Raw genomic sequence first — 503542 nt, 5'->3', positions numbered from 1 at the left:
AATAGCAGTTTTGTTTTTATTTTTGTTTCTTTCTGCCCACTGACCCCCTTCCCACTGAAGCTTAGCATGTAGATGAGAAAGCACAAAGTATTGGGGATGCACTTACCAGTCAGTGTCCAGTTTAACACTGAAATGTGTTCATTTATTTCTATTTATTCAGAAACGATGCAGCCTCAACATGTTTCAGTCCTTTTAACATTTAAGTGGTTGTTTTATGACATAAACTTGTCTGAATTTTTACTGCATAATGTTTTTGTGTTTCAAAATTCAAAGAAATTTTGATTGTTGTTAGTAATTTTTTGTCTCTATCATGTCTAGTAATAATCATGATAATATATTGACATTAAATATTTTGCATCAAGCATTGTTATAGGTTTATACACGTTGTTCATGCTTTTCAGATGAATTCCATTTAATTAGATTTTTTATCTTATACATATCCAAGTTGTGTTGTTGAAAGGATTGTTTTTCTACCTTTTGTTGTCCATTCTTTCCATTTGTGTACATTGTGTCATGTAACAAAAGAGAGCACTGTCTTCACTGTTTGGAAAATATCCAAGGAACTTCATAAAATTTACATAAAAAAACTTAAATTGATTCTTATTTTACCAGACTAACTGTTATTTGCTGTCGTGTATTTTCAGATCTTTTTAAGGCAAGAACAGTTATAGATGGGTCTGCCCTTAATTTTACGAAAATACAAGTAATGTGATTTTTAAAAAAAATTATGTTGCTTTTCAGACTGAAAATATGCATGTCCTTTTGTTCAATTTATTCATTAACTTTTATTTCAAGGTATATTAAGTGCATTTGAAGGATGTCATTTGTGATTTTTTACTATTGTACTGCCTGAATTGTTTTTCTCAGTCTACAAAGGTTCTTCTTTACAAACATGGAAATGTTCGAGATACCAAGTTTACTAATCATGCTAATTGTACATAATAATAAATTACCTACACCAAACATGTTATTAATTATTTGTAGGGCTGGGACGATACACCAACTGTGTGATCCGATACGTATCATCATACCTTACTCATGATCCAATGTGTATCATGATACTTGCATGTGCTCTTATGTGGGGTGCGTGAACCATCTTTATTCATAGCCAGGATGGCCAAATACCTGGCACACTGATGATTTACGGTTGGCAATGTCAAGTATGGCGCAATGAATGAAAATATTACATTTTCACAATTCATTTCCACTAGAAATTAGTGTTTGGGGTAACATTTATTAAAGAATACATTTAAGGTAAGAATCGATACTTTTTGCTTAGTGTGCGATTGTGAACGTTAGTTAATTGGGGATTTAACGTGAGCTTTCCGACATATATTGAAAAAATTGCAAGAGTACTTCGCACACAAATTGTGATCAATACTTGTATCAAGAAGTATAAAATCACTTATCCCATTAATAATTATTTGATGCAAAAATTAAAACATACAGCAAGTACAATGTATTGATGGTTGTCCAAGTAGCCTTGTTAGGTACAGTGATTGATGTGAAGGATGCAACAGGCTGATGCATTGTGGGACATAGGGACAAAGGATCACATTAGGCTGAAGAAATACCAGTATTAAAATCCTAGACTAAAAAGCCTATTCACGAAACTGTCTTTCCCAAAAATATATCATTGTTACCACAATAATCGGCATCAGAGCTATTCTAAAACTTATTGTAAAAACATTATATAACTTCAGACACCAACCTTGGCTAAGACAGAGAGCTCTTGTGGCAGGAGTAAAATTCCAAAAACAGACACAATTCCGAGCCACCCTAAGTTTCTACGACCAGTCCTGTCGTAGTTCATTTAAGGCATCAGCACTTGGACAACTTCGGGAATAGACATAAATAGGCTTTATTTCCCTACAGAAAATAATAATGCTCAGTCATCTTTGTGAATACACCCCCAGCATTTGCTCTACCTCTAGACAGTAATGTAAATTTCGTCACATGAATAGCTGTATCTAGGGAGGAGGAGGATTGTTGTTGATGTTGCCCACGCTTTGTCATGGGACCATGTTTGTCTTGGGACCATGTTTGTCTTGATATTCCAGTATTTCTGAGGGTGTGTTTGTTGTTTAATGTCACACTCAGCAATATCCCAGCTATATGACATCAGCCTGAAAACAATCAAGTCTGGATCAGACGATCCAGTTATATATAAGGGCCATGTTCCACTTCATTGAGGTACACTAATTGACATGCCATGAACTAAGTCTGACCACCTGATCCATGAAGTCTTCTATACGACCAGCATAGGTTGCTGAAGACCGATTCTAACCCGGCGCCCCCATGGGTTACTCCTGTGTAGTTATTTCACGCCAGATTCCATGGTATACAGTTGAAATGTGTAGTGTTAGTAGCAAATCAGATGAAAGGGTCATTATCCCATTATCTCACCCAAGAAACATAATATCAATATCATTGCATATGTATGAATAAACAGAAATGAAAACATAAAACATTTGCTCACTTTTTTTCATGTTTGATCTTGATTAAGTTTATTATGGTCGACATTCGTAGCACTATTTTGATAGCCAGGTATTGGTCTGTTATTCCCCACTTCTAGCTGTGGTCTTTTCACTATTCTATTCTCAAAGCTGAAACATCGAAAATTAATGAGGTGCAGTTTGCTTTCTTTGCTTTCTCATTCATTAATGTCATCCTTTTGTTAACCAGTCACTTGCAAAAATAATCTTAAAACTGGAATTATTGTAAGGCTAACAAAAAAAAATAGTCTTGGTTCTCAGTTTGCCGCACGTTTCATTTTTATTTCCATTTTAAAAAAAAACACATCCTTAAATATTCCAAGTCCAGCGGTAGTCAAATACTGTATTCCAGTATTTTACTCATCAATGAATATATTTAAATAAGGAGCCCCTTTCCCGGTTGATTGTACACAATTGTTTATTGATTACACAACTGTTTATTGGTTACATACTAGTTTGAACAACCCCCCCAAAAAGACACCGCCCACCCGCACTATATTTTAAAAAAACATTGGCTGAGAACCAATTCTTTATATTGTTAAGCCTAAACGACTTGCACAAAGTGATTGTAGGCTAAAGTCTTTGTGACCAGTTAAGTTTACAATTGGTCCAGACCAATCTAAATCCTTACAATTGACCAAGATGGCATCAAGAGTGCTATTTTGTGAGGAACATGGTGTATTTATTAGGAGAGAATATTTGAAACAAATTTACCTCCACTTTTGAAGATTTTTATTCGGAAATCCAACCGTCATACAATTGCACAAAGATTGGTTTGTGTGATAAGGTATGGCAATATTGTGTTTGATTGTGAGCACCCGAGATTGATTGTAACTAGGATTGCTCTGTGCAGGTGGGTCATGGTCTTTGCTGGTAGTAGAACTAGTCCTGGCTCATCAACCTATCATACTGGGCACTCTTCTACTAATCATCGATAAGGACGACCATATATTTCATTTGTTTAACGCCACATTCAGCCATCGATCTATGCAACTGGATTATGACATGCATGAATGCATTTCTTTGCACTGCAGACATCATCACCACTTGTTCCCCCCAATGATGAACACCAGAATTTGTTCGACATTTGAATCTGAAATTAAATATGGCAACTGACAGCATCTTTAGTTATGTCAACAAAGATTGCCACTTAACTGTTGGATACATTTCCAGGTGAGCTAAAGTGCTGTGGCACTATTTTGCTTTCTGAAAATGATAATTGTTAAAGTAGTATATACCCTACTCGAAACTCGAAACACTCGTGAATACATATTGTCCACAATTTGTAGCTTATTGGTCATTCTATCTTGGAGTCTCCATAAAAACAGACAACACATGGCGGCATAATGTAACAATTTATTTGTTCTTACTCTCATCATCTTCCATCACAGCTTTTCATTCAATCATAACAAATCAGGACATTTTGTCTTGGTTCACAGATCTTAAGACCAAGAATTTCACAATGTTGAATGAAAAATCTAATTCTTAAACTAAACAATATTTCTCACATTGAGTCTGTTGACAAATGTCAGTATCAAAACCTCTGTTGGAAGGAAAGTAACACCTTGTCTTGCAATTAATACAAATAGCTAGTTGGGCTTTATTTATATAGTCTTTTAAACATTCACAAAAAATGCAATTTTATCTCCAATGACTTCCAACATGTTGAAAGTACATCAGTAAACCAAGTACTTTATGTTTATAACGAACTGAAGGATATAACAAACTTAATCTTTGGTCCCGGGCATTGTTGTATAGATGTTGTATTTATGCTTATAACGAACTACGGTTATAACAAACAGAACAAGTGGTCCATTTGAGTTTGTTATAACTGTAGTTACAAAAGAGAGGCCTTGGTAAATACAAGAAACATGAAACTGTTGTAGACCCACTGACAAAATATCCTTCACATTTGTTTTTTTTTTGCTGTATAAAGATAGTGTGCCGAACATTGTATGAATCAAGGGTAGGAAGTGTGGACAGTACAGGGCCCCATTCCATAAAGTGATCTGCTATAGTGATCAGAGCTCCCACACACTAACATAGACTGACGATCATCATAGCGCTAAGATCACTTTGTGAAACATGGCCATGTTTATTGCCCATCAAGAAACTGTGACCATAACATTCTGATACATTTATTAAATATTTTATATTTAACTTTTCAACTGTTCTTATAAGTAAAGATTTTTAATGTATGTGATGCCTGACCATAAAACCAACCAAACTTCTAGAGTGTGTGAGTGAGTTGGGCTAACGCCTCTTTGAACAGTATTCCGGTTATATCATGGCCTGTCAGCTTATAAATGTGTGAGAAAAGCCTGAAGTGATACAGACATTTACTATTTTGGTGCAACCCACAAGCATGTGTAAGGTGCTGACAAATTTCAAGAAATTATTGTTAATATCAGACTCAAAATGACCAAACTGATTTGAAATATCAATCAGCTGATTATCAAATATATGATCGACACTGCATACAGATCTTATTATGCCTGTAGCCAGTGTAGAGCAACTGGAATGAACATTATGGTGGTGTTCCAACACAGATATGGAATGAAGTGCAAAACCCTTGAAAGTCAAACTTTCACTGACAGAAAACCAATCCTAGACAAGCTATTTGAATTGCACAATTGTCACAACGCAGGCTGTACTTATCTAGATTGCATTTCTTTTATTATCATCCCTCTTCATAAATCTTCAACAATCGATTCCTGACAGAGGCATCGGTACAGACAACAAAATGTCGCAGTGTACAAAACCAAGATGCTGTAACAACTAAAAGAGCTAATCTGATGGCGCTGGGCAGCATCAGTTTAGGAATCCTGCAACAACAATAACAGCTGTGACCATTAATGTATACAGTCAGTTCAGCCAAGGAACCCTGTCTCTGGGTTGGGAAAACAAACTAAAAACATTGTCATGTTTGTGAACTTGAGCAGTTGTTGATCTTCCCTGGGCAAACATACACTTGTCCGCCGAATTTCAAATGCCAACAATATGAATTTTCTTCTCTCTGCAAACTGTTCTAGCAAGCACTTGCATGGACAATATATATGAAATATTTTACATTATAAATAAATATCACAGGAGAAATCTAAATGGATTTCAAATATAGAAACTATTGCATGTAAAAATATTCCCTTCAGATCATAAAAAAATTATACAGATAAATATCTTTTCTATTCTCCAGTTTTATTCCTCTTACTTTAACAACTTAGTATGAAGAAAAATGGTCACTTATATTACAAGATTCTCCACATAAATTTCAGAAGTGTTTTTCTGCATTTGTCACACACAAAGAAATTATTGTTTAATGTTTTTGACAAATTTCATACATTATTTTTGGTCTCCTAAATGCTTTTGCAAAATTCTTAAATGCTCCATAGCAAGCACCTGTCTATTTTTAGAAAATATATCTTTATGACCTCATTTCAATCCAAAACTGTGATACTTGAAAGTCAGAATTCTCTGTTAAATAATTAAAATTTTGAATTTTCAGGTAATCTTACATTGAAAAAAAGACAGAACACATTTCAACATATATTTGACACCAAATATCAGCTCTAATGATAAGAATATCTCACACAACCATGAAGATAAAAATGTGAGTCAACATAAATTTCCTTTCAATATATTTCAGTTTAACTGGTCCTAATGCTGGTCGATTTTTATACAAGTATTTGCTACATTTTATTTGCGTGAGAGTGAAATGATGTGTTAGAATAGTGACGAAACACAAGAGCCGTATCTTCCACCTGGAGATGTCTCAAAGAAGTACATGGCTACAATCGCAGTTATCACAGCAATCAACATGAGTATCTGTGACCAGACCAGCCACTGAACACGCTTCTCCAGGCGGCCGTGACTTGTAATAAGTTCGTCCACCTGAAAGAAAACAAGTTTCTTATTTACAACTGTAATAATCTTTTCTGTATGTCATCATTCCTTTGCCAATAACTTTACTATACTTAATTAAATGCTAAAAGAATTTTGACTATATGCTGCTGGTCCTAACATGAACTTCAAATATTTTACATGTGAGACATGGAACCATTTGGGGTTTTCAAATGTTCAAATTTCTAATCATCGGATTCTCAGTAACACCTGCTATTCTATAAATAATTAATTTTTACCGACATTGTAAAATACAAATGTTCTCACAGTTGTCATGATAAATTAACACACTTGATGAGAATCCAATCAGAATCAATGACCAATCAGAATCCAGCATACGCTCCCATTCATTTTGCAATGTGTATGTTTTTATGCCACTTTTACCATGCTTAGCAAAATTTCAGCAATATCATGGCGGGGTCACAAGAAATGAGCTTCAAACCTGGGTCTTCATGCGTGATAAGCCAACGCTTCAACCACTAGGCTACCGGTAACCCTCCATGTGAGACAAGGAAGCAATCAGGCCGGGGCTTAGAACATTTCTTTATTTAGGACAAATAATCCCCAATCTCATTGGATATTCTCTAATTTTTTAGGGGCAGTCAAGTAGCCTAGTGGTTAATGCGTTCACTCGTCACGCCAAAGACCTGGGGTTTGATTCCTGACATGGGTACAATGTGTGCATATTGCTAAAAGCAGCGTAAAACCATGCTCACTCATTTTAGTTCTTTAACATGAAAACACACCAGGACCTCTGTCCACTGAGTTCCAAAGAACTAGCTATGTAGAACACATGTAAGAGCAATGGTCAAACATGAATGACATTATACAGATGGACAGATACAATCGATGCACAAAAGTGATATTCTGATGACTAGCCTCCCACCTGTTTTGACATTCGTGCTACTCGGTCCGGCATTGACAGGGGTATTTCCTTGATGGGTGTTTCGGGGGAGCCCTTGTTGGCTGTATACACACAGCGCAGTCTGAAACAGAAGGTGGGAACTGGGATGTTTGTGTTTTTAATAATTATTTAGGCTGCACTCACAGTGGTTGATAATACGAGCAATGAACCATATCATTTGGGTACAATGACACACAATCAACTAAAATACACAAGCTAATCTAAATCCCTGATTGTAAAAAATTGCCTAGCAGAACAAAAAATACAAATTAAATGGTGAATGTCTGGTCATTTTTTATCTCAAATTTCAAATTTGTACCGACCAAGTTTCTTATCACCCGTTCGTTTACCAGAATTCGCTGAAGGGGTACGGTGTCATTCTTTTCTGTTCATAATATTCGAATTTTTTTTTTCCAAAATACTGTATCCGCTAGAGGGGGGTGCGCTTTATACATGGGTGCTCACTATACTCAAGAAAATATGGTACGTTTGTTTGCACGTTGAGAGTTCTTATTGTATCAAGTTAATATTTTGTCTCATGGGTGTTTAAGGCCGGACGGTATATTAGATTTTTGCGATAATTGTTATAATTCAAGTGTAACATATGCCCCGTGACACATTAATATCATATTATCTTATCCTTATCTTTTGTTTGTTTGTTTGTTTAATGCAGCACTCTGGAATATTCCACCTGTATGACCGGTGCCTGTAATTGATTGAGCCAGGACCAGATAATCCAGAGCAACAATTCAGGATACAAGGACACGCATTTGTCTGACCAATCAATCCATTATCAAGTGGACACTTATGACCAGCGTAGTTTGCTGGGGACCTGTTCTAACCCGGAATCTCATGATACAGAGAAGAACAGTGAGTGAGTGAACGTTGTTTGACTCCAAAGTCAGCAATATTCCAGCTACATCACAGCAACCTGTACATTTTCAACCACACAAACAAGTGACTAATAGCAGGAGCAGTCATTCACAACGTCAATGCAGCATGACAAATAACAGCTGAAACTCAGAGCATGAGACCCTGATCCTCTTTGTCAGCTCTTACAACAAGCATGGATATTGGGGACTTTTTGCTTCCCAAGACTCCCTGCAGGGCAGAGCAGAGTAGCACAGGCAGGGGGCACAGGCAGGGGGCACAGACAGGGGGCACAGGCAGGGGGCACAGGCAGGGGGCACATGCAGGAGGCACAGGCAGGGGGCACAGACAGGGGGGGCACAGGCAGGGGGCACAGGCAGGGGGCACAGGCAGGGGGCACAGACTGGGGGCACAGGCTGGGGGCACAGACAGGGGGCACAGGCAGGGGGGGGGGGGGGGGAAGGCAAGGTATAGGGGTCGACAGAGAAGAGTTGGCAGTGGGCACAGAGAGGGATTGACAGAACATAGTAGAATAGGCAGGGGGCATTGAGAGGGGTTGACAGAACAGAACAGAGTAGGCAGGGGGTACAGAGAGGGGTTGACAGAACAGAACAGAGTAGGCAGGGGGCATTGAGAGGGGTTGACAGAACAGAACAGAGTAGGCAGGGGGCAAAGAGAGGGATTGACAGAACAGAACAGAGTAGGCCGGGGGGCATAGAGAGGGGTTGACAGAACAGAGTAGAGTAGGCAGGGGGCACAGAGAGGGGTTGACAGAACAGAACAGAGTAGGCCGGGGGGCATAGAGAGGGGTTGACAGAACAGAGTAGAGTAGGCAGGGGGCATAGACAGTGGTTGACAGAACAGAGTAGGCCGGGGGGCATAGAGAGGGGTTGACAGAACAGAGTAGGCAGGGGGCATAGAGAGGGGTTGACAGAACAGAGTAGGCCGGGGGGCATAGAGAGTGGTTGACAGAACAGAACAGAGTAGGCCGGGGGCATTGAGAGGGGTTGACAGAACAGAACAGAGTAGGCAGGGGGCATAGAGAGTGGTTGACAGAACAGAGTAGGCCGGGGGGCATAGAGAGGGGTTGACAGAACAGTGTAGGCAGGGGGCATAGAGAGTGGTTGACAGAACAGAGTAGGCCAGGGGGCATAGAGAGTGGTTGACAGAACAGAGTAGGCAGGGGGCATAGAGAGGGGTTGACAGAACAGAGTAGAGTAGGCAGGGGGCATAGAGGGTGGTTGACAGAACAGAGTAGGCAGGGGGCACAGAGAGGCGTTGACAGGTCAGAGTAGGGAAGACAGGGTACAGGGGTCGACAGGGAAGAGTAGAGTAGGCAGTGGGTCGGCCGGGAAGAAAGCTGCTGTTACCGGTGCTCCATGATGCTGTCCCTGGGTACAGACTTCCACAACTCGCCGATGGTTAAGTTGTCATCCGACACGTCCATTCCCATGATGAGGAACTTGTCCTTCTGGATGGTGCTGTTCTGGTAGCCTGCATGCGAGAGGTGGAATCAGTCAACAGACTGTCAAAGTGGCACACACATCTACACACTCAACAAAACGCATGTGAACCCTCTTATGCAAAATATAACTTTCCCTTTTAGTGCAAAACTGTGATGTATTTCACACAGGATTTTCTGCAATCAAACTGGTGGCTACAGAGTCACAAGGCTGGTTATTTACTAACAGTAGTGATACCACAAAATATATAATCCGATACATGATCTTTATCTGACATCAAACTGTCACTGAATCCACTTATGGAACCCAAAGAGAGGGAGGAGGATTTTATGCCAGCCTTCACATTTCTGCAGCCAGCAATCTGGCAGGGACTAGGCTTGCATATAACACCATGGGCAATCAAACCCAGTCTTCTTTCCACTTGTCCGAAGCTGGAGCTTGGAAGTCTGATTATCATCCAACACCAATTTTGTAAAATCAGTATGACACACATGTGAGTGTAATAATTTCCGTTTTTTCTTAATCCTTTTGAGCTCCCCTTTACAAAAAATGCACTGATCACTACCACCGTTCTAGAAAACCACAATTTGTCGAATGACGTCAATAATCTTCAGCTATGACATTGTTTCTATTGTGACGTAATTCCATCCTTACCTCACAGTGAGATTCGAATGACGTCAACAATGACGTCAAGATGACGGACACAAAGCACTGGTGTGCGAGAAGTGATATTTGCACAAGTGCACATACAATTTTTATGAATTTGGTTATTTCTAACCCTGTGGGTAATATAAGATTGAATCTCACCCTCCTGATATGCAGTATAACAACACTTTTCAATAACAGTTTAAAGTTAATAGAGATTCTCTAAATATCAACTGTAATTTCTCAGAAAATGATACATAGAGACAGGTTTGGGCTAGTCATCACTAGTATGCTAGATACATTTATTTATCTATTGAGTGCAAACAAGGGCCTTGTTTGTGCAAACACATGAACTGGAGGGCTACCCACTGAGGCGGTTCACAACTCCTAAATATATATCCCCATATGTGCCCTGTTCACCGACCTGCCTGCAGGTACACGTACACCTCTGTACAGGTTCCGGCCTTCACAACCCCCGAGCTGGGGCGCACACGGTACTTCTCGGGGGATGTTGTCTTCACCTTGTATGCCACTGCATACGGAAGTGTGTTGGTGAGAGATATAATGTCGAAAGATTCCCGGCCATTCTCATCAACATTAAACTCCAGCTCCTCGGCAGGACTTTAAAACACAAAACACAGACGAAATGTCAAGGAAAGTTGAATATTAGACATTATTATACAAGCAGGCCGTTCCATCCTGACATCACAGATTTGAATGACGTCAACAATGTCGTCCGGATGACGTACATACAATACACTGGTGGGCGAGAAGTGATATTTACGTAAGTGCACATACGATTTTTATGTACTCAGTCATTTCTAACCCTGAGGGTAATAAAGACTTTTCATATGACCTTCAAGCAAATATGGCCTCATATTTGAAATAACAGGGCAGTAATGAACAAGAAGGAACAATATCTGTAGTTCTCGCTGTTTGTAGCAATATTACAAGCAGGGGACATCTAGAATAGGCATCACACACTGCACTCATTCATGTTTTGTCCTCTGTCGGTGACTTTAGCCCAAGTCTGAAGCCCAAGTCGAGTAAGACTCTGTTCAATCTAGTAATCTGAGCTTACAATGGTCCACATAATAACCTTAAATTATGCTGTAAATGATGTTACAACGCAGTGATGTCATAGTTTAAGAACAATGCACTGCCACATTCACATCCACGGTAATCGATATGCAACCTATTGTAAAATGTCTATTGAATATGATTCTTTGATGCACAGCTTCATTTCGGTGACAGAAACATACACGACAGTAAAAATTGTATAGAGAGTACAAATTATTTCCAGTCTATCCTATATTATATCAATCGAAAACTGTCAATGAAAAGCTCTAAACAGTGTTGCAAAGAATCAATTTGGGAAGCTTCAATGTATAATACATATTCAATATGTACTCAAAACGAATGACATACCTGACAGTGAGTAGTCTGCCGATGAAGGAGTTCTCATCTCTATGTTGTTTCCGAGCCATCGGAGAGGGGCTTGTTCGCGGGGAACGTGAGTTTGCAGGAGACAGATTCTGTAATATCATCTTCATTATTAATATCAAGACATTTTTCGATAGGCAGATTACACAAGCCGGCAAGAATGCATTATACCGGACAGCTTCCACCATTTTGGTAAGGGATGTGTACAAGCTCATTCCTTAGTAAGTTTCCAACTTTTTCAGACTCCATTTTTGTCGTCTCGCGAATATAACAAGGTGGTTGAATAAAATGCTTTTGTAAGTAATTGTAATGTGTAATTACCAAAGTAGATCCAAAACATAAAGTGTGTGCAGAAATGTGGCTCCAACAGATGTCACTGACGAGGTTGTTGCATGCCAGTATAGACTTCTATTTTCAAGTACTTTTTCGATGTTGATGTCCAATTTTCTATGTTTATGCATCCCTTTGTTATTCAATTTCAAGGTTTAATCTTATTAAACCATACAAGTGCAAGCAGGGTAATTCCCCCCCCCCTGATTTTGAGCTTTATCGCCCTATTTTTCAAATAGTGATGCTGTCTAACTGCTTTATTAATAGCAACAAACAAACATGGCAGGTAGGTGTTTTGTACAATGCATGAGAACCACAAGCTCCAAAGACCATGTGGTCCATTCCTAACATACAGAGAACAAGGCTTTGTTGACTAAGTGCATGATAACTATGGTTTTCTGTCTAAAACTGGAGCCTTTGGGCATGCGCTAGAGTTTACATGCATTTTATCACATACTTATCCATCCTGTTTGTTTGATGCAACTTATATTTCTGCATAAATATTAAGGACAAACCAAAACTAAAACCTAATGATTTGAAGAAAACTTGAGGAGAAATATACATGCCAATTTCAGCTCCCTCATTCTGGCAATTTCAGTTTTGCTTTCAAGTACCAAAATGGTGGAAAATACTTGTGTGTAATAATATTAGAAACATGGTACACATGCATCATACCGGACACCTATCCACCATGTTTGCTTGATGCTACTAATAAAGCTGCACGCAAAAGCATCACTATTTGAAAAATAGGCTTTACTTACGAAAGCATTAATTTCAAGTTGTTGAGTGGGGGGCAAGCCCCCAAATCCTCTGTTATTTTAGCAAGGCGGCAAAAATGGCATCTGAAAAACTTAGAAACCATTACTAAGGAATGATTGTGCACATTCCTTACCAAAATGGTAGAACGGTATATTGCATTCTTGCCAGAAACAAACAAGGCAGACAGGTTGACCTCTAACAATTCCACTGGAAACAGTGCCCATCTATACAAAAACATGAACTGCACACAACGTTATATGAACATAAATTCATGCATTTCACCAACATGAAAAGTGTCTATAAAGGAACCTTGAAACATACCAGTGTGAGGTGTTTATTCTCCTTTGCATTAGAATTTGTGTTGATTTCCTCTTTGTCTACACTTCTGAACACAGCTGGATCTTGATCTGCAAAAGTTACCTGTAAACACAACCATAAAGATACAGAACACTCCAAAAGTACAAACCTTGTAGAAAAGAGGAGAAGAACCAAACCTATCAACTAATAATTCCTAGGCTGTCTATACACAGATAAAAGAAAATACATACAGGCATTTAGCAGTGAGCTTCAGAAATATTGTTACAACTGACTTGTTGCTTAGCAACCAGCTGCACTGTGTTAAATGACATCACAATGGTAATGATGTCATGGTTGACCAATAAAGAGAACAGAGGTGATGACATCACAATTGGTTGCTATGGTTACAACAAGAAGCTAGGACAGGCAACATGGAAAGCTGAGTATCATGAGATTGGAAAGTGACTAGATCTACAGTTAAGAAATACTTTAAAGCATTTTAAATTGTTAATTTTCAAGTGGTGTTTCAAAGATTTACCTTTTTCAAATTTCTTAAAAATGGTTAGAGTAGAATAAGCATCATAGGAATGTTAGTGTCACTGCATTTCATTTTACTGGTTTTTGATGTTTTTGAGTTTCCCGTTACCATGGCAACAGCTCACCTCTTTGCTCTGAAATCATTAAGAAACAAAAAAAATGGTATTTTTCTATTGGCTATCCTTTTATATAATGAATCAGGAATTTCATTCAACAACCATAACTTGCAAACATTGTGTTAATAAATAAAGTGATAACAATCAGCAGCAGCTCACCAAAGATTTATAACATAGAGGCAAAATTTATTTCTTGTTTCAGCCCATCGTTTAAAATATCTTTGTCTCAGACAACAGAACCCAGTTAAAGGTGGTTGGGTAGGAAGGGAGATTTCTTCATCCAAAACCATTAAATAATAATGGGCAGACATGATGATTTGGGTGGGTGTGTATACATAGAATACAAATTCAGGGATGTGAAACCTCCACGGAAACGTGGAAAATCACGTTTTTTAAAACAGTAGTCCTCGGAAATAATCATCTTCCGTGTAAAAATATAATCAAAGATTTAAAAAAAATATTATCAAAAACCGGACAACCATAGCGGATTGTCCTGTTTTCGATCGGAGCTTTCAGCATCATAGGTTTTCGAACATCATACGTTTTCTATCATGAATCTTTGCACTATAACGTGGGGTGTGGCGTCACACAGAAATTGCTTAACAAGCATTTACAATGTTAAGTTTATAGCAGTATTGCTCACAGACCTGGGGGGTAGCTGGGTGCACAGAAGCTATGCCCGATTTTACCGATTTAACTGCGAAACTTTACTGTTTATTTGACTTATTGACTTTTGCCACTGACATTTTTTTACATTTCTTGGTGTGAATGTTGTCCAAACTGCACTAAATTACTTAAAATGCAATCAAATGTTTAAAATATTTCCTAGACACCGCCCCCCCCCCCCCCTAGTGTTTTCCTTTTATCTTTCCAGGAAAACCTGCTCACATCCCTGAAAATTTAAGTTGGCAAAAATCTTTCTCACATCAGAGCTATTTTGCTGAGTTGGATGGGTTGCCTTTTTGTGGACTTTTTATTTTATTTAGCAAAATGCCAAAAAGGCAAAATGAAAAAAGTACTCAGCATTGACACAACGGTTGATTTGAGGTTAAAAAAAAAACAAGAATAAAAATATCTCAAATACAAAACCAAATATATTCAATCAACCGGCATTTTATTTTTTAAACATAATTCCACTTTTGCAAAGAAAGGATACACCAGATACACTCTGGAAAAGAAACAAGAAATAAATTTGTCATGCCTTAGCAGAAAATGACAAATATGCATGCAGTCTCTTTACAAACAGTCCTAAATATAAGCCAACAAAAATCGTAACAATTAATATATTTATTAAACACATAACATTAGCCAATGTTAATCAAACATATCAAAATCATTTTCCCCCTTGAGGACAGTTTGATACTGCTTTAACGAACCTTCAGCAATATCATAGTAAGGGAAAGCAAAAAGGCTTCACACATTGTACCCCCGTGTGGATCAAGCCAGGTAAACAGTGTGACAAGCTAACACTTTAACCATGAGGCAATGCCACCTCCTCTTATGAGCATCCAAATGATTTCTAGGGGGTATTGGGAAGACATTTTAAATGAATAGTTGTTCAGAAATTTGCCAAATGAATATCGTTTGTTTTGTGGAAAATACCCAAACATGAAAAATGTTGTGTTAATATTGAAAATTTATTGCTTGTTTGATGGTGCTCAGTAAATAGTTTTTGGATACAGCTGGGAAAAAAATAGAGTGTTCGAAAAATTACCCACCCCATCTTTCCCCTCCCATAGAAATGGATGCGCCCTCATCCCATGATGGTTGTCTCTTATCTCTGTTGTGGTGTATTGTACATCTCTGTTGTGGTGTATTGTACATCTCTGTTGTGGTGTATTGTACATCTCTGTTGTGGTGTATTGTACATCTCTGTTGCGGTGTGTTGTACATCTCAGTAGCAGTGAATTGTACATCTCTGTTGTGGTGTATTGTACATCTCTGTTGTGGTGTATTGTACATCTCAGTAGCAGTGAATTGTACATCTCTGTTGTGGTGTATTGTACATCTCTGTTGTGGTGTATTGTACATCTCTGTTGTGGTGTATTTTACATCTCTGTTGTGGTGTATTGTACATCTCTGTTGTGGTGTATTGTACATCTCTGTTGTGGTGTATTGTACATCTCTGTAGCAGTGTATTGTACATCTCTGTTGTGGTGTATTGTACATCTCAGTAGCAGTGAATTGTACATCTCTGTTGTGGTGTATTGTACATCTCTGTTGTGGTGTATTGTACATCTCTGTAGCAGTGTATTGTACATCTCTGTTGTGGTGTATTGTACATCTCTGTTGTGGTGTATTGTACATCTCAGTAGCAGTGAATTGTACATCTCTGTTGTGGTGTATTTTACATCTATGTTGTGGTGAATTGTACATCTGTGTTGTGGTGTATTATACATCTCTGTCGTGGTGTACTGTACATCTGGTGTATTGTACATCTCTGTTGTGGTGTATTGTACATCTCTGGTGTGGTGAATTGTACATCTCTGTTGTGGTGAATTGTACATCTCAGTAGCAGTGCATAGAACTCACCCTCTTCCTGGCGTTGACGGTGGCGCTTCCATCACCCTCAGTCCGACTAGCACTGGGAACGTACTTGTACTTGAACTTATCCTGGGAGTGATGAAGACATTTTATAGGAAACTGTTCATGTAACAGAACTACACTCCATACAGTGTTCAGCTTGGCTTACTGTTGTTTAACCCTGCACTCAGCAATATTGCAGCTTTATGACAGCGGCTGGTAAATATTTGTGTCTGGACCAGACAATTCAGTGATTGACATTATGAGTAACAATCAACGCTGTCAGGATACCAAGACTGTCAGGATACCAAGACTGTCAGGATACCAAGATTGTCAGGATACCAAGATCGTCAGGATACCAAGATTGTCAGGATACCAAGACTGTCAGGATACCAAGATTGTCAGGATACCAAGACTGTCAGGATACCAAGATTGTCAGGATACCAAGACTGTCAGGATACCAAGACTGTCAGGATACCAAGATTGTCAGGATACCAAGACTGTCAGGATACCAAGATTGTCAGGATACCAAGACTGTCAGGATACCAAGATCGTCAGGATGCCAAGACTGCCAGGATGCCAAGACTGTCAGTTTGTCAGAATACCAAAACTTTCAGGATACCAAGATTGTCAGGATACCAAGATTGTCAGGATACCAAGACTGTCAGGATACCAGACTGCCCAATCCACGACAACCAGGGTCCTGTTCCACAAAGCAATCCTAGTGCTATGATTGTTGTAAGTATATGTTAACGTATTGGAGGTACGATCGTCAAAGCACAAAGATTGCCTTGTGGAAAAGGTTACTGGGGACCTTACTGTAACCATGGCAACTACTATACTGCCTCTGTAATCGGCCTCTCATCATTCTTATTCTCTCGGCCTCTCATTACTCGTATTTAAATATAATCTTGCAACAATGGTCCATAGTTATTATAGTTTTGTATCACCATGTCTGTATTACCCATTCCGACCCCGCCCAGTGACCCATCTCACCGTGCCCCGACCCCGCCCAGTGCCCAAACTCATGTGCCCCGACGCCGTCCAGTGACCCAACTCACCGTGCCCCGCCCCTGCCCTGACCCCGCCCAGTGACCCAACTCACCGTGCCCCCCATGTGCTCCAGCAGCTGGTCCTTGTTGATGTAGGCCTGAATGTCACTCCGCGTCACAAACTTGATCTTAGCCGCCGCCTCCGCACTCAGCCAAGTCTTTATCACCTTCCACGCAGCTACAATGGGGATACAAACACTAGCAAGGATTTTATTTAATACGAGAGGATGTTTCATATTTAGATCCATCCAACCCTTTCCATATAACATACTTTATGAAATGTTAATAAAGCATCTGTCTTCGGTACAGATAAATGAAGCATATCACTGTACAAGTGAATTTTCCAGGCAGATTCAGTGGTTATACAATAAAACTGATTTTTCACCAAAAAATATATCAATCAAATTTATAAAGACATTTGTTTAATTTATATTTGAACAGAAGGAAGCAGTTGTTTGTGGTCCAAATACAACCATTGCTTAATGGGACTGCTCAAACACACCTGTTGCTGTACCATTTGCACATGTTTTTTTTGTAAATCTCATGTTTTTCAAGCTCTGTATGTGACAGACTATGTTGAACAGCGTAATGTTATGAGTTGTTGTATTTATTGTTGTGGGACGAAGACAGTCAGGAGATTGCTTAAATAACATTAGGGAGAACTTCCATTATCAGGATGTCATTACCATTGTATGATACAAAGTGGGTAACTATTCACACTTTTGGTGAATAAAAACAAAAAGTGTAATTTGGGGGATTTATTCATTGTTGTAAAGAATGTTTGGTGTGTTTTTTTTGTCTTATTAAATTTCATACATTATCTTTTTGACTTGTTTATTTTATGGGGAAAAGGAACTGCCTCATTCCCAATATTCATCCAACATTTTTCTCTCAAATGTACATGATGTAGCTTAGGCTTAAAAAAATAAAAGAATTGGTTCTCAGGCAATGTTTTTTTAAAATATAGTGAGGGCGGGCAGTGTCTTTTCTTATTTTTGGGGTTGTTCAAACTAGTATGTAATCAATAAACAGTTGTGTAATCAATAAACAATCACGTACAATCAATCCGGGAAAGGGCCTCCCTATATAAATGTATTCCTTGATGAGTAAAATACTGGAATACAGTATTTGACTACCGTTGGACTTGAAATATTTAAGGATTTTTTGTGGGTTTTTTTAAAATGGAAATAAAAATGAAACATGCAGCGAACTTTATAATGATGAGGGCGGTGCCTGAGAACCAAGACTATTTGTTTTAGCCTTATAAATTGCATTGAAGATTGCATTGAAGATCCTCTGTTATCTGTACAGGCACAACAAGGACATCCCCCCGAAGTCTATATATCACTTTCCACATGTTCTAGGCAGCTACATCATGTACATGATCTTAGTCAAAACAATTGTTCATATCCAATTTATTCACATCCATGAAGCATACTGGAGTATATAAACTGTAAATGAAAGCTTCACTGTCATATTGACATATACAATATATGAGATGTGAGCTAACACATGGTGAAAGCCAAGTCCTAAAGACAAGGTACAGCAGGCTGGTCCTTCATCACTGTTCACATCACTGTCAGTCAAGTGAAACAACTACAGACCTAGATCTCATATTTGCTAGACACGTTAGGAACAAGCGACTGAGAGAAACATTACTATGCCTAAAGACTTATTAATCTTCACATTACCCTTTAAGTTTCTCAGAGCCATGTTGAACAACATCCACAAACATCAACAAGACATCATCTGACAAAATCAAGTTTGTAAATCGCTAAGTTATTTGAATAATGGCAACAAACTTTCTACAGTGTTGAGTATTCACAAAACTTCTAGTAAGACATTTGGACAGCAACTCATAAAAGTTACCTGCCCAGATTTTGTAAATTAAACGGACCAACTCTTGGCACATGATAATAAAACCACAATCACCTTAATGGTTTAATATCAGTTATCATATTGATATCGACTTTATTCATTCCTTCAAAACAATTTAACATCTACAAATATGACCTGTCAATCTCTGTTACGCCATGCTGGTCACAACATAGCGCCACACACCACTTTGGCGGCCTTGCATCATAATACAACATGCATACTATGCACAGTTGCACAGTGGCTACAAGTTACTTTGCTGTATTCACAGATTATTATATCGGCCAAAAAAAGTTTAAATTTTTACAAACAAACAAATTTTCATTCAGATATTTTACAATCACTGTTTAAAAAATCAACACGAATCTCACGAGATGAAAACAGGCAGGCAGTTATTTCCATGTCTGTATTCAATAAACATTATAAATATATATATGGATTATAAAAAACAATACTTACCATTCAAGATCCAAGGCATCTCAAATATCAGCATGTATGCTGCAAATAGACATAATTACCATTATTACACATTGCTGTTACCATGGTTACAGTACTTATGTCCTACAGCTTGCTTAAGTTCATATTAGAAAATGGAGTCATGTTACGTCCAGGGGTGCACTAAATCTTACTTTATGATGTAATCAGGCTAAATTAAGGCTACCAAAACATGTCAGTTTCAAGTGCCACAATGTACTTTACAAAGCATCCTCGATTATCCAGTATATTGTCTCCATTCTCTTATGATGAAGACCCTGGACCTATTCTTTACCAGAGCTTTGGTTTGAACCATATTCAAAATACACACCACTACAGATAACCATCCAATCAGATTACAGTGATGAGCAAGAGAGATCCTGTGCTGAGTGTCCAAGAGAAATGGAGATGGAGGTGCCACTTCCGAATTGAAGCTACGGCGGCGATTGGTTCAGGGTATTGATCACAACAGAATGGATTTAAAACACAGGATAAACAAGGAGTGAGTGACGTTTTACACCACTTTCAGCAATATTCTAGCAATGTAACGGCGGGGGACACCAGAAACAGACTTCACACATTGTAACTATGTGGAGAATCGAGCCCGGGTCTTTGGTGTAACAAGCAAATGCTTTAACCACTTGGCTACCCTGGTCCCCAATTGAACAAGGATGAAAGCAGTGTTGAGGTAGTGAGTGAGTTGGGTTTAACGCCGCTTTAAACAGGATTACAATTATAGCACGGCATGTCGGCTTAATGTAGGAGTGATGTAGGTCTTGGACATTTACCACTTTGGTGAAACTCATGAGCACTGGTATGGTTCGAATCGACAATCTTAGTAAAATCTAAATATTTTTTACATTTGTATACTTATCCTGCATTACTCCTTAATGCATTCACTGCTTACTTACGACAACTAGAAGGACAGCGCTGCGAAGGTCCTGGGTGAAGAAATAAAGTTGTTGTTCTCAAGTCCCAATCAGTGGCCTTCCGTCGCTGTCCTGTGACCTTGATGACACCTAAGGTCATCTTCACATCACTGCCTGTCGCCCAAGCTCTTAGAAAAACATACTTTTGAGGTTTCTGAAGCCAAAGTGGGGAGGCAAGTCTTACGACGGGTGGGCCTTAAGCGTAGTAATGCAGGATAAGTATACAAATGTAAAAAATATTTAGATTTTACTAAATTTTTTACTTATCCTGCATTACTCCTTAATGCATCTGTATCGGACGGTTTGGAGGTGGGTAAACCTTCAGAATACAGAAACCTCAATAATTCACACCCTGCAATACGACACCAGTTGGTCGATAAACCGTGAAGCGTAAAAGTTCAGACAAAAACGCCATTACGGTAGGGTTGTTCAAAAATCAAAAAGATTGAACATAGGAAATAAAGAGAAATTCCCTATACACGCTTAGTAATAAAGAAAATAATAGCTATTCAGCTAATTCTTTACTTACTGCGTCATAGAGCCGTCGCTGACAAACAAGATTGTCTAATATTCTTCCACTGGTGGCGACTGAGTGACTGCACATGGAAGTTGACTGGCTCTGTATAGGGCGAGTTCATTATTTGCGTCAGGGGTTGGCAATCTGCAGGATAACAACCAGAGGGCCAAACTTCGAACGTCTTCGACATCCTCGAGAGCCCCAACGCGAAGGTTATGACTAACGAAAATATGTGTCGAATCTCCAGAAATATCCTTACGTGATTGTTCCAAAACCACAATTGCCGTGTTGAGCCCTGGTAAGGCTGACACCTTGAGATCTTGAGGGTAATTCGCTCTCGGCGAGTTCCGTTTGATTATCTCGTAGGCCTGAAGGATTACTGCGCGTAACCATAGAGATATGGTGTTTGCGATTATGCGACTAACTTCTGTCGTGGACGAACCACGCCTAGTCTTGGAGCGTCGAATGAAAACTCGAACTGCTCGCACCGAGCCCAGGAGAACTTCACCATGTACGATTCCCACAATAGTCGATATCGGTGGGATGGTGAAGGAACGGTCGGGTTGGCCTGGTAGTAGATTTTAGCATTAAAATCCCAGCATAACCCTAGATGTCCTGTTCCGTGCGTCCCATGCTCAAAACGGATCCGGGTTGAGTCGATCACATGTAGTTCGCTCACCCGTACCGCCATTGCTAATGCCAAGAGAAACCACTGTTTCCTTGGTGATGTCCAAGCTCCTCACAGCGATAGCCCGTTCGCGGAGCTCTCTATACTATACCGAGAGTGTAACGAAGGTGTCACGCGCTGGGAAGGAGCTTGAAAATGAGGATGCAATGAGGGGCTCGAAGGGGGCCCTCGCAAACCTCGAAGTACCACGTTCAAGTCCCAATCAGGTGGCTGGAACTTGGCCTTCTGATCCTCAAGCCTGAATGAGCATAATATGGCCTGTAGTTCCGTGACCTTAATCACATTGTGATTTTCCGGAAACGGCCAACACTAAGATAATTGCAGCCAATTACGTAGTAATGGTGCTACCTTCCAAGTGTTTTGGGGTACGCAATGTAGGAGGTATTCCTCTAGGATTTGTGACGCAATCGTAGGGTCTTGATTCTTTTCTTCCCTGTAAAAAGTCTCAAGTGATCCCCACTTGTCATCGTCGTCTCTGGGAGAGTAACGATGAATTAAAGCTATAGCTTTGCTGCCCGTGTCGAAATAACCCTTCGCACTTAAACGCCTTTTAAAGACGAACCATGCGTGCAGACGTTGGGTGAGGCAATTTTCTGTTGAGGGTGGATGAGTAGGTTGGACCACTGTGAGAGGGGTAGTGAATCGTTTTAGATTTTTCCGAGCTTGACGAACTACCCTCTCGCCGGTTACCAGGGTGCGACCAAAGGAGAGATCGAGATACCTTGTCTCCTTGATCCCTTGTATCACCTTGGGAAGTAAATGTGGTGGCAGAAAAGTGTTAGTTTTTTTGTTTTTTTTTGCCCTTCCCAAGTGATACTGAACTCGTCCACCGCCCAAGTCTGCGGATCCGGCAACGGGGAGATATACGTCATGAGTTGGTGGCCTAGGCAAGTAATAAACAAGTCAATGTTTGGTTGCCTGAATTCCTGAAGCAGTAACTGGAATGCTTCTGTGAGAAATTTCCACTCGGTGGGAGCCACCCTGTCTGGACGTGATAAAGTATCGGCCAGTCTGTTTCTACATCCGGGGATGTGCTGAACTATGAACTTTAGTCACAGCCGATCCACTAGATGGAACAAATCTGAATGTCCTTAGAAGTAGAGAGTGGGAGTGTGTTGTTCCCCGATTGCACAGGCACCACACCACAGTGCTGTTGTCTGTGGATATTGCGAGTCGGGCTAACTGTAGTTGATTCTGCCAATGTGATATAGCCAGAATTAAAGCTTCCAACTCCAAGTTGTTTGTGTGCCACTTCCATTGAGCGCCGGGCCATAGCCCTGAGTTTATCTGGTCTTGTAAGTGAAGACCCCACCCCTGAAAGGGGACGTCCACAAACAGGTGTGTATTCGGGGAAAACCCGAATAAAGAGACTCCGCAGACATTCAACGCCACAAATTGAGGCAAGGCTCTAGCTTAGTCGGTAGAGTGATGGCCTTGAGTGGATCCTGACTCCTGATGTAAGGGTTCCGGAAAAAAATGAATTGGTCACAGCTGTAAGCGGCCCATGCTAGTTAACTCCTGTGCAGAGGTGATTAACCCTAGCAACACTTGCCACTGGCAAAGTGTGTGTGGTTGGTGTAGAGTAGATGACAAAAGAAGTAGAAACTTGTGCCATCTGTCCCTCGGTACAGATAGGATATCCTGGTCTGTCTTGAACAGGTCTCCTATGAACTGAAGTCAATAGGAAGGAGAATACTCCCGACTTCGTCTCGTTGATTGTCTATCCCAGTTATTGACATGTGTTGATGATACAGTAGATCGCCCTCCATCTACGACTCGAACCAAGTGTTCGTCACGTGTAGATAGTTATTGGCTTCATTAATCCTGTAAATAGCCATAAGTGTCACTAACATGTCAAATGGGAAATACTACCATTGGTAGTGAACCCCAATGAACTGGACCTGAAAAGTCTACGGTTGGGATGGATAGTCGAGACTGATCAAGAGTCAAACGTTCGCTGAACACAGAGATTGTGGATCATTCTCATCTTGTCTCGGTCCTTCATGAGTACCAGGTAGTTGTGAGGATAAAACCCCGGTGTAAAAACTGGGTTGTGAACCCACTCTACAGCTCTTCTTACCAAAAGTATGTCACTGTTGGATTTTCCCAATCAAACTGTGGTCAACGGTGGGGTTATCTCTACCCGTATACGGACACCATGATATAGTGCGATAAGTACGAAATTGTCCTTGAGACTTGTCTCTGCCACTCCCTTCTCAGTAAGGGAATGCTGGTCTTCCCTGAGAAACGCGCGTCAAGGCTTATAATTCCCTGACTTGCCAACCCGCTTGGACTTTCGAAGCTTTTTGGGAACTTGACGTGCGTGTCTGCGATCTGTTCCCTCTTATTTACCCTGTTATCAGGGGAGGGCGTTACTGACACGAGATGGTCTGCTTCCCAATCGGGTACATGTGCTAAGCTGATCATGTGCCGGTTACGTAACCGAGTACACTGTAAGCCTTGGGCTAACGTCATTGTAGAGACCTTGATTGGTACGCAGACGCTGCGCTCAGCGCAGGTCTGGAATGTTGGAACAGCGCTAAGCTGATCGTGCGACGTTTGCGTAATAGGAGCGCATTGGGTAGCAGTCAGACGCTGCGCTCGGCGCAGGTCTATGCTGAATATGTTGGAACAGCGCTAAGCTGATAGTGCGTCGCTTGCGTGATAGGAGCGCTTGGGTAGCAGTCAGACGCTGCGCTCGGCGCAGGTCTATGCTGGATATGTTGGAACAGCGCTAAGCTGATCGTGCGTCGCTTGCGTGATAAGAGCGCTTGGGTAGCAGTCAGACGCTGCGCTCGGCGCAGATAAATCAGACACAAAGCTCAAAAGTATTGACTGGATCAAGGTTTGCGTCTAATCTACCCCCATCATAGCATCTTGATACGCTGGTGCTGTCGCCGACCTCACATGTATCTGGAAGTGTCTGGCGGCTGAAAAATAAGAGCAGTTACGATACTCACAAAATCCTCCGGTATTGTTGATTTCGGTGGATGGTGTACTTCTGCAGTCACAGGCGTCATAATACCTGCCGATAATAACGGTTGGGTGGTAATGACCGAACCATGTCATTCGCTATTCTGCGATAGTGACATTCCTCTCGTCTCACGACGGAATAACTGCAAATTATGATTGTGAGTAATCTGCTTTTATATAGTAAACTCGTTGGATTAGAGATTTACACAAAAATTACATTTTGAATTTTGGCGAGCACATCTTCGTGCATGCCTAGGACCGTGGATAAAGAGCTTTGGGCGAATATTCCACGACAATATGTACACCACGCAAACATAAGTTACGCAATTAAACCATTGAAGAAATGGTACTGGAAGAATGCCGTAGAATTGAACAGTAATCTATAGGCAAAAATACGAATTGCAAGGGTATACAATATTTATATATACGCAATTCAATGTAAACCAAGGCTATTTACATTTAGAGATTGGAGAGCACATCTGCGCGCAAACCAACCAACGTGGATGATAATCTTTGTAAGGTTTTTTCCACGACAATTAGTACAATGCTCAAAGGTATGTTATGCAATTAAACCCTTGTTGATGAGACAATACTGGAAGAGTGCCGAAGAATTTGAACACTAATCTATCGGCAAAATTATGAGTTGCAAAGGTATACAATATTTTTGTATGCGCAACTAATTGTAAACCAAGGGTATTTATATTTTCATTTAGGGTTTGGAGAGCACATCTGCGTACAGACCAAACAACGTGGATGATAATCTTTGTAAGATTTTTCCCACGACAATTAGTACCACGCTCAATCATAAGTTACACAATTACGCCATTGTTGATGAAGCGGTACTGGAATAATGCCATAGAATTGAACAATAATCTATCGGCAAAACTACGAGTTGCAAGAGTATACAATAGTTCATATACGCAACTCAATGTAAACCAAAATGACCAACAAAAAACAATTTAATCGCATAAACATAGGTACGCAATAAAAGAATTGTTGATAAAGCGGGACTGGAAGAATGCCGTAGATTTGATATTAATCTATCGGCAACCATATTTTTAACGAGTTGAAAAAGTATACAATAATTTGAGTATACGCAACTCACTGTTACGCCACAGCTAGTAGTATTTACGAACATAAGAATATGTTATACATACGTAGCTGAGAATTGTAAACAATATGACTACCTTGGCAGGCAAACGATTGTAACACAATTCAAAATGGCGGCGAACAACAATAATTTGGCGGGAAAAAAGACAAGAGTCTTTACACGCCTAATTAATTCACATAAAACTACACAACATTGTGAAAGTAATATGAAAAGAATACATCACCCATCGCAGATCAATTTTTAAGATTGTAGACAAACTGAAGGTCTAAAGTTAATCCAAAAGGAGAGCTCCGCTTGGACACGTCCTAGCTGTGCTGCGACAAGAAGTGATGTGAAGATGACCTTAGGTGTCATCAAGGTCACAGGACAGCGACGGAAGGCCACTGATTGGGACTTGAGAACAACAACTTTATTTCTTCACCCAGGACCTTCGCAGCGCTGTCCTTCTAGTTGTCGTAAGTAAGCAGTGAATGCATTAAGGAGTAATGCAGGATAAGTAAAAAATATAGGTTTCTGGCGTGCCCAAGAGACGCAACTCTGCACAGCAAACTGCGGCTCCTTAGATGACTAGGCCACCCGTGCACCCAGGATCAAAGCAAGATCGAGGCACCCATAATGTCCCCCCCCCAAGCCCCCCCTCCCAGAGTAAGGAGCAAGATCTCACCCAGCATACACGGGTAGTAGTACTTGAAGCTGTTGATGACGTACTTCACGAGGTCCATGTCCTGCAAGCATCACAACATCATCATCAGCAAAACAAGGCTGCTTCAGGGTGTGGGGATCCACAGATTAGGGTTATGTCATGGATACCATACCACACTGCAGCACTTCCATTGGTAACAGTTTCTATAGAATTATTTTTATATATCACACAGTGAGTGAATGTTGATTTATTCTGGAATTAATAGTAGAGGGACGATACATGATGCGTCGGTGGATCGCAATTTTTTTCTTCTCAATACAAGTTTCAATCACAATCGCACACTAAGTAGAAAGTATTTGATTCTGTATTAAAAACTGTTAAAAATGTATTATTTAATAAATGTTACACCAACCACTAATTACTAGTGAAAATGAATATGAAAACATCAATATTTTCATCCACTGCGCCATACTTGACACTGACAACTAGTGTGCCAGGTATTTGGCCATCCTGTCTATGAAAAAGATGGCTTATGCACCACAGATAAGAGCAAATGTAAGTATCGTGATTCATATCGGAATGTGAGCAAGATATCGTGATATGCATCAGATCTCAGTTGGTGTATCGTCCCAGCCTAGTTTGGTGTTCACTCAGCAATATTCCAGCTATGTGGATGTAAATAATCAAGTCTGGATCAGACAATGTAGTGACTGACATCATGACAACGATCCAGGTACTTGAGATATGATGACATTATATAATCAACCAAGTCACCGAGCCTGATCACCACCCAGAGTGAATCACACAAACTTTGAAAAGACTAACAGGAAGTCAACACTAGCAAATCAGAAAGCAGCTTTCTGGAGCTTGAAGGCACAAGCTTCAAACTGACAACTTCCATTCCAGACTTAACTTGAAAAGTATTTTGAAAATGTTTTTGATTCAAAATTTGAAAACAGAACTAAAAAACCCTCTGGAATATCTAATAGATGGCCGTGATTGTATGTTTATCCCATTGAAGCGAGACATAGACAAGGATTTTGACGGAATAAGTCTTACAGCACGTAAATGTAATTCGGAATACCCCCTGTTGACCTTTCCAATGTTACAAGATCAGAAAACACATTCAGACTTTCACATGCGAAATTGGATTGGATTGGTTGGATGACAGGACATTCAGGAATTGACAAAGGAGACAAGCAGGGGGTCACATGGACGTATTCTGCCCCAGAATCCCCCCAGGGGGAGACAGGTGTCACTGACCAGGTGAGAGAGTCCAGCATCCTGCATGTCGAACATGATGACCACCTGCTCGTGTGGCGTTTCCTTGAAGTGCTGCTCCAGGTGATAGGAGAACAACCGCTTGATGACGGGCAGGGTCTGGGGGTCCTTCTTGTGGAGACACACCCGGATAGTCACTGCAAGAACATGTACCGTTACATTGTAGAATCTAGCTGGGCAGTGTCCTTCTTGTGGAGACACACCCGGATAGTCACTGCAAGAACATGTACCGTTACCTTGTAGAATATAGCTGGGCAGTGTCCTACTTGTGGAGACACACCTAGTTAGACACTGCAAGAACATGTATCATAACATTGTAGAATGTAGCTGGGCAGTGTCCTACTTGTGGAGACACACCCAGTTAGACACTGCAAGAACATGTATCGTTACATTGTAGAATCTAGCTGGGCAGAGTCCTTCTTGTGGAGACACACCCAGGTAGACACTGCAAGGACATGCATTGTTACATTGTAGAATATAGCTGGGCAGTGTCCTACTTGTGGAGACACACCCAGGTAGACACTGCAAGAACATGTATCGTTACATTGTAGAATCTAGCTGGGCAGTGTCCTACTTGTGGAGACACACCCAGGTAGACACTGCAAGAACATGTATCGTTACATTGTAGAATCTAGCTGGGCAGTGTCCTTCTTGTGGAGACACACCCAGTTAGACACTGCAAGAACATGTATCGTTACATTGTAGAATGTAGCTGGGCAGTGTCTTACTTGTGGAGACACACCCAGTTAGACACTGCAAGAACATGTATCATTACATTGTAGAATGTAGCTGGGCAGTGTCTTACTTGTGGAGACACACCCAGTTAGACACTGCAAGAACATGTATCGTTACATTGTAGAATCTAGCTGGGCAGAGTCCTACTTGTGGAGACACACCCAGGTAGACACTGCAAGAACATGCATTGTTACATTGTAGAATGTAGCTGGGCAGTGTCTTACTTGTGGAGACACACCCAGGTAGACACTGCAAGAACATGCATTGTTCCATTGTAGAATCTAGCTGGGCAGTGTCCTACTTGTGGAGACACACCCAGGTAGACCCTGCAAGAACATGCATCGTTACATTGTAGAATGTAGCTGGGCAGTGTCTTACTTGTGGAGACACACCCAGGTAGACACTGCAAGAACATGCATTGTTACATTGTAGAATCTAGCTGGGCAGTGTCCTACTTGTGGAGACACACCCTGATAGACACTGCAAGAACATGCATCGTTACATTGTAGAATCTAGCTGGGCAGTGTCCTACTTGTGGAGACACAGATAGACACTGCAAGAACATGCATTGTTACATTGTAGAATCTAGCTGGGCAGTGTCCTACTTGTGGAGACACACCCAGGTAGACACTGCAAGAACATGCATTGTTACATTTTAGAATCTAGCTGCACGACGGAGGGGTTTCATCCAGGGTTTCACAATGCATCTCTGTCGGGGCAGAAATGATGCCCTTTCAAATCCATCTGGAGTCTGCAAGTTTTTGTTCTACAGCACAGACCATTAACACCAGTGATAACATTCTACCGAGATGTTGCCTGAGCATTGTTAAGCAGGGAATATGAGTCACCTCTTTACCTTGATATTAGTGTGTGAGTAAGTTTAATTTAACATGTTTAACACCGCTTTGAACAGTATTTCAGTTATATCACGGTGTGTCAGCATGAAGTGTTAACTTTGGTGAACTTATTTGACAGGTATGATGCTGACAAAGAAAGAAACACAATCAGGGCAAATATGGGATTCGAACCCATGATCATAGGTTCCTGGTACACCAAAGGGATGCAACTCTGCAAAGCGAAGAAGACTGTGCCACACCTGCCCCCAGTGATGAGGTATACAATACACTCTTATAGGCATTAATCCATAATTTTGAACATGGACCAAATGCTGTGAATAATCTTGGAACAGCAACAAAAATATAATTATAAGCTACCTGATACGCAACGTTACACTGCATACTTACAGATTTTGTGGCCATCCTTGTCTACGTTATGGAAAAATAAGGCCCCTTTGTCCCACACCCATCTGTCAAAGCTGTCCTCGGTCACATCTGGAACATCAACATCATCACCAAATTCAACATCATCAACAGCATCACGGGGGAGAACCTTGCCAAGACCCTTTCTGCAATCTCATGAGTGTGTGAGTGATTCCTGTCTTATGCTTTATCAAGTTGGCAGCTATTTCAAGAAAGGTAATCTGAGAAACCTGATGACAAGAGAGCCTGACAAATATGCTTTCTATTTGTATAAGATCAAAATATTACCATTGATATACCACTTCACTCTCAACTCCACTTTACTTGCCCCATCTAACCTCCACTTCAGTAACATGCTGCCAATATTTACCAGTTATATCCCACTCCACATCAGTGACATGCTGCCAATATTTACCAGTTATATCCCACTTCACTTCAGTGACATGCTGCCAATATTTACCAGTTATATCCCACTCCACTTCAGTGACATGCTGCCAATATTTACCAGTTATATCCCACTCCACTTCAGTTATAATGCAGCCAATATTTACCAGTTATATCCCATCCCACTTCAGTGACATTCTGCTAATATTTACCATATATATCCCACCCCACTTCAGTTATAATGCTGCCAATATTTACCATATATATCCCATCCCACTTCAGTGACATGCTGCCAGTATTTACCATATATATCCCACCCCACTTCAGTGACATGCTGCCAATATTTACAATAAATATTCCACTCCACTTCAGTGACATGCTGCCAATATTTACCATTTATATGCCAATCTAATCTCCACTTCAGTGACTCATGGACCAGATCAACCGCCTCGTCTAGCCTCTCCTTGCCTCTCATGAATGTCTTGACATAATCATCGCTCTCCTTCAATCTGTCTACATCTCGCTTGTCATACACATCATTCTTCTTCAGGTTGTCTAGGAGATGACAGCACCATGATTAACACACAAGTATCAGACAAGAGGCAAAAATTCAGACCCATGGGTGACTGAGTGAGTATGGTTTTACGCCGCTTTTAGCAATATTCCAGCAATATCACGGCGGGAGACTCCAGAAATGAGCACACAGACCCATGGACTGGGCCAAATTCTTTGGACAGAATCACCCACATCCTATACAAATCAAAGATACTATTTCGTTAATTTTAGCATGCATTACATCAAAGAATGTGATTCGAATTTCCAGTTCATAACACTGGTTAAGTTGAAATCAAAGTGACGAAACTCTATTTCTTTCTGTTTGTTTGTTGTTTAACAGCTGATCTGTAAATAATTGAGTCTCGACCAGACAATCCAGTGATTGACATCATGAGCATCAATCCACACAATTGGGATATGATGACATGCATCAACAAAGTCAGCGAGCCTGACCACCAGCTCCCTTTAGTCGCCTTCTTACGACAAGCATAGTCGCCTTTTATTGCAGGGCCTTCAATACACCAACAAATGGTGAAAGTGATAGACTTCCAACACTGATGATGGGGTCACAATCCTTGTAATTCCAGTCTGTGCCCAAACCCTTAGTGTTCACCTGCCTGAATATGAATTCTTGCATCATTTTAGTAGATTACAGATTCAGGATATGGACAAGACATTTTACAAGACACAGGCTTTGGACTTGTGGCTAAAGTTGCAAACTGGAAGTCATTGTCAACAATGCCACTTAATTTGAAGCAGTGATCATTTATATTTTCTTTCTAAAAATGTTACTATTTAACTTGCTAACCTACAACAAGTGCAAACAAACCAAACATTAATCCCGGCAGATTTGAAACAGTATCACCAACAATTCGGGAAAGATTTCATGCCTTGATAAACAAAATATAAACAATGCCCAGCTAAAAATTGCTAAAAATGTAGTTTTCTAGATTCTAACAAGATTGTTTTGCTATTTTGTCAATATTTCAAACTTCAGTGGAATGATTACACTTGGAAAAATTCCTTAAATTGACAGTGATATTAGTTACAATGGCTACGTTACATTGTCTGTGTACAAATGCAGACACTGTTGGATTAACAGGTCTAAAGAGTACTGATTTAAAGGGTTCTCATCATTAGTGTCAGATAAAGCTGATTGTCGGATTAACGAGTGTCGGATTAACAAGACCTGACTGAACTTCAAACAAGTTCTAATTTAACATATGGTATAACAGATATAGCACATAAGTTGTTATCTTGTACATGTTGTATCTCATTGTTCACTAACTCTATGTTTATATTCTGTGAGTCCCGCTGGACATGAGAGTATGCATGTTGGAATGACTGAACCAATGAAATTGACGCATGCGTGTAAGATATTTCAGGTATTTCTGTTGTGATAACAAATTTTGTCCAAATTTTTGGACAGTCCATGTCAAATTGTCTTCACTCTAACACTAAGTTTCGGCTCAAACAAGGAAATCAAAATTAACATATGATCAATCGCTTCACACATACTGTCTATTTATTTCATTTGCTGTCGTACAGTGGTCATCCTAGAGCCTGAGTGAGTGAGTGAGTGAGTTGGGTTTAACGCCGCTTTTAACAGTATTCCAGTCATATCACGGCGCCCGAAGTGATGCAGGTCTCAGATGTTTACCATTTCAGTGAAGCCCACGAGCACGGGTATGGTGCTGACAAACCTAGAAACATAATCGGGGCGAACCGGGATTCGAACCCACAATCATAGGTTTCTGGCGTGCCCAAGGGACGCAACTCTGCACAGCGAATCGCGGCGCCTTAGACAACTGGGCCACCCGTGCCCCCCCCCTAGAGCCTGGGATCCCAATGATTTATTACTGAGAGTCCCCGGGACACAGCAAGTATACTGATCAAGGTAAATCTCGGTTGTAATAATGTCCGGTTTGTAATTATGTAAGCATGATAAGGAAAACTTGGTGTATAGCTGTGAATTAGCTGGGTCACTGCTCTTTTATCATGTAAAAGAACATCCTCTATACCTCCAGGTCTTGCATTTCAGTAAACCTACACTAACCCATTCACGTGGTATTAGCGATCTCAAATTACCTGCCCTTGATTTTCATTAGCCAATTTGATTTGCTACACTACTCAGTCCAATGGACCAATCAGATTGCGAGTTACAAATCAGTGTCAATGTTGGGTTGGCGATCTCAACAGCATGGAGGCCAGTCCCACTGACTACAATGGAGTTTGTGAGAAAATGCAACATTGAAAAACTTACATGAAAAAGAAAGCCCTCAAACATCTTTTGGATGGAAAGCAATGTTTTCATGTCCACTAAAACTAGCGACGGCAAATCCTCCCTTACCCATTTCCTTATATCGATGTTTGGTAGGTCGGTAAAGTGTTTATGAAATCAAGGGCGGTTCATTTGAGATCACAAAAGCCACAGGTCTAGATTACTCCTAGGAATATCAAGTCACACATTAATGGCCATAATCATGGTGATTGACGGGTCATTTTGCTCTCCTGCATGGAAGAGGTGAGGTGAAATTGGGTATAACGTCTCGCCCGAGATTATTGCACTTATATAGCAACGCGCATGCACGTGTGTGTGTGTGTGTGGCTGCTTGTACTAGTCCGGACTGATGCTGATTTATAGTGCTAGCTCACTGAGATACCATGCCGCAGTTTAACATGAATACCCCACTCAGGCACAGTATACTGACACCGAGCTGACCAGTCCTTGTTTTAGCCCCTTAATGCCGAGCGCCAGACAGGGTAACAACAAGTACCATCTTTTAATGTCTTTTGGAATGACGCGATCGGGGATCCACACAGACCTTCCGCTCTCCGGGCGGACGCTCTACCACAAGACCACGGAGGCGGTCCCTGCATGGTAGATGTGCACCTAGTGGACATAGTCTCCTAATACAGGGTGAGCTCAGGGTTTTAACATGACTTACAAAAGTGGAGGTCCCCTGGACCCCCAATGTGGCTTTCCTGTAAAGTAATGTAATGGTCTTGTGTACTGTTTGTTTAGACAGTTACCTACATCCTGTAATGAATCAATGATCATGTGGACAGTGGTTATGATTGATGGATGAAATAACAGACAAAAATAACCGGTGTTGATGCACTGAAGGTACAATGAATATTATTCTACATCATTCAGAATGCAGTATATTTTTTTCTGTGTCAATTCTCTACATTTGTGCATACTGGATGCACATTTGTGAGTCGCGTAAAACTTTGTAGCTGAGCATGCTGACAACTACATGTATCGGATATCGCTATAGAATATAGGTTCACCTCTATTTTCATTCAAGGATCTTAGGGCTTAGGATAGAATTAAGGAAGCAGAGAGCAGCGATAGGTTCCACCAGTCACGACCCATCGTAGCGCTTGGCAAGATTATGGGAAACCTACTAGGGCTGGGAAGGGTAACTCTGGTACCCACAGGACTACCCAGACTCGTAGTTAGTCACGTGATATTATTTTTTAATGGCAAAAATTATCTTGAACTCTATGGTTACACTATAAGTGATAAATGTTCACATTTCTTTCTGACTTTGCACACATTCCTTTTGACTTTATATGTTTGCATAATGATAAAACATCAGTCATCTTCAGTGTATGCATGACCAGATCGGTTTATACGTGTATCATAATTTATTTTGACAGGAGTGCGGTCAATATATTCCCAATCGGACATGTTTTACCTATCTCTTGAGACTGCAGCAGGTACCCGGGTAGGGTCGGGTAATAGGGAGGTGGGTACCCGGGTAGTACATTTAGACTCGTCACAGCCCTATAACCTATCCTTACACGACTAACCCTAAGGTTCGAATTGGCAGGCAATACTAAAAATGCTAAATAATTTTTCTGAGATGCATCTAGTTTTGATGATACTATTGGGTGGTTAACAGATTCTACCAATGCACCCAAATCACAAGGAAACACCCTGCAGAACTTTACACATCCCTGTCATAACATTTAATTTAGATCTAGATCTATATCAACACGGACCTAATACAAGTCCGTGATATCAATTGCAAAATACAAAATACATTCTAACCTAAGTAATATTCATATCTTTAGTACAACAGTTACCAGCTTCTGATGAGATATCAAAGAAATAAAACATGCTGAGCTCATCAGTATCCACGGACTATGGTCGAGTTTGCCAAACGTTTGAAACTACTTAACGAGATCATACGACTGTTATAAGAAAATTGCAGTAGGCTAATCTTTGAGACTTGTCAATTGTTCCAACTCGTCTCACCTGCATATTTCTTCTCGAATCCTTTTCGAACATAGTCAATGTTTTCGGTGGTTAGCTGAAACATTAGAATACGAAAAATATCATACAAACGGGTTTGAAACAGCAAAAACACAGAGCCGCGTGGAAACCAACAAACGCCGACTTACCTCATCCTTCGCCATTTTTGTTTTGATTTGCAACTACTTCCGGGCTCAAAGGTCACAGCAGTGAGATCGTCACGTGAAACTAATCTTTACGCGTGATCAATACATATACACTCCAGTTTGAAACTGTCGTTAGGTTTTCCTTATCATTAACGAGATAGACGAATGGTTTGATAACCGTAAGCAAAAGAACCCTTGATGTGTGGATAAAATGTAGCTGTCATGGTAACCATCAACGCGACCATGCAAACTAAATGAAACCCTCATTTGTGAGGCGCTAAGTTCTCCTGCTAGTCGTTGAAAAGAATTACAAAATAATTATTTTAAAAAGCCAATAACAACAAAAACATTTAATTGGTTTCAAAGATATGTATAACACGTTCACCCTAAAATATTTATTCACTGACGTAGTTCAATGGTTAATATATTAAGAATCATTAATTCCCTCGGTAAGTTTCATGGAGAAATCAGACATGTTTTGTCAGATGCAGTGTGAAGATAATAATAAAACGCCAACAGGGCTTGTCAGTAAGCCTGTAAAATATGACCAATGAAACAAAATAATCTGTTATCGTGACATATGCAAGTTGTCCATAAATGTTCATGTATGATATTTTTATATATTTTTAAGATTTTTGTAAACGAAATGATTCAGAAGAACGAAAAGAAGACAGAACATGTTCACGATGATTTTAAGAACAGCGAGTCCTATACATTTTAACCCTTTAATGAAAGACCCGAATAAAAAATATATATGTGAAATATATAACGCTTCAATCGCTGCTGTGCCGCTCTGAAAGTGGGTTTGATTTTATGGCGCTTTATTTAGATACGAGTGGGTTTTCTGGGTAACAAGCTAACACTCTTACCACTGGACTATCAATAATAAATATCAATACTTACACACATACGACTAATCGCGAAAGAAAAATCTTAAACGCATTATTCTACACGACACAGGCAGTTTTAGTGTATTTAAACCTTAAATGCTCTGTTCTGCGTTCTGGATCAACCATAAAGATAATAACTTACACTTTTACAAAAGAAAGTATAGCCTACGTCCACGTTTGATGGTGTCTAAAAATGAAACAAACAAAAATGGTTATTTGATGGTGATGTATTTAATGCAGGTTTTAGAGTTGTGTTTTTTACCTTAAGTTTGCAGTGTTTTGGGCGACCTTTTTTCAGCCTTGTAACGTTTTGATAACGTTTGTACTGTTTTGGGCAAATTTTCAAGTGTATACTTTCTTGTACCTAGCAGTCAGTTTCTCTCTCATTGGGCTACGTGACCAGTTTCATTGGTCTCCCCACCCAATGTGATATACGGCTGTATATAAACGTAGAGTTGGATGTCACTTTAAGTGTATGTGAAACGGAAACATGTGTCATGTTAGATAGGCGTCAATATCTGAAGATTTGAGAGAGATGACTTTCCGTGTCGCTGCATACTGAAGGACAGTCACACAGCCAGCGTCTCATCATGTCGGTAAGTTCTTTGAAATGTAGCAGGCTTTAATTTGGAAATAATGATGCTGTCGGAATTGCCCGCACCATGCATGCACATATAGCCACGAAGATGCCATCTCTTTTGTTTTTGCGTGAATGTGGTGCGTGCGTGCGTGTGTGCGCGCGCGCGTTGTTGTTGCCACCAACTATCGACATCTACGATTTCGCTGCTTAAAGCCACCCTGACACTTGCACGATTTTTGTTCCCTCAATGGTTCGCACTTCGGCGTGCCAATGATGAAAGTCTTCGGGAACGAGCGTGAGGAGAGTGTGAAGGGTGCGGGGATGCGTGCCATGTCGTAGAGAGAATTTCAAAATGTTCAAAAATTTGGCACGCATCAATTTTCGTGCTATGTGCGTGCCACTTGCGTGAACCATGCGTGAACACTGCACGAACTCGGCGCGAACACTTCCGACGGTGCGTGTCAATGCGTACCATGGGAATCCACTACACGCTCTGACACGCCATGCCACGCATGGGTCACGAACTGTCCACGTTGTGGGCGCGCCTGTTCGCGTCGGGTTCACGCATTCGAGCGTGTCGCGGAGTGATCGTGCGGTCGTTAGGGTGTTGTCACAAGTTGTTCACGTAATCATGGAACGCCCAGCTCACGCATAGGTCGCGCACGTCACGAACCATTCACGCAATTCACGAACTGCTCACGAAGTATTTACGCATTGTTCGCGCGTAGTTCCCGACCAATGAGCAACGACGGCGCTCGCGTCAGTGCGTATGTAAGCGGGTCCTGGTCATTCTGCAACTTGCCACCAAACGGACAACATGCCCTACAAGGAGAAAGTCCGTATAAGAAGGGGAAGACCAGTGCAAAAAAGACAGGAAGAGGACAGGCCAGAGACAGAGAAAGAGACAGAGATTGCAGACAGGGAGAGGGATCTTTCTCCTCCTTCCTCCTGCTCAAGTGTGGAGGTTGTTCCACCGACACAACTTAAAGTTTTTACAGAGACTTGAATAGAACTGTCAAGTGAAGAAGAGCCCACAGTAAAACAGAAGAAGAGAATCAGAGTGTCCAAGGAAAGAAATCCTGAGTATAAGTGGACAGATGAGGGTACCATGAAATTAGCAGAATATGTAAAAGACTACCCACAGTTGTATGACAAGAGACAGACGGACTGGCTCAATGGGGCACCGCCCTCTGCCCCATCATCAACATACAAGAACTTATACCAAGCATCTGCAACAGTTATGAGTACAATGCTGCGGAAGCCCTTGTAATTATAATAAAGGGACCCTGTTTTGAGTGGCTTCTTCATAGCAACTTGCTTGTGGCCCAGGGCCCCCAGACAGGATAAAGATTCAGTCTCTGTTTTATCATAAAGAATATGGCGAGTTCCACGAAATTGAGGTTTCATCCTCCTGCATTATAAAGTGCGTGCATGGTCTGCATATAAAGCGAAATCCTGTTATTCGAACTCTTTTAACAAATCTCTATGGTTCAGGCAGAATCTTTGCAGAAACACTTGGTCTAACTAGGGCGCACCTGGTGTCTCGCTCATTTCGGCATACCATGTAATATCCTCTTCCCGAGGCAAGGGAGTTAACTGACTGTAAAAGTCCAGTTTCTACTGGACATTTACGGTCAGTTTCAGTTTCGGTCCAGTTTCCACTGGACTTTTATAAACTCAGTTAACTCCCTTGCCTCGGGAAGATGGGTATAATATCGCACGCACCTTGAGTCTCGCTAATATCTGTAAACCTTGAGTCTCGAACTCCTGATAACTCGATATATTGTGGATGGTCTCGAAGACTAGACATCGTGGTTTCACTGTACTACAAACATAGTGAATAGTTAATACAAGCTAATGTACTTGTGTTATGTCTGCGGGATGTTGGTGGGGACTGTTTTGGGTATATTTGTGGCGATTGTCAGAGGCAGCTTAAATGACTGAACTCCAAGTAAAAATATCAAGTGCAGTCGTGGCCAGATTTCAACAGTAGCGAATTGAATTTTCCATGTTGGGTTTGTATTAGAATTGAGTTATCTCCCCTTGTGTGCATGTACATGACAGGATTCATCGTTCTAGAAGTTTCTGTATGGGACACGCCTGGCTGTATCTACCCGAGGGGCTTGCAAAGTCCGCATTGGATACCTGTTCGGAAACATCGAATTGCTGCCATCCTCGAGGCAAGGGCGTTAAATGACTTTAAAAGTCCTGTGAAAACTATACCTTTATAGACAGTTAACGCCCTTGCCTCTGAAAGATGATTCATGACGGCTTCCAATACTATTCTGGATTCAAGTACGGAAACGGGCCGCTTTCTGGACATTTAGCGTGTCAACATGTTGAACATTCATGAGTGCACTTAAAGACTTACAATAATTCTTTGGCCTGTAACTAATTGCTGTTCCCACTAAGTATTGTTTGACCCATTGTATTGCCTTTTTTTATTGTAAGCCTAAATCTGTGTATTTACATATGATTCTACTAGGCATAGATCGTTTGTTGTCATTTACTGATTCCACAGTTCAGTTCTGTGCGAACCGATTTCAGGGTCAATCTCTGCGTGTCTCATTTGGAAATCACATCGTTAAAAGGACGAAATCGTCAGATATTGCATGATTTCCAAATGTCGCATTTATAGAGGTTATCACGCGAGTCTGTTTGGGGATGGCAAATATCCTGCATTAGGAATAAACATTGTATTTAGCGAGCCTTGGCTTTATCATATAACGTCATTCTTTAATTCTGTGCTTGAAAATTGCTTTCCCTCTTTCACAAACATTACCGAAACATTGCGGTTTTCCTGGAATGATGTGTCAGTCGGATAGTAGCCAATAAAGTTCCATCTGAAATCTGTTTCTTATAAAAGTGGCGAAGCAATATATACGAAAAACAAAAAATATTTTTACTTCCCTTTCGCGGCAATCCATCGGTATGTCCGCTAGAGTAACTGCCCTTTGCATCTCTACCCGCATAAGACCCCAACAGATATAGTTTTTATCCGTTGGCTTTATTCTGCCGAGAAACCTACCCATTATATGATAATTTGTTTAATTATAAAAAGTACACTTTTTAAAAACAAGAAGAAAGCGATATTGCTTGAGAAATTCGCGTTCTTGTGCGTTCGCGACAGTGCCTCTTAAACGATATTCTCCACGATTCCTACAATGATTGGAGTATCAGGATATAGGATTCACACTGGGTACACGCAGTGTGTCAGAGTACATTGCCTAGTGTTTCAATCCCTGCTTGACAAATACCTGATCATTAGCATCTCGAGCAAGCGAAGGGGCGACATGTTGACCTAACCTGATTCTGGAGGACATCTCCTTGAAATATTTACACGAAGTTACAAGTTGCCACTGAGGTCTCAAGCCAGGTCAAATATTTGTCTGGATATAGATACTTAAAGATTTACGGCATGGACGTGGAATGTTTCACAGAAGTTTTCACGTCAGCGTAAGACGGACCGATGTCCAAAGAGCCTTAAGTGTGGTTTACTCGTAAATTTGCCATTTCATATATATGCGCTGGTCATAAACAATATTTGAATAAGATTATTTAACATTGTATTATAAGTTTATGCAGTCTTTTCGACTTTATTCGAAGTTGTTTAATCCGAAATTTATTATATTTACATAATCATCAGTTAAAGAACTACATCAACATTTCACAAAGTTTATAATGAAGATGCAGAGTGAGTGAGTGAATATGGTTTTACGCCGCTTTTAGCAATATTCCAGCATTCCATTGTTTATTTCAGTGTGACTGGTCATGAGATCTGCAGCTTAATTACAAGTAATTAAACCCATACTCACTCACTGTTGTGGCAGATAATCGAGACTGGTTGTTCTCTGGCGTTGACGTTTTATGTTATTTATTTACCTAGTTCAGATCATCAAACTCTATACATATATACAGGGGCATGATCATAAACTTGTCAGTTTTCAAATTGTCTCCTGTGACTGCAATCATACGAATTATGACTGCGAAATGATCCGAGCCTAGAGTCCCGTTAAGTGAGTATGGTTTGACGCCGGTTTTAACAATATTCCAGCAATATCACGGCGGAAAACACCAGCAATTAGCTAACCTTTTAATCATAAGACAACCCCGCCGCCACTAGAGTCAATTGTCTGTTGATATTTGGGGAAAACGAGTATGGTATTTTAGTCGTTTTTGGAAATTCCGTAGAAAAATACCAACAGAAGATCTGTAGAATAGGCTTGACAAATTACGCAAATAAGTCGTGGATCTGATTGTATTGACTATTATGGAATATACTCACTGTCCCGTGTATAACCGTGCCGAAGACGGAAATTTAGATAAATGGAACTTGGAAGTTTAGGTCGAAAGATCCACAGCTTTTCAAGAATATTTATAGGTTTTAGGCTGAGGGTAGCCTCAAGGTTTTGTTTGTTTGTTTGTTGTTTAACGCCGCGCTCAGCAATATACAAGCTATATGATGGCGGTCTGTAAATAATCGAGTCTGGACCAGACATCCAGTGACTGACAACATGAGCATCGATCCACGCAATTAGAATACGATGACATGCATCAAGGAAAACAGCGAGCCTGACCACCCGATCCCGTTAGTCGCTTCTTACGACAAGCATGGTCGCATTTTACAGCAAGCATTGGTGGCTGAAGACCCATTCTATCCCAGATCTTCACGGGTCCGCCTCACGGGAAATGTTCGCGAAAGATGTACAGTAAAGTACGGTTATAACGAACTCAAAGGGACTACTAATTTTAGTTCGTTATAACCGTAGTTCGTTATAAGCATATATACAGCATAACTACATCAAATAGTCGGGACCAAAACAGTAAGTTCGTTATATCCGTAAGTTCGTTACAAGCGTGTTCGTTATAACCGTAGTTTACTGTATTATGAATACAATCAGCGGTGGTACAAACAGAGGTGAGGTCTATTTGAGATGAGATGTACAGTTCAGCGCGGATACTGGATGATTCTAGACCTGCGTGCGCACCCAATTGTGAAGCCACGTCGCCTGAAGGATGTTTGGTGTGTTTGGCAAACATACTTTAAAGTTGTAAAACCAGGGGACCTGGTAGAACTATGAAACACGGAGTCTGTAGACCACCTATTTCTGTATCAGGAAACTCGCGAAACCTGTATAGGCCACAGAAAAATAACCTTCCCGGCCTGTTCTCGCAGCTTTAAATTGTGCCCCATATGATTTTCATTAGGCCACAGCGGTAAGATCGCTTTGTGGAACGGGGCGATTAGTCTGCAGCACAAGAATTGGAATTTACTTTGTTATAACCGATATTTTGTTGTGAATACACAATGCCTTTTTAGAAAGTGGTCATATATGAAATTAATGTTCTACTTGGGATTACACGTTCTTAGTGAAGTACAAATTCTAGTACTGTTTTGGGTTCAGTCCGATCCGGGATTCGAACCCACACTCTCAGACTGAGGCTCCTAATCGCCAGCACACAAAGTCAGCGATTTAAAAAAGTACTGGAATTTGTACTTCACTTATAAAGTGTAATGCCAAATATTTAATAGTTTGTTATATCGAACTTCGAATAATCCGTAGTCTTCTTCATGTGTTGTATACATATCGATTACTGAAGGGGCAGATTGATATCCTGTATACAAATGGCGAATTGTGAACAATTTACATGCCAAAGATTCGTGTAGCCCTTTAGAATGGGCGGAACATGATGCTGTTCTCTCTAAATGTGGTCCTCATTGTGTGGCTCAGGAACACCATATGCACTGTACATAATTAAGGGAGCTAGCATGGTCTGGTCAGGTATGGTCTTCTAGACACTAAATATAAAATCATATGTGTAACGTCATGATCAGGATAAGTTAAATTGAGACATATACCTACACAGTGTTTAATGTTAAGTTAGACCGCCTCCGTGGTCTAGTGGTAGAGCCTCTGCCCGGAGAGCGAAAGGTCGGGGTTGGATCCCTGGCCCGTCATACCAAAAGACGTTAAAAGATGGTACCTCTTGTTACCCTGTCTGGCGCTCGGCATTAAGGGGCTAAAACAAGGACTGGTCGGCTCGGTGTCAGTATATTGTGTCTGAGTGGGGTATTCATGTTAAACTGCGGCATGGTATCTCAGTGAGCTAGCGCTATAAATCGGCATCAGTCCGGACTAGTACAAGTAGCCACACAAACACACACACGTACATGCACTTCGCTGTATAAGTGCAATAATCTTGGACGCGACGTTAAACCCCATTTCACCTCACCTCGCCTAATGTTAAGTTAGGAAATTCGCTGAACACACAGACACACGACAAATTACTTACATAGACACGCACGCACGCACGCACGCACGCAATCATACACAAACACGTAGTCACATACACAGGCACGCTTACAAAAATGCATACTGTTACAATCATAACCACATACACTGTACACTTTAACGTCTCTGCTTTGTTGAGTGAGTGAGTGAGTTGGGTTTAACGCCGCTTTTAACAGTACTTCAGTTATATCACGGCGTGTCAGCTTAATGTGGGAGGAAAGCCCGAAGTGATGCAGGTCTAAGACGTTTACCACTTCGGTGAAACCCACGAGCACGGGTATGGTGCTGACAAACCTAGAAACATAATTGCGGCGAACCGGGATTCGAACCCACAATCATAGGTTTCTGGCGTGCCCAAGGGACGCAACTCTGCACAGCGAATCGCGGCGCCTTAGACGACTGGGCCACCCGTGCCCCCCTGCTTTGTTGATCTGGTACAGCACAGCCAGGGCGGTGGGGTAGCCTAGTGGGTAAAGCGTTCGCTCGTCACACCGAAGGCACGGGTTCGATTCCTCACATTGGTACAATGTGCGAAGCCCGTTTCTTCTAGTTTCCACCGCCGTGATATTGCTGGAATATTGCGGCGTAAAACCATATTCACTCAGTCACTGGTACAGAAGCTGCTTTCTTCGTGTGATTGTGTCTTATGTTCTAACACACGAGCCCTGGACCTGAGGAAAATGGTGTATCACTGTCACAATATGAAATCACTATATCACAGACGGCCATTGCACTTCCATGATGTTGTGTGTATGTTGTTGTCTCTCGTCTATGATTAAGTGTCGTGTTTGCGCGGTGTAATTGTGTACATGAACACAACGACTATTTAGTAGACAGGGATAGCAATCAAGCCGCACTGGGAACCGCCTGGCGTGGGTTCGAATCTCATTATCATTGGTTTGTCAGCGCCATGACCTCTACTGCAGGTGGTACATGCCCTTGACCCGCACTCTCCAGCAACATTAGACTGTACCGTGGTATTGCCGTTACTTCTACCATTACGACTGTTGTCACTTTTGCAGCTACTACGCTTGTTAGAATCTGCAGACAGCGTCTCCGGTCGGTTACTGTTAATGCATCAACTCCGTGTGGATTTCTAGAAAGAAGAGGTCAGTTGGTCGCACTCATCGTTGTTCATGTGTTCTATCACTGGTTTTCTTATCTGAATCCCGGTTAGAATTGGTTCCCAGCAACCAATGCTGGTTTGCAAGAAGTTGCTGACAATATCAATCATTGGATTGTTTGGTCCAGACTCGATTATTTACAGGACGTCGAGTATTCTTTGGTATGTTAAACAATTGACAAATCAAACAAACAACATGAGGATATTAATAAGACGATTTATGACACCGAAACTGCTCGACAAGAAAGTGCCGATGCCGTATAATGTTTTGTTCCAACGCGGCTGTGACGCAGCAATGACCCGCAACGACACCAGTTCCGCGTGCACCCTCACACTCTCAAATGTCGTCTGCTTATAACGTGGGACATCCCAAAGGCTGTTCTTGAATCTCGAGAACTAACCAGATCATGTAATTCAAATGTCGTCTGCTTATAACGTGGGACATCTCATAAACTGTTCTTCAATCTCGAGAACAAACCGAATTGTGTAATTCAAATGTCGTCTGCTTATAACGTGGGACATCTCAAACGCTGTTCTTTAATCTCGAGAACTAACCAGATCATGTAATTCAAATGTCGTCTGCTTATAACGTGGGACATCTCATAAACTGTTCTTCAATCTCGAGAACAAACCGAATTGTGTAATTCAAATGTCGTCTGCTTATAACGTGGGACATCTCAAACGCTGTTCTTTAATCTCGAGAACTAACCAGATCATGTAATTCAAATGTCGTCTGCTTATAACGTGGGACATCTCATAAACTGTTCTTCAATCTCGAGAACAAACCGAATTGTGTAATTCAAATGTCGTCTGCTTATAACGTGGGACATCTCAAACGCTGTTCTTTAATCTCGAGAACAAACCGGATTATGTAATTCAAACAAAATACATAGCTGACTCCTCCACTCGTGTACAAAATGTGCATATTTATTCATGACCTGTCCTGTGTTATTTGAGTCACTTTCCCCCGGCCGTGCCCTCTCCCCCGGAATGTCACGTGCTCTCAGCCTCCCCATCAACATCTGCTTCGCGCTCACTGAATGTAAACCTAGATTTGTCTCCACCCCGACTGTGATTCAACAGGATTTGGCGGGAACCAGCACGTGACTTCAACACCTACATATTATAGAGGCGAGAGTGTTCGCGCCAGTATGAAGTTGTAACCCAGAGATGTCAACTGTGACCATTATGCCTTCAATATGGCTAACTCTTCTCATTGGATTGTTACTTATTGTGGTTATAGCACTGTTGGTGAGTATGAGATATTTTTACCATTGTGTAATATATATTTATAGTTTTAGTGCCATTAAGACATTTGTATTATAAGACTTTATATTGTACAGTTATATGTCAGTCATATCATGGACCTAAATAACCGTTGTTTAGGTCCGTAGATACATGTATACGATATACCCCATAATCAATGACCTCTATGCTATGTTGACAGGCTGTTTGAGTATTTCTGACGTCTCGTCGGAGATCTGTTTAGTTATTAAATGTTAAATAGCTAATATTTGTCATTAAGTGAACTTTTGAGGAAACAGTTGTTATTTACTCTTTGACAGCGAGATACAATATAATGCTTTTTATCTTTTGGGGAGAAGATAGTTGTCAATTGTTTTAATCGCCATTCTCTCTCAGACTGCGAGGTAATATGTGTGGTTGGGTTATGTTTTGAGAAGATAGTTTAATGTTTAATCGTTGTTCATTCTCCGTCACAATGAGGTAAAATGTGTTGCTGAGATAACCTGTAAGTAAATAGTTACCACGTGTTTAATCCTTCACGTTGGTGCTCATAACCAATGGGATATTGTCTTTGGGGGCTGTGCAGAATTGCGTCCCTTGGGCACGCCAGAAACCTATGATTGTTGGTTCGAATTCCGGTTCGCGCTGATAATGTTTCTAGGTTTGTCAGCACCATACCCATGCTCGTGGGTTTCACCAAAGTAAAGTGGGAAACGTCTGAGACCTACATCACTTCGGGCTTTCCGTGATATAACTGGAATACAGTTCAAAGCGGTGTTAAACCTGACTCACTCACTCACTCACATGTGAAGGCAATAGACACTTCAGCAAGAATTCCAATATCTCTCACTCACTCTGGTCTCTTGTTGGTTCCCCAGCCATTTTGGTATTGTTGGTAACACAAGAGCTGATACTGCAGCGATATCGGCTTTTAACGAATCAATCTCGTCACTTGGATACGAAACTGAAACCGTATAGTTTCATACCCCTGTGCTGATAGCTACCCCTGTGCTGATAGCTACCCCTGTGCTGATAGCTACTGTTATTGGAACTGGAAGGGATTTGCCCTCATGTAAGCGCATGCGCGATGTACCTTGACACGAGTCGTGGCAACGTCCGTGACATCATCAATATCTGAGTATAACCTGTATGTATACTGGAGGTTAATATACAGTTAACTAATAACATAATACCGTAAAATGTCTAATAATGTATATATTTGTTACATATACTTGATATCCGAGTCATCGTAAGGGCAATGAAGGTATACGCTGTGCAAATTATGAACTTCCCATGTAATTTGTAAGACAATATGCCATATAAAGTAGTGTGAATAATGCGAACATGTGGATTTTTAATTGTCACGACGACAGAAACATTACGTTATGTTATAGTTAACCAATGTGACCCGCCTAATAGTTTTTCTCGTACATGCAGTAACTACTGAATTAAAACTACCCCAAACCTAGCCCCAAACGTTAAGTCTACAGTTAGACTAACACTTAGCCTATGAAAACATTTATTCAAAATATTTGCAAATTTTGTTTTTAAAAGAACCTTTCCTCTGCTGTGGAATCAAGGAAACTAGACTTGGTTTAGTCTTAGACCTACCGAGGTTTGTAGTAAGTAAAAACAACATATATTATATATATCCTATAGTCATGGCGCAGGACTAAGCGACGGGTCACCTGTACTATTGGAGGAGAAAGGGGTTACAACTGGCGGATATACAGGTCAAAATCTTTCCCTGTTTGCAAGTTGTGTCCGTGTTCAGAACTCTCGAACATCACAAGTACAATATACGCGCTGACGCCCACGACAGCTGTCCCCCATAGACGGTCTCATTGATGGGGGATAATCTCCCACTAGCTTCAGTTGTGTTCCATCCGTTTATTTGTGTAACCTCCATGTGATATATGGTCCCCTGAAGACCTTGATCATACTGTTGAAGCAGGGTAGTCATGTGGTTAAAGCGATCTCTCTTCACGACAAAGACAGATTCGATTTTACACATTGTTACAATGTCGATCGCTCATCATGGCGTAAAATCACTTTGCCACATCCCCCAAGAAAACAAAACGAAAAAATTACAAGAAAAGATTAACGAGACAAAATATTAATTTTTTTATTCTATATATATAATTTTAATAAGATTCTTAGTTAATCCAAATTGTGTACCATGTACAAACTAAATCTGCATTCAATTTTAAATTACAACTAGGTTAGAGTGACACACGCCCCAACCCTCCCACGTTCAAAGGGCATGCAGGTTGCCGCTGTTACAGACTGTAATGTCTCCAGTATGGGGTTTACAACATCTGATTCATCGATGTGTGTATAAGTGGGTCCGTATTTCACTACGCCCGTGTGTTTATTAATGCACTACTTAAACCAGTATTTACACCTCCGCTATAGAGTGTTGCAGTTAATCATCAAACGTTTAAGTTTCTAAAAATTGAAGTCGAATATAGTTCAAAGGGGAATATTTTTTAAATGACAAGGCGAAACAGCGCATTGAAATGTTTTTGTCACATGGAAGCACTTACATAAACGAAATGAAAAAAAGAATATTCACCTATGATACAGCCTTCTTACCAATGAATATTGATAACAAAATAATGTTCACGGATTGGAATCTAAATATGCAATCAACGCCTCTTACATAGATTTGGTCGGGGGTAGCCTAGTGGTTAAAGCTTTCGCTCGTCACGCCCGAGTTCGATTCCCCACATGGGTACAATGTGGAAAGCCCATTTCTGGTGTTCCCCGCCGTGATATTGCTGCAATATTGCTAAAAGCGGCGTAAAGCCATACTGTGGTGGTTGGATGAGTGTGAGTGAGTTGGGTTTAACGCCGCTTTTAACAGTATTCCAGTTACATCACGGCGTGTCAGCTTAATGTGGGAGGAAAGCCCGAAGTGATGCAGGTCTCAGACGTTTACCACTTCGGTGAAACCCACGAGCACGGGTATGGTGCTGACAAACCTAGAAACATAATCGGGGCGAACCGGGATTCGAACCCACAATCATAGGTTTCTGGCGTGCCCAAGGGACGCAACTCTGCACAGCGAATCGCGGCGCCTTAGACGACTGGGCCCCCCGTGCCCCCTGGGTGAGTGAGTGTGGCCAGTAGTTCAGTGAAATCCGCATGCACAGTACTGGTGAAACCAAGGTCCATAATCAGTAGGAAACTTGGGACGTGCGCACAAACCTCGCATCATCAGATGCATACCTGCCCCTTACACACCCATAAAGGAAGTATGACCAGATGGCCTAAGGCGCCGCAATTCGCTGCACGGAGTTGCCTCCCCTAGTCGTGCCAGAACCCTGTGATCATGAATTCCAGATTCGCCCTGTTTATGGTTCGTGATTCGTATCCGTGAGCACCTAAGTCTTTGCTCGTAAAAGAAATCACACATCGATTGCTTGTCTCGATTTACCAAGCTGAACGTCCGCTGGTGGTCACAAGATAGATTCAATTGTCACACGCAAACATGTCACCGAAAAGGTCTTTGTACCTTATGAACTCGTCAAGATTAAATTCGTGTCATGGGTATTCGGGTGACGGTGGAGACCGTCTCCGTGGCCTAGTGGTAGAGGTTCCGCCCGGACAGCGGAAGGTCCGGGGTTCGTTCCCCGGCCGCGTCATACCAAAAGACTTTACAGGATGGTACTTCTTGTTACCCTGTTTGACCCTCGGAGTTAAGGGGCTAAAACAAGGACTGGTCGGCTCGGAGTCAGTATACTGTGTCTGAGTGGGGTATTCATGTTAAACTGCGACATGGTATCTCAGTGGGTTGACATTATAAATCGGCATCAGTTCGGACAAGTACAAGCAGCCACACACACACGTGCTTGCACGTCGCTGTATAAGTACAATAATCTTGGACGCGACGTTAACCACCACCACCTCAAGACGTTGGAGACCTCTGTTAGGGGTAATGTTTACTTACATTTCAGGAAACAACACGATGTATAAACGACGGCTGTCGCAGCTTTTTAAAAATTTTATTGTATTTTTTTTTAATGAAACTTTGCTGAAAACTAGAAAATCCTGTTCAACCTGCAGCACGAGCCAAACCCACTCTCGTTAAATAAGGACGTACCTCGGGCGTCATGACAACGTTTGAAACTAAAGATGTGAAAATGTTAATAGGTTGAACGCCAGTAGAACATTACACTAACTTCATTTATATCACGTAACAGCTTAATTGATGAGTTGAGGAGACCGCAGAGTGACATAGGTCCTAGGTGTTGACCAAATATGGAGCGTATGGTGCTGAGAGCATAATAAGGGGAATCTTGGGATACATGGGCCGACCTAGTTCATCCTTTTCTGTATCACTACCACATGAAATGTAAATCCGCTATATCTAGAACAAACAAGAACACACTGGTAAGAATGTGACGTGACGTTATGGTCGTCAAAGCAAGATGCCTTTCGCCTCCTCAGTTGCCAAATTTGCAACGCAAAGCTTTTAGCGCAACACACGCACATAACCACATCTGCAGCCGTAAGTAAGGTTTTACGCCGCTTTTAGCAATATTCTGGCAATATCACGGCGGGGGGACATCAGAAATGGGCTTCACACAATGCACCCATGTATGGAATCGAACCCGGATCTTCGGCGTGATGAGCAAACGCTTTAACCACTAGGCTACCCGCCCTGCAGCCATAAACATAAGACGTATGTGATAACTGATTTTTAAGTCCATAACATTTTAGACGTAAAAACATTAGTCTTGCGGAGTAAGGACAAACTGTGAGACACATCACCCAGGAAAGTGTCATCGACTGCACGACACACAGATACGTTTCGATCTGGTTTTGTCGGACACGCAATGTTTCGTCCTTTACTCGTACAAATGGAAACTTGACGCAAATATTTTGTATCTGAGGGTCATGTGGGACGCAAAATATTAACACTGAATAACAAAATATATCAAAAATGTAGATTGTATGTTATATATATGACATTTCTTTTCTGGTGCGAAATACTCAAAGTTCAAGGTGTCAGTGGGTGACTATCATCTGGGCGTGTGCAGTGATATCATTCTTGGAAATCAAGTGACGCATGCCGCATGTCGCCGGCGTGGGAATCACATGTTCATGCCTTGAACCCCTACAAATGTCATTGAGACCCCCCTGACCCAGGAATACCCCTGCTCAATGATGCACTGAAGGTACCTATATCGCGACCCGTGAAGACCCAGGGTAGAATAGGTCTTCAGCAACCCATTCTCGCGGAAGGTCTGTGGTTCGATCCCCGGCCCTTCATACAGAAATGCGATAAAAGATAGTACTTGTTCTTACCTTGCATCGGCATGAAACAAGGACTGGTCATCTCTGAGTGTTCGTGTAGGGTATTCATTTAAAACTGCGGCATGGTAACTCAGTGGACCAGCCTTTTTAAAACCGGCATTTGTCCGGACTAGTACAAGCAGTCACACACATACACACACATGCATACACGTCGCTATATATATGCAATAATTTGGAACGCGACGTTAAATCTCATGCCACATTACCTCGAACACAAATATGAATATGTATAATATTATAACACACTATGAATACGTTTACTGTCTATACTATTATGACACATGTACAGTAACACATGGAAACAGTGTGATCCGAATGTTTGGCGTGGTGTTATATAATGTAATAGTGTTTAGTTTGAGCAGAATCGGTACACGCATTATCCATTCCGTAACGTTACTTCATTAAACGTATCAATGCACCCTACATGATACTGCGTGCCTTATAATCCACCGTCAGAAGCATTCAGCTCAACGCAGCTTGGCCATGGCACCGTATTTCACGCAATAAATCGCATGCTGGACAGTTGTTGACTTCTACCTGATATCTTTGTGTTCTACTCAAAACAAGTTAAGGACATGACATGACAGATTAACAAACCTCATAGGTACTCAATTCTTTATTTCTGTATTTGAGGCCAGTAGCCCATATACAAGAATAATATAATATACTATAACAACAATGAGAGATACACTCATATGGAAGAATCGAATCATGGCACGACAAATTAACTTCTTTTGCGTAGTATATATTGTTCTTGAGGGACTTTGCTTCTTTCAATACATCTTGTAACTGTTTTTTTTATACGTATTCACATTACCGTCTCTTGTGTTGTCTTAATCGCCATTGGGTTTTTACCATCGATGTAGGGTTAACCAAAAGGCACGCTGTCGCCACAAAATATGTATCTTGCAAATATTTCAGTGATAGAGTTCATTCAGCAAAGTAATCCAAATGTATTTACAGTTTCACATATAAATATCCTTGAATCAGTGAGTTGCCTTTAGTCTGACCGCCTGTGGTGTAGTGGATAGAACGGCTGTCCGGAGAACGAAAGGTCGGTAGTTCGATTCCCGGCTGCGTCATACCAAACGTCGTTAATATATGGTACTTGTTGTTATCCTGGCTAAAGCTTGGCATTAAGGTTATAAAGCAAGGACTGGTAAGCGCGGAGAATGTCTGAGTGGGGAATCCATGTTAAACTGCGGCAGGGTATCTCGGTGGGCTGCAGCTAGCACTGACGTTAGTGCAGACGTGTGGTACAAGCAGCCACACACACGTGCATGCATATCGCTATACAAGTGCAATATTATCTTGATTGTGACGTTAAACACCATTTCACTTGACCCCCATTTAGTCTAATTTACTAGCAGATTTACGGTACATGTCAACCACTTGCTCGATTGTGCCTTTGAGTTACACAATGGCTTACACTGATTTCTATGAGCCTAGACAAATTCTGCTAGGCAAGATGTGTGTGGCTTCAGTGTTGGAGCTGAATTCATAGTGGAACTACTTTTGCCCCTTGCCCTCTCTCCAGGAACCTACTGATCTCTGAGACGCCATTTATCAGCAGCTATGGACGAAACAAACTCTTTCTATAACGATGACCTCGCCGCGGCTACAGACTTGGTAAGTCCCTGCACTGTAGTTGTAGAACTCTCTCACTTGAACTCACCTGCACGTGTGACCTTCGTGTAGAGTTTGTGTTTGTTCCGTCTGTTACCACGTGTGCACTAACTAATGTCACTTGTTAATCACCTAATGTGGCTTTTATTGGATAACATGAAATGACATTAAAACATTAATCAAGATGTGGCTTAGTTGAGCCAAGGGCATTAATATTAGGCCGTGGATGAGGCATGCGAAATCAATTCGTTCATAATTGTAAATGAAAGTAAGGGAGGTAACTCTTTTGTCTTTGCGTAGCGAGATCGCTCCGGTGTTTATTGAAAATGAATATCAGATAATCTTGGCCATAACGTTTCTGCTCTTTTGGTTTGACCAAATATGAAATGACGACCCGACCCTTACTTGTTCTTTTTTTTCTGTTTTGACAAACTCATTTTCTAACACTGACAGAAACGGTACAATCTAAAATAACGTGTTTATAATGCCCTGTTCGGCGGCAGCGATCAATAAACGTTCAGCAGAGTCGTGTTTAAACTGCACTTAAATGTATTACGAATTCCAGAGTATATCCACGTGTACTCAAATTCCAGAGTCTGGGAAGACAAAAACTGTTTACTTTGTCATTCAAAGTGTGGCTAAAGTACCCTTTTATATCCATAGCTAATTCTTCCTAAAGTCATGTCGAGCAGCACGTTTCTTTCAGTTCGCATTTTTATTTCATTCTCTGAGATGGGTTGTACGTCCATGTTATTTAGAAAACAACCAGAAGCCATTATGTAATTAAAAGGACGCAGCTAAATATGACTTAAACAACGCAGTTGATGGAAATAGAGCTTATTAGCCGAGCATGTTTCTGTATCAATGTGTCCTATATTAGGAGTATATATATTGTATTTAACGAGCATGGTACATATTTTTATTCCTATCGTATAATATTTACGATACTGAAACACACGAGGGAAATAATCTCTTTATCACATGTTATTCTTAAAATAATGGATGTTAAAGACGTAATTGTGCCTAAAACCGGAACTGCTTCATGACATGAGGGACAGACGCAGGTGTTGTTCGCAGTTATAGCCAAGTTTATTACTGATAAATTTTTAAACCCTGAAACAATTGTAAAACATTCATTACACAAATATAAATATATGCTGCCATCAAATATTTCATTACATTTGATTATATATACAAAATGCTATAACTACTAATTGATAAACGTACATCTCATCAAGACTTCATTAATCCTATATCATCAACATACTTAACCCGCATATATACTTATATATGCGTATCGTATAAATAGAGTAACATAAACGTGACATGATACATTTACTATCATGTGTACAATGTCATACAATAAACAATATATGAGAAATATATATAAAACCTAGTAAACCCACCTAGTAAACCCATCAGTCCAGACTTATGAAGCAGCTTTAGAAATCGCGTATGAGTACATTTTTTGAGTGAACCGCCAAATTTATCACATAGTGCCAAATGATTCGCAGCCATATTTGTTTCAATATTTGGGTGAAAATAATTTATTGAAAAAGGAGGGATCGCATTGATATATAGAGCTTTAAAGTAGTTAATCATTTGCATATTCATCGGATCATGATGCCAAGTTTATCGGATTGATTTATCGGATCGATACACACGCCTTTATATGATAAAGTTTTGTCTCTGCAGTAATGGATTGTTCTATAAGAATCCACGTAATCAGCCTTGCAAGAGCTACTTATATCTGTAACCTTATATTCACCTAACTGGTAAGCACAACGTGGAATTCCAATGCCAAAAGATGACCTTTAAATCAAGTATGGTGGGGTAGCCTAGTGGTTAAGCGTTCGTTCGTCACACCGAAGGCCCGGGTTCGATTCCACACATGATTGCAATGTGTTAACCCCATTTCGGATGTCCCCCGTCGTGTAATCGCTGGAATAGTGTTGAGAGCGACGTACCCACTAAGTCATTGAACTCAAACGATGCGCACCACCCAGGGTAGATAACTCTGCAATGTCCGGAAGGTCACATGGAAGTGAGACTGTGTCTCTATTTAAACAATCAATCGTGCAACAAGCTTCTATCGACTCGACTCTGGCAATAGCTCATTGTCTATATATTTGTATATGCTAATTATACTTATCTCCAGGCCTATGACAGAATACACCAGTTTTAGAGCAGACAGTGAACGCCTCCCAACACCATACAAACAAACCTTCCCGCAGACTGTGAGAGTGGGCAGACAGATTTATCTGGAACATCACATTGTATAATCGGTGTGTGTTTTCTCGCTTCTTTCTGATAGTTCACGAACGTGGTTCAAAATTGACCGAACTAATGACTTAATGACAGGACTGATACCAATCTCGCAACGACGAAGGCAATTAAGAAAGTAATACGGTATGACCAGGGTAGTAACGAAGATAAGCTCAGTGTGATGGTGATAGTGATGATAATGATGATAAACCCAGGGATTTAACGCAGACATGCTCATATTGAAGCACATGTTACACATGCGAGTCTCCTTGGGCAAGTGACTTTGTCCGAAATGAGCCTCTGTTTACCCAACAGCGAATGGTTGTTAACCTTCTAGCGCATAACAAGCAGCTCGGGTTGTATACTCCCCAGGGAGCTGAGAATGATTTATTGAGTGATCACTGGTCCAGTCTCCAGGGTAAAGTGGTGTGGAAATACGCTCAATATAAATAGCCTTAGATTGTGTTCATATTACTAACGACAACGACGGTAGTGATGCTACCGAATCTACTAATGATAATATAGACGAAAGTAATGATGACTCCGCTGTTTGCGATTATACTGGAGAAGTTGAACAAATGATGATGATGATGATGATGACGATGACGACGACGATGACGACGACGATAACACGGATAAGAATGAAATCCTTGTTGAGGGCTGAGGGTTGACATTCAGGTTGATGACGACGATGGGTTAGTAAATGTACGGCTCAAGTGTTGATAGGAGTGCTGAAATATTCACACTTATTGGAGCAGTTGGGTAGCCTACTTATTAAATAGTTCGCTCATCACATCTAAGGCCCGGGTACGGTTTCTACATGGGTTCAATGTTGTGAAACCCACTTCTGGTGTTTCCTGCTGCACCTTTACTGTTGATGAGATACTGTTTTAAGTTCTAGGGCTCCGGTCCTGCCCACACTGAAGCTCATGTAACACATGTGGTGTTTTCTTGGTGACTTTGTTCGAAATGTGCCTCTTTTCGCCAAGCAGTGAGTGGGTACCCAGTGGCGGTTAAACCTCTAGCGCCCCAGAGACAGCTTGGGTTGTATACTCCCCAGGGAGCTGAGAATGAAAGTGGAGTGCACACTGATTCCTTGACCGGGGTAATAATGTAGCTCTTTGAGGACGTTTTAGGGCATTGATCTTGGCGCATTATAAACATGCACATTATTCCTAATCTTAAGTGGCGTAAAATCACATTCACTCGCTTACACTGTTACGAAACTGAACAACAGCTTGAAGTGAAGGTGAATCCAATCATCCCCAAACCCGGGACCCGTGAAGATCTGTGGTAGAATAGGTCTTCAGCAATCCGTGCTTGCCCCGACAGGCGACTAAAGGGATCGGGAGGTCGGGCTCTCTGACTTGGTTAATGCATGACATCGTATCCAAATTGCGTGGGTAGATGCTCATGTCGTCAATCACTGGATTGTCTGGTCCTAACTCGAGTACTTACAGACCGCCCTCATATAGCTGGAATATTGTTGAGTGCGGTATTAAACAACAAACAAACAAAACAAACCAGGATTAAAGGAAAATCCCTATGAAACGTCGATTATGATATTTAATACAGGTCACATCTGAAAATCAAATTCCTCTTTAGTACTTTACTGCTGGAAAATTATGTCAAATAAAAATACCTGTATTTACCTGACCCCATCTGTCGGTTCACACAAATATGCTTTCCGCGATCCTACGCTATTGACAGGTTTTAATAATATACTCCATCAATAACAACCGGAACTTTATTACTTCACCGCGACGACTCGTTGCTAGGGTGACACGCGGCCAGATCTCTCCGAGGGTCATGGAGTTTGGAATATGGGGTGGGGCCGCGTTGGTCACACTTACTTTGGCGGTTATTATAGCAGATCTTATCGCAATGTTCTCATGGGAGGTAAGATAATTGTATACGTATCACTATTACAACAATTATAAAATATGCTGACACGGCGTTTTTGTAACATACAAACTCTTTTAATATTATTTCTTCTTATTAATTTTAATCATTATTTCTGTCGAATATTGAATATTGTTTTCTGATTCATGAAAATAAACAGTAATCTGACAATATATAGATATCTATCATATGTATATTGACAGAGATAAAGATGGTATCGAAACTGTCGCCCGATAGGCCATGGGGAAATAGTCAAAATCGATCCGAGTTTGTTGATTTATGAATGAATCCAACAGTGACCTTTTTACAACATATTTCAACTGCATCGATAAGTCACAATACGGCACTATCTTCATGACGTCATTTCTAATATTCTTGTCTATAAATATATAATTTTATTTTTTAATGAAACAGTATTGATATTGATATTAGTAAAAGACCAGTCAGTTTTTCATATATGAGCTTTAGTGCGTGGGGTATCCCAGAACTTCAAGCAATATTCCACATACTATGCCAAAAAAGTAGATATTTTGAAAGTGAGGGAAAATGCATCAAAGTGTGGCAATGACAGTGATTTATGTGGCAAGAACATTTCCGGTGAAATCAAGCTCTCAAACACAACATTGTGATTGTCACGAAGAACGTATTCTCGGACACCACGTGCAAGGGGTGGATTGTCAGATTTACCATTGTCACTCAGACTCGGTTGTGAGTGAGTGAATGAGTAAGGTTTTACGCCGCTTTTAGCAATATTCCAGCAATATCACGGCAGGGACACCAGGAATGGGCTTCACACATTGTAGACTCGGTTGTGAACAAATGTATGTTGTTTTCTTGCAACCATTCGCCCAAAGACACTTTATTAATTAAGGAAGCAACAACATTGATTATGCGACGTTTGCAACGTGCTGTACGTTTACGTGCCTTAGGCATGTGGCAGATGCGCATACAGCAGAATATTGTTGCCCAAACGCTGCATGTTTCTGAATCTGTCATCAGCATATTGTGGGCCCGATACCATGATCGAGGCCGCTCTGGACGCCTAAGGGCAACTACTCCTGCCCAGGACAGATTAGTCAGAACGATGGCATAAAAAAAATGTTGCAAACCGCCACTCAGTTAAGAGGGACCGGTGGCAACAGGAAAGAGTGTGTTGTAAGAGGACACGCCTAGACACTTGCACCACGTTCACGTGTCATCCCACAACTGACTGCACATCCTTCGAATCAGAGGCATCTGCGGTGTAGGGAACGTCAACACTGGGATAATAGAGTTGGGCTGATGACATGTTTTCTGATGAATCGAGGTTCACTCTCGACTTCCATGACCGAATAATCGAGACGTCCTAATGAGCGTTTTATGGACGTTAACATCGTACAGCATGATCGTTTTCGTTGTTTTTTTAAATTTCGTTTGTTTGTTTTGGGGGTGTTTTTTTTTTGTTTGTTTTTTTTTTTTTTTTGGGGGGGGGGGTCTTCTTTTTTTGGAGGAGGGGCATTAATAGTAAGGGGTGGTATCGCAATAACATGACGAACTGCGTTCCATATTGAACGGGACCGAGTGATCAGGATCGCTGACTTGGTTCATGCATGTCATTGTATCCCAAATTGCGTGGATCGATTCTCATGATGTCAATCACTGGATTGTCTGGTCCGGGCTCGATTATGTACAGACCGCCGTCATATAGCTGGAATATTGCAGTGTGGCGTTAAACAACAAAGAGCAAACAAACAAAATATATATGTGCTGTAAGCACCCCAAGGGTTAGGATACGTCGTCAGGAACCTATGTACGATGCGACTAAATGGTTGGTAAGGCAGTATCACTTGGTTGATTGTGTGTCCCTTTGGTCTGACACAAACCTGTGATCGTGGCTTCGAATCCCAGATTCGCATTGATTATGTTTCTTGGTATGTCAGCACCATACCCGTTCCCCAATGGGTTTCGCCAAAGTGGTCAACGTCAAAGAACTGCATCACTTCCGGCTTTCCTCCCACATGAAGTTGGGCCCAGTGGCCCAGTGGTCTAAGGCTCTGCCATTCGCTGTGCAGTGTTGCATCCCTTAGGCACGCCAGAAACCTATGATTGTAGGTTCGAATCCCTGTCCGCCCCGCTTAGGTTTCTGGGTTTGTCAGCACCACACCTAGGCTTGAGGTTTTCACCAAAGTGGTAAACCTGCATCACTTAAGGCTTTCCTCCCACATTAAGCGGAGACGCCGTGATATAACTGAAATTCTGTTCAAATTAAACCCAACTCACTCACTCTGTCGAGACCAGAATGGTACCTCGTCTTAAACGTTGTATCGAGTGACATCCTCCAGCATTCACGGGAGGCCAAGTTGTTTAACGCGCCCTTCAGACGTGCCAAGCTACGCGTGTTCCTATCCAGGAGTCGCCTATACTTGGTCTGTGAGCTCCAGGCATGTACATGATGATTTCGCTACTACGGTAAACTACAATGGTGAAATTAAGGAAATTAGATTTGTAACCAGAATTTTATTGAGGACGAATATCATTTTGTGCTTATATGCAATGCTTATAGTGTTTTAAGAGCTGAATATATTCCTCCTAAATATTTTACAACCCCTTCTAAAAATAAATTTAATGCTCTTATGTCATCCACTAACTTTAAAATCATACGAAATCTAGCAGTCTACGTTTACAAAGCTTTTCGACTTCGTTCATTGCATACAGTCTAAATATTTATTTGTATATATGCATGTGTATGTGTATGAATGCGTATGGATATGGATATACATGTAAAATAGTGGTACTTCTTTTTTTCTCCCTCTCTCTGTAAATAGTTCTGTGTAATAGGCCTACGGCCTAACACTTTTTGTGAATAAACAATATATATAACCATGGTTGCTTCACGTCAAGCTTTCCTCCAGCATGAAGAGGTCTCGCCACGATGTAACTGACATGCTGTTTAACGTTTATCTAAACCCACTCACTCATCCACAACTACTTTACTTGATCTGTGTAAACGGGTATACACACATTAGATTATTGAAGAAAAATGCTTACTGTTGCCCCCAATAACAAGTTTCTTAACAAAAGAATTCACTGATTGAAACATAAGTGCCTATTGTGTTTAGAACGGTGGATAGCCTAGTGGTTAATGCGTAGACCCAGGTTCGATTCCCGTCATTGTAACACTGTGTGAAGCCTATTTCCAGGTGTCCCCCGCCGTGATATTGCTGGAATATTGATAAAAGCGGCGTAAAACCATACCCACTCACTATAACGAGAATCATGATAAACATCTTCGGGAAATTTGCGATATTTCACTCAAAACTAGAGTTTCCTTTGATAGCCATTCCGTTATTTATTTCCGGCAGTATATTGCCTTGTATGAAGTGCCCATGGGATATGAACATTAATGTATAACCTGTTTGACATTTACCGTTGTAACATCTGCGTGTATGTCCATCCACTGACGTCAATACTTGTCAACCTCGGTCGCACGAGCTAGTGGAACAGGTGGTGCCGACGCTTGCGTGGTTGAGTGTCAGTAACACTTCGTCAGCATATTGCAACATCACCACTGCGGGGGATACAAGTAATGGACGTGTACACTGTTTTAGGAATCAAACGTGGTACATGATGAGCAGTGACATTAAGACACTAGTAAACCAGTCCACCTTCAGCCATGAGTGTGTAGGTAAAGGGAATATAGTTTCTTATCGACCAGAGTTATCATTATTATAGAAATGGGAAAATGTTTTAAGAAATATACACTAAATGCATGAAAAACGAGTGAGTCTAGTTTTACGCCGCCTTTAGCAATATTCAAGCAATATCACGGCGGGGGACACCAGAAATGGGCTTCACACATTGTACACACAATGAAAAACGAATTAATACAGACTTACTTATCATTTCTAGGTGCAGTGGGGTAGCCTTGTGGTTAAAGCGGTTGCTCGTCACGCTGAAAAACGGGGTCCGATTCTCCACATGGGTTTCATTCCCGACATGGGTACAATATGTGAAGCCCAGTTCTAGTGTCCCCCGTCGTGATTTTGCTGGAATATTGCTAATAGCGGCGTAGAATCATATTCACTCACTTACCATTTCTGAGCCTTGTCATTAAGATACCACCGCTGGTTTGCCTGGTCCAGACCCGACCATCATGTCGGCCGCTGTGATGTCAGGCACCTCATGTCACTGCACTTGTGGAACCAGCGTTTTTCAGTGAAAGGAAGGAAGCATTTTAAGATCATACCAGTGCCTTAAAGGCACTGCCTTTGGTAGTCGTTTCTGTGTGTTGAAACTGTAATGACATGAGTTGCGATCAATAGTATACACGATCATCCAAACTGCGTTAATGTTTATGCTCGCTCCCCTTACCCGTCACAGCCCACCCCGTATCCTCTGGATCCACGTACTAGCTGGTTGAATGTTTATGATATACTTCAGTGTGAAAGAGCTTTCCGAAGTAGAGAAAAGTGATATTTTCATTGAAGTGAACATAACACTTAATATTTCACTGCAGTGAACATAAATAACACTTGGGCGGAACTGTTGTCTTACACGAGTAGCCTTCCCGCAAATTGTCTCCCTTAATCGTAAACGTCAACTCCTCACAGCGATATCCCGTTCTCGGAGCTTGTAAATGTCAAGCCTGTACCCAAACAGTTGATTTTCCTCTTTACTTTAGTTCAACACATCCACAAAATAATGACAGATGGTCGTTTATGGAGTTCATGTCGCTTCTTGTCGTTTGTTATTCTCTTGAAAATATTTCGTTACAAATCTCGTAGATGTCAAGAATTTAATTTGTTTAAGTTGATTCAATTATATCCAAATGTATGATAAAGAATTTCCGTGACCCTAAATATTTTTTGTTACTTTTATTAATAATTATTTAAGATTTTAAACACGGAATTAGTCGCAATTACAAGGGGTGGTGAAACGGCCCTATTGTTTTCATATGCGGTATAAAGTATAATTTAATGTAAAATGTATAAGAAATCATAAGTGTTTATATGTCAGTTTCAAGGATTTGTAGTATGATCTCATATCAACTGGTTCATAAATAATATTTTTGTCGTATGGCTAATCAGGTTATAGAGTTTGTTAATTATATCTCCAAACATCTGGCGTTATAAACGAGTTTAATATCTTTCCCGTTTAATATAAGGAATGTAGCGTAACCATATGTGAGGGCGTCAGATGTGCAGTGAATGTAATACCCACTTCATATTACATACACTTCGTATATAGCCGGTCAATTAAGGACACGCGGACAGGCCTGTCAACGATGTTATGTCTTCTGGTACGGCTGACGAGATGAAGTTGTGTTGTAATATATCATACCACGCATCAAATACCAGCTTATGTCCGGGAATGCGAACGTCGGTGGAGACGAATGTGGAAGAAAATCAGCATGGAAAGTGTGTTTCAACAGGGTGTTTTTAGACCGCTTTTTGCTGCGCAAAATAGACAACGCTTTGTTTAAGCTTGCGCGGCCCGCAATGTGACGGATTATGTGGTATTTGTGCATTTGATGGTGTGTTTGGACACCCTGATTGCACCCACTGTTTTTGTGACGGAGCAACTTTTGTGCGTTTTTTGTGCAGTGGAATTTACTGTGGTTTTTTTTGGAATTCAATGCTTTGATTGGACGGCGCCTGTCAATCAACTGGGGATGAGTTGTATGTTTCAGGTTAGTTAAACACATGGAGGATTGAAGCTAGGAATAGATTTCGTTATCGCCTGATCCATTATTCTAATCTAGTTATACATTGTATATAGTTGATACACGTGTATTGCCTCGTTATTTCACTTATATTCTCTCTGTATTGACGTCATTTGATTCTGGTCGCTGCGGGGTAGCCTAGTATTTACAGCATACCCTAGTCACGGTAAATGCCCATTTCTGGTGCGGCGTAAAACCATACCCACTCACTCATGTGTTTTTCAACAACTAGACCTCACCAATTCCGATTCTTTAGTTTGTTTCAAGTCATTCTAAATCCATTTTTAGCTAAATCCACATTTACCTTATACGGTGAAAACTCGTTAGTCCGGACCCTGATAATCTGGACACAGTCCTGGCGATGTTACTCATATGGTTCGTTGATCAAATATTTCATGAATCCGGACGATATGCCGTCCGGATTGACGAGGCTTCTATGAAACATGGCACTTATCATATCGTCTAAACCTGGACTACAAATAGTCAAAACTTTAGGGAGCATTGTCCCTTAAGCAAGCTGTCCAGGAAATGGTAATACATATTCTTTTTTAAACCATGTCTGTTTCATTAGCGGTACATTTGCGGGGCCTGTCCAGTTCTGCTATTTGTATCTAATGTGAGTAGTTTATATGATGTGATAGTGGTGTAGTTTATAGTTTATGTGATGTGATGTGATGTGATGTGATGTGATGAGTAGTTTATACGTGTGATAGTGGTGTGTCCGATGACAAGGCTCGTGATGTCCCAGATTTTATTAACATCGTTCAGACAACACTAATTGTATGATGTAAACCAATCTAATACTTAATGGTTACCCTATATTCACAATGACAATGTCTCAATTTGTTACCAGTTACAACATCAACCGACACGGCGAATGGGTGCCAAGCCGGGCAACGTCCCCATTCAAAATAACATGATCTCCTGAACGCATCCTTCAGTTAATACGTACACCATTATTTGTTTCCGTAATTGTTTACCGAGAGGTAGTCAGGTCAATACAGAGTCTCCGCTTCACAACAGCTGTCTAAACCACCAACCACCGCCTAACTTTTTTGATATAATTATACGCTTGATATTGAATGACGCTTCACGCGATTAATGCACATCTACACAACGAACACGTGATTGAAGCGGACGGTAAATCCCAATAGTAATTCCCTTCTCCGCTTATCCCAGTATTTGATGATGTTCCAGCTATTTAACATGAACGCAGTGTTCGAAATAAATGCCTGCCCGTAGGCCCGTGGCAGGTAGAGATTGAGTCGGGTCCGTAGTTTTAAAGTTGTATGGGTTCTTATTGCCTGCAGTAAATGTATGTGTTGATTTATTTTTTACAATACGCTACAGATGTTGTTTTTTTAAATGAGGACCAGGGGCAAGTTTGGTCAGGGCTTGCATCGTTTATAGTCTGTGGGTCACAATAGCAGTCTGACATTTTTAAAATTTCAAACATTGCTGAGGCTTAACGAGCCAAGGCTGGCTAAATACAATGTTCATTCCTAATACAGGATATTTACCATCCCCAAACACACTCGCGTGATAACCTCTATATAACCGTCAGTGAAGACATGTCGTGATATAACTGAACCACATGGAATACATAGAGATATAACGTCAGTGTAGACATGCCGTGATATAATTGAACCACATGGGATATATAGAGATATAACGTCAGTGTAGACATGTCGTGCTATAACTGAACCACATGGGCTATATAAAGATATAACGTCAGTGTAGACATGCCGTGATATAACTGAACCACATGGGCTATATAAAGATGTAACGTCAGTGTAGACATGCCGTGATATAATTGAACCACATGGTATATATAGAGATATAACGTCAGTGTAGACATGCCGTGATATAACTGAACCACATGGGCTATATAAAGATGTAACGTCAGTGTAGACATGCCGTGATATAATTGAACCACATGGTATATATAGAGATATAACGTCAGTGTAGACATGTCGTGATATAACTGAACCACATGGACTATATATAGATATAATGTCAGTGTAGACATGTCGTGATATAACTGAACCACATGTGATATATAGAGATATAACTGAACCACCTGGGAAAAATAGAGATATAACGTCAGTCTAGACATGCCGTGATATAACTGAACCACATGGGCTATATAGAGATATAACGTTAGTGTAGACATGCCGTGATATAACTGAAACACATGTGATATATATACTAGTAGATATAACCGTCAGTGTAGACACGTCGTGATGTAACTGAAACACATGTGATATATAAAGATATAACGTCCGTGTAGACATGCCGTGATATAACTGAACCACATGGGGTATTTAGAGATATAACCGTCTGTGTAGAAATTCAATATGACACTAATCACTTATAACTGATGCGATATCTTTCAATGGAATATTTTGACTTGATAAGTTAAATTACAACACCAAAGCTGGTAGAGAATTCACGACGAAGATGCAGGCGTCCTAATGATGTCCCAGCGCTGCTGCTAATTATAATACCAGTCAATTTATCAGAGACGTCGATGACATTAATGCTTCATGTCATAGATGTTTATAAATAACTCACCGGAGGCAGAGTAATTCATCCCTCATTATAACGCTCCCCGGCGACTTGATTGGCTTCCCGTTTAATTTTAGTGCACTTTAAGTAGTCGTTTGTCAGCTCTGAGTTGACATAAGAAAACGCCTTACTTCTGAAGGACTATTGATTATGTGGATACCTCGTCCGTTTTGATGACGAAATGGGTGACATTGTTTTTTTTATTTTATGTCATTAAGGCGACCATTAAAAAAATAAAATAACGTCCTATGTTTAGTTTGCAATATTTAAAGCTGGCGTTATCAAATCCACTTTTTTCATGGATGTAATATAAGTATACTGTCAGGATATGGTTCCTCCTTAATCAAAAACAAATAGTTCCTTTCATATTTTCATTTTTAAATTTGAGTATGGTTGAATGTTCGTGATGTTGTTTTACTCCGTTGCTAGGTTACATGAATATAACATCGCCATGCTGCATTGATGACATTGTCTCGGCCGATTCTCGTGGTATGAAGCAATATGACGCTGAACTTCGTTACATCAAAGTCAAGGGGAACCTCGCAATATACACTACTCCAAATAAATTCGTAGGATCGTCATGGCACGACAAAGTTATCTATCTGTAGTATATTAATACAATCTATAAAGTTTCATCATGACATAGCAAGGTCAGACATTAAATATCCCTAGTGTATGCATGTGCACGAGTGGTGGGGCGTTGTTAGAGACGAATTTATCGTCTCTCCCCACCAAAACACATAAACTGGCAGGCAAAATAAAGTATACACCCATGTTTCATGGTGACTGAAAATGAAACAAACAAGAAATAATAATTTGATGGTTATGTTTAGGATACGTGTATTAGAGTTGTTTTGGACCTTAGGTTGCAGTATTTTGAGACGGTTTTCAGCCAAGTGACGTTTTGACAACACTTGTATATGTTTTGGCCAAGTGTATACTTTCAAGTGTATTTTTTCAAATGTATACTATCTTTGACCTGGCAGTTTACAAGGACCAAAAAAGTCACCAGCCAAAGTTGAGGCTGGTCAGTGTTGTTTTTCCTTTACTTTACGAAGATGCACAATTTCCCGACAGCAGCTTTGGTTATTAATCGTCCAGCAGGATAGAGACTTAAAAGCTTATTGACCCCCAATATTATTACTGGCCCAGGGATAACAGACGGGTAGCCATTTTGAACGTTAATGTTGTGACGCTGGAAGGTGCCACGAACCATGTTTAAATGCAGTCCTGTAAGGAACGCATCACACAGGCGGTATTAGCCTCGAGTGCCGCTTTAACTTTCCCAATTAGTGACACACTCAAATAACACACGACCAATCTCACACCGACACAGCCGCCGACAACACACTACATCCCCGCTCCACACCAGCACCTTAGCGACAGAACGTCACTCCCAGCCCTGTCGGTATCGCCTCCATGATAACGCTTCCCCATAACCGTTGACACTGACGCTCTCAACCCATTAGTCTGTGGGACTATCTATGCGCCTGATTACCGCCACACTGCGGAAGGATACACTGTCAGAGTGGCTAATCGGCGGATATTGGCCTGGATCGTGGGTGTGATGGATGTGAGGGGTCAAGGTGAAACGATCACTTTTTGGATGAAGACTTAGAAGAGGTAAATTATAGATTGACATCTTTATTGATGGTACGTTTGAAGGATCTACCGATTGCATGTAACTGGCTGTGAATTACTTGAGAATAGTCTTCCAGGGTATTTTTAGCAATTGTTTACTTTAAGTACTGATCTGATAAGGTACGACGTATTACAATATGTACCTACTCAAATCGACCGGGTTAGAATAGATCCCCAGCAACCCATGCTGGTCGTAAGAGGCGACCAAACGGATCCGATGGTCAGGCTCGGTGACTTGGTTGATTGCATGTCATGGTGCTCCGACGACGTTGATCGTTGCTCACAATGTCAATCACTGGATTGTCTGGTCCAAACTCGATTACTTACAGTAATATATCTGGAATATTGTTTGGACCTATTCTAATCTGGAATCAACGCGGGATTAGTGAAAGGATGGGTTTTCTGTGTTAAAACCAAACCTAAGGCTGCAGAGTTGGTATTTTAATGGCATTGAGGTGAGGAGACTGCTCCAAGTTGGTTTTGCATTTAATGCAGTTAATATCTAATAAACGTTGTTTTGTATACGAAAATTACGAATCAGGGTGCCGTTGTACAAAACAACCTTAGCGCTACGACTGTCGTCTATGTTAAGATATGGGAGATACGACCACCTTAGCGTTAATGTCGCTTCGTACAACGGCACCCTGGCATATAACGAACAAGTTCCAACGTATCTTACCTCCATTCTATTATGATGTATATATAATACTCTGGATAATCGAGGATGCAAGTGGTACTATAGTCACCCAGTCACTAGAAGAAACTAAAAAGTAAGTCCAACTCAAGTCTAGAATAATTTGTCAAGTCTAGATTGCCTCAGCTCCTTAAATTAAGCATTGTTCTGGGCTCCATTTGGATTTTAGCTTTTATTTTGTTTATATTTTTAAATACGATAACTTAATTTCGGGGACTGAATGTCAGTCCAGTGCTACTGTTTCTAATTCGCTCTTTGCGGATTTGAGGACAACTTAAGGGAACGCCAGTGATAAATGAGTCACCTCGATCCCATTCAGGAAAGGTTTGATTCCATTTCCCTCGAAGTAGGAGACCGACCTGTACTTATTAGTCCGGACATAAGACCGCTGATTAATGAACCGGCATCTTTTCTTTACACTTGTGAAGCTGTTGATAAATGAAGCACTTAATTGAACGTGACAAGTTGCGTCAGCGCATTTTTGTCTGATCACCAGTTCTGCTACAACTACGAATTTGTCTGTTTAAGAACAACAGCCATGGAATAATAATGTGTATCAGCTGTACAGCCCCCCTGACATTGCGGCCTTGTGGTCAAAGGGCGTATGGATGATTGGTTAGCCTAATGGTTAAAGCGTTCGCTCTTCACGCCGAAGACCCGGGTTCGATTCCCAACATGGGTTCTATGAGTGAAGCGCATTTCTGGTGTCTTCCGCCTTGATATATTGCTGGAATATTTGTTAAAGAGGCGTAAAGCAATACTCACTCACTCAAAGGCCGTGAGATACGCCATACAGAGTTACGTCCCCTACCCGTGTAAGGATTCACTGGTCAAGCGTTCGAATCCAAGAATTTTCCATGTACTGATCATATTGTGCTGGTCGGTTTCACCGATGTATTTCACGTCTACGCATGCGCCAGGTGTTTGCTTTAGCCTACATTCCTAACGACAAACTGGTGGCCGAGTGGTTTAATGCTCGCGGAGCTACGTGTGTTTGGATCCTGGAATCGCTTACTTGGCTGTCAACACCGTATTTATGCCCGTTGGTTTCACGAAAATGGTACACATCTGCTTCACTTTGGACTTTCATCCAATATTTGGCTGGCACACGTAGTCAAACAGATTCAGAAATGCTGTTCAAAGCGGCGGCGTGCCCCAACGACTCTCTGAAATTGTAGGAATGGCGAAAGCACGTTGCTTCATGGGAGAAAAAAAGAGAATCCATTTGTCCTGCACTCTGTGGGAATGTGGCTACAGATGCCTGGGATGCAGTGATGAGTGGTACAATGGCAGCAAATGACTTTGTACCCGGAGCGTGGCCCCAGGCATGCGCAATTTGCAAACCATTGTGCACTGGAGCTCAATAACAGCAGCCTCACCACAAAGACACCAGCTACACTGTTGTGACGTGTTGTTGTTGTTGTTGTTGTTGTTGTTGTTGTTGTAGTACTGCAGTTGTCCTTAACAATAAAACAGCAATATATCAACTTTTGGTCCCGAAAACAAATCATTTTTTAATCTATATATCTATATCCTCCCTGTAGGTTTGCCAGCTGGCCGTTATCCCGCTATACGGTTTAACGTCGCGCCCAAGATGATTGCACTTATATAGCGACGTGTGTGTGTGTGTGTGTGTGTGTGTGTGTGTGTGTGTGTGTGTGTGTGTGTGTGTGTGTGTGTGTGTGTGTGTGTGTGTGTGTGTACTAGGCCGGATGGATGCCGATTTATAGTGCTAGCCCACTGAGATACCATGCCGCAGTTTAGCATGAATACCCCACTCAGACACAGTATAATGACTCCGAGCCGACCAGTCCTTGTTTTAGCCCCTTAATGCCGGGCGCCAGACAGGGTAACAACAAGTACCATCTTTTAACGTCTTTTGGTATGACGCGGCCGGGGATCTAACCCTGGACCTCCCGCTCTCCGGGCTGACGCTCTACCACTAGACCACGGAGGCGGTCAATAATAATAGTAGGAACTAACGCTACCTCTATATACTGGTACATATATATATATAAACACAAACACACACACATCGCTTTCAAGATTATTTCACTTGCATAACGACGTGCATGAACGTGTGTGTAGGTCTCCTTGTCCGCTTGTATTAGTCCAGACAGATGCTGTTTTATAGAGCTATCCCACTGAGGTACCATACCACAGTTTAACCAGAACACCCACGCAGACACAGTATACTGACTGAGAGCCGAACAGTCCTTTTTTTAGCTTTTAATACCGAGCGACAGGCAGGGAAACAACAAGAACCATCTTCAGACGTGTTTTGGTATGACGCGGACAGGGATCGAACCAACGACCTTCCGCTCTCACCGGAAATGGGCTTCACATATTGTACCCATGTGACCAATCGAAATGGATCTTCATTCGGCGTGCTAGGCATATACACCTTCAGTTTAACACCACCCATTCTTTATTTTTGTTCACCCTTGCAGATCCGGGCTAGAATAAGTCTTCAGAAACCCATGGTTGTCGTAAGAGGCGACTAACGGGATCGGGTGGTCAGGTTCGCTGACTTGGTTCATGCATGTTATCGTATCCAAATTGCATAGAACGATGCCCATGATGTCAAACACTGGCCGTCTGGTCCAGACTTGAGTATTTAAAGACCTCCGTCATATAGCTGGAATATTGCTGAGTGTGGTGTTAAACAAAAAACGAATGAACAAATTCCTTATTTTCATATGGCCTTCAAATAACTTACATGTGTATTTATACATACGTTTGACATTGATCTCATTTGACAAATGTCAAAGAAGCAGAGGAAGGAACAGTTATAAATCCATGGTATGGTTTTGGTGTTTCAAAATGTGTATGACACTTTGCCGACAAAACGAAAAATGTTTAATCAGAAACCTACTATTATTCTTTAATTTTGTATGGACATTATTGTAAGGTAAGCCATGATTTAGGTATGTTTTCCATTTATTTAACATGAGAAGAGAATTTGCTTTTGCCCCTAACATTTTCCGAAATGTTGTTAATTAAATATCTAAAGGTAGTAATTAATTTCTAATCGTATTATTTTCTTGGTAATAATTTTCTATTTTAAAACTATTCCCACGTACAAATAATACATTTGCTGTAACCTAAGCCTTGTCAGCGCCAGCTGTGATTCTGCATTATCGAAAATCACAGCTTTCTCGAAACCCGATGATCCTCCACCTGTCCAGGTGTGTCGCTGATAGTGTCGCGTGCATACAGTATATCAGTGGACTAAGTCCGTGTTATTACTCCCATGTAGCTGTGCGGGCAACATTGGCACTGAAGCTGTAGAGCGTACCTGGTCTAGGATACAATGGCTGATAATGATGAGGTAATATTTGTATACAGTGAAACCTCGTTAATCCGGACTGTACCGTTCCCGCTGAAACGGTCCGGGTTAGCAAATTTCCGGATTAACGAATCATATATAGTCGGCGCGTATGGTTCGATGCAGTATTACCTGGAAGGTGGGGTTTCCGGAATAACCGTGTTCAGATTAATGAGGTTTCACTGTACATCATGAACATGTATGTCAAAAGTAAAAGATCGTGATTCTAATTTCTTATCATCCATTATTTTTTTCATGCCAGTTTCGTAATTAGAACAGACTTGTTTCACTTAGTAACAGTTTCGTCAATAGGGCGGCGATAGTGAAGGGGAAACTAAGAAAAGACTTGTTTCACTTAGTGACAGTTTCGTCAATAGGGCGGCGATAGTGAAGGGGAAACTAAGAAAAGACTTGTTTCACTTAGTGACAGTTTCGTCAATAGGGCGGCGATAGTGAAGGGGAAACTAAGAAAAGACTTGTTTCACTTAGTGACAGTTTCGTCAATAGGGCGGCGATAGTGAAGGGGAAACTAAGAATAGACTTGTTTCACTTAGTAACAGTTTCGTCAATAGGGCGGCGATAGTGAAGGGGAAACTAAGAAAAGACTTGTTTCACTTAGTGACAGTTTCGTCAATAGGGCGGCGATAGTGAAGGGGAAACAAAGAAGAGAAATATTTCACTTTGTAACAGTTTCGTGATTAGGTGGGCGAAGGTGAAGGTGAAAAAATTGTTTCACTTAGTGACAGTTTCGTAATTAGGGCGACGGTAGCGAAGGTGAAAAATAAAAAAGAAGAAGATTTTTTTAACTAAGTGACGGTTTTCGAATTCACAAATAAGAAACTAAATCACAAAAGTATGTTTTTCCATCCAGCGAAGTGCAAGTTCATACTCAAAGCTGTATAACGGGACACATGGGTAGATTGGCGACACTGTTACAGAGGAATTGGTTCTTTTTTTCCTTATAAGAGGAGGGTCTTGAGAAGATGAACCATTAAGGACCACCTTACCGTTATCACCAAAATGTCAAACACTACTCCCAACAATTGATGGAAATCCTCCCAAAACTTGATGGAAATAAGTCATTAGAATATTACTTTTATATCTTATCTACTAGTGTCATGCATCTAAAAATAAATAAAAATGAATAAATACAAGTTCTTCAAACCTTATCACTCACTAATACTCACCAACTGTTCGTAACGAGAAACATGCTTTTAATATGATCAAATTAGGCAGTAATAGCATCATATTGAGAAACCATTGTACCAAGCGTTACGAACCATCCATTACTGATATGAACCCTTGCCCTGACATCGTCATGGCAACCCGAGATATCACCCGGGTCCGGTCGCTGTGTGCTCTTTATCTATATTTTTAATGCGACAACTGGTTTGGAAAAATACATTGTTGACCTAACATTCGAAAAAGGCCTAACGTCGTCACGCTGTGTTGGTCGTGGTTACTATTATCCAGTATATCACGAACACGGTTCACTTCCTGAAAGCATTCGTGACCAACTCGTGTTATTCCAGCCCAAGCCGAATAGCGACGGAAAGGGTCGAGTGGTGACGAATGTTCCTGAAAGGTTTTCCCACTCCACTCCACTCCCAACAATGGTCATGTGAGTCTAACTTGTAATTGTCCCAGCTGAAACCTTCCCCATCGGCTATTCTCAGCTATAGCTTTAGAACACAATTCACTCGCATTTCCTACATGTTTCACAAGTACGCATTGTTGTGGTGCATGAAGTCAAAACATCATCTGAATGCCCCATTCAGTGGCAGCCAGTTCCGTGTCGAGTTGACAAAGATATTGTGGAGAGTTGTGAAACAAGTGAATGATTGTTTTCCTGGTTAAACGCCGTTATTTCATGCAAACTATAAACTCGCCTAACATCATACAGGTTTTGTATTATGACTTTTTATATATGTTGGCAGTTTATTCGTTTATACTCCCGTCATCGCGGTTAAAGGGGAGCTACTTTCAGGCAAATCAGCAGTCCTAGCAAGTTTGATTCAAGTCTTTAAAACTCCAATGTTGCAATATTTAACCTGATACTAACAGATAAATTGATTGCCCGGATTACAAGGAAACAATGAGAGAGAGGACAAAATACCATGTCTCAGAGTTGCTTTGCAACATCTTTCTATTTGTACTGTGAAACCCCTTTAATCCGGAAACCCAATTAATCAGAAACCTCGTTAACCCGGAAACCCCTCTAATCCAGAAAAAAACAGTTAACCCGGAAATCGCGTTAATCCGAAGACCCCGATAATCCAGAAAACCCGTTAATACGGTAGCCCGTTTACTGTTGGAACTCAATACCCGGGAGACTTCCCTGAGACTGGTACCGTCAGGATTAGCAAGGGTATTTCTTCTGATTAATAATGTCTATCATCCTAAATAACGATCTAATGCAGACTAAATCTCTCTGTCCAATCTACTCGGGAATAATCGAGGGGACTGTTACATTAACACAGTTCTTTTCACTCACTCAATACCTGTTTACTTGTATCTGTATGGGATTTACGAGAAGTAGGAGCTGATTGGCACTAGCATCTCGAGTACTCAGTGTGAGTGGTGACGGAGTGACAGATTCACTTGTCAGCTGTGTTTTGATTGGGCATCTCGGATACCCGTGCAGCCATGTTGCTTGGATATTGTTTTCCTTGAAACTGTGCATGATTTAGTGTATTCGAAGTACTTAACGCGCTCCACTCTGTGTAAACGCACACACGCACGCACGCACGCACGCACTCACACCTATCTCGTTTCAGTTCCGAAATCGCAGGGGCGGTCGGGTAGCCTAATGGTTAAAGCGTTCGCTCGTCACGCCAAAGACCCGGGTTCGATTCTCTACATGGGTACAATGTGTGAAACCCATTTCTGGTGTCACCCTCCGTGATAGTGCTTGAATATTGCTAAAAGCGGGGTCAAACCATGCTCACTCTATTCGAAATCCCACCGCAGATTTGACACGGTTCGCTTGCGGAATTAACGCAGTAAGTTTGCGGAAATAAATCGGAAAGTTTGCGGAATTACCGCTGTTGAATCTCAAAAGTTTCGCTAACAATTACGCAGACATGAGGTATTAACTTTTGAGCAGTTGTACGTGTTACTTATTCACAATTAGAATGACGTCGAATGATGTCTGAAATACGCAATACACACGTGTCAGTTTGATGAAGCTTGGTAGACATGAACATGTTATTGTGACACACCTGGATATGCTTCATATATATGGCCATGACAGATTAACTACTGTCATCTGAAAAAATCGGGTGTTCTTTAACTTCTTTTGAGTAGTATGCGTGATTAGCAGTATATGGCACATGAAGAATGTATAACTGAAGTACCCGGGAATAAAAAAATCTGATAGATATTAAATATTTACCAGCTCGCTCCACCGTTTCCAGGAAACAATTATGCTGACTCTTTTAGCAGCAGAAGCTCCCCTGTCACTGATACATGGAATATTGCTGACTCGGCGAAAACAACAATCACTCACTCACTCACCACCTCCTCTGGCTCTTATTTACAGCTAATCTGGGGTACCCCGATAATGGGTCGTCTGCTATACAAGTAACATTATATTTGTAGAGATGACACAGACGAAATAGTTCCATAGCGACTACAATAAACCTTTGTCATTTTTCGATAGATATCCAGACAATGACAATATTTACTATTGTTAAATGTTGCAGTTGGAAATGTTTGTCGAAGTGTAGGTTTCTAGCTCAACATGTATTAATGCGCACGTAGCTTTTGAGTGTCGTCTGCTCCCAGACTCCGCGACTGGTCGATAGTTGCAGAGTCGGGCGGTGTCTCCAACAGCGTGGCTCTCTGTCTAACATAGCGTCGAGACTGCTGAGCATTACAGCTTTTCATCTTATAAATCTGGAATTACATGTCCTGAAGGCACAGAAAGGATATAAAGACAGTGCCCAGTCGCTAAAGTAACCGACGACATAATGGCCAAGCTCTTAGCAGTGTAGTGACACTCGCTCCACATTGACCGCTACACGGACTGGTCGAAAATCGCTGTTCGGAGATTCCAGTCGAGGTAAATTTTTCGTCCTTATGGTTTTGCTAAACTACCTATATCTAATGGAATAGGTGTTTTGACGGTTAGGTACCCAACGGTACTAATCATTCCGAATCTCAAGGGATCTTTCACCGCAGTACATCATCACACTTGTGCAATAGACAATTTTAGAACCCTTTCGCTACAAAATATAACAAAACGTTCCCCCCTTGGTAATAACTAAGGTGAACCAAAGTTAATATTTCCATCACGTTCTCAGATGAATCTATAGGACTCGTGATCGCAGACCGGTGTCTGCAAGGTTAGCAACTACCGTTAAGTAATGCATCAAGTCAAGGACTAATCTCAAGAGACGTCCTAACTTCAAGGAACGTCTCGTTGTGGCAGTACGCCATGATCACAATGTGACTTTCTGTCATCATTCCTCCCCTAGAATAAATAGAGAACCACACTGGGGATTGATCTGCTTTCATATTAGATCCAAGCGTTCCCTTGGATCCTATCTGTTTTAGACAGCAATATTACTCAACAAGAAAATGAGTTATGTGTCGTTTCGTACATCCGCCTGTCTGATGTGAGTTGAGTTGAGTTTTACGCCGCCATTCCATAAATATTACGACAGAGACTACCAGAAATGGTCGATCTGCCCAGGAGGAACTAGTGAGACGTGATCCGGTATTCACTGGTCGTGGATTATTAACATTAATTCATCAGCGAAATAAGATATCAGTACAGATGTACTGACACTGGCTCTGGGAAGGGCTTGAGTGTTTATTGGTGAGTTAGCAATATTTCTGTGACCTACAACCGGAGTGTTCCCGTACCAAAACTATCATTCTTAGTCGACCGAAATTCGAAAAATGTTTTGACCTTTTCCGCCCTTGAAATCATAACATTTGTTTTTATTAAATTTGACACGTCTCTTTGTTCTTTGATACTGTTCCTTGTATGTGTAGGTGGGTCATTTCTATTTACCTTTCGGAGGATTTCAGTGTTGAAATTTGGATATATATCGTATATGAGAACAACTCTCGGTGTTCCGCCGCGATATTGCCGGACTAGCCCTGCTCCATAATGCGTCACCTTGTGTGACATTCGGGTCACAAAAGTCCCAAGTATTCCCTGGTCGGCGACTAAAATGGGGTTGGTTCGTCTATCTACGTGACTGTTTATTGTGCTTCCTCAAAACACCGACCCCACCCCCTCCATAGTGTAGTGGATAGAGCGTCTGCCAGTAGAGCGGAAGGAGCGGTCGGGTAGCCTAGTGGTTAAAGCGTTCGCTCGTCACGCCGAAGACCTGGGTTCGAATCCCGACATGGGTTACAATGTGTGAAGCCCATTTCTGGTGTCCCCCGCCGTGATATTGCTAGAATAGTGCTAAAAGCGGCGTAAAACCAAACTCACTCACTCACTCTCACTCAGAGCGGAAGATCGGAGGTTCCATCCCCTGAACATTTCGTACTTAAACACGTTAAACATATACTTGTTGTTACCCTGCCTGTTGTTCGGCATTACGGAAAAAAACAAACAAGGACTGGCCTTACGGGGTGAGTATACTGTGTCTGAGTTGGATGTCCACGCTAAACTGCGGCATGACGGCATACACACACGTCGCTATATAAGTGAAATTATTTTGAACGCCACGCTAAACCATTCAGCTCATCTACACTCGTCGTACCTCCGGCTTTGGACCTTAATCACGATTGGCGACGAGTTTACCTGGCCTAGACACGACTATTTACAGGCGTCCCTGATGTAGCTGGAATGATGCGACCTTGATGTAAAACAACAACAAAAGAAACAAAACATAATGCCTCATAAAGCCATTCCCACTCATTTGTGAAATTATTCATTGGTAAAATAATTATGTATGGTGGAATCAAACATTTGACGAATCTGTGTTAAATATATTAAACACTTCATATTTATTGTGAGAAAACAGTTTTTTCTGGTTTGTCAGTGTAGATATCTTTATATATGACAACCAATTTGATAATTCATGGCTAACCGACCCGTGTAATATACCCAGCGCTTCCGTTACACTAAGGCCCCGTTTCACTAATGACAACAACACTACGGCAGTCGTATGTCTGTAACACGGGTACTTGGGTCTTAATGGTTTCGGGGCGGTCGGGTAGCCTAGTGGTTAAAGCGTTCGCTCGTCACGCCGAAGACCAATTTCGATTCCCGAAATGGGTACAATGTGTGAAGCCCATTACTGGTGTCCCCCGCCGTGATGTTGCTGGAATATTGCTAAAAGCGGCGTAAAACCATACTCGCTCACTCACTCGCTCCTAATGGTTTCAATATACAGACAGCGTAGTGACTGTGGCCTTCCGTGCTCTTGCCACGTCTTTGGAAACGTCATCCAGATGAATCCTACCTCAGCCTGCTTGAACCAATTTTGAGAAAAAGAATTTAATGAAAAAGGTCTTGATGTGTTTTCTTGACGAAGAGTCTAATGTATGAAGTTTGTTTGTTTGTTTGTTCTTAAACGTTGCTCTCAGCAATATTTCAGTTATATCACTGTAGTCTGTAAATAATCGAGTCTGTACCAGACAATCCAGTGATCTACGTCAAGAGTATAAATCCACGCAAATGGGATACGACGCCATGCATCAACCAGGTCAGCGAGCCTGACCACCCGCCTCTTACCACACGACAAGCATTGGTTGCTGAAGACCAATTCTAAACCGGATCTTCACGGGGCTCTACAGATACCAGAACAATTTTGTCCGTGTGTTTCTGTTCCTGGCTCTGGTAGACATTTGCGGGACTGTGACTCCAGATACTTTAAATATATTCTGCCTAAATGACTCTCATTGAATTCACAATGCTGCATTTCCTAACAACGGAATACATCGTGTCGCAGGATGTGACCAACTAGAACACCATGTGACCACCCCGTCAGCCCCACGTGAACCTCAAACCATGCCCTGCTCTAGTAGGCCATCCCCCAGGGTACTGATGATCCATCTCCAGATCAATAGCTGTTACTCACTCTCTGTTGTGTAAATACTGATACGGGACCACATCGGTATTTATCCTCGTTATATTAGAAGGCTGGTTCGCTATAATTAATTGGGATTTCATTGCTTAGTTAGTTTGTCCCGGCATGGAAATGTGATTAGACCATATTTTCGCCATGTTCCTGGTGATACTTTTGAAAGCCTTTGTGCCCTATTCCTCATGAAGACGGGAATATCTCTCGGCCCATTTACAGTCAGAGGGAAACGGGAGCACTACAACCCTCTTGGGGATTGATTTAAGGTTACGCGATAGTAAAACATGGCTCTTGAAGGAACAATCGTGTAACCATATAAATAACGCCAAGGTTTTTGCGATTTTACGTCAAATTAAATATTTCCATTTCAATATTTAGTTTTAGTGAGAGAGCGATAGTAAAACAAGGCTCTTCTAACATTATAAATGACGCCAAGCGAGAGTTGTGTTCAAAGTGGGTAAAGAAAAATATTCCAATTATATCACGGCGTGTCAGATTAAAGTGACACAGGCCATAAACTCTCACCATTATGACGCGTATGGTGCTGACAAACCAGATCGCCCGTTTCACAAAGTGAATATAGCGCTAAGATAATCGTAACTCCCATACTTTAACGTAGACGTACGACAGTCGAAGCGGTACGATGGCTTTGTGGAACGGGGCCCTGAGAGTTACTGTGGCGCGACTAAGGGACGCAACTCTGCACAGTGAATTGCGGTGCCTACGCCCACTGAGCCAATCTCATTAAAATCAGATCTACGTGCTCGCTACCGCTAAACATAGCAGTATCGAGAACTAACATATGATTTTAATGAGATTGTCCACTGGGCCTACCGTCCCCCAAATGTTTCGTTTCGTTGTAAAGTATTGGTCGCGTGACGCAAAAACCGTTGTATGTACGGGAGGGAATCTCAGTGGGTTTGAGATTGTGTTGGTCTTCGCTGCTCACTCTACCTTATACGGTAGAAATCAATAGCTACACTGACTTTTTATTTCTAATTCCAGCAGTTAGTTAGTCTGGGCATGAAGTTTATTCAGGAATACCACACGTATCCTAGAATATCGTTTTACTGTGTATACATCGGAATCGTAGAACGGACTGCATTTAGCAGATATTTCTTCTGAGTATACATCGGAATCGTAGAACGGACTGCATTTAGCAGATATTTCTTCTGAGTATACATCGGAATCGTAGAACGGACTGCATTTAGCAGATATTTCTTCTGAGTATACATCGGAATCGTAGAACGGACTGCATTTAGCAGATATTTCTTCTGAGTATAGATCGGAATCGTAGAACGGCCTGCATTTAGCAGATATTTCTTCTGAGTATACATCGGAATCGTAGAACGGACTGCATTTAGCAGATATTTCTTCTGAGTATAGATCGGAATCGTAGAACGGACTGCATTTAGCAGATATTTCTTCTGAGTATAGATCGGAATCGTAGAACGGACTGCATTTAGCAGATATTTCTTCTGAGTATACATCGGAATCGTAGAACGGACTGCATTTAGCAGATATTTCTTCTGAGTATACATCGGAATCGTAGAACGGACTGCATTTAGCAGATATTTCTTCTGAGTATAGATCGGAATCGTAGAACGGACTGCATTTAGCAGATATTTCTTCTGAGTATAGATCGGAATCGTAGAACGGACTGCATTTAGCAGATATTTCTTCTGAGTATAGATCGGAATCGTAGAACGGACTGCATTTAGCAGATATTTCTTCTGAGTATAGATCGGAATCGTAGAACGGACTGCATTTAGCAGATATTTCTTCTGAGTATACATCGGAATCGTAGAACGGACTGCATTTAGCAGATATTTCTTCTGAGTATAGATCGGAATCGTAGAACGGACTGCATTTAGCAGATATTTCTTCTGAGTATAGATCGGAATCGTAGAACGGACTGCATTTAGCAGATATTTCTTCTGAGTATAGATCGGAATCGTAGAACGGACTGCATTTAGCAGATATTTCTTCTGAGTATAGATCGGAATCGTAGAACGGACTGCATTTAGCAGATATTTCTTCTGAGTATAGATCGGAATTGTACAACGAAATCTGCTTTTAGCAGATATTTCTTCTTTGTATACGTCAGAATACTCAGCTTTGAGCAGAGATTTCTCACGATTATGGAAATGGTTTTGTCCCCAGTAAATAAATAATGATCCAAGAAATACTGACACCTCACTTACGTCTTAATTATAATAAGGGGGCACGGGTGGCCCAGTGGTCTAAGGCGCCGCGATTCGCTGTGCAGAGTTGTGTCCCTCAGGCACGCCAGAAACCTATAGTTGTGGGTTCGAATCCAGGTTCGCCCCGATTATGTTTCTAGGTTTGTCAGCACCATACCCGTGCTCGTGGGTTTCACCGAAGTGGTAAACGTCTGAGACCTGCATCACTTCGGGCTTTCCTCCCACATTAAGCTGACACGCCGTGATATAACTGGAATACTGTTAAAAGCGGCGTGAAAAAAACCTCACTCACTCACTAATTATAATAAACGATCCCTCCCGACCACTTTACTATAATGTAGTCATATGAAGTTTATTTCATATTTCCATATGAATATAGTATTTAACTACTTGGTATGTAACCAGTCACACGTACACCACTGAGCTTAACACAATAACATCAGATCAGCACTGTGTCACATTCCTGCGGGTCGACAAGTGTTTAATTATGTATGCCATGAAGGTTCCGGTTGCACTTGGCTGACATCAGAATCTCGCTTCTTATCGCCTTGTAACCGGCATGCATCGCTTTGTCCTCGCACAATGCTAGATCTTCTTGGCTTTGTGGGATCGGTTTGTTCGCAATCAGTCGTGCAGAGTTACGTCCCTTAGGCGTGCAGGAAACGTAAGGAGTGTACACACGCAGTCATATGCCTGAAACTTTGTCACAAAGTGGCCATAACTAAACTCACTCTCTCAACACGTGAAAATCCGGTTTAGAATTGCTCTTCAGCAAGCCATGCTGAGGCATAAGAGGCGACTAACGGGATCGGTTGTCAGGCTCGCTGACTTGGTTCATGCATGTCATCGTATCCCAATTGGCTAGATCGATGCTCATGATGTCAGTCACTGGTGTGTCTGGCCCAGTCTCGATTATACAGACCGACGTCATATAGCTGGACCATTGAGTGCGACGTTTAACAAACAAACAAACAAACAAACACTCAATCTTGTGTGTTTATGTTTAAGCATAACATATTTTTGTGTGTGGATTATCATTGTCCTGATTTAGAGTGGGCAATTCGCTGTGCAGAGTTGCGCCCCTTGTCTACGCCAGAAACCTACGATTGTGGATTCGAATCCCCGTTCGCCCCGATTTTGTGTTCTAGGTTTGCCAGTACCATACCCGTGCTCTAGGGTTTCATAAAAGAGGTAAACGTCTGATACCTGCATCACTTCTGTCTTTTCTCCCACATTTAGCTGACACGCCGTCATATAACTGGCAATATAGTTAAAACGGCGCTGAACACACTCAGTCACTCAGTCACCCACCGTCTAAGGCAACTCGACTCACTGGATAGTGACAGGTGGAATGTATGGAGGGCGTTTACCTCTTTGAACAATATGTTTACCACTTTGATGAAACATACCAGCTTGAGTATGGTTTGGTCAAACCAACGACAGACGGATTATAACGACCAAAGGACGCAACACTGCACAGCTAATCGCTTCACACCACAAGGCCTCCAAAACAGGACTGTAAATTCGGAAATACCCATACAGGTGTTACAAACGGGGTCCACACAGGAATCGAACACAGGACAACCGAAGCATCACACCACTGTGCTATTCAACCTGTCCTTTAGTCCGGTGTGTCCTCCAGCACATACTGTATAATAAGCATGGAGAATATAAAGTCTTTATATAGTTTCCCTGATAAAAGCAATGCTAAAAAATTTGCTTGTTCATTTTAACTACATTATTATTGAGATATATCATCATTCCGACCCGACATCAGGGTTTCTACAACGTCAGGAAGTTTCTCGCCTCATTGAGACCGAGGTGCTACGCTTTATTATGCCATCATGGCTCATTTTGTATCCCATCAATGACGTACTTTGATGTTTTTACATCTCGTGGGACTTGTTCGTGGGAAACGATTGATTTTGGGTCCCTGTTCTGTGGTTTGTAGATTAAATTGACACTTGTTTCTTTAAAGTCAAGGCAGCGGACCATTCGCTCGTTTAAAGTCATCAATTTTAAAACAAGACCTATAACAGCCAGTACCCTGATTCGATCTTCTCTGAAATGGCTTTCCGGAGTTTGCAATTGGTGTAAGACAAGGAGCCCTTCTGCAGCCGTTCTTTTTGATGAGTTTTTCAGTGGTCCCGAGTCGGTTGATTCTTCTGACGTGGTAGATGTAGACGTGTTAAATGAACACTATCTATATGAATTGGCCATTGCGTACAATGTCTCATCAGTAGGGCATCACACCGCTAAGCCTTCATCGTATCGTGTCTAGTCTTGTCTAGTTCTAGTTCACTGGGCTGTGTTATTTGAACTGTTTGCATTGCTGAATGATTTATCAGTAGCACAGTATAAATGAATGACATGATTCACCTGACTCGATGTCTCTCTCAAAACCTCTTCGGGGCGGTCGGGTAGCCTAGCGGTTAAAGCGTTCGCTCGTCACGCCGAAGACCCGGGTTCGATTCCCTACACGGGTACAATGTGTGAAGCACATTTCTGGTATCCCCCGCCGCGACATTGCTGGAATAGTGCTAGAAGCGGCGTAAAATCACACTCACTCACTCAAAACCTCGCCTCATATTATACCATGTGACCTGATTATGCCAGACAGTTTCAAGTTATCAGGACCGAAATAATCGTTTCAGTCATCATGTTCAGTGAATATAAAGTAGGTTACTTCCACGAGTTTTTATCAATAAATAATTTATACCGGCCTAAGAAGAGTAAGGCACACGATGCAAATACAAGCACTAAACACTGTACATAGTTCACTGTACGATTCGGAAAAAGGTTCGAGTCAAGTCAAGTTATTCTTAATTTCGAAACTTTACCAATTCCAATGACAGCGCCGTATTTTGACCTGACAAGGAAACCCAATAAACGTCATGACATTGTGCACTTTAATCAGTGATAGCAAGCGCAGTTATGCAGAGTCTCTCGTTGACATTTTACGGGCAGCTGACAACTAGACTGGTTTCTTGTATGCTGTGCGTAGATGAGATCAAGAGTCCAGGCGCCGCTCTCTCTTTAGTTAGGGTGATATGGTGCAACGTTCGGATGGTATGCAGGCCCGGGAAAAAGAAAGCATACACTTGAAAATTGGATTTGATTTGGACTACAACGTTATGAAAAGAGTTGACAAAACTCTGCAAACTGAAGGTCCCAAACACTATGATACCCATATCAAATATATTGAGATTGAATAACCATTACTTGTTTATAACATTCTTAGCCACCATCAAACATGGGTGTATTCTTTCGTTTGCCCGGGAGTATATTTCCTCATGTAATTCTAATATCTCGGTGACGTTGTTAACACGTGATGCAGGGGCAGTGGGGTGGCCTAGTGGTTAAAGCGTTCGCTCGTCTCGCCGAAGACCTGGGTTCGATTCCCATTTTTTCGATAACAATCCCAGCCCCGATAGTCCTGAGACGTCGACTAGTAATCGCTGCTTGTTTATATATGAGGACAGCGGGACATACTGACAGTCCATATAACGTTCGTGTATATATATATCCACAAGTCGGTTGATGTTGAAATTGAAGGTTGGATATGCTCAACAGTCGAGAACCCGAGCTAGGTCTATTCTTTGTCATTACTCCATGTGACAAATTGAGACTTTCTCTATGTAATTATGCTCATCATTAACTGCAAGTGTTTGACGGATTTTAATCTACTTTGCCGGGACCGCTAATTTGTCCAAGCCCTGTGCCCCTTTAAGTGTAGACAAGACACTGACCGTTTTAGGATCTCAATCGAAACTGACATAAATGTCTCCTCGAGAAGTACCCGGAAGGCGAGTGCCATCTGAGTGTTATATTATCTGTGTTGTCTACTCCGGCGATTTTATAGTGTTCACACCTCTCATAAAATGTGAAAGGGTCATCGACGATGGTTTGGAGTTGACCTTGACCTCAGCTTTCACGATTTAAGCACCCCGGAGTATATATATCAAACAATCACCTCCTTCCATTCCCTCCCTCCATCAGCTCTTTGCTCAACCCTTTCTGTTCTCTCAGCCTATACTCAAGCCATTCCAAGATCTGTTAGTCTATACCCAACCCATTTTCCGTACTTTCAGCCTATACTCAAGCCATTCCAAGATCTGTTAGTCTATACCCAACCCATTTTCCGTTCTTTCAGCCTATACGCGAGCCATTCCAAGATCTGTTAGTCTATACCCAACCCATTTTCCGTTTTTTCAGCCTATACGCGAGCCATTCTCAGCTATATTAGTCTGTACTCAACCCATTCTGCTCTTTTAGCCTATACCTAACCCATTCTCAGCTTTATCAATTTATTCTCAACCCATTCTCAATGCCATCATACTATACCCATCCCCTTCTCAGCTCTATCAGTCCAACTCATCCCCTGTCAGTCCAAGCAGCCTATTACTCATCCCCTTCTCAGTTCTATGGGTCTATACTCAACCCCTACTCAGTTCTATCAGCCTATACTCAACCCCTACTCAGTTCTATCAGCCTATACTCATCCCCTTCTCAGTTCTATCAGCCTATACTCAACCCCTACTCAGCTCGATCAGCCTATACTCAACCCCTACTCAGTTCTATCAGCCTATACTCATCCCCTTCTCAGTTCTATCAGCCTATACTCATCCCCTTCTCAGTTCTATCAGCCTATACTCAACCAATTCTCAAGTCTATCAGCCTGTACTCATCTTCTTCTCAATTCTATTAGCATATACTCGCAGCTTCTGAAATTAAAAGAATTGAGGGTTATTTAATAATTTTAGCCCCTTGAAAAAAGTAATTTTCCTTCAAATTGTATGTATTGACCTCGGGGTACGCTTGGACTAGCTTGTGTCACTGTTATATCTGATGATTTATGAGGTCATGTATACAAAAATATGATCACTCTAGTTGTGTCGATGTTGGGTGACCAAAAGACATTCGAGATAATGGCAGTTTGTAGTTCGAGGAAATAACATAGATAGGTGCATGCGAGAAGACTGGACCAGTCACCTTTATATGGTATAATGCCTTTTCTGACAGTACATGAAACCGAAAACATAGAAATGACTAACTATTTATTTTTGAAATAAAACTATTGAATATCAAACACACAAAAGACGGAAATTGAAAGATAACTCTGATTTTTATAAATTAAAAGCACAAAAAATATTTTCAGAAGAGACCGAGTCTAGTCCTAATGATGGGATGTTATCAAGCATTACTTCGAGATATCCGGGTTCGAGATACTCATACATTTGAACATATCGCACATTTCCGTCAAATTGATGACGTGTCGATGTCCACGTGTTTGACGACCACCCACCTCCCGGCTGATAAAATGAATGCGTTGTCCATGCCAGGTGTGCAGTGAGTGACCTTGCGTTCATTCCTTACATCTTCTCTGTGCATTCCACCTGTACATGTCTCTGTGTTGTCAGGAATGCGGCGGGGCGTATAGGAAGGGTCTATTTATGTCCTGCTGTCAAGGACGAGAGTAGACTGGGTACAGTCTGTAGTACATGTGTAGTATATGGAGGGACCGTACAGGAAGGGTCTATATATATCTTTCTGTCAATGACGAAACTAGACTTGGTACAGTCTGTAGTACATGTGTAGTATATGGAGGAGACGTACAGGAAGGGTCTATATATGTCTTTTTGTCATGGACGAAACTAGACTGGGTACAGTCTGTTATACACGTGTAGTATATGGAGGGACCGTATACGAAAGGATTATGTATGCCCTGCTCTCAAGGCCCGCCTGTGGTGTACAATCTATGACACGTGTAATATCTGACGTGCCCAGTGAGATGAATGTGACTGTCTCCATCTGACTCATCAGTCATAGCTAAATACTACTGACCCCGGACGGAAACGATGAGAGGTTATATCCTTGACTCCATCCCTTATAGGACAGGCTGCATAATAGGCACTATATTATATATATCCCAGCCAACCACGGGCACAGGGCGCCTATTATCCTCGCGCTGAATGTGGCATGCAATGAGCCTGTATCAACATGTAGATCACAACTCCACATCCCGCGTGTCCACTCAGCTACAAAACTCCGGAGGAAGGGCAAATGGTCAACCTGCTTCTGATGTCGACGTACTCTCCTTGGCGTTGTGTATGTGTATGTTTGAGGGTGGGGCCTAGCTATATGACCAGACAGCCCACCTTAATTATGTCCCCACTGGACAGAAAATCTACCCTGACACCCCCACCCTCACTAACTTCCTGCTCTCTGATATTCGCGTACCACTTCACACATTTCTGTATTATACTACTCAACTTTTGACAGGGATAATAAACTTTTACAGATAATAATAACGATAATGATAATAATGATGATAAAAATAATTATGATGAAGGTGGCTATTTTGAAGCAAGACATCCGTTGAGAATGTATATGCTACTACACCTCGCATGAAACTAATCTGTTGAAACTATTTTAACAAACACTCCCGCTTATCAATAATTAATGATCCAAGAACATAATATTGAACAGGGTGGATCCACACTATGCCTACGTTCACCCTCAGATCTACACTCACTCACCAGAATACACAACCACCCATCGAGCCCCTTGCCCCAGATTCAAATGCCCCGAATACTGGGTAAGTCCAGTGAATCGTGCACAGATCGATGTTGCCTATGGCCCCGACCCTGTATATAGCAGTGCTGTGATATAACTCATGCAGACAGACAGACATACATGTATCCATAGCTTCTCCTCTGCCCGAAGTATACAATGGATAAACTGACTCAGTTCATTGACAATACGTACACTCATTGAGGAAATGCTGGGGCGAGTGTAGTGAACGGACAGTTGTGTGACGGCAACATTTCGGGTTTGTCCACACGTGTCCTACTCTCCAACGCTTATCGCCTGGACTGAGACGGTTTAAAATTTGTTTGCACCCACGAGGAGAGTATGAACCGGAATATATGTCGGGGAGGGGAACGTCGCTTCTCTACCTCTTAAATAGTGTTAGGGACACAGTGCACGTGAATATATAAGCCAGGGGTGGTGTCACAGGCATTGGACACAGGATCTAGGACTTACTTTGTCTCTCAATACAGGTAAGCATATTTACAATTCGTGACTTTTTCAACTTCCCGTCCTTGTTGATTTTTTGCAGTTGTTTTCATTTCTGGCTAGTGGCCCTTCATATATGGGTGCACCAATGCTGTCTGACTCGTTGCTAACAGAGAGGGTAGACGTTGGTAAGCGGGAGGACGTCGCCTGTAACGTGATCTCAGTTGTGTTACTATCTGTCATCATGGGCGTGTATGCTAAATGTTCATAACAACGTTGAGGGTCTCGTTCTCAAATAATTACTCGTCAAAACAAGTTTGTCAGATGGAGCTGAGTGTTTAGTAGACACACAATGTGCGTGTATATCGTTGTTGGTAAATTATCGAAAATTGGTATTTGATCATGACAGAATGTTGAGTGACTGAATGTTATTTTACTCCCTAGTCTGGAGTTACTGTAAACTACGGTTATAACGAACTGACGGTTAAATACGGTTAAAGCGAACTAAAATTAGAAGTCAGAAGGGTAGATGGTGCACGTGATGAGGGTGAGGGTAGATGTGCTCGTGACGAAGGTCGAGGGTAGATGGATCACGTGACAAGGGTGAGGGTAGATGTGCAAGTGACGAGGGTGGAGGCTAGATGGTCAAAGCGACAAGGGTAGATGGATCACGTGATGAGGGTGAGGGTATATGTTGCACGTGACGAGGGTCGAGGGTAGATGGATCACGTGACAAGCATGAGGGTAGATGTGCAAGTGACGAGGGTGGAGGCTAGATGGTCCACGCGACAAGGGTAGATGGTGCACGTGACGAGGTTGGAGGCTAGATGGTCCACGCGACAAGGCTAGATCGTGCACGTGACAAGGGTGGAGGCTAGATGGTCCACGGGACAAGGGTAGATGTGCACGTGACGAGGGTAGAGGCTAGATTGTCCACGCGACAAGGGTAGATGGTGCACGTGACGAGGTTGGAGGCTAGATGGTCCACGCGACAAGGCTAGATCGTGCACGTGACAAGGGTGGAGGCGAGATGGTCCACGGGACAAGGGTAGATGGTGTACTTGCCGAGGATGGAGGGGGTGAGAGTGAGAGGGTGGATGGATCAGCTGACAACACGGTGTCCGTGACCCACCCATCTCAGTATTGGATGTACGGTCAGGCTGGGCATGGGTGGGGGAAGGGGTGGTATCGATGGCCGGTGGTTATGAAGATGGGCAAGGGTGTGGGTCGCTGGTTCGACGGAACAGCGCCTAAGGGACGTGTGGACAGTATCAGAGCGACCCACCCAGGTCATTTTTGTGCAGTAACGGAGGTCAGGACGGGGCAGGGCTGCTGGTCGGACGGGTGGTGACGGTGGGTCAGGGTGTGGTTTGGTGGGGTGGTGGGACGTTGTCATCGGGACGTGTATGGACAGTTTCTGAACGACCATGTTGGCCAGGACGGACGTTGAACGCTGATCTCACACGGCCACAAAAATAACATATAAACATACATGATTGATGTACAGTCACCCAGTCATCTTTGCATAACGTTGGCTACGGGATACACATAGACTTGCACAAGTCTCTTAAGAAATTATAAGTTCAAATCATAATTCCAAAAATATACAAGAAGAACAAGTTGTCCCTTTTGACACGACTTGCGTCCTTATGTAAACTTGTCTGTTATAAGGATATAATTTACTATACATCCATTGACTTATCATTCAGTACAGCCTTGGAGCAAGGCTAGTTACATCGATAGGTACTTGATTTGTTTGACTCTGCATTATTCCAGCTACATGGCTGCGGCCTGTAAATAATCGAACCAGACAAGCCAGTGATCAGTATCATGAACAACGCTCCAGGAGTTGGAGTATGCAATGGCATACAAATCCACCGAGCATAACCACCCGATCCATTAAGTCGCATTGTGACCACGTAACCAGGGCTCCCAACGGGGGTATGCGTAGTTCAACACTATATTTGAGCAGCGTGTCATTGTTGAAGTAGGGGAGATTTATAAAGGCAGTCTTGTGAGGACAGTGGGGTCATTATGTACACATGTGTCTGGGAGGATAAATGTAATCCGTTGTTAGGGTAACATGATTTACCCCTGCTGACCGGACCTGCTGTGCAAGAATATATGTCTATACTATACAGTAGGCCCCAGCACAACACTCTCGCCTGTGTTGGTGGATAGGGGCGTGGTCGAGGATTATACCCCATCGGTCTGGTGACATGTGCGTATATATACACGTATACTATACAGTAGGCCTTGCACAGCACTCACTTCTCATTATCTGGGTTTTGGGGTGGGTGGAGAGAGGGCGTGGCCGAGGATTGTTTACATCGGCATGATGCCTACATACACACGTATACAGTAGTCCCATTCACAACGCTCTCTTATCATTTTATGACTATGTTTTAGGGGTGGGATGGGTTCAGAGAATGCGCAGGCGAGGAATGTGTACATCGTCATGATGACATGTGCGTACTTATCCACGTGTCCTTATACACCAGTGTAGATACACTACACAATAAGGCCACACAACATCCTTCTTGGGGTATGTATCATGTGTGTTGGGATGAGGGGCGTTGGTCACTGTGTGTACATCTACCTGCTGACATGTGTGTAGATGTACACCTGTACAACCCAGCTACACCACACACCACACACCACCAGGTGGTGCTAGGGGCATGACCGGAGGTGGACATGCTGACTGTCAACCTTGAAGGCCGATGACTGATGGGACAGGCGTCAGGGAAGGGAGACATTTCCAGGGCATTCTGGAGTGCCTTCCGCACAGAAAGTATTGATGTAAACACGCTCGTCTACTTCCATCATGAGCGACTGAAACGTTAAATTAAGATGTCGATATGAGTTTCATGGCTGATTTGATCGATATATGGTGCCGTTGCATCAAACCATGGATATATACATCTAGTTCAGAAATCTGCTCTTGCGTTATAACATGTAAATTGAGTTGTTTGTTTTTTGTTTAACGCCGCACTCAGCAATATTCCAGCTATATGACGGCGGTCTGTAAATAACCCGTTTGGACTGGACAATCCAGTGATTGACATCATGAGCAACGATCCATGTCGTCGCGGTACGTTGACCCAGGTCACCGAGGTTGCTAGGGACCGATTCTAACCCTGAATCCCTACAGATTGTGCAATATTAACAGGGAGTTGTATAGTAGACATACAGTAACAGCCTCTTAAACATACCATGTACTGTACTTTAGATTACAGACAAGCTTACATATGCCGACTATATTATTGAAACATGTTCAACCGACATATTAACGCTGACTTGTAGAGTGAGTTGGTAGTTTACGTCCCCTCAGGAATTTTTAACTTTTTAAAAGCCTCATATATGAAGACCCTTACGGTTGAGTGGGTGAGTTTGGTTCAACGCCGCTTTGAACAGCTTAATGTGGAAGGAAAGCCCGAAGTGATGCAGGTCTTAGACGTTTACCACTTTGGTGAAACCCACGAGCACAGGTATGGTGCTGACAAACCAAGAAATATTATCGGGGCGAACTGGGATTCGAACCCACGATCGTAGCCGTCATAGGTTTCTGGCATGCCCACCCTTCGGTCGAGATGGTAACTGGTGGTTTTCTGTGGTTGCCAACGTGTCAGTCACTTCGTGGGATCCCAGGTCCGTCTGTGAATCTCACATCGACCCAACATCCAATTTTCACAGTGTGTTAATTTGTCGAGAATAATTGCTCAGTCGAGCAGTGACCACGAACCAAGCCACTGTCTGATTGCCATTGCAGTGAAATCGGTCACAGTTCTTTTTTTTTCTTCTAATCTATAATGATAAAGTTTCACTATACTTCCTGTAGAATCAATGTTTTGTCTCGAGCGAGTTCAGATCGACTTTGTAATGGGGGTCGTATTTCCAGGATTGTCTCAAACCAACACGGGAAGTAACGATGCATCATCGTCTGTGTCTCCGGAGAGAATGCACTGTTCTTCGCATTCGTCACCACTCGCCCCTTTCCGTAACCTGCAAGAACACTTGTCCCCCCTATCGATGAATGTTATGTGCGAAAATACGACAAACTAATCAGAATATGCGTATGAATGCAAGTTCTTCGTCAAAGAATCCCTCAGATATAATTTTTGATTTTACATTTGTCTTGCATCTAAAAATGTACCCAGAATTATATCAAACTGTATAATTCCGCATGTCCCAATTTGCTCTAAATTGCATCTGAAATACATGTATATATGATATATGGGGAAATATACGTGAATCATTACGCAACGAGTTGACAATTGTTTCACGTATGCCCGTTTGCGCTAAGACGGAACCCGGTCGCAAAAATGGCCATGAGAGGGCTTGTCCCGGAATAACACGAGTTGGTCACGAATGTGTTCTTCGTTGTATCTCGGCAGTTTCCGTGACTGGCTTAATCATACGACAAGTGGTATTTGAAGAGAGTAGGTTCAAGTCGTGCAATGCTGCCATTACTATCCAGAATGGTAGGGGCTCACAATTTTCTGTATATGGTATATATAGTGCCCACAGAGGTACACACTTTATATATTCTGAAAACGACCCCACATTAAACACCCATTATGCAGGGTGAGAAAAATGTCCATGTGGAATTTTCTCTTTGATTGGTTCATAATCATCGGCATTGTCATCATCAACATCAACATCAACATCATCATCATCATCATCATCGTCATCGTCATCCAAAGCCACAATCCAAATCCGGTGCAAAAAGCGTCTACCCAGAGAGCAGAAGTCCGGTAGTTCGATCTCCAAAAGACGTTAAACGTTGGTACTTGTTGCTACTTTGCCTGACGCGGGGCATTTAGGGGATGAAACAAGAACTTTGTCAGAGTAGGGCGTCCATGTTACACTGCGGCGTGGTATGTCAGCTGGCTAGCACTATATCCATCATTAAAAAAATCTGAAATCAAAATGTCCATACCTTTAACATGAATCCTACTTGTAGCATAAACATGCATATCAATAACTTCCGGAAATTTCATAACCTTGCCTGTGGTTTCTAAAGTTGTCTGTATATTTTTTCTTACTTGCGCCACACAGGACCCTGGGAGCTGGGTAGTATCTGTAACAGGGACTCAGAAGTAAAATGTCAATTACAAGAAAAATTAAAGTTTTTTTTAAAAAGATATCCCCGTTGAAAAAAAGAAGAAGCAAAAAAAAATGCACACTTTCAAAACGTTTACCGACCATCAAATGATATCCCAAACATACCAATATAAACTGTAATACTAGAACAAAACATAATCGGAATTTATGAGTGGGTTTAAGCAACTGAGCATTTATATGCGAATTGATAAATCATTGTCATTGTCATTACCTCCGCCTGAGCCGGGAGCTGTATATATAATGACATTCCAGTGTGTAGTGAACATGGGATGTGTGGCAACTGCTTCTCTGCTCCAGTCATACATGTACGTCTCGACAATCAGTGAAGAAGTATACCGCCCCGTTCTACAAGCAACATCCTCCCGTATCCAGGGAAGTTTTTCTCCAGTCAGTAAGGATAAAATACCCTTCACCCATTCGGCACTGTATCTTCGTTTAGGACGTGACATAACCATCGCCAGCTCTCTTATCACAAGCTGTGCACAGAATTGCTCTCGCTCATGTTGGTAATTTGATTGAAGGCTGCATAGCGTCTTCACATTCATATCCATTCGTAACCAACTTATGTCATTCCGGGACAAGCCCGATTGCGACTTGTGCCCCTCGAGAAATATTTCATATTGGAGTATAAATATCAGAACTACTTTTAAACAAATTTAAATGAATTGTTTGATAGGCATTACTTAGAAGTTGACGGTGAGAAAGTAGACACAATTTATGGATAACAACTTCTTTAATACTGTAAAGGCGGCGTTTCGGTATAGATCCTTATACCGTTGTCAGGCAGGACTGAATGAGGAACATTGTACAGAATCGAACCCCTCCGCCAAATTTTCGCCCACCTTAACAACTATCCACCCAATTTTCGTCGACAAAGTCATCTCCTCGGTATTGCATCCCACGCCCAGACCGTCGACCATGAAACCCGAATCAGCGCCCTTCCGCATCGCCCTCCCTTTCATAGGAAAAGCCTCCCACATCATCAGCCACCGCCTCAAACAGCAAGCCAATATTGACACCTCCTTCACCAGTTCCTCCTCCCCCAATACCTTACTACGAGCCAACGGCAGGAACACAAACAAACCCCCAGAGCCTGAAGGTGTAGTTTACAAAATTGACTGCAACTGTAGACAATCTTACGTAGATGTAACATCCCGCCCCATCAACACCAGAATCAAAGAGCACAAAACTTCAACCATCAAATCAGACACCAAATCAGCCATCTTGGACCATATCAGCAACTGTCCTAATCACAACATCAACTGGGGCAACGTCCAAACCCTCTCCAACAACCGCCATGATTTCACTAAAAGAAAACTAACATAGGAGTCCACATTCGCCGCCACAAGCCATCAATCAACAGAGATCAAGGCTATTTCATCTCCCCCGCTTCTATGAACTCATTAAGCAATAATCATCACACGTATGCAAACTTATTCTGTTTATTTGGCTTCATGTCCCATTGGCTTCCACCTATGTGTTCTCTGTCCATTATGTTGTGACAGTATTATCTTCTGTTGTCATTACCTACTCATGTTATCCCACTCATGTATCCAATTTTTACTGTTAATCCCCCAAAACTATTATTATATATTTTGTACAATGTCCCTCATTCAGTCTTGCTTGACAACGGTATAAGGATCTATATCGAAACGCCGCCTTTACAGATTTAAAGAAGTTGTTATCCATACATTGTGTCTACTTTGTACTTCAAAACTGAACGATAACTCTATTTCATTTTGAGTCTACTAGCAATAATTGTAAAAGTAACACTCGCGTATTTCTGCTTGGAAAAGAATTAAACTTCTTTGATATATATATAACAATATTCAAGTTTTTTTTAAAAACAAATTACCTTAATCATTCTCAGCTGTTCATCTTGTATTTCCAAATGTAAATGTCTTGATATGATAAAAGTTAAGTTCAAACCACCTTTCAGTAAAAAGTATGTGTATTTTAGTTTAAATGCATTTCCTTCAATTTCCTCGACATTTCAGATAAATATTTCTGATTAATGTGCTTGAGTGTACAATTGAAATAATATTTTGTAAAAAATATTTCAAACTTCAGCTGTAGTATAGTAGCCCCAATACACATTTGTCAATACATGATGAAACAGAGAGCAGGAAATTCATTTTCCATAAACTAATTATGTCTGCATCTATTGCTATATTTAATTAACATGGCTACCTTTAATAGTAATACATTTGGACTGTCGAAAGTTCGGAATCATGACATTCAAATTATTTGTTTCCTAAAGAGAAAGACGATGGAGTGTACACACATGCATAACATGATAGTTTTATTACTCATTTTCTACAACATTAAGCTTACACGATGCACAAATATTGTTAGATTTTTTAAAATATGCTTTTATAGATCTTTAAATCGTCATAACCTGCTCTGAATTGAGCAAGTGAGACTCATTTCTTCTTTTTGCAACAAATACCAGATATTCTTAGAGTATAAATGGTTGTTTGAAGAGACCGCCTCCGTGGTCTAGTGATAGAGCATCCGCCCGGAGAGCGGAAGGTCCGGGTTTGATCCCCGGCCGCGTCATACCAAAAGACGTTAAAATGGGGTACTTGTTGTTAACCTGCCTGACGAACGCACGCGCGCGCGGTCTGGCCATTCACCCCTCCTTGCTATCCATTCACTGAGGTCGGTGGGGTAGCCTTGTGGTATAACCCTACCTTGTCACGCTAAACGTACGGATTCGCCTACCTACAGGTTCATTCTTGGTCCTGACATGACTGGAATAGTGCTGACAGTGGCCCAAACCCGTACTCACTCACTCACTCTCTCATCAGTTCTCTCACTAGAGTTCACTTTGTCTATTGACGTGTTATTGTGCGGAACTACAACATGACCAAACGTCCAGAGCAATACTTCCTAAATAGGGTGCATGTATACTCGCCCTTGCCATCAGTTCCTTGCCAAATTGTAGCTCAAAGACCAGAAACATATTCTAACACCAGCCATCATCGACCTCTACTACATCTTCCTAATGATACAGCACGTCCATACTAAACAGCGTTCGTCAAAGGGCGGTCACTTCCCTCATCTCCTCGTTGACCTCTGAGAAGCCCCCGACAGCCTGAAGATGATTTAGCCAGTCAGATCATCAGCTGGTTCAGAATACAATTGTAAACCAATCAATATAGTTACCCAACCAACAGTCTTCTGAAAGAACTATCTTGATTTATCTAGGTAATCGTAGTTAAACTAGAATCAATTCTTGATGTACTCAAGTAATGCTGATAAGCGTTCGTTCGGTTTGCGCTCAGGTCGAGTCGGAAAATAATCTTGAACAACCATTAACTCAAAGGCCTAGTATTCCATTGCTAGTTCCTGTACTAAAATTATTCATTACTGCAGTTCAAAATTTTATTGATCTTTGAAGCACTGGCGCGGGAAAGGTCTTGGGGTAGGGGCAGGAAGATGCAAGTCATCATCTTAAAAGAAAGACGTTATGAGAAAGGGGGTGTTCTGTCCAAAACATCGTCGCCTCAAGTGATATGCCGAATGTAGCCCTCTAACGAGAAATCAATCCTTCGTCTCCATTACCTGGTCAATAGGAATGGTGTGTAATGATAGGTCAACATAGAGAGGAACCCTTGGGATGTAGATGATTGTTTGAGACTTTGACTCTTCATGTAACACAGGCTATCTGAGGCTGTGGAGACCGGCAAATTGAGTGCCATAACTAGTTTTGAAGTTGCCGAGCAGAATTTACGTTTAAATCGATAGATGCGCAAATTAAATCACTTCAAGGTGTTCACTGACAGATTACAATGAACATGTACTGGAATAGGGGAGTTCGAACGTCACCTGAGGATTTTGTGACGTAATGTTGCCTTCCAGTGTATTTGATTGCATTGCGCATGACGACTATTTATTACACTACTGAAAAAGGGTTACCACCCTATTCTTTCATATTACTATAGTTAGTCTGTCATGGCATTTTAATACATTTCGTAATTATCGATTTTGCTATTTCTGTCGATTTCATTGTTGAAATACCATACGATTATGACTACAGAAAATAATCTTAGTAGAAGTCTTTACCCTTGAAGATCCGGGGTAGAATAGGTCTTCAGCAACCCATGCTTGCCGTAAAAGGTGACTATGCTTATCGTAAGAGGCGACTAGCGGGATCGGGTGGTCAGGTTCGCTGACTTTGATTCATGTCATTGTATCCCAATTGCGTAGTAAGTGTCTGGCATTTTAATACATTTCGTAATTATCGATTTTGCTATTTCTGTCGATTTCATTGTTGAAATACCATACGATTATGACTACAGAAAATAATCTTAGTAGAAGTCTTTACCCTTGAAGATCCGGGGTAGAATAGGTCTTCAGCAACCCATGCTTGCCGTAAAAGGTGACTATGCTTATCGTAAGAGGCGACTAGCGGGATCGGGTGGTCAGGTTCGCTGACTTTGATTCATGTCATTGTATCCCAATTGCGTAGTAAGTGTCTGGCAAGGTTCACTCACTCACTCACTCACTCACTCACTTTACAGAATTGGTTTGTGTGGAAATAGGTGTCGGCTGTTTCTTTGTATGTGTGGACTTTGATATATTTACATGTGGTTATAAGATATATTAAAAAAATTCACTCTGCAGAGCTGTGTCCTTTAGGCACACCAGAAATCTGTGATCATGTGTTCGAATCCCGGTTATTTTTCTAGGTTTGTTCGCACCATATCCTAGCTCCTGGGTTCCACCAGATTGGTGAAGGTCTGAGACATGCATCGCTTCGGGTTTCCTCCCACATTAAGCAGGCTCGCCGTGATATAACAGTAATAACAAAGTGGCGTTAAACCCAACTCACTCGCACTCATTTCCCACTGGGGGGCACGGGTGGCCCAGTCGTCTAAAGCGCCGCGATTCGCTGTGCAGAGTTGCGTCCCTTGGGCACGCCAGAAACCTATGATTGTGGTCCCGGTTCGCCCCGATTATGTTTCTAGGTTTGTCAGCACCATACCTGTGCTCGTGGGTTTCACCGAAGTGGTTAACGTCTGAGACCTGCATCACTTCGGGCTTTCCTCCCAGATTAAGCTGACACGCCGCGATATAACTGGAATACTGTTAAAAGCAGCGTTAAACCCAACACACTCACTCACTCATTTTCCACTGAAACTATGACCTTGCCTTTATCCTTGCTGAAGCGTCTAGAATCACCTTTGATTCAACAATGGCCATGGACACTCATATTTCACTAACCAGCAGAGCATGCTACCATAGCATCTATAACATCAGTAAAGTCCGCCACCTACTTGATACTCCAACAGATAAATTGTTGATGCGATGTCTTGTGACCTCCAAACTGGATTACTGCAATGCATTGTATGCTAATCTTCCCATGAAAGCCATATCAAAGCTACAACGCATTCAGAACTCTGCGACTAGATGCATCTCTAAAGTTCCATGATCCAATCACATCAGTCCTGTCCTCAAAGCACTACACTGGCTTCCAGTCTCCTTTCGTATAAACTATAAGATGTGTATCATCACTCACGACTGCCTCAACAATAGCGACTATCCAGACTATCTCAAAGATCTTATATCTCTGTACACTCCAGAGCGTGCTCTCCGATCCTCTGGTGGAACCCTACTGTATCAGCCTCTGTCTACTTCTGCTATGTCTGACCGTGCCTTCTCCTTTTGCAGTCCACAGTTATGGAACGCTTTGCCTTTGAATCTTAGAAACTCTGCTTCTAAGGAAACATTTAAGTCTCTCCTCAAAACCCACTTCTTCACCTCAGCTTTTCAATAGATCTCCTGATTATTGGCATATGTACATAGATATTACTTTTTAACCTTGTCTCAGCGCCAGTGAGCAACTGTCGATGGATATTAGGCGCTTTACAAATCAATTATTATTATTATTATCATTTATTTTGATACCAGTCTCCTAATTCATACCCTTTAAAAACTCATGATTTTATGTTAAATTCTTTAATTTTGTGCCGTATTTTATATAAAGAATTAAAAGAAGCTAATTTCTGTTGTACATGTGCTAGCTACTAAATCACCATTGTGCTCTATAAACAAAGCCCTATTATTATCCTTAACAATGTTTAACATGTTCAAAATAATATATAATATAATATAATTCGTATTTTTGGAAAATGTTTTCTCCAATACCACAGCTTAAATACTATTGTTACTTGGCGTGACGTCAGTTCCATTTCGTAACAAAATTCCTACAAATCCTCTTGACGTTGCTCGAGTCAACGCACGGGTTATAAGTAGTCGTGTAAAATAAGGCAAACACCATCTTCCTTGGGTCAACAAGGGTTAACTCCCTTAGACCACAAATCAATACAGAAATGTGATTACTCTCAAGATGGACTTTTTAGCACTGATTTATGCCTCGATGCTGTCAACTTCGGGCTGAAAGGAAAAGTTTCAGAAAACCCATAAATGAATTGTGTACATGACACGAGGTCGGTAAAGGCCCTATAGATACAAGTAGTGGTTTTGAATGGTAGAGTTCGACCGAGGTGAAGGCTGTGTTTTTAGAATGAACAAATGTGCCTCGGCTGTATTGAAAAACATACTTTATCACTCTTGTTGGTCAAGATGTTTTTGAACGCTTCGTATGATGAACAAGTATTTTCTATGTTTTATGTCGTTTGTATTTTGTTTTGTACAACGACAAGGAGAGAACACCCACGTGAACCTTAAGTTATCGCTCAATGTTCAAAACATGATATTTGAATTTTAATATATTTCTCCATAACCTTGAGTAATCTTCTCATCCGTTACAACTATTTATGAAAAGTCTAAATCAAACGTGGATTATTTGAAAATTAAAATAAAGCGAGTTTCATCCTTTAAGTCCCCGTTAGCATCGATTACCAATATCCTCTATTTAGAGTGGCGGCAATCTCACACCAGGTTGCGTTGAGAGGGACATCTGGCAGCTGGGTTTTAAATCAATGTGTGACGTCGCAATAGGCTCAGTGCTAATACTTAAAGAGCTTCGATCGACTAACTTTGTGTTCGGTAAAACAGACCACGAAAGTTAAACATGTTACCAAAATGTTTAGTCCATGAACACGTCCGATTAACGACAAATAGACAACAATATAGATCGCGTTCACTTGAAATAGCAGGTGACCCGTGAAGATCCGGGGTAGAATAGGTCTTCAGCAACCCTTGCTTGCCGTAAAAGGCGACTATGCTTGTCGTAAGAGGCGACAAACAGGATTGGTCAGGCTCGCTGACTTGGTTGATGCGTGTCATTGTATCCCAACTGCGTGGATCGATGCTAATGTTGGCAATCACTGGATTGTCTGGACCGGACTCAATTATTTGCAGAGTCATATAGCTGGAATAATGCTGAGTGCGCCGTTAAACTACAAACAAACAAATAAAATAGCAGACAATGGCTTGCGTAGAGATACCGCAGCTAATATCATATCATATTCGGGACCAGAACCCGGTTCAAATTCTAAAGTTGATTAATCAAAAACAAGAATAGGTTCCCATCATACATGCTTGTCGCACGAGGCGACTCACTGGATCTGGTGATCAACTCGGTTTCTGGGTTGATCGCGCGTCATCTACCCCCACAACGGTGGGCGTTGTTCATGATGTTAATCACTGGTTTTTCTGGTCTTCATTCGATTATTTACAGGCCGCCGTCATATAGCTGGAATTTTGCTGAACGCTTTGTTAAAAACAAACAAACAGAGTTAACTAGGCTAATATGTATACACATTCAACAGAACGATAGGCTGGGACAGTAGTTAACGTGTTGGCCCGCTATCCATATACCCAGTTCGATTCCGCAACAATTTAAGAGATATGCACAAAGTTACAGACAGTAGCTTGTTTGAAACATACGTCCCACGAGGAAGGTTTTCTTTAATATAGCTGTAAACTTTTATCTCTTAAAAAAACTGAGAGATCAAATACGACTTAACGCCAAAATGGGGTGAGTTTCAAGTTTCAATCGTCACTCCGAAGATTTGGTTCGATTTAAACATGGTTACAACGTGTGACTCCCTTCTTTGCCAAACCCACACCCTCCGCGATGTAACTGCTTTACCTGCCAATGCCCCGCCCCGTAAGCTCAGACAAGAGGCCTTTCATTCAAATCGTGCAATGAGTGAGTGAGTTGATCATAATCAGAGCGCATCAAGGATTCGAACCCACGCCCAGCGGCCTAGGAACGTAACCCTAAAGTGACGTAACTTGTGTCACCATGAAACCTTTGGGTCGTCTGCGTCCGTATAACGTTTACATGAAGAAATACGAAGGAAAAAAACTCTCTTGGGAAAATATGATTATTATGTTTTGAGGCTTTCAAAACATTAAAATTGAAAACCTTGAATCTTAAAAATCAGAAAGAACCCTTAATTCATTTTTTCCCAAGAACCCCATACTGGCAATGTTTTCCCCCGTGAGTAGTTTCCCGTGTGACGGATCAAGGCATCAAATGTACACTGACGGAATCGTAAGATAATATTTATTGTTGGCCTCGTTCAAACCAAAAGCAATCGAAATGTTATTCTCAAAATGTAGCTTTCCCTTTAAACAAACCGTTCTTTTGCCTCGTTGGAAGATACGATCTGTGAGTTTCTAATGAATGTTGCCAGGCTTTAGACTTTTATCGACTTGTGCAGATAAATTCCATTTCAAAAGACACTCGGTGAGAATCTCTTTATCCTTAACAGAGGAAATAAGTCAGGGAAACTAAACTAATTTAGCCCGAATAACCGCTTCAACGTTCAATGCTCCCATTCAGTGGAGTTTTCAGCAACGGGATTGACGACTATCAATCAATATTCTTCACGACATTCACACTTAAATAAGGAACGTGTTTATTTTATAACTGTCTTTATTCTCCTATTTTGATTAATTATTTCTTATTTATTTCCCGTTTAATATTTCCTTGACGGGTACAGTTTGAATTTATAGAACCGAACGAGGAAACATTTAGTCATATAGTAAATGTTCTGTCAATCTGAACAGTTTATGTGTCTTTAGAATTGCCCGTGTCATAGACTAATTACCAATCTGTCAATATACCAACTCGTATCAATATCGTCTTTATTATAAACATCATCCGTGTCAGCATCATTATATTTAGAATGTGTGTGACGATGTTTAAATACAGGATTAAGGAGTATGTACACAGGTAGTTGATATTTGTTCCTTATGGGTGTATTAGTATGTCGCCATTTTAATGTGTAACGTATGACACCCAGGATGAGCGAGTTTTACATTACAGCCGTATCGTGTCACGTGACTCGAGAGCGGAGTCTCGAATTAATACTTTTAGGAATCATTCTCCTCACATCAATGTAAATATTTGATGTCAGTTTAACCAGAAGAAGGTGATTAAACCATGTGTGTCTACCATGTGTCTAGTTTGGTGCAACGTCGCATGGAATATTATTTTCGTGATATCCCTGTGCCTCACTCTGATGATAGACTTACATCTCGTCGCTGAAATAAACATATTTTACAACAAAAACAGTTGTTAAATTATAGTTATAAAATATAATAAAAAGGAGCCAAGAGACTTTCTTCATTTTCAGGTACTGCAGTAATCTAGACTTGCTAAATATTACAGACTTGCATGGGCTGTATTGGATAAACAGTAAATTACGGTTATAACGAACTCAAAGGGACCACTTATTTTAGTTCGTTATAACCGCAGTTCATTATAAGCATATATACAGGACATATACGGCAAATGCCAGGGACCAATAGTAACACCCCAGTACGTTATATCCGTCAGTTGTTATAAACGTGTTCGTTATAAACGTATTTGTTTCAGGGTCTGTATGGCAGACTAGTCTGATGACTGTATAGGAGATGGTAACATGTTGAACCATGTTGGTCAAATGTCCCAGGTCATATATACGAAGTAAATAAAACTATGTCCACTTTAGTCACAGCCGTTACACTCGTGTTGCACATTCAACACAGAACTAACAGTGAGTGCGTGAGCGAGTTTACATTCGCTTCGAACAGTATTTCCCGGGCGGGTCATTATAATGTGAAATTAACCATCACCAGATCATCATTAGAACCCCATTCGATCACGGTAGTTGAGTTGCCATTATTATAACGTGACTATAAGGTCGCCATTTGGTCGATGTTAGGTCACCATCAGCTCTGTTAAGTCACCATCAGCTCTGTTATATCACCATCAGATCTGTTAAGTCACCATCAGCTCTGCTAGGTCACCATCAGCTCTGTTAGGTCACCATCAGATCTGTTAGGGTACCATCAGATCTGTTAGGTCACCATCAGCTCTGTTATATCACCATCAGATCTGTTAAGTCACCATCAGCTCTGTTAGGTTACCATCAGATCTGTTAAGTCACCATCAGCTCTGCTAGGTCACCATCAGCTCTGTTAGGTCACCATCAGATCTGTTAGGTTACCATCAGATCTGTTAGGTCACCATCAGCTCTGTTAGATCACCATCAGATCTGTTAGGTCACCATCAGATCTGTTAGGTCACCACCAGATCTGTTAGGTTACCATCAGATCTGTAAGGTCAATATCAACTCTGTTAGGTCACCATCAGATCTGTTAGGTCACCATGAGATCTGTTAGGCCGTTGTTAGGTCCCTATTGTGTTTGCTTGGTCACCGTCAGGTCTGTTAGGTCACCATTAGGTCTGTAAGGTCAACATGATGTCTATTAGGTCACCGATTGGTCGTTGTTATGTCACAAATAGGTCTGTTAGGCCGATGTAAGGTCACTATTATGTCTGTTTTGGTCAACATCAGGTCTGGTAGGTCACCACGAGGGATGTTAGTTCACTATTATGTCACCATGAGGTATGTTAGGTCACTATTATGTCACCATGAGGTATGTTAGGTCACTATCATGTCACCATGAGGTATGTTAGGTCACTATTATGTCACCATGGGGTATGTTAGGTCACTATCATGTCACCATGAGGTATGTTAGGTCACTATTATGTCACCATGAGGTATGTTAGGTCACTATTATGTCACCATGAGGTATGTTAGGTCACTATTATGTCACCATGAGGTATGTTAGGTCACTATTATGTCACCATGACGTTTGTTAGGTCACGTTGAGGTCGCTGTTATGTCTGTTATGTCAGTTAAATAAACAGACACGTCTGAATCAAATGTTGTTTCTTGTAGCTAGTATTAAAGTGGCCCGGCACATGTTTGAAAATAGACATTCAAACTCAGTAGTGTGTCTAGTGATAGCCACTCATTCACAGTATACGTACATGCGGAAAGGAAAGATAGTGGGTCCACCGGCGACATCAACAAAAGTCCAGAACTTCACTCAGTCCTGTATTTGATAAAGATTTAAACAGCTATGAATTATTTATTTACACACATTATCAAAATAGAAAGCATTACGGTGTAACAACTAACTTAGAGTAGGCGTAGGCGTCTGAAACCTGTTTCATAACTGGAATATGACGGAATGTTGGGTAGCAGACGACAATTACGGGTAATGGTCTATGTGAGGGCGCTTATCTCCACCTACAGGATGGGTGTGCGACGAACTGGGTCGACCTGTAGCTACACTCCTTGCGTTATATTCGGGGTAAACAGGACGAACCAGACCAACAAAACCTGAACGTGTTTTGCCCAGAAATAGGAATAATAATGTAATCTGTTGCTGATGAATATTGAACATCGTCTTATGGAATTGAAATTTGGATAAGACGACGTGGTAAAAGTGTGAATTTATGAAGGCTAATAGCAAGTCATAATACCCTGAGGTGAGTAATCATAGTTTAAATTCCATCGACATGGCCGGTCTGCTTGGCACAGTTTGAATGCCCGAGTTGGGTTTTATCTCATGTTTGGACAATGGATGACACTGTTGATTGTTTTCCGATATGGAAATATGTGACATTTAAACACAATATGAGGCATTAAACATATGATACTGTTTCAGGTTTGGTCCAACATGTCGAGCCTGTTCAGGCGGGTGTCGAACCTGGTATGGGGATCCCGGCGCTCCGCTTCAAGAGAAAAAGACAAAAAAAGCCCCAAAACGGGGAGAAAAAAGAAAGGAAAGAAAGACAGAGAGGAGCAGACGACACATGACGAGGTTAGTTCCGTGAAACAAACTATAAATAAGACAGCGACGGATCAAGCTGTGCTACTCAACCGTGACCGTCACGCGCGCACAGAAGACATGGCGGACACCGCAGTAGCAGACGACACGACCCATGACAACAGGTCCAGCGTTGAAACTCACGTGCGAGAGGAGGAAGCACTGAAAAGTTGTGATAGGGGACTGTTAAACAGTTCACCGTCTTGTGGAGACGACTATGTGACTTTACTTGCATCACAAGCTTCAGGCGACAGTAAACGCGAGAGCGCGGATACTAAATTTGCACAGACAGGCTCGAAAGAAAGTGAATTGACCGACTCCGGCGAGTCGCACACCTCAAGCTTCAGTCAGTTGGAGAATATATCTGAGAAAGAAGCGAGTTTACTACTGAACGACATGTACAGCGAGAGCTCTGTTGATTCAGAACATGGAACAGGGTCTGGAAAAGAAAATCAAAAACCGAAAAAAGGAATTAAACACATACTTCGTCGAAAAATAAGTGCGACGTTGACGAATATTGATTTGGAGCAGTGTGATCCTGAGATTTGTGTGAGTGTGTTAAAAATCCCATCTGTGAATACGTTCGGAGCTTTGAAGAAGAAGGTGAAGTCCAGTGGGAAAGAATGGATGCAAGGATTCCTGGACGCCAAAGGTCTGGACGCTCTCTTGGACTGTGTGGACACACTTGGAAGTAAACGGGTTACCCAGCTGTCGGATGCCTTACTTCTTCTGGAATGTGTGGCTTGTATCAAAGTGGTGATGAACTCCAAACTGGGCCTGGAATGCCTGGTCCAACATCCCGATTACGTCAACAGACTTGTCAAAGGTAAGAGAAATATATATAAGTACTTTATACATTTTGGCGCCGTCACGGTGACGTTACAGCCATTGACATTTTTGTTATGTGGTGCAAGGCCCCAAATCCCACGGGTTTTCTTATCGTCCTGAAGACGTAATCAATAGCTGCCATGACATAAAAGATTAATGGTGCACGGGGCGAAAAACACTCTTTTGTCGTCATGGTGACGGCTATGTATAACTGGCATGACATAGTAAAATTGTAATGCTTATGGTGAACAAGACATGAATCGTATCGTCACGAGGACGTACAAACCATTTTCATGATGTCAGTGATCAAGAAGGACATGGCAAAAGAAAACCCACTAACCTTATTGTCGTCATCAAGACTCACATATATTGTTATGATGTCACTTGTCACATAAAGTATATGGCGAATATGAACCTCGAATGTCGATGTTGGCAGGAAGACATGCATCAGTTGCCATCATAATATCAGGGACATTTGATGTTTCTGGTGATTTTGTTTGTTGTTTAACGCCGCACTCCGCAATATTCCAGCTATATGACGGCGGTTTGTAAATAAACGAGTCAATCAGTGATTGGTGTCTTTTGCATCGATCTACGCAATTAGGATACGATGACATGCATCTACCAAGCCAGCGAGTCTGACCACCAGTCGCCTTTTACGACCAGCATGGGATGCTGAAGGCCGATTCAAACCCGGATCTTCACGGGTGCAAAGACACGAAACATGTATTTGTCATGAAGACGTACTACGGGTGCCATCATCATACAAGTGATATTTACTGATGGGCGTTAAAAAGACTCAAATTGTGTTGCCGTCATACGGAAATGCATCTGAGACTAACTACCATGTGCTTTTGGTGCTGTTCGTGCTTTTTGTCGAAAAAGACACGAATCGTATTGTCGTCATGAGGACGTACCACTATTGCCACCGTGACATTAATGATGTATAGAGCGTGGAACTGATGTAGGTATGTATTTATATTACTAGAAGATTGCTCCTTCAATATGTATTATCAACCCCTCATCTGAAAAATATCAGACGGAGGTTCTTTCTAGTTTTATCAAATGCAGACCTAAAATTCAGATCCTGTTCATTAACAAATTGAATAACGATATTTTTGTGGGAGGTGAAGTGTGTGATAATTGTTCGAATGGGTGCTCAGAGAGAAATCATATCACTGTGAACCTTCCGGCATGTCTCATTCACAATTCAGGTTTTCCTCTCACTGTTAGCCTATGGCAGAGAGAATACTGGAATACTGATAGCGTCATAAAACACAACTCAGTTGGTCGCTCAGCATAACGGCAATTCATGTGCGATATGACTGAAGATACCGATATTTAACATAGGGACAAACAGTCTTGCACTTTCTCATTATTTGATTGTTATGTCAAATGTACAGTATTCATTCAAATCTGACTAGGGATTTGTAAGGTGTTGTTCAAGTCATTTGTTCTCAAATACAAATTTCGTTCCGTTCGAAGAAATATACGCTCTTATCCGTGCAGCGATGTGGTAGCCCTGTGGTTCAAGCGTTCATTTGTAACGCCGGAAACCCGGATTGATTCCTAACATGGGTATATGCCCGGTGCTATTTCCTCTTTTAATCTCTGCCATATGTTCCCGTGATTTTTTTCACTCGAACATTTGGCTTACATTTACATGACTTTGTGTCTGTTTTTTTGTTTGCTGTTTAACGCCGCACTCGGCAATGTTCCAGCTATATAAAGGGCGGTCTGTTAATAATCGAATAATAATCGAGTCTGGACCAGTGATTGACATCATAAGTATCGATCTACACAACTTGGATACGACGACGTGCAGCAACCAAGTCAACGAGGCGAATCCGTTAGTCGCCTCTTACGACAAGTCTTGGTCGAGGTACGCTCACCTTTTCGCGAACACCTTATATCGTCACAACATAACTGGATTCATACACTTCTAATATAGTCGGAATCGGGAGCGATTTCTTATGAATAAGGAAATGGGTTTACTTGCAATACGTGTAGGCCAGTCTTGAAGTACCCCAACATCCCACACCCCCACCCCACCCCCCACACCCACCCCCCCACCCCCCCCACCCCCCCACACCCTTAAATTATTTTAATAAATATATTAAAAATAAAAAAATAAAAATACTGATGACAGCGACGTAAAAACCTTACCCCATTCAACGAACCTGTCTTAATTTCTCGCGAAAAAAAATACAGTCACAGAATTCATTGTTTGACTGCAGACGTAATAAGTTATAAGTCAGATATTGGGAAACATGAAGAGGAAGGTGGATGTTTCAATGTTAATTGATAAAGTGTTCCAGGAAATCGACCATGTAACTATTGTTTACTCAAAACTCGCTTTAAATCAGACGGAAATGTTTTGAAACTATATACATAATTATCAATCCTTAAAAAACCTAAACTCCAAGCTACGGTCACCGTGACACGGGCGATGAGGGCGGTGTGGTTACGCTGACAGCTGCGAAGTATGGCCTGGAAACAGACGCTGGCGAACACGTGATGATGATGATGAATAAGATTCAAATACACAATCATGAAAATGTAATTTATGATAAAATACTTCTTTTTTAATAACCCAGTCACGGTTATATAACTTTCATTCAGCAGCGAGGTCATATTGTATGATCTCAAATTTATGAAAACATGTATTTTTAACTACTTTGTCTTGTCGTTTTCATCCAGATGTTTGACAGTACTCTTTGAAGTTGTAGGCTGCAAGGCATGTCTATTTCATCATTTAAGGCGCCGCAATTCTCTCTGCAGAGTTGCCTCCCGCGGTTGTAGGTTTAAATCCCACATTCGCCCTGGTGATGTTACTTGGTCAGCACCATACCAATTCTTGTTAATGGTAAACATCTTAGACCTAAATCAATTTGGTTAATCCTCCAACTCAAAGCTGACACTCCGTGATATAACTTAACAAGTCTTCAGCAACCTATGCCTATAAGAGGCGACAAACGGGATCGGGTGGGCAAGCTCATTGACTTTGTTGATGCATGTCATCGTATCACGGGGGGTGGTGGACTTGGGGGGGGGGGGGGACCTATGATCGTGGGTTCGAATCCCGATTATGTTCCTAGGTTTGTCAGCACCCATGCTCGTGGGTTTCACCGAAGTTGTCTGAGACCTGCATCTCTTCGGGCTTTCCTCCCACATTAAGCTGACACGTCGTGATATAACTGGAATACTGTTAAAAGCGGCGTTAAACCCAACTCACTCACTCACTCATGTCAAGTGGCGTGGCCATGTGGAGAACCTATCATGTTCTCAGAATTGGACTTGCCATCTAGAGCACATATTACAGATCACACAATGAAGTAGTTTCTCCACTATAGGGTTTGTCAGCGCACTCAGAATGTCAGCAGGAATGGTTGTATCTATAAATAATATGACAATAACCTTTGAAAATTATTGCTCTAACGCCCGAGCCATTAATGTAATTAAATATGATAATATCCTCCAGATAATAAAGTAAACGTATCTAAAATAAACATTTACGCATTCCTTATCATTTATCTCCCTATTAAGATAACCTATTAAAGCCAAGCCAAGGCGAAGTTCTCATTGTAAGCCTTTGTCAGTGTTCATCATGGTGATTGTATGCTGTGGGAATGAAAGGTGGACTGATACTGTCATGCAATAATTGCATAACACGTGATATACTATGTATGTCTGTAATACACCTTGCACAATATTAATGTGAATTCCATAAGAGGGGTGGTAAAAAACGTATCTATTATGATGTGCTTACGTAAGAAGACGTGAATCGATTATGACGTGTTGACGTAAGAAGACATTGTGCCTTGATTTGACGTGTTGACGTTAACGTAAGAACATGATAGAAAGCCTATGTCATTGCAGATCACATAACTTACCATGCTCCAATCACTGGAACAGTTGAGTGGTCGCGTTGATGAAAGCGTTTAGATAGTCTCCATTCTCTGTTCCTCCGTGGTCTAATGGCAGAGCGTCCGCACGGAGAGCGGAAGGTCCGGGGTTCGATCCCCAGCCGCGTCCCCCCAGTCGATCCCCATACCAAAAGACGTTAAAATATGGTACTTGTTGTTACCCTGTCTGGCGCTCGGCATTAAGGGGCTAAAACAAGGACTGGTCGGCTCGGAGTCTGAGTGGGGTATTCATGTTAAACTGCGACATGGTATCTCAGTGAGCTAGCACTATAAATCGGCATCAGTCCGGACTAGTACAAGCAGCCACACACACAAATATACGTACATGCACGTCGCTATATAAGTGCAATAATCTTGGACGCGACGTTAAACCCCATTTCACCTCACCTCACCTCATTCTCTGTTGACAACAACCATCAACTCTGTATAAGCATTAGGGTGAGACATTGGGGGCAGGGGTGGCCGAATCGTCCCCCAGGCGAGCAAGAAACTTTGGTTGTGGGTTCACAAATCAAATGTCAAATTCCATCTTAAACATGCAATTTCTTGAAAATACAGACAAGGCAGCATAACAAGTCATTTTCCATGATGTCGGTTTGATCAATGATTCATGATAAAGGCCCTAAAATAATGATAATCATAATAATAATTTCTAAATATAACGCCGAGTATAGGCAGGCTGCTTTGGAGACTTTAGATTATTATTACCCGGGTCAATGGATCAACGCTCACTCGATTTCATTCTCAGCTCCCTGGGGAGTATACGACCCAAGCTGCCCGTGAGGCTCTAGAAGGTTAACAGCCACATCCAAACGGGGTATCAATTCACTGTTGTGTGAAGGAGACACCACATGTGCTACAGTGTGGGGCAAGCTCAATGTCCTAACAACCCCTGCGGAACACTACGTCGTTAACTTAAGTTATATCGCTGAAATAAAACTTATATATATTCATTCGCGTCAATGCCCCCTTCATTTACACACATCAATATGATGCCTGCAGCGTGTTGGATTTGATCCCAGGGTTCGAGGATCACGGCCAGGGCAAATTACTTATAATTTATTGCCCTTCGAACATATTATCAAGGTCATTTCTAACGTGCTGCGGCAGATTCGCCCGTAAAACACAAGCCCTCGGATACATTAAACACAGGAAAGGAAAGTTCAGTCGACAGGATCAACAGGAAGGTGTGAAAGTTTCAGCCAATTTATTTGTTGTTAACTTTTTTTAATCCTTCAACATTTAGAAAAGGGTAATATATTTATTTTTGAATGACTATCACGTGACAGGTCAGGTGATAGTTACATCCGTTAGATCATTGTTAGATTTTTGCAAACCTGATAAAGGCCTAAAATTACACCCAAAATAGGAAAACAAAGCACGGATGCAGCTTTTGGCAAGGAAGGGTGCATTTTGCGATCACAAATTAAACACGTTCCAGTTGAAATATTCCGCGAAGCAATTTGCTATGAAAAACATTTTGACAAGGTTCTCGATTCAAAACTTGAAACTGAAAAAAAGAACATCCTTGAAAGTCTAATAGCTGGCCTAGATTGTATAGCAGTACTTCCCACGTTCCATGCAAATCAAATAATTTTCCCATTGAAGAGAGACATAGATGATTTTGACCGATTCAGTCGTAAAGCCCGTAACTGTCGTTCGCAATGCCCCGTGTTAACCTTTTCGAGGTTGAATGAACAGAAAACACATTCCGAATGTCACTTTCTTGATCTTGTAATCGACGCCCTGATTGGTCGGATGAAAGGTCGTTCTAACGTGACCCGTAATGGGATGTCCTAAGATCTTTGTTTAGCGGTAGCGAGAATTAAGATTCGATTTTAATGAGGTTGGTTTGCTTCAAAAAGATAATTATACCGTTACTGCAGTGCCCCCTGGGTAATCCGGGTCAGATTAGGTCCCGAATAGGTCACCTGGCTCTTGGTACTGGGCTTGTGTACCGCACACAGGGTACAATCTAAGCATCTATGGTCGGGTAGAGCAGATGGATAGGTGGTAGAGCAGATGGATAGGTAGGTGGAGCAGATAAATAGGTGGGTAGAGGAGGTGGGTAGAGCAGGTGGATAGGTGGGTAGAGCAGGTGGATAGGTGGGTAGAGCAGATGGATAGGTGGGTAGAGTAGATGGATAGGTAGGTAGAGCAGGTGGATAGGTAGGTAGAGTAGATGGATATGTCGGTAGAACAGATGGATAGGTGGGTAGAGCAGATGGATAGGTAGGTAGAGCAGGTGGATAGGTGGTAGAGCAGATGGATAGGTGGGTAGAGTAGATGGATAGGTGGGTAGAGTAGATGGATAGGTAGGTAGAGCAGGTGGATAAGTGGTAGAGCAGATGGATAGGTGGGTGGAGCAGATGGATAGGTGGCTAGAGTAGATGGATAGGTCGGTAGAACAGATGGATAGGTGGGTAGAGCAGATGGATAGGTAGGTAGAGCAGGTGGATAGGTGGTAGAGCAGATGGATAGGTGGGTAGAGCAGATGGATAGGTTACCACCCAGAAACACGGGTGGCATGTGGTGTCTCCTTACGCAAGAGAAATATATGCCTCTGTCAGCCAGCAGTGGATGGGTACCCGGTAGGATGAGATGATAATGTGACTGTAGACCTTCCAGCACGTTATACGGTAGCTTATAATAGGGGTGAGAATGAAATTAGAATGCACACTGATCCAACGTCCTGGGAACAAATATTTTTGCGCCATTACTATTCATTAAGTGAATGAAATCTGATGCATCATGAATGGACATTTATAGGTGACCGGACCATGGGACCATTTTGCACTTTAACCTCGACAATCTGACTTGCATAGATATCAGTAAGATGTTTGGAAGTGAAATATGGGCGTTAGCAATCTTTTAATATTTCATTCATTCTTTAATAATGTTTCAAGTGCAATATATTTTTCATCCTACTTCATCTGATTCGAAAATGACATTAAAAGCATCTTTCGTGTCCAACAAGCCATCAAGGGTCATGCACCGTCCCTGTGCATGGAATAGATCAGGAAGTTCTGATCTAAAAATGCGGTCGCCAGTTTTACAGCATTCTGTAAATTTCAGATCTTGCTCAGGCAAACATTCATCAATGTTCTTTTCGCCACTGAAAAAAAGCAAACACATTCTTCGATGAAAGGTAGTTGGATGGTCAATACCCTGCGTATCGTGGTCGGCAGCATGGTCAAACAGAAATTAGCTAGCGGCTAGTTAGTTTTGATTTGAATTTTTTCCCACAAGCTTAAGCCATGCAACGTTTTTTTCTTGATCATTTTTTCGACAATACAATGATAGTTTTTGTCCAACAACAACGATCAAGAAAACACGTTGCATGTATTTCGTTCGTGATGATAAGCTCAAATCAAAACTAACAGTTTGGAATAAATTTATAATAAACACAACTAAATGTCGAAATTATACCATTTTAGTTACAATCCCAATTGCATGAATCATTTTATTAACCTTGAGTTTCCAACTCTGTTCGAGATCCGCGCACAGATCAGTATGAAACAGCCGGTTTGAGATGGATTCCTGATAAGGGTGTACAAGATCTCCCTTATTCAGCACCATCCTCAGTAAACATAGTTCAAGAGCATTTACATAGCCAGATGGAATTTTCCGGGTCTAAGAGCTGTATAGAAATGGACTTCATTTCTTGCTCTTGTACAAGGGTTGGCGACAAACACGTGACGTGATTCCAAAGACTGCAATACAGATGAGCGAAGATGTGTTAACGGTATTGTATGAATGCATTGCTGCTGCTAACGGTAGGGCAGGACATGCTAACCCTTTTTGCGAATACCCGGTGTCATCACAGATTTTCAGTGGACCATTCATATAATTTTCACAGCTATTTTACGCCAAGTGGAATCTGGATAATTTGGATAATGCAGACTGGTTATTCTCTTGTATTGACGTTTATATGTATTGGTTAACGATTGACTTATAAACAGATGGTCGTTGTTACCTGTCTTTAGAGCTTCGCGGCGCCCGGGTAGTACAGTAGTTAAAGCGTTCGCTTGTCACGACATAGACCCGGTTTTAATTCATCATATGGTCGCCGTGTGTGAAGACCATTCTTGGTGGCCACGCCGTGATAATCCTCGGTATTCCAGTGTATTATATCTCTTTCAACACCATTGATTCGTTTGGAGTCCAACCCGAACAAACGCTAGATATAGGGTGCCAATCAAATTACTGTTATGAGCGAGAAAAATTCTGTGCGCAGTTAGAGACAGGAGAGATGGGGGTGGGGATATTACTTTCGAAAAGTAATAGCGGTGAATGGGTCCAGGGTTCGTTTCCATATAGCTATCTCAGGTGTAACATATATATTTTTCAGATGCGAAGCTATTTAACGTTAAATAATTAAGGCTACGGCAGATGAATTATTTATTATGACGGAGGATGAAAATGGTTTTGTTTTTAAATGACAACATTCAATAATTGTTTGTGGAAAGACCTTTTTTTGCAGATGCTGCCTAATGGAATTGCGATCTTTAGATATGAGTGATAACGTCATTACTTGGAATGTAATGATAAGTGCTATATTACACTGTTTCGTTAATATCGATCTACGCAATTGGTATACGATGTCATGCATGAACCAAGTCGGCGAGCCTGACCACCCGATCCCGTTAGTCGCCTCTAACGACAAGCGTAGTCGCCTGTTACGGCAAGCATGTGTTGCTGAAGACCTATTCTAACCCGGATCTTCACGGGGCACTCCCATATGCACACGTGTACAGGTGTAAATGCTGTTTACCGTAGTCGTACGGCCATGAAGTTTATGCTGCAAAAACCTTAGGTACTTTCTGAATATAAATATATGAATTGGTGTAATCAATATTTATCTTATTTTGTTTAGGGAATCACCATTGTTTTGAAATGTTTCAAAAAAGAAATTCGTTGATAATTACGGGCTATTTAAATCCATAAAACTCAGTATATCTAAAACAATAAAAATAATTATAATGAAAAGGAAAAGTGTGATTTCTTTTCTTCTTTTTTTTCACGGCGCTCGGCATTAAGGGGCTAAAACAAGGACTGGTCGGCTCCGAGTCAGTATACTGTGTCTGAGTGGGGTATTCATGTTAAACTGCGGCATGGTATCTCAGTGAGCTACCACTATAAATCGGCATCAGTCCGGACTAGTACAAGCAGCCACACACACGCACGCATATACGCATGCACGTGCATGCACGTCGCTATATAAGTGTAATAGTCTAGAATCGCGGCGCTTTAGACGACTGGGCCACCCGTGCCCCGAAATAAGTTTGAAGTTGATAATATTGTGTATGTATAAACTCTATATGTTGTTATATTCTGAATCTGTTTATGCATGACTGTCAATATGATAATTAACTCTATACTTGTTTCTGAGAATTGATTGTGACAAATGTGCGATTATTCTATGATTTCTTAACTCCTCCTGCCCTAAACCCAGAAACCCGTTTATCCAGATGACTATGTTCAGATGAATGAACTCCGAGTAAATGCCATTTCTCTTCTCCTCCTTCTCCCCCTTAACACAACAAAATACACAACTACCACATATTGGGATACTGTACGGTGCACTGACTGACCGCAGTTTATTCTTCAACAAGTATTCACATTATCACGAACATCGTCCGCATCAGGAACATCACCAGCATCATGACCATCAACCAACCGTAATTTACATGAATATAGATTCGATGCTTCATATTTCCAACGTGTACATATACACAGGCATCGACGCCTTATTACGTATTCTAACGGCTCGTCAGCGCATACTCATCAGAGTATATCCCAAATCCATACTCTCACAACTGGAGTGTTCGAGATTTCAGCTATGGATACCGATCCATCTCACGACGTATTATCATGGCTCGCCAGCACAACTTGCAAGCAACGCATAACATGCTGATCATCATATGGACAGCCGCAGGTACTACACACATAAATAATAAAACATATAGATTCAACCGACGTGTACTCCAATCGGCATCATAGATAACCGAACATGTTAAATATAGCCAGCCCGACTGCACCGCACCTGAGAATGAAGTTTCAACTTCCCGCCTTTTCTTATATACCCATTACCAAACCAGGTTACCTCCCTTTGTTGTGCTTTCCGCCGTTAGGAGTGAGTGAGTGAGTTGGGTTTAACGCCGCTTGTAACAGTATTCCAGTTATAGCACGCCGTGTAAGCTTAATGTGGGAGGAAAGCCCGAAGTGATGCAGGTCTTAGACGTTTACCACTTCGGTGAAACCCACGAGCACGGGTATGGTGCTGTCAAACCTAGAAACATAATCGGGGCGAACCGGGATTCGAACCCACAATAAAAGGTTTCTGGCGTGCCCAAGGGACGCAACTCTGCACAGCGAATCGCGGCGCCTTAGACGACTGGGCCACCCGTGCCCCCTTCCGACGTTAGGAGAAAATAATTTCGTTCTAATTCGTCCCTCAAACGAAAGAAATTATATGTCTATCGCGACCTAACCTGCATCGGTTCCATTGAGCATATGCATGTAACAAGTCGAAGCTATATATTTATAATGCCCTATTAATGGTCTTAATGTGATAATAGTCCATTGCCTTCAAATGTGTACACCCCGTTAATAGTAAGTCAAAAGGTCACTGCCATTACATTTAGGACTACCGTAAAAGCTATAGTGGACGCACAGTGGCGTTCTAGACTCTCTGTACCCTTTGTAGCTAGATAGCCCTACAAACATGAAAGCTGGGTGACATTAACGACATTATTCTCCTAAAGGATCGATCGTAAATTACAAGATCAGTGGGGCTCTTGTACAAAGCGCCCGCACAGGTCACCAAGCATTCTTTTTATAGTCTCTGGCACTATGTGTTTTAGTAGACATGTGACCGAGTTCCGCGTCAACACGTCAACACAATCTGTCATATAGGAATGTGTGATTGTATCTGGAAGTGACACGGTGCCCCATATATAATGCCTACACATGTACGAGTAGTCTACGTTGTTACTCTATTTCTTGACTAATATTTAGTCTATGAAAACAATTCTTTAAAATAATATATTTTTTCAAAACCTTTCCTCCTCTGTTGTGGAATCAAAGAAACTAGACTTACTTCTGAATCAGTTTGATCTAAACATGACTAGGTTTGTAGTAAAAAATAATTGAACAAATGTGAACAGCGAAATACACGTGACCGTGTCAAAAACGTTTTGCTGTGCTGTGAGTGAATCTATATTTACTACCATAAAACCTTGTTAACTCGAAGTCCGTACGAGTTATCCGTAGTACCAGGGGTTTCGAATGAAATTGATTTAACTTACTAATAAACCGTTTGTTGTAAATGTTATAACTTTTGAATCTGTGTAAATTAAATGATAGTGAAGTCATGCACAAACTGGAGCAACGCCTGCCTGTGATTATCATAAGGTTACGTATATACTTTCGCGGAGGATCTTTTCCCTTCAATAGGTGTGTGACTTTAAATCTTAAATCACTCACCCTTATTTGTGTTTGATATACTGCAAGCAGTAATCCCAGCTGCGAATATTGAACGAATGCGTGAGTATGGTTTTACTCTGCTTTTAGCAATATTCCAGAAAAATCAATGCGAGGGCACCAGAAACTGGTTTCACGTTGTAGGGAATCCAACCGGCGCTTTGGTGTGACGAGCGAACGCTTCCTCCACTGGGCCACCCCACCGCCCCCGAATATTGAACGACACCAGTAAACGTTTGTGATGAGGTTGACGCTTTTGATCCGTCTCATAAAACTGTGTAAATATGATTTAATTTCTTTCCTTACTATAGATTCTGGTGGAGACCGAGCAACTTAATACCCATATTTCTGTAAAAGTACCTTTTGTGAACATAATGTGATGTGACGTTAGTGGGTCCAGCAATTCTATCGACTCTTCAGCAACATGTGCGTCCAAAATTGATCAAATCAAATAGTGTTAAAAGCGACCATATTAGATTCAGATTAATTCAACGTAACACTTGAAATTAGTGTACTATATCTATTTAATTTTGAAATGTCTCCACCTAATCTCTCTAATCTGACATATAGTCCCACTTGCCATAATTGAAACAGATTGAAACAGACAGCCAACCCATCTGTTCCATCATGTACACACATGGCTTCAGAGCCTTGATTAGATCCGAGGACACGGGTGGCACCGTCATCTAAGGGGCCGCAATTTGGCTGTGCAGAGTTGCGTCCCTGGGACATGCAAGAAACCTATGAGCGTGGATTCCGAATCCGGATTCCCCCCGATTACGTTTCTAGGTTTGTCAGCAACATACCCATGGGTTTCATCGAAGTGGTAAACGTCTGAGACCTGCATCACTTAGGGCTTTCCTCCTACATTAAGCTGACACGCCGTGATGTAGCTGGAATACTGTTCAAAGCGGCGTTAAACCCAACTCACTCACTCACTAAATAAAATCTCATCTGAACAGCATGACTTCAGGGCACCCGAACACCGTGACACCATTAGTGTGTTAGTTTAATATGCGTACTGTCCAGTTCGAAATGACATGATCAAATGTTTTAAATATAGTATGGTTGACATTTAATGTTGATTTCATAACATGCTTGTCTTGTCTGGATATTTGCAGCTTCAATTAGTTTTATATCGGGAACACCTGCGTTTTTGTTGACGCAGACGTTGGTTGTCAAGACCGTCGACGAAAAGCTGAAATCGATGATATTTTTTTTTTATGTACGTAGAATGATAACGAGGTTTAAAACTAGACGAATATGCATTTGTAACAAATGTTATATTTGGGATAACACTTTCTTAGTAAAGTACAGATTCTCGTACTTTTAAGGGCTGAGTCCCGTCCGGTGCTGGCGATTAGGTGCCTCACTCTGGCAAGTGTTTGTTCGAATCCCGGTCGGGACTCGAAAGGGCTAAAACAAGGACTGGTCGGCTCGGAGTCAGTATACCGTGTCTGAGTTGGGTATTCATGTTAAACTGCGGCATGGTATCTCACTGTGCTAGCCCTATAAATCGGCATCGGTCCGGACTAGCACACACACACACACTTTCCCTCTCTCACATACTTTCTCTCTCTCTCTCTCACACACACACACACACACTTTCCCTCTCTCACATACTTTCTCTCTCTCTCTCACACACACACACACACTTTCTCTCTCACACACACGCTCTCTCTCTCTCTCTCTCTCTCTCTCTCTCTCTCTCTCTCTCTCTCTCTCTCTCTCTCTCTCTCTCTCAACACGAGATTCGATAAAACGAAAAAACAAATCTTGTGCTCAATAAAGTTAGTTCAATAAACATATTTACATCTCAGCATGTTTTCCATTACGCTACAATTGCGGATTTTCTTTACATAACGCTCTACAGTTTGGCACAGTCTGCGAACATGAGCTGCTCCTTCTTGCCGAACGTGTGACGGGGACACTCGACACTCGTGATCGCTATCTGAGAGATCCTGGGTATGTGAGCTGAATGCAATGGATGCACTTTCCCCATGTACAGCGTCCGCCACTCGCTGTGCGTCGTGTCACCTCTTTGCACAAGCATCTCTAAACACACAGGACAAAAATGTTCCCTGAGTTCTGTGCGACTAAATTAAGCGAGGGGAGATGGGAGCAGGAAAACTCCACATGACTGTTGACACAGCGGTATTTTTACAGCAAAAGAACTCTTTTCGTCTCAGCTTCATTTTGCAACCTGTTTTCACGACCTTGAGTTTTTGCATCCATAGTCTATTGATGGAGCAGTTGGTTAATACAATATGGGTTCTGCGGGAATTTTGCGTTCGTGTTGGTGATGTCGACATCTTGTGAAGGATTAGGGAAACAAACTTGTGACATTTAATTGGATCCCAACTGGGTCAGCTATAGGCTGTTTCAGATACCAGACGATGTGGACACATTAACATCAGCTTAACATAACATACACTTAACATGCTGATGAAATAAGAACAAATATGGACATTGCCGGAGCATATTTATTGTCTGGTGTTGTGTGTTATTAGCGGGAAGTTATGTTATTTAGACTGTTTAATTGTGTAATTGTCATTGAATGTATCTCGAAAAAAAGCCATGTTGTACTTGGTCGAATGTCGGCCTGTCGCACATGTTGACGTTATTTGTCATTCGATTTCCTTAAGTAAAAGATTCATTTCACAGTACCCGTGAAGATCCAGGGTAGAATAGGTCTTCAGCAACCCATGCTTGCCGTAAAAGGCGACTATGCTTGTCGTAAGAGGCGACTAACGGGATCGGGTGGTCAAGTTCGCTGACGTGTTTGGTTCATGTCTTCGTATCCCAATTGCGTAGATCGATGCTCATGATCTCAATCACTGGATTGTCTGGTCCAGACTCGATTATATACAGACCGCCGTCATATAGCTGGAATATTGCTGAGTGCGGCTTAAAACAACAAACAAAACAATTAGTAGCTGTCATACAAAACCAATGACTTCTTTGATTTGTTCTTTTTTAGCAATTAGGAATATTATAACACTTAATAGTAAGCTCATCATTAACTGTGATCTATTTCTTTCAATATTTTTTTTTCTGCAAACCCATTCACGAGGTGACGTGTAGTGAGTTCTGTTCGTTCTAAAACTTCGTTCTATGACAAGGTTTCTAATTCTTTCATTCTTATAATGGTCGTTCTTGATGTCCCCACATGTATATGGCTATGGGTATGGGTCATGTTGTCTAATCAAAGGACATCGTAAATCGCTGTTCACAGTAGCGACCCTTATCGGACCAGGATCCGCTGATCGCGTTTTGAATCCCAGATTCGTCATGTCTCTAATCCTTCGCTTGTCAGTACCATACCCATGCTAGGTAGTTGTATTAAAGGTTATACGTTGGCTTTCCTTCCACATTTACATACCACGCTGTGATATAACTGACATAATGTTCAACGCGGCGTAAAACAACATACATTAAGTGGCTGCGTTATTGCCATAAGTGACATGACATACACTTGGTTTGTTGGAATAGTGCTGAGAGCGGCGTTAAACAACAAACAAACAAACTTGGTATGTTGATTATGGATAATATAATACTTATTTTACATTCGTCTTTTATCATTATAGCGCCATGTAATGTGTTTAGCCGGTTTAAGACCTTTACGGCCCTCTGTTTATAAGAAATGAAAGAGATGTATTCCCGAGAAGATGGTTACTGTTACGTTGGTTTCGGTCATTAGGCCACACTTTCTGTTTCTGTTGGAATATTTTACAATCTGAACGTGTCTCTTTGTGTCCGCTTCTCCCTGAACAACGCGTTTTCAATTTTCTTTATCGAACGGGGCCGGTGGGGTAGTCTAGTGGTGAAAACGTTCGCTCGTCACGCCGATAAACGCCCGGGTTCGATTCCCCACATGGGTACAATGTGTGAAGCCCATTTCTAGTGTCCCCGCCGTGATTTTGCTGGAAAATTGCTTAAAGCGGTGTAAAACCACACTCACTCACTCTTTATCAAACGTATTCTAAACATCCACTATTTGTGGCCTGCATGGACTAATTCGTGTTGAAATTGCTTTTAATGATCTTTGATGGCATTTCTATTTAAGACGAGTTCCGGGAACGCGAGTTAAAGCGTAACATAAAGAACAGTGTGTATAATGTCCCGTCTGACTTGTAAATGAAGTACATACAACGATACCAGTTTTTCCGGTTTTGCTACAGTTCGGTGGACGAGCGACACTTGGGAATGATCACGTCCTTATTTCCCTGTCAAGGCGTTATAGCCTGTACCAAACACAGGGAATATTGTATACAGTAAACTACGTTTATATCGAACACGCTTATAACGAACTAACGGATATAGCGAACTTGTTTGTCCCGACTATTTGCTGTAGTAATGCTGTATATATGCTTATAACGAACTACGGTTATAACGAACTAGAATTAGTGGTCCCTTTGAGTTCGTTATATCCGTAGTTTACTGTACTTCACTTCTCGGGATATGTCAATTATACGCACTTGGAAAACATTCATCAACACTTCTCCGCATGGTCAAAATGACAAGACCCCACACAAGGCGTCAGCACGGAAAACCCCATGTCTTGGCCTAGCGGGAGAACGCATCATGCAGCTACTCGTTGTTTGAACTTGATCTCTGTCGACGATTCCAGTTTCCCATGCTTCTGATACAGGGTCCAAGAAGATGTTTATCGTGGCTAAATATCAATGACATTTTTACGTTTTGGCCCCGAGAACACAAACTTAAACAGAGAGAATCTGGAGACGTGATGTACCTTTTCGATCAGCTGACTGGGCCAATGAGCACACACATAATTACTCAACATGTCCAGGGTTCGTTATGAGATGCACCTGTCTAGCAGCTCGGGGAATGAGACATTGGCTTGTGTGGTCAACAGTGGAGGTTAGGTTAAGAGAACGGTGAAGGTCTATAACAGGAATCGAGACATGTCACGTTTGTTCGTTTAAACTCGCCAATTTAGTTACAGAGCCATGCAATTTTGAACAGCTATAAGGATTATTTTACGGCGCTTTGCTCATTATTTCAGGTAAAGCAACAAACAGATTGTGGCTAAATAACTGCCACCATTCAAAGAATGCATTAATCAACAACATGTACTAAAATGCACGTGAACCTGATAGGATGAGAAAAAGATCCAAACAGCTGACATTCATTGTTTTGCGAACAAACCCTCACACGTCAAGGCGATAAGAGTTAGATCCCTTGACATGCACAAGCTGCTGTTCGTAGCCCACTCAGATCGACCTGAATCGTATGGCGATCTCGGTCGCCACGAGGAGGTTCCATATTGAAATTTATTATATTCAACCTTGTTATTTTGATCTAAACGTCAAAGAAGTATCTGTTTTTATCCCCCAAATGAAAGTGAATTACTTATTTCAGCTATGCATACATTAACGACATATGTACCAGCTCTGGGCAGATGTCTATCTGGCCGTGAAATATAATAATTACCCCTCGAGAGCAGCCCTAGTATTCTGTGTATTGAAGAATAAGCAGATATCATGTGAGTGTAATGGTTTGGTTTGTTTGTTTGTTTGTTGTTTAACGCTGCACTCGGCAATATTCCAGCTATATGACGGCGGTCTGTAAACAATCGAGTCTGGACCAGACTATCCAGAGAACAATATCATGAGCATCGATGACATGCTTCAACCAAGTCAGCGAGCCTGACCATCCGATCCCGTTACTCGTCTCTTACAATAAGCACAGTCGCCTTTTACGGCAAGCATGGGTTGCTGAAGACCTAGTCTAACCCGGATCTTCACGGGGGGAGGCAAGCATGGGTTGCTGAAGACCTAGTCTACCCTGGATCTTCACGGGTCTGTGAGTGTAATTACAAGCCAACAATATAAGATCTACTAACCGAGTTAATGTATACGAAAGCCTACTACTGCCCCGTTGGTAGCATACGTTTATTTTTTAAATCGAAATTTAAAGTAAATTATCAAAATCATGATAACATTATGGAAATAACGAGAAGTAATTCGGAATTTCGAAAAAACTAATAATTGAAATAATGAGAAAATTATAGAAAAAAAGAAACAAATCGAAATTTCAACTCGAGCAAATTAGATAACGAGAAAATAATCAGCTTTACAAAAATTTAATTGAAATAAGGAGAAAGTTCTCGAAATTATGCCACCAAAGTGGCACCATTAGTCTTTCGTAAATGTAGGGCTTTCATATGGTTCTCCTCGAAAAGAAGCTTTTTTGAGAACAGTTAAATTGTATGATTATGCCAAACCTGGTTCCTCGCTTCACACAATAATATCTCTAGTACCCCATGCAGGTTGTACGAGGGGACTAAATTTGGATGGGGGGGGGGGGGGGGGGGGAGGGATAAGCTGATTCAGAATTTAACAACATATAGAGTTAATACATACACAATATTATCTAACTTCAAAATCATATCGTCTAAGGCGCCGCGATTCGCTGTGCAGAGTTGCGTCCCTTGGACAAGCCAGAAACCTATGATTGTGGGTTCGAATCCCGGTTCGCCCCAATTATGTTTCTGGGTTTGTCAGCACTATACCCTTGCTCGTGGGTTTCACCGAAGTGGTAAACGTCTGAGACCTGCATCACTTCGGGCTTTCCTCCCACATTAAGCTGACACGCCTTGATGTGACTGGAATACTGTCAAAAGCGGCGTTAAACCCCACTCACTCACTAAATTTGGGATTGGATGGCTTCTGATTATGGTTTGTTCTTGGGTTGGTGACGGGCGGTGGGGTAGCCTGGTGGTTCAAGTGTTCACTGGTCACGCCGAAGCACCGGGTTCGATTGAACACATGGGTACAAAGCTCCCGAGGTCATGTTGCTGGAAAATTGCTAAATTCGGCGTACAAGTATACTCACTCATTTGGATTGATGACCAACAAGGGGACACGTTTGGCCAAGTTGTCATAGGTGCCGCAATCCGCTGTGCAGAGTTGCCTCCCTTGGGCATGCCAGAAACCGATGATCGTGTGTTCGAATCCCGGTTCGCCCCGAATATGTTTCGAGTTTTGTCAGACCATACCCGTGCTCGTTGGTTTCACCACAGTGGTGAACGTCAAAGACCTGCATCTCTTGGGGCTTTCCTCCCACAAAAATGTTGATACGCCGTGATATAACTAATATATATATATATATATATATATATATATATATATATATATATATATATATATATATATATATATATATATATATATGATTCTGAGGCTATTTTAACAAATAGTACGCTTATAATTTCCACAGCAAATGAAATGTGTTCAGGTTGGCAAAAGAAATAACCTACATCACAGCCCTTACCATGGATTACAGATAGGGACAAATCAACATGAAGCCCTTGGCGCTGTCCGATTTTTTTTATTGACGTATAATTTTAGTTTTAATAGATTTGTTTATCACGAAGCGGTCCTCTGTACATGTTAATAACCTAAATAGACGCCTGACAATCCAATTATATTTCGCAAGCTTTTGATCGTGCACGAATCCGTTGACACTTATAACATGGCTTCCTGTCTCCAAAATGAGCACTGCAAGTGCCATACGTCAGCTATACTCGGTGTCGCTATGTATAGCAGCAATTAAGACCCGATATACACCTACGATGACTACTTCTTCCGAGTGCATGCTCCTATTCCAATCATGCATATATATTTAATTGTCAGGTGTCTTGTTAAAACGCACCGTTTAGTTTTATAACACATGTGTCCCTTTTGACTTCAATATAACATTTAGCTGACACGGTGTATATCGCTTATGTGTGCCGAGTCCAAATCACCCGCTAACGCAGTTATTTTAAAAGACAAGCTGGAACAGCGTTTGATTTTTAACAAGTCATTAGTACAGTAAGTACTTGTGCGTGAGTGAGTGAGTTGGGTATAACGCCGCTTTTAACAGTATTCCAGTTATATCACGGCGTGTCAGCTTAATGTGGGAGGAATGCCCGAAGTGATGCAGGTCTCAGACGTTTACCACTTCGGTGAAACCCACGAGCACGGGTATGGTGCTGACTAACCTAGAAACATAATTGGGGCGAACCGGGATTCGAACCCACAATCATAGGTTTCTGGCTTGTCCAAGGGACGCAACTCTGCACAGCGAATCGCGGCGCCTTAGACAACTGGACCACCCGTGCCCCCAGTACGTACTTGTGGCTTAATGATACAAATACAATGGAACCTCGTTTGTAGGGAAAACCCTACAATCCGGACGATTGTTTACTTTTACATCTGTAGGTTGATTCATGATTCGTTAATCCGGTCACTTGTAAATGTATACGATTTCACCGGGAAGGGACCCGCCCAGATAAACGGGGTTCGCTGTAGGCTAGATATGGTCCTGAATAAAAAAAAGGAACAAAGATTTACCTTCTGCAAAATTTACCTTTATAGACCGTGTCAGCCTGTTATCAAGGTCGTATATCTTATTTGCATTTAGGAGTTATAGTAGGAAGTAATGAAGACACGACTAACTTATGGATTTCAACTTTCTCATCCCCTCTGTACGTGTCTGGAAAGTACAAGTACCTTTTCTAAACACATGTCTTATCCAGAGATCATTATCATTTTCCACGGATCTTTTAAGTCTTTATTGATTGATTGGTTTGTTGTTTAACGCTGCACTCAGCAATATTCAAGCTATATGACGGCGGTCTGTAAATAATCGAGTCGTGACCAGACAATCCAGTGACTGATATCATGAGCATCGATCAACGTAATTGGGATCGATGACATGCATCAACCAAGTCACCGAGCCTGACCACCCGATCCCGTTAGGCGCCTTTTACAAGCATGGGTTGCTGAAGACCTATTCTACCCCGGAATCTTCACGGGTCTCTTCAGTGGGTATGCTATTGAAAGCAATGTCCCTATAATGGATCGTTTCTTCAGAATCCTTGCAATTTTATTTTGTAAAGATTTTTTTAAAGATTATACGAGCGGTACTAGTGGGGCTGTTTTTACACACGGATACCTAAGCGAGTCAAGATTTATACCCTTATACAGTGGGTTACTTTCGTCATCACATCACGTGGTATTGTCACGTGATGTCATCTAAGGTCATAACCCGAGAAGGTTGTTTACGATGACACCTGCATGTTTTTATTTGGAATTCAGCCGAGTGTGTCCACTCTAATCCCAGACTGAATAACACAGTAGTAATATTTGTCACCTCCGTCGTAAAGGTGTCATTAGCGCCTTGTCAACAGACAGTTGTCCTCCAATGACCGTAAACACCCAAATCCCCTGATTGTATACAGTGAGCGTTTATTACTTCATCGCCAAGACAATGCATGTGTAGCGTCTTCGTGGTCATATCTGGGTTGAGGTTAAAACGTAGCGAGGGAATGAACGTTGCGAGACGCCGCAGTTATCAATGTTCATAGCTACAGCGGCTGAACGTCTCGTGGTCTGTCCGTAAAATGGATGGTCGATGGTTCGATCTTCGGCCGTGTTATACATAAAGACGTTAAAGGAAGGTACTTGTTGTTTCCCTGCCTTTCGCTCCGCATAAAGGTGCTAAAACAAGTACTGGTCGGCTCGGAGTCAGTATACTGTGTCTGAGTGGGGTATTCATGTTAAACTGCGGCATTATATCTCAGTGTGCTTGCACTATAAATCGGCATCGGTCCGGACTAGTACAAGCACACACACACACACACACACACACGTCGCTATATAAGTGCAATAATCTTGGACACGACTCTAAACCCCATTTCATCTCATCTAAGTGGGATATTCATGTTAAACTGCTGCACACTATCTTAGTGCGCATTAGTCCGGGTAATTACAATCAGCCACACACTCACGTACATGCACGTGTAAGTGTATTAATCTTGAACGTAACATTAAAACTCATCACCTCGTCTTGCCTCGTCTCGCCTATAATGGCGGCTTGGAAATATACGAGTTTACAGGAAACAATGACTGATAGCATGAGCAGCGATATATTGTGTATTGCCTCATTAAATAACGCCCAGAGCAAGCGGATGCTGCTGTTTTTAAAGGGGAGTTGCCTTTTGTTGTTCGACAGCTCTGTAATCGTGTGAAACATATGCCATCATATAGTGTTTTTATACATTTACGTTTAGCTATAGCGATCGCCTATTATGTTTAAAGGCCGAAAGTCCATGTAATTCTATTTCCGGAAGTGCTTACGTGATAATTCAGTCGACCTAATTAAGGACCATGCACAATATGATCTAACTCAGTTCTTGTAAAAAACAGTTGCAAAATCTATAGTTAAAACATGTGAAACAGTTTCGATTAATTTCTGTTTAAGTTCCATATATGTTTACGTTTTTGGAAAAATGAACACAAAAATTTCCTATGTATTTGCTTTGTGAAAAGATATGTTACAACAAACGGGACGCCCTGGGTCGCATGCCAATTACAAGATAAACGTGTGTTTTTTTTCTGTTTTGTAGGTGTGAGAAATCGTTTAACTAAATAAAATAATAATTAAGTAAATAATAAGCATAATCCTCCCCAATCACTTTGTTGGATTATTTGTGAATTTCAAACTTATTTTATTTATGCAGCAACCATTGTACTAAATGCACATTGATTCTTATCGACATTGTCACTGGTGACTGACCTTTTACATCCTCACCGTTGTCTGACTGCTGCCACGTCGCCATCCTCTCTCCCACCATGTCATCGAAGCCAGCGCGGTGGCACGTTCACACTGTTCCTCAGTCATGGCTGGTAGAGTTAGAAACCTTGCTTGTACCCTGACTACCATGTACGCATAAATATGCGCCTCCCACTGCTGCACAGGTGTGCCTTGCGTTTATGGGGCGGACAGTTTATGTCGCCTCCAGTGGTCAGATTGTTCCGTGATCGGTCGACGCTCTGTGACCGTTAAGTCACCAGGGAAACATACTGTGATAATTCCCATGGGACGGACAAAACACGAAGGGGTACATATATTGTAATTATTCTACATAGGATAAATGGCATTAAATGTAGGTAGAGGAAAAGATTAATGGTGCCTTTGGAATGACTTTGTGTTCAGGGGTCGAAGAGGGGACAGTCCTCAAAAAAGCTTTGATGTAGACTTTGAACAGAAAACATGTTCATATAGCCATATATGTAAATATAGAAATGCTCACTTGATAACATTCAGGTTTAGGCTTATGTTCTTTCATTCAATAGTTAGGTGCTGTTATTGAAAATAGAAGATTAAGCTTAATCATTAGAGTCGCACTGTATTTTAACCTCACCACTGGCACTTTTAATTTGGATATGATGACATGCATCGACCAAGTCAGCGAGCCTAACCACCCGACCCCGTTAGTTGCCTGTTACAAGCATGGCTTTCCGAGTCCCCACTCACCCTCCACTTACCTCTATTTCGACCTTCACCTCTCACTCTTACACTTACCTCTATTTCGACCTTCACCTCTCACTCTTACACTTACCTCTATTACGACCTTCACCTCTCACTCTACACCGACGTCTATTTCGACCTTCACCTCTCACTCTACATTTACCTCTATTTCGACCTCCACCTCTCCCTCTTACACTTACGTCTATTTCGACCTTCACCTCTCACTCTTACACTTACCTCTATTTCGAACTTAACCCCTCACTCTTACACTTACCTCTATTTCGACCTTCACCTCTCACTCTACACCGACGTCTATTTCGACCTTCACCTCTCACTCTACATTTACCTCTATTTCGACTTCCACCTCTCCCTCTTACACTTACGTCTATTTCGACCTTCACCTCTCTATATACTTACCTCTATTTCGACCTGCACCTGTCACTCTATACTTACGTCTATTTCGACCTTCACCTCTCTATATACTTACCTCTATTTCGACCTGCACTTGTCACTCTATACTTACGTCTATTTCGACCTTCACCTCTCTATATACTTACCTCTATTTCGACCTGCCCCTGTCACTCTATACTTACGTCTATTTCGACCTTCACCTCTCACCCTACACTTACCTCGATTTCGACCTTCATCTCTCACATTTCCGCTTCGTAGCGACATTACGCCTACGTTTAAACATATTGCCCTTTTAATCCATGATTACCACGATTAGCCTAATTTTATTTGAGTACCTGATCGTATTTTAGAGATAAGCTGAAATCGTATGTTTGAAACTGCAGTAGGTGTTTCTTGTTTAACGCAGCGCTCGGCGGTATTCTATTTAGATGACGGCGGTGAGAACCACACAAACCAGTGATTTATATTACGAGCTGCATCCTACACCGTCAGGGTCACCGACCTTGCCCACCCGATCCAATCTTGTAGACTCTGACGACAGTTTTCCTTTTAATTCATAATTTATTTTGTTCACGTCCACGTGGATATCCGGGTTAAAATTGATCTTCAGCAAGCTATTCTTGTCATTGAAGGTAACTAATGGCATAGGGTGGTTAGGCTCGCTCATTTGATTGATGCATGTCACTGTATCCCAATTGCGTAGTTTGATGCTTATGATCCAGACTTGATTAATTTCAGACCGCCCTCGGGCAGCTTAAATATTGGTGTTGTGGCGTTACACAACAAACATTTGTTGACGCCTTGATGTACTTGGAAATATGTACAAAGCGGCGTTAGACTCACCTCAGCCTATAAATGTTCGAGTATTGACCAGATAAACCAGTGACTGGGCGCATGAGCATCGACCCACGCCATCGAGGCACGGTGAAATGCAATTAACCACCGAGTCTGGTCTGCGGGTCACTGGTACTGGAGTCTGGTCTCCGGGTCACTGGTACTAGAGTCTGGTCTCCGGGTCACTGGTACTGGAGTCTGGTCTCCGGGTCACTAGTACTCGGGGTCTGGTCTCCGGGTCACTGGTACTGAGGGTCTGGTCTCCGGGTCACTGGTACTGGGGGTCTGGTCTGCGGGTCACTGGTACTTGGGGTCTGGTCTCCGGGTCACTGGTACTGGAGTCTGGTCTCCGGGTCACTGGTACTGGAGTCTGGTCTCCGGGTCACTGGTACTGGAGTCTGGTCTCCGGGTCACTGGTACTGGAGTCTGGTCTCCGGGTCACGGGTACTGGGGGTCTGGTCTCCGGGTCACTGGTACTGGAGTCTTGTCTCCGGGTCACTGGTACTGGAGTCTGGTCTCCGGGTCACTGGTACTGGGGGTCTGGTCTCCGGGTCACTGTTACTGGGGGTCTGGTCTCCGGGTCACTGGTACTGGGGGTCTGGTCTCCGGGTCACTACTACTAGTGTCTTGTCTCCGGGCAACAGGTACTGGAAGCCTAATCCTCCCCGAAACCCAAACGGGTCAAAAACAACAAAATAAATATTAAAACATGTTCAGTAGAAAATCACATGACGTTTTGTTTCCATGCTTTATTTCAAGATTGAATACGAATTTGAAAAATTCCTGTTATGTTTTTATCGTGAGGGGGCATATGAAGTAGTTCATGGCCCATCCATCAGCCATTAATCGCAACAACACGAATGACTCCACACAGTCTCTTATTGTTATGTACTGCCGTATATATTGGTCCTGTCGTAAAACCCTCTTCGCTAAAACGTTCATACCACACCGAAGACAGCCCGAGAGGAGATCAATCCACGTAGTTCTATCATTAGATTTTTCATTTACTCGGGTCAAATTACGAGCTCTCGGACCTTCATAAACGTCTTCCCTCCTTTGATGTGTTAATGGTTGTACTGCAGCAACTCTGGTTGAACATCCACGTAACGAGGAACGTATGCCCCCTCTCAAACTCTTCAGGGGGTAAAGTGTCCTGAAGTGGAACTATTAAACTTCAAAAAACGAAACTAGGCTTCGTGGCATCCTATTTGTATATATAGACAAGTACACCTGTACCTGTCACCATCCGCTCATATGAATGAACCAGGGTCATCAAGGTCACTGTTAAATCGGACCCTTGAAGATCCGGGTTAGAACAGGTCATCAGCAACCCATGCTTGCCATAAAAGGCGACTATGCTTGTCGTAAGAGGCGACTAACGGGCTCACTGACTTGGTGGTGCATGTCATCGTATCCCAATTGCCTGTGTCGATGCTCATGATGTCAATCACTGGATTGCCTGGTCCAGATTCGATTATTTTTCAGACTCCGTCATTTAGCTAGAGTATTGCTGATTACGGCGTTAATCAACAAACAAACAAAGCACTATTCAATCGGTACATCTTAGTAAGAATGCCAATGGAATATTATTGTTTTAAGGTAATAATCGAGCCGTACTCAAAGACTTGAAGACCCAAAGTAGCACATTACTTAAATAATTCATTACTCACGTCTCAATCACAAAACAATCAATTAAAACATACGTTTTCGATGTTGTTCAGTGTTTTGAAAACACAAAATATGTATCTCCATTCTAACATGACAGAATTAAACGCGATCTCTTTGGTGGTACAGCTGCCGCCAAATCGGCTCTTTCAGTCAGAGGTGTTATTGTGGTGTCAAATCTCTGAGTAACCAATCAGAATCGAGTATTGTCCAAATTCATGGTAAAATTTAGTAATCGTTGTATGGTGCACTATGTTTTTACATTTCACAAAGTCGACACTGAAGCTGTTTGTGATCTGGACCTTGATAGCAACCCTTAGGTTTGATACCTGTATCTCTTTCTTTATCGCATTTGAATCGCATTTCGTTTTTATATGTAATCGCGTAATTCGCATTTCGTTTCCAAGGTAATCCTAGTTTTGTATTTTGTTCCTTATCTGAGGAAACTCGTATTGGTGATTTATCGGCGCTGTGTCCGGTAAGGTCAGCATGTTCAGCAGCTAGAGAAAAGGTCTTGGTCTGTGAGCCAGCATGCCATCCTAATCCAGTAAATAAAGTCACTTAAGTGATATTTCTACAACAGCGGCCTTTTACAGAATTGCAAGCTAAGAAACTACTGTTGTGGTATTTTCAATGCAACTCGAAGCAAACACAGTGAGCGTTGTGGGCGGCCGTTAATTCTGTTCTTTCCGAAGGAAAAGTGCTCACAGCATTTGGTGTGACATATTGTTTCTCGAGTAGGAGTATATCTGCACGACTGTTAAATAAAGAAAGAAATGTTACGTGCGTATTATCTGTTTGTCTTTAAAACTTACCTATTTTTCAGACTTGCTTTCTATTATATTTAGTTTTACATTTGACGCAGGGGGTTTGAGGGGGGCCCAAGTACGCCCAATGCTTGTCGTAAAGTGGAACTCTGCTGGTCGTGCAGTTGATGTTGTGTTGTATTTTTGTTATTTAACGCCGCACTCAGCAATACTCCAGCTATATGAGTCTGTCTGTCAATAACCAGACATTTCATGATGTCAGTGATCATGAAGGACAAGGCAGAAAAAACCCTCTAACCTTACTGTTCATCTATAGTTATGATACCACTTGTCATATTAAGTATATGGTGAATATAAACCGCGAATGTCAGTGTTGCACGAAGACTTACATCAGTTGCTATCATATCTGCGGCGTTTGGTGTTTCCGGTAATTTTTATTGTTTGTTTTTAACGCCGCACTCAGTATTTATCCCAGCTATATGACAGCGGTCTGTACATATTCTAGTCTGGACCAGACAATCCATTGATTGACATCATGAGCAACGATCTACGCAGTTGGGATACGATGACATGTATTAACCAAGTCCGCGAACCTGACCACCCGATCCCGTTAGTCGCCTCTTACGACACGCATGGGTTTGCGGAAAGCCTACTAGTAGTATTCTGATTGTCTCATCCAGACTCAATCATTTACAGACCGCCGTCATTCAGCTGTAATAGTCTGGCTTCAAACAACAGTCAAATTAAACATTCTCAAGGTTATTTAGTATCCGTTTTGAAACAAATTGTCGGGGCCCATGGAGTCTGGCGAACTTCGATAAATCAAGTGTTGACTTGCCTGCAGGTTTTCTTTTAAAGACTAAAGACAAATGGTTAAAAACTTTCATACTATCGATCAAGTTGTTGCCGTGTATAAATGTACCACCAACATCACTCGTTTATGATAAATCATTTCAAACATTTACTGATCTGAGAAGCTCAGAACAAATGGGCGTGGGCTTGTTTGTATGACAGTTCAGAGAATACGTCTTCCCATGATTGATGATGGATGAACATTTCTAGGAGGAATGAATGTTGTTTAACGCCACAGCAGCTCATTTCCAGCTGTATCAGGCGCCCTGTAAGTAATCGGGTCTGACTAGACAAACCGATGGTTGATACTATGAACAACATCCCACGCATCGGGATACGATGACAAGCAATTAGTCATGTCACCGAGTTTGACCATTCAATCCAGCTCTGGGGGCGGTCGGGTAGCCTAGTGGTTAAAGCGTTCGCTCGTCACGCCGAAGACCCAGGTTCGATTCCCGACATGGGTATAATGTGTGAAGCCCATTTGTGGTGTCCCCCGCCGTGATATTGCTGGAATATTGCTAAAAGCGGCGTAAAACCATACTCACTCACTCATTCCAGCTCTGTCGACTCTTACGACATGCATAGCTCACTGGGGACTCCCAAATTCCCTCGGGGACTGGGAGATGTTAGTTAGAAGATCTATTATCTCCAGTGATGAAATACAGAAACATCTGACATGATGTCATCCTAAATGAAGAGGAAGACGGAAGAGGGGTGGATCGATCCCCGGCCGCGTCAGAACAAAAGTTGTCAGAAGATGGCACTTGTTGTTACCCTGCCTGGCGCTCGGCATTTAGGGGATGTCAGTTGGCTAGCACTTACAAACTGACATTCATCGGCACACACGCACACACACACGCACGCACGCACGCACGCACGCACGCACACACACACACACACACACACACACACGTGCATCTATCTTGAAAGAACACGTTATTTGTTTGCACTCGGCAATATTCCAGCTATATCAAGGCGGTCTGTAAATAATCGAGTCTGGACCAGACATTGACATCATCATCATCGATCCATGCAATTGAGATCGATGACATGCATCAACCAAGTCAAAGAGCCTGACCACCTGATCCCCTTTGTCGCCTCTAACGACAAGCATAGTCGCCTTTTACGGCAAGCAAGCATGGGTTGCTGAAGACCTATTCTACCCCGGATCTTCACGGGTCGAAAGGCGACGTTAAACTCCCATGTCACCTCAACGTCTCAACAGATGAATAAAACATCCAATCAATGTATTGCCCTATGTCAGTAGATCTGTCTACCAACCTGTCTGTATGCTGTATTGATCCAACGCAGTAGGTCACCAGGTACACAGCGTACACTTTAAATTAATATTATATAGCATAGAAAAAAAATTCTGTGATTGGATTTATATGATCTATTCAATACATTGAAAGAAATAACTAAATGTTCCCATGACATGTTGAGTAGTTTTCCAAACAGATAAAACAAGTGTACCATTGAAGTCTAAACGCTTGAGATCGTTTGACCACATTTGACTGAGTATGAACATAGCCTGGGTTCTCACACTTTATCGATCACTGGTTGACCCAGGCTTTGTACTATCGACCACTGGTTGACCCAGGCTTTGTACTATCGACCACTGGTTGACCCAGGTTTTGCACTATCGACCACTGGTTGACAAAGGCTTCGCACTATCGACCACTGGTTGACTCAGGCTTCGCACTATCGACCACTGGTTGACCCAGGCTTTGCACTATCGATCACTGGTTGACCCAGGTTTTGCACTATCGACCACTGGTTGACCCAGGTTTTGCACTATCGACCACTGGTTGACCCAGGCTTTGTACTATCGACCACTGGTTGACCCAGGCTTCGCACTATCGACCACTGGTTGACCCAGGCTTCGCACTATCGACCACTGGTTGACCGAGGCTTTGTACTATCGACCACTGGTTGACCCAGGCTTCGCACTATCGACCACTGGTTGACCAAGGCCTGGCACTATCGACCACTGGTTGACCCAGGCTTTGCACTATCGATCACTGGTTGACCCAGGTTTTGCACTATCGATCACTGGTTGACCCAGGTTTTGCACTATCGACCACTGGTTGACCGAGGCTTTGTACTATCGACCACTGGTTGACCCAGGTTTTGCACTATCGATCACTGGTTGACCCAGGTTTTGCACTATCGACCACTGGTTGACCCAAGCTTGGTCCAGGCATGACCACTCATAGAGTGGTGAAGCTGTAGGAATGATTGCTGAATATTCGACTAATTCGTCATTGAATCTTCCGAAATTCGGGCCCAAATGTTAATCTATCTTTTCCCCAAAAAGATACGATGACAGGACGTATGAGTTGCTTTCAGCAATATGTATTTGCAACCCCACTGTGAAGGACTTCAGAACCATAAGGGTAACCGAACTCGGGTCTTCACCGCGACAGGCGAACACGTTAACCATCCGCCGCTCCATGCGATGAAAGAATGGGCCTACGTGTAGTCATGTATTCACGTATATCACCATTAATTTCATGATGCCAGGTCGCCCTTGTTGTGAGGCACACATATATCTGTCACTCACAGACATGACACAGATGACAGGTCCTTCGTCATTAATCCTAGAATGACTAGATATAGGGTAAGACGTAAGGATAAACACAGAAACGAATTAGATCAAGTCTGTTCCAGCAATTGAGAATTATCAGAACTCGCGTCAACCACCAGCCACTTACGGAGCCGCTAGGTCACGTGACCTGTCACACACTGTGGGTTCGTTTAAAACTCTGAATGTATCGATCGAGAACGAACGCGGCATGCGGTTTACCACATCGGCTCCGCACTGCTACCTGACTTCGTAAAGGCAGGATGCCTATCGTGGGAAGAAGTGGCCTCCGCTTAATGTTTTGAGTTTGACAGACGAGAGTCCGGATTTTTACATGATACGGCAAATGTGAAATTGAGAAACTGTTACCATGGACACACTAGCCTCATTTCTGGACAGTGGGTGATTTTGAGATTTCTAATTTCCAGGATAAAAACTTGTCACGTTCACCTGCAAGTTTCACGTCATACACTAATCAATTATCGGCCAAGACGCTGCGGATGTTTGTGTCAAGAAAGAAGACCCTACATTCAGACTTTCTCGGATTACATTCGGTTCGACTCGTGTGTTCTTTCCACTATGGATTAAACATGTTCACAAATTGATACGGGATTTATCATTGTCATTGACTCAAGCGTATCATTGACTAATCCCAATAACAAATGTATCTTCAGTACCCAGTCGTGTAGTACCGCAGTACCCGGGTATAAAGGGACATGTTCCTGTCCACCGTCCAAGACCGTATGATGATACCCCGGGGGGAGAGTCTGTCCGATTTGGACGCGGACGTTGGGGAGGGGGATTGTGTAAGGAGAACGCGGTCTCTGGAACGTCTTGCCGACGTTGCTTACGACTGCTACCTCTCCCACTCGTGTGTCTATTTTCTACATCACCCCAGCGTGGCCAACTTAGCCAGACTGAGGAAGAAACTCAACTCCGATGACAAACAGTGGGTGGTGGACTTTCTGGACCATCATGGTCTGGAGTTGCTGTTTGAATGTATGGGAGAGCACCTGGGCCATCATGCTAGCTTCTACAATGCCGTCCTCTGTGTCGAGTGCGTGTTATGTGTCAAAGCCTGTATGAACTCTGCTATTGGATTGCAGTGTTTAGTCACAAGTGGACAGTTCGTACCCAAGTTCGCAATAGGTAATGATTGATTTGTTTTTCTCCGGTTATTACGAATTCCTAAAAACCGTTAATGTTATTCCCATGTGAGTGAGTTAAGATTTAACGTCACATCGGCATTATTCCCATGTATTACCACTACCGGGGAATTAGAATTGCGTTCGTTATATCCGAAGTTCGTTATTCCCATGAAAATATACATGTATTACGACTCCCGAGAGAATAGAATTGCGTTCGTTATATCCGAAGTTCGTTATTTCCATGAACATTTACATGTATTACCACTCCCGAGGGATTAGAACTTCATTCGTTATATCCGAAGTAAGCCATTCTCATGAACAGTCATTAACATTGATTACCGAGGGATCAGAATTGTTCGTTTTATCCGAACATTATAATCATGTATTGCATTAAAATATGTGTTAAACATTAACATACACAGATGCACAAGTGGTCCAGTAAACGTTATATAAGGTGCCGCAGTTTACTATGAAGAATTATGTCCCTTAGGTGTGGCAGGATCCTGTGATTGAGGTACCCATAATCACCCTGACTGTAATCATACCCAGGTTAGTGGGTTTTACCAAAGTGGCAAACTGCTAGAACATGTACTACGTACTTTCCTCACACATGAAGCTGACACGCCGTGATGTAACTAACATACTGCCTCAAACGGCATGGAACTCGCTCACTCAGAAACGTATATTTAGGCCTTTACCCCCTTGACGTTATCACCGCATCTCCTTGCTTTCAGTCAGCTTGATGTCTATGTTTTATAATTGGCTGTGTGTACTTGTTCTGGGTAATGAGCTTGAGATTATCAAACAACAATGTTGTCGAATCTCTTTCGATGTGTTTGGAGATGGACTTGATCATACAAAAAAAACATGTTTATTTTATTTTGAGTTTAAGTTGATAAGACCCGTGAAGAGCCGGGGTAGAATAAATCTCAGCAACCCACTCTGGCCGTAAAAGACGACTGCTTGTCGTAAGAGCCAAATAGCGGGATCGGGTGGTCAGGCTCGCTGACTTCGTGTCATCGAATCCCAATTATGTGGATCGATGCTCATGTTGTCAATCACTGGTTCATGGTGTCAAGACACCCGACATATACCTGGAATATTTCTGAGTGCGCGTTTTCATTGTGTTTCAGTGTATATATTCTGCTATTAATTATGATTCCAGTACATGTATGCACATAGCATTTACTACCATACACAATATATCAGTTTACACTTCCCTGGCTGACTCACTGCAGTATTAAACTCCATATCACAACCTCTGTACCAGCCCAGCAGATGGAGAAACTAGCTTCATAATGCAATGCTCCGAGCAGGGTCATTCAACAGTGTCTCACACAATCAGGTCATTCCAACATTTCTCTTAATGCCTATGTTGTCATTATGGTTTGCGAAAATTGCAAGTATTTCTCGGCTTGACATAGGAAACGTTGAAATGAGTGTTGTTTATTACCCGAGGGCTTCTCAAAATCGATATGTCATGTTTAAGTTGATGATAGGACGAAATTGTATATTTTCTTAAACACTACTCATTACTATATGTTGATACGAAAAATACACGAGAAGCTAACTGCCGGTTCTAGATTATTGATTATCCATGGTTTGTTGGTTTGTTTGTTTGTCTGTTGATTCCGTTGATATGACGGCGTCCTGTAAATAATCGAATCTTGATCAGGCAAGCCAGTGATTCATGGTATGACTCGCATAAGGCGCTTGCGACCTTCCATAGTTGCGACCCTTCGGCATGCTACTTGCCTATGATCTTGGGTTCGAATCCCAGATTCGCCCTGGTTATGTTTATGTAGGTGTGTCAGCAATGTCTCAGACCTGTATTCATTCGGGTTTCCTCCAATATCAAGCTGACACTCTGTGCTATATATACTACTCAAAAAATGTTAAGGACCACCCAATTATTTCATGTCACTGCTGTCAATGTGTCATGGCATACCAGATAAACTATAGTAATATGAAAGAATCGGCGGTCCTTAACTTTTGTTGAATAGTATATGTAACTGAAATACTGATAAGTGGTGTTAAACCCAACTCACTCACTCACTCACTCACTCACTCACTCATAGCGCTGTGATTATTTCCTTATTTTATCGTGAATTTGTGGAACGACATCCTCATAAGTATAATATGAAGTGCGGCTGGTGTTTAATAGTGTTTAAGGGTAGAATGTTGTTGACTAGCTTAATGGCAGTGCTGTTTTGAAAAGAATGGTTGTGTGTGCTAGAAGAGAAGTGTTCGATTATCGAGATGTGTTTCACTGTAGGATGGTGTTTGGTGGCGGAGAAATGTTTGTTGTTAGGATTCACAGCGTGCAGTGATAGGGTGGTATTTGGCGTAGCATGGCTTAAGGTATGAAGGTTGTTTGAGATGTTTCATGGAAGGAAGTTGTTTGATGTTAAGCGTTGGATTTGTTATGAGAATGTTATTTGACGTTCGGGGATGTTTGAAGGCAAGTAGGTGCTTGATGGTGGGTATGAACATGTACAACGGTAGTTAGGTGCTTCATGGTATGTGTGTGTTTTGGGGGAGGGTTGTTATATAAGTGGTTCCGCATGGTAGTGGCGGTATTATCTCGAAGGTCAGAAACCCATGCTTGCCCTAAAAGGCGACTAACGGGATCGGTTGGTCAGGCTCGCTGACTTGGTTCATGCATGTTATCGTATCCAAATTGCATAGAACGATGCCCATGATGTCAAACACTGGCCGTCTGGTCCAGACTTGAGTATTTAAAGACATCCGTCATATAGCTGGAATATTGCTGAGTGTGGTGTTAAACAACAAAAGAACGAACAAATTCCATGTCATCGTATCCCTATTGCGTGGATCGATGCTCATGTTGTCAATCACTGGATTGTCTGGTCCAGACTCATTATTTACAGACCGCCGTTATATAGCTGGAATAGTGCTGTGTGCGGCGTTAAACAACTATTGTTGTCTCGAAGGTAACCATATGAATGCTTACAGAATCATGGTTCGTGATGAATCGTATGACGGTTTACACATAAAGACAAGAAACTGGGTGAAATGGTTTCTTTAAGATAGACATGATGTTAATATGAACCGAGTTACAGACCGCCGTTATAAAGCTGAAATATAGAGCGGCGTTGAACAATAAACTAATTAAAAAACATGAAGAACTTTCAGTGTACTATAGTACCATATACTGGAGTAAAGCCAATTGAATAAGATAAACACCTTTTTTCTATATCCTGGAATTTAGAGGCGGAAGTTGTCAACACTATCACCATCACCATCACCATCACCATCACCACTCGGCCGCCCCACCCACCCAACAACCTTTAACCCCCTCCCAAAATTTCACACGATAAAAAGCGAAGCTCATTAACAACAGTGTAGTGTGGAGGTGGTCAACCGGAGGACGTTGTACCGATATGTTGACACCCCCAACGATTCTCACGACCCCGAAACACTCCAGTTCTTCGCTGTCTCACGTTCAGAGGGGGGAATCATCAACGGACACGGAGCTTTATTTGAGGAACTGACCCATGTCCAAACGGGGCTTGAGCTTCGGGGGAGATGAACAATCAAAGTACACAGCTGAAACATTGACCCCGATAGTAGCCCAAGGTGTTAGAAAGGACACAGCGTTATTAACGTCATCAGGTCTGGTGACAAATAAGCTGATGTTTTTAAAAATATCAATTCACACTTGTGTCAATGCACCTGCTACAATGACTCATTAATATTTATTTCGTCATATTTGTATTAGGTATGTTATAAAGGATTAAAATATATGCAGCGGAATGTCGCATACATATACAACGTCAGCAAGAGCTAGGAATAGATTTTATGATTAATATTCTTTATTCCCCCATCAGTCCTAAATGCAGCCTTGCGGGCAATTGCCGTTGTAGGCGTTTATGTATGTGTGTATTTAAAAGCATGTTACAGCGTACATATTTCGGGTTAGAATAGGTCACCAGCAACCCATGCTGGTGGTAAGAGACGGACCAATTGATCTGGTGGTCAGGTTCGGTGACTTGGTTGATAGCGTGTCCTTGTAACCATACGGCGTGGATCGTTGCTCACAATATCAATCACTGGATTGTCTAATCCAGACTCGATGATTCAGGCCGCCGTCATATATCCAGAATATTGCGGCGTTAGGCAAACAATCAAACATTGTGTCATCGTACGTTCACGTATTCGTTGAGCCGGACGTTTACAGTGGAAAACGCAGATTCTTGATTTCACTGCTATGTTACATGGGGCACAGTCGCACCCCCATTTATTTATTAGTCTTAAGGTTATGTGTTATCGGTGTCACATTTATAGGAATATTGAAAAAACACCATAAGTTCACAGAAACAAGCATGAATCTACTCTTGTTGTCTCTGCCGCTCTCTTTTTACAGATGTGAGTACCCTTTTATAGTCTCATTAAAAGTTCCTGAGTCATTTGCTATTGTTATCCACCCCGAGACAGCCGCGAATTCCCCCGAGAACACGACTGTGAAAAGTCTTTTTATTGTCCACCCCACCATCGACACCGTCTAAATTTGCCCACGAAGTACTTCAGCCATCTGGCGTTAGAGTGTATGGAACCCCGTGAGGGCCATATTAATCAAACAGCTGCATTACGGAAACGTTTGACACAAGACAAACAAAGAATTTAATTATCAGCATCACATACAAAAATATATACTGCTCAAAAGAAGTTAAGGGTTATTTTTTAGGCATGAGAGATTTATTATTGTATCATGAAAGACTAAGATGATCTTTCATGCCAAGCTATTTTTGAGTATTATATTAGATGAAAGTATTGCTGGTGAAGTTCAGACATGGTTATGGATATCAGATCTGTCGTAGATTTATGATATAATTTCACAACTGCATCCGAATATAGCGTGTCACAGAAACATTACTCACAGTGCCGTTGGCATCACATCTCGGAACTGTTAGCTGTGTGGGTGGTCTGCAGTTCATTAATCAGGCCGACCTGTCATCCCAGTCGTAATGTATTTCTCATGATCTTGTACGCTCTAACATATGAGGTAGGGACTTTGGTGTCTCAGTCGTCTCAATTCGCTGTGTGGAATTGCCTCCCTTAGGCGTCCCAGGATGCTAAGTGCTTGGTTTCGAATGTAGATTCTACCTGATTATGATCATGGTTGTTTTGTAATGAAGTCACCATTAATAACATCTTTGATGTTGTTTGTTTGTTGTTTAACGCTGCACTAGTGGACAAATCTTTTGTCCAAATACTAGATGTAAACCTCTGAATTTCTCCGGCAGTAGCGTCTAGTATTAAGAGAATTACACAGAAACTGATAAAAAAATTGGTGCTGATCGAAACTAGATCGTGCTCTCGATTGCCACAAATGACCTTTTCAGAAGCAAGCGCATCGTACAGTGTGTAGCATTTCAACATAAAGGTTGCATGCACCTCACTGGTGTGGACATGTAGGTGAACAACCAGAGCAGATTCCTGACAATGCATTCACATTGCGAAATAAATATATTTCGAGCATTTAGCGTAAACTGCCGGGCAAAAGAAAGTATACATCCATGTTTGATGGTGGCTAAACATGAAACGCAACAAGGAATGGTTATTCCATGATGGTATATTTCTTACGGGTGTGTGTTTGTTGTTTAACGCCGCCCTCAGCAACATTCCAGCTATGTGACGGTGGTCTGTAAATAATCGAATCTGGACCAGATAATCCAGTGATTGACAGCATGATCAGACACATCAGATATCAATTTGCAAATGTGTTACAACGTTCACTCGCGCAAATGGGTTCGAATCCCGGTTCGCCCCGAGTTTGTTTCTAGGTTTGTCAGCACCATACCCGTGCTCGTGGGTTTCACCGAAGTGGTAAACGACTGAGACCTGCGTCACTTCGGACTTTCCTCCCACATACAGCTGACACGCCGCGATATAACTGGAATAATGTTAAAAGCGGCATTAACGCTCACTCACTCACTCACTCACTCACTCACTCACTCACTCACTCACTTAAGCAAGCGGCTGTTGATAAATACATAAACAAACGTATGTTGGTGTAAACATGAAGCCGCTTGGTAATAACGCTGAAATCGACCAGCGACATGCCGCCATTGTATGAGTTTTATATTGTTCCAAGGGCCTATAACATCACTCACTCACTCACTCACTCACTCACTCATAAATCTTGCCTTATGATAACATTTTCAAAGATCATGGCCGTTGCCATGTTGCAATGATTAATGTGTTAATATGACAACTCCACTTGTGTTCACCGCGCAGTGAACAGCACATTGAGAGTTTTAACTCTATGTCGCCCCACCGGACCGCCGGACATATCTAATAACTCCTTCACTTTGTCGTTCCCGACACAAAGTTAACACTGCATGTATATCTCGTGACCTGGTCATATATGAAAACTGTAGCATTGAAACGTTATTACATTGCTGCGTGTCGGAATATAATTATTTTATTTATAGTCCAATTAAGGACATTTCATAGAATAGTTTTGGTCCAAATATGGATTTTTATTCTTAGATATGAATTTCAATATTCATCTCTTTGATCACGAACCTTACTTCAACGATAATTTTTATTTAAATGTTTTATGTAGTCGATAGTCTATTTTTTCACAAATCGATATGTTTTTATAAGCACCGCTTATTGACCTTTTGCGATCCCAAATGTTCGACCACATCGAACAACTCAACGCCGATGACAGCAAGTCTGAGTTCGATGAACGAGACCTCATAAAACCCCACTCACTTCTTGTAATCCTACCTGCTACAGCGCTGAGTGGGACCTTGAGTCAGGCATCGTATGTCACGTTGTTATTTCACGACTGCCCTCGATATGTGGACAGTGATTCGTGATAAAGTTAAACACTCGTGTTCTTATTAAAAAATACAAAATATAAAAGCATCGGAGTGTCTCAGGTTTTAAATCGAGAGGCTGCATATTGCACAACAGCGGTTGTCAAAGACAAAATGACGTTCTTGATTTTTCTGACAAACTTCCATTAATACATATTTTTTATTTTCGTGGAAATAAAACAAGAAACAAAGGTATCTGTTATCGATGCAGTGGATACATCATTCCTCATGATTTAATTAATAAGCATGTGACTTTGTGAAACACGTGGCGCACGTTCGCCGAGACAGCGTGACGAAGGTGTAGAGTTGCTGTGTGGGAGTTGCGATGCATAGCTAAAGAGCGCTTGTCTGAGCATGGCCAGGTAGTTCATTAGCATATTTGAAAGTAACGTTTCGTTTGCACTAAATTATTCAGCAATGCTCTGAAGGTATTGTCAAAGAGGATAAAAACTGTGTTTGTGTGTTTTCTCAAGGGGAAGAATGGCACAGTGACACTTATTAGTAATTTGTTTTGACAACAGGAAGCTATTCATGTTGTTGTATATGTTAGTGTTGTGATACCCATGACGTTATGTGTTTTGTTGTTGTGCATATGTAAATATTTACGTTCTTCTCGTAGAATAGCTACAGTGTTTTGACGATAACAATTGTTTCAAACTATAAAACATATATGTCGCAATACCTGTGGATTTCAATATAGAGAATGATTTCACTTGATAATTATATTTCCAATTTTTTTTAAAGTTACATTTAGCCCTTGCGTGGATGGGGTAGATTGTGTGGGGGGTGGGGGAAGTCCGGCGGGTGTGTATTTCGCTGTACAATGATACAGTGTTGTGTATATATACCAAACTATACCTATATAAGAGTTAGTGGTAATGCCCTCTAGCCTAATAGAGGTGATACGGGGTTTAACGCCGCGTTCAAGATGTTTGCACTTACAATGATGGTTTTAAAGTGCCAGATGCAATATATAACCATGGATACCTCATTCAGACACAGATACTGACTCCGAGCCGACTAGTCCTTGGTATGACGTGGCCGGTGATCGAACCTCCGACTACTGCACTCTGTAGACGCTGTATTCTCTGCACTACGGAGGTAGTCCTACTACATTGAGCGTTGTGGCGAAAATAGTCATTGTTATCATATGAACTAAAACTGAGCAATGACTTGGGTGGTTCACCTGACACAACGACTCTCCCCGTGACTGACTCAGTTACAGATTTAACGAGCGCTTCAAGCGGTTCCTGATTTCGCACCCTCTGATAGAACTCCGCTTACCTTGTGTTTCAGAGGCAGCCAAGTACAAAAACATGATGTGCACAAACAGAAACTCCATTTATAATATCGCGGAAATAAAACAGCTTCTTAACAGCCGGGCAAATGACAGTATACACTTAAAAATACAAAACGTTACTAGGCTGAAAACAGTCCACGAAACACTGCAAACTCCCAAAGTCCAAAACACACCTATTACACCCGTAAGAGTCCGTGAAGATTCTGGGTTAGAACTGGTCTTCCGCAACCCATGAATGTCGTGAGAGGCGACTAACGGGATCGGGTGGTCAGGCTCGGTTGGTGCATTGTCATTGTGTCAACTTGGTTGATGCATGTCATGGTATCCCAGTTGCGTACATCGATGCTCACGATATCAATTACTGGATTATCTGGTCCAGATTCGAATATTTAAAGACCGACGTCATACAGCTGGAATATTGCTGAGGGCGGCGTTAAACAACAAACAAACAAACACCCGTAAGAAATAAATCATCATGGAATAACCATTCCTTGTTGCGTTTCATGTTTAGCCACCATCAAACATGGATGTATACTTTCTTTTGCCCGGCAGTTTACGCTAAATGTCGAAATATATTTATTTCGCAATGTGAATGCATTGTCAGGAACCTGCTCTGGTTGTTCACCTACATGTCCACACCAGTGAGGTGCATGCAACCTTTATGTTGAAATGCTACACACTGTACGATGCGCTTGCTTCTGAAAAGGTCATTTGTGGCAATTGAGAGCACGATCTAGTTTCGATCAGCACCAATTTTTTATCAGTTTCTTTGGGATTCTCTTTATACTAGACGCTATTGCCGGTGATATTCAGAGGTTTACATCTGTATTTGTATTTGGACAAAGGACTGTCTACTAGACAAAACTCTATCTATCTCGTTGTCTGAGGGGCAGTAAAATCAATATTTCATTATCAGTAAGAGCATCGCAGTTACAAGCAGTTGGCAGACACCGCTTAATATCACTTCCTCTTAGTTTGGGGTAGGTTGGGTAGCGAAGTGGTTAAAGCGTTCGCTCGTCACGCAGAAGGTCTGGGTTCGATTCCCCACATGGGTAAAATGTGTGAAGCCCATTTCTGGTGTCATCCGTTCTGATATTGCTGGAATATTGCTAAAAGCGGCGTAAAACCGTACTCACTTCTCTTAGTTTGGGCAGTTTGTCTGCTGTGTTAGATAACTTTCCGGTTTCAAAATGCAAATGCCATTGTGATTGCTGTTTGTACCTTAAGACACGTCAATTTTGAAATCGTAACTTTACACTGCCTATTATCTCGGTAGTGTGAGCATTAAAGAGGTGACACATACACCGAGCCACCCGTGTCCCTGATGGTTTACAGTTGTTCCATCCGACAATTATATATCTCAGTGCGAAATTCCTGGTTAGAATAGGTCTCCAGCATCCATGCTTGTCGTTAGAGGCGACCAAGTGGATTGGGTGGTCAGGATCGGTAACTTGGTTAAAAGTGTGTCCTCGTAGCACGAAAACACGGATCGCTGTTTGCAACATCTATCACTGGATTGTCTGGTCCAGGCTCGATTATTGACCGAGCGCCATGATATTGCTGCAATGTTGCTGAGTGCGGCGTTAAACAACAAACGAACTCATTTCTGGTGTCCTCCGCTGTGATTTTCTGGAATAGAGCTCTAAGCGGCGTAAAACCATACTCACTCCGTAAGATACTTTAGACAAGTATAGACATATTTGAATGTAGAGGAGAATTTGTATTTTACATCTGTGTATGTCTCTTGACAGCCCTGGACACGACGAACGCTATGGTCAAGAAGCAGGTGTTTGAGCTGCTGTCCGCTCTGTGTGTCTACTCCCCAGAAGGGTATCGCCTCGCCCTTGACGCGCTGGAGACATTCAAGGTAAGCCATTCGCCATTTAATCAAATCAGAATATGATCAATAATTGTTTTCCAAAATATTGCGTTTAAAGAAAGACAGCAAAAATTAGATGTTATTCTAAAGTTGTTGTATATTATTTCTTGGTTTTTGGATCGCCCTACCATAGTTTCACAACTGTTCACAATTTTTTAAACAGCCTTGAGTAAAATTAACATATTAATCTTTTTTTCTTCACATTAAGTATAGCAAATCATTGCAATAATGGCACAACCTTCAAGGTAGTTGATTCAAGTAACCATTTCCGGCCACATACCCGTGGAGATCCGGCTTCAGTCACCCGTGCTTGTCGTAAACGGCGACTAACGGGATCGGGTGGTCAGGCTCTCTGACTTGGTTGATGCATGTCATCGTATCCCAATTGCGTAGATCGATGCACGTGATTTCAATCACAGGATTATCTGATCCAGGCTCGATTACTAACAGACCGCCGTCATACAGCTGGAATATTGCTGAGTGAAACGTTAAACCACAAACAAAATGAACCCCACAGACAATGCCTTAAAAGTTTAAAAGAACGTTTTTTAAATAATATGTATATGATATTTCTGCCAACGACCCACTTGATGTTGGAGAATGTCCTTTAATAAACAAATCTGGAAAAGGCAGTATAATTTAAATGCTTAAAGTTTATGCAAAATATATGCAAGTTTGCACACAAAAATGCCATGATTGCAAATAGGTGCGTGTTTCTCCAGGTCAAATTAATACAATATACAGTAGTATGTTCATGGTGATCCTATTGTCATGATGCACACAGGGGCGGTCAGGTAGCCCAGTGGTTAAAGCCTTCGCTTGCACACCGAAAACCCGGGTTCGATTCCCGACATGGGTACAATGTGTGAAGCCCATTTCTGGTGTCCCCCGCCATGATATTGCTGGAACATTGCTAAAAACGGCGTAAACCATATTCACTTACTCATGGTGCATAAAACATCTTTTTCAGACGATGAAGAAACTTCGATACCGGTTCAGCCTGATCGTGAACGAGTTGAAGGGAGCGGAGTTGGTGCCGTACCGGACAACGTTGGTAGCGTTCATCAACTGTATCCTGGTGGCAACCGACGACCTGAGGGAGCGTACCATGATAAGGAGCGAGTTTACAGGTGGGTTTACGGGATGGAAGAAGTTACTACATGTATTTATTTTGTTGACAGAATATAATTTGGAACCACAACACATATTTTCCAGTACATGCAGCATATCCAGTGAATAATTATTTATTGTTCTGAAAAAGTGAGGATAATAATTGTTTCAGCGTTTTCTGGAACAAATTATTGTTTTTAAAATATCCTTAATTTGCGATTCATTAGCTGAGTAGAATGCGCGATGTATGAGATCTTTTGTGAAGATTCTGGGCCCGAGTGGGTTCGAATCCACAGTATCTCGTGTTTTAGACGACTGAAATGGAGATCGCCTGATTAGGCTTTTGTCCTTGCCTATTGCGAATGGGGTGTGTGTGTGTGTGTGTGTGTGTGTGTGGGGGGGGGGGGGGGGGGGGGGGGTAGGTGGTCCAGTCGTCTTGGAAAGTCTGCATACCTTGGGCACACCAGAACCCCATGATAGTGGTTCCAATCCCGGTGCGAGATCCGATTATGTTTCTAGGTTTGTCGGCACCACACCCTTGGTCCTGGGTTTTATCAAAATGGTAAACGTCTAAGACCTGCATCACTTCGGGATTTCCTCCCGCACGCCGTGTTTTAACTGAAATCCTGTTTTAGAGGGGCGTTAAACCCAACTCAGTTAGTCACTCAGTTAGTCAAGACGTGATAAGGTCGCCGTGATACATCAGGAACATTGCCGACAACAGCTTTAAACATTTTTTTAAAGAACCTTGAATATATAAATCGCTCGTTTTAGTGCGTTCAGTTCCAATATTTCTCAGAGGACACTAAAATAACGGCACCTACGCAGACATTCCAAAACGGTACATTTGTCTGCTGATTGAGAAGCATATACGAGCTAAAAATACCAAATCAATACATTGGACTGCATCCTCCCGTCAAAGTGGTATTTATATAACGGGGCGGTATATTCATCGCCTTCCCATCTTGACCAGGTCCAGACGATGTATTGAGTGGCCGGTGCCACACTGGGTCAGTGTCCTTGTGAAATATCATTATCAGGTATTGGCAGTAGAAATGGATCATAAAACGGTTTTATGGCCCGATTCCAAAATAGAGTACTAAATTTTGGTCTGAGCAATATCCGCCAAGAAAACGGTAAAGGAATAATAGGAATAAAGGGTCGATATTTCCCCCCTCCCCGTGTTTAAACTGACAATACACCTGTTGAATACCAGGAAATGAGTGTTAACTAGTAACCACGCGCATTGCAATACACACCTGTCACTCATGGCTATGCTCCGACAAGTAGGTACCTAATCAAGGCCAATTAATCACCGAGATGTAATACACACTTATCTGCAGTGCCATCAGTTTGTTTATAACAGCTCAGGGCAGATTTCATTCCATTCCATGACAGCCGTTGGGGAGAGTTGTGCTCTCAGTATGTTAACGAACATTGAAGTGTGTTAGATTTGGTATTTTTCTAGAAATATGAAGGTAATCAATCTCTCTACCATGAGCCCCCGACGCGGTAAGTCCATCTGATGTTTCTATTCTCGGCGTTAGGGAAAATGTATTTGAATCGTATTCTGCGTAAAAATTGCACGCACAGTCGTGGTTATTTAAGGTATTTGTTCATTTACATAATATCGACCAGTCCTTGATTTATCACCGCAATGCCGCGCGCCAGGCAGGATAACAACAAGTACTATCTTTTAACATCTGACATTAACTCACTCACTCAAATCGTCCATGTTACCGGAATAACAGACTCTGGCCTAGTGGATTAATTTTTTTTATTAACATCCCTTCCTTTCTTACTCGTCACTTGCTTGTAACATCACAACTGACCCCGTTCCCCTATTAAGGTAGGGGCGTGGTTGGATAGCCTAGTGGTTAAAGCGTTCGCTCGTCACGCGGAAGACCCGGTTTCGATTCTTCACATGGGTGCAATGTGTGAAGCCCATTTCTGGTGTTCCCCGCCGTGATATCACTGAAATATTGCTAAAAGCGGCGTAAATCCTCGCTCAAAATCTTCCATGTTTCCGGAATAACGGGTTCTGGCCTGGTGGATTTGAACTGACAGGGGCTCTGTTCAACAAAGCGATCATATCGCTGAGACGATCGTAGCTCCCTCACTGTACTGCTAAGATAGCTTTGTGGAACGGGTCCCAGGTGTTAATTAAGATTCTCAGCTGGCTCTAAATGTTGCCATGGAGAACGTTTCGAAATTAAGTGTTTATTAAGAAATGTATTCTGGGATAGCTACGTCACGTGCCACGTGGTATCTATTGGCGCCAAACTGCTGACAACCACAACCGAGATCACGAAATAATTCAGTTTCTACGTCTTTATGTATAAATGCCCACCATTGGAAAGCTAATTGAAGAATTAATTTAATTGACTGAGAGTACAGGCGTTTAAATTTGATTTAAAGAGTATTATATCACTAATACCAATGGTTGGAAAAGAATAAAACATTGACAAAAAACGAGGAAGGAGGAGAATTACACCTTTATATTATATTTTCGAATACAACAATTGTTGTTTTTTTACTTTTTCTCCTACTCTACACACGTTTATATTATCAGAATCATATCTTTCAGTTCTTGTCGTTGCTAGGCACGTATGTCGTTTACATGCCCTGTCAGGTGTCCGTCAAAATGTGGATATTAACAGCAGAACGGTTGTTAATTTGGATACGGCTCCAAATCGCAGGCCGTCAATTATTACACGCTATATCGGACTGATATTTCAAAATGCACGGGGGGCGATGGGGAAGCCTGGTGCTTAAAGCGTTCGCAAGCACGCCGAAAGTCCGGGTTTGATTCCCCATATGGGTACAATCTGTGAAGCCCATTCTGGTGCCCCCCGCCGTGTTATTGCTGGAATATTGCTAAAAGAGGCGTAAAATTATACTCACTCACTCATATTTCATTGTACAATAAATCGTATAAATCATTTTTGACACACCCATCAATGTTCACTGAATGTCCTGAAAATGTGTTGTGGGGCCAAAATAATTGTTAGGCACCATTTCAGTGTATTTGTTAAAAACTTTGTATACCTGGCAGTACAGGCTTAAAAAAACACTTTTCTGGTCCTTAAAAACAGTCTTAGCAGATCGATACCTCCCCTACCCCCGAGCACACCTTAATGCATACATTGGATACCCAATTTTCCGGAAATCCTGCCTTCCAAAAGACTACCATTGAGAATGTCTGCCGTATACAATGAAACCTCCTTATTCCGAACGGGGATATTTTCACTGAAATGGTCCGGAATAACACATTTTCGGATGAATGAATCACGGAGCAGAGTAATGTCTCTTTGTATTCTTGTAGCGTTCCATGCAGTGATCCTGCTGAAGATGGAGTTTCCTGATTAACAGGATCCGAAATAACGAGTTTCCACTGTAGGTTATACAAAGGGACATAGCCCCGCATCAACGATTGCTGTCTGGAAATTAGTTAATCCAATCGATATGTTTCAACAGAACGGATGTACAAGGTGTACGTACTTACACACATTACCGTCCATTCATTTCAAAGCATCGCCTTCTTAATTTTCTGAAATGTAATCTGTCTGAATCTTGTATTATGTACATCATTAATATATTTTACCAGGTCTCAACCTCCTCGACCTTGTCCACGCGATGCGCGACATCGATGACGATGACCTCAACATTCAGTGTGACGTCTTTGACGACGAGAAGCACGATGATGACGAGGAGCTTGCGGCCATGACGTCAGCAGCGCTTGACATCAGCAACCCAGAGGAGGTGTTCAAGGTCGTTCTTCAGAAGGTAAGTCAAAGTTTGCCAACGCAACACTACGATCACACTGATCAAGTCAATTTGAAATTCTATTCAATGTGACTTTCGAAACGTACGGAAGAACTCAGACACGAAAAGTAAGAAAAATCACTTTCAAAATGGTCAACAGGTCTCCAAGGAAGATTCCTGGGCAACCTTGAGCCTTGCCTGGCTGTTTTCCAGTCACGTAAACTGAGCTAACACCATTGACGTCGCTAATTCATTTGTGTCTGAGTCAACTCATCGGTCAGTGAAAGGCTCGGAAATACACCGCACCATCAGTGCCTTTGCTGAACTGTGTATGTGTGGGAAACATCCCCTATACTATGTGACACGGATCTTCAAGATAATGTCGTTAACGCACTTTGTGGTGAGATAATTATTCTTGTATTATTACATGAAAGTTGACCTATAGGAGATGGCCATATGTGATGTTTCGTGTGGTACCAATCCCTGCCTGTGGCAACTAATTTTCTATCTAGGATGTACGTCTCCATCACCCACTCCATCTATCCATCCACAAGTTCACTTGCTGTCTTTCTGTCCATCCTTCCTTACGTAGTGTAGCTGGGACTGACACATGCGACAGTTCATCGATCAGGGCATTCTTATGATAAATAGATAGCCGAGATTGAACAAGATGGACACACGTATCAGGCATCAGTCTTTCTATAAATCTTTCTGTGAGTGCGACTGGGAACAGAACCCAATGCCCGAGTGCGGGGCAAAATAGGTTTTAATGCTTGTCTCCCTTTGACGATTCCGGGGGGCACGAAATCAAACTCACTTTCTCACACTTTAAGCAAATGAATATGCTATACTTCTCTAGTCATTCTTACCTATGTGGATAAATTGATAATGTCCCGCCTCTACAATGCGATTATTTATACTCACTCCATCAATCACTGTCTCGCTTGATCGTTAGCACACTCACTCGCTCACGCTCCCCTGCTTGCTCACGTTCCAAATGGTGCCCCGTAAACCTCCATTCCATCTGCAACATCGCCATACATTTTACTCCGTCAAAAACCTCACAAGAGCGATCAACACAAACCTTTAAAACAATTCAACTTGATCACATGACACAGATGAGATGCTAGACTGACGTTAGGGCATTCAATATTTTGATACGACATTCCATCGAACGGTTACCACAACATTTGCAACTCGTAATCAAGATTTAGTTCCACTTGAGCCGTCTTCCCAAATTAATTGAAAAGCCGTTTTTGCCTTTCTATTTCATGATTGAAACGTATTTCTTCGGCTTACGACTGTAGCTCAAGCTGAGATGTGATTGGAAGTTATTGTTCGAGCGACGTGGGGGTTCTCTTTGGTGTGGACATTTTGGGGACATTCCCACTGAGATATGCTAGTGTGGCTATTGCTCGATGGCCGGTATAAGACAATGCTTAGTTTTCGTTGATAGAAAGGGAGCTTTTCTCCGACAGAGGTCTTGGCGTTTAAATTCAATAGTGGTAACTTTGAGAAAAGAAGCCGAAGTGATGGATTGTGTCAGCTTTGTAATAGATGGCGACTGTTGAGGCAATGCGGGTTTCAAATGGATATTGATGACGGATTCAGAAATACCGCTGGCGGCACCATCAATCAGAATTCTAAATCCCATTTCTCCGATTGTCAGCGAGTTTTTATCCTTTGAAATATGACTAATTGAAAATGATAATAATTCAATTAAAAAAATGAATTCAGTAAGCCTCAGTGAAAATTGACTGAATAGTAGTATTCAGTGTCCGTATTCTCAGTGTTCTTGTTCAACATGAATACATAGCGATTCATCCCCAGCAACCACAAGTCCGATTCATATTGACTTCGGGCACAGGTGGCCCAGTCGTCTAAGGTCCCTTAATCGTGCCAGAAACCTATGATCGTGGGTTCGAATCCCAGCTTCTCCCAGCTTGCGGTCGGGTAGCCTCGTGGTTAAGGCGTTCGATCGTCAAGTCGAAAACCCGGGTTCGATTCCCGCCATGGGTGCAATGTGTGAAAACAATATATAGCCCTAATAATGGGTCGGGGTCAAGAGGATGACCATGACATGCTGTTCTCTGACATGAATTTGACTGGTGTACTGTTCAAAGAGGCGTTGATACTCACTCACTCACTCCATGTATGAGTCTTGATAAGAAGCGTAAATTGTGTTCAAGTGAAGAAGGCAAGATGTTTGTGTAATTGGCAAGTCTGAATGTCCAGGGGCGGTCGGGGAGCCTCGTGGTTAAAGCGTTCGCTCGTCACGCCGAAGACCCGGGTTCGATTCCCGACATGGGTACAATGTGTGAAGCCCATTTGTGGTGTCCCTCGCCGTGATATTGCTGGAATATTGCTAAAAGCGGCGTAAAACCTCACTCACTCACCCAGTCAATCACTGAATGTCCATGGTTGTTATCTTCCAGGTGTACAACACGCCCCACGCCGACGTCTTCCTGTCTATCCTGCAGTCGCTGCTGCAGATCGACCCCGACACCCATATCAGGTAACAAACATCTCCGGTAACAAACATCTCAAGTAACAAACATCTCAGGTAACATAACTCAGGTAACAAACATCTCAAGTAACAAACATCTCAGGTAACACACATCTCAGGTAACAAACATCTCAGGTAACATAACTCAGGTAACACACATCTCAGGTAACAAACATCTCAGGTAACAAACATCTCAGGTAACACACATCTCAGGTAACAAACATCTCAGGTAACATAACTCAGGTAACACACATCTCAGGTTACAAACATCTCACATAGCATATGTCTCCGGTAGCATATATATCGGGTAACACATCTCAGGTAACATAACTCAGGTAACATAACTCAGGTAACACACATCTCAGGTAACAAACATCTCAGGTAACACACATCTCAGGTAACAAACATCTCACATAGCATATGTCACCGGAAGCACATATATCGGGTAACACATCTAAGGTAACATAACTCAGGTAACACACATCTCAGGTAACAAACATCTCACATAGCATATGTCTCCGGAAGCACATATATCGGGTAACACATCTCAGGTAACATAACTCAGGTAACACATAACTAAGGTAACACACATCTCAGGTAACAAACATCTCACATAGCATATGTCTCCGGTAGCACATATATCGGGTAACATATCTCAGGTAACCTACATCTAAGGTAACACATATCAGGTAACAAACGTCTTTGGTAGCATATTTCTCAGGTAACACATCTCTTAGGGAACACACATCTCTGGAAGCATATATCTCAGGAAACACACATCGCAAATACCTTTCTGTGAGATTACTGTTCATATGTTTCACGGATACAATTTGTGATGCACATCATTTATGTCTCCCGATATGGTTGTGGGATGTTGCTTAAATCACTCACGCTGATCAACTTTCATCTTCAGTGACAACCAGTGGAAGCTGATGGAGCTGGCGTCGCGCAAGATGGTGGTGCTGAAAGATACAGACGACGTCAGCAAGATGGTGACGGACAGGCTAATGTCCCCCCGGGCGTCGCCTCCGAGAGACGAGGTCAACCGTAAAGACATGGCAATACAGACTGATAAACTGCCAACTGGTAGTGGTGAAGTGACCGGAAGTCAGGGAGTTGTCTCCCCTTCGACAGGAGAGATTGTGTTAGTGAATGGCTTGGACCATCAGGAGACTGGACTCATTTTACCGCCATCAAAACCAACGGAAGCATGGAGTGAAGAGAGCCAAGTTGGCAGAGCCAGTGAAGTTTCATGCTCATTATCAAATAAAGTCTGTGATAGAGATTCTTCCAGTGATGGATTATCAAATGGTGCTACTAACTCCTCCACAAATGGTGCTATCCCTCCACCCCCACCCCCACCTCCACCACCACAAAGTGCTTCAGGGTCTTCTACACCGCTACAACCTGGAATCCCACCACCGCCACCCCCTCCTCCACCACCAAGCGGGATACCTCCTCCACCCCCTCCTCCGCCACCCCCAGGTGGAATCCCCCCACCTCCTCCTCCGCCACCCCCAAGTGGAATTCCTCCACCCCCACCTCCCCCACCACCACCAGGTGGCATTCCTCCACCCCCACCTCCCCCACCCCCACCCGGCAGCGGTATTCCACCCCCACCACCACCCCCACCCGGCAGCGGTATTCCTCCTCCACCTCCACCCCCACCCCCAGGAGGTGGACCACCTCCACCCCCGCCTCCACCAGGTGCTCCACCACCGCCCGGTGGAAACCGACCGCACCCTCTTCAATTCCGGAGTCCTGCCCCAAGTTTCCAAGGGATCACAACTCCAAAACCAAAACACAAAATGAAGACTTTTAACTGGTCGAAAGTGCCCCCGACGGCAATGAACAGTAAGTTCTGATTGCATAGTTACCCATTTGTGATTCCGATGTATAAAAGATTCATGACACCGTTAAAACAACTAAAATTAGGAAAGCATGGTCATAATTCGGTACCTGGAACGGTTGTGTGTGGTCCTACCCCGACGACGCCCCCAACGCTGCCAAACGATGTTGAATTATTGCTGACGGTGGGAAATAACATTTACTTACTTGTTGATTCTTCGCACAAACGGGGCGGTCGGGTAGCCTAGTGGTTAAAGCGTTCGATCGTCACGCCGAAGACCCGGGTTCCATTCCCGATATGGGTACAATGTGTACAGCCCATTTCAGGTGTCCCCCGCCGTGATATTGCTGGAATATTGCTAAAAGCCAGCGTAAAACCATACTCACTCACTCTTCGTACAAACTGCGCGAGTGGCAGGTGCTACCAGTACAGCAGAACATACTCTCCATTTTCTGGCGTTGACGTTTTTTTATTTAACGTAAACTATACATGTACACAGCTGTTTGCATAAATTTTTACGTACATATAACGAGGTGATGTGAAATGAGGTTTAACGACGCGTCCAAGATGACTGCACTTATATAGCGACGTGCATGCACGTGTATTTGTGTGTGTGGCTGCTTATACTGACTTATGCCGATTTATAGTGCTAGCTCACTGAGATACCATGCCGCAGTTTAACATGAATACCCCACTCAGACACAGTATACTGACTCCGAGCCGACCAGTCCTTGTTTTATCCCTTAATGCCGAGCGCCAGACAGGGTAACACCAAGTACCATCTTTTAACGTCTTTTGGTATGACGCGGTCGGGGATCGAACCCCGGACCTTCCGCTCTCCGTGTAGAAAGTTTGTTGTAAAGCAGGATTTAGAGAAACAATTGAACTGTTTCTCAAGCTGTTGATAGCTGCATTTTGATTTTACAAGCTACAGGAAATGAAAAAGCTCTGATTCTGAATTGTATTCTTCCTGTGAATCCAAATTTTATGTTCATATTTGAACTAATATGTTTTGCATTTGCACATTTCCAGGCGAGGACAACGTGTGGAAGGAGGTATTGACTATGTCCGACAAGGTGAAGGTCCAGTACGACACCATTGAACAACTCTTCTGTCAGAAGACGGTGGACAAGACTAAACCTGTAGAGCAAACCAAGGTCAAGGCCCCAACAGAGGTGAGGCAATGGGTATATAGATAGCTGCCCTCCATGTGTTGCAATAGGGGGCAGATAGCACCCACAGTGTCAAAGCCCAAACAGAGGTGACGCAATGGGTATATAGATAGCTGCACTCCATGTGTTGCAATAGCGGGTCAGGTAGCACCCACAGTGTCAAGGCCCAAACAGAGGTGAGGCAATGGGTATATAGATAGCTGCCCTCCATTTGTTGCAATAGCGGGTCAGGTAGCACCCCCAGTGTCAAAGCCCAAACAGAGGTGAGGCAATGGGTATATAGATAGCTGCCCTCCATTTGTTGCAATAGCGGGTCAGGTAGCACCCCCAGTGTCAAGGCCCAAACAGAGGTGAGGCAATGGGTATATAGATAGCTGCCCTCCATGTGTTGCAATAGGGGGCAGGTAGCACCCACAGTGTCAAAGCCCAAACAGAGGTGACGCAATGGGTATATAGATAGCTGCCCTCCATGTGTTGCAATAGCGGGTCAGGTAGTACCCATAGTAGTCTCGCTTACAGACCCCCGAGCATACAGTTAATAAAAACTTCACTCCCATTCCACTCTCCGTCACCTCTCAGCTCCATCAGCCTGTACTTAACCCATTCTCCGAAGATTGAGGTTCCTTAATCCTGGAGGGATCCCTTACAGAATTTATCAAATATTGTACTATACATTGGTATTAAAGGGTTATTCCATGGCATAATACGTCCCCTCATGAGGTTTGGGTGGTGGGGTAGTCTAGTGGTTAAAGCGTTCGCTCGTCACGCAGAAGACCCGGGTTCCATTCCCCACATGGGTAAAATGTGTGAAGCCCATTTGTGGTGTCCCCCCGCCGTGATGCTGCTGGAATAATGCTAAAAGCGGCGTAAAACCATACTCACTCGCTCACTCACTCCCCTCATGAGGTTTGGGTGGTTGCAATGTCTTGGCTCATTGGTAGTCATGGTACCCAGAGGGGACTGATGCTTTTGCTATCAACCACTGGCTTGCTTGTGACCACCTTTGCGGGCCACCGCGACAAAGTAGTAGGTGCAGTGTTTCTAACTGCACATAAAACAACATATATTCATTTATTCTATACTACTGAAAAGATGTTAAGGACCATCCGATGGTTTCATATCACTATAGTTATTCTGTTAAGAATAGAGTTGATCTGTTATGCTTAAATCTTTATGATTAGTATACGACGAGTTGTTTGTCGGCTGGGATCTAGGGGACGGTGTCATCGTTACCAACGGCGTTGGTCACCGGTTTTGGTAATATCAATATGCACCAAGCAATCTGTTAACTGGCCACTTCCGTCTGGCAGGTCAACCTTCTGGACATGAAGCGCAGCATGAACGTCAACATCTTCCTCAAGCAGTTCAAAGCCAAGAACGAGGAGGTCGTTCAGATGATTAAAGATGGTGATGATGCTGTCATTGGTGCGGAGAGACTTCGAGGACTACAGAAGAACATCCCGGAACCAGACGAGGTGCGTAGAATGGATACTAGGCTATGTTGTGTTGCATGTATCAAAACAATGACGTCTGAAAATCGCGCAGGCAAGTCCTGCACAAGTCCTGCAGACCAGGGAACCCCAGAACCCCGATTAGGGTCCTTAGTCTTTCTGCACCATCCTGGTCTAACCAAAGTGTTGACCGCCTCCGTGGTCTAATGGTAGAGCGTCCGCCCGGAGAGCAGAAGGCCTGGGGTTCGATCCCCGACCGCGTAATACCAAAAGACGTGTCTTTGTCATTGTCCAGCGGGCAATTCGACTATAAATCGTATATACCGAAATACCAAAAGACGTTAAAAGATGGTACTTGCTGTTATCCTGTCTGGGGCTCGGCATTAAGGGGCTAAAACAAGGACTGGTCGGCTCGGAGTCAGTATACTGTGTCTGAGTGGGGTATTCATGTTAAACTGCGGCATGGTATCTCAGCGAGCTAGCACTGTAAATCGGCATCAGTCCGGACTAGTACAAGCGGCCACACAAACACACACACGTGCATGCACGTCGCTATATAAGTGCAATAATCTTGGACGCGACGCTAAACCCCATTTGACCTTCACCTTCACCTCACCTCACCAAAGTGTTGAGGGTCCACAATCTGTCACTTCAGACATCCTTCCTTTCTAAGCTGACCCACCCTGGTGTGCCTGACATACCGGTGCTGTTCACAGCGGGTCAAACCCAACCCACTGGCTCCCACAGAACAATTTAGAAGTCAATGACCTGGAGTTGTAGACGCTTGGAATTATTCTAGGTAACCACATGTTTGAACATGGTGACGACAGATTTACAACATTACCAGAACATTCGAGAATCGCTGCACTTGTAAACATCAGATGTGTTTCGCAATTAACTTTTTAGTTTCAACAAAATCAGTAAGTACGTTATCGTGTCACTGGATTGTCTGGCCCATCACTTGATTGTCTGATCAAGACTCGACTGTTTACAGGCCTCGTCGTTGGGCAGGAGTATTGATGTGCATCGTCATGGAACAAACACACGCTTGGTATACCTTTTTATGCGTAATGTGTGAGTGCCAGATGTCACCAGTAGGACAGAACATATTTACTATTTACACGAACACCTGGTGTTATCACTGCTTTTCAGTGATCCATTTATATAATGTTCACTCCCATTTTGCCATTTACGCCCAATGGAATCTGTTTCGGCAGATAATCGAATTATTCTCTGGCGTTGACGTTTTATAATCAGAACCTATATTTGACACAGCCTGTATTACGTTCTTACGTTGTCAGATCGCAACCATCAAGGCGTATGACGGGGACAAGACGAAGCTCGGGAACGCTGAGAAGTTCTACCTGCTGCTGTCCGATCTGTCTGGCTACAAGGTCAGGGTCGAAGGCATGCTCCTGAAGGACGAATTCCGAACCATCATGGAGACACTCGTCCCCAACGTCAAAGTCATCATCGATGCTGGCAAGATGGTCATGGATAACGAGTCGCTCAAAGCCTTCTTGAGATACGTCCTACATACGGGCAACTTCATGAACTCGGTGAGTCAGAGTAGCTTCAGACTTTCAGATGTGTGCGAACCCGGTCGTCTAAGACGCCTCTAGTTGATGTGCTGAATTGTGTGTCATGATAGTGCGGCAATATTTCTATAAACGTTTTTTGTGTGTATGTGCATGTATTGATTTTTCTTCGTTTAGCGTATTATTGTAATTTAGAGCATATTTATAGCAACATTTAAATAAATATAAATCTGGCATAGGGCTAGGTCATATATTTTAAAAATGTAATTCTGCGGTAAGCTACAATTTACTGGCTGTCCTTTGTCAGCAGGGTTCTAAATGATATAAGGGCGGTCGGGTAGCCTAGTGGTTAATGCGTTCGCTCGTCACGCCGAAGACCCGGGTTCGAATCCCGACATGGGTACAATGTGTGAAGCCCATTTCTGGTGTCCCCCGCCGTGATATTGCTGGAATATTGCTAAAAGCGGCGTAAAACCATACTCACTCAATGACATTTAGTTACCATGCCGTTATTTCACCGGACATTAGTTTTTGTTACTTGTCGAACAAATGATGTAAAAATCCTTACCATCCGGTACAACCCGCTAATGGCACGTGTATCACATGTCCCTGATTCAGGGTGGGTATGTGGGTAACGTATTTTATGTCCCTGATTCAGGGTGGGTATGCGGATAACGTGTTTTATGTCCCTGATTCAGGGTGGGTATGCGGGTAACGTGTTTTATGTCCCTGATTCAGGGTGGGTATGCGGGTAACGTGTTTTATGTCCCTGATTCAGGGCGGGTATGCGGATAACGTGTTTAATGTCCCTGATTCAGGGTGGGTATGCGGGTAACGTGTTTTATGTCTCTGATTCAGGGTGGGTATGTGGGTAACGTGTTTTATGTCCGTGTTTCAGGGCGGGTATGCGGGTAACGCCCTTGGTTTCAAGGTCGCCTCCCTGTCCAAGCTGATGGACACGCGAGCCAACAAGCCACGGGTGACGCTGCTGCACTTCCTGGTGGGGGAGGCGGAGAAGGAGAGTGGGGAGATCCTGGACTTCGCACAGGTCCTTCTACCCACGCTGACGGCTGCCAGCAGGTGTGTACCCCTATTGAAAAAAGAACTTGTTATGTATGCAGGGATACACAGTACCAGTCTTACAGATGCCACCTCCTTTCAAAGTTCAATTCAATCTGTCCTGATTTTAACGATTTAGTGATAACCAGAAGCTAGGTTTTATACTCTCCAGCCCAGAAATGATTTTTACATCTGCCAAAACCTGCAACAGAATTTTTTTAGAACGAACACGGGCTTTATACAAATAATTTTTACGATGAGTTTTATTACGGTTTTTATAGGATCTATTTTATGTATTTATATGTCATACGCTTTTACCCAATAATTTTAGTCTCTCATAACTCTGCTTAGAGTGACTCGTGTTACACCTTCATATTGTTATACCTTGTAAATATTTTAGTATTTGTAGCAAACGAGGTGAGACTTTAATAAATTATCTGTCTGTATGTATGTGTGGCACGAGGTTGCATTGGCCAGTTTAGATTTATTTTATATGAATTTGAATATTTGAATATTTATATTTGAATCAAGTTGGGGACAAGTGATAATTGTACAAATAAAGTTAACTACGGCCTTGCACTGGCTCACAGTAGAGTGGATCTTTATGCTTTCGACATTGCGTAGTCTCCATTCAGAATGTTTGGATGGCGTGTAAATTGATTAATTGACTTCCTTTGATTTTATATTCATTCTTGCTTCTGAAATGTCACCCGGGTGCCCTTGGTACTAGGAACTGTGTGTCACGCGGTCAATATCACCGTTATTTTTAATTTGACCAGGGCTGTAGGGTAGCCTTGTTGGTAAAGCGTTCGCTCGTCACGCCGAAGGCCTATGTTCGATTCCACACATAGGTTCAATGTGTGAAGCCCATTTCTGGTTCCCCCGCCGTGATATTGCTGGAATATTGCTAAAAGCGGCGTAAAACTATACTCACTCACGCCTAATCCTGTATTTATCAACTCATGAATTAATGTATGAATATGACAATGCACTAATCCTGACACGGCAGTCAATAATATCCCAAAACGGCCGTACTATAACTGTCCCTTTGGTTAAGACAGTCCAGTAGTGACACCAAACACCCATCACCCAGTCCTGTAGTTGCCATGGAAACCTCCACTGTTGTTTCTGTTACAGATTGACGGTGGACAATCTCAAGTCCGAACTTGGTCAGCTGAAGACAAGCGTGAAGAAGCTTCAGACTCAAGTAGACAAGTCTGGAGACGACATCAAAAACCAGTTCCAGAAGTTCTTGCAGGTAGGCCCATACCTCTGACATGAGGGGGTAACTGACACCCTACTTTCCCTGTTTTAATGTCCGGAATGCCTTTCACAAGTCCATCAGTGTACCTGTTTAATGGGGGCACGGGTGGCCCAGTCGTCTAAGGCGCCGCGATTCACTGTGCAGAGTTGCGTCCCTTGGGCACGCCAGAAACCTAGGATTGTGGGTTCGAATCCCGGTTCGCCCCGATTATGTTTCTAGGTTTGTCAGCACCATACCCGTGCTCGTGGGTTTCACCAAAGTGGTAAACGCCTGAGACCTGCATCACTTCTGGCTTTCCTTCTACATTAAGCAGACACGCCGTGATATAACTGGAATACTGTTAAAAGCGGCGTTAAACCCAACTCACTCACTCACTCACCTGCTTAATACTTACAAAGTGTTAGTAAGCGTGGATGTGCTACACTCACTTCATACTCCCCCCTCCGACCATGGTTGGTTTATCGGGTCGTCAGATAGTGAGGTAGTCTGTCTCCCTGACCCCAAGAGAATAAATTGAATAAATAAACTCAAGTCTAAAATGATTTGGCAAGTCTAGATTGCCTCAGCTGCAGGAATTAAGGATTGTTCTGGGCTCCAAGAGAATAAACTGAAAAAGTAGTCCAACTCAAGTCTAGAATGATTTGGCAAGTCTAGATTGCCTCAGCTTCGGGAATAAAGGATTGTTCTGGGCTCCAAGAGAATAAATTGAAAAAGTAGTCCAACTCAAGTCTAGAATGATTTGGCAAGTCTAGATTGCCTCAGCTTCGGGAATAAAGGATTGTTCTGGGCTCCAAGAGAATACATTGAAAAAGTAGTCCAACTCAAGTCTAGAATGATTTGGCAAGTCTAGATTGCCTCAGCTTCGGGAATTAAGGATTGTTCTGGGCTCCATTTGAATTATATTTTGTTTATTTTGTAGATATATAATTTTAAATCAGATTATTTTATTTCTGGAACTAAATGTTAGTCAAGTAGGGAGGGATCTATCGGAGTAAAATATTTCAAATGATTATCATGGTTTGAAACCCACGACGAGGTGAAGGTATCAATACTTCCTTGAACTCATAGAACGGAAACATCCCATTGAAGACTTTGGTCAAACATGATGTCGTGTTCTTACAAAAACTCCTCATTGTTCGTTTCTAAAACCACCTGGCGTACCATGGCACATCAAAGCGAAATTCGTCTGGAGCACAGCATTATTGTCAACTTACATTGCAAAACCCTTCTTATCTGTATGGTTGTATTGATTCGCGAATTTTCGGCCTTCTAAAACAACATTCGTTTCACATAAAATACCGATTTACTGTGGAAATGTTAGTCGGTAGTGCCATCCATTTGGATTACAAACGCTCTTTTTGTCAAAACCAACAGGATCGATATCAATTCTTTCTCGTCTTTCTTAAAAATATTGCCGATTGGGGAAAAACGGATGAACTGGAATGCAAATAAAAATGTTTAGGAGTGAGCACAAATGATTGATGGCGATTTCCCCTTTAATTTTGGTCCTCTTTAAGTGTCATGTTGAGTGACATATGATGTCCGATGCAAGTCCCTACTTTGACCTGTACCATATGCTCTCGTGTATATTTCTGGTGAACAGTTGACTTGCCTTTGCATGTGTGACGGGTGACACGGGTGGGGGAGGTACGTTCACCTTTTCGCGAACACCTGGTATCATCACTATTTGAAGGTGATTCATAAACACATGGTAGTCATGATGCAGTCGTAGTCGTACAATGGACTCTGATTTCACTGAGATTTCCTCAGTAGACGATTATGGATTTTTGTGTGGCCTTTTTTAATTGAAATTGGAGGAAAATTATTATTTCACATTTGCTTAATTTTGGGTAAAAAAGTAATATTTAGTAAACTAAGTAATAAAACTATCCCTCAAAGGTTGATGTGAGGTAACGCTTTCGTCAGCGCCATTACAGGACAGCCTGGGGCATGGAAACAATGTAGAAACGCATATGTTTCTAGATTCCACATTTTACCGACATTAAACATACACACTTACTATTTTACAGTCAGCCAGTGATGACATTAAAGCGGTTGATGATAAGTTTGAGGAAGTGGATGAACTCGCGAAGAAGATGGCACATCACTTCTGTGAGAATGAGAACAGTTTCAAAATGGAGGAGTGCCTCACGACCTTCAAGACTTTCTGTGAGAAGGTCAATCAGTGTCAAAAGGTAGGTCGACCGTTTCCAGAACCATTGCCCCATGCACAGGGGACGTCCGGCGCAGATGTGATCATTAGTGTTCAAAGAAATCTAGATCACTTGTTCATATTCTTTATCAATGCTGGCTACGGTCACAAATACTCACAATTTGACTGTAGTGACTCCGGCCTACAAATACTCACAATTTGACTGTAGTGACTCCGGCCTACAGATACTCACAATTTGACTGTAGTGACTCCGGCCTACAAATACTCACAATTTGACTGTAGTGACTCCGGCCTACAGATACTCACAATTTGACTGTAGTGACTCCGGCCTACAGATACTCACAATATGACTGTAGTGACTCCGGCCTACAGATACTCACAATTTGACTGTAGTGACACCGGCCTACAAATACTCACAATATGACTGTAGTGACTCCGGCCTACAAATACTCACAATTTGACTGTAGTGACTCCGGCCTACAAATACTCACAATTTGACTGTAGTGACTCCGGCCTACAAATACTCACAATTTGACTGTAGTGACTCCGGCCTACAAATACTCACAATTTGACTGTAGTGACTCCGGCCTACAGATACTCACAATATGACATGGGCCTAATATATGCAAATGAATTATACGGAGCCAACAACAACAAAAAAGAATTTCACTTCCTGCTTTTAAAGAAAACTCTTGCCAATTCTGAATTCAGGAAAACATTCAACGGCGGGTTCAAGAGGAAAAGGCGGAGAGACGGAAAAAGGAACAAGAAGCAATGAAGGCGAAACATGGGAGTAAGTGACTCGCCATTATTCCTATATACAGATGGCTGTAGGCCTCGGGCAGGGGCAGGAGGGTAGCCTAGTTGTTAAAGCGTTTGCTCATCACGCCGAATACCCTGGTACAATGTGTTAAGGTAATTTCGGGTGTCCCCCACCGTGATATTCCTGGACTACTGCTAAAAGCAACGTAAAACCAAACTCACTTGCCCTAGAGCGTGAACCGAACGTAGGGTATCAACTTTGGCTCAAAGACACCCTTGGTGAATCCGGGGCAGCCTAAGTCGATCGGGTGGTCAGACCCCGTGACGTGATTGACAGTTCATTTTTGTATTTCTGTGGCGACTTGGCGTTTCTTACAGTATTGGGGACAACTGGGAATAAATCATGGGAGTTTCTAGGGTCTCGGCCCTGCCCGCCACTCAAACACAGCTCACATGTGTCCCCTGAGGCAAGAGACAATGTTCCAAATTTGCTTCTGTTCGCCCAGCAGTGAATGGGTACCCGGTAGGATAAGATGTCAATGTGACTATAAACCTTCTAGAACCTCACAAGGCCGTATGATCCCCAGGGAGCTGAGAATGATATTCTTGTGCACACTGTGCAAAGACCGGGGTAGTAATGATGTTGCCCCGTGAATTGGTGAGGGGAATCTCATAAATGGACTTATTATTAAATTTATTTCTGTAGAAAACAACTATTCATTACACACCAGGGACACTACCCGTGCAAATGCCCGTTATGAACAATAAATATGTTAACGAGATGTGTCTCGAGAAAGTACGACCTTGAAAATTGCGAAATCTCTCATAACTCTTATTTTTGTAGGGGCATTATATTACTTTTCTAAACCTGGACCATTATTCTGCAATATCAGCAATTCGAACTTCAGACGGCAGTGTTTTTGATGAATGCAGATGAAAAATAATTAAGGTTGAAATAACATACGTATTTCCAGTGTTATATATGATATGATATATCATAATTCTGATTGTAGTTCGAACTTGTTGTAATGTTACCCTCGAAACAAACAGAACATGATATGTATCAACGCCAAATTAAATTGTCGATGAATATGAAGAAGAATATATGTGTATGAGCGTGACAGGCTGTTAGAATGTTATTCCGTATTATAGCAAGGTCGGCTATTTTGGAGTATCATTAAACAGAAACAATACGTATCGCCCTCGGCGAATTATATGACGTATATGACAGACTATCGACATCACACAAGCCTGTTGCTACTCCCAGTTTGCGCTATTTGTAGCAAAGTTAATTAAAGTAAAGATAACAAGCACTAACATAGAAAGAGAAGTGACGAACATAAACGAGCCATTACCGAAAATAGTTGTACTTTTAGCTTCATATTATTTATAAAGGTTCTTTGAAGTGGACGGTTCGCCCCGATTATGTTTCTAGGTTTGTCAGCACCATACCCGTGCTCGTGGGTTTCATCGAAGTGGTAAACATCTGAGACCTGCATCACTTTGGGCTTTCCTCCCACATTAAGCTGACACGCCGTGATATAACTGGAATACAGTTAAAAGCGGCGTTAAACCCAACTCATTCACCCACTCACTCACTCTTTGAAGTGGATCTGATGTGATAAGATTATGTTGTCCGCTTCCCGTAGATCGGTATATAGTCACAATATGGCTGACATTATGCTGATGTGACTTTACATTCTAACTTACTCTCTCCATATGGGGTGAGGTGAAATGGGGCTACGTCGCGTTCAGGATTATTGCACGTGTGTGTGACTGCTTGTACTTGGTCTGACTATAGTTGACTTTATAGTGCTAGGCCACTGAGATACCATGCCGCAGTTTAACATGAATGCTCCACTCAGACACAGTATACTGACTCCGAGCCGACCAGTCCTTGTTTTAGACCCTTAATGCCGAGCACTTGGCTGGTTAACAAATTTTCTTTTGACGTATTTTGGTATGACGCGGCCGTGGTTCAAACCCCTGAGCTTCCGCTCTCTGGGCGGACACTCTACCACTAGACCACGAATGCGGTCACTTACTGGGCGTGGTTAAGCCATACTCACTTACTCATACTGGTCCGGAATGTGTCCACAGTTCCACTGAGTTAGCAAAATTCGTAACTGACAACACAAGCGAACTGAGTTACTTCCCTTTACCCAATGCATTCGGATAAACATCGATTCATTTAATTCGTGATATTTATTCGTGATATGCAAGTTGCCTTGGCTACATGATAAATAATAAATTATTACCAATCAGAAGCTAGTATTTGGATGTAAGGTGAGATGGTGGTGAGGTGAGTGGTGTCGGTTATACTTTGCTTTTAGGAATATTCCAGCAGGCGACACCAGAACACTGCACCTGTGTACACAAATTGAACCCGGGCGTGAAGAGCGAACGCTTTAACCACTAAGCTAACCCCACTTCCCCTTATAAGGCCAGGCTTTTTTCCCTTTTTCAAGTTTACGGATTTTGATAAGGAAAGATAGTATCTGAAGGTCGGAAATAAGTATGAAATAAAATGCAATATACAGGAAGTTTTGTTTCTTCTTGAAATTTTATTTGGATTGGAAAATGGTAAAATAAATCTTGGTTGGTTGGTTGGTTGTTTTACGCCGCACTCAGCAATGTTTCAGCTATAGGTCTGTAAATAATCGAGTCTGGAACAGACAATCCAGTGATTGATATCATGAGCATTGATCCACGCAAGTGGGATCGATGAGTTGCTTAAATAAATCTTGGCCTTGTTTGGGTTCTTATGAATATTATGAATGTAAAATCTGACGATTATCGTATAAGAACCCCTTGGGATATTTTTATTGTGAAAGCGATCTTTACCTCAGCGATATAAATAAAAAAAGACGTTCTGATTTATGTTTTCGGAATTTTCGATTTTAAGGTCGAATGTGTGAAGCCCATTTCTGGTGTCTCCCGCTGTGATATTGCTGGAATATTGCTAAAAGCAACGTAAAAGCAAACTCACTCACTCACTTAAGGTCGGAGGAGCCGTTAACCAAGAAAACCAAATGTAAGGCCTAACGAATAGATGCTAATAAATGCGTTGTGTAAAGTCAAGTGTACTTTCTATTTACAGACAAACCAATCAAGCCGCCACAAGAAGATGACGGCTGTATCATCGACCGCCTCCTCAGGGACATCAAGAAAGGCTACTCTCTCAGGAAAGCCCCTGCAAAGCCCAGACCAGGCCAGGCTTCGTTTGGCAAGGTCATGGCCGAAGAGACGGCCGCTAAAGCTAACGGAGACGTGGCTTCTGAACCTTCCAAGACAGAGTCAGTTTGCTGAGGTGGACATTTGATGTGTTGAAAGTGAATGTGTTCGTAATTTCAAGGGCTGAAGCGATGTCTTCGGACTATGTTGCCCATTTCAAGTCACTACAGTAACTTAGCAGTATCGTCATGTCATGATTTCCGAGGTGTTTCATGTTAAGGTGAAATGTTCGGATTGACATGGCGAAAACCCGATTGGATCCGAAAACTCTCGAATCTCTCCAGGCATCAAGAAAGGACATTCGGCTTGTCTCGGAATGACAACTATTGGTCACGATTGGATCCAACAGTTACACAATTTCGTGATCTCAGTTACCTGTTGTTTGTTGAGGACATTGATGTCGATGAATGTAGATATACCAGTCGAAATCTGTTGTGTTGGCATTTTGAAACTGATTTTTAAAAATCATTACCTTAAAAATCGACGCAAAAAGACAAGTTTCTTCAAGCACTTCTCTGACGACCACGCCAGCGTGTAATACAATCAGCACGTTTAAAAAACATTTTTATACCCTTGATTTATTCCAATATTTAGAACGCTTATAAATAATAGACTTGCAATAATTTGATCATTACGCTTATCAAATCAGTTAGTAAGCAATATAGCGTGCAAGTAGACATACAGTGTGTGATCATGCCCTTACGACATAAGGGAGATAACTGTGTCTTCCTTTACCGTTGTAAATTGTCCTTATTTTGTTTTACACTGTTAGATTATGCCAGAACTGTCGGATAGGTATCTTTCAGTAACATCTAAAAGTTTATTTTAAACTTTTAAGCCACACATTATCACCATCGCATATGTTTCATTAGACGTTTATGATATGCAATAGACATATACTGAAACACTTTGAAAACGCATATTCGATTTTTTTGTAATATTTGGCAAAATGGCCACAAAAATCAAAGTTCTGGATATATATAATCTTGAAATAATCCAACACAACAATCTTGTCCTATGCGTTCGAATCTTATTCGATGTGTTGGAGATGGGCTTGAGCACAAAAACACATCTGATCTGATTTCAAGTTAAGGTTGGTATCCGTTTTGAAAATGTTTCAGTATAATATTAAACATGCTTCCAAGTGAAATGTTGATCAACAAACATTAGGATTATGTAGTACATATAGTGCTTGTTTTCAAATTACATTCTTAAACCACCATCTTAGCATAATTCCTTCGACTCGTAGAGTTTAAACAACTGTACATTGATGTATATAATCTATATTATTGTACATATTTATTAATTTTGTATATTTGCCAATCTTTCCATTTACTACACTACAATAACGCATTTACAATTAGAATTGAGAGTCCATGTTTTGAAAGCTCGAACCCATTAATCCTCGTCTCCCGCACCCGGGGTACATATCACAGTCTGTGTAAAATGAACCCTGATCGCCGAGGATGGAATAAAAGTCAGGGATGAGTATCTTGTGATCACTTGCAATGTAGTTATTATGTTGTATATGTAGTGAAGAGGCGTTAATCCTAATGTCTACGTTCCAAGGATAATCCTGATGTCTACGTTTCAATGTTAATCCTGACGTCCACGTCCCAAGGTTAATCGTTCGCATTAACGAAAATGGAAATGTTCGTCAATAAGGGTTTCTTCACTAACGGCGTTTCACACTACAGTGATCACAATATGTCTTTACTGGTGAGACATCATGTGCTTTACTACGGGGGCGGTCGGGTACCCTAGTGGTTAAAGCGTTCGCTCGTCACGCCTAAGACCCGGGTTCGATTCCCGACATGGGTACAATGTGTGAAGCCCATTTCTGGTGTCCCCCGTCGTGATATTGCTGGAATATTGCTAAAAGCGGTGTAAAACCATACTCACTCACTCTTTACTACGGTAACGCGACTATTTGTAATCAATATCCTATCAAAGGGTTTCACCCAATAGTAGTGTACGCGTACATCCACTGAGGTAAAGCTTGTCTCGTGTCTAGATTGCTATTTTCAGCTCATTTGAGAATTCCTGATAGTGCGGAAACACCATATTCTGGACGGTTATTTTTTAAGTAGATGCATACACCTGGAGAATAGTTTTGTTTATTTTCAAATCTCCCGATGAATGTATCATTTGCAAATACACGACACTGATTTCTTTTCAATAAATGTCCGAGATGACATGGTATCAGCTGAAACGTGAGCACAAAAACATTGAATGTCTCACCCTATGGTCTCAAGTAGTGAGACATGTCACAGGACGCAATATAACAGAGGAGGCAAAGAGTAGTGGAGTAAATATTGCCATGGAACAGTTAAAAAACATGTTATTTCATAATAGCTTCTGGTATCTTTAGGGGCGGTCGGGTAGCCTGGTGGTTAAAGCGTTCGCTCGTCACACCGAAGACCCGGGTTCGATTCCCGACATGAGTACAATGTGTGAAGCCCATTTCTGGTTACCCCGCCGTGATAAAAGCGGCGTCAAACCAAACTCACTCACTCTGGTTTCTGTATTTCAACATGAGTATTTCACTTTGTAAAGGCTTTTTTCTATTTTCGTAAGAAAATAATTAAGGCAAACGATTTTTAAAATTGCTGTTTCATAAGTATATGGAAAGTGGTGCATAATTATTCTCCAGGTGTGTGTGATGCAAGGGCCATTACAATTTACCCTAGGTTTCTTCATCCACAATGTGCTTAACTCCGACGGGTGCCGTTTGAGTGATCGGAACTGTTGAGGGTCCCGTTCCACAAATTAGTCGTAGCGCTAACTTGCACACATACTTCAACATTGATTTGCGACAGTCGTAACGCTAAGGCTGTAACTCGCACACATACTTCAACATTGATTTGCGACAGTCGTAACGCTAAGGCTGTAACTCGCACACATACTTCAACATTGAATTGCGACAGTCTTAGCGCTAAGGCCGTAACTCGCACACATACTTCAACATTGAACTGCGACAGTCGTAACGCTAAGGCTGTAACTCGCACACATACTTCAACATTGATTGACGAGATTGGTAGAGCTAAGGCCGTAACTCGCACACATACTTCAACATTGAATTGCGACAGTCGTAGCGCTAAGGCCGTAACTCGCACACATACTTCAACATTGATTGACGACAGTCGTAGCGCTAAGGTCGTAACTCGCACACATACTTCAACATTGATTGACGACAGTCGTAGCGCTAAGGCCGTAACTCGCACACATACTTCAACATTGAATTGCGACAGTCGTAGCGCTAAGGCCGTAACTCGCACACATACTTCAACATTGATTGACGACAGTCGTAGCGCTAAGGTCGTAACTCGCACACATACTTCAACATTGAATGACGACAGTCGTAGCGCTAAGGCCGTAACTCGCACACATACTTCAACAATGATTGACGACAGTCGTAGCGCTAAGGCCGTAACTCGCACACATACTTCAACATTGATTGACGACAGTCGTAGCGCTAAGGTCGTAACTCGCACACATACTTCAACATTGATTGACGACAGTCGTAGCGCTAAGGCCGTAACTCGCACACATACTTCAACATTGATTGACGACAGTCGTAGCGCTAAGGTCGTAACTCGCACACATACTTCAACATTGATTGACGACAGTCGTAGCGCTAAGGTCGTAACTCGCACACATACTTCAACATTGAATGACGACAGTCGTAGCGCTAAGGCCGTAACTCGCACACATACTTCAACAATGATTGACGACAGTCGTAGCGCTAAGGCCGTAACTCGCACACATACTTCAACATTGATTGACGACAGTCGTAGCGCTAAGGTCGTAACTCGCACACATACTTCAACATTGATTGACGACAGTCGTAGCGCTAAGGCCGTAACTCGCACACATACTTCAACATTGATTGACGACAGTCGTAGCGCTAAGGTCGTAACTCGCACACATACTTCAACATTGATTGACGACAGTCGTAGCGCTAAGGCCGTAACTCGCACACATACTTCAACATTGAATTACCACAGCTAAGGCCGCTCTGTGGAACGGGGACTGTATGTTATAAGACCAACTGAATATTGCGGAGTGGTGTTGCCGGGTATTGAGATGGTTTCGATATTAGCTGATTAAACGTGGACTCTCAGTCGAAATTAAAAATCCGCAGAGTTGCTTAAAAACTTTCTATTTTTCTAGCCGATAAAAGTGTTGAACAGCCAGTCGACCACTGCGTGTAGTTTCTTACACAAATAAACATCTATGCATTTTCGACATGTTCCTTTTCTGTCTTCCATCTGTCCATGTTTAGACCGCCTCCGTTGTCCAGAGGTAGAGCGTCAGCCCCGAGAGCGGAAGGTTGATGGTTCGATTCCCTGACCGCGTCTTACCAAAAGAAGGCGACTATGCTTGTCACCACATCCCGTACTTTCAACAGTCCCTTGGGGTTCTACATAACCGTGTGTGTGTGTGTGTGCGTGTGTGTGAATGTGCGTGCGTGCGTGCGTGCGTTTGATTAATACATATATTATGTGGAATGTCTTCGCGAATACACGCCTCTGATACTAGATGACACACAGATAATGTATTGAACAGCGCATATTTCTTCGACTACAATAAATAACACAAAACGTGAAATACCAGTACGTGAATATGATTTATCAAAATATAACGTAAAATATATATCTGACAGGTTTCAATATAAAATCTGGACAATGCATATAAAATACATTCAGGAAATAACAGCTTGTATGTCAACTTATATTAACACATATGTAGATTTCTTTTTGGGTACAACATTTTGTATCAAAACTCTGCAGATGCTAGATATCAGCAAAAGATGTCGATGCTTGAAAACAACGAATCTATTTTACTGTTTTGCAATATTGTGGGGAGAAAAGACGTTACAAAGGGGGATAACCCATGTTCGGGATCAGTTGTGGGATCAGTCAATTTTAAGTGACGGCTTGATGTAGATGGTGACCTTGCCTCCGAGCGTCAGCACCGTTATTGGAACAGCTCCGGTAAGATCTGTGTCTGAAAGATAACACGTGCAGATTTAGAGTTATGTCCCTTAGATATTAACGTACCCGTGTCCTGGTGTGGTCATATTACATATCCGATAATGGTTCAGTGTGATCAATACGTGTGTAACTGACATAATCAATAACAGTCAACTCCGCATCAGTCCTAAATCAGTTCGTTATGGCCAAGAATATATAATAGTATCAAATACCAGTTCTTGGATACTGAAAATTGGTTCGTTACAACCACCTATTCGCTATATCCTACTACAATGTAGTAACTGGTTATACTCGGGTTTAGGCGGGTACTTACAGCAGATACTTGAATAATATAAATAATAGTTCAACCGTTACATTGTATAATTCAGTAATATAGTTCAACCATTACGTTGCATAATTCAACAATATAGTTCAACCGTTACGTTGCATATTTCAATAATATAGTTCAACCGTTACGTTGCATAATTCATTTATATAGTTCAACCGTTACGTTGCATAATTCAATAATATAGTTCAACCATTACGTTGCATAATTCAATAATATAGTTCAACCATTACGTTGCATAATTCAATAATATAGTTCAACCATTACGTTGCATATTTCAATAATATAGTTCAACCGTTACGTTGCATAATTCAATAATATAGTTCAACCATTACGTTGCATAATTCAATAATATAGTTCAACCATTACGTTGCATAATTCATTTATATAGTTCAACCATTACGTTGCATAATTCAATAATATAGTTCAACCGTTATGTTGCATTATTCAGTAAAATAGTTCAACCATTACGGTAGATACTTCAGTTACATAGCTGTTATTGTGAATATTTCAATACCATAGATCAACCGTGACGCTAAACACGTCAGTAATATAAATTTGGTTCATTTGTTACAGGAGATAAATCAATAGGATTTTCAGCTTGAATACGTGATTGCTTAAACTTCAATTCACATTTTGATACAAAAGAGTCCAAAGATTAAAGGTAAATTTGGCAGGATAAGTTTTCTTCTCCAAAATAAAATACAAATAAATAATAAGAAGAATAATTACCCGCATGCACCACAGTCCTTGCGTCTACAATGTCAACAACGCGATCGTCGCGAGAGCGACTACAGAACTTCGACAATGTCGGGTGCGTGGTACTGAGTGTCTTGACATCCTGGCGCGTCATCGGACCGACTCCAGTCATGATGAAATCTTCAACCTTCACTGTAGGCGAGACCACCTGGAAAATATACGATTTTATCAGGTTGCTTTGTCGAACCATGAATCCCTATGCAACTATCATTTCGCTTAAATGGTTTCCAAGAAAACCTAGAAGAATTGTTCGTGATCTGTCATTTGTTCAGAACGAAACACCGTTTAACCGGAAGTAAACCGTCTTTATAAGTGAACACCCGGATGAAATTGTCTGCAAAAGCTATTAAGAATACTACATAGTCTTTAATTCAATTATCTACATAAAAAATTATAGCCAACTAAAATTAACTAATATCATAAACATCATGGAATTAATTAGTTATGTTGAATTAATAAATGCTACCTACATTTCGCCTCGTGATGTCATGGACCGAAAACTTAAACCCATGATGGACGATGGACCCGGGGATGAGGAAACAAAACTTCCTCCCATTCATTCGGAGCTTCACGGCAGCCTGCTTCTGTAAACAGAGGGGATGGAGTGAGTGGGCGGGTGAGTGTTATTTAAAGCCGTAATCATAATTCCTTATATCACTGTAGTGTGTTAACCGAGTTTGGGCAGACACAATGGAGGTTGATGAGCATTGATCCTCTTTGTCAGGTTGTGATATACTGTCTCACAATCCCTGAAACATGTTATTTTTCCTTCCGTCCAGCTTTTTCTGTAATGCTGAAGCCCTAAACGAAGCAAGTCTAGATTTGCCTCACAATCTCCCATCTCAGTGGGGCTCATTTTCAGTTTAAATGGAGTTATTCATTTCTGCCCAAAATATATATTTTCAGAGACTAAGTGTTAGTCTAGGGTTGTGATGACGCCCAAAACAGGTCACACATTTTGGACAACCGATCCTCAATTGATCTTTTAAGACATGGCCAAGCGGAGACTATCCTAGCCAAGAATATCCCCAAGATATACATGTGAGTTCATCGTGAGGGCTTTGCCCTCTAGACGCTGTCGAGTTTTTCGTGAATATTGACACAATTGTCTAATTAGGTTATCAGTTGGTTATGAATTAGATAAATACATCAGTTTGTTTGTTGATTAACGTCGCAATCAGCAATATTCCAACTATATGAAGGAGAGACCAGACAATCCAATGATTGCCATTATAACCATCAATCTACTCATTTGGGATACGATGACAAGCATCAACCAAGTCAGCGAGCCTGACCACCCGATCCCGTTAGTCGCCCCTTACGACAAGCATGGGTTGCTGAAGACCATTTCTAACACGGATCTTCGCGTGTCTACTATATAAGTAGTAAACGACCAAATGTAGTCAATACGTGTAATACGGTAATAGAAGCCTCGACCTCTACACGTTTCAGAATAGGAGGTTGGCCCAGCACAATGCACAGCACAGCACAGCACAGCACAGCACGACCATCCTTCATGTTTTCAAACCACCAAGGCCAGGAGAAAGAAAACCTGCTACATTCTTACATTGTTTACATTCTTGTAGTCGTACACCGAGGAAGATCCCTGTATATTGACGTTTTCTAGCAATCTGTCCTTGGACTTGAGATAAATTGTTTTGGTCGCTCTGATGACATACGCTCTCTCCGTAACCGTGACGTCTTCCGTGACTTGACGAGTCCAGTTGTACAAGCCCCCCGCGCTGCCATGCTGTGAAGGGAGAGAAACATAAGCCTCGTGAAATAAGACATGTGGATGACCAATTTCTTTATTACAATAAGGAGCGACGTTTTGGTGTAGGTTCTAACACCGTTAGGGGCGGTCGGGTAGCCTAGTGGTTAAAGCGTTCGCTCGTCACGCCGAAGACGCGGGTTCGATTCCCGACATGGGTACAATGTGTGAAGCCCATTTATGGTGTCCCCCGTCGTTATATTGGTGGAATATTGCAAAAAAAGGCGGGGTAAAACTACTCACTCACTCGACATATCCGAGTCACATATTGGACGACAGACAAAAACAAGACATAAAAGTCATAAATATGCAGTATCCGACTTGATGGCCCACGGACTGAGTGAGTGAGTTGGGTTTAACGCCGCTTTCAACAGTATTCCAGTTATATCACGGTGTGTCAGGTTAATGTGGGAGGAAAGTCCGAAATGATGCAGGTTTTAGACGTTTAGCATTTTACCGAAACCCACGAGCACGGGTATGGTGCTGACAAACCTAGAAACATAATCAGGGCGAACCGGGCTTCGAACACACAATCATTGGTTTCTGGCATGCCCAAGTGACGCAACTAGGCCACCCGTGCCCCTGATGGTGTCTAGAACGTCTGAGTACATATAACACATAAAGTATAAAAACACGTGTGAAAATAAACACATCAAATGTGGTCATTTACATTCATCCGTAATGAGAAAATACTTGATGATGATGGGGCGGTCGGGTAGCCTAGTGGTTAAAGCGTTCGCTCGTCACGCCGAAGACTCGGGTTCGATTCCCGACATGGGTACAATGTGTGAAGCTCATTTCTGGTGTTCCCCGCCGTGATGTTGCTGGAATATTGCTAAAAACGGCGTAAAACCATACTCACTCACTTGATGATGATGATGACGATGGAGATTGTACGAGCGGTTCTGATGAAACTGATTTCGGCCCCCGAAGTATATATACTTAGTCTTTTACTGCGTCAAATATCACACACTCCCAAAGAACACATCATTACACACGCTTCATTTTATAAATAAAACTAAACATCACATTAGAGAGATACGTTTGTGTGAAAGCATGAAATAAAGTTTCATACATTTCCAAAGGTTCAAATACAAAGGGACCCACAAGTGAATTAAAGTACAAACCTCGCGCTGTAGTCGCCCGAATTTCATCCCATACCGTCTGTCTTTTCTTCCGCCGCTTCGTCTCCCGCCGTGGGGGCCATGTTGATGAGAGGAAGTGAAACCCACGCAAATAAGTATCAATAAAACAGAAGTAACATTCATTTTAACTAAAGTAATATAAAATGGTCCTTTAAAACTTTAATCTGAAGTGAATGACTTGAGCAGTTGTTGCTGTCCTTATAAAGATCCTTGTCTCAGCACGGGCACTTAATTACGACTTCAGCTTGGAGTGAGCTGTTTGTTGAATACTCGCATTAAGGAACGTGTCTTGAGCTGTCTGGCTTAAAACAATGAGTCTCGAGCGAATTGACGTGTCAGCACGTGAAGACCGCTCAGACTGGTTTAGTTAAACGAATTAATCATGTTAATGTAAGCGTGCTAATTGGGCTGTAATCTTACGCTTGTCTTTTCGGCAGGGATGTCAAGTTCCATAAAATTAACGCTATGGAAATAGGACACACTGCAAACAACTAGAAACCCCAGAACACACACTCATCCACTGCACACACAACCTAACACATCGAACCGCATTACAAACCACCGAGCTCAATCTAAACAAGGCTCACTCTAGAAGCAATACTAAACCCACAAAATAAACTAGAAAACTTCAAGGCCTTAGGCGTATTCTTAATCAAAACGGAACTAATAAAACGCATCTAAAAACACTATAATCTACCAAATCAAAATCACATAAACAAACAAACATCCACCATACCCAGCTCCCTGAGTTCTCCTCCCCAACCCCATCGGCATCTATTCCAAATCTCAAAATTCCAAAATTCTACATAAGCAACCCCTAAAGCCCCCTCTTGGGTTGCACACACCACTTTCGCCCCTTTCGGAAACACATTAAATGGCCTGGCCGGGCCCGTGTGCGAAATACGCATCAGTCGGAAAGCGCACGTTAAATCTCCAAAGTAAGTAAGTAAGTAAGTAAGTAAAAGGACACAAAATGCTAGTAGGTTTCTTTCTATATATGATGTAGAAAAGAAGCTGTCAATGAACGTATGTTTTGGTTCTTGCATCCACTAACGTGAAGTTTCAGTCTTCAGTAAGAATAATATATATGGATGAACAACTTTTTTATTGCAGCGTTCGCTCGTCACGCCGAAGACCCGGGTTCGATTCCCAACATGGGTACAATGTGTGAAGCCCATTTCTGGTGCCCCCTGCCGTGGTATTGCTAAAGGCGGCGTAAAACCATACTCAGTCACTCTTTATTACATTATGGGGCGACGTTTCGGTGTAGGTTCTAACATCGTTAGCAAGCAAGTGAAGTGGTACCAATGAAGTACAGAGTATGGGTGAGAAGCGTATCTACATGCATAAGGTACAGGTTATACAGTTGATTAGATTGGGGTGTGGTTACAGTGGAGTGGAGAGGCCTGTTACGTACACAAGACATGTGAAATACGGTCAAAAGTCCTTACAGGCGAAGCCAGTAGTTCAAACGAGGATTACGACTGGAATCTTTGATGGGTTTATGGTAAGCAAAAGGTACCTCAAACTTGTATACTACTGTATGCTCCTCAAGCATACTCTGCACCTTACTTTCTTGTTAACGGTGTTACGCCGCTTTTAGCAATATTCCAGCAATATCACGGCAGGGGACACCAGATATGGGCTTCACACATTGTACCCATGTCGGGAATCGAACCCGGGTCTTCGGCGTGACGAGCGAACGCTTTAACCACTAGGCTACCCGACCGCCCTTAACGGTGTTAGAACCTACACCAAAACGTCGCTCCTAATTGTAATAAAGAAGTTGGTCATCCACATGTCTTATCCTCAAAGACGTTTTCAGTCTTCAGCTGGTCAAAGAATGTATTGGCCATTGTAATGTACAAGCCTTTTGTATATTTCGGTCAGTAGACAGTGAGATGAATCATATTGTACATATTGTATGTGATACAGCACACTACAGGGTTAGAAATTGGCACTAGTCCTGTAGTCCTGACCAAACTGTCCAATAGTAAAGTATCATAAGGACTAGTAGAAATTTGTCATTTTAAAGTGTTTTGCTATATGTTAACCCTCTTGGTGCCACGGGACCATATATGGTCCCTCACTTTTTACACCCGCATAGTGCCAGGGGACCATATATGGTCCCGAGAAAATGCCCTTTTTAAACTGTGAATTTTGACATTTAACACTGAGTGTGCAAAGTCAAAACTATAACCATCGTCACCCCAATCATCTTAGCTTTAACATCGTGTAACTCATACTTTATATAATAATAAGGATTGCGAAATATGGCGAGATTAGTAAAGTAGCTACCGCTCTTCTCGGCCTTTTTCTGCCATGTTTGAACTCCAAGCGAATGACGGCGAATTTTGATGATGCACCCATGTCACAAACACGTAAATATTTTGAGACAAAATCCTTGTTCATAAGAAAGAAATATGACCTGAGTGGTCAGAAAGACATATTTTCCCCAACTGTATACTTATTCACGTAAATACAATTCTGTTCAATCCTTTATGAACAAGTTTATTTACACGTTTTGTATATTTTTATCGACTATCGGTAATGGCGGAATGGTCGGAACACATGAGAAAACGACAGCTCGACAGTGTATATTTCCATTACATTTATGACGTTCATTGAATGAATTTATAACCATCATCTCCCTAATCATCTCAACGTTAATATCGTGTAACTCATATTTTATGCAGTGCTACGGATTGCTAAATATAGCGAGATTAGTAATGTGGTTACCGCTCTTCTCGATCGTTTTCTGCCATGTTGAACTTCATGGGAATGAAGGCATTTTTTTATTATGCACACGTCACATACACGTAACTATTATTATATCAGACAGCCAATTTGAAAAGGAAATCTGATCGGACTGGTCAGAAAGATTTGCTAGTCCCCACTGTTCAGTTATTGGCGTAAGAGTACTGACGTTTAGTCGGCCACGGAAGTTTTTTGATCAAGTATTGCATATGTTTATCGACTGTGTGTCGTGGCGATTTAGCACGGCGCTACATACCAACCGACTGAGCTGATTGTCTTTTTGTTTATGATGCTGATTTACAGAAAATATTCAAATCAAAGATATGGAAAGATAGCTATTACCGTTAATATTAAGTTGGTATAGTGTATATTTATGGGCAGGAGATTCATGATCAAAACCTAAACATTGAATGGCCAAGCCCGAAGTGATCGACAGGGCACGTTTGCATCTGTGCCGCGTTTTTTTGTTTACCGGTTGTCCTACATACTCGCCCGTTCAGACAAATAACTGCTACCTTTTTCATACGAAATGACTAAGAGTCATGTGTGATTGCTCAAACTACCTGACAGTGTGAGTGACTTGCCCTAACTGTCACATTTTGTCGCAAATGGAGATTTCAAAAGTGTGGCCACGACATCTAGCGTTACAATTACAATTTGTAAACACATGGTGTCAAGGTCAGCTCGGCCCCCGTTTCTGTCGATGGTACACGCGATACAGACATAATGCAACTACTGAAAACATCAACATATATAAGGACTAGTGGACTGAAACTGTTAGTTTCTACCGCTGATACTACCGTAAAGATATACGTTATTGCTACATGAATTAACGTATATCACCACTGATCTTACTGACTGTTTGTTAAATGTGCAAAAACAAAACGTGAACACGTTCTAAATCACCTGTTTCGATTTGGCAACGTGATAGTTCGTGTGACGTCACCTATCTTCGTGAGTCTGTTCCACGAAACTACTTCTTGTAGCATTATGGCTTAAATCTGCCTTGTATGGCTAGAAAAGTGCATCTAGTCCATCTAAATGCATTGTGTATTACTACATAGCCGTGACCACGAAGTAAAATAACTTCTGTCACTGGTGGTTTGCAATATCACCACGTTCCACCGACCGTAACCTCGTGAGAGAGATTACTTCCGGTAAGACGTCACTTTGTTGACAGTTTGATCGGTTGTAGATTTTCTGAGACGAGAGAGTGATAGCCGGTTCGAGCCGAGATATGTGAGTTGACATTCAAGTATTTTATATTTCTTGTACTTTTTCCTAACTGAATGAAATACTGAAAAGAATAATTATATTCTTGTAATGTAATAAATGTTATTGTGCAATTCTTAATTGTGAAATTATTATTGAAAAGTTAAATAATTAAAACTGTGTGGTTAGTTGTATTGGGAGTGATCCACAATTCGCTACCTAAAGCTGTACCCAAATACCCACCCCCTGAACCGTTACATATCGAATTCGCGTGGTGAGAACTAACAGAGGTATTGGGCCAGGTGTCTTAACAATGAATTCCTGACTGAGACACTTGTGCTTTTACGTTGTGTAAATATTCATCAAAATGATGACACGGTAGTCAACGTAAAAAAATCACCTTTTACGGGCGCTTCAATATCTGGATCATAAAAAGATATTTTTGGAGAGCGTGTCAGAATGTGCGTGGTTGTCAATATACTGTCAAAGAGCACGTTACGTCCCAGGGAGGCATTTTGAAGTTGAAGTAGAAAGTAAGGATAAGATAATTGTAATAAAGAAGTTGTTCATCCATTTAGCTTTACATAGAGCAAGTAAGTCTTCAACAGATGTTGGATGTTGTGTTGTATGAAGTGTCTCATTGTCGCCATGATGGATATTAGTTTGTTACTTAGTTACTACCCTCAATATATACAGATACTCCTTTGCACATCTGAGGGGTGGACCATTTCATTTTCTAATGCAGGGCTAAGAGGGAGGGAGGATGGGGAGGTTAGTCTTGGATTTTATTTTTTAAAATAACATTTTCTAAATAATGCCAAAAAACATTTTTGCTGGACTACCAGAGTTTCCTGAACACTGTTTAGTTAAATCAATATTTTATGTCCATGAATGAATTGGCTTAATGCCTGCTTGAAACCTCTTCAGTACACACATGAATGATACACTTTTTCAGAACATCACACTGTAGACAATTATAAATAAATACATATATATACACACGTATATGATTTAAACAATATTTATTTCCAAGAAAAGGGAATGGGATTGGTGAACAGGTTAAACTTATTTAAACACCTCTCCATACAAAGGATATTTAACAATTAATAAGAGTAAACAGTACATAAAGTAATAAATTTAGATTAATTGTACCTATTGTTGCAAATATTATGATTCGAATATACAAGTCACACACAAATACACAAATACACAAATACACACATACATATATCGGTATATAAGCAAACAGCATACCAGCATATCACACATCCAAACAACTATTTGACTGACGTGATCGTAAAGAAGAAATGTTTAGATTTTACAATGGACAGATTGTACAATAGCAAGGTTAGTACTGGCAGATGTTGTAGCATTTCCATATAACACTGAATCCAAGTCATATACCTGTATATACTAGTACATATTGTTCCGATAATCGATTCGTTTTGGTGAAATAATCATGCACAGATTTTAGAATGAATATATTATCCCTTATATGGAATACCATATCCCTTATTGTAGACAAACAGCTCGATCTTACATGGCTGAAATATCACAAAAATACGATGAAATTTCTTCTCTCTCTCACTCCCTCGTGAAGATAGATCAGTAGCCATCACTAAACTTCAAACTACCTGGGACAGCTGGGTCCATATGCACTGATGGATCCAAAAGTCCTATTAACAACACTGCTTGTTACAGGGTCCACATCCATAGTTTCAAACCTCAAGCACATAAGATTCGCCTGCCAGATGGTCAGTCAGTATTCACGGCTGAATTGGAGGCAATTCATCATGCACTCAAGCTCATACCGGAACTCCCGGAAGCAAAGGCAGTCGTCCTTTCAGACTCGCTAAGTGCACTTCAGGCCATCAGCGGCAGAAACTGAAACTCGAGACCAAACAGTGAGCAATATATATATATATACATAATTATCGGAACAAGGGAAATAGGTGGAGCTATGTCGTATCCCGTCTCACATAGATATTCACGGAAATGAAAAAGCAGAAGCAGAGGCGAAGCTAGCTCTAGACAAAGCGGAGATATAGCCTATTCCCTTAAGTAAACTAGAGACAAAACGCAAAATCAAAGCCTCCATAGCCCAAAGATGGCAAGCCCAGTGGGACGCAAGTAGGATCGGCAGATGGCTATACAAAATTCAACCCAAGATCCACCAAAAGCCCAAATCATACTCGAACGAAAGGAGAGTTGATGCAGCCATCTCACGCCTCAGACTCGGTCACAAAAAGCACTGTGACAAGGTATGCTCTTGCAGTTAATTTTCATACAAAACAGAAACTTTATCAATACTAAAACTCACAATGGATATGTGTACCCAACTCATAAGGGTACCATCTTTTAACGTCTTTAGGTATGACGCGGTCGGGGATCGAACCCTGGACCTTTCGCTTAATATAATTTTAGAACGAATATGAACGCATTAAAGAGTTTAACTTCTCCATAACATGAGTATGATCCCACGTGCAATGTAGTCTGTCAGTATTCACTCCAGGCGATCTACAATGCAGACGCCAGACGCCAGAAGACGTTGATGGGCAGTGGGCCACTACCAAGGATGACAGAAGATTCCTACTCTGCGCAGACGGTGAATATGAGGAGATCCTGGTGTGTTCCCGTTGAGCAGCTGAGATGCCCACAGGAATCCGACACAGTGCACAATTGCACATTCGCATTTGGACATTTGCTGAAGCTGTCAACTGTTAAGGACCGATTTGTTATGAACTGTGATTCATATTGATGAATATGTTGATAATGATATGATAATATGAAAATTCTGTCACATTAATGAAACATGTTTTATATTATGTTTAAATTTGTTAGTAATATAAATGTATAATAAATATTTCCTCCAAATACCTTATTTTGGTTCTGTCATTTGTGTAGGGCTGTTCCACTTTAGACTGGGGTAAACAGGTAGTCTCGGTATAAGCCGTACGACAAAGGGGCCGTCTGACAATTGGGAGGTTTGGTTGAGTAGGATGTAGGGCCTGGCAGCCAAAATCTTTGAATAACGTGGGATAAAGACTTTCGGGAGGATATAAAATATGGTGAATCGCGATCACCTGCTGAGGCATTAGTGCAAACATTTTGATGCCTAAAACTTTCATATTATACGGTTCTCTATTTGAGAATTTACGGCAAGCATTTCAACTATGCATATGTGGCTGTGACGTCCACGTGCACATTCCACAGGCCGCTGATTGGCTGAAACACTGTTGCCATGGTGTATAACACGCGCATGCTCCTATTAAGAATCTTGACCCATGCGACTAGTCAATGTTTGCAGCCATGGAGGTACTACCAGAGTCTATAAAAGATAGACTTTCTGGTACTGCGAAGGGGTTCTGGCAACTTTCACAAGTTGAGCATAACTACATGCAGATAAAATGATTACAATCAATATTGAAAACCTGCTAGTTCAATAACCCATGCTTGCCATAACAGGCGACTAAGCTTGTCCTAAGGGCCGACTAACGGAATCGGGTGGTCAGGCTCGCTGACTTGGTTGATGCAGGCCATTGTATCCCTAAGTAGATCGATGATAATGGTATCAATCACTGTATTGTCTGGTCCAGACTCGATTATTTACAGATCATATAGCTGGAATATTGCTTATTGCGGCGGTAAACAAACAAACAAAACATCTGAAAATGACAAAATGTGTCATACTATGTTGGTAAAACCAAGGGGGACTACTCTTGTAACCTTGTTATAAACATATCGTTAGTAACAGCTGGGGGTTACAACAAATATTTTCGAATATTGGTCGTATCGGAATTACCCTGATGATTCCATTGGAATAGGTCAATAATACCCTTAGGATGTCTAATAGTATGTAACTTTGGAAAACGTTCTGCGCACAGTTTAAATATGTGCGCGTGGACTATATGCTTTGCTCTTTGTACTAACACCCCCTGACCTTTCTTTGTCTGTATTGAGATTACTACCCAAGGTCTCAAGAGTTTTCGACATTGGTCTTGAAGTATAAGGGGTTACTGATAGACAGTTAAAAACGAAACTGTATTTTATTTATAAGTTCAAATGGCTATAAAGTCATGATTTTGGTAGTTTTTATATATTTTAGTGACACTGTCGAATGCACATTTCCAAGAGCTTTCAATATATCTTTAACACATGGTATGGTTTCCAAAAGGGGTCACGTGACTAGCCCCTAATGCATTATGGTCGGAAATTACGTTTGAACCCGGTTTGGACATGCAGACGATCTTACAAATATCTAGATATTTCGAATTGAATTTCAAATATGTGCAAATAGGTAATACTTTTTCACTTTAGTAAGACTATCTCAAGTAGTAGCAGCGTCAACAACGGCACCACCGGTAACACAAGCAATTAGTAGTGTGTGTTTGTCCAACCCTTTATTTTTTTAATGAGTGTATTGTGCCATCCATGCTATCCGAAATATTTTTTTGACGGAATACTGTATTAATCTCCAACTCTGGGAACAATAAAAAATAAAATTTAAAAAAAGTGACACAAGTCTAAAAAAAATAAATAAATAAATAAAAAATAGCAGTGTTTGTGTAGGCGATAAATACTGCTTTAAATACGTTTGCAACGTAGAGCTGGGCTATTTTGAGATTTAAACATGATAAATTGAAGTCAGTACCGAATGCACAGCCTAATTCAGCATGCAGTGGTTACCCCTTAAGGAAATTAAGCAAGCTCTTATCGTAAGTTGTTTTGATGTTGAATAATATATTATTATTTTAAATATGCTGCTATTGGTGGAATTGGAAGAGAAGAACGAAAACAATTTTGCTGCTTAATTTGAATTGTCATTGCACATTTTGAGAAATATATATTTATCATCCAAAACTGGCCCTCATAGGAGATATCGCTTGGGTGAAATCAAGCGATATCTACATTGTAGAATATACATAATGTAGATATCGCTGCAATGAAATTACATTACAATGCTTTGCAGACCATTGTGACGTCGTTGTTACTAATGGCTCTGCTGCTTAAAGCTGTTAGCAGTACTTTTTACACTTAAGACACTGCTTATTACTGTCTACAAACTGAAACATTTGGAATAATGATGTTGGATAATAAATCAAAATTTCACCCTCGTGGCTTTTGATATCAAATATATCAACACTCGAATGTAAATCTCTTCCATGATGACTGGGTAATAAAGGGAACTATTGAACAGGTAGAACGAGCATGCATGTCAGCTTGGCGGGTCGGAAATATTAAATTATTATTCCGTCTGAAATTGATATAATTGTTGTCCTTGTGCTGTGAAGGATAAAAGGGTATAATAGCTAATGCTGAACACCCCTCTTATTCAAAAGGAAATATTTTGCTTTGTTTAATAGTGTCGGTATCTGACACACAGATTTCAAAGGATTCTTTGTGAAAGTTATTAAAAATGCTTTCTGATTCCGCCTTGGTTCTTGCATGTTGGTATTGGATAGTTTATCTGGGAACATGAGTGTTTACAAGGTCGACGCTGACGCCATATTGCTATACATATATTTATATAGATAGTACGGACACTACCTGTACATTCACATCACACCGCCCGCTATCAGGCTCGGCGTCATGCACTCTCTGCCGGTCAAGTGATCGTCTTTAGGAGGTGAGTGTCTGTAGGTCAATCATACAAGGTTAGAAGTCACATGATTAGAACAGGTGGGTGTCGCGTGTCGGTGGGGGTTGGGGTGGGGTAGTGGGTGGGAGTGGGGGTAAGTCTGTCAAGAAGGGCTCAGTGCAGGGTAGGTTAGGACAATACAGGTGGGGTGAGGGCATACTGCCTGAATATTGGGGTCGGCTAGGGCAGGCTACGTGTGTGGGGACGGGGTGTGTCTGTGTGGGCAATCCCATGACAACCAACATGCATTCTTACATTAGTGCTTGTATTCCACAAGGCGATCTTAGAGCTACGACAATCGTAAGTCTATGTTAAAGTTTGACAGTCACGATCAGCTTAGCGCTAAGATCGCTGGCCCCCCTTCACCCACAGTACACACGGGACTATCTCGCTGGCCATATATAAAATAACACTATACTGCCTTTACCCCGAGACCATGTATGTCTGGTGGCATAAAGCAGTGTTGGCAGTTAGATGAATGTCAATGCAACCAACAGACCGTAAAAGCAAAACATTAACAAAGCCTCACACAACCTTAACTACCGCGTTAATTTATCGCTGCTGGATATGCAGGACAGACGCAGTTCGATCTATTTACTGAAGTGTGAAGAAAAACAAAATATATCCACAAAGTGGATAATACTCTCTGTGGGCTGGTCGAACCGACTGTCAGTATGTACAGTGTGCAAGTATTTGTCCGGCAAACTGTTAAAGACAGTAGGTAAACAAGCGAAGTTTAGAAACAGTTTACCGCTAATCAGAGACGGACCGGCACTTATATTCAGTCTGACGTGTTTCAGGAGTCAGCGAGAGTGCAGCCCGCCGAAGATACAGGAGAAGTGAGGTGGTTGTACGCGAGGATTTGATTACAATTTCTCCTTATAGCTTGTGAGAGCTGACTTTAGTCGGACCAGTTGCTGCGAGGCTGCGGAAGCAACTCGTCGCTACACTGCTCCCTCTAGCATGTGTCTGACAGATGGACAACTCACGGTCTGAGCGGCGGGAGTCTCGTTGCTTGTACTCCAAGTGACTATAGTGTGTTATTTCTCTCCTGGATATTGTGGACTCTGTTCATTCGGAATACCCGTCATCATGAACGGGGACACAACCTCACCACCTGTACAAAGGTCAACGCGATTCGCGGCAGCTAAACGCAAGAAACAGCGAGGGAAGAGAGCCCGGTCCGATGGCTTTGTTTTGGGGCTTGATCTTGCCAATTCGGATGATGAAGACAACGAAGGTTCCAAACTGGACTCGGATTCTCTCCAGTTCCTGCTATGGATACGGAACCCAACTGTCCAAAACTTGGCCAAACTTAGAAAGGCCATTAAGTCCAATGACCGCGACTGGATGAGAGAGTTCCTAGAGTTTGACGGACTGGGGTTGTTGTTTCAGTGTCTGAAGAACCTGTCGAGTTATAAGGGGGTCAGTTTGTCCGACATGGTGCTACGGATGGAGTGTGCTATGTGTGTCAGGGAGGTGGTCAACTCGCAGAGTGGACTGGACTGTCTGCTCAAACTCAAGGGAAAGAAGGACAATATATTCGGCCGGAGATTAGCTGCAGGTAGGACAGCGTTATTCATTCGGTTGTCAGTTGGGTATGAAAACAAATATGACATGTTCAAGCACGATATATGACACTTTATTATTAGATATTGTTGATGTTGTATTGTTACAGCGATAGCACTTGACCGGGGTAGTTCGTGTCTTGTGTTGAATGGAAAAGTAGTAGTGGTGGTGGGAGCAGCTGCAATAGTGTGCCGTTGAAATAGTAGTAGTAGTAGTAGTAGTAGTAGTAGTAGTAGTAGTAGTAGTAGTAGTAGTAGTAGTAGTAGTAGTAGTAGTAGCAGCAGCAGCAGCAGTATATGTAGTAGGAGAAGCAATATGAGACGTAGTATAACTAGTAGAATTATTTGTAGAAGTAGTAGAAATGGTAGTAGTAGTACTAGTGGTGGTGGTGGTAGTAGTAGTAGTAGTAGTAGTAGATTTGACAACTGAAGTAGTAGTAGTAGTAGTAGTAGTAGTAGTAGCAGCAGTATATGTAGTGGGAGAAGCAATATGAGACGTAGTAGTAGTAGCGGTGGTGGTGGTGATGGTAGTAGTAGTAGTAGTAGTAGTAGTAGTAGTAGTAGTAGTAGTAGTAGTAGTAGTAGTAGTAGTGATCTCAGCATTAGTATAGTAGAATGGGTGTCGCTCTCCCGTTTCACCGAGAAGGGCCTATTGTGTACAACACAATCAGCTTATCTAACTTGTACATTAATCAACAATATCCTTTTTCAAAACACTTTACACCACTTCATGCATTCATAATACAATTAATATGAACAAGTACGACACACTGTGATAGTACCTGGATCCTTAGCAACCAACCCTCAACTGAACGGTCCCTTCAATGTTTGAACGAAATTTAATGTGCTTAACATTCACCACGGGTAGGCTCCCGGTTTTGTCAATAAACCCTCTTGTTTCGGTTAACAGCAACCTGCAACACGACACACTTGCAATAAAACACACAGATCGAGTCTCGACCCTTTCGCCATATGTATTTCTTATTTATATCATCGACATTGAGACAAAAGGAACTCCGTTCTAATTCCCATCACTGTGGACCTGTTTCAAGCTTAAATAAATAATACCTCCAACTCATTCATCTCGCGACGTATCCATGGTAACACACACTTTTTAAATCGAGGGTCACGCACGTGTAGCTATGCGGGCAAGGGAATCCCTGTTTTATTATTCCGCTGACGGAAAACCCCTTTTGGAATTCCTCATCGATTGGCTGTGTTGTACAAGAGTGCACTTGTCGCACTTTGTTCCTAGATAAGACAGTAGCGAGGATGCAATTGTTTCACACATGTTCTGAGACAATGCAAACAAGCACTTCCAGTGCCGCCCCACGACAGGGGAAACCCTAAGGTCACGTGAGTCAGTGTGACGTCACACGGTCTGTGCACCGAGGTGACAGACAACATAACGATGACTCATCTCTCCCCACAGAAAACCTCCACAATGTTCTACAACGTTCGTCGCAGTACAAAATTCTTGATTTCCTTAATTTGTGTTTTGTCCTGCCTGTTACGGTAGGTGCGGCCAAAGCTCTTACTCACCTGCAAGCCTGATCGATTTAAAACACTGTCATTCATTTGACACAACGCAATAGAGCCTTGATCGCTAAATGCATTATTTAAGCGACATTTGCGCTGAAATACAGAACATCTAACACAGTCAATAATGTGATTCATCGGAATTTGAAGGATTGTTGTAATCATCTCAAATGTCTGCTATACGATGATTAAGATAAGATACGATAAGGTGAGGTGAAATGATGTTTAACGTCGCGCCCAAGACTATTGCACTTATATAGCGACGTGCATGCACGTGTGTGTGTGGCTGCTTGTACTAGTCCGGACCTATGCCGATTTATAGTGCTAGCCCACTGAGATATCATGCCGCAGTTTAACATGAATACATTGAATATATTGTATTTTACATATACACCTACTAGGGGTACAGAAACTAATGAAACACATTAAACATAATGGCAGATATATTAAACAATGATGATAATTATGAGACACAATGTCGGAGTATAGAGTTACAACATCACAGTGTTGGGTCTACCCAGAGAGGGCATCTTGCAGCATTTCGAATATGTGTACTGAACGGACTATTAGGGCTGAAAAATCAGGGGTGGATTCAGTGGGAGTTTTAAGCAGTGATAGTATCGCCCTCAGAGCTGCCTTTGAAGACATGGGTAGGAAATGATGATCTTCTAGTGGTGTAGAGAGAGCAGTTGAGGAGGTGGTGGTCTTCATCTTCTTCCGCTCCTGGGTGGAACAGGTTACATAATCGTAGCTCACCTGGTTGGTTTATATATCGCTCTCTTAATTTCAAGTTGATTAATGTCATTATGATTAATTAATAAAACAAATAGAAATAATTTCAAGTCTAGATTCTTGATAGCTGCCATTGTTTATAGTTGTTACATTCATGTATGTTTGTTTGTTGTTTAACGCAGCGATATTCGAGCTATATCATGGCAGTCTGTAAATAAGAGTCTGAACCAGACAATCTAGTGATTAACATCATTTTCATGTGTGGAGATCATAATTCGTTTAAGCGGTAAATTATGAAGAGTCTAAAAAATCATGCAACTGACTAAATACTACTGAATGACATTTTTTGTAGAAAACTCATACATGGGCGTTACAATGATACCTAGATTGTCTAAAGACATGCCACGCCCTCCCAGTCCAGCACAGCTGTTTCTGGCTCTTGGTGAAACATACACGTACCGTGAAATACACACCCCCGTTCGCGAGGACCACCTGATGACAGAGCGTGCCACAACACATCGCCGTTGTTGTAGGTGTAGTACGGGGGCGGCGGTGCTGTTACAGTTATATCAATTACAGCCCATGCAAATATAATTGTTCAGAATAAAACAGAGCTCATATGCAATTATCTGGTCCACCCAAGAGACACATGTTCATTTTGAAGATGTCCATCAAAATAGAAAGTATTCCATACAGACATGTTCTCATACATATTCAAATATAGTTTTCTACCTATATACATAATTCGAATATGGAAGTGCCCGCGTTTCGTATATATGCCGTGTCTCGTGTTTCATTCACTGATATTGTCATCTTATTTGAAGGATTTTAAAGATGCGGTAGGATCCCAAATTGTCTTTAACATATAATCACTGTGAGTGCCGACGGGGTTGTGTTTTACAGTATGCCTATGATGGGAATGACGTTATACTAACGTCTTGTCTCTGAATTGAACATGTTTAACAGAAAAAAAACAGTGGTTAAATTTTCTCAATAACATAAATTATAACAAAAAGGAGCCCGGAGACTTCATTTTTTGAAACTGTAGTAATCTAGACTTGCCAACTATTATAGACTTGCATGGGCTGTAATTGATATATTTGTTTCAAGGTCTGTATGACAGACAGAAATGACGTATGACATGTTCACTGAGATGGAGCAAATATAATTGAGTCTGTTTTCCTGACAACCATCCATTGATAAAGCGCAACCACGGTTGACTTTTGCTTTTACTATTCCATGAATACGAAAGGACTTTTTTATATTTCTTTAAAAAACCGAGTAAACATTATCTAGGACTATGCAAGCTTAACAAGTAATGAATACGCTTTCAAACAAAGGTCTATTGTGGATAACTTCCTTTTTACGGTTTCAAAATGTTGGGTTTTTTTTGTTTATGCGATGATTAAAAATGTAATGGTGTTTCCTTTAAGGAAGAGACAGGCATCGCCGCTTGCAACCTCTGTCCTACTTTAATGTTCAAACGTTTTCACTCATTCATGCCCGCCCTCACTCACTCACTCACTCACTCACTCTTAGTTAAGTGGTATAACGACCATGCAGTTTCCTTATATTTAAACCATATCCTATGTTAAAAGTGCCTTTCCTGAATATTCCAAATGTCAGTTTATGAGTCATAAAGTGTACGATATAGGAATGCAGCCTGGTTGTTGATAGATATATGAATGGCACGCCAACAAGCTATGAATCATGTATATCACCCAGGTCGGATACACTGAGAGGTTAGAAGACAACTTTGATCAACCTCTGCGTCAACAAGCCTATAGTTTTATTTTCATTTAAGTTCCTTTGTAAATACGTGTTTTATCATTTGAATAGATCAGACTGCATTTTATTTTTTTCAAAAGTAAATTGATAGTCATGCTCTTTGACCTGATTCAGGTCTTAAGGCAATGTGGTTTGAGAATATAGTAAACTACGTTTATAACGAACACGTTTAAAACGAACTGACCGATATAACGAACTTATTTTAGTTTATATATAACGAGCCATTTGTTGTATATATGCTGAATATATGCTTATAACGAACTACGGTTATTGCGAACTAAAATTAGTGGTCCCTTTGAGTTCGTTATAACCGTAGTTTACTGTACATGCTGATAACATAGGATGGAAGTGAATCGGGCTATGTGAGGATAATGGTATCAAGGATGAGAGATATGACCGAGAATGTCTTGTCATTTGATGATATGACGATGAGTCAACCAGCGTGTTACAATGATTTGGATTCCATGACCGTATAGTCTGTAATAATATTATCAAGGTAGAACAGTCACCGAATTACCGGAAGAAGTAAAATCAATATCCAATAAATTTCTCTTTCTCTCTTAATCTGATTCAATTTCTCACTTTTACGTGTTTCATTTATCGGCACTGTAACGCAACAATGTCATGCTATAGCATAAGTTGAGTCGTATTACATACACACTCTATGCTTTCCTTATTGCCGTTATCTATTGTGACGAGGTAAGCCTGGCAGTCCAGCAGTGTTCCTGGTACACTCTCTCCAACACCGATGGCTTATCACCGTACGCTGACACAAGAATGCCTATAGATATCTGTGGTGTTATTCCACAGCTAGGTGATAACAAACTCAAACAGGTTGCCGATTTGTTTACCCATATAGGCTACATATAAACTGAGGGGCAAAAGAAAGTATACCGATTTTTTTATGAAATTGAAAATTGAACGAATTATTGTTAGATATGATTATGTCTATTTAACCGTCACAGTTTGTAAAAAGTAATCTGTGGCTGGGTGATTTTATGTACATGGGTTCAATGACGACTGGGGTAAGAAAAGAATTTGCAACCACATGACTCCTACCATGTTTGAAATGTTAAATTTGGTCTAGACAATTCAGTGATTGATACCATGACCATCAACGCAATTTGGATACGATGACATGCATCAACCAAATCAGCGAACCTGACCACCCAATCTCCTTAGTCGCCTCTTACGACAAGCATCGGTTTCTTTGACAAGCATATGGGTCGCTGAAGATCAGTTGTAACCTGGATCTTTGATGTCATGTGTGAAAAAGGCATTGTTTCTATGTAATACGAGTAATCGTTTAGCGGTACATTAATATCCATATTGATAAAAATTGAACTAGCAGATATAATGATAATTGAGGGAGTTCAATCAAAATATTTTTGGGATGACAAGCAGCCCGAACCTCGCCTTCATTGCACGTGGTCTGTGCTCTGTACATCAGAAGCCTTGAATAATTTTACTCCCATGAAAATCGCCCAATAAATGTGAAAATCTGATACGCCCTGCCTTAGCTTACAATCTCATAGCTCTCTTCACAGTCCATCTTCCCGAGTCAAGGGAGTTAACTGACTTTAAAAGTCAAGTTTCCATCTTGCCCAACTAGGCTGGAATTACTTGGCTCGATCGTAGCGCCACCAGTGGCTATTACCAGTTACGTCCCTTTTAAGCCTCTCCTATGGACCAATCAGATTCCATCACTTGCGTTTGCTTCACACAAAATGGTGGCGTCCAGTCAGGACGATCTGATCGATAATCAAGATCTATATTGTGATAAAACAGAAGATGTTCACAGCCCGTCACACAGTCTATAAGGCAGCAGGTTTATTATGACCAGAATGTATAATATTCAAAAGAATACAAGTATGTTCGTGATACAAACTTACTTCCTCAAATACTGAGTTTATTACCAAACAAGATCCTTGAAAGAAGGCCCTTTTCCAGAATTGCGCTCGAGTAATTGCGGCCACACATTTGGTTGTGCTCTTCCTTCCGTGTGTCACATACAATAGCACGGTTACATGATCATGGGAGCAAGGGTTCGACATTGTATTCATTCCTGGTGTGTTATTGTAAACCGTGTTGTTACAGCAAGATGTTCAAGTGATGGTACATCCGTGTTAGGCCACGAGAAATTTATTATTATAGAAATCGTTTATGGATTGTCCCCCCCCCCCCCCCCCCCCCTGAAGACCACTGAGACGGTCGTATTACAAGGAGGAAGGGGGTATTGATGAACAACAATCCAATGATTAATGTGTTGTGGCCAAGCTCATCTATCGGGATATAATTATACTATTCTCTTTATATGTCATAGATTATATCTCATTACCATATATGAAGTCATACAACACGTATACTACCGTGAGTTAAATCGTGTATACTAGCCCTTAATTTTATTACATGGGTACCCCCTGTCGGGTAGGGTGACTCATCACGCCAAAGCTCTTGGTTCGTTTCTTCACACGAGTACAATGTATAAAGTCTATAGTTAGTCACCCGCCGTGAAAAATGCTGTATTGTTGCGAAAAGCGGCATAAATCTCGATGCTCACTCACTCCTCTGTTCAGTTGATTGCCTGTTGTTAATGCTTCGTTCAGTATCTACTATTACAAATGTGTTACACTTCGTCAAATACAGAAAAAGACCTCTCATATATTACAAGAATAGTTGGAAGCCTTACAAAGGACCTTTTATGGACTCAAGAAGGATGTCATGTGGCTGACGAGTGCATGTAGGGATGCGGAGGATGTCTATTGTCGATCGTGATGTAATTTAATGCAGCAGCGTTCGTCTCGGTCTGGTATGGGCCCCCCTGCTGCTGCCGTGGGAACAGGGTAGCTGTGTGATTCAGACTATTGTCGGTAGTGCATGGAGTATTATAATGTCTACCCTAAGTTTTGTTTGTTTGTTTGTTGTTTGAAGCCGCACTCAACAATATTCCACCCATATGACGGCAGTCTGTAAATAATACAGTCTAGACAAGACAATGCAATGATTGACATCATGAGCATCGCTCTACGCAATTGGGATACAATGACATGCATCAACCAAGTCAGCAAGCCTGACCTTCCGATCCCGTTTGTCTCCTCTTACGGCAAGCATAGTCGCCTTTTATGGTAAGCATGGGTTGCTGAAGACCTATTCTACCCAGGATCTTCACAGATGTCTATCCTAAGTGAGTGTTGTTTTATGTCGTGCTCAGTAATATTCTAACATCACCGGCGTCTACAAATAATTGAACCTGGCCAGGACAACCAGCGGTGTGTAGCATGAGCAACACTCAACGCCGTCGGGTACGACGATTCTGTGACTTCACGTTGTAGATGTGCATGTACGATGACATCCAAGGTCCTGTTAGGCGAAGCGATCTCAGCGCCTGGACGATTTATCCAGTACTGTAACATACACTTACGCCAGTAGTAGCAGAGTCTGACAGCTCCCAGAGCATATATTTGATAAAACCGTTACCCCCATTTCACTCTCGGCCCCATCTCAGTTCTTGCAGCTTTTATTCGTCTTTGTCAGCTCTAGCAGCCTGTACTTATCCCCTTCTCAGCTGTAGCAGCCTGTACTTATCCCCTTCTCAGCTGTAGCAGCCTGTACTTATCCCCCTCTCAGCTCTAGCAGCCTGTACTTATCCCCTTCTCAGCTCAAGCAGCCTGCACTTATCCCCTTCTCAGCTCTAGCAGCCTGCACTTATCCCCTTCTCAGCTCTAGCAGCCTGTACTTATCCCCTTCTCAGCTCAAGCAGCCTGCACTTATCCCCTTCTCAGCTGTAGCAGCCTGTACTTATCCCCTTCTCAGCTCAAGCAGCCTGCACTTATCCCCTTCTCAGCTCAAGCAGCCTGCACTTATCCCCTTCTCAGCGCTAGCAGCCTGTACTTATCCCCTTCTCAGCTCAAGCAGCCTGCACTTATCCCCTCTCAGCTCTAGCAGCCTGTACTTATCCCCTTCTCAGCTCCAGCAGCCTGCACTTATCCCCTTCTCAGCTCTAGCAGCCTGCACGTATCCCCTTCTCAGCTCTAGAAGCCTGCACTTATCCCCTTCTCAGCTCTAGCAGCCTATACCCATCCCCTTCTCAGCTGTAGCCGCCTGTACTTATCCCCTTCTCAGCTCTAGAAGCCTGCACTTATCCCCTTCTCAGCTCTAGCAGCCTGTACTTATCCCCTTCTCAGCTCTAGAAGCCTGCACTTATCCCCTTCTCAGCTCAAGCAGCCTGTACTTATCCCCTTCTCAGCTCTAGCAGCCTGTACTTATCCCCTTCTCAGCTCTAGCAGCCTGTACTTATCCCCTTCTCAGCTCAAGCAGCCTGCACTTATCCCCTTCTCAGCTCTAGCAGCCTGTACTTATCCCCTTCTCAGCTCAAGCAGCCTGCACTTATCCCCTTCTCAGCTGTAGCAGCCTGCACTTATCCCCTTCTCAGCTCTAGAAGCCTGCACTTATCCCCTTCTCAGCTCTAGCAGCCTATACCCATCCCCTTCTCAGCTGTAGCCGCCTGTACTTATCCCCTTCTCAGCTCTAGAAGCCTGCACTTATCCCCTTCTCAGCTCTAGCAGCCTGTACTTATCCCCTTCTCAGCTCTAGCAGCCTGTACTTATCCCCTTCTCAGCTCTAGCAGCCTGCACTTATCCCCTCTCAGCTCTAGCAGCCTGTACTTATCCCCTTCTCAGCTCTAGAAGCCTGCACTTATCCCCTTCTCAGCTCTAGCAGCCTATACCCATCCCCTTCTCAGCTGTAGCAGCCTGTACTTATCCCCTTCTCAGCTCTAGAAGCCTGCACTTATCCCCTTCTCAGCTCAAGCAGCCTGTACTTATCCCCTTCTCAGCTCAAGCAGCCTGTACTTATCCCCTCTCAGCTCTAGCAGCCTGTACTTATCCCCTTCTCAGCTCAAGCAGCCTGCACTTATCCCCTTCTCAGCTGTAGCAGCCTGTACTTATCCCCTTCTCAGCTCTAGCAGCCTGTACTTATCCCCTTCTCAGCTCTAGCAGCCTGTACTTATCCCCTTCTCAGCTCTAGCAGCCTGCACTTATCCCCTTCTCAGCTCTAGCAGCCTGCACTTATCCCCTTCTCAGCTCTAGCAGCCGGCACTTATCCCCTTCTCAGCTCTAGCAGCCTGCACTTATCCCCTTCTCAGCTCTAGCAGCCTGCACTTATTCCCCTCTCAGCTCTAGCAGCCTGCACTTATCCTCTTTTCAGTGCTAGCAGCCTGCACTTATCCCCTTCTCAGCGCTAGCAGCCTGCACTTATCCCCTTCTCAGCTCTAGCAGCCTGCATTTATACCCCTCTCAGCTCCAGCAGCCAAGTCATCAAGTATCATTCATATCCACTTCGAATATGGATGGTAATATATCTTTATTCTCTTATTATTTTTATAGCATGTAGAATGGATATATATGGAGCAACACTTAGCCTATGAAAACGTTTCTTTGAAATGATTGCAATATATTTGTTTCGAAAGAACCTTTCCTCCTCTGCTGTTTTTTAAGATAAAACTGCCATAAAATACCGACAGCTATTTCTGTTGTTCCCCCTGGGAAGTCGACATGGTGGTGCATCAGGGAAACTAGACTTGGTTTTGTTTGATCTTACTTTCTTAGTCTTTTGGTTAAAACTCATTTAAAAAGTATATAAATATCCAGTCATGACGCAGGACAAGGAGATGGACTACACTTGAAAACCGAGGACGCCGTATCATCTGATGGACGAACAAACTTCATGCCGAACTTCACAAAATAACTCGTTACCTTAGTAGTGAGTGAGTGAGTGAGTGAGTTTGGGCTTTACGCCGCTTCGGGCAATATTCCAGCAATATCACAGCAGGGGACACCAGGAATGGGCTTCACACATTGTACCCAAGTGGGAATCGAACCCGGACCTTCTGCGTGACGAGCGAACACTTTAACCACTTTAACCGCTTTCACCCTAGGCTTGCACCATGACTGTGGAATATATTTATTTTATGAAAAAATAATAATCTAGAAACGCATACAAAAGCAAGTCTAGCCAGCTCTAGCTAGCTATATTCTACAGTCTATGAAATAAGCATAGGGATTTCTAATTTTTTTTAGAGTCACGAAGGAAATTGTGTAATTTAAGATTTCATAGACTAAATGTTTGTCTACTTTTACCCCAGCTCCCCGTTACCCTAGTAAATGGGTTTTATAATTTATACTATGGTTTCAGCACAAGGATATGTCCTTACATACTGAGGTTGGTTAGAGCAAGGGATCAAGATTGTCTTATGTAGGTGTCGGAAAGACTTGCAGACTGCAAATATGTCCTCCGTTCACACTGACGCTTTGTTTCCGATAATGGCTTGAGAAGCGGGATATAGTTGGCTGGTGGCTTGTCTGGACCTTATCTGGGGCGTCATGTTACACTAGGCATGGGAACGGTATCTCCCACTCCTGCCAACATCCGTCGTCGGTAATTACATATGCACCGATTTGTTTACCACAGCCTCAATAGGCACAACGAACACAAGTCTACATGCATCGAATTGGGATTCGAACCAGGGTCTAGTGATAGACGTCCACGTTTACAATTGGTCTATATATGTTTCTGTTTTGTGACGTCATGTCAATGAACATCGTCAATTATCCAGCGTGTCTCCATTTCATGTCGATTCATACACTGGACGCTTCCGCCATCGTAGCTTCGTTTCTGAAGTGAGGTCACTTTATCCATCTCGCCCATCACTAATTTAGAACAACGTGCGTTTGATTACAGACAGATATTACCGAAGTCACAACATGTCTGACAAGTAGGGTTGACTAGACTCAACCTGAGTAAACCAGTGTGAATCACTTAAAGGGGAAGTGTACGCGCAAAAATCACTTTCTTTCTTTTTCTAAACAAAACGCAATTTTAGAATTAGTTAGTATCTGTGTTTGAAAATATACACTCATTTTTTTTCACAGTGAAAGTAGGAAGCTCACAATAGTGTGAAAGTGATATGCCGTTATGAGGCCTTCGTTTTACGAGCGAAATAGGTCTGAGTTATCCCCTTAGATTATGACGTAATTGGTGCCAATTCAACGGGGTCCCTGTCTATTCTCAACGCAAAAGATATCAAGGACCAGTTTGCGGTAAAACAACATGGTCTACGACACACTCCGACGCAGTGGTGTCTCAGCATAACACAATTCTGGCTGGCATCTGAGATGCTAGAATCACAAAACTGTACCTACCCCACGTGAAGCGGCTCTAACAAAGCATGATGACGTCATAATGTTTATCAATTGGCACCAATGACGTCATATTGCAAGGGGCATAAGCCATGGTGTTTTTGTTATGGAAATAGAACACTTGGTAAATGTGAAAAATATGAATCGTTTTAGTGCCAAAAATATGTTAATTAAATATGATGTTTTTTATATTTTTGTCTATGCCACTTCTATGTTAACACTTTTAATGTAGAAAAAGTACAAGAAAAAATGGTTCATTTCCGTGTGAACTTGCCCTTTAAGGTATTCCCTGTATAATGGGCAGTTTTGAAAATCATAAAGAACTTTCTTTTATTATCATATACATCCTTCCTGGGAGTTAATTTTAAAGTTTTATCTATATTCACCTTTCAATTAATCTGTTTCATTAAATTTTATACGCCCAACCCCCTTTCTACAAAATTCGAAATCATGGAACAGGGGTATGTATGTTCAAATGATCATGAACTTGGCATTTATTTCATAAATATTTCATAATAGATATATAGCAGCAGGGAAATCATGTGAGTTTATAAATATAAGCAGTAAATTCAATGCAGAAGTAGTGTATTGATGCATTCAGCATGTGAACTTGTAATTAGGCTTCTGGAATGCTTTTTTTCCATGTCTTGTTTCAATTGAGACATTGTATTTATTGTTCTAGAAATACAAACAATACACATAGATATGAAAACACTTCTCTAAAAACATCTGAAGTGCCTATAAAATAAAAACAAGACAAAAGAAAAAACAATTTACCATTATTTATTACTATTATGACCCCAATCCTAATAACACCACCACTTGGTTGATGCATGTCATCGATCCCAATTTCGTGCATCGATGCTCATGATGTCAATCACAGGATTGTCTGGTCCAGACTCGTTTATTAACAGACCGCCGTCATATAGCTGGAATAAGCATTTATATCAATAATCGAAATTTAAATTTTCATGACACATATCAGAATACATAATATACTATCAATATAGTCATTAAAATGTTTTTATTCCTGACTGAATCAATAAATGAAACTAATTGATTTTAACGATGACGTCACTCGGAGACTGCTGAAAAGAGTATCACACCCCATGTATGGGTGACTTTGGTCAACTGAAGTATGCTGTAAATCAATTAACACTGGTCACCCAAGGTTAACTTTTATTACAGTCACCATGTTCAACGCGATTTTACCAGGATCGTCCACAATTTTGAAGTCAATCGCGACAATGATAGCGGCAGTCTAAAGTTCACAAGGTCCCTGGCAAAGCCGCGTTAAATGAATCCAACAAATTCGACTGGTTCGTTAGGTAGTACCCGCAAACAGTATTTTCGCCATTCAGTATATTCAACAGCCAGGCCAATCGGCAGCTTTACCTGTGGTACTGAGATGAACTCACCGCACCTCAAAATTCTGGTAGTGAATGGTTATTTAAAGATGCTGCTCCACTGGTGCACCCTGCACAGAAGATGCTATAGGTAATTTCTCCTATCTACATCAAATCACCATGATCTTTTTTTAGACGACGATTACAGCATGCTCTAAATATATATAGATGCATCTCTGGGACAGGCTACAGAGAGAGACATGGCATGTTCTCAATAAATTAGACAAACACTTCGTCTTTAAAACATTTCGTTCAATTAATTGTAATAATTCTTTTCTTCAAAAGAACCTTTCCGCTTCTGCTGCATAGAATCAAGGAAACTGGACTTGGTTTAGTTTGATCTAGACTTGCCTAGGCTTTTAGTAAAAAAGTAACCTGTATATATATATATATACAAAAAAAATTCTACAGTCATTGCGCAGGACTATCAATGAAGGGGAACTTCTATTTCTTAATGGGTGCGGAGCAAACCCCTGGCTTGGACGCCGGTTTGTACTGTGCTGAGTTGCGACCATAAGCCATGCTTGGGGCGACAGTACTGGGTTTGAATCCCAGGTGCCTTCCGATTACAATCTGTCAGCAACAGTGGTTAAACGTCAGTTACCTGCAAGTGCATCACCTGTTTTGTCCCATGCCACACTAAAGGGCCTTAATGCGGACTGTTCAAAGGGACTTTAAACCAACTCGCTCGTTTCAGAATATTTCGCGCTTACGTTATTGACTGTAATACGTAAGGCATGCCTATAGATAGAGGGTATTTTAATTACGGACGTAGAAACGCTGCTTATGACAATTCTTAAATAACATATTTATGTAATTGCCGAAACGTATCATTTCCGTTTCAAGCAAGCCGGTGTGATTTTGGTGTTGAATATATATCCGGAAATTTGAACCGTCCGGATTAAAGCGGTTTCATTGTACTATATAATGCAAAGGGTGACTTCTCACGTGAATGTGTGGGGTGGACCGTCTTGTACGGAAATGGACCATTAGCCACTGATGTACCATTAGCCACAGATAATGTGCCGTTGCTGTTTATCATTTGAATGCAAATGGCATACTTTACGTCGTTTGCTTAATAACACGACTAAGACTTGTGATTCTAAAAAGTAGCATTTCCAACATGTTGTCTGTGCAATTATGACGTATATTTCTATTTATGGTGCTAAAAGTGTATTTTGTATTTGGTCAACTGCCTATGGGCTGCGACAATTTGTTTTCAAATACGGTCTTGAATAAACAATAAATGAAACTTGTCTAAAATAGCCACTATACGACGGCTTTAAATTCAAATGTCACACTTGAGGTTGTAATGTTTACCTTAAACAAACCCGGCGTTACAATTAGCCGCTCGGAGTATTGTTATGCATGCTTGTGGCGTATTTGTCCGCCAAACAAATTGGCAAGTGTCAGTTCGTCATAATAGAAAGTGATGAGGTTATATATAAATGTATGACATTGTGTAAACAAGGCTATTATTATGGAATTCTTTTGTTGCGGTTTATGAACATTATACTTTCGTTTTTAGCTCACCTGACTAAAGGTCAGGTAAGAGTATGCCGTTGCCTGTTTGTCCGTCGCCCGCCGTCAATCGAAAACATCTCCTCAAAAACAATTGAACCAATGAAAGTGAACTTCCACATACTTGTTTCCGCCAATGAAGATATTTGAATCTGTTAAAGGGGTTCAAATCAAATTGTGAATATGGCCGCCGTCTCAGTCGTATAGAAACATATTTATGGTCATTTAACACAATGGAATAAGACCCGTGAAGATCCGGGATAGAATAAGTCTTCAGCATCCCATGCTTGCCGTAAAAGGCGACTATGCTTGTCGTAAGAGGCGACTAACGGGATCGGGTAGTCAGGCTCGCTGAGATGGTTGATGCCTGTCATCGACCCCAAATTGCGTAGACCGATGCTCATGATGTCAATCACTGGATTGTCTGGTCCAGAGTCGATTATTTACAGACCGCCGTCATATATCTGGCATATTGTTGAGTGCGGTGTTAAACAACAAACAACAACAATGGAATAACATTTGGTACATGTGTAGGAAGTAGTAGGGCTCAACATTATCCGTGTAAATTGTTTTATTTTGACCTAAATTTGACCATTGCACTTTGACCACAAAGAAAGCTGAAATTTCTTGCGGCCACTCTTTAGCCATCAGCTCATTTTGACCTTGTTTTGACAATGCTCCATGAAATGTTATTCTCCTCTCAATTTGACAGACTGGGGGACCATATTTCTCCTCATGACATCATATTGTATTAGATTTTAGCAGAAAATATTGACTTGTCAATGCTGACAGCAATTTATAGAAAGTATGACTATATTATTCAGGTGAGCTACAGTGCCTGTGGTACTGTTTTTTACACAAGAATGACACAGATATCTAAGTATGATGCTGTCTTATGCTGGAACATACCTGGATATGCAACCATGTAAACAACACACACACACACACACACACACACACACACACACACACACACACACACACACATTCTCACAGCCACTCCCTCCTCAAATACACGTGAACTGCCGGTTCAAACATCCTCACTGGCTTCAAAGTATCTTCTCCTTCAGTCGACTTTGATGTAGGCGAATTTGTAAAATTCTGGAAGAATTATGTGCAGTCAGTCTTACGACATCAGCAGCTAATCACAGCTAATCTCCCCAGCTCAGATATAATTACTGTAGTATGGGTCTATCCATGTTTCATATATAAAATACTACAATGGACATGGTCGCAATGTCGCGCTTTGGTTAATTTTTACACTTTTTGCTTGTTTTTGGTAGGGCGACAATGCGACAACGCAACAATGCCCCTTGATTATAATTATATGATATTGAGCTGTCGTATTCTCAGTCTATCGGATCGAATTGTCATGGAACTATTAGGAAAGAGATAAGTAGGGTGTCCTCAAATATGATGTAACCAAGAAACCCGGATGTGATTAGCATGGGGATTATGATGTCATTACAGGAAGATCCGTATGTGATGTCATTACCTGGTAAGGATTCTGCTCTGTGTACCCAGAGGGTGGTGACTCTGACAGCATTACCCCGAGGTGGAGATTCTGCTGCCATTTCCCCCAAAAAGATAAAATAATTGTCACCAAATCGGAATATGTTGATTTTGCTGTCATTACCCGAAAGATAGAGATTCTGCTGTCGTTACCGGAAGGTGGAGATTCTGCTGTCATTACCCGGGATGTTGAGAGTGTTTTGTCATTACCCGGGAGGGTAACATTATTCTGTCATTTCCCGGGAGGGTAACATTATTCTGTCATTTCCCGGGAGGGCAACATTATTCTGTCATTTCCCGGGAGGGTAACATTATTCTGTCATTACCCGGAAGGGCAACATTATTCAGTCATTACCCGGAAGGGCAACACTATTCTGTCATTTCCCGGGAGGGCAACATTATTCTGTCATTACCCGGAAGGGCAACATTATTCAGTCATTACCCGGAAGGGCAACATTATTCTGTTATCACTCGGGAGGGCAACATTATTCTGTCATTACCCGGAAGGGCAACATTATTCTGTCATTACCCGGAAGGGCAACACTATTCTGTCATTTCGAGAGATGTGGTATTTCTCCTGTAATACCCGGATGTTGGTGTCTTTGGACTAACGGTGTCTTTAATGCGTGTCTGTCGTAGTGCAGCGACGGGCATTTAAGATTACTCTTATTTTACACTGATATATAATAAGTCGAGGAATGACAGATAAGGTATTGCTAAACCACCTTCAGACCAAGATTCCTGTGTCTGCCCGTATGAGAAGCAGACAAAGCGACCGTGTCTGATGGTAGGTTGAGACTGATACCATCTCTGACGGGAACTGATTACGCAGACCAGACAACAGAGAACAGATACGGCCTCATATTGCGTAACAGAACACGCCTGTGCGGCTATATGACGTAAACACTTGTTGACGTTTCTGGTATATATCATGAATAATTCAATGTGTCGGTACACCTTGGCCAGATACACGTCGTTATCTTTCAAACACAATACATAACAGCTGTGCAAGGTCAAGGTCGAGATGATGTACTTTGATGAATGCCGATGCAGTATATTGCATACAGGTGGCGGTGCAGAGGGTGTTCGGCATGTTGTTGCTTCGGGAAGTCAAACAGTTGTCCAATGGATTGGGGGCGGTGGGGTATCCTCGTGGTTAAAGCGTTAGCTCGTCACGTCGAAGGCCCGGGTTCGATTCCCCAAATCGGTACAATGTGTGAAGCCCATTTCTGGTGTCCCCCGTCGTGATATTGCTGGAATAATGCTAAAAGCGGCGTAAAACTATACTCTCTCACTCACTCCAAATGGGATGCCTTGCTCCAAGGCTGTATTGAATGAGTTGGTGAGTGAGTGAGTATGGTTTTACGGCGCTTTTAGCACTATTCCAGCAAAATCACGGCGGCAGACACCAGAAATGGGCTTCACATATTGTACCCATGTGGGGAATCTTCGACGTGACGAGCGATGTACTGAATGATAAGTCCGTGGATGGATTTTAGTAATTATTCCTTATAATAGGCAAGTCTAGACATGTATCATGAAATTATGATTTAAACTAATAACCATTGCCTTCGAGACTTATGCAACATCCTACCTTTTCAAGTGTTCAGTTCTTTTGTTAATGGCCGCTTTGAACAATATTTCAGTAAATAAGTTTGATGGAACAACTGTTCCATCACGGCTTCTCACGGCGGCTATTACACCAGTAATATTTCAAAGAGGGGACACGGTTGGTTAAGTCTCCAAAAGGATCGCAAGTCGCTGTGCAGAGCTGGGTCTCATAGGTGTGCCAGAAACCTATGGTTCGAATCCCGGTTCGCCCCGATTATTTCATGCTCGTGGAATTCACTAAAGAGTAAACGTCTAGTCTATTACATGCATCACATTCCTTCTACATCAAACTGAAATGACGTTATGTATTTGGACCAATAGGGTTTTAACGCACTCACTCACAGGACACAAGGACATCGAAGATCATAAATCAGTTGCAAAGGGTGTGGACTGTTGTATTTCATATACGTCCGTCCTAAACAAGCACAGTTCCTATCCATTTATTCACATTGGAACTGGGGCGGTCGGGTAGCCTAGTGGTTAAAGCGTTCGCTCGTCACGCCGAAGACCCGGGTTCGATTCCCGACATGGGTACAATGTGTGAAGCCCATTTCTGGTGTCCCCCGCCGTGATATTGCTGGAATATTGCTAAAAGCGCCGTAAAACCATACTCACTCACTCACTCACATTGGAACTATTAACTACTATTAACTAGTTAACTTAAGATCGAAGGCATTCATCCATACATGGTGTCTGACAGACCTTAATGTGGGTCTGAAGGACTGGAGACTTAAGAAAATGTCATTGTCCAGCGGGCAATTCGACTATAAATCATATATACCGAAAGATGTTCAAACAATAGAGAGCGTCGAGTTTCTTAAAGAAGCGGTTGAAGGGGTTCTCGAGGGACAATAACCATTTGTGGTCATCGCTACCGAGTGGCTTAAGTATTATAGTAAGGAAAGAACCATTTAATCTTTTCGGGCACGCTTGAAAACATTTAGTACTGTTAAGGAGAAGCCGAACACTCTGTCACAACTCATTTTGGGGGGCATTCTGCATATCCAGCGAACAATGTTTGGTGTGTAAAACCTCTTTAGGCCTTACCCTTAATCCGCATAATCTAACACAAACTATCGTTTAAAAACATCGCAAGCAACCGCATCTCCACCCACGCACCTCTTATCCCCATGCCCACCACCACCACCCCTCGGGTACAAAGACGCACAATCGGCCATGCCACACTTTGTGTTCCCCCACCCATTAGTCTGCTCTGTTAAAATAATACGATACTGCGGTTCTATGTTGTCCCTAAATCCGGACCTTGTTTACCCTACCCTTCAGTATTTGGGGGAAACTGACGTAGATAATTCTTTGCCAACAATCCATGTCTAGTGATCTTTGCGTATCGATTTCTTCAATCAATTAGACGAACCCATCGACGAAGGAACGATCCTTGTTCTCCTGTGCTACTGGCCTACTTGTTTTAATGTTTCCTAAATCTCCGAGCTACCTTCCCAAAGCAAATCCATCCTGTGTGCATGATAGGTCAGATGCTGATGTTATTGCGCCACCTAGCGGCTTGATTCCATTATCGTCTGCCCCTTCCCGCCAACTCACGGAGCAGAGCCTGTGATCTTGCAGCACGTACAGAGCTATATATAAATATTGTACACATACTCCGACAGCTGAAAGCCATACCATTTACATTTTCGCTACAGAAAAAGAAGTTGAGATGCGAGGTCCATGACTTCTATTGTTTGTATACTCCCTCTCTGGACACATTGACAATTTCCTCGAGTATTTCGTATCATTTCGTAGATTGACGGAAAGAGCCGAAGATACACCCCCATCAATTGTCTATTTAGTTTATTCACATAATTTACAGTTTATTTTAAAAATGATGTTTGAATGCCTTTGAAATTGCGTAAGACAATCAGTGTTAGAAATATCACAAATTATTTTCTCTTCTTTTACGGACCGCACCCGTGGTCTAGTGGATATAACGTCGGCCAGGAGAGCGGAAAAAGATTGGTACTTGGTGGTACTTGTCTTTACGGGGTTAAAACAGAGACTGGAGGGTCGGGATTAGTATACTGTGTCTGAACGGAGTATCCATGTCAAACTGTGGCATGGTATCTCAGTGAGCTACAGCTATAAAACTGGCATTAGTCCGGACCAGTACACACACACACACACACCGAACACACACACACAATCATAACATTATATGTATATTTGTAATATTATTAGGCACAAACATTATATCTGTTGATAATAGTCGGATTCCGTGTTTCGTCCTAACTTTCCTTTGTAATGTGTCGGTATATCAGACAAATGTTAAATTTAATTATTTTCGGGGGTTTTTTCTTTAAAAAAATCTTACGTTCTTATCGGTCGACTTAACCTGTTGCTTGACAGCTGAGAACATACACGTTGAAGGTTGACATACGTATGTATTATAACTGGTGCCCTCCGGGTAAGGAGTGCCTATGAAATAGGCCAGTGTGACATATGTATATGCTGACAATCGGGAAAAACAGTATGCAGTCTCTTCTTTGTGCTGTTTACAAATGAGGACAAGTATTACATTGCAAATGACCTTTGTTGCATCCGTAGTCCCATATATGTCACTTTAGCACAGTACAAACAAAATAGGGGAGTCACTGAGTTATGTCTCTATGTGGTTTTGGGTTTTGTTTAACGTCATTTCAGCAAATACTAGATATTTCACATCGTGGAATGGCGGAAGAAGATCTCTACGCCTTGAAGCACTGGACCCCCGCGAAACGGATAAGCGTGTTCTACCCATGCTTTTGTACTCGCCATGCGCTGTTTCAAACATCGAATTTGTGTGTTGATATAAATATTCAATAAATTCCAAAGTGTTTTCCCTGTAGATGCAGCATAGCACTTGGGGGATGTCTCCAGGAAGGTAGTCTCCATATACTATATGAATCATGTGTTTCAAGGGAAACACTCGCTGCATTTGTTTTTCGTTTAATGCTATTGTTACAACGTCTTTGTTTCACACATCTCTATAGACGGTGTCTCCATAATGTATGAAGTCTTCAGGAAGGTGTTGTTTACACATTATATCAAGTATAGGTTTCATGGGAGACAGCCTTTGCATTGCATATTGTATTTCGTTCACATGCTAGTGTACAACATTCATTTTTCACGCATCTGTAAATTGTTCTAGTCGCGACGGGTCATACCAGACCTACTTTTGTTTTACCTTGATCGGAAATTCGAGTTTCTGTTTCCAATGTTTGATTAACAATATTAATAAGTTGAGACACACGTCAGGATAGAACCCCCCCCAGGGCCTGGTGTTTGTACAGAAAGCATGCATGCATAATGCGCATGACTATACTATACTCAACAACAAAAGTTCCTGTGACACCAACATTTTAGTGTATTTTTCAAACAAGTGAAGTTTGGTTTTCAGTATTGTAGTACATGTATGGAATTAAGTCACAAAAACGCAACTGCTACAGAAAAGCATGCATTCCATGCAAAAGTTGACTTTTATGCAAGAATGGGTATAAAAACATGTGCATTAACGGGATTCCATATGCATTGTTTAGCATCGTGCTGACAACAACCACTCAGAAAAACAACAAGATTACGCAATTATTCAACATTACGAAATGCCACGCCTGTCCGAAAATGAGCGTCTGCTAGCCATTGGTATGCTTGAAGCAGGATCGAGTCAACGTGATGTTGCAAGACAATTTAACGTCCACAGAAAAGACGTTAGCAACAGACGAATGCAGTCAGAGACCATCCTCGGAGTGGCAGGCCACGCGTAACCAATAATCGACAAGACAACTGAATTCGAACAACACCCCTACGAAATCGATTCCAGCCAGCATCAGTGACTGCAAGAAGCATCCCTGGCCTTCGACGAATATCTTCACAAACCGTACGTCGTCGCCTCAGGTGTGCAGGGATTGTCGCCAGAAGACCCGCCAGATGTCCCATGTTGACGGAAACCACCGCCAAACACGTCTACAGTGGTGCAGACAGCGTCTACGCTGGACGGCCATGAAGTGGGGACAAGTTCTATTCACTGACGAGTCTCGTTTTCACCTCAGTCACAGCGATTGACGGATTCGAGTGTACCGACGTCGTGGTGAACGTTACGTCAACCATTGTGTCATGGAAGAAGATCGGTTCGGGGGCGGCAGCGTTATGGTATGGGGTGGGATTACAGCAAGACAGAGGACCCGTTTGATAGCGGTAGAGGGAAATCTCAATGGACAGCGCTCCAGCGACAAGATCATCGGCCCTGTTGTTCTACCGTGTTTGCGTCGTCATGGCCCAGGCATTACCTTTCAACATTACAACGCCCGGCCTCATATTGCTCGACTTGTTCAGGATGCTCTTCAACAAAACTACGTGAATGTCATCCCCTGGCCGGCTCGCTCCGATCTCTCACCAATCGAGCACATGTTGGATGAGATGGATCGGCGCCTTCGACGTCAACCACGTGTTCCACAGATACTCCAGGAACTTCGAAACATGCTCCAGCAGATATGGACAGATACCCCTCAGGACTTTGTGCGACGCCTGGTCCATTCCATGAGACGAAGATGTGTTGCTTGCATCGCAGCCAGAGGTATTGATTTGTAAATTGACATTTTGGCATGTTTTTTTTATGAAATCACGCATTTTCTGAAGTCAGTATGGCAAATTAAACCATTTGAACACTTACAAGAGTCTTTTATCTGTTACAAACCGAAATTGTTTCAGATTTGGTAAAAAAACATATCTTTGCATTAAATCTTATTCAATGTCTCAGGAACTTTTGTTGTTCAGTATATAATCTCCAGTGAGTACAACACTGTCCAAACAATACACACAACAGAGGTACACCAGAAAAACACACCCATAAGGGGGGAAATGAGGATTGTCGTTATTCTGCGTCTGAGTGGGGTATGCAAGTTAAAAAGTAAAAAATAACATACACTGTGTCTTAAGACTGGAAGTGATATCCTTGACCCCAGGAATATTTACATCACTGATGTCATCGTCAAACGGAATCAGACTTTGGATTTAGTAAAATTCGGAAATTCAAACGCTGTATCCCGCTGTCCCAATAACCTACAACAGGCTGTCCCGCGAATCTAATTGGGCGCTTATCTAAGGAACTATGAAACTCAGATTTAACAGGCTAATATGTGACGTTACATGTGGTGACTGTTTAGATGTAGACAAACACACCGTGCTGATTCTGTCGGTCACGCCCAGATACGAGAATACACAGTCCGTGCAGCACGTGGTACAGTCACATGTAGACTAGCGCTTATGCTCTGAAAAGATATCCTTAATAGAAACAAGCAACTACATTATAAGTGAAAAGGAGCCTCAGTGAGATGGATAACCTTTGGATAATCTAGACTTGCTTCATTTAAATAAAGCATTACAGTAAGGGCTGGTCTGATGGGGAAGTAATATGGTTCAGGAACTATTAGTCTGTCTTACAGACTCTGATACAAATATGTATCAAATACAGCCCATGCAAGTCTATAATGTTTGGCAAGTCTCTGAAAATGAAGAGAGTCACTGTGCTCCCTTTTATTATATTTTATCAAGATAGCTGAACAACTGTTTTTTCTGTACGAAATGTTCATTTCAGAGACTAGATGTTAGTCTCAGGGACTATGAGAGGTCACGCCCCGATACGAGTGTACATACGGCCCGTGCGGTACGTGGTCGTCATGTGGCTACCGTCGAGGATATTCCATGTTTCCAACGTACAGCATGGAGAGGAAAGTTTACAACCCCGAGGAAAATTTAATATCACCTTCCAAGATAAGGACAGTGTTTTATGCTGTGTTTGTGTGTAGACCCATGCAGCTCTTGCGAATATATATATAGACTGATAATCCAATGTAGATACACGGGACCTAATTTGTTTGTTGTCAGTATGGCATGTTCTTAAGACCATGTGTTTATGGTAACATTTTAATAGATTTGAGAGTTAAATATTTACAAGAGGTTTATGGTATTTACGTAGCGAGTTAACATCATACATTTGCCGCTAAGCGATTGTACTATTGTATAAACTGTGTACTGTCTTTATTTGGAGAGTGCCACTGCAACAGCGACAAGTCACATGACACTGTGACGCTTGTGTGCGAATCTGCAGCAGTTGGTGTTAATCCAAATGTCAACATGTTGTTATAATATGTAAATGTCAACTTTAAACAGGCCCAGACGCGTGGGCACTTTACGACTATATATATATATTTTTTTATATTCTTTAAAGTTCTATATTTAATTTGAAACTAAACAAACGAAGTTTTTAATGCTACGTTAGTCTGTTTCACGACCGCCTCCGTGGTCTAGTGGAAGAGCGTCCGCCCGGGGAGCGGAAGGTCCGGGGTTCGGTCCCCGGCCGCGTCATTCCAAAAGACGTTGAAATATGGTACTTGTTGTTACCCTGTCTGGTGCTTGGCAGTAAGGGGCTAAAACAAGGACCGGTCGGCTCGGAGTCAGTATACTGTGTCCGAGTAGGGTATTCATGTTAAACTGCGGCATGGTATCTCAGTGAGCTAGCACTATAAAACGGCATCAGTCCGGACTAGTACAAGCAACCACACACGTGCATGTCGCTATATAAGTGCAATAATCTTGGACGCGACGTTAAACCCAATTTCACCTCACTTTACCTAGCCTGTTTCGCAGTCCCCGAACCACACTATTTTCCTTTTCACACCCTTACTATAATGGAACAAGTCGAGACTTTTTTATTTGAAGTGGAGTTGTTTGTTTCTATCAAAATTATATATTTTCAGAGGCTAATTAAGCGTCCATTGCCCACGCCAGAAACCTATGATTGTACGTTCGAATCCTGGTTCGCCCCAATTATGTTACTAAGTTTGTCAGCACCATACCCGTGCTTGTGAGTTACACCGAAGTGGTAAACATCTGAGACATGCACAACTTCAGGCTTTCCTCCCACATTAAGCTGACACGCCTTGATATGACTGGAATTTTGTCAAACCCAATTCACTCACTCATTCACACAATTCCATGCGCATTTGTATTGCCACAAACCTTTCAAGAAACCCGTTCATTCCGATATCAATCTAATTTAATGGTCACGTGTATACGGGTCACCGGATTATGTTTCAACGAAAGTAGAAAGAACACCTATATGTGTGTCATGAGCCTGTTATCACGGGCCAAGAGAAATGAGATACCGAACCCAGTTCAATCGCGATAACCATACATCGCCACTTTCCGTAACTTCATTCGGCTTATCTCGACAGAACGTGTGCCGCATGGTTATTGCAAGGTTCCCCGTGGTGCCTATTACCTCTGAACTAGACATAAACTTTCACCACACTGCGTGTCGGCGGTTGGCCTTTTGTTGACCTTCTCTGGCCGTTGTTTGTATGTATTAAACAGATGCCCCGTTAAAGAGAGTAACAACAGACCTGTTAGCATATATGCTAATTTGAAAGGTCACGGCTGGTCGTTCTGAGTGAGTGAGAATACTTTTAGGTGTCGACAATTCTATATGGGCAGGACATGCTTATCCTTTTCACAAACACCTGGTCCAGCACGGCTTTTCAGTGGGTTCTTCGGCGGATAATCGAGACTGGTTATTCTCTGGCATTGACGTTATGTAATTACACTGCCCAGCTGTTGACTGTGATGTTCTATATTTATGCTATCGAGTATTCATAAAGCACCATTAAGCCGTCTTAACTAGGGTCATCACAAATACAAGAACCTGAAGCTTTGCCATTCCGCCCGGAACTGTTCTCAATGAAATTGTCCGAATAACTAATTTCCGGACATATAACCCTGTATGTCCTTAATTAACAGCAGTCGCCGGGATAACAGACAATCGTGATTTACTGAATTTAGACTGACTTGATGTACTGAATTAGGCACTGGATTTAGGTATTATAAAAGTCTCTATCGACCATTTGTTTAATAATAGCGATATAAACCATTCAATTTTCCATAATCATAAGTGCGTCCCTTGGTCGCGCCAGAAACCTATGATTGCGGGTTTGAATCCTGGTTTCACCCCGATTATGTTTCTAGGTTTGTCAGCACCATACCCGTGCTCGTGGGTTTCACCGAAGTGGTAAACGTCTGAGACCTGCATCACTTCGGGCTTTCCTCCCACATTAAGCTGACATGCCGTGATATAACTGGAATACTGTTAAAAGTGGCGTTAAACCCAACTCACTCACTCACTCACATAATCATAAGAAATCTCTGCCAAAAGCAGAATCCATGGTACGATTCCGATTCAATCATTAGCACGTGTTTATGAATCAGTATCAAATAGTGATGACACCAGGTGTTAACGAAAAGGTGAGCGTATCCTGCCACCCCGGTGGCACCTGTCACTTACACATGCAAAGGCAAGTCAATTGCTCACCTGAAAAAGAAACGGGAACAGATGGTACAAGTTACTAGGGAATGCATCCGATATCATTTTGTCACTGACGCGTCACGCATGTCTACCATAAAACTTGTGAAAGCTTTACTAAGGTTTTGAGTGTTGTAACCCTGATCAAACAGCTTTTGAGCAAGTTGTCGAGTGTAGACACTAAAGCCCAGAGTTGCTGTAATATTGTTCGACAAAAAGGGGAAGTTGAAAGGGAAAGTTAGCCTTGCTGCAAGGCTGTACTGAAAGATAAGTCCATGGATTGTGTAGTAATTCCATCCTCCTAATAGGCAAGTCTAGATTAAATGAACAGTACAGTCTAAGGACTCCAGTCTGTTATAGCGACAACTTGTTCTTATTATTTACATACTCTAGAAATTATGATTTAAGCTAATTATTATTGCCTTAGAGACTTGTGCAAGTCTAAGAGAATGTGAAAGGAACTGACTAACAGCCCTGGTCATGTTTCTGAGGTGCCAGAATGGAAGGACAATCGGTAACGTACTTGTGCCTGCATAAACCGCATACAGCACCTGGGCTCTCGTCCTAACTTGTTTCAGCTAGTGTTATTCTGCAAAGGTGTTGATGTTTAACATATTTTATTCACAAGAAACAAACGGATCGGACACCGGACGTGTCTCCAAAGTTGTTCCTCATTGATCTACATTATCAGAGTCCGACAAAATGATGTACATGTAACCGATGTCAAATTTAGTAATCAATGTCCATTTCCACAAAGCGACCTTAGCCCTACCGTAAGCCTGTGTTAAAGTTACATTCCTTTAACGTTAAGGTCGCTTTGTGTTTGTTTGGTGTTTAACGCCGCACTCAGCAATATTCAAGCTATGTGACGGCGGTCTGTAAATAATCGAGAGTAGACCAGACAATCCAGTGATATCACGAGCATCGATCCACGCAATTGGGATACGTGGCATGCATCAACCAAGTCAGCGAGTCTGACCACCCGACCCCGTCAGTCGCCTCTTACGACAAGCACAGTCACCTGTTACGGCAAGCATGGGATTCCGGAGTCTTTTTCTCCCTCATTATACATCTTCAAGTTAGGAAAAAGGCAAGGAACCGGGTTGGGGGGGGGGGGGGGGGGGAGCTCTGTTAATGAGCACCAGGTGTGTATGAGGGGAAGGACGGGCTTGTCAGTCCGTTCTGCATCAAGTCTGCATCCTCCTCGTGTAGTTTCCATTCCATAATACATTGCGTAGTTAGAGATGTGGATTTGCCCGAGATTACTTCCGGTTTTAGCTAACAACTTTATGGCACTTTCACCAATCAAATCAAAGCTTCACTTAACAACACGTGACTTCTAACCGAGCTTCAAAGGGGATATATGAAACTAATCTCATGCAACAACAAGGAAGAATTGCGACTTATTTCATGTAATGTATCCAATTGAAATGGCAATTCCAGGGATACAGGCTCAGGTCTGAACACGTGTAGCATAATGACATGAATACGCTGTGTGCGTTTTAACTTGGTCAGCTTCTCAAACGGACCTGTGAGGTTGTTCCACGCCCTTCTAACAACATGGCAACTAATATGAGCTTATTCTACCTTAACTTCTTTTTTTAAAAATGTAATAATAATTTTCTGGAAAAACGGGATGTGTTATCAGGTTTAACATTAAAAAAACTCGTTAACTTGACATGCTGCATGTTCTTGCAAATATTGTTTAGTGGGTCCTAAAAAATGTTTGGAAAGGCCATAGGAAAACCCTTGACATTGGGGTGTGGACAAGTTGATGTCAAAGTGTCCAATACTTACACATACTTACTATGAATATTATCCACAGTCCGCATTTCATGTCGGTGTTTCTTACCGCATGTGGACTAGTGGGTTAGCCTAGTGGTAAAAGCGTTCGCTCGTCACGCCGAAGATCTGGGTTCCATTCCCAATATGGGTACAATGTGTGAAGCCCATTTCTGGTGTCCCCCGCCGTGATATTGCTTGAATATTGCTAAAGGCGGCGTAAAACCATACTCACTCACTCTCTCTCTCTGCTTGTACATTGCCATACAGTGCATACGGAAGTATGGCAAAAATTTGGATTTATACCAGGAAGGCTACCGCGACATTGTTGTATTGTAAATGAGGATGACACGTTCATGAGTCAGATTCACGTAAGCCGCATCAGCCATTATGCCGCGTCCATGCATCCCCGACACACGGCCTCCGTGGCGTTAAGTTATACATGGTGGGGCCAAGTTTGTTCTACATACACTGGTAATGAATATTCACGAGGATTCAACAATGCTTTGGTGTGCTTATATTTTCCCATAAAGGATTTCTAATGAAACACTTGTTGGCGGTTGCAGTTGACACCAGACACCGTGCGAACATAAGTGACAGTATATGTCCTATATCTATAATAAACACTTGTTTGCTGACGAGAGCAGTAGACGTGGCCTGTAACGATAACACGTTTTGGCTGACGAGAACAGTACACGTTTTGTTGGCTGACGAGAGCAGTAGACGTAGCCTGTATCTATAACACTTGTTGGCTGACGAGAGCAGTAGACGTGGCCTCCATCTGTAACACTTGTTGGCTGACGAGAGCAGTAGACGTGGCCTCCATCTGTAACACTTGTTGGCTGACGAGAGCAGTAGACGTGGCCTCCATCTGTAACACTTGTTGGCTGACGAGAGCAGTAGACGTGGCCTCCATCTGTAACACTTGTTGGCTGACGAGAGCAGTAGACGTGGCTTCTGTCTGTAACACTTGTTGGCTGACGAGAGGAGTAGAAGTGGCCTCCATCTGTAACACTTGTTGGCTGACGAAAGCGGTAGACGTGGCCTATATCTATAACACATGTCGGCTGACGAGAGCAGTATGCGTGGCCTATATCTATAACACTTGTTGGCTGATGAGAGCAATAGACGTGGCCTTCATCTGTAACACTTGTTGGCTGACGAGAGCAGTTAGACGTGGCCTCCATCTGTAACACTTGTTAGCTGACGAGAGCAGTAGACGTGGCCTCCATCTGTAACACATGTTGGCTGACGAGAGCAGTATGCGTGGCCTATATCTATAACACTTGTTGGCTGACGAGAGCAATAGACGTGGCTTTCATCTGTAACACTTGTTGGCTGACGGGATCAGTCTGCGTGGCCTCCATCTGTAACACTTGTTGGCTGACGAGAGCAGTAGACGTGGCCTCCATCTGTAACACTTGTTGGCTGACGACAGCAGTATACGTGGTATGTTAGCTGACGAGAGCAGTATGCGTGGCCTATAACTATAACACTTGTTGGCTGACGACAGCAGTATACGTGGTATGTTAGCTGACGAGAGCAGTAGACGTGGCTTGTATCTATAAAGTTATATGGCTAGAAGTTGTCTTTATCACACAATCTTGCAACCATGTCCCAGGGTTATACAAAAGGGCACCAACGCGACGTGCACGTTAGGCCTGTGGGTATCTTTGGGGCAGATGGTTATCTAGGCTAGACAGTGAGAGTTTTGACTGTTCAGAGAGACTATAGCACAATAATCTCACTGACTGTTGAGTACATGTATATTGATGTAGCTTCATTTATCGAAACAACCCAAAGAAAAGTACGCATATATATTGCGTTTTTGTATGCAGACATATACAATCTATCAGTGTGCATTTGTCAGTTTTATGAGTTGATCTTTTTGTTTGTTGTTTAACGCCGAACTCAGCTGTCAATATTGCAACCATATGACGGCGGTCTGTAAATAATCGAGTCTGGATCAGAGAGTCCTGTGACTGCCATCATGAGCATCGATCCACGCAACTGGGATACATTAACATGCATCAACCAAGTCAGCGAACCTGACCACCCGATCCCGTTAGTCGCCTCTTACAAGCATAGTCGCCTCTTACACCCGAAGACCTATTCTACCCCGGATCTTCGCGGGTCAGTGATTTCATATTAATAATGGTGAAAGAATACAGGAGTGCTAGTTGTCATGTGTGTGATGCTTTTACAAAGATACGGCACAACAAATGTGTGCAGTTATAATAATGAGTACGAGATCTATGCTACTCAAAAGAAGTTAGAGAGAACCTGATGTTTTTATTTTACTATAAATAATAGACTTAAGTTAATCCGTCATGGCCGCGACAAATTACCCCTGTATTCATAAGAAAAAAATAAGGTATTCGTTATCTTCTTTTGAGTGTATTTATTACATATATACATTTACTCAGAGTGTGAGATATCGGAAACTATCACTGAAATAAATTGTATTTTATACATGTCTGTATTTAGTATGACCCACAGAAGCAATGACGTCACCCCTCAATGCAGTGATGTGATCGGCCATTACGAGGACATTATATGTTTGATACATTGACGTTCATTGAAAACCAATTTCTCAACTTTACTTCAGTTAGATCTGTAACTTGCATTTAAAGCACTGTTGACTTTCGTTAAATTCATAAAAATGAAAACTCATCACTTTACATTCAAAACTATACCAAACCTTAAGGTGAAAAACGTTCATCTATTATCCATTTTCTCTCAAAAACATTGTACCTAAACCAGCTCGTCAATAGCAGTGTCTGCACGTTGCCAGGCACGTTGCTGTGTCTCAAGTGGCGCCTTGGCATGAATATAGTGACATTGGATTACATGTAGATGGCTCTTTAGGTGTCAGTTACGTCTCAATACTGAATGTGATATAGAAACGGCCACCAGTTTCAATAACTATTGTTACTCTCATGTTAATGTTATCTCTCATAGAGAGACTGCCTCCGTGATCTTGTTGAAAGGTCGGTGGTTCGATCCCCGGCCGCGTCATAGCAAAAGACGTTTAAAGATGGTACTTGTCGGTCCGGAGTCAGTGTACTGGTGTCTGAGTAGGGTGTCCATGGCATGGCATGGCATGGCATGGCATCCCGGCTAGCACTATAAACACACACACACACACACGCACACACGCACGCACGCACGCACACGCACGCACGCACACACGCACGCACTCACTCTCTCTCTCTCTCTCTCTCTCTCTCTCTCTCTCTCAAAAATATTCACCTCGCTTCATCACTCGCCAAAAACTTAAATCATTTAAGAGCCAAATCCCGATGTACGGGCGACGGTATTGGTATATGCTCTGCTCGGGATAACCCAGCCAAATATATTCTCGAATAGATAACGCATGACTTTTTTCAATATTTCTAAGATGTTTACAGAACTGTGAAACATTTTACACGTCGGCCAATTAATCTTCTTCTGAAATAACTTGACCATTCTGTCACGTGAAAACCTTTGAACTCCAAAGCTTAATTCAAACCATACAACAATTGATTCAAATACAGTCTCCTTGTTCATTGGTCGAATGAGGGGTGGCCGAAGATCCAGTTTCGATTCCCGACATGGGTTCAATTGTGTGAAGCTCATTTCTGGTGTCCCCCGCCGTGATTTTGCTGGAATATTGCTAAAAAGCGGCGTAGAACCATACTCGCTCACTCACATTGGTCGAATGCTTCTTGGTATGAAATATTGATGGTGTCTACTAGTTCTTAGTGATGGTATCCGATGCCCGAGAACCTCGTATGAATTATTCAGAGGACGTGTACAATCGTTTAAGTCATGATCAATGTGTTCTTGAAATGATCTTACTCTAATAATGACCCTGTAATTATTTACTATGCTTGTTTAATAGTTTTAATACTTTGTCTATATGTCATACAGATACGTTCCCGTTCAAAGATTGAAAATAGAAAGTTAATACACTGTTAACATGTTTGATAAAACAGCTTCATGTAAATGCGTTGTCAGCACTAATATTTCCCAATATCTGTAAAAAGTACAAACGCTGTGGGCGGCTCTCGTATATTCTTTCAGTATAATTCCTAGAATAGCCATGGCAATAACATGACATTTTACACGTTTGGTTTCAAATTCAATTTTGCACTGTTACATTTACAGGCACCATGGCTCTGCACTGAAAACACAAGTATATCTTCTCATTCGTCCCCTTGATATTCTAGGTAGTGCTTTTTGTTTAACAATGTGAAAGAATGGACATACTGTAACTGTTCCCATGTACCTTCGTGGCGATATAATGGCGGAATTATCTGTAGCATATGTCCCACCTATCTGTAGCATATGCCCCACCTATCTGTAGCATATATCCTCTATCGGTAGCATATATCCTCTCTATCTGTAGCATATGTCCCATCTATCTGTAGCATATATCCTCTCTATCTGTAGCATATATCTTCTCTGTCTGTAGCATATGTCCCACCTATCTGTAGCATATGCCCCACCTATCTGTAGCATATATCCTCTATCGGTAGCATATATCCTCTCTATCTGTAGCATATGTCCCATCTATCTGTAGCATATATCCTCTCTATCTGTAGCATATATCTTCTCTGTCTGTAGCATATGTCCCACCTATCTGTAGCATATGCCCCACCTATCTGTAGCATATATCCTCTATCGGTAGCATATATCCTCTCTATCTGTAACATATGTAGTCTCTATCTGTAGCATATGCCCCACCTATCTGTAGCATATGCCCCACCTATATGTAGCATATATCCTCTCTATCTGTAGCATATATCTTCTCTGTATGTAGCATATATCCCACCCAACTATAGCATATATCCTTTATGTCTGTAGCATATGTCCCACCTATCTGTAGCATATATCCTTTATGTCTGTAGCATATGCCCCACCTATCTGTAGCATATATCCTTTATGTCTGTAGCATATGTCACACCTATCTGTAGCATATGTTCCACCTATCTATAGCATATATCCTTTATGTCTGTAGCATATGCCCCACCTATCTGTAGCATATGTTCCACCTATCTATAGCATATATCCTTTATGTCTGTGGCATATGTCCCACCTATCTGTAGCATATGTCTCACCTATCTGTAGCATATGTCCCACCTATCTTTAGCATATGTCCCACCTATCTATAGCATATATCCTCTCTGTCTGTAGCATATGTCTCACCTATCTGTAGCATATATCCTCTCTATCTGTAGCATATATCCTTTGTCTGTAGCATATGTCCCACTTATCTATAGCATATATCCTTCATGTCTGTAGCATATGTCCCACCTATCTGTAGCATATGTCCCACCTATCTGTAGCATATATCCTTTATGTCTGTACCTTCAAGGCGATATAATGGCGGAATTATCTGTAGCATATGTCCCACCTATCTGTAGCATATGCCCCACCTATCTGTAGCATATATCCTCTATCGGTAGCATATATCTGTAGCTTATGTGGAATTTAACGACACTTTTTCTGTCGTCATTTAGATTCTTCCCCAGTTAAAAGCCACCCCACAGAGCCGAGAGATATTACTTAAGTCCCTGCTACATGTACACAACATTTCGTTGACGCGTGACATGTTGGGCTACAGGAATGTGAAGCCCCGTCGTTTACTCCCTGGATAGTCACAGATTTACGTATGGAAACCTGGCGTATATCCAAATATTACATCAGCACAATATGGTATTTATGTTTGCCGATAACATACCCGGAAGTACATGTATGTGTTACAAATGTACATTGTTATTGTCATAGTATCCATGGAAACAGACAAACAGTGTTGGAAGAGGAATATTCAGACTAATGTATTTCCCTACTTTATACATAAAGTAAAGTTATATTAGGAATTTAAACAGATATTCTGTTATGACATTCAAGGATTCGGATTGGTCAATGTGGGGTATCAAATCACAAGCACATTTTAGCATAATAATATTTGCGTTGTTACAATTGTTGGGGAATAAATAGTCGAGGATGTATGTATGTGTGCCATATTATATATATATACCGTGCACTAGACTGCTAGGAACACGGGACTTCCTCAATGATAAAAGAGTTGCTTATTACCAACAAAGAATACACAAGTCTTTGAAAGGTATTTAGAATTGATACACATAAGGAAGAGAATTTATGAATTTCAAATTCTTTATTATGAGGAACACATTTGACCTTATGACGGTGTAAGCATATACTCCGAAACGTTGTGTTCCTCATAATAAACAAGTAACTGTTGATATCCATAAATTCTCTCCCTTAAAGAAAACACAGCCTGTTTTCTACTTATAAGATTATTTTTGGAATTACGTGACACATTTTTTGTCCGCATCCCGAGACTACTAGCGGCATTTAGCAAACACGATGGAGATAGGATGGCATACATGCCTCACAATGCGACACCGAACTACATCAGCTGAGTGTATCGACAATCACGTGCACTGCGCGAATGTGGCAGTCATATTTGGCTCCTTCACACATTAACATAGAGATACTGAATAACTAGCAGCCTGAGTCACCATAGTGTGTGGTACAAGAAAGTTGGCCCAGAAGGTTGTGCAGAGTTGCGTCCCTTAGCCATGAATGGACCCGCAGGGCGTTTTATTCGATCCCAGACCCGATATTTAGGGGCTTCACAATGCATCACTTTACGATTTCCACTCAAAGTAGCTGACAAACCTCAAATGATGTAGGGAGCACGAGTGACCCAGTTGTATATGGCGCCGCAATTCGCTGTGCTGAGTTGCGTCCCTTGAGCACGCCAGAAATCCAAGAGTGAGTGAGAGTGTTTAACGCCGCTTTTAACAGTATTCCATTTATATCACGGCGTGTCAGCGTAATGTGGGAGGAAAGCCCGAAGTGATGCAGGTCTCAGACGTTTACCACTTTGGTGAAACCCACGAGAACGGGTATGGTGCTGACAAATCTTCGGGCTTTCCTCCCACATTAAGCTTACACGCCGTGATATAACTGGAATTCTGTTAAGAGCGACGTTAAACCCAACACACTCACTCACTCACTCACACACTCAAATGATAAAACTGAAATACTGATCAAAGCGGCTTTAAATCCAACACTCACTCACTCACTCACTCACTCACTTACTCGTTATAGTGCTCTAAGTAGACTTCAGTGCCTCTAACAATTTATATTATAGCAAACAATGAAAGAATTGAAAATACCATTTGAAACTCACCTCAAGACCAGTGAATGGACATGTCTCGTCGCCCGTTACCACAACGTTATTAACATCATCGACATGTACTTAAAACTGGGGGGCAATCGGGTAGCCTAGTGGTTAAAGCGTTTGCTCGTCACGCCGGAGACCTAGGCTCGATTCCCGACATGGGTAAAATGTGTGAAGCCCATTTCTGGTGTCCCCCGCCGTGATATTGCTGGAATATTGCTAAAAGCGGCGTAGAACCTTACTTACTCATTCACTTGAAACTGATGTCAGTTTCATTTCTTCCACAGCTCTGGAGACGAACAACGTGATGGTGAAGCTGCAGATATTTGAACTGCTGTCGGCCCTGTGTGTGTATTCGAGGGACGGCTTCGACCTGACGCTGGACGCCCTCGAGAGATACAGGGTATGTAAATCAGTGAAACAAAACGCCGATCGATAATCTCTAGATCGATACTGTTGAACAAATCACTTGAATGAACAATCTATTATGTCAACTAATAATGCATCAACTCCACCCCCAACCCCCCAACCCCCCAACCCCACACCCATTCTGGAAAATAGTAAGTCAGTCGTAACCCTTTTCTCAACTCATTACAATGACATTCTCAAAGACATACGCATAAATATAAATGTCACTACATTTGGGGTTAGATGGAAACTTTTCAATACTCTTGTAATGGCAGCTTGATGACTGGGTTCCTGTCTACCTAACCTAAACTGGTTCCATTTTTGGTACGCGACTCAAGCTTACCGCTTTTTGTTTGGGTAGACAGGAGCCCAGTCAAGCAACGATGACACCAGGAGGGGAGCAAAGGTTTAACGCGCTGGGCCGGAGCTTGAGCTTTTATAATTAAAGGGACATTACTCTAAACCCATTATTCGTTAATCTGGAAATTGCGTTATCCGGGAAAACCGGGAAAGGTACCTCAAATAATCTGGTCTACGCTGTATATCAATAAGTTATAGTGAAATAAAGAACAAAATGATTGATGACAAAATGAGCAAATGCTCAATTATTGCTATTTAAAATACACGATGTGGGAACAATACTAAACAAACGCAATATAAACTGGAAAAAAAATAATTTTGAGAAGTGTACAGAAAATACTTTTCAGAGCCAGTGTCTGAATGTACAGGTGACCACACAGTCCGGCCCGCAGACCCAGGTCTACTGTCGCAGGGTATTGTTCAGTCATTGCTTCAAGACACGCCGAACAATTTAGTTTAACTTTTTATATTTCTCAATATATTTTTTCAAGTCATCCGGCATATTCAGCGAAAAATGTATTTCCCTTTTTTCTGAAACATTACTCCCCTTCAACCCTCCTCCAAAAAAAGAAGAAGAAAAAAGAAGAATATAATGGACGACCCCCAACCCTGGGGGCTCTGATAAGAGCTTTGATTGTTGGTTATCAGTCGGTTTATCTATTTCTAACATCTATCTCAATCCAAGCCACCATACATAGCCCTTTCATCTAGTTTGTTTACCCGCACCACACCCAGGCATGGTTAAATAGTTCCACCAAACTGTAAACTTTCATCGCGTAAGATACGCCCGTGTGCCACAAGATTAAATAAATCACAATCCTTCGTTACATCATGTGACACACGTATTGTGAAAAAGACAAGATATATGAAAAGAATGGCAAATTACGCAGGTGGTTGTCTTTTGAAACTTTATATGTATTCATATCTACTTCTAGTATATTCCGGGGTCGCGTAGCCTATTTGTAAAACCGTTCGCTCGTCACGTTGAAGACCCGAGTTCGAATCCCGACATGGGTACAATATGTGAAATCCATTTCTGGTGTCCCCCGCCTTGATATTGCTGTAATATTGCTAAAAGCGGCGTAAAAGCGTACTCACTCGCTCTTGTATATCCCTCTACAATCTGAATCCATTCATTTAATATCCGCTCTTCTATAACTCCATGCAACATATGGTATATGCCTTGTTATAACATGCATACTGTTATGCCATGTCAATATCGTGTATATTGCAGTGTTATGGCAGGTCAGTAGCATGTGTGTCGCTTGTTATAGCAGGTCAATGTCGTGTACATTTCAAGGTTGCGAGGAGGTGAGGTATTATAGAAGGCATGGTGATGTTTACCGGAAACAGGAAGCTACCTGACATTTCCAGTGGTCTCCTGACGTGATGGGTTCTCCATTTTATTAAATATAATCACCATAGCAAATATCCTGTACTTAGTTTCTAACGTCTGGTTGTTCGCTGTTGTGGTTTGAGAATTTGTTAACTACGTAACTGCCTCGAACGAGCCAGGGGAACTGATAGTATATAACGCGTTATAACGGTGATTGTGTACATATCTATGGCAATGTATTTGGTTTACTATACTTTTATGCTATTTTTTCAATAATTAATAAACATATGCTTTTGCGGTAGTCGGAATAGTAAAGGAGACATTTCTAATGATGATGAAAATATTTTGTCGTTTTTAAGTACTCAGCTGCCGAATGAAGGCAAGTATACGCCCATTTTTTCTGGTGGCTGAATGAAACAAACAAGAAATGAGAGCATCCTAGTTGTGGTTGAAACCTTTAGTTTGCAGTGTCTCAATGACTGTTTTCATCCTAGTAACGTTTTGATAAGTTTTTGGACAAATCCTATTATTAAGTGAATATTTCCTTTTGCCCTACATTTTATGATTTCGAAATGTGAATTAGGTTTGGTAATGCTTTTTTGTTATCAAAAATTGAAAACTAAAAGTAAGTCAACGATTAAGGGCAGATCAGTTATTGCCACAGATTCGTATAACTGGTTATACTGTATAGGAACGCAATCACTATCAGTCTATTAGATACTAGTAACCAATACCCTAAAAACACTGAGAGTGCGTCACACAGGACGCTAGAGCACGTATAATTCTCTCTGAAAGGGGAGACCAACTTCCACTGTCTGGTGCCCAATGTCACTGTATTTAATACCTGTGTGAAATTAGGATTATTATTAACAATGAATTGTATACATCATACAATTTTAATAGCAGACCAAGAAACTGTTACTTGAGAGACACGAATCAATTTGGTAGGGATCGTTATTTACCCAAGCAATTTACTCTTCAAGATTCTTAGCTGTTTACATTAGGAAAAGCCTGTATGTCCAGAAAGAAGAGTGAGTGAGTATGGTTTTACGGCGCTTTTAGCACTATTCCAGCAATATCACGGCGGGGGAAACCCGAAATAGGCTTCACACATTGTACCTGTTTTGGGAATCGAACCCGGGTCTTCGGCGTGACGAGCTAACGCTCTAACCACCAGGTTACCCCCAGAAGGAAGAGAAATTTATGGATGTCAAATGCTTTATTCATTCACCCGGCGAAGGAGTAAGCATATACTCCGAAACGTTGTGTTACTCATAATAAAAGAAGTTGACATCCATAATTTATCTTCCTCGTGTGTATCACTTCTATATGCCCTTCAAAGACTATATGTCAAGAGCGTCCACACAACAGTGACATAGATAGTGAATTATGGATAAAACAACGAATGACGGTATCATGGTCGTCGTATACGTTACTGTGAACCCCGGGTGATTCCGGGTCAGACTGGGTCCTCGCCAGCCTGTGCTGGTCGTTAGAGGCGACATAGTGGATCAGGTGGGCAGGCTCGGTGACTTGGTTGATTGGGTGTCAAGGAACCCTGACGGGGTGGAACGTTGCTCGTAATGTGTTTGAGTGGATTGTCTGGTCCAGACTCGACTTTTTACAGGCCGCTGTCGCATACCTGGAATTGTACTGAGTTTGTGACAAACAAACAGATGTACGTATATGTCCATGACGTGTCCAGATGCATGTCGGGTGTGTGACTGTGTACTTCTATGTGACTACAGCAGTGATGTGAATATTTCCGGGAATGCAACACACATGCTGATGAGAGTGAAAAAACGTCGTCTGTTTCTGCCTTTATATCAAAATGAATTGTCCATCCGAACTACCACCGGGCAAGGTACATCACTGTCACATGGGAATCTAGTTTACATAAAACAGAAACAAAGGCCTTTCTGTTATTGCTCTTAAAAAGTAAAGTGCAGGTGTGATGTCTCGCCTATTAGTCATGCACACACCAACTCCTCCACTTGCATCCTGTACGTCGTGGAGCAATACTCGGATATAACGCGCATATACAAGTTTTTGTTTACCGACGATTGTCAACACGATCCTACAGAATACTGCACAAACAAACTGGACAATAATGAAAAAATAATTAAAATAGTACTTTTTGTTTGTTAGTTGTTTAACGCCGCACTCACCAATATTCTCAGCTTTATGATGGCAGCCTGTAAATAAATTAAGTAAAACGTAACTGTGAACAGCTTTATCCGTATTTGTTGTATCGGACTAGTTTTTATATCGGACTATTCGTAATCCCTAAAGAAGGACTAAAGAAGGCTTAAGGGGCTAAAGAAGGACTGGTCGGCTCGGAGTCAGTATACTGTGTCTGAGTAGGGTATTCATGTTAAACTGCGGCATGATATCTCAGTGAGCTAGCACTATAAATCGGCATCAGTCCGGACTAGTACAATCAGCCACACACACACACACACATACACGTGCATGCACGTCGCTATATAAGTGCAAAAATCTTGGACTCGACGTTAAACCCCATTTCACCTCACCTCACCATTTACTAGGTACGGCTTGCCCTGTCGTCTAAGGTACCGCAACTTGCTGTCCAGAGTTATGTCCCTTGGGCACCCCAGAAACCTGTGATCGTGGGTACAAATCCCGGTTCGCCCCGATTATGTTTCTGGATTGTCGATTCCATACCGGTCCTCGTGGGTTTCCCCAAAGTGATAAACGTCTAAGACCTACAACCCTTCGAGCTTTTCTACCACATTAAGCTGACATGCCGCGATAACACTGGAATACTGTTGAAAGCCTGGTTAAACCCAACTCGCTCACACTATTATTTAACTTACATACATACTATGCACTGTTAGCGACATCGGTTGATCGCGAAACGTCGCCCCATCCCTCTGTCATGATGTGGTGTTGTTGCTGTTGCAGGCGTGGCAGAAGCTACCGTACCGGTTTAGCCTGCTGGTCAACGAGCTGAAGAGAGCCGACCTAACAAGTTACCGCATCAGCGTCATAGCCCTCATCAACTCCATCATCGTCGCCAACGAGAACATCAGGGACAGAGTCAGGATCAGAAACGACTTTGTCGGTAAGATGCCAGGGTTTACTTTAAATGAAACAAACACCGTCCAACATACAATAAACTGAGCTGGTTTGTAATCCATGTTGATGCGTTATTTGAATGAGTGAGTGACCAAGGGATTTACGTCACTGTCAGCAACGTTACAGAGCACGGCGGTCTGTGGTCGACAGCTTAAACATGGATAAATGCTTACAGGTCTCACATAATTATTTTTATTAGCCACAGAGTTAGAAATAACCGGGTTTATAAACATCGCATGTGGAATAGTGCAAATATCACTTCCCTCACACCAGTGTGTTTTTAAATCATCCGGACAGTGTTGTTGACGTCATTCGAAACCTTATTGTAACGTAAGGTCGGAATAACGTCACACTAGAAATGGTGTCATAGCTGAAGATTGTGACATCATTCGACAAATTGTGTTATTTTAGGACAGCAGTGCATTTTTTCTAAACGGGAGCTCAAAAGGACTAAGAAATAATGGGTGATAAAGACATTATTACACTCTCATGTGAGTCAAACTGATGTTACGAAACGAGTGTCAGGATTCTTGTATTTTCTCGAGCGAGTTCGAGTTTCGTAAAATCAGTATGACACACATGAGAGTGTAATAATTTCTTTGGTACTCATGATTTCTTAATCATTTGGAGCTTACATTTAGAGATATGCACTGATCACGACCGCCTTCTTAATAAAAAATATTCAGCTATGACGTCATTTCTAGTGTGAAGTCATTCCGAACTTACGCCACAATTAGATTCGAATGACGCCAACAATGCCCTCCTGATTACGTAAACAATACGCCAGTGCGCGTGAGGTGATATTGGCACTGGTTATTTCTAACGCTATTACAGCTGTTTTCAGTGACGTTTTTCTGTAGGGTTGACATTCCATACCTTTTTTTCATCATTTTTTCTCTCTTAAAATGTCAATGAGTAATATAAACTCGGATTTACGGATAATTTGCCCCTATTGAGTAAAAAATTCCTCGCCACAGGCACAGGATTAACACCATTAATTCACTCGAGACAGATGATCCATAATTCTTCGAGTCTCCTTATTCTCTAGATGCTAAACGGATTCAATACAACGCTAGCAACACACCGATCGGCTAGTACACACAGTTGCATGTACGAACCTACCTATACTACCTGTGAAGATCCGAGTAAAATCTTCTTCCCGAGGCAAGGGCGTTAACTGACTACAAAAGTGGGAGCTGGACGTTTATAGTCAGTTAACGCCCTTGCTCGGTAAGATGGGTAGTATAGGTCTTCAGCAACCCATGCTTGTAAAAGGCGACTATGCTTGTCGTAAGAGGCGACTAACGGGATCGGTTGGTCAGGCTTGCTGACTTGGTTGATGCATGTCATCGTATCCCAATTGCGTGGATCGATGATGCTCATGATGTCAATCACTGGATTGTCTGGCCCTGACCACGAATATTTACAGACCGCCGTAATGTAGCTGGAATATTGCTGAGTGCGGCGTTAAACAACAAACAACAATGGAATAACATTTGGTACATGTGTAGGAAGTAGTAGGGCCGTGTAAATTGTTTTATTTTGACCTAAATTTGACCATTGCACTTTGACCACAAAGAAAGCTGAACAACAACAACAACAAAAACTACCTAAACACGATATTTCTACGTGCACACTTGCTCTTTTCTTATGACTAGAGATAACATCTAGGGTATCTCTCTCGTGTATTAATACACCTAATCATGAAACCCGTTCAGCACGTGTGATTGTATCACCACATCCTCCTTGTTTAGAAACCTCAGCATCAGTTATCTCATGATAGCCATGGTCACCTCTGACACGGATTACAGATCATACTATGACGGTTTCAATCAATATTAGAGAAATCCTAAGGCCATCTTATTTGGATGTTGTTTAAAGTGTTTGAATCTCCACCTCAGCCCTCAACATCCTCGACGTCATCAACACCATCCGCGGCGATGAGGACGAGGACCTCCACGTGCAGTGTGACGTGTTTGAGGAGGAGTTGACCGCGGACTCAGAGGCCCTTGAGGAGATGAACAACACCACTGTCGACCTCAGCAAGCACGACGACCTGTTCAAGGCCATCTACAATAAGGTCAGACCCCTCTCCCCCACCATCCTCCCCCGTACAAACAACAAAACCCCGACAGACAACTTTAACACTGTTTAAGGATCGGGCCATTTCCAAATCCATTATACCGCTGAAGCATCCGTTCAATAAGTTTGTCCATCAGTTTCTTTGACTTAAAACTGACTGTATAATCGGCATGTAATACTGAGGATAGTCGATCAGATATGAATAATTTACGATATCTGATGTCGCTGACGCCTTCAAAGACAAGTATAACACTGTGCTTCTCTGTGGCTTCTGCACCGTCGCTCTCAAAACACATACAGGAAAGATGGGTTTTGTGGATAATGCTTACAAACAAACACAGAAGTTTCAAAAATAATTAGCATCTTCGCCTGCTTTCCGGAATTATCTATATGTATAAGTAAAAATATGTATGTTTTTGGCTCAGATTAGGACCATTAATGTAACGTACATACAGGATTATGACTGAATGATATTTTACGCCGCTATCAGCAATAACATAGCTGTTACTGTCACATGGCGATAATTGAGTCTGGACCAGGAAACACAGCAGACACCCGCGAGGATTTCGGGTTAGAATTGCTCCCTGGGTTGTAAGAGACGACAACATGGATCGGCTAATCAGGCTCTGTGACTTGGCTGATTACATGTCACCATACCCGGATGCTGTGGGCCGATGCTCACAATATCAATCACTGGATTGTCTGGTCCAGACTCGATTATTTACAGGCTGTCGTCAAATGTCGTTGGATGCGGCGTAAAACAACAAACAAACAAAGCAAACCAGTAGGTGATATCATGGTCAACTGTCCACCTGTACTCTCGTACGTAGTGACACACGAAGGGACTACCCGATCCTCATTTGTCGTCCATCACAACAAGGAATGGGGCCCAGGAATACCCTCAGCGTCTGTTGACGTCGACCAATATGTACATGCCTCTAAATGATTTAAGGATGTCAGTTCAAATGTGATATCCTCAAATTTCAAAGTAATTATTTTCGTAAATTTACTTTTTTGTCACCTATTTATGCAGGTGCAAGACACGCCCCTCGGTGCCTCGCTCCTCGCAATCCTGTACAGCCTATACCAGATTGACCACACATCCGCACAAAGGTAAGACCAGAATGGTGATGATGATGATGATGATGATGATGATGATGATGATGATGATGATGATGATGAACATGCTGGATGTCCTGAAAACAAACCAAAATTGTTCAGTTCCACCTCACAGAGAGAAACATCCTAGTATCCCACGAACAAATACGCACGCACGCACGCATGCACTCACACGAACATACAAGAATCGATCTTCGGTTATATCTGTAAGGTGCCTGTTCTTATGAAATGCTCGATAATGTTCGATGTTACATAGAAGAGTACCCTATTTGTTGTAAACGCTACCATTTATCTCAGTTGCTGTTGTTTAGTTCCGGATGATTGCCCCAATGTAGTTGTAGACAAGTTATCTTCCGTTGTTGCTCGACAGCGAGGCCACGTGGATCCTTGCGGAGAAGCTGGTTAGCCAGGCAGTTGAGAATGCTGTAGAGGCCGAGCGTCTGTTGGCAGGAGGGACGCTCAAGTCCGCAGGCAAGAAGTGTGACAAGGAGGTACAGACAGAGGAAGTAATCTCATCGAGAGGTCTCCAGCGGAGAAGTGCAATACTCAGACAGCAGCATGTCGACAGCCAGGCCGGACCCCCACCGGCCTCTCCCCCACCTCCTGGAGGAATACCTCCCCCGCCGCAACCTCCTGGAGGAATACCACCACCACCACCACCACCACCTCCACCACCGGGAGGTGCACCCCCACCTCCACCTCCACCCCCACCGCCAGGAGGTGCACCACCCCCTCCACCTCCACCTCCACCACCTGGAGGGGCGCCTCCCCCTCCTCCTCTCCCAGGGGGTGCCCCTCCTCCCCCACCCCCTCCAGGCGGCCCACCTGCACCGCCACCACCCCCGGGGATGCCAGGAGTTCCTCCACCTCTACCCGCGTCAAATGTATCCCGACAGAATCTTGCTCCAATCCCTCAAGTAGACCTCATCAAAACCCCTGAACCGCAGTGCAAGATGAAGACGCTAGCCTGGAACAAGTTGGCTCCAACAAATGTACCAAGTAGGTTCATGTTCTGTTAATGTTAAAAAAAGATTTTGTTATTAAAATAAGTATAAAATTCACATCAAGCATGGCTGAGTTTAAACACGTCATATATAAATATCCGGGCAAAAGAAAGTGTACACCAATGTTTGATGGTGGTTAAATATTAAACAAAAAAGAAATGGTAATTTGATACGGGTAACAAGGTTGTGTTTTGGACCATGCAATTGGGATCGATGACATGCATCAACCAAGTCAGCGAGCCTGACCACCCGATCATAGTCGCATAGTCCAAGCATAGTCGCCTTTTACGGCAAGCATGGGTTGCTGAAGACCTATTCTATCCCGGATCTTCACGGGTGTAGCAGTGTTTCGGCGACTGTTTTCATCTGAATTGTGACCTTGAATTTGACGGGTGCTACTGGTCAGTTTGGCAGGGCCTGGTGTCTCCTGTTTAATTTAATAATGCCTCGTACATTTTGGTTCGCTATTTGTGTCGCTTCCGTTCTCCTTTTCCTTTTTCATGTGGCTGAGATTATTATAAACATGTATACCCCTTTAATGCTTAAGTAACCTCTGGAATCTGTCCCTGTTCACAGAGACCAGCATCTGGGGCGATGTGTCCAAGATGAAGGACCAGGTCCCTGTTGAATACAGCAAGCTTGAGGAACTGTTTGCACAGAAGACCTTCACCTCTCAAAACTCGACCTCTGACCTCAAGCCAGAGGACAAGGTCATCATGAGACGGCCGTCCACAAGCACAGAGGTACCTACTTCCAACTGCGTCTTTACTTGACTTTTATCATTCAGTTATATTCTGCTGCAAATGTTGTTTGAGTTTCGCGGATATTAAGTACAATGACATTTACCTGTCTGCAGATAACTCTCCTTGATCCTAAAAGAAGTATGAACGTCAACATATTCCTCAAGCAGTTCCGGAAGTCCAACGACGCCATTATTGATCTCATCAAGAAATGTGACTCTCGAGCATTTGGGTCTGAGAAACTTAAAGGTCTGCTGAAAATACTCCCGTCTCAGGATGAGGTGAGATGATTGTTCAAAGCTTGTAGGAGTCATCAACGTTTTGTAACAGAAATGACCTTAATATCGTTAAAGAGTGTTCATTGCTAAGATTTCATGCAAACCATGTATGCCAATACACAGTTGAAACGTACCATTCCTTCTCAAAGCAATGAACATCAATGCCTCACAGTTTAAGAAGTGGGTCGTTTGAAGTACGATCAATATATTGAATATGTATTTTAATTTGTCATGGATGTGACTTATATAGTTATTATAGTCACGATTTCAATCGTAAGGTAATCCAGCCAGTAGCTGTACTTCAATGAAACATATGAATTAATTTGAAAAATGATACTACACTGTATAGTATGCACTTACATACAATAAACATTTGAATATATTAGGCTTCAGCAACCCAAGCTCGTTAAAGCGACTAACGGGATAGGGGTCAGATTCGCTGACTTGGTTCATGCATGTCATCGTATCCCAATTACGTAGATCGATGCTGATGATGTGAATCACAAGATTGTCTAGTCCAGACTCGATTATTTACAGTTTATTTATGTCATATAACTGGAATATTGCTGAGTGGGGAGTCAAGCATCAAGCAAACAAAACTTTTATACAATAAATTTGAATTTGTAATTCAAATAACTGTGCTTATCTCTGTGCGCCAGATTGACACGATCCAGCACTTCGAGGGCGACACTACACGTCTTGGCAGTGCTGAAAAGTTCTTCCACCAGCTGGTGCACGTGTCTGACTACAAGGTGCGCGTAGAGGGGATGCTACTCAAGGCGGACTTTAACTCCCATCTGGGCAGCATCAGGCCCAACATCCAGCTTCTCAACTCCATCTGCCGCAGCCTCATCGACAACAAGTCACTCAAGAGCTTCCTTCGTTACGTCCTCCACGCTGGCAACTTCATCAACAATGTAGGTTACCTAAAGAAACAATTAGCAATTTATGCTATTCTAATGAGTTTTACTGGCATGACACATTAACTATAGTCACATGAAAGAATCGCGAATGCCATGACACATTAACTGTAGTAACATGAAAAAATCGCGAATGCCATGACACATTAACTATAGTCACATGAAAAAATCGCGAATGCCCTGACACAATAACTATAGTCACATGAAAAAATCGCGAATGCCATGACACAATAACTATAGTCACATAAAAGAATCGCGAATGCCATGACACAATAACTATAGTCACATGAAAGAATCGCGAATGCCATGCCACAATAACTATAGTCACATGAAAGAATCGCGAATGCCATGACACAATAACTATAGTCACATGAAAGAATCGCGAATGCCATTACACATTAACATTAGTCACATGAAAGAATCGCGAATGCCATGCCACAATAACTATAGTCACATGAAAAAATCGCGAATGCCATGCCAGAATAACTATAGTCACATGAAAGAACCGCGTGTTCTGTAACTTCTTTTGAGTAGTATAGTACAATGCAACAAAGTGTTTAGCCTATACCGGCTGCATTATGGTAACTTTAATAAATTCTGGTTTTCAGGCCAACACTTGATAGGGATATATGTAGCCAGTTAATTAGTGCAAAACAAATATGTCATGTGCCGTGTATGTACCGTTGATATTGGTTATTTATAATTATACATTACGCGTATACTTGTGTGTTTGTAATGCATGGGTATGTATGTAGGTATGCCACAACAGGTTGCCACTGAATTTGAAAATACACCCACATCTACTTGTAGGTGTATATGGATATATTAACTATCGTGCAAAAGAAAGTATACACCTATATTCGATGGTGGCTATACATGAAACAAACAAGAAACGGTTATTCGATGGTGATGTGTTTGATACTTGTATCATAGTTTGGTTTTGGGCCTTACGTTACAGGTCCTGGCGACTGTTTGCAACACAGTAACGTTTTGATAAGGTTCGGTGAATTCAAATCTTCAAGTGGATTCAAACTTTCTTTTGCCCAACAGTTTACATATTTTGATCACAATACCGTGAATGTTGTAACACCCTGAGATTGTATGTGTATTTGGACCCTAAACTATATTGAAAATGAATTTATTTGAAAAAAGACACAAGAAAAAACGTGTAGGTTACCAAAGGAGTTTGCCAATGAAAATTAAACTCAGTTAATCTGATTTTGTATGTAGTGTTTTCCGTGTAATCGCCCGGAATAATAAATTTTCGGTTTAACGTAAATTCCTTAAATTTTGAATTTCAGTTACTGTCCGGAATCTGCGGTTTCAGGAATAATGGGTTTGGGACTTACGTTGAAATATTATTTTCAATTTCATGTTGTATTCTTTATACATGTACATTTCGAAAATAGTAATATACTTTATTATGTTAACAGAAGAGCAACTCGGGCAACGCCGTCGCCTTCCGAATCAGTTCCCTCAACAAGCTGGTGATGACGAAGTCGCACGTTCCGCGGATGACGTTGCTACATTTCATCGTGGAGGAGGTGGAGCAGAAAAACAAAGACGCGCTAAAGTTTGTGGATGATTTACTTGAGAATCTACAGAAAAGTTCAAGGTAATTACAAAAACCAGAGTGAGTTGGGTTCAACACCGCATTGAACATTTCAGCTATAGAACCATTTTTCCTAGTCAAGAGAGTTATCTGGCTGTAGAAGTTTCCACGTCTTCGCGATGCAAGGGAGTTAGGTGACTACAGAAGTCCAGTTTCCACGTCTTCGCGATGCAAGGGAGTTAGGTGACTATAGAAGTCCAGTTTCCACGTCTTCGCGATGCAAGGGAGTTAAGTGACTATAGAAGTTCAGTTTCCACGACTTCGCGAGACAAGGGAGTTAAGTGACTATAGAAGTTCAGTTTCCACGTCATCGCGAGACAAGGGAGTTAAGTGACTATAGAAGTCCAGTTTCCAGGACTTCGCGAGTCATGGGAGTTAAGTGACTATAGAAGTCCAGTTTCCAGGACTTCGCGAGGCAAGGGAGTTAAGTGACTATAGAAGTCCAGTTTCCACGACTTCGCGAGACAAGGGAGTTAAGTGACTATAGAAGTCCAGTTTCCACGACTTCGCGAGACAAGGGAGTTAAGTGACTATAGAAGTTCAGTTTCCAGGACTTCGCGAGACAAGGGAGTTAAGTGACTATAGAAGTCCAGTTTCCACGACTTCGCGAGACAAGGGAGTTAAGTGACTATAGAAGTCCAGTTTCCACGACTTCGCGAGACAAGGGAGTTAAGTGACTATAGAAGTTCAGTTTCCACGACTTCGCAAGACAAGGGAGTTAAGTGACTATAGAAGTCCAGTTTCCACGACTTCGCAAGACAAGGGAGTTAAGTGACTATAGAAGTCCAGTTTCCACGACTTCGCGAGGCAAGGGAGTTAAGTGACTATAGAAGTCCAGTTTCCACGACTTCGCGATGCAAGGGAGTTAAGTGACTATAGAAGTTCAGTTTCCACGTCTTCGCGATGCAAGGGAGTTAAGTGACTATAGAAGTCCAGTTTCCACGACTTCGCGAGACAAGGGAGTTAAGTGACTATAGAAGTCCAGTTTCCACGACTTCGCGAGACAAGGGAGTTAAGTGACTATAGAAGTCCAGTTTCCAGGACTTCGCGAGGCAAGGGAGTTAAGTGACTATAGAAGTCCAGTTTCCACGACTTCGCGATGCAAGGGAGTTAAGTGACTATAGAAGTTCAGTTTCCACGTCTTCGCGATGCAAGGGAGTTAAGTGACTATAGAAGTCCAGTTTCCAGGACTTCGCGAGACAAGGGAGTTAAGTGACTATAGAAGTCCAGTTTCCACGACTTCGCGAGACAAGGGAGTTAAGTGACTATAGAAGTCCAGTTTCCACGACTTCGCGAGACAAGGGAGTTAAGTGACTATAGAAGTCCAGTTTCCACGACTTTCCCGACGTAAGGGAGTTAACTGACTATAGACGTCCAGTGACTCGGGAAGATGTTATGCCAGGTGTCCGCTTCTTGTTGGAGGGAAGTCCAGAATGCACCTTCATCGTAGACGTCTAGCCCTTGACTGAATTCCTTGTTCAGGGGTATATTGCTGGCAGACTCTGCTGCTTGAAGCCATTGGTCCTCCGAGGTTACTGAAATTAGAATCAATGGTCAATGTTGGTGGTGAGAGCCCATATTATGTGCTCCACCGTAGGCCCCACTGCCTATGCTAGACTAAGTGTACAACCACTTCAATCGCTTCTACCTCTTGAATGTATTTTATTCTACTATAGCTGGTGTTTTGTATTCAAATTATCCAGGTTCAGTCTTACCACCATAAGGTCAGAGTTCAACCAGGTCAAGGTCAACGTTAAGAAGCTACAGAGCCAACTGGAAGATGTGGACGAAGAGGTCAAGTCCAAGTTCAAAGCCTTTCTGGAGGTCAGTTAATAAGGTTCAGATGTAAGCCTGCAATATCTACAATAGGCTATGATAATCACCTTAAATCGTCATGGGATAATGTGTTTAGATACCAGTTTCACGGGTATGGTGCTGACAAACCTAGAAACTAAGAGATTCTGGACCAAATAATTCAGTTGAGATTACGAGCATCGATCCAAGGAATTTGGAAATCGATAACATGCAATCAACCAAGCCACCAAGTCTGACCACCCGATCCATTTATTCATCTTGTACGTGCATAGGTTGCCGGGGACTATAATATTCTTACCTGGAATCTCCACCCTTCTATGTCACCCCTGATACTAATATGTGTGTCAACTAAATTAACAACAAATGGTTTGGAATGGAGCTTCTTAATTACAGTTTAGCAATGGAAGATACTAACTGTATTATTCATTATAAATCGGTTTTTACATTGTTTTGCGATCTGTACCTATTTGTTTTACAGTAAAATACGTTTATAACGAACACGCTTATAACGAACTGACGGATATTATGAACTTATATTTTGGTCCCGGTCATGTGCTGTATAGATGTTGTATATACGTTTATAACGAACTACAGTTATAACTAACTAAAATCAGTGGTCCATTTGAGTTCGCTATAACCGTAGTTTACAGTATATACAGAAGCTCTCCAGTTTGTGTGTTGAAAACGTCACAACGAAGTTAAACATTCTGTTAAAACTTATTTCCCAGTTTAGGACGACAATGGTTGTCGGTCAGACATGTAGTCCCTTTATTGTTTAGTATGTGCATTCTGCTGATGAAGAAAGAACTAACGAACTCCATACTTTCTGTGTTGCACAGGAGTCCGATTCGGACCTGGGTGATGTGGAAGAGGGATTGGAACGCCTCACTAAACTATCAGGGAGGTTGGCCAACCACTTTTGTGAAAACGAAAAGACTTTTCACCTGGACGAATTCTTGGAATCCTTCCGCGAGTTCTGCGACATGGTCAAGCAGACGGAGCAGGTGGGTTGCCACGGCTGAATTGTCCTTAAACATGTTAAATAGCCTCATCTAAATGGGGATGCTTTAAGGTTTTCTTTCTGAATTTGGACATCCCGGGGACATCATGTTGTTTATATCTCAATTATAGCCCTGGGATGGTGTTTTGACTCAAAGGTCTTGTCAAAGGTAAAGGTCATCCTGGGGTATTATAGTTTGAGGAAGTTCGTTTTATTCGTAACCCAAGAAGGATAATATGTCAATGAAACTTGGAACATGTCAACCTTGGGATGGGGCCGCGATGTGAAAACGTTCTGCAGGGCTGATGTGTTCGTTCATCTCCCAGGGTTCCTGCTCAAATTTTTGATGTACATTAAACATGGCCTCAATGATAGCCCTTTGCCATGATGTACTGCAGTGTTTAAAGAAGCGGCATAAATTCCTTCTCTCTCCCTCACTTCTATGCTTATTTATACAGGAGCTGGAGACGAGGAAGTTGCAGGCAGAGAGGGCGGAGAAGAGGAAGAAGGCTCAGCAGGAACTGGTCGACAGAAGGAGAAGTGGGTTCACGTTGTCCTTCAATAAATTCTTTCTTAATAACTTTTCATTTATCAGAAAATAATCATTGACTGAATACTACGACTACTTGACTTGCCTTTGCACGTGTTTGTGACGGGTGCCACAAGTGGGGTTGGATACGCCCACATGTTCGCAAACACCTGGTATCATCACTGTTTGATTGTGATTCATAAACACATGCTCCTGATGAGGTCGGAATGGACTCTGCTCTTTGCTGAGATTTTTTTATGCTAATGGAAATGATTATGTTGCTTTTATTCTCATTATTTCTGCGAAATAAGATCGGCAAGAGGGGTGTCATAGTACAAAGTTATAGTATGTTTCTTAGAAATAGAATTACTGTTGAGTTAGACACGCAAAATAATACTGGAAGTAGCTCGAGATTGTTCATTGACATAATATCCATTGATTTGTGCCAGAGAAAATCGGAGAAAAATATTTTTTGGAGTCCATGTTTTGTTTCATTTGCCCTTTCGGATTCCAGGGCAGAATAGGTCCGGTACCCTTTTCATATCATAAGAGTCGACTACAATGGGAATCGGATGGTCATAATATGTGCCTGGGGGCACGGGTGGCCCAGTCGTCTAAGGCGCCGCGATTCGCTGTGCAGAGTTGCGTCCCTTGGGCACGCCAGAAACCTATGATTGTGGGTTCGAATCCCGGTTCGCCCCGATTATGTTTCTAGGTTTGTCAGCACCATACCCGTGCTCGTAGGTTTCACTGAAGTGGTAAACGTCTGAGACCTGCATCACTTCGGGCTTTCCTCCCACATTAAGCTGACAATCCGCGATATAACTGTAATACTGTTAAAAGCGGCGTTAAACTCAACTCACTCACTCACTCACTCACTCACTCACTCACTCAATGTGTGACTGATTGTCATAGTTCATGCTGTCAACCACGTGTTCCTGGCTTAAACTCATGTACGCAGAATTAACTCATTCACTCCCCGTTGCATATGTGATAGTCATCTTCATCCATTAGTACATATTCTTCCGTTTTTTCAAATATCATTTGACATGACATAAAATCCTGAAAGTCATTTATTCCTTCCACGTTATATTTTCCTGTTACACGTCAAAATGTACCCATCTTGTTTGTGTTGTTAAAATGTCAAACTTGAATCTTGCAGGTGGTACACGGGATGGTTCAGTGGATGAGAAGAAGAAGATTGTTGACAATCTGGTTAACGAAATCAGACGCGGCAAAGTGCTTAGGAGGTTGTCCCTCAAACGTAAAACCAATATGGCGATCACAGCCATAGAGACAAGCCACTTGTAGCAGAATCTATATTCCCGTCTGTGTGTCTGTTGGGTCACCACGTGACATCTGATTATTACCTTATACGGGAAGACACTACCACGTGCCGGGACCAGACATGAATCTGTCTATTTAAAACAAAAGGGATGTAATCTCGAATGTCTCTATTCGAAAACGACATGGATCTTGTGAGCTGCAAGTACGACAATCATTTCCGGGTCACGTGTGAACATGATTTCCGTCTGTGTGTCCCTTATAATCGCCATTTTGTCGGCGTGAGCCTTTTCGGATACAACGACGCTCCCGAGTCTACCAAAAACCTTTAGGTGTGTCTTTCAGCAACCTGCGATAGACACACGGCCTCTAGTCCGTTAGTCCAAGACTAGTGAAAATCTTCAGGGACTAGTTGATTTATCCAAAGATCTTCTATGTTACATTTAGTACTAGTCCAAAATGAGCTGGAGTCTAGTTGGATTTGAATGTCGAGCCCTGGCAACACGTCGAAGATAGAACTCATAACACAGCAAGATACAAAAGAACGGCCGCGCACATCGAAAATCTGCTTCTCTTGTGATTAAGATAACGTCGATGTCTGTCTTTAAGAGTCCGTTACTTCAATCTGCCCATCGATGTTATGTTTACAATGCTTGTTCATCAATGAGTTTCATAATAATGATAATAATAAAAAAATAATAATAATGATAATAATTCATTAATATTGTGCTGCCCTTCATGCATACGCATGCTTTCAGCGCTGATACCTTATAACACTGGTCATTGGATCAGTGTGCACTTAATATCCATTCTCAGCTCCCCGGGGAGTAATCATAAGATCCCGATTATCATGGACACGCAATACTTATCGTCGTTGACGCCAGATATTCACATAGGGCACTCAGCATTAATAGAATACAATGGGGGGTTGCTGTAGAAAGATGGTGTTGATGTCATGTCTTTCTGCCCGCCACACGTGTCAGTATTCAACGTCTTGACCATGACGCGGAATAATAGTGTGCTCAAAATATAGATACAGTTGCTTGGCGATATATCGAACTTGTATTGCCTAATCATAATCCCAAACGATCTATATGAATACCGCATTTCGGATTATACATATTACTGATGATATGAATAAATTCGCTGGATGGATTCATGGTGGACTTTATAGGGCATACCAATGATGTGAAAAAAATAGAAATGTGTATGTTATTTGAATATTTCTAAACATTTCTCTAATTATATAGATGTACATGAACTTGGGTTCAAATAGAAACGCTAAAACCCTAGCGTATGTCAATAAAGCGACGTTAACTATCCGTGGACCATCCTCAATTTACCTCCATTCTAGCAGGATAAATACCCTTGTACCTGGGCTTTGTTAAGCAACAAATGATAAAATATAAATATCACATCGCTTTGCTATAAATGAAATGTTAACGTATATTTTGAATGATTTATTTTGTTAATTTTAAATAAAATTTAAGAATTTTGGACTATTTTTAAATCTATGAAAATGCGCTCACATAAACATAGCCACTCTGTGTATGAAAAGTTTCTAAGTTCTTGTGTAAGCATGAGTGTCTTCTAGTGATGATAGCCCAAAGACTATGCATGTGTATTAAGACGTCCCGTGTGCGTTTGTATGTTTTAGTCGCAAAACCCTTGCAAATATTGTGTTGTCAGAAGAGCATGATATTAACGTAGTTCGAAGCTGTCGTTAGCATTCGTGACCTCTCGTGCCATTCCGGAACAAGCCGAATTGTCTTTGCAGGTTACGGAAAAAGGCGACATGGAACGAATGTAGTGTTTGATGTTTAAACATATTTACGTATACCAACCAATCAGTGGAATTGTTCTTATGTGCACAAAGTTTCCAAGTGGCTTCCAGTTTATTCTATTATTTTATGGCTTGTGTAAATATTTGCTGATATGCAACTGTCTCATTCGGAATACATCGGTATTGTCCTCGGCCTGGTGTATATGGTGGTAGCCGATGTTCTGAATGTGTCCGTCTCCGCCAACTGTGATGTATGTGTGGTAATGAGCACGTGATGTTGATGACGTATGCTTGGTAAACTTGTGAATCTCTATTGACTGCAATATGTACAGATTGTGTTATTAAACATTTTATTTCTCTTTAGTTAGTTGTTTGGAAATTACTTTAGGGTTTGTTATCCAGGAATTTAACAAAGCTTTGTGAGAAATGAATACTCAATTGATATTCATGGGAGTAAAGAAAGTAATAGGCCCTATTTTCCGGAAAGTGTCTCTACACTTTTAACACAAACACATAACTATATAATAGGTGCCGCAATTCGTTGTGAAGAGTCGGCAACCTATCAGGCTTTCACTTTTAAATTGCCATGTGTGTTTAAACACCTGCTGATGACTCAGGACTAACTCAGACTTGATTATGTATACAACCATCTCCGATGGACAGAGCGTCTGCTCGGAGAGCGGAAGGTCGTTGGTTCGATACACGACCAAGTCATATAAAAAGGCGTTAAAAGATGGTACTTGTTATAACCCTACCTGGCGCTCGTCATAAAACAATAGCATCATAAAAAAGGACTGGTCGGCTCGAAGTCAGTATCCTTGTTCAAGGGGGCGGTCGGTTAGTGGTTAAAGCGTTCGCTCGTCACGCCGAAGACCTGACATGGGTACGATTTGTGAATCCCATTTCTGGTGTCCACCGCCTTGATATTGCTGGAATATTTCTAAAAGCGGCGTAAAACCTCACTCACTCACTCACTCATTCCTTGTTCAAGTACGGTATGGGCTATCTCTATAAAAACCGACACAAGTCCGGACTAGTTCAAGCAGACACAAACACACACACACACACACACACAGACAGAGAGAGAGAGAGAGAGACGTGCGTGCGTGCGTGCACGTGATATAAGTGCAATAATCATAAACGCCACGTCAATCCCATTTCACCTCACCTATTATGTGTACACGTGGAACATCAAGCACCTCAAGCAATATATTTAGATATGAAATGGCAATCTTTAAAAATCGCTTCCTGTAATTATTTTCTGACGAAACAGATTTGTTTATGGTTACAAAGTGACATACGTATATTTAACGTGATACAGAAGCCGAAATAGATTATGCAACGACGTATGTGTAACTATTCCATGGCAATAGGTATTTGACAGCCCGTTCTGTTACTTCCTGGGGCGGTCGGTTAGTGGTTAAAGCGTTCGCTCGTCACGCCGAAGACCCGGGTTCGATTCCCAACATGGTTACAATGTGTGAATCCCATTTCTGGTGTCCACCGCCTGCTGGAATATTTCTAAAAGCGGCGTAAAACCATTCTCACTCACTCACTCTTTTACTTCCTCTACTATTTCGCATCATATGACCTTGCGACCATCTCGAGGACAAACTTGTCATTATAGTGTTATAACCATTTATTACCCATAGTATTAGAAATAGCAGAGTTCATAAAAATCGCATACGCACTCGTGCAAATATAACTTTATGCGCACCAGTGTAATGTTTACGTTATCCGACAGTATTGTTGGCGGTTTTCGAAATTTATTGTGTGGTAAGAAAGGAATGACGTCACACTAGAAACGACGATATAGTTGAACATTGTTGACGTCATTCGACAAATACTCGCAAGTGTGTCAAGCTGATTTGTGAAACTCGTGTAAGAATTGACAAATTACCTTTGGGAAAGACAAGGATTCTGACACCCGTTTCGTAAAATCAGTATGGCACACATGTTCGTATAATAAGCTCTATTTATTACCCATAAAGTTAAAAATAACCGTAGAATCGTACGTGCACTGGTGCATATATCACTCACCACCCACAAGTGTATTGTTTACATCATCCGCACGACATTTTTCTTGATGTAATAAGAATCTTATTGTGACGTAAGGTCACACTAGAAACGACGTCATATAGCTGAAGATTGTTGACGTCATTCGACAATTGTGGTTTTCTAAAGCCCCCGTTACACTGTCAAAAACTTTGATAAAAAAATTGTCAATGTCCACTTTGACCAAGTTTTTGAAAGTGTATAATGCTGTCAAAAACTTGTCAATAGAAACCGTTCCTATTTCTCGTCAAATTTTGATCAAAGTTTGATTACGTTGACTTAAATTTAGCCAATCGGAATACAAGGAGCATTTACCTCTTTACTGACGGGATGTTGGAAGAATAAATTAATTTGGTTCAACAACGAGTAGCCGTTCTCGGGACCAAATATGCCTTTGCCAACCCCGACGCCGCCTTCTCAACATGGCAATGCACAAATTACATATAACAACAGCAAGACATTCTTCGCCAGTAGCATCCTTCTTTTGCAGGATAATTCCCGCCAAAACTTTGACGGCCTGTCAAAAACTTTGATGAGTGTTAAAGGGGCACTGATCTAACGCAATTCCCCGGGACTGGTTGTTGCCTTTGTTATTGTTTTTTCCCAGTGAGTACCCGGATGTAGAGCAGAAATCTAGACTAGCTCGCGACCTCTGTTGCGCCATTCGTAAGCGCATTAGTCACTTTTATGGATACCGGTAGTAATAAGAGCGTATGGTTACATTGATCAACAAAATGAAATACAGTTTTCGAGATAATAAGGAAATGTAGGTATCTTTGTGGGTAGCATCGGTAATGGTGACGAAGTTTTGATAAGTCACTTGCTTGGTAATTTTGCGATTTTCGTTTACACTATTTTGACTTGCAACACAAAGTAAATATTTCATCTGAGCATTGCTTTTTTTATAGTGTGTATATTTTTTTACTGTCAAAATGTGTAACATATTTATTAAACGTCTAAATATTCAGTTATTTTACAAAGTGACTGAACAACATTTCCATCTGTATTATTATGATAACGAATTCCAAACATTTTGATGTTTAATGTCATCACCGAGAGACTGAAAATGTAACGTTGAAAAGTACATTTCTATGTTGTTTGGCTTCTAATCCTACAGAATAATCTGTTGTGATGTTTGTAGGCCCTTTTGATCGTCTTAATCAATCTGGACAGATTTTTTAGTCAAAATGACATTTTACATTTTACACATTTTATAAATTGCCTGAGAGAATCACATTTTACAAATTGACGGTAATCTATACACGCTTACAAAGGAAATGACCTGTGAAAACAACGTCTATCGCGCATTGAAGAATTTCCCAACCAAGACGTAGAGAACCAAGAACGAATCGGTTCAAATGAAGGAAAACAAAATGCAAATACCATAATTACAACTTACCAAATTTATGTGTATAAATAGGCAGCTTCCTTGTTCGAGGAATGTATCCGTGAATATCCACACAAAGGAATAATATCCCACTCATCTGCAGCTATACAAAATAACTTATTCGATGTCACGTGTTTCTGTAACTATCAAATATTCTAAAAGATATATATCGTTTCGGGATATTATAACCAGTGTTCGTTTCTCAACTGATCACTTGGATTGTTTCAGGTGTTTCACATAGGTGTCAAGTCTCAAGGGTTGGCTGAGAAAGGCCACGTGACAACTATTTTCATTACGTCCACGGTTCCTAAAAAATCCACTGAGTTTGATAACAATGAGCAACCAATCAACGTATTATCAGTTAACCCTTTGAACAAAGTATGTTGTTTTTACATCGGCACTTCACGCTATGGTATGAGTGTATTCCCTTTGTTTTAGTAAACCTAGACATGTAAACACTCACTTTTGACATATCCACTGTGCAAGATAACAGTGATTAATCAATCAACGTATTTTCTGTTAATCCTTTGATGACTAGGAACGATCCGTTGATTTACCAAAGTAAATCAACTGATCATTCATCTCTTGCTGGGCTGCCACGTGCATATTACATAACGCACATTTCACCTCACTTCAAACCTGGATTTAGATTGAATAATTACCCCAGACACAATAAATGCCAAATGAGAACCTTTGTCAGGTAATCTAAGTGGTGCTACCACTAATTGTACCTGTAATAAATTCATTAACTGAGCATCAAGTGAATGACGACAAATACACAAGTGTAGGGTTATACGAGAAAACGTGGATGACAACAAGGGAGTAGTAGTCGTATTATCGACGCAATCCGAAAACCGAAAATGCTTTCACTGCATGGTTACTTTTTTTTAGTATTAAACTATAACCATCTGGGGTATTTCCAAATGACGACTTCCGATGAGCTCCGCCGTTCTTTTTGTCTGTTTGTTTAGGCTGAAGAAATTAATTAACATGCGCCCTTTGTCGAATCTTTATAGATCACATTTAACCAATCAGTGTTTATTCAAAAATGCGTAAAACAAATATTGCCTCCAGCCTCCAAGTTTATTTAGCTGTCCTTGCAGACGGTAGCCCAGTCTCTGGTCACGCTCAGTTGCGTTGCGTATCATCCGGGTACTCACGGGGGAAAAAACAATAACAAAGGCAACAACCAGTCCGAAGAATGGCGTTAGATCAGTGCCCCTTTAACAGCCGAACTTGAAGCACGACATCTTCCCGAGGCAAGAGTTAACTGTCTATAAACGTCCACTTTCCACCCTTGCCGAACTAGGATGGTATTTTGGAGTTACATTCTGGCTGGACTAACCAGCTTAGTCCAATCAAAATCGCGCACCGAAATCGAAATCCGATTCGTAAACTGTTGTGCAGATTTCGGTCGATTGCAGGATTTGCAAAGCATGTGCACCACCAACTCGTTGTCAGGAGATATTTTCCAAATCTTTTCATCTATATAATCAAGGAGCACACGTGATTTGATGCATTTCGCGATGTAAGACCCGTTTTATCACATATAGATCTTGATTATCGATCAGATCGTCCTGACTCGGCGCCACCATTTTGTGTGAAGCAAACGCAAGTCATCTGATTGGTCCATGGGAGAGGCTTAGAAGGGACATAACTGGTAATAGCCACTGGTGGCGCTACGATCGAGCTCAGTAATTCCAGCCTAGTTCGGCAAGGATGGAAACTGGACTTGTAAAGTCAGTTAACTCTCTTGCCTCGGGAAGATGGGAGCACGAAAACTTGGCCCAAGATTTCTTTGACCAAGGTTTTTATCTAAGTTTTTGATAGTTAAGACGGGATCAGTGCATTTTTTTTCTCGCCCTGGAAATACAAGAATTTGGACACTCGTTTCGTAAAAAGAGTATGATGCACGTCGAGCTCTTATAATAATCTCTGCTTATGAAAATGAGACCATTGTCATATGCATATATTTCATAAAGCTACAGATACGGAATATAGGAACAAAAAATTACTGTATGCTTAATTTTTCTATAGAATCGTTCAATTTGGCAGACCGAGCAAGTTGAAACCAGAAGCCCGTTTCACAAACCGGTCTTAGCACTACGATTATCGTAAATTAATGTGTGGAAGATGCACAAATCGTAGGTCTAAAATCGATTTGTGGGACTGTGCCCTAGTTGTACGTATGGAGCCAGGCTCCACTGTCTGCATGGTTGTTGGGTTGTAGTAGTGACTTTGTTTTGAGTGTGCCCGTATTTAGAATCGTACCCAGCGCTTCGCCGTGACGACCGAACACTTCAACCACATTGTCAAAGCTACCCCACCGCTCCTGTTATTTTTCTGGTGTCATCGTTGGATTTATCATTGACATACAAAGAAGAAGATAACAGTTTTGTTTAAATTACTTTGTTACGTTCCGCAAAGCCGTTTACGGGCTACGACTGCCGTAACATACATTCTGTAGTCAAGGAGTGCAAAGACATCTTCCTGCTTTGAGATAGACTCAAGATCACCTCACTGCTAGGATTGGTCTGTGAAACAGTCCAGGGCCCACTTGCACAAAGCGATCTTAGCGCCATAACTATAGTAAGCCTATGCTGAAGTATGGGAGTTACGATCATCTTAGCGCTAAGATCGCTTTGTTCAAGTGGGCCCTGCACAAAGCGATCTTGGTGCTATGATTGTCGTAAGCCTGTGTTAAAGTATGAGAGGTGCGATCATCTTAGCGCTAAGATCGCTTTGTGAAACAGTCCAGGGCCCACTTGCACAAAGCGATCTTATCGCTACAACTATTGTAAGGCTATGTTAAAGTATGGGAGTTACGATCATATTAGCGCTTAGATCGCTTTGTGTAAGTGGGCCCAGGATTCCATAGAAGTGATACTTATGGACTTCGTGGTACAACTCGCTGTTTCTCGATTTAATTTGTTTGTTGTTGACGCCGCATTGTAAATTAACCAGACAAACAAATAATCGATAATGTGTGTTTGTGTGTTTGTTTCAAGCAGCGCTTCAACGGAATTGTGCCCAGCCTGTAATAATCGAGTCTGGACCAGACAATCCAATGATCGACATCATGATCATCGTTCTACGAATACGGTGACAGGCATCAACCAAGTCAGCGAGCCTGACCACCCGATACCGTTAGTCGCCTCTTACGACCAGTATGGGTTGCTGGTGCAAGTTGTAACACTGTTCCCCACGGGGTCTGTTTTTCATTTTATGACGGTACAGAGTGCAAACCACCAATCAATAGTGTACAATGTATTTAAGTATGCGTGTTTGCGAAAGTTCGATATGGCGTATCTACCTCCATTTCCATCGACCTTTCAAAGACTTGTTTCTTGTTTGTATGTTTACATATATCGATTCTTCCTTTACATAGTGTTTAAGTGCTTATAATTTTTTAATTTGAAGTTCACACGATAAACGGCTTTTCCATTGGACGAGAGGTCGGTCACATGACCGCTAAATTGACGTTCATAAGTGTATGAACAACACAATTTGACGTTCATACAGTTTGGCCCTCACTCTATGAAGGTTCATACTCCAATGAACTCACACAAAGTGAAAGGCAATTCTTATATGAATAGTATTGTCTATAGACGATGTTTAGTGAAGAAAGGTGCGGCGTTAAACAAACAGAGTAAAGAGAGCATCTTTCAACTCCTATTTTGCGGCATATAAATAACACTGGTCAGGCTAGCTGACTTGGTTGGTGCATGTCATCGTATCACAATTGCGTGGATCGATGCTCATGATATCAATCACTGGGTTGTCTGGTCCAGACTCTATGATTTACAGACCGCCGTCATATAGCTGGAATATTGCTGAGTGCGGCGATAAACAAGCAAACAAACTAAATAACACGCGAATGGTGAATGCAGTAGATTTTACGAATGCTTCTCTGCATGTCTGGGTGCCGTTGTACAAAACAACCTTAGCGCTACGACTATCGTAAGTCTATGTTAAGGTATGGGAGTTACGATCACCTTAGCGCTAAGATCGCTTTGTACAACATCACCCTGGACACCAGTAATGTTACAGAGGGTTGTTCAAGTGTCACAGCTGTACTGAAGGCGATTGTTACATTGAAAGTGCACACACAAGTGTATAAATTTTCTTGATGTTGCCTTTGTTATTTGGCCATTCTACAACCATGATAAAGTGTAACTTAGGAAAAGCAATACACAGTATTTCCAAATAATGTGTTGGTCAAAAGACCAAAACGGAAATGAGTTAGTGAGTGGGTATGGTTTTACGCCGCTTTTAGCAATATTCCAGCAATATCAAGGCCCAGAAATGGGCTTCACACATTGTACCCATTTAAGGAATCGAACCCGGGTCTTTGGCGTGACGAGCGAACCCTTTAACCACTAGGCTACCCGACCGCCCATAAAAAAACAAACAGAAATGAGCTCTTTGCCTTTGGTATGACATCATTGCTGCCAACAATGAAAACAATTCATGGTGAACCCTGAGCACACAACTTCACAAAATGTTATATTCATGATTCCTAACATTTCTAACGTGTTTTATTTTGCAGATTCATATAACTAGTTTGAACTGTTTTATTGTCAAAAGAGAAAAAAATATTTTGTTTCATATTATGTGAACTTTCCCCCATTAAGAGGTACCGCTGTATTGTTGGGTCCCATTTAACAAATCTTTTTGTCAATCCTTCAACAATATTCATTTTGTTCCTGCATAAACAAATTAAAACACAACACGATATAGCATCAATGGGTTAATTTAATCAGCAATGCAACATTGTGCAGATATCTTCACTGGCAATCACACGATCATCTTGTTACCATGACAACAGTAAATACAAGTCAAGCATAGGTACATTCAGTTTCAGTCATATTGAGTACTGTACTTAACACGTGTATATGGCACAGAATATACATAATATCATTTACAGAGGTAATATGAAATAAATGTTTAAAAAATGGAATGATTCAAGTGTTTTGCAGAATAGCAACAGTGTGGAAAACTTTTGATAAATATCCATATTCAGGGCTAGTAACCTTGACAGCAAAGGCCTGAACATGAATACCTATTCAGTATCTGTCTCTTACCTAGGACCAAAAAGAAATGTTGTTTTCTAACATTCGGCAATATATCTATGTAAGAAAAATACTGACTGCATAAAATAAGGGACAAATGTCATTTTTTACTCAAATCGTGATTTTTGTGATAAACATTCACTTCAGTACATGCAATATGTTTGGGGTTTTTATGCTGAACAATCAGACTGTTTTCAACCTGTTCAAGAAATTCACTCATTTGGTTGAACGCTACTTCAAACTATTTCATTCATATCACAGGGTGTGAGGGCTGCAACACCAAACATCATAGCCAAAAAATGGTGGGGGTGATGTCACAACCAGACAATCGGCACTGCGAAGGGATGCAACTCTGCCGAGCAATCACTGAGCCACCCGTGCCTCCAGTCAAAAACAGATCAGACTGATTCTTGTGTCCATTTGTTTCAAAACATTTTATCTTTTCCTTAAAGTTTGATAATGAATATTTTTGGTATGAGTATGGAAACAAACTGACCTCAAAACCTAATTTCATATGTTATTTACCTCAGTCAAAGCTGGGAATTTGGAACGAATGAATTCATTCAACTTTTTAAATTTGTGGAAGGTAGCAGATGTTAAGTAAATAAGTTCGTCCCAGTGTCCATAACACTGACTAAACACATATACAGTAGACACATCATGCACACCTACATCAACAAGGCCTTACAGTTTTTAGTATTGATTTACGGATCCTAAACTTCAAAAATATAAAAATACAGAAAAAAAATAAAGTCAGAATGACAAGGTGTGTTTATACTGCCAAAAGTAAAGATTACTTTGACAATAAAATTCATCCAGGGACTTATTATAGGATTAAAACAACATTTTTCAAGAATAACTTGACATTTTTTAACATGGCCTGACATTTCAAAATAAAACTTTTAAGAAGAATGAAAAAAAATTCCTGTACAATGAATTATGTTTATTTTTTTCCAACCTACAAAACATTTTTTCAAAATCCGTAAACCAAATGCATAAAATCTGGCTCATCCCGTTGCAACGCATCTCAGCACAAGCCACAAAGGTACTCCTCCTTGCATATATGCCAAAATAGCTTGACACGTTTCACATACACTTGAACATTCAACAGACCATTCAACAAGACACTCAGCAAGACTGTATCACAATTCAGCATGGTCAGTCAAAACACATGATAGAAACCCAGGCCTCTTGTCAGTGCTGGTTCCTGCTCATACATGTCTCGACATACACCGATATACAACCCACACTGGACAACACCTATTGTTTAAATCTATCTTCCGTCAAAAGTCCATGACATAATCCTATATAGTTCTTGCCTAATACTGTATCTATTATGGGGGTTGAACAAAGATTTTTTTAGCCATGAAGATACTAAAAATATCACATATACAAAAAAGAAGTCCTTTTTCAAGGCCCTTGCTTTGTTACAAATAGCCAAAGTAGTTTGTAAAATGAAAATCACAATATAATTTTTAGCTGTAAAATATTATGGTGACCCAACATGATTCTATTTTCCCCCACCCCCCACCCCCCAATAATCCAGTCACATGACCTGTCCATCCTGATAAATGAGAAATCTTTATGGTTAAATTTGCCTCACTTTCTCATGGTCATCCCGTAAGTTGGTTATTTTATGACTACTGTATTTTCCAGTGCTGTGATTGTGCCAAAACTTGACCACATTGCTACGACCACTGTATCATAAATGAATAACTAAATTGGACTCAATTGATTCGCAAAACCTCCCCCAATTTCCATACATATTAACTGAATCCTCCCTCTGAGCAAGTCATAATTTTCAGCCCCCCACCCACCTATCATGCCCATGCCTACCCCCCTATAATAAAATGAATGGTCCCTTTAATGAGTGACACATGGGACTCATTATCACAGGAAATAGACTATACTTAAGAAGTACGAGATCCTAGATTGCTGTCTAGATCTGCTTGGCTTAAATACGGTCTACCGAGTCTACAATGGTGGGCTGAATCACAGGCACTTGGCACAAATACATGTGTATCAATTACTAAAATACTTTAGGAGCAATTTGAATGTAAAAATGTTAGTGCTAGTGCTTGGAAAGTGTGTGTTTCCTGCATGGGCTGCTGGAAGCAAACATACTGTTGTCTTTGGTAATTTGTATATTTCTAAACTCAATATTAACTACAGTATAAGATAACACTTGCAGAAAAAAAATCTGATTTTTTTCATTATAAATAGATATAGACTGTTCTGTTCCCATTCCAGCATTGTGTCATTACTCACTGAAGCACTAGTAAAATGCTAATACTTCCCAATACCTTTTGAAGAGTTTGTTTGTGTGTTTGTTTGTTGTTTAACATCGCACTCAGCAATATTCCAGCCATATGAAGGAGGTCTGTAAATAATCAAGTTTGGACCAGACAAACCAGTGATTGACATCATGAGCATCGATTCATGCAATTGGGATACGATGTCATGCATCAACCAAGTCAGCGAGCCTTACCACGTCAGTCGCCTCTTGTGACAAGCATACACAGCACAATAAAGAAACTTGTGAATCTGGTAACCTGTCGATCTGCATTAGTGCATCACTGATGAGATATGCTTTCTGGTGACTTCATAATTTTGAAAACAACAACATTCACCCTGTACAATATTAACAAAGAACTGAAGAAGGTATGTCCCATATTCTGTGTGATGAAAGCCATCATACAAACTATCTGGCAGATGTGATGAAAACTGTATGGTAGCACTGGCTAATTCATAACAAGAATGAACCATTTATCATGAATGTGTCCTTCCAAGCAACCTCCTCAATACACACTTGTATTTAGACAGGTCTTCAATTGAGAGTTATCTCCCTTGTTCCATCCTGCCATTGCATCATACATGAGGCTGACAGGTGTCAGAAGTGAAATGATCTGTGGGTGTTTTCTGTACCGACATAAGAAACTATTATGAGAAACTGGCAAAACTACAAATCGACACTGAAACATTTTTGTGTTCTTTTTTCATTTTTGTCCGCATATAGCTTTGTCGTCACAACATCGTTCATCAGAATCACTGGTAGCCTTAGGTATTGCGAAAGCACTGACAGGATTTCTCAACACATCCACACTTGTTGACACAACAATGCATGTATACAATGTACAACAATGCATTTATACAATGTACACTAACATTTGTATACTGTGTAGAACAATGCTTGTATACAATGTACATTAATGTTTGTATACAAAGTACAACAATGCATTTATACCATGTACATTAATGTTTGTTTACAATGTACATTATTGTTTGTATACAATGTACAACAATGTTTGTATACAAGGTATAACAACATATTAATACAATGTTTGTTAATACTTGTATACAATGTACATCAATGATTTATATAATGTACAATGCATTTATACCATATACAACAATGCATTTATACAATGTACAACAATGCATTGTATACAATGTACAACACCACTAGTATGCAATGGATAACAATGTATTTATACAATGTACATCAATGAATGAATGTATGCAATGTACAACGATGCATGTACACAAAGTACAATAAGGAGTACAATAATATCATTATTTGCTGCAGATGAGAAGGAATTGCATCACACATTTGGCATCAGGCTGCAACAGTTCAAGAAGTAACCATTAAACTTTAGCCTTGTGAAATACACTGACACTGGCACTTACGCTGAATGTAGCTGAGCTGAATTAGAAAATGCTCATCATGGGCCTTATTGGTATCAAATAGGGCCCTGATGATGCGTAAATATACAAAGTGTAATTTGAAGAAATGTCAAATTTCAAGATACATTTTTTTTAAAGTTCCAAGGTTTTGCTGTAACAAGAAAAGGTAACAAATTGAAAATTGAAGTTTCATCTTGACCCCATACCACAGATCGATCTTAGTGCTGCTCGTGTTTTAGTCTATGAATGAATCATATTGGAGCAACAATTGTTTTGTGGAACAGCATCCACGGCCCAGTTTCACAAAGCCATATCGTCTTGCAGGGTTCCTGAAGAGATCTTACAGTGTGCCCGGAGATACTGCCTGGTACTGTCCCGGAGATACTGTCCCGGTACACTGTCATAAGATCCACCATCATCCGCACACGAAGATCGCTGTGTGGAACTGGGGTCTGATTGAACAATTTGGTCCCAGTCACTGATACTATGAGGTCGAAGTATGATTTCTGCAGTTGCAGAATTGAGATCCAAGTTTCCAGCACTAGAAGTATTTGTCTTGATGCTAGTTAACCTGACATATTCACAAAGGTAAGATCAGTCTTTATGAAGAATATTATGTCATATCATATCATTGTCCAATTGGTCTGAAGTCTGTATGCCCACAAGGCAATTGTAGCTCACACAGCTTTTAGATTACAAACAAAAGAATACAGGTTCATGAAGAGGTGGGGTGTTGCTGGAGATCATGTTTCCAGAGTGCTCTTGCAGGGTTCCCGAAGAGATCATGCAGTGTTCCCGAAGATACCCTTAAGTGTTCATGAAAAGATTCTGCAGAGTGCCTGGAGTGTTCCTGGGGAGATCCTAAGTGTTTCCTATTAGATCTGTTATATTCCCATAGAGATCCTACAGTGTTCCTGGGGAGATCTGCAGTGTTCCTAAAGAGATCCTACAGTGTTCCTGGGGAGATCTGCAGTGTTCCTAAAGAGATCCTACAGTGTTCCTGGGGAGACCCTTCAGTGTTCCTAGAGAGATCCTACAGTATTCCCAAAGATATCCTACAGTGTTCCCAAAGAGATCCTTAAGTGTTCCCAAGGAGATCCTTAAGTGTTCCCAAAGAGATCCTTAAGTGTTCCCAAAGAGATCCTTAAGTGTTCCTAGTAAATCTACGAGTCAAGAGAGAGAGGCTGCAGTGTTCCCAGAAAGATGCTAATACATGCTGGATCTGGTGGCTCCAGTCATCCAGGAATCTCTGGGACAGATGAGATAAACATCAGGTTCTGATGATGAGAAACTTGATGCACAACCACATATCTGCCAGTGTACAGTAGACCTGTGCCCTTGTTCCTCAAAGCAACCTCAGGGCTATGACTATCTCATGTCTAGAATAAGTGTAGCTTGGTGACAGTGTCCGACTACATTCTTGTCACAGACTTGGCCAATAATGCATCATACAAGTCGATCAGTACACATGAAACAATATGTGGTGTTGGCAGCATATTGGTCTTCATATGAAGCTTCTTCTGTGGTTTCATCACAACTCATGTCTACAAGTCACCAAATGCAGACTCAAAGACCAGTCCTTCCAATCACTTCCATTCCTAAGCACATCCTCCAAGAACAATTCCTGTCACACCATCAAGTTCTAAAAGGTATCACATTGTTATAACGGTCATCCTCAGGTTACCTGGATACTGTTGTCAAGAACAGACTTGGTCATCTCTACTGTAAAAGGTCATCTGGCATCTGAAGGCTGTACCCAGATACACTTGCTACTGATATGATTACATATCTTGATAGTAAGGCCATGATACATCCATGAAAACTTGACACTTGACATGGCTGCATTCCATCACAAGAAGAACTAGAGACTCAAACAAAACCTATTTAGTGAACCTGAGTCAATTAAACAATAGCATGATTACTCGTACATATATATATTACTGAAAAAGTTTCACGATATTTGTTCTTACCGTGTAGAAGCACCTTGCTTTGCTATGGATCTGACAGTTCATTCATACCATCGTACCAATTTCACTATTGATCTCACAGTACAGTCATAACAACTTACCAAGTTTTGTGATGTGGAGAAAATTTGACCTATAACTACAACCCTTGTGTGCATAAAGATGGCCTCATTTCTAGCAGTCCTTTCTGATTCCTATGATACCAGTTAGTTCCCAAGACCCTTACAATCACAAGGCAATCATTCTTTCCATAGAAAAACATCCACACCATCTCCTGTGATCATCGTCTACAACATGAACAGCAATGAGATTTGGTAAGCTGACCACACCCTATTATCATCTGCTACACAGGAACACAGTGTCTGGCAATGAACATGCGACATCCTGGTAGGCCAGGGAATGTTATTTCTGTCATCTGGCAGATCATACTGGATAGCCTTGCAGGTTTACACATTTATCCTGCAATCTGGCACTGCACATTGGACATCAAGCATCAGCACTGCAGCTCAGTCATGATCTACAGTAGTCTGGTACTTAACCAGGTCTGTAGGCTCAGTCACCTAACACAGTCTGGCACAGCATGCTGGAAATCGTGTAGACCTTGACATATCTTCGGAGTCTGGTTCTGAACCAGGTCTGTAGGCTCAGTCAGCTAACAGTCTGGCACAGCATGGTGGTAAGCTTGTAGACCTTGACATATCTTGTGAGGCTGTTGGTGAATGTGATAGGCTAGAGCATCCCTACTGTGTTTGTCAGATCTACGGTAGTCTGGCCTGGACCAGGTGTTGTTGGCCAGGATCCTACTGGAGGTACTTGTACAGCTTGATGCAATGGTTGCCCGAGTCTGCAACAACAACCTGCCCATCGCTGGTGATGTCAAGACCTTGGGGACCGTACAGTGGGTCAGCTGAGGTGTTCACATAGGACAGGAAGGAGCCACAGCTGTCAAATACCTGAAATTAAATAATTATGATGATTGTTAATTACCATAAAGTTCAACTTTGTTAACCTGAAATGCTCGACTATCATTGAGTGAGTTTGGTGTAACAGCAGTCTGAATAGTATTTTAGGCATATCATCAGTTTGATGTAGCAGGAAAGCCCTAAGAGATGCATCTCATTTTGGTGAAACCCATGAGTGAGTGGGTGTGTGAGTAAGTGAGTGAGTGAGTGGGTGGGTGGGTGTGTGGGTGGGTGGGTGGGTGAGTGAGTGAGTGAGTGAGTGAGTGAGTGAGTGAGTGAGTGAGTGAGTGAGTGAGTGGGTGGGTGGGTGGGTGGGTGAGTGAGTGAGTGAGTGAGTGAGTGAGTGAGTGAGTGAGTGAGTATGGTGCTAAACACCTAATCAGGGTGAAGCTGTTTCCTGGAATGCCCAAGGGACATAACTGTGCACAAGTAACAGCAGGGCCATAGGAGACTGCATGGACCACCCATGACCCCTAGTATATATCAACCTATCATGGCTATCCATAACTAGAAACATAGGGAAACTAGACCATGGTGTCATGAAGGGTAATGACGGCACCAGGTATCTAAATTGATAAACGTTAATAGAGTTTAATTTTGTATTTTCGTACCTAGTTAACAAAGGTCTAATGTTATATCTTGTGTGTTTCATTTGCCATTGAAATAGCCAATGACAATAGTTCCAATGTTACAAAATGAAATGCAATTTCCACATGAACTATTGCAAGTCATCATTATTATTTAAGATATTACTTATGTTCAAGTGATGTTTTTTATTGAAACAAGGGGCAGAGTTTGATGATTTCCCCAGATGGTACAATGTGTGAAGCCACTGGTTGTATCCCCTGATTAAAGAGCTAAGACAATCGTTGTTTGTGTGCTTGTAGTTTAATGCCACATTGAGCAATATTTCAGCTGTGTGAAGGCAGAATGTAAATAATCGTGTGCGGACCAGTTGATATTATGAGCAACATCACACATAATTGGGTGCAATGACATGCAATCAACCAATGTCACCAAACCTGGCCACCTGATCGATTAAGTCGCTTCATATGAGAAGCATAGGATGCTGGGGACGAACTCTAACCTGGAATCTCCATGCGGTAACCACAATACTTAAGAGAGATTTGGCAATCATAGCACTAGCATAGCTTATGTTTTTGGGTTGTTTGTTTAACGCCCCACTTGCCAATATTGCAGCTGTAAGATGGCAGCCTTTAAATAATCTAGCAGACAATCCAGTGATTAATATTGTAAGCTACGATCAACTTCATCAGGGTCGATGAAATGCTATCAACCAAGTCATCAAATCTGACTACCCAAACAAAATGACTCTTACCACTAGCATAAGTAGCTAGCGACCTATTTTAAGCCAGAATCTCCACGGGGAAAGATTGCTTTAAAGGAATGTTGATAAACATAATTGATCAAATAGGACAATAAGTCTAATCCTCTCACCAGTCACGACAGAAGTATGTACTCAGTGTCAGAAATATTGTTGGACAATCATCTTGATAAAGCTGACGTAACAACAGCACTTTATCATAGGTGGCACGGCCTACCATACACAAGGCACAACGCACTCTCAGACTATATGGACATTTGTCAACATCAGTAAGGAGACTTGTCTTGCCAAACAGAGCTTCACTTCAGGTTTGATTGAGGCCTTGAAAATCTTCAACACTTGGAGTTAAGAAACAGTTAGAAATGTCTACTTGAAAGCGTAGTCAACATGGGGACAAGTGGAATACTGTCAGTCTGCATTTGTTTGATCACAGATACCAAAGAACGTGATAACCCTCGGAACATAATATTTCTGATTTACGATATGGTTCCTTGGTGTTAGACTCATATGGAGGAGTGCAATACAGACTGAAGTAGAGGCCTCTTGATGCTGCTTCTAACCAAATACTGTAAACAAGATAAAAGCTTTTAAAATGTATGTGGTCGCACTATTCAAGTGGTAGAGTGAGGAGTATTGTTGAGTCATCACAATGGAGGACACCATCAGGGAGGGATCTTCCCCCACTGTAGAGAACTTAACATCAGTTGTCCAACAACAGTACTTCCCCAAATCCCTGGGATTGTGTCTAACCATTCTACCACATGTAAAACAATGTGACACCGATTACTTCATCTTTGCCCTGGGCCCGTTCCCACAAAGCCATCTTAGCCCTAAGACGACCTTAACTCCCATGCTGTAACACTTATGCAAGTCGTAGCACTAAGATCACTTTGTGGAACAGGTCCCAGGTCAATATTTTCTGCATTTTCTAGCCACTATGCAAAGTGCAAATTGCAAATATGAAAACACAAATGTTCAAAAGATTCAAAGTCAATTTTAAAATGGTGGAATTAGGATGCTATTTTGAATGTTCTTGAAAACAAAGTTTAAAAAGAAATGAGGAAAGTAGTAAGAAAATACATTAAAAGAAATTTTCAAAATAGTGAAGGCTCATCCATTAATGGAACCAACAAATTGTTGTGGCCCATCTGCTTCCACCGTACCTGTATTCTAGAGTTGCCCCAGTCAGCCACAAGGATGTTCCCATTACTATCTACAGCTACGCCGGTGGGGGCATTGAACTGACCGTTGCCCTCCCCATTGGAACCGAAACTGAACAGGAAGGATCCTTCAGAATCAAACACTTTGATGCAGTGGTTGTGGAAGTCAGAGATGATGATGTCATTGTTGTTGTTGACAGCGACGTAATGGGGACCGGCAAACTGACACTCATCATTTCCTCGAGATCCAAACTTGTGCAGCAGCTTCCCATTGGATTGAAAGACAAACACAGTGCTGGCTTTATTGTCCACAACAATGATGTGACCGTTATTGTCTACAGCAAGACCCTTTGGTCCTAACAACTTGCCAGTACCCAGCTTGTTGATGTACTTGCCATCCGGGGTGAAGACACTCACCCATTTGTTATCATAGTCAGCAACCAGATAGTTCCCATTCTTGGTCAGAGCCAGACCAGTTGGCCTCTGCATCTTTCCCGCCACTCTACCAGGGGACCCATACCGCAGCTGGCACTCCCCTTTGTTGGAGAATACCTGAACAACCTGATTGTTGCTATCAGCAACCAGAATCTTTCCTTCAGCACAGCACACTCCCTGAGGATTTGTAAACTCGCCTTTGTTTCGACCTTTTGATCCGACCTTGAAAAGAAGGTCATCTTCAATTAGGTTGCTACGGCGATTGGACCCATGTGATCTTGAACTTGATGGCCGCTTTGTTCCTTTTTGTTTCACAACACTAGTCCTAGGGATCTTTGAGGAGCTCCCTAGCTGGTCCGACTCCTCACTCCCTTGGGCACAACGTATCTTGAAAGGAGATCCCTTCACATGCTGGTTAAACAGCATAATATCTAGAATATAATGTCCTTCTCTCTTGATGGTAAAAGTCAAATCATATGTTCCGTTTCTGTGATCTGTAATGGTCGGCACCATCTTATCCTGAGTATCAACACAAGTGATCTCAACAAGAACCTTGGCAAACCCAATAGTGATCAGGTCACCCTTCCTATCCTTTGTTGTAACTGTGATGACAGTAGGCCTACCGACATAACACTGCTTCAACCCTTCACCTGATGCTGTAGTTTCAAACGCTATTGCACTGTTTGTCTGGATAGCACCAAGGTTAGAAAAGGTCTTCCCAACGGCATGGAAACAGCTTTCATCGAAAGACAGGAACTCATTTTCCTCGGGCTGAAACTGAACCTGAAGGTTGGCCAGTTCCTGGAGCTTCTCACACATCTCTTTCTTCACCAGAAGGATCTCCGTCTCGTTCCCGTTCTCCAGAGTCTCCTCTGTGAAATCACAGCAGTTGCTAATCCGAGTCAAGATGCTCTCCACCGTCTCCCGCTGCTCCAAGAGGGTCTGCTGCTTGGTGCTGTACACGTTCCCGAGCTCCAGAAGCAGGGATGACTTCCGTTCATTCAACAGACGAGACAGCTCATCAAACGCTAAAGTTATCCGATCCTCTGTCTGCCGGGACTTGCTCTCCAGAGCTTCTGAGACTTCTGTGACTAAGGTTATGGAATGTTCAATCTTGGGGATTTGTGAACGAGCTTGACAGATCAACGACTGAAGACCGTTCTTGTGGTCCTGGATAGCCTCCTGTAATGAGATGTGCTTGTGGCCAATGTGTTCGACGCGCGTGCAATCCTCGCACACGGCAGTTTCACACTCGATGCAGTAGTAAGGTAAAGCGTTCCCATCATGATTTGGACAGACCAACTGAGGTTCATCACTGTCTGCTGGGCCCGACAGTTCATCCAGACTGACAACAGTGTGGTTCATTTCTGACTCCATACCACAATGACAAAGGACACAGTTCTCACACAAATATTCTTCACAATCTAAACACTTGGAAACAGGCCTAGCATTTGCTTCCCCACATGTCATACATACGTTGGGCATGCCCACTACATCCATGAGGTTGGTGATGAAGAAGTTGGTCTGAAGTGCAATGACCCCATCGAGAGGGAGTATGGACTGTTGGCGACATATTGGACAAGTCAAGGAAAGGCTCTCGGGGGGAATGTAATCACTGAGACACTTTTCACAGAAGGTATGCAAACATGGAAGGACTTTAGGATTTTTATATCTCTCGAGACAGATTCCACAACTTAGCAGTTCTCGGTCGATCTGACGCACAACAGGCATGCTGACAGGCCGCATTGCAGACAGGTTGTCGGCCATGATGGAGACAGGGTCAGGCAGGTTTGCCTGCAACAGAGAAGAAAGACATTTAGCATGACAGAAATCGTAACATCAACAAGGGATTGAAGCTTCAGAACTGTAATTTCAAAGGGTTGAATAGCTGGAAGAATCACATCAATAATGGATTCCAGCTTGATGACTGATGATTAAAAGGGTTGAACAGCGTATACACGTCACCACAACCAGGACATTCTTGGGATAGAGACATAAAAATATACACACTCTGGTATGGCAGTTGGTATCGTGGCAAAAACAGCCTTAGAAAGGGCAAAGAAGAAACACAGTACTTGAAGATAACACAAACTGAATTGATGATACTTTGTCTTTTCAAGACAATGTTATAAATTTCCATGTCAAATAAAGCAGTACTTAAATGTCCACCTTGTCCTGGTCCAGGCCAGAACAACCGACAAGGTGATATCACAATGGGTCATGTTGTTGCCAACAACAGATGAAACCTTGTCAACCTCCACGGTTCTGTTCCTTATGATGTCATCATACCTTCCAGACTATTAAATGTCCAGAGGAATGTCTGTTTGTTTATGGTTTAACAACGCACACAGCAATATTCCAGCTGTATGACCGCGGTCCGGACAGGGCAATCCAGTGATTGACATCATGGGCCTCAATCCATGTAATTGGGATACAATGACATGCATCAACCAAGTCAGCAAGCCTGACCACCCGATCCCCTTAGTGGCCTCTTACAACAAGCATGGATTGCTGATGACCTATTCTACCTAGGATCTTCACAAGTCATTAAACAACAAACAAACAAATCAGCAATGTATTATCCCAAAGTACCTAAAAGCTAAGTGTGTTGCCTTCTTTCTCTAGACACAAAAGGTCCTACCAAACGTCCATGCTCTTGGTGAATCACATCCCACAACACTTAATTTCCGGAGATATCTTGAGGATTGTTTAAACAACAAAAAATAAATAATTAAAATGCCTCCTGGCTCAAAGATGACCACTGAATATCCAACTTATTGAGTCCTAATGGCCTGGTGGCTCCATCCCACACTTCTAATGTCCGGTTCTCCCCCGGTATCCCTAGACTCATTTCCCCCCAACACACTGTAACCATGTACCCATGTAGCCATTAACTTTCTCCACAACAAAGTAGATAGAGGACCTCTCAATTGATCATCACTTATTCTGACAACAAGTCTTAAGATCGGTCTCGAAGCGTAATCTCCGGACAACCAAGATAATCTTAATTTACTTTCCAAGTGAGCTGAAATACTTCATAGTCTATTTGTCAAGTTGATAAACAACCACGTTAAGTAGCTGTAGGGGCTGGGAGGATTTCCTACAATAGCTGATAAATACCTCCACCGTCCGGTCCCCCCAACACAACAAAGGGTCTAATTACCTCCTTCAGGTGTGGCCTGTAGAAAAGCCAATGAATCGGACTTCAGAAATTTCAGATTTTACTCGTAACCTTACATTAGCCTAGATGATTGATGATGCGCCTCCTCAATCCCCTGCACTGACGTGTGATGTTGGGAATGTGGAGTGAGTGAGTGAATGTTGTTTTATACATTCAACTATATTATAACTGCCTGTAAATAATTCAGTATGGATGAAGGCCCCCGTTCCACAAAGTTACAATTGTCTTAGTGATAAGAACATGGTGTGGCACTGGGACCAGGAAAACAAGTGGTTAATAGTATCAATGAATTTCCAAGGGGAGTCAAGAATGAGGTACTGGGGGACCCATTCTGCCCTGAATCCCCACAGGGAGGCAAGCACAGGGTACTGGGGACCTATTCTGCCCCAGGTCACCACAGGGAGACAAGCATGGGGTACTGGGGACCTATTCTACCCCAAATCACCACAGGAAGAAAAGCATGGGGTACTGGGGACCTATTCTGCCCCAAATCACCACAGGGAGACAAGCATGAGGTACTGGGGACCTATTCTACCCCAAATCACCACAGGAAGAAAAGCATGGGGTACTGGGGACCTATTCTGCCTCATATCACCACAGGAAGAAAAGCATGGGGTACTGGGGACCTATTCTACCCCAAATCACCACAGGAAGAAAAGCATGGGGTACTGGGGATCTATTCTGCTTCATATCACCACAGGGAGACAAGCATGAGGTACTGGGGACCTATTCTACCCCAAATCACCACAGGAAGAAAAGCATGGGGTACTGGGGACCTATTCTGCCTCATATCACCACAGGAAGAAAAGCATGAGGTACTGGGGACCTATTCTGCTTCATATCACCACAGGGAGACAAGCATGGGGTACTGGGGACCTATTCTGGGTCATATCACCACAGGGAGACAAGCATGGGGTACTGGGGATCTATTCTGCCTCATATCACCACAGGGAGACAAGCATGGGGTACTGGGGATCTATTCTGACCCAAAAGGACACTGTGATATCAATGAGTGATTTCCTCAGGTGTTTATCGTTCGATAATTTTCTGATTGTGTCATGGATGTTAAATGCCAACTAAAGAAATGATATGATTAACCCTTATAATACAGTTCAAAGATGACTGACAACAAACTCGGTCCACTCCACTCAATGCACCACTGGATTACAAGCCAACTTTCTAAGGGAGTCAATCTTAAGCCAAGCATGAGATGATAAATACACATTTACAACTGAATAATCATGATAGATCACACGTGGAAACATGTTTACTTTTACTATCGGGTGCGTTGTCAGACAGGAGAGATAATCACCAGTCTCCACAATACAAATGTCTGTAGGTCCCTGCTGATAGTAATGTTAAATGTAGCTGTGATAGTACACTATCACCAAAACTGATCCGATGATATCGCCACTTTAGGTGACATGGCATCGCATGAGATATGATTAAGATCTTCATGGCGACTAACTGGTCACGATTGACAGCCATAAATTTCCTCATCATCGATTATGGGAATGCATTAGAGAGGTGAAAGGTCATTAAGTGAGAGATCTAACTGACATCCAGTATTTCTATTTAGGCTTGTGCTGGCTATTTAACAGCCATAAAAACATCAATGCCGAATTAATAAATTCTCACACACGGATGGCTTTAATGACAATGAAAACATCTTTTTTATTTACATGAAGCTATATCTAAGGTTTTTATATATATTATGTTTCATCTAAAAATTTCCCTATGGGATATGTCACTGATTTACAACAAAACTCAAATTCACTTATACAGCTTGAGATCATACAATGATAAACGAAGCATACAATACATACAAATTTACATTGAGGATGGCACACACGGACAGACAGACAGGTGGGTACTTAAGAGTCGGCTTAATGAACAGCAATGTTTCCAAACAATAATATTATTTCCTGATTTTAAAAAGATAAGCAATTATTTGTTATAACATTTGTACTTCTAATTCATTATTAATGTTCACGATAACATGCAACTCAACATCAGGCCTTACTATATACTTAGCATGGATATGTCCAAGCACCTGTCCTTCTCAATTGGGATTTTGTATTACATGTTCTAAACATTACAAATGGTATAAATAGGTGAGGCGGGAGATAAGTACATAGTCTTCAAGTCTACAGGTGTATATATGTTACACCCAATCTGTGCTACTGCCCATTTTGTGCATTAGGCAATAGTTGGGAATGAAAAATAATTCTCCAGATATTTCACAAAATGGGCAACCAGCTTGCTCGTTTCACGCAATGGGCAGTTGCACAGATTGGGTGTTATATATATACAGTGATAACTGATGACCGTTATAGATGATCAGCGGTTTAACGAAGGCCGAGTCATAGGTGGTAGATGACCAACAAAACAGTAAACATGCTCTGCCTACCTAACATGATCTACGTTGCACATTTCAGAGTTTAAAAAAAAAAGAACAGAAGTTTTTTATGATTCATAGTGTAAAAAAAGATTTATCGAGTATTAATGTAGCAGGGCGTGGAGTCATCCCACAGATGACATCCTTACCTTGTCAGTTTGCTGACAGGGTTAACCTCTTTGGTCATGTGGACAAGGCGTCTGACCTCGGATCAGAAGGTCCGTGGTTCGAATCCCATCACAGGACTCGGAAATTTTATGGCCGCTTCATTGATATGTGCTTTCAAAAAAAACACATCCTATCCCTTCAGCGAATTCAGTAACAAACTTGGTCAATAAAAGTATGAAATTTGATATAAAACATCACTAGACATGATGATTTACCATTCATGTAGACCATAAATACAAATTTAAATTGATGATTTAAAAACTATGAAATGGATGTCTCAAGACATAAGGTACACATGATTGACTTTGCACCAAGTTGTCATAAATCTCCACTGACGATTACAGAGAAAAAACAAGGTCACCTTTGAAGATAACATATTCATACTAATTGATTATTTGTTTGAAAAATAAAAAAAAAATGGGCCCAAAAATCACCAGGTGCAATAAAAGGAAATCTACCTTCCATTTAACGTTTTCAAGTCAAGGTATTCATGTATAATTGCTTATCATACAATTTTGATAAGGAAAAAAGCAAATGGTGTTTGAACAGCTTGAATCCTATTGCTGGACCATCCAGTTTGCCATCGCAGCCGTCAACTGGTATGCTGTCTTTTGTGAATAGATACAAAAGAACAAAGTCTTTGAGAATGTGCCATTTCAAAATAGAAGTATGGATATTTGTGAAGAATCTTGTTCTGCCATATCCCGAGTTGTTTGTCATATCTTTGAAACACATGATGTTTTTTCAAGGATGAAGTTACATTGCCAGAAATAGTTTTTCTACTCTCGGATCAGTGGATACCAAAAACAAGGAACTCCAAAAAGCTGTCTCAATGAGAAAACCAACTGCCAGTGCTATTTTTATACAAGCGTTAGAACCTTTGAAGTCATTTTGTTGTTGCGGGATGAAGAAAATAATTGACTCACAGGGAGGCTTGAGAATCGTAATGGTAACATCACAAGAAGACGACTGTGCTAATCATGTTTAGATTGTGTTATCAAAACAGTGGTCAAAATGTACCAAATGGTATGTCAGATCAAAGATTCTAATTAAACATAATCTTGTAATCAACTACTTAAGACAACTTTGAGACAGAAACTGAGTGAGCGAGATTCATTTAACGTGCCTTTGAACAGTATTCCAGTTATACCACTGCCTGTCAGTTTAATGTGGGAGGAAAGCCCGAAGTGATGCTGGTCTTAGACGTTTACCACTTTGAGGAAACCAACAAGTATGGGTATGCATGGTGCTGACAAACCTAGAAACATAATCAGGGCACACTTGGATTTGAACCCACGGTCATTGGTTTCTGGACACAACTCTGCCTTGTGAATTACAGCACCTTAGATGACTGGGCCGCCCATGCCGGATACAGAAACTGTACCACAGGCCAACCATGCCTGTCATTGATGTTTTCAGTTCCCTTACATGATTAAGTGTTACTACTACAGTTTTCCCCTTAACGTCTTGTCATTTTGTGACAGCCCTCATAAACTTCCTGACACTTCAGATAACTCACTCTGTGATCTGGTCTCATTTTCCGCAGGACCGTGCCACTGGTATTCTATGCCGACAGAGTCTGAGAGTTGGTTACTATGTATACATGTAATATCAGTTACATGGGCCTGTGCACTTTCCAATCTTTCATTGGTTTTTCTGTAAATGAATTTTGGGCACAGACTCATTACATGACATGGAAGTCAACAACTTCATCAGGTTGCCTGCTCCAAACAGTCAATTACACTTTGTAGAAACACTCTGATACATATCAAAGTGTTGTTGATATGATATTATCCTTAAACTGATATTAGAGCAAATACTTTAAATATTTGAATCACTAATTCTCCAGTTCAATTTTTATAAAAGTAGACAGAAAAATGAATTTTGCTTCTCTATTCTGCAAATATGTATAAAAAGATTTATTTGCAACTCTAACAAACGGATTAATAAAGGGACGAGAAGTCTGAATCTGTTTGCATTACTAGTTGTGAGGTAAATATAATGACAATCTATTTGTAAGCTGCTACTTTGATGTTCAATTTCTTTTGGTTCTTGCTGCCAAATTTAGAAATCTGGGATCAAAGATATATGTTAGTATTTGTTTTTATATATTTTGATGTGTTAACATGTTTCAGCACAAATTGCATTAAAAAATGTATGATATTGCAATACATGGAATATCATATGGTTCTGCAGCCCGTCCATAGTGCTTGTAGCTTTGTTCTATAAAAATCATATATACTTAAATATTTTGATGGTTATTCCTAATTTTCAAGGTTATTGATATAACATTCAAGTAGGTCACCGTGTAGATACTCGGGTGTAATTTTGTATTTCATCACCTGATATCACTGAAGTCACTACACACTAATTACAGGTGAGTTTCTGTTACAATTCAGGTAGATTGGACAAATGAAAAAAATGCCTGAGTGTCAATTAAATGTTGACTTTATCTTACAATGTTCCAGTATATCAAATGTACAAATCTAATTACTGACAGTATACCACACCTGACACAGTAAATTGTAAAGTAGGTAAAATATACCTTTCACAACCTGTACCCTTTTCTGTAAGTCATCTCAAGGGAACACAGCTCAAGGTACATTAGATTCAACCTTAAATCACTATCACCTGTATATTAGCACAGGTAAATTCATAATTCTTATCATCACATAAACCTACTCCAGGTATAACTATAACAACCACATTTCACCCCTAACTCACAGGTATATGTTAAAAATAAACTCCTACCTTGTCTAGACAGTCCATTGCATTATAGATTGACCTGTCAAGGTGAGACCAAGTGTAAAGATGTATCACCTGACAAAGCTCGTTCTCTCAGGTAAAACACAGGTAATCCTCCTCCTTAAAACACCTAACAGTCTTGAGTGAATACTCTATGGACCACCTGAGTTATCTACCCTATGTATATGCCTATACTATTATGTAAGAGTGCTGAAAGAGCCGGCCTAATGTGCTATGTTTACTTTATTTAAGGCACTTGTTGTGTCAGCGTCAGAAGATCAGTGAGGCCAACAGGTATGACATAATAGGGAGTGATTGGTTTGAGAGGGGAACCGCACTTGTTTAAGTCACTTGATGGAGCTGGTTAAGGGTTGATGTTATCAGTCTTTGAAGTAACACCGCATCACTTTGGGCTTTCCTACTATCAGGCTGACGTACTGTCATACAACTGTTTAAATAAAAGTGATGTTAAATGAAACTCACTCACTCACTCACTGAATCTCACAATCAAAACACGGTATTTCATGTATATAAAGTTGTTTTAAATATATAAGTGAAAAGAACCCTTGTAATCATGTCCATTTTTTAAACAAAAAATCTAAACAAGAGAAGTTGTATATATCCTAAGCGAATTTAATATTTCAACTTTATGTGTAATTTTAAGTTTTGAGAAAACTTGAACATATCTTACTTTAATGCTGCATGATATTAAAGAACGCTTGTCAGAGTGTGTGGTGTTAAAATCATTGTCTTATTAAGAACGAACCCTTAAACATGCTTGTAAATGATGACAGGCCATTCATCTATGTACAGTAATTCACATGAACAGATCAATACTCAATCTACCTTTTTGGATAGTCAGTGAAAATGATAAGCAAGGCAATAAAAAATCAAAACATAAACACTATACCATCACAAGCACCAAAGTTTCCAATGTAGACCGTTGTTGACAAAGTCACAGAATACATCCACCAACATCCTTCAGTAACAAGGCTCAGGTAAAACCGTCACATCCCTCTCAACATCAGCTAGTGCCCCGAGTCTATCGCTTCACACAACCATGTAGCACGACTGACGTCTACCTCTCTCTCTCTCAATCTGTGATCGCTCGCTATCTCCCCACGTGTGATTGTGTGGTCACTGCAGCGCGACCTGACAACCGCTATCACGACTCCCCCCATCCCCCACCGCCTCAAACACAGGAATAACGGTTTGTTTGTCGTTGTGAACGTGGATATTAACCTGATGAACACACACAAGCTTTGTCAGCCTCTGCCACCTTACTCGCAGCCATCTTCGCAAAACAAACATTTCAATCCCTGTCGTCTGCCGGTCATTTGAATGCCAAATCTTGTCAAAGGCTGGAGTCCTTTCTGTCGGTTTAATCTCATAGGAATCTTCAAATATTGAATATTTTTGAACAGCTTATGGTTATGGTCTTGTGTGTATAGTGGTGTTGAAGTGGCGGAGTGAGGAGCCCTGCTGCGGAGCAGAGAGTGTCCTGTCGGCCAGGGAGATGAAGAGTTACTTAAGTGTCCCATTGTACAGCTGTCGTAGAGGATGTTGGTGGATGAGTGGTAAAATTAAGGATAAGTTATTTATTGGTTGATGAGTCGGATGCTGGCTTGGTTGGCAGGCAATTTAGTCTGTGGGATTGTGGAAAGGTGGATCACTGAAGATGTTGATGACTTGGTGGATTCGTGAGTAAGAGGGTGGATTTGAAGTCGGGTGGATGACTCCAATAGTCAGTGAATTAGCGGGTGGATTGGTAGTCGGGTGGATGATGCCAATAGTCAGTGAGTTAGGGGGTGGATTGGTGGTCGGGTGGGTGACTCCAATAGAAAGTGACTTAGCAGGTGGATTGGTAGTCGGGTGGATGACACCAATAGTCACTTAATTAGCGGGTGAATTGGTAGTCGGGTGGATGACGCCAATAGTCAGTGAATTAGCAGGTGGATTGGAAGTCGGGTGGATGACTCCTATTGTCTGTGAGTTAGGGGGTGGATAGCCGGTCGGGGGGATGACTCCAATAGTCAGTGAATTAGCGGTTGGATTGGTAGTTGGGTGGATGACTCCAATAGAAAATGAGTTTGGGGGTGGATTGGTAGTTGAGTGGATGACTCCTATTGTCAGTGAGTTAGCGTGTGGATTGGTAGTCGGGTGGATGACTCCAATAGAAAGTGACTTAGCAGGTGGATTGGTAGTCAGGTGGATCAGAGCGTCGCTTACCAGATCATGAAAGTGACGGACGGAATGTGTTTTCTAATCATGCAACCTCGGAAAATTTAACAGAGAGTATTCTGAACAACAGTTACAGGTTTAATGATTATATCCATACAATCTAGGAAATCTATTTGCCATTCCTGAATGTTCTGTTTATCAGTTTTATTTTTTTTAATCGAGAATAGGTCAAATATGTTTCGAAGCGTAGTCGCCATTTTGAAACTTGTGTCGTAAAGCTCGAGAAAGCTGCCTTCTGATTGGCTAATATCGATTTCTTGTCAGTCATTTCATTGGTCGGTCAAAGTATGCGAAAGGGGTCGTTCTGACGTGACCCGAAATGGGATGTCCACAGATCTTTGTTTAGCGGTAGTGAAAACTAAGATCTGATTTTAATGAGATTGATACAGGGTCACTGGGACAGGTCAAGTTGAACTTGAGTATGCCATTATCACTGTCACAACACAACCAACACGAACAATCCACACTGTTTTCCCCATCTCTTACTGACAAGCATCTGAGACAAACTAAACACTTATGCCACCAGGAAATAAGAGCCTCACAAAGTCATACAAGAATAAAAAAAATTAATATAATCAAAAAATCCATCATTTGAACCTAACAGCATCATGGCTGAATAACTGACTTACCCCTAAGTTATTTTAATCATATCAAAATCACACTATTATGTACACAACTAAATGGTAATTGCATTTATCAATTTTAATTAAAAGAAGTTTATAATTGTCTGTTTAAGCCTGAGACACAGAATCTCTCAAATGGTTGTATTTACCCATGGCTTTAAAAATTAACACAAAGACAGCATATTGACTTTGTTAACATGATCGCAAACAAAATCCTCGCATTTGGGTTTTGTACTTTTCCAAGGTGTAGTTGACCCCCATGAGGGCACCCAGATCACACTGGAGCAGGGCATCTATGTGTGAGTGAATGAATTATGAGATAAACCTTGTGTTTTCAATGTAGAGGTTTCAAATGTAGATTTGTTTACCTGCAAAATAAATTTGAATCCCCCAAAGTGTGAAGTTTCAAATTAATTTATTAATTTATTTTAAATTGAAGTTGAAACCTCTACATTGCAAACAAAGTTGGTTCATCTCTATTCTGCCATGACACAATGACAAAACATACACACACTCTTTAGTTATAGCAGAAATAATCAGTGATGAGTCTTGCCTAAGGTACATAAGATCTTTCTGTATGATAGTATTACGGAGGTTTATTTGTTGTTTAATGCCGCACTCAGCAATACATATATATTATGGTGGTTAGTCAATAACCGAGTATGGACCAGACAAACCAGTGATTGTCATCATGAGCGTCGATCTACGCAATTGGGATACGATGACATGCATCAACCAAGTCAGTGAGCCTGACCACCCGATCCCGTTAGTTGCCTCTTACGGCAAGCATGGGTTGCTGATGACCTATTCTACCCCTGGATTTTCATGGGTTTATTGCTTCGGTCATCTTGGACATATGGAAAAATGTTAATATTTTTCTAATGGCCATGTAATTGAAACATAACCACACGTTCACCTGAGTTAGTAATGGCGATGAATGGAGGTCTATTTGTTTTGTCAGTGCAACCCAGAAGTCAAGTCTTTTAGTCCAAAAGCATAAACATAACCTATCAAAGCAAACTGCTTTCACTGAATGCTTATCTGTAAAGAACAAAAAATATCCTTTTTTACCCATAGCATACAAATATTCATTCAAATATATATACAAGACACTTACCATTGACATATGTCTTTAGTTTGGTATCCTTGGCACTTAAAACTAACTTCCCCCACTTCAAAGTTGGGATGATAGAGCCGAAGCCCTGTATAATTTCAAATCCAAATCTACAGTCTCAATAACGTTTGGGAAAAATGTGAGGAATCTCATTCTCGAAGACTCCCTTTTTTATTCCTTCTAAAAATAGAATTTAGCATTCCATGTGCATCTAGAGGTGATAAGCATAAGTCAAAGTTAACTGGAGGAACAGCGTTCAGTTTGAAGCGTTCGCTGGCAGACAGGTGCCTTATGGGATATGTTGTTACACAATCAGACGAGAGAGGCGAGAATTGTAACAAAACAGAATCACTGCACGTAGGAACCTGGGTGGAACCAAGGATATCATTTTCTCGTAACTGGGAAACTGATTTTTTTTAGCTGTGATAACAAACATTAGAATGTAAGCGATTTAGAGTTGGTTGTGTAAAATACTCTCACTGTAAGATGCTTAATACAATTTTTGTGAATTGATTATTTTGTTTTGAAATTTAAAAACAATTCCGAACAAAAAAATGAATGTAAAATATTCACCAGTTTTATGAATATCAAACAGGTGCAGCCTTGGTTCTATCACAAAAACAAGTAAATAGTGTGCATCATATTCAGTTTATGTTATATTTAGATAGACAAACACCAAAAAGACAGAATGATCTCATTTGGACATAATTTCAATATCTCTCCACGATATTTTGCCGGAATATTGCTAAAAGCCTCATAAAACCATACTCAATCAATCATAGTTTCAAAAGGAAAGCAGTTTTCACATAAGTAGTTTTTACATGAATAGTCATTAAAGGTGTATCTAAATCATATAGAAGCAATATCCATATCAGTTATGTACAGTTGATGATTCCCAAGAAACAGTGAAGCCCATTTCTGTTGTCCCTCTGCCATGATGTTACTAAAATATTGCTAAAAGCATTGTAAAACCATACTCACTCATCCACTCCAAAGAAACATATTTCCACACACAAAATATCCTTTTATCATGCATATACTTCAAAATAACAGTTTAACTACATTGTAAGCACACCCTAGGTCCTACAACCATCAAATATCCATTTATGACCAAAAAGAAAAATAATAAAACATAAATCATCAATTTTATGACAATTACCCTAAATATCACCAGGAAGTATCATGAAATCCCAGTCACTACCCTGCTACCCATTATTAAGATCACAGCATCAGTAACAGGTATCTCCTATTCATCTTTGAAGTCTTACCTGTGCACTTAACGAGACAGGTACACTTGTTGGGACGTCATATGTACGCCCAGGTGTGTCAGGTGAACGTACCTGTGCATGCCTGGGGCAGTCATACAGTTTAACGGCTGTATCTATGATCACAAACTGTAGAAAGAGGCAATAAATAATTCTGGAAGATAAGTTGTTCAATCATATGCCTTTTTTTATGTCAATACAGCTCTTATCACTGCCTAGGGGCGTTTTTTAATATTTTGCCATTCCATCAACATAAATGTAAATATTGTCACTATCATTTAAAGGTAAATTAAAAATTTCATTTACCACTATATTTTCTATGATATTTTTATGTTCCACATAATAATTTAATAACATAACACTTCATATTTCTTTAGTGAGGTCATGACAATATTTTTCATTTTGCTTTAATGTGACGAGATGTTAAGTGTGTCTACAAAGACATCCAATCATTATTGAAGAAAAATATTTGACACTGATAAAAACACATGCATGAATAATAAATGTTGTCTTGTTACAGTTGTGTTCAGGACAAGTATGTAATATTGCAGTTAACAACCCTTTCAGCATGAACTTCAGTTGTTTACAACCTTTCATTTAAACATTATTGCAGTTTACATCCTGTTCAGAAACCACTGCTTCATTTTACACATGCTTTAGCAAACCTTGCTTCAGTTTAGGGCATGATCCTACTTGCTATTTAGCATCAGTGTAACATCAAGAAATTTACTGAATACCTACCTATAATTTTTATTACCCAAACCCTTCATTCTTGTGTCTCCCTATAATTAGTTCCGAGGTTATTAACATATTTCCTTTACTTATGGGGGCGGTCAGGTTGCCTAGTGGTTAAAGCGGTCGCTCGTCACGCCGAAGACCCGGGTTTGATTCCCTACATGGGTACAATCCTAACTGTTGATCATGTCTGGTCAAAATTTAAGAATGTCCGGACAGTACTTTTTAAAATGTCCGATAAGCAATATTTTAAACCGGACATTTGAGATTTCCAATCGGACATGTCCGGCGCATATGACGGTTTCCGGACCCCTGGTACAATGTGTGGAGCCGATTTCTGGTGTCCCCCGCCGTGATATTGCTGGAATATTGCTAAAAGCGGCGTAAAACCATACTCACTCACTTCTTTACTTATGGTCACAAGCCAGATTCATGGCTATAGAGGGTTTATAGGTATACACCAGATTGGCAGACTTTATATTGTATATATACACAAACTAGCAACACAATCACGTCCTTTTGCCGACATATTTTAAAATCTTGAGTGGACTTGGATTAAGCGAGTTCCACTAGCTGCTTGACATCCTCTAGAGGGGTTACGAAACTAGCCAACACATATTCTCCAACCTTATCTTGTTTCTTCATGACATGTTTCCATACGTTGGATGTTTCTCGTTCACTCCCGATGAGTGACATCTAAACGCATGACACGCTAGACATGAAGGTCACAACGTTTGTTTACACAATTATCGGGGGGTCACGAAAGATACGGATATTTTACTTACGTTTAAAAAATGACAACACATATCGGGAGGGTTCTTAAAAAATATGGACAAGCACATGTTGTGTAAGATAAATATGCAAAAAACACAATTTATAAATATACTACTAAAAAATGTTAAGGACCACACGATTCTTTCATGTGCTACAGTTCATCTGTCATGCCATTAAAGACTAACTATAGTGATAGGAAAGAATAGGCTGGTTTTTAACTGTTTTGAGTAGTATACTTATGGATCAGAGATTGTGATTCCTTCTCCACTAAAATAAATGAATGGTTCCAAACTCAAATGTTTCTCTTGCAAAGCTGTCTAAAACATAGGTCACTCAGTCGTACTTGTTTCAAATATTCACAAAGACATGTGAAAAGTCTATTGTGGTAACATAACTCCAAACACGGTTACTTGATTATTGTCAACCTTTTTTAAGAACAGTGATGCTCTGTTCTTGTAAGTAAACAATACTACAATCCTACCTGTTCTGGCTTGACTTTGAAGTACACCTGAGCTCGTTATCTATTGTAATCAACCTTTCGACACCTGCCGGGGTTGTTCACAACTTAGAATCAACTCGGATCCCCACGCGACGGGGCTAACACGACCGCCGTCATCGCATCTTTATTTCATCCCTGTCAAACAGTTCATGTAAATATGTGCAGACTCCAGGAAAAATATGTTGGCGAGATAATGTTTGTCTAGTGTTATATCTATCATCGACTATGAATAGAGCCGCACTAATTTGAACACAATCTTCAACTTGTGATACCAAATTTCACGAAAAATCACGAATAATACATTACCTGCTAGAAAACCTGTAACGTGATACTGGTCTTGTCAACAAGAGCTCGATGGGTTTGTTTTCTCTCCACTTTCACCCATCGAAAATATTCAATAATCAAGAATGACGTCTGAAAACTTCCCCTGTTGGCTAGATTAGGGTGAATAACCTTTGTTAATACACCACCTTTCTTAAACCTGAGTTAAATTATTAGAAATTTATTGATATCAAATTTCACTTGGGGGCTGACTGGGTATAGCAGCCACACAGTCAGAATCGGCTGAGGACTTTCTCGCTTTCAGATGTACACGTACCGGGAAGGTGTTTAAGAGGGCTATAGCCTCAGCTCATTTCACAGGTCACACAGCATATTACCCCAGGGAATAAATGGACATATCCCACCTCCCTGATATGTGATAGTATTGAGTTAGGAGCAATCGGTTGAATGGAGACAAAATGTTTTTAATGGTGTAAGCATTACGAGGTTAAAAACATTTCAAACCAATTGTAAGTAAATATTGGTCTGATTCAGTTGTGTAAACAACAGCTGATGCATATGACTTTAGACAAGTTTTTATCACTGAACCATACTTCTAGTGCAGGTCATGTTAAGTTTCCTTCAGGCTAGACTTATTCAATTTCTTGTAGTACATTTCCCATTTAGTCGAAATATGGGGGATATACGAAACAAGGGTTTCATCATCACCATAATAATAATAATAATAATAATAATAATAATAATAATAATAATAATGATAATTTGCTATTTCTCAAAAAGTCTTATTAAAGTTTCAAAAAATCTTTTTTTCTAATAAGCATAGCAAATAAGCCTAATTTACACCACAATATCTAAGGCAAGCTACAATACAACAAATAAACAGACTGACAGGCCTAAACACCTTTTAAAATTCTCCAATATGAAGAAGACATGTTTTATCAACTACTTCCTCATCTTAATTCAAAGCCTGTTACAACACTCCACAAAGATTGATGCAATCTGTTTATCATCCGATTTAAAAAAAAGTAAAAATAGCAGCATTTGAAGATCCTCACCTACATTTTGTCACAGTGGGAGGGGGGGCACAAATAATGGGCCCACATTGGGAATCAGACCCAAGGTTTCAACTACGTACAAGGCTTCTCCACATTCCATCATCTTGAAGCACATTTTGCAGACATTGAAACCAGTGGAACATTTGTCATAATGCTAAGTGAGAGTTACTATAATTTCCCCTTCATGTGTCCTTAAAGGTAATGAAAACATATTTCATAGCTATCATATTGAATAATTCACAGCTATCATATTGATTTATAACAATCTGTAAAGTGACTGCAATACATCATATTACTGTAATATAATACACACACTGCACTAAGATAAACAGAAAACATCAATTACATCAAACTTCAAAACATAAAACAGCCAAAAAACAAATATCCCCTTTCATTTGCCTATTGATTGACACATTTAACTATGTGAGCATATTTAAAGAAACCAAATTGACATTTTCAGAAATTAAACAAATATACTTTCAGCGAAAAGCCCATTACAACCCCACAGCTACGTTTACACAAGAAAGAAACTGTATTAAAACATGTAATGTGATAGCACAGACTTAGGACAAATAATCCAATATATTGACAGACGTTTCTGCTTTATCTCGTGAAATCACATCAACTTGAAGTGAAAGGTCATATGCATGACCCCATTTCAATTTACATTGAATTCAAAATGTACTTTACACACCTCGTGCAGTCTAAAACCACAATTGCACTACGGATGAATTCAATCTTTTCAAATCAAGTTTTAATTTATGCACTTCAAATATTTACAATGTTAAGCAAAGTAAGAGATTATTTACTTAGTATGGACGCGGGTCTTCACTGGGTATGAATCATGTGAAACAACATATACAGCAAACACTGGGAACTGTCCTCGACAAGGTGAAGTCGACAAACAGAATGATAACTTGCCTTACAGACAGAAGTAGCTCTTAAAAACATTTATCATGATGTTTGATTAATTTTTAAGAGGAACAAGAAGGGCAGTGTCTCTCATAAGCCAATCAGGTGCGAAACATACCTGCACAGCCCTCCAACACAGATATCACGTCAGCCAGTGATATTGTGATAGATAGCTTATTGTCACCTTCGTGAATAAGCACAATATGTACTCCGTCGAAGCACCTGCATACAATGATTCTGTTCATATTCAGAACATAATAAAAGGTGACAGTAATGTTTATTATGTGAAACATCGTGCTGGAAAGGAAGTACATCCAAACAATATATTTATTATTTACTGAGGTATTATATCTCAAGGGCATCCTTCAACGTCTGTTAACAGAGTCACCAGGGCTTACAGTGATGGGGTTAGCTACAGGAAATTCCATACAGGGGACATGCAGTAAATAGAGTCTTGTTAAAGGGGAAGTGTACACGCAAAAATAACTTTCTTTCTTTTTCTAAACAAAACGCAATTTTAGAATTAGTTAGTATCTGTGTTTGAAAATATACACTCATTTTTTTCACAGTGAAAGTAGGAAGCTCACAATAGTGTGAAAGTGATATGCCGTTATGAGGCCTTCGTTTTACGAGCGAAATAGGCCTGAGTTATCCCCCTTAGATTATGACGTAATTGGTGCCAATTCAACTGGGTCCCTGTCTATTCTCAACGCAAAAGATATCAAGGACCAGTTTGCGGTGAAACAATATGGTCTACGACACAATCCGGCGCAGGGTGACTCAGCATAACACAATTCTGGCTGGCATCTGAGATGCTAGAATCACAAAACTGTACCTACACCACGTGAAGCGGCTCTAACAAAGCATGATGACGTCATAATGTTTATCAATTGGCACCAATGACGTCATATTGCAAGGGGCATAAGCCATGGTGTTTTTGTTATGGAAATTGAACACTTGGTAAATGTGAAAAATATAAATCGTTTTAGTGCAAAAAATATGTTTATTAAATATGATGTTTTTATATTTTTGTCTATGACACTTCTATGTTAACACTTTTAATGTGGAAAAAGTACAAGAAAAAATGGTTCATTTCCGTGTGAACTTGCCCTTTAAGGTTATGAAAGGTAATGGATGGTTAGGCTATCTCAAATTAATGGTTTTCTTCAGAATTTGATTTTGCAAAACTTGTCATAACAAATATGAAATTTGAAAAATTTTATCTGGGGAAAGAACCCTGGACCTTGGGTGTGTCGCGTGTATGCTATAACCACAAGGCTATCCAACCGCCCCACAAGATGGAATGAACCAGAGTCTCTGCTATAGACACATCCAATCAGGTCTCTGGTGACGAATATGCTTATTAATACCATGGTCACCATATTTTTATGCTATGTGAATTAGCAGAACTAGTGTTCTGAAACAGGGCAGTTATTATCGACAAACAATACCATCTGGCTAGCACATAAAATTTGAAACTCATTGCCAAACTCGTGCATGATAAATAATAGGAATGCTTCCGATGTTGTTTTAATAAAACTGCTGTATACAATGCATTGAACAAATAATTTATATTTCACAGAATTTTATAACTGTCCATAAAACAGAACTACTTTTTCAAAATCAGAATACTCATCAAAGGCACAAGCATAGTTTAAATTCCATAAATATTTACCTGGTACAGTTCCCCATGGTGCAGTCAGTCCCCATTATTAAACAACACAAGCCTGCATAAAACAACCCAGGGTGAACACGACCACAGCGCTGACGAACTGACCAAATATCACCCTACACATTGACATAAACAACAAATAAGTGATATATCACGTTCATATATGTAGTCAACAAATGGGACACACAGTCCTGAACTGATCAAAACCACTTGTCACAATAAAACATATGTTAACGTCTTATTAACCACTTTGCTGATGAATAACAAATATGTATAAGAAGAAATGCCTGGATATCGATGGAGCGCCATTGTTCCAATGATTATATGACCTACCAAAGTTACTTGATATCAGTAAATTATTTAGAGCCACTACTAGTATTTGCTAGGCCACTTCTTAAATGGAATATCGGATCTACCTGTATATTGCCCATTTCATGAAGGGATAAATTAATCATTATAATCTTGTGGCCATACTACAATTATCTCTGTCCACTGACCTGAATAAAACCCTGTCACTGTATTCATCATATTTAAACAAAATATGTTTTACAAACATAAATTTATCCATGGTTATTTTAATCTAGGATTGATAAATCAGAACAATTAAATAAAAAAGCAACAGTAATTATTTTTAAATACATGTAATAATCAAATCCATAGCACAGTCTTTGGCGATTACATCGGGATCAGGTGGTCAGGCTCATCATCTGAATTGCATGGATTGATGCTCATGATGTCAATTACTGGATTGTCTGGTCCAGACTATTTGCAGACAACAATCCTACAGCTGGAATATTTCTGAATGCAGCGTTAAACAACAAATAAACAAACAAACAAAACAAAACAGTGCACATAACAGTAAACATCTTGTAATCAAAACATATTAAGGATTTATTCTGCCTACCAATATAATCGTCCGATATTCCACTAAAATACAAAATATTAAGATAAACAACAGTTTCAATATTTTTATTTTCACCTACTCTAATTTGTCGGTATAAACTCGATGAACCATAAAAACAGGTGCAGCCCTAATGGACCTGACCTACGGAGAGTACTAGAAGTCAAACTAATGACATTTTAGCTTAAGCCAAATGTCACTGCTTTGTATATAAACAATGCCATCTGGTCACACACATATATCCAGCTAGGCTGTATATTTTAACAGTCAGGGGTGGCTAGTATACGCCATATTTCATATACAATGAAGTACCTCATATTGGTCTTTTTGACTCAAAAGGCACTACATCTATATGGAATATTTTGTAATAATTTCTAATTTAACCTTTCACTTATCGTTACGTTTAATAATAAAATACTGCATTGCGATCATTGAGAAGCTGTTGTATAACAGGTTATATCCACTATGTCTGGAGTACAAAGGGTTAACACATCAACAGCCTTGTCCAACATTGATGGATTGAAGCCATTAATGAACGACAAGGAGTAACCTAACTGTTCCACTTAACCATCAGTGTCTTTGAGTAAACAGTACATCATTGTCATTATCATTGTTATACTCTTAACATTCATGATGAGAATGAATAGAAGTTACCTGCCATCCTCTTTCAAATCATAATTATCATCATCATAATCATCATCATCATCATCATCAGTGGAGATCAGCTGTGTGGGTTTAAATCAAGGATAAGCTTCATAAGTTTTTATTCCTATCCTCAGTGTGATCCTATACCTTTGCACAGGTTTCACCCAAGTGGTGAACATCTATCAATGCATAAGCTTGTGCTTTCCTCCATCACTGACTTTATAAATATAATCTACCAGGACTGAGTGAGTGAGTGAGTGAGTGAGTGAGTGAGTGAGTGAGTGAGTGAGTGAGTGAGTGAGTGGGTGGTGAGTGAGTGAGTGAGTGAGTGAGTGGGTGAGTGGGTGAGTGAGTATGGTGCTAAACACATAATCAGGGTGAAGCTGTTTCCTGGAACGCCTAAGGGACATAACTGTGCACAAGTAACAGCAGTGCCATAGGAGACAGCATGGACCACCCATGACCCCTAGTATATATTAACCTATCATGCCTATCCATAACAAGAGTGAGTGAGTGAGTGAATGAAGCCCTCATACAGGGGTCTGGTGCTGACAAACCTAAAAACATAATTAGGATGAACCAGGATTCAAACCCACAATCATCATTTACTGGCATGCCAAAGTAATGCAAATCTGCACAGCAACTGGCGGCTCCTCACACAAGTCGGTCACCTGTGGCGCCGCCAAAGATTAACATAAGTCACTGACCATTACCCCTTATCCTTCCACATCCATGCTTGTCAATTTTGACAATTAATCTTTGTTCTTCCACAAATACCCAAGAAAAACATTCAAACTTGTTAAGGTAAATTTCCAGTAATCTTTTGATCTTTGTATTCACCTCAGGTAAACCTTAGGTAAACATCCCTCTCACCTGGCAAAGATGGCATTCCCACGCTGCTTCAACTTCTCAATGACAATTACGATAAGGTGTGTGATGTATCAACTTCCCAGAATTCCCTGTCAGACCCTTTTATCACAGATACCACAAAGTCCCACGTCACTGCTTATGTGCATGAATGAAACACAAAGAGTGTCTCTTTTTATATCAGGTCTATCTGGCAATATCAATAGCATACCTGTCTGTTTTCCGCTCGTTATGTCACCTGGTTAGACACAGGTGTGAACCTTACAGAATCTTGCTGGTTTCAATATCGAAAAATAATTGAATCATTGTGCAATATATCTTTATCAAGTTACATGGGTGGGGTTCGTTGGAGAGAGGTGAGGCTGAGCAAGGTCGTGAGTGAGTTTGTGAGTGAGTTTGTGAGTTTGTGAGTGAGTTCGTGAATTTGTGAGTGAGTTTGTGAGTTTGTGAGTGAGTTTGTGAGTTTGTGAGTGAGTGAGTTTGTGAATTTGTGAGTGAGTTTGTGAGTGAGTGAGTTTGTGAATTTGTGAGTGAGTTTGTGAGTGAGTTTGTGAATTTGTGAGTGAGTTCGTGAGTGAGTTTGTGAGTTTGTGAGTTTGTGAGTGAGTTTGTGAGTGAGTTTGTGAATTTGTGAGTGAGTTTGTGAGTGAGTTTGTGAGTTCATGAGTGCATTTGTGAGTGAGTTTGTGAGTTTGTGAGTTTGTGAGTGAGTTCGTGAGTTTGTGAATTTGTGAGTGAGTTTGTGAGTTTGTGAGTGAGTTTGTGAATTTGTGAGTGAGTTCGTGAGTTTGTGAGTGAGTTTGTGAGTTTGTGAGTTCGTGAGTTTGTGAGTGAGTTTGTGAGTGAGTGAGTGAGTTCGTGAGGTTGTGAGTTCGTGAGTGAGTTTGTGAGTGAGTGAGTGAGTGAGTGAGTTTGTGAGTGAGTGAGTTTGTGAGTGAGTGAGTGAGTGAGTGAGTGAGTGAGTGAGTGAGTGAGTGAGTGAGTGAGTGAGTGATTATTATTCAAGGTCAGTATAGTATGCTTGTATATACTTGTATGTTGTCACAAAGAGACGACGAATGAGGATCAGGTGGTTAAAAGACTACAATTTGGTTGATCAGTTGTCATCGTACCCCACTGGCCTGGTTCAATGTTTATGCAGTCATCCACTGCTTTGACTGGTCCAGATTACTTTCAGGCTGCATTGATACGGTTGGAATATCGCTGACCATGGCGTAACATAACATTAACTTATTCACTCCTACACACACTGATGTAGAAGAACCAATTTTTCCAAAAGGTAACACTGTAGCCATATAGAATATTTCCAATATCCACATGGGTTGTGGGGCAGCCTGTTGGTTAAAATGTTCACTTGTCTTAATCGTTTCGATTCCCACACAGGCACACAGTGTGAAGCCAGTTTCTGGTGTCAGTGCCTTGATGTTGCTTAAATATTGCTAAAAGTGGCGTAAACCCAAACTCACTCATAATATCACTAGACAAAACAAGTTTAGTTAAATAAGAAGATACTGCTCTTCACAAAACGAAACAAAAAGATCCATTTTCCCCGAAACAGAGAAGACCTTCATTTAATTTCTTCTCTTCACAAAACAAGATAAAACTCACTATCACAAAGATTTACTTCTCCCTCAAAGTACAAATATTCACCACTACTCTCGAGTGCTAAATAAGGTTCCACCATCTCCCCAGCTCACTTCACTTGTTGTAAGAAGTGTCTCCTTTGCTTCTTAGGGTCATCTGTACAAATATTTCCCTGTTTGATTTCATTTACATCTGACATGAACCCCCTTCATAATTCAGTAGCCGGGTTAAAACCAGCATAATAGGGCTCTCCCCCGATGTTTGCACATAATTAGCCCCTGTTTGTGGGAGAGTATCCGGTATTCTTCCTTATAAAGAGGGCATGTTGTCATAGGCACCTCATTATAAAAAATAGATGCAGAAGGACTTACAGGTTATCTAACAACAAAGAGTAACTTGGTCAATAACTACCGTATACCACATGCTTGGGGCTAAGCTGTTGCATAGTGTATTATACCACAGATGGCGCACTCCATGACCAACAATAGCCTCCTCTAAGGCTTAAACAACTTGATAATTTGTTCATCAGAATCAACCCTTGTTGAAAGTTATATTTAATATTTACATGGAGAAATTATGGTGAGATTCAAATGTGCTTATATAAGGCAAAAAAAGTGCCTTTTAGGATAAACAGCTCCCTGCTAAGGTTTGAACATTATTCCAATTATATCATGGTGTGTAGGATTAATGTGGGAGGAAAGCCCGGAGTGTTTCAGGTCTTTGCCAATTACCCCTTTGGTGAAACCCATAAGCACGAGTATGGTGCTGAAAAACCTGGAAACAAAATCGGGATGAACCGGGATTCAAATCCATAATCACAGGTTCCTAGCAAGCCAAAGGGATGCAACTCTGCACAGCAAACTGCACTAAGGTTAAAAAAGGAAAAAACCATACTGTACTAAACTCTGCAGAAATATTTATTTTTTGAATGTTTTTTCAGGAATTGTCATTTCAAAACAACAAATATTTAAACTTGTCATAATACCATTCATTTTGCTTCAACAACCAGAAACAAAATAAATTTGTCATTGCCTACCCAGCTGTTCAGATAACATGCAACAGTAATTTTCAGTCTATGATATTTCACTGCAAAAAGCTCAAATTTATATAGTTGTACATCATTGTAATTAATGACTTCACACCCAATGGCAGGTGACATGCCCCTGACAAAGCCTGCTATGCAAGTGTCCTGCTTCCTGTGTTTATAGTCATGACCAGCAGTGTAATATTTAAACAATAACACACAGTATCTGTTTAACTTACAACAGTAATTTAACAACTCATATCTAGCAAGCCATTCATTCTAAGGGCCCTTAACAGATCAACTACGGTAATTGCATGTGGGTTCTCTTGAAATGCCAGCTGGACATTCCGTGAATGTCAAAGAGATATTTTCTTACTCTTGCATTGTGTCGAGTGCAACTTGCCTCGATTCTCCAAGTGGGTTACAAGCAGCAGAACATATAGTGGTTGGTCTGTAATATGTAACTTTGACACTTTGTTCAAATATCTGATATCAATACAACATAGTCATGAAATAATTGCAGATGAAATATTTGACATATTTTCGGACTAGTTTATAGATTAATTGCGATGTCTTGCTAAAAAAAAATCATCTCTAATTAATTTCAATGTTTTTAGTTATAATTGTCATAATAATTGTTATAATTTTTCCTATTAAACTAAAATGTTGTGTAACAACATTGTTTAGCTTTTTATGTACTTCAAGGACATGGTATAACAAACTTATATCCATGTCCATTTCTGAACAAATTAACTTTAAATTCGCTTCAGCGCATTAAGAAAACTATTTAATATTTTACATAAATTGACTTAAACCTGAAATTACATATTTCATTTCAAATATACACTTCATAAATATTATTCCCCACACTAAAGTGAAATGACATTAATAGCGTCACATACAAGATTATTGCACTTATGTAGTGATGTGCATGCAAGCGTGTGTGTGGCTGCTTGTACCAGTTCGGACATATGCCAGTGTTATAGTGCCAGCACACTGAGATACCATGCCGCAGTTTGATAAGCATACACCACTCAGACATAGTATAGTGACTACAAGCCCACCAGCCCTTGTTTTAGCCCATTTTGTTTGACACGAGCAGGTGATCGAACCACCAACCTACGCTCTCCGGGCCGACATTCTCCACCACACCCAGATATCAGCCTGTCTTACATATATTTCTTGGCAACAAATCAAACATAAGAAAGCAAGAGTTGTCCCCCTTGATGCACAAAGTTCATTTCTTGCCAAAAATGACAGATCCAGATCTAAGCCAGTACTGACCTACTCACTGTGCAGCACGTCGTTATCCGTACTGGTGTCATGTATGTCAGTGGGTTGGCTGCGGAGGCTTGCTACTTACATACCCCATACAGTCATACATAGATAAGTAGTAATATCCCATGAGCTTTGAACCTCATTATGTATATGCAGTCATAGACAATACATTGTCTTTACTATTTATACACTAGTGTTGTATTATAATTTTCTCGTACGCACCACAATACCAAAACAAATTCATTTTGTGTTAAATATATACTTTCTTGTGATGAAGTATATACATGTTTTGACTAATGTTACGATTCCATTTGTCAATAGAATATGTATTTATACACAAATAGAATATATGTAAAATGAGAAACAAAACTTGAAAATATTAAATATTATTCATGATTTGATGTTCAGCCACATAAGGAACTATGTGAAATAAGGCCAAAAATATTTTTGTAAATATCAGACATCTACAGAGTATATTTTTATTTTTCTAAAAATGTTAAGTACCGGTAGGTTATAAAACATAAAGTGGGAGCAGGAATTTTTAAGATACATTTTCAACAGGTTTTGATTGTAGTATGTTAAGTAATATATTAATTTTAATAGCAACAGAAAATGAAGGTTTTTTTTAAAGATTTTGCTCATTTCTAGTCAGCTGAATAAAAACACTGCTTTCATTGTATTATTTTTTCACTGTTCATTTTTTTGGTAGTCTGAGGATTTGTAAACCAAGTTGTACAAAATGTCTGGCCTGAGTATACAATTAATTGACTGAAGATGTACTGACTATAGAGTTTGACTAAAACTTGCCGGGTAGCCCAGTGGTTAAAGCATTTACTCATCATGACAAAGATCCAGGTTTAGTTCCCAGATGGGTTCAATGTGAGAAGCCCACTGCAGTAACCTCTTCTGTTGTATTGCTGGTATATTGTACAAAGCAAAAACCACTCTCACTAACCCATCACTGAAACCTAGAATTTGAAATTCTTTTTGACATTTGAAAATAATTGTTAAAACGAAATAAACAAACACACATTACTTAAATTTGTGCGAGGTATTCAACAAGCTGTTGTGTGTATGTGTACTGTAGAAATTTGTTCCTATCTTCCACTAGAGTTGTTTCAGCCAGAGTATAAGAAGTCTCCAGTTTCCCTGCCACCCATCTCGGTTTCATCCCCACCCACATTCCATAACATTCACTAGAATAACAACTAGAGTCTGTTGGACAGTATTCAGCACCATGGCAACAATCGCTCATTTCTTCCGCCTGTCAAAGACATTTCTAAAATACATTCGGGTCAAGTTTGGGCATTAGTCCTGCACAGTGAGTGGAATAAAGAAGATCTATCTATCATGTATGTATATCATTGAGTGAGTTGGGTTTAACGCCGCTTTTAACAGTATTCCAGTTATATCGCGGCTGTCGGCTTAATGTGGGAGGAAAGCCCAAAGTGATGCAGGTCTCAGACATTTACCACTTTGGTGAAACCCACGAGCACGGGTATGGTCCTGACAAACCTAGAAACATAATCGGGGCAAACTGGGATTCGAACCCACAATCATTGGTTTCTGGCGTGCCCTAGGGACGCAACTCTGCACAGCAAATTGTGGCGCCTAAGACGACTGGGCCACCCGTGCCCCCTGTACATATTTCATGAAAACAAAGCCAATCCAGATTTATAAAAGCAAGTCTAAAAATCAGCATCAGGAAAATTAAATGTTTTAATTTCAGAGGAGAAAAATGTATTGCGTGATAAAAGATTTCATAGACTATATCTTAGTCTACTTGGACAATAAGAATCCGTTTTAAAATCATGATATTTGTTTGCCAATGGAATGTAATCAACAAAATGGTTAATCACACCTCAGACTGACACAAAGATGGAAGACCATGTAGAGAATTACCTCCCCTGTGCCTTACAGCTAACACAACACTGCCAACTCTCTCACTCTATCTTCTTTTTACCTGCCTGCTTGCGTGTTTGTACTAGTCTGGACTAATGCCAGTTTTATAGTGCTAGCACACTGAGATACCATGCACCAGTTTAACATGAATATCCCACTCAGACACAGTATATTGACTCAAAACCGACCAGTCCTTGTTTTAGCCCCTTATGTGGAGCACCAGGCAGGGTAACAACAAGTAATATTGTCTTTCAAAATGAAACAGCTGGGGATCGAACCCGGACCTTCCCCTCTCCAGGCAGGTGCTCTATCCACTAGACTATGTAGGTGGTCCCTATATTGAGGAAGACCAAATCAATTACTTGTTTAACAGATGATCCTGTCACATTTTAGACTTTACTGAATGTAACTAAAGTCTGCAATGGGAAATAATTTTTATCTAAATATTTAAATAAATATACATGGGGAATAAGTTTTACCTAAGTATTTCAGGTACATTGACACACTGACTGATGCATGCTCTCCCACATACTCCAAACAGACTTCAGATTGAAGCAAAGGATAGCACTTTTCCGCAATAAAAGTCCCAGGGGACTGAGTAATGGTGACCTGTGGCACCACTTCACTTTGACTATGTCATGTCGATCACAGACTTGGAAGGCTGAAGCCTATCATAGATGGGGATTTTATTGTAAAATTGAAGAAAACCAACCAAGGACACCCTGGACCTTGAGTGTATTTATTACACGAATAGTCCAGACTTATTTCGGGTTTTATAGAGCTAGCCCATACCGTACTTGAACAAGGAGTGAGTTAGTTAGTATGGTTTTACGTAGTTTTTAGCAATATTCCAGCAATATCATGGCGGGGAACACCAGAAATGGGCTACACACATTGTACCCGTCAGGAATCGAACCGGGGCATGCAGAGCCAACGCTTTCACCACTAGGCTACCGGACTGCCCCCATTACAAGAATAGCCCCCCCCCCCCCCCCCCACTATATATGAGTATAATATAAAACATTTGGCGTCCAGTAAAACCCTGACAAGCATGTCCCATGGTCACTGTCACACATATATTTATTCACAATGGCCCCATACTCTTGGAGATAATAAATATATACAGCATATTTATTCAAGGTCAGGTCCACTGCCAATTTCAACTAATTATCATTCATATCAATTTACATTTGTCAGGCGTAAAACTGACATGTTATGAGTGTGTTATATTCTCACCTTATTAAGCTGGTTATTCTGAGGAGGGTTCATCAGTGAGGTTGATATTGTGTGAAGATATAATAGGGTGATGTTGATACTTGAGATGGCTCCTCAGTATCCCCGCTGAGTATCACATAGTCGCTATGATAACAGTCGTAACATCATGATGTTCACCGACATAATCAGCCCCGATAACAGTCCCTTATCACATACCTGTGTGTCATACTGATTCATCTCTTTTGTTGGTGAGCTAGACAAGTTTTATTCCTATTTCAGTTCTGCTGTTTGTTTGTTTGTTTGTTTGTTGTTCAACGTGGCGCTGAGTAATATTTTCGCTACATGATGGCAGTCAGTAAATAATCGAGTCTAGACCAGACAACCCAATGATTGACATCATGAGCATTACTCTACGCAATTGGGATATGATGGGGGACAAACGTAGGCTGGTGAAGACCAGTTCTAACCCGGATCTTCATGGAGGACAAACGTGGGTTGATGAAGACCAATTCTAGCCATGATCTTCACACAGGACAAACATGGGACAAATTGTAACCCGGATGTTGGCAGGTTTATCCATGTCATCATATTACCGGTAAAGAAGTTCAAAATGATGCAGGTTTGGCAATTTGGAGAAGCCCACAAGCATCTAACAGACCAAGGGTCATATTCTGAGTTTTTGGATGAACGCGATCAGAAACAACAACTAGCGACACCTGGCAGCTGAGGGAATTGCAACACCTTAGACACTTAAACAAAAAACATTGCACTTTTAATTTGACCACCATAAATGGAAAATTATAATCTGTATACCAGGTGGTAACAAAAACACTGAAAAATAGATTTTTTTAGCGAAGTAACTGAATATCCTTTGCACAAGATTAAGGAACAAGACTACAGAACTGTAGCTCTCAATCTTCCTATGAATTTCCAGAAGTACCATTTGAAATACAAAACATCAATGCCAGTGAATAATCAGTCTCGATTATCTGCCGAAACAGATTCCATTGGGCGTAAAAGGATGAAATTATATAAATGGATCATTGAAAATCAGGTTATCGCAAACCTCATCTAAAAGTACTCATAAATTTTCAATATATATGAAAGGTCAGGTATTCTACCATCATCAAACCAATTAAATTATCAGCCTAGTAGCAGGTGAATGAGAAAAAGGTGAAAGCTAAGTCTATGAAGACAATGAATAAATCATGAGAATGTCAGACTGTAAGTTACACTTGATGTAATTAACAATGGCACACATATTTCACAGCATTTGTCTTTCTGCTACCAGCAAGATCAGTTCCAAATCAATCAATTCCAATAAAAATACAATAAAATTGCTTCACTACTGAAAAGCAATGAGATGAACTGTATGCTCCTTTGCCTCATCAACAATCGACATCTACCCCAGCAGCCACACTGTACAGTGAGCTGGAAACATTAGACGATGAGCTGATGAGTGCTGACATCTACCCCAGCAGCCACACTGTACAGTGAGCTTGAAACATAAGACGATGAGCTGATGAGTGCTGACATCTACCCCAGCAGCCACACTGTACAGCGAGCTGGAAACATAAGACGATGAGCTGATGAGTGCTGACATCTACCCCAGCAGCCACACTGTACAGTGAGCTGGAAACAAAAGACGATGAGCTGATGAGTGCTGACATCTACCCCAGCAGCCACACTGTACAGCGAGCTGGAAACATAAGACGATGAGCTGATGAGTGCTGACATCTACCCCAGCAGCCACACTGTACAGTGAGCTGGAAACAAAAGACGATGAGCTGATGAGTGCTGACATCTACTCCAGCAGTCACACTGTACAGTGAGCTTGAAACATTAGACGATGAGCTGATGAGTGCTGACATCTACCCCAGCAGCCACACTGTACAGTGAGCTAGAAACATAAGACGATGAGCTGATGAGTGCTGACATCTACTCCAGCAGTCACACTGTACAGTGAGCTGGACACATAAGACGATGAGCTGATGAGTGCTGACATCTACCCCCGCAGCCACACTGTACAGTGAGCTGGACACATAAGACGATGCTCTGATGAGTGCTGACATCTACCCCAGCAGCCACACTGTACAGTGAGCTAGAAACATTAGACGATGAGCTGATGAGTGCTGACATCTACTCCAGCAGTCACACTGTACAGTGAGCTAGAAACATAAGACGATGAGCTGATGAGTGCTGACATCTACCCCCGCAGCCACACTGTACAGTGAGCTGGACACATAAGACGATGCTCTAATGAGTGCTGACATCTACCCCAGCAGCCACACTGTACAGTGAGCTGGAAACACAAGACAATGAGCTGATGAGTGCTGACATCTACCCCAGCAGCCACACTGTACAGTGAGCTGGAAACATAAGACGATGAGCTGATGAGTGCTGACATCTCCCCCCCGCAGCCACACTGTACAGTGAGCTAGAAACATAAGTTGATGAGCTGATGAGTGCTGACATCTACCCCAGCAGCCACACTGTACAGTGAGCTGGAAACATAAGACGATGAGCTGATGAGTGCTGACATCTACTCCAGCAGCCACACTGTACAGTGATCGAGCTGGAAACATAAGACGATGAGCTGATGAGTGCTGACATCTACCCCAGCAGCCACACTGTACAGTGAGCTGGAAACATAAGAAGATGCACTGATGAGTGCTGAAAAACATTATCAGACAAAGAGCCTGCATTTCATTATGTATGTCCTTCCTGCCTATAACACATATATATTTATACCCTGTGCAGGAATGTTGTCAGTGTCACACAAGTATACTCTATGCAGTAAATCTAGTCAATATCACATGTTATACTCCATGCAAGAATTTTGTCAATATCACACTGGGTATAACCCTGCAGCAATCAATTGATAATGAACATATGTTGTATAAACTTGCCCATTGGGCATGATAAAAAATTATATTTTTTTCATTTTGAAGCTCAAGTTTATTGTTTGTCTTTGATAATGCATTTCTTGCACAAGCAACACATGATGCCCGTGAGGACAAGGACCTCATCAGCTGTCACCTACCTGGCTTATAATGTACCAGTTACCCCCTTGATAAAATGCATTTTTTTCTTTTGTGATATCCCTCACACTGATGTTGTAATCTTTAATCATCATATTTTTCTAAATGTCTATCCATTCAAATTCTCACAAATATTTCAATGTTCATAAACGTGAAAGTGATAAACATTCTTTTTATTAAATGATTTCTCAAAATATGGCTTGTTTTTTTCAATGAAACATATTCTTTCCATTATGGAATTGTAATTTGAAAGCAATGTCCATATTTCTATACCTGTGTTTAAAATTTAGAAAAATGTCCATTTTTCTTTCCTGTGCGAAAATTTCAGAGAAATGTCCTAATTTCTATATGCTTCTGAACAATTTAAAGGAAATCTCCATACATCTGTACTTCATAATTCAGTGGAATAATCTCCTTCAACTGTGCACAGTTTGTGTTGAATTAGCTAAAAAGAAATGTGTGCACAGTGAGTGAATACACAGGTCAGTAGCTGGTAATATATTTACATCATAACGTCAAGATAAGATATGACGTAACTTACATGGTTAAAATAATAAATATATATTGCACATAATAATATACGACAGTTACGCCACATTGCAAGTGATTTGCAGCGGAGCTATATCACATCAACGAACAAGTACATCTATGACACACACCCATGACCTTGACATTCAAAAAAGCGACATGCACAGGTCACACCAACTTAAAGTTTAACTTTTATTACTTGGCAACTTAACACCAGATTACCTACTAAAGCACAGGAAAGAAATGACGTTTTTCTGCCTCACACATGCACAGGAGGTTTGAGAAGCAAGATACTATTACATGCATAACTGGTTATGGATAGTTGACAGTGAAGAGGACTTCTGTTGAAAGTCTGAAGATGTTTTGATGCCAGCCGAAATACAGGATATCTGGCTCTGATGTAACCGAGACATTAAATTTGAAGAAATTATAGACATCAAACAAATCATTTAACAGTTCACCCGTTGGATTATGGGGCAGACTATTTCTACAGTACCATATGCTAGTGGTGAGAGGAGACTATAGCATTGGGATTGGGTGATCAGGCTCTGTGACCTGACCGATTGAGTGTCATGATAATGGCGTGGAGCAGTGCTCATACTTTCAGTCACTGGTTTGCCTGGTCCAGATTCAATCATGTTGAGAATCTCACCCTAGTGTCTTTTGACAGCAAAAAAATCAACACAACTTTACACAAGTTTAAAACTCCAAGGTGTGATTCTATTTAATATCCAAAATCATTCTTCCAACTTTTTCAGTTTGAAAACAGTAATCAACATTGTCTTGAGTGTAAAAAGCACAGCTTCAGTAGCAGAGACATCAGTGATGTCATTTGATTGTGATGTCATGGTAACCTATGACTTCAGAAATGGTCTGCAAAGCATTGTGATGCAAGTTTATGGGAGATATTGCTTGATTTCACCCAAGGATATGTCCTGTAGAAGCCAGTTTGGGAAGATAAATACAGGTTGCAGTGTAATAGCTGGAATTCTGTTGACAACACTGTTAACTCACATTAACTCACTCATTCACTCAAATGTCAAATCTTAATGTTAAATCACATTAACTCACTCATTCACTCAAATGTCACATTTAAAGATGCTTAATCTTACTGATTTACCACATTAAACCTTAACATTGATAACACTGATTTATTATCACCGAACTATTTGATATTTCTTTTTTATTTACAACACCAATTTTTAAGTTGCTTTCAAGAACAGAGAAAATATATTTGACAGCAACTGTTTACTTGCGCCATATTGTTCAACTGAGAGAGCTTTGTAAGTACACATGAATAGATCTAATAACGTTTGATAGTAAGTCCTTGTACTAGAAAGAGGCTACTTTAAATATATAAGTAATATCCATTTCAGTGTTTATACTAGTTACCTGGCAGCTATCAACAGTGTGATTAGTGAAGTCTTTGTACATGCCATTGTGGCTCAATCATATGCCATTAAATATCCATACTTTACTATTGTCGAGGTTCTATGTACTCTTTGAACCTACTGAATCAATAGATATTAAATTTGTTCTGTTTAATATTTAGACTTTAAAAAAAATGACATTTTGACTCTAATACTGTGGAAATAAAAATGTGTACAAATGCTAATTTACAGCTGAAAAATAGTGAAATAAAGTGGTAATAAAACATATTTCTCTTAACAATGCCTTTGATATTTGTTCTGGGTAAAATAATTTGTCTTACAGAAGAGTTATAAATTAATGTTATGAAATCGTATGACGTTAAAAGAGACGGTTCATGAGCGAGTGAACGACTTGGTTGTAACGCCGCTTTTAACAGTATTACAGTTATATCACAGCGTGTCAGCTTAATGTGGGAGGAAAGTCTGATGTGACGCAGGTCTCAGACATTTACCACTTTGGTGAAACCCACAAGCACTGGTATGGTGCTGACAAACCTAGAAACATAATCGGGGTGAACCGGGATTCGAACCTACAATCATAGGTGTCTGGCATGTCCAAGGGACGCAACTCTACATAGCAAATTGTGGCGACAACTGGGCTACCCATGCCTCCATACTTAACATGATTGTTTGTTTTTTTGTTTGTTTCTTTGTTTAATGCCACACTCAGCAATATTCAAGCTATATGATGGTGGTCTGTAAATAATCAAAGTTTGGACCAGACAGTTCAGTGATTGATATCATGAGCAAGATCCAGGCAATTGGGATACGATGACATGCATCAACCAAGTCAGTGAGCCTCACCACCCAATCCCGTTAGCCGCCGCTTACGACAAGCATAGTCGCCTTTTACAGCAAGCATGGGTTGCTGAAGACCTATTCTAACCCAGATCTTCACGGATAGCTTTACATAAGAAACCCACACAGACCACACTCACACCAAACTGTGAATCTGAATGTAGGCCTTGTCAAATCAGAAACACTATCTGCTATATTAAAACATATTTTTATCTCGCCAACAGCCAGCCCAACTGTGACATGCACTTGAATCATTATCACATTCCTTATCATGCTCCAGATGAACTGTCCAGATCAATCGTAAACATGCGGCAACTGGAAATTACCCGAACAGGAGCAAATGAAAAACACTTGACATATTTGCATTTCATAAAACTTCAAATTCCGGAAGACACTGAAACTTGAATACCAACAAGAAAAAAGAATTCTTTGATGATAAATAGCACTTTTCTAATCACTCTAAACTGAAATAATAACGTTTAAAAAGAAATTAACCAAAAAATTAAAGATGTTAAGTTTGGTCCCATCTGTTCCAGCTGGTAAAATGAGTTTATCCCTCCCATCATTTTGTTTTTTGACTTCGTAACTAACCATTCTGCATTCAACTGAGCCGTCAGTTTAAGATTTTAATCTGTTGTTTTTATTGTGTCTCACCGGAGGAGAGGGACACATCTCGAAGTTCGACCGTATGTTAAGACCGGGTTCAGCAATCTGGAGGAGCTTACACTGCCAACAGCTGAAGGAGTCAGGCAGAGGACTTTTTGTGGCTGATTCTAACATTGAGTTTTTCCCTGTCTGCCTGCAGGGCAGATAACATAGAGAGGAGTGTGCCATTGTGCATGCGGAAGAGCAGTTGTTGTTTGTGGTGGAGATTGTATAGAGGTGATGAGATTGGCTAACCCAGAATTTCTGATTGTCATACCAGCAGTTCTGGGTCACGACGACCTTGTCATGTTTTGAATGTTATCGTCACAAGCATCCATATATCAGCATCCAGCTGATAAAAACAATCTTTAGTCATCATTTAACTCAACAGCAAATTAAGATTATCATCATCGATGAAGAAGTGATGTGGTGATATTGAAGTTTTTGAAATATAATCTCAGGCTTGCCGTGTCAGTGTGACATTGTAATATGAGAAATAATAGTGTGTTCCTATTCATAGCATTTCATACATCATTGTCACTATTGTCATATTGTAAACAATGTTTATATATTTGCCATTGTTCTCAACATCAATTTTGTTCCTATTTGTATTTTTGTTATCATAGTCACCATTGTCATCAATCATGTTATTGCCAATGTTGTTATTGTCAATCTTGGTTAATATTGAAATCATTGTTATTTAATTGTCTTCCTCATTTTACTGTCATTGCTATCTATTGACACATTGTAAACAATGTTTATATAATTGTCATGGTACTCATTGTCATTTTTGTTATTATGGTCATTATATTATTGTCACTGTTATCAAAGTCGATGTTTGTTATCATTTAAGTTATTGTTGTTATTGTCACCATATTATTGTCATTGTCAGCAATGTAAATATTATCATTAAGGTCAACAAAATTGTTTTGCATTAGGTTTTAGCAATACGAAATATTTCTGGATCCCCTAAAACTTTTTTTTTTTCTCCTTTCAGAGAGGAAAGTAAACAAAATTCCCTGATTTGTCGCCCCCATCTTCAATATTGAATGGACAGTCCCTACAGAAACAATTGATTGTGACCCTACCTTGAACTTGCAACAAACATTATGCAAGATTTATGCCTTACTATAACAGTAGTGAATGGCAATGTGGTTGTTAACCTTTCAGTGCCTAACAGGCAGCTTTGGTTGTATACTCCCCAGGGAGCTGAGAATGATTCTTGAGTGCACGCTTATCCAGTGACCAGGTAATAGCGCTTTGAGCATGCCCCTGAGTGGTGTGGAAATATGTGCAATATAAATATCCTATTATTATTATAAACAATGTCAAATTACATATCAAATATGAAATAATCAAGTAAGGATAAGATAGATGGATGAACAACTTCTTTATTACAATTAGGAGCGACGTTTGGGTGTAGGTTCTAACACAGGTATCAAGCAAGTGGTCGCGCCTAATTGTAATAAAGCAGTTGTCCATCCATACATCTTATCCTTACTTAGTACTCCAACTTCTAAATGCCTCCCAAGGAGTTATGAAATAATCAACTCTATATCGCATCTGTCTCAGAACATAACAGCTATATGTCCCAAACAGCTCCTATTCCTGTCTCCCAGATCAGATGGAAGCAACATGTCTGACCTTGAGACCACTCGTGGAATGGCCACACGCTTCCACCATATGCCTCCATTCCCTGGTTGTGTCATATGTTAACACGCATGCTTCGAACAACTGTCAAAGGGGATCATCATGAAATAAATCAATAAAACTATGAAATTGGATAAATATTACACTAGGGATAATAGGTATCAAATTCTATTGTTACCCAAGCATGATCGAGGACACTATAACTTGCTTGTGGCTTTTATCATTACCACTGTTGCATGTTAAGGCAAGATACCGCAGTGTCTGCTGCATGATAAGGCAAGATACCGCAGTGCCTGCTGCATGATAAGGTAAGATACCGCAGTGTCTGCTGCATGATAAGGTAAGATACCGCAGTGTCTGCTGCATGATAAGGCAAGATACCGCAGTGTCTGCTGCATGATAAGGTAAGATACCGCAGTGTCTGCTGCATGATAAGGTAAGATACCGCAGTGTCTGCTGCATGATAAGGCAAGATACCGCAGTGTCTGCTGCATGATAAGGTAAGATACCGCAGTGTCTGCTGCATGATAAGGTAAGATACCGCAGTGTCTGCTGCATGATAAGGCAAGATACCGCAGTGTCTGCTGCATGATAAGGCAAGATACCGCAGTGTCTGCTGCATGATAAGGTAAGATACCGCAGTGTCTGCTGCATGATAAGGCAAGATACCGCAGTGTCTGCTGCATGATAAGGTAAGATAATGCAGTATCTGCTGCATGATAAGGCAAGATACCGCAGTGTCTGCTGCATAAGGTAAGATACTGCAGTGTCTGCTGCATGATAAGGTAAGATACCGCAGTGTCTGCTGCATGATAAGGCAAGATACCGCAGTGTCTGCTGCATGATAAGGTAAGATACCGCAGTGTCTGCTGCATGATAAGGTAAGATACCGCAGTGTCTGCTGCATGATAAGGCAAGATACCGCAGTGTCTGTTGACTGGGAAAGTGTGGTGTTTGCTGTCATAAAAAGTGGAAATCAACACATAGGGCAATTACCCCAGTATATTCACATTGCTGCAGTGTCATCAATCATCAAAGTCCACTAAGTGAAATATTTTATGTCAATTTATCAAGCACTGGCTCCAACTTTGTCAGGTACTGTATGGACATTATTATTACTATTATCATTACTATCAAAATGTTACCAACATCTATTTATTATCCAAAACATGCTTCCACAGGAGATATTGCTTGGGTGATATCAAGCATATCTCCAAGGAGATATTGCTACAATGAATTGCATCACAATGCTTTGCAGGCCATTGTGACATCATCAGTTACCATGACATCACTAACCTCTCTGCCACTGAAGCTGGTCATCTGTACTTTTTACACTCAAGACACAGCTTATTACTGTTTACAAACTAAACAAACTGGAAGAATGATTTTGGATGTTAAATAGAATCTGGGTTCAACCAAACATTGAACTTAAAAAAATAAAACATAAATAAAGGGACAAATATTTTCAGGAGTCATAATTTGGAACTAATTTCTGTTTTTGAGGTTAATTAATCAGTCAACATATGCCAAAAGGCAAATATAATTACTCATAGAATAAATATAAAACAATGCTTGTTTGGTAAAATTCTGGTGCAAATGTGACTCATATGATTTCAGGAAAATGGTTATGTATTGTAAGATATATTCTGACATCTCCAGTAACTGTTTGCTTCAATATGAACATATCACCCCTCCCACAGTTGCTTTGTCAGCAAACAGAAACCCTAGGATAAACAGAGGTATGCATTTCTAATCAATATTTCTCATGAATAAGATATAATTTAGACCTCCCCTGATACAATATTCTAGAACATTCTACATGCATAGATTGGCCTTACTGAACATTATTTTATGCATAATACAGAAATATGATCAGTTTGACATAATATTATTTTTTACAGTTTTTACAGCACGATTTATTTGACCATGTTTCAGGTCGGACTGTCAATTTATGAAACACAATTTCCCAATAAATTCCACGACACTTCTGCCACAATGGTTTTTACAATGGCATCTTACCATACAGTTCCTTGGCGAGGAGCCAATATTTGGCATCACAATTAGGCTGGTTGGCAATTAGGCATTCCAACATAGAAACTGTAGACACAATAATATAATAAAGGTTGACAGCAAATGACAAAGGGAAATTTATCTGACCCCATCATTTAACAAAGGAGAACATTAAACAGCTGACAGTACTTCTCCAGGCTGACCCTCTACAATGAATACCAGCAAGAGATGCTCATGTTATTTTTACATTTACCTTGCCGGCATAGCGTGTGTTCCGAAAGCCATCTTGGTGCGTCTGTGTCCCGAGCCTCACTGTGATTCAGGTGATTATGATAGAATATGTTAAACAGTCCAAGTATTGATCTCCACCGGGCTCGGGCTCGGGCTACAGTGCAGGGGATCTGCGGCACCCACGTTATCGAACCTTGTGAATGAAAGCATCGATGACTCACCGGCTACATGCATACTCCTTTCCTTCACTACAATCCAGAGCAATGTGCATGTGTTGGTTTGTCTCACTGACGACCATTCTCAACACCTAGAGGTAAACTGGGAAATCCCCTATCAACTTCAAACCATTATTTTTTATATTTGACAAATTGGAGCGTATTTGTATATGCTTCAGTGAACTAGCCCTCACAGATGTTTAAGAAAACTGGAGACAAGCTGTTGGGTTGAATAGAGCTAAATAAAGACAGTGAATTTTCGTATCCTTTTGTCAAATTCTTAAAGACAATTACAGCTCTTAATTCATGAAACAAGGCTCCAAATTATTCATTTGGGGGGGCTAATCCTGTTTTCACTTACATGTTAAATATGACAATGTTTTATTCAAGACAACAATTACAATATTGTTGAGATAATAATGGTCCTTTGTAATAAAAACAACATGCTTCTGTTATCACAAAAAAAAAAATTAAATTATCTCTGACCTAGAAGGGCTGGCTCATTATAACTGTCAGTCATCTCCCAAACATACAACACCATGACACATGTCAAGAAAATATGATATGGATATGAATACATAAGCTACCGATCTTTTCCTTACGATTTCAGATAAGAGTTTAGAACGCATGTCAAAAATTACAGATGCGATAAACTTAAGGTGAAAAATACCACTTAATCATTTACGATCAATCACCTTGACAGGTAGTATTGTTCTGGTGCAGAGACACTGAGTACAGGGATCTGTATACAGTGTATTCAGACACTGTGTGTGTGCACCTAGGGGGGCGAGTGCTATCAACCATTCATGCTGCTATTATTTAGTCTGAAACAGTCACAGGATAATTATCCAATATTCATGTTCCGAGCCATCCATCAACTCCAAAGTGACACAGATAATGGTGGTCTATACATAAATATTAATACTGTTGTATTATCCATCAATACTCAGACTAAATGATGACTTACTGATATGGACAGATTTGTTTGTGATACAGACATGAAAAATTCAGACTCTTATGAAAGAAATAATGATTTTCTTTTTGAAAAGAGTGAGTGAGTGAGTGAGTATGGTTTTATGCTGCTTTTGGTAACATTCCAGCAATATCACGGTGGGGGACCCTGGAAAAGGGCTTCATACATTGCACCAAAGTGGGGAATCGAACCCGGACATGACAAGTGACATTTGTTCGTTCCTGAGTGAGGGAGTGAGTGAGTGAGTATGGTTTTACACCCCCTTTAGCAATATTCCAGCAATATCACGGCGGGGGACACCAGAAATGGACTACACACATTGTCCCCATGTCGGGAATCGAACCCAGGTCTACCCGACCGCCCCCATAAAAGTAAGAAATACTATAGACCTGATACAAAATGATAAAGAATTTACCATATTCAAATTACTTAGATGCATATTAAACAATATGTGCCAAAGAAAATTCTTGCATTTCTTGAACAAACAGGTAGCGACACCTTTAAAAAAACTTTCAAATCAACGACAACATGACATCTTTCACTCTGAAATTACACTGTACCCAACAAATATTTGTCAAGCACTGCCATTATATGATTACCCTGACACAAGCAGAGAGGTCCCCATCACCAGGTTCCTGTCTGAAGCAGCAATAAACTCCGAACTGTGTGCTTCCACTGATGCAAATACTAAATCCACATGTTGGGAGTTTGGGTAATGTGAGGACAACCTCCCTGACGAAAATCAATTTCAGTCCAACTTGGGCCACAGCGGACATCTTAGATGCCCCAACATGTTTTCAAGTAATGAATATATTTTCCATGAGAACTATAATTGTCTCGTCTTCCCTAATCAATCTGTGATGCTTCAAGGCAGACAATCGTGTCCCTGTTAATCAGGGCAGGTCATACATCAAACTTAGGCCATTATCACTGTACAGCAACCCAGTCATTAAACACCACAGTGTATCTAACGAGTCATTACAAGACCGTATTTCCCCATAGCTTATGTGATACGCAAGTAATCTGATACCATCATTAAAGCCTATTCTAATGACACACTATGATATCATTCCTTGTTTCTTTAGTTACATGTTTAACACTAACTGGCTTTATTCATACACAGATATAATTATTATATTCTATGCTGCTGCTACATATTGTCTCAGAAATGAGACACTTGTTTAACTTGGAATTAAAGGGGTGCTCTGCCCCTCAGTTAGTATGTCATACAGACCCTGAAACAAATATATTCAATATAGCCAATGCAAGTCTATAATAGTTGGCAAGTCTAGATTACAGAAATTTCCCCGGGTTTCTTTTTATTAAATAAAAATTGTGTTTTTCTGTAAAATATTTACATTTCAGAGCCAAGATGTGAGTCTACTTCTCAGTTTTGACCCTACTTTCTACCTTAGCCTACATATTGTAATAATAGTGCCAAGTGTAAAACTTAAATATTATTTAGTCAATATTGTTTTGCATATTTGGAGGTATAAATGTATAGGCATACAGAGTAAACATACTCAAGACAGTTCTTATATTAATAAATATGTCAACAATATTAACTTTACAGACTGCTTATTTAATCGTTGAATGCAAAAAAAATTGCATGGTTATCCAATCAAATGACATGGAATCATTTGCTATTTATCATAAAATTGGAGTTTTGCAGATAACTAGAGTGGTGTTTCAATGATGGGACTGTCCCCCTTTAAGAAATGGCAAAGAAAAGTCACCTACAATGACTAGAATCTTAAGTGAATACCTGTTACTGTAAAGATAATCCCTTCTCTTTATTTTCATATAATAGCTTCTACACCCAGCATTTGATAGAGCCTCTTACATACTGTGTTGAAAACAACCCCAACATACAAGTGTCAGAAACAGCCTCTACACCCAGTATGTCTTTAAAATGTTTCTTAAACCCAAAATGTAGAGACAGCATGAGTGAGTGAGTATGGTTTTCGCCGCTTTTAGCAATATTCCAGCAATATCACAGCGGGGGACACCAGAAACGGGCTTCACACATTGTACCCATGTCGGGAATCGAACCCGGGTCTTCGGCGTGACGAACGAACGCTTTTAACCACTAGGCTACCCGACCACTCCTGAGAGACAGCATGAGAAAAACTAGCCCCTACACCTACCATGAGAAATAGCCTCTACACCTACTACGAGAAACATAACCTCTACACCTACTATGAGAAAAATAACCTCTAACCTACTATGAGAAAAATAGCCTCTACACCTACAATGAGAAAAAAAGCCTCTACACCTACAATAAGAAATATAGCCTCTATACCTACAATGAGAAATAGCCTCTGCAACCAGAATAAGAAATAGCCTACATCCATCACAACAACTTGTATCTATATCCAGTGTTAGAAATAGCCTCTATACAAAGTGTTAGAAATAGCCTCTACATCCTGTGTTCACAAAATAGCCCCAACACAAAAATGTTATAAATAGCCTCTCCACCCAGTATTTGAAATAAGTATTAGTCGCACAGTGAACAGACTAGACAGTTACACAACATCGCTATTTCCAAACTATGCACCTTAAATGTTTTATATGGAAGAGAAAATTAATTATTGATTTTCGCATGTAGCTGTGGCAATGTATTTGAAATAAATACCATGACTTGGCACATCACCAGGTAAATTTGCACAAATTGCTTTTTCGGGCCTTTTTTCACCAACAGTGACACTGACTCTGACTTTGAAATGTAAAGTGAAAAAAGGGGATGCATGTTAAATTCTCTAACTGATTTAGCGATTAGGTAAAAGTTTCCTCAACTCACATGATTACTTTGCACACTCTCTTCAATTTAAAACCAAAGACACAAATGTCTCCTTCATATAAGCCTGCAGAAGTCTACCATTCATTTCGGGTGGGTGGATGGGTGTGTGGATGGATGGGTGGATGAATGAGTGGGTGAGTGGATGAGTGGTTGCGTGGATGCGTGCATGGATGGATGGGTAGGTGGATGGGTGGATGGGTGTGTGGATGGGTGGATGGGTGAGTGGATGAGTGAGTGGATGAGTGGATGGGTGAGTGGATGAGTGGATGGGTGAGTGGATGAGTGGATGGGTGTGTGGATGGGTGTGTGGATGAGTGGATGGGTAGGTGGATGAGTGGATGGGTAGGTGGATGGGTGTGTGGATGGGTGAGTGGATGAGTGGATGGGTGAGTGGATGGGTTTCTGGATGGGTAGGTGGATGAGTGGATGGGTAGGTGGATGGGTAGGTGGATGGGTGTGTGGATGGGTGAGTGGATGAGTGGATGAGTGTGTGGATGGGTTGATGGGTGGATGGGTGTGTGGATGGGTTGATGGGTGGATGGGTGAGTGGATGGGTGGATGGGGGTGTGGATGGGTTGATGGGTGGATGGGTGGATGGGTGGATGGGTGGATGGGTGAGTGGATGAGTGGATGGGTGTGTGGATGGGTTGATGGGTGGATGAGTGTGTGGATGGGTTGATGGGTGGATGGGTGAGTGGATGGGTGGATGGGGGTGTGGATGGGTGTGTGGATGAGTGGATGGGTAGGTGGATGGGTGTGTGGATGGGTGAGTGGATGAGTGGATGGGTGTGTGGATGAGTGGATGGGTAGGTGGATGGGTAGGTGGATGAGTGGATGGGTGTGTGGATGAGTGGATGGGTAGGTGGATGGGTAGGTGGATGGGTAGGTGGATGGGTGTGTGGATGGGTGTGTGGATGGGTGAGTGGATGGGTGGATGGGTGTGTGGATGGGTTGATGGGTGGATGGGTGTGTGGATGGGTTGATGGGTGGATGGGTGTGTGGATAGGTGGATGGGTGTGTGGACCGGTGAGTGGATGGGTGTGTGGATGGGTTGATGGGTGGATGGGTGTGTGGATGGGTTGATGGGTGGATAGGTGAGTGGATGGGTGGATGGGGGTGTGGATGGGTGAGTGGATGAGTGGATGGGTGTGTGGATGGGTTGATGGGTGGATGGGTGTGTGGATGGGTTGATGGGTGGATGGGTGAGTGGATGGGTGAGTGGATGAGTGGATGGGTGTGTGGATGAGTGGATGGGTAGGTGGATGGGTAGGTGGATGAGTGGATGGGTAGGTGGATGGGTTGATGGGTGGATGGGTGTGTGGATGGGTGTGTGGATGGGTGGATGGGTGTGTGGATGGGTTGATGGGTGGATGGGTGTGTGGATGGGTTGATGGGTGGATGGGTGGATGGGTGTGTGGATGGGTGGATGGGTAGGTGGATGGGTGGATGGGGGTGTGGATGGGTGTGTGGATGGGTTGATGGGTGGATGGGTGTGTGGATGGGTGGATGGGTAGGTGGATGGGTGTGTGGATGGGTTGATGGGTGGATGGGTGTGTGGATGGGTTGATGGGTGGATGGGTGGATGGGTGTGTGGGTGTGTGGATGGGTGGATGGGTAGGTGGATGGGTGGATGGGGGTGTGGATGGGTGTGTGGATGGGTGGATGGGTGGATTGGTGTGTGGATGGGTGGATGGGTGGATGGGTGTGTGGATGGGTTGATGGGTGGATGGGTGTGTGGATGGGTGGATGGGGGTGTGGATGGGTGGATGGGGGTGTGGATGGGTGAGTGGATGGGTGGATGGGTGTGTGGATGGGTTGATGGGTGGATGGGTGTGTGGATGGGTTGATGGGTGGATGGGTGTGTGGATGGGTGGATGGGTAGGTGGATGGGTGTGTGGATGGGTTGATGGGTGGATGGGTGTGTGGATGGGTTGATGGGTGGATGGGTGAGTGGATGGGTGGATGGGGGTGTGGATGGGTGAGTGGATGGGTGGATGGGTGTGTGGATGGGTTGATGGGTGGATGGGTGTGTGGATGGGTTGATGGGTGGATGGGTGTGTGGATGGGTGGATGGGTAGGTGGATGGGTGTGTGGATGGGTTGATGGGTGGATGGGTGTGTGGATGGGTTGATGGGTGGATGGGTGGATGGGTGTGTGGATGGGTGGATGGGTAGGTGGATGGGTGGATGGGTGTGTGGATGGGTTGATGGGTGGATGGGTGTGTGGATGGGTTGATGGGTGGATGGGTGTGTGGATGGGTGGATGGGTAGGTGGATGGGTGTGTGGATGGGTTGATGGGTGGATGGGTGTGTGGATGGGTTGATGGGTGGATGGGTGGATGGGTGTGTGGATGGGTGGATGGGTAGGTGGATGGGTGGATGGGGGTGTGGATGGGTGTGTGGATGGGTTGATGGGTGGATGGGTGTGTGGATGGGTGGATGGGTAGGTGGATGGGTGTGTGGATGGGTTGATGGGTGGATGGGTGTGTGGATGGGTTGATGGGTGGATGGGTGGATGGGTGTGTGGGTGTGTGGATGGGTGGATGGGTAGGTGGATGGGTGGATGGGGGTGTGGATGGGTGTGTGGATGGGTGGATGGGTGGATTGGTGTGTGGATGGGTGGATGGGTGGATGGGTGTGTGGATGGGTTGATGGGTGGATGGGTGTGTGGATGGGTGGATGGGTAGGTGGATGGGTGGATGGGTGTGTGGATGGGTGGATGGGTAGGTGGATGGGTGGATGGGTGTGTGGATGGGTGGATGGGTGTGTGGATGGGTGGATGGGTAGGTGGATGGGTGTGTGGATGAGTGGATGGGTGTGTGGATGGGTGGATGTGTGTGTGGATAGGTGAGTGGATGAGTGGATGGGTAGGTGGATGGGTGGATGGGTGTGTGGATGGGTGGATGGGTGTGTGGATGGGGGTGTGGATGGGTGTGTGGATGGGTGGATGGGTGGATTGGTGTGTGGATGGGTGGATGGGTGTGTGGATGGGTTGATGGGTGGATGGGTGGATGGGTGTGTGGATGGGTTGATGGGTGGATGGGTAGGTGGATGGGTGGATGGGTGTGTGGATGGGTGGATGGGTGTGTGGATGGGTGGATGTGTAGGTGGATGGGTGTGTGGATGAGTGGATGGGTGTGTGGATGGGTGGATGTGTGTGTGGATGGGTAGGTGGATGGGTGGATGGGTGTGTGGATGGGTGGATGGGTGGATGGGGGTGTGGATGGGTGTGTGGATGGGTGGATGGGTGGATTGGTGTGTGGATGGGTGGATGGGTGGATGGGTGTGTGGATGGGTTGATGGGTGGATGGGTGAGTGGATGGGTGGATGGGTAGGTGGATGGGTGTGTGGATGGGTGGATGGGTAGGTGGATGGGTGGATGGGTGTGTGGATGGGTGGATGGGTAGGTGGATGGGTGGATGGGTGGATGGGGGTGTGGATGGGTGTGTGGATGGGTGGATGGGTGGATTGGTGTGTGGATGGGTGGATGGGTGGATGGGTGTGTGGATGGGTTGATGGGTGGATGGGTGTGTGGATGGGTGGATGGGGGTGTGGATGGGTGTGTGGATGGGTGGATGGGTAGGTGGATGGGTGGATGGGTGTGTGGATGGGTGGATGGGTAGGTGGATGGGTGGATGGGTGTGTGGATGGGTGGATGGGTAGGTGGATGGGTGGATGGGTGGATGGGGGTGTGGATGGGTGTGTGGATGGGTGGATGGGTAGGTGGATGGGTGGATGGGTGTGTGGATGGGTGGATGGGTAGGTGGATGGGTGGATGGGTGGATGGGGGTGTGGATGGGTGTGTGGATGGGTTGATGGGTGGATGGGCGGATGGGTGTGTGGATGGGGTGGATGGGTGTGTGGATGGGTGGATGGGTGGATGGGTGGATGGGGGTGTGGATGGGTGTGTGGATGGGCGGATGGGTGTGTGGATGGGTGGATGGGGGTGTGGATGGGTGTGTGGATGGGTGGATGGGTAGGTGGATGGGTGGATGGGTGTGTGGATGGGTGGATGGGTGTGTGGATGGGTGGATGGGTAGGTGGATGGGTGTGTGGATGAGTGGATGGGTGTGTGGATGGGTGGATGTGTGTGTGGATAGGTGAGTGGATGAGTGGATGGGTAGGTGGATGGGTGGATGGGTGTGTGGATGGGTGGAGGGGTGTGTGGATGGGGGTGTGGATGGGTGTGTGGATGGGTGGATGGGTGGATTGGTGTGTGGATGGGTGGATGGGTGGATGGGTGTGTGGATGGGTTGATGGGTGGATGGGTGTGTGGATGGGTGGATGGGTAGGTGGATGGGTGGATGGGTGTGTGGATGGGTGGATGGGTAGGTGGATGGGTGGATGGGTGTGTGGATGGGTGGATGGGTGTGTGGATGGGTGGATGGGTAGGTGGATGGGTGTGTGGATGAGTGGATGGGTGTGTGGATGGGTGGATGTGTGTGTGGATGGGTAGGTGGATGGGTGGATGGGTGTGTGGATGGGTGGATGGGTAGGTGGATGGGTGGATGGGTAGGTGGATGGGTGGATGGGTGTGTGGATGGGTGGATGTGTAGGTGGATGGGTGTGTGGATGAGTGGATGGGTGTGTGGATGGGTGGATGTGTGTGTGGATGGGTAGGTGGATGGGTGGATGGGTGTGTGGATGGGTGGATGGGTGGATGGGGGTGTGGATGGGTGTGTGGATGGGTGGATGGGTGGATTGGTGTGTGGATGGGTGGATGGGTGGATGGGTGTGTGGATGGGTTGATGGGTGGATGGGTGAGTGGATGGGTGGATGGGTAGGTGGATGGGTGTGTGGATGGGTGGATGGGTAGGTGGATGGGTGGATGGGTGTGTGGATGGGTGGATGGGTAGGTGGATGGGTGGATGGGTGGATGGGGGTGTGGATGGGTGTGTGGATGGGTGGATGGGTGGATTGGTGTGTGGATGGGTGGATGGGTGGATGGGTGTGTGGATGGGTTGATGGGTGGATGGGTGTGTGGATGGGTGGATGGGGGTGTGGATGGGTGTGTGGATGGGTGGATGGGTAGGTGGATGGGTGGATGGGTGTGTGGATGGGTGGATGGGTAGGTGGATGGGTGGATGGGTGTGTGGATGGGTGGATGGGTAGGTGGATGGGTGGATGGGTGGATGGGGGTGTGGATGGGTGTGTGGATGGGTGGATGGGTAGGTGGATGGGTGGATGGGTGTGTGGATGGGTGGATGGGTAGGTGGATGGGTGGATGGGTGGATGGGGGTGTGGATGGGTGTGTGGATGGGTTGATGGGTGGATGGGCGGATGGGTGTGTGGATGGGTGGATGGGGGTGTGGATGGGTGTGTGGATGGGTGGATGGGTGGATGGGGGTGTGGATGGGTGTGTGGATGGGCGGATGGGTGTGTGGATGGGTGGATGGGGGTGTGGATGGGTGTGTGGATGGGTGGATGGGTAGGTGGATGGGTGGATGGGTGTGTGGATGGGTGGATGGGTGTGTGGATGGGTGGATGGGTAGGTGGATGGGTGTGTGGATGAGTGGATGGGTGTGTGGATGGGTGGATGTGTGTGTGGATAGGTGAGTGGATGAGTGGATGGGTAGGTGGATGGGTGGATGGGTGTGTGGATGGGTGGAGGGGTGTGTGGATGGGGGTGTGGATGGGTGTGTGGATGGGTGGATGGGTGGATTGGTGTGTGGATGGGTGGATGGGTGGATGGGTGTGTGGATGGGTTGATGGGTGGATGGGTGTGTGGATGGGTGGATGGGTAGGTGGATGGGTGGATGGGTGTGTGGATGGGTGGATGGGTAGGTGGATGGGTGGATGGGTGTGTGGATGGGTGGATGGGTGTGTGGATGGGTGGATGGGTAGGTGGATGGGTGTGTGGATGAGTGGATGGGTGTGTGGATGGGTGGATGTGTGTGTGGATGGGTAGGTGGATGGGTGGATGGGTGTGTGGATGGGTGGATGGGTAGGTGGATGGGTGGATGGGTAGGTGGATGGGTGGATGGGTGTGTGGATGGGTGGATGGGTAGGTGGATGGGTGTGTGGATGAGTGGATGGGTGTGTGGATGGGTGGATGTGTGTGTGGATAGGTGAGTGGATGAGTGGATGGGTAGGTGGATGAGTGGATGGGTAGGTGGATGGGTAGGTGGATGGGTGTGTGGATGGGTTGATGGGTGGATGGGTAGGTGGATGGGTGTGTGGATGGGTGAGTGGATGGGTGGATGGGTGTATGGATGGGTGGATGGGTAGGTGGATGGGTGTGTGGATGGGTGTGTGGATGGGTTGATGGATGGATGGGTAGGTGGATGGGGGTGTGGATGGGTGAGTGGATGGGTGGATGGGTGTGTGGATGGGTTGATGGGTGGATGGGTTGATGGGTGGATGGGTGTGTGGATGGGTTGATGGGTGGATGGGTGTGTGGATGGGTTGATGGGTGGATGGGTGTGTGGATGGGTTGATGGGTGGATGGGTTGATGGGTTGATGGGTTGATGGGTTGATGGGTGGATGGGTGTGTGGATGGGTTGATGGGTGGATGGGTTGATGGGTGGATGGGTAGGTGGATGGGTGAGTGGATGGGTGGATGGGTGAGTGGATGGGTGGATGGGTGTGTGGATGGGTGGATGGGTAGGTGGATGGGTAGGTGAATGGGAAGGTGGATGGGTAGGTGGATGGGTGAGTGGATGGGTGGATGGGTGTGTGGATGGGTGGATGGGTAGGTGGATGGGTGAGTGGATGGGTGGATGGGGGTGTGGATGGGTGAGTGGATGGGTGGATGGGTGAGTGGATGGGTGGATGGGTGTGTGGATGGGTGTGTGGATGGGTTGATGGGTGGATGGGTGAGTGGATGGGTGGATGGGGGTGTGGATGGGTGCATGGATGGATGGGTAGGTGGATGGGTGGATGGTAGAGTGGATGGTAGAGTGTATGGGTGGATGGTTGGATGGGTGAGTGGATGGATGGATGGATGGATGGATGGATGGATGGATTGATGGATGGGTAGGTGAGTGGATGGGTGGATGGATCATTTGGAGGGGTAGATGAGGGGATGGGTAGATGGATGGGTTGATGGATGGATGGATGTATTGGTGGGTGGGCAGTGTCCCGTTGGGGTACCCACAGACAATGACAGGTAATATATAAGTATAATGGCATGTCAGCAGGAAATCCTTTCAGAAATTTGGATAGAAAATAAAAATTACATTTACATACAATCTGTCATAAACTTGATTTTCAGGAATATTCGATAGGGCTCTCCCCATACACTTTGTTGCCATATATATTGACAGTGATATTGTTAGAGGATACACTGCAGGGTGCTTGAAAACACATCCAATAGAAAGGCAAACATGGCAAAAAAGATAAGGAACTACAAATTCTGAAAAGGTTATTAATCCATAACAAGGGCACAAATAGACTTTCACTTTCCCACAAATAAAATCAACTTGATAAAATTCACGATTTTAAAATCTCTTGAGTCCCTAATAATGAGTTACAGATCGTACAACTCTACTCAACTAACCACTAGGCTACCCGACCGCCCCATTTATGAATAAATGGCCACTTCAATAAAGCATATGATTCCTTTGGACACCAATCTGATCCGATGTCGGGAATCGAACCCAGGTCTTCGGCATGACGAGGGAACGCTTTGACCACTTGGGTACCCCACCGCCCCCACAGGCCATGTAACATGTCATACTACACAAAAGAAGAACATCTGGTATTTTCATATAACCAGAGTTAATCTGTCATGTCATGGCAGATTACATACAGTAGTAAGAAAGGATCGGGTCTTCTTTAGGTTCTTTTGAGTACATGTGGTATAATTGCAAATCATTTTGTACCCATACATGTCCTCATGATATAAAATATCAAGGCATGAAGCTCAACTCTGTTCCAACACTACATCAATCATTACAGTCCTATAAGCAGACATTTCAAAAGTGCTGACTAATCATATTCCAGCTTGCAGTCTCTATGAAAGTCCTACCCTTGCATCATGAAACAGCATACCTTTGTATCTCAAGCCCAATCTGTTACAGTTTACAACATAATGACAAACATAAATATGATCGTTGTTATGGTAACATTACGGAAAGAAATATCGTCAAATACCTCCAACACTCCACAACAGTGGTGACCTCCATGGCGCAGATCAAGACTACGTCCATATCCTTCAACAGCCTGGCTCGAGTAATTCTTCAATCTGTCAATCTACCTCTGGTCTTATCTAAAACTGATATTTTCCCACAAAGAATAATACCTATGACCCACTTTGGTCATTTGAGTTAGATAAGATATATCCCCAAGGCACTATCTTGCCCAATAAGTCACAAGATGATATTGATCTGAGTGCAACAAGAAAATACTTTAAAGAGTTATCATAATTGGACAGCAAGATCAAAGTGGAGATAAAGGTCCCAAGAACATAAAAATATATAAAAAGTCCATAAGCTCCACCAAGGTTGAACTCAATGTATATGCCAGTGTGAAGGGCAATAACTTCTATATCTGACCAATGGCTATCAGAAGTTGGTGTTTAATTGGCAGTGGAGGAGAATGCAATGGTATAGCACTGCCTGGCGCTGGACAATCTCTATGGAATAGGAACTATGTGGGATGTTGGGGAATGGCAACCCACTTGGAAGGCTTCCAGATGATAATGTTGCCACCAGTAGCTTATAGCGCCATTAGAGCCTGCATGGTCAACATGAGTAGGAAATGAACTTCTGTACACCATATTATAGATACCAATATTTGTCAACGCAAAATGTATCCTATTCAAAACAAATAATCTGTAATTTCATATTTATATAATTATATTTTTCTTACAACTGAACAAAAATGTCTTATTAATAACAAACTTGACCTATATCTATATGTGATATTCCACAATTTTCTCTTATCTAGGCCTCCCAAACATTGACAGGATATCAAACACGGAAATAATTACAGTCACTCAGAAGTTAATTTAATATGTAATGAATCTGAAATGAATTAAATTAGAAGAAATTGAAATAGAATACATTTTACATTTTAGCAAAAAGGAAATGTTTCTAATTTCAGCAAGTAGAGCTTTATGACCATTACAAATATTTCTGACCTGTGAAAGCTGTAAATGTGAGTGAGTGAATGTTGTTTTCTGGCAGCAATATATTCAGTAATATCAAGGTTACAACATTCAAGGCCTGAGTAAAACTTTAAAAACGTGTTGTGGTTGACGTATCAGTGACCAAAATGATGTCTGATGCAATTCCCTATTCCCTATACTTGTACCATATGATTTTTTTCAGGTGAACATTTGACTTGCCTTTGCATGTGTGTATGATGGATGACACTGGTTGGATAGCATACACTCACCTTTTCAAGAACACCTGGTATAATCTCTGACTGATAGTGATTCATAAAGTAATTAATAGAATCATACAATTGATTCTGGTTTTAGCAGAGATTTTTCATAATCCTGGAAATGGTATTGAGGTTTTATTTATTATAAATAAGTTGCTCATACAACTAGCATTATGTTATGAGGATCTAGATCCCTCTCCGAGGTCAGGTAATATATCCTGAACAACTACCATCATATTCAGTGTCTGTCTCGGGGAGATATCTGTCCAAGGCTGTTGGAGGAGTGGGGTAGTGGGTGGAATGGGGTTGAACCTTGTGTTCAAGATTAGTGCACTTATATAGTGACATGATGCAGAGTGTGTGTGTGTGTCTGCTTGTATAAGTGGACGAATGCCGGTTTTTAAAAACAGTTGCCTTGCTTTGATGATGTATATCTCTTACACACAATATTACTGACAACGCATTTCTTTATATCACACACATATCATTAGATCTCATGAAGATGATGGGTAAGCAAATCATGAGCAATTTTAGATTTTGTAGTGATGTTCATTAAGCATGTTTACATAACACAGTGAGTGAGTGAGTGAGTGGGCGAGCGAGTTTAACACCACTTTTAATAGTATTCCAGTCATGTCTTGGGATGTCAGCTTAATGTGGGAGGACTTTTACCACTTTGGGGAAACCCAAGAGCATGAACCTGTCCCAGTATTATATCACCACTGAACCTGTCCCAGTATTATCTCACCACTGAACCTGTCCCAGTATTATCTCACCACTGAACCTGTCGCAGTATTATCTCACCACTGAACCTGTCCAAGTATTATCTCAACACTGAACCTGTCCCAGTATTATCTCAACACTGAACCTGTCCCAGTATCATCTCACCACTGAACCTGTCCCAGTATTATATCACCACTGAACCTGTCCCAGTATTATCTCAACACTGAACCTGTCCCAGTATTATCTCAACACTGAACCTGTCCCAGTATTATCCCAACACTGAACCTGTCCCAGTATTATCTCAACACTGAACCTGTCCCAGTATTATCTCACCAGTGTAGAATTCAGCAACCCATGCTTGTCGTAAGAGGGGACTAACGGGATCGGGTGGTCAGGCTCGCTGACTTGGTTGATGCATGTCTTCATAACCAACTGCGTGAATCAATGCTCATGACATCAATCACTGGATTGTATGGTCCAGACTCAATTATTTACAGACCGCCATCATATACAGGAAACTATGGTTATAAGAAACTCAAAGGGACCACCAAATTGATGTTTGTTATAACTGTAGTTTGTTGTAAGCATATATACAGCAAATGGCTGGGATATAGATACCAGTTTGTTCTATCTGTCAGTTCATTATTGAGTGAGGGAGTGAGGGAGTATGTTTTTAAGCCACTTTTAGCAATATTCCAGCAATATCATGGCGGGGGACACCAGAAATGGGCTTCACACATTGTACCCATGTGACACGCGAACGCTTTAACCACTAGGCTACCCGACTGCCCCTTGTGTTCATTATTACAACATAGCATTAACTGTAGCTGCTATATTCACAGCTCCAAACAACTTTCTGAGCAATTTAGTTTTTACTCTAGGGTTTCGATTTAATTGGGTTATTACATTTTTCATTGGGTTACCAATATTTTTTCACTCATCTAGTTATCACTGGATTGGCTTTTTTCCAAAATTAGTGAACATTTTAAGATTTTAAAAAAATGAAATGTTTTTAATGTATATACCGTTCTAAATATATAGGCTTGACTCGGAAAGTAAATTAGCTTGTATTTGTGTCTCGGAAATTAACTCCTTTGTATGCAGGCTGGAAAAGCTTCACTGGGTATTTACACGTGCTGTTTTGATACATTTGAGTTATTTCATTTAATGCAGTAATTTACTTAACAGTAAGGGCATATTTCCATAATCTCAGCAGCTGGAAACACCCAAACTTTACACTCCAAAGGTGGTCAGCAGTGCCCGTCAGCAGCCCTTACATCCTGCCAATTCTAAGTTGAATTTCTACTAATAACAAGCTTGGGTAATGGTCTGGAATCGCCTCATCAACCTGAATTCCAGCTAATACAATGAGTATGATTTAACCTATTCATTATTGTTCCTGTGTAGCTACCATCAACAATTTTATTACGCAGACCTAACAGAGTTGTAATGGCAGCTGAAGGTGACTTTAGACTGGCACTGCTCCTACACAGGCTCTTTATACTAACAGGCTGACTAAACCCAACACACTCTGGAGATCAACTCAGTCCAAGTCAGTTGATTTACTTTACAATAATACAGTCTTGGTAAAATCAATGAGGCCGTCTGGTCAGATCAGAGAGTTTGGCCAGAGGAATGGGGTAACCTGTGCTGAGGGCAGCCTGATTCGATAGTCCCAAACTCAAATATTTCCAAACTCAAATACCGTATTCGACGTAATAAGCGCCCTGCCCTAATAAGCGCCCACAGCGATATTTGCTAATATATTGGCTGGTGAACAGTCTCAGTTGGCATCTCTTCCAATTGATCAATGTACACAAGACGTATTTATTCGTGTATGATACACACTCGTGTGTTATATGCACCCATAATTATGGGTAATTCAATTCTGGAAAAATATATCTGTCGTGTATAATCCGCACAGACTTTTTTTTGTGTGTCATTCAGGGTGTCAGCATAAACCACAAAATTTACAATCTTTCAACTCTGGGTTTTTTTCACCAAAATTCTATTAAGAGCTCCCTATTTCTAATTTTAAGAGCGCCCTGGGTGCTTATTACATTGAATACGGTAATAGACTTATTCCACCCTCTCCATGTGTACCCTCATCAGGGTATTGGCTTTCAGTCACAGATCATGTGGGTAAGATGTTCTGTATTGGTCCCGACATAAAGACTGTTCATAGCGTCTGTGCTTGGTGCTATCGCAAAGGGTAGCAATACTAATCGATGATTCCAACCAATCTTTTTCTAATGCCACACAAATAGCTTAATCATGAAATTTTATCTGGGAAATGAAGGATTAACTGTGCAGAACAAAAATGCGCTGTGTTAGCAGTTTTTTCCCTGAAGTGACATCTTATCTTGAAAGCTGGTGTCCACACTGTAATCAGCAATACTCCAGCTGTGAGTGAACATGTTGGCCTTGCAGTCAGCAACATTCCAGTTATATTACAGCTGTGAGTGAACATGTGGGCCTTGCAGTCAGCAAAAATCCAGTTATATTACAGCTGTGAGTGAACATGTGGGCCTTGAAGTCAGCAACAATCCAGCTATATTACAGCTGTGAGTGAACATGTGGGCCTTGAAGTCAGCAACAATCCAGCTATATTACAGCTGTGAGTGAACATGTGGGCCTTGAAGTCATCAACAATCCAGCTATATTACAGCTGTGAGTGAACATGTGGGCCTTGCAGTCATCAACAATCCAGCTATATTACAGCTGTGAGTGAAGATGTGGGCCTTGTGGTCAGCAGCAATCCAACCATATTACAGCTGTGAGTGAACATGTGGGCCTTGAACTCAGCAACAATCCAGCTATATTACGACTGTGAGTGAAGAAGTGGGCCTTGCAGTCATCAACAATCCAGCTATATTACAGCTGTGAGTGAACATGTGGGCCTTGTCGTCAGCAACAATCCAACCATATTACAGGTGTGAGTGAACATCTGGGCCTTGCAGTCAGCAACAATCCAGCTATATTACAGCTGTGAGTGAACATGTGGGCCTTGCAGTCAGCAACAATCCAGCTATATTACAGCTGTGAGTGAACATGTGGGCCTTGAAGTCAGCAACAATCCAGCTATATTACAGCTGTGAGTGAACATGTGGGCCTTGAAGTCAGCAACAATCCAGCTATATTACAGCTGTGAGTGAACATGTGGGCCTTGAAGTCAGCAACAATCCAGCTATATTATGACTGTGAGTGAAGAAGTGGGCCTTGCAGTCATCAACAATCCAGCTATATTACAGCTGTGAGTGAACATGTGGGCCTTGTCGTCAAAAACAATCCAACCATATTACAGCTGTGAGTGAACATCTGGGCCTTGCAGTCAGCAACAATCCAGCTATATTACAGCTGTGAGTGAACATGTGGGCCTTGCAGTCAGCAACAATCCAGCTATATTACAGCTGTGAGTGAACATGTGGGCCTTGAAGTCAGCAACAATCCAGCTATATTACAGCTGTAGGTGAACATATGGGCCTTGAAGTCATCAACAATCCAGCTATATTACAGCTGTGAGTGAAGAAGTGGGCCTTGCAGTCAGCAACAATCCAGCTATATTACAGCTGTGAGTGAACATGTGGGCTTTCAGCAACAATCCAGCTATATTACAGCTGTGAGTTAATTTTACATGTGCATGTAAATAATATCTTGCATTGTGGCCGGTGGCCTTGAAATAAACTTTCTTGGCCTTGTATTCATTTTAGTCTAAGCTTCATTTCATAGGTAAGGATAACATAGGGGTGAACAACTTCTTCATCACGTGATGAAGGAGTAAGCATATACTCTGAAACGTTGTGTTCCTCATAATAAAGAAGTTGACATTCATATATTCTCTTCCTAACTTCTTTATTAAAATTAGGAGAGATTTTTTGGTGTAGGTTCAAACACCATTATCAAGCAAATGTTAGAACCTACACCAAAACATCACTCCTATTTGTAAAGAAGTTGTCCATCCATACATCTTATCCTTACTTAGTACTCCAATTTCTAAATGCCTCACAAAGATGTTACTTCATTTCAGAGTTAACATGGTTAAATCAAATGAACATATGAGAGCCAATAAAAAAATGTGCTTACATGTCATATATCCACAATATGCAACTACTTTGAAGAAAATTTGGAAAGGCATCATTAGACATTTCTTCCAAACTTTGGATGTTTCAGAAACAATGATGGCATTCTGAGGATAGTCAGACACAGAGCTGGTTACATTGTGTGACAACATACCTGTTTTCCACTGATAAGTAAAGAAAGTTAATCTTCAGTCTCCCTTCATGTTACAAGTCTCCAACATTGCAGATAACTATGTCCCTGACATTACAAAACAGAATTATTAATGAATGTTTGGGGCTGATAGTAGGACAGAGTGGTCTAAATACCATGAATAAATAGTAAGCCAACTGTAAATAATGATTACAAGGCCTGAAAAGGGACCAAGTATTATTCCATGCTTCATCATATCGTATTCAATGCCTGGACAATACGTGAAGTGGGCAATAGATCAAGGTGGTCAGCTCTATGGTCAGTGGGTAATTTATGACAATATTATCACACTTGTTTGTGTGCAAAGGTCATAAAGAATAATTACCCTTTGCCTTGCACGATGTAAGGGGAGTCAAGGGGCACTGACTGATAAGTTCCTGGTAATGGTGGAATATATTCTATGGACTCTGTAAAGGCTTCTTGACAACAATGATATGCAGGATTGGTCAATTCTGACCATGGGTTCTCTCCATGCTGGTCACACATCTGGTCAATTCAAGCTGGGTGCTTAGAGTTGGTCAAGTATTCTGGTCAACTGGACAAATGCATTTATCAGAACATAACTAGAGGTACCAGTGGATATTTATGTTTCTTAAATATATAACAACAACAACAATAACAATAATAATAACGGATCAGTGTGCACTCCATTTTCTTTCTCAGCTTCCTGGGAGGTATACAACCCAAACTGCTTGTGAGGTGATAGAAGGTTAACAGTCACATTACCATCTCATGTCAGTCTCCTTCATTTGACACTTTAACAGAACAGAGGCTGATTACTACTGACATAAAACTGTGTGATAAGTTGACAAAAGTCTGATGTTTTGCGGTCTGAACATTCTCTGTAGAACCAGTGACATTTCTGGAGCACTTGTCCATTTGAACAAATACATTTGTGGAACTATGATGCTGATTGTGTTGATTATGCGTGTGTGTTGTGTGTGTGTGTGGTTAGTTGTACCAGTCTGGACTGATGCCAATTTATAGTGCTAGCCCACTGAGATACCATGCCGCAGTTTAACATGAATACCCCACTCAGACAAAGTATATTGAGCCGACCAGCCCCTTAATGCTGAGCGCCAGACAGGGTGACAACAAGTACCATCTTTTGACATTTTTGGGTATGACACGGACGGGGATCAAACCCCGGGCCTTCTGCTCTCCGGGCAGACGCTCTACCACTAGACCACGGAGACAGTCTAAATTACAAAGGTTCTTGGGCCCAGACAATGACTCTGGTTATCCTACAGCACATTTTCCGCTTGTATCCTTAATAAAGCAACACCACCAGTTGTTCGCCTCGCTGATCACTAACTTGTTCCAATGCCTGGTCAACTCAGATAAACCTAATGTCCTCACATGGCTCAATATGTTTATCACTGATTGGCCATTTCCGGCAATCAACTGACCAATCATGGCTATTTACACTCATCAAGCATGGCATTTCCCCTCCACTGGGACCTAGTGGGCTGGATGATTCAGCAGCTGGTGGCAATACAAGCTAGATTACACTGTATGGTGCTGTATGTACAGATCTTGCAACATTGGTTTCTGTATAAAACCATGCCATTTTTTCTTCAGATGAACCTGCTGTAAGTTTTGAAAAAATACAAAAAATACATAGATACCAGAAGTTAGACACTGAGTTATCTCCCTTGTTCACATACTACCGGTAGTTTGCATCCTTGACAACTCAATAACTTCTTTTAAATTCTTCTGTCACTAAAATGTAACTGCTTCTGTCAACTCAACATCAAAAGTCATTCATGTTGACAGTCATTACATGGAATTGCTGTTGAAACTAAACCCAAATATTGTGATGAAAAATAAGAATATTTCTTTAACATAAAAAGGTGCCTTCTCTTCAATTTGACCTAGTAAGTGAGTTGACTTCACGCTGCTTCCAGCAATATCATGGCAGGAGATCTTCACTGATAAACATTCCATAAACATGTACATAAAGTTCAATTTCCGAAAATAAAAAATATCCCTATCAAAAGTGTAGTTTAAAATGTTATGGCATCATTTGGATCTAGTCCTTTTCAAAACAAATTAAAATGGTAATTTGAAATATCTTCAAAGAAAGCTGATAATGCAACTAATAATTTCATCAAAAGGAACCAGATGTTCATTCAAGAATAAACTGTGAAAGTTACTAAATCTTGTCCTTTTTTTTCACCCCTTAAAACAATTCGCAAACAGAAAGAAATTTAAAGTTATTTTCCCCAGACAAATAGTATGGTTCTACTTCCTATCAAGTCTCAAAACTGTAATCCATTTCATTCTTTACACAGCGTATGCAAGGAATCCCCTCTGCAAGAAAAACCTCTGTCAATACATTTCTTATTGATGTGCACCTCTAGCTTTCTACAGTTTTTCTTTGAAAAATCAATACCAGAACATACATGGGGGACCAGAAAACATCTCCTCCGATCTCATTTCACAATCATACACTAACGTTATTAACTCCTAAAGAGCTATGAGTTCATTTATTGCTAATCTATTTCACCATCACATTTGAGGAAATGGCCGATCGTAACTCCTAAATTTTATTGATGTGGTTAATTTCATCATGGTTTCTTATGGTAAAATCAATGAGACCAAGAAATGGTTACTTGGTGTTGAAAGTGTTAAGTAATTGTAACTAATGCATTTCTATAGATTTGTCGACCTTGATCAAGCTAAGATTTTCTCCCACACGTCGTAGATTGGGGATTGTTATTGAACATGCTCATGAAATCCTTTCCGATCATATGAAGCTGCCCTATTTGATCTACATAAATCTCTAGCGTTGAATCTTGGTCTCATGGAGCTCACTATCATTAAGGAGAAACAAGCCACTATGGCATAATACTGCTGGAGAGCAGAACAAATGATTGGCTGAGCATGGTATGTGCCTGACACAAGAGGGACACTGAATACTGCATCAGTTAATTGACGAAATGACCTGTTGCAGCTGATTTTCTGTGGAGACTTCAATGCCATAACCAATGATAAAAGGCACATCAAAAGACTTGAAATGAAGAAATAATGGGGTTTTCAGACAATTGAAAAATGAACAATATCAAAGTAAATCTGAATCTATTTTAAATAAGGTGATTATTTTTTTCCATTTTGTCCAATTCAGAATTTCTATGTGATTTAATGAAACCCCATTACTTGTATGGGTATCTATATCATGCATGGAGACACACGCACACAAAGAGCATTACTCTGTCAGCATTCAGAAACTTGTTCATCTGGAATTCTGATTTGATTATTTACAGACCACCATCATACAGTTTAGGACTGGGATGGGTAACTCGGGTACTCAGGTCGGGTGGGTACTAAGTATGACCCGGGTACTTACAAGACTACCCGGACGCGTGGTTAGTCATGTGATATACTGTTTAATGCCAAAAGGTATCTAAACCTCTATGTTTAAACTACAAGTCACTATTGTCCGCAGTTCTTCATGACTACTACGCCCATTCCTTCTGACTTTTATATGTTTGAATAAAAATATAACTTCGGTCAATTTCAGTGTATACACCAGATCGTTTCATACATGTAAATGAACACTTTTTACCAGAGTTACGATCGAACTTTTTCCAATCGGACAGTTTGTACCTACCTCTTGAGACCTACAGCGGGTACCCGGATAGGGTAGGGTAATAGAGGGGTGGGTACCCGGGTAGTAAATTTGGACTCGTCCCAGCCCTAATACAGTTGAAATATTACTGAGTGAGGCATTAATAAAAAACAAGAAAAACCAGAAAAATACAAGGGAGATAGGGTCACTCACAGGTAATAGCCTAACCCCACTCTGCCAACTGTCAACCAAAACAATTGATTGGCTGAGCATGATATGTCCCTAATTCAAGAGAGATACGGAATATTGCAGCGGTTAATTGACGAAATGATCTGTTGCAGATGATTTTCTGTGGAGACTTCAATGCCATAACCAGTGATAAAAGGCAAATAAATAACTTGAAATGACAACAACAATTTTTTTCCAAAAATTGAGAAATGACGAAGATTAAAGCACGGTTATATAGGTCCGTGATTAAAGTAAATCTGAATCAATTTTAAAAAAGCTTTAATTTAAGTGATAAGTTGTTCTATTTTTTCCCACACATTGGAATTCGCTGTGTGAATATCTGTACTAGATACGTAAGCACACACACAAAGAGCGTTACTCTTGAAGTGTTTTGAAATTGTTCATCTGGACAATTCCGCCATGAACAATACCTTCAGAAGTCAGGTGAGGTGAGGTGAAATGGGGTTTATCGTCACATACTGCACTTTTATAGTGACGTGCATGCACGTGTGTGTGTGTGGCTGCTTGTACTAGTCCAGACTGATGCCGATTTATAGTGCTATCCCACTGAGATACCATGCCGCAGTTTAACATGAATACCCCACTCAGACACAGTATACTGACTCCCAGCCGACAGTCCTTGTTTTAGCCCCTTAATGCCGAGCGCCAGACAGGGTAACAACAAGTACCATATTTTAACATCTTTTGGTATGACATGGCCAGGGATAGAACCCCAGACCTTCCAGTCTCTGGGCAGACGCTCTACCACAAGACCATGGAGGCAGTCCATTCAGAAGTAACAGGAAATCACTGTATTACTTCACCTACTGAACTCTCCATCTTCTGAAGCAACAAAAGGCAGTGAAAAATCTGTTTCAAACGTATTCAATCCAAGTGTTCAGTTACACATGAAGCTGCTGATGATCATGAGCACTTTCGTTATTGAATATTCATGTCGAAGAATCAACAGAGGTTACGTGATCACCGCCAGTGATTCATCTCAACGTCTGAATGGCCACCAGGTTTTACCGATTTCTCCTCAGGTGTAGAGTGACACCTTGTGTCCGCATAATTGGTCTGGGATGACATCATCGTGATCTGACTGCCACAAATGAGTCATTCATCACTATGGTCTCAATCATGCATGGGAAAGGAGAGTACTTGTTGCTTCCTTCTCCGCCACCATATTGATTATCTGTCTGACGCAGACAAACGAACATATTGTTACTATGTTGGCTAAATGAACTCAGACTTAGGTTCTATATGGGTTCTTCCAAAAATACAACATCATTTATTCTTGCTGCAATTTAAATATGGGTTTGAATCCCAGATTTTTCCCAAATAATCAAGACTACATCAAACAGTCTAGTGACTGATATTGTGAGCAACTGTCCACGCCATCAGGGTACAGTGACGCGCAATCAACCATGTCAACTGTTAAGTGTTGGCTTCCATTTGTCCATTGCTATCAACGATCAGCGCTAATTAACCGTTGACTTCCCTAGTTATGTTTCCACCTTTGTTATCTTAATACTTTTGTTGTTCTTACGTGTACATATATATTCTCTGCTCCCTAGCATTCATTCACCTGATGAAGGAGTAAGTATAAACTCTGAAACGTTGTGTTCATCATAAAAAAGAAGTTGACATCCATAAATTCTCTTCCCTAGAGGTTAATTAATGTGTAGTCATTGCAGTTGGTGTCCTTGCTATATTGTGTCTGTAGATGAGAAGATAAGAGAAGATAAGGCGTCACCCATGATACCAACTCTTTTAACTGGTTTAGTTGAAACTAGAGTGAGTGAGTGAGTATGGTTTTACGCCGCTTTTAGCAATATTCCAGCAATATCACGGCAGGGGACACCAGAAATGGGCCTCACAGTTGAAACTAGACTGACCCAAAGAAAACCTCAGAAGTCTACCAAATTTACAATTAAATGATTTTATATAAATACTGCAAATAACTTAAAATCTTATGTCAAATTGCGTACATTTCAAAAAGAAACATAGTATTTTGAAAGGTAAGAAAATCCAAATGATGGTACAACATACACCAATTTTAAAAAAAAAAACGATAAAAATTTGCATTATTTGGTAAAACAGGCATAGCATTATGAGACCAGACCAGAGTCTAAGGCTTTGGCGCCAGTCATAAATAATCCATCAGCTGAAGTCTACTAGAGGGCATTGTCACTGTGGAGCCATCACAATACTGCCCTGGACTATAATCATGTAATATTTCCCTAGAAACTCGTCACAACATCAGCTCCATTCCCAGGACCTGGGACATTAACACAATGACAAATAGTATCCCTGTGTTCCCCTTGTACAAAAATCAATAATGTCAAAAGTACTAGTGTTCCACGACCCAGACTAAACATACGACAGAGGAAAAATTCAGACACAAAAGTGTTGTCAATACCATGTGAGTAAATCAATAAAATAGAACTTACCATCTTTTGTGTTATTTCATAAACAAAACCAGTTGTGTATTTTTTAACACAACAAACCGAAAGGATAATTAGTTTGGGATAAATTGTCCATCAATCATTGCGCTATCATGTAAAAAATTTAATTGAATATGAAATATTTCAGACAGAATGCAAATGATTTCTCGTAGGATGGAAACAGCAAGTGATGGAGAGATCTTCAAGCAAGCTGCCGCATGTTCAAGATGAGACATCATCTTGTAACGAACGGTTCTTGTAACAGGTGCTTGTTGCATCAAAGACAAGCATGGTAGGTTCGATATACAATCATGACACAGAATTCCAAAAATCTACTCAAGATGCCACCTACCGTATATAAAACTCAGATCGATCTCTTCTCCAGTGTATTTTATCCGTGGGTGCTTCTACCAAGTCCATATTCCATTCTTATCATAGACAGAAAATGTTGCGGCAGTTTCTGGCAGCACCAGACTAAATCATGCACACAGCATGTGCCAATGTCGACACACTACCGGCACAGTCATATATAATTAGAATAATTCATGTTCATACATTATGATAACAATTCTGCATTAACAGGTTCGACTGCTAGCCTGCCCCAAGCCATGTGAAAAAATCAATACTCGCACCACTGTTAGGTCGCAATGTTGCGGTCAAGTTTTGAACATTATCGCGGCAAATTGGGTCTGTGATTCATGGTGGCAAGTAACAGATGAGTATCAGTTTGTGTTGTTTGTAAGACGACAAAGGAACAATCCTTTTAAATTAGAAAATGTGAACATATTGAAATCTGTAACATATGGTGAAAATATTCTGATATTTGTCATTGTCTGAAATGGGTGGAGAAAATTGATTTTACTTTTTAACTTTCAAAGTGTGATCAATAAATTGTGATTATAGAAATGATTTAAACAAAATTATTAATTTTTTTTTTTTAAATAATGCAGTTAATGTGAAATGGGTAAGGAAGGGAATGTGTTAATGAATTTAAATTCTCTTTTTTATGTTCGAACTTATCAGCAAAGAAAAACAATCATCTGAAAGATATTTTATCACTAAACTTCAAACTGCCCTTTTATTATCAATTTTGAATTGTTTGGTTATTAATATATTTTAATTAGAAATCTCATCCATTCTCAAAACAATGATCATGTGTCACAATATCATTCTTTCATAAGAAAAGGTACATCATTGGAGCTGTATAATTCAGAAAAAGTGTTGGAAACTGTAACTTTGAATAATTAAATTTCTGAGATATTGTTTTCATCAGGTCAGTTGTCTTTTCCTGACAATATGAAGAGGTCAAAATAAAAATATATAAATGTGGTTAGGGTATTTTCAAGGTAAATTACAGTGTTTGGTCAGGCAAACCAGCTGGTGAATGGAATTATCAGAGTCATCTTGGCACAATGTCTTTCAAGTCAGCCATGTTAACCACCCAATCCATTATTAATCAATCAACTCTTTACACAAGCACAGGTCAATTGAGGTTAAAAACATTAGAATTACCAAGAACAGGTTTTGAAATAAGAATCCTTTCAATTGTAAAGATAAGGTTTGTTTTTATTAGCACTTCGCAAAATACTGTTCAGATTTGTCAGTTAAATTCAAAATAATTGGGTTAACCATGATATAAATGAAAATAGGTAATAGACTGGCCTGTGTATAAGATATTGATCCCTCAAGATTGAGGTGTTGGACCTTCTGACATGTGACCAGTAACACCTTGACTCATCAGATTGAGTGACAGCTGTCAGTATCATGCGTCACATGTCACAGACTGGACAGGAAATCTTGATTGGATTGGTTTCACTTCACATGAGCAATCAAGGGCATGTAGGCAGCTCCAACACGTTTAATTATATCTACGTTTATATCTACATCTGTTAGAGTCAATGTGTAAAACCACTGAAATTTTTACTTAGACAATTTACAAAATGCACAAATATTTCAGTTATTTTACAAATTGACTCAAAATCTGTCTATTTATGATTTAAACATATTTTCATTCAATAAATGAATCTGGATTGGTAAACGAGTCATCTGACTTATGTTAATACCGCTCCATAGCAAAAGTCTAAATATATCTTTTCATTTTTTGGCTTCTAATCTTAACATAATTAGTCTACCGGTATTGTGATGTTTAAAGCACATTTGAAAGTATTAATAATTGTAAGACAAACTCATTCCGTCAAATAAGTGGACAGATTTGTTCAGTATGTGAGATGACTGAAACATTTACACATTTTGTGAATTGTTCGTTTGTTGTTTTACGCCGCACTCAGCAATATTCCAGCTATATGACGGCGGCCTGTTAAAAATCGTGGACCAGACAATCCAGTGATTGAGATCATGAGCATCGATATGCGCAATTGGGATCGATGACATGTATCAACCAAGTCAGCGAGCCTGACCACCCGATCCCGTTAGTCGCCTTTTACGACAAGCATAGTCGCCTTTTACGGCAGGCATGGGTTGCTGAAGACCTATTCTACCCCGGAATCTTCACAGGTCTTTTGTGAATTGCTTAGGTGAGTCACATTTTACACACTGACTGATTTTACATACTGAGTGTAGCATACATGTATCTGCAGAGGTGGCCCAGTTGTACAAGGCACCACAACTGATTGCCTTGGGCATGTCAGAAACTTGTGATTGTGGGTTCGAATCCTGGTTCACCCCGACTATGTTTCTAGGTTTGTCAGCACCATACCCGTGCTCGTGGTTTCCCCAAAGTGACAAATGTCGGAGACCTGCATCACTTCGGGCTCTCCACTACATACTTGCTGTGATATAACTGGAATACAGTTGAAACAGTGTGAAACTTTATCCAAGTTTGGGAGTGCACCATTTCACACGTGACATCTCGATTTATAATAATCGCTGTTGGATACGGAAATTGTGGAATTAAGGAAATGTTTCAATGGCAACGGAGATTGACTTTACATCATTTGTATCAATCATTTCTATTGCCAATAAAAAGTTTTTTTCTCAGTAAATAAAAAAAAAAATGTTTGACAACTCACATTCTACAGAAGGGCCAAGTTCAATGTTTGGCCAGTTGGTTGTATGTTCTGCATTTGGCATTCCTAGAGGGAGTTAAACAGAAAGCATTCTTCTCATAGCACTTTTGTTTACAAAAAAATATAAAAATACAGTCCTCCCGCTCCCCTCAATTTTGAGAAAAAAAGTGCTCAATCAACATTTAATTTTTTCATGGCAGCCTAACAATTGTTTCATTTTAAACATTTGTTATTGAACATTAATATTTGTGCAGTCATTATTAGTAGCATCTGGCAGTGTTATTTGCATCCTCTGGCATCATTAATGATCTTACATTGACTCTACTTTTTAACTGCCCAGTGCATCTCCATAGTACACAGAAAATATTATTTGTCAATTTGTCAACGTGACATCTGGTGAGTTGTTTATCATTGTTTGCCTGAGATCCATTAGTAATGTAATGAACATTTCCCATTGCACTCATAATAGAGAATATCACTATACTTTCATATTTATCACCACCAGGAAAGTGCAGACTTTCATCAACAGCTGCCTGAGAAGAATCCTCCAGATCCACTGGCCCAACACCATCAGCAACTCAGACCTGTCGCAGCGTACCAACCAACTGCCAACCGAAGATGAGATCCGGCGCAGAAGATGGGGATGGATTGGGCACACCCTGAGGAAGCCAGTCAGTAACATCACCAGACAGGCGCTGTCATGGAACCCCCAGGGAAATCGAAAAAGAGGACGGCCAAGAAACACCTGGCGACAGGACCTCGATGCAAACAGCAAGATGGGACACACCTGGAAACAACTAGAGAGGGCAGCCCAGGACCGAGGACTCTGGCGGACTGTTGTCGGCGGCCTATGCTTCGGGAGGAGCGATGGGCATAACTGACAGCACTTCATATTTTGTAAAATAATATTCTAATGTGTCTGCCGTAATATGTGCCATGGGTGCTTGGAGAGGGGGTGGTGCATACGCATTACAACCATCCACAAATATTAATTTTAGAGATCGAGCGTTAGTGAACAATCATAGAACAAACATCACTTAAACTATAATGTTTTCAACAATAGTTACAAACCAATTTTGGATGATAAAAATTAATATGTGCAGTTGTTATCTCCTCGAAGAGATAGCTTTATATCACCCAAGGGATATCTCCTGTGGAAGCTTAATTCAGGTGATAAAACTTAATGTGTGCAGTTGTTATCTCATAGAACAGATAGCATAATCTCACCCAAGCAATATCGCCTGCATCTTCCCTAGGCAAGAGAGTTAACTGACTATACAAGTTTCCACCCTTGGTATTATGGAGTTACATTTTGGCTGGACTAATGAGTCTATGCATAGTCCAATCAAAATCGTGCACCGAAATATAAATCCGGTTCGTAAACTGTCATGCAGATTTCGGTTGATTGCAGGATTTGCCAAGCATGTGCACGGCCAACTCGTTGTCAGCAGATATTTTCCAAATCTTTTCATGTACTTAATCAAGGTGCTCACGTGATTTGATGCATTTCACAATGTAAAACCTGTTTTATCACAATATATATCTTGATTATCTTGATCGTCCTGACCGGGCGCCACAATTTTGTGTAAAGCAAACGCAAGTGATACGAGAGATGGAATCTGATTGGGCCATAGAAGGGACTTAGAAGGGACATAACTGGTAATAGCCACTGGTGGCGCTAAGATCGAGTCCAGTAATTCCAGCCTAGTTCGACAAGGGTGGAAACTGGACTATTAAAGTCAGTTAACTCTCTTGCCTCAAGAAGATGTATCTCCTGTAGAAGACATTATTGAATGATAAAATTTAATGTCTGCAGTTGTGAAGACCAAGAGAACTATGTCTGACAATAAGTGCTCCGAACATGTTTTGTTTTTGTTTGCTTGTTGTTTAACGCCGCACTCAGCAATTTTCCAGCTATATGACAGCAGTCTGTAAATAATCATGTGAGGACCAGACAGTCCAGTGATTGACATCATGAGAATCGATCTCGCAATTGGGATACAATGACATGCATCAACCAAGTCAGCGAGCCTGACCACCCGATCCCATTAGTCGCCTTTAACGACCAGCATGGGTTGCTGAATATCAATTCTAACCCAGGTCTTCCCGGGTCAATGAACATGTACCTAATAGTGAGTGAGTGAATATGGTTTTACGCCGCTTTTAGCAATATTCCAGCAATATCACGGCGGGGGACACCAGAAATGGGCTTCACACATTGTACCCATGTCGGGAATCGAACCCGGGTCTTGTGCGTGACGAGCGAACGCTTTAACCACTAGGCTACCCGACCGCCCCTGTACCTTATATGTGTACCTGTATTCTGTCTGTCAGAGCAGGAGGCAGCTACTTACACCCTTCAACAGAGAAAGATCATGCTGCTCTCGAAGTGACTACTTTTCAGCTGGGTCAATAATGTTTCAAAACACCAGGAAATAGGAAATTGTGACCACAAATGAAAACAACTCTTTAAATTGTAACAGAGTCCTAGGACATATACCATGTGCAGAGTTAAATTTAGCTTCAGTTTCAGAAGTTGTGAAAGTGAAACAACCACATTATTGACAACTTACATCACGTTGGATGATTCTGTTCATGTGTCCACTGTGGAACACCTCATCTCTCATCTGTGGGGGATGCAGTCAAAGTTCATGTGTCCACTGGGGAACATCTCATCTCTCACCTGGGGGGGATGCAGTCAAAGTTCATGTGTCCACTGTGGAATATCTCATCTCTCACCTGTGGTGGATGCAGTCAAAGTTCATGTGTCCACTGTGGAATATCTCATCTCTCACCTGGGGGGGATGCAGTCAAAGTTCATGTGTCCACTGTGGAACATCTCATCTCTCACCTGGGGGGGATGCAGTCAAAGTTCATGTGTCCACTGGGGAACATCTCATCTCTCACCTGGGGGGGATGCAGTCAAAGTTCATGTGTCCACTGTGGAATATCTCATCTCTCACCTGTGGTGGATGCAGTCAAAGTTCATGTGTCCGCTGTGGGACATCTCATCTCTCACCTGTGGGGGATGCAGTCAAAGTTCATGTGTCCACTGTGGAACATCTCATCTCTCACCTGGGGGGGATGCAGTCAAAGTTCATGTGTCCACTGTGGAATATCTCATCTCTCACCTGTGGGGGATGCAGTCAAAGTTCATGTGTCCGCTGTGGGACATCTCATCTCTCATCTGTGGGGGATGCAGTCAAAGTTCATGTGTCCACTGTGGAACATATCATCTCTCATCTGTGGGGGATGCAGTCAAAGTTCATGTGTCCACTGTGGAACATCTCATCTCTCACCTGTGGGGGATGCAGTCAAAGTTCATGCATCCACTGTGGAACATCTCATCTCTCACCTGTGGGGGATGCAGTCAAAGTTCATGTGTCCACTGTGGAACATCTCATCTCTCATCTGTTGGGGATGCTCAACTGTGAGAACTAGACACATTACTCTTGTATCTGAAATAGCAAAAATATTTGATATATACACACACAAAAAAAAAAGCAGTCACTAAAGTGTGAGTGAGTGAGTGAGTCAGCTTATTATGGGTGGAAAGCCAAAAGTGATACAGGTATCAGCGTTACCACTTTGGTAAAACCCATGAGCATGGGTATGGCGCTGACAAACCTAGAAACATAACCAGGGTAAACAGGAATTCAAACCCACAATCAGAATTAGAATTACTAAGAATGATATCTATTGTCCCTATAATTCTTACAAATCCTCTACCTCCATTACATCGTTGCCAGAATATACCAGTGGGATAGGCAGGTTCTGGCTATGGTGAACTCTCAGCGTAGTTGACAGTGGTATAATATTCTTGTGATTTCATAACCTAACAGTTATTACCAATTCTAAAGGTGAAAAACCAACTATCACATCACCTCCAGAGGACTTGAAAACTTCATGTGCAAATCTCAAATGTGTAGTACCTTCACTTGAACTACTGTTACATTTGTTATTATGCATATAAATGACATCATAGATGTTTTAGACCCATCTCTCTGATCCTCAATTCGGGTCTATCATAGTTGCGGATATGACATCATTTCCGGTTTTGTGACATCAATTCCTGGCTATCATAGTTGCGGATATGACATCATTTCCGGTTTTGTGACATCAATTCCTGGCTATCATAGTTGCGGATATGACGTCATTTCCGGTTTTGTGACATCAATTCCTGGCTATCATAGTTGCAGATATGACATCATTTCCGGTTTTGTGACATCAATTCCTGGCTATCATAGTTGCGGATATGACATCATTTCCGGTTTTGTGACATCAATTCCTGGCTATCATAGTTGCGGATATGACATCATTTCCGGTTTTGTGACATCAATTCCTGGCTATCATTGTTGCAGATATGACGTCATTTCCGGTTTTGTGACATCAATTCCTGGCTATCATAGTTGCGGATATGACATCATTTCCGGTTTTGTGACATCAATTCCTGGCTATCATAGTTGCGGATATGACGTCATTTCCGGTTTTGTGACATCAATTCCTGGCTATCATAGTTGCGGATATGACGTCATTTCCGGTTTTGTGACATCAATTCCTGGCTATCATAGTTGCGGATATGACGTCATTTCCGGTTTTGTGACATCAATTCCTGGCTATCATAGTTGCAGATATGACATCATTTCCGGTTTTGTGACATCAATTCCTGGCTATCATAGTTGCGGATATGACATCATTTCCGGTTTTGTGACATCAATTCCTGGCTATCATAGTTGCGGATATGACATCATTTCCGGTTTTGTGACATCAATTCCTGGCTATCATAGTTGCGGATATGACGTCATTTCCGGTTTTGTGACATCAATTCCTGGCTATCATAGTTGCGGATATGACATCATTTCCGGTTTTGTGACATCAATTCCTGGCTATCATAGTTGCGGATATGACGTCATTTCCGGTTTTGTGACATCAATTCCTGGCTATCATAGTTGCAGATATGACATCATTTCCGGTTTTGTGACATCAATTCCTGGCTATCATAGTTGCGGATATGACGTCATTTCCGGTTTTGTGACATCAATTCCTGGCTATCATAGTTGCGGATATGACATCATTTCCGGTTTTGTGACATCAATTCCTGGCTATCATAGTTGCGGATATGACGTCATTTCCGGTTTTGTGACATCAATTCCTGGCTATCATAGTTGCAGATATGACATCATTTCCGGTTTTGTGACATCAATTCCTGGCTATCATAGTTGCGGATATGACATCATTTCCGGTTTTGTGACATCAATTCCTGGCTATCATAGTTGCGGATATGACATCATTTCCGGTTTTGTGACATCAATTCCTGGCTATCATTGTTGCAGATATGACATCATTTCCGGTTTTGTGACATCAATTCCTGGCTATCATAGTTGCAGATATGACATCATTTCCGGTTTTGTGACATCAATTCCTGGCTATCATAGTTGCGGATATGACATCATTTCCGGTTTTGTGACATCAATTCCTGGCTATCATTGTTGCAGATATGACATCATTTCCGGTTTTGTGACATCAATTCCTGGCTATCATAGTTGCGGATATGACATCATTTCCGGTTTTGTGACATCACTTCTGGTATATCATAGTTCCGGGTATGACTTCACTTCCATTTTTGATCCAATATGACATCCTTTTGACATGATTGGCCGCTCTGATGTATCATCCAGTTATATTTCTCCCTTTGATTTTGATATCAGTTCTTGTTTTAAGTGTCATTTCATTCTTGTGACATCACTTCCGACTATCTCAGGTCTATGACATCACTTCTGGTAATTTGTGATGTCACTTCTGGTAACTTACAGACGATGACGTTACTTCCAATACTGACATCCCTTCTGGTCTTAATTTACCACAACATCATTTCCAAAGGTACCTCAATGCTGTAACATGTCATCTTGCATCCAAATTATGGTGTTAAGAAGACTCTGGATCAACCCGACCTGGTTCCTTCTAATAGTGAGTGGGAATGAATGATGCAGATGAGACTCAAACTCGCAATCTTCTGATCGGAGTCCTATCCATTAGTCCACAGGGCCAACCATGACAACTCCAGCGACGACCCAGGTGATTTGCACCAATATCCATTGTGTGCTTAGTTGTCGAGATGAGATCCTTAACACTGCTGAGGGTGCGGTAACTTGGTGTTAGGATTTACAGACAAGTTTGAAGTAAATCCTCAAGTACATAAAAAATGTCATTTTAGATAAGGCAAAGGAAGACAGCTGTCAAGTTTCAAAGAGAGTCAGAGGCCTGGTTTAGAATTCAAGGGGGGAAACTCGGCGACGAGGGCGTAGAGGCAGTCGGAGCCAGGGATCTGCAGTAATTCTGTCTCTTCAGTCTTGGGTTGTAAAATAGGCATGAGGTGATATAATTGCTTCCATTATTCCATCAATGAATGGCCTGGGTGCCATTGTTCAAAAGAACCTTAAGGATACGACTGGCGTAAGTCTATGGTAAGGTATGAGCATTACGATCACCTTAGCGCTAAGATCGATTTGTGCAATGGCACCCCAGTTTCATAATCCTGTTGAGGGAAATAATTCAAGTTTGGACAATACTATTCCCAATATCCAACTCTACTCTGACGAGTGGTGTCAGTAAGGGCTAACAGTACCCAGATGGGTAGGTTGACTGGGAATAACATAGGAAGACATAGGAGAGTGGTATACATACTCAAGACATTGGAGAGTGGTATACATACTCAAGACATAGGAGAGTGGTATACATACTCAAGACATAGGAGAGTGGTATACATACTCAAGACATAGGAGAGTGGTATACATACTCAAGACATAGGAGAGTGGTATACATACTCAAGACATAGGAGAGTGGTATACATACTCAAGACATAGGAGAGTGGTATACATACTCAAGACATATTATATTTGGGATAACTCTTTCTTAGTAAAGTACAGATTCTCGTACTTTTGGGGGGTTGAGTCCCATCCGGGATTTGGTGCCTCACTCTGGCAGTGTGGGTTTGAATCCTGGACAGGACTCAACCCCCCCCCCCCCCCCCCACCAAAAGTAAGAGAATCTGTACTTTACTAAGAAAGTGTTATCCCACATAAAACATTTGTTATTACATTTGACCACTTTCTAAATGGCATTGTGTATTTAGAGAGTGGTATAGTCATACTCAAGACATCAAAGTGAGTGAGTATGGTTTGACGCAGCTTTTAGCAATATTCCAGGAATATCACAGCGGGGAACACCAGAAATGGGCTTCACACATAGGACCAATGTCTGGAATCAAACCTGGGTCTTCAGCATGACGAGCGAACACTTTAACCACTGGGCTACCCATCCGCCCCTCAAGACATAAAAAAGCACAATCTCATTCAAATCAGATCTTTGTTCTCGCTACAGCTGAACAAAGATCTGATGACATCCCATTACGGGTCACGTCAGACCGATCTTGCGCGAGCTTTGACCGACCAATGGAATGACCAATCAGAAGGCAGCTTTCTCCTGCTTTACCGCAATTCTCGATTCCAAATTTGAAATCTGAACAAAAGAATATTCTAGAATGGCTAATAGATGGTCTAGAATGTATGGATTCAGTTTTTAAACCCGTAACTATCGTTCGGAGTTAAAGTTTTCGAGGTTGCATGATGAGAAATCACATTCCAACTGTCACTTTCATAATCTGGTAAGCGATGCTCTGATTGGTCGGATGAAAGATCGTTCTGACGTGACCCCTAATGGGATGTTCTCAGATCTTTGTTCAGCGATAGCGAGAGCTAAGATTTGATTTTAATGAGATTGTAAAAAAGCACTGCTATAAATTAGAAATGATGCCACTTTTTGAGAATGTTGACCAACCTCCTGTGTCAACTGCTGACTGTCAGTAGTAGGTGTGGCTCAGTGGTAATGTTCAGTCATAAAGTATGTGAAGTGGACGCAATACACTGACAGTGGTGACCTGAGTATTACCAGCGTGCTACAGAATGATATACTGCCGTATACTGTGCCGTACTCCAATAACACACACCTTTCACTGTGTCACGGAGTTCGTGAGCGAGTTGGGTTCTGTGCCGCTTTTTGCAATGCTCCAGCCACATCATGGCAGGGGCACACTAGAAATGGAGTGCACACACTGTACCCATGTGGGATTCAAACTCAGGTCCTTTACTTACACTCTAACCACTGACCTACACAACATGTCAGGTCAACAACATAGCAATGTTTGATGGTGTTAAAGTACAAGCCTACCAGTTTTTCAATCAGCTGTATAATGGACTGAATCAATTTATTAAAGGTAGGATTGATAAGTATTTCTACCCAGTATTTCAGTTGCAGAAGTTTCTTGAAAATATATTGCATTAAAACACAAACTTGCCAACCCTTATGTAATCTGAATCTTAATTGACCGCCTCTGTGGTCTAGTGGTAAAGCATCCGCCTGGAGAGGCAAAGGTCAGGGGTTCGATCCCCGGCCGCGTCATACCTAAAGACGTTAACAGATGGTACTTGTTGTTACCCTGTCTGGAGCTCGGTATTAAGGGGCTAAAACAAGGACTGGTCTGCTCGGAGTCAGTATACTGTGTCTGAGTGGGGTATTCATGTTAAACTGTGGCATGGTATCTCAGTGTGCTAGCACTATAAATTGGCATCAGTCCGGACTAGTACAAGCAGCCACACACACACGTGCATGTACGTCGCTATATAAGTGCAATAATCTTGGACGCAACATTAAACCCCACTTTCCCTCACCTCACCTTTTTCATGTCACAAACATGACACAGTGACTCACAACAGCGTCCCGCCTTCATCTGACAATACTGGATACGGTCAATGTATAAATCAATGCACATCACAGCGGCAATCACCATGTTGCATGTCAGGGTTATCAGGCAAACACTTCAAAGGAAGACGGAAGCTTTAGGAGACTATAACAATGTAAATATGTGTACAGATTCCGGGGGGATCATTGAAGGAATTCTGTCATAATGATTCCTGATTGCAAGGATTTATCTGGACCGGCCCAGAGGCCGATATTTGGACCCAAGTCCGCAGCAAATGTCAGTATAAATTCCCGAAGGGAAATAAACATTTCCCAATTTATGTTAATACTGTTATAACTAATGTTATGGCTTTGTAGAGGTAACTTGTATTTTACTAATAACAGGACCAATAAAAATGAAGAGGCTTTAAAGCTTAGTTTTACATTAGGGCATTGAAAGAAGTGCTAAATTACCATTTCCAAATTTCTCTGAAATAAAGAAACTAGAAACTTTTTATGAATCTCAAATTTGAACAAAAAAGTTTTTCTAAACTTGCCTATATAAAATGGGCACCTAGTGTTTTTAATTCTAATTCGCTGTAATCAAAATAGACTAAAAATCTAAAGCATTAGTTGTCCATTAGTCCATTTATATAGCACTGTACTCCATGCTCTAAGCTCTTGAACATTATTACTCCAGTCAATGAATCAATATGCACTCAATATTCATTCTCAGCTCCCTGAGGAGTATTTTACCCAAGCAGCCTGTAAGGTGCTGGAAGGTTACCAGGTACCCATTCACTGCTGGGTGAAAAGAGGCATATTACGAACAATGTCACTTGACTGAGGTGACACATGTGCTACATGTGCATCAGTGTGGAGAAGGACAACATTCTTTCACTTCGCCTGTGACCCATGTGCTGTGAACAGGACCACATGCCACCACAGTGTCAAAGTTGTTGCCATCTCACTAAATTTGAGATCGAGAAAAGTGATAATGTTTAACCATGTTATGTTACAGAAGGTGAAATGTGGTTTAACGTCGCGTCCAAGATTATTTCACTAATATAGCGACGTGCATGCACGTGTGTGTGTGTGTGTGTGGCTGCTTGTACTAGTCCAGACTGATGCCGATTTATAGTGCTAGCTCACTGAGATACCATGCTGCAGTTTAACATGAATACCCCACTCAGACACAGTATACTGACTCCGAGCCGACCAGTCCTTGTTTTAGCCCCTAAATGCCGAGCACCAGACAGGGTAACAACAAGTACCATCTTTTAACGTCTTTTGGTATGACGCGGTCGGGGATCAAACCCCGGACCTTCCGCTCTCTGGGCGGACGCTCTACCACCTAGCCACAGGGGCGGTCTTACTTTACAGAATCCAGGTAGAGTATTATAAAGCACAGAATATGGTAAAAGAGTGAGTGAGTGAGTGAGTGAGTTAGTGAGTGAGTTGGGTTTAACGCCGCTTTTAACAGTATTCCAGTTATATACTAGAAGACCAACCTGTAGGTCCCGTGACCAAATCATGGAAACAAAGGTTTGAAAGTGTTTTTGAGTATTCTGATGTATACTGAACAATTTTGACTTGGGCTGCCCGGTTGAAAATGCCGGGCAATTTGGGGAAGGGTCATCAAAGGTCAAACAGGCGTCAAAATTCAAAATTGTGTCGATATGCAGCGTGTCAGCTTAATGTGGGAGGAAAGCCCGAAGTGATGCAGGTCTCAGACGTTTACCACTTCGGTGAAACCCACGAGCACGGGTATGGTGCTGACAAACCTAGGAACATAATCGGGGTGAACCGGGATTCGAACCCACAATCATAGGTTTCTGGCGTGCCCAAGGGACGCAACTCTGCACAGCGAACCGCAGCGCCTTAGACGACTGGGCCACCCGTGCCCCCCCACCGGTAAAAGAAGAACTATGTATTTTTACACCAATGGTTATGACCTAAACACTATTCTTCATGGCTATGTTACAGCAAAGATCAATTTAGAAATATTAAAATCCATTCATGAATCTATATCGGCCTTGATCAGATTCTAAAATTGTACCTAAGTGCTGCAAACTAACTTTAAACTCTCATGTATCTGATATTTGCTTTCAATTTTTTATTTATGTTGAAACTGTGTTTTTATACCTAAAACATATTTATTACTTACCCTTGACTGTACACAATAATTGACGACATTGTACGACATCTGGAGTGATATTATAAGTCTTTACATATTTACCAATAAAGCTTCACACATTTTGTGAAATAAATAATCCCCCTACTCAGAGAAACGTTTTGGTTGGGAGCTCAAAGAAATACCATATGATGCATGAGGTTGGAAAGAGTTGTCTCCCCTGATGTACAACCACCAGACCAAATTGTAAGATATAATCATTAGCCTCTGTCATCATTTTATAACATACACTTTGAAAACATGTGATGATACTCATCTTAATACAGTGGTTGTCTACATAGAAGATGCAACCTGATTGATTGACCTGATAAATGGATTTTGTTCATTTGAAAACATACATACACTGAGATCAGAACAGAATAAATATGTTAAAAATTAAACACAAAATGCTTTCATGGCGTGTTTTACTGATGGCTTGAATTTTGTGAGTTGAAAGCGGAAGGGTCCCATGATTGTATCATGACACAGACCTGTAGCAGTGTGGATACTATCTCCAATGATCATAATCTACAAGAGCTAGGGATTCGAACTCACAACCAGTTGGGGACACAGTGGCCTACTGGCCCAAGCCACTACAATTCTCTGTACAGTGTTGTGTCTCTTAGTCACATCTCGGAAACCGATGATAGTGAGTTCAAAGAAATTTGCCCTGATTATGTTTCTAGGTTTTTCAGCACCAAACACATCTATCACCTGCAACACTTCAGGCTTTCTCCAATATCAAGCTGACACGCCATGATATAAATGAAATATTTTTCAAAGCTGTGAAAAAACAAACTCACTCACTCACTCACTCACTCCCAATGGGCCCTGGCGGCTGAGGGAGGCAATTCAGCATTAGGAGCTGAAGCACCTACCACCACTGGGCTCGTCATCTTAGATGTGAGTGAGTGAATATGGTTATATTCCAGCAATATCACGGCGGGGGACACCAGAAATGGGCTTCACTCATTGTACCCATGTCGGGAATCGAACCCGGGTCTTCGGCGTGACAAGCGAATGCTTTAACCACTTGGCTACCCGACCGCCCCTCTTAGATGTGAAGTAAAAGTTGTATTTACGATTCAAATTGTGTTGATAAAGGCATTTTCTTTTGCAAAAAAAATATCATAAAAGACGCAAAACCAAAGCTGAACATGATACATAAAGGAAAGGACTGCAAGAAACAAAATTGATGAACAGAAACTATCCGAGAAACATACTGTTAATCAGGGCTAACTCGGATTTGAACCAACGATCCCAAGCTGCAGAGGTCTAAAGGCACATGTATGGAACTGAAAGACCTGCCTTCTTTACCAAGTTGCTTCACAATTTATCTATCCAATGTTACCTACACTGTTCAGCACTGTGTTTTTAACTATTTTTTGCGATAACAATTATCACAGAAATTTGTCCAGCTCCCCAATGGGCAAGTCTGACTTTTTAGACAATAGACAAAGGCAATGCCATGTTTGTTCGTAAACACTGAAAGGAGTACCTACCTGACATTTTGTATTTGCATATTTATTCATAAATGACCCAAGTGGATACTATTTTTATCTATGGCTTTAGCCTGCTGAGTAATTATACCCATTATATAATATATTTAGTTATCCAGTATTCATTTGAAAATAAAAAAGAGAAAGATAATATGTTCAGGCGGCACATATTACACACATTATGTCTACATATGAGGATTGATAAGTTCTGAGACTCACATAAATTTTTTTGACCTATTGACATTAAAATGATTTATTTTTCATCATAATCCGCTTCTGCATAGATACCCATTTGCCAAGAATGATGGAGGGTATTTTATTCCAGTTTCATAGTAGTCCTTCTCTTGGCTGTCCAAAACGTTCTACACAACTGCCTTGATCAGATCAGGAGAATATGGTACATGCTGAAGGAGATCAAAGCCGCACTCGTGGATTGTAGTCATGGCAATGAATAAAGTATGCACTGGCACATTGTCCTGATAGAAGTGCAGACCTTTTGCCAGCTTTCCATGTCTTTAAGTCTTAATTTCATCCCGTAATTGCCCCAGAAGTGCAATATAATGTGCTCTGTTTATAGTGTGGCCTTTTGGAAAATAGTTCACCACGCAATCTTCGGCATCCAAGAACACGGAGGTGAAAGCGTTCCAGATGATGGGACAGTCTTTGCCTTCTTTGGTGGTGGTGATGTCAAATCCTTCCACCATTTGGCTTGATGTTTCACTCAGGCTGGAAGTGGTGAACCCAGGTTTCATCCCTAGTCACAAATTATTGCAAGAACCTTTCTGGATCAGCTTCAAACAGAGCTAGATTATCACGAGACATGTGACTGGTACATTTTTTTATGAGATGTCAGAAGCTCTGGAACTCAACAAGTTGATACTTTCTTCATTGCCAAAGTTTCCATGATAATGGAATTTATTCTTTCCTGGGAAATACTAAACTAGCAACATGACCCTTAGTCAGTCAGCACCATAACGTGCATTCTCTGGATCATTTCTAGTGTTGCTGATGTCACAGCCCTTCAAGGACTGGGGTTGTCTTCAAGGACAAGGTTCTCCCTGACACACTTTAAACTTTACTGCCCACCACTTTAAAGTGCATGGGAAGGGGCATCCAAAGGTCACAAGGTCACAAGCCCCTGCTTATGTTATTGACTTGTCACAGCGGGACAATTTGTTTAGCTGACTCACATTCTCGAGGATATATCTCTGACATCATGTAATGTCTACAACAAAAGATTTCACTATTACCATGATTACCTAATTCCTGCTACCTGAGGCTCAGAACTTATCAATCAACCCTAGTATATATCTTACAAGAAACACAGTGTTGTGTTCATATGCTGTGGCTTAACTATTGGTGTACAGATTTCATTCTGTCCTTCCATATCATATCTGAACAATGTTATGTATGTCAAGCCATTGTAAAAGCAAGCATACTATTACATGTGTATTAAGATAAGGTATAAGGACAGAGCGTATTATGTTTCTTATGAGATACTTTTCATGTTTTTGTCCACTTTTCATGTTTTAGGGCAACGAGGTGTGGCAAAAAAGCTTTTTTTTTCAAAATACATAGTTTCAGAGTAAAATGCACTTGAGCATAATGACACATCCAGTCTTGGGCACAAATTTTGTGGAGGATGGTTCTTCAAACGTGATATGCAGTCTAAAACTATATTGTATCACATCAGGTGAATGAACAGGAGATAACAAACTTGATCAATGTAAATTTTTCAAAAAGCATTACGAGACATTTTTAAAACGAATTTAGTTCTATTTCTATTTGATATTATCATGTTTAATTGTCATGAAAAATAAGCTGGAAATTGCAATCAGCTGTACACACATCAACCATCTGTTACAACGCTTTACATGTTTTCCAAATGACCAAGTCACAGTGTATTACATACATTGTATACCGGGTACTCTTGAATCTATTTTAGAAAATATAAGACTGTGCTATTATATTTTTAAAACAGTATTCTTTGAAGTTCATAAACTTTAAAGCTACTAAGAGATGAACCCTCTACCTCCATCTTCTTTAACTGACTTTATAAGCAACTGGACTTTCTTACAAAGTCAGTTAACACCTTTGCCACGGGAAGGTGACTACCTCCTACACAAGCAATGAAAATGGGGAGGCGGACCACAACATTTTATCAAAGGGCAGGGGGCTATCAAACCCCAAATAAAGTGTGATATCAAAACCTCAGTCACTTGTACACTGCCATTTATTTATACAAAAGATTCCGCTTGACTTTGGATCTTTGCCCGCTCCTAATAAGCACCTTTGCTAGGGATAATCTACCTTGTAGAGATGATGATACGCTTGATAAGAATATTTGTTCGCATCGTGTCTCTCACAGGCGATCATTATCATCACGATATATCACCACACTGACGAGTATACTTGACTTAAAGATTATCTTTCAACATATAAAACGTCAAGTGTGATGTGTGTTGTTGTTGAGCGTCCAGCCATGACGAGCGCTTGATATTCATTCACAAATCACCTGTCGGCTGAAACTTAAGATTCGGTAACGTTCATCGAGTTCATTCATCATCTGAGTAGCACAGGTACACGATGTCACTCAAGTCGGACGGTCAATTTAAATTGTTTGCTCAAATCCATCATCAGAACTGACTCATGATAATGTTTAATCATGTATATTTCGTAACTGGAAATGTACCATATTGCATTGCGTTGCGCACCTGTTGAATTGACAGCCCCAAACTATTCACGTGACCCCCGACCTCACGTGCAATAGCGAGCGCAGGGCCAGCGCGAGCTTGTACCTATCTGTCAACACAGACTATCAAATTACTGCGATGCCCAAAGCCCAGTAGCGATCGCCAGTCGGAGTTTGTAATGAGGTAAATTGATTGTTATCTTTTCAACTGTCACTGAAAACTGTGTACACAATTGCTGCTTCCGCTGTGCAGCGATTTCGCTTGCGGCGCCATATTCAAACTGGGATGACTCACAGGTAAAGGAGCTTGCGTGATAGGCTCGGGCAAGGTCGATAAAACGACAGCTAAACACACGCGGGGGATTTCAAACTCCACTCGTGCGATCGCATGGAGATTTAAGTGCATGTGATCCTTGGATATATCACCACAAATGACCATATTTGTTGGTAGCAAAATCACAGGTATAATAGACCAACAGGTGAGTGTTGCTGTGGGTTGAGATCGGTTAAAAGTCTTTTGTTGTGTGTCAACATGCATGTATAACATGGTCCGATGTTTGCTCAATGGACGAACAAAATATCAACTATTCCTGAGAACATCCTGAATTTTCTGTCAAGACGAAATAATACATACATGCTGTTGCAGGTCATGTGGCATTTTAGTTGTATGTCCTTCTTCAATTGTTTAAATGCAATCAAGGTTATAATCTTTTAAATATGATTTATTTTTTTTAGTTAATCAAAGTACTTATTCAAGTCCTGGTAGACCAGTGTATGGTGATTGGAAAGCCTTTCGCTTGTATTCACTCTCTAAAACGTTTATATGCGTGCGTTGCTGCTCAATCCTTTTAACTATATATATATATTTTTTTTTGAGGGGCAGGATTCGTTTGGATGTCTCACCAGGTGATTTTTTTAAAATAAATAAAAATGCCTATTCAAATCCTGTTATACCAGTGAATGGCAGCGAATCCAAACATTATGGTAGACACAGTGTTGCATTGTGTATCTGAATATGAAACACATGAATAGTTATGAATGTGGTATATCTTTCATATCCCATCCACGTATGTCCTATATTTCGGTATATCATATATCTCTGTTGCTATTAAGTTATAAATGTTATTATCATCATAATGTTTAATTCTACCTCCATTATTATATCTGCTCCTTTCTTTTAAGATATTTCTCAATATGGAAAGAAGACATGCGCTAGATAATTGATGATTCAAAATCAAAATGATCTTAATTGTTTTTCGGCAGATATGTCTAGATATGGGCAAGCTTGAGTTTGCGTGTTGTTTTATGAAACACTCAGCAATATTTCAGCTAAATGACTGCAGTCTGTAAATCTGGCAATCCAGTAATTGGCATCATGACAGGGTTTTATGATATGCAGAAAAGTGCATCCAGTATGCAAAAAATGTATAGAATGGATGCAGAAAAACATATATTGCATCCCAAGGGATGCACAATAATACTGGTATTTATTTACCAAATTCTTGATAAGAAATATTAAGTTCCTGTGATCAAAGTCATAATTAAATGTTACAGTACAGTTCACAACACCATTTCAATATTTGACAGGGCCTTCATATTTCATATTTTGGGGTTGCTCTGGAGTCCTAGTTTTGTAGGTGAAGGTAAACCCCTGCATTAGCATCCATCTACACCCTAGATATGGATATGTTGACATGCATCAACAAAGTCAGGCAGCCTGACCACCCAATCCCATTAACCACCTCTAACAGTTATCTGAAGTAATTATGTTTAAGTAATATTACCAATTGAGCTAATAATGTTACAAATCTTAATAAATAGTGATAAACGTCTGTTTCCACACCTTAAATGTACACAGATATCCAAGTTAGAGAAGAATAGCAAGCTACAGTTCCAGGACACTATCTCAACATCTAAAACTAGTATAACAATTTGTGAAACTAGCGACTGTGCTTGTCGTAAGAGGATCGGGCTGTCAGGCTCTGCGACTTGCTTGAAGCTTGTCATCGTATCCCAATTGCGTGGATTGATGCTCAAGTTGTCAATCACTAGATTGTCTGGTTCAGACTTGATTATTTACAGACCGCTGTCATATAGCGAGAATATTGCTGAGTGTGGAGTTAAACAACAAATAAGCAAACAAACTACACAAATTGCTAAACAAATAATTCAGGAATACCCAGTCTTCATTCTGTGATGCTTGTTTTTCACAATCAAAATCTTTTAACGTGTATGTGTTAATCTATTGAGAATAAAAAGTTGCCTTGGGCATACATGAGGGATAACTCATAAAGTCAGGGTATGCTCAACCTGCTATTTGTTGGAAAGAACCTAAGACTCTAAGAGGGAACTAGGCATGTGAGCATGCATGGCAGACACGTATTAAAAGAACTGAACAAAAGTTTAGATGCCCTTGGAAAGTTGCAGCCTTGTTTAAATTAAGATAGAATGGTCCTGAAGGAAATTGAAAAAGGTGTTGCCTCAAAGGCTTAATGGATGGCCTGACAAATACTTGAGTTGTCTGGGACAGGCAGGTGATTTAATGGGTTGCATAACCTTACTGCCCTTTGTCCATTAGCAGCATGTGGAGGTCATTGACTTTCTCCCTCAATGGAAATCACCTTGCCACCTCAATTTGCCATCTGTTGCCACGGTAACAGACATGCTTAGATAACAGAAAAACAAATTGAAACCATGTCTTTCATGGATCAGTTTTACTACAATGAAACTCAAGTACATGGTTACCATGGTTACTGATCATAAGAGCAAGTGATTGAGTTAAAGTCGAATCAGCATTTCTGCCATTTAGCGACAAGAAGAAGTTTATGTATACGTAAGGGATTCATGATTACAAAGTTATGTTTAAAAACAAATTTGTCAAACATATTTGGGCAAAACGATATTATTTATTATACAGGTTAAGACATGGGCTATAGGCCATCAATAACCAAAGCAAAGCCACCTCGCTGGGGATCAAGGGGACTTACAGTGCCCCAGCAGGATTTATGTCATCACTTTAGCCACTGGTGCTTGTGCACAATACTAGCCAATATTAAAAAAAATGCTCAGCAATGATTTGGCCTAAAACACTGGTTGATGATAGTTGCATCGATTATGACATTGACAGGATTACGTGTCACACAGGGGGACAATAAGAAATAGTATCAGCTTAATAAGAATGTTAAACAGTAGTCTAACATCTAGTCTCTGAAATGAATATATTTTAGAGAAAAACAGGTGTTGAATTTTAGTTTTAAAATATATTAAAAAGGAGCCAAGAGACATCTTTTTTTCTAATACTGCAGTAATGTAGACTTTCATGGGCTGTATTGGATATATTTGTTTCGGGGTCTGTATAACAGACTTGTTAAACAGCACCAACAATAATAACCAACCAACTGATATTATTGTTTGCAAAATTTCATTTTATGGTAACAAATTTGATAAATGTTCTATTTGACTTGGTGAAATGGGTACCACAGGTAAAAACTGTCACGTTTGATCACCATTTATCAGAACAACTTTGATTTAACTGTGTTTTGTCACGTTCTGCTAACTGAATGAGTTCAGGGATTTATCTGGACTTGCTCAGAGGCCGATATTTGGGCCCAAGTCTAAAGCCAATGTTAGTACAAATTTCCAAATGGGAATTACAAATTTCCTGATTCATGTAGGTAAAGTTATAACCCATGTTAACCAATGTTTTGGTTTGTAGAGGTGACTTGTATTTCACTGATAACAGGACCAATGCAGAGGGGAAAAAAGACTTTAGTGCTTTAGTTTACATTGTTTCATTGAATGCAATGTGTTAACCATGTTAACATGCCTCGTAATTTGAGGCAATAAAAACTAAGAATATCAGTTTCTCCAAGGTTGGCTGCCAAGGGCACTTAGTTTGGAATCCTATGTTCCATTTCTTGTGTGGGGCGGTTGGGTAGCCTAGTGGTTAAAGCGCTCGCTCGTCACGCCGAAGACCCGGGTTCAATTCCCGACATGGGTATAATGTGTGAAGCCCATTTCTGGTGTTCCCCACCTTGATATTGCTGGAATATTGCTAAAGGTGGTGTAAAACCATGATCTCACTTATTTGTTTAAAAATTGCAGTTTGCTATGAGATCTCCTTTTTAAAAATATTGTATGTTCTGTCTGAAGAAATTTGTCTGTTTGAACATTATTTCATTGTGTTGCCAGTTGTGTCAACGCAGGGTTTGAGGACTTGTCCTTCAGGATGCTGAGGACACAGCCCAGCGCCGTGGAGCAGGATAGGACCATCACGTCCGAACAGCTGGAACAACAGCTGGAGGGCAGCGACCCACATCAGTGTGTCGTCATATCTCACACACCCTCAGTCCAGGTGAGCTAATGAATGGTACATCTGTCCAGGTGAGCTAATGAATGATACATCGGTCCAGGGGAGCTAATGGGTGATACCATCAGTCCAGGTGAGCTAATGGGTGATACCATCAGTCCAGGTGAACTAATGGGTGATACCATCAGTCCAGGTGAACTAATGGGTGATACCATCAGTCCAGGTGAACTAAAGGGTGTTACCATCAGTCCAGGTGAGCTAATGGGTGATACCATCAGTCCAGGTGAACTAAAGGGTGATACCATCAGTCCAGGTGAGCTAATGAGTGATACCATCAGTCCAGGTGAACTAATGGGTGATACCATCAGTCCAGGTGAACTAAAGGGTGTTACCATCAGTCCAGGTGAGCTAATGGGTGATACCATCAGTCCAGGTGAGCTAATGGGTGATACCATCAGTCCAGGTGAGCAAATTGGTGATACTATCAGTATCAAGTGAAAAAACTGTTGTACACCATCAGACCACATGTGGTAACTGATTCGTATATACAACAATAATTCCAGTGAGATAACTGCTGTGACTTTTGAATCCATTTGAAATATCTGTGTGCGTGCGTGCATGCGAGTGTGTTATTATTATTAACCCTGTGATTTATAATTCCTCACACGCTTTCTCTCTACAAATGATTGTACAGCATTATCTCCCTTTGATTCTTATCCCCTGCACATGGGTTTGTGTCCCCATTTATTATCCTTGGCCTATCAGCACTAAACATGCTAAATGGGGCACTGGTGGCCCAGTCATCAAACATGATGCAGAGTTGCATCCCTTGGGCATGCCAGAAACTTATGATCATGGGTTTGAATCCCGGATCACCCCAATTATGCTTCTCTGTTTGTCAGCACCATACCTGTGCTTGTGTAAATGTCTGAGACCTGCATCACCTAGGGCTTTCCTCCAACATTAAACTGACACACCATGATGTAATTGACATATTGTTCAAAGTGGCATTAAACCCAAGTCAGTACTCAATACCAGCACTGTATTCATGCTCATCTCTTCCCTAATATGCTGACATGCTGTGATCATGGTGATAAAACTGACATACTGTTCAAAATGGGCTTTCTACAATACTAGCATGTAGTGTGCAGTGTCTCTGTATCCTGGGTAATAACTGGGTTATAACAAAGATGTACACTGTTCCTGTAAATCCTTGTAACAATGTGTACAAGCATTTGTCTGTTCTTCAAATGTACTATAATTATTATGTTATGTGTCTGCTGGGTATAACTGGGTTATAGCACACCACCACCTTTCCTTCTCTAGTACAGTATAAAGCAACTATGTAGACTGTTCTTGATGCTATGCTACATCTATGTCTGTTCCGAGATGTACGATGCATTTGTTATGAGTCTTCCGGATATAACTGGGTTATACCACACGTCCACCTTTCCTTCTCTTCTACAGAGTAAAGCAACTACATAGACTGTCCTTGTTTCAATGTTACATCTATGTCTGTCCCCAGGTGTACTATGCATTACGGACCAAGTTGGAGTCAAGTGACGAGACCTGGTTGCAGGAGTTCATCTCCCTGTCGGGGCTCAACTCCCTCCTCGACTCCCTGTGTCAGATGACAGGGAAGGCCTTCACAGGGTTCTCCGACGCCATCCTCCAGATTGACTGCATCTCCTGCATCCGCGCCATTCTCAACACTCGTGTCGGCCTTGACCACTTCCTGTCGACATCAACATGCATCAGGAAACTCACACGAGGTGGGAATCCTGAGTAGAATTTATAGTCATGAAAAGACAAATCAACTCGCAATATCCTTTCAGCAATGGCCCGTTCATGGAGCTCTATGCCATTGCAGCCACCCAAAACAAATCTCCACTCTGCAAGGCATATGCAACCATGCATGAAGTTGACCTCACAATCAATCAACTGTTACATTGACAAAAAACTATGACAGCAGGGTCACAGAATACTTTTGCCTCTGTTTGATTTGTCAATTTGTGTTCTGAAAATAAGTGATGAATTTGAAGATGCTTCTATTGTTCGTAATCTCAAATCAATCTTATTATACAGACAAACAAATATTGTTCAGTTCACTTTACAGGTCACTAGTTAGTGGTTTTGGGGCATGTCGGGGATCAGATATCACTTTGTTATATACAGTGTGTCACTGTAAAGAGTTATGTACTTAAATTTTATATGATAATATAGAGGAGATAAATTGTGGATGTTGTAACAGTTTGTTGTATCCGGTTGTTCACACTATTTGTGTTCTATTGTATTGCCAAAGGCGACTTTCAATCATAACCTGTCATTCACTCCTTCACACAACACAAATCTATGTTGCAGCCTTGACCATCACCAATACACTGCCCAAGAAGCAGGTTCTGGAGATCCTGTCTGCCATCATGGCGTACAGCACCCATGGCTACAAGATGGTCATTGCTGCCCTGGAGCACTTCAAGGTGACGAACTGGAATTACTTTTGATTGGACATTTCAGATATTCATCTTCGCAAAGCTAGGGAGTGAATTGACTGTAAAAGTCCAGTGTCCACCCTTGACAAACTTGGCTGGAATTTCTGAGTTTTTGGCTAGCCTTATGCATAGTCCAATCAAAATCGTGTAAAGAAATTGCCATCCAGTTCGTAAACAATATGGCAGCTGTCTACAGACTTTTGTTGACTCCGGGATTTGCAAAGCCTGCGTACTGTGAACTGAGCATTGACTTATTTTCCCTCTCTTTTCATGTATTTAATTAAGGTGCTTAAATGATTTGATGTAATTTCTGAGGTAAGACACATTTTATTGCAATATAGATTATCGATCAGATCGTCTTGACTGGGCACCATCATTTTGTTCGAAGCAAATGCAACAGATATGATGGAATTTGATTTGTCAATAGAAGGGACATACAGTAAACTACGGTTATAACGAACTCGAAGGGACCACTTACTTTATTTTGTTATAACCGTAGTTCGTTATAAGCATATATACAGCATAGCTGTAGCAAATAGTCGGGACAAAAAATCTTTTCGTTATATCCGTCAGTTCGTTATATCCGTCAGTTCGTTATATCCGTCAGTTTGTTATAAGCGTGTTCGTTATAAACGTACTTTACTGTAACTTGTAATAGCAACATAGGGCAATACGATGCAGACATGAAATTCCATCCTCGTTTGGCAAGGGGGAAAACATTCGTGACCAACTCGTGTTATTCCGGGACAAGCCGAATAGCAACTCGTGCCCCTCTCATGGCCATTTTTGCGACCAGGTTCTGTCTTAGCGCAAACGGGCATACCTAAAACAACTGTCAACTCGTTGCGTAATGGTTAACATGAATTTCCCCATATATTATATGTATTTTTGAGATGCAATTTAAAGCACATCGGGACATGCGGAATTATACAGTATGATTGAACACATGTAACTGTGTCTTGTGTGCATTTTTAGATGCAAGACATGTAAAATCAAAAATTATTTCTGAGGGATTCTTTGACGAAGAACTTGAAATCATGCACGCATTCTGATTGGTTTGTCGTATTTCTGCACATAACATTCATCGATAGGGGGGCGAGTCTTCTTGCAGGTTACGGAAAGGGGCGAGTGGTGACGAATGGGGGGGAAACTGGACTTCGTAGTCAGTTATCTCCCTTACCTTGGGAAGATGACTGATACTATGAGTTACATGTGTCACGTACGGCACCTGTACAGGAATTTATGGTGGCAAAATGGGTGGCCCCCAATTCACTGTGCAGAGTTGTGTCCCTTGGGCAAGCAAGAAGCCTATGATCATGACTTCGAATCCCTGATCCATCCGAATACGTTGCTAGGTTTGTCAGCACCAAATCTGTGTTCATGTGTTTCGCCAAAGTTGTAAATGTCTAAGACCTGCTTCACAAGCTGAGATGCCGTGATATAACTGGAATACTATCTGTTCAAGCGTTGTTAGGCTCCACTCACTCGCTCAAAAAATTTGGAAGAATGATTTGGGGTGAAAAATAAAAATTTCACACTCATGTCTATTGATATCAAAAGCAAGCCTCAGAGTTTTAGATTGTTATCAACTTGTGTTGATATACAGTCAAACCTTGTGTCAAACCTCATGTCAAACATGTTGGCACCTGGACATTTTTTTATCTTTGATGTCATTGCAGCAATGTCAGTGAGGTCAGAAAATTGTGTGAGAAGTGAGTTGTATGTTTGGCAAGTGTGGGTGTGTGAACATTGTTTCTTTATGAACTGTTCCAGTGATAGAAAAGAGTCACGCAGTTTCATTTTAAACACATAACTGAACCTTAACCTTTTGTTGCCATGGTTACAGAGAGAAGAAAACCAGAGCCACAGATTTAGTGTTGTGTTAAATGAGCTGAAAAGTGCTGAGACGGTCCCCCACAAGACAGCCGTGATGACCTTCCTCAATTGCATCTTAAACTGCAACGCTGACATCGCAGAAAGGACAAGATGCAGGAATGAATTTGCAGGTGAATTTCGCAAGACGATAACAATAAGTTATTCATTCCGCGAAAACATAAACGCTTAAATATTAAAGAAATGTCTTTACAAAACCAAAAGGCCTTAAGCATGGAAACACACTAGACAAGATATAGAGAATCTCACCCAAGTGTCTTTTGATATCAAATATATCAACATGAGTTGATAAAAGTGGAAAAACTTCTAGGCTTGCCAAGGATTTTGCCACTTTTATCAACGAGTGTTGATATATTTGATATCAAAAGACACAAGGGTGAGATTTTATTTATCATCCAACATCATTCTTTCAACTTTTTCAATTTGTAGACCGTAATTAGCAGTGTCTTCAGTGTAAAAAGTACTGCAAACAGCTTCAGTAGCAGAGCCATTAGTGATGTCATTTGATTGTGACATCATGGTAACCAGTGACGTCACAATGGTCTGCAAAGCATTGTGATGTAATTTCATTGCAGCGATATCTACAGTGTAGATATCGCTTGATCTCATCCAAGCGATATCTTCTGTGAGAGCCAGTTTTGGATGATAAATGACTATAAGGTCACATTTTAGTTTGGTTTACAGACTTCACTAACCAATTTTCTGGGTAAGTCAAAGTACTAATAGATTTGTGTTGATATATTCATAAATGTACTCATTAATATACATAAAAATATGTGTTCTTTTTTATTGGGCATTAAGGTGTTTGGTGTAAATGTCCTTCTGTCAGACCCTGTGGTGATCCATTAGAATTGGTGTTCAGCAACCCATGTTTGTTTTGAGAGTTGACTTATGGGATCGGTGACAAGACTCGCAGACTTGGTTGATGCATTTCATCGTATCAGAATTGGTATCTTGTATACGGCCGAGTTACAAGTGGGTTTTTTTTACTGTGCAGGTCTGGGCTTGTTGGATGTGCTGAGTTTCCTGCAGAGGGAGGAGGTGGATGACGATCTTCACATACAGCTGCAGGTACATTGTTATAGTGTTCACTTACTCATGTAAAAGGTTGCGTAGAAAATGATTCTCTGGCATATTTTTCTCGAAGTGAGTAGGGAGGTAGGATTTTCTATTTATGTTGAAAACAGAAGTGATACATTTCTGCCCAATTTGATAAAAACAGGTTAAGGGTCTCAAAGTCTCATTTTATCAATTTTTCCAAGGCCAAAGAATAATATACCTTAGTTTCTGTTATCTGACCAACCTATCACTTTACTTGCCACGCTCAATTTATTAATGCACCTAAATATACTTGGGCAATAAATGGCATCAAAACTGATTGGCACTTTTATCCATTTATATAAAGTGTTGTCTTTCACCTATTTGCAGACCCATAGCTATTAAAATTAGCCAATGAGCACTTGTTTCAAGCGCTTCTTAATGTCTGAACATATCATGCTATTTCTAGCATCACTGGGAGGGGCGCGAGGGTAGCCTTGTGGTTAAAGCATTTGCTCATTACACCGAAGGCCAGGGTCCGATTCCCCACATGGGTACAATGTGTGAAGCCCATTCTGGTGTTGCCCGTCATGATATTGCTGGAATATTGCTAAAAGCGGCATAAAACAATACTCACTCACAGACTAGCATGGGGTTTACGACACATACAGTGACTGGAGGTGACATTGGTGTCGTGTGCAGAAAGGGAAGTCCATTGCGACATGTTTTGTCACATGCCATTTTAGGTCTTCTAGCCTTTAGGCATTGCTCAATGTCTTCCTTTAAGGGCATGTAACCTTAGAGGCAGTTTTATGGCCTTAGCATCTGTAATACTGAAGCTGTGGCTCAAGTTGATGGAGGTGTGTTTGTGGTTGCAGACTTTCCACTCCAGGAAACATCAAGATGAGGAAGAACTGGCAGCAAAATGTGACCTTGACCTCAGTAGTCCTCATGACCTTGTTGATAAGATACAAGAGAAAGTAAGCTCATTTTAACATAGATTTTAAAAAAGAATGTGTGGTGTGTGTGTGTTTTTGTTGTTTAACACTGCATTCAACAATAAATCAGGTCTAGGCTGGACGACCCTGTGATTGACTTCATATTTTTTTCAGCATTGATCAATGTATTTATGATACGATGTCATGCAATCAACCAAGCCTCACACGTCATGCATTGGTTGTTTTTGGACCGGTATTTTTACTGGGAATCTCGATCCGGGGTAGAATAGGTCTTTAGCAACCTATGCTTGCCGTATAAAGCGACTGCTTGTCGTAAGAGGCAAATAACGGGATCAGGTTGTCAGACTCGCTGACTTGATGATGATGCATGTCATCGTATCCCAATTGGATTGGGGGGCACGGGTGGCCCAGTCGTCTAAGGCGCCGCGATTCGCTGAGCAGAGTTGCGTCCCTTGGACACGCCAGAAACCTATGATTGTGGGTTCGAATCCTGGTTCGCCCCAATTATGTTTCTAGGTTTGTCAGCACCATACCCGTGCTCATGGGTTTCACCGAAGTGGTAAACGTCTGAGACCTGCATCACTTCGGGCTTTCCTCCCACATTAAGCTGACTCGCCGTGATATAACTGGAATACTGTCAAAAGCGGTGTTAAACCCAACTCACTCACTCACCCAATTGGATTGCCTGATCCAGGCTCAGTTATTTACAGACCGCTGTCATATAGCTGGAATATTGCCAAAAAAAACCAACTGGGAATCACAACAGAAATACTAGACAGACAGTACTAATATTAGACCATTGTACCTACACAGATTCTGTCAAGACAATAACATTGCATTATCTAAAATGATATGTTGAGTTGACAAGATCGTCTAAATCAGAATAGCTATTCATGACAATCAAGAGTTGATATTTGTACAAAGTACATATATTTTTTTTGTTTCTAGGTGTTTGGCAGTTCCAAGATGGCCTCTTTTGTGAACATTCTTCAGGATTTGTTGGCCATGGAGGCAAGCAGCCAAAGGTATTGTCAACTGCAGATATGGAATTAATTGATTGAATCAATTCCAGCAAAACTGGTAAACATCCATTCACCAATATGATGAGGTAAACCTGGACTGACTTCTAATTTAGTCATCAGGCCTAATTGAGCCATCCTTGGCATTGTGATATAGCACCACTTGTACCAGCATCATCAGCTAGTAAACATGTAGACACCATGTACACATAGCCTCCAGTTCTCTCTGCATGTGACCGCCCCCGTGGTCTAGTGGTAGAGCATCCGCCCAGAGAGCAGAAGATCCGGGGTTCAATTCCTGGCCGCGTCATACCAAAAGACTTTAAAAGATAATACTTGTTGTTACCCTGTCTGGCGCTTGGCATTAAGGGGCTAAAACAAGGACTGGTCGACTCGGAGTCAGTATACTCTGTCTGTCATTCATGTTAAGAAACGGCATGTTACCTCAGTGAGCTAGCACTATAAGTCGGCATCAGTCTGGACTAGTACACACACACACACACACACACACACACACACACACACACACACACACACATGCACGTTGCTTTATAAGTACAATAAACTCTGGACGCGACGTTAAGACGTTAAACCCGATTTCACCTCTCTCTGCATGTATTACCTTACACCTCCCATACTGAATCATGATGGGGCAGAGGGGTAGCCGAGTGGTTAATGCGTTCGCTCATCACGCCAAAGGCCTGGGTTCAAATCCCCACATGGGTACATTCATTGTGTGAAGGCCATTTCTGGTGTCCCCTGTTGTGATATTGTTGGAATATTGCTAAAAGCGATGTAAAACCTCTCTCACTTACTGAATCATAACATCCATGGAATCATTACAAGTCTGATTCTTTTATGTAACTGAAGTTAATCTTTCCTGTCATTACAATAGTAATATGAAAAACTTGGGTGTCTTTGTTTTGGAGTACATCATTTAAATCATGGCAGTAAAGTATCCAAATAGTTAAACTTTTACTAGTCACACAGAAAACGTGAGGTCAATTCCCAGCTGGGTTCAATGTATGACGCCTATCTTTGATGCCCCATGTACTTGCTGGTGTACTGTTAAGAGTTGCCATTTGGCATTTTAACCCTAGTGAGAAGATGTGGACAACCATTGAGAACCAGATCCACCACCTCATCCATGGATCGGAAGGTGAGGACCGTCTGGCGAGGGTGTCCCCCGAGGAAATCGAGGCCCTGCTGACACCAGACATCAACATGACCAACACTGTCCAGCGGAAACTGACCGAGAAGGGCTTGAACACACCTACAAAGAAGCTGAATGAAAGTGACTACGAAAATTGGAATCCAACGCCCAAAAATAAGTTACTCAATGACCTGAACACTCCAACGAGGACGAAGTTGAGTTGGAATAACAATTTCAATAGCTTGTTGAAGCAGAAGGAAAGCTTTGAGGGGAAGTCTGTGTGTGGCGACTCCTTCAGCAGACAGCTGGTGCCCCTGCCTAAGAAGCCCATGCGCAATCTGAAGTGGATTATAGTCGAGACAGAGGCTGTGGGTAAGTTGTCTTCTACAGTGTTGTAGTTAGGGGATAAACGTCATGTGTTTACTGATTGGAGTATTTGATGCCCGGAAATGTCATAATTTAACAAGGCCAAATTGGGGTCAGATGGTGAAGGCTGCTATCATTTAACAAGGCCCAAATTGTGGTCCGATTGTCAAGGCTGCTATCATTTAACAAGGCCCAAATTGTGGTCCGATTGTCAAGGCTGCTATCATTTAACAAGGCCCAAATTGTGGTCCGATGGTCAAGGCTGCTATCATATAACAAGGCCCAAATTAGGGTCAAAGGTGACACGATTTTATGAAGCCCAAATTGTGGCCTGGTGGTCAAAGCTGCCATCATTTAACAAGGCCCAACTTGTGATATGGTGGTCAAAGCTGTCACGATTATTATGGATAATATAAAGAATAACCTACTCGCAACTAGGAATTACAGAGTAGGTGCTTTTATGATAATGAAGGTTCCACACCAAGGAAATAATCTGTAATTCCTCATTGCTCAAAGGGTTTTATCTCAGTAGTGCCTTGAGCCTTCATTTGGAATGGTGAATGGAATGGCATGGCACATTATGGATGGGTGTTGTTGTTATTGTTGACGTGTCCGAGAGTGCTACCATGCTTGTGTTACACAGAGAGTCACCCCAGCTGCATCTGGCAGAAGATCGAGAACATCCCCCGGATACAGCCGGACTACAGCCACATGGAGGACATCTTCAGTGAGACGCATGTGTTTGAGGAGTACGAGGAGGTACTGGTCACTAGGGGTCGCACATTGTGGTGGAGGGCCACAAAGAAACTGGACAATCACTTACATGCAGGGATGAAACATGTCCAACCAATGCACTTGAAAGGGCATGAATAACTGTTCCCACATTGACCACTGGTTGTCTTGTCTTGGGTTCATTAAAATACATGTCACTGGAAGGCTGCTGAATTGTGCCCATGGCTCAATAAAGTGAGGTCAGGTGAAATTGGGTCTAACATTGTGTTCAAGTCATACTGCATGTGACTCTAAACCGACCAGTCCTTGTTTTATCTGCTTAATGACATGCACCAGGCAGGGTAACAACAAGTACCACTTTTTAAGATCTTTTGGTCTGGTGCTGCCAGGGGTCAGACCACTGATCTTCCACTCTCAAGGCAGATGCTCTAACCACTAGTCCATGCAGCATTTGAACTCTTATAATTCTGAACCAGTTCTCTATGCTTCGATTTTGTCTCTTTCAAGCAGTACTAGCTACAAACAAAATAAGGTTATATCTCTGGACTAGTATTTGAAAAAAAATAATTCTAGGACTGCTCACTAGACCAGAGATGAAGCTGTGTTCTAACTCTCTGTAGCATGGACCTGGGTATATGAAGCATTCATAAAATCTTATGTGAATGCCTCTTCCTGCATATCTGTATACAAGAGGATGCACTTGTCTTTCACACAGGTCCCACTGCTGAGTCAGACCTCTAGGCTGAACATCAACCTGTTCATCAACAGACTGGAGGTAGAACCAGAGGAGCTTGTGAGGAACCTGATAGATGGAGAGCCATCTAGTCTGACCCTGCCCATGCTGAGATACCTCACAAAGATTCTCCCAGAACATGAAGAGGTAAGCCTAGTGATACCCTGAACTACAGGCTGACCTTAAAAACATTGGATAAACTAATATTGTTGCAAAGGGTTCTTCTATGGTCTTCGGCACTCTGTCAAGTGCAGTGAAATATTGTTGCCCAGGGCCCTGTTTCATTATGTTATTGACCTGTGAAGATCCAGGTAGAGAATAGGTCTTCAGCAACCCATGCTTGCTGTAAGAGGCGACTAACAGGATCTGGTTGATGCATGTCATTGTATCTCAATTGCATAGATCGATGCTCATGATATCAATCACTGGATTGTCTGGTCCAGACTCGATTATTTAAAGACAGTCGTCATAGAGCTGGAATAGTGCTGAGTGCAGCGTTAATCACTGGATTGTCAGGTCCAGACTCGATTTTTAAGATGGACTTATGATAGTCGTAGCGCTAGGAATTGCAGGTGTACAATGGCAACCTTGAGATGATGTGTTGTATTGCTGTGTTCAGGTGCAGATGTTGAAGGCATACAATGGCAACCTACTTGAGCTAGGTCTGGCCGAGCAGTTCCTGCTGCATCTGTCAGACATCCCCAACTACCGCACCCTCATCAACGGCCACCTAACACGGGCAGAGTTCACCTCCAACATCATGAAACTGAAGACAACACTGACAGCCATGGTGGCCAGCTGCAAGTTCGTCCTGTCCAGCTCCGACCTCCGAGAGTTCCTGCAGCTGGTGCTCCGTGTGGGGAACTTCCTCAATCATGTACGTCTCATGCATCAATATCTTCTGATGTCAATGCAAGACATTATTATGAGGCTCTTTGTTTATTATTTCTTGGTTTAAAGTTCTGACGACTCAATGTTTCACAAAAGTTTATCTTCTACCTGCAGGATCTGTTTACCAGTTTTAGTTGAAGAAATATTCATTGTTAAACCGAACTATTTGACTTTTTAAAAACATATGTCAATCAATAGTTTCCTTTGATCACAGCTGGATTATCCAAGCTGACATTTTACAATTGTTCCAACAGAGTAAGTTCAACGGCAACGCTGCTGGGTACAAACTGACAAGCCTGGAGCGTGTGAAGGATGTCAAGTCCTCTGTCCTCAACAAGACGCTGATGCACTACCTGGTGGAAGTGGCCACTGAGAATGATGACTCAACCCTCAACTTCCTCACCGAGATCCCCAGACTGGAGAAGGCTGGCAGGTAGGGAGATAGGTCACAGGTCATATTCTGATGGTCACAATTCATGTTGTAATGGGGGGTGAGGTAGCCAAGGTGTTAAGGCATTCGCTAGTCACGCAAAAGACCCGGGTTCAATTTTTTACCACATGGGTACAATGTGTGAAGCCCATTTCTGGTGTTCCCCTGCTGTGTTGATAGACCATTGCTATAAGCGGCGTTAAACCATAATTACTCAGTCATGTTCTATCGGCCACATCTCATGTTCTGATACCCACAGGTCATGTTCTGATGGCAACAGGTCATGTTCTGATAATCACAGCTCATGTTCTGATGGTCACAGGTCATGTTCTGATGGTCACAGGTCATGTTCTGATGGTCTTAGCTCATGTTCTGATAATCACAGCTCATGTTCTGATGGCCACAGCTCATGTTCTGATGGTCACAGCTCATGTTCTGATAATCACAGCTCATGTTCTGATGGTCACAGCTCATGTTCTGATAATCACAGCTCATGTTCTGATGGCCACAGCTCATGTTTTGATGGTCACAGGTCATGTTCTGATGGTTACAGGTCAAGTTCTGATGGTTACAGGTCAAGTTCTGATGGCCACAGCTCATGTTCTGATGGCCACAGTTCATGTTCTGATGGTTACAGGTCATGCTCTGATAACCACAGGTCATATTCTGATAATCAGAACTTTTAGCAGAGCTGTAGTATATCTGGATAAGATGCACTTTGAACAATTGACTTGCCTTTGAAAGTGTTTGTGCCAAGTGCCACTGGTGGATCAGGATACACACAACTTTTTGTGAACAACTGGTATCAATATTTTTTCATAGTGATTCAGTAACACATGCTCATGAAAAAATCAGAATTGTACAATGGACTTTTCTTTTAGCAGAGATTTCTTATGGTTATGAAAAGAGGTTTGTCGCTTTTATTAATTAATTTTGTATTATTGTTTATGACCATGAATGTTGGTGGTTGCAGCTACTCCCCAGAGGACATCAAGAAGGATGTGACGAAGATGAACCAGCAGCTGAAGCAGTTTGTCCAGCAGCTGTCCTCAGCTCACCCCACCATCCAGGACGTCTTCCACTTCTTCATGGAGGTAGGTGTCAGTAAGAGCTGAAGTATCCTTCACATACCACAGAAAAACTTTGGGAGGTCCGGGATTATCTTGACCTGCTCCGTGGTACGATCCCCATGGCACTTCTTACTACTCAAATTAAGTTAAAGAACACCCGATTTTTTCATCTGATTCAAGTTAATTTCTCTGGTGGGTATTGCAAACACGCAGCTTCCAATTGTGGGTGTGGTTTAACTTGTTTATATATCTTTGTTCTTGTAACAGGATGTGAAGCGAGACTTCCGTGAGATGCAAGCGTCAATCTGTGAGCTGCGGAGTCTCTCACACCAGATGGCAGACTACTTCTGTGAGGCGGAGGCAGACTTTGACCTTCAGGGCTGCTTCAAACATCTGCACGCATTCTGGAAACAGATCCGGAAATGTCGTCAGGTGGGCAAAAAATGTTCAGTAGTTACCAAAATATCATTGTATTCTAATGTTCCCAAAACTGTAAGAATGGAAGATATTTTATTTGACAATGGTTTATGCATGTATTATATCCGTTTCTTAAGTCTTGGGTGAGGATCAGGTTCGAGTTTCATCAATGATCACTGGAGATGATTTTTTCAAACAATGAATCATTGATTATATTTATCCTGTGGGGATTGTGGGTAAAATAGGTTCCCAGGAAGCTATGCTGGTCATAAGAGGTGATTAAATGGTTCAGCAGGGCTTGGTGACTTGGTTGATTGGGTGTGATCGTACCCCAACAGCATGGATTATTGCTCACAATATTTGTTGCAGACATGATTATTTACAGGCCGCCGTCCTGTAGCTGGAATATTGCTGTCTGTGGTGTTAAACAACAAATATGCAGATGTTGATTTTATTTGGTTGATAATAATTTGTAAATTTTCCTATCATATTTGAAAGCACCTATTTTAATAGTGATTATGATTATTTAAACTTTTCTATAAGTGTCTTATTTGTTGCATATTAATGATTGTATTTAATCTGTAATTAAGTATGCGAAATGAATGGTCTAACATGATACTTAATGAGTAAATACAGTTAAAATCAAGAAGTGAGGTTGGGCATATTGCAAGAAAAGTAAAGTCTTTTAATTCTAATTATTATTTCTTTAGGAGAACAGTTTGTTTGGGCGTCAGGAAAAGATGGTACAGCGTCGTAGTGACGAGTTCAAGACCAAGATCAAACACAAAAGGCTGGCGCTGGAGTTTGGGCAAGAAGCTAGTAAGATTCTTGTTTATTAATGATGTTTTCCCTGCAGTCTTAAATTTCCAAATTTAGTGCTTCAGTGACCAATATGATGTCCTATATGTAATTCCCTATGTTCTTGTGTTTGTTTGAACACTTGTCTGGCCTTTGCATGTGTTTGTGACAATTGCACCTGGCTGCTTTAATGTGCCATCTGTATAGTAAATGCTGTAATTCTCTTGACTGTTAGAAAAGGATGTTTTATTACTTAGTTTTAAACTTTGAAAAATTGTAAAAGAAATTATTATAAGAAAACATTTTAGAGAGTGTATTAGATTCAAAATATGCCTATTTGACATCTTATTGTTGGGATTTTCATAACCTTAATTTGAAGAGTTATGTTCAGAAAACTAACCTGAGACAACTCAATTTTGTTTTTGTATCTTGACACCTGCTTCTTGTCATATTGACCTTTTACACATGAAGACTGATCTATCTTTATATAACCGAGAACCTGTGAAGATCTCTGTTAAAATTGATCTTTAGCTACGCATGCTTATCGTAAGAGGCAACTAACTGGATCAGGTGGTCAGGCTCACTAACTTGATTGAAGCATGTTATCGTATCCCAATTGCTTAGATCGATGCTCATGATGTTTAAGTAATATTACCAATTGATCTAATAATATTACAAATCTTAATAAATAGTGATAAACGTCTGTTTCCACACCTTAAATGTACACAGATATCCAAGTTAGAGAAGAATAGCAAGCTACAGTTCAAGGACACTATCTAAACATATGCTTGTCATAAGAGGTGACTAACAGGACCGGGTGGTCAGGCTCTGTGACTTGCTTGATTCATGTCATCGTATCCCAGTTGCATGGATTGATGCTCATGATGTCAGTCACTAGATTGTCTGGTCCAGACTTGATTATTTACAGACCGCCGTCATATAGCTGGCATTGCTGAGTGCGGCATTAAACAACAAGTCATAATATATATTATAAAGGACTGTGATTTCTGTGTTTCAGAGGCCAGTTCTTCCATGCGAGAAGACAAGAGGAGAATCCTTGAGAAGATCCTCAATGACCTTCATCATGCGAACTTCACCCCAACAGTTGCATCCCTCATAGCATCACCGCAGGCCGAAGTGACGAAGAGGAAGCAGTTCCTGCCAGCACAGAAAGAACTGAAGACCCCTGAGAATGAGTTCCACCCCCTGGACTTGAGTCGGATCAGTGTGGCCGGAACGCCGATGGTGAACCGACCGAGGAGTGAGGCGTTCGATGACGACTTCCCTAACTTCACTACCAAGGTGCAACAGAAAGTCATGACCAGTTCAGGTACGTGGTTACTGGCAGGGTTTTACTGCTGTCGAATGGTTTGCATATTTTCTGTAACATGTGGAAAGAGGTTGATTTTTTAATTGATTTTTTAAGCTTTAAAGTCAATGACCTATGATGCAATTTCTGCTGCTATTTGTTACTTTTTACCAACAAGTCTATTCGAGTTTGATGACTTATAAATTATTGCTCTTGTTGACCGCTTATTAAATATTATTCCTGTAATGTCTACCGCACATTTTGTCATAAGGCTACAACATTCAGGTTTTGAAATGCAAAGCTGCTATTATATATGATCCACAATTTCACTGTGCAAAGTTGTGCCACCTTGGTGTGTCAGAACCCTATGATCTTAGGTTTGAATCCCTTGTAAACAATCAGGGTGGTGGGAATAGTGGTTAAAGCGTTTTGCTCGTTACGTCTAAGTCCAGGGTTTTATTACCCACATGGGTACAATGTGTGAAGCCCTTAGAATAGGTCAACCCATGCTTGCTGTAAAAAGCGACTATGCTTGTCATAAGAGGCGACTAACGGAATCGGGTGGTCAGGCTCACTGACTTGGTTGATGCATGTCATGGTATCCCAACTGCATCTATAGATCGATGTTCAGGATGTCAATCACTGGATTGTCTGGTCCAGACACGATTATTTACAGACTGCCATCATATAGGTGGAATATTGCAGCAAACAAGCACTCACTCACTCTGCCTGCCTGCAAAGGCATGAAAGATGACAGCAGCTGTAAGGACAAATGTATTTAGTTAGGTCCCCTTGATGTAGAGTTTGTTCAAACAGAAAGTATCTTTCCTCTGTGAACAGAGAACAACCTCCTGGATGAAGATCCAGTGTGGATGAAGCGACCTACAAAAGTGAGCCTGCCGAGACGACACTCGCATTATCGAAGTCGCAGTGACCTTGGTGAGTCCATGTGTGGCACCACGAAGTGGGTGAAATATGAGGAGATCAAACTAAAACAGAATCACACTGAAATCGGACAAGCTCCATTAGCCAAACCTGAAAGTTGTTGTACCCTAGCAACACTCCATCTTGAAGATAACGGCAAATTCACATATCAAGAAGAAATGTCTGTTCATGATGGACCAATGCTTGTTGTTCCTAATGTAGATGGCAAACAATCAAAAAAGCTCGAAAAGAGGTCGTCAATTAGTAACTTCTTCAGCAAAATCTCTCGTCGGGTTCTCCGTCCGAAGAACGTTAACACATGTTACAACACCAACAACTCTTCAGTGTTCATGGATGATGGAGGTACAAAAGCAATTCAAAATGGCCGCCGCTATTCTTCCGAGAACAAGGAGAATATCAGTGGTGGACTGTCAAAGAATGAGATGGCTTTGGAAAAACGTTATGCTGAGAGGGAATATCGGCGCTTCAAGGCTCAAAGACAGAAGTGCAGCAGAGAAAAATGTACATGAGTTGTATTGCCATGACATGACTCTTGTCAGTGCTGGGTTTTCAACTGTTGCTATATGTATATTTGACATTGATAGATGTAATTCTTTGTAGTGTGCTAAAGCTCTTTGGTTGTGTTCTGAAGATCTTTTGATGTTATGTGCTAACGTCTTTGGTTGTGTTGTGCTAAAGTATAAATGACAACCTATTTTTTATGCATTATTGCTAAGATATAGATATGACTTTATTCTCCTTTGACAATCTTTGGATTCTCTGTCTCTTGTCTTTTAGAATCTTATAACTTTTTTCTCTCACTTTTTTCTTCTGTATGTATAAAGGGTGTACATTTACATACAATTTAATTTATTCATGCTTGTGAATTATTTTTGCTTGTGCTTAGTTTGAATTTAGCATGTTCAGACCAAGGCTTTATTTCACAAAGCGTTCTTAGCGCAGCAGCAGTCGTAAGTCCATTGCTGAAGTATTAGAGTTACGATCACCTTAGCGTTGAGATAGCTTTGTGGAACAGGGCATTGTATTTATTTTTGTTCAAAACTTGTCATCTTCTTTTACAAGTTTGTGCAGTACAGATGTCATAAAGGAGATATCGCTGCAATGAATTTGCATCACAATGCTTTGTAGACCATCAAGATGTCATCTGTTATCATTACATAACAATCAAATGACATCACTAATCTTTCTGCCACTGAAGCTAGTTTATATAATAGATGTGGTTGTTACACTCAAGACACTGGTTATTACTGTTTTATAAAATGTTGGAAGAATTATTTTGGATGATAACTAGAAACTCATCCTTGTGTCTTTGGATATGAAATATATTAACACTCATCAATACAAATTTAAGAGCCTTCAAGTTTTAAACCATTGTCTTGTGTTGATATATTTATCAAAGGACACTCAGGTGAGATTCTCCACATAGCTCTGTCTGATGATTAGTGTTTGTACTGAGGCAGACACACTACTACAATATGTTAAAGGGGGACAAGGCTCAGGTTAAATGGCAGTCCTTGCAAATGTGACATGGTACTTGACGATAACCTTGAATTTGACTTATTTATGATTAGGGCACTGTTTTTGTTTTTGTATTTGGTGTTGTCATCACTGATCCAACCACATTTAAACTCCATGTACCTGAAAATATAATTTGAGATTTGGTTTCTTCCACTCTACCTTGATATGATGACATCTGGTACATTTCTACAGCTCGGAGACCATAGCAGTAGAGACCATCTACCAGTGTATGGTCCTTGTGCAGCTGTAATTTCAAAGAAAGGTTGACAAACTATTACCACGGACCTATATATAGGTCCGTGCTATAACCAAACTATACATATTATGGCTCTCCATCTAACAGGGGCGGTCGCGTAGCCTAGTGGTTAAAGTGTTCGCTCGTCACGCCAAAGACCTGGGTTCGAATCCTGACATGGGCACAATGTGTGAAGCCCATTTCTGGTGTCCCCTGCCTTGATATTGCTGGAATATTGCTAAAAGCGGTGTAAAACCAAACTCACTCACTCACTCTCCATCTAACACAAGTTTTAACCTGGGGGATGCAAACACAGGAAGTAGGATGTTGCTGTTATACATCAGTCCATACCGTATATCCTCTATTGATCTAGCCTCTAATGAGGATGGGGTCGATGGCTAATAACTTCTCCCTGTTTAATATGAGTACCACTAATGTTATGATTTAGCCATCTAATCAATAAGAGCTTGGACTCTCATGGGGGACAGGTCAAGTAAACTGAAATTAATAAGAGCCCTGGCTCTTAGTTGGGGAAATATGGTTTGTAGAAATATGGTATGGACAGATACTGCTCAAAAGAAGTTATAGAACACCCAATTTTTTCATGACTAGTGGGGAAACTGGTGGCCCAGTCGTCTAAGGCGCCGCAATTCGCTGTGCAGAGTTGCGTCCCTTGTGCATGCCAGAAACCTATGATTGTGGGTTCGAATCCCGGTTCGCCCCGATTATGTTTCTAGGTTTGTCAGCACCATACCCGTGCTCGTGGGTTCACCGAAATGGTAAACGTCTGAGACCTGCATCACTTCGGGCTTTCCTCACACATTAAGCTGACACACCGTGATATAACTGGAATACTGTTAAAAGCAGAGTAAAACCCAACTCACTCACTCACTCATATGACTAGTTGATTTATCATGACATGACAGATTGACTATAGTCATATAAAAAAGTTCTTTAACTTCTTTTGAGTAGTATATGTCATAAACATTGCTACCATATATGTATATATTGCCTTTTAAACCCTATACTAGTCTTTACATTTTTGTTTTTTTTGTCTTTAATGGCTGTTTCAGCTATATTATACTGACGGGAGAAAGTAAGGGAACACAAATTAATATATCACTTCTGTGTTCATAATTAATGCTCCATGTACAGGAAATACAACAATGGTAGTGTCTGATTTGGAGCTACATGACTTTAGACATGGTCTTTGAATGGGAGATGTCACATGCTGTGTCAGTATCTGTTCCTTTATTTCTTCCCATGAGTATAAGTGCTGGTTGTGATGATGTGATGTGATGCTGACAATTGAAGTTGAGGTGGCTATATCAATGTTGTGGAGAATAGTGCAGGGGCCTATCTAGAACTGCTTTGAGGCTGATTTTTGGCCCCAAGTCGTCAGCAAGTGTCTGTAAAAATTCTCAAATTGGAATTGCTAAGTTGTTATATAGTTTTCACTAATGTTGTGGCTTTGTAGAAGTTGCGTGTAGGTCCAATCTCTCTCTCACTTTCCCTCTCTCTCTCTCTCTCCTTCTCTTCCCCTCTCTCCTCTTTCCCTCTCTCTCTCTGTCTCTCTCTCTGTTTTTGGTTTTGCAGGAATATTAAGAAAAGGTTCTAAAGCACTTTTTGTGTTGCATATGTAATATGATGCATATTACATAGTAGCATTTAACTTTTGTTTTGACATGTAAAGGAATATTTTATTTCATTAATAATTGCCGGATTATTAAGCCAGTAATATGTTGCATCCTAATTCATAACATTTTAAAGAACAAATTTTGTAAGCAGGGAAGAATATGACAGTCATTATGAACCGTTCTGTGATCACCTTACACATTGATTATTTTACTGAGCATTTATCATCAGATGTCTTAAGGGCATTGTTCTGCAAGATGGTGTCCTCTCTGGGAGTTTAATTGCAGTTGCCATGGTGATCTGAGGGCACATGTTCACTCTCCCACACACTGGCAGGACATTCAACACATGGAACACATCACCTGAACATGGTAGGACTTCACTCCCTGTTGCCAGGGTTACACAGTACTGAAGAATTAATGCCAAGCTGCTCTTTGTCAGTCATGTTTAAATTTTATTCAATGGTCAAGAATTTGCTAATAATACATTGATTAGTGACCAACCATGAGATAAGGAAGATTATGGGTGAAAAATCACGTTTTGATTTCTTCTTATATTTTAAAACTACAGTATCTTAGGACCACACAAATACAATTGATTACCTTCAATTCATATTTATTACTGAGACACATGGCATCAAACATTTGGACTCATTTTCTGCAAAGTCCCATTTTCAGACTTATAACTGTTTATGTAAAGATAGCAGATTTTGGATATAATGTCTGATTAATTGAAAGTAGACATGTTTGCTGAAATGTTTTGAAACAAACTAACGAGAGAGAAATACAATATTTTTTAAAGTCTGCACACATGATTTTTATGGAAGTAAGTTGATTTTAAACGTCTTTCTCTATGATATCACATTTCAATTGTATCTTAGCACCCATAAAGTCCCTTTTCTTATTTTGGGTCACATTTGATGATTGTACCAAGTGACTTCAATTAAAACTAATGGTAACCATGGAAACTGGTACTTTGTGTGTGTTGATTTATAGGATATTGTTTTTCCTGCTGAGTGTGATTGTGAAAGTTACCATGTTGCTAGTTTCAGGTGTCAACATAGGAGTGAGAGGGCTCCATCACTGTCTGGCCCCGAGGTGTCAACCACCAGGTGTTCATCTGGTAGCTGGGTGTCCTGACTTCAGGAAGAGTCAACATGTGCCTTTCTAATAGGCTTCCAATAGGCTTCCAATAGACTAGTGAGGTCATGATGTTAATGATTTACCATATTCAACGTAATAAGCACCCAGGGCGCTCTCAAAATTAGAAATAGGGGGCTCTTATTAGAATATCATTTTGTTGAAAAAACAGTTGAAAAATAAATTCCGTGGTTCATGCTGACAACTTGAAATGTTAATATACGAGAGATATATTTTTCCAGAATTTAATTGCCCATACTCAAGGATGCATATAACACACGAGTTCGTATTACACACGAATATATAAGTCATGTGTACATTGATCAATCGGAAGGGGTGCTAATTGGGATTGTTCACCAGCCAATATCTTAGCAAATATCGCCGTGGGAGTTTATTAGAGCGGGGGGCGCTTATTGCGTCAAATACAGTATTACTCTGCGGTACTTTTGTATTACTTCAAGTTACAGATTAGCCAAACCAAAATTTCAAAATGTTAAACAATGAAAAATTTCAAATTGAACAAAGTCTGTGAACTACGTAATTCAAAAAACGGACCTGGAGGAGAGAACCACTTGCATGACAAACAGGGCCCCGTTCAACAAAGCCATCATAGCGCTAAGACAATGATAACTACCTTACTTACGACAATCGTAGTGCTAAGACAGTGATAACTACCTTATTTAACAGACTTACATAGGGCTGAGACAATGATATATGCCTTACCGGTACTTTAACAGACTTAAGACAATTGAAGCGCCAAGATCACTTTGTGGAATGGGCCCTGGTCACATAGACTGACACTTAGTTGTAAGCCGCATGCAAAACAGATAGTTTCCACTCAGCTTTCTAGATAAGGTCAAGATATGACTAAGTAGTGAGTGAGGCTAGATTTCCTTGCCTCTGTTAATTGTTTCCCTTGTAAATTTTTTACATATACAATGATGACTTGATGATGAAACGTCCATATTGTTAAAGCAAGGAAGAATATTTTACTGAAAAGTTATTTTGGGAAACCATGACACTTTGAGGGCTACTTCTGAGTGTCATGTCTTCACGTTCTTCAAGCTTCTATCAAAGACTTACATTGTTTTGTGATAACTAGTTTCATGCTATGTTCTTTCAGTGTATATATGATGGACCTGGGATAGCACTGGTTTAGGTTTAGGTTGCTTCACTGCTTGAGACAAGGGCATTAGTGGGATGCTGCTCTGGTTGTGGTACAGATGGGCTTTCTGTCGTTAGAACGACACGTCTAGTCATTCAGAACATCAGCAGGGCAACACAGCCTGCCTACTCTGAACTCGCAAATATTTTATTTTTTATCTTGTGGCTACTCATTCATTAATGTTTTGCATAACTTTGAGATCCTATTATTTCTATTGAAATTGTCCTTGAGTTAGCTTAATTTTACAACCTTTGGCAGTGAGTACCACAAAGTTATATCGATGATGATAATACCCTTAAGATTATTCTTCTTAATGGTTATATTTCCTTAAAGGATAATATATTGACACAAATATTACAACCTTTCACAGTGAGTACCACAAAGTTATATCAATGATGATAATGCCTTATAGAATATTCTTCTCAATGGTTATATTTCCTTAAAGGATAATATATTGATACATATTTTCATAGATGATAGATGAATACTGAAGTGATATTTACCAGAAGTAGAATATTCTGACGTATCCAAATGGTATTTGCCTAAAATAGAGTATACTGACCATATCAAAATATTTCCCTGAATTCGAGTACACTGATAATATCCGAATATGTTTTTGGTGTATAATGTACTGACATCTAAATGATATTTCCCTAAAGTAGAGTATACTGACCATATTGAAATGGTAGTATTTCCCTGAAGTAGAACTATCTGGCATATCTGAATGATATTTACCTGAAGCAGGATATATTTCTCTGAAGTAGATTATATTGCCCTGAGGTAGATTACCGGTATATTCCCCTGAAGTAGAATATATTTCCCTGAAGTAGAATTTATTGCCTTGAAATAGATTATATTGCCCTGAAGTAGAATTTATTGCCTTGAAATAGATCACATTGCCCTGCAGTGGAATATATTGCCTTGAAATAGATTATATTGCCCTGCAGTGGAATATATTGCCTTGAAATAGAATATACTTCCACTGTCAGATAGGAACTGGCCTGTATTGTCCTGCTGATGCCATGTCTGTGAAAAGGTCAAGTCTTTTGCTTGAAGAGTGCAATTTGTATATATTTGTTCTTGACTGTCCTGTACATATTTTATTGATTTTCACTTTTTAAGTTTTCATGATAAAGAAAGCAGATACATGTATAATTCCTCATAAAAGTCCACAACGTGGTGCCTGGTGTGTTGTGCAGCCATAGCCTATGACAGCATGTATTTGCCAGTATTTTGTTGTAATATTTGCTTACAACTGTTTATCTTGATAAATCTATCAAATGTTAATTCATTCCTACTATTTGAACAAAATTTTATTTTCAAATTATTTAAGGCTTATTAATTCATTAACTCATACATAAACATGTTTTATGTGCTTGTGAGCCTTTACTAATAATTTGTTTTTCTTGATGATTTCATTGGGCACATCACCCATGGAGATTCCAGATTAGAATAGCTCCCCCACAACCTATGCTGGTCGTAGTGGATCATAAATGGATCTGGTGGTAGGAATTGATGACTTGGTTTATTGCCTGTCATCGTACCCCAGCGGTGTGGATTGATGCTCACTACATCGATCACAGGATTGTCTGGTCCAGACTCAATTATTTACACGCCGTCATTAAATAGCTGGAATTTTGCCAAGTGGGGCGTTAAACAACAATCAACATTGGGAACATCCCAGGGCTTGTTACCTAGGTTTCACTATGTTTGTATCAGTACCTTAAGAAACAGGAAGTATATAATTCACATTTTGAGCATGTAAATGTTTCCAGAAGGTATCTCAGTTGAACATATTTTATTCAAAGTAGAAATATTGAAAATATGATGATGTAAATAACAGAGTGCTTAGCTTTATGTTGCTAGGCAACTTGGGTTGAATGATTTGATGTACTAATTTTGCCATGGTGATTGGTTGATATTTGTAAAAATGGCTTTTTTTACAGTATTTTCAGTGATGTTTACTGTCACTAGATTGTACAGTGTTGTGCTTGTTGACATGTATTGGCTGTTGTTGTTTTTATGTTTTCCTTAAATTGTTTGATACACAATTTACACCGTATACCCTGGTACACACATGCAGATGAAGAATTAATCCTCATTATTATCACCTTAAATGCCAATTTCTCATGAAGTTCAGAAATGTTTGTTACTTTAAAAACTACAACTTTGAGATATCTTAATCCTGATTGACACATATAAGGTGGCCCTTTGAAGATCCGGGTGAGAACTGGTCTTCAGTAACCCATGCTTGTCATAAGAGGCAACTAACAGGATTTGGTGTCAGGTTCGCTGACTTGGTTGGTGCATGTCATCGTATCAGAATTGCACAGATCGATGCTCATGATGTCAATCACTGGACTGTCTGGTCCAGACATGATTATTTACAGATCACTGCCATATAACTGGAATATTGCTGAGTGTGACATTAACAACAAACAAAACTATAAGGTGGAGATTCCAAAATAGAATATTGGATCTCTTTCATTATTGGGAAGATGGACTTTTTTCAAACATTTGGAATTGCTGCCTTTTCTTTTCCTTTTTCTATATTTTATTTAACTTTTTATTTTTATGATTCATGCCTGGAATATTTTCTTTTTGTGAAATTTGTAAACTTGCTTTGTTTTGAAATGTTGACCAGGAGCTTTAAGCCAAAGAGTCTGAGATAGCTTCTGTAGGGCTAGATGCTGGGGGGTGAAGGTGATTGGTAATGGGATTTATTAACTTGCATTCTTATGAAAAGGAAATGAACATAACTGTTTTGTCACTTGTGACCTTGGTTTCAAGGGGAATTAAAAGTCCATACATTTGGGCTTTCCTTCTACATAAAGCTTACAAGCAGCCTTATAATTGTGTTATACATGGCATTAAACCAAACTCACTCACTCATTCTCTCACTCATTCCATCCAGCCAACCCACCAACCACACTCTCATTCAACTCACGTCACTCCACAGAGTGGTTTCCGATGTTAGTCTTTTTACTGTGTCTTTATACACAAAGGTGCAATCACATATCTTTGTCATTTTTGTAATGTCAGTACATTATTGAACTAATAATATTAATATTAATGAGATGTTGTAAAATTCATGTATCATATAATTTTATAGAGGATTCTATGTTCTAAAATATTGAAATTATTATGAATTCCAAAATATATGGATTTGATATACTATTTTCATGTACAATTACATAAAGTACATATATTTCATGTAAAAGATAATGTTAATATCTCAGGTCATTTTTTGTACTGGTACAGTATACAAGTTATTTATATGGTTTGACAACATAACCACATCATTTCCATCAACAAATGTCATTCCCCTTTGCACCAATTCCTTCCTCATCAACACATTCCCCTTGAAAAAACAAACGTTTATGGAGACAACTGCCCTCACCCCCTCTCTCTCATTAACAGGAGACAACACCCGCTTGTTAGAGGCGACTAACATGATCGGGTGGTCAGGCTTGCGATATGCACATCATCATATCCCAAATGTGTGGGTGATGTTATCAATCACTGGATTTTCTGGTCCAGACTCAAGTATTTAGAGACCGCCGTCATATACTTGTAGATGGAATATTGCTGAGGTTGGCATGAAACTACAAACAAACTAATCATTAACAGTGGTCAGGGGATGCACAGATGTCTAAGTCACCCCAGTTAGCTGTGCATCCTTTGGGTACACCAGAAACCTATGGTAGTGGGCTTGAATCCTGGTTCGCCCCCTTTATATTTCTAGGTTTGTCAGCACCATACCCCCTGTGTGTTTCACTAAAGTGGTAAACGTTCAAGACCTGCATCACTTTAGGCTTTCCTCCCATGATAAGCTGATAAGCTTATACACAGTGACACAACTGGAATACTGTTAAAAGCAATGTTAAAATCCAACTTAAATTAACAAATGATACAAATGCTTCACTCAATATCAGGTTGCCCTTAATTAATGTAGTATTACATTGACATTCTTTTCACAAAGCACTTGATTTCCACTACACAAGGGGCGGTCGGGTAGCCTAGTGGTTAAAGCGTTCACCCGTCTCGCCGAAGACCCGGGTTCGATTCTCGACATGGGTACAATGTGTGAAGCCCATATCTGGTGTCCCCCGCCGTGATATTGCTGGAATGTTGCTAAAAGCGGCATGAAACCATATTCACTCACACACTCCACTACACAAAGACTTGAGACATGTGTCGTGATATCATTTTGTTCAGAAACCACACTATTTCCACATCATTCTTCTATTGTCAGCTCAGACATTTCATTCCATACCACACCATCCTGGATGACAAACAATGTATCTGAAACCGCTTTTTCTTTGACTCATTTCTGTATAGAGAACTTTTCAATGATCATTTCACAAACCTTGTATGAGGTTCCACTACATCCCTGTTAAGCAACATTCAACTTTCCAGACCCTCACTGTTCCAGCACCATTCCCTTTGACCAATGGTGCTAAGCCATAAATATTGGTATTTCTGTGTGCCACATCTCCTCCCATCTACCTTTAGTATAATGGTATTTCTCTCTGTTGTCCCTCTGTTTGTTTCTTTAGGACAATTACATTATCCTCTAAGGAACCACCACCATTCCACTAGTCTCCACACCATTGCAAAACCATTTATTATCTATATCATTCTGTCACGTCACTTGATAAACCATTCCATTTTTTACTTCACAATCATCATTCCACTTTGACAACCACTTTTTTCCTCTTCACAATTATCATTCCACTTTGACAACCACTTCATTTCCTCTTCACAATCATCATTCCAGTTTGACAACCACTTTTTTCCTCTTCACAATCATCATTCCACTTTGACAACCACTTTTTTCCTCTTCACAATTATCATTCTACTTTGACAACCACTTCATTTCCTCTTCACAATCATCATTCCACTTTGACAACCACTTTTTTCCTCTTCACAATCATCATTCCACTTTGACAACCACTTTTTTCCTCTTCACAATCAGTATTCCCCCTTGACATACCACTATATTCCGCCTTCACAACCAACATTCCCCAAGAGGAACCATTTAATTTTTTTAGTCACAATCCCCTTAAGATCCATTTCATTTTAATATCTTTCTAATCATCCGCATCATCAACCCGTGCGTTTCTAATTTCCAATAATCATACCTTAACAGCCAATTCACTTCCATGAAGAAATGTTGCTTTGCCTTGTCAGCAGTATTTTTCAATCTTTATTTTTAAGTGACATATATCAGTTCATTGTTTTACAAACCACTGTCTGGTTTCCTTCACCTGCTGATGCTTTTACTTGATGCCTCAAAGATGTGATGAAATAAATCCATGTCAGCTTTATCCTGTTGTTGTGTTTACTCAGTACTGTGTTCTCAGTATTCACTACAGTACTGTTGTTGTGTTTACTCACTACAGCACTGTTGTTGTGTTTACTCAGTACAGTACTGTTGTTGTGTTTACTCAGTACAGTACTGTTGTTGTGGTTACTCACTACAGCACTGTTGTTGTGTTTACTCAGTACAGCACTGTTGTTGTGTTTACTCAGTACAGTACTGTTGTTGTGTTTACTCAGTACAGTACTGTTGTTGTGTTTACTCAGTACAGTACTGTTGTTGTGTTTACTCACTACAGCACTGTTGTTGTGTTTACTCAGTACAGCACTGTTGTTGTGTTTACTCAGTACAGTACTGTTGTGTTTACTCAGTACAGTACTGTTGTTGTGTTTACTCAGTACAGTACTGTTGTTGTGTTTACTCAGTACAGTACTGTTGTTGTGTTTACTCAGTACAGTACTGTTGTTGTGTTTACTCAGTACAGTACTGTTGTTGTGTTTACTCAGTACTGTGTTCTCAGTATTCACTACAGTACTGTTGTTGTGTTTACTCACTACAGCACTGTTGTTGTCTTTACTCACTACAGTACTGTTGTGTTTACTCACTACAGCACTGTTGTTGTCTTTACTCACTACAGTACTGTTGTGTTTACTCACTACAGCACTGTTGTTGTGTTTACTCAGTACAGTACTGTTGTTATGTTTACTCAGTACTGTGTTCTCAGTACTCAGTACAGTACTGTTGTTGTGTTTCCTCAATAAAGTACTGTTGTTGTGTTTACTCAGTACGGTATTTTTGTGGTTACTCAGTACTTGGTACAGTACTGTTGTTGTGTTTACTGAGTGGGCTAATGTGGATATCTGTACTGATAAATACTGAACCAAAAAACGTTAAGGATCATGAATGTTTTCGGGGATGTCTTTTGAATTGTGTGCAGTCTTCCCTAAAAAAATATCCCCAATTAATTCATGATCCCTAAGGTGCTTTTTGTGAAGTATATGATCACCTTTCTGGGATTTTTACGAAAAAATATGATGAAATCAAGTTTTGGTACGAGAAATGGTTAGGTGAAGAATGGATTCATCTGATGAGGACAAAGTGTTAATTCCTTCATGACAGATAAACAACCACAAGATTCTTATGCTAACTTTGACAAGGGAAATAGTGTACATTAGCGCATTAAGCTTCTGATTTAGTATATATTTACCTTGTGGGGATTCTGTAATGTTGCATGGGATCATTGCTCATATCAATCACCGGATTATATTTTTAAAATTTTGTGGTAGGCATCCCGATTGGCACCAAGTGTGACCCTCTTCTTGGAACCACCCCCATTCCACTCGTTCTGTTTCTTTGTGCATGTGAATCGGAATTATTTGCTCGGATTATCAAAATCAAAAGTTAACTTAAGCTTTAGGTATCTCGAATATCTGATCTCCTTCAATAATGGTCAAATAACCAATTCCCTTCCACTGGCTAAGCTACCTGAACTAGAAATAAGAGACCAATTAAAACTGTCTCGCCTGTTTCATATCTAGATAGTCGGATAGCCTAGTGGTTAAAGCGTTCGCTCGTCACGCCGAAGACCCGGTTTCGATTCCCGACATGGGTGCAATGTGTGAAGCCAATTTCTGGAGTCCCCCGCCGTGATGTTGCTTGAATTTTGTTAAAAGTGACCTAAAACCATACTCACTCACTTGCTCATATTTAGATATGTGCATAACGATTCAAAGTGATTAACTGTTGACGCACTTTGAAATCGTGGTAGAAAAAACATGCTCGGTTGTACCTCTGAAGTTGTGAAATGAAGACACCAAAGACTGGAGCTGCTGGAATATTGCTCCACATTAAAGAAAACTTGACTATTGGAACACTGTGTCATCCCTCTTCTCATACATCGTCTTGTGTTGATGTTTCGGTCTCACTGAATCTTTATTCATAGATCTAAATATGAAACAGATGAGACGGTTTCACTGATCTATTTTATTTATTTATTTATTTATTATATAAATCAGTGGAAAGGAATTTACCGTCATTGCAAGATATCATCCTCCATATACCTGAAGCTGAAATTTAAGGGTTGTGATAAAATTTCCCTTTTTTGAGTCTGCTAACCCGAGCACGCATACAATCCTGGACTACGTGTAGTTTTTGTCGTCTAATTAGCTCTGCCGAGCTGCGTCCCCTGTGAGTGCCAGAAACCAAGCTCCTTCCCAGCGCGTGACACATTCGTTACACTCTCGGTACTAGTATATTGAGCTCCGCGAACGGGCTATCGCTGTGGGGAGCTTGTGCCAGAAACCTGTGATCACTGGTTGGAACAACTGTTGGTGCCAATTTATTGAGAAATTAAGCAGAGCACATGTCGAAGGACAAACATGAAACTATGATCATGGGTTAGAATCCCACATTTGTCCTGATTATATATGTCTAGGTTTCTCAGAACCATACCTTTGCTCGTGGGTTTGACCAAAGTGGTAAGCATCTAAGACCTGCATCACTTCGGCACGTCAGTGACCAAAATGATATCCGATGCAATTCCCTATTTTGACTTGTACCATATACATGTATTCCCGTGTTTTTTTCAAGTGAACAATTGACTTGCCTTTGCACGTGTTTGTGACGGGTGCCACCGGTGGGTCAGGGTACGCTCACCTTTTCACGAACACCTGGTATTATCATTATTAATTTTGATAGTGATTCATAAACACACACTCATGATATGGTCGGAATCGTACTATCGACTCGCTTTATGCAGAGATTTCTATTGGCTGTGGAAAGGGCTTTGCCGCTTTATTTGCAAACAAATAATCTTTGACGCGACGTTAAAGCCAATTTCACCTCACCTCACCTATTTGCATAAATATAAATACTGTTCAAAGCGGCGTTAAACCAAATTTACCTACTCGGTCTTCTTGGCAGTATAGAATATAAACTGAACCTAACTGGGAGTAACTGTTGTTCACTGTAACAACCTACGCACACTTACACACATATACATGCAGATTGTAAAGTAATTAACATGAACCAGTACCCACTGGTACAAATTAATCTGGAGAGACCCATTTGTTTGTGATTAATCCTAGTCTATTTAAGGCCAGCACTTATCGTGCTTCAGTTATGACGTCAATGGTTCCTCATATCGTGGCACGGTGACAAAGCAGGGAGAGAGATTGGATATTGGTTAACGCAACTTCAGTAATCTGTATAATATAGGAGTCAATGAGGAGCATTCGATAACGATCGTTACAAACTAATTCGTACACCTTCATGGTCCCATTGCCTCAAGATCGCTTGCCCGTTGGTGAATGAGTGAGTTGGGTTTAACGTCTTAGGTTACTGGCACTCCTAAGGGACGCAACTCTGCACAGAGAAATGCGGCGCCTAAGACGACTGGACCATCCATGGTCTCGCTGTACCGTTGGTAATGACAGCAAACATCTGTACCCAGTGCCCCATGCTTGTAAGAAGGAAATGAATTAGGGGTCAGGTCACAATGGCAGCTGAAAATGTAAGATGTAAGTAAGATCGTGTGAAAGAAGAGGCGTGATATTCTTAACCTTTTATAACCATTCGTTGCGCTCATCAATATATATGCCCATGTTTATCTTTAGCTTAGTTATGATGTCATGTTCTTATGTAGCTCTTATGATTTCTTGGGCGGTCGGGTAGCCTAGTGATTAAAGCGTTCGATTCCCGACATGGATTCAATGTGTGAAGCCCATTTCTGGTGTCCCCCGCCGTGATATTGCTGGAATATTGCTAAAAGCGGCGTAAAACCATACTCACTCACTCACCCTTCTGGTTTCTCTGGAGTACACATCATGTTTATGTTGAGCTGTTATATGTTCATGCTTGTGTGGATCTTCCGCCGTCATGTCTGTTTTCTCTTTAATCCTCGATTCTGATTCTCCATAATTGTTTCATGTCACAGAAGTTCATTTGAAATTCTGCTTGGCTCGACAAATATTTTGGCGCTTCCACCCTCGCATTAACCGAGCACAATGTACCCGGGACACATAATACACGGGGCACACGATATAGAGGGCACACTACACTCGGGGTATACTATATAGGGGGCACACAATACAGAGAGCACACTATACAAGGAGCACACCATATAGAGGGCACACTACACTCGGGGTATACTATATAGGGGGCACACAATACAGAGAGCACACTATACAAGGAGCACACCATATAGAGGGCACACTACACTCGGGGTATACTATATAGGGGGCACACTATACAGAGAGCACACTATACAAGGAGCACACCATATAGAGGGCACACTACACTCGGGGTATACTATATAGGGGGCACACTATACAAGGAGCACACCATATAGAGGTCACACTACACTCGGGGTATACTATATAGTGGGCACACTATACACGGAGCACACCATATAGAGGGCACACTACACTCGGGGTATACTATATAGTGGGCACACTATACAGAGGGCACACTATACACGGAGCACACCATATAGAGGGCACACTATACACCAAACACACCATATAGAGGGCACACTACACTCGGGTTATACTATATAGAGGGAACACTACACACGGAACACACTATACACAGGGCACACTATACACAGGGCACACTATACACGGGGTACACTATACAGAGGGCATACTATACACGGGGTACACTATACAGAGGGTAAACTATACACACTACACAGCATTATACAATAAGGAACACTATTCACGGGGGCACACTATACACGGGGTACACTATACAGAGGGCAAACTATACACACTACACAGCAGTATACAATAGGGAACACTATTCACGGGGGCACACTATACACAGGGTACACTATACAGAGGGCACACTATACACGGGGTACACTATACAGAGGGCAAACTATACACACTACACAGCAGTATACAATAGGGAACACTATTCACGGGGGCACACTATACACGGGGTACACTATACAGAGGGCACGCAGTCACATGGTCCTCTTCGTTGTCCATCTTGGAGACCTGAGGTAAGAATATATACTCTTCAAAAAAGAGACGGAAAGCCAGATTTGTGTGAGGTAGGAAAATACATTTATACGATAAACCGTACAAGGTTTTGAGCCAAAATGTTTTGGTGTGAACACTTGGAGATTGTAGTCATCTCATTTATCGGTACCTAGGAAAAGTCTAAGGCGAAGGTCAGCTACCATCAATAACGCGTATGTCCCCCGTTGGAATCGATAGCACCCTGACTTCTCCCCATGGAAGAGACGAATATGCGAATCACATCCTGGGGAATGGTAGCCCACTCGGCCTGCACCGGCAAAAGCCATCTGCTTCAACGTCTGGGGTTGTGGTTGACGACGGCGTAGCCGTCTATCCAATTCATCCCACATGTGCTCTGTCGGGTTCAAATCCGGGGATCTGGAGGGCCAGGAGAGAACATCAACGTTGTTGTTGTGTAGACAGGCTCTTGTGATCCGTCATGTATGCGGTCGAGCGTTGTCCTGCTAGAATACACCTTTGCCGTTGGCTGTAATTGGGAGGACGTGTGGTAGGAGAATGTCGTTGATGTATCGTTGAGCCGTAAGATTGCCCTGGATATGGACCAATCCTGTCCTGCCATGATGAGAGATAGCCGCCCACATCATAACGCTACTCCCACCAAACCTGTCCACTTCCTGTACGCAGTTTCCGGCGTAACGTTCTCCCCGACGTCTGTAGACCCGTGCTGTTCCATTCCCTCGACGGAGGAGAAATCTTGATTCGTCGCTGAACCAGACATCTCTCCATCGCAGATGAGGCCATACCCTGTGTTGACGACACCAATGCAGTCGTTGTTGACGATGTTGTCGACTCAATATGACGCGTCGAACAGGACGTCTTGCTCGTAGACCTGCTGCTCTTAAACGGGATTCTGAGCAGTCCAGGTATTTCGGATGCGGTTGAGGTGGCTGTGGTCGTCTTTTCACGTAGGTGGCGCCCTCGGGTGTAGCGATCTTGGTGGGGGTGGTTACTCTTTGACGTCCCGACCTTGGCCGATCATTTGTTGACCCATGCTGTTGAAACCGATCCCATAGCCTTGTGATGGTGTTGGGCGCGACATTGAAAACCCTGGCTACAGCTGATCGGGATTCCCCTGCCTGCAAGTGGCCTATGACGTTGTTTCTTTGCACTTCTGTTAATCTTGGCATGTTGTTGAACTGTCACTGTTCGATTGACGCAGATGGCGGGCAATCAAAAACCCTGCACTTTAATACCGTTCATGGTGCCGCTGCACGTGCAGTACGTGCAGCTCCATGGCCCTTTTGTTAATGCACTGGGTGCGTGTTTCCCGACTAATGGTTTTCATGTCCTTGTTGTGATCATTTTGATCCGGGAAATTTGTCACTGACACTATAACACGTTAAACCTCTTCATTTTGCACCTCTTGGTCCGCTTATTTGCGTTTCTTTTTTTTAAGAATATAGTTTCATGCTACCTGTGCTTGCCTGAAGGAAACTAACGGCATCGGGTGGTCAGGTTCAGTGACTTGGTTGTTTACATGTCATCGTATACCAATTGCATGAATTGATGCTCATGATGTCAATCACTGGATTGTCTGTTGTTAATCTGCCTGGCGCTCGGCACTAAAGGGGTAAAACAAGGACTGTTCGGCTCGGAGTGAGTATATCCTGTGTCTGAGTAGGGTATCCATGTTAAACTCTGGCATGGTATCCCAGTGGACTAGCGCAATGAAAACGAGATTAGTCCGGACTGGTACACGCGCTAGATAAGGACAATCCTTTTTCTACGCGACGTTAAACTCCCTTTCACTCACCTCACCTCAGGGGCGGTCGGGTAGCCTAGTGGTTAAAGCGTTCGCTCGTCACGCCAAAGACCCGGGTTCGATTCCCGACATTGGTACAATGTGCGAAGCCCATTTCTGGTGTCCCCCGTTGTCATATTGCTGGAATATTGCTAAAAGCGGCGTAAAACCATACTCACTCACTCACTCATTCACCTCACCTTACCTCACCTACGTCACGTGTCCCATTTCAAATCCGACAGGTTGATAACGTTGCACTAATTACGAACTTATACTTACAAATAAACCACATTATGTAACCGCACTCTCGCATCTCAAAATTCTGAATGTGGATTTTATCTGAAAGAAACAAAACATAGTTGTGATTAGCATTGAAAGCATGTTGTGAGACCACTCCCTGTATAATTACCCAGGAGTTCAATCATTATGACGGTATTACACAGCGACTGAGAATCATCTACACGCTGCATAAGCATCACGGGATGAGAGATAACCTAATCGGTATTGACTCACTTTGATTTGTATGCTGCGCAAACGCATCGAGCATATGTATTGAGCTTGGAATACATTTCTGCGCCCTGCCCTTGTTGACAGATTTTAGCAGTGTTTGATGATGGCTTTGAGAGGCCATTAGATTTCCGATTATTGCAACCACACACTGGCATAAGTGGTATTTGTTCATCAGGAACTTGTAATCGCACTGTCATTCAAAACATTTTGGGCCTTTTTGTGTTTGAGGCGCATATGTATGTTTTGTCTGATTCATCTAAACTATAAATCTCAATAAATGTATAAAATATATTTTTCGTTTCATACTTACATATAATGAAGATGATATGAGTTTTTATAGACATTTAGGAGTTGGATTTAATTATGACAAGGATTATGAATAACAACTTCATTATATTTACACAGTTACCACGCTAGTTCCTGCCCCTTCAGCAGGGTTAGAATAGGTCTTCAGCAACCCATGCATGCCGTAAAAGGCGACTATGCTTGTCGTAAGAGGCGACAAACGTGATCGGTTGGTCAGACTCGCTGACTTGGTTGATGCATGTCATCGTATCCCAATTGCGTGGATCGATGCTCATGATGTCAATCACTGCATTATCTAGTCCAGACTCGATTATTTACAGACCGCCGTCATATAGCTGGAATATTGCTGAGTGCGGCGTTAAACAACAAACACAAATCATCAGGGTCGGAGAACATGCGCAGGACATGCTTACCCTTTTGGCGAACACCCTTCATCATCACAATAACAGACTTCATACTACTCAAAAGAAGTAAAACAACAGCCGATTCTTTCATATAACGATAGTAAACTATCATGGCGTGTAAAAATTTTGTGTTCATTATCTCTGCGTGTGCGTGCGTGCGCGTTATTCCTCAAGATTTAATATTTATTTAATATTAATATTTTGTGAAATTTCTGCAATAATTATACTGTGATCACTTACCATCAGATATTACCATCAGATTCGGATAATTGCAGTTCTGCGCAGGACACGTGAGACATTAAAAAGCTTGCCCATGTACGTCATACTGTGTTAATACATACAGGCCGACCAATGTCTCCTTGTGAATGTCTCCTTGTGAATGTCTCCTTGTGAATGTCTCCTTGTGAATCTGGCAACTCATTTCCCCACTTACCATAGTCAATTTATTTTTGGACAAAATACGTGTCTGTCTTTCATTAGATACCGTACGAAGGGGTTGGTTGCATTATTTATCACAGTCAGTATACGTAAATATAGACTGCTAGAAAGGTAAAGATATTTTGCTATTCTCGTTGTCATTTAAAAGAGTATTTGGTTTCATTTATATTTGTAAAACTTTGACACTTAAACGTTTGCAGGAGTCCTTTCAGAACAGGAACATCTTAATCTAAAAGGTCAGGATCCAAGATGCAAGTTTGTACTGGATGTGGCACATTTCAAAATATTAAATGTATTATTTTGCACTGCCTAAACACACCGAGCGTTACCAAAGAGAGCAATCCTAGCAAAACATTCGGAAAAGATAGCGATAAAATTCGCTTCGATAATAGATCTAACACAGCGCAAAGAGTGCCGTGAACTAGTCTGCGTGGCAAGGACTTTAATTTGATGCTGCCAGTAATACATTCGTTTCACTCTTTTAAGGCAACTATATGTTGCCCAGGAATAGATGTGTACGTAAAAAAAACTATGACGTCACGTATTGTGGTGTGTGCACTCATCACTGTTATATTGTTTGGAGTTAAATTAAACATAACTTGCGCCCTAATTACACCTAATTAAAAAATACTGATTAAAAAAATTAATTGAGTAAGTGGGCGGGAAAAAAGCAAACAACCAATCCCAATTAATCCACGTGCATACATCGCGGTTAACCGCATATATACGACGCCCATCATTAACTTTTTTATATCATTTTCTGAAGTACTTTACTTTCTGTAGGAAAAAATAAATTAAAACTTATTGGGAGCAGAAGTGTTTTCTGGTACGTCCAACTGGCTGGTCAATACTTAAGGTCACCTTGACCTGTCCCTAATTACCACGCTCTCACCACGCCATCGATCCACGGCTCGACGAGGCGAGATTAATAACTCTCCATCCCCTGACTCCCAAATACTTATAAGGCTGTTCCAGTAGACTCCCTGGGTGTGGCTGAAATAAGCACCAGTCTTCAACTATTGATGGCCGCGGTAATTCTTGACAGCATGCCTTGTCAATTTCATCACTACAATCACAGGGGTCAATGGGTTGTGAATATTTGATGTGAGAGTCTGTTGTTGAAGCGAAGGTTACCTTTTTGGACTTGATACAATCTAACACGTCAACGCCAGAGAAACATCAGTCTCGATTATCGGCGGAGCACGTTCCACTGGGTGTATGGGTAGAATTATTCGGTTTATTTTTTTCCTGTTTAATCAAATTGTAAGTGTAAATTTATGAAGTATATGGCCATGTTATGAATCACTTTCAAATAGTGATGGTACCAGGTGTTCGCGAAAAGGTGAGCGTATCCTGTCCCACCGATGAAACTCGTCACAAACACATGCAACGGCTTGGCAGATTTCATCTAACAAAATACACGGTAATATATGGTAAAAGTCAAAATAGGACATTGAATGAGACATCATTTTTGTCACCGATGCGCCAAATTTGGAAATGTCCTACATAATCAGTTTCAAAGCTTAGCCTTGGACTCGGTAGCTGTCGGGAATCGAACCCGGGTCTTAGGCGTGACGAGCGAACGCTTTAACCACTAGGCTACCTGACCGCATGGCCTTAAATTGAATGTTGTAACTCAGATAAAAGAACGTTTAAGCGATAGTAACGTGAGGCGTACAAAATAGTCGAAGAAAGAACATGTTCGATTGTCCCTTATGCGTCAAATGTGAAAAGTCATCATGATGCGCCTAGTGGTTAAAGCGTTCGCTCGTCACGCCGAAGACCCGGGTTCGATTCCCGACATGGGTACAATGTGTGAAGCTCATTTCTGGTGTCCCCTGCCGTGATATTGCTGGAATATTGCTAAAAGCGGCGTAAAACCATACTCACTCACTCACTCATGATGCAGGGGGAGAATGACGATTACTTCTCGCTGAGACCCATGATCGAGGATGTAGCGTTCGCAGACCAAGGATCGAAATCGAGAGACTCGAATCCAAGAAAAGCAGATCCTGGTTGCTAAGGGACGCAACTCTGCGCATCGATATATGGTGCCTTACTCCAACGGGCCACCCGTTCCCACGATTACTGCCAGTTTCCTGTCTTGGTCCTCATCAAGACTTGACTTCTGCGTGCGTGAAAGCGGTAAGAAAACAGTGCTCAGGTCACGCAACGTTAAAGTTAATTATTAAACGCAGTCTCTGCTATAACTATTCCCTAAAGATAAATCTGATTTATCATCTAATCAGATAAAATTAGATCGTTGTGAGAAAAAAAGGAATTTGAACTTTAAGAAATACAACTATGATATCCGCCAAGAACACCCGAACAATTACACCCGTCTAGGTACGTTGATTCTCACTCCGTTGATGTTGGTGACAATGGTTAACTCAGGGGATCTAGCCAGAAATGGGGTAACCAAGGTTACTCAAATTTTAATAATCGTGCACGTAGTGTTCAAAACGGCGTTAGACCCAGTTCACTCACTCACTCAACCGCTATAGTAAACGTTCATCGTTTATGAATGTGATCAGCTAATAGACTCTCTGCTCCTTCCGTGAGGTTATTTATGAATGTGATCAGCTAATAGACTCTCTCCTCCTTCCAGGAGCGGTCGGGTAGCCTAGTGGTTTAAGCGTTCGCTCGTCACGCCGAAGACCCGGGTTCGATTCCCGACATGGGTACGATGTGTGAAGCCCATTTCTGGTGTCCCCCGCCGTGATATTGCTGGAATATTGCTAAAAGCGGCGTAAAACCATACTCACTCACTCACTCACTCACTCTCCTCCTTCCGTGAGATTATTTCAGGAGTTTAATTCCGTCAAAACATTTGATTTTTCAGCTCTGTCCATCAGTACGGCAAACTTACGGAAACACTTTGATCCAAATTCATTGATCCATGGCATACTAGTATTTGTCACTAAATCTGGTGAGACGGTGAATGAGTATGGTTTTACGCCGCTTTTAGCAATATTCCAGCAATATCACGGCAGGGGACACCAGAAATGACTTCATACATTGTACCCATGTCGGAAATTGAACCCGGGTCTTCGGCGTGACGAGCGAACGCTTTAACCACTAGGCTACCCGACTGCCCCTAAACCTAGTGACCATTGTTATAGTTTCATCACTATCTTTCAGGACAGTTTCACAAATGAAAGCAAATGTCATCTGAGGTTTACTGAGAAAATATGTGAAATGCTGGACTTCCTCATTAATAACATGTATGTGATTTTTTTTGGATAAGACATTTAGGTGAGATGAGGTGAAATTGGGTTTAACGTCGCGTCCAAGATTATTGCACTTATATAGCGACGTGCATGTACGTGTGTGTGTGTGTGGCTGCTTGTACTATAGACCAGGCTGATGCCGATTTATAGTGCTAGCTCCCGCAGATACCATCAGTGTTCACCCGATACTTATGACGTCATCATTACTATCCCGGTAGTGAATAAGGGAATGTGTTTTCAACGTTCAATTAAATTAATCTGAGGTTGTTATAAACTTTTAAAACATTACAGTAGCTGCGTAGATGAAATATAATCTGTTTACAACATGTAAGGAAAAGTAAAAGCAAACACAAACATTATATTGCCAGTGCAAGTTTGGTTTTGTGCCTTTTCAAAGCCCTAATGCTTTTGTATTGTTTGTTTGTTGTTTAACGCCGCCTCAGCAATATTCCAGCAGTATGACGGCGGTAATAATCAAGTCTGGACCAGACAATCCAGTGATGGACATCATGAGCATCGATCCGCGTAATTGGGATCCCGTTAGACGCCTCGTACGACCAGCATAGTCGCCTTTTACGACAAGCATGGGTTGCTGAAGACCTTTTCTACCCCGGATCTTCACGGGTCGCCCTAATGCTCACGATCTTAGCGCTAGGACAATATTTTAACATCTATATATAGCTTTACAGGCGTAGTGCTAAGATGGTTTTGTAGAACGGAACCCACCTACAGATTTCTAAAGTGACTACCAACAGAAGCGACTATTTAGCCTTAACCATGGTTTGATCCTAATCTGGACAGCGCCCGATAAGCTGAGATTACAAACCACTCACAGGTTTTTTATAAGTAGGCTTATCAAATCGTTAAGGTAAGATCTTTATTATCAACTGGTCATATTAATTGTGTTTATATCACACCGGAATAGAGGTCAGTAATGGATATGATTTTATACCTGCGTTCTTGACATATTGATTGCTCGAGTGTTTATATAACCTATTAAATCCAATATCTACAATATACACATGACTTGGCTGACAGAAGTAAATAGACTGCAGTCACTGTGTGTCCTGAACTCAACACGTGGGATTAGTGCCAAAACATAATGATATTATTTCACAATATAGTTTACCAACCATCCGAGTGTAAATCACATTCCGCGGTATAAACTTCAATTTAGCTGTCCCGCTTCACAGAGACCGTGATATAAACTTCAGTATCGCTTGGATACCCATAGCGACGGTTTGGAGAAACGGTTGATTCGCGGCAGGAATTGTTATGTAATTGAAGTATGGCCGAATGTTTTACAACAGTTGGACATCGCGATACAACACGAAAAGGAGCCGATCAGCGTTTCGGGGCTACCTGTCAATGTCGTTCACGTTGCAAGTAACCACAGCGACGATACTACGGCGATCGCGTTAAGTCTATCAACGCAGAAACGCGAGTTGGAACTGGTGCTTCAATGAAGATTGATTTGCCATACTAAATCTCACATATGATAAATTGCCACTCGCACCTGTCGTCACATCGCCAGTTTTGATAAGAAGGCGCCCTTGCTGTAGATCGTATTTTTTATTATCTCCTTTGATTTTCCAGGTAACGTTCTTTGGGGGTGATATGACGGATACATATCCCCTCTCGTGTCGATGTTTGATGAAATTTAAATCCAACAGAGTGAATTAGACATGTATTCCAGCCGACGAATGGCGTTCAGTAATCACAGCGGGCAGTTTGTCAACAATCATCACGTGACATTGTTTTCCGAGCTGTCGTGAAAAGCACTCCGAGGGCTGACAGAATCGCACGAACAACAGCGAGAGTGAAGCTTGATAACGCTGGCTCGCCAAACGGTTTATGTGCGGTGTGCTGCAGGTCACTCGAAGGACACTGGTCACTTGTCCTGGATTTATAATCTGGATTGGACACTCATACGCTGTTACGTGTTACTGACAAAGTAGTATTTGTAACGCCGAATGTCTTTACCGTCGGCGTGACAAGACTTGTCGCAATCGTAAGGAACAATTGCTTTATCCACAAGTGAACGCGGGTCGTGTTTTGATTTAAGTATTACACAACACTACGTGGAATTAAGGGGGTCACGTCCAGCCTTCGAATATCGGAAAGGAACTTGTGTTGTAGATATCCCAACGTCAATATCTAATATCCTTGGATGAAGATCAAATTCTAAAAATTAGTGATTTTGAAAAGACTGTTTTCCAGGCGTTTCACACAGAAAGATGAGTTCAAGAATATGTGTTTCGGCCATATTGGTCAAGAGATGGATATACTAGTACGTAATTCGGATTGAAGAAATTCGACGGTGGTCGTCAGATTTTGTAGCCATGCCTGGCACAAAGACTGTCACCCGATCACCGGCAGATCGTCGTAGTCGACTCAGACGTCTCAACAACCAGTTACACACGTCGGGAAGTCGTCTACCGCGCCCTAAAGCTTCTGACCCCCCAGAAAGTCGACTACCAAGACCTGTGAATAACCTCCCCCAAGAACGAATTCTACAGAGGCATTCGGGCGTCGACCCCACGGGATTGGATACCATTGGCATTGCGTCCCCCAGTAAATTGTCATGGGTGAGTACTTTGACCTTCACATCACATGGGCATGTTTGTTTGTTGTTTAACGCCATACATAGCAATGTGCCATCTATATCACGGTGACCTGTAATTAATCAAATTTGGACAAGACCCTCCAGTAATTGAATGTTCAACGCCAAACGCCATCTGGGTACGATGGCACGCAATCAACCAAGTCACCGAGCCTGACCACCCGATCCATTAAGCAGCCTAGGGCGGCGGAGTAGCCTAGTGGTTAAAGCGCTCCCTCCCCATGCCAAGGTCCGGGTTCAATTCCCTACAGGGGTACAATGCCTGAAGCCCATTCCCGGAGGTCCCCGTCGTGATATTGGCGTAAAACGATAGTCAATCGCCCCTTGCGACAGATATAGGTGGCTTGGGAATCCAGGAATCCCCACGAGCACGTATCGCGTTCTACTTAATGGTCACATTATTTTGACAACTTTGACCATGACGCATACCAATTTATATGTCACTCCTTTAACGCCATATAATGTTAATGGTTTGGGCTGGGTTTTCACACGTTCTAGGTCTGTTAACTGAAATTTTATTTGTTACCAGTCTGTTGAAATAGCTGTACTTTAGTTTTAGTGTCATCAGCTACCGATTCGAGAATCAGACTTCCATCGTACGCCTCGCTGTAAAAATGTGTTAAGGTCCTAAACACATTCCTTGTCCGATAATTTGGGCGCGTTTAGGGTCTAAACGTGTTCAGGAGCTAAACGTGTTTTGGTGTAAATATGGGAAATAAAGATATACTTTCATTGTCAGATTCAGCTTCCTCTATGACAGAAATACTATTAGTCAAACGGCAATACCGACCCATGAAGATTCCGGGATAGAATAGGTCTTCAGCAACCCATGCTTGCCGTAAAAGGTGACTATGCTTGTCGTAAAAGGCGACTAACGGGATCGGGTGGTCAGGCTCGTTGACTTGGTTGATGCATGTCATCGATCCCAATTGCATGGATCTATGCTCATGATATTAATCACTGGATTGTCTGGTCCAGACTCGATTATTTACAGACCGCCGTCTTATAGCTGGAATATTGCTGAGTGCGGCGTTAAACAACAAACCAACCAACCAACAACGTTTATAAACACTTTTTAAACAGCGGGATACGACCCTGCAACCTGTTTCTTTGTAGGTCTTCACTCTACGACCTGTACTACGGAGACGTGCCACACATGTCAATTGTCCCAGTCACAATTAACTTAGTTGGGTTTATTTGTACATTTTTATGTTAATTTTAGGGCTGGGATGGGTAACTCGGGTACCCGGGTACCCGGTCCTGAGTAGGACCCGGGTACCCACAGGACTACCCGAACCCGTGGTTAGTCACGTGATATTTTGTTTAATGACAAAAATATCCAGAAGTCTATGGTAAACCTAAAAGTCACTAATGTTCGCATTTCTTTCTGACTATGCACCCATTCCTTCTGATTTTTCATATGGTTGAATTAAAGATATAACTTAATTCAACTTCAGTGTATGAATGACCCGATTGTTTCATACATTTTTTTAAATACGTTTTGCCGTGTCTATGCTAAAAATGTTCCCAATTGGACATTTTGAGAATATCTAGAACTATGCACCCATTCCTTCTGATTTTTCGTATGAATGACCCGATTGTTTAATACATGTTTTTTTAATACGTTTTGCCAGGTCTATGCTAAAAATGTTCCCAATCGGACATTTTGAGACATCTCCTGAGACCTACAGTGGGTACCCGGGTAGGGTCGGGTAATAGGGTGGTGGTAAAATAGTATATTTAGACTCGTCCCAGCCCTAGTTAATATTGTACCAAGTTCGTTGTCAGTCCTTGTGGTATGTACGTTACACAAGTGTCCGCGAATCTGCTTTGCATATGTAATTTCAACATATATTATTCATCTTATCCATATTTGACTTAATGGCTAATGATATGCACTGTTTTTAAACATGTTTAAATTCTTCACGTTGTTTAAACTCTAAACATGTTTAGATTATTGGGGTGTTGTGTCTAGGTGGTGTTTAGGCTGTGAGACGATACCCCATTTCATGTGTTTAGACCCTAAACGTAATTAGACAGAACACAAAATGTGTATCAATCTCATTAAAATCAGATCGGAAGGTGACAGTCGGAATGTGTTTTCCTATCAAGCAGCCTCGAAAAAGTTAACACGAGGTATTCCGAACGACAGTTCCGCGCCGCACGACTGATTCCGTCAAGTTCACCGTTTATCTCTCGCATAAACATTTGACACGGAAGTGACTTTCCATAGCCCATGGGAAGTACTGCCATACAATCTCAGTCATCTATTAGACATTCCAGAATTTTCTTTTTCACATTTTGAATCGAGAACCTTGTCTGAATAATCATCAAATGAAAGTTGCCAGATTGTTACTAGTGCCGTAAAGTTCGAGAAAGCGCTCTCTGACTGGCTTATGTCGATATTTTTAAAGTCATTTTATTAGACGGTCAAAGTTCGCGAAAGTGTGTTCTGACGTGACCTATAATGGGATGTCCTGAGATGGGTTTTGTTTAGTGAGTGAGTGGGTGTAACGCCGTTTTTAACAGTATTATCACTGTATTATCAGTTATATCACGGAGAGGGGCGGTCGGGTAGCCTAGTGGTTAAAGCGTTCGCTCGTCACGCCGAAGTCTCGGGTTCGAAGCCCATTACTGATGTCCCCCGCCGCGATATTGCTGGAATATTGCTAAAAGTGGCGTAAAACCTCACTCACTCACTATATCACGGAGTATCAGCTTAATTTGGGAGGAGCGCCCAAAGGATGCATGTCTCAAACGTTTACCACTTTAGGGATGATGCTGACAAGCCTAGAAACATAATCGCGTCGAATCGGGATTCAAACTTTCAATCAAAGGTCTCTGGGGTGCCCATGAGACGCAACTCTGCATAGCGAATTTCCGCGCCTCAGACGACTGGCCCACCCGGCCCACCCGGGCCTCCCGTGGCCATCCATGACCACCTCCCCCCTTTGTTTAGCGGTAGCGAGAACTGAGATCTAATGAAATAAGTTTAGGGTTCAAACATTTTCCTGAATATGTTTAGATCTAAACATGTCTCGTTTGAGGTTACATTCCAAATACATTTTGTTTTCAAGTGTGGGCCCCGGTGATAGTTTCTGTTTCAGTAACATACAAGGTCATGTTACCAAGATGCCTTAAGACTGTCGTTCAGTGAATAATAGTTACAGCCGCGTTGCATCTCGAACTCGGCTGTACCGAACTATTTTTGTTGTGGAAGATAGGCTAAAGTACAAGGTGTTTATAGCATGTCAACTGAAGGTCGGATTGCCTTTGGATCAAATACTTTCTTCGAATTGGGAAAGGGCTACTTTAATTTATCAAGTTTACTTATTTCATTCTCATTCGTTTAGAGACCCGTGGAAAAACGAGTCAGAATAGGTCTTCAGTGCATAGGCTGTACTTAATATTCAAAGAACACGGTACAATTACTCGTGTGAATAGTTTGAGATAAGACGCATGGCTTGTTCATAACAACAAATTAACTTTCACTCGCGCTGTTGTTCACACATTTCAATAGCACCTGGTTCGGTTTATCTGATTTCGATAAATACCTGTTTGTACTTATCTCATCAACAAAAAACGTTAACTTTGAAACCTGTAAGTCAGTACTTATAGAACAAGATCAGATTATACGAACAGCTGACAAAGCCTTGAAAAGTTGCTAAGCAAATAAACATTTCAACAATTATTTCCTTGAGTGTTATAAGTACGCCTCCTCAATCGTTAAACATGTTCAATAAAAAAGTCCGCAAGAAGATATCGTTGTCCAATTGCCATACTCCTTCACGCACTCGTTGTGTCAAAACAAAACGGACGCAAAACAAACAAACAAACTTCATAGAAAAACTCAGGTTGTAATCACGACCTAGCAAACCCATCATTCAAACTCCAATATTGTGTGTCGCATTCCTATAACTCATCACCATGGCAACAAATGTAAACAAAGCATTTGTTTTGTCTAGGCTGACCCGTGTGCGGGAATGTGTGATACAACATAATAAGTCTCCCTGTACATTGAGAAATGTCGACACCGATATCTACTTTCCTGAGTCTATTAGCAACAGCACAATTGAGACGGACAGAATACGCTCCGTTAGCCCCATTTGATTCTCTGTATATTAGTTCCATGACTTGCAACGCACCAGCGTAATTCATCCATGTTATGTGTCAAGCCTTTGACTTCCAACGACCTTATAGACACAGAACTGCTATCATTGTCAGTGCATATCCGTTACAAGGCATATATTACACCTGTTGAAGCCAGACTTGTTTAATCTCTGTCTTCATATACGCCACAGTTATGATGGCAATTAAAGTGGCACGTTTTTACTCCGCGGAATGCAATTTATACTTAAGTATACTTTGTAAGGAATGTATATGGCTACTTAATTTGTACGGTTACACGATATTTAGAATTTCAGCGTTGGTATGTTTATCACGTAAGAAATCTTTGAAGTCTGTGTTAACCGCATGGGCGATGAACACGTTTCACTCTAAGGCATTGCGTTTGTGTGCATGAACGATATAATTCCCTGTCGGAATAAGTTGATATTTTTTTTTACATTATACAATGTATAAATAAGTTAATATCATTGCCCCTTTAATTATTTTGTGTATGGTTGCGTGTTGCGCGTTAATTCATTCAGGGAAGCTTTTCATAACTAGGTTGGTGCCGGCATATTTTCTGTCCCAGATTTCCGAAAATCGGATATTTATTGCCTCCATACACGAGCAACTTGTTGGTAAGGGTATTGAATCATGTTATATCAGGACAGATGAATTGATATCATATTCATATGAAGGGTGTTTTGCGTGCCGCGTTGTTCGAGGTATAATAAAATATGCCTCATGCAGTCCGCAAAATATTAGTATTAAGTTTTTAACCAATAATATCTGGAGTTGTCTGACACACGCCGAACGTTCACAATTGTCAAGATGGTTGCATACTTGTATATGTCAAAGACGTAAGTGTGGTTTTACGCCGATTTTAACAATATTCTAGCAATTTAACGGCCGGGGGCACCAGGAATGGACTTCACACAGTGTACCATATGGGAACCGAACTCGGGCCTTTGGCGTGACGAGCGAACGCTTTAACCACTAGACTACCCAAAAGACCCGCATGCCAAATAATAAAAATATTTTCATCATGTATGTAAAATTTTATTATACATTCATATTATCATGTTTGAGATGTTGACCTGGAATATATGCATTTACGCTTATTTCTTACTTGAATAAAAACAGTGATGTCACATGAGCTTATCTGGACTGAATGTTAATGAGTCTTTTACCCTTCTATGGATATTGACCTCCACAAGACCCATCAATGTACTGCGCTTTTCTGTTTGTTTGTTTGTTTGTTGTTAACGCCGCACTCAGCAATATTCCAACTATATGACGGCGGTTTGTAAATAATCGAGTCTGGACCAGACAATCCAGTCATTGACATCATTAGCATCGATCCACGCAATTGGGATGGATGACATGCATCAACCAAGTCAGCGAGCCTCACCACCCCATCCCGCTAGTGGCCTTTTACGACAAGCATAGTCACCTTTTACGGCAATCATGGGTTGCTGAAGACCTATTCTACCTGGCTTTTCACGGGTCGGGCTTCTCTGAAACCTCTGTGGTTTCGTAAACTGAACTTCGCGACATAGGATCCTAGGTGAGATGTTGTCCCTAAATGGTACACACCGATTTTAAATATTGTCACCAAAACAACCATATTGAACATACTATTTTGGTTTCATATTCAGCTATTTCTGTGTGGAGCCATATGAAACCGAATGTGTCATAAGAAAATATATATAGATATACATAGACACAAGCTCCGGCCCCCAGGCCTTCAGTGTCCTGATGAGATGGAGCTTGTGTATATTTATGTGTTTATTTGAATTCCTTTTGGGAATGAACACAAAAAGATGATTGTTTGGGGTGCTTGTGTATACTGGGGCACGATGACGTCAAGTCTCTGAGCTCGACCAACCAATCCCCCTTTGTCGTCCCTAAAGAAGAACATGGGCTCCTCGCGTGATTCTACACCATTACATGCGATGTGCTCGTCGGAATATCTGTAGCCTACATAGATGTGTTACTGAACCACTTGTTATAGGGGACACGGGTGGCCCAGTCGTCTAAGGCGCCGCAATTCACTGTGCAGAGTTGCGTCCCTTGGGCACTCCAGAAACCTATGATCGTGAGTTCGAATCCCGGTTCGCCACGAGTATGTTTCTAGGTTTGTCAGTTTGTGCTCGTGGGTTTCACCAAAGTAGTAAACGCCTGAGAATATAAAGAGTTGCATCACTTTATTGCTTTCCTCCCACACAAAGAAGACGCACCATGATATGACTGACATACTATTTAAAACGCGGTTTACCCAAGCCGACCCTTTCACTTGATTTATAGGGGACGGGGGTGTTCTCTGAGTCAATGGCATCGTTCAAATTGCTTTGTACTTGAAAAAATAAACCTAATTTTCCCCTCTCTGTGAAATTCAAAGTTAACCGTGTCATTTTTCATTTACACGCCGCCATAGAAATACAATTTATGTTTTTCTTTGATAACACGCGTCGACTTAGTGCTATGTGTATTGTTAACCTGTCGAACTCCAAGTGTTGTGTATCGAACTGCACACTCTACAGTATTGAACACACAGGGCCAGGTGTATTTCTTTGTGTATATCACATGGTATAATTAACGGTCACTGAAAAACATTGTATCGTTTTTTACTGCAAAAACACCCTCTAAAAACTATTCAAGTCTTTTCAAGTCTTAGCAGTGTATATGTTTTAGTAGTTTAGATGTTTGGGTTGTGTTTGCGTGGTACACATGCGTGATGGAGTGTATCGGTCGGCACGGAAGGGGATACCTTAGCTTTCACCGGGAGGGGTGTACTTAAAATTCAACAATTACAGCGTTAAACTGTTTACCTAAATTGGCACAGTGAGTGAGTATGGTTTTACGCCGCTTTTAGCAATATTCCAGCAATATCACGGCGGGGGACACCAGAAATGGGCTTCACACATTGTACCCATGTCGGGAATCGAACCCGTGTCTTCGGCGTGACGAGCAAACGTTTTAACCGTCAGGCTTCCGATCGCCCCTGTATTGACACAGACAAACACACCCACTCATATATGCATCGACACTGAAGTAGTGTCGGGTCTGCGTTAGAGCACGTTTCACTTCGTGACACAATCCACAGTTAGTCTCACTTTAACACATAATACCTTGCACTTTGGTAAGACGTGATAACTACAGGAAATGTGCATGGCGGACATTGGCTACCTACGCCAGCAGAGTAACACGTCACAACTTCACACTGTTTGTTTGTTGTTTAACGTCGCACTCAGCAATATTCCAGCTATATGACGTCGGTCTGTAAAATAATCCAGTGATTGACATCATGAGCATCGATTCACGCAATTGGGATCGATGACATGCATCAACCAAGTCAGCAAGCCTGACCACCCGATCCCGTTAGTCGCCTCTAACGACAAGCATAGTCGCCTTTAACGGCAAGCACGGGTTGTTGAAGACCTATTCTACCCCGGATCTTCACGGTTCAAACTTGGTTGAGCTGCTATGTACATTGTAGCACATGGGGTCTTTAATTACTTGACCGTATTCGTAAAGCTATGGCATATAACCAGACTAATGTATATTTGGAGAACCAGTCTCTAAGGCGATCCTGAGGCTACGACTGTCGTGAGTCATATACTTTACTATATGATTTAATACAGAAAGAAAAAGGTCAAGCGACCCGGGAAATAATTAAAACTGAAATATCCCCTTTCTTAACAACTGCAAATTTCGTGATGAATATGTCAACGGTGCTCAGTGGAAATGATAGGACAGTACACAATGGGAGTAGGTTCCTGGTCCATGTCACACGGATGGCCGATTGAGGGTTTGGAGGAATAGAAAATACCACCACCACGCCCAGGAACATAAGAACTACGACCTGTATGGGGAGGTTCGGTAATAGTTTGGGGTTGCCTGTCACGCGATTGTAAGCTGGATCGTGTCACCTTCCAATGCAACATCAATGGTGATCGGTACAAACCACTGGATTACGACGTGTAAGATAAGACAGGTAGAAAATATAAGACAACAATATAACAATGTTCAATTTGTCGCCAAGTATTTTTTTTAACAATCTATATCAAAGGTTGCGGTTCTAAGAAGTTAATATTATTTCTGCTTAATTTTATGTGAATACGGACCTTTCCTGTATGGTATTCCCTTTTGTATGTATGATAAAAGTATAGTTAAACACTACGGTCGCTTTGTGGAACCGAGCCCATCCCTGGAGATGGATACATATACTTTCAAACACACTGTCAAATAACGTTCTAGTTAACCGTTCACACAGGCGTTGAGAGGGTTTAGGACGTCAAGTTATGGTTTGTGCGTAAACACGCATTTACAGATATATAGACGACATCCTGACACTGATTAAACATGGGTGAGTCACGTGTCAGGTTTGTATGGTGCTGTTTGATCACATCACAGTGCATGCCACGCATTATGGGTTAACAGGTGTGTACATGATTTCCTATACCAGAAGCATCAGATCGAGTCGAGTCGAGTAGTAGTAGTAGTCGAGTAGTAGTAGTAGTAGTAGCAGCAGCAGCAGCAGCAGTAGCCGAAGTAGTAGTAGTAGTAGTAGTAGTAGTAGTTGCAGAAGTAGTAATAGTATTAGTAGTGGTGGTGGTAGTTGTAATAGTAGACGTGGTCGTAGTAGTAGTAGTAGTAGTAGTAGTAGTAGTAGATGAAGTAGTAGTGGGAGTAATGTATGTTTCTTAACCGTGAGGGGTGTACTTTAGGCTTACTACTACTACTACTAGTAGTAGTAGTAGTAGTAGTACCACTATCACCACTACCACCATCACTACTACTACCACGACTGCTGCTACTACAGGTAAAGACAAGAGCATGGTTGTTGTTGTGGTAATTGTGGAATCACATATACACGTGTATTTTCGCTTGTAATGTGACCTTTCTGACACACTCCCTCGGGTAAGCCTCGACCAGACTTATTGCATGTTGCCGGAGGAATGGTTCCTTACAATATGTTTAGTGTGGTGATATCAAGTGTTTGGACGTGTTAAAGTAAACTGTGCATTAGACTGTCTACTACGTCTGGCAACGCTGCAATGTCTTTCACTCATATAACTCATATTTTCTTCGGGGCATTTCATTTCAGCATTTTTCTAACACATGCTGTTTTGTTAAAATTACAATTACACTATATCTTCAACTGGCGATCCTGTAGCGTTGATGTGTATTTAGATGTACAGTAAACAACGGTTATAGCGAACACGCTTATAACGAACTGACGGATATAACGATCTTACTTATTTGGTCCCGACTATTTGCTGCAGTTATTCTGCATATATGCTTATAACGAACTACGGTTATAATGAACTAAAATTAATAGTCCCCACGAGTTAGTTATTGTTGTTTTTGTAGAAATTATAATGTACATCTATGAAATATTAAAGTACTAGAGTTATTAAGTTTGTTAAATGTAAAGTACTTTTGTGCAACTATACTATACTTCAGCATCTAATAAATTACTACTTTAATTACGGTATACGCATTTCCCGTGTTTACTGTAGCGTGACCAGTCTTACTGTAACTTCACGAAAGCGAAGAGATTTTAGAGTTCATTATGGCTAGGTTTCGCTCTCCCGGCCCAGAACCAGTCCTGCGGCCACCCGTCCCAGCCCTAATACATACCCTGGACCCATTTGCAACTATATCTTCGTTCCGGAAGTGACATCACAATCTCCATCTCGCGCATGTTTGATGTCTTTTTACTCATGAGCTTCAGATCAACAACTCACCTGAACTTATAGTTGCTATTGTGTCTTGGGTATTTATCGTTATGGAGTGAGTGAGTGAGTTAAGATTTAATGTCGCATCGGCAATATTGGCAATTCTGGCAATTTGGCAGACCTGGCAAACATGTTTGTCTTTTATGACGTTTTAGACTGTATATATTTCTAGCCGTTGATCTAGCCCTAATCCTACAGAGCCAATGTCTCAGTTTAACTCCTGATATTATTTAGTAGGCAAGCAGGACATGCTTACCCTTTTCGCGAACACCTGGTGTCGTCACTGATTTTTAGTGATCCATTCATCAATTACATCCCCATTGTGCCCTTTACGCCTTGTGAAATCTGATAATCGGATAATCGAGACTGGTCGTTCCCTGGCGTTGACATTTTATATATACAACGTCTTCACGTGTACTTGATTTGAGACCCGTGAAGATCGGGGTAGAATAGGTCTTCAGCAACCCATGCTTGCTGTAAAAGGCGACTATGCTTGTCGTAAGAGACGACTAACGGGATCGGGTGGTCAGCCTCGCTGACTTGGTTGATGCATGTCATTGTATCCCAAATGCGTGGATCGATGCTCATGATGTCAATGACTGGATTGTCTGGTCCAGACTCGATTATTTACAGACCGCCGTCATATAGTTGGAATATTGCTGAGTGCGGCGTTAAACAACAAACAAACAAACAAACTTGATTTGAACGCCAGTTGAGCACCAGTGTATAACATAAGCCCCCTTTAAGTGTGGTTTATCTGCACCATCCTACTAGTGTCCTCAATGCAATGCCCCTTCCCACTGGTCTCCTCGGTGTCACTGATTACTGATCTTGGTGCAAGCATGGGATAGACCCCCAAGGAGAAAGATGTTAATGTTAATCTGTATTAATATGAAAAACCTCATCAAGTCTTAATACTCAGATAAACCTGTCGCTTAAACATTGCAAATTTCGCTTTTGTAAACTTTCACATTTAGGACAACGGTCTCTGCGTAATACCCACAGATTAAGCCAAAAGCCTTACCGATGCCACGTGTGGCTGTGGACGCCATTAATTACAGGTGTTTATCACAGGTAGACAATAAGTGTGACAACTTCATTAACTAAGACATGGTGTATACCACCCGCTGTCTCAAGTGAGATGAACATGGCACTTGAACAACGCCATTACCCGAGAAACTAACTCGGTGGTAGGATCGCCCTGAGTGTACTTTGCACCTGACCAGTCAGGAACGGCGGTCCGCGCGTTGACGTTATTGCAGAATTGTTTCTGGACGTGTAAACCATGACGTGTAAAGGTGATTGATTACATTTCTTACCGACAGTATGACACTTACCTGTAAGTGGAGATTACAGGTAAACAAACACATGCCAGTGGACTTTCTTATGGATAGAACGTTGGCAGTGTGTATCGTTAGCAAATTTTCTTGCGTTTTAAAGTAGGTTTAAACCAGCTAACCCCAGTCGAACAAACCGATATCTTAAACCTTCTCTCCAGTCCCAACCGCCTCACTATATAAATAATTTACCCGATACAAATTCTTAGTGCTATCTCAAACCTTGGACATTACCATAGAGATTAGAAGTCGCCAGCCCGGATGTTGAATCTGTCGATCCGTGGTTCGATCCCCGGCCGCGTCATACCAAAAGACGTTAAAAGATGGTATTTGTTGTAACCCTGCCTGACGCTCGACTTTAAGGGGCTGAGTAAAGGACTGGTCGGGTCGGAGTCAGTATTTGTCCGAGTGTGGTATCCATGCGCGCATGCACGTGTATGCACGTCGCTATATATCTAAGTACAATAATCTTGAACGCGACCTCCCTTTATCACTCGGTATATATGTCACGCTTCCGGTGGTGTATTTGATTGCTGACTCTTGAAGTAGAAATCTGTAAACACCTCTTCGTAGTCGTTGTGGAAGCTGCGTTGTTGATGTTGGTATTACCGAGAAACCTTTAAAGCGGTCTGCTCGGGTCAATCGCAGTCCCTGTTCATTCAATTTAAGTCATTTAAAACAGAATTGAACAAAACAAGGCAGTCCAACGTTCAACCACCTTTACAAAACCAAAACAACGGTGTCTGACCATTTTAACATCAACAACAAGACGGGTTGTTGTTTTTATTTTGAAGATTTAACGACCGCTTCCAGCAAAGCTGATATTGAACCCTCTTGCACCTTTTAATTATTACAATCAATTATATGATAGATTTAACATGGCACCCACAAAACAAACTACCTAAACCTATGGGATATCGAAGTTGGGGCAGCAAGAATACATTGTAATAGAGTAATTTGGAATGATTTTAGCAAGGAGTCTTTGGCGGTGGGATAAAGTTTAAGTGGTTGAATGTTAAATTATTTTTCATAGGCGTGTATCGTTTGGTAACGATTACTGTTATATTGTGGCCCGCCCATACGATTTAGAACCGCGCATCGACAAACAGGCCAAGCATTGAGCACATATAAGCCTTTCCTTGAGTCATTTAGCCTGCTGGAAGTGAATGGGGACTGCTCCATTGTTTTGTCACGTCTATTCAGTGAACCATCGCTAGAGTCTTCCGAAAACAGGGTAAACAACAACAGTTGTATTCAAACACACTGACATCAACAACAGACAACATAAACACTATTTATGCCGGGTGAGAAATATTGACCACGTGGAAACAAAGCGTTGATGGCGACTGTCAGGTGTTAGAGGTCAATATAGACGAGTGGAAGGGTTCACGGAAGACGTGTAGTGTTGTCGATATACCTTTTTCAACATACAGGTGGGATATGGGAATAACAGGTGCATCATCGGCTGTTTTAGAACATGTATATATAGTGTGGTTTCTTGCATTGGGGACATGGGCGGGCCTATTAAATAATCATCCAATAAATATATAGTTCTTTTAACAGTATTTTTACACTATAGATGTATTTCGATTTTAAAAATATACGGTTGTTTATCGTACAATAAAACACTGCAGGGAGAATAAACCACGAGGGGAGCAGCACCGAGGGGTAGGAGGGGGAATACAGCGAGTGGTCAAGCGTTCGCGCGGCACCGAACATCCGGGTTCTTTTCCCAGTGTACAAAATTCCCAGGGTTCCACTGACATCTCTAGCTTGTAAACACATTTGAAGTATTCAAAGATTAATGTATTATCACATAGATTTCCCCTTCCCATGATCACAATATACTCAGGTGGCCCGGTGGGCCGAGGCGCCGTAATCGCAGTTCAGAGTTGCGTCCCTTGGGGTCGCCAGAAACCTATGATCGAGTGTTCGAATCCTGGTTCTCCGCCGATTTAGTTTGAACGTGTCAACACCGTATCCGTTCTTGTGGGTTACACCAATGTGGTAAACGCCCGAGACCTGCATCACTTTGGGCTTTCCTCCAACATTAAACAGTGTTATAACTGGAATAATGTTCAAAGCGGCGTTGAACTCAACACACTCACTCACATTAAATGCATTTTGTTATAGATAATCAATGCTATTGATATTCAGCAGATGCCAATTAAAACAGCTCTGAAAACACAAACAAGTCAAAAAGATTAAAATGAAATACTAGTAAAATATTTTAATTGATTATAAACATACACTGTATAACGAACAACATAAATGACGAACTGATTTCTCCGGTCCTTGTAGTTCGTTATATCAATGTTCACTGTATTCTCGATACCTTTAACCAATAAATCTTATATGTTTTATTAAGAACTTATTGATTCTGTTGTACCAGGTTGGATCTTTACATTAGTAATGACATCCCCACATTATTGAATGTCTGATTAAGTTCAGAAAAAAAACACACTGATGAGAATTGAAGTTAACGACACTGGCTCCATATGTCATTTCTTACCGAGTGTACAAAAGAAAAAAATGTTTGATCAGCACCGCACGCAGTGGAGATGTCGTGACGGCCTCTGTAGACGTCAGCGTTTATAATCAACATCTCATCACGTTTTCTGGCAGGGATTCCCAATTACGGCAGCAATGGCGACAGCATCCGGTTTGTTGTAGTGATGGACGGCGCGGAGCACCAACCGAAGCCGTACCTGCCCTAACATCATGACAACAGTCCGGTTGCTAGGGTCTGTTGCTATGCGATACTATTATCGAAGTGCTGTTTTTATGTCACTAATGGGACTTCCTTTCGTTGATTATACACATTGTGCAATGACTTGTACACAGTTCATTGTAGGGTTTTGTATAGAATTTTTAGCCTTAACAAGTGACATTGGGACATTTGTTTTACAGTTTTTACCTTAGAATGGTAGGATTTCGTTGTCTTTGCAAGGGAAGACCTAGAACTAAAACCGCTTGTTCCGTACGAGTGTTAATCAGTTTATCTTGTTTCTCAGAAACTATATTTAAGACAGTTAAAGTACCTCATGGGTAACAAGGCATTTGGCGACCAGTCTAAATATATACAGAGCAACATATTTGTTTTGTTTGTTTGTTGCTTAAAGCCGCACTCAGCAATATTCCAGCTACATGACGACATTCTGTGAATAAACAAGTCTGGACCAGACAGTCCAGTGATTGACACGATGAGCATCGATCTACGCAATTGGGATACGATGAGATGCATCAGCCAAGTCAGCAAGCCAGACCACCCGATCCCCCCGCTCATGATAAGATGATAAGTCTGTTGATGTTCTCATATAATGTACACACACACACACGCACGCACGCGCACGCACACACACACACACACACACACACACACACACACACACACACACACACCCTATCTGCAACAATGTTACACAATTTCATTAAAATCAAATCTTAGTTCTCGCTTCTGCAAAACAGCCGGCTATTTTGCCATTTACGTCAAATGGAATCTGTTTCTGCGGATAATTGAGACTGGTCTCTCTCTGGCGTTTCATATTTACAGTGTCTACCGCTCAGCATCTAATACATGTTAAATATTTAAAAACGTTTTATATTTTTTTTAAAAAACAACGAAAATGCCCGATTGGTATGAAAAACTAGTGCTTGGTCTCAACAAATTTCCAGCTTGCAGAAGAGACGACAGCAACGTATGATGTTTACAGCTGGTAATCACATACCTGTGGAAGCTTAAAAAACTTCTGTTATGAAATACAAACGGAAATGCACGTTTTGAAAGAGCAACTAGATGACGGCTTTGTGTTAACAATACACACGCCATCTTTGAAACCAGTTGACACAACCCCTGCACGTTTGGCGTGTGGGATCTGTACAAGAGGCTTGGAGTATTCTATACATAACCTGTCGGAGTTGGACTTTCCTAACGTTGTCCTTTGTCACAAACACATAACATATTCAAATAGGAAACCTTGACTTGATTTGCCGAGGACTTAAACAAAATGTATTTATGTCAAACCAAGCCTGGCCAGTCTTCAGCTTGGAGCTATCAGGTTCATGCTCTCAATACACGTCCTTGCTGATTAATACTACAAGTATTTATGGCTTTTTGATTACGGCTGTAGTACAGCTATCGATCTGTATCGATCTACGAGGAATTGATTTATGGGGAATTATTGGCTCTTTCGGAGAACCACGGCAGGGCTTAACATCGTGGGGAGATAAGAATGGTGATTAAACACGATGAAACATTGTGAAATTTGTAGTGTGCCTCGGAAGATAGAAAACACATTTTGTAAATGTTTGTCAGATAACATGGTTTAGTATGTCTCAACGGATTATCGATGTCTTCAGGTCGATATCAGAGGTATAAATGTTAAAGTTTTACGACCAGGTACGTTAATCCTACACTCGTATCACGGCGCTTATGTGTCCATAACGGCTGGAAGATCACAGGTATCGGGTACTGAAGGTTCAAGACAAGTTACCCTTTGGACAGTCGTACCTGGCGTGGCAGAGGTTTATCCTTGAATTGAGGAACTATATCGTCCATTTGTGTGTTTATTTGTTTGTTTGTTTATTGTTCAACGCCGTACTCAGCAATATTCCAGCTATATGACGACGACTATATGAGTCTGGGCCAGACGATCCAGTGATTGACATGCAATTGGGATACAATGACATGGACGGCGGTCAACAAAGAAGGAGGTTCTGACCAACCAATCAATTTAATCGCCGCTTACGACAAGCATAGGTTACTGGGGACCTATATTCTTACCTGGAAACCCCATACGAGTGAGTGATTGGTGTTTTACGCTCCTTTCAGTTATATTCCTGCCCTATCACAACGGGAACATTAATAATGGACTTGACACAGTGTATCGATGCTAAGGGTCGAACTCAGATCATCGATGCGACGTGCCAACGCGTTATCCAATACGCTACCGCCATCGTCTATAAGAGTAAGTGAGTTAGAAGAGTGATAGAGTATGTTTCAAATCAACCGGGGATGTTTACTGTTCATTAATCAAGAGTATTAATACACACATCTGTGTTTCAAAATACACGGAGGGGCGGTCGGGTAGCCTAGTGGTTAAAGCGCTCGCTCGTCACGCCGAAGACCCGGGTTCGATTCCTGACATGGGTACAATGTGTGAAGTCCATTTCCCCCGCCGTGATATTGCTGGAATATTGCTTAAAGCGGAGTAAAACCACACTCACTCAAAATACACGGACTAGACAGGGGTGTCAATAAATCATTGAATTTTTAAATCATTTAACCATAACAGTGAGGAACCGATATACAGTAAACTACGGTTATAACGAACTCAAAGGGACTACTAATTTTAGTTCGTTATAACCGTAATTCGTTATAAGAGTATACACAGCATAACTACAGCATAGTCTGGACTAAAAAGTTAGTTCGTTATATCCGTTAGTTCGTTATAAGCGTGTTCGTTATAACCGTAGTTTAGTTGCTGACCCGATATAAATCAATTATGGAATACTGTTTCTGGTGTCCCCCGCCGTTATATTGCTGGGATATTGCTAAAAGCGGCGTAAAATCAAAACTCACTCACTCACTCACTGTTCAGAGGGACATTAAGCTAAATTCACTGACTCTGAAACAAGGTTTGAAGAGATGAAATTTTACGGTCAAATAATTTATATTTAAAAATGCAAGATCTAATTTACTTTTATGATGATAGTTCATTCTTGGTCTGTCCGTACCAAAGGCATTAAAGGGTTTCTTTATAACCTAGAGTAAAGATAAGTCGTAAAAATCTAAGCTATGCGTCATTTTGTAATTTACCTCCACGTCAAGCTGACACGCCATGATATGAGGGACATTCTGTTCAAAGAGGCGTTAAGCCTAATGCACACGGTACCGGTACTGTTTATCTTGAGATACATGTATCACAAACACTGACCTATGACTTATGATTATTTTGATTTAATCAATTGTTGTCAGGAACTAATACAGGCCTGTCGACTGGCGGCCCTACCATTGATCTCCGTCTACCCCACAGTCGGGGACAATGACAACACGTAAATCACCAGCCACCATTTTCAGTAACACCTGCATCAAAACAGATTAATTCAGTCTTTGATGTTTGTCAATCAATTTCGATAGCAGAAAATAGAGATCACGTGGACTATCAATTCTAATCATGGCATTTTGTATTATTTCTGGGAGAACCGTCGCAGCCATTTATAGTAACACGCCATGTTGTTTTTTTGTCCTTTCGCCTCGGGGTTTGACAAAATAGCGCCATATATTGTTGCGCTGCCTCTGGAACATCGATTGCCTTTCATCTAAACGCCAGAAATGTCTTACTTTGAAACAATGATAAAGATATACAAATTGTATCCCCAACATATTGACACCGTGGAATAAATATTGGGTTAGTCAATAATAGGCAATATATATTATACTAAATATTGGTAAAGCACTAGGCACTGGTGCCTTTCCCTGGGACCACATTGATACCCTTCCCGTTGGACAATAGGCTCCCGTTATTCTCGTTAACAATACGTTGATCGTTTCCTGGAGTGCAAGCAAAATATAATGGTGCTATTTGTAACTATTGTTATTCTTGCCTGCGTTAAATAAAGGTAAAGATAGATCCGAAGATTATGACCAAAGTAACAATGGTTTACGTAGGAGTCGATGCTATGGCTTCTAAGTCCGACCTGGGTCTGTCAGATTTGCTCTTTTTATAAAAAGGTTGTTTGTGGATTTTTAACATTTTTATAGTAGTGGAGAAGATAACGTGCAAAATATATTGGGGAATAGTTTAAATGATTATAATTAACGTCACCCACCTGCAAATCCAAGATGGTTGCCTAAATTAAAGATGGCTGAATGTGCGCCATGATACCCAGACGTCGTGGATCATTCAGGGATTTAAAAGTCTGAGCAAATGTAAAATGACTTTCACTTGTCTATAGTTTTTATTTTATAGTCCCTGTCCAATTAAACACTAGTTCCCGTGGTTAAGATGAACATTTAACTTGCCTTTGCATGTGTTTGTGACGGGTGGTATTGATGGGCAGGATACGGTCATATTTCAACGAAACATCTGTTTATGTCACTATTTGATAGCTAAGTGATTCAAAATCATTTGTTTATGATATAATTGTAATCGTACAATAGGCTCTGCTTTTCGCAAAGATTTCGTATGGTTGTGGAAAGGGTTTTGTAGCTTTATTTACGCATCTTACAACTCGATTTGGCTCTGTGTAGTCTTTGTAAAAGGAAAAAACCCAATGTATTGTGTTTTTGTAATCGACGCTATGAAACGTATGGAGCATTTTTTTAAATTCCTTCAAGTAAAAGCCGGGAGTTTTGGCTTTTAAAAAACCCACTATTTTGACGTGATTTTACTGATGAAGCAGATCATGTTCAAGTACTCGTGATGAAATCACCTGCCCAACATGCAATTATTACTGTGCACGGATATCGAGCAATTGACCCGTGAAGATCCGGGGAAGAATACGTCTTCAGCAACCCATGCTTGCCATAAAAGGCGACTATGCTTGCTGTAAAAGGCGACTAACGGGATCGGGTGGTGAGCCTCGCTGTCTTGGTTGATGCATGTCATTTTAATCCAATCCCATGGATCGATGCTCATGATGTCAATAACTGGATTGTCTGGTCCAGACTCGATTATTTACAGACCGCCGCCATATAACTGGAACATTGACGAGTGCGGCGTTAAAGAACAAACAAACAAACATCGAGCAAGTGTAAGTTTAATCTGCTTTCATTGCACTTGCTATCAACCATTTAATTCCCTGGGCAGAATTCTGTATCGGAGTACTAGATTGACACACCCGGCCATGTTGCACTATGTAACGACCCGATGCTCAGCGAGTGGACTCTGACAACAAACATGGATACTGCGGATCTATTCTCTATCTGGGCCCACTATAATGTCTCTAAAGAACTAACCGCCTCTGTGGTCCAGTGGACAGAGCGTCTGCCCAGAGAGCGGAAGGTCGGTGATTGGAACCCCTTCCCTGTCATACCAAATGACGTAAACATATGGTACTTGTTGTTACCCTGCTTGGCGCTCGGCACTTTAAAAAGAGGACTGGCCTATTCAGAGTCCGTGTAATGTGTCTGAGTTGGGTATCCATGTTAAACTGTGGCGTGGTGTCTCAGTGAGCTGGCACTATAAAACCGGAAATTAGTCCGGGCTTGTACAAGCAGCCACACATACGTGCATGTACGTCACTATGCAAGTAAAATCATCTTTAACGCGACGTTAAACCTCATTTCACTTCACCTCATCTCGCAACTTCTAAGCATGAGTGAGCGAGTGAGATGGGTTTAACGCCGCTTTTAACAGTATTCAAGTTATATCGCGGCGTGTCAGCTTAATGTGGGAAGAAAGCTCGAAGTGATGCAGGTCTCAGACCTTTACCACTTCGGTGAAACCCATGAGCACGGGTATGGTGCTGACAAACCTAGAAACATAAAAAGGGCGAACCGGGATTCAAAACCAAAATCATAGGTTTCTGGCGTGCCCAAGGGACGCAACTCTGCACAGCGAATCGCGGCTCCTTAGACGACTGGGCCACCCGTGCCCCCTCTAAGCATGAACACGACGCGAAGTCTCCATCAACTGTAGAGTCAGTTATGGAATACTGTGTGGGACATTTTCGCGTTAAAGTCAATCGACTACATAGCTCCAGGGCTTGCAAACACATCGTAATAATTTCACTGTCTACGTTACATTACTTGCAATAAAAGAAGTTTAATCATTGTGTCAAAGTGTATTCGCAATTCACGAATAGCTGCAACATGTTATTAAGACTATTTAATTTATAGTGCATGCTCTCCGTACGTAGTGGAATGTTGATAAGGGGATATCCGGTTTCGAAACCAGTGACATACAGGAGACATTGGACAATCGTAGCATTGTCGCTGTGACGTGCGCATAAAACCCGGGCCATGAGCACCCACCCGGATCAGACAATCGGGACAAACAATGGTTGAATATCTTTGGATCAGAATACCCCAATTAGACCCCACTGTTTGGATTCACCGGTACTTACAGCTGGCGTGGTTGTCCTGAAGACAATCCCCGAGTTGACTCAGATCGTCACAACATAGATCATCTACCGACGTCGTCCATACACCAGGGGACAGCGGACAGCCGCCCTAGCGTCTAGATAGTGTGGATGAGAAGGGATTGATAAACATTTTACGGTAAATATTATAACGGTTTTCTGCCAACACACCTTTTACGGTAGTGTTTTATGGGGCATTTATTTCTTCTATTCATTGATTCGCCAAACTGAAACACACGAAAGTTTCAGATTCAGGCTCTGAAAAACACCAAAAAACATGGTGTAAACAATATGGTCCCCTTGGTCAAATGTGTCGTATAATCGGTCCATCATTTTTATGGGCCATATGTCAACCGATCGAGATATGTTTGCTCTAGTTTATACTTATACACCGTGCTGTTATTTTATGCCAAGCTGCTTAAGACAAATCTTGTGATTAAACGACACGAGTAGAAATCTTTCTCGTGCATGAGAAACTTTGATTGAGTTTGTTATTGAACTAGACTTTCTTGATTACTAACTACCTTGGAGCGTGATGAAGAGATGTTCCAACTTCAAAGCATGCACTGCGACGGGAAAACCGAGAGCAAAATGTCTTTATTTCTCCCAAGAAGCTATTTGGAAGCTTTCGAAGCTTAAGTAATACTAGGAAGTATGGCATGCAGAGAACCGGCACTGGGAATCACGTTTTCCGTTTGAATGATGGTGGAAATAGCTGTGGCTGTCTGATGTTTATCAGTTCGTGAATGAGTATAGTTTTATGCTGTTTTTAAACATATTTTGGTGTTTCACTACGAAGGACCCCTTGGGTGAGTGGGTGAGTGGGTGAGTTGGGTTCAACGCCGTTTTTACCAGTATTGGTATGGGGGAAGAAAGCCCGAAGTAATGTAGGTCTTAGATGTTTACCACTTTTGTGAAACCCACTAGCACGGGTATGGTGCTGACAAACCTAGAAACATAATCGGGGCAAACTGGAATCTGAAGTAATAAGCCTGATCGTGGCGTCAGTCACAATAATCATGAAAAGGCAAGTTCCAATATAAATTTGAGGGGCGAACCGGGGTTCTGCACAGCGAATTGCGGCGCCTTGTGCGACTGTGCAACCTGTAATCAAACCTTGGTCTTCGGCTTGATAAGTTGCTTTACCTGCTTGTCTGCCCCCCATCGAAATTGTCCCTACGGGTTAGTGAGTAGGTAGAGCATTTATTCACGAAGTATTGCTGTATACACTGTACCCATGTGGGGAATCGAACCTGTTTCGAGCTAACGTTTTGACCACTATACCACCCCGCCGCCCCTGTGTTCGGTATTGACGTCTTATGCCTACATAAACAATTTATACATGATAACAATGGGTGATTAATAACTTCTGAAATACACATAGAAAGACCTAAAGCCATGAAAAAGATTAATTTTTCAACATAATTCCTTTCCACGCTGATACACTTTTGACAAAGATATAGAAGGGATATAATCCCAGTTTCGTAGAAGTCCTTCTCTTGGCTGCCCAGAGAGTTCTCCACAGCTGTTATGACGTCATCGCTAGAGCTTTCTTCGTGTTTGGAAACAGATGGAAGTCTGATGGATCCAGATCAGGAGAATGAGGTGGGTTCTGAAGGACGTCACTCGTGGATTGTAGCCATGGCAATGACTGGTTTGTGCACTAGCGCATTGTCCTTATGGAAGAGCACACCTTTTCTCAGCGTCTCACGTCTCAAAGTCTTAATTTCATCCCGTAATTGCCTCACAAATGCAACATAATATGTTCCATTTATTGTCTGGCCTATTTGGAATATAGTCCAGCAAGATGAGACCCTCGGCATCTCTGAACACGGGGGACATAAGCTGATGGGAGAGTCTTTACCTGCTTAAGTGGTTGTGGTGGTGGTGTCAACTGCTTCCACTGTTCTGATTGTTGTTTTGGTCTGAAAGCGGTGGACCCAGGTTTCCTCCATAGTAACAAACGTTGCAAAAACCTTTCTGGATGAGCTTCAAACAGCTAGATTATTCCGAGACATGTCAGGTACCTTGTTTTATCAGATTCAGAAGCTCCGGAGCCCAACGAGCTGATACCTTATTCATTGCCAAAGTTTCTGTGATAATGGAGTGTACTCTCTCCTGGGAAATGCAAGCTGCGGTCATCACTATAGCGTGTATTCTCTAGATCATTTCTGTTGCTGACGTCACAGGACGGCGGTTGACGTCAAGGCCCTCCCTGCCGAGCTTAACTATGCTGCCCACCTCTTTTCGGGTTGTATATCTTCAGACATGAACATGTCGCTAGTAAATAGGATTGTAATCCATTATTAACTCCAGTACTCTCTTTTGCATTTAATGTGCTCGTTCTTTAGAAACTAGAACCGTTTTATCTGTTGACACAGCAATGAGCAGAATAAATATACAACTTCTAAGAGATGGAAGCGGTTGACTCCTGCTTGGATGTCTTTTTCTACATTCGTGGCCAACTCGTGCATTTCCGTGACGGACCGAATGAGCTGCATGTATGTTACGGAAAGGGGCGAGTGGTAACGAATGCATAATCTAGCCTTATTCGAGCCCACGCGGATTATTTCCTACCCTCGTGCTATTTGATGAGCCGAGTGGATGTGGGCTCTGTGCCTTTTATCCCTCCAGCTCCGTTACAGCAGTGTTGACGAATATCAGTTTACTGTGCCGCATGGATCCTGTCGGTAGTCGAAATGGTGCCAGTCCCTTAACCCTTAAATTGTGGAATTAGAAATCGTTGGAGTTACCCTACTTAAACACACACTCCACTCCTTGTCATCGCCTTGTCATCCTGAGTTGTAAGACATTAAAATATTATTTTATACATAAATGTATTAAGTAAATTGTGGACGGGCAACCATAAACACTTGTTTGTTGGTTTGTTGTTTAACAACAGTCAGCAATGTTCCAGCTATATCATGATGGCAGGTAAATAGTCAAGTCTATACCAGACAAACCAGTAATGACTGGTCCATACTGCCACCCCCTAAACAGAAGTCATCCTCGAACTAATGTCATAAGCTTGTTCGTCCAGGGTTCTCATTACTGGATGTAAATGCATCCTTATTATAATGTATAATTCACAAAATAGCTCCAAATGGAGCAGTATTCCAGCTGTATGATGGCGGTCTGTAAATATTCGAGTCTGGACCAATAAAATCCAGTGATAGACATCATGAGCATCGATCTACGCTATTAGGATACGATGACCAAGTCAGCGAGCATGACCACCCGATCCCGTTGGTCGCCTATTACGACAAACATGGGTTGCTGATCTTATCCGTATCTTCATGGATGATTGTCGTATTGATTATTGATTATTGATTATTCCATCGCTCACCTGTAAGACAAATAGGAAGTATTGTAGTGTCATTTTCAGCCTGATTGGCCCCAGCTCGCACGCTCCCTAATGGCACACATTCTGTACATCGCTCTGATTGGTGTCATTTAATAATTTACACCCAGCGCGCCAAGACGATTGCGCCATGTAGTTGGCTGACAATGTAAGCCAGTTTGTGGACGCGTTGAAAGGGTTGTGTTATTTATTATAGATATAATCATGGTCGGCGGTCTCAGTGACGACGTTAGCAAAACATAGATGTGTCTCGTGGATACTCTCGGTGCAGTATGTAGGTAAGTAGGTATGTTCATGTTTGAAGACACGCATAGGAGATGCGTATTTAGCAGACTGAGAGTTTGTTTGTTTGTTTGTTTGTTGTTAAACGCCGCACTCAGCAATATTCCAGCTATATGACGGCGGTCTGTAAATAATCGAGTCTGGGTCAGACTATCCAGTGATTGACATCATGCACATCGATCCACGCAATTGAAGATGGGTGGGGTAGGGGAGGTGGGGGGTGGAGGTTGTTGAGTAGGGGAGACAGCCAGGGAGGGATGCTACTACACCTCTCATTAAAATCAGATCTTTTACTAGAATATGCAGAGAGGTACCGTGTCGGAGTGAATTATCTGATTTTAATGAGACTGACGACCACACTCTACGCAAATTCTGATTTGTTGAAATGGTTTTACGCCGCTCTTATCAATATTTCAATAATTTCACTTTGGGGGAAACCAGTAATGGGGTTCACACAGAGTACGCTTCTGTGGAATCGAACACGGGCATTCGTCGCGACATGCGTGCGCTTTAACCACTAGACTACCAGGCCACCTCCTAGATTGTAATAACGACATTGAAGAGAGTAACATAATTTTTCTGCAGACATTTGAAAAACAAGAAAGCGTCTGCTATAAAACATACACGTGAAGATTTTAGTTTTAAAAAATCTGGTTTTGCAGCTGTAGCTGATTACAACACCTAGTCTCCATCCATTCCCTTTCTTGGTTTAGTTTCACAGTACACGGTTAGGAAAGCTTGAATATTATATTCTTTCCCCCTCAAGTAAATATTTACTTGAAGATTTTGAAACAACATCAACGCCGTGTTTGTTTTACCAGCAAAACCATGTTCAAAATTGACTATTACAGAAATACTTAATGTTATTCGTTAAACCTTCGCATAACTTCTGTCCGCTACAATTCCCTAGATTTACGTACCATATGATCCCATGTTTGTTAATGAAAACACTTGACGTGCCATTGCATGTGTTTGTGACGGGTGCTACCGCGGACACCTGCTATCATCACTATTTGATTGTGATTCATAAACACAGGGACTCTGCATTTGGCGGAGGTTTTTGGAGATTGTTGAAATGGTTTTGTCGTTTCTATTATACAGGAAAATATATATTCCCTTACTTCCATGTGCATTTTTGGAGCTGATCTATGTTTCCTGGAAGATTATTAACGTTGTTAAAGTGTTGAATAAGCTGGCAGAAACATGAAGACGTTCTTTGTTGGTTCCTAAATGAGATCAAATATGTATAGTTGCGTATACAATGTATGATGTTTAACGTTAATCGACGTGACCCTCACACATAAGGGGTGTCAAAGCCCAATGTAAACACAAGACGTTGTCAAGACATGTACCCCTTGTACAGCCTAAAGCCTACCCGCTTTAAGGGATTCTACACACCTCGACCCCTATCGAGTGACCGGAGAGCTGGCCGCGTTAGCTATGCTTAGTGCTGAACCGTGTGTACACATTTTTGGATGATACTGTTAACATACAATATACTTATAAGGTAGTATGCTGGGATATGGTTCGTTGGCTCCGTTGGTTTGGTGTGAGCGTGTTCGTTATAAACGTAGTTAACTGTAGTTTCACTCTCAAGTTTGATTTTGAAATCTGGCTTGAATTAGCTTAAGTGAGTGTGTTTGGTTCAGCGCCGCTTTTAACAGTATTCTAGTTATATCACAGCGTGTCAGCTTCATGTGGGAGGAAAGCAGGAAGTGAAGCAGGTCTCAGACGTTTACCACTTCGGTGAAACCCACGAGCACGGGTATGGTGCTGACAAACCTAGAAACATAATCGGGGCGAACGTGGATTCGAACCAACAATCTTCTAGCGTGCCCAAGGGACGCAACTCTGCACAGCGAATCGTGGCACCCTATACGACTTGGCCACCCGTGCCCCCGGTTTGAATTAGAGTAGTTGCACAATTTGCAACATAACTATAACGTCGTAAAATAGGTATTAAGACGTCACGAACACAGCAGACAGTGTCATTTCAGCAATCTGCTTTTCAAAATGGCCGCCGTGGGGGCCATGTTGTAAATGACATTTTCCCTAATACCGTTGTACAAAACAACCTTAGCGCTACGACTGTCGTAAGTCTATGTTAAGGAATGGGAGTTACGATCACCATAGCGCTACGACTATCGTAAGTCTATGTTAAGGAATGGGAGTTACGACCACCTTAGCGCTACGACTATCGTAAGTCTATGTTAAGGAATGGGAGTTACGACCACCTTAGCGCTACGACTGTCGTAAGTCTATGATAAGGAATGGGAGTTACGACCACCTTAGCGCTACGACTGTCGTAAGTCTATGATAAGGAATGGGAGTTACGATCACCATAGCGCTACGACTATCGTAAGTCTATGTTAAGGAATGGGAGTTACGACCACCTTAGCGCTACGACTGTCGTAAGTCTATGATAAGGAATGGGAGTTACGATCACCTTAGTGCTACGACTGTCGTAAGTCTATGTTAAGGTATGGGAGTTACGATCACCTTAGTGCTACGACTGTCGTAAGTCTATGTTAAGGTATGGGAGTTACGATCACCTTAGTGCTACGACTGTCGTAAGTCTATGTTAAGGAATGGGAGTTACGATCACCTTAGTGCTACGACTGTCGTAAGTCTATGTTAAGGTATGGGAGTTACGATCACCTTAGTGCTACGACTGTCGTAAGTCTATGATAAGGAACGGGAGTTACGATCACCTTAGTGCTACGACTGTCGTAAGTCTATGATAAGGAATGGGAGTTACGATCACCTTAGTGCTACGACTGTCGTAAGTCTATGATAAGGAATGGGAGTTACGATCACCTTAGTGCTACGACTGTCGTAAGTCTATGTTAAGGTATGGGAGTTACGATCACCTTAGTGCTACGACTGTCGTAAGTCTATGTTAAGGTATGGGAGTTACGATCACCTTAGCGCTACGACTGTCGTAAGTCTATGTTAAGGTATGGGAGTTACGACCACCTTAGCGCTACGACTGTCGTAAGTCTATGTTAAGGTATGGGAGTTACGACCACCTTAGCGCTACGACTGTCGTAAGTCTATGTTAAGGAATGGGAGTTACGATCACCTTAGTGCTACGACTGTCGTAAGTCTATGATAAGGAATGGGAGTTACGATCACCATAGCGCACAACAAGTACAATATTTATAAACGTGTACGTGTCATTTGGTACGTGAAATGTGCGTTAATGTAAAATAATTTCTTTGTTCCCCGTCATAACGATTCATTCAAAGAATCAGTCTACTAATTCAATCCAATTATAATTAATTGACTTCTGGTAAGACATCAACTCTTCAGTGTATGTCCGGAATAAAATGTGTTCTTGGTAAAAAAAACTGTTTTGCTCTTCCATTCCGTGAAAAAGATTGAGTCTTTTGAAGTACTATCAGGAAAACATATTCTGTGTAATAGGATGAAATGCAGTGAGAACCGCCCAAGACCGCTTCCATAGTCGTTTTCGTGACGGGGCGTGCACACACAAACATCCAACAGCATTATATATTTCTGAGCGCATTCCCGGATTAAGAGCATATATGAGATACTTCGATCAAAATAAACCTTAATTTTGCTAGTTCACCTGACTAATGAGGAGATTTTCTATTTATCATGGGTTACGTTCAGAACAAGGCTGAATATTGGGTTAATCAGTAAATGCCAATTCCGTTGCTATGCAGTGCGCGTGTTTTGAACCGTTACTAGGTAAATCACGTGTATATCTCTTGCTGTGGAACAAAATATCACGTGCTGACCCAGAATTGGATGAGGAAATATGTTGTTGGATGCATCAGGAAATTGATATTAACGTGTGAATATTTTATTATTTGCCCAACAACTGGAGAACAGCCTGGCGTTGTCCTAATAAACGTGATTTATTTGGCAATAGATATGTCATACTAATTAGTCCGAGCTATTTCTTTCAATGAGATGAAGTAGATTCTCCGCGTGCACAAGTTCGGGTTGGATATAATTAACGAAAATCGTTAAATCCGAGGATTGTACAGCAGATAGCAAAGCACTTAATACTTCCAATGCACAGCTGGCTTATTTCGGAATGCATTAAGAAAATAACGACTGTATATTGTTCAGTGATTGATGAAATAATGCTAACACTGATCTGTCACGAATGTTGACGGACGAGTTAATCAGCTGTGATACCAGCTGACACTTGTGTGCCTGTGTGCCTGGTCTGGAATATTTACAGTTCACCTTGACTGGTTTAAAACAATTTTCACTCACTTAACTACAAGACACCGGCACGCATGCATTGGATTAATCTAACATTCAAAACTTGATGGATTTCACAGAGGGAGTTAAAGAACACGCGACACTGCAAACTTTTTTATAGAGTACTTTAATACAGATTTACGGTAGTCGTAGCATAAAGATGACCGGAACTCCCATACTGTAGGGGTTACGGGTGGCCCAGTCGTCTAAGGCGCCGCGATTCGCTGTGCAGAGTTGCGTCCCTTAGGCACGCCAAAAACCTATGATTTTGGGTTCGAATCCCGGTTCGCCCCGATTATGTTTCTAGGTTTGTCAGCGCCATACCCGTGCTCGTGGGTTTCACCGAAGTGGTAAACGTCTGAGACCTGCATCACTTTGGGCTTTCCTCCCACATTAAGCTGACACACCGCGAAATAACTGGAATACTGTTAAAAGCGGCGTTAAACCAAACTCACTCACTCACTCACCCATACTGTATTTTAATATAGGCTTACGTTATTCGTAGAGCTAAGATGATCGTAACTCCCATACTGTACTTTAATATAGACTTACGTTAGTTGTAGCGCTAAGATGATCGTAACTCCCATACTGTACTTTAATATAGACTTATGTTATTCGTAGCGCTAAGATGATCGTAACTCCCATACTGTACTTTAATATAGACTTACGCTAGTCGTAGCGCTAAGATGATCGTAACTCCCGTACTGTACTTTAATATAGACTTATGTTAGTTGTAGCGCTAAGATGATCGTAACTCCCATACTGTACTTTAATATAGACTTAAGTTATTCGTAGCGCTAAGATGATCGTAACTCCATTACTGTACTTTAGTCCTGGCGCTAAGATCGCTTTGTGAAAAGGGAACCTAGTATGAAGGGTTGACAAGTGCTTCTGAAAATAGAAAAAAAACTCGGTGGAAAAAAAAATCAACTGCCATATCTTACTTTGTGTCCAACATTTAAAGATTACATATATGCAGATACATACTCCATATAACAAACAAAAGACTAGACGAGACTTAGTGATCATCCGTGTATTCAAGTTAACCTACTATGAACTCTCCAGTTTGATTTCAAATTCGTGGATTGTTCATCTAATGAACGCCCTACGTCAGTGTGCAAGTCTTGAGGGCCATGGGGTATTTAATTGCACACATATTCTGTTTATAGTTCACATATTGAATAGATTGATTGTCCTTTCGCCTTAAGGCAAGAACACTATCGACAAAAAGGGCGTTTTAATACGACTATCTGAATGTAAAAGTCCTATTATCACCTTATTAAGCCATGATAACATAAGTGTTGACCTAGGACGGGGTCATTGAACACAAAGACGTCAACACAAAAGCCGGCCATTCATTGTCCCCGTTGTCTCGGTTCATATTTCTTAAAAGTAGCTAACGCGCCCCCGGACATGTGATGCAATACCCCCCGCTTCAGAACTCTCTGTATGTACAGACAGGGCTATGCTAGGTCTTCAGTACACTTCAAAGCATTGGATCAAGTTGAAAGTAAGTTTTCCATTCACTGTTTGATGAAGCATTCTTAATGGTTCGAGTTTTGAACGAGTTTTGTCCTGTTTTGTTCACCAGGAATTTTTACTTGAAATGAATGGTGTAAGTATTAATCAAACTATCGATGCACTGTGATTGATCGTGATCAATTGTCAATATATATCGATGATCGAATATGAATATTTTTTTGTAGACGATGATGCCCCACTTGGCTATCGATAGTAGCGATAGAGGTTATACAATTTTAAGGATATAACCTTGAATGAAGACCACATGTGTGTGTGCGTGCGTGTGTGTGTCTGTGTAATCTGAGTCAACTCAACAATTCCCCTTACTGTCTACTAAACACAGGAACTGATGGACAATTTAGAACATGACATTTAAAATTATGCACGGGAAGCTGAACTGTTGGAGTGAGTAAGTGAGTATGGTTTTACGCCCCTTTCAGCAATATTTCAGTAACATCACAGCGGGGACACCAGAAATTGACTTCACACATTGTACCCATTGGGGGAATCGAGCCCGAGCCTCCGCCTGACGAGTGAACGCTTTAACCACTAGGCTACCCGACCGCCCTGAATGGTTGGAAAGGTAAACATCTTGCTATCGCAATACTACCGCAGTAGTGGTACAACGTCTGCAGTAGTATTCTGGTGGTGCTTTTATTACCCCGGACAGGCGTCCTATACATGGTGACGTAAAGAGATCCGGGGTAGAATAGGTCTTCAGCAACCCATCCTTGCCGTAAAAGGCCACTTTGCTTATCGTAAAAGACGACTAACAGGATCGGGTGGTCAGGCTCGCTGACTTGGTTGATGCATGTCATCGTATTCCAAATGCGTGGATCGATGCTCATGATATCAATCACTGGATTGTCTGGACCAGGCTCGATTATTTACAGACCCTCGTCATATGGCTGAGATATTGCTAAGTGCGGGGTTAAGCAACAAACAAACAATGTCATCTGTTTGGGCATCTGTCTCTGGCGTTAAAGTATACTGACACGGCCACTTGTCCCTTCGTCCGCGACTAGTGAAAATCTATTTCGAAATGAGTTGCGGACAAGATGGCTGTGGCCAATAACCCTGCTTATATCCTTACCGAATGTTGAAAAGTTTTTGTGTCCTTACCAGTTGGATCGACGCCTCGGAATATGTTGCTTCTCTGGTATGTCTTGAAAAATATTTCGCCAAACCAATACGCAGAGTTTACGGACACAAATCACGTGATCTCTCGTGACCTGCAATGGACTCCCCAGACCTTAAATATCTGGTAGAGTGAGTGAGTGAGTGAGTTGGGTTTAACGCCAAATAAACAGTATTCCAGTTATATCACGGCGTGTCAATCTAATGGTTGAGGAAGGACCGAAGTGATGCAGGTCTCAGACGTTTACGGACTTTTCTGAAACCCACGGACACGGGCATTGTAACATCGGGGAGAGAGGGAAATGACGTTGCCGTCGGACAAACAGTCAGTGAACATCCGGAACGGGGAATTTTAATGAGAATATCAGGAACCAGATAAGTATAGTTAACATGGTTAACACCAGCCCACCTGTGCAGTGATTATAAAGTTAAACGTATCCCAGAATACTGTGGCAACCGTGGTTAATACCTACCCATATCTATCGCCTTATCAAGTAGCGTCTCATATTGAGCGTATTATATGTACATTGTCATTAAAATATGTCGAGTGTCTCTCGCTGGACATGAAACCATGTACTTAAGGGTATAAATGTAAATTATACGATGTAACATGTTTCGTGCAAGTAGGATCAGAGTGATATATTTATGGGTCAATACAAGAGTTTTAAACAGAATCATTTGTGCTGTAAATTCCCGAGCCTATCCCACTCGCACAATTGACTGTTAATAAATCCAAAAACACATTACGGGAATTTCATGTATTCAGTGTATGTTTTAGATTGTTCATAACATCAGTAATCCAATGACAAGAGCTATTTCGTACTCTACCATATCATCTATCGATGATTATCCACACAATAGATTTTCCTATTAATGTTTAATGATTATTTTGTTATCCTTAATGATTGAGTACTTACGCCTGTTAATGGTCCCATCATGGACAGTGCTTGAATCAAAACATAAGTACGAGTGGGTGAGCGAGATGATTGGATGGGTGAGTGAGCGTGTCATTGGGTGTAACCCCCCAAACTGACAAAGCTGATACCCAGTAGGCACTGAATCCAATCGTTTCCGACAACCAACCAAACGATCCGATCGAAACCATCGATTAAACTGATATCGTTCACGCATCAAAGTCGTCAAGCATCAGTGCCGTTGTTTGTTTTGCTCCCAAGCGAGCAGATCGCCCATGCGGAAAATCACGATGAATAGTAAAGTAAGGGGAAGACCCATACGCCATGCCACTAAAATAAAATGTATTTCAGCGCAAAGGTAATAAACCACTTATCACGATAACAGGATCAACATGTAACAGTTGGTCATCGAACTAATTAACACATCATCGACCGGACCCGTGAAGATCGGGGTAGAATAGGTCTTCAGCAACCCATGCTTGCCGTAAAAGGCGACTATGCTTGTCGTAAGAGGCGACTAACGGGATCGGGTGGTCAGCCTCGCTGACTCGGTTGATGCATGTCATCGATCCTAATTGCATGGATCGATGATCATGATGTCAATCACTGGATTGTCTAGTCCAGACTCGATTATTAACAGATTGTTGTCATATGGCTGGAATATTGCTGAGTGCGGCGTTAAATAACAAACAAACAAACCATCGACAGATCGAAATATCTGTTGCACGTATTAACCTCACAGTGAAAAGCGAAACGGTCATCTTTCATTCGTACTCATAAATTAGGATACCTGAGAAGAAGCGTGGGATCACATTTCTCCTGGTTATTGTCAAGTTAAGAAGTAAATCGTTTCAGTTCTATTGTTCAGTACTGTGACCAGCTGTATATTAATTTTTACCGTTAACACATGCTATTTAGACACCTGTTGACCTTAAGTTCAAACACTGGCCGTGGCAGGTCCTACCAGCGCTATCAAGGCTTACATCTAAAGTCGATTAGCTCCATTGACTAGACTCTTGTCGGTTCCTCTTGTACAGTTTATCATTTCGTGGGAACAGTATTCCTGAATTGAAACGATCCCGAGTTGCATGAAACACACACGAGTTTTTCCGATTGGTAACTCGATTTGATCAAGTATTTGCTCGGCGTTGTTCGTCGTGCCGAACAGCACTAGAGAATAGGAGGTGTAGCGTTCTTGTCCATTTGTATCGATTAACCACAGATCGATAATTAGAAATCGCAGCGCTCACCTTAGTAGGTTTGTGTGACCACTTCTACATGGCCTGCGGGCTAGATGTTAGACCAATCAGCTAATATTATGTTTGACCTGAGTGTTATGGTTCTCTCCATGGCTCTACCTGGCAGGTAGAATAACACCGCGTTTACCTGTAATCTACCTGTGAGAACAAAGGTGTCACTCACCTGGAACGCTGACTGTGTTCAGGTAACGGGCACCGGTGTCTGTGTTACCTGTTTGGATAATAATATCGGGGATAGGTACGTGTTTTCTACCTGGGACACTTTTTTCAATGTTACCTGAGTTTACCTGTTGTGTTAGAAGTCCCCGCTGATTACAGGTGAATCATGACAGAGCCGGACACGGATGAGAGTATGGAGGTTGGTGTTTATTGTTTACTGTAGATCTGTAGTCTGTTTACTCCACATGGCGTTGTCGGCCCTACTATGTACGGCCTATACGCTAGCTAAGCCTCAATGGCTTCAACACATATACCTATTAATGGAAGGCCCACACGTACGCCTAAGTATTTAAGCGTTGATTAGATATTGTCATCTTGTCAGCTTGAGTGTTTGGTACTAATTAGTATTGTTTATCATCCACCCGAACTCTTAATGAAGTACGTATTAGTATTATTTTTCTCAGTGCTGAATGGAGGATTTAACTATTGAACACTCCTTTGTTGACTTGGTTTTTATTACCTCCTTACCCAGAGAAATATTTGATAGACACGGTTTCAGATGTAAACATGTTGTATTGTAAATTATGGTGGGGCGTGATATAACAGTTACATCGCGGATGTTTTGCGCCTAAATAATCCGGTATAATCCCTTCGTGGACATACCCGTCACGAAAATGAGCTTATAAAATCTCCCTAAACCTATATTGTACAGTAGAGAATGTGTCAGTGTGTGAGAGCGTGTTTGGGAGGGTGGGTCCCTGCAGCTGGTGTGAGCGTGTGGAGTTGGGGGGAAGAGGGCGCCTGATGAAGGCTTCGGGGTGGGTGGGGTTGAGGGTGTCGTGGTTGACTGAGTGGGGTGGGTTGAGGGTGCCGTGGTTGACTGAGTGGGGTGGGTTGAGGGTGCCGTGGTTGACAGTGGAGTGTGTAGGGTTGGGGGTGTCGTGGTTGACTGAGTGGAGTGGGGTGGGTTGAGGGTGTCGTGGTTGACTGAGTGGGATGGTGTGGGTTGAGGGTGCCGTGGTTGACTGAGTGGGGTGGGTTGAGGGTGCCGTGGTTGACAGTGGAGTGTGTAGGGTTGGGGGTGTCGTGGTTGACTGAGTGGAGTGGGGTGGGTTGAGGGTGTCGTGGTTGACTGAGTGGGGTGGGGTGGGTTTAGGGTGTCGTGGTTGACTGAGTGGAGTGTGTAGGATTGAGGGTGTCGTGGTTGACTAAGTGGGGTGTGTAGGATTGAGGGTGTCGTGGTTGACTGAGTGGAGTGTGTAGGATTGAGGGTGTCGTGGTTGACTAAGTGGGGTGTGTTCGATTGAGGGTGTCGTTGTGGTCTGAGTGAGGTTGGGGACGTTATCATATCCACTTGCTAACAAAGGCTACACAAAAAATAGTTCTCGTCAATTCAAGATGTTTAAAATGACATGGCGAATAGGCTCTTTGAGAATGGGGAAGGGGTGGGTTTTTTTTACCACAACTCCGTTTTGGTCTTGTTTTCGTGAAAGCAAGTTAAGAAAGACATTCAGGTACACTACTTTAAGAGTGAATATTTAATTCCAACAAAGGTGAGATAACTCTAACTGAGGACTAAATTAGGAATTTGGAACCGGTAAAAAAATATAATGACCCGTAAAACGATGATAAACATTTCTTTTTCATGTTTTCTTTTGCCAAAGATATCATTTGATAATAGCTATAACCAGTTACACCAGGGCGGATCGTCGCCTTAATAGTACTACTGATACAACTTCTTCCAGCCATTTAGGCATAAACAATGCAATATTTGTATTAGAATATAGTACTCTGTGTGCAAAATATGTCCTCTGTCATTTACTGATTGAAATAAATAAAGGACCGCGTAGCAGTATAGCAGTATAATGCTTAGTGCTGTGTTCAATGTCCTTATCAACGAACTTAAGCACGAGTAAAACGTAGTACCGGGTGTGTTCACATTGCTAACCAATATACTGATATCAAGATATATATATATGTATATGCGCACTGCTGCCAAACAAATGCTTCCACCGCCACCCCACCCACCCCATTATATAACCGTTCGCTTATTTCTCTAAATCAGTATATACATGTTTAAGCAATTTTCGCTTTGTTGTATTGTGTCTAATATTAATGTTTCAGCACATACCACCCATTTAATACCGATGTGCTATATGTACAGATGGTATTCTGTTTGTTCCTGACACAAACCCACGTGCTGGTTATTTACAGAATGCAATCCGTTATAGACATGTAATAACACCTTTAGAACATGGCATTCACATAATCAAGCCCCAATAGGACGTTAGCCCACGTGAACATGGCAGTTTTGTTGTGCTAGTCCCGCAGGGGCGTTGTAGTCGGAAATATAAAACTAAATTAAAGTAAATATAAAAAAATGTCAATAAAATGTATAATGTTCTTTGTACGTATCAACAATACGGTTCTATCATATCTTTGTATAAACGCATATTGATTATAAACAGGACCATAAACATGGGCCTTTCGGCTTTTGAAGGAGTCAATATGTGTTTGTGGAGGCACGGCACATATCCCGTCGCTGTAAATATATTGTGTATCGTCAGTTGTAGTTATGAAGCCTGTCACTGCTTGCTTTCTCAATTGGTAAATTTACCTGAAGTGTGAAAGGTATATATGTCACACCGAAGAATACTTCTTTCTAAATCTTTACTTAAAACATTGGGTTAAACCCCTGACACGGGACCCCCAAGACGCGGTATAGGGACGCAGGGTCGCGCAAGACGTGGCGAGGGTGGACACAGTGTTTTGACAACGTAGCATAAACTACAAAGACGGGTGATCGTACTGCTCTAACACTTCGCTTTAGAGTGTTGCATGCACCCGACAGGCTTTATCGGGGGGTTGTACACGTCGAGCCCTGTAATTGATCTGGGGACGCAGTCATAATGCAGCTGAATGGCGAGTTTGGAGCCACTGATCCGGAAAGTAATACCAGTTTAAAAGGAACTGAAAGGATACCGAACAAGCGATACCGATCGTTAAATAACTCATTCAGAAAATCATCGAAGAACATTCGGAGACGAAACATCGTTTCTGGTATCATCTTTATTTGATAGTGATTTATAGAGACCTAAACAAGTGGAATCGTACAATGGACGCTGCTTTTAGTAGATATTTGTTATCAATATGGAAATGAAAAGTCATAAGATCTTGCTGTCACTTGTAGTTAAGTAACTGATTAAGGCATATTATCCGTCTTCCCCCGAACTCCCCCTCTTCCCCCGAACTCCCCCTCTTCCCCCAAACTCCCCTTCTTCCCCCGAACTCCCCGAACTCCCCCTCTTCCCCCCGAACTCCCCCTCTTCCCCCGAACTCCCCCTCTTCCCCCACGGTCGCTTGCATTTAATGTCACTTACTGTGAGTCGTGTTTTTTTGTGTTTTTTTTCTTTTTTGTTGTTGTTGCTCTGGCGGTTGTTTGGGCACATAGTAGGTGGGGACGCCGGTGGCCCAGTCGTCTAAGGCGCCGCGATTCTCCGTGCAGAGTTGCGTCCCTTGGGCACGCCAGAAACCTATGATTGTGTTCTAGGTTTGTCAGCACCATACCCGTACTGGTGGGTTTCACCAAAGTGGTAAACGTCTGAGACCTGCATCACTTCGGGCTTACATTAAGCTGACACGCCGCGATATAACTGGAATACTGTTAAAAGCGGCGTTAAACCACACTCGCTCACATAGGAGGATTTTGTACAGACTCTGCTGAGGCAGAGATTCTACGACATATATCTCAGTTTGCTTGCCTATTGTGAAACCATTGTTATTATTGTACTGTCATGGATTAATAATGTACCGCTTAAGGAGGACGTTGTTGAATATAAATTGAATTCATCATTTATAATTTGTGGATCAACTAAGTTGAGGCAAAGAACTGCGTAAGGTGTCACATCTGTTTAATCTGAATGGTAGAACTACGATTCACACCATACAGTATTATGTTTATGAATATGAAAAGGGTTTTGTGGCTTTTGTTTGATATGGAATTTGAATGGTTTTAAGATATTTTGATTCGTGACAGATTAATTTGAAAAAATATATCATAACATTGGGTTTTAGAGAGAGATAGTTTTTTAATTCGGTCTCACTTTCTGAAGACATACATATTAACTGTACATAAAACAGAATCCACAAGTAGATCGCGAGAGACATTGGCAACAATAAAACACTGGCACAAAAGTGAAATAGCAATTTTCAATTCGTTAATTCATTTAGATTTTAGATTTGTGTTCTCTTAGATTGAGCCTCAGCATGCATTAATCTTGGTGGCACATTGCTAGGTAAAGGCAGGCCACACAGTGTAGGTTATAACATCGGGTATTGCTCCTTGCCTGAACGGGCAACCGCTACAGCAGGATGTCAGATTCCCGGGAATAAATACTTAGTAGAAATGCACAGATTCATTAACAATCTCATTTTGTTGTCCAAGCATGTCTAAGAATATCACTCTTTTCTGTAAATTGAAATTGTGTATTCATGATATATTAAGATTATGAGTCTTTCTGAATACGGCCCCTGACTGAGTCCTCGACGAGCCGTGTTATTCCGTCAGTCTATGTTTTACAACGTTTAGCTGTTTCAGTGCATATGTTCTAGTTGTGTAATCTACACCACGGTCTCGTCCTCGTAATGATTTGAATCTCTAAACTACACTATATCAAGCCGTCTTTGTTCAGGCAAGATTAATCTCCACATTAAAGATTACACTGCATAAGAGTTGTGCGTCGAGGTAACTGAAATTTGATATAAAGGTGCTTCGACTTACTTACAGATACACAACGTCATTAATAACGGCCCCAAACTCGATCAACATCATCATCATCATCATCATCATCATCATCATCATCACCACCACCACCACCACCACCGGCATAATCATCATAATATCAAGATAGCTCATTGGTGACCTAGATGATTGTTCTCATAATGGATAGACGGTTTTCATTATAATATATGTAGTGAGTGAGTGAGTTTGGTTTAACGCCGCTTTGAATAATACTTGGTATATATAGTGGCGTCTTAGCTTGATGTAAGAGGAAATCCCGAAATGATGTAGGTCTTAAACTTTTCCACTTTGTTGTAACCACGAGCATGGGTATGGTGTTGATAGGCCGGGATCATAGTCGGACCGCAAATCTTGGATTCAAACCCGCTATCAGCTCACAGTAGACAAAAAAATGACACCAAAGACCATGCAATTCCCACTTGAATTCTTAATTGAGTGAGTGCGAAAAATAAAGATTCCTAATGAGAACGGTAATCCGGACCTGTTTAACCCTTTCCGGGCGCCTATTGTCGGAAAGAAATTCTACTACGTATCTGTAACTTGTTTTTCCCGGCTCTGTGGGGATTCCGGGTTAGAACAGCCCCACCAAGCCCCTTAGGTTCTGTGAGGGTAGGGTTCGTTTCCGGAGCATAACTCATAAACTGTTCAATTATATTTCATCAAACTGTGCAGGTCTGTCAGGTACATGCTGAACTGGTGCCTTTTGCTATTTAGAAATTTGAGACATTTTTATTTTTTTACGTTTCCATGGCAGCAAGATGGACTTAGTTTCCAAACTCTTCATTTTTTACAACCTCGGTTAAAAAAGGTTAGGGTTTGTTTAGATTTAATTATGTCATACATTCTGCAACAGGGGCGGGGGATATAGCCATGTTAGTGGCAAACTCTTGTTTACATGGAGACGACACATAGCTGGAATATTGCTGGGTGCGGCGTTAAAATAACAAACAAACAAACATGTGTTATTCCGCAAAGGACAAGGTATGATCAGTGCCCTTTTGGGCCCATGGAATATGCATAATTTCAGACATGACTTTTTTTTTACAAATTATGAGAGTTATCAGATATGATCATATGAAAGAGATTTAACAACTGCATGATTTGGACTCACAACACGAGCTGAGTAGGTAAGGCTAAAATGTATAACAGACGCTGAATTAAGGGGTTTCCGGGAAACATTTGGCAAGGATTTGAACCTGTGCAGGTCTTTGACCTGAGCTGACGTTCTTAAGGCATGTCGACAGAAACAGTTCAAACATAGAAAATAAAATCAACTTGGATCACGGACTTACTCATACTTAGATTATCTGGTTCGACAAATAGGCTTTTTCGCTCATATCAGCTATATTGATGTATTTTATCCTGTCAGATGTCCAAAACGTGTAAGAAAGAAAAATGACCAGTTGTCAGACATTTGAACATGTCTGAGACAAGTACGAGAATCTGTGCTTTACTCTGTGTTATCCCAAATATAACATTTGAACATGTCTAAGAATATTCATAGTTTCATACAAATATTTCCAAGTTTTCCGCAACTTGACATTCCCATTTGACTCCTTCGTTAATCCGGACGATTTCGCCAGGCCCTGCGCCATCCGGATTAAAGGGGTTTCAATGTATGATGAGGCGACACCTCAGATGGTCACACAGTGGATAGATACCTGAGACCTTCAAGGTGAACACACTAGCCATTGTCTTTCCCAGCAGTGTTATCTCGTGTAGGCGAACAGAGACTGCGCCGCCGTCGCCATGCTGTCGGCGATGAAGAGATTTACCCAAATAGCCGAATAACGGTTCTATGTAAGTCTGACAGCTCGGCTTGCCGATGCGGATCAAAGCGTGCGGATATATCTCGGCGTCGCTGAAACAACTCGACCAGATCAACTGATTTGTGATCAGTTAACCCTTGCTGTAACACAGAACTGGGTATTCAATAAAATACCCAGCTGGTAGATAGCCTTTCTCAATCTGTATATCTCTGTACTGTGGGCGCATTGTGGTGGCACAATGGTGGCACAGTGGTAGCGCGTTCGATTCCAAAAATGGTCAGTTTAAGATACTTTGGTCATCTAATGAGTATTGCTAGCGTTCGCTCGTCGCGCCGATGTCCCGAGGTAGACATCCTTAATATGTACAATTTGTGAAGCCTTTTGTTGGAGTCCCAGTCGTATTAGTTTCCTCGCCGTGTTATACTTCTAGGACTGTTTATATGAGTTGAACCCCACCCCCCACCACACCACACACACACACACACACACACACACACACACACACACACACACACACACACACACCACTCTCACTCATCCACACGCCGAACCACTCTCACTCACTCACTCATCAACCCACTCGTCAGACATCCACCTTCCACCCCCACCCCACCCCCACTCACACTCATCCACACGCCGAACCACTGTCACTCACTCACCCACCCACTAGTCAGACATCCGCCTTCCACACCCCAGATACCACACACACACACACACACACGCACACACAAACACACACTCATCCACACGCCGAACCACTCTCACTCACTCACTCAACCGCACACTCAACCGTACATTCACTCACTACGTCACTAACTGACTCACCCACCCACTCACTCACCCACTCGCCAGACATCCACCACCACCCCTCACCCCCCCCCCCCCCCACACACACACACACACACACACACATACTCATTCAAACGCCGAACCACTCACCCACCCACTCACTCACCCACTCACTCACCACCCACTCACTCACCACCCACTCAACCGCTCACGCAATCACTCTACCACTCGCTAGACAACCGGCCCACCCACCTACCTACCTACCCACTCACACGCAGTTCGTTTTAGTACGTGTTCACATGGCACGAATTTTGCAATAATCCTTTTTCAATTACTTTGATCATTCATTAGGCTGGTTATTGTGTGTGCATGGTAACAGTAAAACATTAATAAAGGCCCATATAGGCTTCGTCTCTGTGTGTTTTACTGCCATTGATTCCAAACTGCCATTCCTAACTCTCATTTCACTGTTGTTTTACTTCCATTGTCCATTCTTTTTACCTTAGTTTTCATCATTGAGCCAGTCTTTTGTTTGTTAAGTGCAGCATTGCACACAAACATGCAACAAAGCGGTACTTAAATCAGCACAAATGGGTTGATACAGTGACTGCAAGAAGTTACACCATACAGATAGATGGCTTCAGATCATGACAGTGTGACCTAACGGAAAGCAGGATTTGTGTGTGGGAATGAAATGTTTGTTTGTTGTTTAACGCCGCACTCAGCAATATTCCAGCCATATGACGGAGGGCTGTAAATGATCGAGTCTGGACCAGACAATCCAGTCATTGACATCATGAGCATCGATCCACACAATTGGGATACGATGACATGCATCAACCAAGTCAGCAAGCCTGACCACCCGATCCCGTCAGTCGCCTCTTAGGACACAATTTACAGACCGCCGTCATATAGGTGGAATATTGCTGATTGCGTCGTTAAACAACAAACAAAGAAAACATTAGCACCATACGTAAAACTGAGGCAATGGTGATGTAATGAAGGTTACCATTAAGAATTAGGGGAATATAAATGTAGAAAGTACACTTGAAGATTGAATTCACACATGTGGTATAACTGAAACAATGCTGTTAAACAAGATAGACACAACTTTTATGGATAACAACTTCTTTAATACTGTGATAAGCGACGTTTCGGTATAGATCCTTATACCTTGCTTCACGGTATAAGGATCTATACCGAAACGTCGCTTTTCACAGTATTAAAGAAGTTGTTATCCATAAAAGTTGTGTCTATCTTGTCATCCGTCAACTTCTAAGTAATGCCCATCAAACAAAATGCTGTTAAACGTTAAACCAAACTCACTCACTCATATTTGGGTATATGAAGGTCCAGTACATGGACGGCGCATTTAAGTAACACCGCAGGCAATACATTTGATTAAATACCTATATCTAGCTCAATATAATCAATGCTACAATCTATATCATCGCCTGGATGATTGTCGAAACTACCAGCTTGGCCTGCCATTTTCAAAACTTGGTTCAGGAACCGGCCGACTCCCCCTAAAAATATGAAATGTGAAAAACACAAAGAACTGAAAAGCAGTGGGGTTTTATATTCCGTCAACCAGAAATAACTACTCGTAAATGTCTAAAAAATCAAACTCATTTACTGTCGCTATCCATATAAATGAATTATTCAAAATACTACAATTAAAACTTGTTGAACATTTATTTTTAAACCTACTTGTGAGGAAACGAAAACAATATTTGAAATTTGAATTATTTCGACCCAACGACCTCAGTTTTGGGGCCAAAAATCCGTAATCTGTAATCCGTAATCCGTAATATTGGATGTCATCAAAAAATTACAAACGTGATCAAAACGTTACTGGGCTGAACAGTCGCCGAAACACTGCAAAACACAATTACCAAAATTAAATACATTACCATCGTGTAACCATTTCTCAAACATGGATGTAAACCTTTCTTTGCCCGGCAGCTAATCTCAACAGTCTGTTTTAGTTTAGTCGGGGACATTAGCACCATAAGTAAAACTGATTCAATGTCCACGCCATCAAGGTCATCCTGAGCCAATAGGTAGATATTAATTATTAGCATATCCCAGCGTCTCGTATGTACGGGAAGTCAGTATCACGATAATGTGGACTCTCATCGATGCTATATAGGTCAGAGATAAGCCCCAGTCTCTTCCAGTGGATATCCATCTAAGTGGATCACCCGACCCTAAAATGGGGATCTGGTGGTCAGTCTTTTGACTTGGCTGATGACGTCTGTCACTCGTTGCCTGGTCTAGACTGGCTTAGTTACAGGTCGGCATGATATAGCTGATATATTGCTGGGGCGTAAAACAGCATTCACTTACTCAATTTGAGAAGAATAATCGGCTATAAGAGATGTAGCTATGGTGGCTGTTATCAAAGTATCTAACTATGTTTCTTCTATTTGTAGGACTCTCCTAAGCCGACGATGACAGCACGACCTGGACTACAGAGAGTGTATCTTGAGGGGCTAGAATTCCTTCGGGGTAAGATCAACGAGGTCGAGGTCGAGCTTGCCAGGGTCAAGGTCACGTACTACCAGTGCGAAGAGGTATCAGACGACAACTTCGAGGAGTACCTGAAGCGATGTGACAGTCATTTTCTTCAGGGGAACAATGAATTGCGGAAACATAATCAGAAACTTGAGGTGATAGACGCTGAGATGAGGATTGTGTCTCTCCTGAACCAGCTGAGGGAGGTGGTTGGCGACCCCGAGAGCATCATGTTTTTAACTGAATACTGGGACAATGTGAAGTCAACGAGCGACAGCCTTAGAGTTCTCCTTCACTCGTTTCAGCAAACCGTTCTTAATAGACTTAAAATGAATTGCATCAGTTACCACGATTCCACCGTTCAGTTGGATGTCAGTGTCAAATATACTGATGATGTATCAGGCTATCTGACTTCTATAGAAAAGATCCTGACAAACACACAAATTCTTCTCAAAAGTTTCAATGGCGGCCTTCATCAAGATTTATACGACACAACTGAGTTTTCAGAAAGGATTCTTGTTTCCTGTGACCTCAAAGCCTTTCCTATTCTGAGATTCGTGTGTGACGTGACTTCCAAGATTGATACAATGTGTGACCTAGCGCGTCAGTGGATTCAGAGAGACGAGACTTACATGTACGAGATCAACAACTACATCAAGCAGACGAGATCCATCACAAAAAGGCGGGAAGACGATCTGCGAGACCAGAAACAGAAGCAGAAGAGGATTGGGAAAACCGTGAAGTCCTCTTACATCATGCTCAAGAACAACCGGGAGAAGCTTCAGAAGATTGAGACGGAGCTGAACTGTCTCGAGGGGCAGCTGGAAGGGACCCAGAACGAGAAGAAATGTAAGCATGTGGAAAAACAGCAGAAGGAGAGCATGGTTGACTTTTTAAAAATTACCCTTTCACAAACGAAACGGAATTACGCCTTGCAGATGAAGAGATCCAAACTTTTGAAGCAGGTTAGAGAACTGGAACAGTTTCTGGGAGAAATTGAAAAAGAATTGACCAAGATTGAGGACGATATTGTGGTGAAGGCGCAGGAGAAGGTCATCCTGGAGGAGAAGGTTGAAATGAGTGAGAAATCCTACAGCTCCTTGAAATGTGATTTGGATAAGTTTAGCGAGAATTTGAGTAAGTTGGAGCATGAGGTGACTGATCTGTCAGGGCAGTTACTACAGCTGGAGATTATACACACCTTCAAAACTAGTCCGGAGAAGATTGAGGAGATCTATGACAGACCTTCCACTGTCAAACTTGCCCCTTCACTCAAGGAGAAGATTCAGAGGAAGCGAAAAATGCAAAAACCGAGTTGACTGCATTCGGCACCACTCATCCCATTACGGCAAATGTAGGATGCCCGTTCGGATCTCGGAGTGGCCCGAGTGGTCGTTGTTGGTTGTTTTTATAGTGCGCATGCGTAAATATTCTCATTAGACCTGGTGACATCCGTCGCTGAAATTGACAGACCAATGTTGCCAAATGTTTTTTACGCAGTTAACTATTTAATTTCTGAGAGATTTTATGAGTAAGGATGCTGATTCATGTCCGTGATTTCTTTACAAAATCACACACTTCCGATGTGAGCCGAAAGACATCCTCACTGTCAAGTCGATTCTGGAACCCACTCCGACGAGGTTCAAAAACTCAGGGTGTGTGACTGTTAAGTTCTGTTTTGCATGTCATTGTAAGAACTGATAATGGACAGAAGTACGCTTGTGAGTTCCGGGTGCCATATGCAGAGTGATGGAGACTTCATCTCACCGTATCCTGGAACGTTCAAGATGGAGGACTTACCAAGCATGAACACGTTGAATGTTCACGAATTTATATCAAAAGGCACGCTAAACGTGATTTGGAAATTCTGAATTTTGAAAACGACTATACCTAAAGTGAAACCTTGTCAACGCAATTATGTTTTTGTTTGTTTGTTTGTTTGTTTATTTGTTTGTTGTTTAACGCCGCAGTCGGCAATATTCCAGGTATATGACGATGGTCTGTAAATAATCGAGTCTGGACCAGACAATCCAGTCATTGACATTATAAGCATCGATCCACGCAACTGGGATACGATGACAAACATCAACCAAGTCATCGAGCCTGACCACCTAATCCCGTTAGTCGCCTCTTACGACAAGCATAGTCGCCTTTTACTGCAAAAATGGGTTGCTGAAGACCTATTCTACCCCGAATCTTCACGGGTCTCGCAATTATCTAGCGATGTTATTTTATATTCTCGTCAGATTCCCTATCGGCAATGGTTTAAAATCGTGGAGCGTACGACCCTAAAAGCGGAAATATATGGATATCGAGTGGTCTCTTTGATTTGGCTGATGGCGTCGGTCGTTGCGCATGCCTTCCGTCACTCGTTCTCTGGTCTAGATTCACTTATTTACAGATCGGCGTGATATACTGATATACTGCAGCCGGTGGCATAAACAACATCACCTTACTCACAAGACTTGAGAACTCATAGGCTACAAAGCCTGTGCAAATGGCTATTTCGTACAACGGATAACTGGATATACATGTATATTATAGTCCGCTGAACGTCGACGTAGACTGTAGGCAGATGAGGATCGTAACGTGTACCGTATTTCCTGTATTAAACACCGGAGATCCAAAGATCCAATAGACGTTGCCTCAAATTGACGCCTAGTCAACCGCTTTGTCCAAAAAATGAACCGGGTCTTTAATAGAGGTTGGGTCCATCATTTGATGAAAGTAATTATACCTTTCACATTAATTTATGACATTTAACGTAGTGATTTTCTGCTGTGCGGGCATTAAACTGAATAGACGCCGGGTTTCTAATCGAGGCCGGGTAGATAGAGGAAATACGGTATATACATTCATCAGACAAATGGTTGATGGGAAGTTTTTCACATTAGTCGAGGATTTACATGAGATGATATTCAACTGATTTGTCATTCCTTTTGACCTTGTTTACACAAGGTGGAGTCTGCCAGTCTTCAAGTCTGAATGAGTCTGTCTCTAGTCCGTACGCGCTGCCCAGTGCTATCGTATCGCATGTATCGCTAATGAGGCCATTCCTTTGATGAGACTGTGGCTTTCCCTTCTTAAGTACTAAGTTCACCTATCTACCGATCCAAAATTTAAAAAGTGAGACATTTGAACCTCCCCAATAATAAGAGGTAAGAAACAGATAAAGATAAGTCAAAAGGATGTGTAGCAACCGATTCACAAGTTTGTCAATCCATACAAAACTCTTTTTTGCCATTTTTGCCATTTTTGCCATTTTTTCACCAGATGACTAATTCTTTTATTAAATCACACATATTGACCATCTTGCCTGTGGATATTGTATATATAACGAAGCCTCGAGTCATGTATATCATAACATCATCTCGTTCTGTGGAACAGGGAGATATAAAATAAGGTATATGCAACAATTATTATATACACTTCGCGTAGTGCTGTTCCACTATATTCTTTTCGTGATTAAGCCGTTGAATTACTCTCTTGATTTGAAGGAATCGTATAAAACAGCGAAGCCGAATTCACATGAATCATGGAAAGGCTGTAGTCGAAGTTTCCGGACTAAGGGGATCTCACTTTACGGAAATAGTAATGCAACCAATTCAGGGAGTGTGCTGGGAGTTCACTGACTATGGAGAATTTACTCTAATCAAAAGACATAAGTGCTTCAGTTGTGATCGAATACTGGGTCACCACGTGTCCGTTGATACATCAAATTGTGTATGAGGTGGTCAAGCCATCACATGTCCACGAACCGGTGTCTTGATTGTGTGTCAAGATAGTGGGAAATGAGAGAAAATCAAAATAAAAAATTATAAAAATACCTCTTGCTTGTTTCAATTTTGTGAGTGAGTGTGTTCGGTTAAACGCCGCTTTGAAACATACTTCAGTAATACCGCGGCGTGTTAAAGTCGAGGAAAGACCAAGGGTACACAGAGCGTGGACTTTACCACTTTAAGGGATCCCACGTGCTAGAATATAGGCTGACAAATCAAGGATCATAACCAGAATGATTATGGGACGCGAACCCACGATCATACGATACTGTCATGTCTAAGGGAGGCAACTCTGCATAATGAATTGCTGCTCCTTAGACGACTAAGACACATGCGGCCTAGAAACCCGTTTGGAAAGGTTGGACACGCGAGAGCACGTGTTGAAGGTGTTACCAGCAGAAACAACCCACTTGGTTTGGGGCCAGGGATCACCCATGACAGTGTATACACAGAACCACCTGCAACTGGTCTGAAGCAGGCAAGATGTGTGATCCCGAGCACCTGTTCTGGGTGGTATAAAGCTGAGTTACTTCCCAGTGGATAAGCAAGTTATGGACGTTTGATCTTGTACAGGTTTGGTGCTTTGGACCAATGACCAGGGTCATACCTCAGGTTATTAAGACACGACAAAGGTCATTATTAACACACACACACACGCGTACATACATATACAGGGACTATATTAAGACAAGAAGCTATGCAAATAAGACATATCAAATATAATTGTTAGGACTGAATTCACAGAAGGTTAAGATCAGTACAGTAAAGGTCACCAAGGGTTCAAAGTTCTGATTGTCGTTTATTTAATTACATTTGTGTGTGTTGTATGAAAACGCTCGGTTGTGTAGATATGGTACTTATGTATGAAAACGCTCGGTTTTGTAAATATGGTACTTATGTATGAAAACGCTCGGTTTTGTAAATATGGTACTTATGTATGAAAACGCTCGGTTTTGTAAATATGGTACTTATGTATGAAAACGTTCGGTTTTGTAGATATGGTACTTATCTATGAAAAAGCTCGGTTTTGTAAATATGGGACTTACAAATTGTACTCCTATGCTCACGTGCAAACAGGTACTTCCCAAAGACACTATATACATGTGTTCAAATGGGTATTCGATATACACGTGTACATCGGGTACTTCCAAAACACATCTTCAAATTGTTACTATTTTATGCACTCCCGAAAATGGGCACGTCTTTGGTCGAGGACCAGACGAACGCTATCCTAGAGTTTTTATAGTTTATTAATTAATTAAAGACACAAAGTGGAGCTCACACCAGGGCATTCTCATCACAAGATGACTCCGTTTGGACCAGACACTGCTGTGCTTTAATCCGAATATAAACTGCCAGGCAAAAGAAAGTATAGAATTGAAAACTTAGATTTGACCAAAACATTACAAACATTATCAAAATAAAACTTTACAAGGCTGAATGTCAGGTATCTGTGAACCAACTCCAACTGATCGTGACAATACCTGCTTCACTCCGCTCATTACATCGCCATCCAGTAACCATTTCCTGTTTGTTTAAGTTTTAGCTACCATCAAGCCTGAGTGTATACTTTCTTTTGGCCGGTAGTTTACTTCCGGGTAAAGTGTCTCAACGTCCCGCGTTAGGGTATAGGTTGTGGTCTTGACTACTGTCGTACCGTGATACGCAGATGCCATGTCCCTTCTCTCGTCATTAAAGGGATAACTGAATACTGAATACTCAACTGCCCGTACAACGTCTACATCTGTAGCTACGTTTAGAGACATTCCGTTTTAATATCAAATTTTTATCTATACCTTAATAATGACGAATTTATGTATCACTGTCTGTAAAATATTTGGACCGATTCCTTCCCCGAGGCGCAATTATCTCTGCGCCAATACTGGTTCATGGATGAGGCTGTAAAATATCAGTCTAGAAGTATGTAAAGGACAACACACGCTCCCGAGGGTTTGGGTGAGTGAGTGAGTGAGTGAGCTTTTAACATTATTCCAGTTATATCACGGCGTGTCAGCTTAATGTGGGAGGAAAGCCCGAAGTGAAGCAGGTCTCAGACGTTTACCACTTCGGTGAAACCCACGAGCACGGGTATGGTGCTGACAAACCTAGAAACATAATTGGGGCGAACCGGGATTCGAACCCACAATCATAGGTTTCTGGCGTGCCCAAGGGACGCAACTCTGCACAGCGAATCGCGGCGCCTTAGACGACTTGGCCACCCGTGCCCCCCGGGTTTGGTTGAACAAATAAATTTCCTCATAAATAAGTTATATATTTTTAACAATTTCTCCCCTAAGGTATTTTGTCATTAATAAAAAAAATGTATGTGTTCAACACACTTTTCGTGAATCGCTTACTGACGTACATATAATTGGAAAAGACATTCTTAAAAGCATTAACGAGGGACGCCTGTAGGATATCCCTGGGGTATAGAATCAAAATGAAGTAAAAATGTTAAGATCGGTCGGCAGAAGACAAATCAGCTTTAAAAAAAATGACTGCCAGAGATGGAACGGTTCAGGAATCCAAACCGGAAGTCCCAGCACACCCGAAATATTGCACGTGGACCATGCAATTCCGCCGTGCACGTGGATATGAGGTCATTCTTGATTTGGACATTTCAGTGAAAGGCTGTCAAATCGCTCTGAGCCATAAGTAAAGTTTATTTTTATTATCCACAGTAACACGTGGCGCCCTAGGTCAACCACACAAAAGCCATACTTGATTAATTAATCAGAAACCAGGGTTTCCATGTATTTAATCTGCCTGCTCTGCGACACGGGTTGTGCCACCGTTAACAAATCGACACCATCCAGCCAGACATCAATGGTGTTTAGAGCTTAGAAACGGGGGGAATCGCCGATGGTCTCGTGTAATGTTTTCAGATAAGGCCAGATTAACTCGGGACTTTCTGGAAAGGCGTGGGCGTGTCTGGTGGCGTTCTAACGAAAGCCATGCCGATGTCATGACAGATTTAGTAAGGGTCTGTAATGTATGGGCCGGGATCACTATGACTGCAAGAACGCCACTGCATATTGTTCCCGGAAGGGCCACTGGACAGTACTACCGAGAAAACATACTATTGTGCCGTGTGCGCGCCGTGATACCACAACTTTCACGTCTGGGACGTGATCCGGAAATGATCGTAATAGGAGGGCCTGGATCAGTTCTTGTCGGTTGGAGGATGTGGTCTCTGTCGAACATGACTTAATGAGTTAAAGGGATATATAAACGTTGATGTATCAGGGGTATGAATTTTTTGTATCGCTGTCACAGGGACAGAAACAGAATTGTGTTTTGGTTTTTCTGGTTTTACGGACCCAAAACTCCCCAATCGTTGATGTTATTGATGTTTAAACAAGATACGTGGTAGGCCGAGGGATGCGCCACTGAAATATCCGTATCTCTCTCATCCGCTATTGTATACAAGCTCAGCCGCAGTATCTGTATGAGGTGGTGTGAAATGGGTTTAACGTCGCGTTCAAGATTAAGGCACGTGTGTGTGTCTTACTTGATCATTCCTGTCTTTACCACTCTTTGTTTTATTCCCATAATGCTGAGCGCCAGGAAGGGCAGAAATCCCTGCCTTCCGCTCTCCAGGCAGACGCGCTATCCACTCGACCACGGAGGCTTAAAAACAATGGAATATAAAATTAAACAAAAATATATTCAGTGAAACCTCATAACGAGTACCTTCGTTAAAAACTCGTCTGTCGCGTCATTCTATTGTTTAAATTATCCCTTATTTTCACGAATGGACAGTCATTGCCAATTATTCCTACCCATCTTTTCCTGTAGCCACATTTCAATTAATGCGCACTAATTTTTCAAAATTTCATTTATTGTCAGAAAACACATAATACTAGAGAGGTTCGAACCCTCATTTTATAATTTATGGACATGTTATCATCAACATGAGCTACAGAAGGGTGTGAAATTTACTATTAATTATTTTTAAGTTTTAACCTTACAAGTTTCGAAAGTAATATGTGTAACAGATTGTGTTACTTTGTGTCATCTGTAACAATGTTTATATTGAAAAGGGCGGTGGGGTAGCCTTGTGGTTAAAGCATTCACCAGTCATATCTAAGCCCCGGGTTTGATCCCCAACATGGGTACAATGTGTGAAGCCCATTTCTGGTGTCCCCCGCCGTGATATTGCTGGAAACCATACTCATAACCAAGAGGGTTGGTGGGGTAGTCTAGTGGTTAAAGCGTTTGCTCGTCATGCCGAAGATCCACAGGGTATATTGTGTGAAGCCCATTTCTGGTGTCCCCGGTCGTGAATATTGCTAAAAGCGGCCTAAAGCCATACTCACTCACTCACTCACTCACTCATATTGAAGATAGATAATAGGATTAGATAATCTTTTGATAAACAACATGAAAACCACACGTGATATGTGTCCTTGTTCAAGCAGAGACCATATACCGTATTTGGTCTCTGGTTCAAGTGACATATTCTCTAATATCCCCTTCAGCATGTAGCTAAAACCTCACAAGCGATTGGTTACAAAAGCTCGTTTGGAAGCCAATAAAACAGTACAGAGCCTTGCCCCACGCATCGTAAAGATGGTCCTCGTGACGGAGTTTGGTGCAAGTGAATTATGATCAACAACACATAACGCGTGCAGCAGGGCACATGAGGGTGACTCACGCAGCGTAAATACTATGAAATCCTAGAAGGGACGTAGTCGCGTTGTCGCATTTTCGCCCATACAAAAACAAGCAAAACGTGTCAAAATGAACTAAATCGCGACAATGCGACAACGCGACATTTTGGCCATTTGTCGCATTGTCGCGTTGTCGCAGTGTCGCGCTTAGAATAATCTTTTTCATTTTTCCAAAGGGCAACAATGCGACATTTTTCAAGGTCAAAATATGTGGCTTTGTCGCATTGTCGCCACATCCAAAATGTGTGACAGAAGACGTTAAAATGCTCGACAACGCGACAATGAGACAATACAAACTACAAAAAGTTCTGGTTAATTTTTCAAATATCTTTTGCTAAATAATGTTATGTCCAAGCCTAAAGGCATGCTCGAGAACAGGAACCAGCCAGGGAGGCCCGGGTTGTCCATTCTCACGAACCGACGTTTACTCGTATGTTCTGATGAACGAAATATAGAGAGATCTGAGATCTACATAGTTTGTGAGGTTCCGGATAAAAACGTTTTGCTGCATAATGTCCCAAGCGATTAGTCAGTACCTCTTACAGTCAAGTGGACAAAGTGTAAAGGAAAATATATACATTCTTCATAAGCCGATAACTTTCCCAAACTTACCAACTTTCACACACACACACACACACACACACACACACACACACACACACACACACACACACACACACGTACGCTCGGCTCTGTGAGTGAGAGAGTGAATGTCACGCTGCTTTGAACAGTAAGTTCAGTATAATATTTTAGAGCGTGTCAGCTTGGACCACGTTAGTTTTTGTTTGTTTGTTGTTTAACGCCGCACTAAGCAATATTCAAGCTGTATGAAGGCGGTCGGTAAATAATCGAGTCTGGACCACACAATCCAGGGATTGTCATCATGAGCATCGATCCACGCAATTGGGATATGATGACATGCATCAACCAAGTCAGCGAGTCTGACAACCCGATCCCGTTAGCCGCTTCTCACGACAAACATTTTCGCCCTGGGTTGCTGAAGACCTATTCTAACTCGGATTTTCACGGGTCGCCACGTTTGTGAAATACACAGGTGTGTATATTGTGTTGATCCAGCCCAGTCAGGGTGAATCATTATACAGTGACATCTCATCTTTATCTATATCGAGTGTTACATTTTTTTAATAGGCATGAGATATAGATTCCGGGGTAGAATAGGTCTTCAGCAACCCATACTTGCAGTAAAAGGCGACTATGCTTGTCGTAAAAGGCGACTAACGGGATCGGGTGGTCAGGCTCACTGACTTGGTTGATGCATGTCATCGATCCCAATTGCGTGGATCGATGCTCATGGTGTCAATCACTGGACTGTCTGGTCCAGACTCGATTATTATACAGACCGCCATCATATAGCTGGAATATTGCTGAGTGCGGCGTTAAACAACAAACAAACCATAAACATTACCAGTTGTCCTCTTTCCATGGCGATTGACAGACGTGGGTCGTTCTCAGCCCTCAACATTGAGTCCTGGGGATAAATAAAAGGCCGACACCGCAGTGTTACTCCTATTTGTTAAAGATGTTTGTGTTTGATGGTCTGACATTGATTTAATTGATAAGTTATAGAAACTGTACCTCTCACTTACGTTTGACTTAAATTTGTCAGGTGTTGATTGTCAATTGAAAGTATCTCAAGTTAGCGATATAAAAAATAATAAAATGTACGGGCGTTTAGTCAGCACTCCTGAATACTTTAACAAGGTTATATTTTTAAAAATATATTGTGATTTGAAACTTTTAAAAATTAAAAATAAAAATTCGCACAATAAACCTCTGCTGATGGTTATATTAGATATCTTACCTTTGATGTTTTTTTCGGCACAAATTTCAATCATGTAGGGGTCACGTGGTTGCAATTTTATTTCTTACCCCAGTTTTCATTGAACCAATATATCTTTTTTCTTCAAACATTTACCCAGCCATAGATGACTTTTACACACTGTTGTATAATGTAATTAAACAACTGTTCATTTAATTTTCAATTACAAACTTGGTATGCTTTCTTTTGCCCTGCAGTTTATCAAAGTGAGTGAGTGAGAGAGTTGAGTTTTACGCCGCGTTTAGCAATATTCCAGCAATATCACAGCGGTGAACGCTAGAAATGGGCTTCACAGTGTACCCATGTCGGGAATCGAACCCGGGTGTTCGGAGTAACTAGGCTAACTCACCCCCCTCCTTTGTCAGAATCTAAAGTCACAGTTCAATGGAAGTGCACATGTCAACGATAATATGCACATGACATATTGATAACATTGAAATGGAATGATATCAGATCCTGGACTTCGTATCTAATTAACATCAAAAGAGATTAAAGGTTACAATATTTTTTAGCATTTATCACTTCACACCTTTAAACGCGAATTAGAACACGTGTCTTTTTTTCTACATAAACAGCTGTTAAATATACTAGATACATGAAATCAATTTTCATTCGCCTTGTTCCTAATGGTAACTAATTTATTAATATCATAACATTAAATATTTATGTCAGCCCTGACTTCTACATATAGTGTAGGGGGACTCCGTAATACATACCACCAGTGAGTGAGTGAGTGAGTGAGTGAGTGAGATATATGCCTTAAAACAAAATGTCCTTGTCGTTATTGCAATATGCGAAAATAACAAATGTTATATTTGGGATAACACTTTCTTAGTAAAGTACAGATTCTAGTATTTATTGAGTCCCATCCGGGATTCGAACCCACATTGCCATAGCAAGGCACCTAATCGCCACCACACAAAGTCATCGATCTAACCCACTCTGCCACCGCGGCTTCTACAAAATGAAAGTCCGACCACTGGTAGTCTAGATCACGTACTTTGTGTACCCCTCTGACAAGTGTAAATTGGCACGGCTCCCATGGCCGAAAGCTACTAATACACAATGCCAGAGGTGCACACAATCCTAATAACTACTAGAATCTGTACTTTGCTAAGAAAGTGTTGACCCAGATATAACCTTTATTACAGTTGACCACTTTCTAAATAGCAGTGTGTATTAATATGCGAATACATTGACAGTAAGCCCCTTAGCAAAAGGAAGGTAAATATACAAAGTGCTCAGTCTCAAAACGCCTACACGAACGCACGCATGCACACATACACGCACGCACGCACACTTTACCTTTGTGAACATGATTAGGAGTTAATAAAGTTAGTCATGTCTTTACTGATTTATGTTGTTCTTCAACTATTACTCCAATTCATTGCAACACATAGTCAATAAATTCTTACAGTTGTTTACCATGTTTATATTCTTCTCATGCATATGATTTTTATTTTATTTTTGCATCTACATCATTTGAAGGAGAAGAAAATACTGAAAGTTTCATTCAATTTGTAAACAAACAGTGGAATGTACCAACTGACTTCATTTAAACATTGACTGTAACATGTACACTCATCGCTATGATCCATTCCCCGAAGTACAGTATCACAAAGGCACGTAGAATGTTTTTCATCAACTGAAATAAGGTAAAAAAATATAGATTGGCAGCTGACTATCGTTATGAAACGCATTTACTCTCACCTACATTGTACTACTTCACACTCTTGTGAAATTGACACAGATCAAAGTCTGATTAACCTACATTACTGTTACATGTGTACTCGTCAGTGCTATACATCATCTTCACAAAGGGCTGCATATACTGTCTAATAAGCCCCTAATCGGTATGTTATCAAAAGTTATCTCCTTGCTCATCAAACTGCAATGTTGTATATATAGATTTACTATATCTGCCTACTACAACATGGACAAAAGTCACTGATAGCGTTGGTCAGCATCTGCAATAAAGTCACCTTTGAACAGCCCGTAGCTGTATATAATAACCCCCTGTGCCCGCTGGCTTCAGAAGCCAGGACGGAGTGACGCACGTCCCATCACACTACAGTGTCAAGCAAGCAGCCATCATACAGACACACGACTGCGGGAAGGGTTTCCCCGAGAACCCAACACTATGTATTCAACAACAGCCTTTACGCTGTTAGCTCTGCTAGCAAGTGCATTGGCAGGTAAGTTGGATATTTAACTTATGTCGTATCAAAAAGTTATTTGATGCTATGATAAAAAAGTTTTATATACGTTTTCTTTTTCTATATGACATACACATAATACTGCAGGTACTTTTCAATCTGTTTGATATCAATGTTTCAATTTAATAGAAAATCTATTTTTCTACACCATTTCTATCTCTGATAAAACATGATGCTGTCTGATGTTAGGTCCAATCACCTACCAATCACGTGACGAAACTACATCCTGCGCCAGACGATGCCGAGGTGAGTATAACAGTTCATCAATTGCTCACTGTAGCTAGATGGTTATTTTATCTTTTTATATAAAATATGTATCTATGGCATATTCAGTGGAATGTTCATGTCCCAGCTGTTTGGAGCATGGGTTAACCAGTAGTTTAAGACGCCACGAGTGTCTTCAGAGTTACGTCCCTCTTTCTTGCCAGGATCCGCTCGTCGTGGGCTTCACGCTGATTGTGCTCTTTGGTTGTTAGCATCATACACGTTTTCTCTGTTTGCAATAACGTTGTGGACGTTTCTCCAATATTAACCTCGCAGTCCGTGATATATCTGAAAATCTGTTTCGCCACTCATTTAACTTCTTGCTGATACCAGGTTCTTGCTATTTTAGACACGACCAAATTCAACTACGTCCCCGGACAGACCTATGAATTCGAGTACAATGTTCAGACACATACATCCATGGAAGGAGCGTCCAGCGATCAAGCGACTCTTGGCATCCGGGCAACTGCTGACATCGAGGTGCTGTCTAAGTGCGACATGGTGCTTAGGGTAAGTGGAAACAGAGACATTTTAAACCATTACTGTCCACTTAACCATAGCTTGATCACGTCTCTGTGCATTTATTCTGCTATGGCATTTTTCAAACGTATATTGATATCACCAATTACAGCCTTGGTTACATAAAAGATAAAACCTAAACGCAGAGTCCTACGATTCCGAGTATATCATAAGGATGTGTATGAATCACTATCAAATAGTGACGATAACAGGTGTTCGCGAAAGAATTAGCGTATCCTGTCCCACTTTTAGCACCCGTCACAAACACATGCAAAGGCCAGTCAAGAGTCCAAGGCAAACTTCATATGACGATTGTACCTACAAGAGCATTACTGCTGTGACATTTTACAAACATATATTAATATCAACTTATAGAGCTATGGTTTAACCACGTGTGACGATTCTGTTGCTGCTATGTGCGTGTGGAGTGCATTACTGCTGTGACATTTTACAAACATATGTTTCAGCTCCGCGATGTGAAAGTCTACCAGTCTGATCCATCATCCTCTACACCAATGAAGTACGCTGATGAGTCAGGGCAGTTCAGACGGAATCTGGAACGTTTCCCCCTCCGCTTTTCTTTCCAAGATGGCGTGGTGGAAGAACTGTGTCCAGCTGAGGGTGAAACCACATGGGCCCTAAACATCAAGAGAGGTCTTCTCGCTGCTGTCCAGAACAGTATGGATAACCTGGACCAAAATCAGAGAGTCAAAGAGGTAAATAAATCATCATTCGGTCTTACACAATGGGGTACCTTGTATACTGTACTGTACTGTACTATACTGTACTGTACTGTACTTTACTTATCCCCGGAGAACAGAAGGTCGTTGGTTCGATCCCCGGTTACGTCATACCATAAAGATGTTAAAAGATGGAAAGTGTGTATTGATTAAAGTGTGGCGTGATATTTAAATTGGCTAGCTCTATAAAACCGACATAAGAATAGTTCTAGCAGACAGACAGACACGCGCACACACGCACGCACGTACGCACAGATACAGACAAACGTTGAACCCCATTTCACAATCTCCTAATTGCTACAGAGTGACGTCACGGGCGAGTGCAATACCGACTACACTGTAGCATCACGGGGATGGTACTCTACAACTATTAAGAAGAGCAAGGATCTCCTTGGTTGCACTGATCGTAATGGTTATCACAGCTCCATTCATGGCATGCAGTACAGAGTTCCTTCAGAGATCCAGTCTCTGCCCCTCATGAAGAGTACACACGAATGTGAACAGGAACTGGACAAGAATGGACTCCTCAAGAGTGCTCTCATCCGGGAGACCCACACATTCAGACCTTTCTCCAGGGCCACCAGCGGTGCCACCACCAAAGTACTTCAGAGACTCAACTACAAGACTCAGAGATCTGGTGTCACAACAAGACAAGGTGATCAGTCTATATTCTCAAAGCACTATCTCTGTAAAAGAAAATTTCCCTGACATCAATATAAGGATTATATTTGATATTTTTTTTTCTAATTGTCCATTATATTTGATGTTTCTAGATTACATTCGGAATCGGGCAGGAGTTGTGTTTGAACACGCCTATGGCCCAGGAAACAAGGGTCAGCTAGCGAGAGATGCCGAGAGTAAACTGCGAGAGATCTGCCAGAATACACGCGAGGATATCCGCCCAGACACTCCACGTATGTTTTCTGAGCTTGTCAATATCGTCAAAGAGCAGAATGTTGATGACCTCAGACGTATCTACCAGCAAGTAAAATCTGGCACAATCTGCACCGACAACAACGAGAGAGTAAAGTAAGTATAAGCCATCTGTATTTCTTTGACACAAACATATTCAACATTATAATTCTATTTATTTATGAATAAATAATTTTGTTTCATCTGAGTGAGTGAGTACGTTTATACGCCGCTCTTAACAATATTCCAGCAATATTTCAGCTGAAACGATTGATATGGGTTCTTACCCATGTACGGATTTGAACCCAGGGCTACTGCGTGGCTACAAAACAATTAACCCCTGGGCTATTCCCACCCCCTTCATTTTGTACCAACAAGAATCATTGCTATACACATACTTTTCTATAATTCTTCATTTGGTTGGTTTCAGGAAGTTCTTCCTGGACTCTATCCCAATGGCCAGCACAAGTGCATCTGTTACCTTCCTGAAAGAACTTCTCCTGAATAGAGAAGTCCTCGGCGCACAGGCCACCATGTGGATCACATCCCTGTCTCTCATCAACTACCCAACACTGGATATGATGCGGGAAGTAAAGGTCAGCTCATAATCTCCTCACACAAAAACATACTGATTCTCTTCAATTACATCACTACTGAAGAGTGTGCCACAACTATCTGATTGTTTGAAAAATCTTCTGCATTTACTCAGTGTGTGAATACTTTTCTTAAAAAGCATTCTTTTTTGTGTCTCGAATATGAAATACGCCGTAGTCGTTAAGCAAGGCGACATGAACATTTGTTCATTTTATTTTCTTATGTATTTAACACATGAGTAGTCAAGGCACGTATTAAATCTTCAGCTCACGCCATTTTTCTATTTTTTAGGCACTTCTTGACTCGCCCGAATACAGCCGCTCTGCCATGCTCCCAGTCTCCACAATGGTCAACAACTACTGCAACCACCATGAATCCTGTTCTGACGAATCAGCCATTACACAGATCATCTCTACCATGGAGAAGACCATTGGTTACGGCTGCTACATCAGAGATTCTAATCTGGAGACCAGTCTTGTGGCCCTTCGTGCCCTGGGAAATGCAGGCCACCTGGATAGACTGACCACGACACTCAGTAGCTGCTTCATCAGGCAAGCCAATCCCACGGAGGTCCGAGTAGCTGCCATCCAGGCCTACAGAAGACTACCCTGCTCTGCCGATGTAAGTTATAGAAATATATATCTTACTCTAGCATATGTGATTTTTATACATCTTTATGTCACGACATACAGTGGAGCCCCATTGTCTCAAAATCGGATGTGTCGAAAATACAGTCAGGTCCCGCAAACTATTTTAACCTGATATGTGGATGTGTTGATGTATCACGATCTTAATTTATAGTCCCTAGAGTATTTCTCTGATTGCCAGGCGTTGACTGACTTAGGAAATTATAATGTTCCAGTCGTTTTTTCATTACAGAGAAGTGAAGTAATGACCATCTACCAAGATTCTGATGAGGACTCCGAGCTGAGAATTGCTGCCTACCTGGCTGTCATGCAGTGTCCATCTGAAGACGTCCTCAGGAGAATCCAGGGAACTCTCGAATCTGAGAAAGCTAATCAAGTTGGATCCTTTGTCTGGTCTCATCTTACCAACCTGATGGAAACATCCAGTCCACAGAAACAGACCATCAGACGAATCCTGGAGGACAAGACTCTTGGAAGGACTTTCGACCTCTCGACACTCAAGTATTCACGCAACTATGAAGGTTCCCTCTTCCTCGAGAAGTTCAACACAGGTGCCATGCTCGAGAGCAATGTCATCTTTTCAGATAAATCCTTCTTCCCTCGTTCAGCAATGCTCAACATGACAGTTGATCTCTTTGGCAACTCTCTCAATCTATTTGAGCTTGGTGGACGCATGGAAGGAGTGGAGTATCTCATTGAGAACTACCTGGGCCCATACAGCTACTTTGGAGGGAAGGCAGCAAAGAAACCAAAGGTACTTTTCTTTTCACCATCAACACCTTCAACCCACAAGACACACAAATAATTTCAAACATGAAGTAAAGAACATCTTATTCAAAATATCATCACACCAAAGACCTTGGTTCCAATCCTTACATGTGTATATGGTGTGAAACTAGTGCTGTTCTCCATGATATTTCTGGAATATGGTGTAAAGCATTCTAAAACCTTACCCTCATACCCACTCACACAAACTATACATTTACCATTGGTTTCAGAGCACTGTTAACCTGGATGGCCTCAGAGGAGACCTGTACCTGAGGATCTTTGGCAATGAAATGTACTACGATCACCTCAAAGGTGTTGACCCACTGGCGTCTATCAAGGACTTCAACTTCCTTGACTTCCTTATCAAGATGACCAAGAAGCGTGATTATTCCTTCACCCAGAGTGCAAATATCCTGGACAGTAGCATGATCATCCCCACCAGCTCTGGTCTCCCTCTCAACCTCACCGTCAGCGGCACAGCAACCATTGACCTTCTGGCCTCTGGTCAAGTGGACCTCCGTAAAATGACAACTTCACCAAGCAGTCTCCTCATCGATGGACACATCAAACCAAGGTTAGTCCAAATATTAAGTATTCAGTCATTTCACGGTTGTTTGCCAGGTCTTCATATGTGTCATTCGATTTATAGGTGAAATAATGACTATTTTAAGTCTAAACCCATTATTTTCTTTACAGTGGAGCTATCAAGATTGTTGGCACGATGAGTATGGATGCCTTTGTCACCAAAACTGGCCTAAGAGTTGCCAACACATGGCATTCCAGTACTGCCCTACAAGGCCACATAGAACTCAAACGTGGGAAGGTCATCAGTGCTGAGTTTGACTTTCCACAACAGAAGATGGAAATCCTGGATGTCAAGTAGGCATTTCTATACACTGATGCTCCACTTTTTATCCCTGCCTTCTTATCCCTGTTTTGTCACCAGCAAATATATATGTGATAACTGTTATTGCATTGCAAAAGAGAGACGACTTTACCATAACAAACCAGTTATATTATTGAATTAGATATCAATGCATCTATCAATCAGTCAAAATATAATCTGTATACATATATATCATAGTAATTTCAAAGGAATAATATTCCCTTCTGTGTGCTGCAGCACAAGGTTCTTCAGCATCCATGGTGATCAGGAGAAGACACAGGACTTGGTCACAGGCAACAGGAAGAAGCTGGAACTGTGCACAGGAACCAGGCTGGCAACGATCACTGGTCTGGAACTTTGTAATGAATTCCAGTGGCCTAATGCTTCCATGGTGGATGATGCCCCATATTTCCCCTTCACAGGGCCCTTCTCCCAAAGCCTCATTCTTTACAAGAGAGACACGCACACTGGCTACAACTTCATGGCTAAACAATCAGTGGTGAGTTCATTGATAACTGTTTGAAATATCCTATGCTTTGACCATTTGACGTGTATGTGAGTCAGTAACAGAGACGAAGTTACGGAGAATGTTTCATGCAATATGGCATTAATTGAGTCTGATCCTGAGGGATTCGTACTTAGTTTTCTTTCTAATATTGCTATTATATTTAAGCATAGCCACATGCCTTTGTTGTAGTGCTTTCAGCAGTCTTATCGTTAAGAAAAGTCATTGTCATTTGTCTTTGAAACTTATATCAAACTGATGTCAGAAAATGTCTATATTTGCCTTTCAGAACCAATATTCGACAGTTGCTCAGATAGCTGTCAACACACCTGGATCCAGAACAGACCGATCTTTGGCATTTGACTTTCTACTGAATACCAAAGGAAAAGAGCTTGAAATCAGCCTGGCATCTCCATGGAAGAAGGCAGCATTCAAAGGTGCGTAATTGTCATGCGATGTTCTTTGCTGTAGCAGTTGATAAAAAATAGAGCTTACGATTCGTTATGTTTGGATTTATGGTTCTAATAACTATGTCTCTCTTCAGCATCCCTGGCATATAACAACAGCAATGTAGGCATGAGGGGTAATCTGATTGTCGATGAATCTGCAAAATATGGAGTAATCAGTGAAGTGGACATCAAGAAAGTAGAGACATTTGTGACCTACACCCCCCGACTTGAGATAAGACGTCCAGGAGCCAGAGTCATCCTACTCTCTGGCACTGTTGAGACTAATTCACTCAAGAGAGCCAATGTTCAGTTAACTCTCACTGGTGTAACGTCAAATGCTGTCAGCTTTAGATGTAAGTAAAATTAGGGGGTACCTATCATTCAATACGATCATAGCATTTCCATACACAAAAAGCGTCAGTGAGGTGGAATAGTGGTTAAAGGTTTCGCTCGTCACCCTTAAGTGTTCAATTCCCCTCATGGGGACAATGTGAAGCCCATTTCTGGTGTCCTTCGAATATACCTAAAGACCAGGTTAAACTCACTCACTCAATAATTAATCAATGCAAGAAACCGACAATATTCTTGCATTCCTTTTGCAGCCGCCCTACTGAACTCTAAAATCGAGAAGAGTCTGATCGGTACCTTCAGCCTGGCCCCAAAGCAGGATTACCTCCTAGAGGTTGGTTTGGTGTATCAGGACAGTGGCAGGAAGAGGTCCATCATCAAGGTCATCCCCACACTGATGGTGAAAACACCAGAGCTGGAGCTCATCTCACTCTCCGGATCAGGGGACTACAAAGAGGGTAAATCCCTCAAGGGAAGTCTAACTCTGGATGTCCATGAGGTCATGGCCAAACCAATCACCCTGAAATGTAAGTATTTTGTGATGGAGCATATTCATGGTATACGAAAAAGCATGACCTTTGTGGACATTTGGACATGGAATTCTTATACATATAGTGCCACCAATTCAATATAAATAATTCAGGATATATCATGATGACACTCCACCAAAAAACAACAACATTTAGTCCATCCTAACAGAGTAATAGAGTTAGTTAATTGAGTTTAGTGTCCCTTTGAACAGGAAGTTAGTTATATGAGGGTGTGCCATTTAAATGTAAAAGGAAAGGTTAAAGTGATGCTAGTCTTCGATGTTTATCACTTAGTGGAACCCAAGGTATGGCATAGTGCTGACAAAACAAGGATTATGATGATTGTCAATCAGGGTTGCAGACCAATCAACGCCTTATGGATGCGAATCAGAAGAGATGATGGCATGGCAACTTCTGCCCAGTCACTTTTCATGAAGATATTGTTAATGACATTAATGTATAGTTGTTTTTGCCACTGAATGAATGTATTCAATAACCAAAAAACAACAACATTTAGTCCATCCTAACAGAGTAATAGAGTTAATCAATTGAGTTAAGTGTCCCTTTGAACAGGAAGTTAGTTATATGAGGGTGTGCCATTTAAATGTAAAAGGAAAGGTTAAAGTGATGCTAGTCTTCAATGTTTACCACTTAGTGGAACCCAAGGTATGGCATAGTGCTGACAAAACAAGGATGATGATGATTGTCAATCAGGGTTGCAGACCAATCAACGTCTTATGGATGCGAATCTGAAGAGATGACATGGCAAATTCTGCCCAGTCACTTTTCATGACGATATTGTTAATGACATTAATGTATAGTTGTTTTTGCCACTGATGAATGTATTCAATAACCATGTATGTCCAAATCAGGTGATGTCAAGAAGACAGGTGGTACTAACAACAGGTACTCTGGAAGTGTCTCGGTATCCTCCCGTTTCTTGGTCGCCAAGGCTAGTGGTAATGTGCAGACCAAGAAGAACATTGTCAGCTCCTTTATAACTCTTGACTACAACCTGCCCAAGTTCCAAAGTATCAAGAAAGACAAGATCACATTCAGCTCTAAATACACTGATCGTAGCACCAGGTCACTCTGGAACTACAAGCTCAACACGTAAGTCACATGTGTAATCGTTGATAAATCATATGCATACACAGTAGTATCAACACATTGGAAAATAGTAGTTGATTAGTGAAGATACCTCATGTGTGTATACCATTTGCTTTCTTTCTAGAAACTTTGAAGACAAGAGATACCCTCACGTAAACTTCTACACAGATATTGACTTCTCTCACAACAAAAAACACACAGAAGCTGGTGCAACATTTAGATATGGACCTAAATCCAATGACACTTCCCGTCAGATCACAGGTTATGCTCTGGTGAACCATGATATTGGCTCCAGAGCCAACATTGACATCACGTTGACAAGTGCTGTAGGGCCACTGGTGAGTTTTTATATCTAACATGCTCATAAATATTAAATGTCAAAGCCAGAGAATAACCAGCCTAAATTATTCGATGAAACAGATTATTTAAATCCTCAATCATAAAAAGGAAAAAAAGTGGTGAAAATTATACGAATGGATCACAGAAAATCAGTGATAACACCAGGTGTTCGTGAAAAGGGTCAGGATGTCCTGTCATACTAGTAGCACCCGCCACACACACAATTTGTATTAATAATATCAAACACCATGTTATTGCAACGTTCAAAATATATAAATCACCCACATAAATCAGTTACTAAACGGGTTCTTTGACTATCATTTCAGGATGTAGAACTAAGACTTAAAGGACGGCATGTTCACGACAGTCGCAATGTGAACTCCTCCATCACATTCGATTATGGCAAAGGAAAAACCATTGATGCTGCTCTAAGACTTCAAAACAGTGGAAAGAAGATACTTAATCTCTTGGGTGAAGCTAGCCTTTCATATCCTGGCAAACAAGTGAGTCTGAAGACCGATCTGATCCAGTCAAGGAAAGACTACACACACTCCATGACATTCTACAATGACAAAGACATATCTACCATGGTAACAACCTACAAAAGACGGAAGGATACAGTCCACCAGGTAAAATCTAGCATCAACCTACAACACACCCAGCCAATCCAACTGACTGCTTCAACTAACCTTGACAACAAAGACTTCAAGGTTTCTGCCCAGGCTGACTATGATGGAGATGTCTATGGAATCAACACAGTCTTCAAGTACTCCAGGACACCTACTGCCAAGTGGACAATGGACCTTACATATCCGACAAGACATGTCATTGTTCAGGTGGAGGGGGAAAGGCGAGGTGTAACCTATGAAGGCTCTGCAGATGCCAAATGGGATGCTGACAAGGACATTTCCAGAAGATTCCTCCTCGCAGGAAAGCTCAACCTAAAATCACCAGGCAATTTCGGTTCCACGGTTGCTTTGAAATACCCAAGCAGAGACCTGGAGTTTAATATTAAACATGCCAGTGGCAAGCAGTACACAACGCGTGCTGATTTCTCCTGGGAGGCTAACAAGAAGATCAAAGTAGATACATCTTTCAAAAGGGATCAGACACAAACTGGGCAGTCACTTGATGGGTCTGTCAGAGTGAAAACTCCTTTTGAAGGATTTGAGAACCTAATAGCTCAAGCCAGCAGTGACAACAATGAGAAGAAATATGGATCTTCCATGCAGCTTTCCTGGGGTGGGAAGAAGAACCAGATCACTACTGCTGTGAGCATGAAGAAACCCTTCTCTATGAGAAACTTAGACCTCACTATAACGGGAACGTCGCCTTTCAAAGGATACAGAAGATTCAGCACCGAAATAGGTCATGTAATGACACCTTCACTGAATACCATAATGAAGGGAAGTTTAGAGGGAAAGAATGCCAAGCTCCTTTTGACAGGAGAGAACCGATGCACTGACCAGAAAAGGGACATTGAAGGAACTGTGACTTTCAAGTCCAACGTCAAGGGTATGCAAGCTGTTAATCTCCGTCTCTCTCACAATGATGATTTAAGAAAGTTTGAGACTGATGTTGCCCTGAATATCAACGGTGACCAATACATGTATGATTTGGACATGAACCATGCCAGATCTGGATGGCAGCTTCAAAACACTGGCAAGCTCACCCTCTCTTCTCCAAACTTGCGATTTACCAACAGCTGGCAACACGGAAATACTAACAATGACGTGAAGAGTACAATGACAGCCCAGTGGGGAAGAAACAACCGTGTTTTTGTTAACATATTTGGAAACCATGCTTCATCAGCCAGAACAAGAACCATAGGAGGAGTAACAATTGAAACTCCATGGGAATCAATCCGCAATGTTGACATCAATCTTGAGCATGAACATGGAAGAGGTTTCATCAGACACTCATCTAACATCAAGAAGGGAGAGGTTATACTAGGATCAGCAGGCATCAATTACATTAGATCCAATGGGCAAGCAGAGTCTGACATCACACTCGAATCACCCATAACAAACCTCAAAGGAAAGGTAAATGCTCGCTATGCAGCATATCCACTCACTGGACATGCTGACTTAGAATGGGCTCCAGATAACAGAGTATCAGTTGATGGATCTTTTGCTGCACCTTCTACAGAGAATATTGAAACAAGCCTACGGATGACAAGTCCATATGAAAACTTCCGGGATATTGTGTTGAAGGCATCTCACAAGAGGGAAGGATCTGATTTGGTATCCAGAGGAAGCTTCAGCTATGACATCAGAAAATCCTTTGAGTTTGAAGCACACATAGCTCCTGATACCCTGAACAATTACCGGGCAACACTGAAGACTCCTTTTGATGACTATAAATCCTTTGAAGCTGGACTTTCATACAACGGTGACCGTAGATTGTTCATGAGCAAAGCCAACTTTGGTATCACCCCAGTCCTGGGTAACTTTGCTGGAATCTTAAACTGGAACCTGGACGACATGAACGGAAAGATGAGGATTGATACTCCCTTCCATGAGTACCAATACATGCAGGTGTATGCCACCAGTGAACTGACAGGCAAAGGAAGACGTTCACACATTGAAACTGAATATTACCCAAGGAAGACTATAAGCCTTGATGCAGTCTACGCCATGGGAACCCCCATTGTCATCGATGTCACCATCAAGACTCCATTTGAAAGAATGGAACACATGAGTGCATCCCTAAAACATGCTCTGAGAAGACGGTCGCTTCAAACACATGCTGATGTTACATTTGCTTCAGTCAAGAACCTGGCTGGTGATCTGAAACTGAACTGGGCAAAGGGGTATGAGGGCAGTCTTGTCATCAGCACACCTTTCTATGGTTATGAAATGAACAAGCTATCTGTAAGGCAAGTAGGCACCTGGGATAATTTTAAGGGTCATGGAGAAATGGAAATGGCAAAGAAAACTGGTGAAGTGGACCTAACTTTCGATCATGGCTTCAGATCCACAGGCACATTCATGCTCAAAACTCCATTCAGTGGCATGACAGAAACTAAAGTTTCATTTAATAAACGTGGCTACCTGGGTAACATACGAGGAGGTATGGTTATCACCTATGGAAATGATCAAACTATTGACATTTCTGGTCAGAACAGATATTCAAATGGACGACTGGACACAGCACTACTTGTCAAATCCCCCTTTTCTGACAACATCAAGTTTGTTATAGATCATGATGGTCAACTAAGAAGTTTCACAAATAAGGTATCCGGATCAATTGGCTCACGATATGCCTTCAACTCAGATTCAGCTTTCACTTACAGATATCCATTGATAGATCTATCTACCAACATTGGCTACACGAGAGATTGGAGAGGCAGAAGCATTGGGCTAAAGGTTCACAAAGAAGGCTACCTTAGTGACATGAATGCCAAAGCTTCTGGTATCCTAGACAATGATCAAGTCGACATCGCTCTTATGCTAAAAACCGATGGCGTCATTGAAGGATCTTTAACCATGCAGACACCTTTTGAAGATTATAAAGATGTTGGACTTTCTCTTCAACATTCTGGAAACAGGCAAAGGTTTTCAAGTGAAGGCACTATCAGATATATGGATGGTAAAGCTCTGCAGGGCTCCCTACTTTTTTGGCAGTCTGGCCTTTCTCATATTGATACCAAAGCAGAAATCAAGACTCCCTTCCTAGGATTTGAAACTTCCCTTCTCAAATACCGTCATTCTATTGACTCTCAAATAACATCAAATGCGTTCATTGCCTATGGGCGTGGTCAAGAAATTACATCTGATCTCCGTTTCCAAACAACACCTAAGATCAGCTTTGATCTAACTGTTCAAACACCCTTCAGTAGATTCCAAAACAATAAACTTGTTTTTAGTCACAATGGACCAATTGACAGCTGCACGAGTCATGCAGAAATGGAACTCCTGGACAGATCAATCTCTGCTGATTCATCAATTGAACATGGAACTTCTACCAGAGCTAGCTTCTCCCTCACCTCTAACATTCAGGGTATGGAAATGGTCAAGGCATCTCTAAACAAGGAGGGAACCAGAGACAATTTCAGAAGTAGCGTCTCAGCTTCACTGAAGGATTCCACCATTGAAGCTGATGTCACAGGCAGAATTGCCCAAGACATCAAAGGAACCTTTTCTCTCAGAACACCCTTTGAGCACTTTAGGGATACAGCTATTGTCGTTGATCACACAGGAAACTGGAATGACTTCAGTAGCGAAGGACAGCTCCGTTACATGGATGGGAAGACTATTGAAGGGAAGGTAAAGTTCACCCATAATGGATACAGGCAGATGAAGGCAAGTGGTGAGTTGAAGACACCACTCACCAACTATGAAGTGATGACATTTGAATATGGACATGATTCCAGAAGCAATTACTTTAAATCTAACTCAGCTTTCACATATGGCTACGGGAAGAGAATTACATCAGACATAATTGCAGATACTGCTAGAGATATCAATGTAAATGTAGTGCTCAAAACTCCCTTCAGGGATTATGAACTTAGTAGAGCCGTTTTTACTTCTACTGGACCTCTCAGCAATCTGAAAAGCAATGCAGAACTTGAGTTTGCCCGGACAAGGCTTACTGCACAGACCAACTTTGCAAAGTTAGAATCGACAAACGGGGACATCATCATCACAACTAACATTCCTGGCTATGAAAGCATGAAGGGTTCCATCAGTGTGAAAGGTGATCTCAGTGATCTGAAAACCACAGCTCTTCTTAACCTTAAAGATTCTACACTCGAGGTCGAGCTGAGCGCCAGTCTCAAAAACAGTATCATGGCAGATCTGAAAATCAGGAGTCCATTCCAAAACTTCAGAAATGTCGGAGGGTTTATCCAGCACTCAGGATCCCTATCCCGCTTCAATACTGAAGGAAATCTTCGCTACATGGATGGGGAGGTTATTGAAGGCAAAGTCTCCTTCTTAAAATCTGGACTGACACACATGCAAGCCAGTGCTGAACTGAAAACACCCTTCCAAGGATATGAGAGCCAATCTGGAGAGTTCCATCATTCTGTAAAGAATGGCCGTCTTACTTCAAACATTGATGTCTCATATGGCCAACGTCAAAAAGTACTGATGACTGTTAATGGAATGCTGTCACCAACAATTGACATTAGCGCCACACTGAAAACTCCTTTTAGAGACCTCGACAACAGCAGAATCATCTTTACTCATGAGGGACCCATTGCCAACTGCAAGAGTCATCTGGAAGTGCAAGCTATTGGAAAGTCAATCACAGCAGATTCTGAAGTCCATACTGGTAGTTCGATGAGAGGTAACCTGAATATTGTCAGCAACATTCAAGGCATGGAAAGCATGAGGGTATCCTACAGTAAAGATGGTGATATCAATAATCTGAAAGCTAAAGGATCCATTGGAGTCAGAGAATCAACACTGGAAGCCTCTCTAAACAACGTTTTCAGTACAAGGCAGCTCTTGACTGAAGTATCCATCAGAAACCCATACACACAACCTTTTTTTGTACAGCTGGATGTCACTGGAACACCAACCAACTTCAAAAACAAGATGTCTGCTGAAATGGGCACCAATGGAGGAATCACAACTGACACATCCTTCCGGGTCAGAAATGGGAATGTTGATATCAGGTCAGGATTTGCCTTTAATCTGGCAGGAGCACATCAGACAGGAAACATCAAAGTCCGCAAGGAAGGTGAGCTGAGGAACATCAAGATGAGCATCAATGGTGATTACAACCAGAAGAAGGCAAGTATGAAGGCTGCCTTCAGGGCAATAGATGACGTCCATGGTGAAATCAAAATCACAACACCATTCATACCCTACAGAAATGTTGGCTTCTCATTTGATCACTCCGGAACATGGACCCGCTTTGCCTCCCAAAGTAAGATCCAATTCATGGACAAGAGAGAGATCACTGCTAAGATCAACCATTTCAGCCATGACCTTGACCATCTAGAAAGCAGCCTAGAAATCAGTACACCTTTCCAAGGTTATGAATTCACCAAGGCTGAGATCGACCATACTGCCACAACTAATGGTATCAACTACAATGGGGCTGTACAGTATGCACAAGGACAGAAGATTACAGGAGAACTCCATGCAACAATCTCACCCAAATATGACGTGGATGTCAAATTGACCACACCTTTCAGACAATATGAGGCTCTCTCTGCATCAGCATCATTTGAGCATGGTATTGGAACATACTTCCTAGGAAGCAAACTGGATGCTGGAAATGGCAATCGCTTTGGTCTTGAATCCACCATTGACATGTCTTCTCCAGAGTACACTGCTGTTGCACGCCTCTCAACGCCATTTGAAAAGTTTGATTCTGCCGAGATCTCTTTTACACATGCAGGTGAACTGAGGAAGTTCAGATCCACAGGAACAATACAAACCCCTCAGACTGGTACTCTCACGGGTGAAGCATCTCTTGGCTACACATCTCCATTAGAAATGGAGGGTTTGATATCTCTTTCCAATGGTATGAAACTGGCTCTACACAACACCCACAGACACAACGAATACCAATCTCACATTGAGGCCACATGGAGTCCAAGAGACCAAATAGCATTTGATGGATCCTATCAATTCTTAGATTCATTGTATGAGAAACAACTGACAACTGATTTCACCCTTGTTACTCCATTTGAAACTGCTAAACTGACTGCTCTGAGGTTTGAACATCATCAAGGATCAGACAAATATACAGAGAAACTGGGAGCTGATTACAATGGCAACACTGTTCTGGATGTGGACATGGAGATCTCACGAGGCTCAAGGGAGCAGGGAACATTCACAATGAGGAAGCCAAGGCCAATGCAACTGACTCTTTCAGGAGAAATTGCTGATAAGAACATCGATGGAGACATGTTTGTTAACTGGGATAGAGATGAACCAGAGAGCAACATCCGAATCAAAACCTCCTTGACAGACAGAAGCAGGCAATCTCTTTTGAACAAAGACTTGACACTGAAGCTTATCCATCCATCACGCACTGTTGGCATCATTGGAAATGTACTCAGATCACAGCTCCAGACAAAGAGTCGTGGAGAATTCATCTGGAATGAAGATGCTGGGCAAAAGCTATTCTACGATGTGGATGTCAAGGACCGAAGCCGCCGCTACAGTAAGATGTTCGAGGGCACCTTCAAAGTGGGGTCACCTATGAGAAGTCTCCAAATAGATGGATCGTATAGTCAGACAGGTTCAAAGAAAACTCTTGATGGGGACTTTTCCTGGGATGCTGACAGAGACGACACAAAGAAGATTGGCATGAAAGCTGTCCTGACACCTGATGACAGATCCAAGCAGGCAGATCTCTCTCTCAGACTTCCTTCTATTGGCAAGGTAAGCACAGAACACATTAACATAGAACATTTCATGACAAAATTGATACTTTGATATTAATTTCACGAGATATAACTGTCCAATGTTCAACAATGTACATTTTTACTATATGAGGTCAATACATTCTAATCTGATGTACTGTCAATAATCTTCAGAACATCCAGATCGACACAGAAATGCTGATGAATGATGGCAGGACTATCTTCAATGGAAAATCCCAGCTGTCCTACTCCAGTGACTCCCGAAAGACAATCACCCTCACATCCCGTCTGGAGGACATTTCCTATGGCTATGGCAACAACAACTATAGCTTTGTGGTTGGCATTAGCCACCCATACACAGATGTGGACGTCAAACTTGCATCCCACATCGGCAGCTCCAGTGAGAAAGTATCTGCTGGAGCTAGTATGTCCTACCTGACAGCCAGGAGGGAAAGAAAGAACTTTGCTCTCAGAGGAGAGATTAACAAACTTAGGAAGCAGATACAACTACAGGTACGATTGGCTATCTATTATACCTAATACTCATACAGGAAGTCAAATTCATAATGAGTTATGCGTAAATATTGACGTCAACGTAAACAACACAACTCTCATCACTAGATAAAAGGAAGGGAGAGATAGGAAGGATGGCAAGATGGCCTAATGGTTAAAGCGTTACGCTTGCCGCGCCGAAGACCCTGGTTCGATTCTCTATATGGGTTCAATGTATGAAGCCCATTTCTGGTGTATCCCACATGATATTGCTGTAATATTGCTAAAATGGGGCATAAAACCACACTCACTCACTCATTCACTGTAACAGATGGAGACCCCAATCAAGAACATAGATCTCACTGGCGAGGTAGAGGAATCTCCTTACAAGCTGAAGTTCAGGAATATTTATGAAGGCAAGATTGTCCAAGCACACCTTACAGTGGATCCTGATAGAAGAATGGTGGACTTCCAAACAAACTACGATCTGGGTAGGTTAAATGATATGCATATTCCCATATAAGTTTATAAATTTATAAGGGTGACGCTTTCATTATTATGGAAAGGGTTTTATCGTTTTTATTTATTTGAGGCCAATCATTCTGTGTGAAACTTTCAAAAAATTATGTTTCAACATTCCGCTACAGACAACCCTGGCAAGACACTGCACATGAACGCCAGATATGTAAACTCAAGTGCCATGCAGGCTGAGGTATATCACCAGGAGAACTCCCGTCGAGTATCAGACAGTCTGGTTGCCCTCAGACTTAACACATCCCGCCTTCTCCATACCAGGCTGTCCTGGAGGCCACAGACGATCGCCGATGTTCAGGTACAGAATGCTTAACAATGTATCTAAGTGGTGAGGGTGGTTGGGTAGCCAAGTGGTTAACGCGTCGGCGACCGGGTTCATTCCCTGGGTTGGTACATTGGGTGTAACACATCCTTGAAGTCCTTTGTTCTGACATTCCTGGAATATTGCTTAAAGCTAATTTCAAATAATTATACGAAACCTTATAAACTTATTTCTATGAAGAAAATACAGATTGTGTCTTTTTCTGATTTATTATCCATTTCCTTCTGAAGGCATACTTGACCAGTCTGGTGGAAAAATATGGCCAAAGTGCAAAGACGACTTTCCACTCTGTGTACGAGTCTGTGGGACAGGAGTTGTCAGGCAAGTACCGCCGGATTGCACAAGCCACCAAGGAAGAACTCTCACCCTACTTCACCCTGCTGGAGTCGGAGATGGCCATCATAGAAAAACAGCTGGACTCTGTCAGGAGGGAGATCAGGCGCATGTACAACCGGAATGACTTCCACCTGGCAGCCATGGGAGAGTACTTCGACCAGGCATTGTAAGTACATCAGTATACCAGTATAGAAGTATGTGTTACTTGGCTGTGAACCTCTAGTTAAACATTGCCCTGTCGGAAATACATTTCAACAAAGTACCAACTACATTGCACATCTGATTAACTTTATAATCAGGATTCCTAATCATGATCCTTGGTTTGTCAGCGCCAAACCCGTTCTTGTAATTTCATCACGCCGGTATCGTATGACCTGCATCACTCTGACCTCCCACTTCAAGCTGGCGTTCTGTGATATGGCTGAAACACTGTTCAACGCAGCTTTACAGGCAACAAACACGTGCTTTTCATGCAAATTGTATGAGTGGCGGTGCTACAAGAAGGGCAGGACATGCTTCCATTTTTCTAGAACACCTGGTGTCACCACTGATTTCCAGTGATCAACTCATACATTTTCACCTCTATTTTAACTTTTATGCCCAATGGAATCTGTTTAGGCGGATAATCAAGACTCGTTATTCTCTAGCGCTGATGTTTTATACTTGCACCAAACTCGCACATTATGACCAAGAGTAATTGTTTCAGTGAAGCATACAAGGACCTGGTCACCTCGACGAAGGAACTGTTTGCTTCCACGAATCAGAAACTGGCTGAATACATGGAGACGATGACAGACTTCCCCATCAGGCAGAAGTATCAGGCCATTGTGGCGGAGACGCTCATTAACTTTAAGGTTTGTTCTCAATCTATTTTACTTATTTAAATGGGATATCTTAACTTCTGTTAATGATATATTATTTAACAATGAAAGTTGAGATTATTTAGAAGTCTCCATTTTGTTCTCACTGTAGCATGGTGTGGACGAGCTCATGGTCAACACTGTCGAGATGATCTCTGGTCTTGACGAGCAGCTGCAGAGTTTGAGGAACACCTACCACCAACATTACACCTATCTGCAGGGTTCAATAACAGGTAACTAATTTGAAACATTTTATTGACAACGAGTAGGTTTTCATAAGGAGATCAAATATACAATTGATATCACCATGGGAGTTCATCATAAAATAAGATTACAGTTCTTTCAAAAATATGTAATTTGCATTATTTATACATTTGTGCATACTAGACCGTAAATAAATAATATGGGAATCCAAAATGGCGGAAAAGTTTCGCGAGTGACAAACTACGGATATGACGAACACATTTCAGTTACAATAAACTAAGGTTATAACGAACTCAAAGGGACCACTAATTTTAGTTCGTAATAACCGTAGTTCGTTATAAGCATATGTACAGCACATATACAACAAAGTACCTGAACTAAAATATTTGTTTTATCGGTCAGTTCGTTAGAAGCGTGTTCGTTATAAACGTAGTTTACTGTACTTTGAGTTTGTGACAACCATGTAATGCTGTACATCTTTTTAAGATTCCATGGACAACCTGAGGAACCGGTCTCGACTGGCTGCTGCCAGACTTCAGTTTGCTGACTACCAGCAATACCTCAACACCATCACCAACCATGTCCAGGACCTGAACATTCCCAGCAGATATAACGAGATTGTGGAGCACACGCAGAAGATGCTGACCTCCCGCCTGGGAGACGTCATGAAGCAGGAGGACCTCCAGCATCTGCTTTCACTCACCAATGATGCTTACCAGGAGGTCAGTCCGAAACCACAGTTACTCAGACTTCGTTCAAACATAACTGAGTTTAATGCCGCTTGGCACGGTATTTCTGTAATTATTTTGTGTCGGCTTCGTGTGAAAGGAAAGCCTGAAATGAGGAATGTATTGGACGTTAACCACTTTGGTGAAATCCACCAGCATGGGTAGAGTGCTGATAAACCTACAAACATAATAAGGTCGAACTGGGATTCAAACCAATGATCAAGGTCTCTAGCAAGTATAAGGGACGCAACTCTGTAAGCAACTTGCGGAGTCTTAGATGTCTGGGTCTTACATACGTCTGATATATTATAGGTTAGTTGAAGTTTTAAGTAACTGCCAAGTAAAACACACTGAACATGAAATCAAGCAGGAATTTAATTGATGCTGACTTGTTGCTGGTGTTTAGGGTGTGTGGGCCTACAACTACTGGCAGGTGGAAGACAACCTCAAGGATCACCTGCAGAGCATCTATGAGACCATCAAGGAGATGGTTGAGGAGGAGCTCCAGAAGTACAAAGATTCGTTGCTTCTAATCAAGCCCGATGTCACAGTTTGGGATCCTGAACATGGAGAGATCCAAGTAGAACTGTACCTGCCTATCCCAGCTCAATCTTTGGACACACTTCCAGAAATCCAGACATATGTCCAAAAGGCCAAGACTGCCATCAGCATGTATATCCCAGACAATGCCACATACCAGAAAGTAAGTAACGCTAACTTGATGTACAAGAGGCGAGGAGAAGAGGAGAAATAGGATTTAGTGTGTGTGTGTGTGTGTGTGCGTGTGCGTGTGCGTGTGCGTGTGTCTGTTTGTATTAGTTGGACTAATGTTGGTTTCATAGTCCTAGCCCAGAGACACATTGCCGGGCTTAAACTTTGATACCTACTCAGACACAGTAAACTGACTCCGAGCCGGCCAGTCCTTGTAAAATCCTTTGAATGTCGAGCGCCAGCAGGGTAACAGTAAGTACGATCGTTAAACGTCTTTTGGTATGATGCGGCCGGGAACGCCACCAACCTTCCGCTATCTGAGGAGGCGTTCTACTCGTATCTACTAGATCACAGTGGCGGTCTGGTGTAAAAGCGTGCCTGTGTGTAAATGAAGAACGCTTGGTGATATCCTAGTAACTTTACCATTTTTCCTAATTTACTAATTTCTTGTTGTACTTTGTTGTTTAACGCCGTACACAGAAATATCCCAGCTAAATGACGACTGTCTGTAAATAATCAGGTCTAGACAAGACAATCTATATTGTGAGCACTGATCTACGCCGTCGGGGCACAATGACACACAATCAGTCAAGTCACAGAGTCTGACCACCAGACGCCTTTCACGACCAGCATAAGTTGCTGGAGATTCCAGGTATAATGTTAAGTCATGTGACAGAGACATGACTAAGGGTACCCCCAGGCATTGATGTATTTTAATCAACACTATTTATCCTATAATATCATGTTTCAACACGAGTGCCTTTTGTTTCACAGTATATCCCCACGTCCATCTGGCGGTCACCCAATGCTACAAACAGATAGAGTGGCGAACTGAAGGTAAGCAAGACAACACATTTTCCGGGAATACTCTAAACTCTTGGCATCCCTTTTAAACTTGCACCATTGGATAAACAGACAACATATCCTTGTCGACAATCATCAATTTGCTGATGTCAAGTGAGCCTGATGTAATAACATGAAGAAGTCACATTGAAAATGTTTAAGAGGAAGAAAGGTGCTTGCAAATAATATAACAAAGCGAAAACATCCACTGTAGTTTAATACCTTTTTACTCTATCGCAGGTTTTGCCAAGTATCCCTCGGCGACGTCCCTTGAGAAGATACAACGCTATCAGTCTCTAAGTCTACGACTTACCGATACCCCTTACGGAAAAATGATCTATGCTTATTTATTTACTATTTATAACATCAATGCTTAGAGTATAAGATGTATAGAACTAAAGTAGCAAACAATATTTAAAATACAGGAATATTTAGTTTGTAATACCTTTTCAAAAGTAGTTTGAAGTCATACCACATTCCTGAAGGACAATATCAAAAAAGCTTATTGTTTTACCGGCACATATGATAGCTACTTCTATTACATGATGATGAAGGTGATAAACAATCTGTTGATCGGGATATGTTACAATTTGTGTGACAGCTCCCTTCAATTACAAGAATAAACATGTGCATTAATAGTTCGTCTCGTGTTAACTATGGTGTTAAATCTGATTATTCAAGGGGCGGTCGGGTAGCCTAGTGGTTAAAGCGTTCACTCGTCACGCCGGAGACCCAAGTTCGAATCCCAACATGGGTACAATGTGTGAAGCCCATTTCTGGTGTTCCCCGCCGTGATATTGCTGGAATATCGCTAAAAGCGGCGTAAAACCAAAATCACTCACTCTGATTATTCAAGCCAAACAGAACCACTGATTTGAGTGAGTGAGCAAGTGTGTTGGGTTTAACATAAACAGAATTTCAGTTTCATTAAGATGTGTCAGATGTGGGAGGGGAGGGAGTGAATTTGGTTTAAACCCGCTTTGAACGGTCTGTTGTCTTTGCTTGTTTAACACGGCACTCAGCAATATTCCAGCTATATGACAGCGGTCTGTACATAATCAAGTCTGGACTAGACAAACCAGTGATTGACATCACGAGCATCGCTCCACGCAATTGGGATACGATGACATGCATCAACCAGTCAGCTAGCCTGAACATCCCATTGGTTACAAGTTGGTCACAAGAATAGTTTGTCTGTTTGTTTGTTGTTTTACGCAGCACTCAACAATATTCCATTTATATGACAGCGGTCTGTAAATAATCGAGTCTGGACCAGACAATCCAGTGATTGATATCATGAGCATCAATCCACGCAATTGGGATACGATGACATGCATCAACCAAGTCAGCTAGCCTGAACATCCCATTGGTCACAAGATGGTCACAAGAATAGTTTGTCTGTTTGTTTGTTGTTTTACGCAGCACTCAACAATATTCCATCTATATGACAGTGGTCTGTAAATAATCGAGTCTGGACCAGACAATCCAGTGATTGATATCATGAGCATCGATCCACGCAATTGGGATTCGATGACATGCATGCCCAAGGTCAGCGAGCCTGACCCTGATCCTGTTAGTCACCTCTTACAGCAAGCATAGTCGCTTTTTATGGCAAGCATGGGTGGCTGGAGATCTATTCTGTACCGGATCTTTGGGAAACCCAGTGATGCAGATCATGGAGGTTTACCACTTTGGTGAAACCCACAAACACTGATACCATGCTGACAAAGCAAAGATCATAATAATGGCAAATCTGCTATTCGAACCTTTGATCATCAGATCCTGGCAAAACTAAGGGAAGCAATTTGGTCAGCATATTGCAACCAACTCCTTGTGGCATAAGTATTGTACAACTTTCTTCATCCTACTCTCCATTAGGAAAGTGAGTGAGAGAGTGAGTTGGGTTTAACACCGCTTTTAACAGTATTCCAGTTAAATCAGGTGTGTCAGCTTAATGTGGGAGGAAAGCCCGAAGTGATGCAGGTCTCAAACGTTTACCACTTCGGTGAAACCCACGAGCACGGGTATGGTGCTGACAAACCTAGAAACATAATTGGGGCAAACCGGGATTCGAACCCACAATCATAGGTTTCTGGCGTGCCCAAGGGATGCAACTCTGCACAGCGAATTGCGGGCCTTAGACTCCATTTGGAAAGAAACATCTTAGGTGGAGGTTTGGCTTGTGCCTAGGGTCTGAAGAAAGTGACATGAATAGCTAAAATATTGAAGTGGCCTTATAGCAATATTCACTCTCACTCAAGATTTTGAATTTGTGTGTATACTACAGTTTTAAGTTATTTCTTGTTGAGTGTATAGGTTAGGAGATGATATTGTCATGAGCTTCTGAGAGTCAAACACATTATCTACCACCGCTGCAAGCAGTGTGACTGAAGTAAAAGATTTTAACAGTATTACAGTTATATCATGGCATGTCAGTTTGATGTGGGAGGAAAATGATATGTGATGCAGATGTTTGCCACTTTAGTGAGACCAGTGCACTCTGGAATGGTGCCAACAAACCGAGAAACATATTTGTGGCAAACTGAGATTCGAACCCCCAATCATGTTTCTGGCGTGCCAATGGGACACTTTAGACAACTGGGCCACCCGTGCCCCCAAAGAGAGAATGAATGTTGTAAAATGCTTCAGTCAGCAATATTCCAGCTCCACTGCCAGAGCCTGTACATAATACACACAGAGAGGAAAACTGACAGCATGGTTCCCTCCAACAATACAAGGCATCAGGATACTATGTCACACAATCAGTGTCAGTCTCAGAGCTGAAGCATCCAGTTCCCATGTTAGTTGTCTACAGAGCACCTAGCCTGAGGTAGATTCCCCACAAGTGTTGATGTTCATAATAATGATTGAACAACATATAAGTTGAGCTTTTAACAGTATTCCACTTATATCATGGCGTGTCAGCTTAATGTGGGAGGAAACCTGAAGTGATGCAGGTCTCAGACGTTTACCACTTTGGTGAAACCCACGAGCATGGGTATGGTGCTGACAAACGAGAAACATAATCGGGGGAACCGGGATTTGAACCCATAATCATAGGTTTCTGGCGTGCCCAAGGGACGCAACTCTGCACAGTGAATTGCGGCACCTTAGACGACTGGGCCACCCGTGCCATATGCTGAAGAACAGCATATGTATATTAAACATCAAAGCAAATACAACACAACATTGAGAAAATTTGTTTATTTTTTGCCTCGTATTTGGATACATAAATTATGAATTCATGGGGACACATTTTTACAGCAAATTGCCAAGACCACTTCATGTATATAGTCTAACAAAATTAGAACTTCTTTCTCACAAAAAAATCAGAGAAACAATTTCAAAACTAAAATAGAAATAATGTACTACAAGTTCAGCTAAAAACCAACAAGGAGGATTTAATATGTGGTTATGCCTCACCCATCAAAACAAGCATGTTATACATCCAGATATAGGGTGGTCAGCCTCGCTGACTTGGTTGATGCATATCATTGTATTCCAACTGTATAGATTCTTTGCTCATATTATCAATCACTGGATTGTCTGGTCCAGATTTGATTATTTACAGGCTGCCATCATATAGCTGGAATATTGCTGAGTGTGGCCTTAAACAACAAACAAACAAACAAAACATCCAGATATAGTCTGTCGAATGAAACAAAGCCAATTAAGACAACAAAAAAAGAAGAAGAGTCAAATCAGATTAATTTTGAGGATAAAGTAATGTATCTAAGTTTTGGCATGCACTACCTTTTAGGCCCAATTGATAATGGGGACAGATTATTCTCTGGTGTTGATAATTTCATGTTATGTCCATAAAAGCATAAGTGTAGGCACCACAAGGTTTGGCCTGAAAAGTGGAACAAAATTTGTGTGCTTTTGCATTGCCAAGGGTGACAAAATAATAAGTACAATAATAATGAAATATGTTATTTCTTCTATTTTTCGAAACAAAACATCTGTAGTCCATGCAATAAGAACCTAACACACATCTGTAATGAAATTTCTTAAAAATATTTTTTCATAACAGATAAACAAATAAACAAACAGCTCTCTGACTTAATGATGACAAAAATATACATAAAAGTGACAAAATTCTTTCCGTATTCATAAGAAATCTCTCCTAAAAGCAGACTCCATTGCATGATTTGGACATTATCAAGAGCATGTGTTTATGAATCACCATCAAATAGTAATAATACTAGGTGTTTGCAAAAATGTAAGCAGATTCTGCCCCATCGTGCATCAATCACAAACACATGCAAAGGCAAATCAATTGTTTACCTGAAAAACAACAACACAGGAACATAAATCAAAAAAGGGAATTGCATCGACATTTTTGTCACTGATGCGTCAAATTTGGAAATGTCTTCCACATGTCTACCATTAATTTTTATGAAATTTTTACTAAGGCCTTTAATATTGTAACCTTGAACAAACAACTTCTGAGCAAGAGTCATATGACAATCTTTGAAATCTTGGTAGAAAGGGGATGCTCGATTGTACGTCAAATGTTGTGAAATGTAGACACCAAAGGCTGGAGCTGGCGGAACATTACTTGACATAAAGTGACAGTTGGCTAATGGAAAGTTGAAGTCATCCCTGAGACACATAGGCAAGTAACACAACTACAATCTTCTTATAACAGTGAGTAATATAGGCTTCATTGTCTGACCCTGCATGAGCCAGTACAGGGATCTCGTACATCTACAAGGAAACCAACCTCACACAAGGTCAACGTCCATGACATGCCATAAGCAGTGTCCACTCAAATGCAAGGTTCACCATTGTATCTGGTCACACTGTGCAACGTAAGTGTTTACCACTATCAGTCCAATTAACATTGAGTACCTGTTGACTGCCCAAAGATACATGCACACATCATAATTAAGTTCCGTAGAAGTTCCAGGCACCTGTTCCTCAAAGTGATCAAAGTTCCTGAAAGCACTACGACTGTCATAAGTCTATGTTAAAGTATTGGAGTAACAATCCACTTTGTGGAACAGGCCTTGAACAAGTTGTAATACTGGTATGATGATCCATCTGCATAGTCTTCTGCTAAGACGAGGGTAAGAAACTTGGAAGAGCCTCAATAATGGAGACAAAGACAAAGGTATCCTAAGCAGGGACATATGCCAATTTGGATCATCTATTCCATTAGTTATCTATTTCAAGATTACAAAAGTTCAGTTTTTCTTGGACAAAATATATTGTTCTAACAATAATCAATAAATGTCTAAAACTTCCTACTTTGTACATACCACAGGCAGTGTATTGTAAGTTGTCACAGCTGAACAAATGGATTCAAATTGAAGAATACATTTTGTTTATACAGCTTTGCTAATGTCAAACATACATAGGTCAGTTAACTCATAATACTGGCCAGTAATAAACATCCTGCTTTGACATATATGCACATACACTTCTGATTGGTCAACAGTGTCATAACTGGCACTTTAATAAAAAGTGCAGCCACATCGTAATATGGAAAAAATGAAATGAAAGGATAACGACATCAATGTAACAACCAATCAGAAGTTTAGGTGCATGCATGTCAAAGAAGGATGTTCATCCTTAACATCTGGTAACTTATATTCTCAGCAACAAAACAAAGACGTGAATTTTACGTCAATCATTGTGTCATGGAAAAAGATCGGTTCGGGGGTGGCAGCGTTATGGTATGGGGTGGGATTGCAGCAAGACAGAGGACCCGTTTGATAGTGGTAGAGGGAAATCTCAATGGACAGCGCTACCGCGACAAGATCATCAACCCTGTTATTCAACCGTTTTTGCATCGTCATGGCCCAGGCATTACCTTTCAACATGACAACGCCCGGCCTCATATTGCTCGACTTGTTCAGGATTCTCTTCAACAAAACCCCTGGCCGGCTCGCTCCCCTGATCTCTCACCAATCGAGCACATGTGGGATGAGATGGATCGGCACCTTCGACGTCAACCACGTATTCCACAGACACTCCAGGAACTTCGAAACATGCTCCAGCAGATATGGACAGATATCCCATAAGACTTTATGCGACGCCTGGTCCATTCCATGAGACGAAGATGTGTTGCTTGAAACCAGAGGTGGACAGACGCTATTGATTTGTAAATTGACATTTTGGCATGTTCATGTTTTTTATGTAATCACACATTTTCTGAAGTCATTATGGCAAATTAAACCATTTGAACACTTACAGGAGTCCTTTATCTGTTGCAAACCAAAATTGTTTCAGAATTGGTAAAAAACATAACTTTGCATTAAATCCTATTCAATGTCACAGGAACTTTTGTTGTTCAGTTTATTTATTCTAATGGGTTAATGCCATTATAATATGCTTAAGCTATCAATGTTTTCATACACAAGGATTCTGTGTGAAAAGGCATGTTAATTTTGAGGTATCAAAAAATAAGATACCTGACATTATTCTTACTATGACAAATATAAATCCACATTCAAAACCTGTAAGCTGAAAACACACTAGCTTTATCCCCATTTTACCATGACACAGCAACAAGACAGACACAAACCCTGATGATATTGCTTCTAGTGATCATCCAACAATGTTCATAGTATAACTATTTGTTTTGCTTATGCATAAATCATTTGTATAGACAAAAGAAAAGTTCACAACTGTAATAAGGAATCGTGCTGAGATGACTGCAACCAGGAATACACATCAGCTCATGAATCAGGTCTCTGCACCATCGAGACAACAGCACCATCTTTAGATGACCTCTGATCAGCCATCATTGTCTGTAACAGTCTATTAGCTGGAGGCCGCGGACCTGGCTTCCCCAATCTATTTCCTCCAGCTTACAACAGTAAACAAGTTAAGAAACTATTGACAATGATGCTGAATGATACGTTTGGGCTATTAGACTCAAACACCTTTGGTACAGACTGCCTGACAATGAGATTCTCACAAATCCTCATACATATATAGCTTACCTCACTGTGTGAAGCAAACATGATCTTGACAAGAGAACATAAAAAAGTACATCAGGGGCCTTAAGACATTCGAAAAAACTACTTATGCAAAGCAGTGCCATAGCCAGCCAAGGGGGGGGGGGGGGGGGGCAGCAGGGATTTTTTTTTACAGAAAACAATTTTATTTGAATCATGGGGAACAAGTGATACTTGTACAAATATTTGCCCCCTGTCAAAAAAAGATAACTACGGCCTTGCAAAGTCTGATTCCAAATCAATCAATCAATCAATCAATCTTTATTCAAGCACTTAGGGGCCACAGGCCAATTGTACATATGACAGCGGTGTTGCAAGTTGTTATCATCAAGATAAGCAGATTTGCTTTCCTCTATTTGGTTGTGTCATTGTTATCATGATGGCAACAAATGACATAACTTCTGTTTGATGTGAATGGACATGGTTTACAGAGCATACATTTACTTTGGCAATTCATGCACCAACTCAATGTTTTTAGGTCATCTGGAAATACTGCAGGCATGTCATTGAAGGTGAAAAATAATACTAAAAAGCTGAAGATTTCTAAAGCTTTATAGCCTTCAATTATATCATTTGAAATTACTGCACAGAGTTAGGGGAAAACAGATGAAAAAGGAGGAATTCTGACTTTAGATGGAAATATAACATGTCTGACATCTGAATCTTTAGTATTGTCTTAACTATGTGACCACAACCGTTAATAATTCATGAATTTGAGTAATAAATATAAATATCTTTGTCAAATTTTGGGATAGAACATTAAGACAAGTAGTGGGTACCCCATAGGTCTACCTGTACCCCTCTCCTATCTGATCTGTTTCCTGTGTGCATACAAATCAGAATTATTGACTACAGTAGTTAAATCAAAGAAAGAACAGGCTGCCAAAACGTTCAACCACAGTTGCAGACATACAGATGACCTCATTTCTTTCAACACTGTCAAAACCAATGAGTATCTTCACCTCGTCTAGCCGCCAGACTTTGAAATCAAAGAAACAGCTGGGAAACCATATTCATGTCATATCTGAATCTGTGCATAGAAGTTCAAAATGATAGCAGCCTCTGTGCCAAACAGTACAAGATTTACAATTATTATGTTTATAGAGTTCATAGTAAGCTTCATGTACTGCATGGTGTTAACTCGGGTACAAAAATCTATGTACATGACTTCACATTGTGTTAAATTATTACATATTATTGCACAGTAAGAATGGCATTAGCTTGTAAGGCAGTATGAGTAAGTCAACTTTCATAATCTAAGCTTGGCAGTGTTTACATACAACAAATGAAATATAGCATAAACTTAGGTAACGTCAACACTGGACATAATAATGTAGCATTTACTTAGCCGTAATCTTTGACAAGGATATTGTCAGTCATCATCGTCTGCCAGCTGTCTTTGTACATTAATTCTCCCTTGTGTAAACACATCAGTATGTCAATATACTAACACACACTGAACTCATGGTGCCAAGCATCACACTTGATGTGTTTTTGTGTTCAAGTCCATCTCAGAACTCATGGAATGAAACTCAAACCCAAACAACAACATTGTTGTGTTTGATAACCTCATGCCGAAATACACAGAACCTAATTATATTATTGTGGTCATTCTGCCAAATATTACATAAAATTGAATATGTGTTTTCAAAGTGTTTCAGTACATATATATATATCAGCTCAAAACACTTACTCAGCATTCACCTGATGAAGAAGCAAGAAGTAGCCCTAAAACATCGTTACAAAGAATAAAAGAAGTTGTTATTATAAACATGTGTCATGCCATCAACTACTAAATGCCTATGAATGACTTCATGATGTACATGTTGCCAGGTCTTTCCATCACCTTCTACAATGCAGACATGAGTGAGAGAGATGGGTTTAATGCCACTTTTAACATTATTCCAGTTATATCACGGCGTGTCAGCTTAATGTGGGAGGAAAGCCCGAAGTGATGCTGGTCTCAGACGTTTACCACTTCGGTGAATGGTGCTGACAAACCTAGAAACATAATCAGGACAAACCAGGATTCGAACCCACAATCATAGGTTTCTGGCCGTCAAATCGTGGCGCCTTAGACGACTGGGCCACCCGTGTCCCTTTTTGTTGTGGACATGACATAATGTCATGACCCATAAATGTCAAGAGTTCAAATCTGGAGTCATATTTTTAATGTGACTTTGTTAACATTCTGAAAAAGAAATATTTTTCAGACCCTGCATACACTGATCCATAACTAATTTTCAAATTTCAAAGAACAGACTACAGATTTAACTAATATAACTGTCTGTATTGTTTGACTGGCGGACAACATGGATCAAGAAACATAATAAGGTCATACTATGTTAACAGTAGCCCTTTGTATAGATGACATTTCCAATCACTGTCCAGACTGACCAAAAACAGAAAACACTGACACAACCTAACAGACATGTCATCATGTATATATACAGAATACTAAATGAGCTCCCTGTGTAAAACCAATTTTATGAAACGAGTGAATAGTTGTGGTATCTTATGAGCGAAAGCGAGTCAGATATATGGAACTATTCACGAGTTCCATAAAATTGGTTTTACACGGGAGTGAGTTTAGTATTTTATTTATTACTTGCCATTTATAACATTTTTAGAATTATACTGTTGAGTATGAATGGGCTGACACCTAGACGATCCACGGCATAGTCCAATTGAGTTTAACAGAATAATACTTCAAACACGTCAAAAGTTGAAACATATGAATTTAATACCATACAACAGTCCATCTTTAGAAGTCACAAAATTATCGTAGGGCTAAGACTATCGCAACTCACATACTTTAACTTAGACTAACAACTGTCGTTGCGCTACAATACGATCGCCTTGTGGAACGGGCCTTGCACCTCAAAGTTTACAATAACGTCACAATACCCGATGACGTAATTTATGGAATTTTGTTGCAAGATCCATCGACGAAACAATGCCATGTGACGTCAGCCTAGCAACAAGGTTTCTGGGGTCATCGAGTGTGCATAAGCTCCTCTCAGTGATCTATCAACTCCACTTGCAATGTCGTTGAATAAGCCAAGGGATGTTGAGAGCTTTCAATATTTGTTCGTGAAACGTGTTCGGAGAGTACATAAGCACGCATTTTGGTATTACACAATGTGTAATACAGCTGTATGTTTATTAAACGGGTGATCTCTTCACGGGCAAGTAATAACATACATAGTTAACACTATAACTTGTGCTTTAATATATAGTATTCAATACTTGGTTACTATATCATAAAGAGGAATAAGGTTTTGTTACATTTTGTAATACTTTCAGTCTTTGCGTGTCTCTATTCTAAGCACCTAGCTGCCAGTGCTGTGCTCTGACTAGAACACTAAGCTGCCATTTAAAGGCATTTTATTCTCTAGTCATTGGCAATTTTGGACGCGAGGGGCTACAGTCAATTGAATGGGAAATACATGCATTGTCAATTTAATCAAACTGTTTTAATCTTTTGGATTGATGTAAAATGTGTTGTATAAATGGAGTCTTTGTATGAAACATTTGTCTGAAGTGTATTTTCTAAGATGGCTTGAATTCCACCCTGTATATACCGGTAAGACATTTCACTACAATAATGAGCTGGGACATTATTCTACAACAGATATTTTACATCTTAAGAGACCTTAAATAAGTGTTACACTTATAGAATTCTTGAGTGTTTTAATACCTACATAATTAGAAATTTATATTTTAGTTTTAAGACAATGTTGAGTGTTGGAATGAATGTCAACTTCAAGATGTAAGGAAATATGAAGACACCGCCCTGTAGGTCAATAAGCAGCAGATGTACAGCACGATCCCTGCAGTCATCGTGTTAACAACACAATAGGAATGTTGGCACAAGAGAATAAATAAGGCACCATTATTTTAGATTTAAAAAAGCCCATCAAAATCTGAAATCACTTCAGTGTTACTGGCCAACAAGGCAAAAACGACTTCATAAGTCGACCAAAAAGAGAGTGAGTGAGTCTAGTTTAAAGCTGCCTTTAGCAATATTCCAGCAATATCACAGCGAGGTGACTCCAGAAATGGGCTCCACACACTGTACCCATGTCGGGAATCGAACCCAGGTCTTCGGCGTGACGAGTGAAGGCTTTAACCACTAGGCTACCCAACCGCCCCCCAAAAAGAGAGAGCCACACCCATGCTTTAACTGTATCTCCAAGCTTCCTCTAGTCAAATCCATCATGACTGGCAAACACGGAAAAAACAAGTTCCTAAGTTGATGAACCCAAAAGAGAGAGCCATACCCATGCTATTCTTGCACCTCTAAATTTCCTAAATCCCTAAATCCAAGCATTTTTATAAGACATTTCACTACAATGAGTGGGGACAACAGTTATTTTACATTGACTACAGTGACTATTGAAGACATATTGGGTAGAATTAGCTTTCATGTAATGTTGTAAAAACATAAGTACCTTTGCCGTATATGCTGGGAAATACATTTAGCAGAGTGAATACACGCAACAGAGAATCGGGCACATAATGCTAACCATATACATGTAAATGACTCAGTGAACAAAAAGAGTCCAAAGAAAAAGAGAAGCAACATTCAAGCGCCTACCTTCACAAACCATCAAGTAACAGTGATGACACCAGGTGTTTTTTTAAATGGAAGCGATGTCCTACAGAAGTCAAAACACCAAGGGCCTGTTCCACAAAGTCATCTTAGTGCTACGCCATCATAAATTGATGTTACGGTTTGGGAGCTACGAGGGTTGATTCGTAAGTTCTGAGCCTCGCATGGAAGGACTTGGTGTTAAGGCTATTTTCTCGAAGTACTTGCTTGAACACTGCAAGATTCTCATGTTTGTCCATTTTCAAAAGGTCACACACCTGTTTGATTTACTGACTTGTCACGGCGAAACAATTTGCTCAACTGACACAAGTGTGTCTGGATATACCTCTATGACATCAGGTAAGGTCCACAACAAAAGATTTCACTATTAAGCAATTCCTGTTGCGTATGACAGGCCTAGTGCCATGACTGCTTTGTAGAACAAGGCCCTGGTGTTGGGCAGGACATCCTGTGAAGGAATATAAGATCTGCATACAGCGGACGTGGAAACATCCAACATGGCAACACTGTCCAAATGGAACATTCCTGAATTTAAGATGGCAGGTCGGAGGTATAAACACTGTCTAAGCACAACTAGCCTGTGGCTTCTACCCTGCTATCTGGCACTGCACACGGAGGCACATCAGCTGTCGGCAGTCACACTGGCTTACACCACTGAGTGTCATGAGAGACAGGGCAACCACTGGAAAGACAGCAATGGGGCAATGCAAATGCTCATTGTTTACAAACACTTCTTCCTTACAGAAATCATTTCTTGGTGTTACAAGGCAAAATATAGAAAAAGATATATTTAAGAATGGCTTAATAAGGATTGATGTGGCCTGAAGAAGCCTACATATTGTAATGAATATACAGACACCACATGTGATGATCATTCGATATTCACACAGATTATTAAACATCGGATAAGTGGACATGGACCACACCATAACTTGACATGCCATTTGACAGTCTGCGTTCTTTCATCTTTACTCTCTAAGCAATTGTGCTATACTATTACTTTAATATTTGCTATAATGAGTGTACTTAATTTTGAAGGTTGGTGATATTCATACTCAATATATTTCCTTGTAGCAGAACTACTATCAGTAGTGGTGGTAGTAATGGCAGTTAAGTTAGTCATGACTAGAATCATATAGCATCACTGTAACTATGGTAACAATACATCAGACTACTTGTACGCCCATTTTCTGAAATGTCTAAATCAGTATGGCCAGCAAACCATTTCATGGCCATCTTGACAGCTATCAGATGAAGAAACACATCCAGAATTATCGTCCTTGCATGACAATTGGATATGATCAGTTAAGTTCACTAAACTGCATTTCATAGGTGTTACGTTTCAAGATAACATAATCATATCTTACTCGCTTTAGAAAGAAGTTCAGAATTTCCCAGGGGAGGGTACAAAATCCTTAACTAATCTAACAGCAGGGTATTAAAATGGCCTTTTCAGTAACCAATCAGAAACAAGTAGCTAAATGCATTTGTCATATAAGTGGTAGCAGCAGCAGCTCCGTGTGCGACATACGCTTGCAGTCGGAAAGCGCACGTTAAATCTCCAATATAAGTAAGTAAGCAGCAGTAGAAGTAGGAGGAGGAATGGTGACTAGGCAACACTTAAAGTAAGCCATACAAACTTCTTTTTCCACCACACATACTTGCAAACTATAGCAACATATCTGCTTTAGACACAGAAAGTACAGCTTATCATGACTTTAACTGGATTACCAAAGAAAATAAGAAGTATATTTCCCTAGACAGCCAGGACCACCACTTCCAGACAACCATGGACATACTGCAGCCACTTCTAGCTACCCTGCTCATCCTAGCAAGAACTACTACTAGACAGACAGGACCATCACTTCCAGACAACCATGGACATACTGCAGCCACTTCTAGCTACCCTGCTCATCCTAGCAAGAACTACTACTGGACAGACAGGACCATCACTTCCAGACAACCATGGACATACTGCAGCCACTTCTAGCTACCCTGCTCATACTGGCAAGAACTACTACTAGACAGACAGGACCATCACTGCCAGACAACCATGGACATACTGCAGCCACTTCTAGCTACCCTGCTCATACTGGCAAGAACTAATACTAGACAGACAGGACCATCACTGCCAGACAACCATGGACATACTGCAGCCACTTCTAGCTACCCTGCTCATACTGTCAAGAACTACTACTGGACAGACAGGTGCCACCATTAGGAAAACATGCAACTTTATGGATAACAACTTCTGGCTTATTGCATTTAACACCAACAGGTACCGAATAACATATATCACACAGATAATTGGATGAATTTAGATGTACATTAAGAATCACACATAGCACACAGGAACTGAAGCCAGATATACAGTAAGGATTAAAAAGTTGAACAACTCAAACTGACTGGTCCTGAATCCGCACCCATCAGAATCACCTTAGCCTCCACTGACAAGACTTCACATCAAATCATCACAAAGACATCAATACAATCTTCCCTAGCTCCTAATCCCTCAAGACCATTCTCCAAGTTAATGGCCATAACTCTCCTTCCAACAAACAATCCCCAAATGGAGAATACTTGTGACTTGTGACTCGTACATTGGTGAAACTTCCCACCAAGGAGATACCTGCATCAAACTTCAATAGCCACAGCAGACAGCAAATCAGCCTTCTCAGACAACCAACACAGTTCCCCAGCTAGCAAAGTCAGTTTGACAAAGTCCAAATCCTCTCTACCAAAAATCAGGACTTACAAAAAGAAAACTCTCGGAAGCCATAGAAATCCTGTCACAAATCTTTGCTCGCCAGAGATCAAATGTATTACATCTCATCTGCCTATAAAGATCTAATCAAGCAAAAGACTCTTCTTTAATTAGTATCCAATCAGCTTCTTCAACTTTTTTAATCCTTAATGTATATGTGGCTTCATTTCCTGTCAGATTCAGGGTAGAATAAGTCTTCAGCAACTCATGCTTGCCATCAATCTCATTAAAATCAGATTTTAGTTCTCGCTACCGCTAAACAAAGATCTGAGGACATCCCATTAGGGGTCACGTCAGAACGACCTTTCATCCAACCAATCAGAGTGTCGCTTTCCAGATCATGAAAGTGACAGTCGGAATGTGTTTTCTTATCATGCAACCATGAAATTTTATGATTTTATCCATACAATCTAGGCCATCTATAAGAAATTCCAGAATGTTCTTCTTATCAGTTTTTTTAATTGAGAATACGTCAAAATATGTTTCGAAGTGTAGTCACCAGTTTGAAACTAGTGTCGTAAAGCTCGAGAAAGCTGCCTTCTTACTGGCTAATGTTGATTTCTTGTCAGTCATTTCATTGGTCAGTCAAAATTCGCGAAAGGTCGTTCTGACGTGACCCGTATTGGGATGTCTTCACATCTTTGTTTAGCAGTAGCGAAAACTAAGAACTGATTTTAATGAGATTGGCTTGCCATAAAAGGTGACTATGCTTGTCATAAGAGGCGACGAACAGGATTCGGTAGTTGGGCTCGCTGACTGGCTTGATGCATGTCAATTTCCAATTGGCTTCATTAAAATTTTCAGTGTGCTACTTGTAATCTATTACCTGTTGTTGTCAATGTTAATCTGCTGCTCATCCAAACATATCATGTACCTCTCATCACTTGGTTGGTGTCACTCAAGCTTGATAATGGTGTAAGAATCTTCATCGAAACTTCGCTATATGCAATAAACCAGAAGTTGTTCCATAAAGTTGTATGTTTTCTTACTTACTAACTCCTAGAATGCCAATCTAACAGTTAGGTGCTACCAATGACTTCTGTTCATGTATTGCAAGAATGCATTCTCTAACCAATCATAAATCTTAATACAAAAATACAAGTATTGCACAAAAAATATGCAAGTACACAATGCAAAGTGATAAAGTGTTATTTGGTTGCTCTGTAAAAATATGAGTCTTTCTATCAAAAATGAACAGAGCTGCATATTTCTCATGAACATGACACTTCATCAACAAAAAAGCTGGATGTTAGCTTCCAGTTACCATGGTAACTATATAATGCCTGCCAATAGCTGCAGGACATGTGTGGTACATTCCTAAGGAGGTATCATTGTTAGGCACTTTGATGGTTATACAGTAAAATACATTTACAACGAACACGCTTATAACAAACTGACGGATATTACAAACTTAATCTTTGGTCCCTGCCATTTGCTGTATAGATGTTGTATATATACTTATAACGAACTACGGTTATAAGGAACTAAAATTAGTGGTCCATTTGAGTTTGTTATAACCATAGTATACTGTCGTGTTACTCCTCCAATTGCATCAGTAAGTGATGTCAAATGGCCCTTAACAACAGTGCTGTACTTAGAAGTACAACATATTGCATTGTATTTGAACGGTTCAACAATTTGATAAAAGAAGTCTCTTTAAGAGGATCTGTTATAGCAAGCTTCTAAAATAATTTCCACTCTGAGGTTTTAAATTTTTAAAATACAACATTTACAATATAAATTTCAAAACTGAAAACAGCATACCATGTTAAACAAAGCTTTTTTAAAATCATTAAAACAAACTTAAAATAGTTTTGAATTAAACCGTTTCACTAAGCGGTCAAATGAAATGGAAGCTGCGGCTTTTTCACTGCTGCTAGATTCTTGATTCTGATCAGAGATATGTGGTGATGAGGATGTGTCATTTGGAGATGAGGAACTTGGAAAGAAGGTCTTCATTGTTCCAGATGTTGCTGGTAGCTGTGCTTGTCGGCCATAGGGTAAGGTTCCAGGGACATCACTCCTCACCATAGGCTTCAGGGTGGTTCTGTTGGCTGATTCTGGGGTAGAGGTAGAAGAAGAGGATCTCGCTTCAGGAGGATGGAAGCTTTTCAGGTATTCTTGTGGAGGAGGTGGACTGATTGCTGATGGACAGGACTTCAATCTGGAGTGCTCGGAAGAAACACTTGATTGTGAACTTTCTGGCGAGACAAACCGACAAACTCCTCGCCCAATACCTGGAGGTAGAGCTGTGTTGATATGAATTTTGCTTATGGATGGTAGGGAGTCATCACTATCTGTGGTCTGACTGTCTCGTTTTATTTGGTTTCGGTTTTGAGGTAGTGTTTCAGAGAGGCTACTCTCACCTCCACTCGAAGGTGCTTCAAGCTGTCCTCCTATATTAAAGCATGGAATGTCCTTCCTAACCCCCCCATAACTGACCATCTTATCCTTCTCAGTATCAGATGTGTCAGACAGGGGTCCAGTCTTCTCAGGACCAGTTTCAATGTAGTGTCTGACAGAACCAACATGTTCATAGACATGATGTCTCCCCAAAGACTCTCTGGATGGAATGCAACTGAATGAATCATCACCATCAGTATCTTCTGGACAGGAATAACTGTCAATATGTATCGGTTCCTCGAGGTCAGAGTCAGAAAACTGTTGATGTCTCCGCTTCTTCTTGAGATCATTCTGTGAGTACCCAGCGGGTATAAATGCTATTCTTTCATCAGATACAGTTTCTACCTTAATCTTGTGACTAGTCTGAGACTCTGGGGTCTTCTCTATGGTCATCTCTACTGGTCTGGTTGGATCTGGAGGTCCATGTCTCTGAGTTTCATGACCATAGTATAAACTTTGTTCATCATGAGTTCTTCCTGCAGGCGTCCTGATTTGCCATTCTTGGGAAACATCATGTCCATTGGTCTGACCATGTTGCAGTGTTGTAGGTATCTGGACTTCAGACAGTCCATGTGATGCACCATGTCCATGTTTGGTTTCAGTTAGATCGAGTCTATTCTTTTGATCTTGTGTGATTGTCATAGGTCTCCTGGCTTCAGATGGTCCTCGGGGGGTGCAGTGTCCATGTTTCGCTTCCTGTAGATGATGTCCATTGGTTTGATGGTTTGTTACCGTGGTCGGTCTCCGGACTTCTGATGGTCCTCGGTGCATACAGTGTCCACGTGTGGAGGGTGTTTCGTTGGACAGGGAGTTGACAGAGTTCGGCAGACTCTTACGCTCCTTGGCTCGAGGAAAGGCTGGATGAGACGAACTGGAGTCTCCATCACTTTTATGTCGGGGATCTGCAAAGGAAAATGACAAGGGACAGTTTTAGATTTGTGCATATCATCATCATCATCATCATCATCTCAAAGTCTGTGACGATCCGGGTTAGAATTGGTCTTCAGCAACCCATGCTTGTCGTAAGAGGCGATCAATTGGATTGGGTGGTCCAGTCTAACTAAAATCAGATCTTAGTTCTTACTATGGCTAAACAAAGACCTGAGGACATGCCATTACAGGTCACATCAGAACAAACTTTGTGCACTTCGACCGACCAATGAAATGACTAACAAAAAGTCAACATAAGCAAATCAGACAGCATCTTTCTCAAGCTTTACGGCTCTAATTTCAAACTGGCAACTTCCATTCCAGATTATGCTTTGACGATTATTTGACAAAGTTCCTGATTCAAAATTTGAAGACTGAACAAAGGAATATTCTGTAACGTCTGATAGATGGTCGTAATTATATGGCAGTATTTCCTTACAGGCTATGGAAAGTCTCTATCATGTGAAATGTTTATGTAAGACATCAACAGTGATTTGGATGGTACAGACTGTAACTGATGTTCGGAACACCCTGTGGCCTGTGTTGACCTTTCCAAGGTTGCAAGACTAGAAAACACACATTCTGCCTGCCACTTTCCCGATCAGGCATGCGATGCTCTGATCGGTCAGATGAAAAGTCGTTCTGATGAGACCCGTAATGGGCTGTCCTCACATCTTTGTTTAGTGACAGCGAAAACTAAGATCTGATATTAATGAGATTGTGGTGCTGCTTTGGTTGATGCATGTCATCGTATCCCAATTGCATACATAGATGCTTATGACATCAATCAATGGATTGTCTGGTCCAGACGCGATTATTTGCAGACCACCCTCATAGAGCTTGAATATTGCTGAGTGTGGCAAAAAAAAATAAATAAATAAATAAAAAATCCAAAAAAAATCAAAAAAAATCTCAAAGCACTTGAATCCTAAGTGATGTGAGTGACCTGTGACCACCATCTTGATGCAGTTCAGTTGCCTGGTCATATCATTTACTGTTTATATCTACTTACCTACTGTATATATAACACTCCTTTAACAGAAATTAATCTATATCAGTTAGTAAGCATGTCAAATTTATCATCATAACATAATATTAAAAATACAATCGTTATTTCATCCAGATATCAACATCAGACCAGTTTTCTGCATGATCATGTGACCACCTTGCTGATATTGATCAGTCTGATTACTGTAACAAACCGGATATCGCTGTGTATAAGGCGAGTTTTTCGTACCTGAAACGAGGGGGTTAAGAAGGGGGGTCGTCTTATACACGGAGTCGAAGATCTCACATTTTTTTCCACTGGCCATGTCAACCAGAGTCTGATAGCCAGCCCAGCATTTGACAATAAAACTTCGCATTTAGTCCTAAATATGTGTTCCAATAACTATTTCTATACATACACATGATTTGTATCTCTTTTCCTTGAATAAAGTTTAATAATTTCTGCAATTAAAGTTGAAATGACCCTCGCCTCGATGCAGATTGTCAAACCAGCTGACACGGTAAAACAATCAACATCCGTGAGTAGAGAGCCGGAAGTACCGGTAAGCATTTGCATATTGCACATATGACCTAACATGTGATAACCGGTGAAGCTGAAATCAATTCCCGCTGTTTTTACAGTTGTATTAACAACTGTTGGAGACGGTGTGTATAAGTGATTGTGGACTAAACACGCTGAATGTGAAGCAAACATAAGCCTAGTTAGTTACAACATAGTTAATTGGCGATTGAATTACTCACCATTGTCTCTTATATGTTATTACTTCATAAATGATTTTTATTTTATGGGCACCAATTTGGTGTCGTACCGTGTAAACACAAAATGGCAACATGTGCTGGAGTTACACACGCGACCTATCATCGTAGAAAAAACAACGCAAGATAAACATATTTTTATTGCAAATATACGGTTTGTGTGCACACTTGTGATGTGCTTCATTCCAGGTCGCCTTATACACGGAGTATAGGATTTTGGGTTGATTTTGAAGGCGTGTACTGGGGGGTCGTCTTATACGTGGGGTCGCCTTATATGTAGCGATATACGGTAGTCCATATCACATAGTTATTTGACTGCTATCACAAACCTGCTGCTCTCCACACTGAGTCATTCCTGGCCACTAAGTAAGGGTCCTTGACACCTTCACAGTTCTCATCAAACCCTAGTTCGTCCTTCGACGGCCCCCTGGCGTTGAGTCTTGTGGGCCGCATGTACTGATGGCGCAGGAAGTCCATGTGTGTCGTCAGATGCTGGAAGGCATTGGGAAGCAGGTGGCGTGTTATCTAAAAGGAAAATACTGCCTTTACAAACTGGCCATTCCTGTACATCAATGGCAGAAGCAAATGTATGGGGATTCCGGGAAAGAACATAGGTCCCCAGCACCCTATGCTACTTGAGGTGACTGACTGGATTAGGTGGTCTGGCTCAGTGACTTGGTTGGTTGCATGGATCAATGCTCATGATGTCAATTGCTGGATTGTCTGGTCCGGACCATTACAGACAGTTAAACAACAAACAAATCAATATCAAACAGGCCGTCATCATATAGCTGGAATATTGCTGAGCGCGGAGTTAAACATGTTAAACAACAAACAAACTATTGAATTTGCAAAGGAAAAATTAACCATCTGAGTTGTCTCGAAGATGGACATCTTTGGAGAACTAAGAACTACTATCAATGCAGCTATTTTGGCACATCATTATCTTGCAACATAACTGATTTTCAAGAACATGTCACAGATTATGTCCGAAAACAATAACATCTAAATATATGAATATTGTGTGTCATATAGATGGGCATTAAGAAAGGGACATACGAGCATAACTCGAAAGACGAAAGAGACTTTTAAGCATAAAGTGAAACATCATGAACGCTGAGACAACATGTGACAGTCTCTACATTTGGCAGAATGAGATCACAAGGCTTCAAACTGACCAATCAGCATGTTCAGCATTGAGAATCATTAAATCACGCAAATATCAGAATGTATTATCAGGGATTAGACCAACTCAGAGCACAATTCTCAGGCTCCAGTTCATGCTAATACACTATTTCTTATGTCATGGCTTTGTAGAAGTGACTCGTTCTTCACTGACAACAGAACCAATGAAGAGGAAGAGGCATAAATCCTTCATACAATAACAAAAATCCCAATTTTCAACAAAATAATTCCTTATTTGCCTGTTTAGAACCCTGTTTAGGCAAATCCCTGATTATACTTGATGGTTCAACAATTATGGGCAATTCATCACCAAATCTTCTACTGACCAGTCCCCTCTTGGAGTCTTCGTTTGAGGAATCGCGGACATATCCCAAGTAGATCTCCGTCCCCACCGTCACCTCCTTCAGCAGCTTCTCCATCAACTTCACCCGCAACGGCAGCAGGTGCTTCACCTGCTTCACGGCAGTAGTCAATATGTGGAGGGGGGTGGGGCGCTGAGTCCACACCTCTTGGTCTTCCTGAAATTCAGATCACATGGCCAGAGATTGAGTAACTTCAACTGAGACTCCTGGACTGGGAGGGTGTCAATTTGTGGTCCCTACCCAACCACAACCTCGTGCAATAAGTGTCTGAAATGTTAGATCACCATGAATTCCTAATAAAGACAAGTCCATGTCCAGCTTTCAGAAGACTTCATTTTTTGTTTGTTTGTTGTTTAACGCCACCCTCAGCAATATTCCAGCTATATGACGGTGGTCTGTAAAAAAATCGAGTCTGGACCAGACAATCCAGTGATTGACAGCATGAACATCAATCCACGCAATTGGGATCGATGACATGTATCAACCAAGTCAGCAAGTCTGACCACCCGATCCCGTTAGTCGCCTTTTACGACAAGCATAGTCGCCTTTTACGGCAAGTATGGGTTGCTGAAGAGCTATTCTACTCTGGAATTCACGGGTCTCAGAAGACTTCAACCTCTGTATTATATTGATAGGTAACACTGCCAATGAGTGAGTGAGTGTGAGTGAGTATGGTTTTAAGCCCCTTTTAGCAATATTCCAGCAATATCACGACGGGGGACACCAGAAAAGGGCTTCACAAATTGTATCCATGTTGGGAATCGAACCCGGGCCTTCGACGTGACGAGCAAACGCTTTAACCACTAGGCTACCAGACCGTCCCCACTGCCAATGAGATAAGGTTACTCAGCGTATGGGTGAGTGAGTGATATTTTATGGCTCAGTCAGCAATAATACCATTGCCGTACCTTCTGGAGTGTCTCCCTGTACCTGATGATCGGGATGTCAGACAGGGGCATGTTGAGCTGAGTCAGCAGCAGACTATACTGACCCTCGACATAGCGTGGGTAGTCGCCATTGTGCTCCATCCGGTAGATGATCACAGCAGCCACCTACAACACACAGGAACAACAGCTGAAATTATACACTTACCGTATTTGACGTAATAAGCGCCCAGGGCACTCTCAAAATTAGAAATAGGGGGCTCTTATTAGAATATTATTTTGGTGAAAAAAAAAAGTTGAATGATACAATTTCCTGGTTTATGCTGACAGCCTATAATGTTTTTGTAAGACACATATATTTTTCCGGAATTTAATTGCCCATAATTAAGAGTACATATAACACACGAGTGCGTATTATTCACGAATAAAAAAGTCTTGTGTACATTGATCAATCAGAAGGGGTGTAAAATGGGATTGTTCACTAGCCAATTTATTTGCAAATATCGCCGAGGCACTTATTACGTCGAATATGCTAAGTGAGTAAGTCAGTCACAGTGACCATGTGTCATTAGACATTTAAATCAAGTACAGGATGTCAAAATGGCTGACATGATACACTACAGCTGAAATTAAACACATAAAAAACATAACAGGCATGTTAACTCTTGAGTGTTGCTTTGTGGGTCCTTTATTTATAAATAAACAGGCATAAAGAAGGAAGGTGTCTAGTCATCAACTTTTCATTATTCAAATGACTATTTACATGACAATCACCATTTTAATGTACCATTCATCATCAATGCTTCCCAGATCTATACACACTATGTTTCTTCATCACCTTAATACATACATGGTTTGTGGAACAGTTGCTATTTTTACCTTCTCTTTTTGTTGTTTAACGCCACGCTCAGCAATATTCCAGCTATATGATGGCGGTCTGTAAATAATCGAGTCTGGACCAGACAATCCAGTGATTGATATCATGAGCATCAATCCACGCAATAGGGATCGATGACATACATCAACCAAGTCAGCGAGCCTGACCACCTGATCCCGTTAGTCACCAATTACGACAAGCATAGTCACCTTTTACGGCAAGCATGGGTTGCTGAAGACCTTTTCTATTCCGGGTCTGGTAACAGTCACACTGGAAGTCTCACCTGAGTATCAAACACATTCACCAGTTCAACGCCGAACTGATGGTACAACAAATCTGATGGCTGGCGACAATCATGCATCACCTGAAAATTTGTAGGAAACAAATAATGTCGTTGAAACATGGTTGCCAGTAATTTGGCACTATCTGATAAATTGGGCGGTTCACTCACAAATTGTATTCATACGCAGTTGCTAAAGCTACTTCATTGAGAGTCTTGATTTAAACATCCATTGTTTTAAGAATGACAACATCATGAACATGCGTTGCTAGCCAAGTAATTGTTTCCATGAACAAAAAAACTAGTAGAAGCCACCCAGACTACTGTTTACTGACTGGATGACAATAGAATGGACGGGGCTTGTGCCACATTACTGCACTGAACAATGTCACTGATTTCTAATAGTTGTACACAGTTTTTAGTGTGTTAATGATTCAATAAGCAGCCTTTGAAGTTTTTATTGTTGACTTATTTGTTTATAAGAACTGACTTCAACAAGTATTTACATTTATTGAGTATTGTACACGGTTTCCTAAGTTTATACCTCCATAAACACAAAAAAAATTAATCCATTCTTAGATGAATACTATATATGATTGCTAATACTTTCTGCATCCGATGGTAAACAAAACGATCACATTTGGATACAAAGATCCAGTTTGTCTGGGTCCCACTCTGTTCTTTACATGCTGCTGTGGCAACTGGAATATTGCTTACTGCGGCTAATAACTTATATGAGTAGTGTCAAAACAAAGTGAGTGAGTGGCTGGGGTTTAACGCCGCTTTTAACAGTATTCCAGTTATATCATGGCGTGTCAGCTTAATGTGGGAGGAAAGCCCCAAGTGATGGAGGTCTCAGACGTTTAACACTTCGGTGAAACCCACGAGCATGAGTATGGTGCTGACAAACCTAGAAACATAATCGGGGCGAACCGGGATTTGAACCCACAATCATAGGTTCTGGCGTGCCCAAGGCTCGCGACTCTGCCCAAGGCTCGCGACTCTGCACAGCGAATTGTGGCGCCTTAGACGACTGGGCCACCCGTGCCACCCGTTAAAACAAAGTGCAGTAACTGTTAAACTTAAGCTGTTAAGATATGTATCTAACTTTATGGGTAACAGGTGAAGATTGTTCGTACAATAAAGAAGCTGGAACAGGCACAGACACGGTCACTATCCCGTTAGTCTGAGACAAGTGAAAATCCACACAGACCAGTTCTTTTCTCCCCAAATCTAGCTATTTTTTATAACCACTAGTCCGAAATGAGTTCGGACTGGTTGGATACGACCAATTGTGTCTAACCCTGTTGGAAGACATGTTCTCCATAAAAAGAATCATGTTGTTCCAACTTCTACATGCCTATGCTAGACTCTTGTACAAAAATACCTACCTTGAGTATTTTGCCTGATTCCAGGATTTCCAGGAGTCCACGTTGGAAGCACTCTGATCCAAGTGAGAGAACGTCAAAGAGGAAAACCTCCTCTTTAGTAGATACCTGTAACCATGGTAACACATGATGTAGTCGTACTATACACCGTAGCATACACACCACAATTTGCCACTGTGCGGTAATGAGTCAGTGAGTGAGTGAACAGTATTTAGTGTTAAGATCTTATGGTACGAGACCCAATTACAAAAGTTGTGGTGTTAAGAATAATATTTCATGGGGGGGGGGGGGGGGGGAGGGTAATAGGGATATAAAGAGGGACAATGCTGCATGGTCTGATGTTGTAATTAGCACATTGTATGAAACTTGAACACATTCTCTGAGTAATCAGAAACATTTCTGAAAGGTAGATTAATTAACATAAATCATAAAATTAGAAGGAGCAGATGACAAAACAAACTAGGAATGTCAAATCCTTAAAAAGCAGTTCTTGAGGTGGTGTTATACTCTGGGACAGTTGCTTGGTCCTGTAAAGTAGAACCACTGACATACCTGGAGCCAGCACAGAGTCCCGTCCCGGCCGATACATACACCCTCCATGCCCACACCAATGACCTTCTGAGCTTGAATATACTCAATCTGAAAAATATGGTTGAAAAATACATCCATGTACATTTTATTGCAACAGTAAGACAACAGACATCTAGTCTATTTCTGAACTGAGGCCACAAGGTTGATGTCTTTAGAATTTGTGATGTTTCCCTTGGAGATTGCTTGGTTCTCTTTAAGACAAGGTGATGGAGGAGGCCACAGATTAACATGATTGATACAACGCATTTGATTAATTGTTGTTAGAAAAGTAAAAAGGTACATAAAAATTATTTGATTTTTGTTGTAATTTTTAGATTATTCTATCCATCAACATGATAAAAAATTGAGTGGTGGGCAATTAAAAAAAACAAAACTTTTTCTTTGTTTTCTGAAAATGGCCCTTTGTTCAGGTCAGGAACGCGTAAACTTAACAATAGAAAAGTATCACTAGAGGTGAATCAACTCACTGCTTCACGGAACACTTCATCCAACTTGTCGATGATATGAAAGTCGCCATTAGATCCTTCCCCAACATCACTGCTGGAGTCGTAGTCTGAACTCTTCACTGAACAAAAGGCAAAACAAAACATGTCTTTTATAAAGCCTTGATAAAGTGTACTGCTATGAAAAAAGACAAACTGTTTAGTGTTCCTCATACACATTAGGGCATATTTTTATGGTTCAGGAGAGCAATAAAATGTGATGATCAGTTGAACATTTCTATTTGTGAGTGATCAGGAGTGACTTCTTGTTTATGAGGCTTTTCGATGGGTAAATTTCTAACTCTAAGTTGAAATTCAAGTAGAGCATTAAACAGCCATTTTAAAACATGTAATGCCCTTTTTATTATAAAAAAAGTACAAATTTACCTTAAGGAAGACCTAAATATTTTGTGTACCAGTATATTCATGGTAATTGCACTGAAATCATTTTGAAAAACAATAGTAGCCGGGAATCATCGACTGGTGACACCAGTACACAGGTCAAGCAAAGACATTGAATGTGCATTCAGTGACTTTTCCCAAGTACCTGAAAAGCAGGGTTTTGTACACTGTTGTAGTTGGAATTGAAAATCCAGATTTTCAAGCGGCCAACCTGAGTGGGAGTAGAGTGCTACTTGACGAATATGGAGTCAATACAGCGAAAAAACAGACCCCCAAATACTTTCACGGTGTGGAATATCAATGCCAGACGTGAGACCAAACAAAGAATCAGCTCCACTTGTACACAGTCAACCTTAAAACTTGCATACCTTTAGTCAATTTTCATACAATATTTTTAACTACTAAACTGCTAAAACTAGAATTCTAACAACGTTGATTCGCCTGTCAATGTCAGCCCAAATCGTCAGAACTAGAGTACTCTTTGCTATGATGTCGAACCGATTGTTTATGATGTTTATCCAAAGGGGAGGAACTATCGTGATTGCAACTCCATCTCCCAAGTGGAGGGGGTGAGGAAGAGGCTGAGGTAACGTGTTTAGCCAATGCTGACTGTCCCTTAGACTCCTGGGGAGAGGCTGAAGTAGTATTCGGGGGTAATATTCTCCACGGGGGAAGATAATCAGCCCTATGCTGAGGGTCGGGGCACATTATGTGGAGCAGACTCCACTAATGAAGTAGTCTTGATTGGTAACGTGTCTTGTACTGGGCATGGTTGCAGAATTGGCGGGAAGATCCCCATCAGAAAACTATCAGGAAACTAAGTATTTGTCAACATATAACGAGGGGATCGTCATAAAATTGGCAGGTGTAACCGTGGAAACAGTTGATCTGATAGCTACTTTAGTGACAATTTTAGGTTTCTTGGAAGTGGGAGACCAGTGCTCCCTAGAAATATATGTTGTTTTACCTACCTAAGGATAATCATGATAAACGAAAGCCACAAGTAAGGTGATTGGTCAAGTATATTTTGGTGTCCTTAACAGTAAAATATCACTGAACTAGAATCAATATACAAAGAATATTACATACATGATCCAGTGGTGTCGTTGCGGAGTTGTCCCCTCTTGTTCTCATCGCAACTGGACAGTGACTTCTGGAGGATAAGTTTTTCTGATGTCACGTGTGGTCTTCTCAGCAGGTGACGTGGTGTGCCCTTATTCATAGTCAGACGAGGCCCATACTCCCTGGGTAAAGAGTATTTGTTGTCAGTTTACATACATGACTTATACAATGGAAACTGGCAAAACTGAAGGAGTGAGTTTGGACAACACCACTTTGAACAGTATTTCAATCATGTCATGGTGCGCCAGCTTCATGTGGGAGGAAAATCCTCAGCGATGCGGTCTTAGACATATTAGATGCTTACCACTTTGTAGAAACCCACAATCACTGGTATGGCACACAGTCAATTGTAGCTCCTGAGACGAACAGGATTAATACCAAAAAACATGTACAGCTATTGTTGTTATTTGTTGTTAAACATTGCAGTCAGCAATAATCCAGCTATACGACAGCAGCCTATAAATAATCGGGTCTGGACAAGACAATCCAGTGATCGATATTTTGCGCAACGATCTACGACACACAGTCAACCAAGTCACAGAGCCTGACCACCAGATCAATTTGGTAACCTCTCACAACCACCAGAGGTTACTGGAGACCTGTTCTAACCTGGAAGCCCCACAGGGTTACAACCAGCATAGGTTGCTGAGGACCTGTTCTAACCTGGAAGCCCCACAGGGTTTTGACCAGCATAGGTTGCTGGAGACCTGTTGTAACCTGGAGGTCCTACAGGGTTACGACCAGCATAGGTTGCTGTTTGCCTGTTCTAACCCAGAATACCTACAGTGTTATGACCAGCATAGGTTGCTGGGGACCTGTTCTAACCTGGAAGCATCACGGGGTTACGCCCAGCATAGGTTGCTGGGGACCTGTTCTAACCTGGAAGTCCCACAGGGTTTTGACCAGCATAGGTTGCTGGAGACCTGTTGTAACCTGGACGTCCTACAGGGTTACGACCAGCATAGGTTGCTGTTTGCCTGTTCTAACCCAGAATACCTACAGTGTTATGACCAGCATAGGTTGCTGGGGACCTGTTCTAACCTGGAAGCATCACGGGGTTACGCCCAGCATAGGTTGCTGGGGACCTGTTCTAACCTGGAAGTCCCACGGGGTTACGACCAGCACAGGTTGCTGGGGACCTGTTCTAACCCAGAATACCTACAGTGTTACGACCGGCATAGGTTGCTGGGGACCTGTTCTAACCTGGAATCCCCACAGGATTAGGACAAGCATAGGTTGCTGGGAACCTGTTCTAACCTGGAAGCCACACAGGGTTACGACCAGCATAGGTTGCTGGGGACCTGTTCTAACCTGGAAGTCCCACTGGGTTACGACCAGAATAGGTTGCTGGGGACCTGTTCTAACCTGGAAGTCCCACTGGGTTACGACCAGCATAGGCTGCTTGGGACCTGTTCTAACCTGGAAGTCCCATCAGGGTTACGACCAGCACAGGTTGCTAGGGATCGGTTCTAACCTGAAAGTCCCACAGGGTTATAACCAGCACAGGTTGCTGGGGACCTGTTCTAACCTGGAAGCCCCACAGGGTTATGACCAGCATAGGTTGCTGGGGACCTGCTCTAACCTGGAAGTCCCACAGGGTTACGACCAGCACAGGTTGCTTGGGACCTGTTCTAACCTGGAAGTCCCATCAGGGTTACGACCAGTATAGGCTGCTGGGGACCTGTTCTAACCTGGAAGCCCCATCAGGGTTACGACCAGTATAGGCTGCTGGGGACCTGTTCTAACCTGGAAGCCCCACTGGGTTACGACCAGTATAGGTTGCTGGGGACCTGTTCTAGCCTGGAAGTCCCACTGGGTTACGACCAGCATAGGTTGCTGGGGACCTGTTCTAACCTGGAAGTCCCATCAGGGTTACGACCAGCATAGGTTGCTGGGGACCTGTTGTAACCTGGAAGTCCCATCAGGGTTACGACCAGTATAGGCTGCTGGGGACCTGTTCTAACCTGGAAGCCCCACTGGGTTACGACCAGTATAGGTTGCTGGGGACCTGTTCTAGCCTGGAAGTCTCACTGGGTTACGACCAGCATAGGTTGCTGGGGACCTGTTCTAACCTGGAAGTCCCATCAGGGTTACGACCAGCATAGGTTGCTGGGGACCTGTTGTAACCTGGAAGTCCCATCAGGGTTACGACCAGTATAGGCTGCTGGGGACCTGTTGTAACCTGGAAGTCCCATCAGGGTTACGACCAGTATAGGCTGCTGGGGACCTGTTCTAACCTGGAAGCCCCACTGGGTTACGACCAGTATAGGTTGCTGGGGACCTGTTCTAGCCTGGAAGTCTCACTGGGTTACGACCAGCATAGGTTGCTGGGGACCTGTTCTAACCTGGAAGTCCCATCAGGGTTACGACCAGCATAGGTTGCTGGGGACCTGTTCTAACCTGGAAGTCCCATCAGGGTTACGACCAGCATAGGCTGCTCGGGACCTGTTCTAACCTGGAAGCCCCATCAGGGTTACGACCAGCATAGGTTGCTGGGGACCTGCTGTAACCTGGAAGCCCCATCAGGGTTACAACCACCACAGGTTGCTGGGGACCTGTTGTAACCTGGAAGCCCCATCAGGGTTACGACCAGCATAGGTTGCTGGGGACCTGCTGTAACCTGGAAGCCCCATCAGGGTTACGACCAGCATAGGTTGCTGGGGACCTGCTGTAACCTGGAAGCCCCATCAGGGTTACAACCACCACAGGTTGCTGGGGACCTGTTGTAACCTGGAAGCCCCATCAGGGTTACGACCAGCATAGGTTGCTGGGGACCTGCTGTAACCTGGAAGCCCCATCAGGGTTACGACCAGCATAGGTTGCTGGGGACCTGTTCTAACCTGGAAGCCCCATCAGGGTTACGACCAGCATAGGTTGCTGGGGAACTGTTCTAACCTGGAATTCCCATGGCATGTACAGCCATGTACCTTGAAACAAGCACCTGTCTTGTCTGCTTGTTTGTTGTTTAAAGGGACAGTATATCAACGGTTCTAAGTGTTTTTAAATCATGCATGAAATAATTTCCAAGTGTGACATCACATGCCCGATTTAAGTCTCAAACCAAAACAATAGAGCTTGGCACAGCGAAGTCGACAATGCAAAAACGATGCAGGGTAAACTGGCTTCAGTTATGATTTTTAGTAGGTGCTAAAGAGAAATCGTGCGTGGTTTTATTTACATATGACTCTGAGTTCCGAAAATACTAATTACAAGCTTAATTGGATTAGAAGCGAAGCCTAGATTACAACATAAATATGCCTCGGTCGTATGAAGCTAATCACTCTCAGACCAAGAGTTCTTCTGTCACTCTCACACATTTCAAGTACACCGTCCAATCAAGTTTTGTGTATTTTGGACAAGTCTTCACCTTTAGATAAACATTCATTGAGAAAACATCCTTTAACGTGAAAAACTATTTCCATTATCCTCCATGTGCTGTCATCGAAGCCCTACGTTGAGGTACGGATACATTAACTTTGATGTTTAAAGCTATATTGTCATGCACCTCACTGTCGCAGTGATAGTAACATGTCCATAGAATTATGGAAAACAATATGTAAAATGCTTGCATTAGACCATTTGTCTTATTTTAGAATAAGTGTGTTTGTTTACAAACAAGAGAAAAGTCTGGTCATGTGGTAAGCCTACACCCGCAGTGTGGTCACTGGAACAGAACATTCTGTTGTAGAACAAAATGAGTAGAGCCCAGGGTTCCGTTCCACAAAGCCATCTTAGCGCTAAGATGATCGTAAGCCTTCGTTAAAGTATGGGAGTTACGATCAACTTAGCGCTAAGATCGCTTTGTGGAACCGGGCCCAGTAAACTCAGGGTTTATCGGCTAGTGTTAACAAAGCTTCGGCTGACGTCTTTAACGCCGCACTCAGCAATCTTCCAGCTATATGACGGTGGTATGTGAATAATCTAGTCTGGATCAGACAATCAAGTTATGACATCATGAGTATCGATCTATGCAATTGGGATATGAAGACATGCATCAGCCACGTCGGAAGCCTGATAAAGGACCACCTGATAATGTTAGTCACCTCTTACGACAAGCTTTGGTTGCTGAACACCAATTCTACCCCATTTAGGAATGTTACACAAGCATGGAGTACTGAGGAACCGACTAGGAGGAAATACTGCACCCGTTAATAATGATTGACTGCAACTGTGGTAATTGATGTTGTAAACACGGTCTGATGGTAAATGCAGTAATCAGAAAAGGATTGATGATTGGTCTCACCGTGTATTTGCAGTGACCGTGGTTTGTCTTAAGTTGCTGTCAACATCTTCTAATATTTCAACTGAAAAGAAACAAACATGTTTAACCTATGTTTCACACAGCCCTGTACTGTATGCTCATTAAAATGCACTGTTTATCAAAGTAAACTAAATATTTTATCGACAAACTGAAACTAACCACTTTTATACACTTTCATATTCCAAAATATGATGGTGGATAAAAAATGCAAACATGAAAATTATTTGTGCTCACACCAAAAGAAAAGAAAAACAGATGACTGTTCATGCTGTGTGAGAAACTATGGGTTTCATGTAAGTAATCATGTCAACAGGGTTTTTTATTTTGCTGGTACAGGGGACTCAAAGTTTTAATTGTAGGGGTCCGAGGTAAAAAATATTAGGGGTCCCAGAGAAAAGGCAAAAATTGAATACAACTGTACAGTATTCTATGGTACACATTGAGGCCACCGGAGAGCCGACGATCCATTACGGGGCGCTACTGGTGTTCTACCGCCATTACCGAAGCCATACCAGAGTACTGCCAATGTAGTCCCGTTCACCGATGTCCTGATGAAGTACTACCGTTCTTAGCAATGTGATACCATTGCACTGCCGTACTAGTACAGATCCCTCAAAATCGCCAAATCTGTGCTCCAGTGGAGCTCCGGCGACCCAAATCAGCTAGGTGCGACAGGCCCTCAAGTGGTACAAATTATAAACTATGATAAAATAGCAGCACTCATTTCTAAAGATGTATACATATTTTCTGCATCCCAGTATATGCACTCAGTAAAATCTTTATGTCCATTTTCATTTCAATACATCTAGGATGTAGGATTTTGCATCTGGTAAATCGCGGTGATAATAAAGGAGCAAAAAGCAAAAAGAAGACACATTGATGTGTAACAGATAAAATCAAATCTACTGCAATCTTAAAAGTAAATAAGTAACCATACACCTAATAGTGATAATAATGATCAAACCTGTTACCATGGTTATCATCATCATCATCATCATCATACAAAAACAATGTTCACTATTCAAGAATCATATATACATTAAACTCACGGTCTTTGACTTCACTACAGTCAAAATGCAGCAATCCCTGCAATCTCTTGTCGCTGTGAGTGTCAATTCCACACAACGTTACTGTAACAGAGATGACTTGAATTTCATTGAGTTGACTATAACAGCAGATATCATTTACTGTTTCACGGATTACTTCCAGCTTTACCTCACGAAGTCATTTATTTGTATGAAAGTCCCTCTGCCATGGAGTTAAAACTGGAGTTGGCTTCTTGAATCACTGATCGTGATGTAGACATGGAATTTATATATACTGTATTCGACGTAATAAGCGCCCAGGGCGCACTCAAAATTAGGAATAGGGGGCTCTTATTAGAATATTATTTTTGTGACAAAAACAGAGTTTAAAGATCGTAAATTTCATGGTTTATTGTGAGCCTGAAATGTTTATATATGACAGATATAATTTTCCAGAATTTAATTGCCAATAATTAAGGATGCATATAACACACGAGTGCGTATTATACACGAATAAATAAGTCCTGTGTACATTGATCAATGGGAAGGGGTGCAATGGGGATTGTTCACTAGTGGGCGCTTATAAGAGCGGGACGCTTATTACGTCGTATACGGTAACATGTTTTATTGTATAAGGGGGTCTATATTACTATCAGGATACATTTTTATGTTCAATTTTGGCTGGATTGGATGCATTTCAGTAGGGGCGGCAGGCCAGTGAAATGAAAAATAAAAGAATGTGTGGTCTAATTGCCCAATTTCATTTCCAACATGTCCCAGTGAAACAACACTGGCATCATTTTAAATATTGTCTTCACAAAGATACAGCCATGGGACAGTTGGAGCTTTCAACAATGACCTCAGGTCTGGTGGGATGACAGAGGTGTAGGAAACATGGAGACTTCTTCACAAGATGACTTGGCTTACTAGGGGTGGCAACACTGATCTGTTGGAACCATTTTCAAATCTTTAACTTATTTGGTGGTTTCAGATCAGTATTTTCTTTTTTAAGTATAGGACAGGAGCTCCATTATTTTTTCCAAAATAAAAAGGTGCTCAATTGTTGTTTTGAATACATAGTCTTCCGACACTTTTTATATAGGCCTAGTATGGGCAGTCATCCGGTCAAAACATACAAAGTTGAAATAAAGGACAAAAGTATGCAAAATAGTCAAATGTTACGGACAACGTTGACAATAGTCATAATACAATTAGTACTTTGGTATGCATTTATCATACACGGCATAAGAAGCTGAATGCTTACAAATTGCACCTGGCATTCTTTATTATGTTTATTGTCAACATTGTCCTTTACATTAGTAGTATAGTGTCCTTTTTGGCCACTGACATTCTTAAGCACACATTCCTCTTTCTTTACATATGACGTCTATTGTTAGCGAGTTGTTCATTGGTATCGTTTTGTATTTTGAATTCATTATTTGTATGTAAATAATGACCTTTATTTGTATAATTCATTCTTCATTTGTAACATTGGCACGTATGCCTAGTCTGCATGATAAGCGACCATTACTTTTTTCACCTACATTGTTAAAATGCAAGCCATATGTATTTTGTTTAAGTAAAACATGGGCAGGGCTGTTTATTACACCAGCACCCCCTCACCCATGCCCACAAAAAGAATGTTTGCTCCCTAACTGTGCGTGACAGTAGTCTAAATCAGAGCTCCAGATAAGCTGCGTATCTGCGTGAAATATGTATCAGAACTGCAGAAATAAGCTTTAAAATAAAATCCAAGCGTATCAAATACGCAACGAACATTACAGATACGCTACAAAAATGAAACTTGTGCGTATCATCAAAATATTGTGAAGTAACCCTGCGTATTCGACTAGCAAATCAGCAACTTATTTTGAAATTATAAACGGGCAAAACATACCAAACTCCACGATGACAGTTACATCATGATCATTTGCCATCACACTTTCTTGTGGAAGTATCGTGGTATTTTTGAGTCCTATAAAGCTCTCGAACCAACACAACACCAGTTTGCAGAGTGTTTATAAATACTTAACTAAAATACCCACATGTGTAAAAACTAGTGGGTAACAGAAATTTGAATACGCAAGTAGAATTACTGATACCCAATGATTTTAAAATGCATGGGTAAAATACCCACAACACCAAAAGCTTATCTGGAGCTCTGCTAAATGCAGCTGATTCTAAGGGCCCATTATAGAGCAATACAGAGGAGCATTTCACGGTTGTCGTTGCCCAATATTTGTATCAGAGAGCCGCGATGGGTCCTACAGTCAACCCTAAATGCTCGTCTTGGGGTGATTGATTGAAGCATCGTATTAAGTGTCCATGATTGAAGGTCACCATCGCAGCTGTCGGCTAGAAATACTAGTATTTGGTCCGTATATTATCAGCTGGTTATGAATAATAGATTTGTCTGGGCTAGCCATCACCGCAATGGCAAACATAGAATACTTTTCGACCATAATCAATGCTTATCATGACAAAGATTACAGTTACAACTTCCGACCCAACAAAGAGACGAGATGACCAAGTCACGAAAACTATGATCCTTGGAAGTTTTGTGGTTTCACTAACCCCGTCTCTACTTCAGGACAAAAATACAATGAAACTGTTTTCAAATAAATAATTAAAACAAGCGTATCCAGACCCTTTTGTAGAGTTAATTTCCCAACACTTCTGTCAACATTTTGCAGGTAGCCCTCGTATATATCGCCTTCGATGACTTCCAACCGAACGCGATTTCCCACCACTCCGTCCATTTTGCTAAGGGAGGTAACTTTTACAACTTTAGGGAACCTATGAAGGTTGAAGGCATTCGTCACCATTCGCATCTGTCCGTAACCTACAAGAACGGTACAAGGTCATCTCGAATGGCTCGTAGGAAGTTGCACTAACGGAATATTGATAAGGTCTCTTACAGATTTTATTTTGTATGTTACAATACCCGTTTCCTATCAGTAAAAAACCTAAATGACATTAGGACATCTTTACTAGAGTTGACAGATATCCTTGTCAACAGAGCTCCAGATAAGCTTTTGGTGTTGTGGGTATTTTACCCATGCATTTTAAAATCATTGGGTATCAGTAATTCTACCTGCGTATTCAAATTTCTGTTACCCACTAGTTTTTACACATGTGGGTATTTAAGTTAAATATTTAAAAACACTATTCATCTAGTCCCTGCAAACTGGTGTCGTGTGGGTTCGAGAGCTTTATAGGACTCAAAAATACCACGATACTTCCACAAGAAAGTGTGATGGCAAATGATCATGATGTAACTGTCATCGAGTTTGGCAAGGTTGACGGAATGCCCCTTTATAATTTCAAATTAAGTTGCTGATTTGCTAATCAAATACGCAGGGTTACTTCACAATATTTTCATGATACGCACAAGTTTTATTTTTGTAGCGTATCTGTAATGTTCGTTGCGTATTTGATACGCTTGGATTATATTTTACTGTGTATTTCTGCATTTCTGATGCGTATTTCACGCAGATACGCAGTTTATCTGGAGCTCTGTTGTCAAGTTGATTTACCCGAATGACTTATTTAATTAAATACCTTCTGCAAATCTCATAAAGTGAGTGCCTCAATGTTTGTCACGACAGTCGACGATCAGCATTCTTCCAGCTATATCAGAGGGTGCCAACTGCACGTTTCGATACTGTGACAATACTACTAAATTTGTCTTGGCATCCAATGAAGGCCTCTTGAGTCATATCAATTTACACAGCTGCACTTTGATTTTCACAAGTTCATTGACTTTGTGTTTGATTTATCACTCTTTGCAAGAAAAAAATATAGATTTCAGCATTGCATTATTGGCATCCGCGTACAAGATAAACATTTCATGCCATCAAAGACCATATACCGATATAAGGTTTCTGATGGCATCCAGCGTGCTGCACTGTGGCATCCGGATACCGTTAAACAGGACTCGGCATCCGGTGTACCTAAACGGGGTTGGCACCCTCCTATCACGGCAGCCTGTCACTGGAAGCATAAGAAGGGATAGACGCTATCGGGATAGGGAGGGTATTTAAGTTTTCACATTTTGATGACCCGTTTCTATAAGATTTCAAACATGATGTAAATTTACTGAATATTAAAGAAATTTATTTATTTATTTCTACCAATAACAATGCTTAAACACATATTTTGGAGAATACCGACTGTTTATACTTTACGGTCTGCTACCCAGCTTCAGTCTAGGTGTGTGTAATTAGTGCTGTGTGAACCCGGGACAGTGTCTTTGTATAGTTAGGGTAAACATTAATTTATAGTCTGATGTTCAAATCTGAGTTTGCCCGTGCCTTGAACAACAATAAACCACCCTTCCCTAATAGAAAAATAAATAAAATACACGCATCTTTAACAAAGTGTTTCTTTTTGTTGCCATCAAATACGTAATACCAACGACTCCATTTCCTTTATGTTGTGTTTTAAGGTGAGGTGAGGTGAAATGGGGTTTAACGTCGCGTCCAAGATTATTGCACTTATATAGCGACGTGCATGTACGTGTGTGTGTTTGTGTGGCTGCTTGTACTAGTCCGGACTGATCCCGATTTGTAGAGCTAGCTCACTGAGATACCATGCCGCAGTTTAACATGAATACCCCAATCAGATACAGTATACTGACTCCGAGCCGACTAGTCTTTGTTTTAGCCCCTTAATGCCGAGCGCCAGTCAGGGTAACAACAAGTACCATCTTTTAACGTCTTTTGGTATGACGCGGTCGGGGATCAAACCCCGGACCTTCCGCTCTCCGGGCGGACGCTCTACCACTAGACTACGGAGGCGGTCTGTGTTTTAAGAGTTAAATGTGTAAGCAGCGTTGTGTACGGTGTTTTATAAGCTGCCTTGTTCACCCTGCTATTAAAGCATGAGACCCGCGAAGACCCGGGTTATAGAATAGGTCTTCAGCAACCGATGCTTGTCGTAAGAGGCGACTAACGGGATCGGGTGGTCAGGCTCGCTGACTTGGTTGATGCATGTCATCATATCCAAATTGCGTGGAATCGATGCTCATGATGTGAATCAACGGGTCGTCTGGTCCAGACTAGATTATATACAGACCCCCGTCATATAAACTAATGTCCAAAAGAAACGATACCACGTTTTTGAAAGGACATTACAAAAAAACTCAACGATACAGACATTTAAAATTGGTATATGGCTTGTGAGTAATGTTTTCACAGTATGTTTACAAAAATGCTTTACAATCATGAGGACAGACATGTAAAGACGCGGGGGGTCCAAAAGTAAAATTTCATTAGAACACAGTTGATGAGTTAAGTGTGGAAAATGTTACAACACACGTCTCAAAGTCACGTTAGTACCACCGTGAGCGTCAATACACGCTAGTACACGTCTACGGGCTGATGACGTCAGACGTCTGATGACGTTGGGGGGATGCGTTGCCATTCTTGGAGGAGGCATTGTTCCAATTCCTGGAGGTTAACTGGAGGCACAGGGCGATTCCTGACTGAATGTCCTACATGTGTTCGATTGGGTTCATGTCCGGTGAACATGCCGGCCATGGTAAAACGTGAATGCTGGCGTTTGCTAGGAAGTTCTGGGTCAGCCTTGCCGTGTGATTGCACGCTTTTTTCTCAATAGATCAAATGTTCCCGGTTTTATCGACCGAATACGTTTGGTTTGGAACGTAGGATACGCAAAAGTAAATTTTCAGACGAAAATTAACTCTTCATAATAAAATATTTAGAAAAATGTGTGGTATCGTTTCTTTTGGACATTAGTTTAGCTGGAATATTGCTGAGTGCGGCGTTAAACAACAAACCAATTAACACATGTAACAGATGTGTCAACCCAAATTCTATATGTCACATTAAAGGTTTTGTATTTACCGGGGTCGTTGGGGTATTCTTTTGGTTAAAGCGTTCGCTCCTCACACCGAAGGCCCGGGTTCGATACCCAACATGGGTTCAATGTGCACATTTCTGGTGTTGGAATATTGCTGACAGCGGCGTAAACCCAAACTCACTCACTCACTCTTATTTACAGAGTGAAAGTTTTGTAAAAGCAGTTACCGAATGTATTAATCTCTTATTTGTTAATAATAAATTACCAGTTGCAGAGATGAAGCTGCCATGAAATTGTAGAATTCTGCATTCTTGTTGTTCCGACAGCAGTACCGAATGACTCTACGTTAGATAATGAATTTGTTGATGCTTTACCACAAAAGCAAATATTTATTCGAAAGTGCTCCTTTCGCAAACTCACCACGAAGGCAATTTCAAATATATGTTTTACTTGATAAAGGTTTCGAAATGCCGTATTGTAGTTTTAAATATTACAAGAAAGTGTGGCAGTACATTTCAAAATGAAACCCGAAATCCATGGAATTTTGTGAAATTCACATTCCAGTTCACGCTTACGTGTTCAGTGAAAATATACAAGTTTCGAATCGACGATCGGAAATCATAAATTGAGGAGTAGATTTTAAGTTTCTGTCCGAGAACCGTATCAAGAAGACAGTATCAACATGACGTTATCGATGACGTCATAATGGTCTGCAAAGCATTGTGCTTCAATATCATTGTAGCGATATATCCTAGCTATAGGAGATATATCGCCCGTTCTCACTCAGTCGATATCACCCGTGGAAGCTACAGTGGGATGTTAATAATAATACTAAAAAAGTACTCACGGAAATGAAAAAAACCTGGGGTTTTTTTCAATTTAAAAATCGACACAAAGTGTTACGTAGCTGTAAATACGAAATAACAAAACGACTCGAAAAGTACTGGTCTGGATTTGCTAGTTTTGATCTCAGCGAACAATACAAAATGTACTTTACAGGAGGTAATTTGTCGGCACTTTCAACATTCAAAAATAAAACTAAGTCCAAATTGACATAGCAGAAACAGACTATAGGCATTACGCACCTGTTCTCACCTGTCGTCAAGGTGTCATAGGTCACCTTGATCTACTTACACCTGGTTATGCCCTGTTTCACAATAGTC

At 41.4% G+C, this 503542-nt stretch overlaps 10 protein-coding genes across 19 annotated transcripts; 6 read left to right on the top strand and 4 right to left on the bottom strand.

Moving 5' to 3' along the window:
- Positions 1-3836: 3836 nt before the first annotated feature.
- LOC139450132 (motile sperm domain-containing protein 2-like) lies at positions 3837-35197 on the bottom strand. Of its 2 annotated transcripts, XM_071231791.1 has the most exons (15): positions 35169-35197; positions 35023-35077; positions 30594-30755; positions 29802-29888; positions 27805-27959; positions 26563-26623; positions 19666-19704; positions 17385-17509; positions 16289-16369; positions 13128-13226; positions 11703-11809; positions 10699-10895; positions 9537-9660; positions 7279-7378; positions 3837-6383 (listed from the first exon to the last, which is right to left on the bottom strand). In XM_071231791.1, exons 1-15 carry the CDS (start codon positions 35181-35183, stop codon positions 6216-6218), a joined length of 1575 nt encoding a protein of 524 aa, XP_071087892.1. In that variant the 5' UTR covers positions 35184-35197; the 3' UTR covers positions 3837-6215. The 2 variants fall into 2 exon arrangements, with proteins under 2 accessions (XP_071087892.1, XP_071087893.1); XM_071231792.1 differs by lacking the exon at positions 16289-16369.
- Positions 35198-36624: 1427 nt separating this feature from the next.
- Positions 36625-171178, top strand: LOC139449351 (inverted formin-2-like). Of its 6 annotated transcripts, none has more exons than XM_071230677.1 (15): positions 36625-36651; positions 103669-104656; positions 145558-145673; positions 146656-146815; positions 150403-150581; positions 152996-153075; positions 153980-154920; positions 155948-156090; positions 157398-157562; positions 158840-159097; positions 159975-160156; positions 161273-161393; positions 163430-163594; positions 164284-164365; positions 167435-171178. In XM_071230677.1, the coding sequence occupies exons 1-15, from the start codon at positions 36646-36648 to the stop codon at positions 167641-167643; spliced, it is 3795 nt and encodes a 1264-aa protein (XP_071086778.1). In that variant the 5' UTR covers positions 36625-36645; the 3' UTR covers positions 167644-171178. The 6 variants fall into 6 exon arrangements, with proteins under 6 accessions (XP_071086778.1, XP_071086777.1, XP_071086781.1 ...); XM_071230676.1 differs by lacking the exon at positions 36625-36651 and adding an exon at positions 45104-45302; XM_071230680.1 differs by lacking the exon at positions 36625-36651 and adding an exon at positions 66250-66303.
- Positions 171179-172437: 1259 nt separating this feature from the next.
- On the bottom strand, positions 172438-176883 carry LOC139450750 (uncharacterized protein 6-like). The gene is made up of 5 exons (XM_071232572.1): positions 176548-176883; positions 175217-175399; positions 174120-174233; positions 173623-173797; positions 172438-172578 (listed from the first exon to the last, which is right to left on the bottom strand). Exons 1-5 carry the CDS (start codon positions 176686-176688, stop codon positions 172487-172489), a joined length of 705 nt encoding a protein of 234 aa, XP_071088673.1. The 5' UTR covers positions 176689-176883; the 3' UTR covers positions 172438-172486.
- A 10195-nt stretch (positions 176884-187078) lies between these two features.
- LOC139449644 (inverted formin-2-like) lies at positions 187079-242101 on the top strand. Its single transcript, XM_071231122.1, has 14 exons — positions 187079-187736; positions 222657-222772; positions 227399-227558; positions 229474-229652; positions 230688-230767; positions 231144-231772; positions 232354-232520; positions 232634-232798; positions 233455-233712; positions 235149-235330; positions 237031-237151; positions 237982-238146; positions 238601-238682; positions 239834-242101. Exons 1-14 carry the CDS (start codon positions 187265-187267, stop codon positions 239980-239982), a joined length of 2925 nt encoding a protein of 974 aa, XP_071087223.1. The 5' UTR covers positions 187079-187264; the 3' UTR covers positions 239983-242101.
- Positions 242102-253715: 11614 nt separating this feature from the next.
- LOC139449833 (tripartite motif-containing protein 2-like) lies at positions 253716-324270 on the bottom strand. Of its 3 annotated transcripts, none has more exons than XM_071231384.1 (3): positions 324121-324270; positions 259371-261596; positions 253716-256853 (listed from the first exon to the last, which is right to left on the bottom strand). In XM_071231384.1, exons 2-3 carry the CDS (start codon positions 261567-261569, stop codon positions 256701-256703), a joined length of 2352 nt encoding a protein of 783 aa, XP_071087485.1. In that variant the 5' UTR covers positions 261570-261596; positions 324121-324270; the 3' UTR covers positions 253716-256700. The 3 variants fall into 3 exon arrangements, with proteins under 3 accessions (XP_071087485.1, XP_071087486.1, XP_071087484.1); XM_071231385.1 differs by lacking the exon at positions 324121-324270 and adding an exon at positions 299238-299318; XM_071231383.1 differs by lacking the exon at positions 324121-324270 and adding an exon at positions 269205-269336.
- On the top strand, positions 311328-327675 carry LOC139450841 (uncharacterized). Its single transcript, XM_071232676.1, has 3 exons — positions 311328-311375; positions 319104-319114; positions 327300-327675. The coding sequence occupies exons 1-3, from the start codon at positions 311328-311330 to the stop codon at positions 327673-327675; spliced, it is 435 nt and encodes a 144-aa protein (XP_071088777.1).
- Positions 327676-329430: 1755 nt separating this feature from the next.
- LOC139450840 (inverted formin-2-like) lies at positions 329431-364141 on the top strand. The gene is made up of 18 exons (XM_071232675.1): positions 329431-330224; positions 346086-346248; positions 347729-347975; positions 348565-348680; positions 350539-350698; positions 351583-351656; positions 352502-352603; positions 353531-353607; positions 354702-355126; positions 355764-355879; positions 356568-356732; positions 357205-357462; positions 357731-357909; positions 358880-359000; positions 359244-359408; positions 360104-360212; positions 361210-361521; positions 362341-364141. The coding sequence occupies exons 1-18, from the start codon at positions 329431-329433 to the stop codon at positions 362952-362954; spliced, it is 4197 nt and encodes a 1398-aa protein (XP_071088776.1). The 3' UTR covers positions 362955-364141.
- A 23335-nt stretch (positions 364142-387476) lies between these two features.
- On the top strand, positions 387477-432935 carry LOC139450403 (CAP-Gly domain-containing linker protein 1-like). 2 transcript variants are annotated; one of them, XM_071232094.1, is made up of 2 exons: positions 387477-387722; positions 430696-432935. In XM_071232094.1, the coding sequence occupies exons 1-2, from the start codon at positions 387477-387479 to the stop codon at positions 432094-432096; spliced, it is 1647 nt and encodes a 548-aa protein (XP_071088195.1). In that variant the 3' UTR covers positions 432097-432935. The 2 variants fall into 2 exon arrangements, with proteins under 2 accessions (XP_071088195.1, XP_071088196.1); XM_071232095.1 differs by lacking the exon at positions 387477-387722 and adding an exon at positions 421030-421100.
- A 10182-nt stretch (positions 432936-443117) lies between these two features.
- Positions 443118-464891, top strand: LOC139450717 (uncharacterized). The gene is made up of 28 exons (XM_071232520.1): positions 443118-443264; positions 443475-443531; positions 443899-444059; positions 444536-444784; positions 445112-445463; positions 445582-445837; positions 446151-446316; positions 446606-446935; positions 447194-447715; positions 447960-448303; positions 448426-448608; positions 448853-449114; positions 449410-449557; positions 449665-449922; positions 450172-450444; positions 451320-451560; positions 451682-451895; positions 452223-459242; positions 459398-459736; positions 460047-460206; positions 460363-460547; positions 460802-461073; positions 461614-461761; positions 461880-462000; positions 462458-462693; positions 463106-463402; positions 464185-464247; positions 464494-464891. The coding sequence occupies exons 1-27, from the start codon at positions 443210-443212 to the stop codon at positions 464230-464232; spliced, it is 12897 nt and encodes a 4298-aa protein (XP_071088621.1). The 5' UTR covers positions 443118-443209; the 3' UTR covers positions 464233-464247; positions 464494-464891.
- Positions 464892-480298: 15407 nt separating this feature from the next.
- Positions 480299-499315, bottom strand: LOC139450254 (uncharacterized). The gene is made up of 12 exons (XM_071231933.1): positions 499204-499315; positions 496581-496661; positions 495514-495574; positions 491238-491392; positions 489732-489829; positions 489226-489312; positions 488677-488781; positions 487289-487369; positions 486153-486296; positions 485209-485400; positions 484027-484222; positions 480299-481905 (listed from the first exon to the last, which is right to left on the bottom strand). The coding sequence occupies exons 1-12, from the start codon at positions 499313-499315 to the stop codon at positions 480404-480406; spliced, it is 2814 nt and encodes a 937-aa protein (XP_071088034.1). The 3' UTR covers positions 480299-480403.
- Positions 499316-503542: the final 4227 nt, after the last annotated feature.

The sequence above is a fragment of the Haliotis cracherodii genome, unplaced genomic scaffold (genome assembly GCF_022045235.1).
Source record: "Haliotis cracherodii isolate W230 unplaced genomic scaffold, xgHalCrac1.p SCAF_8, whole genome shotgun sequence".
In the NCBI taxonomy this organism is placed as follows: domain Eukaryota; kingdom Metazoa; phylum Mollusca; class Gastropoda; order Lepetellida; family Haliotidae; genus Haliotis; species Haliotis cracherodii.
Note: the sequence above shows the minus strand (reverse complement) of the source record. Positions and strands in the feature narration are given on the sequence as shown.

What these genes read in the sequence shown, in the direction of transcription:
- LOC139450254 (XM_071231933.1), bottom strand. Translation starts at nt 499,315, where the DNA reads ATGGACGGAGTGGTGGGAAATCGCGTTCGGTTGGAAGTCATCGAAGGC. An exon ending in TGAATGTGTTTGATACTCAG is followed by an intron (nt 486,297 to 487,288) that starts GTGAGACTTCCA and finishes TGTGTGTTGTAG; the next exon opens with GTGGCTGCTGTGATCATCTA. An exon ending in AAGACTCCAAGAGGGGACTG is followed by an intron (nt 484,223 to 485,208) that starts GTCAGTAGAAGA and finishes TTTTCCTTTTAG; the next exon opens with ATAACACGCCACCTGCTTCC.
- LOC139449644 (XM_071231122.1), top strand. Translation starts at nt 187,265, where the DNA reads ATGAACGGGGACACAACCTCACCACCTGTACAAAGGTCAACGCGATTC. An exon ending in CGGCCGGAGATTAGCTGCAG is followed by an intron (nt 187,737 to 222,656) that starts GTAGGACAGCGT and finishes TTTCTTCCACAG; the next exon opens with CTCTGGAGACGAACAACGTG. An exon ending in TGGTCAAGCAGACGGAGCAG is followed by an intron (nt 238,147 to 238,600) that starts GTGGGTTGCCAC and finishes TTATTTATACAG; the next exon opens with GAGCTGGAGACGAGGAAGTT.
- LOC139450750 (XM_071232572.1), bottom strand. Translation starts at nt 176,688, where the DNA reads ATGAATGTTACTTCTGTTTTATTGATACTTATTTGCGTGGGTTTCACT. An exon ending in ACTACAAGAATGTAAACAAT is followed by an intron (nt 174,234 to 175,216) that starts GTAAGAATGTAG and finishes CTCTGTTTACAG; the next exon opens with AAGCAGGCTGCCGTGAAGCT. An exon ending in AAGGACTGTGGTGCATGCGG is followed by an intron (nt 172,579 to 173,622) that starts GTAATTATTCTT and finishes GTTATCTTTCAG; the next exon opens with ACACAGATCTTACCGGAGCT.
- LOC139449351 (XM_071230676.1), top strand. Translation starts at nt 45,222, where the DNA reads ATGTCAACTGTGACCATTATGCCTTCAATATGGCTAACTCTTCTCATT. An exon ending in CGTCAACAGACTTGTCAAAG is followed by an intron (nt 104,657 to 145,557) that starts GTAAGAGAAATA and finishes GTCTCTTGACAG; the next exon opens with CCCTGGACACGACGAACGCT. An exon ending in AATGAAGGCGAAACATGGGA is followed by an intron (nt 164,366 to 167,434) that starts GTAAGTGACTCG and finishes TTCTATTTACAG; the next exon opens with ACAAACCAATCAAGCCGCCA.
- LOC139450840 (XM_071232675.1), top strand. Translation starts at nt 329,431, where the DNA reads ATGCAGTCAAAGTTCATGTGTCCACTGGGGAACATCTCATCTCTCACC. An exon ending in CATCAGGAAACTCACACGAG is followed by an intron (nt 347,976 to 348,564) that starts GTGGGAATCCTG and finishes TCTATGTTGCAG; the next exon opens with CCTTGACCATCACCAATACA. An exon ending in AGACTGGAGAAGGCTGGCAG is followed by an intron (nt 357,910 to 358,879) that starts GTAGGGAGATAG and finishes TGGTGGTTGCAG; the next exon opens with CTACTCCCCAGAGGACATCA.
- LOC139450717 (XM_071232520.1), top strand. Translation starts at nt 443,210, where the DNA reads ATGTATTCAACAACAGCCTTTACGCTGTTAGCTCTGCTAGCAAGTGCA. An exon ending in GACTACCCTGCTCTGCCGAT is followed by an intron (nt 446,936 to 447,193) that starts GTAAGTTATAGA and finishes TTTTCATTACAG; the next exon opens with AGAAGTGAAGTAATGACCAT. An exon ending in TGGAACTACAAGCTCAACAC is followed by an intron (nt 451,561 to 451,681) that starts GTAAGTCACATG and finishes CTTTCTTTCTAG; the next exon opens with AAACTTTGAAGACAAGAGAT.
- LOC139450403 (XM_071232094.1), top strand. Translation starts at nt 387,477, where the DNA reads ATGCCTGGCACAAAGACTGTCACCCGATCACCGGCAGATCGTCGTAGT. An exon ending in CCCCCAGTAAATTGTCATGG is followed by an intron (nt 387,723 to 430,695) that starts GTGAGTACTTTG and finishes TTCTATTTGTAG; the next exon opens with GACTCTCCTAAGCCGACGAT.
- LOC139450841 (XM_071232676.1), top strand. Translation starts at nt 311,328, where the DNA reads ATGGCGCAGATCAAGACTACGTCCATATCCTTCAACAGCCTGGCTCGA.
- LOC139449833 (XM_071231383.1), bottom strand. An exon ending in GGGGCAACTCTAGAATACAG is followed by an intron (nt 256,854 to 259,370) that starts GTACGGTGGAAG and finishes ATTTAATTTCAG; the next exon opens with GTATTTGACAGCTGTGGCTC.
- LOC139450132 (XM_071231791.1), bottom strand. An exon ending in GATGCCTTGGATCTTGAATG is followed by an intron (nt 17,510 to 19,665) that starts GTAAGTATTGTT and finishes TCCCCATTGTAG; the next exon opens with CTGCGTGGAAGGTGATAAAG. An exon ending in CCGTCAACGCCAGGAAGAGG is followed by an intron (nt 13,227 to 16,288) that starts GTGAGTTCTATG and finishes TTGTGTTTACAG; the next exon opens with GTAACTTTTGCAGATCAAGA.